The sequence below is a fragment of the Camelus dromedarius genome, chromosome 20, assembly GCF_036321535.1.
Source record: "Camelus dromedarius isolate mCamDro1 chromosome 20, mCamDro1.pat, whole genome shotgun sequence".
In the NCBI taxonomy this organism is placed as follows: domain Eukaryota; kingdom Metazoa; phylum Chordata; class Mammalia; order Artiodactyla; family Camelidae; genus Camelus; species Camelus dromedarius.
In genome coordinates, this window is record NC_087455.1 from 25,571,376 (window position 1) to 26,148,091 (window position 576,716).

At 37.7% G+C, this 576,716-nt stretch overlaps 2 protein-coding genes across 11 annotated transcripts; one reads left to right on the top strand and one right to left on the bottom strand.

Annotated features, from left to right (window-relative positions):
- Positions 1-51,851: 51,851 nt before the first annotated feature.
- ABRA (actin binding Rho activating protein) lies at positions 51,852-58,927 on the top strand. Its single transcript, XM_010981858.3, has 2 exons — positions 51,852-52,558; positions 58,330-58,927. Exons 1-2 carry the CDS (start codon positions 51,894-51,896, stop codon positions 58,805-58,807), a joined length of 1,143 nt encoding a protein of 380 aa, XP_010980160.1. The 5' UTR covers positions 51,852-51,893; the 3' UTR covers positions 58,808-58,927.
- Positions 58,928-62,793: 3,866 nt separating this feature from the next.
- On the bottom strand, positions 62,794-441,712 carry OXR1 (oxidation resistance 1). Of its 10 annotated transcripts, XM_010981859.3 has the most exons (17): positions 441,638-441,709; positions 364,764-364,929; positions 250,613-250,809; positions 125,537-125,619; positions 123,730-123,837; positions 121,945-122,058; positions 114,243-114,392; positions 107,619-107,803; positions 104,073-104,827; positions 100,555-100,723; positions 97,160-97,322; positions 72,679-72,759; positions 70,766-70,891; positions 69,854-70,006; positions 68,270-68,365; positions 66,621-66,694; positions 62,794-64,716 (listed from the first exon to the last, which is right to left on the bottom strand). In XM_010981859.3, exons 2-17 carry the CDS (start codon positions 364,784-364,786, stop codon positions 64,581-64,583), a joined length of 2,613 nt encoding a protein of 870 aa, XP_010980161.1. In that variant the 5' UTR covers positions 364,787-364,929; positions 441,638-441,709; the 3' UTR covers positions 62,794-64,580. The 10 variants fall into 10 exon arrangements, with proteins under 10 accessions (XP_010980161.1, XP_031295342.1, XP_031295340.1 ...); XM_031439482.2 differs by lacking the exon at positions 69,854-70,006 and having other exon boundaries at positions 441,638-441,712; XM_031439480.2 differs by lacking the exon at positions 72,679-72,759 and having other exon boundaries at positions 441,638-441,708.
- Between the last annotated feature and the right edge of the window lie 135,004 nt (positions 441,713-576,716).

The following is a 576,716-nucleotide window of genomic DNA, read 5'->3' on the forward strand; positions in this document are numbered from 1 at the left end:
TCATAACCAAAGGCATTCCTGCCCCCACGGAAATAGGTGAGACTCCTCTACTTGGAGAATAAGAGATGAGAGCCCCCAGGCAGGCCAGCTTTGAGCAGAACTCAGGGCAAGGTGTCAAAACCTTCTTGCACCATTTCCTTCCCATCCCCGGGCAGGAGGACCTGGGTGTGGCCGCCCAACCTGGGAAGAGCACACACTCAATTACAGGCTTGAAGAGGAAATCAGAACATTTTCTTGTAGAAATAATGTAAGGGAAAACTGGTGCAGATACTATGCAAGACAGTACAGAGGTTCCTTAAAAGACTGAAAATAGGGCTACCATATGATCCAGCAATCCCACTCCTGGGCATGTATCTAGAAAAGGTGAAAACTGTAATTCAAAAAGATGCCTGCACCCCCAGTGTTCATAGCAGCACTATATACAATAGCCAAGACGTGGAAACAGCCTAAATGTCCATCAACAGATAATTGGATAAAGATGTGGTATATATGTACCCTGGAATACTACTCAGCCATTAAAAAAGAACAAAATAATGTCATTTACAGCAACATGGATGGACCTAGAGATTATCATACTAAGTGAAGTAAGTCAGACAAAGACAAATATTATATGATATCACTTATATGTGGAACCTAAAAAAAATGATACAGATGAACTTATTTACAAAGCAGAAAGAGACTCACAGACAAAAAGAACAGACTTATGATTACCAAAGGGGAAAGTGAGGGAAGAGGGATAAGCTAGGAATTTGGGATGAACAGATACACACTACTATATATAAAACAGATACAGCACAGGGAACTATATTCAATATCTTGTAATAACCAATAATGGAAAAGAATCTGAAAAAGAATATATATACATATAACTGAATCACTTTGCTGTGCTATACACCTGAAACATTGTAAGTCAACTGTACTTCAATAAAAAATAATAATAATGTAGGGGGGCACCCCTAAGAGGCAGAGATATACCAGGTGAGTTGGTAGACTTTCCACAAGGAATCACTAGCGAAAAAAGCAAGATGCAGACAGTGAGTGTAATGTGCTCTCAGTTCTGTGAACAATGACTATGAACATGTACAGATGGCAACATATGATTATATAAGCCCAGGGAAAAGAAATTCAATCATATGGGCTTATATGATGAAGAGGCTAATAAAAGAAGATAGGGGATGGGGGAAGGGACAAAAAGGAAAATCAAATAAAATCACACTGAAAATTGAAAAACAAAATGTGTGTCCTTAGAAAAATTTCTGAAAAGCAATGTACACAAAAATTGTAAGATTAGTAACTCTGTGGGAAGTTTTGAGCACCATGAATGTTTATGTTTTTTTTTCCTTTTCTACTCTTTGTTTTTCCTAAAATGAATATAGATTTTTATTTTAGAAACATTAATAATAATTTCCATCCTGTCCAATCTGAGCCACTATGACTTCCAGGGCCTGTGTCCAGAGGCGAATCTCTGGTGCTCAGCCCACACAGCTCCTTACAAGAGCACCCCGAGTCCCATGTGGTTCACAGTTTGAAGTGGGACATGGGAATAGCCCAGTATAAAGCAGACGGGAAGAAATTAATCCAGATGGAATAGAAGGGATTTTTTTTTAAGTATTTTAAGATTAGACAAAGGGCAATCAATAGGACATCAGAGCTTACATTTAGGATTGGCAATGTGGACTTGTTCTCTGGAAGGTGATGAGTCGTGTCACAGGAAGGCACTGTCACGGTTTCCTGTCAGTACATCATCACACTCACCCGGTCTAACTTTAACACTCTCTGCAAAGTCTCGAGGGCAGGAGAGCCCTACTGCAACGGGAGAGGGTCCGTGTACGGAACGGACGTGAAAGGGAGGCAGGCGAGTTCTTCACGGAACTCTCTTCTCACAAAACAACAGATATTCCTTTCCAGCTACTCTGGCAAGTACTTACGTTTCTATAACAAGCTGAAGAAAATTGCTTTCCATCTATAAAGTTTGGTGTGAGTCCGAGGATTCATTCTACTTGATGCTCTATTTTTTAGAGGACGAAATCTTTAAAGATTTATTCATTGCAACGTTCCAAGCATCATGTTTGGAAAGCACTGTGCCTTAAGGAAATTAACCTTAATATGCTCAAAGGGAAATAAAATAGACTCTACTTAATAATGTGAAAGATAAGACCACAAACACATTTGCCTTATTAAGCTAGGGCTTGGCAAACTTCCTCTATGAAGAGTCAGATAATAAATGTGTTAGGCTTTGCAAGCCAAATCTCTTGCAACAGCAACCGCAGACAGTATCTAAACAAAGTGGGAGTGGTTATACTCCAATAAAACTTTATTTTCAAAAACAGAAAGCAGGCCCAGTTTTCCCCATGGGCTACACTTTGCTGACAGCTAACTCAGACCATACAAAGTAAACTTCACCAAAACACAAATTAATCTACATTCAGAAATTTACCAAAAAACAATGTTCAACAAAATGAGCAGAGATTACTCAATCATTTAAACATTCTACTCTTCAAATATTAATTGGCCAACTAAATATTCTACGAGATTTTATGTAAAACCAATCATTCACTTATACTCAACTTAGTTATTATTTTCTTAGACCTTTACTGTATTTGACAAAAACCAAAAATATAACAGAGATGAAGATCAGGTCTCATCTTTAGATACGTTACACACTAATTTTAAATGTAATAGGTAAGTTATTGAACCCCATCGGAATCTGCACGCACTTTAAGTACTTGCCTGAGTGTGGAAATACACAGCCTTCTTCTCTCTGACTGGAACTGACTCTGTAGCCCCATTTCTGCTGATGGTAGAAAACGGGTCAACTGTGGATCCATTCTTGGTCCAGCCCAAGGACCCAGACAGTTCAGGCCTGTGGTACAGACTTGTTATAGTCCTTCACATGCTTTGGGGTTTTCTCCTTCACCCGGTTCCTGAGCAGTCTCTCCAGGCCTAAAACCAGGGAGGCTGCAGTGTCAGCTGCTGAGTCTTTGCCCCGTTTCTCCCTGGAGCATGAGTGACTGCAGGCTCCTCCCATGAATGATGACCCAGCCTCCTGAGTTAACTGACTCTGCTTACTGCTTCCTCCCCGGCTTTGGGGTCTATTGAAATTCTGACCAAGTTTCTCTGATAACACGGGGAGTGAACTATTTATCCCCATACTTCCTTCTACTGCTAGTCATGGCCACGCGACAGCAGGTCTGGGAACCCTTCCACCAATTCTTCACTCACTCAGACCCAGGGTAACTCCAGGGCCCTTCCCAGAATAATGGAGACATGTCAAAGGGACCCAAGAACCAGCATGAGGAGGCTCTTGCTGGCTACATCTTGGGAAGTTCAAGCATACAAATCATGACTAACAGTAATCATTTGAGTAAAACAAAAACCCATGAGACAAAACGATTATAAACATATTAACACATACAGGAGAAAGTCAAGCTTTACCTTAAAGTGGAATGACAACTAATAAATGTAAAAACAATGACGGGGAGTGGAAATCACCAGTTGGCAATCATCTTTTCAAGACCTGATTTAGGCGAGAAGCATCAATGGATGATAAAACTGGTGACTGAGCATTTGATGAGGAACAGGGTATATATAGGATATTAATCTCTAAGTATCTTTCTATAGATTAATGGCAAAGGGAAATATAGTGACTGTATGGTAGAGAGAGCTGGTGGACATGACCTTAACAAAGTTAATCTCATCAATAAAATGCTCCATTATATGCTTCTTGATATGATGCAGCGAAGACATAACATTTTAGCATTCCTGCTGAAAAAGCACACTAATCTTAACATAAGGAAACCATAGATAAACTCAAATTAAGGGGCATTTTAGAAATTATTTTGCCTGTCTTCTTAGAACATAAAAAGGAAGGTCTAGAAAGACAAAAATGACTGAGGAGCTGTTTCAGGTTAGAGGATATTGAAGATATAGAAACACTAAGTGATTGCATAACAGTGGACTGAATACTGGGCTGGAGAGGGAGGAAAAAAGACAGTATTGGAAAATTGATTAACTTTGAGTATAGAATATGAATTAGGTGAGAAATAAGATTCAATAGTAAATATACTGATTTGGATCATTTTACTGTACTCATGTAAATGAATGTCCTTATTCCCAGAAAAGCACTTGGACATATTTAGGGATAAAGGGTGCTTTGCAAGGTATTTTTCAAATGATTCGCAAAAAAAGAGAGAAAAGGAATGATAAAGCAAAAGACCTAGAATGAATCTGAACATGGAGTAGAGAGTACTTTGTACTATTTTCACAACTTTTCTAAAAGATTGAAATTGCATGAAAATTAAAAGCAGTGTTTATATCGATGTTGTTTTATAAGAATCAGGAGTGACAAAGAGGTCATAAATAATGCCAGAAGCTAAATCAAGTGCAACAACAACAACAAAACACCGAAGAAATGAGAATCTGCTGAGAGGGAGTTTAGAATTTTACACTGCATACAAAAAGCTCTTTCCGAGGGTTATACAGGCAAAAAGTCATGGCCTCACTAACGTCTGTGAAAAGGGAAGCTCAAGACCCCGGCTCTGTGGAAGGGAAGGGACGAAGAGCCAGTCGTCAGCACAACGTTTGACGAGCACAAAGACGACCACCGCGATGCAGGAGTCTTCGAAGACAAAGACTCCTCTAAGTGGGGGAGTCATCGAATAGGATGGAATAAGTGGATAACAGCAGCAAAGCTGGGGGGAAGCAACCATCCCGTGGGTGTCCAAAGAAAGGCGTTAATAAGGGTTTGGAGGGAGCAGTGAGGAAGACGCAGATAAATGAAAGCTTAATGTATAACGACCCTTCCAGGATCGATGAGAAGGAGAAAGTAGGGGGAAGATAAAAAGCCCTCTGTGTGAAAAAGTGGCCGGAAAAGCAGTGTCAGAGAAAACCATGCTTCACTTAAAGAAAAAGAATTGCAAGCCTTCCAAGGAAACGTCAAAACTGCAGGGTTATCGTTTCAACAAATGGTGCTAGAAAACTGATTATCTACATTCAAGAAAGTAAGTTGGACCCTGACCGTACACCATATACAAAATCAACTCAAATGGACCAACGACCTAAATAAGAATTAAAACTATGAGAAGATGACACAGGGGAAAAAATCTTCATGATGTTGGATTTGGCAATGATTTCTAAAATAAACACCCAAAGCATAAGCAACAAAAGAAAAAAATGTATAAACTGGACTTCAACAAAAGTGAAAACTTATGCATCAAAGAGACACTAAGAAAGTAAAAAGTTAATGCACAGAGTGGGGGAAGATATTTGCAAACCATATATCTGCTAAGGCTCTAGTATCTAGAATATAGAGAGATCTCTAACAATGCAACAACAAAGAGACAGTTTCAAATGGTCAAAGGGCTTGAATAGACATTCCTCCAAAGAAGATATACAAACAGCCAAGAAGCACAAGGAAAAACGCTCAATGTCATTAGTCATTAGAGAAACGTAAATCAAAACAACGAGATAAACTTTCACACCTGCTTGGATGGCCATAACAAAAAACAGGAAGTAACAACTGTTGGTGACGATGGAGAGAAACTGTAACCCTCCTACATTGCTGGTGTAAATGTGAAATGGTGCAGCCACTGTGGAAAATTTCACTCCCAGGCGTGCATGTGTGCCTGTATACATCCAAAAGAAAAATGGTATACATGTGTTCATAGCAGTTCTATTCATGATAGCCAAAACATGGGAATAATGCAAATGTCCACAATGGATGAACAGATAAACAAACAAAATGAGGTAAATCCATTCAGTGGGATATTATTTAGCTATAAAAGGGAATGAAGTACCGATACTTGCTACAACGTGGATAAACCTTGAAAAATTAATGAAAAGTTAAAGAGGCCAGACACCTTACGATATGATAATAAGACCACTTACTATATGATTCTATTTACATGAAATATCCCGAATAGGTAAATCCATAAAGACATCAAGTAGGTCAGCGGTTGCCACGGGCTACTGGGGGGAGGGCACAGGGACGCGGGGAATGACTACTTACTGGGGATGGCTTTCTTTTTGCGGGGATAAAAAAATTCTAGAATTAGGTAGTGATGCCAGTTGTGCAATATTATGAATGTACTTAATGCACTGAATTTTACACTTAAAATTGGTTAAAACAATAAGGTTGATGTTGTATATATTTTACCACAATAAAAAAAAAACGCAGGGTTATTTTAGAGAACATAGAGGGGCCAGACAGGTGTGCAATTCTGTCAAGTGTCTGCAGGACGGAGAACAAGCAGATGAGAGGAGTTACCTCACGACACCAAAAAAGATCCTTGGAGCCAAATTATGAAGAGCTTTGAATATCATATTGAAGAGTTTGAACATTACTCTTGAAGCACTAAAGAACCACTGAAGAGTTTTAAGCAACATGGTAAATTGATCTGAGGAAGCTCTGAAGTTTTTGTAACACTCTAGAATGGAGGCCCAATGTGCCGTCTAAACATTTATCAGAAATTCTCTTTCATTGACAGTTTCAATAATAAACTGAACTGTCTCCCTCTCTCTCCACAGAAGCCAAGGCTCAAAAGCCCTCTCCTAGAATATAATTTTTCCAACCTCCTTCTTCAACTGCTTAAGCCAAAAGTAGCCAGACTGGTGGCCATCACCAACAAGGTTTGAATAGGTCTCTTAGGATGCTTTTTGCAAAAGGATACTGATGCCTCCCTAAACAATTAGTGGAGTGAAGGCCTGGGCTATTTTAACAAAAAGATTTCCCTGCTCCCAGGCAGCCCTGAAGCCTCCTTCCAGCTGTGGAATGACTGTGTGGGAGTTAACAGGAAAGCCAGGGCTGCTCACATTTCATGGCACAAAGTCAAGCCCGCAGCCTGCAAGTCTGGCATGTAAGGCATATAGATCTATCTTTAATCAAAACCACAGACAGCTGGCGCTTTGGGCACTCCAGGAACGCAGGCAGGAATTCTCCATGATCCGACCCTGGCCGAAAGCGCCCATGAACACCTGCCACTAAGAGGCACTGTTAATGCTTCACTCTTTGAGATGAGTTAGACACTCTTCCTATTTGAGTTAGAAGTTCATAAATATCACACAGAGGCCTCATGACCATAGTGCTCCAATTATGTGCCTTTCTTGGATTTTAAGTTATGATAGCTTCAGACCCAAATATTCAATTAAAATTATTTTTCATTTGTAAAATCAACTGTACGCTGGCCAGGGTTCTTTCAAGACCCATTGTGAGTTGCCCATAGTCATTCTAACCATCTAGACTCATCTCCCACTGTGTCCCCACAGAACCCAAACTTTTGCCCATTTGTCTCATTTATTGTGTGCCTTCTGATGTATCAGATGCTGAGGATCCAAGGATGGAGAAGACATGGTTCCTGCCTTCAATGTATTATACCAGCTCAAAGACAGACAAGGGGCTGCTGCAGGAACAAGGTATTTCCCAAGTTTCTCTCTCCAGCACTGTTTTACTACCTGTCAAAATTCTTTGCAAAACCCCTTAGAAGCTTTATGAAATTAGAGGCACCCCCCAATTCTAGGCAGGACTTGACTTTGCATTGTTTTAATCACAATGAGCCAGAAGGACAATTAGACCAGCCAAAAAATCCTTTAATACTCTTTATGTCCGACAAACTACAGGGTCAAGCAGTACCCAACACCAGCTCTGCTCCTGTTCTGAGCATGGTGTGTGTCCTCCCCACCTGAGCGGTCCTGGACCCCTAAGGCTTGTGTACAATCCACAGCCAACCTCACAGCCTTGACCAAGTCATGACTTGAAAAGGTGAGGAGGTGCTATGTCCTTTTAGAATGTCCTGGGCCTCAAACTGCTGTCTAGTCACAACTATTTTACTTCTTTTGAGTCATGAAGGGGCAAGTCCCTCTCTAGCGTGTTACTGAATCATTGAACAGTATGCAGAATTCTGGAGAAACAGAATTTTATCTCAGAAATGTTTACAAGATCAACATGCTTTCTCCCCTTGTGTAATATGTAGAATGTATTTCACAGTGACATTTTAGAATAATGAACGATGAGCAGTTTGTTAATCCTATTTATTTCCCATGAAAAGAGAAAAAAAATTACATACTAAGTGCCAGGGATACTGAGGCCATTGGTGGATGGTTAATTCTGTATTTTAATTTGACTGGCCTAAGGGATGCCCAGAGAGCTGGTGAGACATTTCTCTCCCTCTCTCTCCCACCGTCCTCTCTCTCCGAGGTGGGACATCCATTTTCTCCTGTCCTGGGACATCAGAGCTCCTGGTTCTGGGGTCTCTGCTCTCCTGGGCTTACAGCAGGGGCCCCAGCCCTCCAGGTTCCCAGGCCTCAGGCCTTAGGCTGGCAGTTACCACCATCAGCTCCTCTGGTTCTCAGGCCATTAGACAGGGGCTGAATTCTACCTCTGGCTTTCCTGGTTCCCCAGCTTGCAGACGGCAGATCGTGGGACTTCGCCTCCACAACCACGTGAGTCAATTCCTATAATAAATCTCTTCATAGATATCCATATATATAGATGCAGGCTTAGACAGAGAGCCTATCGGTTTCTGTTTCTCTGGAGAACCCTAACATGCCCTTTCAAGGGAAACCTACTGAGGAGCTCCCACAGCAAACCCCTAGCATGTCCTGAGCACATGGAGAGTCTGGGATGTGACACTAATTTTAGAAGTAAGTGTGCTTCCCTAGGAAACAGACACACACTTTTCCCCGATGTGATTCAGATTCTCCTCGAATTTCCAAAGAGCACTTGTTTTACAGTGCCTACTAGGTCAGTGCTATTTAGGAATTCTACATAATTAGTGACTGAATTTTCATCCATTTCCCCTCCCCCTTTGCAAATTAACACCGATTTCCGGTGCATCCGAGCGAGCCGCCGGGCATATAGCTTCGTGCCTATCCACTGTTTCTACTCTTCCTCCCCTGTGTGTCAGACACTCCATACTGCTGGCACTGAATTTCAACAGAGGCAGCAGCAACTATGAACACTGTTGGTGCACAAAAACCATGGGGGAGCCCTTAAGAACCAGGTCTGTTTTCATTTTGGACTGCATCTGTGTCAGATATCACTATGCCTAGGCTATTAAAGACTTGCTGCTCGAGTGGACCAACATGGCAGTATTTCTCTTCTCCCTGCACCCCAGGCTGTAAGGCAGCCCAAGATCCTCCCAAAGCTCATCGAGTCAGTTCACTGTCTGCTTTGCAGATTCAGCTCTGCCCAAGGCCAGTTCAAGGCCTGGATTTGGATGGAGGTAGTAGGAATTTTGCCTTAATTTCCAACCAAGGAGCCCAGGGCTTTGGAAATTACTAATTCTTATTTTAAAAACCAGTAACATAATTTTTCCCCCTGAATCAGATTTGTTTTATTAGCACTTAGAGGAGTGGAGAGGTAATTAATTGGTATCTCAGAATGCCGACAGGCTTAAAATTGGATTTCTAAACCGGCTCAATTCCACTTTCCAAGATAGCTTCTCTCTGACCCCAGAGCAAAGAAAACTAGAGTCAGAGTCAACACTGAATACTTTAGTTCAAACCCCTCCTCTCTCTGAACACACACATCAATTCTGCAGTTGAAAAGGCAGGTCCAACACAGTCCAGAATACCCAATATATCTCATGGGTCATCTGTTCTCCACTTCTCTCTCAGTAACAAGAGCAAGATTATAATAAAGAAAAAGCCAGAAAAAATATGGGCAGAGAGAAGGTTAATAAGCCATATAAAGTAGGAAGGAAGTTCAACCTCAGCAAAAATAAGAAGTCGAGTAGTGAAAATCCTTAGCCAACAAATGAAACGCATCACTGGAAACATGATTCGGAGAGTGGATGGTCATGGCAGGGGCGCTAGAAGGGACACACAGTTTGAATGGGAAACTAAAGATGCTCTGAGATCCAAATACATTTCACAGAAGACTCCAGGCTGCCGTCCAGCCAACGTACCACCTAGCATGGCTTTCCTCCCCGTGGAATAGAAGAGGCCACCAGGTGTCAGTGAAAGCTAGAAAATAAAATCAAGTTTTAGGATTTTTAAGAAATAACTGAACTAAATTTACACTAGGGGATAGCATGCTGGACATGTTTTACTAATAATATTGAGAATTAATAATAATATAGGGACTTTCAAGCACAGAAATGCACAAAAGTTACCAAAAAAGTTTGTTAATGAACTCCCAATTTTTCTCATAATACCAGAAACTATGTATTTCAGTTAACCAATGCTGCATTGGAGGAGGAAATAAAAACGATTTCTTTTTTTGATCGGATGTGCGAATAGCAAAATTATTTGGATAGACTTGACCATCAGATGCAGTCCCACCCGGGATCAGCACAAGCATCACGTGAAATGGGCAGCTGTTTGAGGATCACGGCTTTGCTTAGTTCCAAGGAATTTGTGGGCTTGTCCACGCTCCCCAGGCAAATAACCTCGCTTTAGACTCTTACTGGCAAGTTTAGAAAAGGTTCTGCCTATTTTTGGAATTGCCTCTGCCACAAAGGATCAAGTAAAAAACCCCGCTCACCTCTAGGGCACCTAGAATTACCATGCTTAGAACAGAGTGGCACCTCCCAGAAAGTTCCAAATTTTTCTACCTCAGAGGTCAATGGGTTCCTGTGAGGGCCTCACATACACTTACAAATTAGTCATAATCTAAGAAGTAGCTACCTCTCTTTGCCTTAAAAGCAAAATTATCCTTGAAGAAATAAAAACCAATATTTTTATACCACTATGCTTATGACAGCATTTTCACCTGCACTTGATATTAACAGCAATCCTGTTGTGTGAGTAAAATAATTCCATGCCCATTTTATAGATCAGGAGACTGAGGCTAAACAACCCAAGTTTGCACATTGGGTTAACATCTCAGCATCAACTTTCCATTTGTATGTTTTCCTGACTCAAGTCCAAGAGCAAAATAAAGAGCCATATTCTATTAAAAATGTTTCCAATTTCCAGAGAAAACCACCATACACAGGTAGACTAAAGAGACAAGTATGATTATCCAACAGAAAAAAATTAACATTCAATACTGTCAACTAAAGCAATTTTTGTCAAATTCAAGCTAAAGATGCTAAACTTGTCATGAGACTAGACCATTGTAAACAAAATAGAAACTTACTATATATACCAGTATCGAAATATATATATTTTTTTCTCCATGTCTTTGGCAGGAACAGAGTGGCTTGTGAGCCACATTCACTTATTTAATGTTTGCTTATAAGGCTTATTTTCATATTTTTACATTTTAATGTGAAGAAACTAGGAGACATAGAAAAATAAAAGTAATGGGGATTTGAGAAGGAACCCCAATAATATAAAGTGTTCACCCTGCTGAGTTCTGAACTAACCAAGATAAATGGAAGTCAGGCAAAGGAGACTGCAGACGCCAGCTTCCTCGTTCACACGCTGCTGGAGAAGGTGACTGAGGTGGGAGGTGGCAGTGGTCTCTAACAACCTACCCTGAACAGATTTACCCAGAAGCAGGACCCAAGACAAGGATTTGACTGCAAGTAGTTTATCTGGGAATTAATCCAAGCAGAAGAACAAGGGAGTGAGACAGGAAAGTGAAGAAAGCCAGCAAAGAATAGATTCTAAAGTCCGTGACCACCGTGGGCGGCCTGAGCTCAGTCCAGCTGGGGAACTTCGGGGAGAGAGCAGAGAATGCACCTCTGAGCGCTGTCTCAACCCAGCGTCTCTGAAGCCAGCACCTTGTTCATCAGCTCCCACTCCATCCCCACCTGAGAGCTGCCTCTAGGGATCTCTGCTGCAGGGCACTTCTAGCTCGTCTTATGCTCGGGCTAAGCACCTGCCTGTGGCCAGGGGAAAACACTAGGCAAAGTGAGGTATTTGTAATAAGCAGCCCTCTGCCCACAGCACTGAAGGCTGGGAGGAGACAGGTCAGCACCCACAGTGTTTGCTACACCGAGTCATAGGCAGCACAGGCCGACCCACCATGTGACCAAGAGCAGACCAGGCCTCAGGCTCTCCTGAGCCAAGAAAGAGAAAGGGATGCAGCCACGTGTGCTCAGTTCCTCACCCAAACTCACATCAGCCAAGTCACTCCCCAGCCGAGAGAAGCGAGGGGGCCAGAGTCCAGGAGTGAACTCACAGAGCTGGAGAAAAGGGACCCCCACAATGACAGTTCTGGGTGAGATTTACAGCAGGTGAGAAGTATCCAGAAAAATTACCTAGAATGTAACCAGAAAGAAATCTGCAACAAGCCACTTTTTCTGGTTTGACTGAAGTTTCTCTGAATTATTAGGCCATTTCTACATAAAAAATAGAAGGCATAATTTGGGCACTAGAGATCCAAAACAAATAAACTTAACAGAGTCACCTGGCATAAAAACCACTTTCAGACATCAATATATAGGCATATATATATATATATATATATATATATATATATATATATATATATATATATCTCCTCTAAGGGAGAATTCAAAACCATAACCCCATTGCCAGGCAATAAAAATCAGTCTACTTTAAAATATTTTTATAACCCCCAGATACCACCTAAATTGACTTAAAGAAGTGAGCAGTAAATAGGCAAAAATAAATACTACCAGCAGCAAAACAGCCTCGTATACGACTTGTCAAAAAAAAGGAAAAGATTTTAAAGAGTTATACCATACTTATGCTAGGACTTAACTCATCTCTGCACGTGACAGACTAACACACATCATCTAATTTATTTATTAGAAATGGGAAGCCTTTGTTGCATGAAAAATACTTGGCAGCCCAGTGTGTGTGTGTGTACATATGTATGTACATATACGCTGTGTGTATATGTCACTGACTTATTGGATGGAGATAAAGTCATGGCCTTTGGCAATTTTCAGTTCAGTAGGAAGATGAGACAGTCAATAACACAGACCTATAAAACTGCCACAACAAAAGCAAGCATGTGCTATGAGAAACAGTGGACTACTTTCAGAGCCAAAGACAATGCATTTATTCATTCCTCATCCATCTATTCATTGCACAGCAACTGGGTGCCTACTTGGCAGATGGAAGGTGAGGAAAGACCAGAAAAGAGGTCATATATGTTACCTACTGCTGCATGACAAGTTAACCCAAAATGTAGCATCTTAGAACAACAAAAAAGTGTTATCTTACAGAGTTTCTGAGTGCCAGGAACCTGAGGGGGTCCGAGCTGGGCACATCCGGCTCAGAGTCTCTCATGAGCTGGCAGTCAGGGTATCAGCTGGGGCTGCAGCCCTCTGGAGCCTTGGCTGGGCAGCAGGGTCTATTTCCAAGGTCACTCATGGGACTGCTGCCCACAGCCCTCGCTGACCCACCACAGGGCCTTCTCTAGAGGACTGCACACAGTGCGGCAGCTGGTCTCCCTAGAAGCATATGCTCTAAGAGGAAAAGCCATCAGGAAGGAAGCTGCCTGGCAATCTCTTTTAAGACAAGGGTATTTGCAGCCTTGAGTCACCACGTACGAAGTCCTGCTACCCCGAAGCCATCACGCTGGAAAGAGCACTTGGAAAGGGTACATAGACCTGGAAAAAGATGCCAGAGGAGCCCCCGCTGTGACCGCCCCAGGCCCAGAAAGCAGACCATCGTGTACAGAGGCCTCGGAGATGCCCCAGCCCCAGCCGCGGAGGGGCTGCTGGCCCATGAGACCCCCCGGTGGAAACCCCCTCGCTGAGCACAGCCCACTCTCAGCACCGTCAGAGACAGCAAGAGATGGTTAGAACAAAGCACTGATTGAGGGCGGTTGGTTACAGTCACAGACAACCTGAAACAGATCTTATGAAGAATACAACCTCCTTCAACTTTAACAAGAAAAAGGGGTTAGAAGGCATAGCACGTTTGTCTAAAAAGACTCCACTGTATTTCAGAAGGGTTTTGGCAACCCTGGAAGCCAGTGACGTCCTTCTTCCGGCGCCTCTCTCCCCTCTATCCTTGGCCTCTTACAGCACTTTTTCTTAGGCAGAAACGCAGCCTAAGAAGGCCTCTTCCTTACAAAACAAGTGAAACACCACTTTCTAACCCCTGATTCTAATTTGGAAATTCTAGTGGCCCTCACCTTCACAAACGGCTGTTTTGAGAGAGAAACTACCACAGGACTGAGGAAACGGTATTTACTGGAAGACAGCAGCCTGAAAAGGGTCATTTACACACAGCATTACTATACATGTCACTGGCCTCTCCTGCTGTCCTGTTGTAAAGCAACATGGAAAACATTTTGGTTGGTTCCTTTTAATCACCACACCAGGAGGTGTTTTACTTATTGAAAGGCACCAAATGCAGGTAATTAGCAATGACTTGCTTCCCAGATCTAACCCTCAGGAGGCTACCTGTGCAGGTCGGAGCAGCCTCCGGCAGATCAGTCATGGCACCTGCCAATGAGATCAATCCTTCCCCCCCAAACCACCGCCACCTTCCCCGGACACTAGTCAAGGTGGGAAGGCAAAGAGGTGGGACGGGCATGGGTGGCAGCCAGCTAGCAAAGTGAGGACTGGGGGGATAGGTGGGGTGGAAGGAAGGAAAACCCTTCTAACTCAAACTAACAACTGTTTCTCCCCAAGTCCATGGCAGCTCCCCTACAGGGGAGCTAGTGTTGCCAAATATGAACTAAGTGACCTGGGTCCTCCTTTCAGCAGGTACAGGGAGTCAAAACAGCTTTGCCGTCGGATCACTGAGTATGAGATTTGTTCTATAGAGGTCTCAGAGGCCTTTGCTGCAGGTTTTTGCTATTTACACACCAGCCATGAACTCTGGGCCAGCTCTGCCCTGTTACAAACGCAGTGTAGAAACGCCGTCAGAAGTACTGTGGTAGGAAAGAACAAATCTGACTCCGCATTGCATCTGTTTCTTTCACTTTACCCTTTGTATCCTATGGCTTTTGCTACAAGTTAATCACTAAAGGGATGTTGCCTGTAGCTTAAAGTATGCAGAATGTCCCATCTCTGGGAACCCTGCCCCCCCCAGGCCTGAGCATTAAGCTAAAACACCTTTGTTCAGCTCACAGGAAACATCCTGACCAGGCCCACCTGTGAATGGCTGCAGGAGAGAAGAAATTCACACATCCCCTCCGGAGTCTGGTCAGAACTAGAAAATATTTTCAACTTACAGCCTTTTTAACTTACCTCCTCACCTCTCCCTCTTGCTTCTATCAAAGAAGCTAGCATCCAAACCCGGGCCAGGTGGCTCTTTGGAATACTAGTCTGCTGTCTTCTCAGGCTGCTGGCTTTCCAAATAAAGTCCTATTCCTTGCCCCAACAACTCGTCTCTCGACTCAAGCAGTATGAGCTTGGCCTCGGTAATAGTCCACTGTTTGGCTTAGTCGACGCCTGGTTTCTCATACCAACCCAGAGAGCTTACTTGACTCAGTGCGATTGTTCCTTCATAACAGCAGCACCATGGTTAGGTGTTCCCAGGTTATTTCAACTAAAGCTAATAACTAATTAAATAACAGAAGGGCGCTGGATAAAATGCATGCGTTCTCGGCAAATGCATTTCATGTGACTGTGACCTTCATTTGCAAGCCTAGTGGCCTGACCTCTGAGCAATGGTTCACAAATTCTGCAGCACATTAGAATCACCTGAAGGGCTTTTTTTTTTTTTTTCCTCTCAAAACTGCTCCAGCACAGTTACATTAAAATTACGAGGAGTGGGCTGTGGTGTTGGTATTTTTGCAAGCTCCCTTGTGATTCTAATGTGCAGCTAAGTGAATTTCTGCTTTACATTATTTTCATAGACAATAAATCCTTACTGGTTGCAGAATATAAGTTTTCAATGACTTCTAATACTTTAGGGCTGACCACCCATACTATTCACCTTTAACTACCGCTATTGTTAGTACTACAAATGGCCCTAAATCCTTATGAAAAGGAAATGTACCAGTTAAGAAAAAAAAAGGGGGAGGGGGAGCTATGCAAAAAGAAGAATTCTGAAGAGAAATTGTTGCTTGAAAGTAGAGATTTTGTACTCAACAGTATCCTTTAGTAATTCTCCCTAAAGATTTAGCAATTGTTTCTAAGTATCTTATGTAACCCAAATAAAGCCAATGCCCTCTAGACTAGAATTAGCAGTTTTGTATCCACAAGTCAGAACAAATGTATCTCCAGGAGGCCTTGACAAAGGGTCTAAGTCTTTACTCACTTTTCTTGTAAAGTGAGACAGATAATTATATAGCATAAAACATAGCAACGTAAGCTTAAAAATACCGTCTTCCCAAAATCCTACATTGCAGAATAACAAATATCTCGAATATCTTCCCCCTGGTCTTTCAGAAGCACCGCCTCTCAAAAATTCAGCCTACTGAGCACTTTCTATTTCTCTCCACTTTTTCAAAGCCAGGCTTTCCTCCTGTCAATAGCTTTCTGTCTCTAATATTTCAGTCAATAGTTACCTTTTCATGTCCAGCATCCACAATTTCTTATTCTAGTCATGAAAGCACTTTTCCTCGGGAAATCACCCCCTCTTTCTTGAAAGCATTTTCAACGTTGCTGAGCAAACCTGTGCCCGGGGCTGCGCACGAGACCTGGCTCATCCCCCCTTCCCCGCCACAGCCCACTGAGGTCTGTCGGCTCAGGGTGAACGCAGCTCGGCCAGGCCAGTGAGAGGCAATGGGACAGCTTCAAGACTACTTACACTGTTAGACAAGAGGCTTTCTCTTCCTTCTGAGGATACCAGCCTTAGGAATACATCTATAATTGCCCCGCGTATAAGGCTGAGGATGAAACCCACAAGGAACTAGAGTGGAGGGGTGGAGATAAGGTGCACCTGGTGTGACAGCGTGACTCAGGGAGGTTAATCCCAAACCTATGATGCTTTAGATGGAATCCAGCTGCACTTCAAGAAAAACTACCCTGTTCTGCAAATGGAAGAGATCTTAAATTATACTGAGTTAGGTTTCAGTCACTTGAAACTGAAAGTTAGATGTAATACACAAACCAGTACTTGGAAATAGGGCACTAAAAATACGAGTCCACAATGTGGAATTGGCGGAGCTGTGATGTGGTAGATTGCAGGGAGGTGACTTTAACCTAACTAAGCTAAGAAGTTGGAAATATTTAAAAGGTTGTTGACCTGTTACCTGTTACACTTGGTATTCCTAGAATACCCAAGAAGGCTGGAATACTAGGAAATTTTGCAGAAAAACTCTAGACTATGGTGATGTCGTGGTTACTCCTTGCTGCCTTCACTCAGCTCCAGCAAGAAATAAATTTCTTTTACAAAGAATTTCTATGCATACTCGCCCTTCTGGAAATAGGAGGAAATAAAACCTTGCTAAGACAGACCCTGTCTAAGTACAAGTAATTCGAGCTGTTTGGAATTCTGTTCATCTTTTACTTGCAGGGTTAGAAAGACCACGTTATCTGCCCCAGGATAAAGTTGGAATTGAAGCTAAACATGGAGCAGGAGGTAAGAGAGCAGGGACAAAAAACAGCTTTCTCCTTCAGGCTTCTTTTAAACACCTCAATCTATGAATTTCCTACCTTAAAAGGAGAAAATCAACCTCAGAGGAAAAAGCCAGTCACTGGACTCCAGGTCAGGGACAAGGGAAACTTAGAAGATGGGACCTTGACCTATCTTGAGACAGAGGCCAAACTGGCGAGTGTTAAGCTCATCACTGGTCAGAAGTATAGAGCTCACTCTAAAGTCAGGGGCACTTACTTGACAAGATAACCAGCTTTTCCTTCACTAAAATTGGCAGCAAACAGATCCCAAACTACTAGGCTTTTAGGGGAATTGTGTTTTCCAAGAACCCCTAGTCTGCTGAACAAAAGTCGACACATACACTATTCTGCAGCTATTCTTCTATCAGTTAGCAACGTCTCGGCAAGGGGGGCACACCAGTGCCTACTAGCTTAACCCTCTTTAACTTCTGCAAATGGTATTTTATGCTGTAAAAGTTTAACATTGATTTATCAAGTCCACTGCTGCTGACCACTGACTTCTACCCAGTTTAGAGTATGCTGTCCTGAGTATCCCCAGCTATGCTTATGAAGATAGTGTTTTTTCTTTAAAACTCAAACCTGGTACCACAGGAAGGGTTACCAGGTCCCAGCTCACAACTTCTGGGAACGCAAACAAGCATTTGTTCAATAAATGAACCAAAAGCCATCTTTGGTCACAATGAGTGTTGTGCTTCCTTCCCAAATCTGAACTATCCCCCGTAACGCTTCCACCAAACCCCCCCGCGGCAAAGAGCAAGCGCCCCAAGGACTGTGAAATGTACGCCCTGACCTTCCGTGAGGCTCACGCATCCCACCAGCGCAGGATCTCCACACTCCGCTTCTCTTCGTCCTGGTTGGTTTTGTCAGAGCTCCACGCTTTCCTCATACGCCAGCAGCGTGTTTGTTTTCCATTTGCCTGTGGCTTAGAAAGCCAGAGATGTGGGTGGGTGAGCGGCAGGAACTCAGCACTTCACTTCCTTAGCAGTAAGTACCCCCATCAGCTGCACACATGTGGCTCCTGTTAAAGTAAGTGGAGGGCACGTGGCTAACCGGGAGGGCAGAATTGGCGAAGCTGAAACGGCTGTAGCTGCTGACCCTCTACTTTGAACGGGTGATGCCCGAGGTGAATAGTTCAGCCCCTGTTTCTAACCTGCTTATATGACTTCTTCACTGCAGACGGGTCATTTCTTTCTACCTCTGCTCACATATCCTACAAACTTCTCCCACACTTTTCCTGGTTCAGTGTTTCTTTCTTTCTTTCTCATTATAAAAGAAGAAACATAGGAAAGCCATTTTGCGTAGTCTCTAAACAGCAGGGACAACAACCCTCCAGTGCCCGGCAGGAACTGGGCGCCAGCTGTTGGTGAACTTTAGAGGCGAATCAAACGTCTAGGTGGGACAGTGGTTGAGTATAAGATTCCTTTTGCCCTCAAGTGTCTAGTGAGTCATGAATGAATGCAGTGAACATATTTTGAACATCTCCACGTGCCATTTACTGATAGAATCTGGACACACACAAAGCAAAGAGATTTTGTATTTTTAAGGAGTCCACATTCTTGGGAGGACAGACAAGAAAATTGACTCTTACAAGAAACCACAAATAACTTACTATGCTATTCAAATTTTTTTCTAGGTTCCTTTTTTTTGGGGGGGGGGGTCTGGATTTTGGTTTTGAATATTAAACTACTACTTAAATGGAGCTGCATGGTCTTTGGGTTCCAAGGGGTCACATCTAGAATTTCAGGTGCATTCAGGGTCACTGTGAGGCAGGTGTCCAGGTTTCACTGTACTAACTTTCTGAGCAGAGAACCTTCCTCCCAATGATACACAGATACACACATTCTCTCTGCACATTTCCCACTGCCTCTGAGTAACGACATCTTCAGCAAATGGCTCTGCCCTCCTACTTTCCTTTAGCTCATTACTAAGTTTAAAACCAAAAGGCTTTGTGTATCAGCATCATGTGTAACTTGCTTCCCGTTAGCATCCGAGGGAGTCTGGGCACCAACACAAATGACATAACAGTTCTCTAAGATTAGGCTTCAAGGAGGCAGAGCTAAAGGAAGGACAATTTAAATGTCATTGTCATGATTGGTCCAAATGAAAGAGCTGCTTTCTTTAGACAGGCTCAAACCTTGTGATCTCTACTGTTAAATACAGAGAGCACTGCACAGAAAAATCTACACCTGGGAGCAACTGGTCTCCCAGTCTTAGCCAAACTTCTAAGGACAAGTAACAAAGGTCTTTATCTCATGGTGAACAGTTATTCTGGCATCACTGGGATGCTATCACTGTCCGCACAACCACCAAATGAGCCGAATGGACTCCCCTTTCCCTCCACCCTTGGGAAAATTAGCTGGAAGAAACAGACATCCAACTGATTTACAATTTTGGACAGCCTTTGCCATATACATGGGAAGCTATTTCTCACAGGGCTTTTCTCAGCTGTTGCCTTTTCCTGACGCAAGTGTCAAATGCTCTGGCAGGTGAATTCTACATCCCTGTGGTGGCCTTGGGTGTTGGCACTTGTCAGCCAGTATATTTCTGTCATCACTCACATGCCAAAGCTCAAAAGAGAGCTACACGTGTATCAGAGGGAAGGCAGCTGCTCTTTTCCCGGGGGAAGATGCAATTAAAAAAATGTTTTAGCATACAACCTCAGCATTTCCTTTGGAGAATAAAGGGGAGAGCTCGAGAGCTAAGGGGGCTCGGGCCAGGGGAATGGAATCTCTAGAACAAGGTATGTGGATCCAACACTTGAGGAGACAGCCAGGTAGAAGGGAATGATAAAAGAGCAGAGCCTCATTCCGTGCCTCATTCTGCCCAAGCCATTGTCTGATGCGGAGCCCAGAATCCGCTTCCTTTGATTCTGTCTGCCAAGGCACACGGGTGGAATTCATTTCCAACACACTTTGTCATACAGCAGGAACGGGTTGGAACCCAAGGAATGAAATGTGTATATATATCATGGTTCATCCCACCCTTACCTTGGTTACCTGTCAGCTCAAACACCCAACACTTAACTGGAAGATAACTAGGTGTCTTTCCTACTTTATCAAACAAAAGAGAGTAGGTAAAACCATCACTGCATTGAAGCAACACTTTATATGCTGAAAAGAATATGAAATTTGAGAGCCAGAAATTATGTTAGAATTAAAATGTCCACACCCTTCACATTGAGTGAGAACACTGAGGCTCAAATAAAATGAGTTCACCAAAGCCAACCAGCTGGTTAGTGAGAATAGTGACTTTGACGTGGTTACTTAGCAAAAAAGTCATTTTTCCAGGAATGGTACTGGTACCTATGGGTGCAAAGGGGAAATAAACAAACTGCACTCTGAGTTCCTGGAGGGCGGGAGCTACTGTTCCCACAGGGAGGACAAGGCTGAAGTACCCCAAGAATCGTACAGGTGTCACGGCGGGTAAATCTGGGAGTGATGGGCTCACTCGGGCACAATGCGCAGTGAAAGCAGGAGACACAAAAGCTGTCTCCTCACAAGCAGTCCGAGGTTCTTTCCAGAAGGCAGACCCCAGTCAACACCTTCAAAGGAAAAACTTAACATAATCTCCACAGCATTGCATTGTGGACTCTTGTGATTTAAGAGAGTTTAATGTGAGTGTAAATGTCACGTTTATTACCCACAGGCTGTCAAATCTCACACTCGCACCTTTACTATAAAGCATATTTCGCTGTGTAGCCCAAATATCCAGACTTCAGCCCTGGGAGGTCACATTTCCCTTTTACATACAAATCACAACTGTTGGAACCCCCTCATCCTTTTTGACCTGCAGTCTTTTCCAGGCTGTCTTAGTCTATTTGGGCTCTGAATGCTATACCAGAACACCATGGACTGGGTAACTTATAAACAACAGAAATCTATTTCTCACAGTCCTGGAGGCTGGGAGCCCAAGATCCAGGCACCTGCCTGGTTTGGTGTCTGGTGAGAGCCCTCTTCCCAGTTCACAGATAACGATTCACTGTGTCCTCACGTGGTGCAAGGGAGCTCCCTTGGGACTCTTTTCCAAGGGCACTAATCCCACTCATCAGGGCTCCATCCTCATGACCTAGTCACCTCCCATAGACCCCACCTCCTAACACTATCAGCGTGGGGGTTAGGATTTCAACATGAATTCTGAGGGACATATACATTCCTCACCTAACAGTGCCTGAAGAGCTCAGTATCTTGTGCATTCTCCAAATCCTCCCTTCACTAGTCATCTGATTCTGGGTTCTGCAGGCTGCTTCTTCTTGCCCCAGGAGAGTCATCCCCAAGTGTAGAGGGAGACTTTCCCTCTCACTGTTCACAGCATAGCAGAGGAGCTATTTTTGAAAAAAATAATAAGATTATTCTAAAAACAATTTAAAGATGCTGCAAAGTCCGCAGCCCCTTCAGGGTCCTTCATAAGGCAAGTTTATGTCATGTCCTCTAGCCCTCTACTTAGACCCAAGGATTTATCCTGCACCCAGCCGTTGTTCATGCTCTGGGTACCTCCACATCTCCAGTCTAGGCCAGGGGGAACCCCGTCCCAGAGAGAGAAGGAAGTGTTTCCTTCACCCTGTTCTAGGGCTCACTTAGGAATGACTTCTTTCCAGAGGGACTGATGACTGAAATGTCTATTTCCTCCAGAGGCAAACCCACTCCTACTACAAGGATGCAATTGAGTTGCTCACTGCACACTTCTGTGATGACTGATAGCCTATTTCCCAAAGCCTGTGTGCTTTAGCTTGTCCCCAGCTTGCAGGACATCAGTCACCCATGGGAATTAGGTGATGCCAAAATTAGTATTATTCTGTCACGGACAGATTAACAGCTCCTGGGGATGTCTACCTCCTAACCCCTGGAACCTGTGAATACATCATGTTACCTTACATGGTACAAGGGACTCTGTAGAGATGATGAAGTTGAGGACCTCGAGATGGGGGAACTATCCTGGATTATATGTGTGGGCCCAATGTCATCACAACAGGCCTTAAAAGTAGAGGACACTTCCTGGCTGTGATCAGAGGTAGACATGACTACAGAAGAATGGTCAAAGAGACACAACACTACTGGATTTGCAGTGGAAAAGGGGGGGCCACAAGCAAAGGAATGCGAGCAGCCTAGAGAAGTTGGAAGCAGCAAGGAAATGGGTATTTCCCCTGGATCTTTGAGAAGGAACACAGTTTTACCAACACCTTAATGTCAGCCCAGTAAGATCCGTGCCACACTCCTGACCTACAGTCTGTAAGCTAATAAACTGGCGTTGTTTTAGCCACTAAGTTTATGGTAATTTGTTATGTCAGCCATAGAAAATTAATACCTTATTTCTCTTCAGTCTCTCCGCATTAAGGGTACAAAAGACATGACATGCAGTCTTAGCCAGGAAAACACTAATAACGTGCATTATACTTGCTACCCTTATACTGTCTGTTTATCTCGGATGTAGTGTAGGGAATTTTGACAACTAACCTTAGTCACTTTTGGATTCAAGAAAATGATCTAAAACAGTAAATAAACTTGAAGTCAATTGGGAGAAAATTTAAATCAATTAGAAATAAATTCTCCAAACAAAGTTTCTCAACCTCAGCACAACTGAGACTTCAGACAGGTTCATACCTTGTTATGGGGGGCTGTCCCGTGTACCGTAGGGTTTTTAGTAGAATCCCTGGCCTGTACCCACTAGGTGCCAGTAGCGAGCCTCCATCTGTGACAACCAAAAATGTCTCCAGACATTGCCAAGTGTCCCCTTGAGGATAAAATCATCATCCGTGGTTGGGAACCACACTGTTCTATCCCAATGGTGTCTTGGGGGGAAAAAAAACAACACTGTCTTACAAGGATAACTTTGCCAATTAAGGGTAGGAAGACATTCAGTTAAGAAGCATAGACTGGAAGTGTATGTGTCAACCCCATAGGCCTTTACACTCCCAATGCCCGGAATGCACAGGGTCAGGGATACAAATACCCATTTCAAAGTGATGTCGGTATTAGGACCTTCCTGGATAAATTCTCTGTAATCTCCTCCACTTTTAACACAAGCTCCCTTTCCATGAGTCAATCGTTTTTCCTGGCAAACGGACTTGGAATGGCATTAAATAGAGCTAGGCGCCGTGGCTGCACTTCTTAGGCGATCAGGCAATGACACTACCAACTGCGGGTGGCTTCGAGTTACAGAGCACAGGCCAGTGGGCAGGAGGGGATGTCGCCACAGAGCCAGCCACGGAGAGGGGCAGGGGCTTCCAACAGAGCTGAATTAACTTGGGCTCAAGTTATTAGATGGGATACACTCTCAGAAAAAAATTTCGCTGAAGTAGATGTCACACGTACACCCAGACCCACACTTTCACTCCAGAAACGAGATGTGGCTACATTAACCTTAAGTGCTGGCACCTCAGGCTGCCACACGCACAAGAAATCAAAGGTTACCTATTCTTCTCGAACATGGTAATGCTCTAAAAATAGGGAAGTGATTTAGCAACTGAGTTGGTTGTTTATAACCTATGAATACGCCAGGGCGTGAATGCAGCTGACCACAATCTCAGGATGAAGAATTCACCTAGAGCAAAACTTAGTCCATCATCACAGTCACATTAACCCAAATCAATAAGTCAGTGGAGCAGAGTCCGAGGTTCTACTTTATAGCAAAATAAGAATTGGTGCAGGATAGAGACTTTTTTAACTGGGATTTTCTTTCAAGTACATTTGTTATGTCCAGTTTCGAGATGTGTTAATAGTCTGTGGAAGCAGTATGGGGAACGAGAGATTGCGTTAAAAGAGATAGATAAATGGGTTATTTTTAGCAGGGTTCTATTTTAGACTTTTTTTTTTTATAAATATACACTCTATAATTAATGATCACTACACAATTATAAAAAAAGTCCCCATTTCTCCATCAAAATAATGAATTCCCATTTTCCTTTTAGATGAATTCAAGATGGTGTCTTCATTGCATTAGAGATAAAGGCATTATGGCCACAACTTATAGTTTTCTTTAAATATTTCAAGGTCTGTTACCTTGGTGGGGAGTAAGTTCCTATGTGTTTCTCCAGAATGAGGGCCCAGGAATGGAAGCTTCAGGAAATCAGGTTTCGGAACAGAATACAAAAAGAAAGAGAAGGAAGGAAGGAAGGGAAAGGAAGGGAAAGGGAAGGGAAGGGAAGGGGAAGGGAAGGGAAGGGAAAGGGAAAGGGAAAGGGAAAGGGGAAGGGAAGGGAAGGGAAGGGAAGGGAAGGGAAGGGAAGGGAAGGGAAGGGAAGGGAAGGGAAGGGAAAGGGAAAGGGAAAGGGAAAGGGAAAGGGAAAGGGAAAGGGAAAGGGAAAGGGAAGGGAAGGGAAGGGAAGGGAAGGGAAGGGAAGGGAAGAAGGAAGAAAGCAACACCCTGCTGCTGCTGTTTAATGAGAACGGCCTAACCACAGAATGGCCTCTTTACTGTCTACGCTCCAGCATCTGGAGGTGGCCATCACTTAGGCTCCCAGGTCCTGGGTTCGAAGATGTCAGGTGACTCTTCCAGCCCCAGGGGGACCTGACCCAGCTCCCCAGAGCATCAGCGACAGGACGCCTGTTCTATTCTCTGTGTTGGAACCACTGTCACGATGGAGCATAAGCTCTGTCAACAGCACAGGTTAGCAGAGACCACAGACAGCCCGTCATCTACTGTTTTCTGCCCTTACCCCCCCTCATCATCAGCAACATTTTTTGCAACATGGTTAAGATCTCATCCCTCCTAAGTTTGATGTTTTCAACCCAGCTCAAAATTTTGGCTCAAAACTTATAAACTGAAATCATTCAATAAAGGTGTGTTAAGAACATTTTGTATTTGTGTCAGACACTGCAGCAGACACTGGGATTAAAGGGGTAAGCAAGACAGGGTTGGCCCCACCTTTCAAGGCGTTAACAATCAACCATGGGAAGTAGGCAGATATACAAGCATTAGCGTAAATGATGGATAACAGGGCAAACAAAGGGCACTGCAGGAGCGGGGGCAGCAGCTCTCACCTACTGGGGTGACATGGGCTTGCCAGGGCCAGGGGCCTTTAAGCTGACATCTGAGGAAAGAGAGGGAACTGGACTTGGAAAAGAAGGAATATTCCAGAGAACAAACATGAAGGCCAGAAGTCAACAGAGCTCTGAGTTTTGAAGGAAGTGGGAGAAGCTGCCCGTGGCTGGGTTACAGAGGGTCAGGCGGGCATCCCTGAGCAAGGAGGCTGGAGAGGTGGGTGGAGGTCCCCCTCCTCCTTGGTGATGGTGTGGTGCAGCCACATTAAGTCACTCGTAGTGGAAACAGGAAAGCACCGCCCCCAGGCATGCAAAACAACATGCCCACTGCCGGGTGCACACTTCCTCGGCCAAAGCTCTGTCCCTGCCCAGACATCCCCAGGGCCTGGACTGGGCACTTCCTCCATGCAGCCTGCAGGTGACACTGAGGGTGGAGCCAGTGACTGTCCTCTGCCCTCTCCCTCTGCAGTTCTCACCACAGGGAGCTAGGAAGGCGATGAGGAGCACTGCACACCGCAGCTCCAGGTCTGCTGCCTACCGCCAGACACCCTCCTGGAACATCCCCAGGGGACAGCTATGAGCAGGGACCTCAGCAGGGTATGCCCAGCTGTCAGCCCTGTTCTCGGGCACAGCGTCGTCTGGAGAGGGCGAGGGAGGCGGGTGTCAGTGAGACAGCACCTCCTTCCGGGCTGGAAGGCTTTTATCCTTGCTTTCCCCCCTGGGGCTGATCGGAAAGAACTTTCTGAAATGACAGATACTGATTCCAGCCTCTTCTCCACCCCCCACCCCCAGGCCCAGGTGGCACGATACAGGGGGTGGGGAGGTTGTGAGGAGACAAGTGTAAGCCATGCGGTCTCCCCATCGATAAGGAGGGCCCCTGGCCACGCCTCTGCACCAGCAGGCTTACTGGACGGTGAAGAGACAGCTTTCTCTCTCTGATTGCCACTCCTAACCACCACCACTGGTTCAGTGTCTCGTGGGTGGACGTGGATTTTCACAGCCCACCCCTCCCCTGCCTCTCAGAGCAGGCAGCTGTCCTGGGCCTTGCCACACAGAGCCCCCAGGCATCACCCCAAGTCCCCAGTAAAAGTGGGTCGATTTGGCTGCCAAAGACTCTAAACAGGCACAGTGTGGCCATCCAGTGGTGACCACAGACACTCACGTTTGACTCTGGAGAGCAACCTAGAGAAAGAAGCCACAGTTTTCTGTACTCAGAAGCATGACGAGTTTTGTGGAATCTGAGCCCTAAATGATGGACAACGACACTAAGGAACGACTGCTTACCTTTTAGGTGTGATCATGGTATCACAGACATATTAAAAAATCAGAGGGAGCGCTTATCTTTTAGAAAGAGAGGCCAGGTTGAAATATTTATTAATAAAATTCCATGTTATCTAGGGTTTATTTAAACCTCCTCTGACGGCGTAAGGAGAGTGGGTATGTGTGTAGGTGAGACGAGCTTGGCCATTAGCTTGTGCCAGTGGAACCTGGCTGACGGAGACTCAGGATGTATAGAAGCTATTGGGCTATATCCCCTACTTTTGTCCACGTTTGAAATTTTCCCGACTATGAAGTTCTAAAGCACATCCTTAGCAAGCATGCAAACGGTTTAAGGTAACTGAAATCCTTTAAATAGGCTTTAACAAATGTCATTTCACTGATAAATAAAGGCAGGACAAAGCTTCCACAGCACACGTGTCATTCAGCAAACCACAGGCTGTTTCTGAAAGGCCTTCTGCCACGGTCAGGGAATACCCGGGCTCAGAAAATTAAGATTAGACCACATACAAAGAAGGGACCATCAGTAGAGTGATCTTGAATAGTGTAGAGTCTCGCTTGGCAATGATATGATTCAGTTAGGTTTCAAGACTGAATGAAATTAGAACCCATATTTATTCATTTTCTGAGACGTTCTGAGCCCTGTTCTGCCAGAGGGCAGAGATGGACTTCCAAGCTGCCTCCAGGTCTCCCAATTTGGTGTCCGTGTAAATGAGAGAGGACATGGAACCTCCCAGAGTCATTCTTTCTATTCCACTTGTGGCAGGTTTGGTTCCCAGAATGGACACAAGTCTTATCATCAGACGGATTGGAAATGCCCAGTTTTAAGTCTACAGTGTGGAGATGTGCCAAGATTCAGGAGGTGAATCCTGACCCTGAGGCTAGACTCACTGCTCGACGTAAGAGATGGGGGCAGAATGTGGTGACCTGGTCATTTCATTCTAACTTAGAATTTATTTGTCTGTCACAATCCAGATTCTTAGTACTGAGTTCAATAAAAACTGTGCCAAGGTTTTCACATCACACTTCAACTGCCACCGAGGAGCTGAAATGGCCGACACACTTGAGCAGGTGGTCACGTGGCCTGGCCACGTCCAGGTAAGATCAGTCTATGAGTGAACTATTGAGTGCCCCTCGTGCCAAGGATTTCACTAACATCATCGAATACACACCTCTCAGCACTCTTATTTCCTCCCATTTTCCAGCTAAGGACACCAAGGCCCAGAGAGGTTCAGAGGGTCATGTGAGGCCATATAACTAGTAGGTTGCTAAGCTTGGGTTTAAACTAGATCTCTCTGGGAAAAAAAAAAAAACAACAGATCTCTCTAACAACTGAAACTACATCTTCCACCACAACAAGCTCATTTTATTAAACACAACAGAGAACGACAAAATATATCAGGGAGTGTTTTCTCTCTGGCCTTGACAAAGTCATCACATACCGTTTTGTTGACTCATCGGGCAAGCCGTCCAGCTATGTCCTTTATCCCTCACTGCAGTTAACCTCTAGTGCTGTGAAATTCCTTTCCTTCCAGAAGCTCATCAGGGCTCCAATCTGGGATATGACAAAGGGCCACGCTGACACTTAAAAGTAGCCTCTTGCTTTTCACACACATGTTGATTTTGGTGGGTGGAAAGGTAGAGACTAAGGAAAAAGAATTCCTGAAAAGATTGCCTGTGATCATCAAAAAAGATTTCTGATTAGAATTCAGAAGACAGCCCCATCTAAGGCAAAGCTGACTTGTTAACTTGCCAGAGCAACTGTCTATTTCTTGTCCAGGGAGGAACTAATGCCAAATCTGCAGGACGTGGGCAAGACAGCTGTACTTGACTTAAGGAAGAGGTGGGAAAGAGGAATGCCTTTCAGAGAGGGTCTTTCTTAGGAATAAGAGGAAAGGCTAACCTTTGCCCTGCAAACTCAAGCTCATTAGCTCTACGCCACCAGACTTGAATGGGATCACCAAGATTTACTGTGTAAGTTTTAAGTGAATGCAGTTATAATGTCCTTCTTAATCCTGAAGGACAAGTTCTTTGGCAGGGAAAAGTGAAAAGTTATTTTGAGGGATATAAACATTAACCTGCCTAACACCACTGGAACAATGATCTTGTAGCTAATACCCTCCATGCAAAGATTTACCATAATACTTGGTCCATTATAGCCATTAATTAAGTGGCATCTTCTCCATGTCATAATTTTTGTACTAATTGATCAGAAGCATTTGAAGGTAAAATAAGGCATCTTATTTCCTTGTTTGTGACATGCACATGGGGAGGCTACATTAAATCCAATTCAAGAACTCCTTGCTTTTGACTTTCATATAATGTATTTCAAGAAGACACCACCTATTAGGTTTAGTGTTTTGTTGTACTTTGTGCTGGAATTTCTCATGAATGGTAGTGACCAATTGCTTGTTCAGATGCTAGGCACCTAGCCATTCTTAGGTTTAGTAAATGCCTTCATTTAATTAAACGTGTGAGAAAGGCAAAGCAATGGCCTAGAGTCATACTCTTCCTCACAGATATCTCACAGTACTCTGAAATCAGTGACACAAACGAATAATAATTAACTAATTAATTAAAGTAACTAAGTGCAATTAAGGAATCAAAGTTTATGAATTTTTTCCTTAAAGCCAAATCATGGTTTTTCCTATAATGTTATTCACTGGTTTACATTTTGTTTAATTCTGCATTTTGATTGATTTCAAAAGATAAAATTCCAGTCCAATGTAGCTTAAACAAAAGGGGAAATTATTAGTTAACATAACTGAAGAGTCTTAGGGAAGTAACATCTTCAGGTATGGCTTGACCAAGGTGCTAAAACAGTGTTATCTGGACTCTAACTCTCTCCATCTTCTGATTTCTCTTTCCTATATATGTTAATTTCATCTTCACATAGGCTCTCCCTATGTAGCAAAACAGCTTACCTTACAACTTAGCAACACCAATAGAAAAAACTCTTCCTTCCCAATAATTCTAGAAAAACTCTGGGAGTGAGTCTAACTATATCATTAAGGTCACTTGTCCATTCCTGCCTCCAGCGGGTGTAAAATATGCTGATTTGTTAGGTCAATCACTCACCAGGAAGGGAGGAACTGGGCAGGTGGTGGGTTTTCAGTCCTACTCAGCTACATAGGCCGAGAGTAAGATCACTTTTGAAAGAAAAATTGAGATTGTTTCCAGAAAAAAGAAAAATGAGAGCCAACTGGACAAAACCAAGAGTACTCAACTCCATGCAGCAGGGTGGAACTTTAGCAAAAGCATTTTCAGCTGCACCTAACAGACAAGCCTGCCTTATGCTTTACCCTCTAGGATGACAACAGTGATCACTTGGTGGTGGTATCTGTGGATTGTAATTTCATAAAATTCTAACAATTTGTTTTCTCATTTGATTGATAGATACACTTTGAATAAGGAAGAGAGCAAGGGAAAATGCAGAAAGAGTAAGTAGTACCTCTATCACAGTCTCTCATGCCATCATGGTAAACTTTGCTAGAATTTACATCCAGATTTTTTTAAGTGCCATCTCTCATGCGTGTGAAAGGAGATAAAAATTTGAGAGTTGCTCCGAGAGACCTCTGAAGAATGAGCTGCAGGATATAACCCAATTCTGCAGAAGGAGATCCTCCAGACTACTAAAGATATTTCTGGCTGCTTAGTACATGTTGTTTGGGTTTATTTTGCAATTTGTCCTTAGATTTTCAACTTATACTAGCACGTAATGCAGAAATTACCAAGGATGTTATTGATAACAACAATATAACTTGCAGAAAGATCCATGCCTTAAAATGAGGGCAGACGTGAATGACTTTCATTGCTTTATCCACATAATTGCTTTTTAGTGTCCTAACATAATACTGTCTTGTTTAACATTGTCATAGAACAAGGTATTCGACATAGGAGAATTTTCCAGATAACTGTTTTAATTATATGTTACTCTGATAAATGTTTCCAAAATGCAGTATTTTATTTAGTAGCTTAGTTAGGATACATATCTGGGTCACAGGTTAAAAAAAAAATCAACTAAATTAATATGTCAAAGATCAGTGTCAGTCTCAGGGCTTATGACCCACTGGGGCTTGCATGGACGTTTGGCAAATATATCAGATGACTTCCAACTCACTTGCAATCGGAGTGGTGTCTGCAGTGTTCTCCGCTGCCAGACGGTCAGCTGTGGCGTCTTAGTGCTAGAAACGTGTCTTCCTCATCACCATTTCCAAGGTGTGGCCGAAGGGAGAACGGACAACTGAGCTTGTTAGAATTTGTCTAAAATAAGACTCCCTAGACGATGTAAGGCACTCTGCAGTGAATACGGTGTAGCAGTCTCAGTGCTTGAGTTCCTTCCTGTTCATCAAGCACTGCACTCAAAACTCGGAGACAGCAGGGCCACACCTGCATTCTTAGAACTTAACCAGAGTGGCTGAGACACAACCGGTACTCAGTAAGCATGCGCTGAATGGCGAAATGGATTTACAGTTTGGCATTTACTGAACTGCTCTGCAACTCTTAAACTTATTTTGATACTCTTGGCTTTGTAGATTTAAATATGTGGATTCTGCATCAGCTGTTACTAACGGTTCTTGTGAAGCGAGGAAACGTATGCAAAACCGCTTAGCTCAGTGCTGCGTGTGACACGCTTAGTGCAGTGATGATGTAACAGGTGCTCAGCCACATCAGCTGAATCTGCAGTCTCCCCACCTATGATGCCGTTTATGTTTGCTTACTTTTTAAACTGATTTTCCTCAGTCACAGAATTTTCAGAGTTTGCATGGCACAGTGGAAAACCACTTAAACAAGAGTGAGAATACCATGTTCAAGTCCTGGCTTTTTCACACATTATTTAATCCTGGCAGCAGGCAGTTAAAGTAATTTCTCAAAACCTCAGTTTCTTTGTGGGCAAATGGAATTGATTTTTCAACTGAACAACAGTGCATCAAATGCCAGTCAGTGTTAACGTCCATAGGATTCAAAAATGATCTATCACTTTTCGACTTCATATAGGCTCTTATGAAACTCAAATTAGATAATATGGGAATTTTTTGTAAACCATGAATCAGTATCCAAAAATTAAATATTATTGGTATCATTCTTCCATGAACCTTAAGATCTTTTTTGTTGCTGAAAACCATCCAAATTCTTTGGTTCCTTTTTCTTTCATTGTATCCTTCAGACACAAATCCAAATGAGTAATGCTTTGTTTTATTCAAAGCTTATTTTTATTTGCCGTTGATTTTTTCCAAAGTCCAAGTTCTAGTTTGCTTTTGGATTTGTTTCATAAGATTGAGTTACATATTTGATAACGGTTTTGAGAGTGATGGGGATGAATGTTGCTTCGAGGAGCTTGGGGAAAGGTTTACAGCATTTTAATAAGTGGATTTGATCGATCTAGGGATCTTCCTGTATTGATCCAATAAGGAGCCAAGGAATGAAGCACGGCTTGGGAAGATAAGCAGTCCCTTTGAAACTGGCCCCTTTCAACACTGGGGAGAGATTCAGGGTACGCTAGGTTGCCAAGTGCAGCAAATAAAAAAGAGGTCCAGTTAAATTAGATTGTCAGATAAACAATAAAGAAAGTTTTAGTACATATGTTGCCAAATATTGTAGCCTGTATTTTATTGGGTAATTATAGGTAAGACAATGACTGTAAGATTCTGAGAAGACTTCTTATTTACTTGAAGGGTCTATAAGGAGTCTTAACAAAACTGCAACATTCGGAGCATCTTTACCCTGTTAAAAATTGAGACACGCTTGCCATCTGGAAAAGGGTTCTGCAGGATGACCAGGGTCCTCTGGGAGGTGCCCTTTGACAGTCCCTCACGTAGGTGCCATCACACGGCTGCCGAGGCTGGAGCTGTCTAACCTCTCCAGTGAGCTGCAGACCCGGCTGCTGACTGGGAGCTCAGCTGTCAGCTCCTGATTAAAGTGCCTGCATACAGCCAATCCACTCGACTTGGGCTTCTCCCGACACGGTGGCTGTGTTTCTAGAGCGCACACCAATAATGAGTCCAGGGGGTCCTCCGTACCCACAGGTTCCACATCGGCAGATTCAACTCACCACTGATCAAAAACACTTGGGAAAAAAATTCCAGAATGTTTCAAAAAGCAAAACTTGAACTTGTCATGCACCAGCAACTGTTAACACAGCATTTACATTGTATTGACAACTATTTATACAGCAGTGTGTTTGAGGTATTATAAGTAACAGAGATGATGTAAATACATGGAAGGATTGCATAGGTTATATGCAAATACTAAGCCATTTTACACAAGGGACTTGAGTTTGGTATCCCTGGAGGTCTTGGAACCAATCCCCTGCGGGTACCAAAGGACGACTGTATTCCAAGAGCTAAATCCCTTGCTTTTGCCTTCCCACCTAAACAGACTCGGTGAATTTGCTGAAACCACCAACACTCATGTTTTAGACATGATTAACATTGTTATGACACTGGTTAGCTGGGTTCTGCTCTCTAGGAACACATTGATTTCAATGAGTAAGAAGAGAGAGATGTAAAAGAGAGGTCAAATAATAGCATGTGAAGTGAGGACTGGACAAGGGGCAGAAGCACGGGGGAGGCAAGTTAGAAGGACAGGTAAGTGGTGGCGTGGACACAGCTGTCTTCTGTGAATCAGAGTACTAGGTAAAGTGGAAGAGAGTTACATCAGAGTGCCATATGGATTATCTAGGGTGATTCCCAGGACAAGGAGAGCTGCTTTGATTAAGAAATAGGTTGACTTCTGGAGAAGAAAAACTGAGAACCTGGAATCAAATTTTTAAAAATCTGCCCAAATATTTATTTATACTTTAGACCCTGTAAGGGACTAAAATATAGTAGGTTAATGGTTAACCCTTTATTACCATGTAAAATGTCCGATTTTATTTATACCTGTTTTTCATGTAAGTCTTTGCCTAGTTGCTTTAAAATCAAGAGCTACTTTCATTTAAATGCACTTTAAAATGTTAATTTAGCCAAAGGAACTCACCTCTAACACAGATCTTGGCTTATATATTTTGAATTATACTATAATATCCACTGCACTGCTGTTTCCTTTCCATATTTCATGAATGTCCCAAGTATAAGCTGAGAGCCCCAAAGGTGTTCAGGAGCCTGAGTGAGTATAAATCCCACTCTATCAACATTTCTAATCACAAGGTCTCGACACGCTTAGGCAGGTACAGAAAATGTTTGATTGAGGGTCACTCTGATTGTAGGTTAGCCCCAGAGGTTGCTTTTGGTGCAATAAATATTAGGTCTGTTAGAAGGCTACCTTTCGCAACCAGAACATAGCTGCCTGCTGAGCAGAACGGTCGGCGGCTGGAAAAGTAGTGAACAAGGACACGTTCTGCCTGCAGCGATGACTTGTGAAAAGCGGCAGCTGAGAGCCCGATTCACCCCGAGAGACTTTGCAGAACAGAAAAGTCAAGCAACTCAGCTGAATATTTGGACTAAGATGCAACCGAGCTTTTTCTGAAAGCCAAGCCCAGGGGGAAAGCATAACCAGAGGGAAAAATGAGATCACGTAGTCCAGTCAAGATGACTGAAAACTCGGGCTATGATCTTCCGGCCTGTCCCTGTATCAGAAAACACAGAATTTCACTAACAGCATTCCATGATGGGAGCCGGAAAGCCACCAGAGTGGGGAGGGAAAGGTAATTGCTGGGGTGGGGGTGGGGGGAGGTGCATTTCATGCTAAATCAGAGAACCCACGGCTCTGGAAAAAAGCAAAATAAAACTGGTTGTCAGTCAGCAATATATGCACCTCGTGGATGTGGGCTGACCACCAGTAACTAGAAGAAAGCTTTACTTGGAATCTGAGGCTTAGGAATGCCAACGAGTTAAGGTCATAAAGGGGAAACAGTCAATTTGACTTCATGCAAGATCAGGGTTGAGCTTAACCTGTGCTAAGACAGAATTTTTGAACAGCCTTTGAAACAGATAATAACATCTAAATTTTTAGCCTTCAGTCTCCTCTAAGAACTAGTCTTGACACTGGAGACATGGAGATAACGTTGGAAACGTCAGGTGGCTCTCGACTAGGTGAAATGTTGCTTTAACCCGATCTCGTCATTGCTACGGAAAGATTAGCCTGGTCATTTACAGATATTTCAAACTTCTGTTTCTCTTCCTCCCTCATATAAAGAAAAACAACTCATGAAGTTTATTTAACTCAATTCACAGACTGTCTTTATCTTCCAAAGGAAGATCACAAACTCCTGCTTTATTCCTGTGTTTGAAGCCAGCTTATCCTAACCGGCAAAATTCGCGGCAATGTAGCCAAATCCTGGCATCCTCTAAGAAGTCGTTCTGAAAACACTCCTGCTCTCCTCAGATTCCTGCTTTAAAGCATTCGTAGGGACCCCATTTCTTTTTTCTCCCTCTCCCCTGCCTCAGCTCCAGAGTATTTTAGCAGCTCCATTAAGGTATTCAGATTCCCAAATATCAGACCCCATGCAGTAGCTTTCTAGGTTGGAACTCTGCAGAGCAGAGGCAGGTTAACCGACATCTTTAGAGTCTGAGATGAAGATGTAACAAAACACACTGCACCACAAAGAAGAGAAGACAGATGACGATCCTTGTTAAGACAACTCCAGGTCATTTCAGCCACTGGAACATCACTAGCATCAAAATGACTGATTAAACAACTTTATCCGTGGGCAACATTCAAACTCTTGAACCACAGGGACAGCCTGAGCACTGACTTGAACCTGGGTCTTCACAGTCCCCCTGTGTGCCAGCTGTTAATCCTCTGGTTGCTGGATTGGGGGTGCCTAGAGGTCGCTGGGACGGAGGTGAGCTGGGCCAGCCCAGCTGCTCACATGAACATCTCAGCATCCTAGCCGCCGCACTACGCACACTAGCTGTCCGGGCAGCCTGCATCACACTCTTCCCGCTTGTAACCTGCGCTGCTCCCAACTGCTCGCTACAGGACACAACAGAAGGCAAGTGCGATCTGATCTAGATGCCCCACCTTTGCTGCATTTCTCATGCAACTGTGTAATCTCACTGCCTTGGTTTTCTCGTGTGAAATAGTTTTTTCCAGCCTCACTCAAGACACCATGAAAACACAGTGACTGTGAAAGCTTTCTGAAGGAAAATCTGTCAGCTAAAAATATCTTTATTACTCTCTAGTACTGTGTGTCTTTGAAATATTCTTAAAGTTTTGCCCTGTAACATTCCCAATACAGTCATTAAAAATGCACATACGCTGTCGCAGCAAGGTTCAGATTTAACAGGCGATGCAACTGTCATCATCATCACTGTTGGTGTATTGTGTTGATGTTATTTAGATATTGTCAACCCCTAATAATATTCTAAAGGAACATTTATGTTCACTCCTTCACTATCCCTAAGTCAAATATTTTTTATTGGGTTAAAAATATAATCTTCTCCTGTTTTTTTTACTACAAAAAGAAAAAGTTAATGACGTTGACATCTTAGGGTTGAAGCATATTATAAATCCTAATACAAGGACAGAAATATTTATGTGAATGCAGATGTCGGTATATTAATTAAGGAATGACTCATAACCATCAAGTTTATAATTGATGAATTATTATATATATATATATTCAATTGAATATATGTATATCCTCTAAAATATTACCATGAATATCCGAGGACACACACAATTTTCATCACTCAACCACCTCCTCAGCAGCTAACTTGAGAATAGCATGTTTGCTTTATCCACAAAACCTAAACCCTCAGTTGATAAAGGAATGAAAAGTAAAACATGTTCTGAGGGAGATAAACCTGTTTCTTTATCTCATCCTTTAGAGGCTTAGAAAATGTTTCTGTGGGAAGAAAGGGTTGTGGGAATTTGGTTGCACGTAGCAGAGGATGATTTATGAAAGTTCAATTACAGAGTGACCCCCATCTGTGGTATTTGCCAAGAACAACATGTGAGTGTCTTCGGTAAAGCAGAACAAAAAACACTCCTGAATGCATATTGAGCTTCAGAACAAAAAGCAATATAACAGGTGGCTGCCGGGTACAAGTCTCCTGAAAGGGTAGTATAATTAAAAATATCTGAACAGTATTTTAAATACAACATACAAGGTCATTACAATGAGAAAGTAACACAGGCATTGACAAAGAATGACAGGGAGACCCAGAAAGTGCTCGAAATTGCATTGCACATGAAATTTCACGCAGGGGCTTAAAGAAAATTAAGTGTCAGAAGAAAGGGTATAATTCATCTTCCATTCTAATTTTATTGTCATAACAGCAGGCATGCTGCCACTCAAAGCCTCAGGACCTGCTATGGCCTTTGCGTTGTTTATGCCCGCAGGAGATGGTGTGTCGTCAGAAGTAACATTTTGCAAGTCTTAAAACAAAGTTTCAGTCAAAGGGGAAAAAATGGATGGTTTACTGATCGGCAGGTGAGGAAGGGCAGGCACAAGAGAAAAGCAAGTGCCGAGAGAAGCAAGTGCTGAGATTTGCGCTGAGAAATGATCATTTAATATAGCCTGTCTTCTACCCGAACCTGTCCTGAGCCACACAGCAAATAGCTTGAGTTTTTGAGCACCTGGCCTTGAATCAAGATGCTAGATTTCAGTTCTACAAAGTGGACAAATCGTTTCCACCACAGCTCCACTTACTGTTTGTCAAATGCAGGGAAGGTACAGGTTCTTCCACTTTGGGTTGTAACCAGGAGATGCTTGAATAAACTTAACGCAAGAAGCAACACAGACTGCAGAGCACTTAACTATATTATTACTAAAGCAAATTCAAAAAACACACTTGGCATGTCCCGGAAGCTCATATAATAAGCTACATCATTCCTTGACCGTCATCCACTTTGTCCATCCTGCTTCAGCCCCATTAAGAAGTAGTTTTCAAAAAGTAGGACATTATAAGCATGTGATTCTCTATATCAGTTATATGCTATAATAACACAATATTTTTTAGCACTTGCCATGTTTTACCAATCACAGTTTTAAGCACTTCATACCTATTACTCCTTAATCTGTACAATAATCCCATAGTTAGTACTGTTTTTATCCCCTTTTTATATCAGGCAAACTAAGAGTGGATAAATAAATTGCCCTAGATGTACTGGTTTCCTCTTGCTGTGTAACAAAACACCACAAATTTAACAGCTTAAAACAATGCACAGTTATTCACTTACAGTTTCTGTTGAAGAGTCCAGGCACGTCCTAACGGTCCTTCACTCAGCATCTTATAAGGCTGCAGTCAAGGTGTTAGCTGGGCTGCATTCTCATTGTGAGGCTCAGCTGGGGAAGAATCTGCAGCCAAGGTCATCCAGGTGGTTGGTAGAGATCATCCTTTGCATCTGTATGCTGGAGGGTCTCCCTTTCATCTGGCTTTTGGCTGGAGGCCACCCTTGGGTCCTAGATGCCACCTGTGGTTCCCGGCCACATGGCTTCTCCATGGCCACTTACGTCATCCAGCCCGCAGGGAGAGTCCCTCACATCAGGGAAGGTTCTCCTCCTGTAAGAGAGGCAGGCTCACTCAGAGTACTCTCCTTTCTAACTCTGAATCAGCTCATTTGAGACGTTAATTATATCTACAAAATCTCTTCACCATCACCATGTCCTACTGGCTAGAAGTAAGTCCCAAGTCCCATCCACACACAAGGGGAGGGGATTACACAAAGGCCGGGACAACAGGAGGTGGGATTACTGGGGGCCACCCAGGGTCTGTCTGCCGGGGCTTCTGCAACTTCAGTGTACGTCACCTGGCGATCTTGTTAAATACAGATTCTGATTCAGTAAGTCCGGGAGAGGCCCTGAGAGTCTGCATTTCCAACAAGCTCCCAGGGGATGCTGATGCTATGGGCCAGTCTGGGGACCACCAAGACCCCATAAAGCTGGGGGTAGGAACCAGCAGTTTGAGCTCCTGGCCCCATGCTCTTAGCCACGTCACCACACCTGTGAAATCTCCCAGGACTGCATGTAAAGTTGTTGTCAACAACAGGTCTGCTTTTATTTTGGTTCCACATTTATCCTTGGAACCCTGAGGTATTCAATGTAGTTAAGCATCTGATGACCTCTTTTCGCATCTATGTTGTTTACAGAAAAAAGCTTTACTGCAGGTAGGCTGACTTTCAAATGAAAGCTTCAGACACCTTCTGGCTGGCCCCCGTACCCTCCATCCCCTTCCTCAGGCAGGTGACAGTCTGCCCTGGCTAAGGGTGACCCCTGGGAGGGGCTTAGATCTGGTCCAGCTTCCCTGTTTTCCCTGCTGAGGGGTGTTGGCTGAGTGTTACCCTAGGTTCTCAACCATCACCTCCCCTCTCTAAATGAGACAAGTTTCTCCTTTACTTGTCTTATAAATTGGGCCTCCAAGGATATTTTTATTTGACCAAAGTGTGTTTTACCAGAGAAATCGTTTCCTTTTAAAGAAAAAGAAAGATAGTACAGGTTTCGGACACTCCTCAGTGTTTTAAGGGAATAAATATTTACTCTGAAGAAAAGACTTACAAGGCTTTAAAACATCTCACTTAAAAAACTACAAATAACTCTGCCTGGACTTCAGCAGGGGCGGGATCATTCTCACCAAAAGAGTAAAGAAACGCTGCATTAAAATGTCTGTTTTGGTAATCTTTCCAGACAGGAAGCTGTTATCTGTCTTCTTTTTAAAACACGCCTTAGACCCTTACAACTTAAATTTAGCTCTCGGGCAGCCTCTCCTCCTCCCTGTGTGGTACAAGTGGTGTTAAATGACAGAGAGATGTTAAACAAGATACCTCCCTGCCCAGCTGCCTTCGCCTCTTTGAGTAAGCTCCCATCTCTATGTGAAAAAAAAAACGAAAGAAATCTGCAGATAACCCTGTCAGTGTGCTCTGAAATTAACATAACTTAGACCTCCCGCCAGTGACCTAAAACTTAAAATAGCGAATTTCCAGTTGTCTGCCAGCTAGCTGCAAGGCTTTCAAAGCAAAGCCCGTGTTCTGAGATTGGAGCAAGTCTCCAGTGCTTGCCCAGCTCTGGGAAGACTAAGGCAGGAGGAGATAAAGGAGAGAGAAATGCCTCCTTGACAAGCCGACGTCACGCACGCTAACCACGGTGAAATCGGTTCTTCCCGTGTTTACTGAGCTGTGCCAATCACTTTCCGTGCCACGCCCCCCTTTCTCTTCATAGCAATCCTGTCCAATGCACATTCACACTTCCCATTTGGATAGAGAACTCAGGCAGAAGGAAGTTAGATGGCACACCCAAAGGTCACACAGCTAGCTGGTAAACAAGGCTGACTTCGATCCACAGTCAGCCTGTACAATACAAACAGAGAAGACTAAAAGCACAGTAGGATGCCAATACAGGACGAAAACACTGCAAGACTGTAGTGGGTTGAATGGCGGCCTCCCAGAATACCTGTCCACATCCTAACCCCTGGAATCCGTGAATTTGACATTATTTGGGAAAGGGGTCTTCACAGATGTAATTAATTTGAGGAATGTGAGATGTACTCATCCTGGATTATCCAGGTGGGCCCTACATCCCATGACAAGGCAGGCAGAGGGCAATGTGACATAGAAAGGAGAGGAAAAGACACAGACACAGAGGAAAGGACAGAGGCAAAGAGTAGAGTGGTGCTGTCACAAGCCAGGGAAGCTTGGAGCCCCCAGGAGCTGGCAGGGCCCTCCAGGAGGCAAGGAAGGATTCTCCCCTGCAGCCTTCAGAGGGAGGACAACCAGGCTGACATCCTGATTTCTGACTTCTGGACACCAGAACTGTCAGAGAATAAACTTCCAATTTAAACCAAGTTAGCTGCAATTTGTTACAACGGTCCTAGCAAAATAGCACAGACTCAGACAAAATAAATCGTGAGGTTATTTTGTGGAGGCCCCTGGAATTATCACGTGTGCCTGAACCTCTGACCACACACCTGCCCTGAGACACCACCTGGTTTATCTCCGTAGCTCTTACAATCCTGATGCTTACCTGTAGTTCAATGAGTGTTGGTTGACTTGGACCATGGAAATAGTTGACAGTCTGGCAGGTGGAGACGGTAGAGACTGCAAGCCTGGAGTCACTCAGAGTGTGCACGCAAAGTGGTGGCAAGTCAGTCCCTCCCACAGGGCAGATCAGACAAAGTCATCTCAGACCTGTGGAAGAGAAGGTGGCTCAGGAAACCTGCCTTCATTTGGGGGAGACAGAGGAGGCCCCAGGATATTCAGAACAATCAGATGTTTTCAGCCCTCATCTAATCAAAACAGTCATGGAAATGGAGCTGGATTCCTATAAATTCTGAACTAGAGAAAATGAGAATAAATTGGAGACCCTTCTATCGTTCACTCTTTTAATTTACCTTTAAAATAAATTCATTATTAAAATATACAAAGGAATGCAGCGACATCTCCCTCCTCCATTGTCCACTCATTTGTTGACCAAACATTTGCTGAGTGTCTATCGTGTGTGCTGTTCTCAGGGCCTGGGCTACGGCAAGTAAATGAAATGAAAACAATTGTCCTCACGGCCTTCCCACTCAGCTGGGCTGAGCCGTCCACATAAGCTTCTCCCAGAAGGGGAGACTTGAGCAAAGCCTTAAAGAAGTGAAGGAAGTTAGTCAAAAATTCTTCCACCTCCACCTCTGCTATTAGATTTTTCCCAATTTTTCAGGAGTTTCTTTACAAACGTAGCAGCAAATTTCAACATACATTCTTATTTTCAATACTACAAAAGATATTTTTTCATTTAATACATCTTAAAGCTTTTTATCAGATAACTTTAGTGGAGAGTTTCCATATTTATTTATTTTTGTACTACCAAGAAGAATATCTTTGTGTGGATACACAGTAATTTAACTGTTTCTCTATGATGGACATTTAGGTGGTTTTTAATCTTCTGCTATTCTGAAACATGTTGTAATATGTAACTTTATACAAATATCATTTTACTCTAATAATTTCCCAGAAGAGGAATTTCTGGGTTGAAAGCTGTATGAATAAGTGATTTTAACAAATACTGCCAAATTGCCCACCACTGAGGCTTTACTGATGAATTTGTCCCAAAACAGTGAAGCACAGTGCTTGTTTCCCACAGGTTGCTAGTAAAGCGAGGTGACATTCATTTACTTACAAAGGTTTTGCCATTATGATGAGCAAAAAAAAAAAAAAAAATCCTATGTAATCTTAAATTTTAATTGGTCTTATTTAAATAAGGGTGAATATTGTCTCATGTGATTCATTGCCATTTGTATTTATTTTCCAATTTTCTTTTATATTTTGGTCTAATTTTTGACTGGGAAGTTGGCCTTTTCTTTTCATTGATTTCTGTGTGATTTTATATACTAGGAAGATGATTCTGTTTTACAGTTCCAAACATTTTTCCTATGTATTGACTGGTTCTCATGTTTTCCAAGTACACATCCATAATCTTTGTAAATAATAACAGATTTATCTCTTCTCTTCCCATTTTTCTACCTCTAATATCTTTTCTCTAGTCTTTTTTGTCTTTGATAGATGTCTTGCCATCTCTCCCATGAATTATTATATCTGCTTTGTGTGCTCCCTTCTTCAGAGAGGTGATGTTTCTTTGTCTTGAAGTTTTTTGGCTGAAGATTCACTTTTTCACCTGTTCTGTGGCAGCTTTTTTCTGGTGAGTGTTCCTTGTTAAGTTTATCTTCCTTTTCCTCATATTTTTCTTAAAGTGTCTTTGGGTTGATATTGCACTATTTGGAAACTTTTTTAACATCATTAAATGAGTTGAATTTTTCTGGACGAGGCATTTTAAAAATTTCCCATGAGGAAAGAGAACAGACCAGAGTAGCTTTCAGGTGTTCGGATCTGAAGAACCTTCTGTCGCTACCATAGAGATCTGACTGCTTCCTGCAAAGATGGTGCATCTATTTGTACCCTTTGTAGACCCTCACTGCCTCTTTAAATCCACTGCTTTTTAAAGTCAACGTTTAGGAGGATTTTTATTGCCAGTCCTGACACCAGATTTGGACGCTCACTATAGCAAACAAGCCATCCAACAGTTTCACTACTGGCTGAACCTCTTCCTTCAAAAAATGTATTTTTGCAAAATCTTTCTGCAACCCATCACTGCCAAGCTTTCTCAGCATTCCTCTTGACTTTCTGCCAGATAGATTCTGGCCAATCTTAGCTAGATTTAGCAGTCATTACATGTATGTCAGGGTCTGCAGTTTGTGTCCTACCTAATTAAAGATAGAATCTGAGAGGCCTAAAAAAATTTACCTATAGTGCAACCAAAGTTTCAGGATTTGGAGTAAATCGCAATTCTGTACATTACATTCCTGCATGCCAGTGAGTAAATTGTCTGAGTCGGGTATAATTATGATGGACTATTTCCTTTTTGGTTTTCCAAAACTTCTCTTTCTGTCATAAATCTCTCTTTCCCTCAGCACATACACATATTCACATGCACACACACATGGAAGAGGATGTACACAAGATGCTATAGAAAGTTTAAATAAGTGAGAACTAAAGATCTCCCTTGGGTTTGGCAATGAGGATGTCATCTGGGACCTTTACTAAATTGAGTTTGTGGGAAGAAGCCAGAATTGTGGGTTTGAAAGTGTTAAGAAGTGAACAGGAGGTCATAAATTAAGGAGTGTAGACTACTTTTTAAAGACACTTCTTTTCCCCAGCCTTACTGCGATGTGACATATAGCAATGTAAGTTTAAGGTGTACAACAAATGTGATGGGATACACATATGTTACAAAATCATTACCACCATAGAGTTAGCTAATACCTCCATCGGGTCACATAGAGACACCTGGCTACTAAAGAAAGGAGTCTTACAGGATCAGACAGAAAGTCAGGAACTCTATATTCAGATCTTCCTAAGAGGCTGGTTTAGAGAGTGCCGTCACAAGCCTCTGAAGCCCTGTCCTTCACAGTGGGGGTGCAGAGCGAGGAGGAGGAAAGGAATTTGTGTTTGAGCACAGTCATGACCAGCCCTGATTCTGGAATCAGGGTGCCTGACTTTGAACCCCTTGTAACTTTTACTGGCTCAGTGACTTGGCACAACTTAGTCTCCAGCATCCAAAATGAATTCCTCATCTATGTAAGAGCCCAGACCTTTCTCCTGACCTCCAGTCCCTGTCTGCAGGATAACCTACCCTGGATGCCCCACAGGTACCTCCAAGTTAATATATCCAAAACTTAAGTTAATTTGTCCAATCCTCAAGCTTGTTCCCTTTAGTATTTTTATTCTTCGTGAATGAAACCATCACCTACCTATAAACCCAAGCCAAAAAGCCTATGTTCATCCTGAATGCCTTTATTTCTTTCACACCTAACATCTCATTGTGACCAGCTCATATCAATTCCACCTCTTAATTTCCCCTGTAGTACTTACGCCCTCCCTTCCAACTTTACAACTGCCATCTTAGAGTAGGTTTCAGTCATCTCTTACCTAGACTTCTGCACTTCCCCAGCTTGTCAGGTGCACTTGCTCCTGGCCTGGAACCAGAAATCCCTAGATCCAATTTGTGAAATTTGTGAATTGGGTTCCCGTGGGCGGGGCCTTGGGGGAGAGCTGGCAGAAAGCTAGAGCAGCCACCCAGTGGCTAGAATCTGGCGCAGTCGGTATGAGCCGTTATCTTTCTTGGGAGGAGGATGGGTGGAGCATTTAAGTTACCCTGGCTGTCACCACAGTAACCATTCTTAGAGGCTGGGGTGCCTCTCCACTCTCCCACCTCTAGCGGTGGAAAAATGTATAGCACAGGGACCTATAGTCAATATCTATAATGAAAAAGAATATGAAAACAAATATACGTATGTATATGTATGACTGAAACATTATGCTGGACACCAGCAATTGACACAACACTGTAAAGTGAAGATGCTTCAGTAAAAGAAATCTTAGCAAAACTGATTGGCATTTCTGTGTCAGAAGAGGCTAAGGGGATGGGAAAGAGACCAGAGAGCCTACAGAGACCCCCAAACATTCTGCCTTAGGTGGGTGGGGGCTGTCGCTGGGTAAAAGAAAAATAAATTAGCCTCTACTCTTGCCCATACATCATCTTTGAATCTATTCTCCATACCACTAACAAAGTGAATTCACTGAAGTGCAATTCTAACCATGCCGTTCTTCAGGTTAAAACTTTACGTTTGGATAAAATCTACATTTCTTATCAGGCTGTAAATTTCCTCCACAGTCTGATCCTACTTATCTACCTCTCTAACTACAGACTGCCCTGTACTTCCTCCCTCAGTTTCCACTGCAGAAGGATGAAATAAAATAAGGTACTACTACCCTTTCTATTTCACAGAGAAGGGAGCATCCCACGGAAGAGGGGAACCTCTTTTGTTTAGAGAGACTTTACTGTGTCTCTTGAATATTCGGAGGCAGTGGCACCACCTTGCTGGGGAATAAGGAGGTTAAGACAGACGGAGCTAGTGCAGGAGCCCCGGGCAGGTGAGAGCTTGGAGACCAGCACGACTGAGGCAGGGTGAGCAGCGGGTGGAGGAGAGTCCCAGGAGAAGCAGTCAGGGGTCTAACAAGGGGAGAGCATTGTAAGACGGCTGACTGTTGTGGGGATTTTGGCTTTTACTCTGAGGCAAAAAACGGAGAAAACAAATTTGAGCAAAGTGATATAATCTGACTAATGTTGAGACTAGACTGAACAAGAGGGGGAGCAGAGAGACCAGTTAAGGAGACTATGCAAGAATCCGCAGAAGAGCTGATGGTGGCTTGAGCTGCCGAGGGTCCAGGTGGGTGGGGGTGGGGAGGCGAACGTCAATAAAGATGGTGAGAAATGGTCAAATTCTGGATACTTCCATGCACACTCATATTGAAAAGACTTCTAACATAGGCCACTGGACTCTTTCTGTTTATACTGAGTGGAGGGCGGTGTAAGTCATTTTACTTGGTTATTAACAGGAAGGTGACTCTAGAAGGCTGTGTAGTACGTAGGGAAACTCAGGTTACGCTGCAGTAAGACATGCGGTTTCCTCCTCCGTAATTTGAATCGTTAAGCTTCTCTCTGGGGCGTACTGTCCCAGAGTTCCTTCCATCTGACAGCTACCTGCAATTCTCAGCTCAACCAGCGCCTTCATTCTGAAGTCTCCCCTAACCCCAAAGATACAACTGATCATGACTTCAGATACGCTCCTGTTGTAACTGGCGTATCAAAACCCAGTAACACCTGGTTGCTTGTTTTCTCTCCTTGTTCTACTGAGAGCTTCCTTAGGGCAGACACTAGTCAGACAGATCTCTCTTCTGACACCCACCCCCTTCATAGCATGTAGAGGGTGCTTAGTGACTACATGGGTGTACAAGACATCACACACTAAGATAGAGACAGATGGCACCAGTGGGACCTGGAGATGAGTGTATCACAATAGACCCAGCAGTGAAGAAAAAAGAGAAGTCAGCAAGGTGACTCTGCTGCTGTCACTCTTTACAGTTTATATTAAACACTTCTGTGTCACTGCCTCTCACACCACGTTCAAGACAGAGAAGATTTATGCAGGAGGAAACAGGAGGAAAAATCAAATGAACCGTCCCCTCACCACACACTGATAGTAAGTGGAAGAAATAAGACTTCAATACAAGGCTTCAACTGTGTCCACCCTTGTTTCAACCACATATCCTCTAGAATAGTAAGAAAAGGGCTTTTTTAAGGTGAAATTCCATAAAGTAACAAAACTATAAAGGTAAGGAGTGAAGAGTGAAAGCAAATGATAGGGAGCTTGGACTATGAGACTAAGCACTTTGAATTTTATCTGGATGATACTGGGAAGCTGTTACAAGGTTTCGATCAGCTGAGCGAGTATGTGAATCTTGAGTTTAAAGGTAAACATGAAGGATGTGCCCTGATAAATTTGCATGGAGCAGAAATGGAAGCAGGGAAATGTATTAAGGAGCTATCGCACTAATTCAGCAGGGCATGATGAAACCTAACCAGCTGTTGATTATACTTTACCTTCATTGAACTATAGGTTGACTCCATACTAGGTGTGTCTTGCTATACAATTCAATGATCAGAGGATTTAGGAACGTGATACCTTATTGGATATTGTCAGTTTACTGTACTACTCAGTTTACTGAGATACACTTCTAAGTTGTGCAGTTTGGAGTTAATTGATTAAGCATGAATTGAACCAAGTTAGTGTTAATAACAAAGTGAAGACTGAATAACTATCATTCAAAGTAAAATGAGTTTTAGTCCTAATTACAAGGCCAGTTTCTGAAACACCACTGTTTAGATTTAATTAAATATAATAAGCATTTATGTATTTGTTTCCTAAATTAACTTAATGTGACTACAGTTTGATAATGGTTTTTTTGTGACATTTGTTCTCTGAAATTTTCTTTAATCACTGGCAATGTATGTTAACTGTTATTGTTTATAATGTAAAAGTTTATATTGTCTTACACATACTGAGGCTTGGTATGTTGTCTATGAATCTGGGTCATTTATTTAGAGGGCGGCATGATTATCCTCAATAATAGTGATTATCCTCAATAAATTACAATATGAATAGCTTCCACGTGGAGCTCTTACATAGTGTGCTGAGTTTTATGCTCACTGCCTGACCAACATGCTCTTGTAGAAACACGAAAACAACACTGGGGAAAGTAATGCTATTGCCATTTTCAGACAAGGCAGTTGAGTCTCAGAGGAGGTGACCCAGTCTTCTGGTACACAGATTCTGAAAGATCCAAAATGCAACCAATCTGCCTGAACACATACCTGGGCTACTGGTCACTCCACTCTTAAGACCTGCATGTTGAGCTTCTCCTGGACCCACAACTGTCTAGAAGCTGGGACCGTGGTTACCAGCCCTGATGGAATATTGGATTAAGACAGCATCAGGACCCTATCCAAGAGTCGTCTCCAGAGACAGCTCTGCACCAGCTATGGTGTTAAAGCTCCACAGGTGATCCTGATGTGATTTAAGATCCTGATATGATCCTCAGTGATTGTCAACCACTGAGCTCTGTATTCCAGGAGGTTCCAGGAAAGCGCCTGTGCTCAACTCTTTGGTTATCACTACCAAGTAACTGAGACCTCATCTGACCCTCACCAGGCTGAGGGAAACCTTTTAGACACTGCCTTAAATGTCTCACTATAAATTACCTTAAAATAAAACACTATAAATAAAAGTTCCCTTGCAGCCTCCAGTCCCTACTAGTGACCCCACATGACCCTCCCACCTGAAGACTCATCCCTGCCACAAGTTTGGTAACAGTCCTGTCCTTGGTCAGACAGAATTATCACAGGAGCTTTAATTCTCCAAGTCCATGACTCAACATCAAGATATTAATAACAAACAACCACTTATCAAGAGCTTACATGTGCCAGGCATGGTCTTAAGTGCTTTACACGTGTTTATACATTTAATCCTCACGCTGATCCTATGAGGTAGATGCTCTGATAATACGCATCTTACAGATGAAGAAACTGAATCTTAGAGAAATTAGCTAACATGCCCAAGGGCACCCTGCTAACCAGCAGAGCCTAGACTTTCCCCTGGTTCTGCCCATCCACAGGGTCACGTTCTTGGTTACTCTCACTACTCCGCGTCTCCACATGCTCGTCCCAGAGCTTCCTCAACTCGAGATGGGAAATATTCCTTCTCGTCACAGATCCTTTCCTTCTCCTGTCCCTTCCCAGCCAATGTCACCTCATACCATCACTTAAAGTGAAACCTCCCTGACACCCATCACCCATGACAACTACAGGGTCCCTGTGTCCTTTTGATGTTACCCCGTTGGCTCTCAAATCTTTCTTCTTTCAGATCCTCATTCTTTGCAAGATTATTTTAGTAACCCCTATTAACAGTCTCCCTATTCTAGTCTTACCTTTTTCAGATCCAAACCCCTCTTTACTGGTTTTAGATTCAACCACATTGAAGGTTAATATTTTTCAGTGATGCAGTGAGTCCCATTTGATAAAATACTGATTCCTTAGCAAGGTGTTTGTCACAATATAGCTCCAACTTACTTCTTCAAAGGCCTGTCTTACTGCTCCCTGGCTTCTCGTCCTTACCCTATAAATGCTGAATGTGCTTCCCTAAAGGTCATAAACTGGGGGCCCACAGAATCTGGTCCAAAAACATGCTACACTGTGCAGGTTCCCCCAGTAGTGTGTGTGTGAGAGAGAGAGAGAGAGAGAGAGAGAGAGAGAGAGAGAGAGAGAGAGAGAGAGAGAGAGAGTGTGTGTGTGTGTGTGTGTGTGTGTGTGTGTTAGTTAACTGTCATCTTAAAAATGTCTTTAAATAGAAGCGGGAGAGTTCATGTAAGAATCCTCTTCTCCTGAAACATTACTTCACCAGCAGTGTTTGCCCACAGTTCTCACCTCACGATGTCGTGTCCCCAGCCCAACTCACGGCAGGCATGTAAGTGACCTGCGGGTATTTGAGTTTGTGGTCCCTGTGCTGGACCATTAGAAGGCCTCTAAGAGTACCATGTGTCTTAACGCCTTCGTAACTTTGTTCATGGTGTTTCTTCCGATCAGAGCACCCTTTCTCCACCTGGTCAAGTTTTCCTTATCTTTTAAGGATCAGATAAAGGACCAAAAGTACTTCCAATAGTCAGTCACCTTGTGCTCAGTGAGCCCATAAAGCTTTATTTCTATTTCTCATGTAACTCTCTCCCAAACTATTAAAGGCAGTTGTACGCCTTTCTTCTCCTGGCTGGACTGGGAAGACCTTAAGAGTAGGTTCTGTTTTATTCAGCTTTACTTAAGCTCTCTCCCATATTGTTTACCATCAGGCATCACCTACTGTATGCATTCTGCGAGCACTGAGTTAAGGAAATTCAATTGAAATCAAAAGGTTTTTTTTTGCTTTCCATTAAAGTCTTTTCATTCCCACTTTTCTGTAACTAAACAAGTAAAGGACTTAACATGTTTATGCAGAAAGGATCAATGAAATAATTATTTCGTATGAGCTTGGAGCAAACGTAGGTTTCTAAAGTCTCTTTAGTAAGATTATACAGCTGGTGGTAAGGGTTGGCTCTCCTGGCTTCTAAGTGTATCATACAGAGACGTGTAGAAATGTAACTCCCTCCTTTCCTTAGTATTACCCATATGATCAAATAATAACTAGTATTTTTTTAAAAAACACTTTCACACTAATGACAAGTTTCTTAGGTGGTAATTAGTTCATTAATCAGATTCACATCTTCACCTACAGTTTCTAATCTCACAGTCTCAAAGGAAATTCACATTGTAAACTACTTATTTCAACATATCTTTGTCTTTGAGACTTTATTTTCATTTCTTTTATACCTTTTACACCTTCCATTGAAGTAGAAGAATTCTTTACTCGTAAAAACCTAGATGTAGACTGAGAAGGAAGATATAACATTTCTTCTAAGATGCAGAATAGGTAGCATACAGACCTTTCTTCAGGAAGGGGGTGCCCAAAGCAGACATGAGGAAGAAAAGGATTTTACATTCTTTTCTGAAGAAGTACGAGTGAAGGACCACAGTTGCCATGGAAGCGAAATCTCAGGAGGAATGACCAGATTCTTTTAGGAGCTGCCTCTGTTTTTTTGCCATGACTGTCTGCTGACAGCCTCAAACCCCAGGCAGCTCACTGCAATGCCTGTTAATATGTGAAATGCTAATAACACTCCGCTGTTTCCATTTCTCCTCCCCTTGTAAGAACTGAATGCAGAGCAGGTGTGGGCAGGGACGCAGGAAAGTCCCTTTGAGTTATAAATTAGCCTGCTCCTGGGTTGAGTTCATGGACGTCTCTGAGGAACTCATTTTTTCCCAAGGCATTCCAAGTGGGTGAAGGGAATCTAACAGGAACCAAGCAGTCTTCAGGGTACCTACATTCCAAGAAAGAATGCCAGAAATTCCAGATGCAGATTGAGATCTTTATAATGGTGTTCTTCTCTTGTGATCCAATTTTCTCTTAATCAAAAGGGATTTTGTCTCTGCATTGCTGGATTACAGTTAACATTATCATATGCTGTGGAACTCTGAAATACATCTGATAGATTTCTGGATAGAGTATTAAATCCTCTCCCCAACTGTCTTAATCCTAGGAGGTAAATGACCTACATGATGAAAAACTGACATCAACATTTTTAAAAAATAAATCTCTCACCATCATAAGTAATTAAAGTCCATACCTTTTTTATGCTCTTACACAGCAGTTTTCAATCAGTTAACTGCATGTCACGATTGGAGGAAAGGATAGTTTTAAAGTCTATAGAATTGGCATATGAAAAAAACTTTGTCTTACTTTAAGACATTACTCATTGCTGAGCCCTGAGCACTTTTATCTAGTTTAAATCACCTCATAGATGGTCTTGTTTTTTGGTCCAAATGACCTATTTATCAGTGCTTTAAAAATATATATATTTTACTCTTTGTTCTGAGAATTGAAAAAATGGCTTTTTTTTGCATGAACTTAAAGTTCTGCTAAGAAAGGTTGTGTTATTAAAAACAAAAAGTCAGGTGGGGGTTGCCTCTGATAGCATTCACTTATTTTGTCTTTAAACAGCCTTATTTAACAAAATATTTGAAAAAATTTGTTGTAATAATCTATGAAATTCTATGCATGTGTAGGTCTCAATTTAGACTTAAAAAAAAACTGGACAACAATTTGGACCATCGTCCTGTATATTAATATGACCTGTCTATACAATAATTCTAACTTGGGACTAGAACACCTGGCCACCTGCCCCCCCCCCCCAATCTGGGCTTTAGTTTTCTCATCTGGAAAATGGAGGTTGGATGAGGTGACTTCTAAAGTCTGTATCAAGTAGAGTTGAAGACAAAAGCAAAAGGCAACTTAGGCCCTTCCATAAGTAGAATGAAACGAGGCGGCACATGCTTTGAATCAGAGATCTGGGTGTGCAGTCCCGGATATGTTAGCTCTAGGAAGTTATGTCATTGTATTCAGCTAAAAAATGGGACGAGTTAAGAGCTATGTTGAGGGCTGCTGAGGTTTTAAGGGAAACTAACCTATAATGTTCCCAGCACAACTTGTGCATTATTTTATGCTCCTATAAATGGTAGGACCATATTTTAAGGTCAGGAAAAAACCTAAGGCTGAGCACATGATCAGATCTAGTAATTTCCACTCTGGCACTTGGAGAAGAAAGGGAGTGCAGGGATCACTGTCCTTCACCAGCAGAGATGTCCCTCTGCTGTGATGAAACTGGAACCGTCCGGTTTAAAAAAAGAACACCGTCAGGGCGAAGGCACCACGTCTTGGCAAGAAATGCTTGACATAGTTTCCACCGTCACCAAACTCTCTTCTCACCCCACACCCTGCTTCTATTTAAATCCCAGGCCCTCCGCTGGTCCACACTCCTTTCAGCCGGTGCCCAGGCTGTCGGCAGAGAGGGGAAGGGTAGCATGGCTCCGGGAGAAAAGGAAAGCGGGGAGGGGCCGGCCAAGACTGCCCTCCGGAAGGTCCGCACCGCCACCCTGGTTATCACCTTGGCCCGAGGCTGGCAGCAGTGGGCAAATGAGAACAGCACCAGGCAGGCCCAGGAGCCCGCGGGCTGGATGCCAGGAGGGACCCAGGACCCACCCCAAGCTTCCAGTCCAGTGATACACCCAGCAACCCACTGGAAAGCTCGGAGGGCCCAGAAGCCTCCCTCCCCAAAGCCAGAGGTACATGGCGACGGACAAAGCTCAGAGGCAAACACTGAGGCCTCTCATATCAAAAGGAAAGAGGTGACCAAAACGGTTGTCAGCAAGGCTTATGAGAGAGGAGGGGATATGAGCCACCTGAGCCACAGATACGAGGAGGGGGACGTGCTTGAACCTGGGCAGCCAGAGGACGACATTGACCGAATCCTCCGCAGCCACGGCTCCCCAACGCGGAGGAGGAAATGCGCCCACCTGGTATCTGAGCTGACCAGAGGCTGGAAGGAGATGGAACAGGAGCAGCCCCAGTGCAGGAGCGACAGCGTAGACACAGAGGACAGCGGCTACGGAGGGGAGACGGAGGAGAGGCCGGAGCAGGACGGAGAGCAGTTGGCCTTTGTCAGAATCAAACGCCCCTTGCCCTCCCAGTAAGTGAACACGTCTTTCAGCTCCTCTGAGCCCTCAGCGGCTCTGGGAACCCAGAGGGCAGGGAAGTACTTACCAAAGTCAGAGTGAGAATCTGAAAGGTGGCGCAGGCAGCCAGGGCTGGGGGAAGGCATGCCCCTTGGCCAAGAGGGTGGTGCTGAGCTCGGTCACGGACCTTTGGGCCAAGGGCCTGCACCGTTGGGTTTTGCTTTCTGTTTTCAGCTGAGCACTGAAGTTTCAGCCTCAACAAAGATGAAGCCACCAGAGGGGTATCCGATTGGGGGAAAATTGTTAAATCATTTCTATAATGAGTAACACATGGTTTGTTTCTCTGCAGAGAAAAGTATTTGCTGGTAGACTGATTGGAGAAACCTGTACCTTGTCCCAAGTCAATCTATAACATTATCGGGAGACACATCTATCCAAATGGTGCCCGTGGCACACGGATCTCTAGGACTCTGTAGAGTGAGAGGCAGCTGACTAACTTAAGAGAAGCCTCTGAGGTCAGACAGACCCAAGTTCAAATTCCTGTATTACATGCTTGAAATAGGTCTTAAATGTTCTACACACACACACACACACACACACACACGACTAGCTCAACCTGATACATTTATTCTGACAAGAAATACATGCTTTATTTCAAGACAGGAACTCTATCTTACATAACATAAAGTCAGTATTTCTCACTCCCAACCACAGGATATCAAAATAGGGGAAAAGTCTTTGGTGTGATAAACTGACTCCCTCTGGGAACAGTTAGATGTGTAGGTGTGCTTTTCAAGTTTTATGAAACAATCAGAAAGTAAAGAATGAAACTGGTTGCCGAATTTGACAAAAAGTTGTCCTAGTTTGTGACTTTAAAGGTGTTTTGAAGGAATTAGAACTACTATATTGAAAGCTTTCAAGAAAAAATGAAACGGTAAACTTAGGTACCCTTGTGCATTTAATGTGTGCTATGGGTATTTTATGTGATTTGTTTTTTGAACCCTCACAATCCCATGGTGTAGGTAATATACCCCATTTCAGGGATGAGAGCACTGAAGCTCAGAGGGGAAGTTCACCCAGCAAGTTAGTGATGAAGCTAAGACATGTGCGCCTGTCTCCACATGGAAAAGTTTTCAAACCAGACACGGTGCTACTTCTCATGTGGTACCTTGAGGCTGGGTTCAGAGATCTGGGATTTTGCTCTGCTTACACTAACACAGGAATTCAAAATCAGAAATCACTATTCTACCCGAACACATGGAACCATGGTCTAAATTCTGGCCTTGTGGATTGGGGTTCGGGGGGTGGGGATGGGTGTGTGTGTGCTAGAGAATGGAGTAATAGACTCCAACAGAATGAAGACTGAGGATGGCACAAAGAAGAGCTTCCTGGCAGCACATTTTGAATTGGCCAGAGGTAGAGAGATGACAGCTGACACCAATCTCTAAAGCATGTACTCTTTGGCACTTGTCTAAGGGTTATTCATATGTTTATTCATTTAATCCTCACAACATTCTCATGGGGTGAGCATGATCATTATCTTCATTCAACAGATGGGAACATGAGACAGAGAAATATTAAGGGTTTGTATAAGGTTGTGCAGCCCATGACCACCACTCTAGACTGTCCCATCTGGAAGTGGGAATTTGTATCCTAGACCCATCTCATGGTTCCTGCAATCAGACATGTACATGGACACCTTCTTAGTATCACAGAGAGGTTCGTAAGCTTGAGAGACAATTAGGTTTGAATTGTGGTTACTCTGGCAAAGCCTAAGTCTCTTTGTTCTCATCTGAAAATAAGATATAATCCATGGACGTACTCTGGTATTAATTATGTAAAGCAGGGGACCCAGAGAAGCTACCTAATAAGTTGTACTCATTATAATGCAGGGCGCCAGCCCTGGTGATCCTAACACTTCAAGATGCTAGGAGACTGGCTCTCGGGGTTGGAAGCAGTTGGAATGGCAAGTAAATCTCTTCTTTCCTTCTTTGGTTCCTTTCGCTCAGTCCTAGAGTACACAGGGTACCAGAATGTTGCATGTAGCAACAGCACTTAATGTCAGCAGTAATCCTAGCTGTGCTCAGGAAGCTTCAGCAGAAGTCTAAAGGGACTTCTTGCCTGATGGGACTCTCAAATGCTGCTTGAGAAATGAATGTGGCATTACTGAGTAAACCTATGTGAAAGGGGGTTTTGTTCCCTTATTTTTAGTTCTAAGCACCATTCTTTCCCCATATCCATTAATATGGAGAAAATTATGTACCACGGGTGTTTAAGTAGAAAGAAAGTTTTCTTGGTGAGTAAGATGCTTTATGGATAACAGGAACAAACAAGCCAGGTTTGGCAAAATGGAGATATTCTATACCAATAATGTTTTGCCAATTTGGGCTTTACTATGAAAATGATTTCTATTCTATGCTTTTTTTTTATATATATTTAGTCTTTTGATTGTATAGCTATGAGACTTGTTTGGTTCAGCTCCTTCAGACAAAGGAAATTTTATCCCTTTCCCATACAGTAATGGTGCAGTATTAAAATGACAATCACATCCATTCTCTCCTCCAAGTCCTGTTCAACAAAAACGATAGTGGTTGAGCATGAGGATGCATTTTATAGAAAAGGGAACTAAACATGGAGACGTGTCCAAGTCGTAGAGCTAGTAAGTGACGATGCTGGGAAGGCTGATGCCAGCTTGTGTTCTTAACCACTATTCTCGACGGACTCTCAGGAGAGAACAGACTTAAGGAATCAAATGGAGCTCAAAGTATCAGCTTAATGAATAGAATCCCAATAGCTCCCAAGGTGCAGTGTTTTGGTGTAACTATACTGAAGAACTTTGCTAGAAACGAAGGGAAAAGTATAGCTTTCTGATATTTGCCCCCAGTTCTAGAGCTCGGAACTCTTTCCATGGACTCCGAGGACGGGTACCAACCTGCAAGGAGAAGCAGGGGCCTGGCTCCCAAACCTGGCTGACAACAGAGCAGAGAGCACAGTTCTGAATGCAGTTGCCCTGCTTCTGATAAATGTGACCCCCTGGATGTCATGCTCCCATTGCTCTTCCTGTGGAGAAGAGCAAGCAAACCACTGCACAAAGGAGCAGACTCTCCCCAGAACTTCCCTGAAAAGCTGGAAAGGGTGGAGAAGTTCTTTGCTTCAATGACGGACAAATATTCTCTCCTAAGATACGGGTGTGATGCCAGTCTTTGAACACTGCTTTGCTTTCTATAAATTTATACTAGATTGTCTTTCTAAGCTCAATCTAGTGGGGGAGGCTATAGATAAGCAAGCATAAGGTCCTGGGTTCAATCCCCAGTACCTCCATTAAAAAATAAATAAATAAACCTATTACCTGCTCCCCCCCAAAATTAATAAAAAATTAATAAAGCTCAATCTAAACCATTATTCACATTTTTACTTGAAAATTTAAAAACAAACAGAATAGGTTAGTTTTTGATTCTTGTATTCATTGATCAAAAAGATACTCAGGGTGTAAGACTTTTTAATCCTCATTTAATACTTTCAGACTTCTTAAAATACAAAAATAATGCAGATCATTATTAAAGATAAAGTTAAATTAAAACAGATAAAGTTAAATACTTATTAAGGTATATTACTTCCTAGTACTTTTTTTTAAACAACTCTATTTTCTAATTCTTGCTTATAGGACCAATTCTTTTGCTTTCCTTCTCTCTTATTACTGAGAATTGCAATTTGACAAAATAACAAATGGACATTAAGATTTAGAAGGTGCTTTTTTAGATGTTTCTCTTCATCAAGTTATTACCTCACCAACTCCAACCCTTATCCCAAATGACACAGTTTCAATGCTTAGGGAATTTAAGTTCCTAATTAAAATTAGAAGAAAACAAATTACTACATAAAAGAATCAGACACATGTAATATATAGCTTAAACAAATTACCTCTGGATGATAATCTGAACACTTCAAAGTGCCCAGACACTCCTTAGGGGGAGGATGTATTTCACGTCTCTTCTCCAGCAGGATGTCCCAGACTCAAATCTGGCATGAGCTTTGGGTTCTGCTGGGATGGCCTTTGGGCTTGTTATTGAAGACTAAGCCTGACATGGACTGCCATCGTTCCAAGGGGAAAAAGTGTTTACTCTGCTTTGATCATGAGACTGAGCAGCCCCTGCTCTGGGCAGCTCAGCAGGGACAGTCTTTGGAGAGGCAGATGATGGTGAGGACCAGCAGGGCTCAGGGAAATCCATTCCACTTCTGGGCAGTGTAGTTCCTAGCACTTTTCCATACATATGATTTTTTAACGTTGTAATAATTGCATATACAGGTTTTGTATGCTGCTTTTTCCCTGTTAACTTTGTCATACACTATTCTCCATGTGGCTGCAAAGAGTATTTGAGTTCTACGCAGCAGTGTATTCCTAGTTTGCATTCTCTTGTGATAATGAAACTGAATGCAGCAAGGGTAGGGCTTTAGGAAACACAAAGCGTGGAAATTAATGAAAGTTCGCCACCTAGTGGATGTCATTCCTCTAGCAAAGCATGCACGTGTGCCTCCCTATCCACATCTGTTTCCTTCATCTGGATAACAAGATTTCAGGAAGGGAGTATGGACAGCGAGGAATACCCACATCTGACCACTTCCTGGGTTTTGAACTGCAAGATGCAAGAGTTCAGATAGGAGGGGCTGCTGCATTCGGGCACACCATTCACAAAAGCAATTTCCACACTGGTCTGCATCTCCAGGTCCAATGCACCCTGACATGAAGCCACTAGGTGTTGGGGGATGGGTGAGTCGCTTGTGAGGATGAGGGATACAAAATTTATGACTTGTAGATAGTCCAAGAGTTCATGCTTTACTCACGAAGGCAAAGAGACCTAGAGAAAAAAAGGTCGACACACACACGTGAAACACACGCACCGGCTGATTAGACACTGTGCCGGCAGGCTGAGCAGCGCCCTCGCACAGCGGGCAGAGCACTGGACTGAGCTTCACAGTCTGAGTCCCGCCTCTTTCACTGGTTTAGGGACATAGCTAACAGCAGTTCTACACAGACTGTGGAGCTGGCTTAACTGTGGTTCAAATCCCAGCTCCATCACTTGATAGTTTTGTGACTTTAAGCAAGTTAAGGAACTCCTCTGGCCTCAGTTTCCTCATCTGTGAGGTGAGATTAGCAGCACTTACCTCATAAAATGGTCGTGTAAGTATTAACAAGAGTGCTGAGAAGAATGCCAGCACGTGGTGTCTGACAGATGGTATTATTGCCAGGGTCATCTATTTCAAAATTCGTGGTGCATCACTGATACTAGTAGATATGCTTTATTAAAAATTGATATATAAAAATCTATACATGGGTGAAGATGACAATGTATTGTGCTGGTACAAGCCTTATTTTAGAGAAATAACTGGCTTCTGAAGTCCTATGTAACATGCATTCCTTTAATACACTTACGACACCAGCTCTGAAATGCAAACATGCAACCTTCAGATACACATACTGCATTATATTTGTGAAAGAAAGCCTTTTTCCTGAAATACAGTTTAGTATTATTTCATGGAGCTTAAAACATTACTGTTATTCATGGAGAAAATAATTTAGAAGGACATAACGCCAAACTAAGAGCAATGGTCCCATTGTGCATGATTTTTCTACTTTCATTTCTTATTTTTGTGAATTGTGTTTACATTTTTTACAATGAAAAAAATGACAGACTTACGTTACGATGCATGTGCACAAGAGACACAAGTAGAAAGCAACGCGTGGGTGTTAAAACATCAAGTCTTGATTCTTCACCCTCTCTCTTAGGGCAAATAGATTTACGGAGAAACTCAACTGCAAGGCCCAGCGGAAATACAGGCAAGTGGGCACCCTGAAAGGGAGGTGGCAGCAGTGGGCGGATGAACACATACAATCGCAGAAGCTCAATCCTTTCAGTGAGGAGTTTGATTACGAGTTGGCCATGTCCACCCGCCTGCACAAAGGAGATGAAGGCTACGGCCGCCCTAAGGAAGGAACCAAGACTGCGGAGAGGGCTAAGCGGGCGGAGGAGCACATCTACAGAGAGATCATGGACATGTGCTTCATCATCCGCACGATGGCTCTCCCCCGGCAGGACGGCAAGATCCAGGTTACTTTTGGAGATCTCTTTGACAGATATGTTCGTATTTCAGATAAAGTAGTGGGCATTCTCATGCGTGCCAGGAAGCACGGACTGGTTGACTTCGAAGGGGAGATGTTATGGCAAGGCCGAGATGACCATGTTGTGATTACTCTGCTAGTGTGAACCTTCGGGGACACATGTCAAACTTGACCCACTCTTGTCTTAATGCTAAATGCTAATGTAGGGAAAATTAAAAGGCAAACTGCTCTGGTATAAATTATTAAACATTAAACAATTTTCACATAAATGACTTTTGGCACTCTATTTCTGAGCAACATTTTGAGAAGGCACACACAAAGCATTTCAGAAAACGCATCAAGGGTTATCCATATACAATAGTGTAACTATTTGAAATTTCACTTACCCTTTTAGGCAAAAATATTTGGCTATTCTTTCCAAAAATTATTACCGATGTTTAAGTAATTATCATATTTAAGAATGCTGGCTTTAGGTAAATATCAGCAAAATGTATTATGATGTGTTATTTTTCAGGAAAAAAAAGAATTCCATTAAGTTTGGCAAAGCTAAACTTAAAATTTTCTGAGAAGTTTGACTTTGTCCTGTTATTTTTATCATAGCATCACTTACAAAATAAGCACATAAGTTAAAAGTTGTTTTCAAATAAGATGTTGAAATTGCTGGAATTTCCCTGTGGCCTTGGAATTTAAATAGGTTTCCAATAGGAGTTAGCTATCCTTCCCACACCTTCTGGTGTGATTTGCACAGATCACACAAAACCAGACATTGCTGGAGGTCTTACAGCCGACCGACAAGGCAGTTATGTTTGCCTTCACTCTGAAAGTAAAGCAGAGGTGGGAGATTCAGATTTACCTGATTTTGTAGGACCTCTTGGGGAAGTTTGTTTTTTTTAAAACCTTAATGACTCATGCTGCCTACATTTATGTCAATATACATTGAGGTAGAAATACAGAAAATGCTAAGATGAAGTGCAATAGTCAGTGTAGAAGAATCTGACAGAATCATGGTTAGACCAGAAACAGGCAAGACATTTTAATTTACTTCATGCTTTACCAAACTTTATGAAAACATTTGAAAGACCTAAAAGAGCAATATTAATTGTGCCAAGGTAAAAAGTACAGTTTAATGATGACAAGGAAAAATTTACTTGACACTAATCTGTTACTTCTCAATTTTTCTCAATTAGATTTAATGTACCTTACATAATTCTAAAAACAATGAAATGTGAGATTACAATTCTTATGGAACTCAGTAGAAGTTACTAAATGATATTATAGCACTTTGGCGTTAAATCTAGAAATTAATCTCAAATTATAATACCTCAAAATAATAGAAACTCATAATTGTTAGGTGTTAGGTTTAATATAAAGTATGAATTAAACTACCTTAGGAGTTATGTTTGTTTTTATGTATAACTGTCTTTCAAACTGAAAGTTCCAATATCTTCTTAAAGAAGAAAGTTTGTACATTTTTGTTTCCATAATAGATTTATTACATTACAAATGACTAATATTTCTAAATAGAATTTCATATAAGATGTACATTTTACTACAACAGTGAAACCTATGTCAAAATTTAAAGACATGGCACAGGAATAAAAGATATTCTCTTGTATTTTCTGTTGTTTTTATAACACTATTGTAAAGTTATATTCCACAATACCATTCTCTTGTGTTTGAAATACAAAATTATAAAGTGCAACTTGGGTTACTTCTAGTATTGATGGAACATTTAGACAAAGGCCTTAGAAGAGTTTAATCATATTCAACTCTGGACAATAACAATAACAGTTTGTGAAGGGATTGACACAGATCCTAAAAAACTACGGGTCAATGAAGAAATTATAAAGGAAATCAGAAACAAACTCAAGACAAAAATAAAAACACAACTCTCCAAAATCTAGGGGACACAGCAAATGCAGTTCTAAGAGGGAAGTTATAGTGATACAAGCCTGCCTCAAGACACAAAAAATCCCTCAAACAACCTAAACTACCATCTATAGGAATTAGAAAAAAAAAAAAAAACAAGGAAAGCCCAAAGTAGGGAGAAGGAAGGAAATAGTAAAGATCAGAGAGAAAACAGCAACAAAATAAAAAATCTACGAAACCAAGAACTGTTTGTTTTCTTTTGAAAGAAACTGATAAGCCTTTAACCAGTCTCATTAGGGGAAAAAAAAAAGAGGACCCAAATAAGAAATGAAAGAGGAGAAATTACAGCCAGTATCACAAGATAACAAAAAAATAATAAGAATATTACAATTATATGCCAACAAACTGAACAATGCAGAAGAAATTGATAAATTTCTAGAAACATACAATCTTCCAAGACTGAATCAGGAAGAAATAATCTGAACAGATCAATCACTAGTAGTGAAACTGAGTTAATACTTAAAAAACTCCCAGCAAACAAAAGTCCAGGAACAGATGGCTTCACAGGGGAATGCTACCACACATATAAAGAAGAGCTAATACCAGTTCTCCTCAAACTATTACTAATACAGGAAACTGAAAAGGAGGGAATGCTCCCGAATTCATTCTAAAGGTCACCATCACCCTGATACCAAAACCAGACAAGACATGACAAGTAAGGAAATTATAGGCCGATATCTCTGTCAATAAAGATGCAAAAATCTTCAACAAAATACTAGCAAACCAAGTTCAACAATATATTAAAAAGATTAAACACTGTGATCCAGTGAGATTTATTTCAGGGATGCAAGGATGATTCAATATCTGCAAATTAATCAATGTGATACAATACACTGACAAAAGTAAAGACAAAAATCACACGATCATCTCAATAGGTGCATAAAAAGAATTTAACAAAATTCAACATCTTTTTAGACTAAAACTGTCATCAAAGTTCATATAAACAGGGCACAACATAAGAAAGCCCATTTATGACAAACCCACAGTTAACATCATACTCAATGATGAAGACGCTGAAAGCATTTCCACTAAGATCAAGACAAGGATGCCCACTAAAGAGCAATCAAATTGGAAAGGAAGAAGTAAAACTGTCACTATTTGCAGACAACATGATACTATATATAGAAAACTCTAATGTCTCCTCCAAAAAACTCTCAGAATAAATTCCATAAAGTTGCAGGCTACAAGATTAATATACAGAAATGTTACTTTTCTATAGATTAACAATGAACTATCAGAAAGAGAAAGTAAAAAAAAAAAATCCTGTTTAAAATCATACCAAAAAGAATAAAATACCTAGGGATAAACTCAGTCAGGAGGTGAACTATATACTCTGAAGACTATAAAACATTAATGAAGGCATCTCACCCATAGGTTATGGCTTCAACATCTACATGTATGTTGTTGATTTAAAAATCTTCCTATCTATCAGAAAAGAATATTAAGGGTCCCCACCCTCACTCCGTTGTCCAGTTTCTCATACTATAATAAGGTCCATAACTAACCTAATTTCCCCATTTGCTGTTTGTTTCTCTTTTTTGCACATTACTCACTTCAATGAATAATATAACCCGCGTCTAAGTAAAAAATCTGAGAGCGACCCTTAACTTTTTCTGACATCCAATTAATAGCCAAACCTTGTTAATCCTAATTCCTAAATCTCTTTCAAATCCATGCCTCCCTTTCTTATCACTGTTGCTACTGTTCTTATTCAGGCCTCATCATTTTTCCTCTGGACTTTTCAAAAAGCTTTGTTTATTGGTCTCCTTGTCTCTAATTTTTCTACTAACCTGCTTTTCACAGACATCTTCCTAAAGTGCAAATTTGATCACATTATTCCTTCACTCAAATTTTAACTGCTATGAGATTTTAAAAAATCTACAGTTTGACACTGCACAACAACAAAGCTTTTTATGAAGTCAGTCTTACCCTGCTATGCATTCCACACCAAAAACACCAGCCACATAATTAAAAAATAACAAATGACTTGCACTTACTCACATGTCAAGTATCCTTACATCCCCATTTTGTAAACTGTGGTGTTCCCTCTACTTGAATGCATCCTTCATCACTATTATCACCACCACCACCACCACCACAGCTCCTAGAAGCATTTTTCATACATAAAAGATAGTGGTACGTTTAATCAAAGACTTCTTACACATCAAAATAACCTGATTATTCAATAAATCCAAACTCAAATTTGTACTTATGTATTTAATTTTATTTGGTATACACCACTATGACCTTATTGTAATTGAAATCCAATACAGGATTTTTTTTTTTTTTCATGATTAGTCAACTCCACAAAGACAATAATACTGCTGTGGAAGACCAAAGGGGGAAAAAACTGATATATTTATTTACAGTTCCCTATATTGTAAACATTTAATTTATATACTGTTAGTAACTTTTAATGAGAGCTTTACATAGACAAGGAAATGATGCCCTGCATTTATATTCATATTCAGCAATAGCATATTAAATAGAATATCAGATTTTATTTTTCCTTAGCATTATGCTTTCTTTAGATAATTATCTAAACTTTCAAAAGATCTAAATATATTTAAGTACTATACAACTAAAACTACTTAAGCCAACACATTTGGCTTGTAATTTCATTTTTAGAATAATTTAAAGTGCTATAAGCAACCTGGCAATCAACACTTTCTATAAGAACAAAACTACCTTTAAACATATATTTACAAGATAATATACAATGTTTATCTGGAATAGCTGAAATTTCAGCACAGGGTCACTGTCACATGTATAACAGCAGGATTTTTTTTTTTTGCACAACATGAAGCTTTGAAATTAACTGATGAATTATTGCCACGATGGCTTATTACTGGTTTCCTACAAAAGAGGATAAGAACTACTGATATATTCTATCTTTTCTTTTTTTTTTTTTTGAGGTCACTTGACAGTAAGTTTGCATATTCAACAAGTCTACTGAGTTACGATATTCTACTTTAATCATTGCCCTTTTATAACAGCGAATGCTAATGGTAATTAATAACATATACCACTCAAAAAAATCACAAGTTTTTTTTCCTTTTGAACAGGAACCTATATTTTAGGACTTGGTGTGCAACAAGGCTAAAACAACAGAACTATAAAACAGTATACCTGACACAATATGTTGACGAAATATGCATCTGTTTCATAGTTTTTGTAGTTATGATAATGCCCTGCTAAGCTACAAATATGTAAATAGTATATTTTCTTGCTTGAAATATTAAATCCAGTAGAATCATCAAGTTCTCATTCTCCTTTGTCATTTTCTAATTCTTTATCAGATAATTCAGTGATGAAAGCATATGCCCAAACCTGCATATCACGTGCACTGTGGTCTATTACAATCAGAATTCTCCTCAAATTTCATTTTTATTAAAATGAAATTGAGAATAAAGGAAAAATTAACTTAAAAAAGGCTATAGTGTGAATTAAAACTAGAACTCAGTGGTCTATGAAGTATGCATTATTTTGGCATGTGTTTTTCCCCTCATAAGAATAACTAAGTTGAGCATGTCCGAGTCACCTGTGCCAACCTCACAGGTATAGATAGCACTGTCTAGCCTTCATTCCCTCAATGTCCCAGTTAGACTTCTCTAGTAAAATAAGAATATAGTTTAAGAAATAATAAATCAAAACAGTTTCAACAAAAGAGCACCATCCTATTAGGAGAATGAGATAACATGGATTGTAGATGAGGTGGTCACTATGATCAAAACGCTGCCAAAATTCTGACAAAACCAAAGCTGTTATACTGCATGGACCCATGCCATGGTCTAAACCTAAAGAACTCTGGGACAGAAACATGATTTTAAAAATAAATTCCAAAATTATAGCTGTAATAAATGGTGATACGAACTAATTTTAAAGCACGAGTTACATGTTATATTGTATTGCTTCTTGAACTTTCCAAACAGGGCTTGTTTGTCCATGTCAGGTTTGGGCCATTATCCTGCTAAGACAGAGCATTATATTCATTCAAAAGCCCAGATTTCAATGTCTTGGATAAAGAAATCTTCCTTCTTAGAAAGTGTATGATTCCCAAATGTTTTACAAGAATGGCTTCTTCCATGGTAGAGGTCTCCATCAAGCCAAAGGGCAAATTCTCCCCTGTTATACATAAAAAAAAATAGTTTTAATGATAATCTTTTAATTCTTATGCCCTAAGTTGCAAAAGGATAATTGCACAAGTTATAAAATATTAATTTAAATGAGATATTTCAATATCCAACAACTCTAAAATTATTTTTTCTAAACCATTCCCTACTCCTTTCCACACTAGCACAAGGTAATTTCATTTTGTTCATATCCCATTATAAAATCACTTAATATACAGATTAAAGAATAAAATGAACCCTCTAAAATTAACTTCATACAGAATTAGCTTTTGAGACAGGTGCTACTGTCTAATTCTTTGCCTGATGTTATGGATTTCTCTTTGCTGTATGGTTTTAATATATCTAACATGAGTTTCTTAGAGACATAAAAACTCGCTATCATCTAAAATAAAATACATGGTCAAAACTTCAATCTCCAATTCACAGCTGAGGAAACTTTAGACTTGAGTTGCTCAAGGTCCTATATGTAGTATATGTTGAAGCTGGAATCTAAATCAGGTCTAATTGACTCCAAAGCTTACGTTCAGTCTATCACATCATGATTTTCATTTCTTTGGGGCTCCTGTTTGGAATTCTGGAATATCACGTTCTTATAGTTCCCATTTCCTCAGACTGTACTCTCCTTTTTCAAAGATTGTAAACTTGTCTTAATTTGTTATCCAATGACCCAACGGTTAGCTTATTGGCAGGTTATATAATCAAAACCAAGTTCCACAGATATTTAATGACATTGTATATGTTATTTTCAGACTCAAGGCACCCTTAACAGCTTGAAATTATAAGCCACTTGCTTGTGAGGCCTTCCTGGAGAGCAAACTAAATCACATGTAAGACTATCATTTGGAGTAGGGCCAAATGACTGCCCCCTCCCCACCAAAAAAAGGTGTAATTGGAACATATAAACATTATAAGCTGATTCGAACAACTAAAACATAATATGGTTTTTAGTTACCTGGTTATGTCCTTCAGAGAAGGCTATAATAACCATGGTTATTTTTTAATCACTGAAATTATGTCTTCCAAACACCTATCTACAGAGAATTTGTTAGAACCACTTTGGATAATGAATATTCAGGCTAACAAGATTCTGTGACCTGAATGAATTATTATCATAGATCCTCAAATGTACGAAACAAATAAATAACACTTCTGTAAGTTTGGGAGTTTTTAGCAGATATTAGGTCTGATCCTGAAGGATAGACAGAAATACCAAATGAAGGGGTTGATGTTTGCTAAGGGCTATTTGAGAAGTCTAGACTAGGAAGCAGCAGAGCAAGCTGCCTCCAAACATCATGAAGACTAAATGGAGTTGGGAAAACAGTAAGAAACAGGTTTCCTTTAGTGCTTGCTAAGCCAAAAGAATCAAATCGAATTACTGATTAACTCACACTGTAAAAACAAAACAAGTAAGAAAACAAACCTTGAAAACTTGGTGCCTGGTGGGGGCATCACTAAAATTTTTTGCAGGAAAACTAATTTCTATTATTTAAAATATCAATTCAAATAGTCTCCAGGGTAGAATAACATGAAAAATTTTAGACCTTTTTTATAAACTGAGAGAAATAATATACCACCCATGGCTTTTTGAAAATTTGAGAAGTTCTAAGGGATTACTATATTTTCTGTTCAAATATCAAGGAGTCACTGTACTCTGAAAGATGGGTGTTAATCAAAAAGAAATCAACTAAACAGTATTTTAAAATGAATAAACAAATATTCTACCAAGAGTTTCAAATAAAGCACCTTCTTGAAAATATCATACTTTCTCACTCATAATATACAAATTAGGATTCTAATGTCAAAAGTTTCCAAAGATACATGATTTTATAAAAAAACACAAAGGAATTTTTAAAGTTTCCTTAAAAAACATCATGATAAAATGTTCAAGAGACTTACCCTCCACCACCAAAAGCTAGTGAATCCATGTCTCCTTTGATAAAAAACATATTATCTCCCGTCCACTTAAAGACCTACACGAATGAAAAGAAGCTTTAAATATGAAGGTAAAGTTAAAAAAACCTAGATTGATAGCAAGAGAAATACTGAGAATAGAAAAAATTGGGGTAGAAGGGTCTGGTGGTTTGGGTTTCAGTGTTTGTAGTACTAAATTTGAAAGCATGTGCTCTACTGCAATGTAACCTTCAACTGAATTCCTCAAATCTTATTATTTCTTCACACGTGTACTTTTCTGACTTTACAGGTCAAGAATCAGGCGGTTAATGAAAAAAGTTAAAGAAAACAGAAAATCAGTTTTAAAAACCTCAATTAGATGCCATTAACTTTGATTTTAACATCAAACATATATGTACGTTAATCCGATAATATTTTATATTTTGATATTGGGCCAAAGTCTTTTCTTTGGGTATGAATTTGCTGATCATCATTCTCATAAAAGCCTATAACACATGTTTATGATTTTCAGTTTCAATTTCTTTAAGGAGCAGTGACCATAAAAACACTTGGGAAATTTAAGGGTAAAATTTCTAGATGTTAATTTCTCACATATTTTTAACCTTTCAGAGGAGTTCTACCTAAACGTAATACAATAGCGATTTATAGCACTTCACCTTCATAAAAATTTTCCAAAGTATTCATCATAGTTTTCAACAAAACAAACTTTAATATTCACTTTTTCATAGATATATATTTGTTTAATCGTATTATTACAGTTATCAGATAGAAGCACCAAAAAAAGGTTTGAAAGTAAGCAAAACTGAAGATTCAGAAATCTGTAACAACTACAAGCTCCCAGTTAGCTGGAGATGTCAGCTGATGTTCTATGGAAGGAATGGAAAGCACTGGTTAATCTGGTGAGCCACCTAAACCCAAGTTTGTTAAGAGAGTTCCTACTGTGTTATCAGATTCTTCCTATTTTGTTCATTATAGAAACTGTTTTAAAGATAAACTCTTTTTTTTTTTAAACCAACTATGATGATTCCTACTGTCAAGATTATAATTTCATCTCCTAGGAACTGTCTGACATTCTGAACCTGAATGTATCTGAGGTGTGGAGATTGCACCCAGTATTTTAAACAGAATCACACATTCACTAAAATTCATGTGTATCTTTAAATTTTAGATCTTATTAGCATTAGAATATATCTAATTTTAGTCAAGCCACAATAAAGGGAAAGAAATCATGTAATCACTTTTGATTTAAACCCAAATAATTTACTTTTTAAGTTTTTAAGGCTGACTTACATCATTAAACTTATTTAGTCATTAAGTTTCTAGGAATTTTACAATGATATTTCATAAACAAAATAGAAATAATGAGGTATACTCCTTACTGAGCCCATGACATGTGCCTGGTACTATGCCAAGTGTTACACGATTTTCATTTAATTTTTAAACACCCTTGCTAGATTTTCTGATCCCCATTCTATCCACAAGAAAGTTAAAGCGTAGAATGGTCCAAAAAAGTGCTGTTACCTGTCAGTAAAAGGCAGAGATTGAGAGACAAATGCAAGTGTGTAGGATTTCAAAGTTCTTTTCATTATGCCATCTTTTTATAAACTGAATATAACTGGAGTAACTATCCTTACCTCAAATTCTGGACAGAATGTAAAGACAAAGGTCTCTCCAGTACCATAAAAGCCATCGCTTACTTTAAACGGCTCAGATGCCAATGCACCAAAAACCTAAGGACAAAAAGGATGTTCAATGACATGACTATTAATTTGTTTCATTAAGCATTATCTCATATACATGTTTAAGTAAAATGCAAAAAACAGGACTCTAGCATAGTTTGATCTACTTGTACTTAAAAAGGGAAACAATCAGTTGTCATGTAACTCACGTTATTGTCAAGTGCAAAGTATACCAGTTTTTCAAAGTGGAAAAGAACAGATCTTTCCTAGTTTTGAAATCTAAAAAGATGCTTCTTACAACAACTGAACAGGGAATTTACAAAAATGGTTGACACATCTCAGGAGGACATTGTACATACAATATGGATAACATGCTGCTGTGGGATTACAGCACTTAAGGAAGTAAAAACCCTTCAGTATAAGTAAATATTCTACTACTAAAATGATACGCTATTTTTTCCTCCATTAAACTCCACGAGGACAGGACTTGGGTGTGATTTGTTTGGTCCTGTAACTCCATGGCTTTACACAGTACATGAAACACAGTATATACCCTAAAAAAAGGCATGAATAAATAAGAGGCTTGGGCAAGTCATTTCAATGCTCTGGGTCTGAGGTTCCACACTATCAAGTGAGAATGCAGTTTGATAATCTCTATGGATACTGTCTCTCCTGACATCTTATTTTCATAGTCTAATTTTTAAAACAGACTTCCTTATCATAAGGTATGTATATAAAATACAAACGTACAGATTAATTTGGAATTATCACAAAGAAAAGTTCCAGTTAACCTTCATTCAGGCCAAGAAACAGAACATTACCAGCACTCCAGTAGATTGTGCCTCCTCAAAATCACCACCTCACCTCCCCAAAAGAAGCTACTAGGTCTGACAATATCAAAGATTGGTTCTGCCCATTTATGAACTTCCTACTTCAGAAATAAACCAATGTTTCTCTTGCTTATCTGTGGCTTTGTCCTTGGTATCATTCTCACACAATCACCTTTAACTTTCAAAACTTTGCCAATGCTTCAAGACTGTCAATTTCTACCCTTTCCCTGAACCTCATGCTTATCTCCCCCAGATAGGAATGAACAACCTTTACTCTAAACATCCTCCTTTTATTTTGAGGGGGGAGGGAGGTAATTAGTTGATTTATTTTTGGAGGAAGTACTGGGGATTGAACCCAGGACTTCGTGCTTGCACTCTACCACTTGAGCTATCCCCTCCCCACCTAAACACCCCTTTTACTTTGTATAGGTTCTCACTATACTAGGCATATTTCGCTTGGCTTTAGAGATATTCACATGCTTTAATGTTCTTTTCTATCTAACCAGAATCCTTTTGAAGACAGGAACTCTTTTATTATTCTTGCTCATGTCTATCCTCTGTAGGACTCAGCATTGCCTTGCATATCAAAAGCACTCCATAAATAGCAGTTAAACTTAATACAATGTACTAACGAGAGTAATTAAGGAATATGCTACAAGTTACTGTAACCTCTTAAAAGGCAAGGTGTCTATGATGTTACTTTTCATACCTGCCCATCACTGTCTTTAATCACCATCAGCACTGGGGTGTCTAAACCTGTCATTGTTCGATAAAGGGTCTTCAAGCTTGTGCCATGCTTTCCGGTACCATACACAAGAGTCCATGGATAGCCAATTGTTCTTGGTGGAAGATGCTTGGTAAGCTTTGAAAAATAAAGTGTTAACACATACTATCTTGATAGTCTGCTTATTGTCATTTTGAAGGATACTAATGCCAGTTGGAATTTAATGGTACTTTATAAAATGTAGGCTACAAAAATAACAGTAGAAATTATTTATCATTCTCAAAGATACTGAGATGCTTGAAGAGTAATTGTACATCTCTCAGCATGGAATATTAATTGTTCACTAGGAAGAGAAGGAATCATGCCAAACAAGATACAGATTAGAAAGAGACAAGAAACAGAGATTATTGTTTGTGCCCTCCATATCAAATCAACAAAAATATCTGATGGACTGTAAGCTTAATTATTAACCTCTTAAATCTAGAGCCAGACTATCAGAGTTAGAAATCAAGCTTCAATGCTTTATATACTGTGTGGCTTTGAACATTTACTCAACCTCTCTATGCCCAAGTTTCTTCACTGATAAAATGTGCCAATAAGAGCACCAACCTCTACAGGTGTTGGAATAACTACATTAAGAGAACCTACATAAAGCAAGTAACTAGCACACAATATGAAACCAAATACTGGCTACTGCATTGTCTCACCTAAATTGCTCCTGTTATTTACCTTACGGTCTGCCTTCCCAAATCTTTTACTCTCTTCTACTACATTAGCGGAGACTAAGAGGGGAAGACTGGAAGCAGTAAGCCTGATTCTTCAGTTCTCAGAACACCTGAAAAGAGGCTGTTTTACTCTCATGGGCACACAGAAATGCACCCATGTGGGTGGTCGTACCTTTTCAATCTGATCTGGCAGTAAGAGTTCACTGGGATCACTTAGATTTGGTCGAAAAGATTCAGATTCCAGGTCTGCTTTCACTGGAGCAACCTGCTTTGAATTTACGTCTTCCCTTGTAGTAATCTAAAGAAGTAAACAGCAGCGTCATATTAATATAAAATTGCAACAAACCTTCAAAAATTTTAGCCTTGTGAGAGAAATCAAACTTTATACCTTAGAAAAGGCAGCTAAAGCTTTAATTTAGAATTTTAGAAGGAAAAGGATGCTCCATCTAATAACAAAGGCATATCCAATGTAGAAAAAAGATTTCTTTTACAAGCAGACATTTTTCTCATCCACTACATGAGGAAGAACAGGTATTGAATGATAAACCCCATATTTCTGTGTAAAAAGAGATAGTTGCGTGCAAACTTTAATTTTTCTGTTCAGGGGCAAAAGTGAGCCAGCTAGCTTGCTTTTTATTTGTGCTATTTGAAATATGTGAGATTATTTTCTTCATCATAAAATAGAATTTGCCAAAAATAATTTTTAAAACTTCCTGGGTGCCAAAATTTTAATTTAAACAACAGTATAATAAAAAGTATAGTGTTTCATTTGGGGGGGGGGTGTATGCGAATTTGTTTCATTGAAAAAATTACCATCATTGTTAAAAATGCCTTTTAAGTTTTTACTTAAAACAGTACTTTTTAATTAATTTAAAAGTTAATTTGTTCACAAATATATGTTTTAAATTAATTTGACGCATTAAAAAGAATACATGTTTTTGTTTCATGGAAATAATCTCACCAATATTCTAAAAATGATTAAAAATGTTGATTAAAGAAAATTCCTATACAATTTATTCTGTTGCCACTTACTTTTTGATATTAATTTTATTTTAATATATAACATTCAGTAACATTGGCAAATAAAATATACAAAACATATCTATTACTGATGAAACTTCTGAACTAGAAAACAGAATTCTTTTGGAGCAGATAACTAAAATGCAGCAATTCTCAGCGACTGTGATTCCACACAGGAATGAAATCTTGCTAAATTATTTTGTTTCTTTAACAGATTTCTTATCACATCTAAACATATATTTTCAACCAATACATGTTCTAGAACTGCATTATTTTTTGATGAGAACTATATTAATTCTTTCACATCATCATAATGTTTTACCCTTATTTTGATGATGTGAAAGTTTAAAAAAAAAAATCCAAGGCAGCATGAGAAGCATTAAAAGAAAAGAACAAGATTCAGTAGTTCTAGCAAAGCCATGAAAGCATATCTCATTAAGAAGAAGAAAACACACCATACACAAAACTGAAAAAATAAGCTCAAATATTTAGTTCTTATTTCTAAAAAAAACACAAAGATTATTTCACAGAATTTTAAATAATTATCTAGTTCTACTGCATAACCTATACTATTCCCAACAATTTCTAATACCAATCAGAAGAACCTCAATAACAAAAACAATTCTTCTCATTTAGATAGTTGATGTGGGGTGGACAGAAACAGCCTTAAAGAAGAGAACCTTGCTATCCATTAAAATTTTAAACATTTTCCCATAGTACCACACCTCTCAGATTCTGTTTAGTAAAGAGTCAATCTCAAACCCAAGACATTCTTCTAATGTTAAATGAAAATTCCTCACCAATCTAAGAAACACACAGTACTGAGAAAAGTTCTAAAGTGACAGAAAATTCCTCTGAATATTTTTCAAATGTAAAGATGCCAGAAAAGATAGTCCTACAGCTCTTCAAGACAATACTCTTTAATACAAAAAGGAATTTTCTGATGGGGTATTTTAGTGCTGCAGTCAAAACAAATCCTTAAAAAAAGAGATTTGTACTGACGAAATCCACTAAAAACAGGGAGTATTCAATCTCTGGAGGGATTTAAACTACTGAAGGGGGCACCTGGAGACGTCTGCAGAGTGTGCGCAGTTCTTCAGTATTTAGAGCATCGATCCTGCGGTGATACTCAGCCACTGACACTACCTGAATATGGAGACAGGAAGACAATAATTCCACTGACAGTAGAGAAAAATAGCCAAAACAAAACAAAAATTGGAGGAATTTAAATGGAAAAGAGAACTGTAGCCAGGATTTCTTTCCCCACTCCATGCTGAAAATCCAAGAGCTTTATAAATCCAACTGCAGTAAAACACACATAAATGAATTTAACTATTATATCCAACTGCTAGTTCATGACATAGGGTTTATTTTATGGATTGTTTCATATAGACAATTTGAGTAAATAGAATTACAGTTGTTTATAAAGGAGATGCTATATAAAACATAACATGCTTTGCTAACATCAAAGAACATCTAAAACCTAAATGTTTAACAGTTTACAAAGAAAATGGTAGTTTCAACTCTCCCCTTCAAATCAGTTTAACTCCAACATTGCATCCTAATGGCAATACTGGATGAATTTCTTCTAGATAAAAGTAGCAAACATACCCATGCTATATGATCTGTATTAGAACAAAGGAGTAGGAGAGCATGAAAAAGATATGAAGTGCCTTTTAAAATCTAGTAAGAAAAACAAGCTCCAGAAAGTAGAATATTACATTTTTCAAAGCATTATCTAATCAATAGTAATTTCTCAGGATGTCTACTTCAGTCTAAATGACTCTTTTCAAGTTTCTGCCTCTCTTTTACAGTATTTCTTCATAGTGGTACTGCAGTAGTTATTTGTGACTAAAACTTACTGACTTTCCCACATTCTAAACTCCTAATGGAAATTCTGTATCTTCCATAATTGCCTAGACCAGTCTCTTGCACAGTGCTGAATTTGAAAGCCACGTATGAGATAAACATTACTACAAAAAGCTCACAAAACAGACAAGTTTCCTCAGACTGACATAACAGCTAAACCTTTTTCAGATCATGACATAATTCCTAAAACAGTAACTATAATATTGTGAAGCCTGGTGGTGCTGTAAATATGTGCTGAATTTTCTCAGGCTATGACAAATTCCTCTTGTGATCAATCAGTAATGTGTAGAGGTTTTGGCCACAAATGCAGTTAAATCAAATGGCTCATAAAGAATTTAAGCTTCTAATCTAGATTAAAAAAAAAAAAAACATTGCTGTAAGATATTAAAGAAGACCTGACAAAATGGAAAGATATCTCATTCACATGGATTAAGAGACTTAATATTGTTAAGATGGCAGTACTACCCAAAGTAATCTACAAATTCAATGCAATCCCTAGCAAAATTCCAACGGCCTTTTTTGAAGAAACGAAAAAGCAACCTTTAAATTAATATGGAATTGCAAGGGGCCCTAAATGGCTAAAACAATCTTGAAAAAGAAAAAAAAAGTTGGACTCACACTTCCCAATTTATTTAGCCATCTAAAAGAATGAATACACGCTATAACACGGAAGAACTTCGAACATTATCATAAGTGAAAAGAAGCCAGTCACAAAAAGGTCACATATTGCATGTTCACATTTATATGAAATAGTCAGAACAGATAAACCCATAGAGACAGAACATAAATCGGTGATTGCTAATGGCTAGGGGGAATGAGGAATGAGGAATAACCGCTTAGTAAGTGCAGGATTTTTTTGGCAGGGGGGATGATAAAAATGTTTTGAAACTAGATAAAGGTGGTGGTTGCATAACATTTTCAATGCACTAAATGTCACTGAATTGTGTTCACTTTAAAATGGTTATTTTATGTTATGTGACTTTCACCTCAATAAAAAAATTAAAACTTAAAAAAAAAGTGTTCCACTGGCTAAAAACATAATAAAAATAAAAGTTTGTTGTTCCAGCCAACTAAAATGAATTAGACACCTCTATAAAGGGCTATGTAAACCTGTTGAAAGCTATGAAAGAAAGACATGAGAATAGAAAAAGGGACGAGAAACTGAACAGATTTTTCATTCTTGCCATTATTATTAAAATTGGCTTTTGCAAAGCAAGAATGCGTGCAGTGTGATAGCTGACTCTCTACTACAGAGAAACCCAAAGAGGTTATAAACTCCAGCTCTGGGGGATCAGATGGACCTAGGTTTCTCCCCTGTTTATCTGTTTCTCCATAAAACACTGGAAATAATAAAAGCACATAACAAGCAGGGTTTTGTGTAAAGAAAATGAAGAAATAAAATGCATATAAACGATTGAGTACAGTGCCCACCACAGAGTAAATGAGGGCTAACATTATTACTTGATGATTTTTCACCAATTACCCTGAGGACTAGAGGATAATGTCTGAAGAGTCTCCATCTTTATTTTTGATATTAAAATATTTCAGTTTTGAGAGATCAATTATTTTATATACTTTGAATGACTATTCTGAAACTTTAAATTTTAGGACTAGATAAAAATATTAAAGATTTTTCAATTCAGAACAGAATTTTCAATAAAGATGAAAGAAAAATTAGGTACTAAAAATTAAAAAAATAATAGCTTACTTTGTAAGGCCAGCAAAAAAAAGTCTACAAAATATTTAATGACTAGTTACATTTTCTTCCTTTTTTCTATGGCATTCAGTCAAATCAAGAGTCTCCTAGATAAGAATTTTCAAATTAGATGACTTAACTACTTCTCTGCATTCTTTCCAAATTCTTATGGTAAACACTGATTTTATGCTTAAAGCTCCTTCTCTTACCATATAAAACACAGTTTTTGGATAAAAGTAAAACTGAATTTGCTCACAAAAGGGATCAGTTATAACTGTATCAACATCACTTAGAGTAGGAATTACCAGTAAGGGAACCATGAGCTGCCATAATAAGCATAAGCTAATAACATGTGGTAAAATCAGTTTCTTTAATGTCATAAATCTACCTTTTCTTGTCCATACTTAAAATAAAAAACTGTATTCCTTTCTGGGATTTATAAACTCATCACTTCCTTATTCTTAAATATTTATTCACGCTTTGATGAGTGAAGACACACAATAATGTCAAAAGAGTCTGCGAAGTAATAAAAAAAATCTGAAATCAAAGGAGTATAGAAATATACTTCCTCCTCTCAAAATAAATGGATAATAGATTCCTAGAATGGAGATGGAACTGAAATTAGTCTTAATTTTTAATGCCTTAGTAAATCATACTGCATGTACAGAATCTATTATTTTACCCAAAAGATTAAATCTAAGTAGAAAATGGACACATTTTTACAAAATGTCACCCATCACACTTCCAATTATTAAGAGTACATAGTTGAGGAAACCAGTACCTTCTAACCAAAACCGTATTCACCGTCTGGCTAAACGACTCACTTCTTAAGGAGTAAAGTGGTTTGCGTATACTGCTAAATCCCGTGTGTAGGAACTGAAACTGTGACCTAACCTCTGCAGAAGTAAGTGCTACTCTCTAGTCTTTTCAGTTTTTGACAAAGGACTCTCACACAGACAGTATTTGCCTAAGCATTTATTTTCACTGAATTGCAAATGTAAAGGCAGGATTAAATCCACTCATCTCTATTACAAAGATACTAACGACAGAAACCCCAACAGAAGCTGAAAATACTGAAAAGTACAATTGCTGTCAATACCATGTATAAGAACATGTTCTCCTAGAAAGAAGGAGCAATACTCTGGTCTAAGAAGTTCTCCTTCCAGGATGTTCTATTATTTCACCCTGAGATTATCCCATAAACAAACCAAAGGCTTCCCTTTCTCCAGCTGCCTTGAACACTAAAAAAAAGGCTGGTTGATTTCTGTGAATGTGCCATTTTTATTTCTTACTTATTCCTTACTTTTTTCCTTAGTAAAGGAAGATGGGGTAGAAAAAAAAAACTGTTATCTAATCAATGCCATTTATACTTACTTTGGTAATCCAAAAATAGGTTAAACAAGGAGGAAAAGCTAACTCTGAGCTGCTGTAGCTAACAAAAAGGTATACAACACTATCCTGAAGTCACAGAACCTTCTGTTCTGTATTTGATAATATACAACAAAATCTTTATTATAAAATAAGACCTGCATTATGTTAAAACTGTGCTCCTTTTTGCCTTAAATTAAAACTATTGCTTTCAAAATAATACTTCATGGACTTGTAATAAATGAGGTGTAAAAGGAACAAATAGAGAATCTAAATTAGATAACTGAAAAACAGAATAGAGGGAAAAAAGGTTTAAATCCATAATGAATTAAAAATAGAACACATTTTGATCTGAAAAATTTTTATATTTAAAATTACTTATTAAGTGTATTTGCAGATGATTCTCACAGATTTTCATGAGAAGACAAGATATATTCACTGTTCTTTTACTCAAAAAGAAACCTGTTAATTACTCAAAATCATTCAATTACAATATGCATGTATTATATTAACTTTACGGTGCAGTAAATGCAAGAAGCGAATCTCACAAAAAGGGAATAACCTTGTTTTCCCCAGAGTATACCAGAGGAAAAGAATACTCATTACACGAAGTTGAAATATATTAATATTAATATATTAATCACTATTGTAGTTGGTGACTTCAAAGTACGTCTATCAGTAACTTGCAATTCCAGCAGGCAAAAAATCAGTAAGGACATAGCTGAACTGAACAGTACTCTCAATTAATTGTATCTAATTGACATGTGCAGAATAGTTCATCCAAGAGCCGAATACGTATTCTTCTCAAGCTCACATTGAACATTCACTAAGATAGAACACATTCTGAGACATAAAACACACCTTAACAAACAGAAATCATAAAAGTAGGCTCTCAGATCACAATGAAATTAAACTAAAATTAACAACAAAGAAACAGTGTGAAAATACTTTTTAAAAACAGCCTTCTAATTAACACATGATCATTAAAGTCTTGGGAGAAATGTAAAATAATTCAAACTAAATGGAAATAAAAATACAGTGGGGATACAGTGAAAGCAGGAATTAGAGAGAAATTTATAGTATTGAATGTATATGTAAGAATAGAAAAATCTCTAAAATCAATCACCTTTGCTTCCATTTTAGGAAACTAGCAAAAGAGCAAATTAAATCTGAAGTAGAAGAAAAGAAATAATAAAAAAAATTAGAGCAGAAATCAATGAAATTGAAAACAAAAAATCAATAGAGAAAAACTCCATAAAACCAAAAGCCAGTTCTTTGAAAAGATCAATAAAATTGATAAACCTCTAGCCAGGCTATCTAAAATAAGAGAACAAACAAATTATATCATAAATGAAGACAGACCATCACTATTGATTACAAAGGATAATAAAGTAAAATAAAGGAAATGTTACAAACAAATCTATATCCACAAATTTGCAAACCTGGATAAAATGCGCAAGTTCCCTGAAAGACACAAACCAGCAAACTCACACAAGAAGAAACAGATTATCTGAATAGCTGATATCTATTAAACAAACTAAATGAACAATTGATCACCTTTCAAAATAGGAAGGATCAGGCCCAACTCTAGACAACTAAAATGAATTAGCTACCAGTAAACATCAAGGTAACTCCATGAAAAGCTATGCAAACTTGTTGAAAGCTATGACAGACATGAGAATAGAAGAGAGGAAAAACTGGACAGAATTCCATTCTGGCAAGTATTATTATATTGACTTTTGCAAAGCTACAATGTATACACTATGGCAGCTGATTCTGTACTTACAAAGAAAGTTAAAGAGGTACGATCTCTAGCTCTGGAGCATCTCCAGTGAATCCAGATAGATTCACTAGTGAATTTAATCAAACACTTAAGGAAGAAATTATATTAATTCTCTACAATCTCTTCCAGAAAATAGAAGCAGAGAAAATACTTCCCAACTCATTCTATGAGGCACTACCCTAATAAAAAATAAACAAAGGCATGAAAAAAAAGAAAAGCTACAGGTTAATATCTCTCACAAACATACATGCAAAAAGCCTCAACAAAGTATTACCGAATTGAATTCAACAATTTATAAAAAGAATTATATACAATGACCAAGTGGGATTTACTTCCAGGTATGCAAGGAATATATGCAAGGTATTTCAACATTTGATAACCAACTGATGTAATCCATCACATCAATAGATGCAGAAAAAGCATTAGTCAAAATCTAACACTCATTCATGATAAAAACTCTCAGCAACCTAGAAACAGAGGGCAAACCTTTCAACTTGATAAAGAACACCTACGAAAAAAAAATTCTACAATTAACATTGTACATAATGGCGAGAAATGAAATACTTTCCCACTAAGATAGAGAGCAAGGAAAAGATGTTTTCTCTCACCACTCCTATTCAACATTGAACTAGAAGATCTAGTTAACACAATAAAACAAGAAAAGGAAATAAAAAGTATACAGATTGGAAAAGATGGAATAAAAATGTCAGCAGATGACATGACTGTCCATATAAAAAATTCTAAAGAATAAACCAAAAATTACTAGAATTAATAAGTGTTCATAGTAAGTTTATAGGATACAAGGTTGATACACAAAAGTCAACCATTTCCCTCTACATCACCAATGAATAATTGAAATTTGAAATGTAAAACAATTCTATTCATGCAGAAAAAAAATGAAATAGGTTTTAATTTAACAAAATATATACAAGAAAAGTACAAAATTCCAAAGAAAGAAACTGAAGAAGATAACCCATGATCACATATATAAATAGGAAAACTCAACAGAGCAAGGTATCAGTTCTTCTCAACTTGGTCCATAGATTCAACACAATTCCAATAAAAATCCCACCAAGTTATCTTGTTGATATAGGCAAAATGATTATCTAAAGTTTATGTAAGAAGATCCCAAGGCCAACACAATAATGAAGGAAAAGAATAAAACTGGAAGACTGACACTACTCAATTTCAAAATTTACTATAAAGCGACAATAATCATGACTGTGAAACTGGCAAAGGAACAAACAAATAGACCAATGGAACAGAACACAGCACTCAGATATAGACTCACACAAATAAAATCAATTGATTTTTGACAAAGAAGCCCAGATAATGCAATGAAGAATGGACAATCTTCCACCAAATAGTGCTGGAACAACTGGACATCCACAGGCAAAAAAAGTTAATCTAGACAACGTCCTTATACTTTTCACAAAAATTAACTCAAAAATGGATCATAAACCCAACATAAAATGAAAAACTACAAAACTCCTAGAAGGCAACACAGGAAAAAAATCTAGGTGCCCTTGGGTTTTAAAATGTGTTTTTAGATAGAAAACCAAAAGCAAGAAAAAAAAATGAGTAAGTTAGATTTCTTTACAATTAAAAATGTCTGCTCTATGACAGACACTGTCAAGATAGTAAGAAAACAATCCATAGACTGGGAGAAAATCTTTGCAAAATATGTATCTGATAACTATGTTATCCAAAGTATCAAAGGATGCTTAAAACACAATAATAAAACAACCTAGTTAAAACATAAATGTTCTGAACAGACACTTGAGAATACGGAAAGATGCTTAATGCTTAACATTATATGTCATCAGGGAAATACAAATTAAAATAATAGGATACCGCTATAAACCTGTTTAGAACGCACAAAGTCTAAAGCGCTGACAACATCAAATGCTGCTGAGAATGTGGAGCAACAAGAACTTTCACTCACTGCTGGTTCAGCACAAAATGGTACATAGCCACTTTGGAAAGCATTTTTGCAGTTTCTTACAAAGTTAAACACACTCTTATCATACAATCCAGCGATCACACTCCTTGGTATTTTGGTGAAATGAGTTGAAAAATTTTGTCCACATAGTATCTGCACATAAATGTTTATAACAACTTTTTTACTATAAATGTCAAAACTTGGAAGTAATCAAGATGTCCTTCAATAGGTGAAAAGATAAACTATGGCATACAGAGACCATGAAGTATTAAAAGTCAACACTAAAAAGAAACGAATTACTAAGCCATGAAAAGACAGAGAGGAACCTTAAATGCATCTTACTAAGTGAAAGAAGCCAATATGAAATGGCTACATATGGTATAATTCCAACTACGTGATACTCTGAAAAAGGCAAAACTATGGAAACAGTAAAAAACAGCAGTGGTTCCCAGGTGTTTGAGTGGAGGGAAAGAGGGATGAACCTATGAAGCACAGGGCATTTCAGGGCAGGGAAACTACGCTGTATCATTCTGTAATGTTAGATATATGTCATTCCATAGAATGTATAACACAAAGAATGAAACCTAATGCAAACTACAGACTTTGGGTGACAATAACATACAATATTAGCTCATAAATTATGACAAATACACCACACTAACAAAATGTAAATAGGGGTACTGTGTTTGGAGAGGAAAGGGATGTATATGGGAACTCTGTACTTGCCATTCAGTTTTTCTGTAAACCTAAACCTGCTCTGAAAGATTAAAATCTAATTTAACTTTTAAGAAATTGTAAACACAAAATTCAGGGAGGTAGCTGCCAATGTGGAGGTGACATGAGATGACACAGAGAAAGAGTATACAGGATGATGCACTTTCATCGGTAATGTTCTAGTTCTTAAGTTGGGTAGCAGGATCACAGAGAGACATTTTCTTATGCTTCATAACTTACGTATGTAATAAACACATTTTTCAACTACTACGTCAAATAAATAAAGAAAAAATATTCTGTACTGAATATATGTGTATATATTTTCTTTCCAATTATGTTGTGACTAGAAAGAAGACGTTTTACATACTATAGGTATATATAAATACCAGCTAACTAATTTCTCAATAACATGTACCATAGGTAGGCAACATAGTATAGCACAAAGAACCCTGGGTTTAGCCGTAGACTCCTGTCCTAATTCTGATTCTGCTTTTTAACAGTCATTCCACCATATGCCTGAGGGAATGGTTCCAGAATCCCGCATGGATAACAAAATCCACGAATGCTCAAATCCTTTACATAAAATGGCACAGTTTTTGCATATAATCTATGCACATCCTCTAATATACTTTAAATCATCTCTAGATTACTCATAGTACCTAATAAAGTGTAAATGCTATATAAATCATTGTAAATACAATGTAAATGCTATGTAAATAGTAGCTGATATGAGGCAAATTCAAGTTTGCTTTTTGGAACTTTCTGGAATTTTTCTTTCCAAATACTTTTAATCCATGGTTTGGCTGAATCTGCAAATGCAGAACTGCTACGTAAGGAGGGCCAAATGTGTTATCAGCTTTGTGAACCTGAGCAACCACATGTAATCTCTAAATTTCTGGTCTTTCAAGTGGAAATAATAATTATAACTTAGGAATAATTAATTATACCTTTATGAGGAATAAACAATAATATGTGTAAGGCATATATAAAGTAGAAACTGATACATTAAATGTACAAGATAAATATTAATTCCCTTCTCCTACTTATAATCTGAGTATTTTGAGAGCAAGTATAGCAAAGAATTTAAGGGCAGATGCTAGAGCCAGAACAGAAAGCCTGAATTCAAACCACAGCTCTAACCTTTACTGGATGTCGTATATAAAATGCTATATGCCTCTGTCTTGTAAAATGAAGATGACAAGGCAATATTTCACGGGTTGAGAATTAAATTTAAAGACTCATGGTAAGTGTATGGAGTAATACAGTGTTATTAGAATAATTTTTATCATCATTACAACCACTATCTTTAACTGAGGTCACTGGAAAGAGTTTTACATTTACATTGGTTCTTCTCAAAATTCTACCTGTTAGCTAATTTGTGCACCCCCCACCCACCAGCAGGCCAACACAAGCTTTGAGACACTCTGGACCACACAGCTGGCTGAGTCAGAAACTAGCCCCATCCACCAGTAGCCTGACATCCACCAGTAGTCTGACATCAGTACTGGGACCCATGAACCCTGAAGCCAGACCTCAGGATTTGGATCTGCTCACCAGCGAGCCAGCACTAGTCCCATGGCCTGGTTTCCCCCACCAGTGGGCAGGCAACAGCCCCAAGATCTCTGGGACCCCAACTTGGCCCACCAGTGGGCCAGTACTAGACCAGGGACTCCTCATGTTCTTCAGCTGGCCACCTTGTGACCTGGCCCGACTATCCAGCAGCCAGCAGCCTCCGCACAAGGCAGAAACTGGCAATCACCAGGAAAGGAGGCCAGACAGCCCACAAGTAGTTAGTCCGCCAGAACAGAAGGATTCATGCTGCCCACATAGGGGGCACCCTTACAGCATACAGGTCTGGTAACCAGAGGGAAGTGCACTGCTGGGATATACAGGGTGCCTCCTACAAAAGGCCTCTTTCTCTAAGATCAGGAAATATAAGCAACCTACCAGATACACAGAAATAAAAACAGCAAGTTAGGCAAAATGAAGTGGCAGAGGAGTATGTGCCAAATGAAGGAATAAGGAAAAAGACCTCAGAAAAAGAACTAAGTGAAGATAGGCAATCTACAAGAGAGAGCTCAAGGTAATGACCATAAAGATAACCAAAGAACTTGGGAGAAAAATGGATGAACAGAGTGAGAAGTTGTAAGTTTTTATGAAAAAGTTAAAGAAATTAAAAAAAACCCCAAAGATGAAAAATACAATAACTGAAATGAAAAATACACTGGAAAGAATCAACAGTAGACCAAATGATACAGAGAAATGAATCAGCAAGCTGGAAAACAAAGTAGTGAAAATCACAGCTCAACAACAAAAAAAAAGACCTGTACTTGAAAAACTGTAAGACACTGATGAAGGAAACTGAAGATGACACAAACCAATGGAAAGATACATATACTATGTTCTTAAATTGGATAAATTAATATTAAGATGACCATACTAACAAAGGCAATTTACAAGTTCAATGCAATCTCTATCAAAATACTAATGACATTTTTCACAGAATTAGAACAAATAATTTCAATATTTGTATGGAAACACAAAAGACTCCAAATAGCCAAAATACTCTTAAGAAAGAAGAACAAACTTGGACGTATCCAACTCCCTAATTTCAGACTATACTAAAAAGCTACAATAATCAAAACAGTATGGTACTGGCACAAAAACAGACACACAGGTCAATGGAACAGAACAGAGAGCCAACATATTAACCCACACATTTATGGTCAATTAATCTATGACAAAGGGGCAAGAATATATGATAGGGAAAAGACAGTCTCTTCAATAAGTAGCATTGGGAAAACTGGACATCTACATGTAAAAGCATGAAATTAAAACATTTTCTCATATCATGTAAGAAAATAAACTCAAAATGGATAAACAACAAAATAAGAAACTGGAAACCATAAAACTACTAGAATAAAACATAGGCAGAACTCTTTGACATAAATTGCAGCAATATTTCTTTGCATCCATCTCCTTAGGCAAAGGAAACAAAAGCAAAAATAAACAAATGGCGATCTATTAAACATCAAGCTTCTGTACAGCAAAAGGAACCCATTGACAAAATGAAAAGGCAACCTACTACATGGGAGGCAGTATTTAGAAACAATATTACTGATAAGGGATTAATATCCAAAACACATAAATAGGTGATACAACTGAATATCAAAAAGCAAACAACAAAATTAAAATATTAAAAGATGCTCAACACTGTTAATCATCAGGGAAACGCAAATCAAAACCATAATGAGAAAGCACCTCACACCTGTCAAAAGAGGGTATCATCAAAAAGTGCACAAACAACAAATATTAGTGACAATGTAGAGAAAAGTGAACCCTTGTACACTACTGGTGGGAATGTACACTGGTGCAGCCACTATTGGAAACAGTATGGAGGTTCCTCAAAGCACTGGAAATAGAACTATCATATGATTCAATCAGCAATTCTAGTCCTGGGTACATACCTGAAGAAAACAAAAACACTAATTCAAAAAGATACATGCACGACAATGTTCATAGCAGCATTATTTACAATAGTGAAGACACAGGGGTTACCTAAGTGACCATCAGCAGATGAATGCATAAAGATGTGGTGTATCTATATATACATGCAAGGGAATTTGACTCAGCCATAGAAAAGAATAAAATTTTGCCATCTGCAACAACATGGATGAACCCAGAGGGTGTTATGCTCAGTGAAATAAATCAGAGAAAGACAAATATTGTATGCTATTACTTATATGTGGAATCTAAACAGTAAAACAAACTAGTGACTATAACAAAAAAGAAACAGACTCACAGATAATAGAGAACAAACTAATCGTTATCAATGGGGAGAGGGAAGGGGGAAGGGCAGTAGAAGGGTAGGGGATTAGGAGGTATAAACTACTACAAATAAAATAAATAAGCTATAAAGATATATTGTACAGAACAGGGAATATAGCCAATATTTTATAACTATAAACGAAGTGTAATCTATAAAACTATGTTGCACACCTGAAACTAATACTATAAATCAGCTATACCTCAATAAAAAAAATACTAAAAAAAAGATATAGTTAAGCATGCTTGATCAATATGGTTTTCACTGAAGCTAAATGGCAAAGGTTTAACTTCATTCCATGTATTTTGGAGCATATTCTACCTATTAGTTATTAGTTAATGTTTTTGAGCCTTAAATTAACTCATTTACAAAATAATGATAACCTATCTCTGGTTAACACACTGAGTTACTGTACAATAAAATCTGACACTACATACATGAGCATTCAGAAAACTGTCCTTGTTTACATAAATGTATGGCCATATCAGTACTAGCTATAAGACAGTTTATTACTTAAGTCTATAGATACCATTCTACTAATCAGCAGAGTAAAGGTATGAGGAAATGTAAAAAGTTACAAAATATGAAGTCCAAAAATGACACATTATATTTTTTCTAAAATATTTGCTATTCTTTTATTAGAATCATTTTCTACTTTCAGTTTTAAAGTGGAAGAGGCCTTTTCAGGCAAAATCTTATAGGAAATTTCATCTACAAAAAAGTAAAATAATTGCTATTCATTGAAATCTTTATCTTCTTAAGTCTTTCTCCTGCCCTACAGCTCCTAGGATTTCTACTCTAAAGCAAGGAAAACAACTAGAAAACCCGGATCCAAGATTGTCTATACATCAAAACACATCATGCTGTATTATATCTTTTTAGTAAATTCTCAAAGGCATCCTGGTAAGGTAATGAATATGCTAGGGTCAAGCTGTCTCTGTGCTCCCTGACCTCAGGAACCACTCCATACCAGTTTTCTCATCTTTAAAACAGGGAGTAAAACTACTGACTTCTCAAAGTTACTGTGAGGGTTAAATGAAATAATATATATTAATATATACTATACGGATGTGTAGAGCTGAGGACTAGCATGCTGTCATATCTGACAAAATCAGGTTAATAGCTTCCTATAAGGTTGAAAAGAAACTGGTCAATGTAAGTGTGTGATGCACATTATAATGACCTATAAAATTCAAAATTTCCACAATTTACTTAATATTTTTAAAATAAATCAAACTATATTAGTTATAGCAAACTAATGATAAATGTTTATTCAAACTGCAAATCAAAAAATACATGAATAGCATCATTGTTCTCGGTTTAAAAAAAAAAAAACTGTTAACTGGCTAGTCTGACAATCCGAACTGAATTTTAATAAATCCAATCATTTCAGATGCCTATACCCCTCTCTGCGCTCATATATCATAAACATAAACTTGAAATCATTCAACTTAAAAATAAAAAGATGTAACAAAGTACTCTCAAGCCCAATTAAAAACAACACCTATGGAAGTTGGTTTGATATTTTTACACGTTTAACATTTAAGGGTGGCAAGCTGTTTTGGGGGCATCTTTCAAAGTCACTCCTGGTTCTACGCATATCTAGTCTTATTTAAATCACCTACAATTACAGTAAAAATAAAAATACTCATAAGGCAAGATATAATCTTAAATTACCACAGAAAGTACAACTGGCAATACATTTTCTAACAAATAGTGCATGCATATTTATACTGAAAAATATCTAGGATTCTTAAAATAGTAAGGATGACTAAGATTTTTCTTTACTAGAATATCTTTTAAAGTTTTGTATTAGGCAGCACTGCTTGAAACTTTTTGAATAGCTTAAAAAAGTCTTTTCTTAGATTGTTAAAATAATAGTCTTAATACACAATAATATAAATGTATTTAGTTTGGGATCCAGTCAATAAAAGTTACAGTGAATTCACTCAGATAGTTCTACTCTATTTTTAAGCAAGCACAGAAATTTTTAATGTTTTCTTACAAAGCTAAAATTAAATTAAAAATTAAGGCAGCAATAAAGGTCTGATAAATTACTGTTGCTGCAGAACAGGAAAATCAATACACTTTCACAAAACAAAATTATAGTCTCTTATTCATTTCCTTTTTGAAGATACTTAGGATTAGCAGAAATAACAGTACATTTTTTGTAATCATACAATTTTATATTCTACAAATATTTTCTGCGCTTAAACTTTCATAAATTGTATATTTTTGCATAATTCACCATAAAAAGACTAGTAAATACAGAAACTGAAATCATTGGCTAAGATTTACCAGAGTATATTTTTGATTAATTGGTTGATGCCTTCTCCCTTTTTTCCCATACCAGAGACGAGACATTTCCTTTCCAGGGCAAATTAAGTAACATCAAATCTCCTAAGAACTGTTTTAAAAAGCATTCTTCCTCTGTCAAAGATAAATTTTCAGCACCAGAGCCCTACTATAGTGACAAAACAGTTTGCTAGAGACAAAGATTTGATTGACAAGACAGAGAGCTAATCACTAAGTAGTATCCATCGCAAAGATAGTCGTGAGTGGAGACTGTAAAGCTTGGGAGGGAAGAGAGGTTTTCCCATGTTTAAGTTTGGTTGCACTGTACCCAAATGTACAAAGAAAGGGCTCAACACTTTAAAGACACAGAGCATTATTTCCAAATACCAGTACACTAAGAAATATACTAAAAATAACTCAGTCATAAAAAAGTAGTAAGTACAGTTTCCAGAGTCCCTCCCAAAGTACACAGATGATTTCAATTAATATTTTGTTTGCTCAGTCATAAAATTATGTTCTTTATATCTAAGAAGTCTATAAAATTTCATCTAATTTTTTAAGCAATAAGACATCCTCTGAGGACCCTTCAACCCTCAAATTTTATAGAATGACTATGTGAAAATGAAGCCAATCCACCACAAATAAATTCTACACAATTATTCAAAGTGACCTGAAAATTCCTGAGTGTCACAGTCCATTTTTAAAAAATTGAAGTATAGTTGCTGTACATTATGTAAGTTACAAGTATATGATACGTGATTCACAATTTTTAAAGGTTATACTATATACTTATTATAAACTATTGGCTACACTCCCCATGTTGTACAATATATCCCTGTAGTTTATTTCACACCTAACAGCTTGTACCTCTTACTCTCCCACCCCTATACTGTGCCTCTCACCTCCCTTCTCCCCAGTCATAATGATACACTTGATTCATCTCCCATTCTAAGCTAAACTTGCTCCCCTTCTTTACCTTGTGTGCATACACAAAGCTGTGCACACACAATGCCACCCTTCACACACACACACCTTTCTAGTATACACACATTGCACCACCCCCACAGCCCTACATCGCCTTCATCCACATTCCAGCATGTGCGCGTACAGGACACAGCACACCCCACAATGAATATCCACCCTGCTACACACACCAGCCACGCCCATATTTCCCTAACCATCTCCATACCAGCCTTAAAATACATAGTCCTATTATACATTTAGTGCTCTGTAGTAACCACCGCCACCCCTGCACTCCCTTTATACATACTAACAACATTAAATAATTTGTGGTACTGGGGTGCTATCTTGGAAGCCTAAACCTATCATTACTTCCAGCCAGATTTTCTAGAATTAGAAATATACATACAAAATGCACTTTAAATGAGATTTTAAAAAATATATACACACACACTCTGTGTAGAATAGCCTGTTTTGTTGGTTCTATTCAGCATCCATCCTTACACCTTCCTAATACAGCTCTGATTTTGCTAATGTATCTTTTCAGTCACATGTTTCTGAGAAGGCTAGCTCCATGCTCGACAGGTGGGTCCTTATAGATCTAAACTAGTGGCTCTCAAATTTTAGCCTATGCCAGCATCACCTGCAGCATTTGTTATAACATGGAATGTTGGGTTCTAAAACCTGTTCCTTTTAAGTAGACTGGAATGGAGTTTGAGTGTACTTTTTTAACAGATTCCTAGACAGTACTGCTGTTGCTGATCTGGGGACCATACTTTGAAAAACAACTGGACGACAATAAGATATTACACGGCACACCAGACAGAATGGCTATTATCAAGAAGAAAGGATGTAATAAGTGCTGGCAAGAATATGGAGAAAAGGGAAACTTGTGCACTATTGGTGGGACTGTAAATTGGTGAAGCTACTAAGAAAAACAGCATGGAGGTTCCTTAAAAAAATTAAAAATATGGTCCAGCAATATTTCTCAATATTTATCTGAAGAATGAAAACACTAATTTGAAAAGATATATGAACTGCCATGTTCACTGCAGCATTACTTACAACAACTAAGAGATGGAAACAACCTAACTGTCCATCAATGGATGAACAGATAAAGAAGATGCAGCATAGATACACAATAGAGTACTAATCAGCCATAAAAAAGACTGAACTCTTGCCATTTGAGACAACATCCATGGACCCTGATGACATCATGCTAAGTGAAATAAGTCAGAGGAAGACATACCATATGATCTCACTTACAAGTGGAATTTAAAACAACAGCAATAACAAAAACACCAACCACATAAATACAGAGCATAGACTGGTGGTTGCCAGAGGTGGAGCACTGGAGTGGGCAAAATGAGTGAAGGGGGTCAAAAGGTACAAACTTTCAGTTATTAAATAAGTCATGAGGATGTGAGGAACAGCATGGTAGCTACAGTTAATAATACTGTATTATTATATATATGAAAGTTGCTAAGAGAATAGATTCTAAAAGTCCTCAAAAATTTTTAACTATGTATGGTGATGAATGTTAACTAGACTTACTGTGGTGATCATTTCACAATATATACAAATATTGAATCATAATGTTGTACACCTGAAACTAATATAATGTTATGTCATTCATACCTCAATTGAAAAAGAAAAATCAACTGGTCTAAGCTATGTTGAGAGTGATTTTCTGTTTCTTGAAGCCAAATGCTTCCTAATTAATAAACACAATAGCTAGCAGACATAAAATGAGCTCAGTAAATCTTTTTTCATAGTATTTAGAAAATATAATGCTAAGTCATTTAAATTGGCCTAGACATTTCAAAACTTGAAGCAAATGTCAATTTAGTATTAAAAATATAAAATGACAGACCATAAAATGAAGCACTTTTATAAACACAATCCATTTAAAGATTGAACATAATCTGTTCTCATAATTCAGATATTCAACTTACTAATCTTTTTTCCTCTACTTTCTTTATCAGGGCTGAAGTTATTGAATCATCTTATATCTTATTTCCTCTAAGTTGTGAGTGGTCTACTAGAAGTAATAATAGATCTAAAGTAATATTTTAATATTTAAAATCATAACCTAGCCTGTTATTCATTTATCCTTTCTCACAATACACATTAAGTGACATTTTGGATTTTAATAGGAATTTGATAGCCCGTAACTTTTGGCTAGTAACTGAGGAAGAATATTAACAGGGAAAGCAAAGCATTGGTTCAAAACTTTCCTGAGGGAGATAACATCCTAAATTAAAATTGGTACACCATAATGATTTCAGGGCGCTAAATGCTAGTAAGAAAAATCGTATGAATAGCCTAGAAATAGAGATCTACTATATAGCACAGTGCCTCCAATAATACTGTACTATATACCTGAAAAATTGCTGAGAAAGGTAGATCTTATGTTAAATGTTCTTACTGTAAAATGTTAACAATAAAGAGGGTAGGAAGAAACTTTTGGAGATGATGAATGTTTAATGGCACAGATTGTGGTTATAGTTTCATGGATGCACATTTGTCTCTAAACTCATCAAGCTATATACAGTAAACACGCACAGCTTCTTGTATATCAATCACACATACCTCAATAAGGAAAGTTAAAAATACTAAACACAGAAATATTATATAAGACAACTTGCATTCAGTGAAAATTTTAATCGTCTTTAACGCTTTTGATTTATCCCTTTTCCAGATTTATTGAATTTCTTTCGGAGTTCTGATTCATAATTTTATGTGATTCAATCAATATATTAAAAAGTATACTCTTCTTTAATTGCCTTTATCTGAGAAATGTGATCTCTATTTAATGACTCAGAGATAGAAACTAGTTTTCTTTTGAACAAAATCAGCTCTGTATGGATATTACTGGCTAGCCTGAGAAGAGAGCTAGAATTTTGTTTTATATATTGACTCAACTTTAATTTTGGCATTATTTGAGGGTGATAAAGCCCAAGAGGGGCAGTTATGTGCCATGGTTTCTGATGACAGGATAAAACTCTTTTTTTTTTTTTACCATACCATCATTTTTCCTTCATGATAAGCAATTTTTAAAACTGTTTTTATTTTACATCAGATAAATTAAGAAGATGAGCACAAAATTCACATGAATCTTAAAAACAAACAGGCTTCAAAGATATTTCAGGCTTATTGTGGTAAGCACTGCTTTTGACTGTATCAGTGGACTCTTGGGTACTTGTCAAATACATCAAACTAATTTAAAGTGTATTTGATACAAAAGTTCAAGAGACACACTTTAATGAAAAAAAAATATATATATATATGTAGGTTGCCTGGTGTATTTCTTGATTTCCCTCTCCTTGTAGTGCCTCTGAGTAAACAACTTAATAGGAGCCCTTTGGTATGTAAGGGAGCTATGCCTGAACTAACTGTGTCAGGATGACAGCTACTGATAAGAAAAAAACTTTTTAAAAATCAAGGTACAATTTGCAGCAACATGGACAGAACTGGAGACCATCATTCTAAGTGAAGTAAGCCAGAAAGAAAAAGAAAAATGCCATATGATATCACTCATATGTGGAATCTTAAAAAAAAAAAAAAAGGCACAAAAGTACTTATTTACAAAACATAGAAAACAAAATTATGGTTACCAGTGGGGAAGGGGGTGGGAAGGGATAAACTGGGAGATGGAGATTTGGAGATACTACTATATATAAAATAGATAAACAACAAGTTTATACTGTACAGCACAGGGAACTACATGGAATATCTTGTAGTAACCTATAATGAAAAAGAACATGAAAAGGAATATATATATGTATGACTGAAACATTATGCTGTATACCAGAAACTGATACAACATTGTAAACTAACTATACTTTAAAAAAAAAAATTATCAGGGCACAAAATGATTAAAGAAACCTCTCTCCACAGGGAACCAAATTTATGTTTCTGGGGTGCAGATGCAACATCAAAGTAAGAAAAATACTTTGAAAAATATTTTATACATTGTAACTTGCAAGAAAGACACTTGAAAATTAAAGTATATTATGACCAATATAGTCTGAAAGAATCTCCCCCACCCTTAGCATTGTATACGTTTAACACAATCCCCGCAGAGCTGGCATGCTGTAGCAGAGTGGTTTTCCCACCACTACTGTACAATGCAATCACCTGAGGAGCTTTAAAAGAATACTGACAACGAGGTTCCTCCCCAGGGCTTCTGATTTAATTGGTCTCAAGTGACCCTGAACAGTATGATTTTTCAAAGCGCCCCCAAATGATTCAAAGATTCTGCCAAGGTTGAGAACCTGGTATGGTAAAAAGAGAGCAGTCTCCGAATTAGAGATTGACTACTTTGAGGACTTTAGCTAAATAAGAAACATGCTTAGAGAAGTCACCTGTAAAATAAAGATGATATTATAATTAAATGGGTTGCTCTAGATCTAACTATCAATTTATAGGAAATTCAAGGTAAAAGAACATGCTATTAACACTGTGGGGATGTGATCAGCAAAATCTAGACTGTAGGACATTCTACAGGAAAAATCTGGTTTCTTAAAAACTAAAATTACAAGGGGGGAAAAAAACAAAGCAAAGCAAAGAAATGGAGGGAGACCCTGTATTTCCAAAGATTTAAGAGACATTTTAACTAAATGAAACATCTGAACCTTAGATGGATCCAGATTCAAACAGCAAACTGTAAAAATACATTCATATTACATAGATTTTAAAGCCTGTTATCACATTTGAATAAATGTGAACTGGGGAAAAGGAAGAATTATAAATGAAATAAGCTGATAACACTGAGTGACTAGTACATGCGAATTCACTATATTATTAATCTCTATGTACATTAATCAAATCAAAGCACTATCATCAGGAAGAGTAGGGTTCAATAGGCATCTTTCCCCACCTTTACCTCAGGACCTTCCTGACACTGTTGAAATGTCATTAGTGCACTTTCTGTTTCAGTGAAAATCCTAAAAACAATCGCCATTAAAAAGCAAAAAGTAGTATTTTCCACAAAACTGCAAAGGCCCACATGAAACATTATCCTCACTACACATTCTCTACTGACTTCTTGTCACTAGATACCAGCAGAAACCAGAGAAGACTCCACAGTAAGTTTCTTCTTGGTTGCAAGGTAGGGTTATTAAACTACCAAAAGCAGAACTCATAATTAAGAAACTCAAGACAATATTGTTTAAAAAAACAGAGATGAGGTAAGCTGATGTTTTATGCTAACTATAGTTCTATTGCCTAAACTAGAACAATAAAGAGTACATATTAAAGAATATCAATCTCTTACACGTCTTAAGTTATGCGTGTAGTATTTCTCAGATTCTTTCTCTCAATATTCAGGAATCTTAGTTTTGATGTATAATAAGGGGTTCTTACTCCTGAAAACCTTAAAATTTGGCTAACTTTCTTTCTCAGTAAAGGTAGGTTTCTGCTGCTCGTACTCTCTCTAGAATTCATTGTACAAATTTCTAATACTCTCTCCTTTCTCCCTTTTCTCATTATTTCTATTCCTTAAATTCCAGCCTTTTCTAATTATTTTCAGTAGAACTAACTTTCAATTTGCATAGTTGGGAACTGAAACTGTTTCAAATATTATAGTTTTTCTTACTATCGCCAGTGCACATTTTAATAATTTGGGGTGCCGTGAATGCTTTTAGGGTAATGATGAGGATAGTGGAGGATCAAAGCAGAGTTATTAAAGTCAAACAGAGGAAGTACTGGAGAAAATAATCAGTAATAAAAAGGAAGATAATATTTTCAGATTATCTAGAAAATGTCTGTTGTTACTGATGTGCTCTGGAAGGAAGAACAAAGACATATGGATTCAACCTACGAAAGTGTGTTTCTTTAAACTCACTGTGAGAAAGAATTTTCTAATAGAGTTGTCCTAAAATGAAAATATTGCCCTTTGAGATAATAAACTATCACTGGATATGTTAAAGCAGAATCAAGAATAGTATAAAATGTAAAATGAGAGAGGCTAAATTGTCAGTTAATTTCAAATTCCAGAGTGCATGGCTTTACAAGAAAATATTTACTACAATTGACGTAAGAACTTATTTTAGGATAAAGGCCAATATTTTTTTAAGCACAAGTTTTATTATTTATCTTAATCTATGTACAAATTTATGCATTAATGCAATAAATATATATTGAGGATGAATTATATGCTTGTACTGTTCTTAGCTCTCAGGATACAGTAGTATAAGAAATCCACAAAACCCTGCCCTCGTGGCACTTACACAGGGAGGGAGACAGTAAGTAAAACAGAAAAGAAGTAGTAGAGGAGACAAGTTTTTGCAAAAGTTTTCCCAATGTATAAATTTTGTGTTAGCAATATATTTCATGTTGACTAACAATCAGCGATAACAAAGATCTCCTAAGTATTGCTGAAGCAAAGTAAGAGTGAGCAGAGCAGACAGTTTTAATCACACTGATGTTCAAGTTGGTAGCCATAAAAAATTCATCCTAAATTCTAAGTCACATATTCTCCACCACTAGATAGAACAAAAACTTGAAAAAAAATTATGTTTTAAAGTACTTATTTTATATAAGTTCTCTAGCCAAATTCATTCTCTGAAAATATCCTTTTAACATTTAAAATACTTTTTTATATCATTATACATTTGTTCAAACCTGCAGAATGTACAACACCAAGAGTGAGCCCAAAGGCAAACAACAGACTTCCGACGGGGAAAAAAACTTTTTGGCCACTTACTAACCATCAGGCACTACAGAAACACAATGCAAGACACATGCAACTATAAATTTTCTAGCAGCTACATTAAAAAGGAAAAAAAAAAAAAACCCAACCCAAGTTAAATCAGTTTTAACAAATCAACTTACTTAACCCAATATATCCAAAATACTATCATTTCAACCTAATCAACATAAAATTAATGATCTCTTATACTTTTTCTTTCAATTCTGAATCTTTAAAATCCTGTATGTGTATGTGTGCTATGTGTGTGTGTACATATATATGTGTATATATATTATATTTGCGGAACATCTCTATTCGGACTAGCCACATTTCAAGCGATCAATAGCTGTAAGTGGCTAGTGGCTCCGCACCTATGCGACTTTGTATATTTAACTGCAGCACATCTCAACTGAGACACCAAATGTTCATAGATAATACCTGATCTTATTTAGTTTAGATTTACTTAGATCATATTTACAGTTTATGAAATTTATAGATAAAAAAAGTAGATGCATATATCCAAGTTATTCAAACATATTTAGAAGCTATCCAATAACTGAATCAAGTATCAGTTTTAAAATTAAAATTAATCTAAATTTAATTAAAAATTCAATTCCCTATAGTTGCATTAAGCCACACTTCAAGTACTCAATAGCCACAAGTGGCTAGTGGCTACTATACTGGACAGTGCAGCAAAATGTTTCTAGACAATGCAAGAGAAATTTTCTAAAATTAAATTTTTCATTTTCCACTTTCTTTTTATTTTAATCAATTCTAGCTGAAAACAGGTGAGGAGACAGTTATTTTCTTCTTTGCATATTATACCCTGCAGACTTCCACAAGAACCGAGGCAGTTCCTTTGAATCAAAATAGTCAATACTCACATAAATAATAATAAAAGTCTATTATTTCCAAAGTTAAATATTCCAACTCCAAAGGAGAGAAAACTCCCAATCACCTTGATTAAAAATATTGCCATCCACCTTGTCACCCAAGTTATAAACTTCACCATTACCTAGTTGTCATTAAATCCTCCCTTATTAGCTAGGTAACACCTTTAAAAAAAAAAAAAAAAAAAAAAACAACTTCATCCCCTTCCACTCTATCTTCAATTAAAAAGTCCCTAAAGCTAATTTTAAATACACAAGGATTAGTTTACATATGTCAACACCCATGTAACCATCACCCAGAATAAAACAGAGAACATATCCAGTACTCTATAAAGTTGCCTCCTGCCCCTAGCCAACCTTTTAAACCCTCAGAAAGAGGCAGTCTGATGGACTTTTAACTAGTTTTGCCCTTTTGAACTTCATGTGAATGGAATTATACAGTATAATCTTTTATGTCTGGCTTGGCTTCTTTTATTAAACACATTATCTGTGAGACTGATCCATATTGTTGTCTTTTGTGTTGCTATATTATTTGGAGCACTATAAATAATCCAAAATTTATTTGCTGACAGGCATTCAGGCTGTTTCTAGTTTGTGGCTATTGTGAATAAAACCAGTAAGAAAATTAATAATGTTTATGGTTTGAGTATTAAAATAACTCAAAATAAATGCTCAATATAGGTTAACTCTTTCCCTCCACTATATTGGAGTTATAGTAGAAACTGATGCTGTACATATATTACAGAGTGGAGTTTGGCACATACAAAATCAGGTTTGGAATTTTAACAAAAAACATGCCATGTACACCTTCAATCATTATACATGTTAAAGTACATACACAATACACTCATATCACAAAAACAACCACAAACATTAACATCAAATGGGTGACAAATTTTGATTCTGTTTCTTATCACATTTTAGCATCTGCTCTGTATCTTCTAATGCATGAAGAAGAAATTAATCCAGGCAACCACAAGACAAAAAATAGATATTGTCACCCTATCATGTAAAAACATGATATATAATATTCAAAGAAACATCTAAGAGGCGTTACATGTATTAATGTCGCCATTTAGACAAGCTCAGTAAATCTGAGCACATAAAACTTACTAATTTGTAAAGTTAGCATCAGCTTACTCCTTAGCATTATTGCCAAATTACTGCTGTATCTCCTCCATGCAGGAGATAACATTAAAATCAATCAGATAGCAAAGAAATGTTAAAATTAGTACAACAGCAATTGATATTATTCTAAAATGTACTCAATAAAAGACATTTTATTGCTGATAGGTTGCTCCTCTACTATTTCAAAGCAAAAGAAAAACTGACAATAGTAAGAAACCAAAGTTACCAATCAGATTCATTCAATAAATAATGGACAACGAACCTCTAAAAAATTATTACCCCTTTGTACAAAGATCACTTGTACTTTGCCTGTACTACCATAAAACTATAAATTCACACAAAGTAAAAAGATAAATGAAATCTTCACAGTTTTCTCCTTACCTCCCATTCTCTAGCTGCTGCTTCATTAGTAGAATCCTCATTTGTTTCAGATTCTTCAATCTTTTTTACTACTATAAATCCAGGTTCTCTGGTATATTCACCAGTATCTTCTGCATATATTTCTGGACTCCACTGAATGAAGAAGGCATACAAGTGATCTGTCCTGTTAGAACAAGTGACTATTAATAATGTTAATAGTATAATATTAATTATTAATATTAATAATAGAGTATTCTGTGCTGTTAGCTAAAATTTTTAAATTGTATTTGTTAAATATCTTGACAAAAGCTGAAGACCTAAAATACACAAAAAAATACTATGCTTCACTTAAGAAGAAAACAAACAACACGACCAGGAAGACATTAATTTAAAGTAATTTTTTCCTTGTTTGTCAAGCTCTGAGAAAACTACATTAAGATTTTCTCTGGAAGGCTTTTGACTAGCTCAGATTTTGTCCATGGTAATGTTTCTTCTCTTAAAGAAACATAGTAATGGGAAGGGAAATCAAACCCACAGTTTTGAACTCATTCACACAATGATCTAATTATTTAAAATTCTCAAATTTAAAATTATCTGAAATACAAGTAAACAATTCATTAATGGCCTATTTTAAAACCTGGACATACAGAATTTTTCCAAGTTAATAGAAATTTAATGTATTTAACTTTTAAATGATAAAAGTTACCAAGAACACACAGTATATTATTGGTTCAGGACTAGACGATCTAATCTTTCAATTCTCTTGTTCCCCGTTTCAATTTTGTTTATGATAGTAAAGTCTATTGTTTCAAAAGATAATTAAATCTTTGATAAACATTATTTGAGGGTCAAACACATTTCAAATATCTATGTTTTGTTGTCTTTAATTGTTAGCATGGCTAATTGAAAACTGATTATAGAACTATCCACTAACATATAATAATCAATAACAATGGTTCTGGAAATTGTTTCTAATAAAAAAATTTAAAGGAACATTTCTTACGTGGCAACTAACACTTTAAAAAGGTGTTAAGTTTCATCTTTCAGCTAATTTGTCTCTACCAAAACAGTAATTTTCATAAATTACTTTACTACAATAAAGTTCAAAATCCTAATAAAACTAATTTTTAATGAACATTAGCCAAGGTACAAGGACAATATTAAAATGGAATATTCCATGCAAAAGTTAAAATAAAGCCAACAATAATGAGAAAAACAAATCCTTATGTTATTTTTAACTAAAGATATAATAGAGTAGAATTTTTCACTGCAGTCATCTTGGTATCACTGGCAAATCTGGGTATCTGGTTCTGTGCCTTTCATGTAGTCACAAATTATGCAAATCATACCAAATTTTTGAATTACTCTAATCACATTCTGTTGAACGCACACACTGTACACATTGTAGGTGAGAGGGAGAATAATTTTACCATTATATTCCTGAAAGCAGTTGTCTACAGAGCAACACGTAAAGACTTTCCGAGAGGTATAGAGACACAAGACAGTTCTAAGGAAATTGATCTCTTTCTTTATCTTCTGCTTCCATATGTTACTCTTCACTCATACTGATCTGCCTGAGAACAATGCGGTCAACATACCTGATAGACTGTTCTGTTTTCACTAAAGCACTTTTTCTACTTTACAGAAAAAGGGCATATCCTTACTCATCCAGAATTTTACAATGGTACATGACTTAAAGTTTAATAACTTCCTTGCTGCCAGAAGTTGGTATTGAGACAGGGAAAGATTCTAAAGACTGGGTAATAAATCCTTTTGCATATCAAATGGTTTCTAATTCACTAATTTCTACAAAACTGAAGGGGCTTTTAATGAAGCTGTTCACTGATGATCACTAAAAAGAATTTTGATGAAAGATGAGCAAGTAATTTTGGAATATAAATAGAAACACGCTTAAGGAATTGTATGACATTATTATAATAAAATTTTTTTTCAGTCTCATAGACTTTTTTATGAACAAAGCTTCTCAGTACTTAAAAAGAAAAAATGGAAGGCGGGTAGAACTGAGGGGCTGAATTCTATCTCATCATTTCAATAAATAATATTCATTAATGGACATATAAACTAACTGGGGGAGAAAGCCCTATTTTATTAAGACATTTACTCATATTTTTCTTTTTATGTATAATAATTATGACAGCTTATAATTTATGTTGCTTTGATCAACTGTGTATTAGTGATAACTCTAAAATTTTCTTCTGGTTTCAATTAACATTTGGAATACCGTAGTCGTTGACAAGACAATTTTCGCTTGGACTTCTGCATGTCCTATGAGCAGAGGCGCTGCGTATGTTCAGTACCACCTTTTCAAGTACATTAGCACAGGTAGAAACAGTATCTTACTCTGGAGCAAAGGGTAACCATGCTAACTGTACACTATAAAAGGTTTAGGTTTCCTAAACTTATGTTTCTCTTCCATTAACAAACCCATGGCATGTGTAGCAGTCACTTGGCATTCTTCACACCAAACTGTGGGAACTGAAGTTCAAAGAACTCAAGCAAATGTTGGGACTGTGACTGTGACTGCTGCTATTCTGACTCTTGTGTGTTCTACCAGCATGCCTTAAACTGAGCAGACTGACTTGTTAGTAAGTAGGGTAAACTTCAGACCCTTTACTATTTTGACAATAATCACAGAAAATTTTAAAATACATGTAATTTCAGGAAACACACCCATAAACGTGTTAAGTATATATAATTTGCTACAAAAAATGTAAAGGGAATAAAAATATACTACCTTATAATAAGATTCTATGAGGAGGTATAATGGAAATGCAAATTCAAAGAGAAAAGGTAATGATGCAAATTCTGTTAAAGAAGAGCACATTAAAATAGTTTTTAAATGGATAATGGTAGAGGGCAAATGGCTATGATGTTTAAATCCTACTGGATATACTTAAAAGATAAATGTGTTAACTTAAAATGTCAATATTTCCAATACAGTGAAGGCAGATATCCTTTAGAATTGCCTAAACTTAAGATGAAGAATTTTATTGTGTAGTGGTACAAAAAACTAGTTTGAAGACCACATCATTTTAGTAGCTAATTTAGTGCTATGTATATAGCAGATATTCAGTAAGCGTTTGGTGAAATTGCTTAAAACAGAAATTATACATCATTACCTGCCTTGACGTAGGGGCCATACCAGTGAGCATTTTGATCAACCCTCTCGATCTAAGACATTTTAAGTTTCTTTACTACTGAAACTAGGTATATGTCCACATTTTTAAAATTAAACCACAAAGGGGAATAAAATTTTAAAAGTGAAAATTTTCAGATGTTGAACAGATTTAATGTCAGGTTTTAATCATAAACTATATGTGCCACTGGTGTGAAGAGGCACACAGAGTAATTTCAATTCAAAGAATCTCAATAATGTTTTCAAGATTTTTTTTTACCTTTCTTGTGGCACAGCAAACCAGTATTCATGTTTCTTATCTCTCTGTGCATACTGTTGCATTGTTGCACTTGCTTGAGATACAAACGTTTTCCTCATTGGTTTTCCCACTCTGAGACATAAGAACTTATGCAATCGATGCCTTCTTTTTTCTTTTAAAAGTACAAAACCTAGAATTGAGATGTAAACAGGGTTTATTCAATTCTCATACACCATGCTTAGATAATTTAGGTAATTTAAGTAATGCTTATCTCCTAACTTCTGATAAATAATTACAGAATAAAACTTCAATTTACTGGTAGGTGAACTGTAAGTGACTTGTATTTTTTCTGTCTTACTGCAAAACTAATGAACTAACAGTCAAGTTATGAACTAAAATTATGCCTAAGGGTATCAGGAAAAAATGAGAAAGTTTCAGTACTCTTGTTAAATTTTTGTTTGTAACAATCACACTAAGGGAATTACATACACATACAAAATTTTCTGCGTATTCTCTATCAGCCTCCTAGAATAACATCTAAATAAGTTTGTAGAATTTTTTAAAGATGTACTTTAATACAGTTGTTACAGGCAAAAATTTAATACAAAAGTTTGTAAATCTTTTATATATATATGAAGGTATAATAAAAACAATATGCTAGATTCAGCCATCTGTTTGGACAGTTTAAGACTGAATTATCTCTGACTCTTCCAACCAGAGATGCTGACATAAGGTACACTGAGGATCTGACAATAAGGTTCAATTCAGGAATCTGGACATTAATTAGTTAATGAAGGCAGCATACTGTGGAACAAAAAGCATTTAGTTACAGTCAGGGGATATGGGTACTAGTCATGGCTTTTTTCTGTGAGATACTGTGTAAAGTACATAATCTGATTCCCAGAATTTGCATCAGGTTAAAAGAGTGAAGTTTTACCACTGCTCCCACAACTATATTCCACAATTTTATATATATTACATAGTTTTATTATATTATAAAGTCACTAAATACCAGAGACTTTGAATAGCTCCCTATTATAGAATCTTGAGTTACTTAAAATTAGTTACATAGACCTAATCCTCCCAACCCCACACACACAAAAGAAATCAAAGGGGTAACAATCCAGAACACCTATCTAAACATATCTACCAATTTTTCTCCTTTTAGAAATATTTTGTTATAAGAACCTCCCATATCAAAACATATACCCAAATAAACCCACTAAAATAAAAGTAGTCTACTCATTATTGGGTCATACAGAACCTCTCATTTTATCTTTTTCAAAAATTGCAAAATACAAGACAATTATCAGACACAAACATTAAATAAAAATATTCATGGCAGCATTCTTTAAATCAAAAATAGGAAATATCTTAACAATATGAATCGTTAATAACAACTGAATGCCTTAATACAGAAATGGCTAAATTAAAGGGCCATTAAAAACCGTGTTTGCAAAGACCTACAGGTGACCCTTAAACAACATGGGTTTGAACTGCAAGGGCCCACTTACATGCAGATCTTTTTCAATAAATATATTCTACAATACTGTGATACACAGTTGATTGAACCCATGGGTGCAGACCACGGATATGGAGGGCTGACTGTAAAGTTATACACAGATTTTGGACTGTGGAGGTCGAGTGAATGTCACCCCTAACCCCCGAGCTGTTCAGGGGTGAACTGTATCAGGACATGGGAAAATGTTCATGACATAAAATATTAAGTGCAAAGACCAAGAAACAATACTACATATAATGTAATCCTAATTTTATATGAAAATATACATACGGATACATACAAATACCAAAATTGTATATGTGTGTACACACATGTGTGTGTATGTATAAACACATACACACTGAAGACCAAAGGTAAATACACCAAATATTAACAAAGATCATCTCTAGGTGATGAATTCCAGGTAATTTTTATAAATTTCCTAAAAAGTCCTATATTTATCAAATATTCTTTAATATTCATTAGTTCTGAATAAAGAAAAAACTACTACAAAAGAAAAAAATTTGATCTTTTTAGAACTTGCTTTGAGTAAATGAATTCCTTAATATCTACTGAATATAGTCCTTAAGGCTTCAGGATATCTAAATTAGATAACACAAAGAAAATTCAGTGTTGTTAAAAACAAGTTTTAAAAACTGGTGCATAGCTGAATGTAAAATAGTGCAGCCACTGTAGAAAACTGCTCAGTAGTTCATCAAAAAATTAAACATAGAATTCGATCCAGCAAATCCACTTCTGGGTATATACACAAAAAAATAGAAAGATGGAACTCGAACAGATTATTTGTACAGCAATATTCACAGCAGCATTATTCACAGGAGACAAGAAGTGGAAACAACCTAAATGTCCATCAACAAATGAACATATAAAATGTTCTGTGTACAATGGAATATTATTCAGCTTTAAAAACGAAGAAAATTCTGACATGCTACAACATAGATAAAACTTGAAGGCATTATGGTAAGGGAAGTAAGTCACACACCAAAGGGCAAATACTTTATAATTCCACCTATATGAGTTACTTACAGTAGAAACACAAATTTATAAAGACAGAAAGTAGGATGGTGGTTGCCAGGGGCTATAAGATGGGAAGAATGGAAGTGACTGCTTAATGGGTACAGAGTTTCAGTTTGGGAAGATGCAAAAGTTCTGGAAATGGATGGTGGTGATGGTTGCACAACATTGTCAATGTACTAATGTCACTATATTTTACATTAAAAATGATTAAAATGGTAAACTTTATGTATATTTTAACAATAAATTTTTTTCAATTATAAAAAGAAAAGTTAACATGTAAACTGGATTAATCTGGAATCAGCATTCCAATAAAATATAAGAAATGTTAGCTAAGATTTCTGAGCTACACCCCATTTAATCCATAATGAATTAGGCAGAAGCACTGTATATTAGAAATAAAAGACTATTACTGTAATTTTCATAAGTAAATAGTATGAAAAAATAAAATTGAAAGACAAAACGGAGTTTTAATTTATTCTTAGTGCTGCTTCTTAAAGAAAAACAATCAATGATGTAACTTCTGAATAGTTGGGAGAATTTTAGAAATAGATTTTTTGTCTAATTGCATTTTTTAAAAAATGAGGATTTTAACTTTGAAAATCACAAATTGCAATTTGGATATCATACATGCAATGAAAAAGACATTTTAAAGGCTATAACATAGCAAAAGCTAAAAAAGAAAATGGAGAAATCAGAGGTATTATAGAGCTTCTGTGCACTTTGAAGAAATAAACTGCTTAAAGATAGAATGCAGTGAGTGAGGAATGTTTAAACATGGTGGAAAAGATGCTCATTGTGATGGACAATCCACTGTGGGCTAAGAAAAGACAAGACAGTAGAAATCAGAGACTGTGTGCTTGTCCACAGAGAAACATCAGTTAAAGGCCACTAGATTATCTTTCAGACTGGCCCCAAGATACAGCAGCTTCTGAGTTGCTGAGGAAAGAGGAAGACAACATGCAATGAAATGAAGTAACTTTATATTCTCCTTAATGCTTACCTTCTATATCGGCTGTTCCTATTTTATGCTTAATTTCCTTTTGTGACACCTGTTGAATATTTTCCCTTTGCTGTTTAGTTTGTTGCATAGTATGGGTTTTCCAGAGTTTCCGGAGCTCTTCTACCTCAGTCTCTGAATCCTGATTTTGTTCCTTTCCTTGTTTTCCTTTGTTGACAATTAGCTTCTGCTTAAATTCTGCAGCTTCCCCACAAGGCATACTTTCTTTTTCACCCTCTTCTTGGTGTAGTGAACTCTCCTTAAGAAGAAAATCCTGATCTGCACTTCCTTTTATACTTGTGCTTTGTTCTTTAGGACCTGATATTTCTTGAAAATTATCTGTAGCCTGATCTCCTTCCTTAGTGGCCATTTCAAGATTATTTAAATCAGTTTTAAGAGAAAGAGTCCCAACTTCATTGGCAGCAAGTCCCGAGTCGGATTTTAAGTGATCAGGAGTAGCCTCTGATATGACTGTCAAACATTCTACTCCACTCTGATGGATGGTTTGCACAGATTCTGACGACTCACCAGAAGATTTATCTTGTCGCTGCTCATCTGAAGAAATAAGCTCCTCTCGTATAGGAGAGAGTTCTGATTCCGTGAACACATCTTCAGAAAGAGACTCCTCTGTGCTCCTAGGAGCAGTGCTGGCGCTATCATTACCTGCATCACGAATTCTTGAGTCTATTTCATCAGTATTACTTCTTGTTATTTTCTTTGAATGACAGAAGTCCCTTCCTGATAACTGATCTCTCTCTCTGTTGGTAAACAAAATTTAAAGTTACCAGACTTTTTAAATTGTAATATGTTATCTTCCACAAACTTAACACTGAATTAATATCACCAAAAAGGCTTTTCTAAAAGGATGTAGCATACATCTCTTAACAGCATATCAAAAATTTGATTGATTCATACAAACCAAATAATTAAGTCAAGCTTTTGCCTCAACTGCTTAAGATATGGAAGACACCAATGTAAGATTTCCTGAATTAATCTACCTGAAGAGAAGTTGAAGAGAAGTTTTGGGTGAAGATATAATTTTAAACTAAAGTTTATTCATTGATGAAATATGAAAAATAAGCTTAAATAAAATTTTGATTAATATTTTAAATCTTACTACAGTAAAAATATACTGAATAATATTACACACTAGGGGGATTCTTTAGGCTACTAGTAACAACCCTTAACAATCCTAAGAGCATTTGTTCAGCTAACAAGTTAGATATTAGCTTGCTGCATGGTTCATAATTACATCTAGATTTCCGTATTTAATTGCATTTGCATACACAAACACCAATGTTCAAAGATAAGGTAGTTTACGTTCTGGAAGGAGGCAGTACAAATACTACAGCATGAAATACAAGTCAGCAATTTAAAATGATGGCTAAAAGTGGTTTGTGATAAATGGAAATTCCATGAGCTCTTAGTGGAAAAAGTATTAACATTTATGCAAGTTTCAGAATAGAAAAGACAGAAGTAAGTCAACTCAAAATTAACTAGCTACCTCTGGATGGTAAAGTTGGGGAACTCTTTTCCTTTTATTCTACTTCTTGATATTTCTTCTATAAGGGTAAGCATCATTTTCATTATGTATAGGATAGGTAAAATTTATTTTTAAAAACATATTTAGTTGAAGTCCAATTCTTATCTCTGCTTCCCTTGCATATGACTGTTTCACCTTTAAGAAATGCAAGCATCTTATCTGTGCTATTAAACATGTAACAGTGCCATCTACTGGTGATACAATCAAACTACATACATAGGGTCTCGGACTTTGGTAAAAGTTTTGAGAAATTGTACGTGTACATTTAATAAGACCCTTCCTTAGGAAAGAGATAAAGTTAGCAAACCTAATTGGATATATATTTAGACATGTGGTGTAACCTTCAGAATTAACACGCTGAAAGACTAAATATTTATTTATGTCAATGATATTGTTACTGCTCAATATAGTTCCTGAAGAATACCTTTGTAATCAACTTTCCAAGCAGTTTAAGACAGAAGAAAACCAATCAAATCTTATATCTCATTTTTGCCATATAAGACATTAACCTGTAAAACCACATGCTTTCTTTGTCTGCTTTGTTGCCAAATACTGTTTTTAATCAATTCATGAGACAGCACTGAAAGATATTCCTTTTGGAGTAATTTTTTTAAATGGTTGGATTAAATAGATGGTCTTTCCAGACCGATGACATTCTGAATGATAAAATAATGATTCAGAAGAAGAAGAGCCCTACAGCATCCATGTAGAATAGTCACGAATCATTCAGTGTAAGAGAACCCCAAAGTATCATAATACAAATGAAAAAGCAGAGCAAGTAAAAAATGGATCTCACCAATGACTGACAATACATACATACATACATACATAATCTGGTTTCCCTTTTAATCTAATCCTCCACTTCTTCGCTGCCTCATCCCTCCACCCACCCAGATAATCTTTATTTGCTGAAACTGGACTTCAGATGATGATCTATTAAAATAACTAACAGCAGAGGGAATCCTAGGAAAATATGCATTTCTTAAGATGAGTTTACCAATCCAAAATATGCCTATTGAGTGTCAGGTATAATGGAGACTTTAAATAAAGGATTCTATTATACCATAGGTCTTCTAACAACTCAAGGAGTCTGTCTTAGAAACACAAATAATTTGCTCTTCCTCTCCTATGTAAGCAGCTGTTTCACACCCATCATCATCTCTGTTGGCTAATATACAGAGATACAAATCTCAGAATCAGTTAAAGTGAAGCCACTTCTTAAACTGCTGACAAAGTAATATAGCAGGAATGGGAGATTTCTATTACATAAAAATTTCCTTCCTTTATACTTTTCCTTCCTTTCTTTGTATACCTATCTTTTATTTTCTTCTCCTTTTTTTTCTCTTATTCCTCCCTTTTCTCTCTGGTCATTCCTTTTGTTAATAAGCACATTACTTTCAAAGGCTGTGCTGACCTGGGGCCTTACATCTATGTTTTCTGAATCTCACAAATCCCCTAAACAGTGTATTTCAAGGTTAACTCTTTATATTTGTGCAATTTGTAGGCCTTATCCCTTATATTTTATACTTACCTGAGGGAGAAGGATGAAAACATATAAATCAATAAACAGAAAACAAAGCTCCTCTGGCTATAGCAATGTCAGGTCTTTGCTCATGTGGCCTCCCTCAAATCCCACAACTGACTCTTCAGGCTCTTCTAAGAAACATTTGAAAGCTATCCTTGATTACTCATAAAAATAATTTAGAATTCTGAATGCTGTATCTGAAGAAAACAGGTTGGTAAACATTGAATTAAATTTGTACTATGGATTACTTATAATTACCAGGTTTTCTGAACCTGACCAAATATATAAATATAAATCTAAGACAATTCCTAACCTAGTGCAGTAAGAATAACCTTTTCAATACTAAATACATTTTTGTTTCATTACTGATAAAATGAAAGGCAGCTATAATAAAACTATTAAAAAATACTTTAAAGAGTATTAAGCCAGGGTCAACTATGGAGATGTAATAAAATTGCAAAGGAGTATAAATACCACTTACATGGGTAAGGACTCCTTTATTTTGCTATCCAAAATTTCTTTGTACATTGCAGCTGACATCACCTCTTCCATTGGACACATGATGCCATATTCCTCACAGCCATTCTCTTGGACCAAGGGGTCAGTTTTATGTGGATCAAACATTATATTATTTGGTGTAACTAGCAGCACACCACTGACTGTGCCCTAAGGTGAAAAAAGAAAATTACATTTAATCCTCAAAGTTTAAAATTAATATTAATTAATATTCAAGAATTATTCTAGATATTTTTACCAATTTTCTTCTGAGGTTAGGCCACCTACCATATATAAAAGTGGTACACTCAAGCACTATGGCATTCTCATGAAAACATTTTTAGTAAAACCTAAATTTTCCCAGCAAATTCTCATTAGCAGAAGCAAAATATAAAAAATATTATATTCGCCCTCAGTCAATCACGTCAAGAGTTAAAATTTGCAGACTCAAAAAAATGCTGAGTTACATCAGCAAAATAACTTCAGCAACATAAGATGGAACTGTAAAGTCCTGCAAGGCATGAGCCGTGTTCTACACTAATTTGCATACTGCTTCCCGTGTTGTTCCCTTACAACAGATATCAAATACAGTTTCATGAACACAATGCAGGCTTAATAAATAGTGTGTTGATAAGCTGATCCACTATAAAAGGAAGACAGTATAATCTCTTCAGACTATCTTTTTAAAAAATGTCCACTTCATTTGCATCTGCTATTGCCTGACTATGTGACCTTGGGCAAGCAAAGCCTCTGGGCCTCGGTTTCTTCATCTGTAAAATCAGGTAAATTACATGACTTCTAAGGCATGCAGTAATCATTTTAATTTAATCATGAAAAACTATGAAAATTTAAATATATTTATACAAATACTGATACAAATATAAGGAGTCCAACCCTCTCATCTTACAAATGAGCAAACTGAAGTATATAAGAAGCTGATCCCACTAACATTTGCTAACGTTTACTGAATGCTTTGTATGGAACATACTCTCTCTATATTAATATTCACTTTACCTTCACAATTATAGCTCTGAGATGAGTATACAGATGGTGAAACTGAAGCTCAGAGAGGCTAGGAAACTTATCCTAAATAATAAATAACACTGCTAACTAATAAGTGGCAGAACCAGGATTCAAAATCCAGGTAGTCCATGCTTTTTACTATAATCCCTTCATATTTGTGTTGCAAACAATAATCACTCCAACTTAAGTGCCGAATATTCCTTAATCCCATTTTTTTAACTCCCATTCCACTACATTCTGTAAGTATAAAAATAAAGCAGACAGAATTCTAAAAATAAATCAGTTATTCCAAATTTGTCTTTTTTTCTGATGCTATTAGGGAAAAGAAAAACTTAAATCCTGCTTGATTTGGTATCACACCCTCCTTCCAAGTCCATATTCAGTTCTGCGAATTTACCTGACTTACCTTTAAACATGTAAAACGTGAGTTATGACAGACACTAACTTTAAAAATAATAAAGTAAAAAATAAAGTCCTACTAGAAATGGTCACCCAATCACAAGTGGGAAAAAGCTATTGGAGATGTTCAAAATTATAAAATGTTTAACATTTACAGTAACAGCATGCAAAACTGGAGAGAAGAATGTGTGTGTGTGCACTTTGGTGAGGGAAAGGGAATCAATCTGAGACTCTTACTAAGCATTTCTTTTAGTTCAGACCATGGATCTCCTAAATAAGGAGTATCTATATAAATCATGGCCTAATTACCTTTGGATCAATATTTTAAATAGATTCATATACATCAGTTTGTATTCCTGGATCACATGCCAACTCAAGTCAATGAGTAAAGATAAAATATGCTGTAGAGACAGGGAGAGGGTATAGCTCAGTGGCAGAGTGCGTGCCTAGTATGCATGATGTCCTGGGTTCAATCCCCAGTACCTACATAAAAAAATAAAATAAAATAAACAAACCTAATTTACCACCCCCCTCCAAAAAAAAAAAAGTTGTAGGGACATTTACACTGCTAGGGATAATTCAGGAAAGAGATAATCTAGAGTAGAGGATATACAATATAAAAAACCTTAAAGACTTCCGATCTTAGCACCTCTCTCTATTCTTTTCTACAAACTTAAGCTATTTGAGAAATGAAACCAAACAATCAGTAAAGATTAAGTAAAGCAAGGCTCTCTGAAAGATTTCATTCTTGATTATGTAAATTTCATCTGAGCATAAATGATGATATACTATTTACTTCACTGGCATAACACTACATCTTATCTTTTGTTTTAGAGGATTTTTACTAAACACAATGATTACTAGGTATGATACAAAAGTCCCAGTGCAATGCTTTAACTTACTATACAGATGAGTACTATAATTTCTGTAGTATACTTATAAAAACCATTTGAAAAGCCTCTCAAAACTGTGCTTCCACTACCTGGATTACAAGGGGCTCAAAGCACTGTATCTTAACACTGGACTGAGCAATCTGCTAATGTTACTTTCCAGGAATGTACCCTTATTTGCTACTACCCAAAGGACACACTGATATATTCTTCACACTTCTTTCCCTTTGTCTCTGGCTGGAGTTCTCTGAGGTATAGTCAGGTGTCAGGTATCTTCATAAATCAAAAGAGATGGTCATGAGATGTATTACTTCAACACAAAATTAAAAAAAAATCTCTTCAGAAAGTAGCCTCTCAAATTCAGTTGGCTAAGACCAAGTCAAATTATAAACTCATCCTAAACCATCTGCATTTCACTCTTTTTAAATACTGCTTCATAAATGCAGACGTATATCAGGAGCAAGAGCATGCTGTGGGTACGAGGTTTCCAATTAGCATACATTCTTAGTCCACATGACCTTCAGAAACATTAAACACATACTTCTCTTTAACATTAATAACTTCCAACTCCCTAAGTACAATTACTTGACTAATCTTCTAAGGAGGAAGTATCTCTAACAGAAGATAGAGTCTATTTGTAAAAGAAAAGTTACCACTTACATTACAATACTTCTGTATATACTAAAAGATAAAAGACTATGATTTGGGAATCCATCCCAGCAGAGCTAAAAGCTTGTACTGATTTTTTTTTTTTCAGGATTAAGTCCACAGTAATTTAACTATTATAATTATTGTTGATCAATTTCCATGATTTTATATAAATGAAGTTTACTACCATCGACCTGTAAGAAGATGATGACTTGTATGAGAAAGCATCTTTTCCTGCTTACTTTCTTTAAGAGACTGTGTTCCAAGAACACCAGGCAGTAGGCCATTCCTAACCCTGCCAATGACTTTTTCTTTGATTCTTAAATGAAATTGTTATTCAAATACTTACAACTAAAATGTTTCTTCTAGCCAAGAACTGTCTAAAACTACTGAAATACATAAAATACATGAAATAACTTCAGATATTGCAATACTGGGCAGTGATACCTGAATAAGGGGAAACAAGATGAGATCTACAAACGTCCCAGCAAACCGAGTGGACTTTCCACGCCATAGACAGAGAAAGGAAAGGAGAGAGAGAGAGAGCAACCCCCACTGAGAAAGCTTTGGAGATCTACACATGGTTCTTTTTCAAGCTTCCAGCTGAGTACTGATTGCCACCTATATGTATGGCAACTATCTAAGGATGAGAAAAAAAGGACTCAAAAAAAGCTGAGGAAACAACCCCTAGAGTCTAGTCTACACAGTGAGAAATAGTTTATGTTCTCGCCAACCAAAGCAAACAATCTTATAATCTGCAGGCTCTCCATACTCAGAAGATTATTGTCTCAGTAAGGGGTAAAATTAGTTATAGACTTAAAGCTCTCTGGACCTGCCTGACAAAGCTTTAAAGCAAGTCATGATAGAATCAAGTTGTTTCCAAGAAACAACTGTGTCACAGAACAAAGTGCAAGAATATGTACAGAAATACAAAAATACACAACATCCAAGAAGGTAAAATTCACAATATCTAGTATCCAATTAAAAATGACTAAGCATGCAATAAAACAGGAAAAAATGGCTCACACAATGACAAAAATAAAATTAGCAGAAACAAACCCAGAAGTCAGAGAGAGAAAAGAATTGGTAGAGAAAGACATTAAAACAATTATTATAACTATAGACTATGTATTTAAGAATATAGAAGACTGCATGGTTAAGTAGGGACATGGAAGATAAAAGAGACCCAGTTTGAACACAGGTGAAAAATACACTGGATAAAACAGCAGATTAGATTTGGCAGAAAAAAAGATTACTAAACTTAAGAGATACAGCAATTGGAATTATCCAAAATGGAGAGGAAAAAAAAAAAGAAGCAGCGGAGTATCACTGAGCTATGAAATACAACATCAAGCAACCTAAATATGCATAAATGAAGTTTCCAAAGAGAGGACAAGGGAGAATAAAATTATGGAAGAAACAGGGCCAAAAATTTTCCAAGTTTGAAGAAAACTATAAACCTATAGATCTAAGAAGCTGAATGAATCCCAAGAAAAATACAAAAAACACACTAAGGCCCTTACACCATAATCAAATTGCTCAAAATCAGTAATAAAGGCGACCAAAGCAACATAAAGAAAAAATAATAGACTTCTCTTCAGAAACACTGCAATCCAGAAAACAGTAGTTCTAAAAGAAACATCTTTATTCTGAAAAAGAAAACTCTGTCAACCTAAAATTCTATGCCTTGTGAAAATAGTCTTCAAAATTAAAGAAAATGCCAAAGATACATGAATAGCAAGTAAACAAATGAGTCATAAGGGAAAAGCAAATTAAAACAAGTTACCACTAAAGACCAACAAGCCCGGCTAAAATCTAAAACACTAACAGCAAATGTTGGTGAGGATGTGAAACAACAGTAACTGAGTGATTGCTGGTAGGAATGCAAAATTATACAGTGACTCTGGAAGGCAGTTTGGTAGTTTCTTACAAAGCTAAACACAGTCTTACTACATGATCGAGCAATTACACTCCTTAATATTTAACCAAAAGAAGTAAAAACTTACGTCTACACAAAACCTGTGCTTTAATGTCTGTAGCAGCTGTATACGTAAGTGTCCAAACTTGGTAGCGACCAAGATGTCCTTCAGTAGATGAATGGATAAACATCCACACAATGGACTATTTTTCAGTGAAAAAAGAAGTGAGCTGTCAAGCCATGAGAGACATGGAACACTCTTAAATGCCTACTGCCAAGTGAAAGAAACCAATCTGAAATCATACATCATAGTTTATGATTCTAATTATATGACACTCTGAAAAAGGGAAAACTAGGAAGACAATAAAAAGATCAGTAGTTTTCAGGGGTTCAGAGGGAGGAATGGATGAACAGGGAAAGCACTGAGGATTCTGGGGCAATGAAACTCTTGTGTATGATACTGTAATGGCAGATAAATGTCACTATACATCTGTCAAAACCCATAGAGTGTCTGACACGAAGAGTGAATTTTGATGGGAACTATGGAAATTCACTTCAAATATAAGACGCAAGCTAAAAGTAAAAAAATAGAAGAGATAAACCAACTAAGAACTAATCAAAAGGAAGCTGAAGTGACTATATTTGTATACATCAATGCATATTTCATAGCAAAGAATATTAACAAGAATAAAGTCTTTCATAGTTAAACAAGTCAGTTCATCAAGACAATATAAGAATCCCAAACATTTTTATAATCTTACAACAGTTTCCAAATACACAAAACAAAAACTGATAGAGCTAAAAGGAGAAACAGACATATCCACAATTACAGTGAGATATTTCAACGTTTCTGTCAATAACTGACAGAACAAAAAGAAAATCAGTAGGGATAAAGAGGAACAACACTAACACTCAGTTTGACTTAACTGACATTTACAGACTATTCCTCCCAACAACAGCAGAACATACACTCTTTTCAAGTGCCCACAGTAACGTTTATCAAGCTATACCACATTTCTGGACCATAAAACAAGTCTTAATAAATTAAGCCTTCAAACAGTAGCATGTTCTCCAACCACATGGAAAAACAGAAATCAGTAACAGGTATCTAGAAGATCCCCAAATATCTGGAAATTAACTTGAATACTTTTAAATATTCCCTGGGCCAAAGAAGAAATAAAGGGAAAGTATTATGAACTGAATGAAAATGAAAATACACCATTATCAAGACTGTGAATGCAGTTAAAACAGTACATGGGGGGAAATGTATAGCACTACACATCTGTCTTTCAAATACCCATAATTTATGAGTTATGACTATGAAGTAATGGTTCTCATGTGTGACCTCTCAAGATGGCATCATGCTACAGTTACTTTCTAAGCAACACCTGGAGTTTATTTTGAACTCTCTGTCACTTTACTGTAATTCCCTTTGCAGACTAGAAGTTCTCTGCTTAGGAAAAGCAGCAAGGTGTGGTAGATGAAACATATAATTCCAAACGGGGTTTGAATTCTGGCCATGATAGACACTTTGGATTTATTAGCCTTTCCTGTAAGCTCTTTTTTTTTTTTCCCCCTGTTTAAAAGGAAAAGGACTGCCTATTTCACAAAATTACTTTAAATTGATCACCATGTGCTGATGTTGATGTCTGAACATGTAAATGCCAAGCTATCATATTTTAGTAATAGATAAAGCATGCTTAAAAGTTTTTTCTAAAGTGTTATTCATTACCTTGCCACTGGTAATATATCGGCAATTAATTTTAAGAAATTTCTCAGTAAATGCTTCTTCCTCCTCAGAGGTCGAAGATACAACTCGTGCAGGTCGAATACCAGCAGAAGTAGATGAGGGAGTTGCTTCCTTTGGGTGGACATCAGGATTCTTAGAATAAATAAATAAATAAACAAACAAACAAACAAATAAATAAGATAAAGGCATTTCAGAAAACTAAATAAAAACAAGCACATTATTAAAGCCAAATGAACAGCTTTTTCCAATAAGAGCTTTTCCTTCTCAACACATTCTGGAGATCAGCTCAAAATATCCTTATGTAAAAAAATATATGAAAGTATGGCATTGATTTAACATTTTGTAAAGATTTCTAGCACAGCTAAAACTTAGATTTTCAATGATTTTTTAATAGGGATGAATTATCTGGAGGATGTTGAAAACTGTATCTCTTGTACTCCCACCTCAAACATACACTGAGTATACACACACGCACACACACACACATTCAGTTGCTCCTGAATCAAGTCATTATTATCTATTAACAAAGTTTTTCTCAATCATTTTATGATGCAAATTAATTTTATATTCATCCTGTTGTCTTTGGTAGTTACTATATCTAAGAGTTTTGTAAGAGCTTTGTATCATATATAAATTCATTTTGCACAGATAATTAAATAAGGGCTATTAATCATAACATTAATTGATATTTATGAATACCTTTATATTTAAGTGTGTTATAGAGACCATTTTACTTCCAAATCACTCATAAGGTACATACTATTACCTTAATTTTAAGGAAACTTAGGCTTGGCAGCCAAATTCAGTCACCTGCCCAACAAGTAAGATGAGACACAAGCTCATGCTGTCAGCACAGGAACTAGTGAGCTAAACTGCAGTATTTCATACTTTCCACTTCAAATATTCTTCTAAATGATAAGTGTGCAGAGAGAAAAAAGAGCCAATACAGAGTCATCAGAAGGCCCCTTGCAAGGTGGCACAAAGCTGTAAACAAATTTTGTTTATGACTGTTCAGTTACCCCCAAATAAGGTGACAACATTATCTTCTATATAACCGTATTACTCACAAAAACTAAAAAAGGTCAATTGTCAAATGCCTTCCTCAAATAAAGATATACCTCGTTGAACAACATGTCTCTGAGGTTCCCTCAAAGTCTCAAATTCTACAACTCAGTATCTATAGCAATCCCGATTTAACATGTTACCCTATTAAAAAGAATACATGAGATTAGCTTAGCAAATGCTCCAAGTACCGAACGAAAGAGTTTAAAAAAGATTAAAGTTCTTCAGAGGAATCATAATGAGACCTCATTATAACTTAAATACAGGTACAAAATCCAAAGTATCACAAAATCCAAAGTATCAGCAACTCTGTATCTCTGTGAATTTATAGACTGTTTCTTAATTAAGTGATTTCGCAGCTTATTTGATAGTATTTTCTGAAACTTCCTTACGCAATTTTGCTGTAGCTGCTAGTGATAGGTCCTTAAAAATACAGAACTATAAACATCTATCCATCGAGTCTCAATTATCACCTCAAATGTTCAAATGTGCAAAAGCAAAGCAATGCTAGGACAAGTGACCCAAAAAGGCTGACTCACAGTCATCTTTTTTTATACAATATGATTAAATATTATATGGTATAATTTGTATAATATTATAAATCATTACCATAAACTAATAAGCATCTCAAAACGCTCCATTTCCCACCTTGCTTTGGCTTTATTGAGTATTTGGCTCTTTGTGATGGAAAATATGTAGAAATGTTCTCTGGTAATATATAGGTAAGGCATAGGAAATTTGAGGAGGAAAAACCACACAGGTGCAGAAATATCAACATTTATGCTTATTTCCTACAACATACATAATATGTGATCTAAAAGAAAATGTTTAGTTTTAAAGCAATGTGTGTTATGTTTCTTCATTCAGTCCGATAGATATGATGGGTACAATTTATTTCCTATAAATTATTGTGTTTAATTATCACTCTCAGAATTTACTTAAATTCTGCTTCTTAAGAATTGGAGGCTCTTGAAACCAATACACAGAATAAAATACAATACAAATAAAAACCCAAAAATATCAGAGTGAAGGAAAAATAAAATGCAATTTTAAGTGCTGTACCTTGGGTTTTGGATCTAGCTCTGGGCTATGTAGCAACCATGTTAAAAAGAAAAGAAGAATCAGTTTTTAAATTCTAGTTATGAAAATGATGTTTCCATTCAGAATCTAGGAAAAAATTCTCATCCAGTAACTTAACCATTTATTTGTGATGTTACAAATACAGAGATTTCTTTTATATAAAGAATTGCTTTCCTAAAATCCACATAAATACAAAGTCCTACTATTTTTTCACGTATTTGAAATATAAAATTTTGTTCTGAGAACATAAGACCAAGGTATAATTATAGCACCATCATTTAAAAAGTACATGAATTAAAAAATTATAACTTCCCAATAAACTGCTGGTATTTAAATTAAGTTTAAAAGCACCAAAGCTAAATTATATTACACAATATATAGATAATACACAATTTATGTGTTATTTATACATATGGTATTTATAGTTATTTAACTTTATTTTAATATATGTACTGTAAGTTTACATTTACTATATAATAAAGTATATATAAATTTACATATGAAAATTTAGGCTTAAAAGCATGAAAGTTAAAATTTTAATTTATGTATTTAGTATATATAACGTATAAAATGCATTTTATCTGTTACACATTTTAGTGATTTTAAATTTATTTTAAATTTAAAGACATATTATATACTCAGAAAGGAGGGGAAAGTAGGGAGGGAGGGATAGAGAAGAGGTATGTTTGTGACTAGTTTAAGGATGACATGTGAGAACAATTCTTGAAGTATATGCAGTATTTAACCTCTTAAAACTATACTGATATTTCTAACTAAATTTTTAAATTAAATTTTATTAAATTAAATTTTTTCCTACACATTTACTGTTACTTTAATGTTTTCAGGTATACAGATAAACAAATTCAAGATGTCAATAAATTATGTGATTAGTATGATTAAAATGGAAGTTTATCTTACTAGATTTCACAACTATTCTCAAGCTCCCCAAAACTCTGTAAGAAATTAACACCACTCTTTTATATATCATTTTATCTATGCCTGAAGAAAATATTCACTGAATGTCTTTAAAAAAAAACTTCATTTGCTAGAGCTATAAAATCCTCTGAAGTTCCCTTTAAATTAAATTATGTAATTATGTAATTCTCTTGAAATTCTATAGAAGACAATGTTATGGGTTCACCCAAGAAAATATGCTGAAGTCCTAACCCCCTATTTCAGAATGTGACCTTATCTGAAAATTGATTTTTCATAGACAAAATCAGTAAAGCTGGTAATACCAGAGCAGGGTCCCCTTAATCCAATTTAACTGGTTTCCTTACATGAAGAGGAGACCACTATGTAAAGACACAAACACACAGGGAGAAGACAGTCATGTGACTACAAAGGCAGAAACTGAAGTGATATGTCTAACAAGACAAGGAATGACAAGGACTGCCAGCGAACACCATTATGCCAGAAGAGGCAAGAAAGGATGCTCTCCCACAGGGGCATAACCCTGCCAACAGCTTGATTCTTTCCAGATGTGGTCTCCAGAACTGATTTAAATCCATTTTGTGATCCTTTGTCATAGCAGCCCTAGGAAACTAATACAAGGAAGTAATAATTTTTAAGTTACACAAACAGAAGCACAATATATTAAAAAGTCCAGAAAATCTTAAATATTGAAAGTATAGGAGAAAAGAAAGCAATGCTTCTCTTCACCTTTTAATCATTTTAACAATACTTCTGAATTGTCTGCTTTACTTTTATTTTTGCTTTGGTAAGCAAAAATTTCCTACATTACTTCCAGATAGTTCTTTACTACAAATTTTCTAGTTTCTACTATTTTTGACATATGTATTTTAGTTTTTGATCGAATGTCTCTGTCACAGAGAATCTGATTTGTACTGCTAATCCTCACCATTTCGTCAATAAGGCAGTTCAAAGGTAGTTAAAAACACAACACAAAACCTGGATGCGGGCTGTCAGGGTTTAAATCTCAGCTCTACCATTCATTAACTAGGGGATCTTGTGTAAATTACTCATTCTCTCTATGCTTCAGTTTCCTCATTAATACATGCATAGGAAGTACTTTTTAAGTATTAATAGTAACTGTAGCAGCATAATTGTCTATGCTTAAAAAAGAAGCTTTTAGTGTGCCTAAACTATTAATATTTTATATATTTTTTCTTGTAAGAATTTCTAGGTCTTCTATAGATCTTTCAATAGTATTTTTTTCAAAATTATATTTTCTAACCACTGTGAAATATAATTTCAAAATTATGCTTTCTTACATTATAAGTACTCTACTTTTCTTATTATCTCTTAGACTTAGAGTATACAAAACAGCGTTTTATATTAAAGAGAATACAACTATCTGCTATCCCATCCTTCAGCGGAGTATATTAACATAAGCAGAAATAAAACTATTTAAAATTATTTCACTTTTCCACATCACTTATTTTAAACATTTTTCCTCTGAATTTCATTCTGAATATATCACACTAGTAGTTCTAATCTAAAATGGCATTAGCATAATAAGTAAATTTAGAGTGCAGAGAGGAGAAACAAAAGGAGACAAACTAAAAAAAAAGGTTCTATATTTACAAAAGAATGTTAGATTAAAAGAATCTTACAAAATGATGATAATGCAAAAGTGGCAGCTCACAATGATTAAATATTATCTTTTGGGGTTGAGTCTAATTATTTACTAAGAAATAGTAGTTTCTGACTTGTCAATTTCCAGCTATGAAGTGTAATACAAAATGCAGGCTCTGGACTCAGACTACCTGAATTGAAATCCTAATTCAGCCACTAGCAAATTGAGTGATGGACACAAATTACTTAACTTCTCTCCCTCCGTTTCCTCATCTGTAAAATAAGAACTGTATCTTACTTTACTGGAATATACAGATGGCACCCAATTTGAGTGATTTTAGGAGAATTTAATAATGGAACTATTCACAAAGGTACACAGCGTGTACAAAAAACCAGGGCAAACAACAGAGGCTTCATTATCTATGGCCCACAGGCCCAAAGACGTAAGGGAAAGAGAGAGCCTAAACCTAGAGACAGAGAGGGCTCTGTGGAAAGGGCCATCTGATAAGAGAGGAGCTGCTGGAGAATGCAGCCACTCTGGCATGACCTTGCAGGAAGTGAGCTAGGAGAATAAATATACACCTACTCGTTCCTCTCGTCTTCTGCCAATGCTCTTGAAAGACCAACACCAACAGAAATAAAAGGTCAAGGGAGCATCTTAATGAACTCTAACACCCAAAGGGGACAGAAGAGTGTAGAATGCATCTAGAAGGAAAAACGAAGACAGCCAAGCCAGGTGCTTGTCTCATAAGATTGAAGTTAGGAAAAGAAAATTCTTTTAAATTGCTTAGAATTTAACCTGATACATGGTATATTTTAGCTCTTTAGCATGTTATTCTCACTTTGGTTCTACCTTCTATGTTCATCAATATATGATAAAAGGGGGGGATTGTTTGACTCTAATAATTCTCAAAGATCATGTTTTATGTAAAAATAAAATATTCAAAAAAAAACCCCATTGAGATCCTTTATGCTAACAAAGCCAGGAACATAACATTTTTAGCCTTACAAGTAAGCCATTACAAAGAAAACATTCAGGAAACCAATTAGAATATTAGAAATATAAACTCTTGACAATTTCTAGGAAAAACATATAGTAATACCAATAAATATTATTTGAATACAAATATAAATTATATCTAATAAAGTGTAAGATCTTTGCTTCTAAGGAACTTATACAGAGAATAGGAGACAAATATTTGAGATACTGTATATGGAAACTTATAGGGTACTATTATCTTAAAGTCCAGTAATAAAAATATTTCCAGGTAAAAAAAGATACAACTAAAGTTTATAAAATTACTGTGCAAAAGAATTATTTCTAACTATTTCCCACAATCAGCAGGTGATAGCTATCGAGGTAAAGGGAACTTCAAGAACTTTTATGTTTCTTACCTTTTACCTAGATCCATTTCAGGGAGAAAGATTTCATTCATATAACTGGTCATATTAGAGGCCATTTGGGGCCATCTTTGACAGCAGTGAGTCACTGACAGTTAAAAAGTCATTCATCTGACTTTATCATTCTCTCCTCCTCTTTCACCAACATGGCAAAAGTGAGGAAGACAGCATTTTCAAGTAGAAGGCTTCTTGCTCCCTTGAACTGCTGTTCAGCACTCTTTGATCTTTATGCCTTTCAATAAAGCCATTTGGTAGGCAGATTTGGGTTAAAGCAGAGGAACAGAAAAGGACCCCACAAATTTCTAGTCAGGCAAGATACTGTAGTTTAGCTTTTCACAATTCTGCTCTAGGGTTTGGAACACAAGCTAAATTAACCCAAGGCTACATTGCTCTCCTTTGTCACTGCCTGTTCTAAGTACATCTCTTTGTAAGCCCCACAGGAAAACGGCATGGCCACGTTCAAAAAGGTATTCCTGCAACATTTGGTCCAGTAATAGATCATGAGAACCTGACTTCCGTTCTCATCAATGATAAGAATAAATTTAATACATTCCTTTCATGTGACTGCATTCTAAAATACAGTGTTGTTATTTTTTATAAAAATAAGATACTGACAAATAAAATTTGAAAAACACCCTACTTCTTTCTCTCTTTCTCTGTCTCACACATACAAACACACAGAAAAAAGTCCATAGGCAAGGATAAAAAAAGTTATCAATAATATCATGTCCTTTACTCCATAAAAGAATTGAAACTAGTCTAATACTCAAACTTTGAAACTAACAATGCCTAATAATTTATAGTCAAATTAACAATAATTTGTGTTTCGTTACCAATTTGCCATCTGGTATCCTAAACTTTGAGTACAAACTGGGGCAGAGAAGAGGATGTCTCTTAAAGTCAGCACAGCAACACAGAAGAATTTTTCACAGGAGTCTAGCCAGTTAATGGAGCAACAGCATTTTACATGAAAACCTAATCATCAGATCATTATGAAAATGGGAAATTATGGCTAGTATTTACACAGGAAAGGCACAAAGATCATAATTCCTTTCAGAGATTTTAATCAAAATTATTAAAGTTTTGTTCCTTGGAATTCATTTGTAAAATGTAACTTATATAGAACATTCATTCCTTAAAAATGCTAGACAAGTTAATCCACTATCAGTTACTTTGAATTAATATTCTGAAGAATGACTAAGATGATAATAATTTTTTAAAAGTCAGTGTGTCAAAAATGAATGCAATAGTTTTCAGTATTATATAAATATTTATAGAAACTGAAATAAAAATCAAATTGGACATGGACTTCCTATCATGCTACATTTGTTTGTTAGGTAAAACTCCTTAGTTAAATTATTATATGAAATTTATAAGAAGGCTGATGAATATCTTTGGACCACTACCACCACCAATAGTAAGTCAATTTAAGTGGTCTAATTTAATAAAGAATGTTCCACTTTAAAAACTGGAATTTACAAATTTAATTAACAAAACAAAAAGGTAAAATTTCACTCGAACCATAGTCAAAGTAGGATTAAAAATATGTTATATACATATACAGTGACATTGCCAGATAGCTTTTAAAAGTAGGGAAACTTACAGTGGTCTTATCAAATTCTGCCTCAGATGATGTTGGTGACAGAGGACTTATGGGGCTTAAAGATGGAGAGCTCTCAACACTGGAGACATATTCAGGATCAGGAACATATAAAACCTGTAAGAAAATATTCACATGAAGATTTAGTCAAACTAAAATATTAGTAATCAGATGGTGTTCTCTAAGCAAGTACCATTAACAACCTTCAGAAATAAATTTAAAATATTAAAACCTTCAGATTAAAAGAATTATTATCAAAATAACTATAACAAAGTAAAAAAAGATATTTAAATTTAATTTAGACAAATTTGATAATACATACTTTAGGCAACAGTGAGGGGAAAAAAACAATTCTTATATATTACAGGTGCTCCTCTTAAAGGGCAATCTGGCAACAGCTAGAAAAACTTAAAAATGCAGATAACCTTTAACTGAGCCATTTTACGTCTAGGACTTTACTCTATAGCTATACTTACATATAAATAAAAAGAGACAGAAACAGGAGTGTTCTCTACAGCAAAGTTTACAATAGCAAAAAAGTAGAAAGTCTAAAGCTTGCTGTGCCCAGTTAAGCCATAACACAGGAACACTTCATTTTACTGTGTGTCACCTTGCTGCGCTTTGCAGATAATGCATTTTTTTTTACAAATTAAAGGCCTGTGGCAACCCTGTGTTGAGCAAAGCGATCACTGTCATTTTTCTGACTGCATTTGCTCACTTCGTGTCTCTGTGTTACATTTTGGTAATTCTTATAGTATTTCAAACTTTTTTATTATTATTATATTTGCTATGGAGATCTGTGATCAGTGACTACTGCAAAAAGATTATGATTCACTGAAGGCTCAGATGATAGTTAGCATTTTTCAGCAATAAAGTATTTTTAAATTAAGGTATGTATTTTTCTAAAGACATAATGCCACTGCATACTTAATGGACTACAGAATAGCGCAAATGTAACTTTCATATACACTGGGAAACCAAAAAATTCTGTTATTCACTTTAACTGTGAAATTTGCTTTACTGCAGTGGTCACAATGTTTCCAAGCATGCCTGTATATTAATACAGTGCAACAATCTACATACATGAAAAAGTCTGAGATTAAGTTGTGCTTAAATAGAACATTTTCCCAGAATCAGAGTTAAATTAAAAAAAAAAAAAGGCTAAAATATTTTTGGAAGAAGATAATAAACTGGTAACTGTGGTTGCTTCTGGAAAAGGAAACTAAGTCTGAGATAACTTTCCTTTTAAAAGTGTGAATTTTCTGTCATGTACATGTACTGCTTTGAATATTTTAAAAGGTCTTTAAAACTATTTCAAAAATCAATTCACAATTATTTTCAATATGTATTAAGAAAAATTTGCATGAGTATAAGTGAAGTTACTTTTCTCTTCTAGAGTCAATATGATTCATTCAAAGCAAGCATAAAATTATTTTCCTTAAATTTTCTGTATTCAGTGAGAGGGGTGGCAAGGGATAGACTGGGAGTTCGAGATTTGTAGATACTGACAGGTATACATAGAATAGATAAATAAGTTTACACTGTATAGCACAGGGAAATATATTTAAGATCTTGTAGTAGCTAATGGTGAAAAAGAATATGAAAATGAATATATGTATATTCATGTATGACTGAAAAATTGTGCTGTACACCAGAAATTGACACAACATTGTAAACTGGCTGTAACTCAATAAAAAAATTTTTTTTGTATTATTAACTATATTTCAATGGATACTTTCTGTTTTACAACTGAATGCTTCTAACCATCAATGCATTAAAAAAAGATACCTGTCCAGTAACAACTGCTCGGGAGAATAACTTATTTAACTGAACAAGTTCGTTGGGTGTTGTATCAAATTTCAGGGCTATACTATTCAAAGAATCCCTTGATTCAACCTGTTTAAAAGAAAAAAAAAATAATCTGTTAAAACAGAAAAATTGAATTATGAGGACCAATTTTACATTTGATTAATAAGTAGTATTTCCATCTTGGAGATAGGATAGCTTGAGAAATTTTCTGATTGTTAACAAAGTGTCTCACCTATTATGATACAGAGTATATACTTTATCGTAATACATCACAATTACATTGCCTCTATTTCAAGCAATTTCAAAATACAAAATAAAACTTATAAAACACAAACAAATGATTTTTATTTTACAAAGGCCCTAAAATCAACATATTGTTCACTGAAATAGTTTCTAAAATATGTAACTTCTAGAAACTGCTTTAGCATAGTATTCCTATATTAATTAAAATGCTATTTCTAATGATCTTTATGTATGTAATCTATTATTTAAATGTACAAATTAGAAAACATATTGGAACCAAAGCTGAGGAATCTGTTTCTGAATCACTGGTATATTCTGCTGATCATATTTATAGAAATCCTAAATCATAGGATTTTACAAATTATCATGAAAGAAAAAGAAAAGAAGTTTTGACCAGTGAACATATTCCTTTGGCATTCCTGATACATAAAGCATTATGAGAGCTCTGCAGAGAATAAAATGAAGTACAACTAAGTGGTTTTAGTGCACAAGAGAGTTACAATTGAGTCAGAAAATAAGTAAGACAAAAAAGGTTATATAAAAGACAAAGGGCAATTTAAATGAAACAACAGATGTGACGAAAGTTAGGAGTACAGACAGAGCTCCATATTTGCTCCAAATTGTCCAGGAAATACTTTATAGAAAATATTTAAAGCTAAATCTTGAAGAAGGGGTAGGAATTTGAGAAGTAGACAGAAGGGAAAGAACTTTCAAAGTGAAGAGAACAGAACTGACATATTAGGACACAGAAAAGTACAAAATACATTTGTGGGATACTGTCTCTTCCTCCTAAACCATCAAGAGTATACACATGAATTTGGGATTTTAGGAAGGCTAGTAACGAGGGTTAAATTTCAAAAAGAGGATGGGACTGAAAAGGCATTCTGAATTAGGCTGTAAGACTCGGAAAATCAGGAAAAGCAGATACATATGTGGTGGTAAAAAAACACAATAAATACATATTTTTCTTTAATGGTCTTGTAAAACCAAATTGATGCCAAAAGACATGGTTTAATAATCTAGTTCTGCTCTCTTCCTCTGTGCAAACTTTCTCACCTATGCAATGATATGATCTCTCATCTATCTTATTTAGATAAATGTATGCAAAAGCTCTCTGTAAAAAAAATTTTTTTGCAGTAACATATGGAAGTTTACAAACTACATTCATATTATCACACATTTGATCTCACAATGATCCTATTATATGGGGTAATGAAAGTAAATATTTTCCAAAAAGCCTAACCTAATAAAAAGTACTGTAGCACAGGAACTTTGACTCCCAGTAAATTATCATCTTATTAAATTAAATTTGCTAGAATAATTATCTTTACATCACACTTAATAAAATTACTCTTTAAGGAAAAAAATCCTAAAATGCAATTAAGAACTGAAGTATTATTATTAATACAACAGTTATTGAAAATGAAGTACAGATTTTTGAAAGAAGGCAATTAACAACTCTTGTCTTATTTATAAATAAAGAATGTTTCAAATAAGACTATTACAAAGAGAAATCAGCTCTTTAAAAAACAAATTAACTTACCGTATACTCAATAGTCCCTTTGGGTTTCTGAAAAGACATTCGTCTCCCATCTTTCTTATCTAGGGTCTTCTTTTGGCCAGTGTCTGGGAAAAAAAAAAAGGATGTAAAACTCTTATTAAATTCATTTTCCTTTCAAAGATGTCAAGGACTGCTAAATAGAGCTCAGGCAGACATCTACTAGACTCACTAGTAATACAGGTTGCTATCTAGAATTCTCTGCTCTAAAACATGACCAAGTGTCAAAAAAAGTAAATGTCTTTCCTCCCTGCTTGCTTTACAAATTGACCAGTAAGAAACATTATAAAACTGGAAGTCAGTTCAAAACATAATGCATAAAAGAAGTTACTAAAAACTAAATAAAGGACCATATCTTTCAATATATCTAACCTGATAGTAAGAAACTATATTTGAAGATTTATTATTATTATTATAATTAACCAAACCAAATCTGAAATATGTAACATTAATCCTCACATAAGAAAATGTCTCTACTTCTATAATAATATAGTCTTCCCTATGGAATAATATTAAATTACTGAATTCCTTATATATAACATGTAGTAGGTTAAGATACTCCTTCACATATAAACACACTTCTGTGCATTTCATTTCAGATAAATGCCAACTATTTTTCACTTATCAAGACATTTCACTTGAACACCAAGTTTATGGTATCTGTTTCAGTTTAAATTTTGCCTTAGCGTTAACCTTCTCATTATACTTCATGTAGCAAAGATTGCAGTGAATTGATAAAATGTCACTCCTCTCAATCTAAACAATCTTAAATAAAATCAATCTCTAAACAACTAATTAAAAGCTCAAAACTGAGTAAGATAGTACCACAGCAAAATGCTATATTCACCCTTAATTATTACAATATTAAGGCAATAATTTTCTAAGAAAGATTAGTTCTACCTAAGCATAAATGATCTAGAAAACATCTATTTCCTTGTTCTCCTTTTATTCAATTTTAATTGACATTTGACCATAGTAGAGTTTGTTTATATTACCTAATTAGCTCAGTTGAATGACTAGTTCTAATGAAACATTACCAATAATAATATTAATAATCAAGTCTGAATTCTCCAAAAATCAGTTAGCTCTGTAACACGTAAAAAGACTGTCCTAAAATCTTCCTGATCACCCAAGCTAACCCAAGCCACTGTTATTAGTCACACAGCATCTTGTCTCTTTCACAGTATCTGACAGTTTTTCTAATCTCTTCCACTAAACTGCAACCTACAAAACACCTTGCTTGATTTGTTCCACAATGCCTCCTCAGTGCCTAACAGAGCCTGACACATCATGACAAGCATCCAATTAGAATGAATTAATGTTTTGAAGCAACAACTTGAACTGTACATAATTTAGTCATTTTTAATAAAGAAAAGTAAACAAAGTAAAAAATATATACATACAGAGCTCCTAATTTTATATCCTAAATATCTAAAGAACTCTTAAAAACTGAGGGAGAAAAAAGATGAAAATTCAGATGGAAACACAGGCAAAAGATATGATCATATAATTCACAAGAGAACGTAAAAGTGACCCTTAAACATAAAAAATGTGTTCCATCTAACTTATAATTAGAAAAATGAAATTTAAACTACACTGGGATACCATTTCTCACCTATCACTTTACTAAAATTCAAAAGCTGACTACAGACTGGCTGCAGAAAGAGACATTCTTCTACATTTATGGTGGAAATGTAAAATGGTACCGTTCTTAGGGAAAAACATGTATTATTTTTGCTTATCACTATATTGTTAATTTTTTCTTCATTGAACAGAATATATTTAAATCTGATTTTTTGTGATAAAACATTAAGATTATTTTAAATTTTAAACAGTAATTCATTTCTGCTATTTCATAAACAGCAGAGAGAGCCAAAAACACTTTCCTCATTTTGCAACTTAAACTTTTTAAGCAATGCAAAATACAGTTCTGGATTACTTTTAACTAATAGTATATATCCCTTCTTAATTGATTTTAGGAGTAAGTATTTGTCTACATTTACTTTCCCTAATAGTAGTTTTTCAATCTGTGTTTCATAATATCCTAAGAGTTCATTAAACATTTAAAAAATGAAATTTGCAACTGTTGGATCATTTTCAAAAGTTCACCATGGAGTGCAGCTCACAGCAAGAAAACTAATATACTAGCTTTCTGCAGTTTAAAGTTTGAAACAAACTGAAAGTATTCACTTTAATAATTTAATAGTATAAAATATACTATAATGATTTTACCTATTATAAAAATAGTTCTAAAACTATTTTAATAACCAATATTAAAACATGTGTTCATAAATTTAAGTACCAGAGCACAACGAGATACATTGATCATTCTCTTCTACTAGTAAGAAAATAGAATCACAATATTTGAGGATTGAAAAGTGCTCACAGCTGTTACCTAGTCCAGTCTCTTACATGGTAAATTTATAATACCCTTTTAAAGACAGTTGTTAGCAAATATGACTCTAGACTGGGAGTATGGAAAGAAGAGGTCCTGCACTTCCTCACAAAAGTTACTACTATTTAGAAATGCACATATATTTCTGATTTATCTGACAATCAAAATAATAGTTAACATTTATCAAGTGCCTAGTATATTGCCAGGCACTGTTCTAACCACTTAACATTCATTACATTACCTAATTCATCAACGTTATAAAGTGGGTATCCTTATTATCCCCACTTTACAACTGAGAAAACCAAGGCACAATTTTGGTTATCACAATGGGGGAGTATTACAGGCATCTAGTGGGTAGGGGTCATACTAAACATTGTGTCCTAAATAATACACATAACAGTCCCCCACAAAAATAATTATGTCACAAAATATCAATACTGTTGAGGTTGAGAAACCATGCTATATAGTCAGCACCTAGTAGTATATATGACACACAGTAGATGTTTGCTAAATATCTGATAGATAAATGAATATTCTTTCTCAAGCATATAAACATGCCTTGCTTTCAGGAACTTTTCATTGTAACCTCAGTTTTTCTATGGTCTCAATTCCACCCGGAAGTTGGCATACAATTTAAATGTGCATATCTTTTCTTAACCTGAGTCATAACACAAGTACGTGCTCAAAGTACTTGTAAATGGAGGGGAAAAAAAGAAACAAAACCCAAAAAACCCTGCTAAACTCATCAAGATGCAGTAATTTGACTGAAACATTATTAAGCAAAAAAAGTCAATGGTTTTTAACCCTACCTACACATCAGAGCCACCTGAGAAAGTTAAAACTGGTTGCAGTCCTAAACTTAACAGATTATGATTTATGATATCTTTGGTTATTGCCAAACTTTAGAGTTCTCATGGTATGGTGGGGCCTTGCCATCAGAATCGAAAAAAATCTGCCCAGGGAATTCTAATACACTGCCAGTGTTGGGACTCACTACTGTAGAACAATACTGTCCAAAGAAACTTTCTGCAATAACAGAACTGATTTATATCTGCATTGTCTGCCATGGCAGCCACTAGCATTGTGGCTTTTGAGTACTTGAAATAGAACTAGTGAGAGAGAAAACTGAATTTTCAATTTAATTTTCATTTAAAGTCATTTAAACTAAAACAGTTTCATGTGCCTAGCTGCTACCACCCTGGGCAACGCTGATATAGAATCTAAACCCAGATTCCTCAATTCAGTTGCTCACTCATCACATTTCAGAAAGTGCTCAACAGCCACATCTGCCCAGTGGCTGCTATACTGGGCAAGACAATATAGAATACTTCCATCACTGGAGAAAATTCTATTAGACTCTCCAGAAAATCCAAAATCTTGACTATATGATCTAAAATCTATAGTTTATAACCTAGCACCTACCCTTCAGTTAAGACAAACTATCAGATAAGTGCATATTTAGATTAATTCCTTTCACTCTGTACAGACTTGATTTACTAATTTGTATTCTGTTACTACACCACTGAACTACATTAAAGCATGGTGTTAAAAAATAGCTTTTGAAATTAGAATCTGTTATTTACCATAAAGATGGTGAGGCTACTTCTTGTTATATTAGAATTCCAGGAGAATTTTTTCTTTTTATTCTCACAATCAGGGAAAGTTATATTTCTCTTGCCTGTGTAAACAACAGGTTTATCTTTATCTTAGTGACACTGATTTATGTCTGATCATATCTCTCTTTTTTCATTGATTGCTAGAAAACAAAGACAAATTTTTGGCCTTTCTCTAATACATTAATTTGACCTTAAAACATGCCCCTTTTTGGTATTAACATCATTCATTCATTCGTTCAACAAAATGTATCAAGAGCCTCTTAATTTAAGTTTGCTAATTGCCATGAGGGGAGCCTTTATATACAGAAAAAACTTTGCAGTTACTCTGCTTTTTAATTGTTTGATTTACTGACAGACAAATATATATACCCTAGTTTTCCCTTAAGCCTTCAACTATAAAGTATATTCTATTTATAAGTCTAGTAAATTTTAACACACTTTCTAAGGTGCTTTTGATATTTAATCAACTCAAACAAAAACCAGACTAAATATCCTTAAATAATCCTATTTATGAACTTGAGTAAGTAAAATCTCTCACATATACTAACTTGCATTTATAAATTTACTATATTCTATTTAAAACACTTTAATTGCCTCTAACAAGAAAATCTTTCTAAAAACTTAACTCTAGTAAATACAATAAAAGTTTAAATATAAGGAATGTTAAGTTCTCTTAAACATTCCAATAGTTTCTAAATTTAGCCAAATACTTGCACCTTTAACCTTAAAATCACTCAAAAAAAAATTACACAAGTATTCATTTTAGATTTGTAAGACTAGTTTGTACTCTAATAGGCCTAATTCTCTGAAATACAACAAATATTTTAAAGACCAAATACACTGATTATTCCTAAAGTTAATACAAAAATATTAATCCCAATCTTTTAACAAATTTCATCATTTCTGTATTCACTTCTAACCTCATCATGGATAAAAGACTTAGCCACTAAGGAAAACAGAGATTCTCAAAGTGTGGCACTTGAGAACTTGTTAGAAATGCAAACTATCGGGCCTGACTCAGAAGCACCGACTCACACACGCTAGTGAAGAGGTCCAACATTTTTCACAAGCCTTTCAGGTGATTCTGAGGCACACTAATGCTTGAGAATCACTGCTTTATTGTAGCTTCCACTACTCAGTGGCAGTTTTGTACTAAAATACAGATAATATAAAACTTGAGTTCAGCCATCCTGAGATATGAAGCAATTCTAAAATAGGCAAATCTACTTCATGCTTGAAAACCAATGGACTACGGGAACAACATGAACTCAAACTTAGTAGGAGTTACCATAAGAGCAGAGGCAGGTTGTCTTCAAGAAGAGATTCTTCTCTCTGGCCCATCTTAGGAAATGAGACTAAGACTGCAGAATTCTAGGGTTATCTTCTTTCATGACAGTGAGGTTTTTTTTTTTGTTTTGTTTTGTTTTTTAATATTACAACAATTGGTACAACAAGTCCTTTAGAGGCATTTGGTCTTCCCTGGGTTCTACATAAATTACTACCTAACTGTTCCAGATACTCTGCATCTGCAATTTCCAACGTAAAACACATCAAAGTTTTCTAACACCTTCATTGGATTTTGCATTTTCAGTTTAATCATTTTAATATCCTCCTGACTCTAAAGAGATTTCAATGACAATTCATCCTATCCTTTACATAATTTAACTTGTTTTAACTAACATCATACCTGATAGAATTCCGCATTCCTCTCACATTTTTCCCCTGTGTGACAGGGTCAGAACTCTTAGAAATATGAAGATATCACTCGAATGGATTCTATATCCCTTATTTCTCTGCCTGGCCCAGTTTCTTCATCAGGAAAACGGCATAAGAATAGTACCTATCTTACAGAGTTGTTATTAGGATTAAATAAATGTATTTGCTAGTGTCTGCCCCATAGAAAATGTTTTTATCAGCACTGATTCTTGTTGCTATTTCTCAGAAAGATATCATTTTTAACTGCAAAAAGTAAATGAAAAGAAAATTTAAATAAGAATGAGATATGTTTAAAGTATGCTGTAACCAACTGGGAAAACAGCTGACATAATAGGGCTGTTTATGATAAAAACTGTATTACACTTAAGTTGAGACTCTTAACATGTTAAATGAATCTGCTTTCTTAGTTATTGCCATGTGATCTAGTAAAGTGAATACTTTTATACACTACCCGATATAGGTTATGGTCATGCCTCCAAACAAGAGCTATACTCAAGTTCCAAAAATCTTTTTTGAGACAGAACATATTTTATTCTTTAAGCAGGAACAAAAATTGTATCATAAGATGTTTTCTTCGTAATTGTTATTAACTAGAGTAGTTGTGATTAGCTCCTTAATGTGTCTAAGGCCCAATTATGGTTTTCCTTGAGGGGACTCTAATGTTGGAGTCAGCAAGCACTGAAAGCTAGTAAGAGCAAAAGCAGCCACCGTGGAGGGGAGTAAAGGCATCAGTTAGCGTTCACAGTCCCGTGAGTGGTTTGCTTATCTACAGACTGAAATCAGAAACATATGACCAAAGTTTTATCTGGTCTATCCTTAAACTGTCAATGGTAAAGCTATTTTATCAACATCATTACTGATCATGAAACAGTGAGGAGCAAGATCACCAAGAAATGGAGTCCTGAAATGCAGCCAATCTACAAGTGTGTAAGCGCACAAGATACACTGCTACACCAGTCACTTTAAAGAACTGAAAGAATGGTGACAGACAACAGGGAACTTAAGCAGCTGTTATAAAAATCCAAAATAAGGGCAGTCACAAGCAGAAAGGGCGGAAGAAATCCTTCAAACAGACTAACTCATTCTGAAGGACACAAATACAGAGAAAAACCCTATAGCCAAACCTGTCTGGTAGGAGCTGTAAAAAAAGTCTTCATCTCAGGCAAGGGATGTCAGGCAAATTAGTGAGAAACCTTTTTTTTTTTTTTGTTACCTGTATATACACATGTTGCCTCTCAAAGGAGTCAATTTAGGAAGTTATATTTATTTTAAGAATGGTTCGGGGTGATCGAATTATTTCTGAGGCACTCATTTCTTGAACTACCTTCAGAACTCTCTGGGCATAATTTTATAGACTTACAATGTTTTTACCTCCAAATGCTATTTTCTAGCTTTACTACCCATCATTTTCACTAATTCTATTCCAAATGAAAAAGAGCTTGAGAGGTGAGAACGTTTGAGATCATCCGATCAACATCATTTACAGATAAGAAAATATAGGCTTAGAGATTAAGTAACTTGTACAAATTCTTTCAGCAACTTAACGCTAGGATTTACCTTCCCACACGACTGTAGTCATAACTAGGACATCACAAGGCCTCTTTGACTTGTGTCACACATTTGGGGGCATCATGAATATTAAAAAATGTGCCATGAATTCATAATGCAGCTTCAACAGAAGAGGGATTTGTATAGTATTTTGAAGTTGCAACTCTGAAAAAGAGTGTCAGATATAGCAGTGTGCTCAATAAATGTTTTTGAATGAATTAATCAGATGTATATGTTTGGGCATATTTATAAAAATATTGATCATATCCCCTCCTGGTTAAGTTATACCACATACTTCTGAATTCTTCAACTGCCTAGAGGCTGGCCACATTTCAATTGCTTTTCAATAGACAAAAGACGACTCATTAAAAAAAAAAAAAAGAAAACACCAAAAAACAAACAAACAAAAAAACCCTTTATTCAAACACTTTAAAGTTATAGTCCTCATCCCTGGTCCCACCTTTAAGAGGATTCTGCATCTGGTTAATGTCCTTCAAAGCAGAAACAGTATCCCTTTTTATTTTCTAATTCCATAAACAGAAATTGTGAAGACAAAATATTTTATGTAATATGAAGAAAAATTAATAAAAGGGGTCATCCTAAAATTAAACTTTAATATCCAAGTTCCTTCAAAGCTGAAATATTACACATCTACACACACAGATCAGTAGAGGTCCTCACTGTTTCAGAGCTTTAAGGTGAATGACAGGATGTGCTGTTATGGATAGACTTTATATTCTTTGTACTTTTCTCTATTTTCTAAACTCCTTAATGCTCATATATTTATTCTCGTAACACCAAAATGCATATTAAAACAGATAACAAAAATAAAATGTAAGTGACTAGGAGAGATCTCCCACTTAGTAACTCAGAGGAAGCCCAGGACACTGGAGAAGTTACCATATGCATTATGCCATTACTTTTTCAGCATGCGCTTAAAAAAAATTCCAGAAGATATCAATATCATGTCATTATACCCGATTTTTTTTTTAGGTACGGTACAACGTCACTGCGATGAAAGAAAACCAACATAACAGGCAGTAGAAATGGTAACTGAGAAAAGTTTCTAGGTTCTGCCACCTCAAGGCAACACGCAGCCTTTCAAAGTACACGACACAAAAATCCGCTGAGTTCCTGTGTAAGTGAAGCATTTTCTTTTCCGAAGTCGTATTAAGTGTTGATGCAAATTCTAACAGCTGACAAACATCAAATAAAAACAATGATCCAAACCAAAACCAAGCCGAGCTCGGTGTTCTTAATGATCTGGAAGATGAAAAGCACGGGCGTCATAATTGGTTCAACTGCCTCCCAGGGTGAGGGAAAAACGAAGGGACCGTACCCTTGAAAGAGTTGGCGGGGTTAAAAAAGCCGACTATAGGTGAAGAAAGCAGGAAGAGCAGGGCAGGAAGAGCTCCGACGCAGAGGGCAGAAAGTCTTCCGTCCCCAGAGCAGGGCGAGTCCTCCGCCCCGCCCCCCGCCCGCCGCCCCCCGCACACCTGCCAACGCCCGGCCCGCGCCCCCCGCACCCCCACGCAGCGCCGCCTCCCCCCAGCCCTCAGCCCGGGTCGGCCGCGCGGGACGCGAAGGAAGGCTGGGCTCACCAGGTCCCTCCGGGCTGGACGGCGCCGGGGGCCGGTGGGGCGGGGACCCGCACCCGGGGTCCCCCTGGGCGGGCTCCCTCAGGTAATCCTCGAAGCGCACCTGCCGGGCTTCGCCGCCACCCCCGAACCCCCACAGGCGGTTGGCTGTGCCCCGCAGAAGGCGCCCGCTCTTCCCCGTGAACGTGGTCAGGTAGTCCATGCTGCCGCGGGGCAGGCACCGAGGAGGCCGACAATTTCCGCCGCGGCGGCCGCTCGGTGCGCGCCCGCCCGCGCGTCCGACCCGACACGGGGGCGGCGGCTCCGCGCGCCTCACTGGAGTCGGAGAGGGGGAGGGGAAGTCCTAAGCTTGGCCCCGGGACGGACCATCCGGGAACTACGCGTCGGGGGAGCAGAAGCTGGACCAAAGTTTTGAAAAGTTTTTCTCATTGCTTCCGAACGCCAGTTAGGGGCCAAGCATAGTTTCTAGAGTACATACCTCATTTCTGAAACAGAGGCAGCCTCGAAAAGCTGGCGGCTTTTTAGCAAGCCCGCCCAGCCCTATCCTCTCTCCCCCACCCGCCCGACCCCAGTGGAGCAGGCCTGCCCCGCCCTACCCCGCCCCGCCCGGTCCCCACCGAACCGGACTTTCAGGACTGCGGGTGGAAAAGGGAGAAGGCCGAGCCTGGGGCCCGAGGGCAGAGCAGGGGATACGGATGGCCCAGGGGAGGCTTTGCTGGATTTTCAAAGTTTGGGGACCGAGGAGGGCAGTGTCAAAAAGTTTCTGTGTGTCAAAAAGTTTCTGTGAGTCTGTGTGTGTTAGAGGGAGGGGCACAATCCACATGAAACTTGGAGTTGAGGGGGGCGGTGGAGGAAGGAGGGAAAGGTTATTAGTTTTAAGGTAAAACTGCAGTCTTAGGCAACATAGTCCACTAGAAAAAATGTTTCTTAGGAAGCATTATGAGACCATCTTCGTACAATAAAGCATTAATCGTTATGTTCTAAGTTCGCTGTGGCATTATGAACTGATGTTAGAGTTTGACATTCCATGAATCTGGTCCTATAAGGTCAGGTAATTTGGGCTTTAGTGTACAACTTTATTATCCTTTAAGAGAAGAAAGAGCAGTGACACTTGACAGACATTCACCTGGTTTTGTTTCCTGTGAGATCTGGTTTTTCTCTTTCACATCTGTTTATATCTCTTTCAGTTTTTTCCACGCATTAAATAAACTCTTTCTTGGAATTACCGATTTGTTCATGTATTTGAAGAAAAGGTCTGAATTAGTTAGGAAGTTGAAGAACTAATCATAACAAATAATGGATTCCAGAAAAAATCTTTCAGGAACTTAAGCTTTTTGCCAAAACAATAAAATTACTCGCCCCCCACCCTTTTAAAAAATTGTTTAATTTTCTTCCACACCATCACCATTTTCAGCTTACATTCTAACTCGGTTGGCCAAACTTCACCATTCTAACAATCAGCATCACCTTTATACAGTTAAACGTTTAGAATAAATGGGCTGCACCCCCAGAGTGCAGTTTACAGTATTTCTGAGTAAAGACCCAGGAATCTGCATATCCAGCAATCATCGATGTGTCATATGCTGCTTGGGAAAGCACTGCCCCAGACATCCTTCTGTACCTAACTAGGGACCCACTTGGTAGAATGGTAAGTGGCTCCTGGTTTTTCTAAGATTTCCATGTGAGAAGGGAGGAAGCATTATCATGCTTAGCACCACTTTCAAGATCTCAGGTTCGCTCAGTAAGCTTTAAAAATCGAATTTCAATGACTTTAATCCTGATGAACTAAACAGAAATTCTTTTCCTAAGATGTAGTTTACATCTTGGAAGTTGCCATTTAGTTTATGATAATCATATAAAAATAGTGGTTGAGTTTTTTATACCTGATTAAATCTGCACTTTTTTATCTAACCTTAGCAGAAACTTGTATTCTGCCAGTTCAAATACACGTTTTCAGGCAGTTAACTCAACAATTTTTCTGCTTCTACTTCATGGAAAGCTAGAGCTGCTGGAGAAAAATGTATAACCTTGATGACTAAGTGCGTTACAAATTTTTATTTAAATTCAGCGAATGTCTCCAAAGTCCTTTTACTCATCTAATCAGCTTTTCTTTTTATTCTCCACATTTGTTGTCTGAACCATCACCATTCTCCTGAAGTTATCAAATTCATCACTTAAACATGTTACCTGGTCTCCTGCATGACTCAGATAATCACAGGCCATCAAATATGAACACTCTCAGTTTTCTTCCCTTTTTTTTTCTTTTTTTTTTTTTACACGGGGGGGGGGGCTTTTTCTTTTTAACCTACGATAAGCTCATCTACATATGTTGCGTCAGAAGGAAATCCTTAATCTCATCCATGCCTCCCCTTCTCTAAATTAATTCTTGATCTTAGTCTGGGGTATGTTGTCCATGACTTGACCACCATATTATTCCACTCTTGTATTATTTTCTTCTCTCTCCACTCTAGTTTCTTCCTCCTTATCCTACCTATATCATCCACATAAATCCAAAAAAAAAAAAAAAAAAAGAGTCCGTATATACCATGTCTGCCTCCTCCAGCAACCCTTTGCCTTATTTTTAAAATAACTTTACTAACATATGATTTACAAACCATATAATTCATCTGTTAAAATGATACAATTCAATGGTTGTCAGCATATTTACACAGTTGTTAAACCATCACCCAAATCTAATTTTTGAACATTTCTATCACCACCAAAGGAAACCTCCTATCCATTTGTAGTCACTCCCCATTCACACCACAGGCATAGACAACCACTAATCTACTTTCTGTCTCAATGGATTTTCCTTTTATACATATTTCATATAAAAGGAATCATATAAATCTAGTCATTGGTTCCTGACTTCTTTCACTTAGCTTAATGCTTCTAAGGCTTACTCAGGTTATAGTATATATTAGTACATTATTCCTTTTTATTGCCAAATAATTTTATTATATGGATATATCACATTGTACTTACCATTTAAAAGTTGATGGACATTTGAATTGTTTCCACTTTTTGGCTATTATGAGTAATGTTGCTATGAACATCTATGTACAAAATTTTTATGACTGAATAATACTCCACTCTGTAGTATATCACATCTTCTGTATCCATTCATCCAATGATGTTTATTTAGGTTGTTTTCATGTCTTGGCTATTGTGAATAATACTGCAATCAACATGAAGGTGAAGATATCTCTTTGAGATGGTGATTTAATTTCCTTTGGCTATATACCCAGAAATGAAATTGCTGGATCATATGATATTTGTTTTTAATTTTTTGTGGAACATCCATACTGTTTTCCACAGTGGCTGCACCAGTTTACATTCCCACCAACAGTGAATGAAGGTACCCTTTTCTCCACATCCTTGGCAACACCTGTTGTATCTTGTCTTTTTGATAATAGCCATTCTAACAAGCATGAGGTGATCTCAGTGTGGTTTTGATTTGCACTTCCTTGATGATTAGTGATGCTGCTGAGCATCTTTTCATGTACCTGTTGGCCATTTGTATGCCTTCTTTGGAAAGTGTCCATCCAGGTCCTCCACTCATTTTTTAATTTGATTGGATTTTTTTTTTTTTTTTTTTGCTATTGAGTTTTACAAATTCCATATATATTTTGGATAATAACCCCTTATCAGATAAGAGGTTTGCAAATATTTTCTCACATTCTTTAGGTTGACTTTTCATTTTGTTATTTTGCTGTGCAGAAACTTTTTACTTTTGATGTAGTTTCACTGGTTTATTTTTCCTTTTGTTTGTGCTTTTGGTGTCATATCCAGAAATCATTGCCAAGACTTTTCCCCTATGTTTTCTTCTAGGAGTTTTATGGTTTCAGGTCTTGGATTTGAGTTTCTAATCTGTTTCAAGTTAATTTTTGTGTATGATGTAAGATAGAGGTCAAATTTCATTCTTTTGCATGTGAATATCCAGTTTTCCCAATATCATTTATGAAAGAAACTGTATTATTGGCTATCCCTTTTCAAATATTAGTCGATGGTATATGCATTGTTTATTTCTGGGCTTTTAATTCTGTTCCACTGGACTATGTGTCTGTTTTTATGCCAGTATTCTACTATTTTGATTACTATGGTTTTGTAATAGATTTGAAATCGGGAAGTGTGATGCGTCAGCTTGGTTGGTCTTTCTCAGAAGTGCTTTGGCTGTTTGGAGTCTTGCAGTTTCATATGAGTTTTAGGATTGTTTGTTTATTTCTGTGAAAAATACCATTGGAATTTTGATAGGGGTTGCACTGAACATCTAGAACACTTCGGGTGGTATGGACATTTTAATAATATTAATTCTTCCAATTCATGAACACAGGTTACCTTTCCATTTACTTGTATCTTATTTGATTTCTTTCATCAATATCTTGTAGTTTTCAAAGTAGAGATCTTTCACATCCTTGGTTAAATTTATTCCTATTTTATTGTTTTGATGCTATTGTAAATGGGGTTGTGCTCTTTATTTCTTTTTCAAATAGTTCATTGCCAGCATATATGAATATAACTGATTTTCTATGTTGATTCATATCCTGCAACTTTATGAAATTTGTTTATTAATTCTAACAGTACTTTTATGAAGTCTTTAGGGTTTTCTATACAAGATCATATCACCTGTAATAGTACTTCCTTATAATTTGGATGACTTTTATTTCTTTGTCCTGTCTAAATGCTCTGGTTGGAACTCCTAGTATTATGTTGAATAGGAGTGGTGACAGTGGGGACCCTTGTATTCTTGATCTTACAGGAAAAGCTTTCAGCTTTCACTGTTGAGTGTGATTTTAGCTGTGGGCTTATCATTAAATGGCATTTATTGTGTTGAGATGCATTCCTTCTATACCCAATTTTTTTGAGAGTTTTTGTCATGGAAGGATATTGAGTTTTGTCAAATGTTTCTTCTGTATCTATTGAGATGATCATATGACTTCTATCTTTCATTCCATTAACGTGGTGTATAACATTTATTGATTTGCATACGTTGAACCATTCTTGCATCCCAGGAATAAGTCCCAGTTGATCATGGTGTATGATCCTTTTAATGTGCTGCTGAAATCTGTTTGCTACTATTTTGTTAAGAATTTTTACATCTATATTCATCAGAGATATTACCCTATAGTTCTCTTTTCTTGCAGAGTCCTTATCTGGCTTTGGTATTAGGGTAATGCTGATCTTACAAAAAGAGTTTAAGAGTGTTCCATCCTCTTCAATTTTCTGGAAGAGTTTGAGAAGGAATGGTGTTAATTCTTATTTGTATGTTTGGTAGAATTCACCAGTGAAACCATCTGGTCCTGGCCCTTTCCTTTTGGGGATGTTTTTGATTACTGACTCAATCTTCTTATTCATTATTGGTATGTTCAGATTTTCTGTTTCTTTATGATGCAGTTTTAGTAGGTTGTATGTTTCTAGGAATTTATCCATTTCTCCTAGGTTATCCAATTTGTTGGCATGTACTTGTTCATAGTAGTCTCTTATGAACTTTTATACTTGTATGTTATCAGTTGTAATGTCTCCTCTTTCATTTCTGATTTTTAATTGGAATCTTCACCCTTTTTGTCTAAGTCCAGCTAAAAGTTGTCAATATTTTTCATCTTTTCAAAAACCAACACTTTGTTTTACTGATTTTTTTCTAATGTTTTTCTAGTCTCTATTTCATTTATCTGCTCTGATCTTTGTTATTTCCTTCCTCTGCTAACCTTAGACTAATGTTTGTTCTTCTTTTCTAGCTCCTTGGAGTATAAAGTTAGGTTGTTTATTTGAGAGCTTTCTTTTTCTTAATGTAGGAGTTTTTTGCTATTGAATTCCCTCTTAGTACTGATTTTTCTGTACCCAGTAAATTTTGGTATGTTCTATTTCCACTTCATTTGTTTCAAGATACTTTTTGATTTCCATTTTGATTTCTGCTCTGACCCACTGGTTATTCAGGAGTGAACTTGTTAATTTCCACATATTTGTGGATTTTCCAGTTTTCTTCCTTTTATTCATTTCTAGTTTCATACTATAATGATCATGAAAGATACTTGGTATAGTTTCAACCCTTCTATATTTGCTGAGACCTGTTTTGTTAACTAACATATGATCTATCCTAGAGAATGTTCCACGTGCACTTGAGAAGTATGTGTATTCTACTAGTGTTAATAAACACAATGCTCTGTATAGGTCTGTTAGGTCTATATACTATAAAGTATAGTTCAAAACCAGTGTTTCCTAATTGATTTTTTTGTCTGGCTCATCCACCTATTGTTGAAAATAGGGTATTGAAGTCCCCTACTATTATTGTATTTTGTCTACTTTCCACTTCAAATCTGTTAGTATTTTTTTTAATATATCTAGGTGAAGAATTCCTTTTAGCATTTTTTTATAAGGCAGGTCATAAATAAGCTTTTATTTGTTTGGGAAAGTCTTTATCTCATCTTAACTTCTCAAGGACAAGTTTATCAATTCATGAAAATCATATGCTATTTACCTGGCAACTATTTTATGGGATAGGAATGTCAGAACTCAAATTTCTTAAGCAGAATCACTGATAGAATCAATAAAGTGGACTGACACTAAGCAAAGAGGTTTTGTAAGTGTTAAGAAACAGAGGAATGAATCTATTATTCACTTAGTACACCTGAATCTGTCAGTGAACCTAAAACCTGACTTTAGTAGATAGCCAAATTGGTTATCCTTGACATTAACACTTTCTTTATTTAAATCCTTAGTGTTTCTTTATCCACGAAAAGGGTTATGCTAGCATTCAGATTCCTTATCTTATGAGACTCTCACCTGTGCCAAAAAGCCACAACAAGGAAGTATATTGGCAATTGTTTGGATAAAACCATGACCAAAGTACTGAAGAGTATATGATAAAAGATTTAATATGACCTTTCAATAGAATGGGAAAGGGCTTAATATTGAGTAAAAATAAATTTCCCTCTAGTAGATGCCAGTCCTGGATATAATCACTACAAACCCTACTTAAAACCAAGTAACCTTTTCTCAATTTGAGAACTGTCTAAAAAGTGGTACCTACTACACTTGTTAGAAATAACACATATAGGGAATCAGGGTAAGCAAAGACCCGGGAATACCATCACTGAGAATTATAGTGGAAACTTCGGTCACAATAACTGACTTCAAATTAACATAGAACTGTTTCAGGACTATTTTTACATCCTCTCAAAGATAATAATTACATTTATAATATTACAGCCCAAATATTCTGTATCTAGAATGTGGCCGCTTCTGACTTTGGATCAGTTTCACTTGGTTCATTTAACAAATACCAAGAGATACTACTATTTATGTCTAAAGTTGTGAAAACTCAGAAGTCTTTAGGATCAACAGCCAATCAGGATCCCTAAAGAGGTGTGTTGTGTTATGATGACAAACACTGGCAGTCTTTCTCTGCAGGTTTCTTTCTCTGCCTCTGCTCTGTGTGAGGTTGTGGTAGAGTGTTTCTACAGGTGGGACAGCATCCACAGCCATGCAGACCCTCTGTCTCTTTCTCTTTCTGGACTCTTCCTCTCCACCCTCATTCCACTTCTCCTCTCTTAACTCTATGTTAGGTTTTTACATGTTGCTGCAACTTCTTATTTCTGTTTATTGAATAGAATTTTGATATTTCATATTCTTAATCTAAAAAAGCTGATAAGTGAAACATTTAGACAAACAAGTAGTATATGAAAAGCTTTATTTTAATATATTATTTTAGGTATTAATAGTAAATATTTTAAGGTTATATAATATTTAGTTATATTTTTGGAGAGGTTTAAGGTTAGAATCTATTACAAATAACTTCCCTATCTTTGCTCTGTATTTTTAAAAAAAGTATTAGAAATATGTAAATGTAAAAAGGAGAAGAGAAAAGCAGAACAATCTGGGAGAAACCTAAGCCTGTTGCTAGTTATTATTTTTATTCCAAAATGCCACTGTCTAGCTTCAATCTATAGCTGGTAATTAGATCGTTTTTGTTTTTGTTTTTCCTTGTTGTGGGGGCAGGTGGGGAGCTGAACCCTGGGCTCTATCAATACAAGACAAAATGAAGCACAGCAATAAACACAGAACCTGCTTACAAGTCCATTTATCTGTCTTAGAGAAAGTTCCGAGTGGCAATGCCATGTTCTCACCAACAGTCTACTTGTTTCAGCCATGGTACAAACTGATAAGTGCTGAGCATAACATTTCAAAGGAAGAGAATCTACTTCTCTTCCCGAAGTATATGGGGGGGTTCCCTGACTCCACATCTCCTCATCCCAAATTCCATTTGGGAGAGATGCTGATAATGCCAGATGAATCAGCCAAAATCCAGGCAGCATCATATAGGAAGAGAGATTCAAACCAGGACAATCAATCTTTAAATGATCCAGCACTAACCAGACTGGTTTAATTTTCAAAAGAGTCACACACCCTGGTCATTTTCGCCCACTGCAGCAGAAACATCAGTATAACCAGGTTCTGTGCTGCTCTAATAGGCATGAAGAAAAGTTTGACCACTTCCAGCCACCTCTCAAGAGAGAAGCACTCCCCACTTCCTACCCAGGGACTCCCATGGGTGCTGAGCTGGCTCTACAACCAACACCATCAGCAGCAGTGGCGTGAAAAACATTTAATGAACGAAGTGAACAAAGACTGGTTGGCAGCCACTTTGTGCCTCCCTTACTAGTTTTCTGGGAGTCAAGGAAGAGGTGGAGAGGAGATTCTTAAAACAGACAGAGACATTTACAGCAGCATTCATTGTTAGACTCTCAGATTGAGCTCGTGTTGCCAATACATTGCATGATACATAAACACATGCATTTATGTTTGCTCATTAAACCATATATGTTGTGTGACATGAAATCTCCCAGCCTTTAGTTTCTCCGCTCTTTAATCATCTCCAACACTGCAACCCCAGTAATCTCAAATCCACAGATCTAACTGTTGCCTTTCCTCTACTTTAAAAAACACTCTTTGTTCACAGCAGTAGCATACTGCTGATAATGCAAATCAGCTATGGAACATTATTAAGAATATGAATTTCCCAACTACACCCCAGCGATCCTGATTCCAGGGCTGTAGGGTGGGGCTAAGGAACCTGCATTTTTTGATTATGAGTCATGTTAGAGATCTAATTCTTATAGTTCTTCCAAATGTTTTGCATGTTTAGTTCATGTGAATCACACACTAACTTCTGAAATAGGGCCACAGACCAGTTTTGACAAACACAGAGCAGAAGTGATGTGTTTTACACTCACACGTGTAAAGAAACAGGCTCTGTTTAAAGCAGCCAATGTTCTACACTCCATATCTTCTACCCCTGCCTCAGCAACCTAGGATGATCCCTCTGCAGGTAGCACGGCTAGAGCCATCTCCAATAACCTGGATCCCTGAGGAACGATGTGGATCAGAGCCCCGCCCCACCAACTGCAACCTGAAATGGATATGTAACATGAGCGAGAACTAACTCAAGAAATAAACACTATTACAGTAAGCCACCGAAGTTTAGGGGTTCATCTGGCACCATAGCATAAGCTTCGCCAATACTGTCTGATCCAAGGGTTTGCAAATGCTTAATTTACATTTATTTTAAAAATATATTTCAAATTAATATACTGAAGACTACCTGATTTAGGTTGTCAAGTTAATGCATTTTGGTTTTTAGGCCTCTCTTGCCATTTCTCTACTCTGATAAGTATTCTCAGATTGCAAGACTAATTTATTAATTTATCATTTAAACTATGTATGTGAATTAGGATTTTCTTGACATTCTACAACCAAAAGCAGGCAAACCCACTAAAACACAAGGAGTAGAATGCTGGGATGCTAATGCTAAAAAGAAGCCATCCCTCACTCCAGTGTAAAACTTTAGTTTCACTCATATCAGCTGACTTCTCTCAATAAATGTCTTTATGAGCAGAAAAATTATAAATTTGAACTTGTAAAACATATGTCTGCTCATAAAATGTGATTTTTATGTTTTATGTACTGGCTTTAGGTAGACCTATATTAGAAAACATTTAAAAAGAATTGCTTTTGGAGCTACAAAGAATGTCTCAATTCTCTGTCACCTAATGCCCTTAACGTATTAATAGCAACCCTAATAAAGGGGCCTTGGTGTTTATCTAGTTGTCTCTTACTTTTATTAACTTATTAGCCAAGGCCTAGAGAAGTCAAGCAAGTCTCTCAAGTCTTGCAAGTCTCACACAGAAAAGAACAGAGCCAGAGGAACTCAAATTAGGGCTTTCCTGCCCGGAGGCTGGCTACGTAAGTGCTCCATCTTTGACTTCAGCCATTAATTGTGACTCTCAATTCACCCAAACATTTGTTGAAGTGGCATGGTGTCCCATAAAGTGTTTTCCAGGTATGCAAGCTAGGTCAAACTATTTTTGAAATGTAGTTTTCTTATCTGTGAAATAAGATTGAACAATACCTATCTTGTAGCCCTATTACAATTAGAAAGGATATGACACATGTACAGTATTAGGATGATTGTTCCCGGGCCTTAAAAATAATAATTTAGATTTACTGCTTTCAGATTTTAGCCTATACTGTTAGATCAGGGCTGAGGGATCAAACCTGGCCTGGCACCTGACTTTGTAAGTTCAGTTTTATTGGAACACAGCCACACCAGTTCATCTGTGTATTGTCTACGGCTGCTTTTGTGCTACAACAGCAAAGATGTCTAGTTGTAACAGAGACCTAATGGCTCAAAAGCCCAAAATATTTAGTCCCATGCTGTTTTCAGGGAAGTTCTGCTGAACTATGTTGTAGGATGCTGAGATCACTTTGAAAGTACCCTTGACTCTTTCATTCGAAGTATCACTCAATACATCTTTCCCTGAGTCAACCACAGATTTGTCTCTGTTCAAGTTGTTCATAAAATTATTTGAGACACGGGCAAGGAGAGTGACAGTTTAGCACAGGAGTTTGCCTTCCTGGTTGAAACGATTACCATTCACAGGACTCACTTATCTGTAGAAGTATGAATCCACTAAATAACACCATCACCCAGTTTTCATTTATCAACCATGTCACGTATTTGTTAAATGTCTTTCTACTATGCACAAGACGAGGTACAGACTCCAAGTGATCACTGTTTTTCCCTTCCCCATGGGTTTCAAGCCGATGCTGTTTGTGTATCCTTCAACTCCACTTTAACCTTCTTTGAAATCTGAATTATCTGTCTAACTATAGTTTTCTGGCAGATCTCTAGTATCCAGGTAGAGACTAGTTATTTGTCACCAAGCCTGATTATTCTCCCTGGGCACAGTGCATTTCCTAGCTTTATTTTTGATCAGTGTGCCCAAGTGATTGAATTCTAGCCAATGAAAGGATTCCAAAAGTGATGTGTGCTATTTCCAGGCTTGGACCACAAAAGCTTCCCACCTGTGACCCTCGATGGTCTTTTCCTTTCCACAGTCTAGAGGCAAATCAGCATGAAGAGCTGAGAAACCATTTATTAAAGATGGCAGAGTGGTCAGATGGAAGGAACCTGGGTCCCTGAATCCATTCTTAGAGGGAAGCCACCCACCACTCAGGAACACCCATTTCGGACTTGAACAAGAAATAAACTTCTCTTGTATCTAAGTCATTATACATATTCTGAGGTTTGTGTGTTATAAAAGAGTGTAATTTTCACAAACACACTATTGTTCTCATCATATTAGTACCAAAGGATCTGTGACCACGTGTCGAAATATCCCAGTAACTTAGTTTTCTGGAACAAGAGATTATAATTCATTCAAAGTGGATGTGGGTGGGTCTTTCACTATATCCTCACCTAGCTTAGCCTACAGATCTCCATGTCACAGTTTTTGTTTTGTATTTCCTAGTAGCTCATTCATTCTTCACTGAGAAAAACAAGGCACAATTGGCACACTTGTTCTGCCTGTTAATAATCAGCTCAGCAAAGCTCATCTTCCTCAAAAAAAGAGCCTCGCACTTCCTCCTTGTTCTCCTTTATTCTAGGACTTCCCTTTACACAGAAGGATCCCAGTTGGCTAGTTCCTATAGTGTTTCTAAAACCTCATTCTATGTTTTGACTTTCCTGACCCTCTTTATTAAAGTTGTATGCCATCCGTTTACTTGTCATGGGTAGTATGTCCTTCCTACTTTGATCTCTTCTAGAAACTAAGCTCAGAGAACATGTTAAGTCACCCAGTTTCCCCCCATTTTACTTCCTCATTAAGATTATTCAGGATTTTGAAGTTTTGGACTGCTACCATCTCTCACGTAGGCTTTGAAATGAGATTCAAATGTCTTATTTATTGTCTGTCTTTCCCAACTAGCATTCAGCAAGGACAGGGACTCCCTTCACTGCTTAGAACATGGCCTGGCACAGAGTAGGCACTCAGATATTACTGTTGAATGAATGAAAGAAACCAGGGCCATTTTTTCTCTAAATCTGGTCCCAGCCCACTTTCTACAACTACAAGAATCACATGTCATTAAGTCTAGCTTGCTCAGCTTACTCCTTCTCATTATTAAGGAGTGCAAACCATCCAATACTTCTCTCTCAAATTGTGGCTCTCCGCCTTGGCTGCACATTTGAGGACGCCTGTGGAGCTTCTGAAATCCCAGCGCTCAGGCCAGACTCCAGATCAATGAAATCCAAACCTCTCAGAGGTAGGATACACACATCCAGGAGGACACTGCCCAGGTGATTTCAATGTACAAGCAAGACTGAGAATCACTGCAGGGCCCCTGTTGTTTCTGTAACACAGTCTTTCTTGTTAGTGAAAGTAAGTCCAGAGACCAGTATCTCTTTTAACACTGTCTTGTGAGGGATCCTGAGATAGTAATAATGAACATATATCAATTCCTTACCATGCCAGGCATCATACTAAAGGTTTTTCATATGTTATTTCCTTAGGTCTCATGTCCACCCTGTGAGGGAAGTTACTGGGCCCCCCTGTGCAAACAAGGTTATTGGTAATCTCAGAGAGGTAAAGGAATGCAGCACTGTCAGTCAGGACAGCTAAGAGTCTCTGGGATGCCTGCCCTTAACCCAGTGACACCTATAACACAGGGGTTTCAATCATGGGCAATTTTGTCTTCCTGTAGGGTTACTAGATAAAATAAAGGACATCCAGTTAAAACTGAATTTCGGATGAACAAGGGATAATTTTTTAGTACATATCTATACCAAATGTTGCATGGGACATATTTATACCAAAAATTTATTTGCTGTTTAGAAGAAATTCAGATCTACTTGGGTACCCTGTATTTTAACTTGCTAAAATCTGGCAACTCTACCCCTAGGAAGTATTTAACAATGTTTAGAGGTATTTTTGGTTCTCAAACCGAGGGTGTGAGCCTACTGGCATCTTGCAGTGTCTTTGGCCTCAGCCAAAGATGTTACAATGCTCAGGACAGTCCCCACAATAAAGAATTGCCCAGCTTCAAATAGCAATAGTATCCAGCTCGAGAACCCAGAGCTAGGAGATGTTAGGAAAGATTAAGCATTATGACTCTGGCAACTTTTATAGTCTGTTTTCAGAAAGCCTTATTTCATCCTCTGTCTAGCTAAAATAATATTCAATATTCTTCTTACATCTGCACTTCAGTATGTTGTGCATGGAGACCACACGTTTCTATTGATCCTGATACCTTGCCATCTCATTACAGAGAAGATGCGGGGCAGGCCACTGCCATGTCCCGACATAGCTTTCTGTGCTTTCTCTGTCAGCCCCACATTTTCAATTATTGCTTCAAAATCTGTGTGGTCCCAAATAAGACACCCTACTCTCTGAAGTCCTCTTTGCAGCAATGTGACTTAGCTGCAATTAGCACAGAGAGACCTGGGACTGACAGGAAGGTGTGGTAAAAGCCCATATGGCAAAGGGAGAAGACAGCTGCATGCAGAGTAATTCATTGCTAATAGAATGATGCTTCTGTAGATAGCAAATGTGTATGTTGTGAATGCCACTGGCATGAAGGACAAGTATCTGATGACTTCTACAGGTGTGCTACCTGCAGGTGTTTCCTCAAAACTTTAACAAAAGAATGTTGAATTTGACCTGTGATTTTACACAGCATGTATTATTAGCTTGTCATGAATAAATCTAAGTCAATTTTCTTTATAACATGCGTATTTTACAGTTTGATTTGGGAGCCTGTACAAAGTATGCTCAGTATTCTTTTAAGTATTATAACCAAACATAGGGTATATTTGGTACAAAGTTTTAACTATTTCTTCAAGAATTTGAGCTTAATTTGAATTTGAATTTCAAAAGATTTAATTTGTCTTTCTCAGGTGTAACTTTAATATGCTTATTTTAGGGTGTTCCTAAAAAATTGACTTGCAAGGTAACAGATGTCAGTTTTACACCACCAAGGGTTAGAGCTTGAGTTACTTCCCAAAGTAAAGATCACTTGCTACTAAGGCTTTTTAAAATATATACTTATTTTTTATTATTTCTAAATACAGCATTACTATGTTTTAAAATCATCATACTCACTACTTATCTCTTCCAAACAGAACAGACAATGAGTTTTGGATAAAATAAAAAAAGGTCTATCCAGAGATCACCTTATCTTTAAGGTCCTGATAAGGATTATCTTCATTAGCTAGGGATAACCACAATTAGCACAAAAATCTAACATACATGTACAGTTAATTGAACTATATATACATACATATATATACACTTGCATTGTATGTGTAATAGAATAGGTCTTTAATAAATATGAATTCTTTCCACTCCTCTAAAATTTGATATCGAATGTTTATAAGGTATGTATTTGGATGTATGCATGTCTGGCCCGGTGCTATAAATAGCATAAGGAGAGAAAGAAAAAGAAACAAGGAGGAACATCGCCTTTGTAAATATATATAATGCTTCTTCCTTGATACACCAAAGATAAACCAAAGTAGGACACTGATGATCTGGAACTCCTGGTGGTGGCAGATGGCAAGGAGGTTACAGGATTTAATATACTTGTTCCCAAAGGACTCTGTGACTCCCTCAATTATACTTATCTTACCATACTAATTATTTGTTTCTGTGTCTGTCTCTGAAACTGTTAGTTGACTGTGTACGTTAATATGACTTTACTACTCTACTGTCTTCTGGTTCATTTCAGAAACATCCTGAATGACACATCAACTCTTTCAGTAGAGAGCACCAGTCAACAGTTCATACCCCAGGGCTCTTTGAACGCCTTGCCTCAAAATCCTCATCATATTCTATCAATTCTAAATACCATAGCATGATCCTTACCTAGTCAGTCCTAACCAACTTGTTACACTGAAAGACTTGCCTTTTCAAATTAGTGTTTTTCTGTTTTTCAGATATATGGTCATTTTAACAATATTACTTCATCCAATCCAAGAACATGGTATATCTTTCCATCTGTTTGTGTCATCTTCCATTTTTTTTCATCAGTGTCTTATAGTTTTCAGAGTATAGGTCTTTTGCCTCCTTAGGTAGGTTTATTTATTCCCAAGTATTTTATTCTTTTTGATGCAATGGTACATGGGATTGTTTCCTTAATTTCTCTTTCTGATAGTTCATTGTTAGTGTATAGATCTGTAACAGATTTCTGTATATTAATTTTGTGCCCTGTAACTTGGCTGAATTCACTGATGAGCTCTAGTAGCTTTCTGTTAGCTTCTTTAGGATTTCCTATGTATAGTATCATGTCATCTGTAAACAGTGGAAATTTTCCTTCTTCCTTTCCAATTCAGATTCCTTTCTTTTCTTCTTCTCTGATTGCTGTGGCTAGGACTTTCAAAACTATGTTGAGTAAAAGTGGCAAAAGTGAGCATCCTTGTCTTATTCCTGATGTTAGATGAAATGCTTTCAGCTTTTCACCATTGAGTATGATGTTAGCTGAGGGTTTGTCATATATGACCTTTATTATGTTGAGGTATATTCCCTATATGCCCCTTCCTGGAGAGTTTTTATACACTAATTCGATGAGATACATGCACCCTAATGTTCACAGCATTATTTACAACTGCCAAGACATAGAAGCAACGTAAGTGTCCATCAATAGATGAATGGATAAAGAAGATGTGGTGTGTATGTATGTGTATATATATGGAAGGATGTATTGTACAACATGGGGAATATATAGCCACTATTTTATAATAAGTGTAAATGGAAAGTGACTTTTAAAATTATAATCTTTAAAAAAAGAGCTGCCTAAATAAAACTTGAAAATCTCAAAAATCTTAACTGTTACTCCCCCACCCCCTTCCCCTCAACACAAGGCACTTCAAAGGCTCTGCTGAGGTGGCATTCTCTCTCCCTCAATAAACTCAGCTTATGAAAAGGTGGATTTAGTGATATTCCGGGGAGCCAGCTTTTGACACTTCCATTAGATTGTGAATTCACAAAGGGCTGGGTCTATATTTCATTAATCATATGTGCAGTTTTACATGGTTCCTCTGGGCAGGTGGTTCTCAAAGTGTTCTCCTAGCCTGGCAGCATCATCTGGTATCTTGTAAGAAATACAAGTTCTCAGGCTCAACCTCGGCTCCACCGAATCAGAGGATGGGTGGGGCCCAGCAATCTGTGTTTTAACTAGCCTTCCAGGTGATTCTCCTGTACTCTCAAGTTTGAGAACTACTGTAGATCAGAGCAGACGGTCAATACAGAGGAAAAGTTCAGAAAAAAATGTGATGAGTGTCAAGGGGAGGTATAGTAATTACTAGTTCAAGAAGATACAGTACAACACAGCTTCTTGGAGGAAGTGGCAATTTACCAGGGACTTGAAGGATTAGTAGACTTTGGGGGAATATGTAGTTAACTTTGGCTGAATAAAGTAGAGCTTAAGGGTTCAGGACTAGAGAACAGAAAAGAGAAAGAGGCTGAAGCTAAACTGTGAATGTCTGCCTGAGGAGTCTGCACCTCTTTCTGTTGACAGTACAGAGTCACTGACAGTATGATGCACTTAGGGATACAGTACTGTAGGGGAAAAACTGTGCTTCAGTGGAAAACTGTGCAGTGTCTGTGGACTATATTATCTGATTTTGATTCTATGGAAGCTAATTTACAACTCTATAAAATGTAAAACTTGATAGCTATGCAAAATTATTCTTGTTTATAAATAAAGACATTCTTATCTATGCAAACTCTGTCCAATGGACTTTGTGTTTTTGGTTTCTTTGGCAGGGGAGGTAATTAGGTTTTTATTTAAATGAAGGTCCTGGGGATTGAACCCAGGACCTCATGCATGTTAAGCACAACACTCTACCACTGAGCTATGCCCTGCACCCTGTCCAATAGACTTTGAATTGACTTCTTCACCAACAGTGGAAGAATGTGCCTCCATCTGCACATTCATTTCAATAATCCTGTTATATAAATATGTCTGGATTATCCTTTAAATTGACTAACATCTTACTGTTTCCTTCATTAATAAGCTAAATAAAATATTTGACTTTTTAAAAATATCTTTCACCATGTTACCTTTTTTTTGGGGAAAATTATCCTTAAACAGTACTCTCTTACCATCTTATTTTTCTGATAGAACCCTTTTGGGATATACACACAGTTAAAGCTTTTTCTTCTGATATAATGAGATTCTTTTAAAAACAGCAAAGGGAAATAGAATTTTTTGACATGTTTGTTAATGCTTTGGACTATCAAATTTTGTATAATGTTTCCCATCAAATCCATCTATGGGGGGAGGGTATAGCTCAGTGGTAGAGTGCATGCTTAGCATGTACGAGGTCCTAGGTTCAATCCCTAGTACCTCTGTTAAAAAATAAATAAATCTAACTATCTCCTCCCAGAAATGAACAAAAAACCCATCTACAGTAATAAAGGTATTTCAGATCTTTTGAAATATTGCTATATTTTATAATAGTAAACAATCTTAACATTAACAACAAGGTTAGGAAAAACAACAAATTCTTCTACTTACAATTCTCCAGCCAAAGACTGTGATATTGTGCTGTAGCAGAACAAACAAGCCAAGGGGTTCAGCGGGGTGTGGAACATGTTTGTGGAATGCCGAAAGATCATGGTTCAACTAACAGGTTTTGTTTGTGCTGAGGGCTAATGAGCAATACAGAAAATTTCATGCAAAGGCTGCTGTTGTATAAAGAATAAAGAAAGAAAGACTAGGTGACTGGGCATCTACCAGGAAGAAATGGAAGAGGGAGAGAAAAGAATGTAAGTGTCTATAAAATTGAAAACTACACACATCCAACAATGCAGCTTCCTCTAATTAGGGAGCCTCTCGGGGCATAACCCGAATTAGAGACGTGTGAGGAGCAGCAGCTGAGGGCCAGCCACTCTGACTCAGGGTCACAGCCCAAACTCCCTCCACTGGCCCATTACTCATTTCTTCCTCCAAATACATATTTGTCTAAAGGAAAATCTTAGATGCTCTAGATTATTCCATAAAATCCAAACGAACAGACCAAAATAGAGCACAATATAGGGAAAACTACCTGCGGTTCAAATGGGAAGGTTTCTGGAAGCTAATTCTTGCTCATCCACTGACTCACTCTATAAACACAAGGCACCTACTAGACCAGTCAGGCGTCAGTTGTTCATCTGTAAACAGTATAATGTCTACCTCTGGGGGTGCTGGCAGAGTTTATTATTTAGTCTTGGAGAACCATTCTTAGTTATGTATAGGAAGGAGCCAGAAAAACAGAAGACATATTACCACAACTACTGCCACTTAATAAGCTGCAAAAGTACTTGGTTTCTCTTTTTAATAGCTTGTGGAATTCTCTTTTGTCCCATTTTCCAGAAACAAACAAAATGATATGCTTTGCAGTGTTTAAGGACATCAAGGGTTTATCAGATGTTGAAAGGAATGCTTTTCTATATGACAAATACATACCAGCTTCAAGGGTTTCCTATTGATCACGTAACATCAAAGGGCTTAGTCTGCACTTACAAGCTTAGACTCTTAACAGAATGAGATCAGTACAGGACTCTCTATTAAAGGCTTGATTTGGATGACTATGTAGCTCAGCATTCCGTCAGTCAACCATCAAAGTGAACTGCCCGTGAAGGATGCCATGAGGAGAGGAAATACAGTCCAGAACAGAGAGCGTCACCAACTGCTCTTTCTTGCTTTTAAACACAGCTAAGGCATTAAATCTCAGATCGATAGCCCGAAGTACTCACAAACTATGACACCAACCAGAGAATATCATTTTTGAGAAAGGGAGCTTGGCAGATTTTTGAAGTCTTCTGGTTTTTACCAGGACAATATCTAAAATTGCCCATAGACCAAAACATTTGTATTATTTTAAAAAAATCCTTTGGAGAAAGATTCTCTGGCATCCTGTTATATGATTAACCCTTTTTACTATAAGACACTTCTTTCTTTGAGTTATTTCTAAAATTTCTATTGCATAAGCCCATCTATCTTCATTTTTTTAAAAAAATTATGAAATATTTTAACTTATTCAAAAGTAGATAGAAGACCAGAATGACCAATCGTACAGATTCAACAATTTTTAAGATTTTACCACATTTGTACCACTTATTGCTATTGTCTTTGCCAATACATTTTAAAGCAAATTCCAGTCATATTATTACCTTTCTTTAATAGGCTTGTGAAGTTTGGAGAGAATCCCCAAATTAAACTTGATACTTTGGGAAATCTATGAAGTTAGGAAAGGAAGCCAAGAACAACCCAAAAGAGCACAGTACATTCTGAATTTTTTTATGACTGACTATATGAACATAGCACATGATTTATATGGACAAAAAGTCCGCAACGGTAAGTTGAAGCCATGACTTGTAAATTATTCCTTGCCTTATAATAAATTCCATCAGCGCGGAGTCACTTAGAGTCATCTTTTATAGCAAGAAAGTGCTGGCCCAGAAGATCAGGGCCAAAAATAAACTAGGCAATGAGCCCAACATTGTTCCACACTTTGCTCTTTTTTCTTTTCCCTTTGAGCTTGATTTTACTCAGATGTGTTTTCTATGAGACAATGAATATATTTGTTTCCAGGAATGTTATTCTCTTAGTTTAATGATACGGAGAGTAAGATAAGGTAGAATTGGCACAGAGTGCTAGAACCAAAGCAAAATAAATGAGGAGAGTATTTTGAAAGTCAATTACTTTTGAAGAGTTATTTGCAAGACAGCCATATGGTAACAGAAGAGTAGTGCCATTATCATAATTTTACAAATATGAAGTGCTTTGGTGAGTCAGTATTTACATGTGATGCAAGTAAAGAACAACTAGAAATCATACAGCAGACTACATAATTATGTCTAGTTTAAGAAAACACAGCAAAAACTTAAATGATAAAAAGAGAGTGGTATATGGAAAGTACCCCCCTTTTTTCTGTAGCTATAATATCCACACACACATATATATATACCTAAACCACATATATTATATACACACATACACACAGCATCTAAACCAGATCAAAACAGAAAAAGCATTAGCCAACAATGACAACCCATCTGTTATCAGATAATAAAGCAATTTATTTGACAACCTGTTTTATTTTCAGACATTTGATTGCATTTAGCCTGAAATTACTGATTAAAAGCCAAACATGAAAAGGAATTAGATGGAATAAGACTACATAGAAACAAAGTAGCATTTTGTAAACATATTTAGAATTTAGGCCATAGCTGTTTTCTAAACCATCCACATAAGATAAAAGGCACAGAAGGTGTGCTATGTAATCAATCACTGGAATAATGGATGACATTACAAAGCTAGGTACGTACTTACGCGGTCACACTTGAAGGTAACATCTGTTTTCATATTAAGCATAAAGGACATTATTTTATTCTTCCCAAACCTTTTATTAAAATCTGAAGGGTAGGCCTAATTGGATATTTTTCTTCATTCTTAATATTTGCAAGATCTACATCTCCTAGGAAACCACCTGCCTTTGTAAACTGTATTTACATTTAGAGACCATATCAATAACATACTCTCAATAACTATAGATCTTTTCTGTCTTTTTGTCTAGGATATGACTAAAATATCCCCATATGAATATGAACTAATACATTGCCTCTGATTTTATTTTAGTTTCCAAACTGCAAGTATTTAGCATATTTTTTTTTTGCACTGTATCCTGATGGGAGGCAAAGTAGTATATAAGGTGTTATAATAAATGGCAAACATACACAGAAGACTAAAACTTTACTGAAGGGATTTTTTTCTCAGTTGATGATTAAATCACTCTATCAGCAGTATGTTTCCAAGTAAATTTGTGTTGAATATTATTGAACATTTATATGTTCCTCTTAGGATCAAATCTTTCTTAGTAGATAGATTGTGATCTTTTATGATATGACCTAGCTCATTATTGGCACACAGTAGTCATTCAATAAATACTTGTTGAATGAATTAAGTGAATAAATACCAACAGAACACAGTGAAAACGTATTTCATGTTCACTAAGTGCCCACAATCTAGACTTGTATCATGAAATATTTGTTTTACAATTCAATTTGTAATTACTCAAAATTAAAGCCACAAAGATATTTTGATAGATTTTTGGGTGTGTGCCCCAAAAGACTAATAGATAAATGCAAAACAAGGTATATAAGAGCTCAAGGGTGCCTATTTCTGAAGACACTTAATTTGTCTTCTTAGTGTCATATTCCACCCCTACTTATAGGAAATAGTGGTTGATAAACATCCTCACATAATGCTGTCAAGAATCACTATAAAATAGTTGTGAGATTTTAGAAAACTACAGGTTGTAACTGTGTCTGCATAGATTCCAGTCCACAAAATTTACAACATTTCTACAGCCTCTGAGTTCTCCTTCCTGCCCTTCATTTCTTACCACTTACAGGTTGATCTTCCCTAGTTTTCACTGTTGAACCTGTACTTGAGAATTTAATCAATATCTTCTCCTCCTCCCATGATTCCCATGCCTGATAACCATTTCCGTTGATCCAGAAGCATCTCCCTTCCTCTACAGACCTCTGACCTCACAATGTGTTCTTCTAGGCTTCACACTTGAGGTCAGGTCCCATTTCATACAGCAAAAAGCCAGAAGACAATCCTGCAACGGGAACTGGTCTAATCTTTTCTCGAGCAAAATGCTACAGATTTTCCCAGCAATTCCCATTTAACTGTCTATTTACTGAATGTTGGCTCAGCTGTGTTCCAAGTACAAGCAAGAGGTCTACTGCTCTCTACCCCGACTCTCTGCCCCAGGGTCATAAGATAGCTCCTGAGTGAAAGAAAACAATCCTGGAAGTTAAAAACAAAAGGAAACCTCTGGATGGTGATCTCAAATCTTTTAATGACATAAGTGCATTTACTAAACTTTTATCTATCCTAGCTCTATCTTATCTCATTGTTTCAATTAGTTGTGTTGCTATAAAGTTCTGCTGTTCCTGATATCTCTAATTGATAAACTATTTGGCTGTTTCTGAAACAGAGAAGGTTCTTAGATTATTGTATAGATGGCTTCAAGATATTAGTCAGCTGATCTCTGACATTTAACTTTAATTCTAATTTTGACTTCATAGTAATACCCTTGAAACTAAAATTTTTAATACATGATTCTATTGAAAAATACCTATCAATGTAGAATGCTATCAGCCTGACAAAGGATAAATGTTTTTTCTCTAGAAAAGTCTGAAGTTCTTATAATCTTGAATAAAAAAATGATCAGTGTTTATACCATTTGTTTTACTTTTAAAATTCTACAATGGAATAAAGACAGTCTCTTCAGCAAATGGTGTTGGGAAAACTGGACAGCAGCATGTAAAACAATGAAGCTAGAACACTCCCTTAAACCACACACAAAAATCAGCTCAAGATGGATCAAAGACTTAAACATAAGACAAGATACAATAAACCTCCTAGAGGAAAATATAGGCAGAACATTATCTGACATACATCTCAAAAATTTTCTCCTAGAAGAAATAAAAGGAAGAATAAACAAATGGGACCTAATGAAACTTACAAGCTCCTGCACAGCAAAGGAAACCATAAGTAAAACAAAAAGACAACCTACGGAATGGGAAAAAATTTTTGCAAATGAAACCGACAAAGGCTTGATCTCCAGAATATATAAGCAGTTCATACAACTCAAGAAAAAAATAAACAACCCAATCCAAAAATGGGCAGAAGACCTAAACAAGCAATTCTCCAAGGAAGACATACAAATGATCAAAAGGCACATGAAAAAATGCTCAATATCACTAATTATCAGAGAAATGCAAATCAAAACTACAATGAGGTATCACCTCACACCAGTCAGAATGGCCATCATTCAAAAATCCACAAATGACAAATGCTGGAGAGGCTGTGGAGAAAGGGGAACCTTCCTCCACTGCTGGTGGGAATGCAGTTTGGTGCAGCCACTGTGGAAAACAGTATGGAGATTCCTCAAAAGAGTAGGAATAGACTTACCATATGACCCAGGAATCCCGCTCCTGGGCATATATCCAGAAGGAACTCTACTTCAGGATGACACCTGCACCCCAATGTTCATAGAAGCATTATTTACAATAGCCAAGACACAGAAACAGCCTAAATGTCCATCAACAGATGACTGGATAAAGAAGAGATGATATATTTATACAATGGAATACTACTCAGCCATAAAAACTGACAACATAACGCCATTTGCAGCAACATGGATGCTCCTGGAGAAAGTCATTCTAAGTGAAGTAAGCCAGAGAGAGAAAGAAAAATACCACATGAGATCACTCATATGTGGAATCTAAAAAAAGAAAAAACAAAAAACAAAGCATAAATACAAAACAGAAATAGATTCACAGACACAGAATATAAACTTGTGGTTGCCAAGGGGGTGGGGGGTGGGAAGAGATAGACTGGGATTTCAAAATTGTAGAATAGATAAACAAGATTATACTGTATAGCACAGGGAAATATATACAAGATCTTATGGTAGCTCACAGAGAAAAAAAATGTGACAATGCATATATATATGTTCATGTATAACTGAAAAACTGCGCTCTACACTGGAATTTGACACAACATTGTAAAATGATTATAAATCAATAAAAAATGTTAAAAAAATAATAAATAAATAAAATCCTGCCCCCTACTTCCACACTCCTTTTTTGAAAAAAAATTTTTTTAAACTAGCTATCCACATTAGGACTTCCAGATAGAAATATTTTAACTGTCTCATCCTATACCAGGCATATCTGACCCAACTTTCAAGATGCTCTGAGACCACATTTGGATTGTATTATGACTGGTCAAATGGCAAGAATTCATAATAGTTCATGGATGTAAGAATAATTTACACCTGGTACATTTTAAAGTTAAGTTGTTATTACCTACTGTTATATTTTTTAAATGACTAACATGGATTTTTAAATAATTTATGCTTATTTCACTCTCACTGATGACCAAAGAAGCAGAAAGGTATGCTTTAGTCTCCTTCTAATACATACAACTCCTTTCCTTCTATTATCGTCTTAATAAAACTGCCTTATATTTATATATTACGTTTTGCTTTTCTATTTGCAAAAACTCACATTTATTTTCCCCTGATCAATGCTGCTCTGTCTGAGACTGCTGACTAGTGAATATCCATTCTTCTCTTTTCCCTTTCTGATTTTATTTGGAATGATAGTATATTTAGCAAAAAAAAAAAAAAAAAAAAAAAAAAAGCAGCGCTAATTTTTCACTTTCTTTTTCTAAGTAGCTCTGTGACATAGTTCTGGTCACTGAGACATGAGCTAAAGTCTGTTTTAAGTTTTTGATTTACTGATACAGGTGCCACTCATTTCTGCCTCTACCTCCATTCTATCTGGAAGATGGATGTGATGGCAAGAGCTACAGTAGCTCCCTCAGAGCCATGAGGAAAAGGCTAAGAAAATTTTAAAGAGACCCCAGCCTTGACATCCCTATACCAGAAATTGTCTATTTCTGGACTTCTTTAGGCAGAGGGAAAATAAATCTTTACGTGTTTAGATAAGTGTCATCAGGAGTCTTTACTCACAGACAAATGCAATTCCTCACTATTAGAGTAGGAATTTGAATTTAGGTTCTCAGTTTCCAGCTCTGTAATCTTTCCACTGTCTCTTCTATATTATGGTGTCTGCTAATCCTAGACTATAAATTCGACTTATTCTTATTCCTAGCACCCATGAAATATATCAACATCAAGTCTTAGAGCATGGAAAAAGGGTAACACATCTTGGATTTTAACTGGTAACCTCTATAACCCTAAGCAAAAAAGGAAAGTAGCCAAAGGCAACTGGCATTTCTCACCAATTTTTTTTTTTTTTCTCCTAATGAGTTTCCTTTGCCTCCTGGCATTCAATAACCTTTGGTATCTACTATTCAACCTCCTATCTAGGTCTGCCCTTGCCTAAGGGCTTTAAGCTCTCAGTTACACCCTCTTCCACCTCTCTACCACCAATCAAAAGTGATGTGATTAAAGGAGAAATGTAAACTTAGTGTTAAGGAAGTAATTCACGGGGATGTAAGTATCATTTTAAGAGAATATTTGCATTTCGTAAGAGGGACTTGTAAATCCAGTGAACCCCTAAGATTGGAAACCACTGAGGAGTCATTTGTGCGTGAGAGGTCTCACTGGTACTCCTTTCTAACCCAAGCAGCTACTCTTCTCCCCAACTCAGCTCCTTCAAACTCCTCACACATCGTCCACCCCTAGCCAGGACAGGTGGCACCCCAGCACAAAGGAGGGATTCCGTGCTTGCTGTTAAGACCTGCTAAGTCCTAGAATTAGAAGGGTGCTAGAAACAGGGAAGGCAGGGCATGTGTTTTTGATAGTTCTATACATTTAAAAAATATCCTTAGTAGTTACTTTAACTATGTGATACAAACTGGGTGATTAAAAGTTTTTCATGTTTTAATGCGTGTTTGGCATGCTATAAACCCTTTAATAAATATTCTTCTTTGTACCTTCTTCTTTTCTCATTTGCTGTCATGTTTCTTGGCATAAAAAAACCTACTTACTCTTTGAGATCATTCAATCATAGTCCTTACATTCCTTCCATGTGTCTGTCAGCTCTGTTGTGTTTTATTGAGTGAAAAAAAAAAAAGGTGCGGGGGTGGGGGGGACAAAAACAAAGCACACTTAAGCAAATGACTTGAATTCTAGCCTGAGATGTACGACTCTCCATATAACCGGTCCTGGGCACAGCATTTACGATGCCTATGCCTTGGACTCAGCTGAAAAATGGTGAGGCAGGTGCACCTTGGGAAGGTGCTTTTCAGTTCCAAGGGTCTATGATTTAAGCCCACGTTTACACACATGTCATTAATTTTTGCAAGACCCTTGTGGGGAAGGAGAGTAATGTTATTCCCATGTTGCAGATGAAGAAATGAGGGGTGAGGGAGGCTCAATGACTTCGTCTACCATTGCACACCTGGCAGGTAGCAGTGCAGGGAACTAACCCCAGGCGGTACCTGACTTATCTCTGCAGAGAAAGGTAAGCCACCATTTCCCTATATGAAGAGGAGACAAAGGAGGTCAAATGGGTGAGATGTTAAGGCTCACCTACAAATTCATAGACTGAGGCAGGGGTTTCACTCTCTTAAAACATAAGATTATAATTTGTAAACATATCCTACTGTATTAGATCACATTGACTGGGGGAAATTATTACTATCTCCCCCCAGGGTAACAAATCTGCTTTAACCCTTATAGTTGTTGGAATCACTTAGGGATGGAGGATCCCACCAGAAAAATTAAAAAGATAAAGAAAAGTAGTTTATTAAAAACAATGTTTACCCTTTTCTTCATACAGAATAACGATGGTCAATGAATACTTATTTGATTTGTTTTATAACTTAAGAAATGCTTTTGTGCTGATATATGTGAGCTCTCTATCTTTCAGAGGGTAATGTAAACACTAGAAATATTTCTTTGTTGATTTTCTTGACATAATATTACATACTAATCAATAGAACACATGCATTTATGAGTTTAAAATTATTATTCTATTAAGTAGGGAAGAAGAGAAAATGAGCACTGGCAATAACAATGATTTATTTCTCTGTACCATTCCCTATTTTTACCAAATTCTTTAGGGGATACTAGTTGGATGAGTAGAACCCTGAACTAGCAGTAGTCAGATGATCTATTCCTGGGACTTGCACTGACTCACTCAGTGACCATGTGCCTAGCAGTTGATCTCCCTTCAGTTCTCAGATCTTAGAATTTAGGGGTGTTTCCTAATTCACTAACCTCTGAGAAATGCTGTGAATGGAGCTATAATTGTGTTTGGAAAATGCAAAAAGGATCGGGGGAAAAGCTTAAGATTTGAGTCTCAGTCAACATAACAGAAGGAGGCATAACTAGTATTTTTTTTTAAAGAATTTAAATTTCAGGGAGAGGGGATAGCTCAGTGGCAGAGAACGTGCTTAGCATGCACGAAGTCCTGGGTTCAATCCCCAGGACCTCCATTAAAATATAGAAACTAATTAATAAATAAACCCAATTGCCTCACGCCCCCCCCCCAATTTTTTTTAAAAGTGAATGATAGTTTGGAACATAGGAAATAAATAAATTAATTAAAAAAGAGAATTTAAATTTCATTTTACTATTTGTAAATGTCTTCTCTCCTTCAGCCTTGCCTCTTTATCATTTGGTAGGAAAATCCCTCAATTTAATGGAGGGAAAGGGGGAATGAAGAAAAAGAGGGTGATCCTGACTTCCCTTCACCACCCCCACCCCACCTCTGTAAGTCTGATGATGTCTTCTGTAAGGCTCTGGGTGAGTGTTACTCGGAGGGTTAGTGCAGTTACACATTAAATAGAAGGAGGAATTCCTCATTTTTGAGAAAGGGGAAAGCCCCATGCATTTCAAAATCCTCTTCAGAGCTTGCTTCACTCCTTTCATTTGTTCAACAATTGCTAGTGCCACACATAAGGCTCAGCTCCAAGGATAGAAAGATAACGAAAATGTGGTGCCAGCACCCAAGGCACTGCCCACAGACCAGAGGCATTTATTACACTGCAGTATGGTGAGTCCGAAGATGACAGGGGACAGCATAGAGGAGACTGGGGCATGTAGAAAGAGTCAAGAAGTGGTTTATCAGTTAACCTTGGGAGGCAATGGAAGCAAGAAAAAAAGGTCATTTTCCAGACACTGTAAGTTTTATAGTAATGGGGTTTTTTTGTTGTTTTGTTTTTAATGAATATTTAATCAAGCTGGATTGTATACCAGGCAATATGCCAGGCAGCAGTAAAATCTATAAAAGCATCAGTCTTGGAGTTGGATAGATAAAATTACAACTCCATTTCTGGCTACAGGTGTGACCTTGGGCAAACTGCCCGACCTCTCAAGATCTGTTTCTTCATTTAGGGAAGGGAGATTCTAAAAGTATCTATAACTCTTAAGGTTGTGTGAAGATTAAATGAGAGAATACACATAAGCACCCAGCCCAGTTCCTGGCACCTGGTAAATGGTAAATGTTCAATAAACACTAGCCACTATTAAGTACTCTGTATACAGTTTCTCAATGAACTCTTGCAGCAACCCAGTGGACAGACATTCCTAAAGTCAGGTCTATATGAAGAGGATACAGGGCTCAGGAGATGCTAGGAAGATAGGTTTCAAAGCCTGACTAAGACTGTGTGCGCCATGATAAGGCATTTGGCATACAAGTAGCAGGCAATGGGGAACCTTAGAGTATTTTTGCAAGAGAGAACCAATGAGTTCCATGTTTTAGAAAGATCATTAAGATGGCAGTGTGGACAGTGGGTTGAAGGGCATGAAGAAAGAAGAAAGGTTAGAAGTCCAGTCAGGAACTCCTTGTAGTAAATCATTCTGAGTAATAGTAGTATGGGGAATCAACACTGCAACACTACAGACCTTCAGAAAAAATCGCTGGCAGATCTCTTGCCCCTCCAACCTCCAACCCTTTCTATATCCTGTCATGGCAAAAGCTTTAGGACTTGCCTGAACGCTCATATTTTCAGCTGTGACGTACACCAGCCCCAATAGTCTTTTTAGATTGATTATCTTTGTTACCAATTGGCATGAGGTTTTAATCATATCTGAAAAGCAAGTAAGTCCCTTGCTGGAATTGAAAGAATTAAATACCAGTGCATTTCTTTGCTTCAGGGGAGAAGTAGAAAGCAGAGGCTTTAAAAGCATTTGGGTGGTTTGCCACCTTTATCATTTTTGTCATCTTTACATGCTGATGATGTCATCATCATCATCATCAATCTACTACATTGATTCAAGAAGAGTGAATCATACGTAATATTAGAGTTGATACAAAATGGAGAGAATATCTCTTAACATTGATTTACCACCACATACCTAGTGTTTCATCTTTTTCTATTTCAAAAAGCCAAATTTCCTTATCTCAGCATTTAATGTTTCTGCTATAAACCAGTAGTACCTTTCCACTATTTTTATTTTAGTTAATTGATTTTAATTGAAGTATAGTTGATTTACAATGTTTCAGGTGTACAAAAAGTGATTCAGGTATATATATATATATTATATTATATTATATATATTCTTTTCCAGATTCTTTTTCATTATAGGTTATTACAAGATATTGAATATGGTTCTCTGTGCCATACAGTAGGTCCTTATTGTTTATCTACTTTATATATAGTAGTGTGTATCTGTTAATTCCAAATTCCCAATTTATCTGTCCCCCTGGCTCTCTATTACTTTCGCTGAAGATTATCAATAGTGAAATGCATGTTTTGAAAGAGAGAGGAATGCAAGGGAAGTTTAGAATATGTTGATGGCCACTCTTCTCTCAAAATATCAGCAGCTAAATCATTTCCTAAGGACTGTTTTCTTTCTTATGCACCAACATCTGAATTTATATCTTGAGAAATGTATAAGAAATGAACTTTTCTTTTGAAATCCCCAATTCTCTATCCTGAATTCTTCCCTTTCTGCATGTGCTCTGATCCAATTTTAATAAACAAGACATGCTCTTATCAGAGTTGCTTTGATTTCAGCTGTTTGCATAACACATACATGTACTCTAAGATAAACGCTGTTTGCTGATGTGAGACATAACTATCTGGAGAAAAGAGTCAAGACATAAAAGGGAAAAGAGGTCTAAGCATTTTCTATTTTGCAGGATTTTCAATTTTAAGATGATAAAAGAAAATATGTGTGCTAGCCCTTTAAAAAAAGTTTTTGAGTGCATTAAACATCACGTTGCTTCTAAAATACATTCATTATCATATATATCTAAAAATTGATGTGAAATATTTATATGATGAAAATTAGAAACTGGAAATGTCCTGAAGAATTTTTGAAACCATGGAGTATTAAACTTACTTACTGTGTTTAAAACTGAGAAAAAGTATCACAGCAGTGGTGGGTAACACCTGGGAGGTTTCCCCTCAAGTCTGAGGCGTGCTGGTGGTGGTGGTTTTTGATTATTACAAGGATCTACGATGTTAAATCAGGAAATCCACTTTAAGATTTGGAAGAAACAGTAAAGGGGAAAAAAGATATCCTTAAATGAAACACTTATCTCAAGTTTAAATAAACGTGTAGGAGTTTTTAAAAACTAAGAAAATGAGAGACTTCTAAAATAAAACAAAGTTACAACCAAGGGTTAATCATTCAGACATAGAAGGTGTTAAGAAACCACAAGACCAAAGGAAAGATAAATTAATTAATTTAAAAATGTGAAAAACGGATTGAATTAAAAGAGAAAAGGCACCAAACTTCACTCAAGATCATGCCATACAGAGAATGCCATTTGTAGAAATGCCATTTGAAGTATAAATATAGTAAGCAAGAAACAGGAACTCCTAGTTAAAATGTAATCATCAAACCTACAAAAGGCAAAAACATAGGCTGAGACAGTAAATATCATACCCCTACATAATAATTTAATTTCAAAAATTAAAAAGGTTAGAATGTATGGTTAACTGCATAACCCTGATCTGCCTCTAAAATGCAAGTTTAAAAACTCCAACCTTGAGGTATTTCTAGTATGTCCATATTGTTTTCTCATTTTTTAAACTTGTTTCTTCTTTTGCCTTGAAAGAATTTATGCTACAACACACACACACACACACACACAGAGCAAATCAAACCTTGAATAGAGCAACACAGCACTTCATGATAGAAAATAATTTTTTTAAATTCTGAAAATTATAGATTAATACATGAAAAGGCACGAAATTAAGAGAGCAAACTACAAGCATATAGAAGAGAAAAAGGTATGCACTAAATAAAACTCTAATTCCTATAATAAACAAACTTACAAATAATCTAATACCCTTTTATGATAAAGTAAACATGAAAAATATAGCTCAGGTTTTTGAATTTTTAAGTGTCATATGTGACATCATTTTAACAAGACAGGGAAACATTAATGATCACACAGTGCAGAAGTACCCGGTGGCTAAGACGGCTGAGGCTAGGAGGGCTAAACTCTCATTGCCCAGGTTCAGGTTGTCCACATCTCTCACTGGAATAACCTGTCCTGTACTCTTCAAAATCATGCCTCAGACTGAATTATTTGAAACTTAAATCTTAAAGGAAACATCACATGATGCACAAACTAGCCATCCAGTAGATTCTTGATCCACACTCGTGTGATATGAGAGCAAACTGAGGTTACCTTTCCTTTTATTCATTGTAGCCACCCTTTTTTGCTTCTATTTTTTCAGCAGTGAGGAGCCTTCAGTTATACCAAAGCCCCAAGTGCACTTCAAATATGGGTTAAAAGACCGTTTTGACTTTTTGACAATTTTGATGATGCATGTGGAATCAGATCATGTGTATATGTTTATGTGGGGAGGGCAGGGGGGTTGCTTTGGAGGCCTCTTTTTAAGCAAGTTATGCAACATTTTTCTACCACAGTTTGCTTCCTGTAAAATGGAAATTAACGTTAGCCCTGCCTACCTCATGTGAATGTTAAGGAATTTGAGAACGTGTATTAAAGGTTTTTACAAATTAAGCAGTGCAGGGCAAATTCAAATTATTCTCTATTAGAAATAGCAACGACTTACACTGAAACACACTTAAAGAAGAATAACAGTTCCAAAGCTCTTAGGCATAAATGAAGGTTAATTACGGGTATGTATCACGTCACTGGCTAGCTCTGTGACCTCCTCTTGTACTATTACTACTCGGTCCAGGCATAGTCTTTCTCTTCTGTGAACAGACCAAAATTCATGTTCACCTCCCAACTTCTGCTGTTCTCCTGGATCTACCTGGTGAGCTCTCTTCCTGGATCTTTGTCTGGCTTCTCATCATCTGGGTCTCAACTCTAATGATACCTCCTCAGAGACGCCCCCATTATTATCCAAGCTAATTGCACCTCTGTCCCTCCCCACTCCAGGCTCATGTGATCACATTACTCTACATGATCTCCTGCTATTTTCTTCTTAACATTTATTATCTAAGTACCTTGTTTCCTTTTAACTTGTTCATGGAGAAATCGCCACCATGTAAGGGTACAGTGCCCTCTTTACAGAGAACCTGAGTGACCAAGCAGCCTCTCACCAAGCTAGATTGGACTGCCAACACTTTGGATGACAGTCGAGAAGTTCAGAGTGACCTTGTCAAGTTAGAAAAAATGATCAGATGGAAACCTGACTTTCCAGACGAACAAGGTGGGGAGAGGAGGACATGAAATTGACAATTTTCCATATGATGCATTTGGATACGTAATGATATCCTTTTACAAATTAAATTTGATATGTATTTACACATCTTTCAGGTAACTCATTTGCCTGTAATTTCTATTCTACAGCACATGTAATGCTACCAAAAAAATACTCTCACTTAGTCCTGTCATCTAAAGCAAAACTGACATCTCACATTTATTGCTGGCATTCTCCAAACAGCTCCTCTTTCAAAAAGTGTTTCTTTGCTCTTGAGACATTGAATCCCTTTCCACTCACTGTTTATTTACATCCCTGCCACAACTCACTCTCCAAGGCTCTGCTTTCAGCTGTCAGCAGATCTCTATTTGTTGTTTTTCCCTCTAAATTCCAATTCAGAATTACATACTCGCCAACCATGACACTTAACGAAATGCATAACCGTCTGCATATGTGTCTGTCTCTCTCATTAGATTCTACTTGTACTACCAAATACGTAGTACCAGCACTTACTTACTACAGAACATAGTAGGCATTCAACAAATGCTTGCATTTTTAATTTTTCCATAGTGTTGTCTTTTTTTTTTTTTGCCATCGTCCATATATTACTTTATTATTACTATTCGAATGACAACATGGGTGGGATTGGGGTCATTTATTTGTATATTTTTCTATGTTTAAAACTCATACCTTCTTTTTAGAAAAAAATTCAAAAAGTGATAGAGGAAGGAGGCTTTGCTGTGTCTGACTGTGTTGTCCAACCCAGGCAACTCTCAATTTTCTACTTAACTGGAAGGAAGGCATATTGAAGAAATCCCAGAGAACAGCTGAATCTATAGTTAGTTCTATTTTCCAATTAATTTACTCAGTCACTTAAATAAGGACAGTGGAGTGATATGAACTCGAGACTCAAGAGTCTTAGGTTTGAATCCCAGTTCTGACACTTACTTAGTTTGTTTGACTTTAGGCAAATTTCTTAATCTGCCTGTGTTTTAACTTCCTCATTTGTAAAATGGGGTAGTAATTGTACCTAATGAATAGGACTTATCTGAGGATATAGTCAATAAATGTTTATTGAGGACATATTACATACCAGGCTCTGCTTTTGGTACAAGGGATAGAATATGAAAAAAAAAAAAGACAAAAATTCCTTCTTCACAGAATTTGCATTCCAGTTAGCCAGATAAATATAAAGGCACATATATGTGTTAGTGATAAATGCTAAGGAGAAAAAAAAAAAAAGCAGAGAAGAAGGGTATGGACTATGGAGGGGCTGGGAAGATTTGAAGTTTTAGATAAGGTGGCCAGGGAAGGTCACACTGAAGAGTCAACTTCTGGGAAAAGACTGAAGAAACTAAGGGAGGTAGCCGAGTCTGTCTCAATGGGAAAGACCTCCAAGGCAGAGGGAACAGTAATTACAAAAACCTTGAGAAAGAAAGAAGCATGTCTGGTGGGCTCAAGGGATGGCAGAAAGGCCAGTGTAGCTGGAGTGGTGTGAACGAGGAGGCAATTGTGGAAAATAAGGTCTGTGTGTGTATGTGTGTGCATGCTTATGTGGGGGTGATCCGGTAGGGCCCTGTGTACCATGATGAAAACTTCAGCTTGGCTTTTACTTAGAGAGAGGGGAGCCCTTGAAGAGGTCTGGGCACTGGCAAGACACAGCAAGACTCATACAATGAGATTCATGTTTCAACCATGGTCCTCCAGCTGCCTTACTGAAAGCTGACGGGTTGAGGGGGAGTGGGGGAGAGCAAGGGCAGGGGCAGGGAGACCAGTTGGGAGGTTACTGTCATAATGCACTTGAAAGATGATGGGGTTTGGACCTAGAAGGAAACAGTGCAGGTGGTTAAGAGCTGGGCAGATTTTGGATTAATTCTGAGAACAGAGCCATAAGAGTCTTTGGGGTATCTGATAGAGTGGGACAGGACAAATAAGAGTCTAGAAATACACCAAGATTTCTGGCCCGAACAACTAGAAAAAAACGCTAATAAATGCTTAATGCATGATTCATATAAGTATGCTAAATGTGCCGGCACGTTGCAGTCAGTACAGGTAAAGCACTTAGTATAATGCTGAATACCAAGTCAGCCCAATGTAAGAGCCTGACGTTAACTACTAATACATTGAGACGGAAAAGATTTAAACTCCAGTATTTTATTAGGTGGGAAAATGTTCACGGTAGAGTTACAAATTTGGGCTTTGGAAATAAAGTGACTGAAACAAGATACTGAAAGACTCTCCACTGGAAGTTACAGTATAGGAGAGAAAACAGATTTTCAAGTAATGATAAATTCCTTCTCCTTCAATTCCCCTTTTCACCTGCACATGCCTTTAATATAGTATCTCTTTCTCTTCTTTACTCCTGCTCTTGAAAGTATCCCTATCTCCAAAAATAACACACACAAAACATACTACCTTTAAAAAAAATCTTTGTGTTTTATACTCACTATAGCAATGGGATTTACATTCAACAATACTATTTTAAGTGTCACGGAAGTTCTCTGTACTTTGAAGATACAGCAATGACTTTTTTATTGTTATATTCTTGAAACTATGAGGGCCAATACAAAAAAGATAAGCATTGTAGAATGCTCAAACACATATAGATATCCTAGCCAGTGTTTTTTTAAAAAGCATTTTTGGTTTCTGCGCAAAGGTTTGGTTTCTATGTTCTTCTATGGAATTCATTTTGTATGCCTTTTTAAATTAAAGTATAGTTCTGTACAATATTATATAAGGTGCACAATATAGTGGTTCACAATTTTTAAAAGTTATACTCCATTTACAGTTATTTTAAAATACTGGCTATACTCCCCATGTTGTACAGTATATCATTCCAGCTTATTTTATACCTAATTTCTATACCTAATAGTTTGTACCTACTCCCCTACCCCTATAATGACCTTACTTGGCAAATTGTTAAGATAACATTTCAAGCTGAAAATATCTGAAGTCTTCCTTATGGCAGAAAAAGGGTCCTGGCTACGGATATAACTGTGTGACAGATCCCATTTGATTCAATTAATTTTGTATCATTTCTCCTTTGGGGCTACCTGGGACCACAGAGTGGGGCCCTTCCATAATTACTACTATGACTTACAGTATTTTTAATTCCAGTGGGCATTAGCTTATACTTATAACTCTCTCTGTAAGAATTAAGACTCTGTTAAAATGTATGTTCCTTGCCAATTCTATTTCAGTTTAAGGCTTTAAATATTACAGGGCCTGGTAAATACATAACACTGGGAACCCAACAAATAGACAATACAGTTTGGTTCCTTCAACCAGACCAAGCAATTAAAATAAACACAGAAAGAACAGTCATTGCTGGCAACCCCACCTTGAAACCCTCCCACCATGTTTACGTCTGAAAGTGAGGAGTTACACAAAACTTTTTGTCATACAGTGATTCCAAAATCCACTATTAAGCATGCTTATGTTATTTTTTCCAAAGCCTTACTGTAATTTGTGGATCGATATGTCTCTAAAATGAAAGGAACAAAGAGAGGAAAGGAATTGGGGAATCTAAGTAACCTCTTTTATTTTTAATGCCACAGAGGTGCTGTGGGCTGTGGTTCTGCTAATTCAATAAAGGATGCAAGCTCTCAGAGACTGGCGTGCATTCAGCACTGGGATTCACAGCAGCTAAGGCTCTGACACTTGGAAGTTCTCTGAAGGGAGATTTCACAATTCTCTTTGTAGTTCAGACAGTGAGTTAATGGGTCATATCATCGTTTCCAGTGATAGTTAAAATGCAGAATTTACTCCCCTCAGTTTGGGACAAATTATATAATTTCTCCTTCTTTCCTCTCCCAAACTGTCTAATGTTTTGTTTAATACTGGTGCTTAAAATTTATAATTGAACAGCACTTCATGGTTTATAAAGTGCTCTCATGTACATTTTACATTCAAAGTTTTACTGGTCCAACATTTTTTTTAAATAAACTGTCCTAACAGCTTTATGACGAAGAACTTCTTCATACTATTTTTAATTTTTAGATGTATAATTTGAAGCTTGAGAACAATTACTGGATCACTAAGTATATACAGTTTTAAAGAGCAGAAGCATAATTTGAACCTAGGTCTTTAGTTTAAAAAATGTGCACCCTTTCCATTTCACTATGCTTAAATATTGGTAATTATACTACTAATAAAATTCTCTGAGTATTTTCCAGAGGTTTTCAGTCAAGACAGTTGGTCCAAGAACAGGTAGAACCATAGTGCAAGGGAATTTGGGTGGAGGAAGGTAATGAAGAGAGATCAAAATTGGCCCTGGAGAAACCACATAAAAAGAGAAAACACTTACACAGTCTGAATGTGAAATGCACAGCATTTAGCATATTATTCAACTAACAGATTTATCTATGTATTTTACTGACATATTTCATCAAATCTAAGACAGCATGGATTATAAGATGCACCACCAAGAGAGAAAAATGAAAATTGAAATCCTGTCAATTAAAGTATGATACACCATTGATCATAAGACACTTTGACATTTTAGAAAACTAAAATGTGAAAAAAGGTGCATCTTAGATTCGAGGAAATACAGCACTGGTAACTGCAGAGAGTATGAAGATTCTCAAATCACAATACATATGAAAGTTCTCAAGTCATAATACAACCTATCTAGACAATCAATAAGCATTTATTACATGCCTATGGATGGGGCATAAAGAAGCAAAATGCATAATCTACGTGAAGAGGCTTAAGTGCTACATATGAAATAATGGCTATCCTCCAGTCTCACAATGGTAACCACTGGTTGAAGAAAACAGACCCATTTGTGCAAAAAGGATGTCTGAGTGTGCAAGCACCAGGAGGAAATAAGACCTAAGGATGGAGGAGGAGAGAGAGGAATAAAGAGGAGAAAGGAGCTAGGGGAAGGGAGGATGGCTTGGAGGAGAGGTGGCAAGAATGGAAGGAGGATCTAACTTAACCAGGGGCTGCGCTGAAATTCACCAGTGGTCTGAATCCTGTGCCCACCAGATCTCCTGATCTTATAAAGTATGATTGCTGTGCTGTACATGAAATAATTCTTTAGAACAACAGCTTTGAAAAAGAGCTTCATACATTTTTGTAACATCTATAGCTTCATGTCTAATACTGAAGATTTTTCCATTCTTGCATATTTTTTAAATTACAAAGACTGAAAGCTTAGACACTTTTGATACCTCTCAAATTTGAATTAAATATAGCTCGATTAAATATTGGGCATTGCTTGGAAATTAAATTTTGTTATGACTGGCTATCAACCTCCTTGATGACTAAAAAGTTTTAGATTCTGCGATTAAAACTGAAAAGTTGTTTGTGCTGAAACCAGTCATCTAAATATTTAACTTGGGCATTTTGCATATATTATGATTATAGGCACAAAATCTGTGTGCTGAACCAGAAAAATGAAATCAGATTGTTTACTTCTAATTAAAAACACTTCTGTTCCTGCAATGAGAATTTCATAAATAAAATTGTCCTGTAATGTGAAATAATTGCTTTTGAAATTAACCAAATTAAAAAAAGACATTCAATCTTTCAGCTGTGAATGATGCTCATAAATTTATTGCTAATTTGAAAGGGATAATGTCCTGCAACACCATTAAGCTTCATGACTAAGTGGTAAACTATATATTCTGATATTGTTACACAGCTGCTTGTGATTGAGGAAAAGCTAACCTAGTAATGGTAATTATTTCTTTTGAAAGGAAAAAAGTATAAATAAATAATAATGCAGAGCAATTTCATTTTTAAAAGTCAATACTGAATGCCATTAAAAATCAGAGGTTACTTAAATACCTCAGATCTTTTTATATCTTTATTCCTTCCATTTAAAAGTACAGGTTGATCTACCCCAAATAATCTTATTTTGACTTGTTTGCCCAAAACTTAAAAAAAAAAACAAACAAAAAACCTTTTATCTATTTCTCTCTTCATTTCTCTGGAGCCTAGAGATCTTAAAGAAATAAAATGCTAAAGGAAAACAAAGACATTCAGGCAACCTTTTAAGAGGATGGTTAGGAGATTCTAATGAAATGCATTATCAGTCTTTGAAACTCAGAGCATCATGGTGATAAAGTCATAAACGTGTGACTTAATCACCATCTGTATCCTAGCTGTGCACAACCTTTCAGTTAAGGGCAAGGTAAGGCAATACAGTAATCTAACTGATAAATGATTTCCTATGAATGAATTTTTTAAAAAGTCACTATAGACTTGTTTTATATAAATGACCAATGGAAATGAAAACGGACTCAAAATCACTATTCGAATCTATTTCTTAGAATGTCTCCACATGGAATCACAGCAGCGGCACCCATAGCAAACCACAGACAAACACTGTACATGCACAAAAAGTCGTTTTTATAGCCTCTATTTAGATTAGTATTTCAACAGAGTTCACTCTCCTGCCCGCCCCCAGCCAACATTCCCTTTCTGGAGGTAGCAGCCAATAGATCCATGTAGCTCATCGGGACTTTGAAAATGTATCATAAAGTCATCCTTCTCTGACTTTCTGAAATGACTTGTTTAAAGTGAAAAGAGCACTTACATGTACCTCTACGCGGGCAGAACATTTCTGAGGTCCTCCCTTCAAACCCTACCCCGCCGGCAGTGTGCTGCTCTCAGGAAGAGCGGACGGACGGGGATTTTGGTTCATGTGCTTCCCCGGGTAATACAACACTTCCCTTCTGGGAGTGCCCTCTCCTCCCGTCCCTGACCTCTGGAGGCAGCGTGTGAGACGCAAAGGTTTCTGTTTCTGCGCACGGGAAACCCACTGCACCCGCCTAAGACTGTAGAGTTGCTCTTGGTTCACTGAACATTTTGGAAACAGTGCCAGCATGCTCTGCATTACACGTTGCTGAGCTGACCCTCGAAGGTCTGTCAGGGAGTGAGATAACTGAACTCAATATCTAACTTCTGTACTGTTTCTTATGGTAAAGGAAATCAATGGCACAGCCGCCTTTAACAAATCTCTAGTATTGAGTCCTAACGGCACTGACACGCAGTAGATTTGATAAGGCTGGTACAAACCTGGTTGGTGTTTTACTCCTTTACAGACATTTAAATGCTGTTAGCTCATCATCCAAACATAAGTTTGATTTTTTTTTCTCCAGAACCTCCACCTGGATTGTCATGATACAGTACACACTGCTTTGCATTATTGTCATTTCCTTCTGTATTTTTTCCCTATTAGGTCAAGGGGAGAAGACATCACAACGCCCAGTATAGTGCTGAACACTTAGTAACTGAATGAACGGATAAGTCATAATAACTCCCTCCTTCCTACTCCCTGCCTTTAATTCACATTCTCTGTCAGCCCTTTAAAAAGAAAAGGCATCATCTTAGCCTGGCTCTATTTGTCTCCTTGTTTGTTTCCTTACATTTCAGAATCCTGGAGAAGACTTTTGTGGATGTTTCCCTTTTATTCTCCCCTGTTGCCACATTTTTATGAAATCCTTCAATGGCAGCTCACTGAGGTATATACATATGATAATACAGTGTTTCATTTGGGGAGTAGGGATTACCATCATCAGGTAGAGAAAATATCAACTCTGTAGGTAAAGCAGCAAGTTAAAACGATATACAAGTCACTGAAAGCTGTGTACAGTTAGCACATTGTAATGAATGGACAATGATATAAAGAAAATGGAGTTCACATTATAATTAGCTCATAACAATGACATCTCTATTAATATAATAAGACCAAGATTTTGCACGCAATACAGAACAAATGGCCTTTGCCAAGTTTTTTTTTTTTTCCCTGACAGTTCCAAGTTCTCATAGTTCCAAAATGACTACTCATTGGCTAGTGTAGCACCTGACCAAATCAACATGTTTTTAGAGGGAAATGGTATTAACTGGCAATATGATTCATTCTCAAATGAAAATTTATGATGTGTAACCTTCTCTGTGAAGCTACATTTGTATCCACTATGAACTCTAATAAAATTTTTTTTCCTTCCAGTTTTATTGGGCTGTAACTGACATACAGCACTGTATATGGGAAGGGGGTTGGGTTAGGTTTTATTTATTTATTTAACGGAGGTACTGGGGATTGAACCCAGGACCTCTAGCTTGCTAGGCACACACTCTACCATTGAGCTACACGCTCCCCTACCACAAACTCTTAACTGGCTCCTTTAAGAGATCCTATTCCCTATGAATGCTATTCAATAAATAAGACAACCTATGTAGAACTTCTAGTAAAGTTCCTAGCACTCTGCTCTAAGTGTTTTAATAGATACTAATTTCCACTCCTTTCCTTAATGACACAACTGGCTTATTTCATTCCTAGATACAATTTTACTACCTAGAGCAACACTGATGATAACGGTGCCTGACGTATGGGTAATGCTTTATAATTTACAAAGTGCTTCAACTAATGTTCTCCTGTTATACACACAGCCACCCTGGGAAATGTTGCTTATTCTCAAAACTTTGCTGAGTTAGCTGCGTATAGAAAATTAATTACAGAATGTTTTCCTTGCAGCTATGTGGTGAGCAAAACGAGAAGGCAAAGGTGTTTTGAAGAGGCTCTGAAGTTCATCTTCAAATTATTTGGCACAGCTGCAGACTTCTGGGAAACAGCAGCAAGCAAGGAGAAAGCAGGAATGAATTGGCTTTTTTTGCAAAACAAGACTTCATGCTAGAAGAAGAAACACACATACAAAATCATACACAAAACATAAACACGCGGTTTTCAGTATGTGCCAAAAAAGCACAAGGGGCTTTTACATATTTATATCTCACACAGATGGTTATAATGCTACCTATATCAGCAGCGTGTTTTAATTCAATCTAGAGAGCTGGGAAGACACACACGCACAAGAAGCACACTTGTGACTTGGTCACATGAAAAGCACCTGCATCCATATCTACACAAGATAGGTATTTCCCAAAAGTTTGTCATTTGCTCTTCCTTTTTTTGTTCTCCTCAGGAATCTGGTAGGAACTGGACTTGAATCCCCTGTCAGCTAAGTGGAGTTCTATCAAGGTTATTTAAGACCAAATCAATTTTTCACTTGTGCTTAGAGATGTCCAATGGGCATCTGATGAACATAGCTCCCAATGAACGAATACTGGCCTTCGGGCATTGCTTCCTCTTAGGTGACCATCTCCTTTGGCATCCAGGCTGCCAAGAATCCCTGGTTTAAAAATATTTTTAATGCCAGGCGTGCCGCTGCTTCTGCATCATCTCTAGTTTTTCTTCTAAATTCTTTTTCTAATTCAATTTTTTAAAAATGTATTTCCTAGTTTACTTCTTATTTGCCTTGTATCTGTTACCACATCATATAGTTTGATCAATTCATGATAATGTGACTTATTTTATTGAAAGTTTTTTTTTTCAGTTTTATTCTGGTAAGAATACTTCAAGTCCCTGTCCCAAAATACTGAGAAATACGTATCTTGTGTAGATAGGGCTCATATAAAGACACAGATAATCGTTTATGCAGGTACCCTTCAGATGACCAATTCACAAGTCTGTTTGATGTGTGTGTACATAGCTTTTATTCAAATCCAAACACTTAACCTGTTCACACTTAAAATTTTGTGTACATTACTGTTGACTACAATAATGTGACTTTAAGTGTCCAAATTTGTTGTTGCATTTTTACATGAGATGGATAAATCTGCTTGATTACATAATTAGGGCTTGTTCAAACTGAACTTTTTTTTTTTTTTGAAGATGGTAGGGATAGGACCCTTTGCTAAAGAAAAATGTGTAATAAAAAAGTCTTTCCAAGACTTGGGTAATTTTGGAATCTTGTGATCTTACTATATATAGATGTTAACTGTTGGCAGGTAGGATTATAAAAGTGCTTTTGCTAATACCATATTACAATGCCAAGGACACAGTCTTAACTTGAGATGTGAATTTTGCTTGCAGCGTGCACCCTTATCAAATGCACTCTATAGAAGACCCAAAAGAACACCTTCCTTCTCAGGTGACGTGCCAAATGGGGAAGAAAATGTGATCAAGAAGCTGACATCAGTGGTGTCAGTTCTGAAACACAGTTTTCTGGAGGATGGATATAAGGAAAGGCAATGTTCCTGGGTTGAGAGAAAACACCTAGCTTCTCTACAAGAAAGGCTACTTACCACATATTTAATTTTCTGTTGTAACAGAGAGCAATTTTTAAAAGAGCAATTTTTAAAAGGAATTTTGAACTGCTTACAATAGCAATTATTGTTAGATGTATGTAGGGTATTTCAGGTGTTGGGCTTCATGGAAATAAATGCCTCACAAAATTCCCGTAAGTTTACTTTGCTTACAGGAGCTTTCACCAAACCAGATCTGCAGCATGTAACAAGAATTAGTGTTTACTGAGCAACTAGTGCTTGAGGCAAGCCTGCGCTAAGCACTGGGGTTACAGTGGCGATTCAGCCACCTGATGTACACAGCCTTGTTTATTGTCTTCTTCCTCCCTGTGAACATACTTCCAGACTAGAGGCAAAAAGTCCCTTAAGGGTCTGTGTTTCTCCCTTGGGGAAAATGTCTCCCATTGAGCAGGGAGCACATCTCCATTCTATTCTTCCTTCCTGTTACATTTCTTAGCAACCCGCAGTAAGTGGTCAGCTCCTCCCTCTTCTCTGGGCTGCACTGGTTAATTTATGTAAGTATTGTAGAGTGATCAACAGTTAAGCCTGGGCTCAAATCTCTGTTCCTCCACTTTCCAGCCATGAGCCTTGGGGTAAATCATTAACTTCGCTGCCTCTCGGTTTTCTCACCTGTGAAACTAGGATCTTAATACTTTCTGCCTCATAGGGCTGCTATGAAGATTAAGTGATTTAATACCTGCAAGGAACGTAGAACAGTACTTGGCATGTAATACGTACTCAATAAATGCTAGCTTGTTAAATTATCATTAGGAAGAGAAAGCTATAGAAGTAGGTGTAGATATTTCACATATTGCCTGTCATATCGAGATAAGCCATGTTAATAAAACATTCTTTGCAATATAGAAATTTATTAGGATACGTTCTTCAAAACAAAGCTTTTCTTAACTGATTTTGAAATTTCAGAACTGTCATAAAAGAAGTGACGCAGAAAGGAAATAAAGGAAGAACTACTCAGATCATGACAAATGAGTTTTAAGCTTGATTCCAAGCTCCTATAATAGTCTATCCAAGAAAATGAATAGTTACACACATAAAAAGTTGTACAGTACATGAAAATTATTATAGCCTAAAATAAGTATTTTAAAGTTAATGTTGATTAAAATAATTTCATCAGTCATTGTTGCTTTGGAGACTACTTGAGAGTGTATCTTTTTAATTTTTTACTTTATACATTATTATAATTATTAATTAAAAATGTTTCCTGGATATGAATTATGTGCCTTACATATTTACTGTTTTCATTTCCATATGATTTTCCTCTCCAGTTTCTCTTCTAACCTTACTTATTTACATTCATTTCATGTACACTTGAAAGGGTACATGTATCCAAAAAAATTTTGTTTTTCAACAAAAGGGAGACAATCTTTAAGAATATGAGAGGGGGAAACAACAAAGACCAAGAAGAAGCAAATGAAAGAGACAAATGATGAAATGATTAGAGATTGATTAATAAGAAAAGAAAAAGGAATAGGTATCATTTTAGAAAATAATTCAATATGTTTCAGTCATGTAGGTCGTCCTAGAAACAAGTCAGTTCTCTTGAAAATGAGAATGACCTTTTATTTTCTGCTTTTACATGTGTTTACCATACAGCAGTGCAGAAATTAAAATTATACTACATTTTATCTATTTAGACCATGTGGCTAGAAACTGATACAAAAACAAGAATTCACTTTATTTTTTAAAACACTTTCTGACAAAAGTCATTGCTACAGTTCAAAAGCAAAAGTACTCTCCATCACCGTTTAATGGTTGGAAAAAAAACCTAGATTTGGCTAAGTTAATTTTGGAACAGGCGGGAAAGAATGGGGGTGGGGAAAGAGGAAGGGGAGAGACTGGGATATCCAGGCTGTCTGATTAGCATTATGAGTTTATGTGGGTCAAAGGCTTTGCTCCACCTGCTTACAAGAACCAGGTCCTTCATGTCCCTTGTGAATTATACTGAGGATTTGGATTTTAATCTGAAGGCAACAGAAAGATACATAGGCTTTTAAGCAGAACACCTTTGGGAATCGCCCTTCTGGTTCTCCAGGGTCTATCCAATTCCGGCTTTTTAATTCTCAGGGTGACATCTCTGAACTAGATTGAACTCTCCTCCCATTGTCCTTGGTCCTCAATACCCTTTCTTCCCCACAAAATGCGGTCCAGTTTGTGATCTCAGTCCAAGTACAAAACCACAAGGACAACTGAAATCAATACCCAGACAAAATTAGGCCTGACAGAGTAGATTCACTACCCACCACCACAGGATCTGGCCCTAAGTACTCCCTTCCATCACCACCCCCCCTTGCTGAGTTTAACACACACAGATTTCTTAGCTCTTCTTTGAATACACCAAGCATGCTCCTGTCCTAAGGCCTTCGCACTTGCAATTCCCCTTTGCTTAGAATGCTCTTCCCAGACACTGGCCTGACCTTGCTCGGTCATTTTATTTAGGTCTCTGTTCATTTGGCTCTTCCTTAGAGAGGTCTTCTTTCACCACAGTATCCATGGAAGCATCCCTTACATGCTTTCTCCTCCACGACACGTCACTGTCTGATTTTATACATCTATAGGTGTGTGCATAGTCTTCCCTGCTAGAACTTAAGAGCTAAGAACACATACAGAACACCTGAAACACTGTGGGAGATGAAGAAACAGCTGTTCAACTAGAAGTTGCTGGGCATGTAAAAGGTGTTCGACAAGTATCTGTGGAAAAGCTTAATGACTGAATGCATGTGTACATGGTTTATGCTAGATTAAAAAATGTATTCATAATATTCCTATTGTTATTTTATTTTAAATTTGCTTCTAATTACTGATTTGCTTAGACTTGGGGGCAGCATGAGTGTTTCCTAGAGGAATGTTGTCTAAATTGAGATTTAAAGAAGTAAGTCAGGCAAATAGGATCATGTGTTGAAAAAGTAGTTGGGAGCAGGGGAAAGGGAAAGTACTCAGGGCAGAGAGACTAGAGGGGAAAAGGCCTGGTGCAGGAGGAAGTGCTTCCACTGCAAGAAGTCCAGTGTGACGGTAGCAGGGTGCAGGAGAAGACACGAGAAATTAGGGTAGAGAGAGGAGAGATAGGAGAAATAAACAAGAACCAGAGCTTTCATGTGCCTTGTAAATTACACTGTGAATTTAGACTTTAATCTGAGAGCAACAGGGAGAGCATTAATAAGATTGGATCTGAACTTCAAAAATCAGCCAGAATACAGGAGACAGACTGGAGGTGGGGGGACACATCCTGAATGCAAGAGACCTCTTAGGAGGTGATGATTATAATCCATGTGGTATCTGAAGCTGAAAAATAACAGTAGGGACTGAAGGAGGTGAAACAATTGCAGAAACTTCACAGGTTAGAACAGTTAGGATTTCTTGAGTGAGGGTAGCTGTGATGCTGGGGGAGATGTAGCTGGGGAGGCAGAGGAAAGAACGTAGGCTGGTACCAGAGAATTACGAAGGAAATTCAGGTTTAAAGGGGGACATTACAGAACCAACCGCGGAAAGGTGGGTTTTAAATAGTTGTGGAATATCCTAGTGGATATCTAGTAAACAGTTGAATTTATAGGTCTAGAGTTTATGATAATAATCTCAGCTGGAAATTTAGATTCAAACATCACCTGCTCAGTGATGTGAATTAATATTACTTAGGACGAACATATTCACATATTCTTGACCTAGATTCAGCCATTGTTAATATTTTATCCCATTTGTTTCACATTTGTGCTCTCTCTCTCCTCTCTCATATATATGTGTGTGTGTGTGTGTGTGTGTGTGTGTGTGTGTGTATATTGGCCCACATGATGTATATATTGGTTAAACCATTTGACCATACGTTACACGTGTCATGGCTTTGGCCCCAAATACTTAAGTACTTCCTATGAATATAGATATTCTTTTATATAACCACAGTGTAGTTTTCAATTTAGTCAATTTCACACTGACATAATACTTTTATATGATTGTTGTCTGCAGTCCAGTTTTGACTATTGACCCAAGAATGTCTCCAGATAGCATTTTAAATTCTCAAGTTAAGGTCTATTTCTTCTGCTATGTTTAGCTTTTGCAATTACACAAAAACCTAAGATCCACATTTAGCAGTTGATTTTGTTTGCATTTTTCTTCTTATAAAATAAGTGATTTTTATTTGAAAGTATATTTCTTCATATTACTGAAGTCTGTCTCTTCTAGCTTTTTTTTTTTTTTTAAATTTCTAGGAGTTCCACCATCTACATAAGGGCAAAGCTATCACGTGAATAAGAGAGTTGCCCAAACTGACTTTCTCTGCATGGTATTTGCTTTGGTGCCTTTTCATGAGCAATAAGGCTTTACAACCCCAGAGAGCCTTCTTTCTATTATTAAAATCACCTAATTTGAGTTATATATTTTCTTCTCCCTTCAAGAAAGTAACTGGTCCCAGAAAGGACAAAGTCCATTTCATTCTATAAAGTAGACTTTTGATTAAAGTCACATTTAAGAAGTATCAAAATTATAATTCTAAAAAATGCAATGCATTAGAGCATCCGCTAGAACTAAACTCAGTAGGCTGTCAGTGAGAGTTCAGAGTAGGACGATATAAACCATCAGCATTCCAAACCTAACAGGACTTGAGCCTTACAATGGGAGGCTTTATTTATAGGAATCCTTTCGCACCCACTTGCAAAGTTGCTAAACTGGTTTCTGTTTCCTTTGTGGGTGTTTTGGTCAAAAAAGAGAAGCAGGTTTTAGCTTGTCACTGAGAGCTGATCTTTAATGGAAAAGAAACAGATCTATCAGGATTATTTACCTCCACAAGAGTCCTGACTTCATGTGGCTTAAAGCCACCTATAAATGCACAAATGACTTCCTTCCTTCCTTCCCAACCCTCTTTTCTTGAGATGTGAGAAATGCACCTGGATTAATCTGTAAGCCACGTCAAAGGCAAAGGTTTGACATGTCTTAGATCTTTGATAAAAATAGTACACATAAGAGTCCTTAGCTGTCTATGGAAACCACCAAGATGACCAAATCATGATGTGTTTCTCATTAGGCTACTGGAAGATTTGCCCCTAAAGTACATGAACTTGGGTATGCCTTCATGAGGTAACTGTTTTAAAAATTAAAACAAAGTCAAATAGTGGGGCTCCAGTGTAAAGCAGCAAAATTAGGGGCTTTGAAATCAGACACATCTTCGTTTGAACTCTCTCTCTGCCACTTACTGTGTTGCTCTAGCTGAATCACATAAAGCTCTCTAGCCCTCAGTTGCTTCACTGGTAACGAAGAAGAAAGAGCATGTACTTGCCGGGGCATTAAATTAGGATTAAATGACATAACATACGTAACATGTCTAAGTACAATGTCTGCCATATGGTAGTTGCTTAAAAATAATTCCCTGAGCCCTTCAGCATGATGACAAGGGCTGATTTACTACAAAGCAGAACTGATTCAAGGCAGAAGGATTGATTTAAGGCAGAAGAGATGGAGAAGAGGGACCTGAGACTTCCTGGAAGCAGTGACATAAATCAGTGAAGGAAGGAAAGCAAGAGACAGGCAGCTATGCCTATGGTCCAGACAAGGGCACGACAAGCTTGCACCTGGCCAGCACGACTGCTGGAGAGGACATGGGTGCACGTTAGGGAGCCCAAGGGGATACTGGCTGCCAGTGTTCACACCTTCGTGACAGAGAGAGTAATCCAGCTGGGAGGAAGAGATGTCTTGAGTCAAAAATGGTCATTTGAGTTCATAGCAGCACTATTTACAATAGCCAAGACACGGAAACAACCTAAATGTCCATCAACAGATGACTGAATAAAGAAGTTGTGGTATATTTATACAATGGAATATTACTCAGCCATAAAAAAGAATACAATAATGCCATTTGCAGCAACATGGATGGACCTGGAGACTGTCATTCTAAGTGAAGGAAGCCAGAAAGAAAAATATCATATCACTTATATGTGGAATCTAAAAAAAAAAAAAAGACAAATGAACTTACTTACAAAACAGAAATAGACACACAGATATAGAAAACAAACTTATAGTTACTAGTGGGGGAAAGGGGTGGGAAGGGATAAATTGGGAGTTCAAGATTTGCAGATACTAACTACTATATATAAAATAGATAAACAACAAGTTCATATTGTATAGCAATATATTCAGACATATTCAGTATCTTGTAGTAACTTATGGTGATAAAGAATATGAAAACGAATATCTGTATGTTCATGTCTGACTGAAGCATTATGCTATAAGAAATTGACACAACATTGTAAACTGACTATACTTCAATAAAAATATACACATACAAAAAAATGGTCATTTGAATTCTGGAGATGTTTTCAGAGACCCATAGACTATTAGGGGGCAGTTGCCCAGCTCCTGCTGGACGTGTGGTGTTTTAAGCTTAACGGAAAGGTTAGCGCCCGAGTTCCACTTTGGGGGAGGTAGTGACATGTAGGTGCGTCGATAACACAGCAGAAAATATCCTCAAGAAAGGAAAAGATGTAGACAAAGAAGAGAACAGGAAAGCTCTAGACCATGAATATTTAGGTCAGAGGAAACAACCCTGCTCTTTGCTTTTCAGCTTTAAAGGCAGAGTGCCAGAACTATGTTTGTAAAAGGTGTTGAAACACAATGTGGGAGGTTCAACACTCACCTGGTTTTCTGGGACATTGGTCAGTTGTCATCTTCTTACTTAAACAACAGAAAATATTCAGAGAAGGTTTCTTTCTTTTGGGGGTGGGGGTTTAAGCATAGCAAAAACTGACATTCCCTGTGTTTCTTCGTGACAGGTACTCTGGTGTCATAGGCAGAATAATAATTCTTAAAAGTGCCCTTGTCTTAGTACCTAGAACCTGTGAACATGTTACGTGGGGAAGGGGAGTTAAGGTTGTAGATGGCACAGAGATGCAGATGAAACTAATGAAGGTGGCTCATCAGGTGGCCTTGATGGGAAAGTTTCCTGGTGGGCTCAGTGAGACCACAAGTGTCCTCACCAGTGGAAGAGGGAGACAGCAAGGACAGTGCCTATGGGATGCGATGTCAGAAGGAAGGCTGGTGTCGCTGGCTCTGAAGATGGCAGGGGGGCCAGCACCCCAGGGCTGTAGACAGAACCCTCTAAAACCTCTAGGAGTTAGGAAGGGCCAGAAAACAGATCCTCCCCTGGAGTCTTCAGAAAGGAATGCAGCCCTACTCACATATTGACTTTAGCCTAGTGAGTCAGATTCTGGACTTCAGACCACCTGAACTATACGATAATACATTTGTGTTGTTTTAAGCCACTCACTTTTTGGTAACTTGTTACAACTGCAACAGGAAACTAATACATCTGGTAAATGATTTACATACCACACTTGAGACAGGAACTCTTTTTATTCCCATTTTACAAAAAAGTTAAAATGAAGGCTTAAAAGAAGTCATACCCTGGTCTGATAGTGAAGCCCATGCTTTTAGCCACGGCTTTCTTCCCCTCCAAATCCTCCCAAAATATCTAGAGAGGAGCCTCAAGTCATCATCTTTCTTTCTTGGAACATTCCTCAACATAGTTCTACTCATCTAAAGATAACTACCTCATGGTAAAAGGGAACAAGAACAGGTTAGAATCACCCCTAATAAAAACAGTACGATTGCCTTTGTGTTAGAATGACTAGTTACTTGGTATTAGTTGCTTCCAACCAGGAATGTGAAAAGAGACTTGTCACAAATCACTAATTGCCATTCCTTGAGGCTTACTGTTTACATTGTTTTGACATAAATAAGAAGTAGGAGATATCGGACTTGAGGACTTGTAGCAATGCTCTTGTTCATACTACATTCTGGCTATTTCTATCTTGGCTCCTCCCCTCCAGAAGGCGACTGGCTCAATGAAAACAGGCTAGGAGGCCAGCCTAGGCTGAGTCTTGCTGGAGAAGTGGGAAGAACATGTGACCCGTACAGAGAGACCTCAGACAGAAACCAGACCAGCCATGCCCACAGCCTTCTGTTTTAGCTTAATTCCTGGAGTTTTAATTAAGGGGAAATAATTACTTTAAAAAAAATTTTAGTTTTCTAATGCAAAATATGATAATTTTTATCTTTATGAATTATACAGTAAACACTTCTAAAACCTTGCCTTTCCTGTGAAATCTTTTTCTTCACCCCCCCCACCCTCCCGCTTCAGCATAAAGGGGATTTGGCCTGAGTGCAAATTAAAAGCCCCAGAATCTCACTTCCTTCATCTTGCAAGATTTCAAGAAATCTAAGCTAAAGCGTCTGGCCTATTAATTGACTGTAATCTGATGTGGCTTTTTACCCAGAATGACATCCTGTGCTGTCTCAAATCCTTTGTGCAAAGAGATGTGCAATTCATACGCCTACACGTGTGCACAGGCCACAGAGACACATGCATATCTTGTACACAAACACAAGCAGCTTAAATCATGTCTGAAACGCTTACTTCCTGGTATAAACTTCAGGCCTAGGACATGAATTACTTTAAAACAGCTCCCTGAGAATAAACAAGAAAAGCTTATTTAACAATTATCAAAAGGCAGCTATGTCCTCTGTGTTACTGCAAACATGGTTAATCAGCTGTGTACTAGAAAGGCAGTAAACAGTTTTTAGCCAATAAAACTCTTCCTCTCTCCTCTCTGTCCCTGGTTTAAAATCATTCAACCCAACACTTCAGTGAAGCAACTGAGTTCTGTTACTGCATCAGTTTTGGCACCTGTCCACAGAAAATAAACAGACGAATCCGAAAGCAGTCATTTTTAATGCTGTATGTCTTCTTAATAAAAGCGATACCCATAGAAAATTACAAAAAGCTAAAAAACCAATAGTGTATCTAATCTGGAGGATATAAACAGTACTGTTTACGACAGAAAAGGAAATGATCGTGGCATCTAAGTATTTTAAAAATTCACATAAATATGCATATTTGCCAAACAAATTACACAATTTGTGTTCGTTTTCCATTAAGAGATGGTACTAACCCATGAACACGGGAAACGAGTTTTCTGCACTCTCTCCCCAGTTACAGCATCGGCCTTGTCCTGACAGAGCCATGCTTTCCTGTTCTGCATTTCTTGGCTGTTAACAGCCTGTTTTTCAAATATCTCAGCGAGTCCACGACTGTGGAACACAACAAACCTTACAGGTAGACAATAAATTGGGGAGAGAAAGAGCAAGAATAGAAATCCAAATATTTTAGCTCTAAAACTAATTGGCTGCACAAAGCTTAGATAAGTCTTTTAACTTAAACTTGATAAGAACCCGTCCTGTTCGAACATCTACTTTAGCAATATAATACACTCAATCAAACTAATGAAACTGAATATTAACCAGTACCATCTATAACCCAGAATAGTTACATTCCATTTGAAAAGACCAATGATAGTGCCACCACTTGGAGGACCAGCTTACACAGGGGTAGTGTTTAAGTCATAGGGAAAGGGCTGAAAAACATGTATTATCAAATTTATGATGGAAAAAAACCATCTAACGGCCCACCCATATGGTATGTATGGTTGTGTGTATACATCACATGCAGAGAAATTCTTAAGCACACTACAGCATGCTTTAAGGAAGAACAAAAGAAAAATCTATATGCAGGTGCTTGGACACTCAAACCATATTGCCTTTAAGAGAATAATGAAACCTAGTGGTGAATGGGGTATGGATGGGGGATTATAAAGTGTTTCTGTTTGTTGTTCAGTACACTCTCCTTTTCAGTTCTGGTATTCACATTAAGCTCTATAATTTTAGTAGGTTTCTTTATTGTGAGGTTTAGATGACAATATGGAGGCACATTCTATACTTGATATGGAGTTTGGGTCTAAAGTCCCTGAATAAGTTCAAGGTGACATGATTCCACTGCAGCTGCAAGTGGGAGACACCTGTCTACCTCTTCGTCTTGTCCAAGAGGTGAGCCCATGTTGGCACATGGCTCTCCATGACTCTTTCCTTGAACTGCCTGGGTGATGAGGTCTCAGCCAACACTTGACTCAAGGTCTGCTCTTCCACGGGCTGATGGTCTGGGCAATAAGACAGTCTCTCAAACTGGAACTAAGAGATGAATTCTGGAGCTCAAAGACCATGCAGTTAGAGCTTAGCTGAAGTCATAACAACAAAAGCCACGTGCAAGCTAATGGATAAAGAGAGAAACTAGCCTCTGTGCAGGAGAATGGAAAAGATTTGCACAGGAATGTGGAAGTCAAAGACCTTGGGGAAGCAGGGAGAGACAGACAACCTTGGCTCCTGATTTTCTAGGACTGAATCCTTTTCCAACGAAGCCTGGACTGCGGACGTTGCGGCTGCCCAATCATCACCATCCTTATATTGTTGGATTAAGATTGGGCCAGTTTTAATTTCTTGTGACTCAGAGAGCCTTGACTAGAAAGAACACTACCATTTAAAGAGGATGAAACATTCCATTGGGAAATTTATGTATTTTTCACATTTGAGCCTTACTAAATAAAGCTCTGAAAAAACATCACTCCTAGTTTATAAGCAATAAAAAGGAAATAGGAAGGCTTTGTTCAATACTGTAGAGCTGTGTCCAACACTGGGATTTTCAACTCAGGACTGTGCATCTCCATTATTCCCTGCAACCACCGCCATTACGCCTGGACAGTTTCTTCCCGGTAGCTAACGAGACTTGTCCATAATCATAAATGCCCTTGCTTTCCTACTAACTGACACCATGTCCAGAATTCCTATAGAATGGTGGAGATTTCTTACCCCTAACACAATGGTGCCAAAGTTGTCATGGAGCTTTTAGCCCTTTACTCCAATTCTGTAAATCTGATAGTACTGCACACAGGTGTTGAGGGCATAATGGATCAGTGGATTCTGAAAGTATAGCCTATTTTAAACTTTAGCTTTCCAACTAATCTATAAACACACTGAAGGTTATTAACATTTAAATCAATGGACTTTCAGTAAAGTACCTTCCATAATGTGGATGGGCCTTATCAGTTAAAGGTCTTAAAAGAAAAGACAGGTTATGCAGATGGCCAACAGGCACTTGAAAAGATGTTCAACCTCAATAGTCATCAGGGAAATGCAAATCAAAGCCACAATGAGATATCATCCCATACCTGTCGGAATGGCTGTCATCAAAAAGAACACAAATAACAAATGTTGGCAAGGACATAGAGAAAAGGGACCCTTCCTACACTGTCAGTGGGAATATAAATTGGTGCAGCCATTATGGAAAACAATATGGAGGTTTCTCAAAAAAATAAAAATAGAACTACCATATGGCCTAGCAATTCCACTCCTTGGTATATATCCCCCCCCCCAAAAAAAAACCCCAAAACACTAATTTGAAAAGATGCATGCACCCCAATGTTCATAGCAGCATTATTTACAATTACTAAGATATGGAAGCAACCTAAGTGTCTATCAACAGATAAATGGATAAAGATGTAATATATGTATAATGGAATACTACTTAGCCATAAAAAAAGAATGAAATGTTACCATTTGCAACAACATGGATGGACTTGGAGGCTATTATGCTAAGTGAAATAAGTGAAACAGAGAAAGACAAATACTGTATGATATCACAAATATGTGATCTAAAAATATAACAAACTAGTAAATATACAAAAAAAAAGCAGATTCACAGATACAGAGAACAAACTAGTGGTTACTAGTGGCAGGAGGAAAGGGGAGAGGGAATACAGGGGTAGGAGATTAAGAGGTTCAAACTACTATGTATAAAATAAGTTACAAGGATATACTGAACAATACAGGAATTACCACCAATATTTTATAATAACTATAAATGGAGTATAACCTTTAAAAGTTGTGAATCACTATATTGTACACCCCAACTTATAAAATATCGTACATCAACTATATACTTCAGTTAAAAAATATTTAAAAAAAAAGAAAAGACAGATTTCCTGAAGAAGGAATTAAGACTCAAGACTGCAACATAAACTCTTACCTGAATCTCCAACCTGCCAGCCTGCCCTACAGATTTTGGACGTGCCAGTTCCCACAATTGCATAAGCCAATTTTTAAAATAAATCTCTTGAGATAGATAGATAGATTAAATATTTTTAAATACACATACACATATATATATCCTATTGGTTCTATTTCTCTGGAGAACCCTGACTAGTATACAGGGTTTGCTGAGGGTGTTGGAAATGGGAGAATTTGACTCAGGAGAAGTGAAGAAAAAACTGTAATTTAAAATCTGCAGCCAGTCCTTTGTAAATGCAAGGTCGAGAGTCTGGGTGGATGGCACTCTACTTAGCAGAGTATCTTGGTGAGTCATTAAAGTACAAACACAGGGTCAGAGCCTAGACTGGAGTGAGGGATGGACAGGGAAACAGCTGTGTGAGCTCCCCAGCCTGAGGGACCATTGCAGCGCTGGGAAGCCGGTGGGGGTTATAAAACCAAACTGCAAAAGAAAGGCAGAGGGTCCCAGCAACCTGTGCAGAGACCTGAGTCTGAGAGAGAACTCCCCTGGGGCGAGGAATTGTGGGTTACTTCCCAGGCACAGTGGTGTCTGATACTGAATTTGAATTGTTTCCTGCTCTTTGCAGTAATCGCCTTCACCACTTCTCTCCCCACCCCCAGTCTCCAATCAAGTGTGTCACACTCTTAATGTTGGTTTAGTTGCGCTTTGGGGGAGGAGGGTATCAAAGGAAGAAAGTGTGGGTTTTCAGCTTGAAGCCAATAGGCCAGAGAGTGGGGCTGTGCACCCAACCAGTGCCTTAGCCAAGAGCAATGGTTAGAGGTGACAGTGGCAGAGAAGCAACCCCATGACAGCTAGCCTTGAAAATGGGGGAGGTTAGATTGTTTATACTTGGAAGAAAAACCGTTTAGATAGTAGCCTAAGAATTACAAGCAATACTTGAGAGTAAGAATTAGGAGTTAGACAATCCTGAGGTTAAATCCTATTCTCATTGCTACCAAGGGGTGATCTTGAGCAAGCTATTTTTCTAAGTGTGATTTCCTCATTTATAAAATTGAGCAACTTAAAAAAAAATTCTTTAAAGTCTTCAGAAAGGGAGTGCATGTGAAACACATAGCAGATTACTCAGCACATAATATAAAACTCAAACAGTAGATATTATCATTAACAAAGAGAAGCCTGTAGGTCTTTTAATGTGGTTCGCAAATGCCATTTAATAACTGACATGCATGCTTGATGCTGAGCTGTGAAAGGTTTTCTTTCCTTCTGAAAGTCAACCTTCCTGACTTCAGAGCATCCCAGCTTCTCCCTTCACCAACAGGGAGTCACAGTTCTTTTGACTTTTTCTCCCTGATCCATTTTATAAAGGTGTTTAAAATATATGTTTAAAGGATGGTTTGGGTTTGCGCAAAAGCATAATTGTTGGTTTGAGGTCAAGTGCTTTGGCATATAATTAGTACCCCCTATAGGCCTGCTTTTTCAAAAGTTTTTTCCATTTAATCCCTGCAAATGTTTAGGTTGCTTCTGTTTCCGCTTAATTTTCAAAGCAATTTCAAGGAATTGCTTTCTAAAACACTTACAGTGTTTTTTATTAAAATTCAAAGTTCTACTCAAATCTCCATTTTTAGAGAAAAATTACATGTTCAATATTAAACATCTGGGCAATATAGAAAACTAGTAAAAATATCCCCATCATAATAATAAAAAATCACCCATCATAAGCCCAGCACCAACTGGGAACCATTATTAACTAACATACACCCTCATACAGTGAATACGTTTGAAGTTACTGATACTTGAGATTATATTATAGAGGCTTTAATTGATAGTTTTAGCTTAGAAAGATGACAGTACTACGGATCATATACCACTTAAAATATAGAAAAACAGGATGAAAATGTTAAAGACTTTTTTGTTCTTTCTTTTGGACAGAGTAACTACATAGAAGGTATTTTACACTTTATGTTTTTGGAGGAAAGCTGATTGAGGATGAGGCCAGCATCTGATCCTAGATAAAATTTTGGAAAATGTATCAGAGAAAATGATGTATTTCTGATTCTAGATATAATTCCAACAAACACATCAGAGAAAATGTCCATGTTTTCAGACAGAGTGAGTGATTTAATGTCATTCTGTCTTTTCATGGTTCTTACTAACATCAGGACCTGACTCCAGTCACATGAGAGACTTCAGGCCAGGCAGGAAACATGCAATACAAGAGTGAAGCATTGCTTCAAGATACATGGCTAAGATAAATTAACAGAGAAATAAGTTTTTTTTCACTTTTAAATTGGCAAAATTGTTTTTAAAGTAATAACACGGTGGTGAAAGTTGGGTGAACTAGCTTTCTCATATACTATTGGGGGAATATAAACTGGTTGCACCTTTCTAGAAGGTGATTTAATAAATTTGAATTAAAAAAAAATCTTAAGAATGGTCATACCCTTCAGGTCCAGTAACTTCATTAAATTCTGGTGATTTACTCTAATTAATGAGGATCATAGTATAAGAAAATTCACTAGGACATCATCATAAAAGCAAAAAAAAAAAAAAAACAAAAACACTTTAACCATACAACAATAAGGGACTGGCTAAATACTTAAGAATAATATCCAGTGAAATACTATGAAATCATTAAAATTCATGTCTTTACTGTTTTGTGGATGGGTTTGTTTGGAAAGCACAATATTTATTTTTAAATTGGTTTGAATACCTTTAGATAGGGCATACACTCTTGAACTTCCACGGTTTCCGCCACTCCTATCATTTGCAAATGATGGCTATACTTGTTTATAAAAGCTGTTGAGTCCAAACAACCATATGAGTTTGCTGCTCTTGGACTCTCTAAGGTCTCTTTCAACACTTGATTGTCAAGGACAAGGTGACATGTTAAAAGAGCTGTTGGGATGGAGGGACATAAGCTTTACACTAAGAATAATCATCACTGTGTGACTTGCAAACCCTTTCTCTACTCTTTATCCTTGACATTCCAGCCTATGAAATCTAATTTTCATTACGCAAACCGGTGGTTCACTTTGAAGATTTTGTCTGTTATCAAAATATTAACTTAACCTTTCCCAGTAAGAAATTTGAACATGGTTCAACATATCTGTGGACCAAAAGAAAAATTAATCTCTTTTTGTTCCTGGGTGAAGGATAAATACGACCCAGTTCAGATGTTTGAAGGAAGCTATGTAAAGAAAGGAGTCTCTCTAATCATGTAAATATTGAATTCAGGCTCGGTGCTCTTTTTGATTTTAGGCCAAGGAGTTACAATCGTATTTGACTTTTCTCAGAGCACACTGTAAGCCAATGTGGCAGACCAACTTAGTGTCCTACCGCCACTGATTACTGGTTGAGATGCTGAATTACTATCTGATAAGAAGAATGCTGACATGGTCTCCTTTGAGTAATAAACAGCAACTGGGAAGAAAAAAAAAAGTGTTCGTTGTATGTGAGGAGGTAACACTATGCTCTCCTCTGCCTGTCAACTGGCCTCCTTAAGTGAAATAAAGTCTACGAAGTAAAGCCACTGAGCTTGTTCACAAAGTCCCCTCTTTGTCACTGGTTCATAATTTTCTTAAAAACAAAGCCCAATTTTTGGGGGGCAATTTCCCAAGTTTTATGGTATAAAAACAGGAAAATAATTTTTTAAATTAAGGACATGAGAAAAAAATCCTTTAAAAAAATACAATAAATTTTACCTTAAACCTCACAGATTAATAAACATGTACTTGGCATTTATTTCACTGATGTGAGCCTACAAGTGATCAAAGAATACCTAAAAAACATAGTTTAATCACTAAGACATTATGTTAAACTTTTTAAGGCCATGGTGCCATTTAGCCAGTTAGTACTTGGGCCACTGAACAGCCATAGAACAAGCAACTTAGCTGCCTGTTATCACAGAAACAATCCATCACCTTAAAACCAGGGAAAAGGAAACAACAAAGCTAGTCAGCTTGTTAACCGAAATTTAAGGTGGTTTTTTTTTTTTTTCGAAATTTAAGGTATTAAAATAATTTAGGTTATTACTTGCATTTAAGTCCAACTTGCCTCTAATCTTTAATTGCTTAAATACCTTTCAAGTGGCACTAAATCTAGATTCATAGATTCCTTCTGGAGTGACAGTTTTGGAAAACCTGAGTAACAGGCTCGAATGTTTTAAATTTTTGTGGTATTGGTCAACTTTTTTCAGCCAACAGGATACGTCATTATTTAGTTACAGAGTAAGTTATCAAAGTGGCAATTGAAATTTTCTTCTCGTAGGTTGTGTTTCTACTATTTCAGGAAGTTGGTCGTGAGGCTGTGTAATAGTTGCCTAAGAGCGGCTTTAATTTACCGCATCTGAACACACCGTGAAACACGCGGCAGCCTTTCACACTGGTTCCCATGACAGGTTTTCATTTTTGGTGAGTTGATAACTCTTTATTTTAGTTGTACTATTACATTGCTTTTTATATCCAATTACGTAAGTCCAGAGATACCCTTGGCCTCCCACCTGGTGGAAATAAACCCTCTTTCTTAGTGAAATTAGTTACGTATTAGTTTAGGTGAGGGCACTTTTCTTCACAATACTCCAAAGCCTCAGGTGTGGTGGGGACATCAAGAAGTTGCCTCTGATAATTCTTAGATTCTCCCCTATTGTAGGGTCAGGTGGGAGACCCAGGACACACTACCAGAGGCCCTGTGATGCACAGAGCCTGCAGAGTTGTCTTACTCCCACGGCTCCTTGCAAGACAGGACACATTACCGGCATACCTGTGGGTGCCTGTGCAGAGAAGTGTTCACACCTGTGCCTGCCTGAGCTGTGGGGGATCGAGTACGTTGAGGACAAGAACAGAAGCTGCAGGAAAAAACGGCCTTGAGGAACAGCTGACACTAGTGGCAACCTGGGAGGATGAGTGAGCTTCAAAAGTCACATTGTCCACTTGATCTGATGTGACTACAGTCATTTAGGCACTAGTGACCCATAACCTGTAACCGATCCACAAATGATACGACCCTAAATATGATAGCATTTGGCAGGCAATGAAATGTTCTTCACACATTCAGGCTCAATTTAAGGCACTTATATTTACTTATAACATGAGGCACATGCTGTTAATTTTCTGAGGGCAAGATATTACACGGTTGTGAGATTAAATTTTCAAAGACCACGTTCAAGGGCAAAATCTATACTAAAACTTCATCCTGACTGTATTCCATCTGGATTATCTAAATAGGAATATTAAGCACTTCAAAATTAGCAACAGGTCTGCTCATGAGTTTTGTTTTCATAGGTATTTTTATGCTTTCCCAAAATATTAAAAGGTACTAGTCGGAATTACTCTACAGCTACGTAATACGTAACTTAAAAAGAGATGCCATTTGAATTCAGCAACCTTCTGGTTCACTTAACACAGAATGTTAAACAGAATTCCAAATTAAAATATAATCTGATATTCATGAACAGCTTTTGTTTCATGGGCTATATTTGAGTTGCCGGGGTATAATTTCACACATTAGTAATAATAATCGTTATGTGAACTCCAACTATTACGGACTTGCAGAAGAGCAGACTTGTCTAGATAACCGATTATTTTTAGAAAGTGCTCTAAAGTTAGGAGATGAAAAGGGACATACAGTAAGGACCCAGACACACAGCACATACATCTATGAATCACTAACATAACCATGTATGATAATATTTTGGGGCTAAATTTTATCTAGAATTAGCATGAATATATATTGCTGGCTCTTGTAGTTGTTGCTTTATTTTAAAAAAGTTTTTGCTTTTGGTTTTTTCCTTCACTGCATTTCAAGCAGCTAAAATTCAACATAAGAAAACTGAGGCACGGTGTTGTAGTTGGAAATTCCCCTTTTCCATTATAGTTGTCTGAATTGCCTTTGTGATTCTGAAAATTCAGTTAAGCAAAATAATCTGTATGTTCTGGTTAGCTGAGAGTTTTCCTAAGACTATTTATGAGGATTTAAGTAATTTGGGCCCAAATCTGAATGCTTGTCACTTTATTTATTTATATATATTTTTTATGCTTATCACTTTAAAAACTCGTAATGAAGAACAAGACTAAGCAAGCATAATGGATGAAGATGGATGAAGGAACTCTCTACCGGACAGGCTCTGGTCCCGTGCAACGTCGCTGGCATTAGAAAGAGCGCAGGTTCTGTAAGGGCGTAGCCTGTCTATAAACAAGAGGTAATGAGAGATGGTCTGATTCAGTGGCAGAAGCACCTGAGCTGATGTCCTGGTTCTGCTACTTCTGTGTGACCCTGGGCTTAAGAGATCACTTGACTTTTCTAAGCCTCTTATGCCTCATCTATAAAATAGGCCTCAGGGTTCTGTGGAAAGGAAAAGAGACAATGTGGGTCAGCGGACTTTGTCTACTTCAAGGCCCTCAAGGAAACCTTATGTATTAACAGTCACATTTTCAAATTAAAATACGCTGGTGTATTTCCCCCTTCACTGGAGCCAGCAAACTGCCGCGATGATACCAGGAGGGGGTGAGCAAGCATAAGAAGGGCACAAAGTTCTATTTCTGCTGGGAGTGAAAAATGGGGAAATAACTGGGCAACACCAGTACATCCTGAGCCAAACATACATAGCAGGTGAACTGGACCCTGATGCCAATGATCTATATTATCTCCCTTTGGGTTAATGCTGCTTCCTGCTAATTGTGGTGGAGAAACCCTCAGACATTCAGATAAACACGACAGCTGTGGATGTGTTCCACCCTTGTGCAAGATCAATGCTTAGCAAAAAGAGGAAGCAGCAGGAAACTCTGAAGGTAGGAATCAGACTCCAGTCTGCACATTCGGTTTACTTCCATGGAGCAGAAAGAGGACAATCCGGCAGGACGGGGAAACTGCCAGATGCTGGTAAGTAACTATCAAAACTAGAGGAGATGTAGAGAGGTCTAGAGAAAGAGAGGAGGGAGTCACCTTTTCTTCTGTAGTGCGAGAGCTGTGACAAGAACTGGAAGCACCTGGCAGAAGGAAACTGAAATTAGCAGAAGCCGGGAGCCAGAAGGAAATCCCCTATGAAGCAGGAAGATTGCAGGGGAGGCCTGCATAAAGTGACTGAGCCATCATCTTGAAGGTCAAGGAAAAATTTGAAAAGAGGGAGGGAAGGGTTGATCTAGTCAGATTGCGGATTTCACCATATCCAAGCTGCAGGACTCTTCTGGAACAAGTTTAAAAGGTCTGGATGAAGGCTGAGGATCATCACGTAGGGCTCTGAAGGGGAAGTGTTGAGACAAATTACAGTGCCAGGAGAAAGCTATTGAAAGCCCTGGACTTAGAAAATTTCGCAAGGGAGTCTCCGAAACTGCAGCTTCCTATGTGGTCTGAATAACTGATTAATCATCTTTTTTATTCGTTAGTTAGAAGACCCATATGGACCATAAACTGTGTTAAGTGCCGGGGAAACAGGGATGGAGAAGACAGTCTCTGCCCTCCAGGAGCTCACAGACATGCAATTACAGAGGAGCAGTTAGTCGGTGATAGGGATAAGCCCAGGGTGCTAGGGAAACAGAAGATGGTCCTGGGCACGATATTCAGCTTTGGTGAAATCAGGGAAGTGATGCCCAAGCGGAGACCAGGAGAATCCTGAGGGTAGTCAGAGGAGACGAGGGAGAGCAGCATGTACAAAGGTCCAGAGGCAGGAGAGGGCTTAGCAATGTGGAAAAGGATGTATCTTGGTACAGCTGCAGTGTGGACAGTGAAGGGGAAATTGGCAAGAGATGGTGTAAAAAAAAAGTAAGCAGAAGCCAGATCATGAAGGCTCTTGTGAATAATGATCAGTGAAATGGGGCATCAGAGGGAGGCAGTGAGGAACCACTGAAGGGCAAGGAAATTAAGCAAATCTTTAAGCTTTATTACTTCACCTAAAAATATAGAAATCATTCCACCTGCCTCAATGAGTTATAATGAATATCAAATAAAAATGTATGAGAACTTCGTAAAGCTTTATAAAAATATACTGTAATAGTACTCCCTCTCCTCAATTTGTAGAATTGTTTATATTAAATCTTTCCTGCCTAGTGTGATTGTCTAAGGTGGGATACAGTTTTGTTAATTTTAAGTGAGAAAAAGTACAATTATGTATCAGCCAGCAGGGGGCAGCAGTGTGTAAAAAATGCAGCTGCAGACGGAGCCCAGGTTTTCCTCCCCTTTCCTTTGAACTAATTTGTATTTAAATATTCCATCAAGCCATTTACATCCCGCGAGATAAGGAAAGAATTGATATCAGAGAAATGATGTGTAAACTGTCTTTTCTTTCTGTAAAAATAGAGTTTGCAATTCAAAGATCAAGGAAAACTCATTCTTGCCTTCTGATTTTATTTCCATGTGGGAAGCAGTTGTGATGGGACCCACATAGGTTCCATATGGGACCGTTTACTAGCTGTAGGGGCTTAGGAATGTTGGGAATAAGTAGCTAATGGTAATATCTATAATAATACCACTTAATTCTCAGGCCAATCCTATCACTTAGATATTAAAACACCAAACAGGGAGATTCCATTATCTGCCTAAAATCTTGCAGCTGAGATACACAAGTCCTGCTAGGAAGCTGTTAATGACTGTCACATGATAAGAATGTGCTTGGTTTAAAAGTAAACAAGGGGTTATATGAATTTCTTGCAAGTACATGAAAGCTAAGAAGAAATATTTGTGCCCCCACCTGCTTGAAAAATTTGACCGTTAAATAAGAGGTTCAGTATTCAGTTAATCCAATATCTGGCAGACCTACCAATAGTAACTCAAGATAGTTTGGGAGTCCTTTTGAGACAGATTGAATTTCCACACCATCTGTCTTTTTTTGCTTTTTCATTCAGCTGGCCTTACCTTCATGGGCCTCGCATTCTGAATAATTTCTTATCTAAATCTGTAACTTTCCCTTCTCTGTTCTCAGGCATCCTCGTAACATTTTTCTTTTTGTTTTTCCTTTTCCCCAACTCAAAAATAATGGTAAAAGCCCTCAGCTCGAATATTAGCATTTCCATCTATAAATGTCATAAGAAAAGGAAATCCATGCCAATCAGAAAGGGAAAATACGGGAGAAGGGGATACAGAAAGGCTTCAAGAAAAGAGGAAAGAGAAAAGCCATGTTGGAATGTCTGCGCAGCCTTGGCCACGCATGCGCACACACGTCAAAGAGAAAATGATGATTACACATCGACCTATTCTCACTTCTGTAAGAATGTAGCCTGTTCTTTGAGAACCTTTTTTATTCAAAATGCGTCTTAAAAGAACAACCATTAGGATCCTTTTTATTTTCAACTTCAGGTGGCCCTACAGTGCTGCCTGGCATTTGTACTGTATTTTCCTAGGTATTCACTCTCCTACTCTCGGAGGGGACCATTTCACTCCATGTCCTCTTTCCTACCGGCCCTTATACTCTTCTTTCACCTGCATTCTCCGATGAGGACCTTGCTACCTAATTAACTGAAGAAAGTGAAGCCTTCAGAGGAGGACTTCCACAGACCCTCAGAACCACAGCATCTGCATCCACCCACTCAACCTCTCATCTGCTCCTCGTTTAAGCTCATTTATCCACCTGCCCTATTATCTATTCAAAGACAAGCCTCCTGAAACTCTCCACTCTCCTCTATATCGTCAGTTTTTCTTCTCTCTGCCAAGATTACTCTAATTCACATAAAAATATGCTGCTATTTCTCCCATCTTTAAAAAGCCTTCTCTTGACCCAGTTTACTCCATGGATGGGCACTACCTTCTGCTGCTCCCTCTGCAGAAGAACTCCTCGAAATTTTCTATATTCACCATTTCTAATTCCTCCTTTCCCATGCTCTCTCACAAATCTGCTCCAGCGGCAGTGGCAGGCCCACCACTGCCCTGGTTCCATTAAAGTTACCAGTAACCTCCACCTTGACAAAACCAGTGGTCACTCTAGTTCTCACTCAACACAGTGGCCTCCACTCCTCCTCTATACACTTTCTTCACTGGGCTTCATGGCATAATGGTCTCCTGGTTTCCTCCTACTGCAATGGTTACTCCTTCTGTCTCATTTGTCAGATTTCTTCTTCCAACACTGGAGATCTTAGGCTTCAGTTCTTGGTCACCTAATGCTTACTCTTTTGGTGAGCTTATCTAGGGTTTTTGTTATTATCTATATATGTTGAAGGTTCTCCAATTAGTATTTCCAGCATAGATCTTTTCCCGCAACTCCAGATTCATATAGCCAACTTATTTTCCAGTTGGATGCCTAGATAACATCTCAGACTTAACATGTTCAGAAATAAATGAATTCTCTGCAAACCGGCTCTCCACACTCATTTTTCCCACCTTCCATGAGGGAAAATCCATTCATTTGCTTTGACCAAAAACCTTGGAGGAATCCTTCACTCCTTATTTTATTTTCACTCTCTCTCTCCTCTCACACTTCATATGCTATCCATCAAGAAAATCGGTTGGCTCTACTTTTAAGATATATCCAGAATGTGACCACTTCTCACTACCTCCATCACTACCATCTTGGTCTGAACCACCATCATTTCTCACCTGATCAGAGTACAACTTCCTAACTGGTCTCTCTGCCTCCACCCTTGCTGGTCCAACAGTCTACTCTCCACCTTCCAGTTAGAATGAGTCTTTCAAAATACAAGTCAGATCTTATTATTTCATTGCTCAAAACCATTAACAATGCCTCATTTCATTCTGAGTAAGAGCTGTAGTCCTATAACCTAGAATAAAAGGTTCTAAGGTGTCATATGACATGGTCCATTTTCCTTCCAAACTCATCTCCCATTCATTCTCCTCTTGTTCCCTTCTTTCCAACCACACTCACCTGGATGTTCTGGAGACAAAGCAAGCTCCTGCCTTGGGACCTTTCTTTTCTTCTTCCTGGAATTCTATGTCCCCAGACATCTGCTTTGCTAACCCCTCAGTTCCTTAAAAGTCCTGGCTCCTCTCTGTCATCTTCTCAGTGAGGCTTAGCCTTAGTACCATTAAAGAAAATTACAACAACCCCTTCCTCGGCACTCCTGATTTCTTTTTCTTGACATGCATTTTCCTTACTCATTATCCCTTTCTCTTAATTTACCATACAGTTTACTTATTCACCATGTTCATTCTTTTATTTTTTTATTTTTTTGCCTTTCTCTACTGGGATATAAGCTCCATGAGAAAGTGAATTACTATAGTATATAGAATGGTAAATAAGGAGACAATGTAAAATTTAAGAGTATTAAATTCAATCAGGCAGAAAAGATACCTTGCAATGTGGTTAATGGGTATATAACCTAGTAAATAGCTAGGACAAAAGTTGCATGAGGTGATAGGAAAAAATAAAATGAATAAAGGAACTTGTGATTCACTAGGTTGTAAGAAAAGGGATGGGCTTTAGAAGTCCCATGAAAAGAAGGAACTTGGCTTGTTGTCCCGTATTTGGATAGAATTTTCCAAGCAGCACTGAGAAGCCCAAGAATCACCATCCACAACCCAAATCAATGACCACGGTTGCTGCAGACAAGAGATGATAAGTCTCCTTGGTTGAATGGGTAACTTTTAACGTGAGGGAAGTATGTCCAAAACAGTGCAGACATGATGAAGAAATGAATACTGCTCATGTTGAGTTTACAGAAACTTGGGAATTTTCTCATCAACATGCTGATTTGATTAAACTTTATAAGTTTAGTTTTAATTTTTATCCAAGTTCCAGAGGAACTAAAGAAGCCCATAATTAGCTCTCCTGGGCTTCTTATAAAATAAAGCAGCTCTTCCAGTCCCATCCTTTTCTACTCCTCAGAGCCAATCACTTTGAACTCTTCATTTGGACCTGCTCCAGCCTGGACTCTGGCTATCTAGGACAGCTCTTTGTGCAACTGTCCATCAGAAGATCCCTTCACGTCTTCCTTATGGATGGATAGCTCCAGCTTCCTGAATGCCATACCTTTTTTTTCTTGTATTATTTTCTTATAATGGTGGAGCACCCAAGAAAGGTAACACGGAAAGGAAATGCTAAAGATATGCATTTTGAAAATGGCTTTATTCTGCTCCCACACATTATTTATATTTTTAGTAAAATTTTGAATTTTGAAACATATTCCATTGTCCTCGAGCTTCCGGGGTTGCAGTGGAGAAGTCCTATACCATTCTGATTCCTGATCCATTGAATACACGTGTCATCTTGAAGATCTGAGGATCTTTTCCTTGTCACCAGTTTTCTTAAGCTTCATGATAAGATGTGTAGGTGTGGGTCTGTTTTTATTTATTGTTTTTGGTACTAGGATCTTTCAACTTGGAAACTACTGTCCTTCCGTCCTGGGAAATTTTGAGTTATTTCTCTGACTTTTTTTCCAACCTATTTTTTTCTATTGTTTCTCTTTCTGGAACTCCCGTTTGGATGATGGACTTCCACAACTGGTCCTCTAATTTCCTTATTTTTTTTTTTCTTCTTATTTTCATCCTTTATCCTATTGTCTTACTTTTGGAAAGATTTCCTTCAAAGCTTTTACTGAGTTTTTAATTTCTGCTGTCATATACTTAATCTCTTTGAGCTTTTTTTGTTTTGTTTTATTTTCTGAAATATTCCTTTTTGTATCCCTCTATTTTGGTTTCATGGAAACAATGTATTTTATCCTTTTGAAAAATATTATTGATGTTTTTGGAAGTTTCTCTCTTTTCCTATTTATTTTTTGTTCCTTCTGATTTTTTCTTTTCTGTCTGTTTGGTTTGGTCAATGTTTTCATATTTAAAAATTACTTAATTTAAGAGTGCTTAAATTAAGAAACACATTTCAATAGCTTTCCTATTGAGTAGGATACAAAACAGCTGATTGGAGTGAGGCTTGTTGGCTGTAGTTTTTACTGTAAGATGCTCTAGTTAAGCCAATTCCTAGGAGAATTCTTAATATCAGTAACTAGGTCTTTTCTCCTGGGTCAAACTACTTTTTTTTTTTTTTTAACATTTTTTATTGATTTATAATCATTTTACAATGTTGTGTCAAATTCCAGTGTTCAGCACAATTTTTCAGTCATTCATGGACATATACACACTCATTGTCACATTTTTTTCTCTGTGAGTTATCATAACATTTTGTGTATATTTCCCTGTGCTATACAGTGTAATCTTGTTTATCTATTCTACAATTTTGAAATCCCAGTCTATCCCTTCCCACCCTCCACCCCCGTGGTAACCACAAGTCTGTATTCTCTGTCTGTGAGTCTATTTCTGTCCTGTATTTATGCTTTGTTTTTGTTTGTTTGTTTGTTTTTGTTTTTGTTTTTGTTTTTTAGATTCCACATATGAGTGATCTCATATGGTATTTTTCTTTCTCTTTCTGGCTTACTTCCCTTAGAATGACATTCTCCAGGAGCATCCATGTTGCTGCAAATGGCGTTGTCGGTTTTTATGGTTGAGTAGTATTCCATTGTATAAATATACCACCTCTTCTTTATCCAGTCACCTGTTGATGGACACTTAGGCTGTTTCCATGTTTTGGCTATTGTAAATAGTGCTGCTATGAACATTGGGGTGCAGGTGTCATCCTGAAGTAGATTTCCTTCTGGATACAAGCCCAGGAGTGGGATTCCTGGGTCATATGGTAAGTCTATTCCTAGTATTTTGAGGAATCTCCACACTGTTTTCCATAGTGGCTGCACCAAACTGCATTCCCACCAGCAGTGTAGGAGGGTTCCCCTTTCTCCACAGCCTCTCCAGCATTTGTCATTTGTGGATTTTTGAATGACGGCCATTCTGACTGGTGTGAGGTGATACCTCATTGTAGTCCCTATCAAATTACCCAGGACATATTTCACAGAACTAGAACAAATCATAGTAAAATTTATATGGAACCATCAAAGACCTAGAATTGCCAAAGCATTACTGAAGAGAAAGAAAGAGGTTGGAGGAATAACTCTCCCAGACTTCAGACAATACTATAGAGCTACAGTCATCAAGACAGCATGGTATTGGTACCAAAACAGACATATAGACCAATGGAACAGAATAGAGAGCCCAGAAATGAACCCACAAACTTTTGGTCAACTCATCTTCGACAAAGGAGGCAAGAATATACAATGGAATAAAGACAGTCTCTTCAGCAAATGGTGTTGGGAAAACTGGACAGCAGCATGTAAAACAATGAAGCTAGAACACTCCCTTACACCATATACAAAAATCAACTCAAAATGGATTAAAGAATTAAACATAAGACAAGATACAATAAACCTCCTAGAGGAAAACATAGGCAAAACATTATCTGACATACATTTCAAAAATTTTCTCCTAGGAGAAATAAAAGCAAGAATAAACAAATGGGACCTAATGAAACTTACAAGCTTCTGCACAGCAAAGGAAACCAGAAGTAAAACAAGAAGACAGCCTACGGAATGGGAGAAAATTTTTGCAAATGAAACCGACAAAGGCTTGATCTCCAGAATATATAAGCAGCACATACGACTCAATAAGAAAAAAATAAACAACCCAATCCAAAAATGGGCAGAAGACCTAAACAAGCAATTCTCCAAGGAAGACATACAAATGATCAAAAAGCACATGAAAAAATGCTCAATATCACTAATTATCAGAGAAATGCAAATCAGACATTATTTTAGTTGTAACTTTATTCCTACTTTCTTAAATCTCAGTATCACCAACTGCATTTTGGGAGTTCTGCACTGTAAATTCTGTGCTTCTCAGCTTTTCCCAATGTTAACCTTAGTTTTCTTAGGTCTGATAAGCCATCTGCTTTCCAACTTCCAAAATATTGTAACTGTTACTTCCTCTCTGTATTCCTTTTGCCCTATATTGCCTTCCAAGAAAATCATTTTACTGTCATTTCAGTTGAGTATCAAAAAGGAACAGGCCTTAATGGCTGTGTTTAATCTGCCATCTTTAACTGGAAGTCTTGCTTCCAGTTATGATTTTAAGACATTTGAAATACTCAGGAGCATCTAAATTATTGTTTGTTTTTTTTAAATGTAAGTTAGTATTTTTTAAATTGATTTACAAAATTAAAGTTGATTTACAATATCATATAAGTTTCAGGTGTACAACACAGTGATTCACAATTTTTAAAGATTATACTCCACTTCTAGTTAATATAAAATATTGCCTATATTTCTATTTTCTGGAAACCAGATATATCATGGTAGCTAATTCCCTGTGATTGTTTGATTATTCATTGTTAATGTCTTTCATACAACAGGGAACCCTAGGGAGTGAAAGAGAACCCCAGGCGACGTCTGAGGGGCTGGCGGTTTGGAAGAATTGTATACAGCTAGACATTCTCTGGCATAATTCCATAGAATAAGTATATCCCCTACCTGAAATGAATACTGTAACAAAATTAGTCAAATAGCTTGTTGTCCCTGTTGTTAGTGACCACTAGAAAACAGTGCTATCTTGTTATTTCATTGGCAAAAGACTCTGAGAAAGAAAAAATACTGTTATAACTTGGCTGGCTGGACATTACTTACTATCTCCAACTATTACTATAAACATCCCTAGAAAGGTCAAAGGTCTTTATTTTCTCTCTTCTACCCCAATTTTCTCTAAGAAATCTCCTATTTGCTTCGTGGCCACTCTGTGACTAAGTCCATCAACTTCTCCAGTCTTATTGCTTTATGTGTTAGTGATTCCTCCATAAAATAAGCCTGGAGGTCAAGCGATAAGTTTTAGCAGTTATTTCTAAAAACAGGAAACGCAACACTGCTGTAGCTTCAAAAGTTTTTTTTTTTTCTCTACTTTATAAAATGTGATATTTTCCCTCTAACTTTGTTATTCTTGCTGTACTCATAAAGTCAATAAGGAATTTGACTTTTTAAGGTTAGCAAAGGCTAAGTTAAAGTGTTTTACAAGACGTTTTACTTAATGCTCTCCAGTGTTGAACACTTTCCCTTGAGAGGGAATCTACAGTAAGCTCTACAAGGACAGGGCGTTTCTGTGTTGTCCACCATGCTAGATCACCATATCACAAAATAGATACAGGAAAGAAAATTTCACTGTCCCTAGGTTTGTTATTTTCAGCTGCCACATAGAACAAGTACCATCTTTTTGGCTTCTTATTAAGTTTCACCCTTATATTTCCACATAATCTTGTCTTATCTACCAGGTCTTTGTTATTTTTATTTCTCTCCAAGTAAGCTATCTTGAGTGTTGAGCAATATCTGTTTTTTAATACATTAAAAAATATATCTGTCTTGCTGTCTTTTTAAATCAATTCTGCTTATAAATTATCTGATAGCATTAGAAAATTTATCAGTCACTGGCTGGAAAATGTTAAATATTCTGTTTTTTTTTTTTTTCCCATACTAGCAATTCTTTTGAGAATCTAAATATTGTCATCTTATAGTGAGTAAATGTGAGATTAAATATATCATAATTTCATTTTATTCATCTGTTCTCATGCTTAGAGTGAAAAAAAGGTGTTTGCTTCCAGAAGTTTCTACCAATGAATGAGAAATGGAAACAAGAAAAAAAAATTAATAGAAGATAAATCTTTTAAAGATTTTTTTAACCCATATCACAGAATCAAAATATGACAGATAGCTAACATAACTAATACTCTTTTTTTTAAAGCCCAAGGTTAGCAATTTCTGGTAGTTATTCCATAGAAAAGTCACTAGACAAACATTCAAATCTACTCTTATTCGCATAAGATTCTACCATTTGGTTAATTAACCAAATGCTTCAGCAGCAGGACTGTGCTTTCCCCAACTAATGACTGACATTTCAAGTAAACGAGAAAAAACAGGCGTGATTGCAGAAACTTACTTCTCAGCTTCATGGATACTGGGCATATTTTTTTGGAATTCAGTCTTCTGCAGTGGTGGGTTGGCAAGTTGTCTTTCAAACATTCTTGCTACTTCACTGGGTTTATTTCCACCCTGAATTCTAAATCTCTAAGTACAAGTGTCTTTGAATAGCACCGTTTTTTCTCCATCTTTAGCAGACTATCGAAGTGAGAAGTCTACACCTTCCTGCTGTCTTCCTCTGACTAATTTTAAGATTTTAAAGCTGGGTAAGACAGTGGTAGCCAAAAGAATGAAGAAACTAATATGTGTTTTAAGTTCAAAAGAACAAGTTATTCATTTACTCAAGGAATGTTCTGGGAAGTATTTAACTTCTTAGATTAAACATCTTTAGTGGGCTGGAGAACATTTAAATATGTTGGCCCCCAACTGTTTCTCACAAAGTACTAGATTCAGTAATATTACATTTTCTGAAATAAAAGGTATATTGCTTCATAAAAAAAGAAAAAAGATAACAGGAAGTAGCGAGCATTTGTGAGAATGTGGAGAGATGAGAACCCTAGTGCATTGCTGGCAGGACAGTAAAATGGTGCAACCACTATGGAAAAGTGTATGCAGGTTTCTCAAAAAAATAAAAATAGAACTACCATAGGATCCAGCAATACTACTTCTGAACATATATCCGAAAGAATGGAAAGCAGAGTCTCAAAGAAATGTTTGCATACTCACGTTCATAGAAGCACTATTCATAATAGCCAAGAGTTGGAAGCAACTTAAATATCCATCAATGGATGAAGGCATGTGTGAAATGCAGTATATGCATACAATGGAATATTACTCAGCCTTAACAAGGAAGGGAATCTTATCGCATGCCACAATACTAACCTTAAGAACTTGATGCTAAGAGAAATAAGCCAGTCCAAAAAGACAAATATTTTCTGATTCTGGTTACATGAGATATCTAAAATAGTCAAATTCATCAAAACAGAAAGTAGAATGGAGGATAACAGGGGCTAAAGGGAAGGAGGAAAGGGGAAAAAAGTAGGTTTTATGGTTATAGAATTTCAGATGTACCAAGATGAGAAAGTTCTGGAGATCTGTTCCACAACAGTGTGAATATATTTAACACTACTGAACTGTACACCTAAAAAGTGGTTAAGATGGTAAGGGAAAAGGATACAATGTTTAAAAGGATCCTTATTTAAACTGTTCTCTGCCTATCATTCTGTGCATTTAAAAACCACAGTTTCCACAAGAAGAAAATGCTCGTCATTAGCATATGTTTTCCACCCTAAATCATGAATAATGATTTCACGCAGCTGTGGAAGAGTGTGGTCATTCAGACAGCACACACTTCTGCTGTGAGCGTAGGATGGTAACAGCACCTGGGCTGCTGCTGTGAGACGAGGGCAACGTTTCAGGCTTTAACCAATCGTAACTGCCCCACAGTTCACTGAATTAAAGAGCTACACAGCTCATGAAGGATAATTTATATAAAAATCAAGCACATACATAGCATAGTGTTTAAGAATATGGGCTCAGAACTCAGGCTGTCTAGGTCTGAATCCTGACTTCCCCACTTAAGAGACAGTATGACTTTGGACAAATTCTAAAATTTTCTAAGCTTTAAGCCTCCTTTCTCTCATCTGTGTGGTGAAAAGGCTGCAATCACTTTGTGGGATTCTCACAAGCAGTACATCAGATGAGGTATGTAAATGCTTACTGCGGTCCCTGGCACATAATCAACACTTAAATCTTGGCTATCGTTACAATTTTTTTTCTCTTTTGGAAAAGATATTTGAAGCTATAAGTTTTCTGTTCAATATTCTGAGTGATTCATCAAACTGTTTTAGTGAGTCTCTGAAATTAGGCTTTATAATTACTTTGATTTTGTAGACTACTTGATTCCTTCAAATACTAAGGCATTAAATATTCAAATATTAATAGTATTAATTTTTACCACTGTTACCTTCAAACTCTAAGACATCTTTTGAAGTAGTAAGGCAGTTTTGGCATCCCCTTGAAGTAATGGAAAAAAACACATTTGGAATAACCATATGAGGGGGCAGACATGCTGCTGACTACTAGCTATGTTACCATGGATACACGTGTAAACTTTGCATCTTTGCATCAGTATCCTCATATGGAAAATTAGATTAATTTCTATTAAAACCTTGAAAGTAAGCTAAATGTGATCAATTGTAATCATGCTTACCAGAAAAAACTCTGTATACCCTGATGCTGTACAAATGTAATAAGTTCTTTAGAGTTATTTGATAATCAAATGTATGGATTTAGACTCAAATATATATCAGATATATATTATTAGTAACTGTTCATTGGAGAGTCATTGTACAGGGCAAAAAAAGTGTTAGCCAATTACATGCAGGTTTGCCTTGACAGGTGAAAACAGTATCTGTGTCTCAAACGTGGACCCAAAGTGCAAACTCAGCTAGACTGTTAATTGCTTAACCCGGCAACTTGGGGGGAAGAGGCTGTTCTAAGATTTCCACTCGAGTCACTGCTTCTTCCAGGTTCCTACAATCCTTGGGCTCTTCAAACACAGACTGAAGAAAGATACTAAATGATTCTATTAATAGTGATTTGTTTTCCCTCCTTCACTTATGGAAATAGATGCCACACAAAGATGGAGGGTTCGATAATTGTGAAGGGAAGATATATGTACTCCACAATCCTCTCATGACGATTCCTAAGTCAGGAAAACAGTCATTAAGACATGTTATTTATTCAATTTTAGATATCAGCAGAGCCATCGAGTGTTAGGATTGAGGGCTAATGAAACAAAAGCTAAACTTTGAGTGCCTTTTCTGTTTTGGACAATTCTGAGCAGTTTACATGCTTTCCAATGATTCTGAGGCAGAGCTGTTGTGTTCATATGGTCCGTAAGAAAATTGTGACATAGGGAGGTAAAGAAACTTGCCTGAGAGCATACAGCTAGTAAATGTTTGAACTAAGATTTGAGCTCCGTCCATCTGACTCCAGAGCCAGCAAACTCAGCCAGGAGGTTTTCCAACATCCTTCGCCGAATACTCAGAGGTAACCAGAGATGCAAACAGAGTCACCTACTTCTCCCACTTTGGCCTAGCTTTCCTGCTTAGTTTGTGCAGCTAGAGGCTGGCTGGCAGGCCTAGGAATCAGCAAGGTAGGGCTAACCCTGACCTTGGGTAAGATGAAAGGACACACAGGAGAACCGGAAGTGTGCAGCCAGTCAGAGGTGAGGTGTTTCAAGTGTCAAGGAACAGTAATTACAGGATGTCAGACAGGAAAGGATGACTTTCAAATGGTCACTCTGTAACCAACCACAGCCATAAACAGTTATAGCAAAAGCCAAGCAGTAAGCCCGAAATGGGGTCGGAGGCAAGCTAGGGAACCAGAGTTAGCTCAAAAACCCTGGAATCAAAATAGTCACGGCTTCAGACAGGCAAAGGAGTAGGGGGTCAGGAATTTCAGGAGCTGGGAGGCGTCAGTCCAAGTGAGCAATAAAGGGGGTGGCACTTATTTCAGGAGGGTTTGGTATATTTTCTTTCTATGAAAGAAAAAGATTGAGAAGATTATCTAGGCAGTAACTAAGGTCAAAGGTGCCACTGTAGTAGTAGTGGCAGGAACGGGGTACAGAGGCGACTGGGAAGCCTGGGACAACTTTGTTGATAAAACACCATGTAAATACCTTTGAACTGATGAATATGTAACCAAATGTGTTAAGTATTTTGCTAACTAATGGATTTAGTACTCAGAGTCCAAAACTCACATGCAAGTGGAACAATGAAATTAACCTGTGTCACAAATTAACAACTGATCTATTTTACAACTACATTACATTTGTAACTTTCTCCTTCCTGTCTCCCTGTCACATTTTTACAATATATACACACACACATATATATATATACCCATATATACAATTATACACATGCACATACACATAGAGTATATATGGTAAAATTTTAATTCCTTAAAGTGTTGATAAGGAAGCTATGCTGGTACGTGAGAAGAACTGACCATGATTTGCACCCCCGAACCATACAGAATTATGTATACCCTATACATTAACTCATTTCTTTGCAAAGTAGACAAAGTTCTGATAGCTTCTATCAGAGTTACCACATATGTATTCACGTTAACTTAAGAAACTACCTAGCAGGAAAATTATTTTATCAATTCCAGTATTCCTGCTTTAGGAAATTATGCTGCATCAGTTGGTGTAGCCAGGTGACAGAACAGAATATAAGGCACAGTTTAGGTCTTAAGTTGATAACACTGAGTTATCACAAAAATAGCAATTGCAGAAGGCAGCTACTAACTAGGGCTGGGGAGCAAAAGGAAGTGTTTGAAATTATTAAAACACAGGAACTTAGAGAAGGGTTGCTACTGGAATAAACCCTGGTTTTCAAAGTTAAGGGTAGCTGGATAAATACCCATAGGAATAGCAATCAGCCAGGAAGGAGTTCCTTCTCTCTGCTCCAGCCTTGCCATCTCCCTCTGGCGCCCTCTATGGGCAAAGCAGAAACTTGGTTCACAGAGACCCAGCCCCAGCCACAACACAGCTGAGCCCAGAAGAGTGGGTTTGGATCTTGAGAGACAATAACCTAAAAACTGGCACATGTAGAACTATGTTCAATACAATTAAATTGTTCATGTGATTAATTTAGAAAATCTGCAGATGATTTTTCAAGCTAATATTAAAGGAAATATTTCATACATTTAGTACTTTTCTGGAAGATACTATAAATTCTTCTAAGTAAATATAGTTAAAAGTTACTCTCCCAAAATACAAAGAAAAATAATTTACACCAAAGAATTCTTCAGAAACAACTTAAACATTCCACTCCTACATGCAAGATGAGTGTATATGAAAAAAAATTAAATACTTTTTTTGCTTTAAATTGTTGAAGTTCTAATTATGCCTGAAACATAGTTTTAATTTGTAAAATGCCTGCAATATTATATAGCATGAGCACTCTGTCTAAATATATAATGATGCCTGACTTACTTAATTTAAGAATTTCCTTTCTAATGTCGTAATGTAAGATCAATCATTATGATCATTACTTCACAGAACAAATAGTTTAAATAGTATCCAAGAGATATCCCCAACAGACTACTGCCTAAATACTGTTTTTTAAACATCACTCCTAATTATGTGTTTTGCATCTCATTTAGTTCCCACTTCATGTGTTATAAATATTGTATGTTTATTTTTACTCTGGGTAAAAATCTTTTGAAAATAGATTATACTTTTCAGGTCTTCTTCAGTAGAGTCTGTGGAATCAAATTTGATCTTTTCTTTTAACTTGGCTACTATTATAAGCACAAATTATTGTATAAGTCCACATGTTAGAATAGAGTAATAATTTCGATTCTTAAATTTTCTAGAATATTATTCAAAAATAACATAACTTTAATTCTCTTTATTAGAGTAATACATATACATTTTAGAAAATTTAGAAAATACAGAATAAAGTAGGAAAATTTATCTTACTGCTCCAAGAAAATCACAGTTCATATTTTAGTGCATTTACTTTTAAGATGTCTCTTTTCCATTTTAAAAATCATATTTATGATCAAATTCTATGTTCAAAGTTATAGCTAGTTTTGTCTTATCATAAATGGTATTTTCTGTGATATTAAACTCCTTTAATATAAAGGATATAATATAGGATTTAATATAAAGGAGTTTAATATCACAGGAAAATATGCAAGACCTTCTTAACACACTGTCAATAGATGAGCCATAATTTAATTAAACACTAGTTTTATAAAAAGTTACAATGAAAAAAAACCAGAATTTCATGTTGTTGTTGTGTTTGTGTGTTTGTGTCATAAACAACACAAAATCTCTCTCTCCTCATTGACAATCTCTTAGCTACCATCATTTGTTGTTAATGTGTCTGCTGCTCTTTTCTAAGTTGCTTTTTTTAATCCGCCATTGACTTGGAAATCATATAATCAAATGTGTTCAGATTTTATCTAACTTCAGAGTTAATGTGCTTTGAAATGAGAATCTGAAGTCTTCCCTCTGAGAAAATTGCATGAGCTTAGGCACATAAATGAGGTGCCATTTATTTTAGCAATTCAGTACATACTCTCTCTCTTTTTAAATACATTCATCCAAGATTCTTGGCTGAATCAAGCTGGTTGGTGTCACTTAATGTAGGTGTCATTAAATGAGATATCCTACAGTCACTTTGTACCTGCTTTAGTGGCGAACACAGTTGGGCAGATGATAGTTCATATTTGCATTAAAACAAAGAATGAATAAAAGATCAGTACAATAGAATTTAATGGAGACATGAAGACATTACTAGTACATGTCAAACCATCTCAGGCTCATCAGTCATCAAGGGCCTTTGAATGTCCTTTTTCATGCAATCAAATGAGGCAAATTTATTTAATTATAATGCTAGTGAGAGTGATGTGAAAGAGATTAATAGAAGAAATTTTCACGATCCTTTGTGGAAAGTGATTTAGCAATATAAATCTAGAGCCTTTAAAATGTTCTTAACTTTTGATTCAATTTTATTTTTAAGACTCTATTCTAATAATTCAAAATGCAGATGAACATTTATGCACAAAGATACTCACAGCAACATTCTTAAATACCAACAAAGACCAGAAACTTTAAGCATCTGATATTAACACCATGTTGAATAAATTTTGGTACTTCTACAGGTTAAGTTAATGCAAACATTAAAAATATTTAGAGTCACTAAATAGTTCAGTGATGTGATAAAAATGTATGTTATCAAGTTAAAAAAGGCAAAAACTGTGTCCAGTTATCTACATAAAAAGAAAAGTCTCATGGAGAAAAGCCATAAAGTAAGCGCACCTAAATCTTAACAATCACTATCTCCAGCTGATGGAATTATAGTTGATGGTTACCCTCGGTATTTTTCTGAATTATCCAAACTTTAAAAAATACATTTTAAAAAATCAGAAACAATACATGTTATAATAATTTTAAACACATGGTAACTGAGGTAGAAATATTATTTTAGTGTACAAAAATCTGATATTCTGTCCATGATAGCTTATATTTGGACAAGCTGGTACCCTAATTGGGAGAACTGGACAGAGGTACCTTAGCTTGGGTGGACAGAGAGTTAAGAGGCCTCCTTTCTTCAGAGACTCTGTGACACAGAGTCTTTCTCCCTAGTAGCTGTAGCCATCATCGGCAGAGACATCGAGTTTGAATGGGCACTAGACTGTCCAGCAAAAGACTTTGTCTCCAGCCTTCCTTGGTTCTAGGGGTGGCCATGTGACTATTTTCTGGCCAGTGAGAAACGAACAGAAGCAATGATGTGGCAACTTTGGGTCACGCGCCTACAAGGAAAGGTCTATGCCCACTTTTCCATTTCATCTCTTCCCAGGCTGAAATGCAGATACTGGAGTGGACATGAGAGAAGCCTTTTTAGACCAAGAGATGGAAGATGAATATTATGATGCCAGAGGAACTAGAAAGATTCTCTCCTCTTGACACTGAAAAACCTGCCCAGGACCACTTACTCTCAGGCTGTTTTCTGGGGCAAAAATAAAATATTTGGGCCTTTATTATAGTAGCAGCTAAATCAGTATCTTAACTATTGCTGTTTCTATCTGGCAGAAGCAGCTGGATTTAGCTGATTACTTTTAGAAGATTAGTTCGCTGTTAATTACACCCAAACTAAAATCACTATATTAAGCAGCTATTCCCTAACATTTGAATAGAGAATCTTGAATAACTCATTCTGGAAGCCAATTAATATAGCCCTTTGAGAGTGCAGGGGGCCATGCTACTTGAAACCAGATGTCCCTGAAGCCATCTAAGGCCTTTCTAAGGATGAATGCTTTTTTTAAAATTCCAAATTAAAAATCATTCGTCATGTGACATACGGCTCAGATTCAATCGCTAGAGAAGATTCAAAGTATTTGTTGGGATAATGTTGGGAGCACTTTCAAGTCACAGGACTTTTCACACTTGCTCAAATGAGAGTCCAGTTGTCAACTGTTCACAACAGACTGTCAGGCACTTCAGATCTGACATCTTAAGTGTAAAGAAACCTGGCTTTACTTCATACCTTAGAGAAGTATGTCCTTTCTTGGATAACTAAATCATGAATTGACAGCAACTGAATATCGCTCAAGCATTTAAAATGGCTTTATTTGAAAGACTAATGGATATATTAGCAATCTATTCTAGATTCTCCAAATCATGTCTCCTATTAAACATGAGAAAAAAAATGTATATAAAAAATTATTATTTCACTGGTGTTTCTGACCTTATCTAGCACAATTATTACTGAATACATTGTCTCTGTTAAATGTTTTTTTTTTTTTTAGATAATACTCAATTAAATAAACTCTTCCTTCCATTTAATTTCTGGATGTATAAGATGAACCTTCAAGTTTCCTTTTTTAAAATCTATATATTTTTTTTGTTTTTCATATGTACCTATATAATACCCAAAGTTTCCCATTTAGTCCTAGCTACTCTGGTGAATATCCGTCCTTTCAGTCCACCAGCATATATTCCTCTGACTCTTGGTAAAAGCACTCCCACTCTTGTTCTGGTTCCACTCCTCTCCAATACAGCCCACATGCTCCAAGGGTACCTGGCTCGACCTCTAAATTAAAAGCAGAATCTTTGGCTCAGACCTAAACTAACTGGCTTCATTCATCTCCAGCCACATTTATTGAGATCAGGGTGGTCAGTGCTCTAAGTTGATTAACTTAGGCTCAAGCCCAGGATTTTTGCTCAAGAGTTGGAAACGTGTACTCTTCTTTGCTGAATGTGAAAGAGGTAGCATATATGAGAAATCCAAGTTCTCAACCATTCACAATGGACTGTTAGCCTGCAGAGCTGACATCTTAATCATAAAGAAACCTGAATGTGAGCAAAGTAGTCATCTTCGGACCATGAGGTGGGAAGCTTGCAAGAATGGAGTTAGCACTAAAGAAGCAGAGTCAAGAAACAGAGCAGGCATAAAAATGGGCCCCTCCCATGTCATTTAAGTAGATAGATCAGGCCAGATCTCAAGTCCACTTGCCTCCAGATCTCAGTCACCCAGACCAGTGAATTTCTTTCATTGATTAAATCAGTTTGATATAGGTTTGCTGTTGCTTGTAACTAAAAGCATCCTGATGGAGACAGCAAGAAATTGAGCCAATGTGACAATGAGTGTGTATATGTCCATGAATAACTGAAAAATGTGCTGAACACTGGAATTTGACCCAACATTGTAAAATGATTATAAGTCAATAAAAAATTAAAAAAAAAAAAAGAAATTGAGCCAAATTCAGGGCTTAACTCTGACACTAATTTCATTGCACATTCCTGATCATGCCAATCTCCTCTCTTAAAGGTGGTCCTTGGTTTTTAACTTAACCACACCATTTTACACTATGTTTACTTTCATCAACTTCTGCAGAACTTCCCCACATGGCATGGGAAGGTGGTGGGAAAGAAATCTGTATTAATTCTCTGCCTACTTTGAGTCAGGCATTCAACATATCCTATTTTATTTAATTCTCAAAACCGAAAAGGTAGGTTTTCCTTTAGTACATACATAAAATGAGGTTGAGAGAAGATTCCTGAGGTCCCACTGCAGTTAATGCAGCTGCTGGGACTTGAATTTCCAAAGCTCAGTCTCTTTCTATTACACTAGCTGGCTTTACACGAGTAATAAATTCCAAACTAATAAAAACAGGCCAATGGAGATACCATTTAACATGTGAGTTTTTGAAACTTTGGCTACCACTTGCCTCCCTAAGTTTGTATAACATATGAGGACTTAAATTCTGCTTTGGAAAAATTGAGAATTTTCCAGACCATTTAGAGGTAAGTTCAATGTCTCCAGAACAAGACAGATATCACTGACTCTTAAAAAGAGAACATGAATGTGCTAATTATTTAGATAGTCTGACGACTAGTAATTATCTTTCCTTGATCTTTATCCTCAGTAGGCATCACATGCCTCAAACAACTCTATATCAAAGAGCTATTTTCAGATTTCTTCTCCATCTTTCTAAGCTAGCCAGAGTCCCAAATCTACTTCTGTGGTTAAAGCACAATTCTTGACCATTTTTGACCGTTTTCTGCTTTCTTGCTGTAATTTCTCCTTTGATATTTTGACAACTTTCTTTTCCCTAAGAATCTTCTTCCCCTGCAGGTGGAGGCCAACCTCTTTGTTTTTATGTCAGCTCTTCCTAGCAGGCACTGAAATTGAAGTTTCTCATTTTTTTCTCTCAACATCCCGTTTAACTCTTCTTTTAAAATTCATGCTCCTCTTTTCCTTTGTCTAAATCTTCACAGTCACCCAACCTCTTTCCTAATTGCTCGTGCTATCAACTGTTCCTCTTTGAGTTACTTCTTAAATAGCAAAGTCATATCTAAAGCGCTTGGTAATCATTAATGGATCTCATCAAACTGAGCTCCATGCAACACAGAAAGTACAAAGCCACTGGCTCTGGACTTACAGGACTCTGCAGTCTGGAAATATCTTCAAGGGGGAAAAAAAAATCTCCAATCTGGAGGCACAGACACAGTGGAAGCAGCATTAATGATTTTCCTGACTGTCAAAATCAAAGAACACAAGAAACACAACTGGCTATTGTCATATATGTTGTTCGCACCAGGGTGAATAATAAAAATGTGAGCAGCAATCACGGCTGGGGTTCAAACTCAGATCAGATCATCAAAGCTGCACCAGGACAGCGTACCGACAAGAAAGCAGTAGCTGTAAATATTATGTAAGGCCATATTCAGCTGCAACGTGTACTGGTTATTTCAAAGCATTTGCACCTAGAGATATAAATACTAATCTATTTACCTTGGGAAAACAGCTCCCACACAGACATTTCACATTGGATTCTGTAAGGGGAGAACACTGAACAGGCTACAGGTGTTTCACAAAGTTTTAAAGTGTTTCTGGGTTTCATAACAGTTTGGGATTGATTTAAATGGGCACTGTCAAACTACACAAATGTGAAATATGATCTACTGAAAATGATTTGAATATAGAATGGTAGAATGTCAAAGTGCGAGCATTGATGTGAACGTCAGTGGAATTTTATAGGGACTTTCTCGTCATTCTTCCCATATTAACCAATCTAGTGAAACAGACAAAACAGAACTCTCTTGCCACTGTTTTAGCAAGATTTTATCCTTTCTGGGTTATAGGATCTTGTATGTAGAAAACGTGTTTGGAAAGATGTCCCGGGCTAGTAACGTAGCACACAGAAATAAATATTCTCAATATTTTGTATGCAATAATCTACTTTTTAAACTGGTTTTTAATTTTTTTCAGCCTAATACCTAATAATCTGAGTGCATGGAAATAGTCAATCTCGGTTGACTGGATTGTGAACTAATTACCACCTTTCGGTGAGCAATTTGGCAACACGTAATACTTTTCTAAAATCGTGAGTGGATCATTTGAACTTGGTGATAACACTAACAAATTTATCCTAACAAAGTCACAAAGAAGAAGAAAGACATAGATTTATGTACATGGATTTTGATTAAAATACTGTTATAGGTAAAAACGAACAGAAAATCTGACAAGTCCAACAACAGAGGATCAATTGAGTAAACTGTGATATATCTGTACTTCAGGATGTTATTAAATCATTGAAAATGATGCTGGGGGGGTGGGGGTATAGCTCAAGTGGTAGAGTGCATACTTTAACATGCATGAGGTCCTGGGTTCAATCCCCAGTACCTCCTCTAAAAAAACAAATAAACCTATAGTTACCTCCCTCCCAAAATAAAAAAAAAAAGTAATACAATAATAAATAAATAGATGTTAAAAAAAGAAAATGAAGCTAAAGAATCATATTCATTGGCACAAAAAGATATACAGGAATATACTAGTTAAAAAGAGCATTGCATATGTACTCTGTGATCAGCATGTTCTAGATGCTGGAACAGCAGCAGTGAACAAATCTAAGCACATCTCAGCCCTTGCAGAGCAAACATTCTGGTTCTTACCTTAGAGCCATATATCAACCCATTTTGTTAACGTGTATACACAATTTACACGTAGTTAGAAAATCTGGCAAATTATATAAAGTAGTTCTCTCTGGAAAATATATTTATACTTCATTTCTTCTATTAGTTTTCTATTTTCTAGTGCTTTGTATAATGAACAAATAATCATAAATTATTTTTAATTAAAAAAATTGGAATATACAACAGCCAGCAATAATGAAAAAACTGGTGAAAAGGAGCAATAAGAAAAGGCTGTCTATCATTCAGGAAGCATGCTACTTTCTCATGATTCAGATATATTCCAGTTACGAAAAATGAGGTCGATGTTAGACTTCACAGACAAAAAGAAAAAGAAATGTCAGGGAGGATGACTGTTTTCAATAGATGCCATCATTCTTTTCACCAAAACAATCCAGGAGAAAAACAAAACAAAATTATCTTTTAGGTCTTATCCTCTGCAGTTCTATATTTTAGCATCCTCTAGTCCAGAATTGTAACTTCTTCTGTAGAGACCAGAGGTCAGAGGACAGAAGATTTCATCAAAAAGGCAGATCTGAGACTTCCAAAATGATGATAAGAAAAGGAATACAATTTATGGAGGACCTGATGAGGTAGAAGTGAAGGATTCTGTACTTGGAGCTTTTTACTTTCTGGTTTCTTTATCCTAATTCCACTGGGTAGTTGTTACCTATGAACACCCTTGGACAAGGTATCTTGTTCACATTCACACAGCTAAGAAGTGAGGAGATGAGATCGGAATTCATATCTGGGTCCAAAATCAGTCCCTCTTTCATTAACTCGGTTGGCAGGGCAGAAGAAAACAAGCTATCATGAAGCTAATGACCTAAGAAGTCACAGAATTTTAGATCAGGAAAGGATCTTATAGATCATGGGTTTCAATTTCCTCATATTACAGATGAAAATGGAGAGACTCCGGGAGGCTAAGAAACTTGCCCAGGGCCACATTCTCCCATTTCTCTGGAGAGAAATGATCATAAAACATCATAATGTGATTTATTAAGCAATAGTTCTGTTTTCTTTTGGCCATTGTTCAGTGGCTGCTCACAAATCATGCAGTGAATTCCATTTACATTATAACTGAAGATATTCTGTTATGTATTAACAACCGGAGTGGAAATGTCACAAAAACTATTTTAAAAAATTATTTTGTTTTTGTTACCTTTAGTTTCCACTATCTTTATCAACCCTCCCTGAACACTGTGCTTTGAAGGAATGCATAATACACAGCTTTTGAATTATGCAATATATTTCCAAATGTTCTCTGTGTTAATAGCATTTGTACTTGGTATTACAATGAATTTTGTCAGACCAGCTTCACAGAAGTAACTCCTTATTTGGAATCACCTGGCAGTCTGCTGATAGAAAACACTGTGAAGGAATCAGGCTAAAAAATGTATTTGAACTCTTTCCTCACAGAAACAAAAGCCATGGCATCCAGCTACGTCTCTGTCCTTTTTGAGGCAGCATCTTTATAAAGCAGACAGTGCTGATGAAGTTGCAGAGCATCTGGTGAAGTCATGCGTAATCTTTTTAAAACCTGGGGACCTTAACTGAAGTGTTTGGTTTACCTGTCTTGAATCTAAATAAATTTGACATCCCAGATCTCTCTAGATGCACAGCAAACATTTATAAAAGACAAAGTTCCCCCCTTCCCTCTTTTTCCTACACCTGATGAGATACAGAGAGTGTGAGAACAAAATAATCTCATGAGAGGTAAGATAAACAAGTTCTTACGTTTGTTGTAGCAAACTGCATACAAATGAGATGGGCTGAAGGAGAGTGGTTTGATCAGAGGGTGGGATCTACCTGTCATGGTTCTTAGCAAGTGGCCAGTGACTTTAATACAACCTGGAGCCCAAGCCACTCAGGCTGACACCGCTGCTCAGCAGATGGGACTTGCGGGGCATGCAGGGACTTCAGAAGGGCACTTACAGGTTATCCATCATAGTTCAGGACAGGTGGGGGACTGGTGGACTGCTATGTGCAATCCTGGCCAGCTTTATACACTTCCCGAAACGGTAAAATGAGTCATGTGGGAGCATTACTGCTATCCGGCTGGGTTTAAAGATTGGGCTATGCCAAAAAAAAAAAAAAAAACAAACAAACAAAAAAAACAACTCAGAGAAAGACCCTAACCAGTTTATGGAGCAGAATTCTATACCCAGTGGACATCTCAAACTTGCCTTAGTAAGCTGACATCCCTGTTTTTAACCCAGCTCAGTGCCCTTCTACAACTGCACATCCTTAATGCAGCAGACCATCTGTAGCCAATGATTTTCCAACTTTAGTGCCAGTCAGATTCCTGGGTTCCACCCCAGAGATTCTGGCTTTCTCCATATTACCTTTAGTTTCATGTTTCTCAACGTTTTTAACCCATAATGTCTTTTGAAATGGGGCACACATCTCTTCTCACTTTGAGAATTGTGTTTGGACAAATCTCTACCAACTTCACTTTTATTTTTTATTCTGATAAAAGAAAATAGGGCTTTTTTTGGTCCTACTTGACAAATATGATTGTTATAATACTGAAAACTTAATGTTTTTTCAAGCTACCGATTACTGTCATCTTTTCCCAAACTAAGAATCACTGCCCTATGTCTAAAAAGGATTTATACATGTTGTGTTTATTCTTGATGTAGGTTTACTGGAATTTGGGACAGGTGAGATGGAGAGACATATAGATGTAAGCAGTATCCTTGGTGCCAAGATGTAGGGGGCACCAGTGTAAATGGCAAGGTGAAGTGTATTAATGATGAGGTATCAAGAGACTTGGGGCAACCTGGACAGGAAGAAGATTATAACATGGATGAGACAGGGTGAGCATTCAACCAGTTTGTATCAGAAACACTTTTGTATTGGCTGATATACAGCTACCACACCAAGCCCCTAGACAGCCTTCCCCTGTCACTGTCCAGATTCCCCATCTCGCCCCTCGAACCAACTGATAATCCAGAAGCTAAGAGATTAACAGTCACCTTTCAGGGGCTATTCAGCCCCACAATTGCGCTTGTGTGGTCTGAGCATCTGCCAAAATGGTTTCTAAATATTTTGAATACCACTATTTTGAACAGGGCTAAACATATATAAACATCCATAAAAATAAATTATTTGGACTGAGTCAACTGCAGGCATGTGAGAAGCAGGAGAGCCCCAATGAGGCCTGAAGACTCACCCAGCTCAGTGTTAACATAAATTGCCAACTCAGAATTGTGAGCTTGATAAAAGGTTGTTATTTTAAGCTACTGGCTTTGGGGTTGGCTTGTTATGCACCTGTAGCTAACTGATACAAAAGGGCTCTAAGCTTTTACTTCCCAGAGTACACTCTTCAAAAAGAAAGCTAGCTTTTCCCTAGCACATGCCCTAAAAGTGGGAGCTCATCTCTTGAATACTTTTCACAGTAACTCTATGAAGTGATTGTTATTCCCACTCTGAACATGAGGAAATGAGCACTGAGAGATGTGAAATGACTTCTTCAGCAGGTATAAAATCTAACTAGTGGTAAAGGCAGTATTCAAAGTTAGTTACTTCTGACTTCAAATCATTGAGGTGAACATCTACAGTATCATGTGATGTCCTTTAGTTGGCTGATGTGTCCGCAACTTTCAATTCAGTTTCTGAGTTAGTTATGTTTAAATTGTTCCTTACTGCTTTTCGTTCTTTATTAAGATAGACACTTTTCTCTTAAATAAGACTGGTCACAACAAAGATCCCATTTCATATAGGAGGCTCTGTCAGCAACATGAGTGGCATTTGATTTGACCAGTGCCTAGGACAGTAGCTCTACGTTAGGATTGTAAGGATTTACTCTGCCGCATTTTAGCTTAGCTCAGGCTTAGTTGCCTGCAAAGATGGCGAAGAAATGCTGAGTCCCAGAGGATCCCATGCAATAAGTTCAACAAGTGGAATCTAGGGGAAATATTTGCTTCTTTCTCTTCTTGGGAGCTGCCTCATAATAGAGTAGTTCCCAATAAATAAATAGAATTCCGCAAACAGTAGTTTTACTGAGAGCTACTTTCTGCCTAATCTGTGCCTCAGGACATGCCCACATGTCCACATGTCCACATGTCCAGGAGATGTTAATCACCTGACTTGGCTGTCAATGCCAAGTGGTCATCATTTAGAAGAAACCTAGGTCAGAACAATAGCCTCTGTAGGTAACATAACCCTTAAATGTATGCTTTATATAATTAAAATTTCATTTTAAACTGAGCACTAACTTAACCACTATGTATGGATTTATTTCCCAAGCCTCAGCTACCTTATTATGGCAAGAAATTAAAATGATTTTAAGTACCGTAAAGGGGAAAGTTTCTTTAAATCCCACCGATCGGCTTTTCAGGTAGTGGGCTATGTCGCCTTCCTTAGAAGAAGAAAAAAAATCTCAATTAATTAATTGGAAGGGCTCTATATAGAAAATGTTTCATTAACTACAATTAGAGGTAACACTAAGAGAAAAAGGAATTTGAGTTCCTGTGTATGAGGGGGAAGAAAAGGAAAGAATTTGATTCGTAGGAGTTTAGAAAGAGAGAAAACTGCAGGTAGGCATTTGCTCAGGCTTCTTAAAGAGCTTCAAGGTTACAAAATTAATGAGGGAAGGGAATTGCTCAGTTTCAGATGAGAGAGCAGGAAGCCGTGACCTGCAGCGATGGCAGGAGAGCTTGGACTAGCTGTTAGGAAACAGTGAGTTAGGAGGAACATTTAGCAGTGAGGCATACACCAACAGCCACTGCGCAGCAACACCTGCAGACAGATTACATAATCATCGAGGAAGGATTATATAAAACCTAGGCGTGGCATTAGACGGTCATCTTGCATAACAAGGGGGCTTCTGGGCAGCTTTTGAGGAAGTCAGTTTTCAATTCCTTTTGTGTCTTCTGTTTTTCAAGGACCATTTGATGTCCTACTATGCTCAGCTGCTGATGCATGATCTCCTTTAATTCTGAGCATCTATGAATTTGGAATTACCCTGCTTTTACAGATGACGCGAATGAAGGGAGGGCTATTAAGTATTCTGCCCAGCTCACATGGATTATAAATGCAGATCCAGATTCTGTCATATGATATTAATGCTGATGCTCATCATTTGGGTTCTACAGCTTCTGATATTGAGACAGGAGCATAATCTTAAACATAAAAATTTGTGTTCTTCAACACTGCAAGACTTTGGTTTGTTCTTTCTGGAAGTGCCTAAATCCAGAGTCTTCAATAAAAGCACAACACAAAACAGGTTTGTGATGCCTCCTCCTTATTCCCTAGCCTTCTAAATTGCACCTGCAGTCAAGTAACGAGGGCCAGGATTGCTGGGGGTTCAATCTGCTTCTCCCCATGTCCCCAGCCTAGTTCTACTCTTCTCTGGACTTTACAAATTCTATTATTACCAAGACAGCCCTGGTAGGCTAGGCAAAGGTCATACCTAATGCTTTGTTCCCTAGGGCACTCAGACACTGCCGGTGCTGACAAGAGCATGCATTCTGCTGCAAGGCTTCGAGAGTTGGGATCTTTGGGAGAAGTTCCCCCTGCTGCATCTGTTAATTTTCCCTTGAACATTTTGTTTTTCTTTTTACAATCTCCAGCCAAACTTAGAGAACTTCCACTGCTCTGTTTTTGTTCTTTATTACTGCTACAGCTGAATAGAACTTACTTTCCAAATGGATACTGCAAACTTTCCTAAGAGGCAAAGTCTTGGCTTAAACAAAAGTGTGGGCAACTTCATAGTACAGCCAATTTCCTCTCCTTCCTAGAAGATTCTGCTCGTGTACTTTTCCAACTTAGCAGGTGGCTTGAACTCTAGTCTAGAGGAGTCCCAAGATCACAGAAAAATAATGTTTTCCATTCCATGGATAAGCATCCAGTCTAGGAATGATACACCGATTTATTCTATATATATACACATACATAAAGTAAAGGATTTCCCCAAACATGAACCATACCAGTATACTAGTAAGCTGAGGGATTTGTAGAACTTATGCCAAAATAAGTAATAATTTAGAACTGCCTTAAGTAGAGGAGAAAATTACATTATGTCGGTGTCTCTTCAATATCCTGTTTGATGAGCAAATACAACATTCAAATATATCATGTCTGTAGCACTCCACTGGTCCTACTAACCCCCAACTTCCTCAGTATTTCCATACTCAGTTCTGACTCTGCAGCAAAACTTTATTTCAAACCAGAATATGTAGTGAAGTCAGTATTTGTCCTAAGGTATTTTATTCAGCTGATCAGAAGCAGAGGCTAGAAAGTCTCCAGCGCACACTTAATTGAAACCTTCAGGAAAAGCCTCCTTACCATCATTTGAGAAAACTGACCCTAAGACTCGTTAATTATGACCAGCAAATTCATCTGATGCACAATGTGAATAAGTGCATTCACATTAGATCTCATCCCATCAAAAAGCTGCTTAAGTAAAATGTGCACTTGAAGTAAGATACTCACTTTCATGAGGGCAATTAGTTTTTTCAGGGTATCAGCTACTCTGTAGCAAAATTCCAGTTCTAGAGCATCATATGATAAGTCATTGCTCTAGAAATGGACATTTACTCAGTATGTTTCATTCTCAAGAGTTTATTTTACTCAAATCAAATCATTATTACGTAAGCCAAGAATGGATATAGATGATAAATTGATAAATATAGATAAAAATATAGAGATGGATATAGACATTAATTATTTTCTCAAGCCATGAGGATACTAAATAATACATACTGTTTCAGTTTAACAGGTAAGGAATGAATCTAGACACAACATCGTTTAATACACAGTTGATGTGGGCAGAATTTATTTTTTCTATACAAAAGGTAGAAAAGTATCAGACCACTTTCTGCGAAGGATGCTTATTATTCCATATTTATCACATGATGCTGGCTGTTTTTCAAAGGAAAGAGACTGGAAAATTATTTCCACTGAATATGAGAAATTTGAATGCCCTCAAATAACATGTCAAATTTACTTTCACACATTTTTCATTTTAAACACCAGTGGTAAGAACAAATGTATTTTAATATGGATGGAGGAGTCAGTTCATCCTTGGTAAAGATTCCTAAACAGATTTGCAGTTGTTAACAAAATGACAACTTAGAGAAGGGTAGTTATAGCTGTGCTTCTTAAATGCTTTGAGTAACAAGCTTGCAGGAGGCATTCTTGGAAGGGAAGCTATGACACCACTTCCTCAATGAATGTACTGCTGCTGAAAGAGTACAGGGGAGGAGAAAAGGTGGGGACCGCATGCCTTTCCTCTTCCAAGAACTGCCAGGTTTTCCTCCCCAAGGATTCGCACTGAAGATCAGTGGTGGGAGGGAGAAAAAAGGACTTGTGGTTCAAGGAAGGGGTCAGTCATGCCTCTGCAGGGGTGTCATCTAATGAGCATGTAATAAAGGAACAAGTGGTCACAAGTTTTTCTCAGGCTCTGTAAGAAGCAGAGAGATGAGCCCCTCAGTGGACCTGGTCTGAGTGATGTCTACAGAAAAGCACTGATGTTTGTCTCAATTATTTATTTCTACTCTAACTCCATGCATTTGTGCATAAGAATTCAACACACATAGAGCATCTTTGTTGTAAATATTCAGCTTGATTCTAATTCCCAAATGGCTCCAGGGACACAGGTTGGCTGGGGGGGTGGGGAACCCATTGTAATTAAACAAGACTCCTATCTCACCCCTAGAATGAAGCCAGTCATGACTAATAACTCAAACAGGAACTCATCTTCAGCATGTAATAATTCAATGTCTAAGATGCCCCTGGCATTGAGCAAGATTGGACGCAGAATTCTCTAGGGCCACTAAGACAGCTTGGAGCTTGAGAAGTATTAAACATAAGCATCTTCCCTCAAAACCCCCCTCCTATCTGAACACTTAGCCCTTATCTGAAACGGGAAAACAGACAAGCTCAAGCACCTCCGACCCCGATCTGTTCCTCCTTCTGCCCTCACATCTCTGCTCCATCAACATGGCCTTCAAACAGATTCTGAATCCATTCACTTCTACCTCTCTCTGTGATGGTCATGCTAACCCAAGTTACCATCTACATTGAGAGAACATCTAGCTGGTCTCTCTGCTTCCAAATTTGTCTCCAACAACCCATTCTTCACATACACTAACTTTAACATATATATATAATTTGGTTCAGATGATGGCTGTTAAAAGTCCTCACTCTAGTTGATAAGCTCCCACATAACCTACTGGGATTTGGGATTCTCTCCCCCATGATGTTTACATGACTGGCTTCTTCTGTCATTAGGTCTTAATTCAAAATCAACTTATTTGGAGATGCTTCCTCTGGTGGCCCAGTCTGGAGTATCTACCCACCACCTCCCTTTCTCTATAATGTAGCCATATTAATGAGCTGAAGTACACACACCATAAAACTCATTTTCAAGGGAACAATTCAGTGGCACTGGGTGTATTCACAATGTTGTGTAACTAACTTCTACCTACTTCCAAAATATTTTCATAGCTCCAAAAAGAAATGTCATAGTCATTAAGCAGTTCTTCCCCATTTCACCTTCCCTAGCCCCTGGCAATCAACAATTTTCATTCTGTCTCTATGGACTGACCTTTTCTGCACTATATATAAAATGAATAAACAACAGGCTTTTTTTTTTTTTTTGTATAGCACAGGGGACTATATTCAATATCTTGCAGTAACCTATTACAAAGAAGAATATGAAAATGAATATGTGTATGTATGATTGAAACATGCTGTACACCAGAAATTGACACATTGTAAACTGACTGTACTTCAATGCAAATTCATAAATAATAATCCTGCTGCATTTCACGTGAATCTCATATCTGAAAAATGTAAGGTTAAACATCATCTCTGGCACCTCCGTGCCTTGGAAAAATCATATATTTTATCTTCTGCAAGTACAAGAGTCACTGAATTGTCTCTCAGGAAGACACAGAGAGTAAGTGGAATCACAACACACTTTACTTTTCTGAGTTTTCACAATGTATCTGGCCAACTACCAGCTGAATGTACAGAACGCTGTCTCTCAGGAAGGCTACGGAGAGAACGGCTCTGAGTCCCTGTGGACTTCTAGGAGGCCTGCATACACCGGCTCAACTTTGATGTTCAAATGTAACAAGAGTTTAAACCCGAAGTCCACAAATTTACACTGCCTAAGAATCAAGAAAAGAGCTGCCCACACAGAATATTCACACACTTCAGGGGCCATGACCAGAAGTTACCTGCCTCATAAACAGAAACAGGACTGTTTGGAATAGATTCATACAAGAAAGCACCATCGGGTTCCTCATCTCAGCTGCAGGTCTTCCGACGACACGGCGTCCGGCCCCACGCACCCTGCCCACGGGCAAAAACAAGGGGTGGCCGCGGGTTTTTCACCAAAAGTAAAGCCTTCGCATCTTAAACAGCATATAAATCCTCCCTGTTCTCTGAACACAGCTATTCCCCTAGGTTGTCTGAACACAGCTACTCCCCTAGTATGAGTGGTCCCCCCAGAACAAAGCCATCTCCCTCAAGCTGTAAGATGCTGACCTCAGGCGTGGCCTCAGCATTCCCAACTGGGCCGTTACCACAGACGCAGACCAGGATTCAAGGAGTGGGTAGGCATTTCGGTTTAGTCTAGAAGGGCAAAAAAGTGAGCCGAAGTCTAAGCCAATAACTAATTCAAAGTGTGTATATTTTTGTACTTAAAAATACACTTAAAAAAATACAAAACCACTTTTGTACCCAAATGAGTATGAACAGAAGAGGACTTTAGATTGGTTTTCCTGCGGCTCATTTCTTTGGTTAATTGTTATGTTTCCCCTACATTTTGCTTACCTCCGCCAAAAAGCATTCCCTAATCACAGCAGTTACGGAACCCTACATCACTGGGTGTGGGTTGGATACTGAGTTGAACTATTTCCTAAAATAAATATAGTACTCTGGGATGAGTGAATTTTCCGGATAATTTATGTACTTATTTCAAAATGTAATTGCCCCCCGTTGTGAAGTATTTGAATTCCATTACTCCATTTAAGTGCCCAAGTAAAGAAAAGTGTAACGGAATGGGGCCCAGAGAAAGGAAAGATTGATCTGGGGACTGGGAAAAGGTTTCACAGGGGAGGCAGCACGTGGAAGTAAGTCTGAGAGCAAAGACGCTCTCAGTGAGCTGAGGGCTGGAAGAGAGGACCGTCCTAGGACAGAGAAACGAGCGAGTGCTGGCGTGCTGTGAGAGCCGTTTCCTGCGCTGCTTGGGCATCTTCACTCAGTCTGACTCATCAAGTCTTGCAGGTAGGCAGGTGGTGTATTCCCACCACAGGTGAAATCCCGATGGGCGAGGCTTCTGCAAGCCTTACGAATGAGAAATGGAACGCTGTTACGTGGACACACACTGATTTTTGTCCCCTGGTCTTTGTCTACAGTGTAACCTGAGGGTTTTGAGAGCTGTGACTACAGTATCTTTCTGCACTGGAATCCTCTGCTTAGAGAGAGAGCATATTAGCAGTAGAACCTGGGACTAACAGCACAGTTTCCCAAGTCCCACTTCCTCAGCAGCATTGTGACTCTGGGTAGATATTTAAGCCGCAGTTTTCTCATATACACTATAGGAATGATGGCAACACCAACCACACAGTATTGTTTGAAGGATTAAATTAGATATCTAGGGAAAGCTTGTTAGCATGATGCCAAGCAAATGATAAGAATTCAGAAATACCAGTTATTTTTACTCAGGATGATCACTCAGCTAAAATATGTTCTTTCCAACGGCAAGACTAACAGGACACAGGAGGACCTCCCATGTGGTTAGTGAATAGTTGACCCTTATCATTCATCCTTGTGGTTTTTCATATAAGTGATCACACCACTTGAAAAACGGACATAATGGGGCATTAGTAAGAAGGAACTCCTAGTGTCACGTGCGGAAGTAAAACACTAGAGTTCAAATAATTTAGAACTTTCCCAATCATGCTCACACATATTTGCTGACATTCATTTACTTGCAAAGTCAGCAAGTGTCCATTGAGTGTTTCCAATGTGTCTAGCCCGGAGCAAAGTGCAGGGGAGACAGTGATGAACCAAGCAGCCATGACTCCTGACTTCCTGGAGATTATGGTCCAGATAAGGATGAAAGTCAGTTTAAAAATGTTTGACAGGTTTTATGCCAGGAAAGTTCAGGGTGCTCTGGGAGTTCTGCAGTCAGGTTGGTGACGTCACCATTTCCTTTGCATCATGGAGCACTGTTTCCATGCAGGCTGTTGCAGTCCCCTGGAGGAGATGGAAGCCCATAGCTTAGATTTACATCTCTGCTGTTGGTTTTCCCGTGATTGTGACTTTGAGGCAGGTATGTTCTTTGCTGGCAAGAGGATTGCTGCTTTATGCTGCCTTATTACATTCAGGATTGTGCCGGGGTTATTTTTATGTTGTGATCAATTCCAGTGAGGGGGGAAGACTCTGTGACTGGATGTTTAGACAAGTAGTTCTTTTTCTGCAGCTGGTTTTAGGCTGCCAGAAAATGGCACATTTTACAATATTCACAGACTACATTACCTCTGAATCCCCAAATATTTTGAGATCTCTAAAAATCAAATCCAAATCTCTTCATATTAATAGAAAATGACAAAGCAATAGACAATACACATCCCACGAATATACTCAGCTGTCTTACACATAGCAATTTCCTGCAAACTACTTCTTTGAGGACCCAGATACACAGTATACTAATAAATTAAAACCTCTTTGGCTAGTTATCAATTAGTTGTTGAGACAAGACTGTGAATTATTTTTTAATTCACCCTTCTTTACTGGTTTGTGGAGAAAAAATAGTATTTGTTCATGTTTCCTATTCAGCTTTGTATAGAACTTTTCTTACTGTGGTAAACAATTAACATGACATCTACCCTCTTCTCAAAACTTCAAATGCACAATACAGTATTCTTATCTATAGTCACAGTTTAATAGTTATTTCTTCCACAGTCTCATAATTTTCCTATTCTCTCTCTCTTTCTCTCTATTAATCTATTTATTTATTTATTTACAGTGAGAGATTAGAAAATGTTTAGCCATAATGCAGGAGAGAAGAAAGGGTAAAGGTGAAATCAACATGGAAAGTTTCTGGTCTGTCTCTCTTTCTATCTGCTTGTGTGACCAGAGGAACATGATGGCTTGGTGGGAGAAGCTTTGGACCAGGAAGGAGTCAGGAAACAAGTTAAACAGCCACTTAACCTGGAGGAAGTCCCATGGATTCTCTAACTCAGTGTTTGCTTAGGCAATATGAGTGAGTCAAATTAGATGATTGCTAAGGTATAAAAATGAATGATTCATACCACTTCATACCCATTAGGATGCTTATTACAAAAAAAAAAAACGAGCATAAAAACAAGTGTAGGCAGAGGATGTGGGGAAATTAGAACTCGTGCACATTGCTGGTGGGAATGTAAAATTGTACCGCCACTATGAAAACCAATATGGCATTTCCTCAAAAAATTAAAAATAGAATTATCATAAGATCCAGCAAGTCCATTTCTGAGTATACACTCAAAAGAACTGAAGGCAGGAACACAAATGATAGTTGTACATACATGTTTATAGCAGCATTATTCACAACAGCCAAAAGGTGGAAGCAACCCGCTATCCATCAACAGATGAATGGATAAGCAAAACGTGATAAGTACATACATTAAAATATCATTCAGCTTTAAAAAAGGAAAGACATTCTGAGAAGTGCTACAACCTGGCTGAACCTTGAAGACATTATGCTAAATGAAATAAGCCAGTTACAGAAACTGTAGGTACCTACATGAGGTTCCTAGTGTAGCCAAATTTAGAGACAGAACATAGAATGGTGGTTGCTAGGGGTTGGGGAAATCAGGGAGAGGGGAGTTATCGTTTAATTGGGATAGAGTTACAGTTTTGTAAGATGCAAGTGTTTTGGAGATGAATGGGGGTGACGGTTACACACAGTATGATGTACTTAATACCACTGAGATGTACACTACAAAATGGTTATAATGATAAATTTCATGTTATGGGTATTTTATCACAATTTAAAAAAATGTAAGTCTACTTTACAAATAACAAATCCACTGTGCTAGAGCCTGGGAATGCGGTGATAAAAGTCTCAAGAGTGCATGCACTGTTTAGCAGAAAAGAGAGCTAAGTAAACAGACATTCATGGTAAAAGCTCAGCACATTCTGGTGTGGAATTATACAAGAGGGGAATGAGCAGAGACAGCAGAAGTCAGAGGACGAGCGGTTCTGGTAAGTCAGGGCTGAGTGTCAAGCAGACTCATGACAGAGAAAGAACAGGCCCTTGGATAGAAGGAGAACCTACAAAGTGGCACAGAAGAGTCAACATCTATTTTCTTCAAATGTAAAGTGTGAAAGATTTAACATTTTTCTTTCAAATGCTTAACCAGTTGTATCAGTATCCTTAAATAAAAAATTTCCTCCCTTTACCTTCTGATTTGTGGTGCTACCTTTCAAAACCAATTTTTCATGTAAATTAGTCAGTTTAGAGGCCATTTATTCTGTTCTACTGGTCTGCTTGTTAGTTGTGGCATTGGTGTACCATCGTTTCAATTATTATAGGTTTAAGGGATGCTTTAATATCTGGAAGATCAAAAAATATTTTCATTCCTTTCTTTTTATAATGTCCACACGTTCCTTGCTTGTGTTTTTCCCAGGTTTTTGCTGCCCATTAGAAAAGGGGTCTCAAAATTGTATTTCCTAACTTGTTACTGATGGTTACTGATTTTTGTATATCCATATTACTTTGACTACTTTATTGAAGTCTTTCATTCAAATAACTTTTCAATTGAATACCTTGGTTTTACCAGGTAGACAATTATATTACCCAATATAACAATTTTGTCTCCCTTTCAGTAGCTCTGTTTCTAATTTCTGTTTTGTGTCCTATCACATTGCCTATATAAGAGTGCTTCTCAACCAGAGGTGACTTTTCTCCCAGGGGATATGTGGCAATGTCTGGTGACACTTTTGATTTTTGTCACAACAGGGGGTTGTGCCACTAGTATGCAGTGGGTAGAGGTCAGGGGTACTGCTAAATCAGCATTTTCCCCCATTATTTTTATTTGCAGGAGAACACAGACTACTTGGCCGTACTCTCATGTTAGTCAGAAAGACTCAGACACTCCAAGAAGGGCAATGCTCTTCTCCCTGAGGCTCCTTCCACCAGGAAGATGTATCTGCTTAATTGCTCTCATCAACTGAAAACAAATCAGATACACTTTAAAGAGCATTTCTATCATGGGGTTGAACTTTTACCTTCTAAAACAAGATATGACTGAAAATATCAAAGCATATTCCTGCTTGCTTCACATTTTAATGTGATCAGATTTGCCAACAAAAATGCTTATAAAAGGCAAAGGAGGAAAGCTGGTTTTGTCAATGTTGTTGGTTGCTAGGTAACTTCCTTATTACCTGTGTGTTGCACATCTCTGTCTCCCTCTGGATTATATGCTTTGACAAGAACACTATCTTGTAAATGGAATTAAAAAGCTTGTCCTGTCTGCAATTAAGAGACAGGATAAGAAAGGATGGGGAACATTAAGAATGCTAACTTATTCAACACTACTCAAGCTAGTGCTTTGGGGAGAATACATAATTCCAGCTAAAACTTATAATAACAACTGACCAGCATTCTCTTTGCTGTAGAGGTATCAAGGCAGTCTCACCCCTCATCTTCTAGGTACAATGACCCAAAAAAAAGCTCAAAGCGTCATATCTAGATTTTTTCCTATATTCTCCCGTTAGTAAGCTTTCCATTTAGATTCTATCAATGAGAGGTACTCATCAAGACTTGGAAAGGAGAACATAAGGAGATTTGACTTTCCTCCAGGAGGGGCAAAAGTAGACTCAAGGGTGGATGGCAACGTGAGGTTTTCAGAGGCTCCTCCCGTGTCTCTAAAGTCATTCATTTCAGGGCAGCAGGCAGCTGAGAGCTTGCTTCCTGTCCTATTTGCATTTCTGGTTTTTTCAAACTCAGAAATAGCTCTCTGACCAGCTTTGTAGGCATTTAATTCCCTGCATCAAGTCCTTTCTTGCTCCAGTACCTAGAGTACTCTCTGTTTTCCTAAGCAAACCTTAGCTGATACTGTCAGTTCACTAGTAAGTACCTATGGGGAGAAATGTACCTACTGTGTCTGAAGAAATCAATTCACCTGTCTAAGGAAGGCAGTAGCTTTTCATAAATTTTTAAATAAATCCCTTGTGGCTAAGAATTACACAATTTCTAAATAATTTTTGGTCTTTTTTGTTTTCAGTGTATATAATGTCCAGTATCTTCCTCTCAGGAATCATTAACCAACCTCCCACCCCCAGTACTTGGGTATTCAAAAATGAAATAATCCACCCATATAAAACCTAGAAGAAAAACAAAAATAAATTGATTGCATCTCAGGTGAGGATGTTTAAGAGAATAAGTATAAAAACAAAGGAATGACATAGCTTAAACTAATTAAATTGAATTCATTTCAAAGTAGGGTACATCAGTAGTCCTTTTATGCGACTATGAAAATGAGAATATGCATGTTCATGTATGACTGAAACATTATGCTGTATATCAGAAGTTGACACAACATTGTAAACTGACTAGACTTCAATACCAGAGAATGCAAAAAAAAAAAAAAAGCCTTTTATGAAGTTCTGTGAATGATGAGTGCCATGTTCACTGGGTTGCCCCCTTCTCCTTTTCCTCACTCTGCTCTGTAGAACCCTCCAGTGTCTGTATTTGGAGCCAGCCCTTAAGGATGCTGCCCAGAAGCACGGACATGTAGGCAGCCCTCTACTTTATGCTTATGGTGCAAAAAGAAGTTGTTAATTTCTCTAGATGCAGCCCATTTACCATAAAAAGCTCACAGAAATGGGACTTCAGACTTGTTAGTCTTAAGTCAAAAGCTAACAGACTTACCAGCCATATCTGAAATCAATTACAGGGAAAAAGTAATTTACCATATCCTCAACACTCTTGGGGGGAGAGTTGACACAAACTGTACCCATTTATGAAAAAAAGAAAAGAGTTTGATGAAGGTCTGCTAAGAAAAGAAAAGAAAAAAGAAAAGAAAAGAAAAGAAGAGAAAAGACAAATCTTCTGAGATACCAGAACTAAGTTACACATAGTTTCATTAAATTTTTCTCATGACCTCAGACCTCAGCCAATGTGAAATCTAGTTTCTTGTGGTGACATTACTTTCTGGCTATTGCTAACAGCATGATATATTTGAAACATTTATTTAAACAGAATCTATTTATATGCAATAATGCTACCACAGTTTTATTGAACAGAATGGAAAATATTTTTAAAAAGCCTAACTCACAATGGAAATTTACCAAGACAAAATAATTTTATGATCATATATAAATGAATATATGAATATGTATCATTTTCTCAATTAACTTTGGCAGAAATATAGATCAGGAAGAAGAAATAAGTTGTTCTTATGAGATTTTAAAGTTCTGAATAAGAATTGCATTATGAAGATTAACAAAAACCTATCTTGGTGGGGAAGGGAGACTGTATTTCCCCCAGTCAGATGCTTCACCAGTTTCATAGACACTTGTTTACACTAATTACTGTTGCTGTTTGTTTTCTTGTGAACCTGTTTCATTTTAGGATTTCAGGTTGGATAATATTAACAGTAATCTCCAAGTTAACCTTAGCCACTAACCAGTCTCTCTCAAGCTGAAGAACTATCTCCAAAGGGCTTAGGAAGATCACCTGTATACCTATTAAAATGATGAGATAATCTTGCTCTGTTTGTAAAAGAGAGGATCACTTTATTCACTGAAGACAGTGATACAGAGCAAACAGGTTTCCACTCTTGTACAGAAGACAGACTCCAATCCTTGGTTTATTGGTTACTAACCCTGGGATCTCAGGCAAGCTACTTCACCTGTCTGAGCTTAACTTGTTCATTTGTTAAATAGAGATAAAAAATACATAACTCATAGAATATATTCAAGATAAAACAGCTGATACATGTAAGAGCCAAGAGCCAATACAAGCAATAAACACTGGGTCTACATGAAATGTTGGTATCTTAGCCCCGCTTTGTATTATGTGTTTCTTCCCTATCACCTTTGAGATCTCACTTTACTCCCTGCCATCCCCTTGGCATCCCTTTTGGACTGCTCTGTATTCCAGTCACTCAGTTGTAATCCTTGCCTTGCTGAAATCCCTGCCTGGCTAATTCTCACTGAAATCAACTGTTTCCACAGCTCATCACACCTCGGAAACCAGTTCCGTGCTTCGAAGCTATCAACTACCAATCTGCTAAATTCAGTTCTGCCAAAGTGCTAATAAGCAAGAATCGAAAGTATTTCCTTTCTTCTTCATAGGCAGATAGATCAGTGATTCTCTGGAAAAAAGTCTTTTCTTTGGTTTATAGTTTGTGGGTGATTTTCATAGGAGAGCTTTGGGATCAACCCAAAAGAGAAAATATTTTGGGGTAGATACAGCTTTGTGGTCCCCCTTGAATCACGTGGTGTTCCCTGGCAACCATGAATGAACCTGGTTTTCTTCAGTTCTCTACCACTGTATCTCCCTTGGGAGGGATTAATGTAAAGAGAAAGGTGAAATAAACTTGTATTTCCTGTGGAAACTAAGGACAGCACACAGCGTGTGTCTATGCTTGTTGGCAGAGGCACAAGGGCTGGGAACGAACGATTTGTGTCGCATCCCAGGAGCTCATAATTTGTTTCACTCTTACATCATTATTCTTCACTTTTATTTATTCACCACTTACTATATGTCTGATGCATTTTTAAGTGTTTAAAAAAACATGAATTATCATACTCTTGTCAATTATTGATGAGTATTTATTAAATACTTATCATATTTCACTTCAAACTGAGAATTTAAAAAATACATTGTCTACACAGTTAATCCTTGGAACTGCACAGTGATTTAGACAATATCTCCTTTTCAGAGATGCAGAAACAGAACTTCAGAGAAATTAAGTAAACTTCCCAATGTCACATAGTAACTGGTAGAGCCTGGATTTGAATCAGGCTATGTTTGATTTTATAGCCAGGGCTTTACCCTCTCCCACACCGCCTCTTCCTAAGGGACCCTGCTAATTGAAGGCAGTAATGCTGAGGTACTAGAAGAAAAGAGAGATCATTCAGAAGCCTGAAAATGCAAGCAGAATCTGACTGTGGCATTGTATAGTCTGAAAATGAAAGGGTAGAGATATTGCCATGGTTTTGTGCAAAAAATGAAATATGAATGTATTTCTTTAAAAAAAAAGCAAAACAGATTAACTGTTGGGCAGAGTTGTCTTAAAAATTCCTTCTTTCTGCAGATATTATTTTCATAATCCTTCTTTATATTAAGCCAAAAAGTGATCTTGGAACTTCCATCCATTGCTTCTACAGCCTACCTTGGGAGCCATGCTGATAACGGTTGATGCTTCTTCCTTAGAGTAGATGGGAGCTACGATGTAATCCTGAGATCCTGGCATTCAAGATTATGTTCCCTTTTGGGTTCACTATGTCACACTGCTGACAGCCCACTTCTAAAACTGAAGTCCATGGGTCTTGTTTTACCCACACTGCTGTTAGATCAGGTTTGGGGAAATCTGTACATGTACAATTGACTTTTTTAAGCAAAGAGAAAAATTAACATTTAAGCTTATTAAATGTTAATTTTTAGTTTGAATCAATTATAGAAAGTTTAAGTCAATTACATAAATGTTCATTTTTTAAATTGAGTCAAACATTTAAGGTGAATTAATCTTGTCATATTTTGACCTTATTCAGCATTATGCCAATTTGAAGCTCATCTGTATGGGTCAAAGACAGTAGTGAAATCTGAATGAGATCAACTCCTAAATTCAGGCCTTGTGGCCCAGTAGTAGGAACCAGTCTCCAAGCTGACCCCTCATTACTAGTCATCCTCAAAGCTATCTGCAGAATTATCTCCTGTTTGTTTCTCTCTTTTTTTAAACTGACCATCACAAGAAACTTGTCAGATGGTTCTGCAGAAACTTATTTTATGACACTTTTCTAATCCTTAAGTCTTCTATTTAAAAAGAAAAGGTTTGCTTGACATGAGTCTTTCTTAAAGAACTCATATCCAATTCCACTGCATGACATTTAAATTAGTTGACCATTTTAGCAGTATGTTTTGGTTCCTGTCAAAAAAAAAAATTGTAATTCTATCAGTTCACAATTTACTAGAGCATGAAATAAACAAATTATAGAAGTTCTGTTTAGATTTTCCTAAAAAATCTACAAACACACACACTCTGTAACAAGTCCCAAGCCAAAGCATGAGTTTTCAAACATTGCCAGTATTCTATCTTCATTGAGAAAATACAAAAAGGACATGTTTAAGTGCTTCATAGTAACAATGCATTAATTATGAAATGCTATTTCAAATACACACATGAGAAGTAAAATCACATGAGCAAGACCAAGCACATAACTGTGTCAATTATTCATTATTGTTTCTTAGGAACCTTAAAAGACTTATCCAATTTTATCAATTATAGTAGCAAAAATAAGTCACAGTTATATAGCACTTTACAGTTTGTACATGCCTGTTTTTTAATTGAAGTATAGTCAGTTTACAATGTTGTGTCAATTTCTAGTGTACAGCATAATGTTTCAGTCATACATATACACACATACATTCATTTTCACATACTTTTTCATTATAGGTTACTACAAGATATTGAATAGAGCTCCCTGGGCTATACAGTATAAACTTGCCATTGATCTACTTTATATATAGTAGTATCTGCAAATCTTGAACTCCCAATTTATCCCTTCCCATCCCCTTCCCACTGGTAACCATAAGTTTGTTTTCTATGTCTGTGAGTCTGTTTCTGTTTTATAAATAAGTTCATTTTTGTCTTTTTTTTTTTTTGAGATTCCACATATGAGTGATATCATATGGTATTTTTCTTTCTCTTTCTGGCTTACTTCACTTAGAATGACAATCTCCAGGTCCATTCATGTTGCTGCAAATGGCATTATTTTATACTCTTTTATGGCCAAGTAATATTCCATTGTATAAATATACCACAACTTCTTTATCCAGTCATCTGTCGACAGACATTTGGGTTGTTTTCATATCTTGACTATTATAAATAGTGTTGTTATAAACATTGGGGTGCATGTATCTCTTTGAATTAGAGTTCCCTCTGGATATATGCCCAGAATTGGGATTGCTGGATCATAAGGTAAGACTATTTTTAGTTTTTTGAGGAATCTGCATGCTATTTTCCATAATGACTGCATCAAACTACATTCCCACCAACAGTATAGGAGGGTTCCCTTTTCTCCACACCCTCTCTAGCATTTATCATTTGTGGACTTTTTAAAGATGGCCATTCTGATTGGTGAGAGGTAATATCCCACAGTAGTTTTGATTTGCATTTCTCTGATAATCAGCGATATTGAACATTTTTTTTTTCATGTGCCTACTGGCCATTTGTATGTCTTCATTGGAGAATTGCTTGTTTAGGTCTTCTATCCATTTTTGGATTGGGTTGTTTTATGTTATTAAGTTGTATGAGCTGTTTATATATTCTGGAAATTAAGCCCTTGTCAGTCTCATCTTTTGCAAATATTTTCTCCTATTCTATAGGCTGTCTTTTTGTTTTGCTTATGGTTTCCTTTGCAGTGCAAAAGCTTATAAGTTTAATTAGGTTCCATTTGTTTACTTTTGCTTTTATTTCTATTGCCTGGGTAGACTGCCTTATGAAAACATTGCTAAGATTTATGTCAGAATATGTTTTGCCTATGTTTTCTTCTAGGAGGTTTATTGTATCTTATCTTATAGTTAAGCCTTTAAGCCATTTTGAGTTAATTCTTGTGTATGGTGTGAGGGAGTATTCTAACTTTGTTGATTCACATGCAGCTGTCCAGTTTTCCCAACACCACTTGCTGAAGAGACTGCTGTTTCTCCATTGTATATTCTTGCCTCCTTTGTTGAAGATTAATTGACTGTAAGTCTGTGGGTTTATTTCCGGGCTCTCTATTCTACTCCATTGATCCATATATCTGATTTTGTGCCAGTACCATGCTGTCTTTATGACTGTAGTTCTGTCTGTCTGGGAGGGTTGTTCCTCCTGCTTCATTCTTTTTCTTCAATATTGCTTTGGCAAATCTCAGTCTTTTGTAATTCCATACAAATTTTAGGATTATTTGTTCTAGTTCTATGAAAAATGTTCCAAGTAATTTGATAGGGATTGCACTGAACCTATAGATTGCTTTGAGTAGTATGGCCATTTCATGAATATTAATTCTTCCAGTCCAAGGGCTTATACAGGCATCTCATCTGATAAATAAGTTCCTATGAAAGAGTAGCACTCTTTGGAGAAAGTGAAATTTAATGGAAAGAAGATGGGTTTTGGAGTCAAATGTGGATTTAAGTCTTTGTTCTACCCCTTACGAATTGGATGAACTTGGGAAAACCAGGGGATATCTTTGAAACTCATGTACACATATATACATATGACTTAAAAAGCCTACTATTACAAGATTTTCATGATGATTAAATGAAATGATAATGCATAGCATCCAGCATGCACACATGCTCATAACTGTTGGATTTTTTTCTCCTTCTAATTCCCCACTTTGAAGAACCTAGCTCCACATGCATTTTTGCATACTCAACTTTAACTAGGCTTTACTGCACTCAAAACATCTATTTTTATTCTGCTCAGTATTGCTGAGTTTGTCAGAACTATATGGGGCCATGAAACCAAAACAAAGAACACAGCCACTGAGAAAAGATTCCTTTCTATAAAGGGATGTAATTATTATAAAGGTTGCTCACTTTAATGCTGCAGAACAATTGTACTAAATAAAAGGAGTTTAGGAGACAGCAAAAAGACAAATCATGATGAATGGTTCAAATCACGAACAGGAAATAAACAGGTCCAACCTGAAAGTTGTACATTTTGGTAAAAGAGCCTAGCCTAGTTTTTAAACAACTAAATTCAATGAAAGAATACTAAAAATGGCAGAACAAACATGGTACGAGTAGTTGAAGACGTTTTTATAAACCAATGATATTTTGAGCTGTATTCAGGTAGGCATTGTGCCAAAACTCAATGCTCAAAATAATTTCATTTGAATAGAACACTAAAAAAAAAACCTCAATTAAAAATTTTAAAATCCAAGTATTAGAGGCTCAGAAGGGCTTTTATGATCATGAGGATATCAAATTCTCTAGTTTTTCAAATGGAGGAGTTAGAACTCTGGGAGGGTAAATGACTCAGGTCCAGGACCACACATTTGAACAGGAGTAAATGTGGGAACAGTTTCAAAGTCATCTAATTTTTGAGTCCCCTGTTTCTGCTACTAATGATTATGTGTCTGATCCTAATGTCAGGGGTGGGTCTCTCTATCCTGTGGGTCTGTGTACATCCTACCTATTTCTGACAATTTAACCAAGACATGGAAATTAATATTTCCATCAGTTTCTACAGGAAATCCTATCACAGCCAAAATTTCTTGTTTCGTATAAACTTTGCTGAAAGGTCAGGAGTCATGGGAGGGAGGGGGAGTTAAAGCCCAGTATTAGCAAAGAAAATTGACATCTGGATTAAAGGATAGTTGAATAAACAGAGCTCGAGAGACACACAGAGATTTATCTCCCTGGAGCTGCGTGTTTACATTTCAAAGGAGGCTGAAACCCTGAGCTGTTTTGTTTGTTTGGCCAAGGGTTATAAAAATTTAGGGACCAGAGAAGATTCATTTACATTAGGGACAAAGATATCTCTCCCTCTGTCCAGAGGGGAGCAGGGCAGCTGTCCAACTCCTTTATAAATGTTCAGATTTATAATTTCAGGCTTCCTGCAGTACAAACCCTGTAAGCAGAGACGACAGGGCCCCTCACTGAGTTGCTGCAGGGACGGAGGGGAGGGGGGCAGTGTGGTTATTGCTGTCGGTAATCATAAGTCTGACGCAGAAACCTCCTGTTTTCTTTCAGGGCGAAATTAATAAATATAGACATTAAAATATATCAATAATGTATTTTCCCCAAGTTAAGATGACTTATTACTGATTATTACTGATTGGCTATTACTTCCTCATTGACCTCTTTCTATTTTCATTCTCCTTCTTTAATGGAAACACAACTATTTAAGAATTTACTAACCAGATTCAGCACTAAGAGCTTTATATGCATCAACTTATTTAATGCTTACAAAAAGCCTATGAAGAAAGTGCTTTTATTCCCATCAAATTGTTGGAAAAAAACTGATCAACAAACTTGACCAACACAACAGGTGAAGAGCAGAGCTAAAACAGCCAGTGAATTGCTAAATTCTAACATGTCTCTTTTGGGTCAGAACCTATGTTATTTCTCCTGCTCTGCACCAAACGCCATTATAATGTCCAAGATAGCAACCTTGACTTATCAAATTCAGAAGCTGCTGGCACGTCTCAAATGCTCTAATCTTAGCAAAATAATCTTACCAATTACTATTTGATGGTATTTGTGTATCTGATAGTATGAAAACTACATGCATGTGTGTAGGAGATAATATCCACACTCTTATCCTTACTCTGAAAGTCTCTAATATCATAGGGACTGAGGGCTGAGAGTTCAGGAGTTTGTTTCAAGAAAGGAACACAAGTCTTAATGATAAATGCTTGGTCCAGGATGATAACTTTGGTCCAAATACTGAAAAGCATTTTACATGTGTTGCCAAGAGAAGAAAACTTCATGCTCCTTAGACTAACCTTGCTCTTCAGGGACCAGAAGTTCCAGCAGTTCCAGCAGCACCTGGAGTCTTGTTACAAAGCAAGGTGGTGAGCCCTGTCTGCATTTTTATAAGATTCTCAATGCACATCACAATTTAAATTTTTAAAATTTTTAATTGAAATGTAATTGATTAACACATTAAAATTAAAGAAGCAATTCTTTAGAACAGTTTTAAGGCTTTAAGGTTTTCCCTCTGAGACCCACTGATGAAAAGTAAAACCAAGCCATCCCCCTGTTCAGGTGCTGCGTCAGAGAACTGCCGCCGTTAGACCCTGAGTCATGTGCTGTCTGCTGCTTATCCTGAAGTTTTCCACAAGTCCCAAAATAAGGCAGGAGAAAGTTCTCAGACAGTGTGATGTGGCATGACTCTGCAATAAATAGTCTGTTTAAAACAGAGTGAATCATAAGTGTGATTTACACTGAGAGGACAGACTCATGAATACTGATTCTGTACTGGAAAAAGATGTTTTCAGATGCATTGACTTTTCTCCAGATCAGATTAAAACCACTTTGCCTTTAACATCAAAAGGTTTCTGATGTGATACTTGAACATCAATCCAGTTTATCCCATTTTTCTTGACAGATTTTATTATTCCAGTAGACCTAAATCACAGGTGCTGCTCAAAGAACGGAACCAAAGAGAAGCTGCCGCCCCCTCTCTCTCGGACAAAGAATGCTCCCCGACCCCTCCTCCCGACAGAGCTTTCACTCCCTGTCCCTAGGATGTCCAGACCCCCATCATGACAACCTTCTTTTGCACGTTTGGTTATAGGAATGGCACAGATTCATTTCTTTCCTAAATAACTACGAGAGGCAAAAAAGGGTCAAATTTACAGGAGTACAGAGCTTGAGAAAACCACAGATTCCCTCCCGTGTCTCTGTCTGTCTTCCCCAGTTTCCTTTGCAGACTGCTGGTCTGGTCCTATCCCGTAAATTCTGGGCAGGATTCTTCTCTTTCTCACTTGCCTCACTCTTAAGAAACTCCTCTGTACTTACATGCTGATGTGGAGGGATTATCTTCATTCTATACCTGTCTCCTGAGCTCCAGAACTGCAGAGCCAACGGCCTATCTCCACGGGTACCTCAGGCTCAACCGACCCACAGCGGAACTCAATACCCTATTTCAAAAGCTCTCCTCAGAGCATTTTCCATCTTTGGAAATGCTAACTCCATTCACCTAGATGTTCAAACCAGAAACTCCACAGTTATCTTAGGGGCCTCACACAAACCATAAAGTCATTTAAATTTTTTTTTTTTTTTTCATTTTCTGGAGTGAGTTCCTTACCCAAGATTTTGTTGATTGCCTCGGTGTTAGCTCTCCTCGTGGACTAAAATTTTCGTTTCAGACTCTTCTTCAGAGGGAGCTTTTGGATTTCACATTTCTCTTTCTCGCTTTCTAGCGCCTTGACTATCTTCTAGCCATTTTGCTCTTAGCTCTACTTGACCGCTGAGACCTCCTTTCCAGAACAGAGTTCTTACATGGGTGGCTGACACCAGAGGCTGTCAGTGAGGAGAAAAGAGATTTGGATGTGCAATGGAGGGGTGGCTTCTCCCAGGGCTAGCCTCCAAGCCTTCCTCTGTCTCCTCAGATCTCTAAAGGTTACGCTGACCCACACCCTGGGTGGGCAGTAATCACAGCCTTTTCAGGTGCCTCCTTTTATGGTTGGGAATCCCTGCTTAGGTGCTAAATTCAAAGATGTGAGTGGGGCTCTATTCTTGGTATCCTTTTTATTTAAATAAATTTTTCTATTTGAGAATAGTTTTTAGATTTACTGAAAACTTGCTAAGATAGTACAGAGTTCTCATACATCCCCCACCCAGTTTCCCTATTATTAACATTGTGTATCAATGAATATGATACATTTGTTACAATGAACCAATAGGCATATATTACTATTAACTAAAGTCCATGCTTCATCCAGATTTACTGACATTTACCTAATGTCCTTCTTCTGTTCCAGGACCCTATCCAGGATACCACACTACATTTTGGTGTCTCTTTCATCCCAGACATCCTGCTAGAGCTGAGATCTTGGCTGCCCCTGGCTGTTTCTGGACCAGAACTCAAAGGGCCCATGGGTTCCATGCTCCTTTATTGCTGTGTGTTTGTTCCCCCTTTTCTAGCCCATAGAGATTTTTTTTTATTTATACAAGAAGATATATCTTCTTAATTGAAAAATGTTAGTTATTATCTCCCCAAACTTCTAAAACCTGAAATCACAGGACTGATTGGAAAATTGTCCTCTTCTTCATTTCCAGCTGGTCACCAATTCCTCTAGATTTATGTCCATCACTTCTCTGAAATTCTGTCCTCTCATAGTGCCTCTGCCTTAGATTAGGACCTTGTCACTCTTCATTAATATATTTTGATACTTTGCTTTTTATTTAACTTTTACTGTGTGCTTACTCTGAGACAGAATCTATTAAGCAATTTGCACACATTATCTCATATAAACCGTATTACAAACCTGAGTGATACAGGGTAATATTCCCACTTCCCAAAGGAAAATCAGAAGTTCAGACACGTTAAGTGACCTGTCTAAGGTCACAGAGCTATTTAGAATAGCTGTGTGAGTATCCAAAACCAGGTGTCTATAATTCCAGAGCCGAAGCTCTTAAGCAGTGCAACATGATATCTAATTAGCCCTTATGCTGTATATCTAAAAGAATATTGTTCCCAGGTATGTATGTGTGTGTGTATATATATATATATATATATTTCCCCAACCTATTCTTCATATGATGCACCAAACATCTGTGAAAGTACCTTATTAAGGCACCCTACCAGGCAAAAACCTTTGACAATTCTCAAGGTGTCAAGATTAAGTCCAAAGTCCGTGATACAGCATACAAGATTCCCTATTTTCTGGCCTTCCATCTTTCTCAACCCTCATCTCCAACTGGCAGCTGTCAACGGTAGTCATTCACATATTAAATGAACGACTAAGCATCCTTAAAACTGCCCACTGAACTGAGATTCAGACAGGCTTATAGAGGGGTGGAGGTGAAAAATAAATGAGAACATGAAGAGAGGGAATTACTATTTATATCCTTCTGTTTCCTATGTAAGTGCCTCTCTTTGGCCATCTCCATCCCATCCCACTCAGCCTACGTTTATTTACAAGAATGTTTCTCATATCACAAAAGATCCGTAATTTGAGAGAATTATTTAAAGCAGGAAGTGAAACTTTACAGCCCCAAACAGCACATCAGATACTCTGTTTCTTTAGAGTCAACATGATTCTGCTGCTTTCGCTATATATTGACTCACTTGAAACAGTGCTTGAAAAAGACCTCAAGGCACTAAAATTACCTAATTGAAAATGAAATTGTTTTGAATTAGTCTATGAGACTCTCAATAAATAGAGTCACAAAGTTCAATTCTCTGTGGGCATCTCTGATATTTTATCTCCAATATACTACTGATGATAATTTCTGCCCCCTTTGGCTCAGAGAACTAGGAGAGGAAATCAATGTCCTTTCTATCAATGCATTAAAATTTAAGCAACAAAATAAAGTCCAAGGATTCTTGAGTGCAAATCCTGGCAAATAAAAACCACTGTGATTCAGGTAGGCAGGCACTAAATTCTTACTGACTTCTCTGTGGTGAACCATCCTCTGTATACTTAATGTCTTAAAACTTAGTGTCCACATGACAGAATGTACCATTAGACTTAAGATTCTAACTTACGAGACAGACTTACCAAATAAATGACCAAACAGATAGAGGAAATGGGATGCTAAGATTTGTTGGCCACAGTTATGCAGACAATACAGGCTTTCTCTCCTAGGACACAGCCATCCAAATTGCTAAAGACCTATTCATATGATATTTTAAAAGTATTTACCTTTGCTACCTTCAAACATAAATGGTAATATGAAATAGGTTAAGCAATAGATCACTTTACTTCAAAGCCATCACATTAATTTCTCTCAGTAGATATTTTTACCTACTAAAAGCCATTAAGCTAATTTGCTGAACACAGTATTTTCTGTATCCTGAAATCATGTTTCCATTAAAAATTCACATAGCGTTTTATTCAGATTGTACTGACACAAAGGCTTTTTATCTCATAGTTTGTCCTGATGATGCAATGTTTGAAATAGTGGTTTTAAAAGAGCTTACTAAAAGCTCGTTTGCATGTAGATGTGCACATGATTTATATCGAATCTATTGCGAATGGTCACTGAAACATTTATAATTGGGTTATTCAAAGTAATTAACTATAGTCAAAGTCCTTTCAAAACCTCTAGCAGAAATAGCAAATAGAAGCATCCCCCTCAATTATGTCTCGCTTTTAACCATTTTTATACTCTTCTAAGTAATATTCTTTGGTCAGAGTTGTGAACATTGAGAAGCCTAAATCTTTCAGGTTTTTTATGTGGGAAAATGTCATTAGACATGAAGTGGAAAGAAATATCACATCTTGAAAAACCAGGAGATCTCAACTGCCTTCTAAAATATATTTTTTTGTTCAGTGTAATTGACATGACATTGGTAGTTTCAGGTGTGCAACATAACAAGGGGACCTCAATAGTTTTACCTCTCAATGTGCGCAAGATCCTAGAAGCTCTTTAAATTGACGCTCTTTAAAAAACAGGAATACTGGGGAAATTTAGACATATTATTTCACTGTTCAAACTGCCATTAATTCTATCCCTGCATGTTTAAAATAAAGTAGGTGTTTCTTAATAATCTGTCCTTTTCTTCCCCTAGCGCTGGCTCGGTGAAACAGAAGGTTCCTATAAACACTGGTGGGTAGAAAGGGCAAGTTTTGATGGCCAGCAGTGCTGAAGGACTTATTTTCATAGCAATTTAGCAAATTTCAAATAAAATCATGATGATTTCTCTACCACAAAGCAGTGACAATTTTAATTATTCTACGACTTTAACCAGTATATCTTGAATTAGGCTGCTTAAAAATCATTACATAAACTGACAGGTATAATTTTTTTTTCTGTTGTAGAAATTCTTTTGGGGTTTAACTTTAATATAAGAAAGAAGCTAATTATTTTGCTCTGAGTGCTTTATACCAGTAGTTATTGATTTCACCTTATCCATATTTTTTATTATTGTCTAATTTTTTTTTATTAAAGTATAGTCATTTTATAATGTTATGTCAATTTCTGGCATCTAGCATAATGTTTCAGTCATATATATACATACATATATTCATTTTCATGTTCTTTTTCATTATAGGTTACTACAAGATATTGAATATACTTCCCTGTGCTGTACAGAAGAAATCTGTTGTTTCTCTAGTTTATATACAGTAGTCAGTATCTGCAAATCTCAATTATTGTTTTTAATAAATTGTAAGTTATGCTGCAACTCACACACCAACACCAGCACCAGTAGCTCAGGGAAACCTCTGGGTATTGACATTTCTTAATCCATTTATCACAGCCATGATTAAGCTGTGTTTCTTGATCCTGGGCTGATTACTTCTGACAGAGAACAATAACAGAATTAGGGCAACAAGGAGCAAGCCAAATGTACAAAATATGGAGCTAATTCTGTAAATTAGAGTTGGCCAGTTTACCTGGCACATTATAAACACTACCAGTCTACAGGGGTATCAAACATAGTTTTCTTCCTCCTGAGTACACCTACTACTGCTTAGTAAAATCTAATTAAAATTATATAAATTTTCAGTAAAAAAAAAAAATCTAATCTCTCTTGAAGAAACAAAGCTTTCATATTTATTCTAGAGTTGAGAAAGAGTTCTGCCTGTGAGTTTCCCTAGGCCTCACGTTTAAAAATGGATTTTAAATGGAACTAAAAAATGACGTGAAATAAAAACCCATTCAAATACTCTAACACATAGACACACAGATACAGGCTCTCATACACTGGATCCCAAGGTCTGCTTATCCCACAAATGAACTTAAGATTGAACTTGGATTTTCTTCAAATTCCACTATCTTAATAAAAATGGCCCTTTTGGGGGGCAGTGGTAATCAGGCTTATTTATTTGTTTATTTTTAGAGGAAGTACTGGGAACTGAACCTAGGACCTCATGCATGCTAAACATGAGCTCTACCATTTGAGCTATACCCTCCCCACAAAATGGCCCATTCTTATGCATTGTGCATCAAAAAGAAAAGGCACTTCTACTTATGTACCAGTCTTTAAAATCTGTGAAAAGCCCAGGTCAATTTAGGGAATTCCAGATTCCATGTATAACAAGGAACCCTCAGCAATGGAATAATTTTCCCTAAACATTCTCATGACCCAGAAAATAGAAGAAGTCATCAAACTGTCAGAAGAAACTTGAATTCAAAATAAAGTTGCTTTTCTCAAGAACATAATTTAATTTGAACCCTCAGAGCAGTTACCAATTTTAGTTTCTGTGCTTATAGACAGTGACCTGTATGCCAAGTTGGTTCTTGTGATTAAATCAGAGAGACTTCCTGCTTTTACATGAAGACTCCTCTAGCTTGGAGAGAAAGTTTCTGGCTCAGTGATGACCTAGTTTCATGCTGCAGAATGTGTCGCCTCCAGCAAGATTAGCCTTTTCCTTTTTCACTTCCCCCTCTCTCATTACAGTATTTTCACTTTAGGGTTGATCTTTCTTATTCTTATAATTAAAAAGTCTGGCTTTACAATGAGAGGCATATAAGTTACATCATGATATTTTAAAATGCATGGTGTATAGCAATTAAAAAGCAGTTAAATATGTGTCTTGCTTTTCCCTTTTTAGAGTTTCCAAACTAGTTATTACTGTTTTAATTTTGTCAACTACTCAGAAGAATTCCCAGGGAAGACCTAATTCTGTATGCTTCCTTTTCAATATGTACGCAGCCTGGGATTAGCAAGATTTAAATTTGTATTTAACTGTGTTTCATTAAGTCTGGAATGTTGACGGTATTCAATTCTGAAGGCATGGCAAAGGACAGGATCAGTGGATTTCAGATTTTTACAATTTCACATAAGAGTAAAATTTCAAAAGAATATTTTTGGAACATTTCCTAACTTAATTTTGACAAGCAGGGAGATTTAAAAATAACACATCTTATTAAACAAGTTCTACCCTGATAGATACCCTGCCATCATTTCACAGGAGACAGTACATTTTAACATGAGGAAGCAGAAAAGACAAGAAGAGAGGAGGCAGGGAAGAAGAAAGGAACGAGGAAGGATGAGAGAAAAGAAGGAAAAGATGGTCACTTTAACTGAATAAATATAATTTCATGAAAAACCACCATTCTTTGTTCAATCCATCTGTTTCACCATTAATGGTATGGACTAGAGCTTGGGAAACCTCTCTTGAGATCTCTGTCAATGACCTAATTTCATCTGTGTTTTTGTTTTTGAGAAGAGAACTTGACCCGAAAACATGTAGAAGATAAGCTTATTAGTTATCAGCCTATTGAGATTCTTTCCTCGGCTTTGCCACTACTTCCACTGTGACATGAATAAGTCACTCAACTTCCAGAGACTTCCTTCCACATGGCAGCCAGAATCAGTGTCCCCCTCGCCCTTCAGGAATTTTATAAGGATTGATTGAATCCAACAAGTATTTGTCAGTCACCTAAAAAACTGACAACGTGTATGTTAAAATACTTCGAAATCTATTCATGTTGATCACATGTGCGGAAGTTGTAGCCAAGTATGAGGGGAGTTTGGGCTGAATTCTAACACTATTCTAAGCAGAAGGAAACACTTACATAAAGCCCACAGGACATCATAGAGAAGGACACCTTTGGGAAACCACAAGAGCATGGCTGGAGTGTGCAGCTGGGGTCTGAGACTAAGCTAGAGAGTAAATGAGGGGGAGCGTGAAAGGTTTACAGAACAAGCACCTTATCTTGTGGGGAATGAGGAAGCAGGGTTTTAGCAGGGGATACGTGAGGAAATCCAGAAGGATCAGGGCAGGAGGGCAGGGATCATGCCGTCTCATGGATGCCACATCTTTAATGCACAACAACAAGCTCCCTACTCTTCACAGAGGACTTCCAAGTTCCAGGTACTATTATAAGTGCTCCATGTAGACTACTTCATTAACTTCCTCCAACAGCCCTTCCAGGAAGCATTAATTTTATATCCTTTATGAGTGAAGACACTGAGCTTTGAGAGTTTAAGTACCTTGTTTCTGGTCACATAGCTAGCAAGGGGGAATGGGATTCCAACTTCGACATCAGATGTCAGAGGCCAAGTTCCTCACCACTGATCCACCCTGCCTCTGTGAGCCACAGAAAGAGCTCCACAGGCAGCATGGAGTGAATGATCGCCCTTCAGCCTTCCTGCCATTGACCAAAACCATTACGTCCTTTGAGAGCCAATCTTTGTACTTTCCCAGGCAAGTTGACGCCTAAACCACTCTCAAGAGGTCACAGCTGTACTTGAAAAAACACAAACCAAACTTCCCAGTAACACAGACTCAAATTTTTTATCCTCCCCTGATATTTAATTTTAATATTCTTTGCTGAAACTTATCCTTTTCTTGGTAGAAATGAAGAACAGCTGGGCACCTCCTCTTTAAAACAATGCTGGGAAGCTTGAGGACCATTTAATTTCCCTTCAATCATGCTGCAAATATCAATTCCATTAGCCTTTTCATAAACCATCTTTCGGCCAAGGAAAGTAAAAAACAACTCTTTGAAAAAATCTATTATTAATACATCGAATGTCCTGTAATGGAAACCAGCCTAATTGATTTCTCAGAACAAAAGGATGTCCCCTTCCATCCTCTTAAAAAGAAACTGGAACTTGCATTCTCTGCAGGTGCTATGCTAGACACTTTCCCATAGGATGTCTACTTACTCCTCAGAACCTTTTGGGTATGCTGTATCCTCACTTCACATAATTTACTTTTCTTAGGCAAAATATAGAAGCTTGAGCTTGCTCTCTTATTTAACTTTGCTGAAAGTTTTCAGTATTTTTCCATCTCCATGTTCAGACTATATGAGAAAATGTCCACATAAACCATGAGAGATTCACAGTCGGCTGTTTGTACCCACGGGTTCCGCATCCACAGATTCAACAAACCAAGATTGATCCAGAAAGTTCCAAAAGAGCAAAACTTGAATTTGCTGTACACCCAGAACAACTTACATAGCATTTACATGATATTCAGTGTTATAAGTAACCTAGAGATGATTTAAAGTATATAGGAGGATGTGCTAGGTTATATGCAAACACTCTGCCATTTTATACAAGGGGCTTGAGTATCCTTGGATTTTGGTCTCCCCAAGGGGCCTAGGAACCAATCTCCATGGATACTGAGGGATGACTGTGTACGTACTATGAAAAGGGGGCATTCAGTTACAGCCCCATACGTTCACTGTGCTGTTTAGACAGACCTCATCTGCACACTTGCATGAAACACGGTACTCACCAATGGTATAGAACCTCTTCAGTTCACTCCTTCGAGAAGGATGCTTCTGGGAATTTGCTGTGTTGTTCTGTTCTTCTTCAATGATGGGCGTCTTGGGTGCAGGGGGTTTACTGGCTTGTGGCATTTGCTTTCCTGCACCAGCCAAAGGGTTGAACCCTGGAGCAGTAATATCCACAGACTGGGACTTTTTCTTCAACCTACAAATGAAAAAGACCACATGCTGTAATTACTCACTCCAGAGAGAGACACATTGTTTTCATGTTTCTCTCCATCATAATTTTTTTTTTCAACAGCTGAGTTATATTTGGCCCTGAAATAGGACAAGGTTTATTCAGAAATTATAGACTTTCCCTACAGTATTTTAAATTCTTCAAATACTTTTGGAACTAATGGGGAACAAAATTTTCTTCTGTTTTATCTTTTTGAAAGGTTTCACTAAAATACACTAAAATATAAAGTGATAAACGACTCTCATTTTTCAAATAGCAAACTAAAATGTGGTGTCAGACACATTTTAAGATAATGCATTTTGCAGTTGGTTTTAGTTCTGAAAAGAGTATTTTTTAATTCTATAGTAAAATGTTAGCCAGAAATAAATAAATGCAACCCAAACAATAATAATGAAATGCTTATCTGTATAAGTAGAGGCTGCCAGTGCTTTTCAGTTTAATCAGTAACAGCATCTCAGCTGGAAAAATTATAGTTTATACTGTTTCTCCAGATACTCTCAATGGCAATAAATGTATTGCTTACTTCTACATTTTAGAGAGCTGACATCAGGCCTAACATGGAGAGCAAAAGGTTATCCATAAAACATTTTCCCCACTCATGCATGAGAACATGTCTCTTTGTGTAAAAATAATCAGTAAGTGATAGGAGTTAAATTCATACAACTTCTAGCTACACAGCTTGATATTTGTCACATAACTGAACCCTAAGCCCTGCTTACTTTCGGCCCTTGGTACTTCTGGAGGCCAACATTAAGTGCCATTTTTCAAATCTTAACTCCCTATGGAAAACAAATTGGCAGTTTTCTTTATCAGTTACGGTAATCCTACCTACACAGTTGCAATTTCCTAAAAGTCTTCACACATCTTCACACCTCCAGGCTTTACTTTAGCCTCCAGTTTCTGACCCCCTGTCAGACCCTGCTCGTGCTTCTAGGCTCAGTTTAGATGGGGCCTCCTCTGGGAAGCTTTCTATGACACGGCCCTTGGTAGCCTCCCACCATTCTGCATAGAGGGTTATTCATCATTAAATCTCAATAAGCTTCTATTAAATTGAATTTACCAGAGCAAAAGCTTTGTTAAAGGAATCAAATATATCAATCAGTAAAAGAGACTTTAATGAAAGTAGTGTTTACTAAATTTTAGTCATTTAATTATCACCTACATGATATCTGCCATATTCACATACCATTTATATTATCTACTTACTATTCATGAAAATTGACTCACTTTATCCAAATTGCCAATGAATATATTAACAAGTGCTCAACAGCACTAGTCTTGAGAAATGCAAATTAAGATCACACTGCACTCAGGGGGAGGGTATAGCTCAGTGGTATAGTATGCACTTAGCATGCACAAGGTCCTGGGGTCAATCCCCAGTGCCTCCATTAAAAAAAAATAATAATAATAAATAAATAAATAGACCTAGTTACCCCCCCCAAAGAGACAAAAAAATTTTTTTAATAAAAATTAAATTAAAAAAAATCACATTTCACTCAGAGCCCCCAGAATGGCTAAAATGTCAAAGACATGATATAAAGTGTGGTGATGAGAAGCAATGGGAATTCTGGGACACTGTTGATGGGACCACTTTGCGCAAATGCCTGGAATTATCTGCTTAGCTGAAGGCAATGCATCTTTTGACTCAGTATTTATCCTGCACATATACAGACATGTTCACTAAAAAATCCAGTCAAGAATATTCACAGAAGCACTATTTGTAATACACAAATATCGAAAACAACCCAAATGTCTCACCAACAGTAGAAATGGGTAAATGAGTTGTGATACTACTTATAAAATGGAGTTTTTATACGGCAGTGGAAGTGAACAAACTACAATACTTGCAACAACATGAATGGTTTTCATAAAAATAATGTTGAACAAAAGAAGACAGATACAAAAAAGAACACAGTGCATGATTCCATTCATATAAAGTTCAGATAGAAGCAACACTATCTATGATATTAGAAGTGTGGGTAGGATGACTGTTGGGGAGTTATTACATCAATAGAGACAGAAAGGGCTTTCGGGGATTCTGGTACTGTTTTGTTTCTTGATCTGGGTTCTGGGTACCAGTATGTATTTACTTTATGAAAATCTAATGATCTATTGTTTTTGCATTTTTCCTGAGTATATGGTATATTCCAATAAAAAGTTTCCATCCAAAATGGACTGAATTTTTAACTTATTCACTTACAGTGAAGATTATATATAGTTACTGAATGGCTACTTGCCACAGAAAGGTGACAGTAAAAAGAAACAGAATGAAGTTCTTGGCCCCCAGCAGCCTCCCAAAGGTGGCTCTTGAGTGTCAATCCAAGAAGGGATGCTTTCCTCACTGGAGATGGCTGTTTCCCACCCCCAATTCCCTGCTTTTCATGAACTGAAAGGACTATTCATCCATTCCTCAGATGGCGGCTCTGCACCAGGTACTATTCTGGGCACCAGGGATACACAGTGAACAAAAGAGGCAAAACACCTGCCATTGTGGAATCCTCATTCTTATGGACGAAAACAAGTCATAAGCAAATGAACCAACCAATATTTAACAAATCAGGTGGCAAAAAGTGCCAGGGGTTAAAATGAAGCAGAAGAAAAGGGCTAGAGAGTAGAGGTGTACCCACGTACTCCTTTATATAAGGAGAGCCAAGGTAGGGCTCTCAGACCATCGGACTTTTGAGAAGAGACCTGAAAGCAGGAACTGTGAGCACTTTTGGAGAGCAGCATTCTAACAAGTGAGGAACTTGTTTTTTTGTGTTAGAGGAACAAAGTGGCTGGAGTAGAGAAAGGAAGGAAGACTAAAGCAGGAAATGAGGTCAACAAAATGGTGCTTGGGGGCTGGGGAAAGAGGACAGGTTACATACAGCTTCAAGGTCATTAAACACTGACCATTAAAGGCCAACGGAGGGTTTGAGCAAATGAGGCATGGCATGATGACTGTATTTTAAAAGAATCATCCTGGTTGAAATCAGGTTGAAGAATGTATCTCCAAGTTAAGCAAATGATATGCAATGTCTTTCAAGGAGTAGGCACCAAAATCAACTAGCGTACCACCTACTTGAGGAAACATGGATTGACTTAGCACGGGGTTATCTACTTCTTATTAATGCCTTGATCTTCCCATAATATCATCCTTGTCCTAGTTTGGAGTTTGTAGACTGGAGCTAAAAGTTATAGTAGTACTAAACTCAGCTAAAGAAGGTATTAAGATTAATAAGTTAAGAAACAAGTTGGAGGTGGTTGAGGCAACAAAGTTAATTTGTTCCAATGTGGCTTTCCAGAAAAGGACGCTTAGACATAGAAAGACTCAGACTACACTAAAAATATTATATTGAACCCTACAAATGCTAAGAAATCACCAATATTTGATCATTTTCAACTATAAAAATGCTAATTTTCTATAGCTCATCTTATAAACTTTATTTCAAAATTAAATTTGAGTTTCAATATCAAGCTTTTCTTCTTCTTCTTCTTTTTTTTTTTGTGGGGGGATGTGCAGAGGAATAGGGATTGAAAAGAAAGGTACTACATTTAACTGAAAGAAATCTAACTGCTCTCCAGGTCTCAGCAAAGATTATTTTCCAAATGCAAACATGAAAAATTTTATCTCAAATTCACATAGATTATTTTATCACCAGGAACTGTTTATGTTTTCTGTTGGTCTGCTGTAGAATGGATCAGAGTTACTAGACTTAAGCCTCACAATGGAGAACATCAGCAATGGCGACTTCTGTTTGATAAAGTGCTAGATACTATAATTAATGAAGTTCTCCATCACTGTAAACATCTAACGGTCCCCTAACTCCTTTCACAGCCTTCTTGGAATGAGCAAAGGACGTAGCTCTGGGCTCCAAAGGCCAAAGGCAAGCAGTCAATTTTCCCTCTTCTTTTTGTCCTTCCCCACCAGACACTCTCCCCAGTCAGGACTTGAAGGGTATCATGTTTCCATTGTTACTGCTGGAGTCTGGAACACTGCTAGTAGGTTTGTGGGCTTGCTTAAGAAAAGACTTCATGTCGCATGTTCTTCAGAAGCAGAACCGTATGGGTAACTGAATTACTCCTCTAAAGAGTCTGAACGTGACTACTGTGGTTGACAACGAAACCTGTTAAATGCTACTTCAATTTCCACGCTTCATGAAAGGGAAGTATTTCTAAATTTTTAACAATGTTCTTAATTAAATGTGCTAAACAAATGTAAATATAGCATAATAGACTCTGTAGGTGTACATGAGAAAAAACACCCACTGATGATAAATGAAACAGTGCAAATGGAGACAAAAAATTATCTCTTAATAGGCACTGAAAGGATCTGGGTTTAATGTGCTTTGCATCTCCAAAGGGAAAGAAGTGTCAATGTCTTAGATGGGGAAAAGGAAATAAATCAAAGGAGCCATCCCTCTTGGCCTGGCTCCAACAGGCAGACCATCTGATGCTTCATCATCTTTGCCTTTTCTCGCCCCTCTATTCTTGAACAACAAAGAACTATTCCTACTGCTCCTCACAGGTATTGAAATACTGCCTTTCAGCATAGCAACAACGTTGGACACTTGTCTGAGACTCAGTCTCCTCATCTATAAAGTAAGGATACAACATCCCCAAAAGGTTCTGATGAGTAGGTAAACATCCTATGGGAAAATGTCTAGCATAGCACCTGCAGAGAATGCAAGTTCCAGTCTCATTATAAGAGGATGGAATGGGACATCATTTTGTTCTTCGGAATTCTATGGATGCTGAGGAAACTGCATCCATTTCTTAGGATCCTTCCCTGCTGCACTACTTGAGCTAAACATTGAGCTTACAGGAGGCTGCACTGCATTTCACAAAATGCAGTGGGGGTTTAACTTATTCTGGAGCATGGGTTTTGTTGAAGGAGTGGAAGATGACAAGAGGACAAGCTAAATGGGAGTCCTCTGTGTGGTGTGCAATATGGTATTTGTCCCATGAAAGTCCTCAGATCTTTTGGAAAACAACTGAATCCACTGGAAAGTTCGCTTGAGTGTATATATATTTTTAATCTGTGTAGAGTTGACCTAAACTAGAAACCTCCACAGAGGTGACAGACCAGGGAATCAGGAGGAAGCAAGGACGAGAATTGGAAAGGAAGTGTGAGGAAGGCTTTTGACTTTCCCACTCTGTGAAAATAGGGTTCGTGATGATTTCAACCAGTTCTCCAAGGAGCAGAAGCAGCCCTGTAGGCAGATGATGAAATGTGAAGTCACAGGGACTAGAGGAAAAAAGGAATGGCAGAAAACTTCCAATACCGACCAACGTAAACTGAATTATTCTCATAGTAATCAGCTAGATTTTATTCTTGCATAACTTATTTCAACTTTACTGGGAACATAAGAAAATCGTCCACTCATTTTCAAAATAATTGAGTGGAATGCACACACCTTTTGGCTCAAAGGACTTAATAGACTTTAAGCCCGGAACGTGCCAACAGTAAGTGAATGTGGCTTTAAGTTGCTCAGCACACAGGACTTCTCCCCAGGATGCAGGTCAATCCTCTATCTCAATAGCTTTCACCATGGAGAAGCTTCTCTAAACGTTCTCTTCACATTTAGCCCTTTATTACTATGATCTATTATTTGTCATTCTCTTTTGGTCTTACTTCCCCATTTCCTCTCACTATGTGGGGTTTTCATCTTCTCACTATCTCCACCCTTCAATCATCTTCCCTTCAAGTCATAACCAAGTATTGCTTTTCATCTTTCTTTGTCATGCTTTGCATCTTTTAATAGTTTTGTTAACTTGTCTGAATACTTCATGACAGAACTCTACATTAATACTTTATGTATTTAAGTTGTACAACTTAAGTACCTAAGAAAAACATATTTTCACTTAACTTGAGTTCTTAACTGGAATTACTTCTTCCATCAAGTGGAATTTAAATTGTACCTTCACTATAACTAACTGGATATATTCCTGAGCTCTCTAGCCAACTGGGAAAGAAAAAAGAATCTTCTATTACCAACTTACCAAGTAGCATTAGGATGCCCATGGCAATAGAAGCAACAGTTGGGAAGTCTACTCTAGTATAATGGGAATATCCCCTAGGCCATAGGAAAAGTTTGGTTGGGAGGCTAAAAATAGGGAAGCTAGAATCCAACTAGGATATTCTGACCAAAAAGCCACCGTTTAGAATTAAGAGACAAGAGACAAATTTCAGCTCTGACACACATCAGCCAGTGACTTTGGACAAGAACTTAGTCTGTCTGGGTTTTCTTATCCATAATGGTGGTATTCATGATTTGCCTACTTGACCCAAGGAAGTAAAATGTGTTAATTTCAATGATAGCACTTTGTAAGATGGACAGAACTCTACAGTACCAGTAGTGGCCAAACAAATTCACCCTGTGACCTCACTCATTTGTTGTATACTTACACAAATGTACACACACAGACGTGGATGCATGTAAATGGCTGTGCTCCACCGAAGACTCAACACTTGTGTTCCTTTCCAGTAATTTCCAATGAGAAGACCATCTGAGATTTGCACAACTCATTTCTCTTAGCAAAGCTGTCTCCCTGCTTCCTAAAAGAGCTAATGTAAGGATTTTTTTCTTTAAGTAGTAAACCTGCTGAGAATGCAGATTTTCCAAGTTGAGTACTGTGGTGCTGCAAAAATCTCGTCACTCAAAAAGAGCTTTTGAAAGCAGATGCCTAAAAAACTTCCACATGGCAAAATTAAGGGCTTTTGTTACCCGCTCCTGTACAGTTTGACTAAAAATCAGCAGCTAAAAACAAACCACAAAACCAGCAAAAAACAAGCTTATTCAGAAGTCCAACCAGAAGAAATGACAGATTGGAAGACTACATATTAAAACAAGAAAACAATCCCTCAGGATATAGAATATGTCAATTACAGTCTGCTCTATAATTGCCATGGCCAATCTACTCTTTGTACCCCCAAACATAAGAATTAGGACAGAAAATATCATTAACATGGGATCAGGAATTTCACAGTCTTGTTTTACAATTCCAAACCAATGCAAAACGTCTCAACGGAAGTATCCTTTGGGAGTGCAAATTGGTATGGGAACAGTTAATGGGACACAAAAATTACAGACACTTTGTTATAATAGGGTATGTTTCTAGCCCTGCATTCATTCTAAGAGATTTATGCTTTCCTATCTTGGAGATTCAGAGGACAGAAAATTCAAGAAGTGAGCCACAGGTGCAGTGACATGTAGAAATGGTTTGCTAGAAATTTTCTTGTTAAATGCAATTGAATTCAACTCAGTGAAGGACAAGGCTGGTATATCAATCATATAGAAGCATACATGTATTCATTGCTATCATTCCTAATTTTATAATAAAAATAGTAGAAATTAAATCCAAAACCAGTCTGCCTCTACAGAGTTCAATAAACCCTAAAAGGTTAGCATTTCTTACTGACCTTTCATGAAAAAGATATCTGAGTCCTCCAAGTTTGCCAGCTAGTTTATTTATAGCCCTGTGCTTAGACCAGCTCAGAGAAAAGAGGTAGGAGAGAAGCATTTTTTAATCAGGAGTCCTCACCACCAGATCAACTGAATTTCTACATTCACAGAAATTCAGTCTGCGCATCAATTCATTTCTAGGACTTAGCATAGTTCTTGCCATATAGAAGGCACGTAATAAATAAATTGGTACATGAATGAATGGTTTCATCATAGGACAAAGCCACAAGAAATAATACAAAAAATGCAAGCAAGTTCACATATAAAATCTATGAAGATAAACTGAGAGAGTAAGTAACTTTGGACAGTTTGGGAGCAGAAAGAATAATCAATGTAGTATATTCATATAACATAGGGTCCACCCCACCTGATCATGGGAAGGTTTTCGAGCTTAGACAGACAAAGGAAATTGCCCTCCTCCATTACCAATAGTATGACAAATCCGAATAATATTTCACTTCTTTTTCCACTAAATCTAGCTTTTTAATTTCTAAAGAAACACTCTATAGTCTTGATAAATCGACATCTTTATGTAAAACATTTCAGTGATGGCGTGGAGAACTGAAAGACCAAGGACCCTGGAATCAAAATCTGGGGTCAAGTTCGGGATGCACCACTTTTAAGTCCTCTAATATTAGATACTTTTTTGATGGGTAAGTTCTAATTTATATTTTTTGAGCACTCATAAAGAATTCTGTATATTATCTTTCTACTATAAAATTTCAAAACACTTATCAATAGTAGTAGAATTTTTTATGAGTTTCCCCTTCCACGTGCTCTCCAATTATACCACTGTAATGCAAGCATTCACTTTGAAATTACACAAATTTCCAATTTATTTCGGTTTTTTGCCTTGGAACTTCAAAGCCTTTCAACTGGAAAATCCTGAAAGTAGAAACACATTATGCAAATTCAAAGATTAGGGCTTGAAGGATTTGGAAGTCAAATTTTTGTATATGTTGAACAGTCTTTTGCAATAACTCAGAAAGATGGAATTTAATTGTATTACCTTTGATGAAATGATTTGTCACATGCTATTGCCACATCGACTGTATTCTGTTTATTCATTTTAGGAAGATGGAATCAGAATAAATAAGACTATTTTAAGACGTTAGGCTTCTATCCAACATTGCTGATTAAAGGAATCTATTTTTAACATGGCCTATTACAAACTATCTGTATAAAGCATATGGACTAGTTGATTAAAATGTAGTTTTGCTTATGCACAACATAAGGTATCTCCAAACTTAATCAAGATAGCTTCTGCAGGTAATAATAATCTGGGCCACAGTCCAATGGTTTATAGTTAAAATGCCAATGTAGCACAACAATCTTCCATCTCAATTTCCCCAAATGAATATATGAGAAATAAAAAAGAAATAATAAAACATAGGTTTCTTTACATATTAATTCAGAAACTTGACGGAAAACATCACTCTAATTCATTGTTTCTTTACTTCTTTAAACCACCCCAACCTATTGAATATAACAAATCCTTAAGTCATCCTAAATGTTTTCAAGTGAAAATAATGCTTTGTGTTTTTTATATTTAAGATTGCATTATTGATTGTATTTTTGATTTACAAGGTTTTTTTTTGAAAACCACATAGATTCTAACTAGCTACCCGAGATAGAGCATGCCATGTCCTCTCTCCCAATGTGAGGATCTCTGGGGGATCTGTTACATTTTTTTTCTGTTCTGATAACACTGATTCAACACATGAAGGCTAGGTAGTGTGCCCCCAACCAATGAAGTTGGATTTTAAACTTTCTTCAGACAAACATACTATACAATATTTAAAATTACATTAAAGAGGTCATTGTCTTCCTTCCAATGGCAACTCTATAAACCTACATTTATCTTTCCCCATTATTTAAAAACACTTCCTATTACAGAAAAGGGTATGGTCCTCCTCTTGTTAAAGCTAATCTCTCCATGTGTTCTCTGAATCCAACTCCATCCTCTCTCTATTCTTGAGGTATTAAGATGTTAACTACTCGCTTCCCTCTGGAAATCTTGAACCAACTGAGGAATAAGGACAGGAGTCAGGGACCCCATCACAAGCTGGCAGCTTGGAGAAGCAGTATCCTGCTGAGGCTGCCCCATGTTCAGAGAACATCACAAGGATGCTGTGGGCTCAGGTCCCGAAGAGAGAAGGCAGAGGATGTGGGGTCACACATCTGAAGTCCCTTCCACAGCCTGAGAGGTCACTCTTCTTCCTTTGGGGAGGCACAGATGTAGAGAGCCAAAGTCTCCTCCAAATCCCTCAGAAAGGAAAGACGTTTCTATTTTACATGCAAAAGGAAGGGATGCAGGCAAGGGAGACAATATTCCTGCTCCTTCGCTCCTTCGCTTTCACAACTTACTCCTAAGTTATCTGCTTTCCATCCTGGTCATGAATCGCTCCCTCTTTGCTAAACCATTCCTTGGGGCACTCAACCAGGTGCTAACATCTCCCCTCCCTTCAGGAAGACCACCCCCCCCACCTTTTTTCCCCCTAAGGCTACCATCCCATTTCTCGATTTCCCTTCTCAGTTTCACAGCACTTGGCTTCATGTCTTCATCAACGCACAACCCTCTCAGACCTGCCTTGCACCCACCATTCTCACAAAGCAACTCATTTAGGTTCTCCATCACGTCATGCAGTCAAAAGTTACCTGTTTTGGTTTTCACCTCTCTTAACCTTTTAGTTGCAGGATGCATTGATGGAGGTGGATGGTTCAAAGGGTAAGGCCGTGGACCCAAACTTGGCTCCTTATCACAGCATCTTGGGCAAATTATTTAATCTTTTTACAGTTTCCACATTTGTAAAATGAGTTGAATTACCTTGAAGAGTTATTAAAAATATAACATCACCCATATAAATATTCAGCATGATGTGCACTGGTACATAAGTGTTCAACTTTTTTTTTAATGGCCCCTCTATCCTGAAACATTCTAGCTTAGAGTCCCTGACAAACAATTACTCTAATATTCCTTTTTCCACTTATTCCTTATTCCTTAAAAGGTTCTTTTTTCCCTTTCAGCACTAAATTCTGGAATACCCAGGGGCCTTACAGAGCCGGGCCTCCTCTGTCTATGTTCTGTATCTCCCTAAATGTTCTCATCTGTTCCCTTGGGGTGAAATATTTATATGCTGAAAACTCCCATACATAGACCTCCAGCCCACACTTTCCCCAGAAGAGCAAACTTAAATATACAACTAGTTACTTGGCCTTATCCATTACCTGTGGCCCATCTTAAACTCAACAGGTCCCTAAACAATTTCTTGATTCCCAAACTCACCCCTAATCTTCCTTTCTGTTTTATCTCTGTAAATGGCACCAACACCCAGAGTTACTCAAACTAGAAAACTGGAAGTTATATTTGATCCCTTCCTTTGCAACACTCTCCACTTCTAATTCATGAACCATTTCTCTCTATTCTGCCTTCAAATTATACTTTAAATCTCTCCACTCTTCATCTCCACTACCACCTCCTCAGTTATCAGCCCTCTGGATCAATGCCAAAGCCTCTATATTGGTCTCCCCATTAGACTCTTCTCTCCTCCTACCCTATTCTTACAGCGGCCATAACAAGCATTTTCAGCCTAAAGAAGATGGTGTTCTCCTGCTTCAAAGAATTAAATGGCTCCCTACTGTGACCTAAGGAATTTCTAAACTTCTTTCCATGCTCCATAAGGCCCTGTACATCTCTGTCTCTTCTTGATCACATGCTAGTCACCTTGATGTCCTTCAAGGCTCTCAAACATGCCAAGCTCTTTCCTTCCCCGGGGCCTTTGCATATGCTATCCCTGTTGACTGAAATGCTCTTTGAGTTGCTGGTTGCTTCTCATTTTTTAAGTGTCCTCAGGAAAACCATCCCCCATGATTCTAAGTCAGTTGTCTCTGACCTCCTACCTCCTAGCCCCACACAAGCTCAGGTTGTTCTTTAGGGCTCCGCTCACCTGCATCTCATGGTACTTATCACAAAGTCTAATGATACGTTTGTTTATGTTTACTTTTCTCTGTTCTGTCTCCCTCACTTTGCTGTTCGCTCTAGTGGAGCTGGAAGCCCATGCCCTTTATCCACCTACCAAGGGCCCTGCAGTCTGTGCACACCAAGAATATTTACCCCATGAGTAAGAATCAATGAATAAATGAATAAATGATCCCTCTGCATAGATTTCCAGACATGTCTTTACTCAGTAGACTCACAGGGCATGAGGTTATGTTTACTCTCTCCATCTTCTTTCATTTTTAGTTTGGCTCAGTCACAATGTCCCAAATATTTCTCAAGAAATTACTGTCACATCTTTGTGGTTAGAAAACCACAATAGTCATAACAGTTATGTGAAAACAGAGCTGTCTCCCGACCTATGAGCTGGACTAATTTTGAAAGCTGAAAATGATGGTTGAATACATCATCTCAGAAACAGGCTTGGGCTCGAAGACCCTTTTAAATATCTGTTGACATACTGGTGTTTTACTAATGGGCATTTCACTCCCATATTTTCCAGGCCTCATACTTCTGCAGATGGTAAATTACATTAGGAGGAAAATCAAATGGAGATTGAATGCAGAGAAGCAAAATATTACATATTAAAGCCAGGGGAAAAAGGGCAGTAGAAAAAATATATCCATATATATGTTAATTCCCAATTACATTAAGGACTGACAGAAATTCCTACATAACTCTATTTAAAATAGTATATTCATCAATCATCATTAAACTCACTCATCATTAGAGAATAAGAAATAAAATCAGATGATGGCAAAATGTAGCAATCTATATTTAACTGTAGATTGGAGAGCCCTTAAAATCTGCAGGGAAGCTGAGTTCAACCACTTAATTTCACAGTGGCATTAATGGAACTAATATTTCTGAAGCTCATGCTATATGTTACGTAAATCACCAATTACTGCCTTTAATCTATACGCCATAAACTACTTAAGGTCAGGGATTGTCGTATTTATATTTGAACTGCAGTGCCCTGTACCCTGCCAGGCACACTAGCCACCATTAAAGGCTTGATTTCACCTAAGGATAAACTGAATAACCAGGTAAGTACAAATGCCCCAGGAAAGACTGCCTTGGAGCCTTCTTACGACCCTGGTAATGGCAGTACGGGACTGATCTGGGACCCTTTTCAGACCAGTGTTCTTGACCAGATTCTGCCATTACTAGGAATAAACCTGGCTCAATACACTTCCCCTGCACCTCCTCGTTCTTATCTGTACAGTGCTGATAACCACCCCCACGACAAGTGCCTCACAAGTTTACACGTCGTTGTGTTCCCCCAGCATCTGGTGACTCCCTCTGCATTTGAGGCACTATGGTACCAGTCCCCAGGGATCTCACTCGCTGGCATCAGCACTCTGCATTTTGTTAGGTACTTAAAGCCAACTCTCTCTTGTCAGATGGGATATTGGATGAGTTCTTTGCAGTCCACTCCTCACTGGAGATCCCTCATCTTCAGTTTCCTCTTTTTGAGTGAACGCAACTCTTCCCACTGGTCACGAATAGCTCCTTCCCCAGCCCCTGTGTACACTACCATGTTATTTCTGCTGGGGTTGCCTCCCTCCCACAGGCAGCCCTTTGGACAAGATGTAAGACTCTTTGAGGCCAGTCTTTCTCTCATATGGTCCCATCTTGCCAACAAGAAACAAGGATTCCTTCTCCTGTCGGTTTCAGTACATCCATGATGCACTTTGCATCCCCTTGTCAGATTCTCCCTACTCTTTGATTCCTCACTGTTGAGTCAGTCTAGTCCACTGGTTCCTCAAGCTTTCTGGGTTGTCCCAGTGAGGGCGCCTGCACAGAGTTACCGTGAGGTTGGGGGCTGGGATAGGACAAGCTTCCCAGAACGCCAGCAGCTCTCTCTAAAAATCCTGTTCTCATCTCCAAACTGTTATACTGGCTGGTGGTGGGTGGTCAACTAAGAGTCAGAAAATCAATCCCTGACCATCAGCTTTTCAAATCCCGATCTGGTGGTCTCACCCCTCATTTTGAAATATGCTAGTGACAGGTGTCTTCTCAGTTCCCACCAAAACAGAGAAAATGTCTAATTTTAACATCCTACTATAGACATAGTGTACCTTTAACCTTTCGTAAGGTCACTGCTCTCTTGCTAAGGTAGGGTGGGAACTGCCAAAGAAGGTGGTGACAGAATGGAGACACCCGTCCAGTTCAGGGACATTTCTAGTTAAATAGCATTTATATATATATATATTTATATATATATGTTCAATATATTCATTAAAGGCTTATTGAGCCTAATGCACTATGCTAAGTGCTGGGGACATAAAGACAAAAAGAAAATGGTTGTTTTCCTTCAGAAAATGAAAGGGGATGGATTTGTAAAACAAAATTATAGAAAATGCTAAGTACTCTGGTTGCAAGAGGGTAATCCCACCTCAATTTAGGATTTACTGGTAAGTCTTAATATTCATCAGAATTTATTTCTGATGACCTTTCACTCAACTTTAAGAAATTAGGTTCAAGTATTTGTGAACTGTCTGCCATTGCTATTGGGAATAATCAGAATAAGAGAATAGTAAGGTTAGGATTAGGGGAAAAAGAGGTAAAAGTAGATCAGAAGACAGGGACAGGATGAAGGCTTTTTGTATTTTGTTTTCTATCAAGAAGCATTAGACCAAAATGAGACAGTCAAGTTCTACTTTATAGAAATGCTTTAAAAATAAAGAAAAAGTTGCTACCTATTACCAACATGTTACAAAATAGAAAACATATGACACCCAAAATGGCAAGATTTACCTAATTTCAGAATAAAGAGCAGATCTCTGAGCTGAACAAATTTATCTTTACCAAAAACTGAGGGCATCACCATCCTGGTTCTTATTTTCCCGGGGACAGGGAAAACCAGGTGGGCGGGGACGGCACACAGGCACCTGAACACCACTGCCGAGATGACCTCACCTTCTGCAGGCAATGCACTTCCTCTGCCGAGAACCCCTTTATTCAGATCTGCTCCACTCTCTCTCTGCTTCTCTATGCCTCACAGCACAGGGGCAGATTTTCATACAAATTTCTAAGCCTTGTGCTCAGGACCAGCTACATAATTTGTGGTTCCCTGGGCAAAATGAAAGTGCAGGGTTCCTCGTTTAAAAATGTATTAAGAATTTAAGATCGAGACAGCAGAGCATAAAACCAAGCGTGAAAACCCTTTAAGCACAAGGCCCCACACAGCTGTGCCGGCTGCACATCTGGGAAGCTGGATCTGCTCGTGTTACCCAACACCAGCCCCCACATGGATTTCCCAAAGCATAGCTTCTTATAAATGATGCTTCAGCACCCAGGAATTATGTAGAAGGGAACATTTCTAGAATGACAGTCCAGATTGATGAAGCCTTTCTTATTCAGTAAACCGAATCTTGCAGGTCAGAGCTCAACCCCAAAGTACTGTAGATTATGAATTTAAATATTGCCTTAACCTCCTGGCTGTAGAAATGTCTTTAGTCAATTGTGTCTGTGAGTTTATATTGGAACTTAAGAAGAATATTCTACATGTATGCAATTTGATCAAAACCACCTGGATGGTTCAAAATAATCTCCAAGTGGAGCAAGGGATACCAAGAGCCTCCAGCTCTGGGCTGGGAAACAGCTGTGGGAGCACTGAAGCAGCATTTAGATGGATAACATTTTTATTTGGCAGAGCTAGGAGGCATTTCAGAGAAGGATAATTTGGAGAGTCCTGAGAAGAATATCCTGGCTGTGACTCAGGCTGACCCACCATCATTCCTTCTTTGGACGCCACTCTGGCCTCGTATTGCTTCCACACTGTCCTCTCATTCAATCCATTTTCCACACAAAGAGCAAAGTACTGTTTTTAAAAACACAATTCAGATCAAGCCATTCTTTCCAATGGCTTCTCATCTTCACTAAATAGATTTCAAACTACTTACCAAATCCTGCAGGTCCTACACAACCTGGCCTCTGTCAACTTCACGGTCCTCACCCCTATGCTTCTCCTCACTCTCTCTCCTGTCCGCACTTTCCTGTCTGTTTCTAGAAACTCTACTAGCCTCAAAGCTTTCGTACTAGAAGTTTTCTCTGCCTGAAATGCACCATCCCTAGAAAATCACATGCCTGGTTCCATGTTACCCAGGTCTCCATTCAAAAGAAAGCCTCTTTAGAGAAAGATCTTCCTTGGTCACCCAACCAGAAGTTGTCAGCTCCTCCCGTCACCCTATTTTATTTGTATTTTCTCCAGACCATGTATCATAGACATATATTTTTGTAAATGATCTGTGGTCCGTAATGCCTTCGTTAATGATGGGAGAGGTGGCAGCTCGCCCACCTTATTCACAGACAGATCTTCAGTGCTTAGAACAGACGTGTAGACAGTAGAGCTACTGCGTCACATAATCTAATACTTTATTCTGCATTAACTAAGAAGGGGACACTTCCATAACTTACAAACGACAGCTTCCCTACCGAGGTTTTTACATATACAGGCAAAAGATGGGCACCTTAAATGTAGCACTTCACGTATAGTAGCTGCTGTGTTTTTCCTTGATAATTGTACTGTTTCTTTAAAAAAAAAAATCTTGGCTAATTTCTCAGGAGCTTGATTAAGTAGTCTACACATAATGACAATTCGCACCACAAAATTCCATAGATCACGAGAGCCGGCAACTAGACATCGGTGGTCACTCGGGACTCCTGGGTCACTGGTTTTGTCACAGGAAGCAAATGAAAGAATGAAAGCTCAGTGACTTCATATTTAACATTCATTCCTCACTTCACAGGCAACAAGAACGCTGCCTTATCATTCAAAGATTTGAGATTGCAAGTCGCTCCTGAGACAGTGACAAGGTCAGAGTTTTGGGGGAAGAACAATTCTTTGTCTACCACATATTCTCCCATTTAATCTCAAGGGCATTGCTGGAGTTAGAACCCAAATATTGCTTTATCTCACTACACACATTAAACTAATTACATTTCTATGTTTCTTTTCTATCTCAACGTGAAATGTGGACTAAGATTCTACTTGTTATCCAAGGATCAAGGAAGAAGAAGGAAAATTGTGAAACTCATTCATCATTCTTGTCATATACTCAGTTGATTAAGGGCAGTAGCAAATTTGGAGATAGTGACAGGTCCATTGTGTGTTTTAATCCTCCCTACACAGTAGAAGCAAAATATCATACACATTTGGGGGGGGCCCTCTAGACATACAGAGCAGAATCTATTTTGTTACTTTACTGCTGACAACACAGAATAAAAAAAGCAAAACCATGCTATACAAAGGTTTGGACCACAAAAGATGAAAAAATTAAAATGAATACATTTCATATTAAATACGTACACTTTTCTCTCCTGACTTACAATGATCCATCCTTATAGACTGGCCTTCAATGACATTTTTCACAAGGACAAGTATTAGCCCAAAGAAAAAGGAGTAATTAGCAAGCAGTTTTTCTGGTAATTACCTCCTGGGCAAAATTACATTTGTCAAAGAAAACAAGACACTATGTACTTTAAAATACCTATTCATTCTTTAGCCAAAGAGGTAAAACCTGCATCAGCTGGTCCCTTGCCATATAAGATGATGCAGTGAGAACTGTCAGCAAATGAAATTGTTCTGGGAAAAAAGAAATCAACTCCAAGTAGTTTTGAAAATGTTTTCCAAGTGACATATACATACTTTCTATTATGAATCCTAAGATGCATTGTGTAATTTACATACACACACATTAAGATGTGAGTGGAGTGGAAAACAGAGATGCAGTCATGATTTAAAACAACAAAGTCTGACTTTAAATAAACTGCTTTCCTATAGTCTATCTGTGACTTTAAAGTTTCTGGATATCATACAAAGGTTTATTTGATTGAAGATAAAATATGTGGGCTGCAAACTGTCTCATGAAATTTATTCGTGAGCAAAAATTGTATGATTTCTGCAGATAGCGTATTTCCCTCCGTATTTTTATATTCTATCTGAAATTTTCTCTCAACTGATTTGTTTACAAGACGGAGTGTGCTGGGATATGTTTAAAGTGACAGTCCACATATGGATTTATTATCCAGGCAGCAAACCTGAAAAACACATCTGAGAAAAATGTTTTGCTCTTAATAAATGTGAAACTTGATGTTCAGAAACATGCACCATTTTCTTAAAAAATATATTTTACCACAATTCTGCAAAATGGAATTCACAGCAAACAACATACACCAAATTCCAGGAGTCAACATACACCAAATTCCAGGAGTCAACATAAGACTTTTTGGTGGCTACAGCTTAAGGACAATTATCAGCTAATTTCTAGCAAAGGACTACAAGGCGAAGACACAGCCATATGTACCAAAGTCAGAGATGAGCCAGGACGCTTTAACTCAGTTAAAGGTATACTAACAAATCCTATAAATTAGTTTTCCTGGTCAATACACACCTATTTTCTTCCTAGGGAAAAACAAGGCCACAAAATGGGCAAACATTAAAATGTGTACATTTCACAGTGAAAGGAGAGACATTCTCTGCCAACATATGTCTGACCTCATTCTCCGACACCTAATAAAGACACCCCCCTCAAAAGAACATTGGAACCACATAAATTCTTCTACAGAAGCTTTTTCTCTGTTAGGGGAGGGGTTGAATCACCTCCTGGTGCATTACGGTGCATCTGAAAAAAAAAAGCTAGGGGTTACTAAATACAAATGGCATGTTTTAATTGCAGATTTCAATCTTCGTCAAATACACATTTACGGTGGCACAGTGGCTAAGACTCCAGTAGGTATTTCCAACAGTGTCAAGGAGTAAAACCTTCACCAGATGAACCAGGCCTTTTTCTCTTTTTTATGAGACTACAGTAGATGAACTCTTACTGTGACTACTTTCTCATTATATGGCTGAAGCTTCCTCTTTATTTTGAGATAAATGCAAGGCAAGCAGATAATATTACAGAAAAATGCCAACTGAATGTGTGTAAGGTTTTCTAACAATCAAAAAGCATTACCTGTCACAATCACAAAGAATTGACTACGTAAAGAACTGTGACTCACTGCTCCATTAACTGAGTCCCAACATGAACTGAGAATGATTATGAGTCTGAGGTTTTTCCAAGTCAATATGTCACTTTAGTCAGTGCTGAAGTACCCAAAGAGTTTATTTTATCATCATCACAAGCATTTAAGAAGTCACCCTTTAAAATGTCCTGCATTAAGTGCTGAGCCAGCGCGGTTTACACGCAGGCAGCAGCTCTGGCGGGTGTGAAGCTTACTCTACAATCTCAGGTGTGTCAGTCGTATCACTTTTCTTTAAATCCACCTCAATCTACGGCGCCTGCCAGATCAGTAAACAAAGGATGTTGCACCCATCAAGCCGTCAGCCTCTACAGCCGCCCAGCTGTGCACCCTGAGGGGACTCTGGATGGGAAAGAACCAGATACTGGCCCTAGATAGCTCAGGTGCAGATCAAAGGGATGACGTCAGCGAGCCCGGACCCTTGCATCCTCTCAATACATAGAAAAGCACTAAATTCCTTAACTTGAGGTATCTGTTTTTTCTTTAACAGTAATCTTTTGATGTTCTGACTATCTGGTTTTTGTTGCAAAATCTCCTATATACCCTGGTTCCTCCCTTACCTCTTTGGAATAGTCCCTTAGGGCTTCTGAGAGTCTGTCTCCAGGGCTTAAGTCCTCAGTATGTCCACTGAAAAATCATTTTCAACTTTTAGGCTGTGCATTTTTTTTTTCAGTTGACATAAATGGCTAACTTTCCATTGTTTGGACTTAATGAACAAATCATTAGGTATTTATTTTAGTCAGGGTGGGGGGGGTGTGCCATGAAACAAGCCTGAGATTAGAGTGAACCCAGGAAGTTTGAGAACCTCTGGTGTAGCTCATAAAATATAACCAGATAATAATTTATACTATCTTCTACTTCTTAAATTTGCTTTTTCACTGTTAAATCTAGAGGTAACAAAATAAGGATGACCGCATAGACACCTTAGGATTGACCTAAATATTCATGCAAACCATGCCACCTCGATCCTGGAAAGGCTGTCCTTCTCAGCCTCATTTTACAGGTTAAGGAATAAGAGGTTAACTCTGGTGCTCAAAGTCACATACATGCAGAGCAGGCAGCAGGTGTGTCTCTGTAGTTGGCACTTCTCACCACCACACTGCTGCTCCTTGCAGGTCGGGAGCAGAGAAAACAGTGTGACATGGAAGCCTCTGCTCTCTTTCACAGACTTGAAAACTGCAAATCTCACACTACTGATATTTTCACACTTCTAAAATGTCACAGATTTCATAGGAGTTTTTTTTGGGGGGGGGTGAGAAGAAAAGATACATCGTCACATTAATTGTACATATTGGTTACAACATATATTCTATTTAGATTAGTTAAAATGTGTAAAAGAGTATCTGTGGGTCAAGGAAAGACAGTATACTCATGTTGCTATGTGTGTTTGTGTGTGCATATGCAAATAACTTTGTCTAGACACACATATTGATTACAGTTCTATTAACAGAAATGAAATGCCAAGTAAGAAATGGGGAAAAAACTCATGAAAGCTAACAAAGATAAGATGGGGGTGGGAAGGAAAAGAAAGGGAAGAAAAGCAAAGCCAGTTATCTACGCAAGACTGGGCAAAGGGGTAATTCCTTGCAGAGGGCATGAAGCCAAGAGCAAGCCTGTTGGTACTGTGTTTAGAATCAGCAGAAATCAGGATGCTTATATATTGAGCACATGCATCAGGAAAGCAGATCCAAAAGGAATGGAGAAAAATAAATGATGACCCCAGACTGAGACATACCAGTCAGTGTAAAGGCAGAGAGGACACCGGGACAAGAGAAAGGGCTGGGAACTAGCATTTCTGTAACAAGAAGCACATCACACGAGGCCCACCTTCCTCAGGGTTCCACACAAAGGCCTCCAGAAGGCTGTCTGGCATCGGCTCCAATAGCAACTCCACACACAGGCTAACATAATACGGTACCATCTATCTGGTCATTTCAATAAAAACTATGCACATGAATTTAACTGCAGTACTATACTGGAAGTCCACAAATACCATTTCTTCCCAGATGATAAAAGGCAAGATGAAAAGTCATATTTTCTACATATAAACAGAATTATAAATAAAATGTGAAACCATGAACAATCTCAAAACCTCTTAATATCTTAATACAAACAAAATAGACTTATTTCCTACAGGTTCCCAGGTAACTTAATATACAAACATACGTTTTATTACATATTGAATTGAAAAACTGTAAAAGGAAAAGGAAGAACACCATCGTTCTTTATAAAACAGCATGAAAGTATCAGCATTGTGCTCTAATTCATTCTGTGTGATTAAACAAATTCGGGAAAGACGGGCAGGACTTGAGAATTTTCACCAAGATCTGGTTCCTTAATATGTCTTAATTCTTGACATGGTTGGCTCAGAAATCCAGAAGGTCACCTAAGAGAATGCACACATGCATGACTTGCTAGAAGAAAACCAATTTGAAACACAGAGTGAAGCTTCAGTGATGTTAGCCAAACACAGAACACGAAAGCAGAAGCAATTAGAGGGCTGTGAGGTGACATTTCTTTGAATCGTGCAAAAGGGGTGTCTTAGACAAACGGCTGAAATAGGTAGACAGTTTTCTTTTACTTAATTAATTCATTCAACAGCTATGTATCGAATGAACTCAAAAACACTAACTGAGTCGAGTGCTTATCCCGGGGCCCCATCCCAGGCACTACAGAGCAAGTAACAGAAATGAGGCTTGGTGGTTCTGGGAAAGAGGCTTCAAGATGCAGGGGGGGAGGTAAGGAAACAGACAAAAACGATGGCAATGCTGTTACCAGAAACAGCTATCATCTGCTGAATGCGTGCTGAAGTCTGTGCGACGTGTTACAAGCAACAGAGCAACTCACTCACAGACGGGAAACCCCAACCCCAGGGAGGTTCAGCACTTACACACCACCCAGGAGGAACGGGATAGAGCGCGGATTAAAAGCCAATGCTCTCCACCACCATGGGGGTGATTACGGACATCAGGACAAAGATTACAGGAGTGCAGCAGGCAGACTATGGCCCCCAAAGATGTGCAAGTCCTCATCTCTTGAACCTGTGAACAGACTACCTTACATAGCAAGAGACTTCACAGATGAGGCCAAGTACCTTCAGACAGGGCAATGATGCTGGATCCAAGTGGGCCCGATGTAGTGAAAAGGGTCCTTAAAAAGTGGAAGAGGCAGACAGATGAGGGGAGTCTGGGGATATATGAGCACAGGGGAGCGGGAGTAAAGGGTAATGAGAACAGAGGCTGTTGGCTCTGAAAATGGAGGAGGGAGAACATGAGCCTCTGAAAGCGAAAAGGCAAGGAGAGAGATTCTCCCCGAGTACAATCGAGCAGGACCCTCTGGGGGCCTTCCCGGGATGGACCTCTCCACCCATTTCCTCCACCGGCCTCTTGCTGGAGAAAAAGCTGGAGTCTCTCAGGCCTCCTGAGTTGCAAAAGCCTGGCTCAAGAATTAATGATTGAAAGGATGTGAAGACACAGTGCCAGAAGAAGCAGGTGGGCCAGGAGAACTGGTAACAATTTAAGCAGTGAATCAGTAATCAGCAGTGAATCAGTGAATGGCAGACACAGAATCTTTAGTGTCTTTCTGACGTACCCAGATAATAGAATCTGATACACATTCCCTGAGTCATTTTACAGACGCTGAAACCCCCTCCAAACAGAAGTTAACTACTTGATTCCTATAAACACACTCCCCAGACCTACTGGAGCCTGAGGATGGATAATGTTAACCCCTGTGACATCACTCTGTCACCTCACTGTCAACCAGTGAGAGACTCTCCTGCTCACCTTACCTTTAAAAATGCTTTCCAGAAACCCAACAGGGGGGTTGGATTTTTTGAGCATTAGCTGCCCAGGGCCCCTCCTCCTTTCTTTACCCCACTTTCCTTTACCACCACCCATTGTCAGGAGACTGGCTTTACTGTGCACAGGCAAGCAGACCCAAGTCTGGTTTGTTAACACAAGGGACTCCAGAAAGGAAAGAAGTCCTGCTCACACCTTGATTTTACCCCAGTGAGATGAGAGTCAGGAACTGTAAGATAATAAATTTGTGTTGTCTTGAACCACTAAGTGTGCGGTCATCTGTTACAGCAGCAAAAGAAATCTAACACAAGGGGCAAGACTAGAATCAGATGGACAAGGGAGATATTACTATCAATCAGAATAAAAATGTTAAGAGCTCAAATGACGGCATGGCAGTAGGAATGGAAGAAAGGGACATAAGACAGAGACCATCTGGACCTGATGGGAAGAAATATCACCAGGGCAGGATGATGACTGGGTCTACAGCTTTGGAAACTAAACGGTTCTGTCTCCCAGAGATGGGGGTGGGGTGCCACAGCAGGAGGAGTTGGACCAGGGCTTGACGAGAGGAGAGAGAAGGGTATTTGATTAGTTTGCTTGTATATATATATGGTGTCCAAATGGAAACTTGCAGGTGGCTGGCTCTGTATCTGTGGCATCCCTAAGATGGTATTTTCTGTATTCATTCTCTCGAGAAAATAAAGAATCATGCATTCTTAAGGTTGAGCAAATATAACAAAAGTCTTTTCTCTCCTTCAAAGTCCCTCTCATTATCCCTCAAACTGACAGTGGTTGGTCCCCTCCTTATCTCCCCATTTTCTTCTGGAAAGTGGCTAATGCCACTTCCCTCCCTTCCTGATACCTCGCATTGATTCTTTTCCTCTGATGGATCAGAATGCTCCAGGCTGGTCAGAGGACCCAAGGGTGCCTTGCTTTTGTGACTTCTCCCTCTCTCCATGTGGATGGAAGCAGACAGAGCATCCTCTCAATGAGCTCAGTCAATCCCCTCTCCGGGGCAGGAATATCCTGCCCTTGGTACTCTCATCTGCATTTTTGGCCAGAGATGCTGTGGTAAACAGAATTGTTCACAGTCCTTCAATTTTTAAAGACTTGTTGCTTCACTTGATGGCAGTGTATTACCTACTGCTTTGAAAACTAGATTTCAGTTACTGTGGCAGCTGAAGATGGTGCGTAGGGAAAGGCAACTGTTCTACTATAATTAACACCAGGAGGAAGAAAATGCTGCAGGAAACTGCTTATGCACAGAGTAAAATCACTGGGCTAGTCAAGGAGACCTCACACGTGACTGCTAGATTCTACTGAGTTACAAGTGACAAAATACTGCATACATTTAAGGTGTACAGCCTGCGTTTTTATATTCATATACATTGTGAAATGATCACCAAAAGCAAGTGCTGAATCAAATCATTCAATTTATGAGGCCACGAGGTGCTCTACATTCTTCCAGCAAGATCAAGCATTTTCCTTGATAAAATAATGATAACTTTCAGTCCAGTGGAAATCCAGTCATTTGGACAAATCTTTGCCAAAAGCAAACAAACAAAAATGACATTATAATTGATAAATTAGTACAACCCAATGATAAATTAACTGCTAATTTAACAGTTAAAATCTCATGTGCTTCTAAAATTAGTCAGACTTTTAAAGACTGACTTTATTTTTAGGTTGATAGAAAAAGCGACCAGAAGGAACAGAAAGATTTCCCTATACTCTCTGCAACCCCCCCCACCCCGCCCACCACCACGACAGCTTCCTCCATTATCAACATCCCCCACCAGAAGGCGACATTTGTCACAACTGGTGAACCTAAACTGACACCTCATTATCACCCACTAATCTTCTTACTGTTTCCAGTTTTTCTTTTTCCAGAATGTCACATAGTTGGAATCATACAGTATGGAGTTTTTTTCAGATTGGCTTCTTTCACTTAGTAATAGAAATTTACGTTTCCTCCCTGTCTTTTCTTGGCTGGTAACATATTTAAGTGCCTAGTAATGCTTCATTGTGTGGAAATACCACAGTTTATTTATCCATTCATCTACTGAAGGACATCTGGGTTGCTCCCAAGTTTTGGTAATTATGAGTAAAACTGCTGTAAACATCCATGTGTAGGTGTCTGGGTGGACATAAGTTCTCAGTTGGTTTGGGTAAATACCAAGGAATGTGATTACTAGATCACATGGTAACAGTATACTTAGTTTTGCAAGAAACCATCAAACTATCTTCCAAAGTGACTGTTTCATGGTGCATTCCTGCCAGCAATGGAAAAGAATTCCTGTTGCCCCACATCCCTGTCAGCATTTGGTACTGTCAATGTTCTCGATTTTGACAGTTCTACTAGGTATATAGTGGTATCTCACTGGAGTTTAAATTTGCATTTCCCTGATGATGTCAGAAATGGAGCATCTTTTCATATGCTTACTTGCCACCTGTGTATCCTCTTTGGCGAGGTGTCTGTTAGGTCTTTGGCTCAATTTTTAAATAGATGTTTGTCTTCCTATTGTTAATTTTAAGAGTTCTTTGTACATTTTGGATAACAGTCCTTTATCAGATATTTCTTTTGCAAATATCTTCTCCCAGTCTGTGGAAGACTCTTCGTTCTCTTGACAGTGTCTTTCACAGAGGAGCAATTTTTAATTTTAACAAAATCCACCTGATCAATTCTTTCTTTCAAAGACTGTGCCTTTAGTGTCCTAACTAAAAGGTCACTGCCAAACTTAAGGACATATAGATCTCTAGCTACATATTTTTAATAAACAGAATGAGAGGTAAAGCTAAATTAAAAATCTTGATATGATTACTTGAAAATCAAGTGTAAATTCAGTCCTTGTAGCTGAGTTCAGAAGAGAATGGCTTCTTTTTGAATGGGAAGGTTGTGGGCAAAGATGTCTGGGGAAGGCCGGCTGGCTCCCCAGACAGTCTGGCCCCCTTGGCTTGTGATGGCATCACCATTTCCCAGAATCTGATCCTCAGCTTGGGGGCTTGCATATTTAATTATTCACCCACAGGATAAAGTCTACAGATAGTCAGATTTCCAAGAGACTAATACATTAAAATCACAATGCCAAGTTATGAATTTATAATCCGAAAGTTTTCAAGTGGATCAGATATTCCATTGGCCTACAGGCAAGCTAATAATTCACAACCAAACTATAATTGGAAGCTTCCTGATAAGGATGGAGATAAGCAGATGATTTTAATGGCTACTCTCACGGCATTATTGGGTCATAATTTTTAAAAGAAATCATGTTCAGCTATTATATCACCGACTCCTCTGGATGAGGCTGGAGGTGCTGCCAGGCATTCTCTCACTGAGTCGTCGATTTTTTCTTTCAGTTGCTACCAATTCTTTTCACCTTCTCTCCCTCTTCCTTCCTTCCTTCCTTCCTTCCTTCCTTCCTTCCTTCCTTCCTTCCTTCCTTTTCTTCCTTCCTTCCTCCCTCCCTTCCTCCCTTCCTTCCTTCTTTAATAGAAATGACAACACCCTCAAGTCAAATCTTGCTCCATGAATCTCTCATTTGTCTGCGCTGATACAGAATATTTGCTTTACAATTTACCAGTCAGAAAGCTATCTCATTTCTTTATTTTCTAGTCCTCAGTGGCTGGAACTAGCTGTTACTACCATATTTTCCTATAGGTGTCAGATGACCAAGTGACAGTTTTATTACTGGAATGTTTTCCAAATCATTTCACCTGTTCAGTTTCATTAGCTGTGAAGATTTTATCTTCATAGTAATTTAAGGCCCCAACCACTTAACATTAGGGAAACAAGTGAGGTGCAGTCTGATCATTACTAAGAGAATTGGTCTAAATGCCTTCTTATTCTGGTATGTATAAAGCCCTAGCTCATTTGAGAGAAACTTTGAAGGCTGGAAAAGAAGACCCATAGTGAAGTGAAATCCACATGAGTGAACACAAACACCACAGTTAATAGGAGAGATGAGGAGGAACACTCTAGCACTCTCTCTGCGATGTGAGTCTATGGATATATGATGAATTGAATGCTTATTAAAGTATCTAGTAATAAGGAAATTAATATTTATTAATTGCCTATCATGTGCCAGGAACTAAGCAGGATATTACATAACAAGCTTGAGAAGTAGGTATTTTTTAATCTCTATTTTAAAATACAAAGTTGTTTGGGAAATTTTTGTAGCCTTCTCAATGTCACTGAGCTTTCAGGGGCTACAGATGGGATTTGAGTTCAGTTTCTTCTGATTCCTAACTCTTGTTCGTCCCAGAATTCTACACATTTTACCCACACATTGTTTTTGTTTTTTTAAATCAAAGTATAGTCAGTTTAAAATGTGTTAATTTCTGGTGTATAGCATAGTTATATATACATTATATATATTCTTTTTCATATTCTTTTTCATTATAGGCTATTACAAGGTATTGAATATAGTTCCCTCTGCTGTACAGTGGGACCTTGTTTTTTTATCTATTTTATATATAGTAGTTAGTACCCACTCACCATTAAGTGATCTACTTTGTTGGATCCTTGAAAAGATGTTTTAATCCCTGCTCTTGTCCTCCAGATAATGTGGGGACTCAAAACATACATGCCCATAGAATAGCCCTTCAGAGCCCCCTTAACTAACTCCATCCTCCAACATGCAGTAACACAGAGAAGCCCTGGGGGTACTCTGATCTTACTTACTCTAAATTTGTTTGTTTTGCAATTATGTATCTTTTCCCCATTAAATAGCCATAATTCACTTGAAGGTAAGTCAGTATGGTGTCCATCTCAGATTTGATACACACTAAACATTTGTTTAATAAATGAATAAAGACATCAATAAGTGTTATGTGCATCTTATTTTTACCTGCCCAGTATCTTCTCCCCAGTTTTCTAGTACCAATGCCTCAAATTTCTTTTCCTATATGCCCTACTGATGGAAGACTTAAAGAACCATAAGCATATAGGAAAATTAAAATTAATTATTCAACCTGCCCATAATTCATACACATGGCCATTAGGAGGAAGGTGATACAGAATAAGATAAGCATTAATTGATTCAATAAATTATAATTTTGAGACACAGCTATTGACTTAGCAGAAATCAAACTATGAATCAGCCAAGGGTAACTTTAAGATATATTTTTCAAAATAAAATAAAACAGGTTAAAATGTGACAAACTGAGTTGCTCTATGCAGAGAATGATTTATACTGTCCTTCCTCCACTTAATATCTGGTCTTTAACATTAAGCCTCCTGTGTGTCATGCATGGTCCAGTTGTTTAAGACTCCCAGATCCAAACACATTGTACTAAACCATCTGCCTGTCTTGGGATCAACTCAGGAAAAGATTTTGAAAGAAATAAGAGGCTACTGTCATCTGTCATCATTCTTTCTTGGTTCTGGTCATGGCCTGGTTGTTATCTTCATTTACTTGGGAAACGGTCTTAACACTGATGGAGATGATTATGTAAGATTCAGAGATGATAATTTACTTCACTCAGTGACCTGAAACAAGGAAGCTTTTAAACTATAACTGTCACCTTAATTTACTTAGAAGTATTCAATCATTCTCTTCCTTCAATTCATATGGCACTCTGTTGGTCTAAATTTGCTCATGTACATTAAATAATTTAATCCACATAACCCTTCGTGAGATAGACAAGGCAGGAACTTTGTGTTCCTGTGAGCCATCTAACGTTCAGAAAGTTGAAGGCATTACGGGAAGTTTACACAGCTAGTGACTGGCAGAAGAGACACGCAAAGCCAGGTACCTCCTGTGGTGCTGGAGCATGTATTACTGTGTACGTCACAAGCGCTTACTGAGGGCTTACTGTGTGTATCACACTGCACTGCAAACACTCACTGCCTGGTTCAGGGGCTGAGACAGAAACACAGGGAGGAATTTAGCAGTGCCATCACTCAAAAGGTCTGGGGCTGAAATATTTCTATAATTACCAGCAAATATCCAATCAACACATCAAAGTACATCAAGAGAACAAAATAAATTGAATTTTAAGGAAAAAGGCATTATTATATCCATAGCAGTTTTTATTTTTTCATAAGCCTAATTGATGTCGTCTATTCCTATCAGGCCTTGACCACAAGGAATTGAGAAAAATGCAGAAAGTGAAATAGCAATAATAGGTTTGAATCTTAGAAGCAGGATGATTTGAGAAAGAACACAGTGCAGAGAAGCAAAATATCTGGGCTGGCTCTGCATGTCGGCGGGTAATGTTAACAAAGTCAAGCTGATTTGACCTTTCAGGGTTTCTCTTTTCCTCCATCTTCTTCCTATCCCTGCTCAACCTCTTATCACACAGAGCTTGAGAATTAACAGACAAAGAGGAGTTCTCTGGAAGCTCCTGTGGGGGGACAGAGCATCTCCGAAATTTAAGGCACTGCTACAACAGTTGTTAAAAATACAGAGAAGTCAAGAAGTGGAGTAACGCTGTAATACACTGACTGTCACAACTCCTACAGCTTCCGCCTACACAACTAGCCAGCTTCACAACTGAAAACACTGCACTGTAAACAAGCCAGAACTATTTACATTCTCAGGAAAGTCTCTTAAGTTTGTTCTTTAAATCAAGTTAGAAACTTAAATTTTTTGTGGATAAATTCTAAAGTCATCACAGGCTTATAGTGCTGCTCGCAGTTCAGGAATAACTATAAATCTCTACAGAACAAAGTAGGCATGAATCCTGGTTGAACTGACAGCAACTGAACTTAAGTGAATCCTGGATCTTCACGCAAAAGCAAGTTTCTGTAAAGTAATTGGATGGCTCTAAATAGTAAACATAAAATCCCAAACTGAACTTCTCTATGTTTGTGCAATGAAGGTAGTACGTGGCTGCCATGTATGGCCAGGCAAGTTGTGCACTGCACAATCCCAGGGGGCGAGCAATGGTGCCCCCTAGAATTATGTAACGTGGCACCTCTGTAAACGAATTTAGCTGAAGCAATTGCTTCCTATTAGCAGCTGAGAAAATGTGATGAGCAAATCTAAAGTGATACTGTAGAGGGCAATAAAGACTTGTTAGGTAGATGAGACATTGTAAAGAGTATGCCCATGGGAACTGAATGAAAGATTATGATTTATGATTCCATTAGGCGTAGTAGCATGGGAGCCCATGGAAGTATCAGCAGCATAGAGTTGGTACCAATATCCAAAGATAATTTAAACCAGCACAGTCCTAGAGAAATAGACATTATATGATAGATTCTGACACAGAGCACACACTACGAGTATACACTATACATTCAGAGTATACACTAAATATTTGGACCAAAAAAAGCTAATTATTGATTTTATATACATATATATATAAATATATATATATATTTTAAAGGTAGTGTAACATTAAGTTAGGATGGAGTTGTCAAAAGTGATTAATCTAGAGAAAAGTCGCCCATTTTCTCCTCTTCTGAGGAGGCGGGTACTGAATCGCTGTAGGAATATCAATAAGGAATATCTAGAAATTGTCAGAGGTATAGGACTGGAGGGGAATTAGGTAAGGAACTTAAACTGTCCTAGATTATTTAAATGCAGCTGAATTTCATTTCTTACTTTAGAAGTATACACATACACACACACTCATATACACATGCACATGCATTCTCCAACTTTTGTTAGAAACCTATTCTAATTTTTAACTCTCACTTGAAGGAAAATTGTTTCTTGCTGCTAAAAGTTATAGGGTTTATAACAAAAAATAAGCAGTAGGAGACATTATATAACAATTCTCTCCTATAATCAAATTATTTTTTAGAATTGATCCTGCAGTTTATGTTAAATTTAACTATTAACTAGCTCAAAGGCATCAGGGACCACTGACCAACTTCTCATGCTAATTCACTTACTCCTGTCCTAAAATATTCTCTCTTTTTCTGGATTTACTGAGTCTAGAGTTTATCTCTAAACAAAATATTTCTTTCAACCAACTACTGCATTCCATCCTTCTTGTAATCTTTTTATTAAGTAGCTCTTTTTGTGAAGCAATTTCTTACTGTTCAGACACAAAATAATTCAACTATGAGATATGTGAATCATCCTTTTATTGTATTTTGCGAGTGTGAATTAACATTATTTTCCAAACATCAACTTTTGATGATTTGAGGTAGCCTAAAACATATAACACAGTAAAAATTAATCTACTTGAACACAAATACTTTTAAATTAATGATAATTTGGTTAAGGGCTTCCTATTTTGTTTTTTCAAATAAATTAAGGATGATGTGCTTTGTGACATAATGATATGAGCCAAAAAATGAGGGACTCCATCAGTCACACTCAATTCTTGTAGCATTGCCAATTACATACAGTTCACACACCGATAATAAACTGTTCTCCCCTATTCATGTAACAAGGTCACTTACAGATATTGCTACTAATTAACAGCTACTTTGTCGAGTTAAGGTTAGTGTCACAATGAATTTAAATGTAGAAATAAATATTATATATTAATCCTATGGAAGTCCTGTCCAAATTACTTCCCTTTTACTCCCTTTTAGTCTGACAACATTCCAATCCCCAGCCAACATAAGAATTATAGGTACACCAGCACATCACAGCTGAAAATGTGCAAAATCAATATCAATAACTAATGAAACATCTAATGTTTATTAAATGAGATGCCCTAAACCTCATCTGGATTATCTCATTTAATTCTTGAAATAATCCTATGAGATAGGTAAAAAGCCATCATAACACTACCACCAACAGTGATAAAATTATAGCAGTAACATCAGATACCAGTTGATATTATTCATCTGTGCTAATTTTTATAGCAGCCAATGAAGTGGGTACTAGCACTAATTTCCCCATTTTACAGAAGAGGACACTGAGGCAGAGAGGTTATGTAACTTGTCTAGGCCAAAAGCTACCAAGTTGCAGACCAAGATTCAACTCAGTTTAGCTCCAGAATCTATGTTTGTAACCATTATGCTATGCTGCCTCTTTATTCTCTCATGACAATTCTACGACACAGGTATTAGTTTATTATTCCTATTTTACAGATGAGGAAACTGAGGCACAGAGAATTTAAGTAACTTAACTAAGATTGCCTACCTCAGACGTAGGCAAAGTTTTTCTGTGAAGAGCCAGATAGTAAATATTTTTGGCTTTGCAGAACAGAGGGTCTTTGTTGCAGCTACTCAGTTCTACACAAAGGCAACCACAGATAATACATAAATAAATGAGCATAGCTGTGTCCCAATAAAACTTTATTTGTGGACGCAGAAAATGGAATCTCATATGATTTTCATATACCACCAATTTTTTAAAAAACTGTGCAACAATGTACAAACCATTCTTAGACTGTAAGCCATCCAAAAATATGCAATAAGACAGATTTGGAAGATGAGCTACAGTCTGTCTATCCCTGACATAGCTTGGGATTGCTGGTATATTAATCCCAGGTAATCCATCTCCAGAGTTCACATTACAAACTGCTGTAATCTAAGCAAGTGCTCCTCAAACTTAAACGTACATAAAGATCTTATTAAAATGCACTTCTTTCGATTACCATAAACCTTCCTGGTCTCTGAAATCTACAAAACCAATTGTATGCTGCTGTCCATAATCAGGTGCTGAAAAGCTTAAGCCTTCAAGAACACTTTGAATAACTATGATCCTCTGGCATACAGGGGTGCCAAACGTACCCGGTAAAATAGAAAAAGTCTCTAGATTACACAGTCCATATTGTTGTCAGTCCTAAGGGAGTACTAGTCTGAAATTCACATGAAATATAATACAAATATATTTTTTAGTGAATTCATGATAGCAAAATGAATCTTTTCACTTTCCACTAACAGTTAAATACTGTTAACTTCTACATTATTAAAGTGTCCTTTTTTTCCCCCTAGAGATTTGTGGTCATAGCACATGGCTCTTTTTAGAGCCTTCTAGAAAATAGAAAGACATACGCTTTGTGTTAAAAGAAAGCCTTTATGGTTATCTTAGGGGTTTATTATTTTACATAACAAAAGGTTACATTTAGTTTTCTTTTAAACCTACAATCTAGTACTCAGAACCCTAACATTTGTTTTATTTTTCTGAAGAAACCTTGAGATGCCTAATGAGAGCATTTGCTGGCTAAACAAAACACATTTTTTATAGTCCTTTCAAGTGGTGTTTTCAAAGGCACTGGGAGAAAGGCTGATGTGTGTGATGACTACCATTAGGATGCAGTGATATTCTTTGACCTTTATTTAATCACCATCATCAAAAGGCATTTACCAGGTGCCCAATTGTGGCAGCAGCTAATTTGTGCTGTGGCATTAAGTTCCATCCTGCCTTAGGGCTGGAAGAAAACTCGAGTGGTCATTTTATCCAACACGATCTTCCAATGAAGAATATTATAAACTGTTCAGAGATTTTCAATTTTCTCATCACAAAGTAAAAATAAAAATACCTACATCACACAATGTTTTGGAGATGAGTGCAATACTGGGCTTGAAAATATTTTTGTAACGTATCACATGCTGTTAATATTCCAGAGGAAACATTCGTGGAAGACAGTCCTTTGCTATGAAGAGTCTAGGTTCAACTCAATAGGCTGCAATCAAGCAAACAGTGAGAGTAGAAGCAGGGAGTTTTAGAAATTATTATGTTAAAATGAGATAAATATATAAATAACAGAAAAAAAGATAGGTTAAGTGTGAAGATAAATAGGTGAGGCTCTGAAATTATATTCTGCAATGCAGAAGGACCTGTGATTTTTGAATAAAATCAATTACATACTTTTGGGGGTGGGTATAGCTCACTGGTAGTCTGTGCCTAGCAGGCACAAGGTCCTGGGTTCAATCCCCAGTACCTCCATTTAATAAATAAATACATACCTACCTACATACATACATAAACCTGATTACCTCCCCTCATCAAAAAAAAAAAAAAAAGAGAATCAATCAAGAAACTGATACTGCTTTGAGCAATAACTGACCATATGCTACCCAACTGAGTCATCAAGCTTACAGCTCAGGTTCTCCTTACTCTAATCCAGGACTCTAAAATGCAGCTATAAGCGTTCACTGAGTTCTTACTATGTGTCCATATTGCCCTAAGTACTTTATATGAATAATACAGTGATGCTGGTGCACTCATAATCCCTGCTTCTCTGATAGACTAGTTGAGACAAACATTAAGTAATTTAGCAAGGTCACACAGCTCAGATGCAGGATTTGAACGAAGGCCGGCTGACAGTCTTGCTATGTTCTCAACCTCCATGCTACTTCTCTAAGCAGAGGTGGTCTGCCTAGCTTTCCATTCTGCATTCTCAATCTCACGAAAAACAAATTTTTAGGGTAAAAAAATCTTGTGTATATCTGTAGTGTATATCTGTAGCATTAACATTTAACCAGCAAGGGGGAAGATTAGGAAAAACATCTAAGAAGGCTCCTTATTGGGAAGGAGGGGCAATTATTAAAAGTGTTGGCAAATACTGTCTTAGATCAAAATAGAACTTAATTAAGAAAAAATGAATGTTTACTCTATGTATTAAATTGAGTATGGATTCAACCAACCCCTATACTGTTTAAATCCCTTCCCATCTACCTCTTAGGAGACTACCGCAGTTGAAGGTCACATGGAAGAATCATGTAAATTCAGAAGATCCAGCCTTACAAGGCTGACAACCAGCCTCTCTCCTGGCATTTTTTTTTCCTGCCAGTTTCCTTGACTTGCTACTTTGTTTCCCTAAAATGAATAAAATAATGGCTTAGGAGGACAGGTACTCAGTGAGTGCAGTAAAGCACAAGACGGAAGCAGAAGAGTGGAGGTGGCTTTCCAGTACACCATTTGTTGATAAGTAATTGTAAACTTTTTGAGCTGCAGACCTTATGTACAAAATGGAAGCAGTAAAGGACAGGGAAAGTATAAATAACAAAGATTATACAAAATGTTAGGTATTATTATTTTTGGAAGGAATGCATGTGGTTGTACATATTACTACTGATAAACAGTAATAATTTAAATGTACTTTTCTATATTATAACACTGGGGCCTCAAGATAAGGTGGGATAGTCATTTCTAAGTCTTTAAAGCACATAGGAAAAATATGGCTCCAAGAGTTTAGTGTACTACCCAAAGCCACAAAACTATCAAGTGTAAAAACCAGGTCTTCTAACTCCTGACGCAACGCTCTTCCTGGCAACTCATCCTGTCAACTATTAAGACATTATTAAAACTGGCAAATTTCATTGATTTTTCTAATACATGAATTGGCTTTAGAACAGCAAAATAAATGAAGATGCTGAGAAAACGAGGAAATGTTCCCACCACGGTAATATTTTTGCTGATTGAGATTCATTGTTCGTGGCTCTTATAAAATTTTAAATAGTTTATCCAAAGTCTTGTATTTGTTATTCACTCAGAGAAGCTAAGTGTTTTCCCAAAGTTCCCCACAGGAACTGAGGAATCTATGAATGGATAATGATTGAAACAGAGGTGGGAAAATAAAATAACACATTCAATGCAGAAATAGCGATTAAGAAGTTCAACACAATATCCCATTTAGACTTTCACATGTTGCCTAAAGCATAACAATCAGACAAACCTTGCATCCTTTAAAGGTTAATAGACTACTGTAGGAATGTGAATATACAAACCTGAGAGATTCAACTTCTTTTCTCTGAAATGATTTTAGTTCTGTTAAATTATTTGCAGAGGAATAATTTTATGGAACAGATTAGTATCCTTTTCCAAAACTGCTTTGAGACATACACAATAGTCCAATGACTAACCAACAAACAAAAACCTGTTTGTAAGATCACCAAAGATCTTTTACTTATTAGAAAAATAATACATTAATACTAACTGAAAAATAAATATGAAAGGAAATAAATCCATCAGTATCCAAGTCCTTTTAAAGTGAGTCAGTACCCTTATCTCTCAACATAAGCCTCAAAAATACAAGTTCGTGTGATATCTTTAGGTATTTTAATTTGGATGTTTCTTATAGATGCTCATGAATGACTGTGGAATTAGTCAGATCTGATTCACACTCATTAACGAGTAACTTCCTTTGGCACAATAGAATTACCTATTCCATATATTTTTTTGCGACACTTTGCACATACAGTTGACCCCTGAACAGCGCGAGGGTTAAGGATGCCAATCCCCCCACACAGTTGAAGATCTGTGTGCTGCTATTTCTGCCCAGTAACAAAGGAGCTGAAGAGTGACTCACCCGAGGGCAGGATGCTGAGACGGCTGAAACAGAATCGGGACTCAAACCCTGGGTCGCTCTATTCTGCATATCATGATCACTAATTGCACACAAACTCCGCCCCCCATGCTTAAAGATCTGTAAAATGAAAATACAGGTGCTCCATTTATTGAAAAAAAAATCCACATATAAGTGGAACCATGCAGTTCAAATCCATGTTCAAAGGTCAACTCTATTATCTATTCTCATCCACACAATAACCTGTGAGGGGAAAGAAAGGTATTATTTACAAGTAAACGTAGAATCAGCAAGAATTTTATATTTTAAGGTGTAAAATAACTGTAAAGGCCATCAATTTAAACCATATTCCCAGTGTTTGACCCCCCTCTAAAATCCCTATTTCATACGTAGATACATCTAGCTAAGGGACTCATCATTTTCCAAGAGAGATTCCTCTTCCCTGGCCAGACTTGAATTGGGGAAAATTTTTCCTTATGCTGCGCCAAAATCTACTCACACAATATCAAACCACTGGCCCTAATTTACTTTAAAGGCCACACAGGACAAATCTAACTACTCTTAGATAAGCAGATTCTCAAATATATGCACATGGCTATTACACCCTCCCAGTATTCTTTCCTTCAGGCTAAGCGTCCTGCTTGTTTAATTTGTCTTCATGTCTTAAGTATATATAATACAAAATATGTAACTAACGTACATTTTATATTAATTTAATATAAACTTACACATTAATTTACTGTATCACATTGCATGTAGTAAATATGTAACATAAAAATATAATATATATGATGATACATTTATTTATGTAAATGTATATATATAAACTTTTTTACATAAATCTGTATACCTATGCCCCAAATACTGCATTTCTCTGTGAGATTTTATACAAGCCTATAGAAGAAAAACTGAATGTCATTCGATTGCATTGTTTTACCAAGTTAATACATGTTTGTATGATTACTATGTACCTTAAATTTGACCAGCACCTATGGAAAAAAATTAAGTGGTATAACATATGGTAACTTTCCTCAATTTACAGTCCAGTTGGAGATATCTAATTTGAAGAGTATATGGAATAATCCAAGTAAAATTAAGCATTCTATCATCCAGCACCAATAATAAGAGTAACGGGAAATTACAGGATTTCACATATGCTACGCGTATGTTGCAGGTCACACACGTTCCAATCTCTGTTGCCTTGCCCCTGGCAGGCATTGCTAAGAGATCACTCTACTTAATGCTGAGTCTGGATCCATGACTTCAGAATCCTTCTCTGGGAGAAGTACCTTCAAACAGTAATTAAAGGTAAATTTGGGGATTACTAGTAGAATTCGCCTATTAAATGCCAAGAGTGCTCTCGGATAACTGAGAAAATATTTTAGCTGTGCTTGGCATATTTTTCCTCAGAATTTATTACTGGTTTTATGACTGTAATAGATTATTGTCATAAGCTCTACAGAAATAACTTGTTTTTAAGTAAAATTCCTCAATGGCCCATTAAAGATAGAATTGATACTTTTCTTTTTCAGGTTTCTAAATTTGCAGTTTAGAACTGCCTATACTAACTGTTTGCCCAGCATTAATGGTAGAGGCACCTAAACAGACTTTCCATAAAACTAGGAACACTAGAGATGTTTTTCCTTTTTCCCAAAGGCAACAGTAATGAGAACACTTAAATATCTTTTCCAAGGTCACAAGTAGACACACACACACATTTTATATGCTCAATAATTTGACATCACTCTCAGATATTTTGTTTGCAGAGTTACTATAAGATATCTCAGCTACTTTTTTAGTGTTTCCTTGGTAGGGACAGAGTTTAGACAGGAATGTGGAATAATAAAAGATGTTAAATTACAGTTGGTGGCATTTTCCCTGCAAGACCATTGTTGGCTCCACGGTTAAAACTTTAATCTCTGTCTCTACCACAATCTTGGCCACAGTGTGTATGGACGGCAGTGGGTGCATCTCTGGTACCTAGCACTGTGCCTGCCCCACGCAGGCACTCAATATGCACTTGGTATGAATGAATAAACGAGTGAATGACTGTGATGAGTTGACAGACAGCACCACAGCTAGAGGAAGACAGACACCTCTGAATGCTCCACCTCCCCCTGATTTTAGCACGTGCCATACAGCTGGCTTGTGACACTGGGTGAATAATGACGATTAACCGTGGTGTCATTTTTCTGACAGCTTTCAGTATATCACAAAAATTGTCTTTTATTAAATTAAAAGATTCTTTTTCGTGAAATAAGAAGGACGCACTGTGGCAAGCTGCAACAGGAAAACCCTAGCATGTTTTAATGAGGCCACATCTTTCAGATATATTAAGCTAAAACAAGAGCAGATATGCTGGGTCCTGGGCTTCTCAGATATTGGCCCACCTTCTCCCTCATAAAGGCTCCTGTATGGGTCAGAAAACAGTTAGCTTGCTATAGATAGGAACAGGAAGAGAGGAGATGACTCCTTACAAGGGTTGCCAGAAGCCCAAGCTGTAGAAGAAAAAGAAGGTGGTTGGAAGGAAGTAATTTTCTTGCTCACCTGAGCCCCAGTGCCAAGCACAGTGACTGGCACACTGGAAGGAATTAGTGCATGGCTGTAATCAATAAGTAGATATCAAATGAGTAAATCCTAGCTTAAGAATTGGAGAAAGACTGAAAATTTTGATGGAAATTGTCTAAAGAATTTGATCATAATGATGCCAGTCAGATGTCCTAGCCACTTAAGTAGGGGTCAATTTAATGATGCATTTTTAGGTAAAATGCTTACAATAAACATAACTGCAGTTTATGGGAAGAACACACAGACACACACACACATTTATTTATGTTATCTCTTGGGTTCCTGAGTCTCCACCTGTCATCCCTGGTTGACATGGGATTCTGCTAAGAATCTAATTGAAAGAGGGTCTAGGGAGAGGATTTCAGTAGCTCCAGAGGTCATCAAATAGCTGCCTAATTTATTGTTACAGAGTTTATCTTGGATAGATATAAATGTAAAGAAAAATGCAGGTGAAACTGTGACGTGGAGGAAAAAATTCAATAGCTCATTGAGACGGATTCAATTTGTCTCTTTCCTTCAAACTACAATGATGCTATTAAATAATTTCCAACATAATTATTTTATCAATAGGAAAAAAGCCAGACAATGGTGCTAGATGTATTAAAATTCAATTATTTGATTATTTTTAAGTGTTCTTTTTATTGCGTCAATAACCCAATGCCTTTTTTAAAAAGTAAATAATGCTTATTCTGCTTCTGCTGAATTATACTAGGAGCAGCCCAGAAAATCCTTATTGAAAAGCTGTTCAGAAAACAGCCACTCTATCATTTCATATAAGCACGATCATAGACTCAATGAAGAGATTTGGAATCGTCAGAGGAAGCAGGAAGTGCGTACGGGATAGGGGACAATATCTGCATTCTATTCCCAGCTCGGCTCCATCCTCTGCATGACCTATGATGACTCACATCTCTTTCTTAGTGCTTGCAGTGACTCAGAATTGTTTTTAAAAGTTCTCTGTTTAATTCTACATCACAGATCACTTCCTCTGGAAAGCATACAATACAAAATGATCTTTTTTAGTTCTTTCTCCCATCTGTATTCAGAGTGAGAATTATTAACTCCCCATGTATACAGACTGAAGTCAATGCCATTACATTTTCAGCATTTAATGGTGAAAAACTAATGAGGAAGATACTCTAGAAAATATTTTTAAAAGATTTTGAATTATGGGACCTAAGGACACTGATTATTTACAGCCCAGAAGAAAAAATCTCTATTGGAATTTGGGAATTAGTCTAAAGTATACAAGGAAAATACTCAATATATCTCTTGTGATATCAGATTCAGTGGATCAGAATCTAAAACCACATATTCTCAAATTCTTGTGTCTGTAAGAATCACCCAGAATCCAGGGAATCAGAAACTGTGGCTCCTACTGTATCTCTATTCAGTATCCCATGTGACTGATGGTTGGACCAGACAATATGTTCAGTAACACTATTACAGAAGGTCACCACCCCACGTGATCCTTTGTCAGCATCTCTTTGAGTCATATTAACATCAATACACAGAAGGACTCATGGCTAGGCTAGCATTAGGGAGCTGGACATAGACTCTGTTTTGACACTTGTTAATGAAATGAGGAGACACTTTTTAAGGACAAGCATTTGACTTTGGCTAATGTTTTGTTTTGTTTTGTTTTTGATCAATATAAAATGTTTCAACTGAGAATATAATCTTGATCTTAAAGGTTCTAAAACTGCTTTTAGTTGTATTTTTCAGACTCTGACCTCTGGTTCATTTTAGTGTAAAAACTGTGGAGATGAAAATGATGTTTACCAAATAGATTTGTACAATCCTGATGAAATGTACACAAACACTAGGTTAGTGAGTTTTTGTTTGTTTCGTAAAATGTAGGTCTTGACCAATGCAGAACTTAAGTGTTCTGACTAAAGGAAAATAATAAGTCCTTTGTTAGAGGGTACTTTTCTGAGGGTACCAGTCACATAAGAGCAACAGTATCAGAAGCCCCCAGGGCAACTTTCGAAGAGCCTTCTCTCACTCCATACTATTCCATAGTCAAATAGAGGAATGAAATGGACCAAACTATAATTCTTGAAGTTTTATCGAAAAATAATTGTGTGCCAGCAATGAGGCTACAGAGAAAAATACCACATGGTTGGTCTTATCATTGACTATGTCATCACAAAAAATGTCAGAAGTGTTAAAGTGAATGTATCCAAAATGCTCAGAGACATCAGAGAGGTAGAAACGAAGTCCATGTGGGGTAGTGAGGAAGGCAGGCTTGGAGATGGCATTTAAATTGGATCAGGAAGAGCTAGTGTTGGTTTGAGAACAGGCAAGAGAAGTGAATTTCACACCAAGTGAATAGGAATGAATGCAACAGCTCAGACTTGCAAAAGGATCTGCTCCCATTCACAAACGCTCACGATGCAGAAAGACAGTGTGTGGGACTGAGTGGTGGGGAGAGGAGACGGAAAACGTAGGTTGGGAGCAGATTAATAATAGTATGCATTCAGCCCATGCAGAATTCACTTATTTCATCAACTTTGAAATGTACGTTACTATCTTAACCTTTTAACATCTCTAAAATCAGGTTGCCAGTGGACAGGTGTCAGCTATGATACTGTCACCATGAATGTAAAAGCTGCAAGTGGGTGGAATAAAATAACTCTTGTAAGAAAGGCTTTCCCACTAATACTCCTGATGGAAAAGAAAACAATATTCTGTGGAACAGAACATGGATATCAATGGTTCCCAGGTGGAGAGAGATACAGAAAAGTCAGGCTTAATGTAAAGTTGCAAGAATGAACTTAGACCATGTTTTTGGCTTATATTTTGTTTTTCATTTCTGCATCAAAGTGACAGGCAATTAAAAAAAACTTATTTTTTTTTTCTGAAGAAGTCTCAAAAGTCTTTTAGGAGGAATAAAATCAAAATTCAAAGAGCTATAAGAAAGAAACAATCTTCCCATACTAGAATTTGCAGATTTTTTTCCCTTAGTGGTACATAAAAGAATGTTGTGTGTTATGATCACTGATATCTTAGATTTGATGAAATAGGTTATTCAGCATGTGTATTGTATGCCTAGGATGTGCCAGTCACTGTGTGAGGTGCTGGGGGTATAATGTTGAGCAAAACAGGATATGCCCCAGATCTCACACTGCTGCCAGACTGCAGTCTTGAATGATGGGCTGAAAAGCCTGGATTATGTATTATAAGAGGGCCTGCCCAGGGGTGGTTAAGAACAGAAATGATGTGATCAGATATGTGTTCAGGACGTTAGCTCTCGAAGTGATGTATGAGCTGGGAGGCAGAAAAGTAGACTGACTGGTGGTAGGAAGACTAGTTAGGAAGGTCTTGAAATAGTTTGAGCTATAACGAAGGCCTGAATGAAAGCCTAAATCTAAGCAAGAAGAGGACTTAATCAGCATGAGTCCCACTTCTCCTAGCTCATGATCAAAGAAAATCAGCAGAGAATTTAAACTGCCTTCACATTGATGGAAAACAGCAAAGCCTTTGAGAGCTGTGTGATCCTCAAACAGATGTTCACCTTGAAGACGGTACATATACTGTAGCCTTAAATCATCCAACATTGAGAGCAAGGCACCATGGGAAGCCCTGGGAATACAAAGAAGAACTGAGTCTTTCCAGGTGAAGCGGGGAGAGGGAGATGGAAAGATAATGTGATTACACCGATGCAATGATGTGCAATGACAGGGGGTAAGGTCGGCCTGCGTGAGCTCAAGCTGAACAGCACTGCCTGCAGATGGGAAGGACCTCCAAGGGGGAGTCACACATGACCAGACGCTTAAAGAAGCACAAAAAAGCCACAGAATGGACAACCCAAGAAACGGTATTCGCAGCAGAGGTAAGCCTGTGTAAAAACACAGAGCTGAGAAGGAGAAAAACATATTTGGAGCAATTTTCAATATGTGGGTAGAGAGAGATTAGGCTACATATAACCCAAAAGGCTTTCCATCACATGAAAAGGTTTCAGTTTAACCCTAGAGCGCTGTAGATCCACTAAAAGATTACCTATGTATCAGTTTCTGTTATTTAAATAGGCCTCCAAACATTCTACCGCTCTAAATTGGATTACTCATGAAAACAAACCCCGAAAGGGTTTTCATTAGGTTTCAAAATAAACAATGAAAAACAAGGGAAGAGATCTAATACGTCCCCACCAAAGCATGCAATTAATTTAAAATGCTTCTCAAAAAGTGGAATGCCAGGAGCAGTAAACTCTTGACCAATTTAAAAGTACAAGTCCAATATCAAGTAGAGAGGGCGGCCCTGTTTTTAGAATTAGTCCATGAGGTACTCGGATGTAATAAAAAGAAAGGGTGTCTATAGATACTGAGTGGTCTACAGATCCCTTTTCTGTAAAGATAACAAAATATGGGAAATTAATTAAAAGTTTCTCTTATATATTTCTGAGCATAGTATATTAAGGAAAGATGTAAACATAAATAATAAATAAATATGTAAACAAATGAATGGCTAATTTCACATCAATATTTTGGTCTGCTGTCATGTTTACAGAATAGATGTAAAATTAGTGCTGTCCTTGAGTTCAGATTTACATGCCATTTCACACAGTTAAGCAAGAGAATAAAAAATTCAGCTAATCTTATGCCTCTCCTTTGGATATTAGTGGGGTTCAGCATGCATCTTCTATCATTTTTAACTTACCATTGAAGAATGAACCATGTCTTTGTCCTGCATCTTTTATTACACACATAACCTTACTAGAAAGAAACGAAAGGCAGACGGAGCCAGGAGCTAGACCATGGTCTGAGTGTTTTACATGTGAAATGCTCTGTAACACTTGCCAGACTCTGGGACCCCGAACTGAGTGCACAGTGAGCATTCAGTCAGGTGTGCTCTCTCCCCAAAGTATCTCAAGGCCTCATGTTTTGAACGTCCTGCTGTTTGAGCATATGGCAGCCTTCCCGATGTTATATCGTATTATATTTACACATGTAACTCTGAGCTTCACCCACTAACCTGTAAAATCTGGAGAGCCAGAGTTGTGTTTCATTTATTTTTGAGTCTCCTTATAACAAAAAGTCAAATGCCTCGCAAAAAAAAAAAAAAAAAAAAAGGTAAAGAAATTATGTTGAACTAAATTACAGATATGTGTACAATACTTAACAGGTTTATTGCTAGTCTCAACATATACGAGGATTTCGGGAATTAAACCAATTAAAATTTTATACTACATAAAGCTTTGTCTCTTTGTGATATTTTTAAATCATTAATGTTCCAACCAGCATAATTCAGCATCATAAAAATCAATATTTAAAACAACAAAAAGAAAAAAGTCCTATTATTCTGAATTAAAAACAATCATATAAATTGCTCTGAAACTAAACTGGCTTTGAAGGGAATGACTGAACACAAAATTTCTCTAAATGTCAAAATTATAACAAATCCTTTATTCTGAATAGTGTATATTTAAAGAACAACGACTATGATGCATTTTCTGGTTAAGTTTTTGTCTCTAAGTGGGTAGAATTCATCTGTATGAATAAAATACGTATCAGAGCCAGTACATGTACTTGTTAGATTTCCAATATCATGTACTCAGATGTAGCCCAAGATTCCAGATGGTGCAGAACAAAATGTTCAAAGTACCTACATTAAAACTCACACTCAGATGACTGCGTTCTTGTCATCACCTCAAGCGCATACGTATATATTTTTTGCACTGAACCCTGAGCAAATAAACACAATGCAAAATTTCCTTCAGACATTTAAGATCTGAATAGAGTCAGGTTGCACATCTCTAGCTTTGATGGGTTCCACAGGAGCACAAAGAATGTGTTCTATTCTTTCTTGGTTCCCAGTACGTGATGGGGACAGCACTGCGTATCCCTCTTTGCTGCTTTACAGAATACTGCCAGATAAGCAAACTCGCTTAGGTTCTAGAAGCAGGAAAAGTCAAGCAAATGACTTGATTAGCTGCTTGTTCTTGAGAAATAAGAAAATGAGGAATTACTTTTCTGAGGCACAAAAAGGAAGTACTAATCATTGTAGAAGATTTGCTTTGCTTTCAAACTCAAAGAGAAAGAAATCTCTTTTAGGGCTCTATAACATGGAAACATAAAAGTATTTAAGGAATAATTTCCCTATGCTCAAGAGGTACCAAGGTGGCTTAACGATGCCTGTTTCATTCTACACAAAATATTGACTGGCACCACAGGAGACATAAGACTTAACAGGCTGCTGTAACACAGTGAACTGCTGTCCAGTCAGCCACAGAAAGCATAATCTTATGGAGAATATGCCAGGCACCGTGCTTATTTCAGAGCTGCCTGTCCTCGTTTATTGTTTTGATGCTTTTGTTTTTTTTTTTTTCAATCCAAAATTCAGGACTGCAGTGGTTTAGTGTTCTCACTCCTCCCATCAGCAAAAATTTAACATACATAGACGTATCAAATTTTCCATTTCCTGGTTTGCTTCAAAGAATCCAAACTAAGATATTCCACAGAGACAAATATGATGAGGTCAATTATAGTCTTAAAGGTGATGGGAGCATTAAAAAAAAAAAAAGTGTACTTGAGATATAGCCAGGCATAATTTTGACCAAGTAATGGCTAAGGAATTGCAGTATTATGAGAAATGTCTGCATAATCAGACCTCAGCTTTGGTTAAAGCACCTGGCTCATCTCACTCTTTCTGTCAGGTGTCTATTTCAAACACTTAGGCAATTGATCATTCACTTATCTGAACACCCATCATAACATGAATAAATTGTGGTCCATTTATCACGTGAACTATTATGTACCAATGTAAAGCTGAGCAGTAACTCTACTAGCATACAGTAAGCAACACTCTATTGTGACCTGTAATTTGGTGAAATACCAAACTTCAAAGTAATGTTTATAGTATGTTTTTATTTTTGTTTAAAACCATGCATGGCTTGTTGAGAGAGCACACGTGCTTGTTGTTTAAGCATGAAGAAAAATGCAGAAAGGTATGCTCCACTGTCAGGAGAGTAGGTTCAGAAAGAGGATGTGGCATAATTTTTTCTTTGTGCATTTTTATGCTGTTTTATTTGTATCAATAAGCACATATCTTATAATCTGAGTATCTAATGAAGAAAGTACAAGTGGAATTTTTAAAAAATGAATCTTGAATTGGATTTGTTTTAATTAAAAAAAAAAATCTATTACCAAGCTACTGTGGACTCTACCACCACCATTTACTAGTTGTAGGTGCTGAGAAATTTATTTACTTTTTTTATACCTCAGTATCCTACTCAGTACATAGGAATAATAATGCCAGTCTCGCAGGAGTGGTTGTGATAATTGTGTTAACACATGTAAAGCACACAGAAAAGAGGCCTATGTTAAACGATAAATGTCATCTTCTAGAATAAGTGGTGGTACATCTGGGGCTATTCCTAAAGAAATAACTCGCTAAGGTTTCTGAGTAACTCTGCTGCTTTTGTGACTAAAGCACATTCTATGTAGCTGCCTGCTTTAGCCTCAGAACTGTGCATGGGTTTCCTCGTTTAAATACTGATGGGAGGAAGGCAAGAAGAACTACAAGTTTTTCTCATTATTAAACAAAGAGTCAAACTGGTCAAAGGGGAAATACTTGTTGAAGCAGGTTAATTCTTAATCAGGCAATTTCAACCTCTAAAATATTTCTATGATGCAGGCAGAAATCTATACATTTTAAATTAAGTTTCCAGATAATTGTGGTTTTCTTGCAACCAAGTTGTACATTCACGGTCAACTCCAACTGTCAGGCCAGGCAGCAGAATGCTAATTAAGTAATCTGGTTAAATACTCAAATTTCAAAAACTTTTTTTTTTTCCAACCTACTCATCTGTAAACTCCAAATCAGAAAAAACAGCTTTAATTATGTAAATTAATATAATGTAATTTCAGTACATGAGTGATGTTAAAAACTACTAATGCTGTAGTCCACATTTTACTGAAACAAAGAAAAAGAAAATGCAATCTTAGAGTTAAAAAAAAGAGAATTCGTGAGTAAAGGGAGTTAGCTTATTTCTGAGGGCAAAAGACAAGTTTCTGTACCTCAGCTACATCAGATGTTCCAAAAGATCACCTGGGCATCTACCACTGCCCACAAACAACTGAAAAGTGAGAATAGCCAACAGACAGTCTGTGTTGTTAGACCTACACCATTGTTAGTTTAAAATACAAAGTGCTTGAAAAACTATTATTCTCAGAAAAATACAAAGTTTTCATGACTTGTTTTCTCAAGCAATTATTTTTAAATGATTTAAAATAATGTATTCAGCTAAATACAACATACTAAAAATAATATAAATGCCTAAGATACCTTTAATGGAAAATAAAAAATATGATTATCTCCTCAATGCATTTAAAATCATTTAAACCACCAACAAGAGGTGTCAGCCCATGACAGGTAGTGCTGAGGTGAAAATTAGGAAAGACACTGTTTAAAGATTACAAAGCATCTTTGGTTTTGAAAGGGATTAGATGTAATGGATCCAGCAAACCAAGCGTGTCAAGAGGGTTTTCCCTTTCTTTAATACCTATGCCTTTGGCTGCCTGCCTTTTCATGGTTCCATTTTGCCAGGAAATAAATGGCAACAGAAATCCATCTGTTTGGTCCCATAAACATAAAGATTTGATTTCCCACTTGCACAGAAATCCGAGATCTATTTGCTAATGGAACCAGGAAACATTTTCTTCAAAGTAACAGAGGAAGTAACAACAGATGCAGCTGGTAGATCCCACCTACCGCGGGCTGTTTCTGTCCTTTGTCATTCCTGTGTGGGCGAGCAGGCAACCTTATAGCTGTGTGGGAGCCCAGTCGGATCTGATGGGCGTTGTGTTACCTGTGAGCCAGGCACTTGGTGTCTCGCAAGCTCCGCCCACACCTCCACCAGGGGCCCGGCTGTTGGGGGAGGGGCTGGTGTGCAGAAACACATTCTAGGAAAAAGGAGACCCTAAACTCCATACAACAAGCTGTTATCCCCTAGAGAAAATGCTGTTCAGTGAACACAGCGAGGGCAGGTGTTATATGCAATTGTTCTTCAGTTCTGTATATGAGAAAAAGGCTGCCATAAGTGTATTTTTCTTGGTAGCATATCATTTAAACTATACAATAAGATGTGTTAGTAAATGATAGGTAGCGCAAAGGTGAAATTGCATTGTAGCCTACAAAAGACCCACAAAACAGAGTGATTTAGAGATCAGGCTTTTAACCTTCAAAGAACATAATATTGCCATTGACACTGCTCTCACTACAATTCGTGTTCTTACTATGCACTAAGCATTGTGATAACTGCCCTAAATGTATTACTTCAACTCACAGTGGTGCCTGTGAGGTAGGTACCATTCATATCTGCACCGAACAGGAGAAAGGATGGGCAATCGGCAAGGTCACAGAACTCGCTCAAGGTCAGCCAGTAATTGGCAGACGTGGAATTTGAATTCTGTCCTTTAAGGCTCCAAACACTTAACTTGATCACTTTACCACATCTCCCTTACCTTATTACATCGCTTTAAGGAGAGCCCTTCATACCACCAGAACATTCTTCCTAAATATTAAAAGAGAAATACTTAGATAAGGTAGATTAAGTAACTTAATGTGAAGTGTTCCAAGAGATAAGCCTCAGTTACTGTCAAATTAATACCCTCGAAAAGTTTAACATGCCTTCAAAGAAACATTTAACATTTAAGGTATTTTCAAAATCCGAGACGTCAATGATGATAAGATATGAAAAATCTGTAAACACAGTGGTTAGGTGTAAATTACCTAACAAACAGAACTAGCAGAAGTGTAAAACATATGTCATTTAAAGGATATGTCGGGGGTAGGATAAAAACAGACTTCTTCTACCAGAGATCACTGTAAAAATTCCATTTCTAAGTGGAGAGGATCCCTGTGGATTCAGAGAAGCCATGAAATAGGACAGCCCCAGGGCATTTCCACACCTTGACTTGTGAGCAGAAGCAGAAATGAGTGAGAGCAGTATCTCAGATGACAAACCCATCAGTTAAGGAACTACATTTGAAAATGACAAGTTGTCCACCTTGCCAATTTCTAGAGGGTAACAGCGAAGGGAAAATGACCCACCTCTCATCACACTCACAGTTTTCACTCGTATCCATCTGCTTGGACTGAAGAAGATAACGTCACAAAACCAATCTCCATTTCATAGTCTAGTAAGAAAAGGCTCTGCCTGCTCCCCTCTGCACACATAAGGGTTTTTAGAATGTGCCAAGGCTGCAGCCTTCTTAATGTTTCTGTCCACTAGCATCTCTACCCCAGAAGAAACTAAGGTCAACTTGCTTATAAGGGAGAACTAAACCCAATCCCCCAGAAATCTTTTTCTGCCAGTCTCCTTCAGGAGGAGCTATATTTTTACTGCACTTTTAGAGAAACAGTAAGATAGGACTTGCTACACATAGAAATTCTTCCCAAGCCTTTGCAAGCTAAGTAGTGCTAAGCTGTGAACTGATGAGCATGTGTGTCTTTTTCGTTCTGTCCGTAACATTATCATTCAGGTAAAATCCGATTAAGCGGGCATCGAGAGTAAACTTAAAAGGTAAATTAACTCTAAAAAAGGCAACAGATGATGGCCATGGACAGAAATCAAGGTGGGTGTCCTACACATTGGCAAAAATGGGAAGAGGTCATGTAGGGACCAGGCAATGCAGTAAGCCTGGTCTTTTAGCACCAGCTGGACGTGCTGCCATCTAGAGGGCTGCCCCAAAACATGACCCGGTTAATAATGAGTGGCCCCCTCACTGTGGGCACCAGGCTGCTAGCCTCAGTACGCTGTAGATGGATTTGCCTGGCACCATGAAAATGCGCATGTTTGGACAAACTCATAACTTAGCAGCTGGACCTCAAGGTACTTCACTTCTTTGTAGTTAATACGTCTTATAATGATTTAGGGTTCAACTTCTTGGGTATTTAGCGCCCAAATAAGCCTCTTAAATGACTACACACTTGTCACTAACCCATGAGGTGACACTAGAAATAAAATGGGTGAGATTAGTTTGTCTACTGCACTGCAAGGCTCTTTAATAACAGAAAAGCGGGTGGATATTATCAGGACTGCTTTAGCGGCTTCTGTTTAATTCCCTACAAATAAAGGGCTCTGTTGGTGACTCATTAGAGAAAGGATTTAGACACGTCAGAAAAAGAACTCTCCTTGAATTCTCAATGCCTACTGCCCAAAGTCGTATCTAAAGTATCTTGTATTTGTTCTAAAATTCTGTGATTTACATTAAATTCTCCTAACATCTCAGTGGCATGTATCTGAAGATGGTGTGAATGTGAGTCTCTGTGTGTGTGTGTCTGTATACATGAATTTTCTATAAGAATTTTGGGATTTTTTTTTTCAGATGATTCTTTCTCTCAAGCAAGGAATGAATATATTTAACAAGTGTTTGCTAGTCCAAGCTCTGCTATAAAAATAAACAATAGTTGACAGTCACACTGGAAAAATGTTATGAATGAGAGTACTAACCATTTTTATACCTTTAACCCGAGAATATTAATTGGTGAAAAACTCTGGTCATCTAGGTTCACATACGGTACTGGCATTTTAATTTCAATTTGCATTACTTTCTATTTTAGTATGTATTCCTAACATGAAACATAAACTAACTTTATTTTCATATTATTTATTTATGTATCATTTACTATTATTTTAAAAATTCCAGCTGCCAAATGTTTTCAATATTATTTTTTATCTGCCTGAGAGGTAATAACTATAAACCAAATCCAATGCCTCCTTGAAAAGAAACAAATGACAGCAGTGGATAGTAAGTAATCTATTCATCAGTGGCCTGATATTTTTTTAGATGTATGCCTTGGCCTAAAATAAAATTTAACAACCAAATTTTTAATGAGTTGGAAGTTATTCTATAACCCAGACCTGGAAAAGAATGTAAGTCTCTTTTACTGTTAACTACACACCAAATAATTCTTCATTACTGAAATCAGCAGTGCATTCAGCATGTAAAGAAAAAAAAAATCACACTTCCGTTAGGGATTGTGCCAATTGTGACATTTATTAGTATTAAGAACAAACTGCAGAGTCCACGTGGTAACCCTGAGCACAGCTGTCTGGGAAACGCTGCACTCCTATCTTCAGAGCAGAACCTACTCAAACAGCTTTTGGAGGGTGAGGATGTAGGAATAAACCAATGAGTTATAAATCTGCAGTAATCTGGACAATACCCTAAAGTTTCTAAAATTACTGAACTGCTCATCAGAAGTCAAATGCTTGAAGCACTTGTTGGTCATATTCACATTTCCCACTGGATATGCTGCCCTGTGTATCTCTCTCTCTCTCTCTGCACACATCTCTCCAGGTAGACTGCAAGTCCCTTAGAGCTTTTTTTATATATCTTCACAGTCCCAGCTTCTAGCACAGTGTGTGTTGTGTACGTATGAGACAATCTGTGTGTTTTAGGGAATGATGACAGGTTCCCTTCAAGAGCCGCCTTGTAGCCTTCACCGCACCTACCACACTACTTTGCCACAGATTCTCAATCTATTGTCTGAGAGAATGAATTTTGATTAACTGGCCATTTTGAAAAGCTCTACTGTGCTCAAGGTGAAAATACAGACCTTAAAGAGATTATAGAAGAGGGTTGTAGGAGGTCAGCTCAGAAAGTTAGGGCCCAAACTGCTGCCCCTCAGTCACAGGGAGGCACTGTCGAATTGGGATCATAATCCTGGCTGCCTGATCCTAATCCTGTGCTCTTTCCCCTAGGTTACATTATTTATTTCTGCCTACACTTTTCTACTTAATTTCTCCCCAGAGAGAGAACTGTCCCCAGAATAGGAGATCAAAGACGCTGAAATCCAGATTTTTGAAATGCTGATAGACTTTGTGATAGGAAAGTCAGAAAATAGGAGTGCAGCCTTAAAATGAAAGGTGAGGAGAAAGCCCATTCTATGTCAAATACCCTTTAACTTTAGAGATGTGAAGAGGGACGCTGTATTCAATGCAAACAATACCACGATATTAGACACTAAATGATTGTACTTTTTTTACCTAAAGTTTAGAGACTTTCTAGCTTCTAGAAATAATATCCCCCATATGCTGACAGAATTATTTTTAAGATATATATCACAAGTATGCTTATTCTTTTAAATGTCATTTCCTTAACAAAGCGGCATATTTTTAAAAAGAATTACAGGAGGTTTTGAAATTATCTCACAACAGATTTTTAAAAACAATTATCTGGGGATGAAGATCAGTGCTAAGGGTAAGAGAAAGGGCTTTGGAGCCTTATAGATCTGAATTTGACTCCTGTCTACATCACTTACTGCTACTGGGTCATACACATAATACACAGATTCTATTTTGTTGTTTTCTTTTGCTCACCCCACAGTCAACCTCCTCTTTTTGGGGTGGGTTTTGAGTTGTACTGAGCCCACTTTTCTGCCCCAGTGGAAGCACGTGTTTCAGACTCAGCCAAACAAGGAAAATGATATTCAATTCCAGAAATGTTCAGAAGTTCAGGGAAAGAGGCATGGCTGGCCCACTAAGGACTGGTGAGCATAAAGGACATGAGTTTTCAGTAGTCGGAAGCCATTCAGCTATCTCAACAGGGAAAGCTCTGTAAAAAAACTAGCCGACAGAGAGGAAAGCACAGACACGGAAAAGGAGATTATATCCTTTGGGCTCAGGCATAATGGAAGACAGTTCTACCCTTTGACTTTACGTGAATTATTAATACCTAGGTTTTCTATCTCTTGAAATTATAAGGTCCTGATGAAAATAATGAATTATGAAACTTCTCTTAACCTTATTTTTTTAAAATGATAAAATAGGCACAAAACACCCATTTTATTAGGCTGTGGGAAGGAGGAATTGAGATTATATTCACAAAGTCCCTGAGACAGAGTGGGATGCAAATAGTCAGTGGAGCTATTTTTATTTTAAAAACGGTAAACAGTGAGGTGGTTGAGATTTTGAGCTCTTGAGCCCAACAGATAACGTCTGAAACCTGGAAGTGCTACTCACCAGCAGGGCAAATTTGGGCAAGATGACATAACCTCTCAGTTCTGGTTTCCTAATCTGTAAACTGGGAATAATATTATGCCTTTGATAGAAGCATCAGGCCATTCAGAAATAACACATGCAAGGGTCTAGCTCCCTGCCAGGCACATGAGCAGCAGCCATGGAATGGTGGCTATTTGCTTCTGTTATTACCAACTTCAGTAATTACTAGCTCCGATAGATTTTTATGTCAAAAGCATTATAAATAGTATCCATTTTAGCTGTTAGTCAAAAAGTCATGATTATTTTTAATCTTTCCTTGGAGAGAAAAAAAAATACATCCTGTGGATTTGAAAAAAGCAAATGTGATCTTAAACAGTGAAAATGGATGTAACATCCAGATTCAACAAAGTAAAGGCCCACTTTACTCTTCATCCATCTGACGGAGTTGAGAGCTTAATTTTAGGTTTAGGGGTGCACAAGATGTGGTGGGTCATGCAGATATGCCTAAGGACATCCTACAAAGCAGTGAGGGATCAGAGCATCGAAGGGTGAGGAAATATGTCACATGGAGAATAGCTGTTATATCTGGGGCTGTTGAGTGTAGGGAAGGCAGAGGAGTTTGACAGGTACACACACCACAGTGGCTAACAGGGGATGGTTCCAGAAGACCAGATAGCACAGTGAAAGAATGGGGAGATGGTTTCCATTATTTTGAGTTAAAATGTATCTACTTTCATTAGTTCTCTAGTCACCCCTGCTTCCTCCTAATCCTACGTTTAAGACAGAGTACTAGCTCTTCCTCTGGGACATAAAGTCATACCCACAAGTCCCTAACGTGCTTATAGTCACACAAACATAAATGAATAATTCAGGCCTTTATAAATTATTAAGTAAATGTACTGATATTTATCAGGCACAGGTACTTTCCTTTCACAGTCTCACAAACCCTCAGGATTTAGGGTAATTAGGGAGAAGACCTGACGGAATAACTGGCAAGCCCAGATTAGTGAATCATTCTGTAGTTTCCTACATTCACACAGACCCTATAAATAGCAATAAAACCAGCAGATAAGACCTTGTAGCCAAAAAAAAAAAGCCCTTCAGGTTCTGCATTAGTAAATTGTGGATAAATACCATTTGCAATGAGAATACTGTTTACAGGTAAATGGGGGTCATGTCCAAGAACCAAGGTCTCCAGCAATCCCACTCCTGGGCATATATCCAGAGGGAACTTTAAATCGAAAAGATACATGCACCCCAATGTTCACAGCAGCACTATTTACAATAGCCAAGACATGGAAACAACCTAAATGTCCACTGACAGATGACTGGATAAAAAAGTTGTGGTATATTTATACAATGGAATACTACTCAGCCATAAAAAATAATAAAGTAATGCCTTTTGCAGCAACATGGATGGACCTGGAATTGTAACTGACTGCACTTCAATTAAGAAACAAAGAAAGGAAGGAAGGAAGGAAGGAAGGAAGGAAGGAAGGAAGGAAGGAAGGAAGGAAGGAAGGAAGGAAGGACACCAGAGATTGACACATTATAACTGATGATATTTCAATTAAAAAAAAAATATGGATGGACCTGAAGATTGTCATTCTAAGTGAAGTAGGCCAGAAAGAGAAAGAAAAATACCATATAATATCACTTATATGTGGAATCTAAAAAAACAAAACAAATGAACTTATTTACAGAACAGAAACAGACTCACAGACATAGAAAACAAATTTGTGATTATCAGGGGAGGAAGCTGGTTGGAAGTGATAAATTGGGAGTTCGAGATGTGCAGATACTAACTACTATATATAAAATAGATAAACAACAAGTTCATACTGTATAGCACAGGGAACCATACTCAGTATCTTGTATAATGAAAAAGAATATGAAAATGAACATATGTATGTATGTACATGAACTATTATGCTATATACCAGAAATTGACACACTGCAAACTGACTATACTTAAATTTTTTTTTAAAAAAAAGTAAAAAAGAAACCAATGTCTCCTTTTTCCTGAACTTTCTAGATCTAATCAGTCGGTAAGTCATTGATGCTCGACCACCAGATATACATTAAATATGGCTGCTTTCCCCCATCTCCAGTACCATCCCCTTATCAGCAGTTCTCAACTGGGGCTAATTTTGTCCCCCAGTGGGACATTTGGCAATCTGTGGAGATATTTTTGGTTACAACTGGGGCAGGGAGGAGGGCAATTTTATTGATATCATTGAGAAGAGGCAGAGATGCTGCTAAATATCCTACAATGTCCAGCACCTTCACACCCCCAACAAAGAATGCTCTGGCCCAAAATGCTGATAGTGCCTGGGTTGAAAAATTCTGCCCTCATCTAATCCACTAATGTGTGTTTTTTTCTTCTGAGTTACTAGCAACCCTGCCTGCACTCCTCTTCAGGAGTTACCCTCCCCACCAGTGGCCCTTACAATCCATCCTTCACACAGTAGCCAGTAAGGTTATTCAAATATAGAAACATACAGAAAGATACAGCATATACATGTTATATATGTTTATAATAAATATGTTATATCTTATTATATTGTATTATTATTAGTTATATTGAAGACTGGCCCCATGTATTACCCCCAGATGGGCCACATCAGCGCTAGGAAGGTTTTAGGCAGGAGGCACTTTAGAAAGAGCCAATGCAGGAAGGACATGCCAATTTCCCCTTTTCTTCCTGAAAATAGGGGGTAAAACTCTCGTGGGAAAGATGTCCTCCCTGGACCAAGAGGGAAAAGAAGCATTCTTCAACTGCAAGTCAAAGCTGAGAGTATTCTGTGCAAACAGACCTTGTAAAAATAATTCTTATCTTCTTTTGTCCTCCCTGTATATTTCAGTTACTTTCCCACAAGTGCCCTTCTTTGTTCAACCTGGTATGAAGCATTTAGGTTTGGCCTCTTCTTTGAGTCTTCATTTCTTCATGAGGGCTCCCATGTCACATAAAACTCAAATGTTTTTCTCTTCTTAATCTATCTTATGTCAGTTTTTTCATGAGGCCCAGCCAAAAACCCTAAGAGGGGAGAGGTAAAATTGTGCCTTCTTTACAATATTGTTGTAATGTAATTAATGTATGAATATATTAATATATCATTAATATTAATAATATCAACACATTAATATTAATGATACTGATAGTGTTAACACATGATTAATATTAACAATGTTATTAATAATATTAGTATATTATTATCACATATAAGTCTAATATAACACACACACATAAATCTGTCATGCCACTCTCCGGCTAAACCTTTCCAGTGGCTTCCTAGAGTACCCACCAATTCCTAGCAAAAATCCAACTCCTTCCCATGCCTCCTTATCAAGTCCTTACCAAGACTCCTAGCTGTCCCAGCGACCAGATCTCCTGCTGCTCTCTCCCTCACTCCTCAGCTGCACAGACTCTGCAGTCCCCACACACAACGACTTGACCTCACCCCCAGCACCATTCACTTGCTGAGTCTTTCACTAGACATTTGCATGGCTGGTGCCTCATTCAGCTCTTAGCTCCCCTGTCACCTCCTCAGAGGTGCCCCTGGGAAACTAGAGCTAAGGCAGTTCTGACCCCTTCTCTGTCCCCTAGACCCACTCACTTTCAATCACATTGCCCTGTGATAGCAGCTTCATAGCACAGGTCAGTTCATGGTGGGGCACTATCTCCTTTAAGAATTAGTCTCCTTGTCTATTTTTTCTTTAGCTCTTTGTTTATTCTTATTTTTTCCAAAAATTTCCTCACATTTACTTGTTTTAAATATATATATAATTGAAGTATAATCAGTTTACAATGTTGTATCAATTTCTGGTGTACACCATAATGCTTCAGTCACACATGCACATACATATATATTCGTTTTTATATTCTTTTTCACCATAAGTTACCACAAGATATTGAGTATACTTCCCTGTGCTATACAGTTTGAATTTGCTATGTATATATTTTATATATATTAGTTACTATCTGCAATTCTCGAACTCACTATTTATCCCTTCCCACCTCCTTTCCCCCCAGTAACCATAAACAGTTTCCTTGTTTATTATCTCTCCCACTATTAGTAAGCTCAAAAGGAGTAAAGACCACTAGTATTTTGTCCATAATTGTATCCCTAATACCTGGAACAGCATCTGATTCCTAGTAGGCCTTCAATAAATAAGGGCTAAATGAATAAATTGTATTTTTCTGAATCCAACTTTCCCCCCCAGCTTTATGGAGGTATAACTGCCATTCAACTGTAACATTAGTTACTTTTTCATTTTTCTTAGCACAGATAAACTTTTTAAGTGTTGAAGTTTAGATTAACTTCTGTCCAAACTTCTATAAGTTACAAATTAAGTAAATGGAAATCGCTTTTTTTTCCTTTCAGAAGCATTTAATAATGAGCAAGGCAAAATGATCACTTTCAAAAAGCAATTTTTTCCTTACCTGTTTTAGTGACATTCACTGTTTCAGAGTCAAAATGTATGATATCACCAATAAAATATGCTGTTTCACAGCACATTGAGAGCTCCAATTCTTTTGGAAATTGTCTACATTATATCTTAGTATTACAGCTCTTAAGGAGTTTTTCAGTGTTTTTTTCTTCATCAGCTCTTCCGCTTAACAAAATTCACAATTTTGTAACAAAATTTGCTTTTTTTTAGACCTTAGCAGGCAAAATACAAAACTTTCTGAATAGTTACTCTATAATTTAGTGGAATATTAGTGCTTAAATCACTGGGAACACTGTAATTCAAAGTATCATATTGCTATACATTCCCACACAAACATGCATGCACATAACATCGAAATGAAATAATTCAGTCAGAGGTAACATTACATTCTACTTTTAACAGCAAAAAATATACATCATTAGGGCATGATGTCAACAAAATCTGAGATATAAAAGATAAATAGAACATTAAACTTGTTCTTTAAAAAAAGTTCTGTGATTTTTTTTTTCCCCTGTCTTAAAATGACTTTTAGGTTTGCCCAGGGACATTTGATGGATGATATACTAATCCTCTAAGAAAAAAAGTAATTTCAGTGCAATTACCTTTATAGATGAATTTAACTGTTAGGTTAAAAAGCTGTTTATTCTGTTATACATCTATGAGGAAAACCAAACAAGAAAAGTATATTTTTTAAAAAAGTTTCTTCCAGCATTGTTTAGAAAAGCGAAAACTGAAAGTAATCACAATCGAAAAAGAGGGGAATGCATAAATAAAATGTATGGAATAACATACCACAGTTATAATGACTGGACCAGATAGGTAGGAGATAAATAAATGTCTATCAACATGGACATATTCTGAAAATGATGTTGAGTGAGAAAAGCAAGTTGCCACAGGTACAAAAAGATGATATGCTATATATACACAGAGCACTATATTCCTATATTTCTTCATTCAACACATATTTTGGGGGCATCCACTTTATGTGAACCATTATTCTAGGCACAGAAAGAATGTAGTCAAAGACAGTGCCTGACATAACAAAAGCTTATAATCTAGTGAGGGAATAGACAGCAAAACAGGTAAGTGTTTACATCCATACCTACATACATGTGCAAATTCTGTAAGGCAGTGGTACATTTGGTGGAGAAAAATGAAGCCTGGTAAGGGATCATGAGGGCAGTTCAACTATGGATTGCATGGTCTCCCATCCCCACCAGGAGGTGACTTTTGAACAATACTTGAACGCAGGCAGTGATCTGACAGAGCTACAGGAGACGGGCCTGTGGAATGGTCATCCAGGGGGAGGGATGAGCAGATGCCAAAGCCCAGAGATGGAAATGTGCTTGGTGCGCTCGCTGCCCAGCACGGAGGCCTGTGCTCCTGAAGCGCAGGGAGCAAGGCAGAGTGTGGGAGGACTGGGGGTCAGAGGTGGATCTTCCAGGGGCTTGGTGAACATGGTAAGGACTGTGGATTTTAGTCCAGCTGTGATGGAGACCCAAAGGGCTAGGAGGAGGGAAGTTACATGATGTGATGTATGCTTTTGAAGGATTAATCTGTCTGTGGGGTGAAGACATGGAGTGTGCTGGGGTGATGCTGTGAAAGAAAAGACAGAACAGTTATGAAGACGCTGCAGTAACCCTGATAAAAGATGAGAGGAGGTGGACCAGCATCAGGGAAGTAGCAAGAGCAGGTGAATGGGGCTTGGAATGACGATATACTTTATTTTGAAGGCAGAGCCAAGCAGATATATTGTTTGTGCATAAAACTGTATGTAGTAAAAACATAAGAATATACATGTTGCATATGGACAGTATTGCCTCTAGGACAGGAGAAAGGGGAACAGGAAAATATAGGCAGATCCCACTTTCTCTCTAATATATTATTTCCTTTAGAGAAAAAAAAAAAACTCTGATGTGAACATGGTCCAAACTTAACATCTGTTAATCTTGGGTTTTGAGTACCCACATATTTGCTATATTACCTTTGTAATATTCTGGTTTTCATATTTTTCTAGGAGAATTACATTCTATACGGAAAGAGTGATGTCTGTGATTTCTTTTCACTGTGAATCATTGATTCATTCATTTATTCAACAAATATTCCTTGAGCACCTACTCATGCCAGACTCTGATGTAGGTGCTGAGGAAGCTATAAAGAACAAAACAAAGTCCTCATGGAGTTTCCATTCTGGAGGAAAAGGCAGACAGTTGAATAAACAGATAGATAATATAATGCCATTCTGAATTACGGCATATGAAGAAAAGTGAAGCGTGATGGTAGAGTTATTTTAAACTGGCTCTAGCTTTGTTTTCTTATAAGAGAACTCTAACCTATGCAGTTTTATTCCTGTGGTTATAAATCATAAACTTAATCAAACATAACAGAAACAGGGCAGCTGACAGTTACAGGGAAGTTAAAAGCACAGACTTTGGAGTCAGAATTCCTGTGACAGAAGTTGGTAGGTGCTTAGTTATCTGCTCTCGCTCAGAACAACAATGTATCGTCATGATCACCACCTTATTATTGTTATATCTCATGAATTCCGTGGGTCAGGAATTTGGTCTAGGTGGAGTGTGGACAGCTCATCTCCATTTCATGATACTGGAATTTCAGCAGAGATGGCTCAGAAGTCTGGAGGCCAGAACAACCATAGGCTGGTTGAGCATATCCTAGGCTTCCTTATACATGGTGGCCTCAGTTGGACCTCTTCTACGTTGGCCCAGGACTTCAAGAACAACTGTCATTAGAGTTGTGGATAAAAGCTGCAAAGCTTCTTATGACCTGGCCTGAGAAGTCCTAGAACATCACTTGTGCCACATACTATTGGTCAAATAAGCCACTAAGGCCGGTCCAAACTAAATGGAAAGGGAATTCAACTCCACCTCTCAATGGGAGGAGTAGCAGAGAATTTAATCTACCACAGCAAATTATTGAACTATTCAGAGATGCATTCATTAAGATGCATTAATTAAATCTATAAAATGGAACAATAATGTCTACCTCAGAGAGTTGTAAGAAGAGCAAATAATGTACAGAAACTGTCTACAATGCAAGGTTTAGGGTCACTGACCCTCCGTGCAGTCAGAAATCTGCTTATACTTGGCCCTCTGTGGCCATGGTCCCTCGGGATCTGCGGTTCTGCATCCATGGAGTCAGCCACCCACCTGGAGTGCAGCACTATAGTACTGACTATTGAAAAAAAAAATCCACATATAAGTGAACCCATGCAGTTCAAACCTGTGTTGTTCAAGGGGTCACCTGTGGTGCCTTAAAGGACCTCTAAAATGGGTTTCTTACAATAGACTTACAGGGGAGGAACCAAGAGACTTCAAAAGCATTTTCACCTGAGATGGGGAGGGTCGAGGAAATCCTTGAAACCCACTAATACTGGTAGAGTAGGATATTCTCAATAAGACTCTATTATCTTCTCCAGTACTTGGAAGACCATGGTAGGAAGATAAGCTAAAATACCACTCTAAACTCTGTGTATCTTAGTTCTCAAAGTTTTTTGTTTTTTGTTTTTTTTAATGACTTCTATAAAGTAGGCAGCAGCTTTCTTTTGGTAAAGGTAGAGAGTGTCATTTTATACAGAGGAGGTTTTTAGAAGAGGAGCAAGTTAGGTAAGTGAATTCCTGATTCTTAGGATTATAAAATCAATAAACTTTTCTTCCTGAGGCAGCTGTTAAAACCAAGGTATTTTAGATGTAGTAATAATGTACAGATGTAGCTCTGAAAATGAAGTCAAATAGGTAAAGAGCACGGTCTACATTTGAAGAAAGTGTGGGATAAACATAACTTTCATTCCCATCTGTGCTGTACACAATTGTATTTTTTAAATGCTAACTAATTTCATTCCATCGGTTCCCTTTTAAGAATAAGCAAACTAAATTGGTCCACTGGTTTATATAACACATAAAGTTCCTTTCAATTCTTTGCAATGGGCCTTTGGATGTTTGAAAAATATATTCATTTTATAAGGGATTATGACTTAAGGAAAAATGCTTAAAGAAAATAAAAGATAGCAACCTATTATGCAAATGAAATCAATAAAGTTCTATTCACACACACAAAGAATAGGCTACAGAAATCCTTCTAGTGCTAGTTTCCATTTTAAGTGAACATAAATCGTTACAACCATCAATTCAAAGAGAGACATTATTATAGAAATTACTGGAAAATGTCTATACTGAACATGCATAAGCATTAAATATACTGAATAAAATACTGGAAGATATTCACAAATGTATCTACATTTCACAATCATATTTTCTTAGCAAAACTGAGAAATTCAAAGCAGTCTGGAAAATACTCAACCACATAGGAAAAAATACATATAACCTAGTAGTCCTCCAAAAAAGGCTCCCATGGATCTCTATCATAGATTGTTTGATAAAGTGATTATTTCTTAAGCCTCTACTAAGTGCCAGGTGCTCTGCTGAGATCTAAAGATAATTAGAAGAAATTCTGAACTCTTGAGGAGTTCACAGTCTTGGGCAGGTATCCTGCCCTCCACCATTGAGGGTAGAGGGTGGAGAGTTAGATACTGGAGGCCAATATTACCTAAAAGCGCAGCCACTGTTAATGAATTTCCAGCAGGGAACAAATATGAGCAGCTACAGATCGTAGAAAGATCACACAGTAAGTGAAGAAATCAGACTGTGAGCCCAGGGCTGAGTGGCTGAGAGCCCTCACATCGTCCCATGGTGGACAACTTTGTATCTGAATCCTGACTCTGCTGCACAATGGTTATGGAGTTGTAGACAAGTATCTTAACTGTTTCAAGCCTCAGGTTCCCATTTTGTGAAAAGAGGTTTCAAATCTCTGCTCATGGTTGAGAGGATAAGTGTTAATCTTAAGAGCGGGGTCTCCCAGGGTGACCCATGGGCACATATTGTACCAGACCATGCCTCCCACACATCCCATAACCATGAGATGCCTACATACGTTGACATTTGGTTTTGAATTTCTAACTCTAATATCTTTATTTCCTAAGTAACATGCTGAGTTGTTCTGAATACCTCAAGGACCACTTACATTCGTTAATTTTCCTTAAATGCAACACTCTGTATTCATCATCACTCCAATGTATTTAAGTCCTGGTCCTGTACTCTATAATACTAAGCAGTCTTGAAGCCTGAGTCTACTGCCATCTACCATTTGTCACCTAGATCTTTGAAAAAGATACTGACTACTCCAGGCCCGTAACTCTGGAATTCCATAGGCTAATTAGCTAAATGTCTGCTATGGCAAAACTGTAGATCAGTACACTGCATAGTCCTTCCAACCTTCTCCTCTTTATGCTTTCTCTGCAGTAGAAGTTGGTAAGAGAAATACTTGGACTCCCGGCCCCTCTTGCAGGCAGGAGTGGCCATGTGACAAGCTCTAGCCACGGAGAGGTAGCTGAAAGTCTTGGGAGTAACACGGAAGAGCCTACTGAGGTGAAGGCCTAACCTTCTACCCAACCTCCTTCTTTCTGTGTTGACTGCAGATGACATGCCTTAGGGTACAGCCATCTTGTGACCAGGAGGAGAAAAGGGCTGTGAATTTTAGGGCTATTGAGGAAAAAACATTGAGGGAGCTCATTTCCTTAATAACAACTTCAAGCACCCACATAATCCCTGAACTTCCTCATTCCAGATTTCTTCTTATGTGAGAAAAACAGACCTAGTACTTCTTTACCTTTTCATTTAGAGCTGTGCTCTTTACTATGGCAGCCACTGGTCACATGTGGCTTTAAAATTTTAATTAATTAAAATTAAGTAAGAGAAATTTGGTTCTTCGGTATTGGACAGCGCAATTATAGAACATTTTCATCATCACAGAAACTTCTATTTAAACAACACTGGAGAAACTGTTGTCATTTGCAGCCAAATACACGTGAATGCTACAGATGCTAATATTTTCGTCACTGAGCTCAGGGCAGACACATTTCAGTCCCTGTCTCTCAACTAAGCCCATGTGCCCCCAGGTATTTGATTGTTTATTCCATGTTGAGATACCACACATTGATTTATCAGTAGCCTCTCATCCAAGAGATTTCTCATACTTTCTTAGAGGATTAGTTTAGTCTGTCAGAACATATTCTTCTCTTAGCTCCAAATAATCAAGTACTCTCCCTAGAGATAATGGCAGAATTAAGAAAATTAATATTCCTATGTGATATTTCAGGAAGGGAGGAAATGCAGCTACAATCATGTCACAATGACAGCAGCTGCCAGGTTAAAGCAACTGACCTCAATATGTGGCGATCTCTCTAGCGGTGGCTCTCAGTCCTTTCAGAATATACCAATCTCTTTTACTCTCTTAACAATTATTCCAGAGTGAGAGCTGAGTCTGATTCTGAGACTCACATCACCGACAGCTGCAAGCGTGATTATTTGGAGCTATGTCCTGCCGTCTTTGTTTGGGCTTCCATGAATATAGTCACGATTCTGTCTCCCAAACATGGAGGCATGTCATGGAATTAAATTCAATGGGTAGAAGTATCTGATGAGGCAATTTCTTACCATTTTAACTTAGTTATAACAAAAGAGGGGGTGATGACAAAAATTTCAAACATATTTCTGACAAATTTCCTAGAGTCATAATTCCAATTTCAATTTATTTATTTACTTGTAAGTCACAAAACAGTGATTATAAAGTAGTATCTAATAATTATTGAGTATTTATTATGAGCCAGGCAGCACTGCAAGTGATGTTCATAAACTTTTATTTAATCCTCACAAATGTAGTCTGAGATAAGTACTGTTTTCATCCTAATTTTATAGACAGAGACTGAGGTGCAACAAATTTTAAAAACTTGCCCAAAGTCACACAACTGAGTAAATGATGAAAACCAAATTCAGACCCACAAAAATCTGTCTCCAGGGTCTTCCTCTTAATCACTATACTCTTTTGAATTGATCGTGTTGCTACAGAAGTAAGTCAAGATTACTCAGTGACCTTATGCAGAGAGTATCACTTTCTTCCAGGTACTGAGATACTCCAAAAGTAGTCCAAAACCACAGTAAAACTTTTCTCCATCACTTATAACCCTACTTCTTGAACAACAGAAAACAGCCATTTATAAATATGAACATTTTCTAAGACATAAAGTTACTTTGCATTCAGGCATGATCTTCAATTATTTTACAAGAGTGAATATCAGAAGACATATAAAAGAAGAAAACAAGATAGATACGCCAGAAATTAGAGGTCTGTAGAGTGTGAGAAGCAACTGAGATATTATCATATCAAAAATCTACTGAACCCTTTAAAGTGCTAGGGCTTTTTCTAAGCATCTCAGTTGCATCACCACATCTTATACTCAGAACATCCTAGTGAGGGAGGTACTATTATCCCGTGTAATAGACGAAGCAACTGAGTCAGAGAGATGGTCGGACAGATAGTAAATGGCAGTCCCAGATACCGGGCTTCTTCTCCATCTTTTGGGTCTTTTGTGGTCTGGCCCCTGAACTCCTCTCTACCTCAACTCCTGCTTCGTCCACTCTGTTCCAGTCCCCTTGTGTTCCTAACATGCTTCCTCTTTGTGAAGCTTACACTAATATTTCCTCTTTTATCAGAGAGGCCTTCCCCAACTCCCTAGAATGACAACCCATGCCCCTAATCCCAGTACCCAGCATATAATGACTGACTGAATGAATAAATAAATATACCTGGGTCAACTCCACTCCCTCAGGGAGGTGCACTGATGTTTGACACCAAGAAGACCCTCCTGCACAGGTGTTCTGGATTTGATTTCCTTTCCTCATTAGCCTTTGTTCAGCCCCTCCTTTTTTGTGGAGTCAAAGATTCTAAGATAAAGGATTAACTTCAGAAAATAAAACATATTTCAGAGAGAGAGAATGGTCCACATGATGCTACTACTGTAGATGGTGTGTCCCTCCTACCATCCTAGAGGGTAAAAGAAGTGAGACCAATAAGGATGGGGACTTATTGATCTCTTTAGTTCTTTTTATTTGCTGATTGTTTTTATCGTTTTCAGAGGTAAATCTTGACCTTTCACAAATTACATTTGGACAGAGGAATCATAATATTCTTTGTATGACTGTATCAAAGTAAAAAGTAATATTAAAAACTAAATCATCTAACGTTGAAAATATGCCAAATACATACAAAATTTGAGTGACTGGCAGTATTCAGTTTTCACAGGTTAATCTCAAATTATTCTTCAAATTATTTTTTTGATCAGTGATGAAGGAACTATCAGTTCAAGTTACGCCAAACAACTCAATTGGGGGATAGTTTAAAGAAATACCTATATTTTCGAAAGGAAGAAATATAAATACTAAAGTGCATCAAGAAAAAAAAATGCATCCTCACTAGTAATAAAAGAAAAATGAATAAAAATAAAGCATCCTTTAAAAATTCATTAAATGGAGAAAAAAAATAAATTATAATAATGATAGAGTCCAAGGAAATTAGAATCTCATATAATTGCTGGTGGGGCTAAGACTTTGAGAGAGGACAATTCAAAACATTCATTAGAGGCTTCTAATCTTACACACACCTTGGACCATCATTTCCCCTATTATGAGTTTATGCCAAGAAAATAATTTTAGATGCTGGAAGATTTGTTAGATAATTGCTTGTTATAGTGTTATCCTAATAGTGAAAAATTAAGAAACAGTCTTACTATGACCAAGATAACTGGTTAACTACATAATTGAATATTTAATAGAATTTTTACCCCTACTTACTAGTTAGACATTAAAAATGTTACTGAAAAATATTTAATGACATGGAAATACTTATGATAATATTTTAGTTGGAAAAAGCAGATGACAAATTATGACACTATGAACCTATTTAAATGTGCAGAAAAATCCTGGGAAAATACACATAAAAAGTTAAAGGCTCACTTGGATGACTAAATTTTAATTCTGATTTTCTCCCTTTTGTTTACATATGTTTCTATTTTTTTCTACAAAGCACAAAGACTTGTCTTTTTCATTTAGAAAGAAATGATTATTTTATTAAAAAACTGTTTGATAAAGGAGGCAGAGGGTTTTCACCTTTTCCCTGTATTTTATCTAAGGTAATATGGTGGAATTATTTTTCTCTAGATAGAGGCTCCTGAGGGTAAAAAGGCTAGGATTCATCTCTCAGAGAAAGGGGAGCAAACTCTTAGGAGATGTACAGCTTTTCATTTTATCCTCATCTTCTGTGATTAAAAATACTGCCTACATGCAGACCAAACACTAGGCAATTTTTCCTTTACTTTTTAAACCTCGTTTTGCCCTACCAAAAGTTTAAATAACGAGAGAAATCCACTAAATTAACAACTGTTCAGATACACTAAATCAGCATAACAGAGGCTCAGAAAGTAAATTTAATTTAGAAGCATTTTGGGAATAATTAATTTACCTCCCACAATTTAGCCAATGGATTCTCTCAAATTGCTTCCAGAGTATATCGTAACTACAGTTCCAGAAATATAGAAATAGCTCCTGAAATAAAGCTCAATTACTTAATTTGAGTGACAGTTCCAAAACTGAACACCTGAAATGAGTAAGGATGGTCAAAAGGACAGTTCATGACCGTGTTTTAGGATGGATCTTAAATCTGAGGGTACTCACCAGGCACACTTTGAGGGTGACATACACAGTTTTGAAAGACTGAGTCTACAGAGATAAGAGCCATGGTCCCTCTTGAAATGTTTTTCTTTGTTCATTTTTATTTAACTAGATGCTAATTTAATTGATTATAATAAGAAATCACACTCCTCTGTAGGCACCATTCAGATCATTCATCTCTTGAAAGGTCTCCATAATATTAAAAATCCACGTGGTATTAAGTGCTTTATAGCATAATGCTTAAGAACAAAAAGCACAGGATTTGGTGTCAGGAAGAAATGATTTTAAATTCTGATTCTTCTGACTCTGATTGATTATGACCTTGGGAATGTGACTTAACCTTTTTGAATCTTTTTTTAATCTGTAAAACTGGGGTAATAAATAAAGCTACCCCATAGAGTTATGAGCACTAAATGAATGCTCTAAAGGGGCACAAAATTAGTGCTTCAGCAATGGTGGTTACCAGCATAAGGGTGAATACACAGTCTGAGAGGTCATTCCGCTCTTTACTTGAAATAATACATGTGGAAATTTATAAAATGTGATTTAAAATGAAGATATTATTACTATTAATCTTTTTTACTATTTTATAATGCTTTAAATTAGCAAATATTTTTCTAAGACAATAACAGAACCTGGGACATTCATAAAGTACCTCAAAAATAGGTACAACTTTATTATTCAGAATTAACTTCTTTTTCATTTTTGAAGAGAGGTACTCATATTTTTTTTCCACTTTGGGGTACTTGTTCTTTAACGTAGGCGTGTAATATATACTACAGGACACAGACTATTCCTGTGTCTTTTCCGTGGAATTATCAATTTCCAATTTATAGAATTTTATAACATTTCTTCTTTAATCTCAGACCACTGCCCCATGAAAGGAGGCTGACTTGCCACATGCAGAACAGATGAATACATGACAATGATAGTCATAATTCCACCTGTCTTGCTTCTTTAGAGCTCAGACCACTGAAACCAGTGACGAAAAAAACCCTTTGGAAATATAATCTTAAATTTTAACTGAAATTTCCAATGAATGGAATTACAAAGATGAAACATCTGTAGCCTCTATGGCCAGCAAACTACCCTAAATAGTGAAATAATCAGAACGTTGAGGTATATTTGGCACTGGCTACTCTTACAGCTATCTAGATATTACCAGCCCATTTGCATATATTTAACAGAAAGAAGACTCTGTCTTGATGTTGTAGATGGGTTGCATTAATGGCCCCAATTACTGGCTTCTCACACCCATGCCTTTCACTCTTGTGTGTTGCCTTCCCAATCTGATGCTGAGCCCCATCAAGTGACTTGATTTGCGTTAGCCAATGAGATAGAAGGAAAACTGGCAGAAGCAGAGGCTTGACTAAAGCATTTGGTCATTTGCTTCCAATCTTGCTCCTCTGAGACCACAGTGAGAACAGACCCAGGCCAGCCTTCTGAAGGAATATTATAGGCAAGCGTGAGGAAGGGAGTCCAGGTGTCGCAGCTGAGGCAGTCCTAGGTCAGTGCACAGCTAGCCACACGAGAGAACGCAGCCACGGTCTGCAAAACCACCTGCCCACCCTACCACTGACCACAGACACAGACTGAGCCCAGCTGAGTCCAGAGGAACCATCCAGCTGACCTGTAGACACATGAACAATGATAAATGCTTATTGTTTTAAACTATTATGTTTTGGGGTAGACTGTCACATGGTATTATTTTGGTGATAGAGAACTGATACACTTGTAAATTAGTAAAAAGTCTTCCAATTTTAGCTTCCTACTATACAACTCAGAAATATTGCAAGAGGTCTAAGGAAGAGCAGAATTCTGTACTTTATGTTCTCCAAAGTGTGTATGTGTGTGTGTGGGGGGGGTGCCACACACCCAGGTATTCCACAAAATCATCTATTTGGGAGCAGTACAAAAGATGTTAACATTTCTATTTACATTAGGAACTCTGTTTTGGGAATATGTTTTATCATGTACAGAGTATATTGTTATCATAGCTCATGTAATTTATTGGAAGCACGTATTTTATGGATAGGCACACACCCTTGAAAAAGTTCAGAGGCCACTGATCTTGACTGTTTACATCTGGTAACTTTCTTATCTGGTGTGGGTTCCCACGGGGGGTCATCTCTTCAGAAATGAAATGAAGACTAATTCATTGGTTAGGTGTCACTATTCTCCTCTGAGTATGATGAGATTTTAAATAGTTTTTGTAAATATTATCATTCTATTCAGGTAAAATGAAAAATAAAGGTAGTGACTATACAGCGGTTTCTTTTTTTAGTATATGGTCAACTTATAGAACAGTTACAGGGGAAAACAGAGCACATTCTCTTAACCTTGAGAACATTCCTCAAATACTAACATCTTAATTGGCCATACCAATTTAGTGTGGTATCTTATTAATGTTTTGGATATAAAATATTTCTAGATATAAATATTTTCCATATAAAATTGAGATATAAAATATTTTTACTACAAAATATTTACCAGTAGACAATTTTTTAAATGAGTATAAAGATTTAGGAGTTTGTATTTTATAAAAGTTTGCACATATGAATGGTTTATAGTAATTGTAAAGTATGGCTAATTTACATGATCGCATAAACTCCAAAGTAATTCCTTTATTGGAACTAAAATTACAAATATATCTAATAATAGAGTAAACTAGTAAGGAATGATGTATTTATTTCTCAGATATAAGGGACTTTATAAGAAAGATATATTCTTCACTTCAGAATGTCAAGATAAATGTGAGAACATAAATTCTACAAATTAACAGAGATGTATGACCTCAATTCATAACCAATTTTACAATGTGCTACATCTTTAAAAGGAAAGTAATTTAAAACTGCCAACCTTGCTTCAGTATGGCTTTCTTATATATTAAATTCCTCTCGTAATGCTACCACATATTTTTCTTTTTCCCTTAAATCATTCTGCCAAATTCACACACATTCATGTTTAAAGCTATTTTTAAAACAGAAGTGATTTTCCTCCCCTTCTCATAAAACTGCTTTCTTTCTTTTCTGCCCCAATGAGAGTTAAATATTCTGGGCTATCGATTTTCAAAGAACTCAGATTTAACCCTTTAAAAGAGGTTTGGAATAATGTGTATAAGTTTCTGCAGGTTGAGCTGTATTCTTTCTGAAAAAAAAAATAGCTTCAGTATAAACTCTGATTTGTATATTGATTTCTATAGTGTTTTGAGTTATACTGAATTCCATAAAATGAAATAAATCTGTCACTTTACTGCAGTTGAACTGGAAAATAAAAAGTCCAAGTTATTAAGAAAATCCATTGAATTACTGCCCTAATAAGAAACAAAGAAGCAGAGGGCAGCTAAGAGGTTGTCCCCCAACAATGCGGCAGCGATCCAGACGATGCAGAGCCGAGGGGTGCGGTGCGCCCCACCTGCCCTGGATGGGGACCCTCTGCAGCCCCCCAGAGAAGTGGGACATGATGCAGGAGAACAAGTCTCCTCCCAGACTCCACAGATTTCAGCTCCCCATGCCTCTTGCCAGATAACAAGCTCATCTGTCATCTATTTGGCTTTGGAGCCAACAGGCTATTGACTGGATCCACCCTCCAGGGACTGGGATGTTCTTGGAAGATCGGCTGACTCTTACCACGTGACCTCAGTCAAGCCAATCAATACACCATTCGGCTCTTTAGAGCTCCCTGTCTGCAAACAGAGGGTCAGAAATAGCCTGCAGGCACCTGCCTCACCAGAATGTTAAGAGACTGAATGAGCACGTTCCTTAAAGTCAACGTGAGCTCTGAGGAACAAAGATGCTGGGCGGGATAAGACATCTTTTCTCATCCACAGCATTGAAGTAATCACTTCTCACGGAGTTCCTGTGCTTCCATTTCCCAAAATGTCATGTGCAAATGTGTCATGGATAGATAAATGCGACCGTGTCAACCAAGTCCGTGGTGTTGCTAATGATAAATATAGGAGTGGAATATTTTACTTATTATGATTCTCTGATAATAGTGCTAGAATTTTAATGGTTATGAGTTTGGGGTATGAGCATTTTTTCAAAATTAGAAAAATATTAATGTCTGAGGACTAATATATGTTTAGTACAAAAAAATTTTTTTTTAATTATACACACACAAAACATGAAGTAAAAGGACTCTGAATCCTACTCCCCAGAGATAACCACAGCCAACATTTGCATGACTCTCCCAGACATCTTGGGAAATACACACACGTATGTATACACGTGTACAGATCTGGAGATGTTTAAAATGGCACCCATCTACCTATTAAGCTATCTACGTGTGTGCTATTTTGCAACCTGCTTTTTCCCCAGTTGCTGTGGACATCTCTTCCTCTTCCATAAATAAAGAGGTTAATAGCAGGGTTTTCTATGCCTGCTGCATTGTGCTCCACAGCAAGGATACACTGTTTTACTCATCTCTGTTACTGATATCTATTTGGAAGCATTCTGAAAAACAGGCCACCAACAAACAACAGAAGGGAACTTCAGCATCGTTTCGAAAAGATCAGGCGTTCTGTTACGAACAAAGGGTCAGGAAATGACAGAGACATTATAAAAGAGAGAAGGACATGGAATATAGAGAAAGATGGTGTGAGGAGATAACATATTGTTTTATTTTCAAATGAATCTTGAATATCTTATTTTTATATGTGTATTGTACATATTGAATAGTTAATAATTGACAAAATAAAATAAAATAAACACTGAAGATGACAAAACCTCAAATCTGTAGACTTCACTCAGAGCCCCAAATGAACCTCCTCCCCAGCTGATGTGCTGTCCTTTTTTTTTTTTTAAACTTCCTTGTAATTACATTCTATAAGCTACCATTTTTGTCGAAAGTTGACATTTAAGATGCTCCTTTACCACAGCTGGCCACCTGATACTGCGTGGACAGCCAGATCTGCAGAGACAGCCCCAGCTGGAGTGAGGCAGCCCTCTCCCCAAAGCTGGCTGACCCGGTCATCCTGGCTGCTTCCCGCCTAGGACCCTTCAGCCCCCACTCACCACCACTCTGTCCCCAGTCCCCGGAGGTTACTGTGCACTCCCTAGCAGTTTCCTGCACTCTGGTTAACCCTTTGTGAATCAATCCTTTGTTAAAGTTTCCTCAAATTACCCACTCTGAGCAGGCCATTATTTCTGGTTAGGACCCTGACTAAACCATATATATTTCATAGACATAAAGACACTACAGTAACAGTGGTCATAGTGGTTCCTGTTGACATCACGCGATTTGGCTGACTAGGAAACTTACACTTTTTTTTTCTGTGAACAGTAATCATTTTTGTAGATAGCAGCTATGTGTATTTTATCAGGAACAGACAATTTGGTAAATGAGCTTATTCGCCTCCAAGACATATCTGAAATTTACTTAGACTATTGGATTTTTTCTGATCATGCTTGAAACAAATGAATTTCCTGTCTCACAGACTGAAGTGAGAAATTACTTCCTGAGAATCAAGACTACACATAACATATTGTAGTAAACCCTACTCAGATCTGAGTGATAAATCCGTAATTGTAAATAGTCTATATTCTCTCATTTTCACAAATTGTCTTATTTGCACAACCATGCCATGTTTGTATAATAGTAAAATTTGCAATAGCTAACACTTTTTTTTTAAATATCTGATAGCCACCATGTTAGGCACAGTATATAAATGATTGTTTAATCCCGCATTGGTCTTATGCCATAGGTACTATTATCACCTTTTTTTCAGATGAGGTCACACAGCTAGTATAAGGCAGAGGTAAAACTTGACAGTTTTAAACACTGTTAAGTGTAAGACATTAAAAATGATTCTGCTGGTGGGAATGCAGTTTGGTGCAGCCACTATGGAAAACAGTGTGGAGATTCCTCAAAAGACTAGGAATAGACTTACCATATGATCCAGGAATCCCACTCCTGGGCTTGTATCCAGAAGGAAGTCTACTTCAGGATGACACCTGCACCCCAATGTTCATAGCAGCACTATTTACAATAGCCAAAACATGGAAACAGCCTAAATGTCCATCAACAGGTGACTGGATAAAGAAGAGGTGGTATATTTATACAATGGAATACTACTCAGCCATAAAAACCGACAACATAACGCCATTTGCAGCAACATGGATGCTCCTGGAGAATGTCATTCTAAGCGAAGTAAGCCAGAAAGAGAAAGAAAAATACCATATGAGATCACTCATATGTGGAATCTAAAAAACAAACAAACAAACAAAAACAAAGCATAAATACAGGACAGAAATAGACTCATAGACAGAGAATACAGACTTTTGGTTGCCAGGGGGGTGGAGGGTGGGAAGGGATAGACTGGGATTTCAAAATTGTAGAATAGATAAACAAGATTATACTGTATAGCACGGGGAAATTTACACAAAACGTTATGGTAACTAACAGAAAAAAATGTGACAATGAGTGTGTATATGTCCATGTATGACTGAAAAATTGTGCTGAACACTGGAATTTGACACAACATTGTAAAATGATTATAAATCAATAAAAAAATGTTAAAAAAATGATTCATCAGACACAGAGAAATATATTTAATGTGTGATATTCCTGTAAGTCTTTTTATAATAACTTTCCATCCTATGCATCAACCGTGTTTCTTTATAATGTCCATTAACATTCTAAGTTAAGAAAAAAACACAATAAATCCTAAGTCAAGGCCCCTTCCGAGTCCAACTAGCCACAGGTGGCTAATCCACCCAATCAAATCAGATCTTCAAAAGCTGCTACTTTGAGTTCAAGTCTGGAGATAAGAAATGGCTAAATAAGCACTTTGGCCCAAACAGTAAATATTATTTTAAAAATACAGACCAGAAAGACAAGGCTTTAAGGGAATGTTGGTCGGATTTACGCGTTCTTACCAGTCCTGCTGTACTTCACAACGCACTGGGTCTTTCCCACTAATACAAGACAGAACACTCCATGATACACACCAGTAACACATACTGAGTTCTTATATTTGCCAGGCAATCACTCTGTTTGCGTTATTTCATTGAAAATTCCCAACCTTAACAGTAAGTACTATTACTACCCTTCTTCAATAGATATCAGAACCCTAATTCCATAATTATTCTAAACATGCCTATAAAGTCCAAAACAATAAAACCGTGCCATTTTAAACCAAACAACCTTTTCTTCTTTCAAAGAAATGCCATTGGTTGCCATGGTAATTGAGTCTCTTATCAAAGCTTTAGCACCTAGTTAATTTTAAATTGTAGCTTTAAATTATAACATAGAAATCTTAATGACACCTGATTTTGGATGTTACCAAAAACACCTTCAGGGTCTGGCTCCAGGTTTAGTAAGACCCTTCCTCCGCTGGTTGTACTAAATTAGCAGCAATCTCATCCCACCACTCTGCCTTACACTCAGGCCCATGTACCTTCTGTTGTGAATTTCTCTCCTGCCTTCTCATCCTTATGTTTTTCCTTTTTTAATTGTCTCAAAACTCAGATCAAAGGTCATTCCCTCCAGTAAAACATTCTTTCACCCCAAGGTTGTTTCTACCCTGTACCTACACCAAGCACAACAGTTACAGATTATATCGTAATAATCTGATGGTTTCTCGTAAGCTTTTGAAGAGAGAGGCCTATGTTCTGTTTACCTGTACAAATATTTATGAGTTTTTCAAAATCTGTTGAGTGACTGGAAGCCCAGGCAAAGTTGCCTTAAGAGAGGAAAACTTCCACAGTGTGGGGTAACTCTTTGAAGATATACTGAGCCAGGTGCCATGCCGTGCACCAAATGTATAAACACATTTATGTCTCCTTCAGAGACACACAATATTGTTGGGGGGGGGGGGAGGCAAAAAATAGCCATAATATAATATGTAAAATTACATAAGTTCAAAATAATATTGGAGTGCTGGCAAGGAAGCAAACATTTCTCACTATGAAGGGGGACAGTCACCATAAGGTACTAAACAGAATATGTTTTGTAAGAAACTTAATTATGCAACTTTTTTTTTTGTTTGCGAGGAGTTACTCCTCAGAAAGGAACATTATGATCAACATCTCGTCCTTTGTCTCCTTACACGCACGATTCTTTCTCTCACTCTCACTCTCCTGCTCTTATGTACACACATACGCACACATACACAAAACAGGTAAAGAGCCTCTTAAAATAATCAAAAGATAAAGGAAACTAATAGATTCTTACATAGCCTACTCTCCAATTAAAAAACAACTATCCTGGTTGCTAGAACTTGGAATGTTGTCTTCTAGTCAACATCAGCTGTTAATTCAAACTGCAGATAACATAATGATGTCTTCCCTTTTGGCAAAGTATATTAATACCAATAAAAGATGGCAAAGCATTATCACAAGGAATAAGACAGATGGTGATAGATCTCAGGCCTGCTGAAAAGCCACAAAAATGCACCGAATATTTACAAGGCAGAGAGGTCTCAAAAATGGTGAAAAGTAAATGAGAGCACCGTTAAGGCATTTTACCCGTGTGCCACTGGGGAGTCAAATAAAGGCAGAAGGCTCTGAGAGACATGTCACCTGTCACTTCAGATGTTTGTTTACACATGCAGGAGTTTCGACTTCATTATAAAGGATGACTGAGATTGAATTCAGGCCATCATCCCTCACGGTAATTAGTTTGCTAATTCTGCAGCACAGCTTTTGGCTTCTGCTCAGTAGTTGGCCTAAGGGTATAAACTGTACGATTTATTAGGCCTTATTAAGACTGCTGTCAGCTGTAATCATACTGCTCCTCCACACCAAACCTTCAGTGGCTCCCTGCCGCCTTCCTAATTAAGTCCATACTCCTTATCTTGGCATTTAAAAGTCCTTTACAATATGTTGCTAACCTTCCTTTCCAGTCTGTATTTTCACCACTCCAAAGGCTGTTCTGGTCAGGTCGTACGAAACTTCTTTTCAATTCCTCAAACACCCTTTCTGAGGTCTATTCTTCACACTTAGGTTCTGACCACGTTGCTCTTTCTGCTTCCTATTTTTAACACCCCATGCCCACTCATCCCTTTACAGGACTAAAGCTTTTCAAGCTTTCCTGATGTACCTCAAAGAATGCCCTGCCTATTAAAGAATGTAAGTGGTACAAATGGGAAAAATATTAAGTCTGAATGAAAAAGACTTGATTCTGAATTCTATTTTTTTTTCCTACTTGCTGATGACCATGAGAAGGTTAAATGAGACCCCACATGTAATAGCACTGTGTCTGGCACATGGTAGCAAATCAATATACACTGACTTCCCTTTCCCTGATTTCTCCAATTCAACATGGTCTCTTCTCTCTCTGAATTACACAGGACAGGAAAGGCAGCCAACTGTGTCACTTGGGAGCTGTTCATGATCTCTTAGCACCTGTCGCCTAGGAAATGTCTACCCTGTCATTAATGATAAATCATTGACAGCACATTTACAAACCAAAAACCAAAACCCATCAATGCCAGAAAATAAAGCCCCAAATATTGTAAATCAGTTCATCAAATTTAGACATTTAACAAAGCCCCTTAACTCCTTATTTAGACAAAAAATATTATTGGTTAAGAAAAAAAAAAGCACCGTGCAGCTCTAAAGACAAAATTATTATAAGATATTGAACTAAAAATATAGTGTTGACTGTATTTCCATCCCATTTTGTTATTTACAATGGGCTAACCACCATGTGTGCAGTGAGAACTGGGTCTGCTTTGAAAACTAGAAAACATCTAATATTCTTAATTAAGAATATTTTCTAGAGAGCATGGCATTATCTAATAAAATAAAAATAAAATCTAGTTACTGACCCTTAAACATCCTGTTAAAACTCTTTTCAGTGTTACTGAAAATTTGTCTTGATTAGCTCTTATTCAATTTAACAGTTTAATAATCACTAACTGTGTCGAGGAGATATGAAAAATTTTAAGACTTTAAACCCTTAACAAGAAGCTCAATAGACATTGGTACCTTTCTAAAATTATTAGTGTATACATTAATAAATCACAGTATTGCAAGGATACCTAATTCTAAGAAGAGTGCCTGGAGAATACAATAGGTTTTCTGGGATCAGGTACCTGCATGTGCACTGGATATATGATCTGGCATACTATTAAAGGAACATGTACTCAAAAGTGGTGTTAGATCAAAGTCAGAGCCAAAGAATGAAAATACTAAAAACAGGCTTCATATATGATGAATACAATAGATTAGTAACAACCCTAGAAAAACAAGGCGTATACTTAAAAAAAATTAAATGAAGGCAAAGCTGAGGCTTGTCTAAAACAAATTTTTCTTTCGTTATTTGTTTAAAAATGTTCTAAGCCCGTCATAGACAACCAAATGGATTCCTTGGCAAGCAATAAAAACTCGTATGGTATTTATGAAGAATAGCTTTTAGAATAATGCAAGTTACCATCTATCACTGAATTTCTATAACATGCTAGGCATAAGTGTTCCCCTTACAGGACAATAAAGATAAACAGGATTATGGAACAGTAAATATACATAATCATCCTGTAGTGAAATACATTTATCTTTTTTAAGGAAAATGACTTATCTCATGATATAAATAATACACAGTTACTATAAATTTTTTGGAAAATCTAGGAAAACACCCCTAATAAATATAAGAATGTATGTATTCCTGACTCCTTGTGTACTTCACCTTGAAAAATGGTAGTATTTGTTCAGGAAACCTACACCAAAAAAAATTAGGTTATGGAAATTCCCTAAGAACACTTAAGTAGGAACTGCACACAGACCAAAGGTCTGTTTTGTTTTAATGCTGTAAGAAGCTTCACACTTATGTATGGTGACAATCTCAAAGAGGTGTGGAAACAGTTTCCAACGTTGGGCCTTAAACAGCTTCCATATTTACAGCTCAGTTTGAGAGTTGAGACTGAGCTCACTTTCGGCCCCAGAACCACATTGTCCCCATACTAGCATTTGAAGGACAGGCTGCCTTTCTGGGATGCTGGGGATTGATTTGTATGCTACTGGATACAGCTGAGGAAATTTCCTGAGAGACATAAAAAGCCTGGACAGCAGTACAGTCAAGAGTGAAAGTCGTCAGAAAAAAATCTGGGTTCAAATGCTAGAACTACCAGTATCTCACAGGAATTGTGAGAATTATCTAACATAACAACAGTAATAAAAGCAAGGTAACATTTTTTGAGTGTTTAATATTAATATGTATTGGGAGTATACTAAGAAGTTGATAGGCATTTTTAGAGTCAGCCCTCACAGCAACCCTAGGTAGTGGGTTCTGCTTTTCTCTCCATTTTACTGTTGATAAATTGAAGTCAAGAAAATTAAAATATCACAGTGCTAGTGAGGGGCAGAGTCACTCCTGGATCCTAAGCAGTTTGGCTCAAAAGTGTTCGATTCCTGTACCGCTGCAGTAATAGGTCATATGCAAAGCGCACCTGACAGCCCAGCTCTGCTGCTCTGCACACAGTACAGGCCCCTTGGGTGGCACTATATCTAAGACGGTATAGTTCAGTCATAAAGGATCAAAGGCAGAAGTAGCCCAAAGACTTAAACTCCTTGGATGCTAAAAGGCCAATGCTCTAAGATTCAAGGAGTTGTACAGAAATTAGGGACCCTGAATAAGAAAGGCCTTATCATTACATTATGGAGATTTATTTTAAAAGTATGCAATCAACATATATTTACTACTGAGCCCAAATCAATTGCATTAGGGACAAGGGCTAAAATGAAAATTAAGGGGGTCTTCTCTTCCAGAAACTTGACTTGGGAGAAAAAAACATCATTCCTGTGTCTCCTTTATGACACTGAAGGCTCCTGGAATGAGCCGCCTATGACTTTCACACACTCACATCCTTCACGGTGCCCATGACGTACCATCACGTGCCCATAGGTGCCGGATACTGCACAGTGCCTTACCCCATCGTACACAGTGGGGATCCACTAGATAAAAGTCAGCATGTTTAACCCGGCCAGAAGTGTGGTGCATGATCTGGCCTTGTCCCTTGTCACCCCACTCCCTTCCCCAAAGTCCTTATCATTCTTGAAGACATCAGCACTTTCTTAATCCAGGAAGTTTGCCCACATGCAGGTTTCAGCTTCAGTGTCGCTTTCATAGAGAAATCTTCTCTCTCCTGCACACTGGGTCCAATTTCCCTATAAATCATTCTCATTTCATGAGATACTCTTCCTTCTTAATCTTTACCTCAAATATAATTAAATATTTATGTAATTACTTGTATAAGTGCAAAAACATTGTAAGTCTTATTTGATGCTAAAACCTCAGCATCTAACATAGCATCTAATACCTAGTAGATTGTTAGATGAATAAATGAGCGAATAAGGGGATGCATAAGCATTTCTGAACAAATGCATCCTTTCTGAAGGATACATATAATCATAGAATATTTCTGGAAAACCACAGAGGCAAGAAAATTGACAAATACTGAGCAGCTTAGAATGCAGTACAAAACAGAGTTACTAGCAAAGACTGCCCTTTTCTCTGAGACACTCATGGTAAAGTTGGTTGCTGTATACATTTCATTACTCCTCTTTGGCTTATATCAACGTCACCTATATAATGCTTTTATAGGTTTTGAGCCACATCCATTATCAATCAGCACATCCCCGTCTTAGGTTTTCAAGTCATAAGCTCTGACTGCCTCTTTGCTATGTCTCTAAACCCTTGCATCCTCTCCCAGCTCAGTACTCATTTGTAGGAGATACTCTGCAATTAATTCAATGTTCTAAGAGGCCAAGGTCCCTTCTGAAGGTGAAGGGCTCTTTTTGGAAGAAGGTTCTGAGTTGATTTGGTATTAGCGGATTGATTTACTGAATAAAGAAAGAGTCACATCTTTCTTTCTTCTAAGGATGTCACTAACAGCCAACATTTACCGTTACTCCACACATAGAAGATATTTAATATATTATTATTGGATTTGATTAGAAAAGTAAGAAAGTAACAGGATTTTTAACCTTCAAGCTAAATCAACTTCATTTTGTTCTGACAACTTCATTGAAAAGTGGAATACTGGACTAGAAAGACGATTATAGAATGCCAAAACTATAATTCAGTCTACAGAAAAATTTGTTTATTAACCCTTTTCCTCCTAGAAATAAATGAGGCCAAGTACAAACACAAACTCAAAATTTTTCAGCCATCTGAAATTCAGATTGTTACAAAATCAATCTAAACAAATCAAAGGAGAAATTCTTCACTTTGCTATTTTGTGGGATAAGACCTTGACATACACTCTTCAAGGGATAACATTTTCAAAATGACTCTCTAGGAAAAGAGCAGGAATAAGAAGTCTGTATTTTTAAAGTGTTTAATTCACTAAGCTCATTTTAAAAATCATATGTAGTTATTTTATAGATTCCAAGAAAAGAAAGCTACCTAATTATTTTTCTACCATTAAGCCCAACTATAACTAAGCCCTTCATACAATGCAACTGTATCATCCTGCTCTATAAAGCTGGTGAGTGAATTACAAATAATTCTATTTATTTTTTTAATTGAAGTATAGTCAGTTCACAGTGTTGCATCAATTTCTGGTGTACAGTGTAACAGTTCAGTCATACATATACATATATTCCTTTTCATATTCTTTTTCCTTATAGGTTACTAAAAGATATTGAACATAGTTCTCTGTGCTATACAGTATAAACATGTTGTTTATCTATTTTGTATACAGTAGTTAGTATCTGCAGATCTCAAACTCCCAATTTATCCCTTCCCACCCTCTTCCTTCTGGTAACCATAAGTTTGTTTTCTATGTCTGTGAGTCTGTTTCTGTTTTGTAGATAAGTTCATTTGTCTTTTTTTTTTTTTTTTTTTTTAGATTCCACATATAAGTGATACCATACGGTATTTTTTCCATCTTACTTACTTCACTTTGAATGCCAAATCTCCACGTCCATCCATGTACTGCAAATGGCATTATTTTATTATATTTATGGCTGAATAGTAGGAATCACAAATATTCTTAAATATTCTCTAGGAGTTGTGAATTCATTTCCATAAATGTAATCCCTCTGAGCTTTACTTAAAGTTATTCTAAGTAACTCTGTTTCACAATTTCATTGGCTTTGTGTACTGAGTACATTTAAAAGTTTAGTATTTCTTATGGAAGATAAAAATTTAATTTCTTTGGAAAGAAACTGTTTTCTCAATTTTAATGATTCCTTCCCAGGCCAAACTATAGAATTGTTTTCTAAGAATTAGATAGCTATAGACAAGGAAAAATAGCTGTACCAAAAAAATAGATTTTTGTTGTGTATGATAGTAAAAATCATCTTTCTTTTCTTTTGTCTGACAAAAGCCCAATGATGCTTCTAATTTCTCAGGTTTTGCAAAATTGTCCCCCAGAAGTGATTCTGGAAAAGCCAATTATCAAGGGGGAAATTGATGCATAATCATTTCTCCCTCTATGTGTAGTAATAGTACAATATTATTATGTGCATGAAGTGTACTAGGCACCAGAGAGAAAAGCTCAAGAGCTTCTCAGTTTAGGGGAAGGAATAAATCTATCACACAGTTAAATACCATTGCAATGATAGAACCTTTTCCCGCAGAACCTTTGGTTAAATCTGTCTTGAAAGGCCAACTTCCCCTCGGGCTTTCCCTATCAGCTTCTACAAACACCGCACCATAGAATAAATGATCTTTTCTTTCTTCTGGGGAGCTAATGGGATGCTCCTATTCTAACTGCCATCTGCCTCCCTCAAGTAAGCCATACTAACACCTGTGTGCACCCTGCCCAGAGAGCACCAAAAATGGAAGAATATGTAAAGTTAATTTGCTGGAATAAAGTTGCCACCAGTGAGACAACAGTTTGCGCTGATCAGAGCCCCAAATTCTACTTGGGAAGACAGGAGATAAAAGAGATAAATAAACATCTCCTACTCACTCTCCTTGAAGCAGTGGGTAAAATCCCATCTGTCCAAAATTTTCCAAAATAGGGGCCCAGAACAAGAAGTGGAGGGAAAAGAAGAGGAGGAGGAGGAGGAGTCTCACCAACAAAGAACTAATACTAATACAAGTCTTATGTGGATACAACTGAATATAGTTTTAAATTTTAAAAATTGGAAGAGCAGTGAAAAAAACTATACATCTCTTGATGGGTATCTGTATACCCCTTGATGTCTCGAAATGTCCATCTTATTGCTTATTTATTTTTTGCACGGGGGGGCGGTTCAGCTAAAATCATTCTTTTTTTAAAATTATTTTTAATTGATGTGTAGTCAATTTACATTGTTAGTTTCAGGTGTACAGCAAAACAACATCCTATTGCTTATTTTAAAAGAATTAAAAGTAAGTCTACCCCAGAGAGAAGTCTACCCCATCTCTGGCTTTGGCAAGCACCTAAAGACAATGCTGTAACCCAGGGTTTCCCAAGAGCAGCCCCGCTGCCATTTTGGGCAGATAATTCTTCATTGCGGTGGGGCTGTCCTGGGCACTGCAGGGTGTTCAGCAGCATCACTGGTCTCCACCCACTAAATACTGGTAGCAAACTCAGGTCATGTCAATCAAAAATGTCTCCAGACATTTCTCATATGTCCCCTGAGAGGTAAAACCACCCCTTGGTTGAGAACCAGGGCTGTAACTGATGTGCTGTACAATCATGTGTGGTGAGGACACTGTCAATAGTACCTAGGGACGTGAGTGAGAGCTTCCCAAACAATGTGATGCTTGAGTTGAGTTTTCAAGGGTGAGCAAGAATTTGTGCAGAAGGCCAAAATAAACCCTTTGTCCGTAAGTAAATTTAATTGCAGATACCAAAATCGGGACTGTTCTGGGTCAGTACTAGCCATTCCTGGGCCAATCAACTCTCCAAACTCTATAGGAACAGTTGCTCTGTCATACTTTCTCTTCTCCACCATAACACACTTTGGACACTTTGCACTCCTGACAGTATAATATAATAACTAATAGTACTAGTTCAATCACTAGTTATGTGATCTTGGGGAGTTACCTAACTTTTGGGAGTTTCAGCGCCCAAGCCTATAAAGTGAAGGTGTTCAATTAGTGTTTGACCTCCAGTGCTCCTTCAAATTAAGAAATTCTTGGATAAATCTTTCTTGTTTTTCATAGTAGTCTCTCTGCTCATTAAAATGGATACCCTTCATGTTATATTGATTTGCAGTGGGTACTAATCAAACAGCAGTTCTAATAAGCTGGGTACTGAAAACTCATTAGAAATGCATCTTCACTTTCCAAGCTCCTCTGCTAAAATTATTCACATTCAAAACAGGAATTGCTCACCCTTTAGGGAAACCCCAGCATTATTGCACTGATAGTGAATTAAGCTCAGGATTGCATCAGTTTCAAAGAGTTACAATCCTGTCATGGCACAGATGTATATAGGTATTATATTAATATACTTCAGAAATCCTGAAATGTTTTCCAAAGAGAGAGAGAGAGAGAAGAGTTGAGTTCAATACATAAGCCATAGCCTTCAGATAGCTTTTTTTTTTTAACCAGACTTTTTTTTAGAGCAATTTCAGGTTCACAGCAAAATGACCAGAAAGTAGAGTGATGATCATATACTCCCTGACCCCACAAATGCACAGCCTCCCCAGTATGCCCCACCAAAGTGGTACATTTGTTACAACTGATGAACTATATTGACATATTATTCTCACCCAAAGTCCACAGTTTACATTAGGGCTCACTGGGAATTGTACATTCTATGGGTTTTGACAAATGTATAATGAAATCTATCAACAATTAATAGAATCATACAGAGTATTTTCACTGCCCTAAAAATCCTCAGTGTTGTCTATTCATCCCTCCCTTCTCCCCAACCCCTAGCAACCACTAATTTTTAAAATTGTCCCCAAAAGTTTTGTCTTTTCCAGAATGTCACTACAGTGTAGTCATTTAAGATTGTCTTCTTTAACTTAGTGATCTGCACTTAAGTTTCCTCCATGATTTTCCATGGCTTGATAATTTATTTCTTTTTAGTGCTGAATAATAGTCCATTGTCTGGATGTATCACCATTTATTTATCCATTCAACTACTGAAGGACATCTTGGTTGCTTTCAAGTTTTGACAATTATGAATAAAGCTGCTACAAACAACCATGTGCAGGTGTTGTATGAACACAGTCAGATACTTTTTAAAATGTAGCTTTATGTATATAAATATACAATCAGAAATGGGTGTCACAGCTTATCCTCTTGACTCAAAAATAAGTCAACTTCTATTAAGTAAATTTCTGATTTACGTATTTCTGAATAAACTCAGCAGTTATGATAGAGAAACAGAAATAAAAGGTATTCTTGGGTAATAAGTAAAGACAGTCTCCCAGGTACTTATTACAAGTGCAAAAGCGTCAGTAAGACAAGCAAGCCCTAAGACCAGATCAGATCAATGTAAGATGCAGAGAGAGGGATTTCAAGTATGTTCTTCCACCCATGCAAATTACAGATGCTTACTAGTTCCTTAGGATGAATGGGAGCCTCAATATTCAGAACACTTTGAATGTTTTTCAGAGTTCACTGTATATGAATATATAGGATAGAGCCTTTTAATAGAGTGTTTACTATTTAGCCTTTTGTTCTGGTAAACAACTCCTCTGGTGTATCAGTTAGCTATCACTGGATAACAAACTGCTCAGAAATGCACTGATTGAAAACAACCACTTTTTAAATTCATGATTCTCTGGATAAACAATTTCTGCTGGACTCATCTGGGTGGTTCTTTTTCTCAAGTGGCCTCCTTCATCATCTGTAGTCAGGTGCAAGTTGGTGTTGCTTATCTTTTTTTTTTTTTAATACTCTCTCATATCTCTGTGATGTGACTGCAACTGGAACAACTGGGCTGACTGAGTTCTGGATCATATTCTCTCATCTTTCAGAAGACTAGCATACAATTGTTAACATGGAGTCTGGGTAGGGTTCCAAAAGAGTTGGGCACATGCAAGGAAGGGCTCTTACAGGCTAGGCTCTGCACTTGCACAGTGTCACTTCTGCAGGATTTTGTTGGCTAGAGCAAGTCACAGGTCTATTCAGACTCAAGGAAGGGGGAAACAGACTTCAGTTCTTGATGGGAGAAGCTGCAGAGTCAGGTTGCACAGGGCAGGGACACAAGAAGAAGTGAAGAACTACTCCATGTTTGTGCTCTGCTCAATCTGGGTCATTAGACTAGCAGGACAACACTGTGGTGTAAACTCTGAGCTCTGGAAATCAGCCAGTGAAGCTCAAAGCCTTGCTTTGACATTTACTAGCTAAGTAGTAATGACCTCTTTAATTGCCGTATTTGTAAAATGGGGATAATAATGGTAACTACCTGATAGTGTTAATATGAGTGTGAGTACACTGCCTGGCAGACAGAAAGCATTCAGTGATGGCTTTCTATTGTTACTATTCTATCACCATTACTATCCGTTATAAGGGAACTTTATCTCACTACAAGAAACAGTTATTGCCCAGTTGGGGAAAACGAGATAAACTACCCTTCCTCCTCAAATAATTCGCCTTTAAGTCATTTCTTTAAGTCGCAATTCTGAGTATATAAAAAGATCATGGAGTTATTCTTTTTAGTTAGCTTTTATTTTTTTTTTTTTTGATAGTGAATGGCTTTTTTCAATCTTTATTGACAAGAAGAACAGAAGCAATCATCAAATTTCTCATTTGCTAAACAGTTACAAGTAAAACATTTAAAAATTTTTTAGCTCTCCATCTGTCTTTAACTTTTCATTTTCTTAAATGTACTATTCACCAGAGTACCTGGTAACACACTGAAATTTTTAGTAGTTACTAAGCCATGTAAATTAAATTATGTAGCAACAAGGACCGTTTAATCCTCTAAACACACACCTACGTGTATCTATCTGTCATAAACCCATTCACCAGAATCATGATACCTCTGAGCCTGCTTTATTTACATATTAAAATTACATCTCCTGTCTCTAAGTGGGATTCGTGATGGAACCTTGGTATGGAGATATTTTATCACAGATGTTCCCTTTTGTAACACAACAAATTTAAAATCTATTTTCCAAATCCAAAATAGATGTTACAACTCAGTATTTCAGTCACTCAAGTGATCTACCACCTCTGCCTATAAAACCATAAGACAAGACCATTTTATGCCAATTTAAAACAGGTTTCAAAACTATTGTGAATATTTTACTACTTTTGGAAAAAGAACACATTGATTTGAAAGGAATATTTTTGTTGATGTTGAAGAAATGTTAGGATTCTTCCAGCCCCAAAATGTTCATGCTATGTCATTCTCTTTTGAGGTATTATTAAGAAGGTAGCCATAAAACCAGAAGAATAAAACCCAGTAGAGTTGAAACAGATAGCTTTGCTATAGAAAGTAGTTTTATTCAGTATGAACATGACTTCCAGTTATTCAAATGAAACTTCCTTTATTTACAACAGGAAGATTTGCCATTTAATAGAAAGCACTTCTGAGCATCAAGTAGGCACACTTTAGTGGTGACATAAGAATGTTGGCATATGCTTGAGAATATGAAGCATGTGCACACTAACGATATAAGAATATATAGAGAGAACAGACATTCAAATGATGATTAAAATAGTGTCAGATATGCAATTGCTAAAACACAGTTTTAAAAAACCATCAACATAGTTGGAAGGCTAATAATCAAGAATTTATTCTGAAAAAAAGTGAATCTTAGAAGGGCGAAGCACAGATTATTTATGAGATGAACTAAGAGTAAGTTAGGGATGTTGACCAAAAAAGAACAGAATGAACACAGCTCTTATCATTGCTTTATTATATAACTGCCTGGTGATGAATTTTCTTAACCAGACACAAGGAGCCTTTAAATAAGGAAAAATACACTGAGGTTGTATAGAAAATCTTATTTTTATTGCAGAGGCAGCAAAACACAGGAGTTCAGAACTTGCAACCTGGAATCAGACTGCCTGGATCCAAACCTGATTCTGCCACTCACTAGCAGTGAGATCTTGGGCAACTTACTTGGCTTTGGGCCCCAGTTTCCTCACTCATAAAACAAGGAAAATAACAGCACCTGCGTGTACGCTGGATTGTGCTGCATCACGCTGGTTAAGGTATGAATTCCATTTCCCAGAACCATTTCCCTATACAGTTCTGGGTAATTCTTGCCAAAAGAGGTGCCTGCAGCAGATATGCAGAGTTGAAAGGAAGTTGTGCTCATGAAATCTCTAAATGCCACTGTGGTCAGATGTGATGACGGACGGATGCTGAGACGCCCGGTGGTTTCCCGCTTGTTCTAACTTATCCTCACTGCCCCGCTCAGCAGTTCCTCCATACCTGTCAGGCAGCTGCCCAACAGCAGGCTCAGGTTTGCTGGCAGGCACTGGACTGAAGACCCGCCGAGGCATAAGTTACAGAGTGACCACAGCTTCACTCTAGCAATGACTCTTCACGCTGTCACCTCAGTGTTTGGATGTACCTGGCTTCTCAACTGATCGGCAAGAGACATCTCTGATCCTCCAACTTCCCCTTCTGGAACCTCATGTCCCCAGCTCCTCCCACAACTCTATAAGGCCTGATTATTTTAATGAGCCCTTTGTGCCACAACACTTATTGTGACTGATCTAAACAAATGTTGACTGATGCTCTTTTTCATAGAGCTTTGTGAGGATTATATGGGTTAATGTTTGTAAAGTGCTTGGGATAGTTTCTGGCGTATAGTAAATACAGTAATCTCTAAGACATTAATATTAGGCAATTGAGGAAGAAATAAAGTCTGTGAAGGAGAAGGATGAGAAAAAGCACTACCCTTTGGGGTAACTAGGGCATAGGAATACTGACACATTGTGATACGGTGAGTGATACACAAATGAAATAATCAAGCAAGAACTTCTGGCAGAATAATAATAGCTAATATCTATTCGGTGCCTTCTACGTGCAGGTACTGTCCTTAGTCTTTTGAATAGATTATTTCATGTAATCTTCACAAACACCCTGTGAGGTAGGCACTCCTCTCTTGCTTTGTAGAGGAGGTTAGGGAGGTAGGCACTCCTCTTGCTTTGTAGAGGAGGTTAGGGAATACTATAATGAGATGTAAATAATAAACCATGTGTAAAGGAAATTAACTCCCCTGCCTACAATCATCATAGTTGGAAAGTGGGTCTAATATTGTTCTTTTGCCCTTCATTTCTGTCTTAATAAAGTATATTACAAATTGTACTGGGGCCTCTCATCTCTTACTGGAGATTCTGAGGGAGCCTGTTCTGAGGAACACCATTGTTACTGTCGGTGGTTCGCAGTTTCTGGGCAAAAGAAGCTATAAGTGACGTGAAAAAGTACATTTTGACACAGTGGGAAAATCCTGAGGTTCTAGTAACTAGAAAAATCCACATGTGATCCCTGACTTTGTGCCCTCTTATGTGACATTGAGCAAAGATTTTAACACATCTGATCCTAATTTGGGAACAATATCCATCGCAAAGAACTTTCATAAAGATTTATGAAATAACACAAAAATGTTTGGACAATGGTATATTATTAGGCACTTAGTTAATGGCTGATTGATATTATTTATTCTCTAGATCTCAAGGTCTAAGAAAAAATATAATCAAAAAGAAAATTTTAAATCTCTGAATTTGTTCCTGTTAAAAATTACACCAGTGTTATCTAGGATTCCCATACATAAGACTTGTTCATTTCCTAATTACCCTTGGAATAAGTTAATGTAGAAATGGTGACTATCTTATTTGAAATGCAATAATATGAAAAGTAGGCACTTCACTTACAGGAGCCCATATTACGGATAATGTTCATTTTTCCAGCAGGTTGAAAGAAAATACACAGGTGGCATGCCAGGTCATTAAACTAGTAGACACGTTTGACCATAGAAATTTTAGCACAACTGAAAATCCCTATAACCTAAATATTAGAAAAAATAATAGAAAATAAAATAATTTAAAAATTAAACAATTTATATTTCCATTTCAAAGGTAGGTATATACTTAAAATTAAAAAAAAATTACTCTGACACCATTAGTCATAAATGCCTATAAGTTAATGGAAATGTATTTGCAATTTACCTCATATTTCATAGCAGGGCAACAGTAAAACCTTCCTATACTAACATATAATCAAAACAGGCATGTCATACCTACAATACAGAAAATTATCCTTGACTGAAGAATTATAAAAAGGATAGTGATTCATTAATCTTCATTGTTCCTCTCTGCTGTATTAGACAGGGGCTTGGCAATTACCCACTATATACACCATATTCACTGTTTCACTATTTGGTGCCTCATGGCTACATTTATACATTATGTAAGACACTGTGGATACTTTTACTCCTAAGAAGAAATGGCATAACTTAATTATTTTATTGTTATTCCTTTTTAAAATTCCATGTTAATTGTTTTTTCTTTTCTTTTCCTTTTCCATTATCACCTGAATCCAATGAAAACACCAGGAAAAGAAGAAAAGCAGGGCTTCTGATCACAGTCTGCGTGCCTTACACTTCAGAAAGGCTCCTGCTGGGATAGTGAAATGCTATTTTAAACAATGTTAACTATTCACATCTATGACTACAGTACTCTTTTCTGAATTATGAGTTTAAAAAAATGATATGTTGGATAAGGTGGATGAGGTAGATAGAATCATATTATAAAGACCAAGATGAGCTGTAATAACTCATTTTCATTCCAGTTGTTCCCAGCCAGGTAAACAGCTGGGAGCCAAATGATATAATAACAATAAGAAGCTATGCATCACTAAATACAATAAAAACTACAGAGCCAGAGTATTTATTTGCCAAGCCCTCTTTACTGTCTTTATTCATTTAATCCCCACACAAACAGAATGAGTGTGCTGAGGTAATTATGAAATTACTATATCCACGTCAGAGATGGGGAAACTGCCTTAGAATTATTTAGGAGGGTTAATCTCTAATTGGTAGTTGCCTCCAGTCCAACTACACAACATTTTGTTAGTATTTTCAAGTGGCCTTTGGGGCACCAAAATCATGATGGCAGGTGCGAATAAATACAGACAATGGAGACAAAACTAAAAATTTCGGCATTCCAATTTGGATGAGACTATTTAGTAGGGGGAGGGATCAAACTGAAATTTTGGAGAAAATGAGAAAAAAAAATTCCCAGATGTGCATGTATAAGGAATATTTTTCAAGAACAATAAGAACCAGTGAAGCAGAGATGTATCAGCGGAAAAAAGAAGCTATGTTCACACTCAAATATCTATATTACAAGTCAATAACAACAAAAAATCAATTAAAAATGGGAGAGGAATGAAATTTTTCCAAACAAGACATCCAAATAGCCAACAGGTACATGAAAAGGTACTCATCATCAGTAATCAGCAGGGAAATGTAGGTCAAAACCACAATGAGATATGATTTCAAACCTGCAAGAAAGCTAATCAGCAAGAAGGCAAGAGATGAGTGCTGGCAAGGACAGGGAGAAAAGGGAACCCCTGAGCCCTGCTGGAGGGAATGTAAACTGGTTCAGTCACTATGGAGAATGAACATTGGAGGTTCCTCAAAAAATTAAAAATAGAACTACCATACAATCCAGCAATCCATTATCCCAAGGAAATGAAAACAGGCTACTGAAGTGACGTACGCACTCTTTTACTTATTTATAACTTACTTTTCTGATGGCGATAAATTTGGTTCCTGTTATCTACAATTTACATATATACATATATATATGGAGTCATTTCAGAATTGCTACCAGGTACTCCTGTGAGAACTTGCCAATTAGAATACAGTGTTTACACACAGTTCTCTTTTGTCTCCAGCTTGACAGTTTCCAGTCAAAACAGTATTTTCTATTTATTTAAGTAAACTCCTTTTTCCCCATTACAATCACTAAGATTTTGTCATACATTTGTAACAAAGTTCAATTTATTTGTCCGTCTGTATTCTATATCCTGGGACCTTCCCCCCCCAAAAAAAAAATCCTGGTTGATCTTTTAAAAAAATGTATTTACATACATTGAAGTCCATGTTTGTGATATACATTTCTATGGATTTTGGTAAATTCATAGTGTCCTGTATCTGTTATTGGACGAGTATACAGAACAGTTCCATCACCCTAAGAACTCCCTGTGTACCCCCTTTTATTCAACCACTGTCCCCTCTGGAACATCCTAGCAACCACTGATCTGTTCTCCATACATACACCTTTTCTAGAATGTCAAACAAATGGGATCACACAACATGTAGTTTCTTCAGCCTAGCTTCTCTCACTTAACAAAATACAGTTAAGATTCATCCATGGTGTTGTTCATATCAATAGTGCCTTCCTTTTACCGCTGAATAGTATTCCAATGTATGGCTCTATGACACTGGCTTAACTGTTCACCAGTTGAAGGATATTCAAGTTGTTTCCAATTTTCAGTGATTATGAATAAAGTTGTTATAAAAGCCCTCATACAGGTGTTTGGGTGAGAATTGGTTTTAATTTCTCTTGAGTAATTATCTAGGAGTGGAGTTGCTGGGTCACACATCAAGTGTTGATTAATTTTGTAAGAAGCTGTTTTCCTTTATCTTTCATTTTTCTGGCCATTCCAAAAGGTGTGCAACAGTAAACATATCCTTTTAAAATGTCCTCTAATTTTAAATATTTCATCTTTCACAGAGAGCAACTTGTCATGATTTGTGGGTGGCTGTGTGTCAACTGCTTAGAAATATGTCCTTTCCACCCTCAACTCTTAAATAAAATATTGTGTCTCAAAATGCCCTGTCATTGGTTATTTAATCATCTAACAGATGGTAAATCTTTAGAATAATTATGGTCTGCTTTTTTTTAGGTAGAGATTCCAGTAAAAATGTTTTTCTACTATTTTCCTAAAATATGTTTTACTACTTTCTTAAAACTATTTTAAAATGAAATAGCTAAAATTATCTAAAGAATATAAAAGCATAACTTTCTCTTTGTCTAATAATTTACTGTGTTTCTGGTAGTACACAATATATAGGAGTATGAAATCCTAATGATTATATAGTATACAGTTACATCAAGTACTTAGTATAATTTGGTAGTAAAAACATATATATGAAGATAATTACAGAATTCTGTATAACAGAATATGTATATAAAATTTACTAGAATAGTTATATTCTCAAAGTTCCTATATTTCTAAGCTATGGGGTACTTTTTATGATTACGCATCTAAAATATAGCTATTTTAATCCACCCTATATTACATACTTCCTTACTCATGAACACCTTCAAGAAAAGAGAAGATGGAATAATGAAGAATACAGATTATTATTACAGTAACATTGAAGTGTTTAGTGATTTTCAAAGAATTAGACATATTATGGTTTTTTTCTATCTTCTGGTTTATATAAATTGCTTAAAATAGATTATATCATATGCGATTTGTACTCTTCCTCAATACACAAATTAGTAATTTGATAAGTTTGATAAGGTAAACTATAGTCTATATTCTTTCTACTATTTTCTCTTTATCATACATTAGCAAGATCAGCTAGCATTATACACACAGATTGTAGCAGTGAAAAAATTTAGGGTATCCAACTCACTACATAAGAGGACAGAAACAGAAACAATATGCAAGCTGTGCCTCAGAAAGTAAAATAATGTCTGAGTTAAGCGGAGAAGTAGGAAAGGGGAGGAAACAGTGGCAGGTAGACAGCAATGTGGTTCTAGAGGAGCCCAGCTAAATCGCTGTGAAGCTGTGCACAGCAAGAGCACCACTTCTCTTTAGACTCAATGTCATTTGCCAGATACTTGTATTGGACGATAACCCTACCCTGTTAAGAAATATCAAGCCACATTTATCCTTTTTAGGAAATTATTCCCCTATTGGCCCCTGTCTTCTATGATACACTTAATCAAGGTCAGGGTAATGGCTAGGTTATAAGAGGATTTTAAACAATCTCATTCTATAGCTCCTTGGTTAAAGAATATGCAGTTCCCTGTTACCAATTTTTTAAATGATGCTAAATTAACAACACCATCACTGCATATTATATGCTGTATGTCCTACATACGTTGGCACTACCTTACTACTTTAATAATGACCTTGCTTCCGCTGTAACTCACCTGAAAAAACCCCTTCTCTCTTCACTAACCCAGCTCAATTTCTATCTGCTGCAGCTGCCTACCAGACCTCCTCACTTAAATGTGTTAAAGGCAATTCAAAGTCAACATTTTCCAAACTGAGTTTATGAATCATTTTCCCCAATCCAATCTTATTCCATTGTCCTCTACCAAAGTGGATGGGATCATCTTCTGGTTGGCCACAGAGAGCTAACACACAGGTGGGCGAGAATTTCATATGTGAAAGAAGCCCTCTGTACAACTGGGGAAATTCACTCTCATTCATTACTGGGACTAGGCATCCATTGGTAATGCAAGAGTCCTGAGATCTCACTTGGCAAAAGAACACCTTGAGGGCTCACTGTTATCTGTGAGTGATGCACACAGGTTAGTATCCATTATCCTCTTTTCAAGGTCCTGCAGCTCTGCTGCATGTATGTAATGCTTGGGGTAAGGGACTCCTTGGTGAGGTCGGGAACCCTTTGGGCACCAGGTAGCCATTCCTGCTGATGCCCCCCTAGCTCTGGGGCAGTGCTAAGGAATAGTGTAAAGGTGCCACTACCCTCAGTGTTTGATTGCTACTTCTGGATTATAAATTTGCAGGTGACACTATCCTTCTGTAACATTTTCTATATTAAAAATTTTTCTCCTTGGTAAATGTATTGCTTCAACCATCAGAAATAAATAACTGTTTGGAAAAACACTTAAAAGGAAACAAAACAACCAGGGCTTTAATAAAATATATACTGCTTTTTCTTTTTCAATTCTGGTTCCTTCAATGAATTGTTCAACAACGATTAAAAGTATCAATTAAAAACTTATTTAGGCTCTATGGACACAGACATCCCAGGATTGTTAAGTAGATACTATTTAGTTTATTAATCAATACTTTGCTTTCTTACGAGAAAATACAGCCAAATATGGAAATGCGTCACATCAGCAGTATATGGAATATTTCAGGGAATTTAACTTTTCAAATAGCCTCTTATAAACTTATCCCTCTTACACGGTGTTAAGATATTTTCATGGACATTTTCCCAACATGATTTTAATTCTTTCTTGCTTTTTTTGCACATAACAGGCATTGTTTGATTAAATTTTACATTAGATAATTTAACCTTTTCATGATGACACGGGGTCATTATTACCAAAATTAATTATTGCTCTGTGTTGTAATACAGGAACACCCTCGGGAGTTTTTGAGGTTTCAAAAGCTGTTTTTCTTACTAAAGGCTATGATTCTTCATTTCTTATTCAAAGAATGGAAGCCAAAAGGGGTCTACAGTGAACACTGAGTTCGGAGCCACTGGACCCTGATTTGAGATTGAGGCCATTAAGTAATCGCCTTCATCCCCTAGGAGCTGTGTTTGGACTTTAAAAGCTAGTTCTTAGACACCTGAACTTCAAGGCTATCCCAGGAAGAAACTGTGAAGTGAGAGAGAACAGAAGGGTTTCCACTGGGCAAGACGACTTCTACTGCAGCCTAAAGAGTTTCACACTATCAGCTCTCCAGTCTACCTTGTTGCTCTAAGCCATCAAAGTCGTGTGGAAGTGATTAAACAAGGAGACCATTTGACTGAGGTGTCTCTAATACCTTGGTAGCCTGCGTGATAAACCAAAACCTCAGCCAAAGTCAAAGCATTCGAATCCAAGAAAGTGAAACTTAAGAACCACCAATCACAAACAGCCAATCAGATTTCCCAAAGTAAGACAATGGTTTAAACAGCTACAGCCAATCAGGTCATTGCTTTGCTTTGTTTTGCTTTGCCATCTTCTCTATTAACCGTTGCCCATAGCTCCTGTGGGTGGAGTGCTCCTCATCACCTTGGGTGTGGCACTGCCCCATTCTGATGCACATATGCTCAAATAAACGCTTGAAATAATTTTAATGTGCCTCAGTTTACCTTTTAACAATAAGCACCAATGAACTTCAAGGTGCAAGAAAGTGGTAGAATTTCTTAGATGTTGTGCTGTGCTTTTATGTTTAACTTAGAGTTTAAAGTTCTGTGAACCTTGACAGTGACAGATAGCATAATGCTGGCATTACACCAAGAATAAGGGCTGCCTGTCTCTGAAGGAGTGACCCAAATGTACAGGCTTGGGTTGGGGACATCATTGTCCCAGCACTTGCTACGGGATTAGTTAGCTGACTGGGTCTTTGAGCAGCTTTTCTTGAGAGTGGGGAAATACGGATTATATTTATCTTCACCCACCCTTAAAATGAAACTCCTAGCTTTTACTTCTTGATGGACTCACTGTATTTGCCACAATCACCTCTTCCTCCCCCTTGTAATTTGTTGCCTAATTTATTATGGTCTGGGAAGCCATAAGCTAAGTGTTCTAAAATTAAATCTACAATAAAAGTAATATTTTCCTGAGGGGCTAACCCATGGGAGGAAGTACATGGGCAATAAACATCACTGTATCTATTTTAGGATGTAAGAGAATTTAAAACTTGATTCATGGTCCTTAATGTGTTTTAGAATGACTAAGATTGCAAAATAAATTACGGTGCGATAAATGAGGTGTTATTGTCAATGGATTTAGAGCCCTGGAATCACCAGCTTGGTACTGACCTGATGCATACTACTTAAGTGTCTGATCATAATGAACACTTTCTGAGCATCTCATTACTTGGAAAATGAGTGTACCTGTATGACTTGCCTATAGCGTGTGCCCTCCAATAATCTAACTGAAATTAAATTCTAAGAGAGATGCAACCCTAGACTTCGAATGATTTTTTTTTTTCAGTCTTAAAATTTTCCACAGGGGAAAATAAAAAGCTATTTTGAGTTCTGCTTCTGACCCTTGGATTTTCCATTATCTGCTAAATATCCCAATGCCTTCATAGTGTTATTTAAAAAATACATTTATAAGTAAAATAAAAACAGAAGGAAAGCTAGATCAGTAAAATCAGAGAAATACCAAACACCCAACAATCTCAAAAGGGTAACTTCCTTCCCTAGACCCATGAGAACAGCAGCACAGGGCTCCTCCCAGCTCAGATGGGAACATGTAATTATGTCTAGATGGAGAGAGAGTTGGTATGGAATTCCTAGTAGCTTTGGGGTATTCAGTGCTGGTTACTTCTGATGCTAACTTCCACTAACAAACATCCAGAAAGAATGAGAAGTCTGCGTGCAGCTGCAGTCTGCTATTTGCCATCTACTCCTTACACTGTATTTGAAATTATGCTTTAAGGGTGGCTAATGGCTAAATTCAGTAGTTTTGTACATTTTTATTCTTATTTGTATCTTTGAGGCATGACATTGATGGACATTCTCATTTTTCAAAGCTTTTATTGATTTTTTTTGTGTGTGTGTACTCAGCTCCCCAACAACTTCCTAACTTGGATCAGTAAGGATTTTGCTAATCCTGAACTTCCCATTTCTAGCTTTATATTTCGGGTGTTTAGTCCTGAAGCAGATTCCTAACTATTCTTCCTTCTGTCTCTTTCCTATTGCCAATCATCCAACTTGTCAATTTCATATTAATCTTCTTAAAGGAGCCTTTTTAAAAATCTGCTAAAAACAACAACAACAACAAAACCCACTAGCCAAACCACAGAATAGAAGATTATCTCCTTAGTTCTAAGTTCCTATCTCCACCCTTATCTTCTCCTGTTTCTCTGCCCTTCCCTTCACCTCAGTTAAACCTGCAGACTCACTGTCTGGGCTTCACCCCACCCTTCTCAATGACTGTTCACGTCCAGGGATGCCTCCTACACCGCCCTAGCCACTCTCCCAACTTCACCTTCACTTGGGGCGAGGGCAAGAGAAGAAAAATAAAGGCAAGAGAGAGGTGAGAAAAGTCTCCATTATTGCTTCTCCACAACTGAGGGTATTAACATAACAAGCACTGCTTTGGGAAGCCTTTCTTAAATATGTAGGTTTATTATTCCTCAAGACAATGTCCATCACTTTTGTGCCAGACATATTATCTCTGAGCATTGTGATGCTTTTTGTGAGATGGTTAACTCAGAAAAGGAAGGCTAAACTCTATTGAAAAACTAGCTTAAGCAAGTGTATGAAGTATCTTCTCTGCCCTGTTCCTGGTCCTTGATCTTAAAAATTAGAGAATTTTAAACTTGAAATGGGCTTCCTAGTCCAACTTTCTAATATTGAAGGAATGCCTTGCCTCTGGCCAACTTTCCAGTACTGGAGTGACACCAAGGGTCAGAGAGATGCTTGGATAATATTCCTTTATAGACTTGAAGACCTCTGCATTCATCAGGGTTCTTGTTCATGGGGACTGTAGCCCAGCTAGCTTAAGTAGAAAGAATTTTATTACAGGATTATTAAGTAGTTACAGAAGTTCCCAGCCACATCACAAGAATTTTCTAGAAGAAATCTTGCTGCCACTCCCGCCTCTCCACAGCTGCAATGATGCTAAAGATGAGACCAATATCTACAGAAGGACCAAGTGCCTTTGCTGCCTTTTCCACATCTCACTTCTACACACTCCAAGCCACAGTCAGCAGAACCTGCTTGGAAGAGCCTAGAGCACAAGTAAGGTTCTAGCTGCAAGGGAGATTGAAAAGGTGCTTTTTGAGTTTCCAGGTTCCAAGCAGAGGAGGACATGCTAGAATGGGAGTAGAGTGGGTATCAATTGAGCCAACCTTCAGTGTCTGCCCTATGCACTCACCACACAATGAATGAGTTTGCTTCTCTCCTGGATAATGAGGCCATAGAGAGACCTGATTAAGAGTGTTGGCCCTGGACTGAGGCTACTAAGGTTCAAATCACATCTGAGACACTCCCTGTGTGATTTTGGGCACTCACATTATTTCTGTACATTTATTTTCTCTATAAAGGGGACACTTGTAATTCTTAACTCCTTTGCTTAGTGTAAGGATTAAGGACATTACAATGCAAAGTGCTTGAAATGCTACCTCTCACATATAAATTGCTCCATAAATGTTAGATGTAAATATTTCTATGAAATTGTGGCTATTATGTAAGCTGAACTAAGATCTGTGTGTACCTTTATCAGAAGACAGCTTATATGAATTGTAACAAATGGATCATATGATATCCCCAAAGTACCAAGGAGAATTTTCTCCCTAGACTTTTTGCCAGCTTGCTTTTGTAATATTGCTATTAAAGGATGGAAATAAATGTTATTAACCTGCCCCCAATTAGGTAACTGTCACAGCTCATCACTGCTGCTCCAGGGAAGGTAAGGAAAGGGTTCAGATATCCTTCTTCCTTGAAGAGAAAATCCCGTCCCAGCATGTTTACTTTGAGTTCTGAACAGAACTCTCTATTTCCATCCCTGAAAATAAAACAAAATAAAATAAAGAATCCAGACTGGGAGTCGTATGGGAAATAACAAAATGCTCTTTAATATTGTTTTGAGCCAATACTTTAAGGACAGTGTAACAGCGCAGCAACAAAAGCTTTTTGACAACTCAATTTCTTAGATAACTGAAAATCTCCATTTCCATTAGGGCCAGACCAAAGGAAAGAGCCTCCCTGGATTGGGCACATCATACCTAAAACAGCTCCTCCTGCCATTTCTTGAGCGCCTCTGCTTATTACAAAATTCTTTTAGATAAAAGTCTGGGATTCTGTCTGCCATATGTAACCCACTGGCTAGTTCCACACCCTGGCACTATATAAAATCATCCTCTCCTCATGCAAAGTGCTGCAGTCCTAGGACAGCACTGTCAAGGACGGGCAGCTGTTTACATGTGGTGCAGCATGGCACTACCATTAAGGACGGGAGCTCAAGGGTCCTTCTTCCTGACTGTGTGATCTTGGGGAGGTGCATTAACCTCTCTATGCCCATTTTATTATCTGTAAAATGACTGATAATAAGTATCCCTACCTTACCGAATTGTGAGGACACTGAATAATACACTAAGCATTAGTTATCATTAGCGATTATCATCATCACCATCATCACAGACTCCATATTGGCCTTAGAGTTAACTAACACTTTCTAATGAAACCATCTTTATGAGATTCCATTCTATTTTTATGTACCTTTAATAGACAGGGTTCATTTTGTCAGTCTCTTCCAACAGATGACAGTCAAAAGTATGCACCATCCTCTGCATGTGATTTAACTATTATAGCAGCCAGATGAAGTCTTCCCCCTTGCCCATTTGTTTTTGCTCCATATTGTTATAAATGCCACAGACTGCAATAGGTACAGGAGCTCATCACACTTCTGGTTTATATTGACCTTATGGACAAATAAAACCCCTTGGTCTTTTCCCGAGGAGCTACTATTATGCCAAGTGTTTTTCATCTCACAGTTTTATGGGTGATTTTTTTTCTCCTTTTTTTACCCAAAGTGCTATATGGTAAAAGAATTCTGCTTAGGGACAGCTTTGACTTGGTTTGTGTGATTTATGAATTCAGACCATTTTGGTAAATAGGATAAACAAAATAAAGGTGATTCCCATGGTACTGAAAATTCAATTCTCTCTCTGGCTCCTCCACCAGACTATTAGCTAGATGAAGCCTAAGAGTCAATCTTGATCATCTTTTTATTTTTTTTTGGTCAAAAGTATGCAGTCAATACATGATGAATTGCCAACCTCTATACAGTAATGATTTGCTCCCTTTGTTTTTATCAACCATGTGCAAGATAATCTTGATAGATCTGTGAACACTGCATCAATTTCTTCATAATATAGTCTTTCAAATGATGCAGTGACAAGGCACACATCTGGTTTACAACCAATGCTTCATTTTAATGCAGTCTTGTAGCTGCCTAGAGGATGTAACACATGTCAGCGATAACACATTCCCAAACTAATATGGCATGGCTTATTACAGCTACTGGAGATAAATTCAGATGTATGGAAACCAGTGATGTTAACCATGTAAAATGCAAGGGAGTTTTACAAAGAGAAATTTAAAAACACCTTTCATGCTATAACCTAATTAAAACACTGATCAACAGTGTTCTTGCCTCATTACACAAGCAACTCAAGGGATGACAACTGCTTTTCTGATCATTTATTACTAACAATAGGAAAACATGATTTCCATTGAAATAGACACTTTCAAATGAAATGAGCATGCTCTCCAGAGACATGTTTATCAATCCTTCCTTGCCCATGTACTTCAAGTCTCTCTCCCCTCCACCCTTCGAGGCATCCAGGGGGAAAAAAGTGTAAATAAAGAGTATAAAAGTTCTTCCTTCTAGGTAAGCCTAGTTGTCTTTGTCCCCATGGTTACTTGTGATGTACAAAAAACAGAGAAGAGCCAAGACTTTGGGTGTCAGCTGTGATTACCCAGGTGATTACCCAGTTTCCAGGAGAGACATAAAAATTTACTGAAATTATATTACAGAGGACCTAGCACAGTGCTCAGTATGGAAAACACTCCCACAGTCCCCCATTCCCATCCCCATCCCCATCCCCACAAAACAAAACAAACCAAAAAACCTCACTGTCATTCACAGAGCTAGAAAGGAGAATTTGGAGTAGAGAAGGAGCTATCGTATTGCCGGACCCTCTGGCAGGGCTGGGCTATGGGGCGAAAGTGCATCATCGCAAACATGGTTCACGTGGAGGAGGACGCCCAGCAAGTGTGTAAACGCAGCTCAAGAGACCTGAGCCAGGGTCAGCCTGGCAAGCAGCTCTGGACCAACATTACAGAAAAGGATTCAGGACAGGAAGTAAACGTAGGATTTCTGTTTGGAGGATTTGCACTCAATTGAAAAAAATCAGCAATGAGAAAATAAGACAGTATGTTGCATTATACCTTTAAATCAGAATTATATGTATGTATGTGTGTGTGTGTTTGTGTATATATATATATACACACACATATATATACACACACATATATTATACATATTTTAACTTAGGGATCTGGATTAATAAACAAAGAGAGAAAATGCAACTCCAAATTTACATAAAGACTCACAAAGTAACAAAGCTAGCAGGCACTTTGAATTTCATTCTTGGACTCTGTAATTTGACCATAAAGAAACAAGGTGTCCAGAGAGAAGGTGATTTAACAATGGAGACAGTTACTGCAGAGGGACTTAAAGCTGGCTTTCCTGATTTCTGGTCAGTTAAAAACCTGATTTTCATACATTCATTCTCTAGATATTGATATCACATCGATAGGAAAGCTTCATTTATAAACCATAAAAACAAAAAGAACACCATCTGAAGGAAGACTAATTTCAAAAGAAATGTTTACTTATTGCTTATTAAGAATCTAACATTTAGAATTCTGTACATTATGGTTTATTAATTTTGCTGCAGCTAAGAGATTACAATTAGTAACCGTTTCACACATCCGCCTGCACCTGAAGTTGTGGTGTAATTAGAGGTATATTTACGCTATTAAAATACTGAATTATAAGGGACATCAGATGAATTTTTTAATTAAATCCTGTCTTCAGAATGTCACTGTAAAAAAAAACTCAGTAATACCGGATATTCTATAATAAAGGACATTACTTCATGAACAAACCAACCCTGATGGTTGGACAGAAACTTCAGATGACTATACTATGAAGAGGGATGTGATGAGAGTCAGAAATCTCTTTCGGGTCAACAGTAAATGACGTGAACAGTAAAGACACAGCCTGTCCGTGTAAATCCCACATCTGCAGATGGCTGAGGAGCTTGGAAGGGTGACCTGACAGCCAGCATGGACCTGCTCCCCTTATGTCTTCTATTCTGTCCTGCTCTGCCTCACTGAGATTTTGCTCCTACCTTCTCCTTTATATCCAAACAATTATTCCCTCTCCACACACTTCCTATCCATTGCCTCAAACGTGCTCAAATCTTTCCAATCTAAAGCCCTTCCTCCTCCTTGATCTGGATTCCACCTCATGACCAGCCCCCTCTCTCCCACTCATCACACCCCAATTTACTGACTAAAGGCCAATGTATACCGTATCCACATCATCCTTCTCCCTCACTCATAAGCTGGTGCATTACAGTGCTTGTCCTGCCATTCCAGAGAAACTGTTCCCTTGGGTCACAAATAAATGGGATCCTAATTTCCACCCTTCATAGCTTATATTTAATTCTCACTCTGAATGCTTCATTGTTTAGCTATCTACTTCTTAGATAAACTCCTCTTCCTTTAAAACTCTGCATTGGTTTTTTCAACAAATGTCAAGCAAAATCCCTCAGTTAAATAGCCTGCCCACATAACAGATGAATCTGATGTTGAATTATTGTAGCAGTGACTATTGCCACTCTGTGTTTCACTGAAAAGAAAATTCCCTTCTTTAAATCTCTCATTAATCTCCTTCTCCATACACAGAAATCATATCTAGTCTTTCAAGACTCTATGAAAAAAACACTACCATGAAATCATATATCTGATAAGGACCTGAATCAAGGATATGTAAAAGAACTTTTGTAATTCAATAATGAGAAGTCAAATAACCCAATTAAAATATGGGCAGATATGAATAGCGTTTCTCCAAAGAAGTAGCCAACAGGCATATAAAAGATGTTTAATATATTATCATTAATCATTAAGAATGTACAAATCAAAACCATAGTGAGATACTACTCAAACCCACTAAGATGGTGCAATTCAAAAGACAGATAACAACAAGTTGCTGGCAAGGATATGGAGAAACTGTCACTCACAGAGTGCTGGAGGGAACATAAAATGATGTAGCTACACTTTGCAAAATAGTCTGGCAGTTCCTAAAGAAATTAAATACAGAGTTACCATATGACCCAGCAATTCTAGTCCTAATTACTACCCAAGATAAATGAAAATAACATCCACATAAAAACTTGTACCATGAATGTTTGTAGTGGCATTATTGATTCCAAAATGTGGAAACAACCGAAGTGTCCATCAACTGATGAAGGCATAAATGAAATGTGTATCTATTTATATTTAAAATGCAGTCTATATTTAGATACAGTACATCTCTTTAGTGGACTATTATTTGGAATTATTTGGAATAATGAAAAGGAATGAAGTACTGATGTATGCTACAACTTGCATGAACCTTGAAAACATTAGGCTAAGTCAGAAATGCCAGTAACAAAAGACCATGTATTATTATATGATGCCATTTACATGAAATGTCTAGAAGAGGCAAATTCATAGAGACAGAAAGTAGATTAATGTTTGCCTATGGCTGAGGGGGGAGCTGGGTAAGGGAGGGAATGGGGAGAGACTGCTACAGGGTATGGGATTTCTTTTGGGGTGAAGAAAATGTTCTACTAATTGGATGACGGTTGCACAACTCAGAATATACTAAAAGATATTAAACTGTATTTTTTAAATGGGTGAATTATATGACACATGAACTCTACTTCAATAAAGCTGTTATATATATTTTTAAACCATGAAAAGCAGAATGGGCAAGGATGGCCTCCAGCACTATACATTCCCCTTTGACTGTTTCAAGCATTAAGGAATTGGAATTATTGCTCTCAACTTGTATACCAAAAAAATTAGGCTGAAATTTACATCAATTTGATGCCACAGCTAACAGGAAAAGAAGTATGATCTTATATGCTGGCAATGTTCTCCTCTTGTCAAAAAACAACTTTAAAAACTAGCTAAAACTGTTAGTTAAATATTATCAGAAGGATCTTCTGCATATCAATTATACCCAAAGTCATTATTTTTGGCAGTCACACTATAAATCTAGACTCCAGAGAGACAGTTTTATACCATCTGTTCTTAAACTTGAGCATCAGAATCACCTGGAGGGCTCGATAAACTATAGATTGTTGGATCCCAGCCCCAGAATTTTTGATTCAGTAGGGCTGGGGTGGAGCCTCTAAGTTTTCAAACGATGCTAATTCTGCTAGCCCAAAGACCACACTTTAAAAACCCTCACTGTTCTATACTAATCTATTTAGTTTACTTGTGGCCTTACTTATGACTAATTTATCTCAAAGACAGTTATCAAAATCAAGCCTGTTACAGGAACCATATGGTAGATTAAAACGCCATATTAGAACTACTTGATTGAGAGAAAGCTATTGCAATAAGACAATGGTGTACTGAATTTCCATCTCTTGAGCTTGAAATATATGGTGAGGCTCAGGCAGTGGTAGCACGTGCAGAATCAGAAGGTCATAAAGAAAGTCAGGCATGAGAGAATTAGATTAATGCAAAAGAACTAGAAGAGAGAACAATGAAGTTTTGCTCCTGGGGGCAGTGAGATGACAGTCACTAGGGCATCAATGCACCCTAACCGGCCTTCAGTTTCCGAACCACATTCTTAATTTTGTGAAGCCCAATGGTACCACCGTCTCAGTGTTCCACTGACACTTTCTCATGATGCTGTTTCTCAAGTACAGCAAGCTTGACTGTATGGCTGAGACACTGTCCTCATTCCAGAGTTATTTCTACAATAACCTGTTCCTACTTAAGATAGACTTGAGTGGGTAGCTTTCCTCAAAAGTCCAATAAACAACTTTCCCAAATGATCTTAATATGACAGGTTGATGGGCCAGCTCTAACAAGATGATGCTTGATAGAGACATGTGCTCATTATGGACTCACAGCTCATATCTGATAACCACATGAAAAAACTGGCAAAAACACTTATAAAATATATGACCAGAAAAAGAAGACAGCAGTCCCATATTGCCTGAGGTCAAACCAAACCTGGTTTTTGTGTTCAGTTACTAACCAAATTTTCAAAAACAGAAGCAAAGACAAGCTAAGGCATATTCAGGGTAGGACAGAATCTGGGATTGGAAAGTGTGTAACTGAGTAAGGGTTAAAGGAATCAACATGTTTAGTTTAAGAAAATTTAAAGAAAGGCAGAGGAGGAGAAAAAGATAGCTTTTATCTAATGATTTTAGTGATGCCCCAAATAACACCGACTGTAAGAAACAAAAAAAAATTCCATAGTCTAAGTTTGGAAAATTCCGATTATTGTATCTTCCTCTTAAATATCTCCAGTATAGACTAGAATATGGAACACTGCCTTCCATGTAGTAGGTTCCCAATAAACATCTGTTGAATGAATTAGCCCAATAAAGATTTTGTGAAGTATTGAAATCAAGTAATCTACTGTTTGAGCTGTTGCTCCCCCAAATAATCTGGCTGGTTCCCCCTCCTCCTTGTGAAACCTGTTAACATATACCATGGAATTAGCGGTCTTTAGAAGATATCTGCGAAAATGTTGTATTAGACACAGCATATATGGTTTTAGGTAAAAATTTCTTTAAATAGTAATTAGAGTAGTAGCCTTAGATCCAATGCAAAGGAAAATCTGTAATAATCAGAAGAGCCCCAGATCATGCAGGAAGCCCATGCAGCCGGGAACTCACAGGGAGGATTTGGAGGAAAGTCTGGATTATCGCTGTTAGCATTTCTGTTGATGGGATTCATGGTTTGGGTAGTTATCTGAACTAGATCAGTAGTTCCCGATCCTTAGTTTCAAGTAGAAATACAAATCTGAAAATTAAAATTGGAATCTACTTTTGGGCTAAATACTTCTGCTTTTATCAATTAGAGACAATGATTACTATTTATTATCATCTTCTCTTCATAAAGGAAGACCATTTTGATATCAAATAATCATTGTAGTATTCCATTTTGGACAAAATAAAGAAATTCGGCAAAATTAGTCTGATATTATCTTTATTTTTCTCATTTTGTAACAAGATGGTTCATCACTGACTGGTCCTTATCTCTGAGCCCCAACTTTGTAACTAATTTCCTATGTGACCTTGCAGCTTCCTTCTAGAAAATGTTCCATGATTTTAAGCAAATACCCTGCCAGTGCTGGTCAATAATTTATGGTGATGTGAAAAGGCTAAGGGACAGTTAGAAAGGGCAGAAGATGACAGAACATGGATCTGAGGAAATTTCTCCAAAGTGTAGAGGTTAAAAATCAAGATCACTGGAGGAACAGAGCTGTTTCACTTTCTCAAATATCAGGACAGTTCCTACATTAGCTCAAATGAGCCAGAGCTCTAATTCAGAGCTGAAAACATATCCACAAAACTCCTCAGTGCCCAGCAACAAATGTCTGCATACATTAGATACAGAATAACCTTATGACAGTTGAATCACTTCACCTCTTGTTTCAATGCTGGACCTTTTTTCTTAAACTAAAATCTTCCCAATCATATTACTTATATATATGAACACATTATAGTTCACGGCTGGGGAATTAGACTGAGTGCTCTAGTGAACATTCAGCCATTCATGAGTGCAAAGCATCTGTTGAGCACCAGGTGCCAACAATGTGTAAGATGACCTCATCTCTGTTGGAGCAGTTGGCTGTCCAGATACGTTCTAACTGGGAAGTGGAAGCTTCATATATTTCATCATACGTGTCCCGGTAACAGCTGTAGCTCAATGTTCAACTCAATCAATCACATTTATAACTTGCCAAATACAATACGTATTTTATAAGTCTGTTTTGTTCTCCAAATGCTTAAAATCTGAACTTATAAAAATTATGGAGGGATACCAAGCAAATCATCACTTCAAGAAAATTGCTTTCTCTTACTCAGTTCATGAGAACCCAGAAGTAATAAACATAATGAAAGCTTTCACATGTAAGCAAAGAAATAGATGGCTTTCAAATGTTTTCATACCATTATCTTTTCAGTCACTTCAAATATCTGGCTAGTTTTCCATAAGAACACTAAAAAGAATATTATAGGTTGAAAAAGATCATCAAAATTTCAGTGAGCCTGATTCTGTGCAACTTCTGTATCCAAAGGCAGTTTTATGATACTATAAAAACCTCAGGGAAAATGTCTGAATGAGAATGCACCCAGGGACATCACTTAGCTTGAATTTCAATTTTTTTCTGTCATAGTCATGAAAGCACTTTGTATCAGTAATCTAAAACCAAAGAGTAGTTAACCTAATCTAATTTTTTTTTGTCAAATGTTGCAGTAAAACCAATTTTCGGTTACAGCAGGAGTCCAGGAAGCTAGTAGGCATAAAGATGAAAAAGCATCTGGAACAACAGTATCCCTCCTGCATGAAATGTATCTGTCAGAAAAGATGGTGGAGTCTCAGAACCTCAGGCTTTACCACGAGCTCTCAGCTGAACCAGGGAGGCCCAGTGTGCCTGGCTCCTTAGGAATCATCCATCAGCAGAGGCTATTCTGTCTCTGTCTAATGCTGCTGAGCCGCTCTGAATACTTAGCACTGAAGTTGTAAAATCATGCACTATTTTATCCAAGCAGACCTAGACCAAAGGAATATTTTCACTTGAGTTCAACTTGGTATCTATTATTAATAGTTTCAACTCACCAATATCATTTATGTGAACTCTGTGAATGTGAGAGCAGTTAACTTTCCAAATTCTGGGAAATCAAAACACATTCAAAGGCTCAAAATTGTTACCAAGAAATATAGATATTTCTTATTACTTGGGATTAGCATTAATAAGTTCAGTATCATTGAGCAATGAACTAATTGATTTTGTTCATAACAAAAAAGGAGTCTGCTGAACCACCAGTAGGAAAACTCTAATGTTATCTGATAAAGAAAATGCAATTATTACAAAAAGATGGAAAATGCATAAGTGCTAAACATGACTAAAAATAAACAGCAGGAAAGTAGTAATGATAAACCTGCAGAGATGCTTCCTAGATATCACCTGGTAAAAATGCATCCAGGAAGAAAGATGCTTCCTTTTATAAGCAGAGGTCTAGCAAAAGAAAAACCCAGTAGGTTGAATATTATATGCTTGTAAGACAATGTTATCCCATTTTAGGCAATGAAGTCATTTTCAAACTTTCTCAGTATACTGAATCTACAACCCCAGGGTGCCAAATGAAAGTGGCAGGCATCCACGGATGATTTCTTCTGTGACCTGGATCAATATACTATTGGCAATTAATACTTTGGATTGGAGCCAGTTTGAAATAATTCCAAGTACACCAGAAGCTCCAGACTTCTTGATTTTATGGTCCAAGTAAACTGGGGGAGGAGTGGGATCAACATGGTGGTTCCAACTTTTATCTTGCCAAGTAAAGACACAAAAAATAATACACTAACTTATATCTGGAAACAGTACCATAAAAGAAACAATATTTTACCAGCAAAAGTGTAGAAAGGCCATAATCTTAGAATAAAGGTGAATTTTTTTTTCCCAAGAAAGGACATCTAGTACTTTCATGCCAACATTCTCTCCAAAACACGTTAGCACTTGGATGGATGTTACATTGCATCTGGTTCCTCGCTAAAACCATGCACATAAACAACCAGTGTAAAATAGACATTTCATTGCTTAATTCACTTTTGCATTTATATAGAGAAATTAACTTTGAAGTTCATTGTGGGGATTTCAAAATAAATGTAAAATAGGAGTTGGATAATAGATAATGTAGTCTGAATTTCCACAATTTACAAAAACATTCATTCATTTACTGTAAAACTCCTTAATGCAAGATATTTTTGTGGATGAAATTTCTTTTATATCATTATTCAGATATATCAGGTTTATTGGATCCTTTAAAATGGATGATAATAAGACACAGGCTATACTTGTGAAAAAGGTTTTTCATTAACTTATTTTTCTTTTCATTATTACATCTCATTAATCATATCTGCTGTGTGTTTATTTTAAGAATATAATATGAATTGTTTTAATAAAATTTGAAGATCACAGAGAGGTCCTTTTAAATTTAAATCAGATCAAGACTCCAGTCTCAACACTCAGTTCTTCCCAGTACTGAATTTCCCTAAATTTATATTTTAGATGAAATTTTGCCTGTAATCTGATAAGTGAGGGCAAGGTTTCACATCACATTAAGAATACAGTTCAGTCTTTCTCATGACCTACATGGCCCCTGCTACCTCTCCAAGCCCAATTCTGAGGACTCTCCCCTCTATTGGTTGTTTCCACTAAACTAGCTACCTGCATGGTTCCTAAGACACACCAGGTACATTTCAGTCTCAGGGCTTTTGTCCCTCTGTTTCTCTGCCTGAAACAGCATTCCTCTGTAGGTTGTACAAACCGTTCCCTCTCTACTTAAATGCCACCTTGTCCAAGAGACTTTTCTTGACCAACTCCCTACTCCCGCCATCACCCTGCTTTTCTACCTTTTCATTCTGCTTGATTATTCTTCAAAATCCTTATCCCTATCTGATACTATAAAACATATTTGTTAATCTGTGTATCTGTCTTCAGTACTAGAACATAAGCATAATGAGACTAGGGACTTCTGTTTCCTTCAACATTCTATCCACAGCATTGAAATCTGTATATTGTAGGCACTCAAAATATTTGTTGAATGAAGAAATGGATGAATAAAACAAATTAAAAATAGGATTTAAAAGACTCCTAATTTACATAAAAATAATGCAATTAAACTATACTAATGTATCTAACTGCACAGTAATTAAATTCCTATAAAACGCATAACAATAATCCTAGTCTTTAGAAAAGAACATAAAACCAAGTATAAATGAATGAATCTAACTCTTAATGACTATACACCTGAGTTGAAAAGTGTTTTTTTCCTCAATCGAACTGGAATAGTTTTAAAATTAGCTGAACTGTCTTCACAATCATAAAAACACTTAAAAAAATAAAGAAACAAATAAAATCCAACAAGCAAACAAATAAACACAAGAAGACAATGAGGGATATGTACCAAGATAACACTATCACTGAAAATTTGTACACCAGTGGCAAACAATGTTTAAGATTTTACAGTCAATTTAATTTTGATCATGCTGAAAAAAATGCAACAGCCTACATAACTATTTTAATGACTAAAGTTATTTCATAGACCATTCATTGGTCTTTACCTTAATTATTAAAGTCTAAAAAGAGCTGGTGTTTAGTGCCTCTAGCATTAAGGGTTGGAATGGACTGCCCGGTTTTACATTAAGGCGTCTACAGAAAGGAGGATTCTGTGATTATTTACTGTAGTTGTTTCACAACAGAGTAAATTCAGATTCCTCTGAGACTGATGAAAAGACAAATTTCAAAGCATATTTATAGACCTGGATGATGTTCAAAAGGAAGTTGATACATGGGACCATTATCAATCCCTGAAGAGCACTTGATTTTAGTGTTTATACTTTTTTCCCGAGACTAATCATGAGTTGGTGATGATCAATCAGCTGTTTCTAATGACTTGTGACCAATGTTGAATTTGGGAAGGAGGGCTGGTCAAAGTCACAGGTGTAGGCTCTGGTCATAAAAGAAAGCAGAGCTAATTGGTCCCTGTGGGAACTGAACCTGCAACCTCAGACTCATTAACTCCACAAGAAAGCAAACTCCTCTAAGCAGACGAAAACTTACCAATTGTCTTCCAAGTGTGATTCATGTCTATTTGGCACTAGTATTTAAGAATAAAAATAAAATACTCTGTTTTGCTAATTATTTGATTATGTAAGGAGAAAGAATCTGAGGTAGACATATATGGAGAAAAACATCCAGGAGGTTTCCTATAAATATTTAATTTTTAGAAAGCTATTTCTAAAGGCACATAGCTCAAAGCCAAAAACAGTCAGGAACTCTAAAAATATAATGTGTTTTCTTAAAGTGTCAAGCCCAAATCAAAATAGCATTAATCATGTTAATAATGAGGGGTTTCTATCTGAAAGGGCATGTTATGAACAGAAAGACATATGGAAATTTTTCAGAATCTGGTAAATGGACTTTCATCCAAATCATTGCATTACAGGGGGAAGGGTATACAGCTCAAGTGGTAGAGCGCATGCTCAGCACACAAGAGGTCCCGGGTTCAATCCCTGGTACCTCCTCCAAGCGGAAATCAATGAAGAAACCTAATTACCTCCCCATCAGAATATAAACAATACAAGCAAATCACTGCATTATAACTAAATGTGTTATGTCATTTGGGGGAACACACTGAGTTTTCATTTTGGCTATTTTATTCTCTCCTTACTTTCTGTCCTGGGTTATTTTCTCCTTATTTGTTCTCCCCTAAACTCAACTTACCTCTTCTTGTATGTTCTGGACCTACTCCTTTACAAGCTGAACAGCTCCACTTTCAAGAAGATTAAGTTTTAGGCCCTCAAGCCCACCTTCTCTTTCCAGAACTTTAAAGGATTAGTCATTCATTCTACATGCACTTCCCATGCTGAGCAATACTCACAGTATCTAATCAACGAAGCTTTCCCTAGCACTCAGAAGGTCTCAACTTTTTTTCAGTTAGAGGCATTAGCTTTATATTTATATCTAACCTTTCTATTTTTTCCCTCTTCTCCAATAACAGGCTATTGACAATTGACTTTTAAACTTTACTGTAAAACATGGGATAATAACTTCCCTTCCAGTCTCTACTTATCCACATTTTCCCTCCTGTGGGTTCTGATCCCTCCAAAAACAGAGACAGTTCAAGTCCCCACTTGCTCTGCTACCACGAGTCCTGTCCCTAAGAGACCACCACTCAACAGTGTAAACAGGAGAACGAGTTTGCAGAAGAGTGGCCAAGGCAGCTTTTGAGAAAAGATCCTAATTCATCCCCTATCCCCTTCCTTAGAATAAATGGGCTGCTCTGTCTCTCCAGAATGTTTTTTTTCTCCTCAATGCAGATGCCAAAGAATGATATGGAATGATTCACTTCCTCGCTTATTTATTAAAGAAGAAAGTAGATAAAAATATCATAAATTATGTGAATAATCTGACAAAGCAAATTCTACATCTTTCTCAACTCTAGGATTCTAACACACTATATGCAGAGAAAGAGGAAAACTGAAAGCAGTTTTAATCTCTTACTAGAGTACTACTGAACTTGCCAACATTCATAATAGCATTTTATACTAACTATACGCATATTCAGTAAAGCCCATTCACCACTTCCAACTTTAGCCAGCACATCAATAACTCTCACAGTTCAGACCCTGTTATATTTCCAGTTTATGGGAGAGCATGATGGACTATTTTGTTGACTTTTGATAAAAATCTATTAGTCAACTGTAAGAGAACATTTCTTTGACAGTTATCAGCATTTTCAATGTTTATGAGGGACTAAATCTGGTGAAAGGGTGAGCATGCGTGATGGGTCCTTTTCTAAAATAAAAAAGGGAAGGAGTTGACAAGACACTTTCTCTGAAATCACATATTTTCTCCACAGCCTTGGTGCCTGCAGTTCAGGGAGCAGCAATAAGACAGGTCCTCACCAGGTACTCAGAACAGCACAGCACCTTGTGACCCCGAGAAAGCGGAATAATTTTCATCTCAAGAGAAGTATTTACAATAGTAAAAACAAAAATCAGAAAACACATGAAGGTCCTGGATGCGTGAAATCAATAACACGACTGCCAGACAATGTCACCAGCCTTTACACGTGATGATGTTACTCTACACCCTTCGAATAGAGAGACGGCCTTAGAAACCATTCAGTGAAAACAGAAGATGGCAAAATATCCTGCATGGTTTGAGTTCACTTTTGCAAAAATATGTGAGTATATGTAGAAAAGAATATACCTCAGCATTTATAGCTGTGGTTTTCTATAAATGGTAGGGTTTACATTTTTTATTTCTACCTTATAATTTTCTATAGAGTTTGACTCTTTGTAATTAGCATATTTCTTTGCTTTTTGAAATAAATGCAAAAGGTACATTTATATTTAGGAAAAATAAGCCATTTCTTCCCGAGCAGAAAAAAAACAAATATCCAGTTCGATTTTCAAACCACCCTGGATATACCTTTCAGAGCACTTATCATATTAAATTAAGTCATCTGATCACAGCCTTCCCTCAGTATCCACAGGGGGCTGGTTCCAGGACCAACCCACCAACGATACCAAAATCCACTACACTTAAGTTCCACAGGGAGCCCTCCATCTCCCCAGTTTCCGCATCCACAGGTATGGAAGGCCAATAGTATTTACTGAAAAAAATCTACACATAAGTGAACCTGCTCAGTTCAAACCCATGCTGTTCAAGCATCAACCACAAGTTAGTCCCCCTGGCTAACCTGTAAGCTCCTATAAGAGCAGTCCTTACTTTTAATCAACCCTACATTCCTGTGGTTAGTGCAGAGCACGGCACATGGCACATTACAGATGCTCAACAGATCGTGACTGGCTATTTGACTTCTTACTTTCATCCACTGTCCTCTTGCTTCCATACCTGGCTCTAGTTGAATCACCTTCACCTCTGCCAGGTACCCTAATGTCTTCAAGATTCTGTGGGACAAAGCTGAAGTGTGTGCAGGCACCACAATGAAAATCAACTTGGGGTCAAAAGATGTCATTTGGCAAAGTCAGCTGAGCCACCACTAGAATCTCTCTCTACATACCAGTCCCCATATGTACAGTAACACCAAACTAACGGAAGCAGGGGTGCAGGAGGGTCTAGGGGAGTAGAAAGTACTGGATTTAGAGGTGGAGGGTCTTCATGAGATGGGCAATTGAAAATCCATTTCACTTGAATTACAGCAAAGTGCTGGCATCTTTCTGTCACACTTCTTTTGTTATCATGATGAAAATCTGACAATTTCTTGCCGGTAACACAACACGTGGAACTAAGATTTATATTAGGTAGTTCAGATTGCTCACTTTATATAATTTTGGAAGTTCAACTAAGTTGCTGCTAGCAACAATCTCCTTACCTCTCCTAGGAAATTAGGGGGCTCATTCCCTTTCCCCGCATCCTACCCTCAATGCTACTGCTAATGCCTGCTAGTGTTCCCAGGTCCAGATACTCATCTCCTTCCAGGAGAGGCTCCGGGATTTCCATCTGGGAGGACATTAAGGGAAGCATTCTGGTTGGAAATGAGAACCAGGGCACTTGCCTTGAAGCCACATGCACATAGCAAGGACATTATTTTCACACCAACATTTTTGTTTTTATAGGGGTAGCTGTGTTAGGTGCACCAGATGGCTGCCTGACTTCTGCTACTTAGTGGGCATACTGGGCAAATTACTTAACTCTCTGTGCCTAACTTTTCCATTGGTGGAAATGCAAATAACAACATTAAATTCCTAATAAGGTTGCCGTAAGGAATCTTTGGGCTAAGTGTCTGAAAAAAAAGTGCCTCGTACATGATAAACGCCATGTCATTGTTCACTATTGATAATATTTACTTAGATTGCATATCATAAAAACTGTATGTTTTATAACATTTTTCTTATAAATATTATAAAAACATTTTTTAAAGGAAGAATTGAAGACGATTATCAAGAAAGGAAGCTCTGAAAGTCCTTTCAAGCCCCCCCTCGGCATCACACCATTTCCCCCTTTGTGCTATAGACATGGGACCCTTTCTCAACTCTTTGTACCTCAAGTCTCCTGCTAACGATCTCTGCCACCAGCAACATTTCCTTCCCTGAGATCATAGCCAGGAGCCTCTCACCTGTTGGTGGATGCCTGCAATTGCTCTGTACATCCCTTTGTCTCTCTCAAAACGAACATTAACTCAATCATTGTCTCCCTTCGGTCATTATTTACTGAAGAGGAAGATTCATGAAACATCTGCTGCAGGTCACTCTCCTTACCTGATTGACACTGCATACTTCCCCAGAAACTTGGAAGTTTCCTGGATTGTATTTCTTTCTGAGATTTCAAATGAAAGGGCCAAATTATTTTGTATTTTTTTCCAAGGGTCATACACTTAACTTCTAGAGGAAGAATTTTTTTGCTTTTAATATGTAAAAAATAATTTTCTCATACTGGTTTTTAAAAGCTGGGAATATTGCTTGGATATTTGTAAATATGAATGAAAGTATCTTAACCTTATTTATGAAATTCCTAGGTTACACGTGGGGATCACAATTAGGCACCCCCTCCTCCCATCAAGCTTCAGAGTTAAATTTTAAACTCAACACATGGCTGTGGTCAGTTACATGCAACATCATGGTAGGCAGACCAAACTGTTCACAGACTGAAGTAGGTTTTGACTATACGTGCGGTGCTAACATGAGGAAGCCCAGCCAAGGAGAGTCCAGTAGAGGTGGAACAGAAGACTCATAGAGACAAACACTGACAGTGTTACTCTAACTCTCCGTTTCACTTCTGAAGGTGCAACTTACTCACAAAATACTGCTTCATGATCTACATACACTTGCCTTTAAAGTTAGAAAGTAATTCACTTACCACGATAAACTAGATACAGACATTGCAGCAATTTAAGGAGGAGTCTTGTCAAGCAGCCGTCTCTTGGTTTCAGAACAGGGAATGAGTAGGTCAAGACCACTGGGAATTTCAGCTTTGCTACCAGAATGATGCACAAACCACTTAGCTAATCACAGTTTGAGAAGACCTAGAAAGAAAAGGAAGAAAGTGGTATCTTTAGAACCTGCTCTATGTGTCTTTTCACAGATGTATTTTGTCCAGGTCAATAGTTTTGTCATAGTTTTAGACACACAAGAGAAAATATGAATTTTTTTTCTTAAAATTTAAGACATGTCAAGTCAAAGATAAAATTAAACCAAACCTATGATAAGCTGAATGCCTTAACTGAAAATTAACTGAAATGTAAATAAAACATTCATTCCCTGAAGTAGAGAATACAAGGCTTCAAATTTCAAAAACACCCCAAATTAAAGTGTCTTAGAAGGCAAAGTTTACTTCTTTCTCATAGAAACAAATCTTGAGTCTTAAGACGTGCAAGGCAGATATGGCAACACCAAGGATGGAGGCCCCTTTCTTGTTGTTCCACCATTCTTAGAACATGGTTCCCTGCCATGCTTCAAGTGACTGCTGAGTCCACTGAGTGTGTCTGGGTCCCTCCAGCAGAAAGTAGAAAAAGGGAAAGAAGGATGCACCCTAAAATTTACACACAACACTTCCACTTGCATTTCATTGGCCAGAACACAGTCACATGACCACTCCTATTCTAAGGGAGACCAGACAATGCAGCCAATATTCTAGGCAGCCATCATTCTAGGCAGCCATCTGTCCAACCACAAAGCACACTGCTATTAGAAAGGAAAGGGGTAACAGAGGGTCTTGGGAGAAAACTAGCATTGCCTACCATCATGTTTCAGACTCTGTGAACTTCACCCCCCAATATTTTATGATGTTGCACCTACTGCGAGGTGGCAAATGTAGGAGAGAGGGGAAGTGGAATTAATACATTGTTTGTGGTAATTTTACATACTTGATATATAATTTTAAATATCAAACTTCTTTGGTTTTCTTAAATCACGTATAGAGTCAACAAAATGTTTTCTGTGCCCTATTTACTAAGCCATAAGTACTAAGGACACAGAGATTAATAAAATATAGTCTCTGCTCATGAAGAATTCACTAACACAGATGCCATCATGTAAAAAATAGAACAAAACAGAATGCACTCTGAAAATTGCTGTGTACGTTCAAAGGCACATGAGGAGCCACAGGGGAATACAGAAAGTGCCATCATTCTAATGGGTTCTAAGTTTAATAGACCCTGACTTCTAGCAGACTATGCAGATAAAAAGTCCATATCCTAAATCATCTCCTTATATTCCAAGAGGCTTTCAAGTCCACCTTACCTTGGTTAATTCTTAAAACATATGGACTTATATCTATTAAGGATATGGGAACTCCAAATTCTGCTCTCCAAACTAATAACTTCAAAGTCTCACAATCTGTATTACCTGACTCTTATCAAGGGTCTGGGTATGCTCCACCACCTCCCCTCAAAAAGTATGTACTTACTGTCTGACACAATTCATTCTTCTAGACATTCTTAACTCTATCTTTAGAGAACTGTATATCTGGATATTATTATTTTAAAGCTAAACAAATTACTTTTACTGAATTATACTTTGGGGTTTTGCCAAGAGTTTACACTGAGGGACATGATTAAAGAAAATAAAAAGTAAACAAGCAAAACCAGGCCTATAAAATCAGATATTAGGTTTAGTGAAATATTAGGCAATACACAAATGTTGCCCTTATGAGCACCCAATGGAAAAATGCATCAGGTCTCAACATCAGGAAAACTATTATCACAATTTCTGGTTTACTTTAATCTGGTTTGCCTGAACACTGTTCAACAACAAGGGGTCATCACTGCAACTTATGCTTGTTTCTTTGCTTTAACTTACAGGAAGCTCTGAAACAAATTTGTGACATTTCTTTAAGAGCTATTCAAGGCTTTGAGGTCTGCTTTTTTTTTTTTTCATGCTAACCCGTTTTTCCATTTTTGCTAACTTTAATTTTTACCCTGTTTTTGATTAACACATTCCCTGATACACACTACATTTATGCAAACAAGTATAAAACCATCCCCAAGTTTATTCTAGAGTGAGAAAGAGCAGAACTACAACTACGATTCCAGATCTGTTTGCTTTTCCAAAATGAAAAAATAATGTGCAAAGAAGTTTGATCCCAGGATCCCAGCCGTATGAAACTCTTGTTTTTATAGGTCAAAAATGGTCAAATATTGTCAATGTACATGATACAACCTAATATAAATGAAGAGTTGACCAAGACAGCCTCTTATCATTTCCCTTAACCTAACTAAACTTTAGATAGGCTTCTTGACTGTGGCCCCTGACTTCCCCATTCTTAGAACATTTACCTTAGAAAAATTACAATCGGAAATTCATTTTCTGCCCCTTTGAAATGGAAATCTTCTTCTAGCTTCTTGCCAGCTTTACAACCCAGGAATGTCTTCCTCAAAGACCTGAGAGCCATCCTTTTGAAATGTCACCATAGGAGATAACACTTTGTTATCCAGCTCTGTGGGAGGATAGGAGACTAACTTCCACAAGCACCAATTAGCAAACACAGATGACCAATCATATTGACCAACCTCCCTCTGATATCCCCCAGTACTTTTCTACTAGCTCATCTCAGCACTTAAAAACCTTCCCGCTTTTTGTTTCAGCCAAGTTGAGTTCAGTCTCCCTTTCCTACTGCAAGAGTTTTGAATTAAGTCTTCCTTGCCTGTTGAATTTTGGTTCAATTTTCTTTGAAAGGGTCTTGATTTTTGTCCTTAAGGTTCAGAAAAATTTCCTAAGATGCTGGCACAGCATTGTTAAAAAGGATAGTCTTTTCTCAGTGTACTTTACCTGCAATCACTACCAACCTGGACTTTGATAAGCTTACATTAAGTGTGGATTTGTAAAAATAAAATAAACATTAAAGAATTACACTTTTTTCTGATTTTAAACCTGGATGTTTATAAAAATAAAATATTTGAACACAAAAAAAATCATAGTGACCATTCATAATTACAATAATCACTTTTTTTTATTCTGGTATTGTGTCATCTTTTATTTTATTTCCATCTTATAACTACCTGATTTATTTCTTCAAGGATACACACTCTTAATGCATTCAATAAAGTTTACTGAGTTGAAAAACACTAAAAAAGCTTGTTATGTTTATATTTTGATGATGGGAAGTTTTTCAAAGGCCTCAGTTAGTGGGCTTGTTATTCTTTTAAATGACATTTAAATGATTCATTGCTTATCAATGCAATCTTTCCAGAGAAAACATCTTTACAATCTTAAGGTGAGTTTAAATTTTCTGTTCACTGTGATGACTCGCAATCTTTATACTAATCCCAACGTCAATCTCCACACTGAAGTATGAATGTACAGTTTTTGGCCAAAATTCTAACATTACTGAGAGCCATACTCTGTCCCTTTGTCACAAGGGAGAGTATATCTTCATGGTCATAGAAACATTTCAAAATATACGGAATGATTCGACTTTCCCTGAATGTCCAGTCAGGATTGGGTAAGACCAATGGTTCACTGGATTTTGTTTAAGTAATGTACTGTTCAGGTGATGAGGTAAACATCCACTCTAATTCTGCTAAAAGCATAAGAAGTAATGGGCATAAAGTGAAGAATACAATGCAGTAAGTATGGAAAATATGTTTTGCTAAAGATTCAAAATAAATGTTAGCAAAACAAATCATCAAGGAAATATCAGAACATTTTGAGTTTTACAGAGTGGCCTCCTTTTTATTATCACATCAAATCAAAGGCCTCTTTCTTGCTTTCTGGTTCCCCTATAAACTAATATTGATAATTCCAAACCTAGATTCCCTACTGTGATTGAGTTTGCCTGCTTACAGTGCTCATTCCTGAGCCCTGACTATACAACAAAGTTCTGATTCTTCTCCATGGCCCTCTAACTGCATGTACCCAAATTCTTCCAGGATCATCACAAGGCCCAAAGATTCTGTGAACTCTTGCCTCGTAGTTTCAGGTATCTCTGATAATCTCCTCTTTCTGAACTAACTTACATCCAATTTAGCAATTAAAATACATTGAGCATTAAAATTTGTACAGTTTTTCATGTATATATTATTTTTACTTGTTTAAATAAACTGTAAGTTTGCAAAGGTCAGGAATTGCCTTTTATATACAAACCCTTAAGTACCAAATACCCTTCAAGTTTTAATAAATGACAAAATGCAATATCTAAGCAGCAATACGATTTGAATGACTAAAAAATAACACATTGAACGTTAATGTTTTTCCTTATTTTATTCTTATACTTGCATTATTAATTTCAGGACCTCCAGGACTTCGGGAGAATATAAGTAAATCTTTATCCTTAAAGATTTATTCTATGGATTTCTATAGATATCAAACTCTGTTTATCTATCCACTTGGTTTTCACAAAATGGTAGACTATTATACACACTTTCTTCTCCATCTTGCTTTTTCACATGTGTACATAATTATGTGTCTACACATACTATGCGTTGAATGATCTTCATGGAAATGCACTCATTTTTCTACCTAAGAAAAATAGAATAAAGAGGCAGGGACAATGACGGCAGACAAATCTGTGTGATTTTCAGCTATGCTTCTTGGTAACTTATGATCTCAGGAAAATTAAGTACATTCCCTTGATTGTTTCTTATTTTTAAAGTAGGACTGTTAATAGTCTTTATAAGATTACAATGAAAAATTTAAAAAATCATGCATCAAAGTACTGGCATATATTGCCTGGCACATAGCAAGAGCTGAAAAAGTGATAATGGCCAAGATGATGACAATTAGGAAGAAGAAGGAAGAGACATTCATGATAAAAAACGTCTGCCCTAATATACTTTTAATTGCTCTATTTGACTCACAGTAAAACCTCAGTTCCTTGAGATGGTTTACAAGACTCAAGGTCATCTGACAGCATAGACAGTGTTTCTTCCAAAAGTCCCTAATCCTCATTATGTGCAGCCCTCTGTGTTCTCTGATAATATCTTGTTCTTAATCCATGACAATTTTTAGAAACAGTAGCTTAATTTCTTGATGTTAGTCTGCATTTCCCTTCAGATTGTAAATTCCTTGAGGACAGATACCAATTCTCAGCACAACCTAGTGAACCCAAGGCCTAAGCATACTGTCTGAGACAGAGAAGATATGTAATAAATGTGTCTTGAGAAATTAAGAGAATAAATGTCTGAGGTAAAGAAATGTACAATTCTACAGAATGCTGAACTAAAAGTAGTGCCTCTTTTCCTTTTAAACTATAAAAATATTTCTTTAATTTTGGCCATATTTATAGGTTTTAGACTTCTAAAATGTTATTATTTTGTATTTGTTTGAAACTCATATATTGATCATGGAATATTAATTATGTAGACTTTGAGTAGAAGTCATTCTGTTTTTCAAATTTGTTTTGCTTCTCAATTTTATTTAGACTATGGTTTAATAGTAACATTCTTCTGTTTGCATATGCAAAGTAGGGTCAAAGAATCCTGATATTCTAGCTACTTCTACAACCATTACACAAAGTTTCCAACAGGAGACAGATGTGTCTCTCTAGAATAACTGAGTGATTAAGGTCAGCATGGCTGTAGACTAAATAGCCCAAGTCCCTCCCAAGTGGTGTTTATACCGTATTGATACCTAGCCTGAAAATACGGTCTTTGCAGAGGGCTGAGAAATCCCACACATTAAAACTTCAGATCAGCACAGATGGTAACCTTGGAGACAAGCTAATGCAAAGCTTTATGTGTCCTTCTGCTGCACTGCAGCTGTCATTTTATTTACATTAAAGCCTTTCATGGGAGGTATTAGTATTCAATTGAGCATGTCAGCAACTGGTCCAAAAGCATTTATCACAGAGACTTGGCTGTATTTATGATTATCATAAGTACCCACTTCCAAAATATCCCCTATGTGCAAATTATAGGAAATACTTATCATAGAGAAATAAAAGATTATGGACCTTAGAGTGATTTTTAAATAAATTAACACACTAAGCAAAGATCACCTTAAAACAGTTTGAGATTATTTTCTTAAGAATCACTGACTATACCAGACTTTGTTAGAACTTTCTGAGAAAAATTCATTTTAATGTTATGTGATCTACAAAGATACCTTTTCCATCTGTGCTTTTATGCTTCGATCTAATTCTCTCTGGAATGATAATGCAACCATAAGCTTCTCTGTTGCCTACACATGCATCTCCATCTCTTCCTGGTTCTCTTCTGTGTCCCTGATTCTGTACAATCTTTCCTTCCACTGACTTCAAACTGTTCCTTTCTCTTCCTTCTTCCCTTTACTGACAAAGTTCACAAACTATTACAACTACATCTTCTGCCTTCCCTTTTTCACCACCCACTTTTGCTTTCTTGTTTCTACTCCAACATTCTCATCACCAGTCAACTAGCCAATATTTCATTCCAACTGCCTTCTGATTCCAACAGTCTTCTGACAGACTCCCTCTAGCTGTTCACTTGTCCTGAACTCTCCTTCTTTGACTTTCAGGATGCTGAAATATCCAGGCTCTCCCAATCCTCTCTATTCTCCATTCATCCAACATCATTCCTCCATTGCCTTTATGTCGAAATTCTTAAAGAGTTTTGTCTAATGTGACTTTCCCAGCAGATAATTCACAAAGTTCTTTCTATGGATCTGATCTTTTTTCCTGACTTCCAGAATCACTTTTCCTGGTTGCCAAACAGTTGCCAAATCTTGTTTTTTTTTTTTTGTTGTTGTTTTACCACTTAATAATATCTCAAGTCATTGTCTCTTTTTTATTTCTACTACCACTACCTAAGTTCAAGCACTTATTATCTTATGTCTTAAATATCTTTTTTTCAGATATTTTAAAGCATCTATAAACAAATATGTAATAAAGCATAATTTAAAATCTCAAGAATGAATCAGCATTCTAATTGAAAAGAGAGTCGGGGAAAAAAAAAAAGTTCTTTGGACAGGTTAGTATTTGATGAGGAACGTGTCAGTGTTTGGAAAATACTTGACGCCTCTTCCCTGAGCACTGGTCTTCTCTGGTACACAGTTATGAAATCACTAGCTGGAAACTGTTACAATGGGTTCGAACTTGTCTCTGACCCTCAATCCATATGAGAAATTAACTTCATTAAGGCAAAGCATTTACATACACAAATTCCTTGTTTAGGAAACCTCGAATAGCGCTCTACCACCTAAATACTACACTTGGGGTCTTCTCCCATACTGTCTATCCTCTATTTTCTGGCTTGTCTTCACTCATGTTGGATTACCACCATTCAGTGAATTTTTTTCACCCTCTGCCGCAGGCTTAGCACAGTGCTCTGTATATTGGAACTAGTCAAAAACATTACATTGAATTCTCAGTTCAAAACTCAAATCTTTCAAGTATACATTATTGTACTCAAGGGTAGCACTAAATAAATAAGCCTTTTTAAAAGTATGATACCTCTAAACTGCCTAGGGTTTTTAGAATTTACAGTACATTTTGATGAGTCACTAGATGTTCAGTCTCATGTGGATTGCCCAGTAGAAAGGACTGCCAAAACTCAGTTTAATTAAAAACAGAAAGAAACAAAGCAGCAGAACTTTTCTTTTCTAAATAAATCTTCCAAGTGAACAAATATCTTAGGCATATTTAATGATGCTTCCTGTAGTTTCAGGACATAAGCACTTAATATTCAGAATTAACTTGCGAGAAGTAGGGAGAACCAGCCTGTGAACACAATGCAGTTTAGGAATGTAATATATAGTTGTTGATTTTTTTCCTGAAGACTTTCCAGACTTTGCTTCAAGGCCCTTCACAGTTAAGCTCTGGTCACCTTGCTGATTGTCATCTCAAGCTACCCCTACCCTGCCTGTCTAAGACCTCACAACACTGTGCTTGGTTATTTCCTGAATAAACCAAACACTTTCATGCCTATGTGGCTCAGAACTAACAGACTGATCATTAATATTCCCACTTCTGGGAATGTCTCTCCCCTCCTGGTCCGGAGGATCTACTTCCTACGAAGTACAGCTCAAATATCAATACCCTGGCAATTTCAAACTCAGAAGCGTGACGTCCCTTTGATATTAGTATCCTTCTCATGGCATACATATTTCTATTGCAATAGTCATCACATTTCACTTGTGTTTTGGTTTACCTGTCTGTTAAAAGTGAGCACTGTATATTAATAACATATTATGGAATTATTTAACTATCTGAGAAATAGTTACCTACTTAAGAAACACGGGATTTGAAGTTTCTGGCCATATGTTACAGCAAATGGACAGACAACCCGAGAGGAGATACAGTAATATTTATGTAAAATATAATTATTAATAGATATTTGAGGGAAAAACTACCAAAGCCAAAGAAATCCAATCATTATTATTATTCATTTATCTGAGTCCTACTAGTTCCTCAAGAGCAATGATGTTATCTTACTTTTTTTCTTCATTCCTATATTACTTAGCATGGTTTATTTTCTAGGAGGAACCATCAATAAATATCTATTAAATTATCTTAGTTAAATTGCTGTATCATTATGGTCATGCAAATTATTGGTTTTTCTTCTGATTTTTCTTGTTTTTCCTTCTGTTTGACAATGAAGGCAATCTGCATAAGAGACTTAAACAATAGATGCAAGGAAAAATAGCCTACTTCTAAGAGAAGAAATCACAAATGTTAAGAGCCTCTCTGTTGATAACCCCTAGTCAGCCCCTACATGTAGGCAATACCTATTTCTTAAGGAATATAGATAGCATTTTAGAGTGAGGCATTTTTTTCCCTCAGATACAGACTACAAGAAAAATACGCACACGTCATTCTTTGGTAAGGCAAATGTTTTCTTTTTGAAATTTGTGAGTCTGAAGGAAAACTGGCTTTTTTCTAATAGCCTTTGACTTCCATTTTGCAGAGACAGATATGCTTAATTAAAACTGAAAACTGACGATCTTTCATGTTTTGGAGCTAAACAGAAAGTGTCTCTAAACATCAGAGCTTATCACTGAAGGTTCAATGAAGCCACAACCTATGAAGGTACAAAGTCCCCTTTGCGAAGGGATAATGTCGCCACTGGCAAAATGAATTGAGAATGGGAAAACAGTTCAGATATCCATGCTGAGATGAAAAAAAAAAAAAAGCACTTTCTTAGCTTATTATCCAAATTGTGTTTCTTCATAGCAGTACCTACTCAACATCTTCATCAACTCTTTATTTTATAAAATAAATTTTATATACATAAAAATTAACTCAAGTCTCAACCCCAGTTCTTTATGCTCTTCTAAGAATTCACACCCCTGAGAAATGAACTGTCAGAAATTATGATTCCTTGAATAATGACTGATTGCCTCTTCTGTCAACCAAAATATTATGATTTGAGGACCATATAATAGGCAATTTACTCTGTAACATTTCCGTAAGGACTCTGGGATATTTAGAGTTATACAAATATACAGGTTTTTGTTGGTTGGTTGAATTGCTTGTTTTTAAACATTACTTTTAAATTTTCACTCAAAAGTTGTGTCAGCTTATCTTGGATGTTTAATGCCCTCAATCTTTTTTTTTTTTCCTTATCCTCTGGTAAGATGACATTCATTTTTTTAAAGCTAAATTTAATCAAGAAAGTCAGTATTTATGAAAATTTGTTAGTTCCCTTTATCAATAGTTTTCTGTAATTCAGTGGGGAAAACTGCCTCAACCTCATTACCAAGAAGTTGCTTCTTCTGTGATCTTCAGATAGTGCTGACTTCCATAGTTTTTTAATCATTTGTACGATTTTAGGCTTGATGTTGAAACTTGACTTCTTTACCAAATCATTAATCTCTTTCTTCTTCTGAGGCTCTTCATAGGTGTGTAGTGGCTTCAGTAGCATCCACCTGGTTTCAAAGATTATGATTATCTATCCACTACATGAGACATATTTGTAGCTTTTCAAACATACCATACTATGCTTGAATGATGCAGTGAAGCTCTCCAAAACCAATAATCACAAGACAGTATTGTTATAGATATCTTCACAAGTAGAAAAAAAGTTTATGTGTTAGAGATGGAGACATATTCATGACCAGGCTTATATCTTCTGTGTGTTCACCTCTCTCAATAAACTTCCAATGTTCCTACTAATGAATGGGATTTCCTAGACCTTTTGTGCCCATCAACTTTCTTCAAAGGCTTTTCCATTTCCTTAGGAGACAATGACATGATCCTATAAAGAGAACGGCTAAGTTTGATAGAAGAATACTCTACATTCTGCTGCAGGGACTCACCTACAACTTAAACATTTCCATTGTTGAACTACATAAACTTGTTACTTGAATTTCTATCTGGATAGTAAATCTTTGGTGAAAATTTCTATACAATGTTATAGCAAATATTTGGATATCAAGAGTCCAGATAATGACAGCTATCTGTATAGCAGGAATATATGTGTTTAGTGGTTTCTAATTTAAAATCTTTCAGTAAGAAACATTACCCAACTCATTCTTCTCAGCTCTAGTCAAAATTAATTGTTGCAAACTGAGAGTCCCTAGTATTGTTTCTGCCTATTTCTCATTTTATTCTTCATTTATATAATATTTATGCAACATTTATATAAATTATATTAATAGGATATTATTTATGGAGTCCCTACTATAGGTCAGGCAGTATGCTAAGTATATAAGAACTAATAAAATGTGCTCCCTGCCCTCAAGGATCTTGGAGCACAGCAGAAGTAGAAAAACAAAAATGCAGGAATGCAATAAGTTACAGGAACTATGGCAAAAGATCTTGTAAGTACAGCTGGGACACAAAGAAAGGCAGAGCTGTTCATCCACAAGGAGGCTGGTTTCAGGAAAGTGTTCATTGAGAAGATGACACTTGATACAACTTTTGAAAGATGCAGAGGCTGAAGCATCAGCCGAGACACACAGGAGGTGTTAAAGAGCATAAAGGGCATGGAATGGAAGGGGATGGTATACTGGGTCTTAGGGCATAAGGGTGGAAGTGGGGCGTTCATGGTAAGAAGTAGGACTGGGAAGGATTACAAGGGCTAGCAGATCATGGAGGGCCTTGCAGTCAAACAAATATTTCTTGTCTTGCAGAAATTTGATGTGATTAGGTGGAGTTTTCTCTTATTTGTAATTGAAAGAGTATTGTATGGAAAGAAATTATCCTAGAGGCCATGAAGAGCCATGAAGGATTTTACTTAAGGGAGGGACTTGATCAGATTTAAAATTTTTAAGTATCACCCTAGGAGTACTGGGAGAGCTAGCTGAGGAGTCTGACAGAAGGCAGGAAGACAAATTAGGAGAAAATCATAACAATCTAAGTAAGAAATGATGGCGACCTAAAAGAAGGTAGCTGGGATGAAGATGGAATGGTGCAGGAAGAGAGAAAGAAAGATATTCAGTGGCTGATTAGATGTGCAGAATGAAGAAAAGTGAGCCTTTATGCCTCCAAGGTATTTGACTTTGCTGACTTGGTAGATGGCGAGGCCATTTATCCTGATAGGAAATACAGAATGTGGTGTAACATTTAAAAGGGAAAAAAAATTAAGGTTTTGACATGCTGAGTTTCAGGTGCCTGTGACATAACTAAGTAGAGATATTAAGAAGGCAATTGGACATGTCCATCTAAAATTCTAGCAAAAAGTCTGACCTGTAACTTTCTAGTTGGCAATAATTAATGGAATGTTTTGAAGCTAGGAACATTGATGCGTTAGTCAACTTTGAGTGTGCAGAAGAGGACTATGACCAGAACCAAGGGGATATTAATAATTATAGACAAATAAGAGGATCCAGTTAGAGAGTCATAGAAGAAATGATCGGAGAAGTGGGAGGAGAACCAGAAGATACTTTGTCAAAGAGCAAGAGGAGGAGGTTTTCAGAAATCAAGACATCAGCATGAAATACGGCCTAGGGGGTCAGGCAATAAGCACTTTTTACCCTTTGCTGTAACACTTCCAGTAGAGGCAGGAACAAATGTCTAATTTCAAAGATTTGATGTGAAGTGAGGAAGCTGCTAGATTTAGAGAGGACTACTCTTTTCAAGAACTTGGTTTCAACAATAGTAATTCTTCCAGTCCAAGAACTTAGTGTATCTTTCCATTTGTTTGTGTCGGTTTCCATTTCTTTCATCAGTGTCTTAACAGTTTTCTGAGTATAGGTTTTTTACCTCCTTAGGTAGGTTCATGCCTAGATATCTTTAATTTTATGTGATGGTAAATGGGATAGTTTACTTAATTTCTCTTTTCTGATAGTTCATTATTAATATATCAAAATGCAACAGATTTCTGCGTGTTAATTTTGTACACTGCAACTTCACCAGATTCACTGATGAGCTCTAGTAGTTTTCTGATGGTATCTTTAGGATTTTCTATGTATGGTATCGTGTCGTCTGCAAACAGTGACAGTCTCACTTCTTCCTTTCCAATTTGAATTCTTTTTATTTCTTTTCTTGTCTGATTGCTGTGGCTAGGACTTCCAAAACTATGCTGAATAAAAGTGACGAGGGTGGGCATCCTTGTCTTGGTCCTGATGTTAAAGGAAATGCTTTCAGCTTTTTCATCACTGAGTATGATGTTAGCTATGGGTTTGTCATATATGGCCTTTATTATGAAGAGGTATGTTCCCATTATATCCACTTTCTGGTGAGTTTTTATCATAAATGGATGTTAAATTTTGTCAAAAGCTTTTTCTGCATCTACTGCATGACCATATGGTTTTTATTCTTCAATTTTTTAATCTGGTGAATCACACTGATGGATCTACAGATATTGAAAAATTCTTGAAAAGGCCATTCTACCTAAGGCAATCTACAGATTCAGTGCAATCTCTATCAAAATACCAAGGGCATTTTTCACAGAACTAGAACAAATAATCATAAAATTTGTATGGAAACACAAAAGATCTTGAATAGCCAAAATAATCTTAAGAAAGAAGAACAGAACTGGAGGAATCACATGCCTACTCAGGTATAAAAAGAATGTAATCTTGTCCTTTCCAAGAACATTGATGGACTTGGAGGGTTTTATGCTAAGTGAAATAAGTCAGACAGAGAAAGACAAATACTGCATGGTACCACTTATATCTAAAAAATAAAACAAATTAGTGGATATAACAAAAAAGAAACAGACTCACAGATACAGAGAACAAATTAGTGGTTACCAGTGGGGAGAGAGAAGGGGAGACAATTTAGGGATAAAGCATTAAGTAAGGGGTACAAACTATTATGTATAAAATAATCTACAAGGATATATTTTACAACACAGGGAATATAGCTAGATTTTATAATAACTATAAATAGAGTATAACCTTTAATAATTGTGAATCACTATATTGTACACCTATAACCTATTAATATTGGATTTCAACTATACTTAAATTTTTTTAAAAAATTGGTTTTAAAGGAAGGAAGGAATACATTAGTGGTTTGCCTGTAAATGTTTAAAAACCAGAGGGGGAGTCTGGTTTTGTAGCATCTGCCAATTTTCCTCATGTAAATAATTGCTCTATAAAGGGGAGATTTCAATCTACCAGTGTGGCATTATTGAAAGCAGAGTTGGGAAGGGATGGTCATGATTGGCTCTCTAGAGCCATGCTGTTGTGGGCTTGAAAATAATCTCCCTGTGGGGTATGAGGTGTGGAGAAAAAGCTAGCAGAGAGGGAAAAGCTAACACGATATATAAAAAATGGAGAGAGAAGCAATGAAGAAAATTCTTGAAGAAAGAAAATCAGGTCACGAATAGATGGAAGGATGAAGCTAGCACAGAACAAAAAAGAAAAGAACTCTCCTTTGAAGCCTGACAGAAGGCAGTGAGGTTGAATGTAGATACAGAAACAATTTTAGGTACAGGAATAGGAAACTGTGGTACTTAAGACTAAGAGAGTTCAGAGTTTCCAACTCCTTTGAAAGGTAGGAAGCAAGATCATGTGGTTAGCAATCAGGTGGCACTGGGCTGTTGGAACAGAAGAGCTCATGAGAGAAGCAGAAACAGATGGTGAGCAGGGGCAAGTACTAAACATAGGGGTACATGTGGGTGCATATATTTGATGTTCCTGTCTGTCTTCCCCCACTGGACTGAAGTTCTCTAGAGAAATGAGATGACATTTCTCTTTGTTTCTCTGACATATACCCTAGCTCATTTAGTTGTCTTTTGATATTATTACTTGTTGATAGGTAGGTATACTTAGATTGGCTGCTTCAATAAGCAAGGAAAATATATGTAGGTATTTTTAAAAGGATGTAAATATTTTAAGTATCCTTTATTTCTCAATCTCATCCAAATTCCATTAACCTGAATTTAAATATCATATTTATGGTATTTGTGGTTGTTGCAGACATAAAAGAGTATTTATTTGGAGAAAAAGGAACTTAGTCCCAAGAAAAAATTTTAAGTAGAGAGGGTAGTTATAAAAGAGATTATAAAGACACAGATGGCATAAAAAATACTGGACTCCCTCCCCACCTTTTTTTTCACACGATATATAGAACAGAACTTTTAGTACAGCAGTTGAAATATTTTCAGTGCTCTTGAGTCAGATAAACTAAGCTTAGCTCTATCACTTAATATCTTTATTCACAGCTTATATTTGCTTACCTCTGCAGTAGGAATAATGTAGGTTTATCTAATGTATCTTTGAGATTACAGAAAGATTTGCTATAAACATTTTGCAAATATCAGTGAAGGCTGAATAAAACAGAGGCTTTAAGAGAAAAAGTTTAGATTTCTAAGACTGTAGTAGGCAGTGTAAACTTATAGCAGTTTAAGTCATTGCTTCCTGCCCATATTTAAATGACTGTTACACGACAGGCATTGATCTATGTGCCAAGGAACACAGCAAAACACAAACAAATCAAGGATAAAGCTGCTGTCTTCATGTGGTTTATATCACAGTTCAGGAAAAAGGCAACAACAAAATGATAAAGGGCTAAATATATAATATCAAGAAATGATAAAAACAGAGTAAGGCAAGGGGCAGCGTGTGTGGGGTTACTGTTCTAGATATGGACGTCAGGGAAGGCCGATCTAAGGAGGTGATATTTGGACAAAAAATAAATAAATAAAAGGGAATAATTTAATCTCATTTCTGAAGGACTTGTGGATTCTGAAGAATTTTAAAAAGTTGTATCAAAAATAGGGGATTCAGCAGCTCAGATCAAACTCTTAAAGCATATTACTACATTTACCTTGCTTTCCTTAACGGAATAAAAGAAACTGTATTGGTGACTTGGGGTGACAAATGATAATCATGATCCATTTAAATCAGAAAGTTTTCTTCCCTTTCCCCCAATGACAGCTGCTCCCATCACAGTCTGTCAGTTGACTGCTGCTAATTGCTCTGGTATGAAAAACCAACCACAGTCAGAAGGATCCAGGGAAAACAGAACGATGCTTTTAAGGCTTGCCTACAGAGGCGGTTTTGGTTGTCGGCTTGTGAAAGTTCTTTCACTAGCTCTGAAAACTGTTTTGTAAACTGACTCTGGGAAAAACATATAAAGACAAAATGTTACTGACACCTGAGTTCACAAAAGCTAGTATTTATTAAGTGCTTCATCTATTTCAGGCTTTGTTCTAAGCACTTTATCTTAATTCCTCCAACAAAAGCTAAGGACGCTCCCTGTTTTACTGTCATTAAAATGGGGAGAGAGGAAATACCTTTTTCAGAGCTTCACTAATGAATTTATGATTTACCACATATTACATTTAGCAGAGAAAGAATCATCGTTCTTATCAGAAGGAAGACAGAATAATACATAGAGACTCTGACACAGAAATGAACTTGTGTTCTTGGTACAGCAAAAAGTCAGTATGACTCATTAAATACTTATCTAAGTAGCAATATGTGCTCTTCTCTGGAATATTACTGGTTATCTGTGTTATCTTTCGTGAAGTTGGTGAATGCCTATAGCAACACATGCAATGAGGAGGTAAATCCCAAATAGCACAAGATTTCAAATAAATTTCCCAATGTGGAAAGAAAATGTAACTCTGTTCTTAAAGAATAAACATGAAATCCAAAATACGAGTCTCCCTTTCAGAAGGGAAACAGCTTTAACTAAAAGAAACCTGAAAAAGAAATCACTTTTGTTGATTTAGGTGCTGTGTGTAAATCTCTTCTTTTGAGGATGAGGGTAACTTGAAAGGACAGAGTGCTCACAACCCTATTTGCTAAAAACTCAGATCAAGACCAGATAGTAAGTTAAAGAAAGAGAGAGAAGCACTTTGCTAACAGGCAAGCACATAGTTCCTTTCTAAACAGTAAATCTGTGTGTAGATTTCAAGAAGCATAAAATGTTTTAGCGAATTACAAGTTATAAAGCATGGATGGTTCTGGGTATAATGACAGTCCATGAATTACACTTGTAAATCATTTCAGACATAACAACTACAGTGAAAACTCTGAGACTTCCCACTGAAGAGTTCAGGATTTGTTCCCCTAAATCTAAAAAGCCAAATTAGCTTCTAGTTTTTGAGATACCTATTACCATTTTATGTCTTCCTTATGTGCAATTTTAAACATTGAAATAAAAATGCTTCCGATAGTACTCAAAGCCAAATACGTTATGGAGCACTGTTTACGCTTCTATGGCAGGTAAAGGTGATTAAATTTCCAACTAATACTTTATACTTCCACCCCCTTCCTTGGGAGGAATATTTTATTTTGCCCCTCATAACTTGAAGGAAAAGGTATGTCAGAAATTTAGGTGCTACCCCAGGATGGTATCAGGACCCTGTGTAACCCGTGTCCTTTAAGGAATGGCAATCTCAGTCTCAACCAGTCAAACCAGGAAGTTGAACTACATCACCTGCCCGTGACACTGTAAATGAAATAGTTCCTAAAACGTCAAGCACTATTCCAATAACCTTTATTATTTACTACCATTGTTACCTAAGGTCTTCACAAGCTTTAAGATTCTAGAATTGTGCTATAATGCTCTTTGAAAAAAAATCAGTTAATTTTGAATCCCCAAATATGAAATTGTATTCCATATAATATAAACTTTAAAGGTACTTCATTGTACTCTAGTGATTAGGTATATAACAACATGCTTATCAGATATTTAATTATTCAGAACGCCTGAGTCATAAGTCATGCTTTGATAACAACCTGGTTTACTCTGCATCTCTCTTTGTGTCTCTATTTCTCGCTGTCTCCCTCCCTTTCCACACACACACACACACACAAATATAATCCTTCCCCTATTTTGAGAAAAATTGGTAAATCAAGTCTTTAATATTCTCTTAGGTATGTCCTATGTTCCAGCAACAGTCTTTATGTAGAAAATTCTCCGATTTTTATGACAAACCACCTCCACAAATATTGGCTTGTAGCTGAAATACACATTAAATGAGTTAGAGAAAGAAATTTTAATTTTTCTTCATTTACTGACTTTTCTTTCTTCCCTCTATATTTCTCAGTTTATGCTGGTGTCGCATTCTACACAAGTTCTTACTTTCAGTTTTCTTATTTTAGTCAGTAAGCCAGTATCATGCATAAAGATGTCTAGACTCCAAAGTTATTTCCTTATAATAATTTCTTCCAAACTGTTTTTAGTTACTAAATATGCTATATCATGGAGATATTTGGCCGTAAGAAAACCACAACTAAAATCTCATCTGGAAATAAGAATATTCATGAATTATCTTTGTACTTCTACGTTAATTACAAAACTAAATATTTTAAGTCATGCTTTATAACTCAGAGATATTTCCCAATTAGAAAATTGACTAAGCATAGCTGCTTGATGTTAAATTCAAACATATTTGTAAAATACAAATACAGGTTTTTTTATAAAGGGTTTATAATATCCTATCATCATGTTATAGGCATTTGCCTAAGAACATTTGAATTAAGCTCTTTGCCTAAATGACTCTTGCTAGCATAAACCACTGGTTTATGTCAACATTCCCAAGTCATTAAGGAGTCATTCTTGTCCAGTGTTAATAATATGAAATAATGGGAAGTTTTGTCAACCTGCCACAGTGCCAAAAATTCTCCAATTTGGTTTCCTTCTCCTAAGAATAGCTGTAGAAGAGTTCACCAAGAATAAAATACCTTCAGAAGAGATACCTGAAGTCAACATACTGGGCCTTGTCGTTGTCCCCTCCACACCAATCAAATCAGTAATGAGACTTTGGGGGCGGGGAGAGAGGGCGAAAAAAGCTGTGCTCTAAATTAGTAAAAGCTGGTGGACACAATTTGATTTCAATGCATTAGTGTGAATTCTGGCACAAGAATACATTTGAAGTGTGAAAGTGAGGTAGCAATCTATTACAAAGGGAAGCCCAATCCCTTAATGACCAGAGCCAGGTCCCTTGCCTCACAAGGCCATCATTCAGGGCACCCTGATGAAACACACCCAATCTCTGACTCTGCCCCGGAACTGCTGAGTGCCCGCATGTCAATTGCTCTTCTTCCCTACAGCGCACGATTAAAGTTTCCGTGTCCTAGGAAAGCCATGGGATGCCAGGTAATGTCTACTCCCCTTCTGCACTGTCAGTCTGCACCTTGCCTTATCTGGATCAACTGTCATCCTTTAATCTGCTTTTTGACCAGACTTCCTCCCCGCTCGCTTCTTCCCAGTGGGTCTAAGGAAAATGAGATTGGTCTTGAACTCAACTTTGCTATTTATGTCTTATGAGTCTGCATTCTCTGGGTGAAAATTCACTCTTTCAGAGAAAAAAATCAAAGACTCTGAACCTAGTTCTAATCCCTGACCCAGAGAATTAGTGTTTAATCAGATTAGGAACTAAATAATCCAGGAATCATTTAGCTCAAATTACTTGCTCTAATTTTACTTCAGTAAATAGGGGACTTTAGTGTCTGTCACCATGTGGGTATGATGGTCTGAAAGACGGAGAACAGAAGTTAAAGGTCCAAATAGTCATGTCCTCCCATGGAGAAGAAGTCTGAATAAGATGCAGCCTTTAACTGTGGATGGCGAAGAAGGCAGTTTGAGGAGAACAGCAGACATTCATTCAGATATTTTTGAGTATTTACTACGGACCACTGTTCAATCTGGGATACCCAGAAATCAAAGAAAGAGTCTGATCTCAAGGAGCTCAAGGTGCAAGGTGGGTGACAGAGGTGCAAACGAACAATTAAAATATCACATAATTGTCTGTCCGGGGATTATAAGAGGAAAGTGGGGGATAGAAAGTCACAGATCAGGACAATGGAAGGCAGGACTAGAGGAACTTCCCAAAGTGGATCATTCATAGTAAACACACGTATGATTACCGGGGAGACAGGGGGCGGGAAGGGATAAACTGGGAGGTCGAGATGTGCAGATACTAACTAATATATACAAAACACATAAAAAATCACATTTCTTCTGTATGACACAGGGAACTACATTCAATATCTTGTAGTAACTTACAATGAAAAAGAATATGAAAATAAATGTATGTATATGTGTGACTGAAACATTATGCTGTACACCAGAAAGTGACATATAACTGACTACACTTCAATTAAAGAAAAGAAAAGATTTAAAGTAGATCGTGTCAGTTTTCAAAAATTGCCAACTGAGGCACTTTGAGTGAGGGAGGCTACCTATGCCACAGCCACAGAGAGAGTATGGCAAGTTCACATGGTCAGGAATAGGACTGGCTAAAGTGTAGAGGGTGTCTGTGTCTGGGTGTGTGCTTAAGGCTGGACTTGAGATGAAACACAAAAGGTAGGTATGATGTTTCAAAAAAGATGTTAGGCAATTTTTTTTAGATCTGACTTCTAAACCGCAAGCAATCAAAACAAAAATAAACTGGAGTATTCCCGAAATGAAAAATGTTTGCATCTCAAAGGCCACTATAATAAGGAAGTGAAAAGACAATCCACAGCATGGGAGAAGATATTTGCATAGTATATCTGATAAGGCTCTAGCACGCACAATATATAAGGAACCCTTACAACCTAACGATAGAAAGAACACGAATCCAATTAAACTGTGGGCAATTAACACATTTAAAAATGGAATGTTTAGAAATTGGAGCTCTCATATCTTGCTGATGAGAATGTAGAAGTGTGGGAAACAGTCTGACAGTTACTTTAAAATTTAAACACAGTGTCACTATATGACCCAGCAATCCCACTCCTAGGTATTTATACAAGAGAACTGAAAACATGTATTCACACAAAAACATACACGTAACTGTTAGTAGCACTCTTTCCATAATGGCCAAACGTGGGAGCAAGTTAAACGTCCATCCACTGATAAGTGAGTACACAAAATGCAGCATATCCATACAGCCACACGATGGAACGTTATTCACCCATAAAAAGAAATGAAGTAATGATACATGCTAGCCCAGGGATGAATCTTGAAAATACCACGCTGAATAAAAGAATGCAGACAGAAAAGGTCGTATATTGTACAATTCTATTTATATGAAATGTCCAGAATAGGCAAATCCTCTCTCCTTCAAAAAGACAGCAAGTAGGCTGTGGTTACCAGGGGCTGGGGGAAGGAGGAGCAGAAAGTGACTGCCAATGGGTATGTAGTTTCTTTTAGGAATGATGGAAATTTTCTGGGATTAGTGGGGATGTCTGCATAGTTTTTTGAACATATTTTTTAAAAACCCACTGAATTGTATACTTTAAAAAGGGTGAATTTTACTGCACGTGTATTTTATTTTGATTTTTAAAAAAAACATTTAACATGTTGCCAAAGGAAATGCAAACTGCAGAGACATAACAGGGTAGGTCTGAGTTTCAATTATAAGGTACAAGTCTCCAAAACCCAATATTATCTTTCTTAGATATTCCCACGATCAGCCCTTATACTGTAAGTGCATTCAGTTTCTGACCAACAAGTTATGCAGGAATCAGTAAAAGTCTAATTCGTTACTGTAAGTATTGTAAATTTCTTCTTCTCTTTTATAAGGAGACTAAGTGACAGGTAGAAAAGAACAAGATACATATTAATTCCCACACACTGCAGAACAGGAAACAGTGCAGAACAGGAAACAGTGCAGAACCTCTGACTTGGCATGCACAAAGTGTTAAAGGAATATTGAGTAGATTTGAATTAAACACCCAGGAGGTGATTTTGAGTAGTGTTAGTGAAGTATGATTCCTGGATCCATGCCAGCCTATGAAATGTTAGTTACCAGTCTGCAGTGGGACAGGAGCTTGTACCAGAATGTAAAACATTAATTCGTTATAAGCATGGCAAGTTTCTTAAATATACATGACAAGATTGTAAGTGTCAGTTTTGCTTCTATAATATTTTAAAAAGTGGAGATCCAACTAGAAGAAGAAATATGCCAGAAACAGATCCTTAAAACAGTACATGCACAGCTCAGATTTTGAAACTGTTACCATCGCGTTAGCCTAAATTTTCCCTTCATCCCCTCCCATAATTGCTTCCCAATTCCTTAACATAGAACTTGGTTTTATAAATTACCAAGTCCAAAAAATGTTATCACTTATTTTATGAGAAAAAAAAAGAAAAACTAGTTTGGGGGGAGTGGGGTGGAAGGAGAGAAGATTACACACACACACACACACACACACACACACACACACACACACACACGCACTCTATCCTTTCTAAGAAATAAATATAACAAACGGTGCCAAAAGCATCCCATTAGAGACAAAAAAAAAGCTAATACAAGATCTATTTAAATAATTTTATAATTTATTTCTAAGACACCTCTCAGACATTGCAATTGCAAAGAATTTGTAATGAAAAATGTGTAAGTGTTTCCATCACAAATTAATCTATGGTGGCATAAATTTTAATTGTGAAAAACATTTGAAGCAATTTTTCAAATATTTCATTTCAATCAACTAATGGAAAATATCCAATTATATCTGCATAAAGTTAATTTTAAAATGTTTTGTTGACATTAGGCAATTAGAACGTGTTTCTGTTTTTTTGTCTCTGGATGAAATGTTTGTTTACTTGAGGATTTAAGTTAAAGTGAACTTAAATATTTATAAAGTAGTGCAAACAATATAGGAGTGGTAGTTCGTAAACAAGCAAATAACACGTAGGTCTTGAACAAGACAGTCACTTATTGTAGTTAAGTGATTCTGGGCAACTCACCAGCACCGAACCACTGCAATACGCAAACAGAGTGACTCTGAAGTCTAAGGGGTATTTACAGTGAACCTTACTTCCTCTCAGCACTTTATACTTTTCCCTTCTTAACTAACATTTGTAAAACCAGCTGGTCACCGCTTATCAAAACTAGCTTCTGAAGAACAGAGAAGAATTGTTATTTCTGAGTCCTTAGAAAAAGTTGCCAAGAAACCACAACACTTTTTGTAGTAGAAATTTTTCTAACGTATTTTATTGTGGTCCAGATCACTTCAGTTGAATGTTTCAAAACTGATCAAAATGAAAGTGCCATTAGCTCTCCACACCTTGATGACACAGCCCAAAGAACTCAATAAAAGTGACCTGCACTTACTGAATCCTGCTGCCTCTCTCCAATGCAGGAAAGGTGGGGTCATGAGAGGACAAGACTTAATCAAGGTAGAATTCTTAAAACCCAGCAGTCTTTACTCCATCCATCAAGAAAACAAAACATGCCCAGGTAAACTTCTACCCATGAGATGATTTTTTTCTTGTCTCTTTTAATTCCATAAATAAGCATATTTTCCTTTTAAAAAATATCTAATGTTAATTCGAGCTTGTATCTGCTGAAATAGGGGGCCAGAGAAAACTGAAAAGGGCTGTGAAAAAAATCACTGACTTAGCCCAAAGAATCTATTCTGCAACACTTGGATACTCGGGTGAAATAGTTATTTCCAGTAAGACTTCTACTTTACCCCACTATGAGCCAAACTAAGAGCAAATATTTGAATTTTATTTTGAGGAATGGACAGCTGTCCTCATGCAACATTATTTTTCACAAATCTTTAGCAAGGTGCCTGGCATTCTCTTAAGAACTGTAAATGCCAAGTAAGATATAATTACTGATCTTAAACCATCCAGTCTAGTAGGGGAATCAGAGGAAGCAGACTGCATAAAGACCAAGAAATATAAAATAGAATGGCAGTTCAGGAACCAAGAAGCTTGCGGCTAAGTCACAGGGCAGATATAGGGGCCAAGGATGGGGCTAGGAAGAGGAAGAGAATTCACAGTGTAGCCAACATTGATTAAGAATTAACTATATGCCAACATTGCACAAGGGTTCCCTTTTCTCCATGTCCTTGCCAACATTTATTATTTCTTATCTTTTTCGATAATAGCTTGGTGCAGCCATTATAGAATACAGTATGAAGATTACACAAAAAACTAAAAATAGGTCTACCAAATGATCTGGCGATTCCACTACTGGGAATCTATCTGAAGAAAATGAAAACACTCACCTGAAAAGATATATGCACACTTTTGTTCACTGCAGCGTTATTTACAATAGCCAACATAGGGAAGCAACCTAAGTGTCCATCAATGGATGAATGGATAAAGAAGACGTGGAATGCACACAATGAAATGCTGCTCGGCCATAATAAAGAATGAAATCTTGCCATCTGCAACAACATGGAAGACTTTGAGGGGACTATGCTAAGTGAAATAAGTCAGACAGAGAAAGACAAAGACAAATACTGCATGATTTCAATTATAAGTGGAATCAAAAAAAAAAAAAAAAAACAAACAAACAAAACAAAACCCAAACTCATAGACACAGAGAACAGACTGGTGGTTGCCAGAAGGGAGGGGGGTGAAATGGATGCAGAGGTTTAAGAGGTACCAGTTATAAAATAAATGTCATAAGATAAAAAGTACAGCATGGGGAATATAGTCAATAACACTGTGTACCTTTGTATGGTGACAGATGGTATCTAGACTTATTGCGGTGATTATTTCACAATATATACAAATATCAAATGTCAAATCACTATGTCGTACACCTGAAACTAATATAATATTGTTAATTATACCTCAATAAAAAAATTAACTATATGCCAGCTGCTATGGTAAACAGGTAACATACATTTTTTTCTCATTTTGTCCTTATCAAAAAGTCTATAAAGCAGACCTTATTTTAATCACCCCACTATAAATGAGGAGACAGAGACATGAAGAAGGTACATAAACTGATAACCATTTGACCAGATAATAAGCAGAACAGTGACTTGATGGCAGCTCCCAGATTCCAGATTCTCTGCCCAAAATAAAGGGTCTTGTGTACAAAAACAAGTTTTGCGTTTTCCTTGTAGATTGAAAGACGTCACAGCAGAATATCAAACAGGTAAGTAGCACAAGGAGTTTGACCCCAAAGAATGGTGAACTTGACCCAAAGTTAGACGTGAAATATGGGGACAGACTATGGAGAAGGTAGACAACTAGAGGCCAAAGTGGTGATCTGGGCTGGAGATGATGGAACTGTGAATCCTGGCAGCAAAAATGAAAAGTAACAGCCTACAGGAGTGTTGATTCAATGAAAGATATTTAAATTTCTAAATAGTGACTATGGAATGAAACATATGCTCTTGATAAGCCCTAAGGTTCATCAAACGTCCCGGTCTGAAAGAATAAGAGGTGATACAGAGTCCTCTTAAAGCACTACTCCTGCTCAGAGCTTTTCTTTTTTCCTATGACTTTCTTCATTTTTCAGTCTTTTATTCCTGGTTCCAGAACAAAATTGTCACCCTTTCAATATATGAATCTCAGAAAGCACGCTGACGGGCACGGAAGTTTACCATCTCCCCTGCAACCAGCCCCCAGCCTGGCTGAGCCTGTGTTTCACCACATTTCAGAGACGTCCAACAGTAGAGCTGTGCCTCCTCTGCTTATTTAAATTTATTTTTAATTTTTAAAGTGGGATTCGTTTTTTCATCTGAAAGAGGATTTTACTAGACAGGAGTAAAAACAAGCAAATAATAAACATGTCATCCCAATCTTCCCCTCTCTTATTATAAAACAAGTGAGGCTAATGTACAAACTTCCCAAATTCAAAAGGGCCCCAAACTACTCATACCAGGGCACTGTCTCCTGATTCAGGTACTAACTAAAGGCTACCATCTTTGAAGTACATTTTCCGCTTCACTCCTTAGCCCTTTAATACTTTAAAGAATGCTACCTGATAAAATACAAACACAATACACAGTTAACTGCAGTGTAGTTTGTTTATATTTCTCCAGGACTCCTAAGCAGCCTTATCACCGTGGACATAGTGATTTGAATGGAGGGAGGGAAAAACATGCTCCTACAGTGTGAGAATTGTATCTGAGCTGCCCATGGTTCCTAGAGATTTAGACTGTCACTGAGAAGAAGTTCTAAAATTTAAGTAACAGACCTGAAGAACTGTTAGCGGAGAGATTTGCTATTTGCACCCCCTGACTGACACTTGGCATCCAAAAGAACTGAATTAGACACGGGAGATTGTCACTGCTGTTCGTCTTGCTTCTCGCGTGTGAGAACTTCCGGTCCCGTATCCAGGCCATTTCACATTTCCCACCTCAGTTAGGCACTCACCTCACGTTGGTCAGAGCTGCTCATCCCTCAGGATGAAAGTTTATACAGGGGTATTCACCTGGCAAGGATGGCCCAATGTAACTCTTCTGAAGAAATTCTAAAGATGAGGGGGAAAAGAATCATGTCTTTTCTCTGGGATTGCTAGCTATGGGGCTTGGGACTGACAGCTGACCATCTCTGTTGCCACCTGTTACTCAAAACTGATGCCTAAGTCAGAAGTTAGTAAAGGTGAGAGACACACAGAATCCAGAATCCCAGGGCTATCATGTGAAGCCCCGGATGCACAGTGTTCAAATCAACCCCACATTCTTTAGCTTTCCCATTCCTTTTTCAATTAAGCTGATTTGAATTGAATTTCTGCCACTTGCAGCTGAGAGACCTGATTCCCGGTGCAAGAACAACAATACATTAATTTTCCCTTTGAAAACACAAAATAATAGAATATTGGTTAAAAACAGCTCCATTATATAATGAAATCTATTTAATTTTGCTTATCAGTAGATTACTCTGAAGTTTGAGCTGGTACTTATCATTCCTCCGGCAGTGAGTAACCAACTTCGGAGAACCTTGAGGGACAAAATGAAAGAAGTATTCTTTTTAGCAGAAACATTTGCAAAGAAAGCCAATGAAACACACTAGAAGAGACTCTCTCAAAAGTATAAAAACTGAAGGAATCTGGAGATTTCAACAACATTTAAAAGAAAGTGGAGAGCTGCCTTTAGTAAGGCACATTTTCAATTGAGGACAATGGAGTACATGAGTGAGTATATTTCATGAATTATGCATTATATCAGAACCTCATTTGGAAAGCATTCTGACCTCTGCTATTTCTGTGCTGATGTCTGTTGTACTCCCTATTAATCAGAAGAGAAATTAGCATGGTAGATAATAGATAATGCTAGAATTAAAAACAGGAAGTTGAAAACCCTTATAGTAATTTAACATTTAAAAGCATGAAATTAGTTTTGAAATTAAAATGAAATCAAAGAGCAGGAGCAAGAAGTAACCTCTTTCTGGTTCAAGCTATAATTTTTAAGAGGACGTAAAATTGCACTCTATATTTTTACTCTCCACAATGTAGTTCAAGTGTGAATGAACTAAGTATATAATAAAAATACAGAGAGCAGTGAGTCAATCAATGTAGACCCTGCATCAAAACTGAATATAGCACATTAAAAAAGAATCTGGTGGTTAGATATAGGAGTAAACTTTTATAAAGGCCACTTCAATGTTGAAATTTCTCCAGGCAACTATTTTCATCATCAGTGGGAAATCTAAATGATTCTACGTGTATGTGTATGACTTTTCATAAAAGTTAAAATGATGTAATGGTTTCTCTCATATAAAGTATTAATTATATATTAATTACAAATTAACTTCCTTTACAAAATAGTCACTGTTTTATAAAATACTGAATGTTCGAAGCAGAGAAATAAATAAATGACACTTTCACCTAAAAATCCTACAAAGCTCTCAAGATGCCCTCAACTCTTATCCACTACCTTTCTGACTTTATGCCCCATTGCTTTCCTCTGCTCACTCTGCTCCAGCCCCACTGGCCTCCTGAATACCCCTCAAATATTCCAGGTGTGCTCCCACCTTGCAGGGCTGTTCCATCATCCTGGAGTCCCCTTCATCCTGAGAGTCACCTGGCTCACTCCCCATCTTCCTTCAAGATTTTGTTGAAGTGCAATTTTCCCAAGAAGGCCGACTTTGACCATTCTATTTCAAATTGTCCTAACATACCTCTCAGTTCCCGTTACCCTGTTCTACTTCATTTTCTCTTTCTTTTTATCACCTTTTAGCAAACTATATAATTTTCAGTACATTTTTGTCTAGTCTCTATCTCCTCCTCCTCCTGAATTTGTATTATATCTTGTTGATTCTCTAGTCCCTGTCCCACAAAAATGGGTAGGGATCTATTTTTGTCCAAACACTTAGAGAAGTACATTGTAGGTATTTATCAGATATTTGTTGAATGAATAATTGAAAAGTTGAAAATGACAATGTCAAATGAAAATAAATGCTGTAGAGAGCCCACTAATTTGTAACATCACTTATAGTCACCAAAATGTAATTTAATTAGTAAAACGAATCATTGTACCTAAGAGGAAAACTTCATAAAATTTGGGCCCAGAAGATATTGGTTTGGAAACCAAAGCATCCCTTTATTCATTGGTTTTTTGTCTCTTTTTTCCTTCCAGATGAAACCTAGCAAGTCAGAAGAAGAGGGAGAAGGGAAAGAGAAGAGGGAGGGGGAGGGAGAAGAGGGGGAGGCGGGGGAAGAAAAGAGAGAGAAAGGTCTGGGGTAGTGGGAGGCAGGGAGGGAATTCCTGTGATACAATGACCTAGACAGTGACTCCAAGACTCACATTTTCAGTGGTATGGTGGCCTGAGCTAACGCGGATTCCCCTGTTCCTGCTACAGACACACACAAGTGATAGACAAATGTAACAGTCAATAATCCAAGCTTGAAAGAAAAAAGGAAAATCCCCAGGTGCTAAAACTGAAGATAAAACAGAGAGAACGGTAACCTCATGAGCTACAGCCAGCAAGCCAGCTTACTGGCGTAGGCTCTGGAAACTTAGTGCAGGGTATTTACATCCATAATTGGATCAAGGATGTGCCAAGTAACTGGAACAGAAGCCCTTTATAAAGCTCACATCTCAACAGGCTTACCCCTCAGTGGAAGGGGTGCTAAAAGAACTCTCTCCATCAGTTCATGGAAGCGACAAGATCCTTTCTGTCCAAAGTTGAAAATCGAGCAGGTGAGAGAAGAAGGGTTGATATGGAGGGGAACAGACTGATGAGAAACAGAAAGCTCAGGTTGTCCATTTGAGGGTGTACAGACCAGATTACACTGACTGCAGAGTTCAGGAGGCTTGAAGTTGAGGAATAAAGAAGCGATGTTAGAAGATGATGGAAAATATTTTTTAAATATCCAGGTTTCTAATGGTCTCCAACTAAAATAGCTAGGTTTGATCAAAAATATTTTCTCTTAAAAGAGAAGAACAATTTAAATGTGTAGAAATGTCATACAGAAGAAACTCTAGAAAAAAACAATAACCCTCTTGGACAAGATTGAAGTGGAGGACATGAAGGAGAAAATTAAAAGGTCTCTGGCTTAGGTTAAAATAAAATTATATAATCAGAAGCAGAAATCAACTGGTAACTTAACTCTTGCTCTATCTTCATTGACTGGAGAAAGAACCTGCTTGTCTCTCCAGAGCTAGAATTTAGGTTAGAAAATATAAACATTTAAAAAATATTTTTCCCTTCTTACTTTTTTTCTTGTCTTATGGGAATTATGCTCCCGGCAATTCTAACCTTTTAAGATCCACATAAACACAAAAAACATATCTAACCAGAGTATCTGAAAACCCATCCTATGTAACACATTTGGCCCACCTGATACAGTATCAGTAGGTTTGAAGGTACTAAAGATCACTTTAACAAATAAATAGTCCATTTTCAAAACTGCTTAAGGATTTTCAGAAGCAGTTTGATTAATAGAATTATTAGAAATAATAATGAATAGAATTATTCTGTTGATTAACAGAATTCTCCATTTGTAATCACAGATTTAAAATTCCAACGAACCTTATTATCCACTACTTTTCTTTCATCAGATGAGAAAGGCAGAGTCTAGAAAGCTACATGCCTGTGGTCAATCACACAAGTGTCCATAGACCAGGCTGGGACTTACCATCATATCACAAGTAATCAAAGCAGGGCAGAAAGGAGTAATCTGAAAGAACAATTTGCTTCATGAGCAAAATGCTAAAACTTTAAAAGAATGGAGTCAGTACACTTAATTCCATCTATTTTGGTTATGAATACTCTATCTCAGTTTCTTGTTTTGTTACTGTTTTTGGTTTTGCTTTTCAGCCATATATATCAATTGATTTACCTAAAAAAAAAATTCATTTAATTCTCACTGTATTCCTGGCTCTGTGCTGGGCACTGAAGAAACAAAAGAGATGTAGGATCAATTTCTGCTGGTGCTTTGTGTTTTCTCTGGCCGAGCACATACTGATTGGTTGTGATCTTGTCTGTAATTACCAAACAACCATCTATTTTCGCTTCATTTCAAGTATCTAAAAACTAGCCTCAGTCAAAGGCGGCTTCTAGGTTCATGTTATGCATATACCATGTGCCAGGCTCTAGACTAGTTGTGGAGATACACCCCTGAAGAAGACTAAACTCCTGATTGTTGTAGACATTACTTTCTAGAGCAGTGGTGTCCAGACCTGGCTGTAAATTGGTAACATCTGAAAAGCCTTAAAAATCTGGTGCTGGTTACACCCCCAGAGATCCTGATTTCATTCACTGATCGTGGGAGTGGCCTGGGCTTCAGGAGTTTTACAAGCTTCTCAGGTGTTTCTAAAGTCTGGGAACTTCTGATCTAGCATATTCATTTGCATTAATCTTTGATTTCAGTTTGACTTGATTTCTCGTTGTTCATACCTGTGAGCATAAAAACTTCGGAATCCTAGGATTCCATCCAGCACATCATCAAGCCTGAAGGTGGTCTTGGAGTCTGCCCATATACTACCCAAATTTTAAGGCCATGGTCAAGTCCTATTAACCCCAGGAAGCCTTTCCTCATCCAGCCTTCTTTGATTTACCCTTTCTTTGCCACTAAACTGCATATTGTCTTATCCTTTTCTATGGTTAGTTGATCTTTTGACGTTATAATCTTACTGCTCCGACTGGATAATTAGAGAACTCTAATGAATAATGGATATCCAATGCTATGCCTAATCAGACATTCAATAAAAATTTGTTATACTGAACTAAATTCAGATATTGGCAACTTCAATATAATACTAATCAACCACTTTCAGACTCTGCAATTCAAACAAGATGGTTATGGTGGAGATATTTAATTCATTTTTATGCTAAATTGAAAAACAAGTATCAAAAGCAAAGGCAGATGTTTCCCCCACTAGCCAAGTGGATAAGGCACTATGGCCACTTAGTAGGACACGGTTGTCTTCCCTCCTTACCATTTAATTGTTCATATGAATTATCTGTATATACTAGTCAAGTTTAATGACAAGTCACTTAAAAAAAAGAAGAGGGAGAGAGAGATTGACTCAGAGTCCAAACTATATCGTTGTATGAAACAAGCACCATTCTACCAGTTTTTTTGCAAAGAGTATTCAAGTTTCTAAGTTTTCATCTTGGCACTTAGTATCCATTTAAATATATCTAGGGTGCTTTATAATCATAAAAATATTAGGGACACATTTTTATTGCTGAAAACAATCCTAAAAATAATTTAGCCCACTGAGGAAACGGGAGCTCAGAGAAGTTAAGTGACTTGATCATAGATATACAACAGTTTAACTCAGGGCTCCTAATTTCCATCCAGGATCCAACTGCAGTAGCACACTGTGCTTTTCAACTTTGAAGGCTTACATACAAATCTCACCCTTTTGAAAAGGCATAAACATAACTCATAAGTGTTTCTTATTTCTCAGAAGATTAAAAAACATGTTATTGGAAAATGCATGAGTAAGTCCAGCAGCCAGCAAAGTACTTTTCTTCTTTTCTGGCAGTAAAGTTCTCCCAAAGTGTTTCTGGGAGACCCAAGAGTGTGCTCATCGCTTGGTTGGGGCTACTATCAGGTTGCTGCCATTTGGACTTCACTTTTTTTTTCTTCCCCTTTTCTGCCATAGCCCCTCTAGTGGGTAATGCCCTGTTGGACAGTAGCACACATTAGATTCCACTCCCAGGCACCCACAGCACTCCACTTGTTGCTATTTTAACTTTGATTTAGATTTGCTGGTCCCCCGGATGTAGCCACTGTTGAGTTCTTCTGCCAATTCTGATGGACACTCTGCTGTTTTATATCAGACACCATAGCTATCACTTGCCAGATCCTGAAATCTCTCTTTAGTTGGACTGGGGAGATACTGAGTCTCTCAGGTGCAAGAATGCACAATGGGGTCTCCTATGTGAGAAAGAGACCCAAAGCACATGACCTCATTTCTTACATATTATAAAAGCAAAAAGTCTTAGAATTCTCCTTCTCCCTGAAACTCAGATATTAACTAATGAGAAGATCTGAGAGTAAAGACACCAGGCTATTCATTCCAGCAAAACAACTCCAGGCTTTGACACTGGGTTAAACTGTTAGTAACAGGGTGATGCCCTCCCCCTAGGAAGCACCCCAGTTAATGCACTTCACCATGGTGGTTGTCACTGTCCACTCAACAGACTAGAGGGCTAGTCTTCTATTAGTAAGGCTGGTTCCCCTTGGGAATGTTTCTTGCAAGAGTAAGAGATGGAGGGAGGTGTGCAGATAAACTGAATTTTTGACAAAAGATGTGTTCAAAGACGGTACATTCTCACCAAGTAGTCTAATTATCAGCAGTCACAGTCAAAACATTCATCCAAACCTGCCATTGTCATAATTCCAAAGATGCCAAAACAACTGACTTGATATATTCATTATCCCAAGCTCTACAAAAACCAATGACATTGATGATGACTGATGGCTGTGCACCCGTCTCTTCTCTACTTTTATTTTATAGGCAACAAATAGGAATTGTGATAGATGACATCATCTAAATTTATTCTTCTACAGACCCTCAGATGCAAATGCTTTCTTTCACCTTTAAAGAAAAGTTTATGTTATAGCCAACAATAAAAATGGTAAAATTATGTTATGGTGCAATTAAAATCAAAATAATCTGTGCATATTTGCACAGAAATGTAAATGTAAAATATATTTTAAAGTTTTCTCTGTATGGACATCTTCCTAAAACATTCATATCCAAGTGAAAAACATAAATCAAGAAAAATAAATGTGCTTGGCAAATTTCATTGATTCAAGAGTCAATGTGCCCAATCCAAAAATGGGCAGAAGACCTAAACAAGCAATTCTCCAAGGAAGACATACAAATGATCAAAAAGCACATGAAAAAATGCTCAATATCACTAATTATCAGAGAAATGCAAATCAAAACTACAATGAGGTATCACCTCACACTAGTCAGAATGGCCGTCATTCAAAAATCCACAAATGACAAATGCTGGAGAGGCTGTGGAGAAAGGGGAACCCTCCTACACTGCTGGTGGGAATGCAGTTTGGTGCAGCCACTATGGAAAACAGTGTGGAGATTCCTCAAAAGACTAGGAATAGACTTACCATATGACCCAGGAATCCCACTCCTGGGCTTGTATCCAGAATGAAGTCTACTTCAGGATGACACCTGCACCCCAATGTTCATAGCAGCACTATTTACAATAGCCAAAACATGGAAACAGCCTAAATGTCCATCAACAGGTGACTGGATAAAGAAGAGGTGGTATATTTATACAATGGAATACTACTCAGCCATAAAAACCGACAACATAATGCCATTTGCAGCAACATGGATGCTCCTGGAGAATGTCATTCTAAGCGAAGTAAGCCAGAAAGAGAAAGAAAAATACCATATGAGATCGCTCATATGCGGAATCTAAAAAACAAAAACAAAAACAAACAAACGAAAACAAAGCGTAAATACAGGAGAGAAATAGACTCACAGACAGAGAATACAGACTTGTGGTTACCAGGGGGGTGGAGGGTGGGAAGGGATAGACTGGGATTTCAAAATTGTAGAATAGATAAACAAGATTACACTGTATAGCACAGGGAAATATACACAAAATGTTATGATAACTCACAGAGAAAAAAATGTGACAATGAGTGTGTATATGTCCATGAATGACTGAAAAATTGTGCTGAACACTGGAATTTGACACAACATTGTAAAATGATTATAAATCAATAAAAAATGTTAAAAAAAAAAAGAGTCAATGTGTATTAATAAGAACAGTGACAATGGGTAACGTTCCCAGAGCATGTGTGAGAGTAACTAGCATAGACATAGTGCGTGTTGTCATGTATTAGCCCATATAATCTTCATAGCGACCTATGTCAGAGATGCTACTATTGTACCCATTGTACAGTTGAGAAAATCGAAGTGTAGAGAAGTTCAGTTGTTTGATAAAGGTAAATGCCCAAGCTGGGGGTCAAAACCAGGAAATCTGACTCCAGCCCTAGGGCTCCTAACCATTACAGTATATTGTCTCCTGTAGGTAGCAGGCCCTCTGTAAGAAAAATGTACAAATAAACAAAGGAGAACACATGCAGATTATTTCTAAAGGGGAAATTTGTAGATACAGAGAGAATATTAGCAAAGCAAAGATACTAATGTTTCTTTACGTTGTTAGCAGAATATGTTATATGACAATACACTAATAGTTAATCAAATAATATTAAGACAACACATTGTTCTATTGAGGGGAAAATTTCTAGGAAATAAAAAATTTTAAGATCTCCTTTCTCTTTTAACTTTTATTACTTTTATTCTTTTCCTAAAAGGTCTGTTATCCCCTTAAAGATGATAAATGCATTTTTGTTTTTATCTACAAAATTCCCTTGATAGTTTAGGAGATGACTCTTTGAGCAGGAATTATGGGGAAAAAATATAAGATTTGAAGTTAAAGAATGAAGTTAAAAGAATTCTAATTCTTTTATCTCTCATTCTATGAGTTTTACTCAAGCACAATACACACTGTCTTGTGGCTTTTTTTGCACTTCATCAGCGGAGATGAGTAACTGTGACAGAGACCTTATGGCCCAAAAGGCCTAAATGTTTACCATCTGGCCCTTTACAGAAAAAGTTTACCCATTTATGACATAATCAACAGGTAAAATCCTTTGAGTGTCTCGCCCATGGTAATGACCTCACTCAGTAAACATGAGCTCAGCATTGGGGCAGAGGGTGGCTGGTGTTAACAGAATACAGAAAGGACACATCACTGCACCCGAGGACAAACCCAGAATGTGGCACATGCATCGGCAGGGATTTCTAAAGCTTTTTTTTCTTTTTTTGGTACAAAACTTTCTTTTCAAATAAAATATCACATGGAAACTCCATATGCAAAATGAATAGACGTAACGCCATTCCCGCTGGGGCTGGGCTGGCCTGGCCGAGCTGGAATTCAGGTACACGGGTCTCAGCCTTCAGTTCTTTCCTTGTATCACATACTGTTCTTTCATATAATAAGGTTTTGTTATTGCTCAACTTTCACTTGCGTAAGGAAGATACAGAAAGTTCTATAAGGAGGTGTTATAACAAATTTGTTTCCAAGTAATAATCTAGGGCCTTCACATCAAAAGGTTAATATCCAATTTTTTTCCACTGCCAAATACAACAGATATTTGGTAGTTTCCAATTAAAGAGGCGACTATTTCACAACTGTAGCACAAGTCACCATTTTAGAAAATAACCCCTTGTCAGGAGAGCTGAAAACAACTTCTAACATCAGCTCAAATGAACTCGGGGGTAGAACCTGGGCTATGTCTTCGGTTGGTGGGAAAGTCTGCACAGGAAGGGGAGGGTGCACTCTGGTTTTCTCCTCCACCTTGTCACTCTTAACTTCTCCCTGCTCACCTAACATCCTTTCAACAGTCTTGTTGTTGTTTAGAAATCTGGAAATGGTTCTGCTTTGTATTGAGTAGCATCTAGATTTGCGGGTCCATCTGCACCTCTCCTGGCGCCCCTCCCCCTGACCCCAACATCCTCCTCCAAGTTCTGCTCTGCTTCTCACCTGCTCCTGCAACACAGACCACTGCCAGTCACAGGCCCACTGTCAGAGGACCCAACTCACTATAAACACTCCATTTCACTAACTGTAGGAGAAAAATAAACAATGCTAAAAAAAAAAATAAATAAACTATCAGAGCTATTATATTTTTTCTCTGACACATGAATTATCAATGCAAAACGTCTCATATGGGAAAGATGTACTTTAAATCCACTGGTTCTTCTCTCAACCAACGAAATTTTTTGCAAAGCCGTTTTTGTAAATTGGGATTCCAAAAGCTATTTTCCCTAAAAGTGATTGTTTTCAACATATAATTTGTAGAGGTAAAATGAATCCTAGATTTGAAGAAATTCCGTTCCTGTCACACAAAGTACTATAGATTTATGTTATGAAATCTTATGCATTATTAACCAATACTTTCAGCTGTCAAAAGCTGTAAGCAAGTAATAACTAGTGTTAAGAATGACAGAGATAAGAGAAAGAAAAAAGAGAGAGAGAAAGAATGAGAATTCCAAACACTGTATGATTTCATCCTCATGACCAAGAAATGACTGGTGGAAAGAAGTATACTCAATAAATTCTTGGCTGATAAAACACTACCTATTTTGCCCTCAGCCCTAAATGAAAGGGCACATTCAACTAGCACCATCGTGGACAAGGCAGTGGAATCCTGGGGCTAAAATGTTTACATTTTCACAACCACTCCCACATCTGTCCTTCTAAGAAGGATTTGTCCTCCTTTGTGGGCTTGTCTTTGTGGGCTAATCAGAGGGAAATATTTGGAGAAACCTCCATCTATGACATGGAGACCCTGAGGCAGAGGTGGGCAGTGAGGGAGAGAAGGCGACGTCTGTGGGGAGAGTGGGGCCAAGAAATCGGAGACAGTGCAGTGGAGAGTCCGAGGAAATCATGAGAGCTGAGCACCTGGGTACAGCTTCAGAGGCGGGATCTGACGCGATGTGGGATGAGACTGGGTGATCACATTTCTATAACAGTCTCTGATGCTCCCAGCCCTGCAGCCTGGGAGGCACTTTCCTGATAGAGGCACAGCCTTACAGAGCCTGCCTTCACCCAGAGCCTCAGCCTCATTCCAGACCACAAGAGGTGGCCTCTCAAACCGCCTCAAATGTGGCAATAGAGCAAAGGACCTTTATGGCCCACAGCACCCCCACCCCTCCCCAGCCATGTACTGGGACGAGAAATACTGCAGATCAGCAACTATTCCTCATCAAGGGTTCTGACCAGCCAATCCACAGAAGGGCCCAGAGTATAAAAAGAAAGGGTTCGCCTTTATTCCTCCTGCCTGAGGCTACTGACGAGCCATTTATCTTCAAGGAGTTATTCTCTCAAATATTCCCCCAGAACATTGCCTAAGGGGAAATGGCTGCAGCTGAGGCTTAATGCGGTTTTTTTTTTTTTTTCCTCTTGGTCAGGATGATAAGTTTCTTCATTGAAAGGGTAAAAGAAGAAAAGGCTTCTGCCAACTGTCATATTTAGCAAGCAAAAGGCCTTTCAAAATTCCCTGGGAGTTTGATTTTCTCTTAAGACCCAAAAAGCTGTAATAACCCTCCATCAAGATGGTTGAGTGAGGCCTTGTTTCTATGGTCCCAACCGAGTCAGAAAGTTTAATTCTCCAAAAGACTACTATTCTTCTATTAACATAAAGCTGGCCAATCACTAGTCTGAAAACGGGCTGCCTTTAGTGGAAGGTGATTTTCTTTAGTCAAAAGCAAGTCAGTTTTCCGTGGGTCCTTCTGGCTCCTTGGCAAAGGAGTAGTTAGCCTGCTTCTTTATCCTTTCCTCTGGCTTCATGCCAATGCCATCAGCGAGACCAGCAGCCTTTTGGATAGACAACAACCCTAAATTATTTCTGCTACAAGATCTTTCGGAAACAAGAGCCTGTAAAGTAATCGGTTTCAAGAAAATTTTATGATTATATTTTAGCAAGTAAAATTAATTTTGCAAGGAATATTTAGGAAGCCCAGAAGACGGGCTTAAAGCCACAGTAAAATATGGAAACAACGTAAATTACCTTGGGAATGTACAGGCTACTAGAAATACTAACTATTTAAATAATTCATCCACTTAAACACTAAGAGTAATACACTCAGAAAAACGAAAGGCCTTTTGGATATTTTCTCATTTATTAAATGGCTGTTGACAGCTGTAAATATCTATGATTCAATTCATTCATTTACTCTTTCACCATGCCAGGCTCTAGTGATGAAAAGATAAACAATAATTGTACCTGCTCTCCATAAGACTAAGAAACTAGCAGAAAAGCAAGTATCCTAGAATAACAGCGTAGTCTATGCCGTGCTTACGATATAAATGAAGCAGTAAAGGAACGTAGAGAAGGAAACAAGTGACCTGGCCAGGAGGCAGAAGAAAGAAGGATGCAAGAAGCCTTTACCTGAAGGATGCAAGAAGCTGAGCTTTGAGAATAATCAGAATTTGCTAGGAAGGGATGAGGGGGCATTTCAAAGACACTGAAAGTCTAGAACATATTTGAGGAAAGGCAGAGAGTGAGGTGAGCATAGGAAGCAGAGTAAAAGAGGAGAAGGGGCTCACAAGCTAGGTTCGTGAAAGACTTTGAAAACCATACAGAAGTTAAAACATTCTTTGAGGCTCTGAGGAGCTGTCCAAGATTTCTGAGCTCGGAAAAGCCCTCAGACAAAACTACTGGTCAGAAAGATTGACACTGAGACAAATGATAATTGTAATAAACGTTATACAACATAGCATTTAAAACACACATGCTCTTACAGTTAGATTTGAGTTAGTCAGTTCTAGGGTGGGGGCAGAGGAGAAATCTTAACCGATTACTTTAGACTTCCCATTATGTGAGTGTGTTGACGCTCTGATAACACAGCAATATTCTTTAAATGTTTCAATTTTGCTATCCTAATTCTCCAGGATGGATTTCTGTTTAAGATGCCTGTGTGTATTAAGTGTGACATATATCCAGTATTTATAAAATTTATGTCAGAGGAACTGGAATTTAATCATGTAATCCTTATTACGTGTCAGGGCTATTTGGACTAGATTAATTTTATATTTTCAAATTTTATATTATGCTTTATATAACAGGTTTATTTTCTTCGTCAGTCTTTCCTTTGCATCCTCTTTCATGGTGGGGGAGGAGGTGAAAGTTTAGGCTCCTGATATACTTTTCTGTGGCTGAAGGCAGAAAAAAAAAAAGTTTTTTCTAAGTGCTGCTTTTTAGAAAAACAATACAAACTCTCCACTTCCTTTTTCTGTCATTTAGAAAAGATGAGGGGAAAAAAAAAAAAAAGGCGAGGGCAGAGAGAGAGAGAGAAAGATTGAGAGTTCTCCTACAGAAAGATATTCTAAGGCATCCTGCTGGGTCAGTTACATCCAACAGCTGCTCCAAACAGGAAACGCCAGGAAGCACTGTGCTGTGGAATGGGCTCGAGCAGCTCATTTTTAAACTGCCCTGGCTCCAGTGGTGTCCTAACTAGAAAGTCATCTAGGGGCACGAGCTAAAGGAAAATACACATGAAGGTTATACTGTATACAAACTGCATTAACATGATCAATATTTAAAATCGAATTTTAACCTTAGAATGTTCACTTGTACCAGAATTTACATATATAAATATGTATAAGTTTATATACAGGATGTGTCAGTCATATTTATACAAACTTTAATATAAAAAAATACTAAGGTATGTTGCAAATTTGGTCATAAAATTGCAGTTAAGATTTTTCAGTCTGTCTTTTCAAGGAGAAAAGAAATAAATCAAGCCACTAGCCTTTCCTAGCCTAATGTTTTACTTAAGTTTGGAAGGGAGAAGTTCAACACTGAGTCTTTACAGAGATCCCAATAAAATCAAGAAACGAGGATGTGATTTAATATTGTGGGTTCATTTATCTTCCTTTGTAAAAATAAAAAAAAAAAAAATCACTGTAAGTAAATGGTTATAACCCTCAATGACTGAGAGAGGTAAGAAGATGGCAGATAAATGCAAAATGTAATGAGAAAAGATTGTCCAAAAAGCCCTGTCTGTCTTCAGTCTAGATTCTTTTCCATAAAGATTGATTAGAGCCTCCAAGGCAGAATGTATGTCATTAGTCTTCAGATACCCCATCCTGGGAGGCTGACCTCCTCCCTAGAGATTTTTATTAGCCTTTGTTTGTGTATACCTGACACTAAGAAAAAGAAGCTCTGAATCATGGATTTTATACATTTAACCTATATAACCAAACAGCAGATAATTTGCTTGAGAATATAATTATCCAATATAGGTGCCTATATTTCTCCAAAGGCCAGATTTTCCTTTACACACCCTGTTACCAAGGTTGAGCCACTTCAATGATACGAATGGACTGTAGATTTACTACAGCTTTTTTTTTGACACAAATTGCTACAAAGTCACACAATCTTTCAAGATCAGCTGCCTCTCTAATGGTCTTCCCTACAGATGATCTGTTTCTAAAAGCCTTTGAGAAAACATTTCATGATCCCTGCTTAGTTCATGTCAAACTTTAAAAATAATACACATACCAAAAAAACGTTTCTTCATATCTGCTCTACATGTCTGTTGTTTCCCATTTGGCTCATTTGAAGATATTTGTGGAATTAAGGGCTAATGTTAAATATAAGTAGAGATGACTTTCTCTGACAAATGGAATCAAGAGCCCTCTCTTACCCACTGCCACGTGGGCTTTCTGAGCTTTGGTTTCCTTTCAAGGAAATGGAGCAAAAAACATTTGCATATCTAAGAGATTACAACACTTCTTTTTGTGACTTGACCCATTATGTTTTCTATATTATTTCTTTGATTCTAAGGTGCCATTGATTATAAGTCTCACCAGCAAATTAATAATACCTTTCATGAACATTTCTGAAATGTTAAATGAGTAAAAACACGAGTCTTAGAATCAAGACAAAGGATTTCTTCAAAGGTAATTTTCAACCAGGTTTTCAAGATCTTCAACTATAAATGAGTATGTCAGGAAGGTGCCATTCAGTTGTAGAAAGCCCGAGATATTCTATCTTGTGTTTAAAAAAACATATCTTATTTCAATAACAAACAAAAATTTTCAATATTGTTAATTAAGGTAAGGAAAAGGGAAAGAAAACACCATTTATTTTGATATTGGCAATTTGTACTATATATAAGTTCTTTCATTTAATATTTACAATAATCCTGTGAAATATATACTATTTTATCCATTTTACATTGAAGGAAAGACTCAGGCTCCAAAGACGTTAAACAACAACAAACAACAACAAACAACAACAAAATTTGACCAAAATAGGAAATCTAGTAAGTAGCACAATGGCAATTCAAACAGTCTAAGACCCTTCCTGTTACAATGCCTCTCCAAGAAACGCTAATGTGACAAATTTATAAAAAAAACAAAGCCTCTCCTAAAATACACTTTTCATTAAAGTACAAGCTTAAAACAATTTGCTTAGAAATATATCTTTTATACCATCTCAACCTAATGCTTCCAGGATATTTGCTTTCTAATCACTAACCCTAAAGCCAATGTCGTCCCCCAGAGAGAATTCTGAATAACTATATTGTTACATTCTAATTAAATTACCTGTTTTAAAATTCAGTTAAGTTCCCATTATTTTCACATGTATCAGGATACTCTTTCTTTAATGAGACTTAACAACTGATTACTCACATTCTGTCCTTGTCTGCATTTGCCAGAGGTAGTGAGGAGCTTGTGTGAAGCCAGGCTGGGCTGGTTTTGAGCCCCTGTGAATAGCTCTGGGACTCTGGACCACTCACTGAGCTTCTTTAAGCCACAATGTCATCATCATTTAAGAGTTAATGTTCATAAAGCTCTTAGCCCACTTAGCACAGAGTAAGCCCAGTTGATTCATTCCATAAATATTTTAAATGTTACTGAGGTATATAGCCCATAAAAGGGAATAAAAAATCTCAATGCATTTAACTTTAGCTTAGACAGCAAGCAAAGTGTGCTCAGTGTCTTATATATAGAAGTAATTAAACGTAATTTTAGACTCAGGCATATTGTATTCAGTTCCATCACTAATTAACCATCAAACACTGCCTTCCCTTTAGAATTGGAGAAGCACTGGTGAAAATCCCATGGTGGCCCATAATCTACACCTTTTAGAGGTCACACCTTGATCAAAACATCAAGAACCAAGGTGAACTGCAGTTTGCAATGAATGAGAAATATCTAAAAAGGGGTTGCCCAGAATTCATACCATAGATACTGACATCATGACATACTCCTAGAGGAAAAAGAACTCCTGGCAATTTTGGATTCACAGTATCTAAAATATTCCCTTTTGGTTATGCACGCTAACCAGGTGCTCTCCAACCACCTGCAATAAGGAAGCCTATCTAATGCTACAAATTTATAATTTCCAGGATCACAGAATTTTTTTCTCTCTACATAACACCTATTAAACCAGATTCCATGGAAATACAGTTCAGGATTCAACAGACCTCACTGCAAAGCTAACCAAAAAACTTTTTTAATTTCTTGTAAAAGTAATGGCCTTATGGATCTCCTCTTCAATTATCAGAAAAATTCTGCCACAGAGGCATGGAGTTACATGTTAAAATTTCAACTAATTTAGCACTGAGGGCTAGAGGATGAGAATAGCACATGGCAGTGAATCTTATACTTCCTACCTATATTAACTGTTTTAGTTCCACAGAAACTTTACAATTTTATTTGGCAATGGATTCCTGCCACAGGAAAAAATACATCTTTAGGCTATGATATGGCTGGAAGAATTCACTTTGTTCTAGCGAGAGGGAAGAAAAAAAAAAAAACTACATTGCACAAGAGATTCTTCCTCAACACAAAATAGCAACATGTATCTAGCAACTGATAACCAAGTTTCCTAAGAGGAAAAAAAAAATATTCTACAGTAAAACATGGTGTGAACCTACTGGTCACCCATTTAGGAAACACTCATTAAATTCAAAACACCCAGATGAAAATCAAACAGCTATGGAAAACAATGTGCTTCATTTGCATGTTTCTGAAATCCACTGCATGCCAGACTATGCTGTACCCTAATTATATTAGTTTCCGGTGGATTTAAAATTAAAATTATAACTTTCTCCAAAAAAAAAAAAGTACGTACTTAGGGAGTTTGAAAAGTTTCAAGAATGAAACTATAGCTCTAACAACATGCTGGAGGGTGAGAATAAATTTTCACCAATCTTGAACGCAGTCATGATAATAGCAACTATTTTTCACAAGGGAGAGGCCAATATTCTACCATCTTGAAATGATATTTCACACATCATTATGACTACTTGGAGTATTAGTATAAAAATATAAATGCATACTGAAGAAAAAAAATCAAGATCAAACATAAATTTCACTTTGCTTAGTGGTCTCGGACGTTCTTCATTATCGCGTGTTTCTGAAGACTACTTTTTTAAATAAGAAAATGCCTCTAAAATACAGTCTATGCAATTTGAAGGATTTGCTCTTCCAAACAGAAGTCCCTGCTTTGGTGTGATCTGATATCTTATTATCTGGCCTAGACAATCACCATGAAACACCGCCATGCGCACAATGTAGGGAGCCTCTGGTAACACCTGAAGGGGTAATTTTAAGTTCAACCTATTGACTGAGCCCTGTGTTAGCTGACAACCGAATTCACATTATTTAACAAATTGTATAGGTTGCTAGGTTAACCTAAGCTTTGTAACTAGCTTTCAAAAAAGTTTTATTTTTATTCTTCACAAGTAACACCATAAAATTTAGTTCATCTCAGTGGCAATCTGAGCCACTCAAGCTTGACAGCGCTATAGACTGAATGTTTGTGTCCCCGCAGAGTTTACGTATTGAAACCCAGTCACAAATGTGATGGTATTTGGAGTCTTTGGAAGGTGATTAGGTCATGAGGGCAGAGCCCTCACAAATGGGACAGGTGCTATTGTAAAAGAGACCCCAGAGTGCCCCTCTCCCTTCTGCCATGTGAGGACATGGCAAGAAGAAAGCCATCTATGAATCAGGAAACGGTACCTCACCAGAAACTGAGTCTACTTGGACTTCCCAGCCTCCAGAATTGTGGGAAATACATTTCTATCGTTTATAAGACACCCTGTCTATGGTATTGTTTTAGCAGCCATTATGGATGAAGACAGAGAGCGATTTAATAAGCTAGGGAGCCTGGATAAATATTCAGTGTGGCAGCCAACTTCCAGCATGACCAGCAGTGATCCTCGCCTCCTGGAGTTCACCCTCAATGATCCTCTCCCACGCTGACAGAGCTAGCTGATCTCTCGAGCTAACAGAATGCGGGGGAAATGAAGCAGTGTGGCGTCTGAGGCGAGGTCACAGATGACACTGTGGCTTCTGCCCTGCTCTCTTGGCTTGCTCGCTCTGACAGAAGCCAGGCATCATGCTGGGAGGACACTCAAGCAGGAAGAGGTCCAGATGGGTCCAGATGTTGGCCTCTTGCCAATAACTAGCACCCTGTGAATGAAACATCTCGGAAGCCATCTCAAGTCAAGCTTTCAGGTGACTGCAACCCTGTCTGGCAAACTATTTCGTGACAAACTTCCACTCAGAGCATCCAGCTATGCTACTTCTAAAGTCTTGTCCCACAGAAACTATGTGAGATAATAAGTATTTACTGTATCTTCAAGCTATTAAATTGTGGAGTAATTTGTTGAATAACAATGGACAATTATTAACTTGTGGGATAAGTTAATGCCCAGTAATGGATAAGTATACCCAACATGGCTGACCCACAGTGTTTTGTAGCACTTGACTTGCTATCATACATGTTTTATTAAGTAAGGTGTATGCTCTCTTGGTAGGCATTAAAGTCAGCAGTTTCAAAGCAGACTTTCAGAGAAGTTAGGCATCTCTCTCAAATGTCAAAGCTTCATTGTACGTGAATTATAAGTGGCACACAAGTATTAAGTCCCACAAGGCCATGTCTTTTGTCTGTTTTATTTTTTACTATATCCCCAGTGCCCAGGACAGTGCCTGGATCACAAAAGGTGCTAGAAAAGTTCTAGATGAATGAGTGTATGCAGAGTGGGGTATCTTTCATGTAACTCTCATTTAACACAAACTACCTACTTATCTATCTAATTATTATATATCTATACATAGAAATTATTTAGAACCTGGATGTAGGATCTAGAAAGATAATTTTGCTATTTATTTCTCCAAAATGTTGTGCTTATTATAAGAATTTAAACAACATATACCTGTAAGTCACAGATAGATTTTTATGAGTATTATTTTGAATAAAGAACATGGCTAAATATTTAAATGAATATGTAGATTTTGGCATACTTATTCTAAATTTTGAAGTTTTTAGTTCTAGAGGTTACTCATCATTTCTTTTCCAATTAAGTATATTGTCTTTCTGGATGACAGACCCAATAAGTTTTAAGAAAGAATATATTACAGAATAATTAGGGGTTTCATGAGTACATCTACATTTATCTTGCCAACAAAATAGTTTTATTTACCAAAAGACTGAGAATAGATTTTATAGCTGAAGGAGAAATTGCATTTGTTATTAACTGATTCAAGTAAACTTTTCTTGTATGGGACCATCTTATAAAGACTTTCTATACAGAAAGCTTTTCCGAGTAGTACAATTGAAATCACATTGATTGTATCAAACTGAGAAATATATATTCTTCTTTGTGAACAACTTATAAATAGTAAGGGTAATAAGCAGATAAATACTGAGACTTTCCTGGCAATATACACATTTAGCTGACTTTAAATTTGACTTCGTGTGGATCTTTTAGGATACACACAGTATTTCATACAAGAAAGAGTTTCTAAATGCACTCTAGCATTCTAGCAATTTTAGGCATTAATCTACAGAGGATTATGTAAAAGCTTCTTTGGATTTTGATATAATCAGAAAGCAGTTAACAGGAAGGAAACTGCTAATACACAGGGAAGGCAAGAAATTTTTAGACCCTTCTTTTCAGTTTGATCAGGTCAGCACTAGATTATTGACTTATAGTAGATACCACTCACTCTCAGAAAGTGGACTCTGACAATCACTGCCTTACTCTATATCCTCAGAAATCTCACTCCAAGAATTTGTACCCATTGACTTAGCATCTTAAGAGCTGTCCACAGACTACGGGAAATGAACACTTAAATTATTTCTTAAATTCGTCCCACTATTTTAATAATTCCAACTGTTCACTGATTTAAAATATATCCTGGGGAGTCAACCACACCCCAGGCCACTGTGCCACCTGTTGAGGATGCAACCCCCAAAAGGACAAACCCACGGTCCCTGCCCTTATGAAGTTTACATTCTAGTGGGAGATACAGATAGATAAAAAGTTAGGCGACAAAAAACAGGACCAAAAAATCCTGGAGCAAGTGAGCATGGGACCTAAGAAGTTTGAGCCACAAATGTTGCAAAAAGAGTTCTTGAAACTGAGGGAATGGCGTGTATAAAATCCCAGAGTGAAACAGAATGAGATATATTCTGGAAACCAGAAGATAATGAGTGAATGAGGAGTGTAAAGAAGGCAGAAAACTGACAAAACATGAGGCTAGAGAGGGAGGTGGGTACCAGCCCATGAAAGATAAAGGTTTTTTTTAATGTTACCCTGAAGGCAAAAACACCAATTTTTTAAAGTAAATTTAAACACGGTCAGTATCTCCCTGTCCTGCTGTGTGAGCTGAAGCTACAAGTGCTTCTTCTTCTCCCTTTATCTTTGGATTCTATTTTCATCTCTCCCCTTTGGCTCTATAACATCTTCCCCTCATCACTGCAAACTTGTTAACATTTACATTCTATTTGGAAAATCTCTGTAATATTTACATAGAGTGAAAGACACAGATAAAGTTTACAATTTGGTGTGCGCAATTGTACACACCCCTGTAACTAACACCCCTGTCAAGATATAGACCATCTCCATTATCCCAAAAAGTTCTCTCACTTTCCTTTGTCACATAGTCAGCTCTCAACCTTGACAGCCAACCTCTCTTCTGATCTGCTGTCACCCAGATTAGTTTTGTCTACTCTAGAAATTCATAAAAGCAGAATCATTCAATATGCACTGTCCTTCACAGAGCATACAGTCATAGAGACATCCACGTTTTAGTGTATGTCAGTATTTCACTTTCCTCTAGCCTCCTAAGTGGCATTCTTTCATATGAGTCTACCACAATTTGTTTATCCAGTTTCTTGCTGGTGAACATTTGGAATTTTTCCAGCTTTTAGCTATTACAATTGATGTTACTGTGAACATGTGCAACTATTTTTATAAACAGAGATCTCTATTTTTTATTGAAGTGCAGTCAGTTACAATGTGTCAATTTCCATTTGTTTTGAATAAATATCCTGAACTAGTCATAGGCGAGGTGTATGCTTAATGAGATCGTGAAAATGGATTCCCACATCTTTAAATCCCAATTTATTATGAGTAAGGATGACATAAAGTTACTAACTTAAAAAGTTTATACATCAGTGCTTTGTGAATCCAAAATTGTTGAATCTCACTTGGAGATTAAATCTGAACACTTATTTCTAATATTGCAATTTAGAAGCCATTAAGAAAATCATTCCTTTGATGCCCCCAAAGAAGAAACACTTAGTACAGGAAAATTTTAAAAACTAAACTGTATGATAGTATCAATAGCTCTTCAAAATCTAGAGAATCACATTTATAATGCATTTTAATGGGAAAAAAAAAGAGTTTTGAAGGTATGGGGCAAAATGTACAATGAAGGCAGCCTAAAAAGTAGGAAAAACCCACTTCGCTGAGTTAAGTCCTCTAGTTTTTGCCCTTGAATACAAACTGTGGCTTTGAGTAAGAAATAGCAATAAAAACCTCTCTATCCCAGTTATAGGTGGGAACAAAACAATAAAAGATCCAACTGACATAGTTACACAAATGGTAACAGAACAAAAATATAGAACAGAGGATGAATCTTAGACACAGACACTGCTAAGACTGGATACTGGGTTTGGAGAAATCAAAGAGTACACTGGCATTTAAAAAGAAAAACATGAGTAGCAGCCATAACAGAAAATAATGGATGGGAGTTCGGGGGATGTCAGAAGGTAAAAATAGACTTTGGAAATTATTATCCACATAGCTAAAAAAAAAAATTAGTATTTTAACTGAATATTCCTCATGTTAATATAAATAAATCAAAGATCATCTTTACTATAGTGTGAAAAGAACTATTAGCAAAATCTTGAAAACAATTATTTGAATCTATCTCCTAAGCTAAGTTAACATAATTTAGTTGAAATGTTTTCCTTATCCAGAGCTATTAACACTTAGAGGTATATTTGATAAATTTGACTCTCCAAAGTAATATTTGAAAGCCTGTTCTCTCACACATGTTAAATTTTAAGCTGTAAATACGTATCAACTCTTTTGCCTATCTTTTTATAAATTACATTTTGGAGATTAAGGAAAACTTTTAAGATAACACAAATTATAGTACCAAAAAAGGGGGAATAAAACATAGAAGAAAAAAATGATTAGAACACCATTAATTGATGGAGTGAGTATATGGGAAAAGAAAGTACTATAACATCTTAAACTGTAATGAATATAATTTTTTTCTACATAATAGTTTTACCTTAGCCTCACTTGTAATTTTTTCTCATTTGGAAGGCAAAACCACAAAATCTCTGAATCTAGTTTTATTTTTTCTGTATAAAATATTGTATCACTTAAAATGACATATAACAAGAGAGGTAATTCTGGTAGAGATTGTTACACTTTTATCTCAGCCCAAAATAAGGAAAAAAGCAATTTAAAGGCATGTGGGTTTCTATTTATATGTTAACTGAACTGCTACCTACTGTAAATTACTTTGTGATCTCTCCAGACAACTGATCCTAATTAACAGTGAAACTAAAGTCCCCTTCAGTCAAAGGTACAACCTGTTGAGAGATTTTCCCCCAAATAACCGTTTAGACCAGAGTTGTCCAATATGGGAGCCACTAGCCACATGTGGCATTAAGCAGTTGGAAAGAGGTTAGTGCAATGGAGCAACTGAATGTTTTTAATTTAATTGAGATATGCTATAAGTGTAAAATATACACTGGATTTTGAAGACAGTATACATAATGCTAAATATCTCATTGATACTTTTTGATATTCCTTACTGATAATATTTTTCACACATTGAGCTAAATAAATGTATTATTACAAGTAATTTCACCTGTTTCTTTTCACTTTTTTAGTGTTCCTACTTGGAAATTTAAAATTACAAGTGTGGCTCACATTACTTTGCTACTAGACAGCTCTGGTTTAGACTCTTTAAAAGAAAACAAATGAAAACAAAGCATCTGGTTCTGATAGGTTTTAAAAGCTATGGATTCATCCGACTTTCTTCAAATTAAAATGCACAATGATTAAGCCCAACATTTTGGGGAACTAACAGGTTGGTTCTGACAATTTAATAAATGGGCATAATTCTAGGCTTAGATTTTAGACAGCAGGAAAGATCAAATTTAAAATACTTACGCAGGAAAATGTGTCTTCAAACAAAAGACAAAAAATGTAAAACAGGATGGAAGAAGTTTGGTTGTTTGTCTTTTAAAAGAAATATACGAAATATTTAGGAATGCAGATAATAAGCCAAGATTTTGGGTTAGCAGAGTTCAGTTACCATTTAGAGATTAGAAATAAATTAAATCATGGCACAGTAACAAACTAAATTAGAGAGGATTTGATTTAAAACAACTCAGATTTAATCATGATCCCAATCACTAGTGGCAAGACTTGATTGAATCAAGTTTCCTGGAAAAAGTGATTAAAAATAATATATACTGATGCAGCTAGACAATTTTATTTGATGAAACACATAAGGCATTTTAAAGTAGTGATTTTTACTGTTATAGATAAATCTTCAATAATTTGCACAGCTAGAAAGAGAGGCCAATAATAGTGTTTATTTCAGTTGTCCTTATAAAGATAAGTGGAATACATACTTGTTAAACTGCTAGTAGATATTGCAGTTATGAAATGTGAACCATATACTCAAGTATATTTACCTGACAAGTACTGAAAGGAAAGCCACACCAATTTAAAAATATTTAGTTAAAATTTTACTTAGACAAGTTTATGTATTACACATATTGTATTCCAAAATATGTTAAGATATTTTGTTAAATAGATATTTGTAGTTTTGAGCATGTAAACCATAAATGCTAAAAATGCCAACAGTAACTTTGAATCCTAGTTTTTAATCTATTCAACAGGTTTACTTGAATGATTAAATGAATATACACGAATTTCTGAGCTCATGGCAGAGTAAGCATCCAGTAACGTTTATTCCTTTCTCTATAGATGTGAAATGTATACATATAAATGTATACGTCAAAGACAAATTCAGTGAAATCAATATAGAAAATTAAAATATTAGGCTAACTTGTTCAGGGCTTTCCTTTTCATGTTTATAATTTAGAAGAGATTGATATGTATTCCTCTTTTCCCTTTCTTCCCACAAAATATTCAATCTATAACTTTTTTCTCCCCCATTATATTTTACTGCCATACTTATGTCATAGTCACTAAACAATTCTCAACTTTTTTAAGGCATAGGCTCACATTTGACTATGAAATTTATTAAATTTAGTATTATAGAAAAACAAATTCCTGAATTCAAATATAGTCTGAAGTTCCTCTACCCGAAGAATGATTCTAGAACTTGGGACAAAGAAGACTGACAACAAACTAGAGAAAGTAGCAGGTGGCCATGAACGCTTTATAAAAAGTCATGATACCACCATTTCCATAGAATTTCAGTCTGGCCAGGTGTAGGTAGCTCCTTTGTTTCTTTCTTTCTTATCCCCATTATCAGCAATTTAGCAAATTTGATTTTTATGTTTATCTACTCTATTTTCAATTATCTCATGTGATAGGGACTTTTGTTTCCTGTTAGAAGGAAAATACGACCACAACTGTATTTAATTTCTGATTCTTAAGAGGAAGTATTTTCACTTGAACTGGAAACAAGTTATCTTGAATAAATGAGGCATTCACTGAGTCCTCAAAATACGGCTCAGTATTTTTACATGTTCTCTCACATAACGCTAAGAATTTTTCTGCAAAGTTACTTTCACTCACCTTTTAATAGGTAAGGAAATTAAAGTTCAAAGAGGTTGTTACTTAAAGTATCCAAATCACACAGGTACTATATTCCTTAGGTTCTAAGATGGCCTTGCTTTACTCTATCACATCCCTGAAATCAGTACACCATTTACAATCAATCTGTCAGTGGCGTCCTCATTTGATGAAATTCATTAACAAGAGCATTACGGCAGCGATTTGGATCTTGATTAGTTCAGTCCAAATCCCCATTGCTCCTCTACACAACTGTGTTACAATGGTTAGATTGGTCCACGCCTGGAGTTCAAAATTTGACTGAGCTCCCAGATACTGTAAATTCCATTTTTATATTCCTACTGAGAACTAAAATCAATACATCAAAACATAAAAAATAAACTGATTTAATTTAATAAATAAATTTTTCGAGTAACTTATATGTGTAACATGAAGACACCCCAACTCTCAAATTATATGACTCAACTTTCTAAGTAGTGAAATCAATACATAAGTATAGCTAAAATATTTCATGGTTATAAAACTTTTAAACAACATCCTATGAACAACAAGCACCCCGTCCTCAAATTGTTTGGCTCCAGGTAACATTCATTATTCCTAATTTGGGGTGATTTTTACAGATATGCCCCAAACAAATGACTATATTGAAAGTCAAGAATCCCAACTTTAAATCTCAGCTTTTATATGACTTGGGTTTTATCACTTCATATTTTTGGACCTAAAAAGTCACATTTTACAACATAAGGGTTTGACTCATTTTGTAACATTCCACTGCTAAACCCAAACCATCCATTCTCCAGCCCAGATATAAAGAAGAAAAAGAAGGGTGAGGAAAAAGAATGAAATCATCCAACAGAAAGTATCCAACAGGGTTTCGGCAGAGATCCTGCATGAAGAGATTCTTCCTCCCTGGTGGAAAGCATTAATGCATAGTGTTCCCAGCCTCAGTTCAATTGAACCTCTTCAAAAATGTAATGAAGAAGTTCTTTTTCAATATCTGTCCCTCTGGCTTTTATGAAAGAGGAACTGAAGCAGTGATGGTTCTCCTGGCAGGTTACATTTTGATCTGTCTCTGAAATGTCTGTACAGCACAGTCCTTATGCCACCAATGAGTCACTGCATGCCTTGGGCTGAGTATTTGTAGAACATCATAAAAACAATGATTCATGGTGCATTTCATGACGTAAATGACTCATTAATTCATTTTTCTAAACACATTAGCTGAGGGATCTACGCATAAAAGGGAGAATGGTGTATACTGAACAGAAATATGGAAATCCATGGAAGAAATTTATTTACAGGAGAGAAATGAACTGGGACTAGTTCATGCTACCCAAATGGAATAAGCCATAAAACAAAGAGGCCTAAATAAAAATCTTAGACATGGAAAAGGGGAAAGACCAGGGGCCCAAATAAATCAAAGGTAATGGATACAAGGAAACCATGGGCCTCAGTCTGGGACACTGCTCAACTGAAAGTGTGAATAAAAATAACAGATCAGGCTGCACTGCCAGAGATCGGGGAGGGACTCAGAGGTCCAAAAAGCCAATGATCTTTATAGACAGACAGGATAAATTCTATCAGATAACTCTACCATATCTCTTAGTCCATATATCCAGTCTTACCTCTAACTGTGCTTTCCCCAAATTCTATACCCCAACTCTAAAGAACTACTTGTATTTTTCAAAAATGTTTTACATTTTTTCCCTGTGCCTCTGCTTTTGTTTATGCTAATTACTTTGCCTAGACGGCTTTCCCACCACTTCCACCTGGACTTTTTTTATTTTTAAGTGACTTTTTTTTTTTTATTGAATTATAGTCAGTTTACAATGTTATGTCAATTTCCAGTGTAGAACACAAGTTTTCAGTTATACATGAACATACTTGTATTCATTGCTGCATTCTTTTTCACTGTGAGCTACCACAAGATCTTGTATATATTTCCCTGTGCTATACAGTATAATCTTGTTTATCTATTTTGCATCCTCCTGGACTTTAAACAAAATCCTATGCATCTTTCTCAGGACAAGACAGGTCTCATCTATAGTGCCATGTAATCTACCTTTCTTTTCTCCATGTTCCAAAGCACTTTGTAAACTCTCCTTCATCATGTCTGTCTCTTCCACAAAACTGTCATCTAGTTTCATTCACGAACTAGAGTGCTTACTTAATACACATTTTTTAATGAAATAAACTCTGTTTTCTCCAGGCTTTAAATCACTAAGAAACAGCATTTCTGAATGAGATCCAAGTGTTATCCAGCATATGGCAGTGTGCCTGCTACAGAGTAAATTCAATAGATATTTGATCGAAAAATATTGGGAGCGAGCTTTATAATATAAAAATAGTGATCCAATGTCATTAATAGAATGAATGGAAATATGAGAGAGGTTTTTTTTTTTTGAGAGAGTGGGAGAGGATATGAGAAAAAATGAGGTTAAAAGTCATAAAGCAATGTCTGTTCTTACCTATCACTAGCTCCCCAACCATGTGGAAAAAACACCTAGGAGAAGATGTACCAGTTCCTGTGGGTACAATTACTTTCTGAAAACTACAATGCATTCAGTGGACATCAGTACTCTCCCAACAGAGTATTAGTTTGTATATCACTTTATAGGGCTATCATAGTGAAGTAGCTTGCATCATTGTGCAAAAATATTGCTGCAGGAGGATCATCTCTACTCATTCCATTCTGATATCAGCCTCGAGCACGACTTTCTTTGACCAACAACATGTGGAAAGAATTGACACACGTGGGCAGAAGCTCCTGGATCTATTAGAAGGTTCACCATGTTATTTTTCCTCTCTGTTATGAGCTAAGCAATATTCCAGATACAGGTTGAACTGTTAGCCTGGGTCCAGAATAAAACTGAGTCAAGGAGAGCTGCAGTTGACATGCAGGGGCCATGCAGCATAAGAGGCAAACTTCTGTGATCTAAACCACTAAGATGTGAGGGCTGACTGTTAATATGCCGTAGCCTAGGCTATCCCAACTCATTGTATGTGTGTATATATGTGGGATTATGTAAGCAGTGTATTACATATAAACATATACCCACACCAGATACACAGACATATGTATAAACATGCTTTGCACGTGTTTTGTTTTTCCAGGGTTTCGGAGTCACTTTTCAGATAATTCAAAGGGAAAAGGACAGTATGTCGGTGTGGGCACATCAGTAAGGTTCTTATTCTTCTGCCAATAAACAAAACTGCTTTTGTTATATTTTCTCCCCCAGAAGGGCCTCCTTTCAACAAAACAATAAACACAAACATCACTTGATACTCCATACCAAATCAGCTAATGGCATATTCCATCTTTGCAGAGTTCTGGTTCTGATTATCCACCTTGTGTCATTTTCTATTCAATTCCAGTCTGTTCTATTCTGTTCCACTCATCTTTATAAAATGCTGCACGAAAAGTGGGTATTACAGACATAGAGACTGTCCTCATCGTGATGGATTCCAATTGTTAAGTCATATTCTCCTCTAATCCCTACTTGATATGCATCAATGAGCAGCAGCAGATCTGACACAGAAGGCAGAGGAGCAAATAAGAAAAGATTTTGTTGCTTATCTAACCAATTTTTTTGCAATATTTCTTCTCAAGGTTTACGCTTGGTCCTTTGCTGGATCACTGCCTCCCACAGTGATAAATTTTATGTATCTGCCAGGGCAATAGCTTGCCATCAAAATCTGTTCTCCATGTTAAGCGTCTGTGCTGTATTCATTAAGTACCCTCACCAGTTTGTGTTTATGCCCTTTATCTTGTAGATTTCTCCCTACTTCGTTTCCAGGAGTTCTTGGGCAAAGATATGTGTATCTGTGAGAAAACACTCTCAATGAACATTTGCACAGAACCATAAGATTGGTTAAAAAAAATAGTAAGAACCTATATGCAAACAGCTCAGTGCCTAGCAGATACTTAGTAAGTGGTAGTACCCCTTCCCTTAGGAAAATTATCTAATCCAAGACAAAAGAACACATGTAATCTAAAACGAAGTTATACAACTCAAGACAAAGTAAAATAAAATCTTAGAGTCCATTTGTCTAATACATTCTCAATCATGAGGCTCAAATCACTTAATTTTGACAGTAAATAAATGAGATGCAGTTATCAGCTTTGGGATTTCTATTCTGATAATACAATGAAGTCAACCTCTTGAAGTTGGTATGAAGAGTAAATGAGATAATGCACATGAAGTAGGTGTCATTTTCAGGAGTAAATGCCCCTAAATATCACGGTGATGACATTAAGTGGAGCCATTATCACAGCTTTAAGGTGTACTTGGACTCACCTGGCAGGGAAGAGTAACTTTTTTAGAGCAAACCAGTGGCAACAGAGCATCTGTTACCAGTCCAGTTCAAAAATAAATAATGGAAATCATAAGCCAAAATTTAGGAGAATTGTAACCAGCATGGGGTAGGAATTCAGTGTCAAGATCTAAGACTACCCTCATCCCAGCTTTATCTTTCTATCTTGAATCTGCCTTGACCTCTGACCCAATCGTGGGGACCATCAAGGCAAATATTTACACTTGTCCAAGGAGAGAATGAAAGCCAGAGATTATACTTAGTCCAAAATGTGTACACCGGCCTCCCCACTATTCATCAACACAACCCAGGTCACCACTAGAGTTCAGCCCATCACCAGAAACTAAAAGGAGCTCTATCTGAGGCTCCTTTTACAGGTGCCTCCTCTTTGATGGTAAGAACTTAGGAGGGTGATAGTCAAGTTACTTCTTTTTGCCTTGCCTCATCTGCAGCATGGACATAATAATATTTTCCTTCCAGAGTTTTTAATAAAGAAAGAAATGAGAATATATCTGCAAACCACCTGGGTCGGGGATTCATGTATTTTTAGTCTTCAATGAATATTAGTGATACCATCATTAGCAGTATCATCATTAACACCATTATTGACTAAGTCCTTTTTATACATACTTTTAGGAATAGCTGTAGGATATCCTTGGGGAGCTCACCCAAGGCTAAGCAAGAATTGATAGAACCTTTGATTGGCCTCAAAGCAAAACAAGGAAATGAAAGGGGGAGGGGAAGGGCCATTGCAAGTTACTGATAAACCCACAGGGCCTGTGAGAACTGCAGACCAGAGCAATCAGCAGGAGACTGAAAATAACACTGGCTTTGAAAATCGCTGCCATGGCTGGGACCTTCCCTGATGAGTGACACACCCGAGGGAACAATGATCATGAGAACTGATCGAAGCAGCCACCTCGGGGAGCAATCACTGGGAACAGCAGACAGGGTCAGGCAAAAGGCTCTGAGATCTCCACCAAGGAAGCGTGACTCACTCTCCAGGGAAAGGGGTTCCGTTTGTGTTACAGCACCCGGAGGTACGTGCAGCAAAGGGGCTGATGATATTTCTTTGTACTCCTCCTCAAAGCCAAGTTCCATGTCTGATTCATCTTTTGATTCCCTCACAGCACCTAGCACTTTAATGGCACCTGGTAATTTTTAAAACAGTAGATATTCAAAAACATCTGTCGGATAAAAAAAAAATTTTTTTTTAACTTTAGCTCTGAGTATTCTGATTGGTTAAAACACCTAAAGTCACTAGATGGTAACCGGTCCCTTTGTAAACTGTAATCAGATCTTAAGATTTTTCAAGGGATTTTGTCAAACATCGTATCTGAACTCCAGCACACGTTAACGAAGAAGGAAAGAGAAACTGCTAGATGCCACCACCTCACATCTGATGGTGACACTGTGGTATAATGAGTCATTCCCTCTACAATGAGATTATTATTTTTATACAGTAGTGTCCTTTATTTCTGAAATGATATCATTCATGCCAATTGCTCTCTTTTAATAGATACAAGAGACTTGTTTGACAAGTCCAAAGTGCAAAACTCATTTAAATATTAAAAATTATTTTATATATTTGAGGCTACAACTGATATCACTTACCTCAGATTTTGGTTAGCCTAGAGAAGTCTCTGCTTTTGTAGTCACCCCAAAGTTGAATGCTGTTATGCCCAGCAATGTACACAGTATCCTTTTGTTGTCTGAAACTATGGTCACACTACATAGTGTATAAAGTTTAACTGGATATCTACAATGTTCCAGGCATTCTACTTGCTACTGGAGTTAGAAGATACAGTCTTCCTTCTACCTCCTTACAGTTTGGGAGGAGGCAAGGAAAAGTCCGTCAACCATTCTTGATTTACAACAGTGCTATGAGAAAGGTAAAACACACCCAGTGTTGTGAAAATACATGAGAGACATACATCAGAATGCTCAGATGATCTGGAAGGCTTCCTAAAAGATGGTGCATAAGCTAAGTTTTGAAGAACAAGGATGGCATAGCTTGAGTTGCTTTGTTGAGTTGTTTGTTATCCTACTTGATAAACAAGAGTTAATTTGTTATTTTAAAAGAATGCTCTCTTACACCTATTCTTTTCCATTTGCCTGCTAATCAGGAAAAGAAATCAAAGTCCATGAAAATCTAGAAGTCACAGCTTTAAGAAAGTATCGCTCTATATACAATTATTAAACGTATCGTATAGCTGATTTGTGTGCAATTCCATTAACTTTGACAACCATGGTACCAACACATGTACAACGACAAAATCAGTAATTCTTCAAGGATGTGCCACACTGAGAACTTGGCCCTGATGGTTTCCACTGATGACTTTGTCACGGCAATGCTCCTCAGTGTGAGAGCCACCAATGAGCCTGGTCTGGAAACTCTCATCTAGGGCAAAATAAGGATCTTGTGCTAGAATGTAAATCAGTGCACTGCTTCCTTCCTTGAGAAAATACTCCTATGAAAGAAAGTCAGCTGGTTTACACTGTGGCACAAGCTCCTTATGATGTCACAAAACAGTGATAAAGTCTGCGGACCAGTATTTTGAGTAGCACTGATTTAAATGAAAATCACCCAAACAGGACAGTTCTCTTTCCCTCACACCCAATGTTGAATCCATCAGTAAGTCCTACATGTACGAGCAGGTTTTGTGTCCAGCCTACCGCCATGTTTTGTGCATATCCCAAATGCAGTTTCTTTGACCACCTCTACCACTACGGTCATAGTGCAAACAATCCGTAATCTCACATCAACTATTGCAACAGCCCACTACATGGTTTCTCTGCTTCCGTCCCTGCCCTGTGATAGTCTCACCTCCTTGGCAGCCAGGGTGAAATTTCCAAAATCATCAACTGGACCAGGTCACTACTGAGTTTAACAAATGACCTGAACACTCTCTAAGGACCACTTCCTTGGTTCTCCTGCTGCCCCACTGGCTGCTGCTCCTCGGGCTCCTTGCTTTTTCCACCTCTGCTTCCCATTCTCTGAATGTTACTCTACCCCGAGCCAGTCCTCAGATCCCTCCTCTTTTTAATCAGCATACTTCTACTGTTCCTCAACCTCCAGGCTTGTCACGCTCTATCACTTGATCAATATTGTCGGAATATCTTTTCTTCAAAGCCTTTATCTGCATATGTCCTTAATTGTTGATTGTCCCCACAAACTAGAATGCAGTGTCTGTGAAAGCAGGGATTTCTTTGGATTTATTCACCACATCTTTTTTCTATGTTTGGCAAAGAGTGAGCAATCAATTTACATACTGAATGAAAGAATGAATGAATAAAGGAGTTGGGAATCCTTGAAATTAATATGGAATGAAATCTACAATTAGCTTGTTATCCAGTTGGCTGAAGTACATTATGCAAAAATGTATATGAGGGGTGGGTTCCATATCAATTCCAATCAGATGCTCATTCACGCCAGGCTGTAGGAGATGTCTGGACCTGCCATGTACTTTCATGAACCAGATGTTGCCCATCTGTGACTGACGTTGTTCTGCACTGGAATAGCACCTCCCTTCTGTCAAGTTCTTTACTGCAAAGAGCAGAGAATGCTCAGGTTTTCCGTGCAAGGTTCATAGTTCAGAGTCCCCATAAACTTCTGCAAACCTAGTTCTTTCTTGTCTTAGTTTCACGACACTGAAGGAGGCTCCGCATCTTCCAGTACACTCTGCCTTCCACAAATGAATTCTCAATGCCCAGGACATCTTCCAGTACACTCTGCCTTCCACAAATGAATTCTCAATGCCCAGGAGCCCCAGCTGTAGGGCCCAGCCAGCAGCCTCTGCATTCTACACAGGCATGGCCACCGCAACAGGGCATGCTTCACACCTCACTCCTTTTTGTAGAAGAACATGCAGACTGCGATCCAAATGCAGAGGAAACTCCACTGCACAGAAGTGTGGATTCCAGCCACTCTCCATGTGAGACTGCAAAGCATCCCATGGCTGGAACAGCCCAAGGGGGCTCTGTTCTCTCAGCTGAATATACTTACAGAAACGATAACCCATAACACCCAACACTTGGAGGCAAACCCCAAATTTAGATGTGAATGTTAATTTCTGTTTATTAAGCAATCTCTTATGAATACAAAAGTCAGAATTGTTTTTGTTCTTGTTTTGTTTTTGTCACCAAGGTGATCATTTATTAAGCCACCAGTTCACTCAACACAGCACAACAGAGTTTCATTACCCTCATGCTACTTCATCCTGTGCATCATTTTTCTTTCAAAAATGTGGTATTTTCCCCCATTAAACTACCTGGGGAAAAGAAACCTACTTTTTCTATTACAGGAGCACAAGGGATAATAAATGCCTCCGTTTATTCCATGATACCCTGTGGAAAACTGGTGTTTGTTGTGTTTTCTCCTCTAAATGGAAGTGAGCTAACCAAGATGCTTCTTCACATGCTTGGAGACCCTACAGACCATACCCTGGAAGATGACATTTTCTGGTCACCGAGTTATGATATGCAGAGTACGTCTTCTTCTTAGCCTAGTAACCAGGTTCTATTATTAGCTAAAGGGCTTATCTTATAACCCTTCTTAGCAGAAACTATTATCCACGAGACAAGCATCCACGTAAAATGAAAGGAGTCTAAATAATGCCTCTGATTCCCCTAGACTCCTTTCAGCCACAAACAACCCTAATTTATAGATGTTTCATGTAGCTCTCCATAATGAACTCATGAAAAAACAAGCCACTAGCATACACTTGTATCAGAAAGGGCATTAGAGTTCCTCTGCTTTTCTGCTTTCCACTTTCGGTTCACAGGACACAGGAAACACTCGGTTTCATGACCACACTGTGTATCTTTCAATCCCCGTCTTTGAAAGGAAATGTCTGTAAGACACTGATACCTAGGACACCAGATGGAATGAAGCTGTTGCAGAATTGTGCACAAGGACAGACTCACATTTTCTAGCCATTTAATGTCCAAATGAGAAATATAATGTCTTCCATTGCTGAGGTACTAGAAATAGAGGATAATTTGTCTTTTATTACTTTTACTGCTTGTCCCTCTACTCTTGTTATTCATGTTAGAGGCCGTTACTGGGGTTGTAATATCTTATGTGTTGAACAAAAGACCCTGGAAGGCCTCGTGGTGAAAGCAAATGCATAACAAATACATGTGTCCGTGGATTTCAGATGGCAAGGCTGTGACGAGGAATCAGCCGGCTACCGTTTCCGCCTGTTTCTGTAATACGCAGTGGCACTGAGAATCCTGTTTTTATACATAAGAAAGACAAGGATGCTACTACCTCCAAATTTAGTTTAAAAGATCCAGTGCTACTTTAGCATATCCTTTGGTCTCTCTTACAAACTCTTTCTGTCTCAGGGCAACAGAGACTTTCAAACCCTTCACTCTACATAAGGGGACATCTTCAGACCTCTCCTTTCCTGCTGCCCCCTCAGTGCAGGGACAGTTTACGGGCGCCACGAATGCTTTAATTATTTTATTTAAAAGTAACAAAAACCTAACCTAAATTAGCTTAAAGAGGAGTGAAAACAAAGGGGGTTCACGCAACTGAAATATTCAGGAATCTCACTGACTTCGGGTGTGGTGGGATCAGTAGGCTGAAACCTGCCTTTCCATCTCATCTCCATCTCCTGTGGGCGAGTGGCATTTGGAGGCAGGCCATTTGACAACAAAGACAGCCAACAGGAGCTCGACATACAAATCCTGACAACTCTGTAACCCCCACGAGAAAGGAAGCATCATCTCGTGTTCTGTGAAAACCCCAGAGAGCGCTCTGGTCATCTCGCCGGCTGAGATCACACGCACAGGCTCCTTGAACAAACCACTGTGGCTAGAGGTGGGGGCACGCTGGCTGGCCGGTCATGTGCCCAGCCCACAGGGAACAAGAGCAAAGGAGGCAGCAAGCTCCACTCCCAGCACAGGACTGAGAAAGTGGATTCTGGGGTGGGGACAGTCCACAAAGGAGTGCTGTACATAAAAGACACATTTTCCTGGAAGGACCTTCTCAAATAAAGAACCTAAAATAGAGAACCAAGCCTTCTGATGCTATGGGCAGCCTCTGAGGCTCTTGCTGACATCATGTGTAAAGATGCCAAACACACAGAAAAAGGACTCTCTGTAACTGCTTTAATCACCTCCTCTGGATATCCTGGTCTCAAGGACCTTTCAAAGCCCTTCATACTGTACAATCAATAAGCAGCCTATGTCTTCTGTGTACTAGGTACAAAGAACTGGGGTACTAATAATGAGCCACTTAAGTACGGGGGTGCTGGCCATTTCAGCACACGCTGCCTTAGCGTGTGCTCATGTGAAAAGGGCAGCAGCTGCACGTAAGGGGACACACAGACCCCAGGCTGACAGCTTTACAGGGAAGAGTGTTCCTCTTGTTCATGTCCAATGTTTGAGTATCCAAAAAACAAAGTCTGGCTACCCAGGAGAATGATACAATGATCTGGTAACTAATTCCTCCCCACTGGAAGCTAACCCTAAAGATGAGACAGAGCTGCTCCAATTGACTTGTGGATAAAACGTTATCACTTCAAAAAGTAAATCCATGCACTAAAAACGGTATTTTACATGCCTTACTCAGATGATCTAAATATTGCAAGAATTTTTAATTCAGAGTAGTGGGTACGAAGGCCAGGTAAACATCAGCATTCAATACTACTTCAGTCCATATTTTCTAATCAAAAGGAAAACTCAAAATCTGTCTACAGATTTAAATGTGGCAGAGATTATCATCCCTAAGAAAGGGCCAGTCAGTTCAACTCAATTACAGCAATAACACCTCCAGCCTTTTATAATGAGGCCCAAATAAATAGGTAAACAATGGCAGCTAACATAAAAGCAGATACCTGAGTGATTTTAATGGCTTTTTTTTTTTTTTTAAGACTGAAGATAACGTTCACAGCTTTTCTAACGGAAACTTTACAAAGAAGTCTTCAAAGGCAAATGTCAAAGGCAAGTGGTTTAGAATTCCCTCAGTTCAGAACCTCAAAGAAACAAGTAATTTAATCTTGGCACTGACACCAAAAGCTGGCTACCCAGAGGTGAAGGAATATTTGTAATAATGTATATGCATTATAACACCTGTCATGTCCACCATGTTTAAATAGCAAACCTTTTGTTTTTAAGTTGCAGGGCATTCTGCTTTTGCTTAATGTTATCTGTTCTCTTAGAAAAGAAATATCATTACCTCTGTGTCAGTAAAGGAGAGCTGATCATGTCATCCTCTGCCTCAAAGACCCAAATCTTCAGCTTGGCCAAGAAAACCCTGTGTTGTCGGATGCTGGCTTATCTTTCCCCTTCCTTTTGGTCCCACTCTCACCCTGGATCCAGCCACAGGGATCATCTTTCATTTCCTCATAAGTGCTGAGCTGTTTTCTCTGCTTGGAACACCCCTCTACTCCTGCCCCCAACTCCAGCCATGCAGCCGTCAACCTAGGGAACCCCTCCTTTCTTGGGGTCAGGTCCCTCCCTCTTCTGTAAGCCCCCCACTGCATCTTCCAGTCCTACAGCCAACACTCTTCCCCCCAACACCCACAAGGGCAGGGACCATGTCTGTTCTGCCCCTTATTACACTGTCAGTATTCAGCTGACCACCTGCCACATATTCAGATCCCAAATATTCCTTAGAAAAATGTTCCATTGCAGGCTAAGATGAATGTAACCCAGTAAGTACATTTCTGTCAAGATACACTTTGATTTGGCAGATTTCACAACAATTTGCGTTTTTGAGCTCATCAGTAAGGGCACTGCAGTAACTTCAGGAAATTTGGAGAATACTGTGAGGTTTTGCAGACCAGACCTAGGTCAATGACAGAAATCAAACAAAAGCAGATTTTATTCCAAAAGAGGCAAAACTTCCTTTCACGGTTGTCAAAAATGATGTAAGCTATTAGGAGATATTTAGAAAATGTACCTTCTTAATGGATATGCATCTATGTGTAAAATACACCCCTCAGAGGAGCAATCCTCCCATTCCTCAGGGGTTCAGGTGGGTCCCTGTTTGCCCACTCTCACTACTGACATTTAAGTCACCCAAATGGCTCACTTTGGCATGACAGCATTTAGAATAAAATGCAAAAGATAGTAAAAGTAAAAATACAGAAATCTTGGCAAGGGATCTGTGTTCATTGAATGTTATCTTGCCTGCCAGGACACTGAATCAAAACTAGAAAAAGAGCCCTGACCACTGGCTCTGAAGTTTGACATTAGTCCTCCTGGAATTCACAAGCACCTACATGGAACCCACCAGACTGACCTCGGTTAGAGCTGCCTGTCTCCGCACCCACGGTTCCCCAGGCCCAGAGCCATGAAAGTGGGATGGGGCTCTAAAACCTTGACCCCCTAATAGGCAAGGTTAAAATGCATCACACAGGGTCCTCATTACAAAGGCTGTGTTGGCCTCACTAGAGGAGAGGCAGGCCTCTTAGAGGGGCCACACAGAATCTACATATTCTCAAAAACACATCCATTGCACTCATCAGTTGACATGAAACCTGTCAGAACCAATGTTTCCTACAGAACAGCACAGCCAGCCTTGGCAGATAAAGCACACATGGGGAGTGTTGAAATACGCTCTACAGCTCCAGCTTTCTGGACCAGGTTATTTGCACTGAGTGGAATTGACTACTGAGAGTCCAAGAAAGGTTCTAAATTACTTTGTGATGCTACAGATCCCTCTGTGAGTCTGTCCAAGCCCATGACCTCTTCTAAGAATGAGATACATAGGATTACAAAGGAAATGAACTACAATGGAATAGTTATCAAATTATAAAAGAATGAGTCTGTGACAGGATACATGTGTCTCTTTTCTTTAAATAAATCAAAAGATCTAACAGCAGATCTAATAATAGCCACACTTTCAAAGCAGGGTTGAGCATACATGATTTTTTAAATATTGGCAAACAACTATAATGGGATACGAATTACCTGTGACTTCCGTTGGGGACAAAGTCACAGGTACTGCTGATGCTGAGTGGTTTGTGACCTACACCTATAATGAAGGACAACGCTAAATTTCAGCTAGAGGTCAATAACAATAAAGACGTCATTTTCTCTAACCAAGTTTGTGTACTAACTGAATTCTGTCCATGCCTGTGAACTACAGGTTAAGAATCCTTGTTAGAGAAGTATGTGAGATGAATTCTAAGGATCCTTTAACCTCGAAGAATCTGTGATCAACTTGACATAAGTTTAGGGTAGGGAAAGAACTGTAGGTATATTTTTAGAGACCTGTGAGTTTCAAAAATAGAATAGTTTATAAATTAATGGTATTTTATATAACATAATGAAAAAAAAAACCCTCAGTCATATGTAAGACTACTTCCTTGCTGGGCAAATTATGACCTGCAAGTCTCCCCTAGACTTACAGTCACCCCTCGAAGTACTCCTGCTTTCTACATAATTCTCTTGATTTACTTCTGAACCTTTGCATTTTCTCAAGTGCCATGTTTTTCATGAAACATTCATGGCTCCCTCCCTGATGGTCACTCTCAATGAACATGGGCACAGCGGGAGGACAGCACTTTCCTTTTATTCCTTTTTATTGTCATGGAGAATTCTGTGCTTCGAAATACTATCCTGATTTGTTTATCCATTCCCCGACTGGCGGACCTCTGAGTTGTTTCCAATATTTAGCAATGACGATTACAGCTGCTCTAAATGTTTGAGTTCCCTGGGTCACCCACACTCTCAGGGCCTGTGAACCTTGGCCTTGCACTGGCTGTTCCTCAACTTTTCTGCCCCTGCCTCCTCCCATGGCAACCAGACTATCTGGATCTGCTGCTGATCTCCTGTGCACCAGGGCAGGAGCCTGGGCTCAGGGGGGGTTCTGCCCCTCCCCCAGGGGCATAAGGCTTTTTGTCCACGAGAAAAGAATCTGGGGCTGGAGGTGGGATTTCACTCCTGTTCCGAGGGGCAGCCTCTCCCTATCAGTGCACCTGTGGAACCAATTGGGTCTCTCTCTCTCTCCCTCTCTCTCTCTCTCTCTCTCTCTCTCTCTCTCTTGTTAACTTCTCCGCCCTCAGACTCTCTGGTAAGCACAGAGCAGAGGCCCCTAGGAAAGAACTTGTGAGAGACCACAGATTCCCCTTCAGTCCGTGCTCAGGTATTCCCAACTATCCTGCTGGTCCTCACTTGATTTTTAAGAATTTATGAAAGATTTTAAAAGCTTTCTTCTTACTCGCTTTTTAAAATCTTTTTATTGTTATCTTCAGTTGTGGTAAAATACACCTAAGACCAAATTTATCATCTTCACCTTAATTTTTAAGCATACCACTCAGCAACATTAGGCCCACTCATGTGGCTGCACAACCATCACCACCATCCATCTCCAGAACGCTCTTCACCTTGCAAAGCTGAAGCTCTGGATCCATTAACCAAGAGCTCGCCATTTCCCTCTCCCTCCAGCCCCCCAACAATCACCATTCTACTTTTTTATCTCCATGAATTTGACTCTTCAAGGTACCTTATAAAGTGGAATCATATAAGAATTTGTCTTTTTGTGACTGGCTTATTTCACTTACATAATCTCTTCAACATTCATCCACGTTACAGCATGTCTCAGAATTCTCTTTCTTTTTAAGGCTGAGTAATACTCCACTGTCTGCATACGCTGCATTTTGTTTTTCCATTCATCCATCCATAGATGGACACTCGGCTGCTTCTACCCCAGGTCTACTGTGACTCACGCTGCTACGAACACGGGTGTGCTCTTCTTTTTCACATTTATCTACACTATTTCCGGCACAAGTCCTATTCATGTCCTATGTCTCCCTAGGGGGACTTGTCCTTCTTTGGACTTCTGTTCACTTGCATACCCTATGACCTCAGCTGTTTATGGACCCAAGACAAGTTATGTTTTGTCTATTATCCAGCTTTTTCTCATGGTGATGGTGGAAGTGATTTCTTGTGGCTTTCTCCATTTTAAGTGGAAACCAAACTTCCGAATTTTATTTCATCAAAAAAAAAGTAAGGAAACAATGCTGGAAAGAGTGGGAAGAGGGAGGAGAGAGAAGAGGGAGGGAAGTCTGTAAACGAGATGTCCCCCCTCATCCTCCACAGCGTCTAATCTAGGAAGCCAACAGACAAAAGTGAGTATCAAGGTCTAGAACCCTAGGTATGTATTTAGGACCACAGGAGTAAATGCCAGAGGAAAGTGGCGGCTTCCTATGAACAGGAACTGGAGGTGGTGGGCACTGGGGGAGGAGACTGCTAGTCTCTATCATATCCCTTGTAGAAAATGTGGACTTTTTAAACATGTAAATGTATAAGACTTGTTGAATAGTTTTAAAACTCCTTCAGTATTATAATTGACTCCCTGAGATGGCAAAATGTAAAAGAAAGTCTGTAAAAAAAAAATCTTTTCTTCTTTTTGGAGCCTGGGCCCTATCACAAAGAGAAGCGAAAACAAACAAAAACAAAAAAACTGGAGAAATAACTCCATAAATTAATTTGACATTCTATCAATGTAAGAATTTACCTTGAAAGCCAGAAAAGCAATTTTGAATTGCTTTTAAAGGATAATTCAGAAATACATAGGATCTAGGAACTGTAAGCAATGCAAAGCCATATTTATATGCACAATTTTCCCTTGTCTCTGGGCCAACAGGTATCTTCTGAACCAACAGAGAAAGGGAGGACTCTTACCCAGAATAGGTGCCTACAGGTCTCTATAGTGTAGAGGAATGCCAGAAACAGCAAGGAAGAAAGTCCAGACAAATGAATTGTCAGGAGAATATGACACAGAAACGTCCAAGTCTCAATCATGTATATATACTACCTGCTTGATTTTTTTTTAATATCATACCATTAAAAAATTTAACTGCATGAACTTTTAAGGGAAGCTTTGTGTCAGTATTTTATATGGAAACTAGCACTTAGCATGAAAGAAGGTAAAATTAAAATACAATGAACACAAAATAGCATATTGGGCTTCTGAAAGCTTTGCACCTGAAGCTGACTCTTTACGAAAAAAGGAAGATAAACATGTATTCGAGATTCTAGTTTTAACACTAGCACCAAACTGAAATTTCCCTTTGGCCTTAATAAGAAACACTAAAAGAGAACAAATTCAAAATCCTTTCAATTCAGTTCAATACATATCCATATGCCACCCAATGTCATCTTGCATAAAACCAGTCTTAGTGTCCCACACTGGGAGAAACACTGCTTTAGCCAAAGTCCCCTCCAGTCTTCACATTAACCCATTAATTTCAAAGGTTCAGGGCTACCTTTGTTGGCAAAGGCAGCCTAGGGGAGGAAGGAGATTAAGAAGAAACGTCACTGTCCACCTCCAACACTATTTTTCAGTTAGTAAAAATGAAACAAAGAGAAGGATACTATGTGAGCAAGGTAATCCTAGGTAACCAGAAGGCTATGGAGAAACAGTAAGAAGGAATATGGCAGGGCGGATAACGATCAGGGAACAACTCCAGGCGAACAACTTGAACACTATATTTGCAAAGCAGACTCTGATTAAACAACACGTTCACTCAACAAATAGTTATGGATCTTGTGCTTTGTGTGGGACACTGCACAGGCTCCAGGATTGTTCTTTATCACTACCGTAGTATACCTCTGAAATATTTCTCTATGCAATAACTAGAGACGATGTATGCCACGTTACTTCTCTTTCCACCAACATACAATGCCGTGCTCCATGCTTAGTAAATGTTTTTGGGATCACTAGCGTCCTATGTACTCCTAGAAGAAGAGAATCTTGAACATGGACCATTGGGCAATTATCTAATCAAAGTTCCCTTCCTATTTAGAAATCTCTTCTACACCATTCATAACAGATATCAATGTAGCTTCTGCTGAGTGTCTCCAGAGATAGGGTGTCCATGAACTATTAAGGTAGCTCATTCCTCTCCTGAACCACAATAAGACAAGACTGTTCTTGCTTACAGTGAGAGAAAATTGGCTTCCCTGAAATTCCCAGCTATAGGTCCTAGTTTTCTCTAAACAAGCAACAAAGATTACATCTTCCTTCCTCTCGACATTTGGAAGCTCATACTGTATTTATCTTAAAATCCTCTTTGCCAATTTTATAGTCCACAGTTCAAAAAAACTGCTCTTAGAAAGGCAATTGTTTTCCTACTAGTTCTCCAGTTGACACATGATCATCTGGAAAAGGGTGCTAAAAATCAGGCATGATTCTTCAGATACAGCTTTATAACAGAAAATAATAGGTTACTACCCCCTCCCACTCTTTAGACCTAGCTATGTGCATTGTTGTTTATTTTACCCACATTACATTCTGTATGAGGTTGGGTAGCGTCCCCCCAAATTTCACATCCTTCCCAGCTTCTCAGAATGCGAACTTATTTGGGATTGGGGCAGTAGAGATGCAACTGCTTACGTTAAGATGAGGTCACACTGGAACAGTGTGGGCTTTTAATCCAATATGCCTAGTGTCCTTGTCAGAAGAAGAGAGACACAAAGTGCACACAGGGGAGAGAGAAAGCCATGTAACGATGGAGGCAGAGATTAGAGTGATGCATCTATAAACGGAGGAACAGCATGGACTTCTGGCTGCACCAGAAGCTAAAAGAAACAGACTCTCCCCGAGAGTCTTCAGAGAGAGAATGGTCCTGCCAACACCTTGATTTCAGACTTTTATCTTTCAATCTTCCAGAGAATAAATTTCTGTTGTTTTAAGCCACCCAGGGTGTGGTAATTTGCTACAGCAGCTTTGGGAAACTGAAACAGTATTGTTGTCTTCCACATAGAAACTATTTAGGTAATACACTCATTTTGTTTGTTTTTATTTTTGTTTTCCTTTTTCCCTTCTGTAACTCATTATCACAGAATCAAGTTGTTCCATCCAGAACAGTATGTCTGTCCACTATCATCTGTTCCCTTCCTTCCAGTAGCTGCAGATTATGGATCATGCCTTGATAGCTTCCCGGGCCCATGAAACACAGTGCTGGTGGACTGCAGTCAAGATGCCCTGCTCTTCCCCTGAACTTACTCCTTCTGTGTCTCCAAATTCTGAGTCTTGGGCACAGTGACACAGTGACGGAAATCAGCATGAGATTCCTCAGGCCATCAGTGGGCTATGCTTTCCAAGCATTTCCTCCAATTCCAGGAACTCTACCATAACCATCCAATGAATTCCCTACTGCTTAAATTAACCAGAATCAGTTTCTATTTAATTTGGTTAAGGAATTCTGATAAATTACAAAACTGAAGTTTGAATTTTGTTCTGTTGAGTTTTATTGCTCATCTTATGGCGTCTTACCACTATGAGTAGGTTCCACTGAATTGTTACCTTCACTCCATTCCCCCCCACAAAATAATCTAAAAAATTAGCTCAAACGTTGTCTATGTACAGCTATCTATAATGGATCTGTTATGTTTTTTTGCAAGTATGTGTGCTTCCATCTAAGAAGAGGAAGCTGATGGAAAACATAAAAGAAATTAATGTACAGTTCGCAAATGGAACTCTAATAACCTTTTTAGTTTCACTCCCATTAACAAGGAACTGGTCACATGGTTTGAGCCTTGAATCAGATCCTACCTGGAGCTAGAGACAGTCCCCTATTCTACTCAGTTACACATTCATGAAGTCTCTCTCTCTCTCTTTTTTTTCCATAAGCCACTTGAAACCAGCTTTTCTGATTCTTTACAGTGAAAGAATCTAAACGAATTCAAGTATAAATGATTACTTTCAAGGGCGTAGCTGAAGTGTGGTAAATTATCAGTGTACAAGGACAAAGAAGGGTGCCAGACATCATGCTAAGATCTTTATTTGCTTATCTTACTGAATCAGCACAAGAATCATACCCATAATTGGTGGGTATGATTTGTAAAAGAAGGGAGAAGCTGAAAAGTCAAGTAATTTGTCCAAGTTTTCACAGCTAGTAACTTAAAAAGAGATTTGAATTCAAGTTTGTCTAATTCTAAAGGAAATGTACTTCCAAAGTTTCCATCTGTCCGAGCTTTCAAGTTTAAGTCTTTTATTATTGCAATTGATTATATATCTTTACCATAAACTACAAATAAGACAACAACGTGAAATAATGTCCTTTACAATTTACAAAGTACTTCCAGCACAAGTAGGTTTCTGCATTTTCGTTGAATCTGAAACTCTTCAAGAAACCACAATGGCAACAACACTGAGTTTATTTAAAACAAAAACAAAACTATTAACTTAGCAACAGAACCATCAACAAGGGTCAATGTTCAATTTTCTGACCATTATTAGCTATAACTTAGTTAAAGAACATTATCCATGTGGCATTTTTGTGTTTGTTTTTAGATAAAACCCTAGTTATGTTCATGCCAAAAGGAAACAAAGATATGACTGATCATTTTGATCATTTAGGTGAACAGCTAAGTTGAACTATACAAATTCAATTAGAGATCCGTTGATACCTTTTTTATTTCCCTATAAAAGACCTGGAATACAACAACTGAAAAGAGAGGTTCTTGAGCTGCATAAGCCTTTTCAGGTAAATAGAAGAATTACGGATTTAACTAAGAAAATAATTGTGCTTTTAAGGTGGAGAATGTTTGGGCGGACTTTTAAAAACTGTAGACTCAGCTAAAATGATGCAGAGTGATTGTGGACCTTGGGCAAATCACTTCATAATTGTGAGTCCCCAAGACCCCACTAGTCAAAAGAGGACATCAGATTACTTCATCCCCAAAACTCTTTCCTGTGACCTACACCTCTTGCCTTTTCCCATCTCATTTGCTCACCAATGGCCCCACTGCTCCCCACTCCTGGACAGTAGCCATTTAAATTCCAGCATCGCCAACACTATGTAATAGGCACCTTTGCTTTGAAATTATTTCCTCTAATCCTATAATGAACTGTACAGAAAAAAATATATACATATATCCATTTCCAAGATGAGGAAATTAGAGCTCCATGAAGTTAAAATAATAATAATAAGTCATCTAAAGTCACAAAACTGCTAAGTAAGAGTGTCAGCTTTGCAAAACTCTGGATCCTCCTGAAACTGCTGTAACTTTTCCTTACAATGGGTGGCCAGTGTTCTGGGTAGTGTTCAGTTGGCCTTTCCCAAATACATCAATTGATTCACAAGCCCAGTCACAACTCTAGTTCAAATCAAAGTGTTCAAATCAGGCTTCATAATCCAGAAGCCTGAGATCTATATTTTGGTCTGTGGAGTCCCAGGCCAACGTCAAGTACCATGCCTGTCTAGCTGCGTGGAAAAAAGGCTGCTGCCAGCAACAGTAATGGTGCTCCCAATGCGAAACAGCACAGCTCTTCCACCTTCTTCAGAAGGACAGGGACAACTCTAAATCACAAAACTAGAAGGCATTGTATCAGCCAGCTTAGCCTAGTATTCAGACTCCAAATAATATCGCATAATGAATATTCCAGAGAAAGAAGAGACATACTATTTACAATGAGGGCTGAAAGCCCCAGGAAATGTTCTAGGCTATTTGTTTCTTAAGATGAATAAGCATCTATGAACAAAAGCAAAACCTTCCACAGGCAAGGTTACCTCTTTCATGCATTGCTGCTGCTCATCCTTAACAATAAGTGAAAATGAAATGAAAAACAGAAACTCTTTTTGCCTTTGCTACAGCATAAATTTCAAATTCCTGTTGTGTTGTTGCTGTTCCTATTTTTTATCTTGGTGAGGGCAACATACACTGTTTAACAATATTCCCTCACATTACCCTTCTTCCAGCTGGGCAATAATTCACCTCCATAGTGACCAGCAAGTTTGTGTACACGTAAGAGAAGTGGCCATGTTATTTCACTGCCCTCCTCCCAAATACTTATACTCCAGTAGTTTAAAGCATATGTATTATCTAGTCCCCAAAACAGCAGAGATGGTCAGTTCTGGAATCTTTATATTTGTTTCATCAAAATAGTGACACAATATGCTCAGTCTTTGAAAGTGTGTAACCTTTGTGCAAACACCACTGACAGAACTGATTTGAAATTCTGCTTTACTCTAACCATCAGTACCCGACGGCCCACTGCCTTCTTCTGTCACGGCTATCACAAGTGTAGAAGGGCACACGTCCATTCAACAAGTGTCTGCAGGGAAGGAAACCATCTCTCCTTGCTCAGAGGTCAAAAAAAATCAATAACTATTTCCTAAAGAAGGGAAAAGGGAGACAAGAACTGAGCCTTTTCACCTCAAACTGCTCACTCCCTCCTTGTCTGACCTGCAGAGAAATCCATGTAACTGTTTCCCCCCAATGATTTCTTTTGCCTTCTGCACTTCACCACTTGTGTTCTGAAGTATTTTCAAGAATCAAGCTCTATATCTCTACAGTCTCTCCAAATTTAATGAAAACAAATACCCATCTTGTGTTTCCTTTTATAGATAGACTTCTGGAGACATATATGGAATATATGTATATTACTCTAAATGAACTTGGTTTTGCAAACCAGTTGCCATGCACAGTGCAGCTCGGCAAGGCAAAGGCAAGAGTCCCAGTGCCTAGACTAGAACCTACTACTGTTGAATACAAATAGGATTATCATTGGTTCCAATCATATTCTCCAGGCTTCACACAGTCCATATAACACCAGTGTTGCTCACATCAAAGTTCTGTTTTCCTCAGTTCTTTCACTATGCCTTTGGGAAGAGCAACTCTTCCAAACAGCAAGAATATGCAACTGAACAAGGCAATTTAGGGATGCAAGTAGAAAAGGAATGAAATAATGCCATTTGCAGCAACATGGGTGGACCTAGAAATGATCATACGAAGTGAAGTAAGTCAGTCAGACAAAGACAAATATCATATGATATCACTTATACGTGAAATCTCAAAAAATGATACAAACTTATTTACAAAACAGAAAGAAATTCACAGACATAGAAAACACACTTCTGGTTATCAGGGGAGAGGGGAGGAGGGAGGCATAAATTAGGAGTTTGGGATTAGCAGATACAAACTACTATGTACAGAATAGATAAACAATAAACTACTACTGTATAGCACAGGGAACTGTATTCAGTGGCTTGTAGTAACCTGTAATGAAAAAGAATATGGAAAAGAATACATACTGAATAACTCTGCTGTACCCCAGAAACTAATACAACATTGTAAATCAACTATATTTCAATAAAAATTAATTAATTAATTAATTAATTTTAAAAAACAGAGATGCAAGCAGAAAAATTAAAGCTGTCTTTGTGGAGAACAAGGGCTCTCCCCTCTGCCTTTTTCCAAGAGAGACGTACAAATCTCTGTTCCTCTTAGAAACAGGAAAGAGCTGCTTGTGTTTGCACACACAGGAGAAAAGGAGGGGTTATTGGGTGCCCCAGAGACTCAGCAGGAATCTTTTCTGCTGCGTGAATTCCTGAGGGACTGAGGGACAGTGACAGGTAAGGATGGAGGGAACAGTTATTGGAACAAAAAGGAAGTAACCAGCCCTAATGATGATCCCTTTAGAATGAGTTCTGAAACCAACCAACCCATGAACAGAAGTGCTGGCCAGGGTCGGGGGAGTCAGGGAGAGAGGGTAGAAATACTGACCAAATTTCTTTAGTTTCTCCAGGCCTCAGTGTGATCATGACAAAGCTTCTGTCTAGTACATGTTCTGAATAGGAGACCTTAGAACAGTTCCCTGATCTCATTACATTTATGAGTGTAAGCTATTGTCCCACCTCCGTGGGCAGTGTATTGTGCTGCAGGCTAGAAAGGTTCGCTTCTCAATACCTGCCTTGCTGTCGATTTCAAACTGAAACTAAATACATGAAAATTATATGGGATTCTTACCTCCCTGTGTAGATGTCTACAAATACTAAGGTTTCATTTTGGAACATTTCATGAAACTTCTAGTAAGTATTCAGCTAACGTTTTTCTCTGATTCTGTTCAATCCCTCACTACATGAAGAATTTATTACTTGTAATTTAAATTAAATATTAATTAAAAAATTAAAGCTATGTATTTTTAAAAGCAATTACCAAATGAGTTCAGTGGAAAATGCTGTGGCAGAACAATTTTAATTTATTTTCATCAAAAAATGTTTACTCTGTTCATATGTATACTGTATATGTCTTTTCAAACACTCCCAATCTACTGAAGGATTTCTTTTTTTTTTTTTGGAAGACTGAAAAGTTCTGCTAAAAGGAAACCTCTTTAATTTCCTTAAAGTAACTGTTTAGGAACATGGGACCATTTTGCAAAGAAAGTCTCAATATTAACTATTCTTGATCTTCAAGACAGACTTCCAGTAGGAATGTCTGAAAGTATCCTGATGGGAGTTGCTCTTCCTTCTGATCATGTCTTGTTCTAATCCAGGGCTCCTCATCCTCAGCAATGCTGACTTCGGGGGCTGGATAGTTCTTTGCTGAGGGGGACTACCCAGTGCATTGCAGAATATTAGCAACATCCCTGGCCTCTGCCCACCAGGTGCCAGCAGCACCCCTCCCCTCAAGCTGTGACAACCAAGAACATCTCCAGACATTGCCAATGTCTCCTGGGGGGACAAAACTGCCCCTGTTGAGAACCTATTGTTCTAAGCCTATCAATAGGACCCATCCCTGAGGTAAGAGAAAGTGATTTCTTCCACTTTGACTAATATTTCTCTCACTCATTATTTTGCTTCATCAAGCCATTTCACCACTTTTTTTTAATGCCTTTACCTTAGGGCTGCAAAGAGTCCACAGATTATTTCCTAAAGCATACCTGAGCTTTGGAAATAATCCTCCATGAAAATGATTGTTAAATTAGGCTTCTGAGGACTAGGAACCATTCCAAGGGTACAATTCTTTGTATTTCAAACACAGGAGGTGAGGAGTGGGGAGGGAAGGGTTTTCTCATTCTGCACTGAATTTGGCATTATATAAATGAATCTTTCACCTCCACACAGGCATAAGATCTTCAGGTGCCAGAACTCTATTTTTATGTGACACCCTAATCAATTTGTCCAACTCTCCTTCCTCCTTGACTCCTAAATAAAAAATAGGCAAGCATATGTGGCTATGTTTATTTGAACAGCACTCTGGGGAGAACAGAAATTAATGAATAAAAAATAATTTATTTTACCTTCACCACATGTTCTAATAATAATCAATGAAAAAAAAATTGTAATAGAAGCAGAAAATGACAGCACATGTCTTTTTATCCAAACTTTTCACCTTACAGATAATCCAGAATCATGGACATATTTCAAAAGGTATATTTCAGTAGTTACTATGCTAGAACTGGGCCTGACACTGTCACATGGAATAAGATGATACACCCCGGGCAATTAAAAGCTTGCTGTTCTTTCTACTGTATTCCTCCACGGGCCAGTGATCACCTGGCAAGACAACCCACACCTGGGTCCTCATTGCTTTTTTAGTTTCTCACTTCCCCTCATCTGAGTCTCTTCCCTGCAATCTGGATGTTCAGAATTAATTCTGATGATCTGCACACACAATCTCAGAGACAGCCCTCCTAGCCATCAGCAGACAGTAAGTGGGTACAGCTCTCCCTCTCCCTTCTTTCCATCCTTCCACGGATGGCGCAGGTTGCCAGAGTCGCCTTCACCCTCATTTCCCGTACCTGGTAAAGTCTCCCTTAAAATATGGCACCGAGAAGAGAACAGAGCCAGCTGGATGGAGTCTGAAAAGCCATGGACATGGTGACAATTCCCACTCTGCCACCCCCTCCCTTCCAGTTTCAGATCTGTACGCTGCAGAAGCTTCTTCCCCCTCTTGCAGTTAGTGGAAGAAATATCTTCTAGTCTAAGAGGTGCTTTTCCATAAAGCTTTTTGCCATTGATGCTTGTTTATTCCACTAATCTGGTCTTTCCCTTTTTAAGTTACATTTACCTGTGGGGAACTCGGGGAGACCCAGTTCCCTGTAAGTGCTGATCACTCTGCCCCGTTTCTGGCCTGCAGGGCAAATCACCGCGGGGCAACATCACCCTGTGACCTGCAGGGGCAGCAGAGTGAACTGCGGACCCCCACAGTGATGCCCTAGGGAAAGATCGGTGGAATCCAGAGCCCCTTTGATCGCTGGGACTCCTCAGATTCCCTCTGGCAGAGGAGGGATGGCAGCGTCCTCCGGGTACCGAATCAGAGGACAAGACCAGCAGCGTCAGGTTTGCGGTGTGCGAGAGCCAGGAAGAGGTTAGCAAAGAGCATCATTGGACGAGCAAAAAATGTGATCCTGGGGAAAGGAGGCAGAAGAGAAGCAGGAAAGCACGTTTCCCTTAATCTTCTCCCCGTGCCGCCTGTGGAGCCATGGATCTCCCCGTCATGGAGACAGACTGCAGCAACACACGCGACCCCGGGCAGGCAACACGCACACAGGCGCACACATAGGCATACTTACACGCCCCGCTGCGAGTTGAACACTGCAGACTTCTGCCTGACTTCCCGGCCCAGAACACTATACCTCTAGAGCGAGACTTCAGATTCCCGTGGCCTAGAGCAGAAACCACTCCCCCATCGCCATGCCCCGCAACACACACATTTCAGACCTTACAGTGCTCTCCGACGGTGCTGGGAACCACTTAAGGGAAGCACCGGCAGCGCCCCTGTAAATGAATACCTTCCCGGTTGCCTAATCTGTCCAAATCTACAAGTTCGTCTAAAGCGAGCTGCCCTGTGAACAAGCCAGGTGGAGATGGAGGAGGAGCCCAGGGTGCAAGTGAATCTCAGAGAACCGCTACTAAGTCACTATTCAGGAAGCCGCACGTAGTAGCCTCCATTCATTCCTGAGCCTTTCGGCCTCACCAGCAGCCTGGTTCCTCCGCTTGAATCTCAGCACCGCTCCCCTCCGCCCCTTCACCCAAATCCCTCAGTGATTTTCCTACTGGCCCTTTCAGGCTACTTTCTTCATCCATCCTCTGAACAGCCAGTTCCCAACATTTGGCCTCGCCTATTCGCTCCGAAGACCTCGATCCAAGGCTGCCTCTCTCCATCATTATATCGCCCTGACCTGGTACAGATTCCCCATATTATTCGAGTCCACTCGTTCACCGCAGCCCACAGCCCCTTCCACCGGCGTCCTTTGCTCTCGTTCAAATCCGCTTTCCACGCGCCCCACTTTCCATCCATCTTCCCTCCCGCCGCTCCGGCCAGGACACTCTCACCCTCTGCTATGCCTCCCACACTGCGTTCTCGCGCCACTGCCACCCTAAGCCCCGGAGACATCCTGCTTCCCCTCTGCGGCTGTTCTCGGCGGGGCGCCCGCATCCCAAATCTATCCTCCCCAACCCCGCACCAGCCCGCTCTCTCGCCGCGCGGTCCTCCCCTCTCCCCAGGTTGGCCTCCTCGGCCTCCATCGCAGTCAATTCAGCCCCCTGTTCGAATATCCCAGGGACCACAGCTTGCAAATTGGCCAAGAAGCTCGCTGAGGCGCCAGGCACGGGAGGCACTGGCCGGCCAGCTCTCCGTAATGCCAGCTCCGCCTTTTGCCTGCCAGCCTGGATTGCCCCGGGCGCCAAGCCCTCGCCCCACAGCCCGGCCGCCTCACAAACTTACTTGCGGGTCGCCAGGAGGGGGCTGCGGTGAGCGGCGGCGGGCCCCGCGACTGCGAGTGCGCCCCTCTCGGCGGGGCTGGGCGGCGCGGCGCCGGCGCTGCGCTCCCGCGGCCGCGCGGTGAATGGGCTCAGCCTGACGCAGCCCGGCTCTGCCCCCGCCGCCGCCGAGGCCTCCGAGCGCTTCCAGACATGCTCAGTTTGAAGACCTGCCCGCGTGGACGCTACCAAGAGCGAGAAGCGGCGGGGGAGACAGAAAGGAGCCGTGCTGGCTGCCCGCCGGAGGCTACCACGCTGGAGGCCGGGAGGGAGGGGGGCGACGTGCCACTAAAAATAGCTCCTGCGGAAGCCACAGCTCCGGCTTAAAGCGCTCCCCCGCGCGTGTCCTCGCCGCCCGCCCGGGATTCGGGGCTCGGGAACCTACGCTCGCTACCGGACGGACCGGAGAGCGCGTCCCGCTGGGTCCCTGCCGGTACTCTGAACCCCACCCCGGGGGAAACGGCGCTTCCCACACAGGCACCTGCGGGTTTCGCTGGAACTAAGCTCCACGTTCCCCGTTTTCGGGCTCCCGCCTGTCAAGCAGCCCTAATTTCAGATTCTTGCCAAAGAAATGAAAGAAAGTTGGGTTAAAGCGATGAAAAAGCTCTGTGATAGTGATACTGGCTTCATACTATCAGAGAATTAAAATTTTGGAGATGCTTAGTTTTGCTGAAAAGAAAAATGAGGAAAGGAGGATGATGATCAACAGCCAGGAGAGGGGGCCAAAGGGTGGAGTGGGGCGAGCTGTAGGGGGCTCTGGAAAGAGCTTCTAAAATGTAGAATTCTTCTCTGGGCGTTTGTCTCCTCGTTCCGCAGGATATTGCATAGCTCACGGACACCCAACCTGACCTTGGTGATTTTGTTGTTCTTGTTATCTGACCTGTAATTTCTTTTCCCCACATTTTACCTTCACCCTTCCTCTTGTGGCTTTAAATTGCAAAAAGAAAAGGAAGCAAACTGGAAGTGGGTAGATTCGGACACCTGAACTGGAACCTGGCGGTTTGGTAACTCTGCGCAAAGAGGGATCCGTCCTGTGGCCAAGTCGCACCGGGAAGTGTCCTGGTTCTCCTGAGAATCCAGCTCCTTCGGCCTAGAGGTCTTAGAGCCGCCGTACCTGCAGTTTAACTATTTCCCCGGTATTGATTTTTGGTATATTCTACCTTAATTCCTGATAATCTACTTTTTGAAATTTTCCTCCAATAAAGTGAGAGGTACAAATGTTTCCTGACTCAAATTCCCGGCTTATTTTATTCACCCCTCACAACCACCCCATAAGAGAATCATTATTATTCCTGCTTGACAAATGAGTTGAAGTTTAGAGATGCTCATTTCTTGCCTGGAATAATAGTGTTGGACCCAGAGTCTGCCTGACTAGAAACGTCCATTGTTTCCAAATAACGTGTTTCCCTGAATCAATAGCTTTACCTGATAAGCGCTGAAAAAAAATTTAAGAGTTTTATTCTCTGGAGAGTTAAGGATCGAAAAATGCCAAATACGAATTTTGTTCTCTATTATTTTCCCCCTAATTTCCTTCTCAACATTCACAGCTTAGATTTTGTGTATTCTGTTGCAAGTCATCTGCTTCATTTTTACTCATTCAGAGAGAATTTACTGAGAATCTTCTAAGAACAATACACTTGGGACGTAGTTTATAATACCTCACAGTTGAGATTCTTTGCTAAGGCCATTGTTACAAATTAGGGAGGTTTTGCTAACCCTACTACCTACCTAATGCAGGTGTGCTTTTTCACAGAACTGAGTGGTACGTGCCTATTTGGGTCAAGTTGTCCTCCCTCTTAAGTTTCCCCCTACCCTCCCCACTTACAAATTAGTGCCATGTCTAGCCCAAAATAGATGATCAGTTAATGTTTGATCTCTTACTTGCTAGTCTCCAGCTCCTTGACGCCTTCTTCCTTTAGTGTGTGCCTCCAGTAGATGTCATCTCCAGGACTTGAGCCGCTTTGTAATGACAAGATCATTCTCCTAATTTTCTATGGCCCATTCATTGGGAAGATCAGAATGAAATGTCCTTAGGGTATCAACACAACTCACCCATTGCTTTCTGTAGGTAGTGAAAAAGATGAAAAATATAGTTCATCTTCATATCAGTTATTTTTCTTCTTTCTTTCTCAGTAGCTAATCTTAAGGTGGTTGTGATTGTCTTAACATCATGCTATAGCATGGATACTAAGCATAATCATGAAATGGGCAGATTGTGATTTCAGAGTTAAGACTTTATGGTTTCCTACCCATACCTGTAGTTCAAAAACATATTGCACTCAGGATTCTTAATAGCAAGTGCCAGAAACTCAACTTTAACTAACTTAGGCAAACAAAGGAAATGCTCTGGGCCATGTAACTCACAGGGTAGCTGGGCTGATCCAAGGCTTAACAACATCAGCTGGAATCTGTTTCTCTCTCTCACTGGCTCTCAGCATTGCTTTCTGTTCTGGCTTCATTCTCCGTCAACTGTGTCCAGAACGCAACCAGCCCTACGCAGACGACAAAGTTTTGAATCTTACAAATAAAGCAAAGCAGATCAGTCTTTGTAAAAGGAGTCTGGTTGGCTGTCCTAGGTTACATGTATAACCTTGTGCATCCTCCGGAGGAAGAAACCTCTCAAAAGGAGATAAAGTATCCAGTCAGCGGAAGAAGGGATAAAGGATGCTTGCAAGATAGAAATAATAGATATCCACCACAGGCATGTTTCCCTCATAGACAAAAAAGGACAGCAAGCCTGCGGTAGAATATCAGTTGGTTTGAGTTATTCAGAAATGAGCAAAAGAATAATGATGCTTGGAAGTGATTTTTCCTATCCCTTTTTAAGCTCAGATGCTTTGATTTGCCTGCCTAAGGGTAACAGTTAGTCTCCTCTTTGTTGCCTTTTCATCTTTATTTCAGGGCCATAGATATTTCCAAGGTGATGCCACTCACTAAAGTCTTCTAATGAGCCTTTGGTCAGCTGAGACCTCTAGTCCACAATCCATCTCTACGGGAAAAGCACATTTTCCATATTCTTAAAACCAATTCTTCCTTTTTTTGATTTAACATACCTGATAATTATGTAAACCATTTGATAATAAAAAGTAGGCTATTTTTCTTTTGCCTCCAATCCTGAACAGATAGAGGGGAAAGGCTGCTCTTCCTATAGTGAATGTATTACGTCTTTCATGTGGATCACTGCAAGAATTATTTAAACAAATGATTATCCCCTCTTTCTCTTTATTTATCCTCAAATCCATGCAATTCACTTGTTACTGCTTTCAGTATTTGTTTATGAACAAATGAATGTAATCCATGAATCACTTCATTTAAGCTACATTACATAGTTATATTGAAGTCATCAAATCCAGATCTTTTCCTTAATCTTCCCCCTCATTGACTTCTTTGCACATGGTCTTCCAGGAACTCCTCACTCAAGGTTTCTCACACCACATCTTCTTTTTTTTTCTTTTTTTTTTTTCTTTTTAATTGAAGTATAGTTGATTTACAATGTTGTGTTTGTTTCTGGTGTACAGTATAGTGATGCAGTTACACATTATATATATATATATATATATATATATATATATATATATATTCTTTTTCATTATAGGTTATTACAAGCTATTGACTGACTATAGTTCCCTATGCTATATAGTAGGACCTTGTTGTTAACCTATTCTGTACATAGTAGTTTGTATCTGCTAATCCCAAACTCCTAATTTATCCCTCCCCTAGCCCTTTCCCCTCCATAACCATAAGTTTGCTTTCTAAGTCTGTGAGTCTGTTTCTGTTTTATAAATAAGTTCATTTGCCTCACTTTTTAGATTCCACATGTAAGTGGTATCATATGGTTTTTGTCTTTGTCTGATTTATTTCGCTTGGTATGGTAATCTCTCGGTCCATCCATGTTGCTGCAAATGACATTATTTCATTCTTTTTTACAGCTGAGTAGTATTCCATTGTATATATACTACATTTTTTTATCCAGTCATCTGCTGATGGACATTTAGGTTGCTCCCATTGTCTTGGCTATTATAAACAGTGCTTCTATGAACAATGGGGTGCATGTATCTTTTCAAGTTAAAGTTTTCTCCAGATATGTGCCTAGGAGTGGGATTGCTGGATCACAGGGAAAGTCTATTTTCACTTTTTAAAGGAATCTCCCTACTGTTTTCCATGATGGCTGCACCAAATTATATTCCCACCAATAGTCACACCACACCTTCTTAATCCACGCTTTGTTATTCCTCTGTTCTTTACCTGGTTCTCCTCCTTTATCTCACCGGTGCAGTTTTTAGGCCTTTTCTTACACCTCTCTCCCACTGTCTTTGGTTATGTGTATACTTGCTTTTCCTCCCCAACTGAAACACAAGTTCACGGAAGACTGGGACTATGGCAAATTTATATATATGTGCATTTCTTCAGTGTTCAACAGACGTTTGCTGCAGCATTAATGGATAATAAAAGGAAGGTGAATATTTAGATCTGAAACAGTGGGTCTAGCATTAAGTCCCCCAGTTTCATGAAGTAGAGAAAAGATGGAGATACTGGAGATAGGATGGCATGGCATATAGATCTTGTCTATCTCATCAGCCCACTTTAGACACTTGGACACTGGACTGCCTCTCCAGGGCATTTCTCTCATACTGAATTTCCTTTTAGAAGATCAGAACTACATTAGGAATGTGAAGTAATTCATAATTGAGTTCTTTAAGAGAAAAGAAACTATCATGATGGCGTCACTGAAGAGCTATTAAAAGCTTGTCTTTTTGATACCTGATATTTTCCCACTGTGGGAAAAAATGTTTAAGATGGAGAATTAAGTGGAAGTAATTCAAAGTCATTAATGCCCAAATTATTCTTTCATTTCATGACCATAGATAAATGTCATTACAGATCAACTAATGATACGACATAAAGATATAAATGTTCATTTTCCCCTCTCTCTGTACTTCGAGACTAAAACTGCTCTAGGTAATAGTCATGGGACATTAAGGATGCTCATAGTATTTGCGAATCAAAGATGCTTCTTGACTAAAAGACTTAGCTTTGATGGCCCTTTCCTCGGGGAAAAAGAATGTAGATAATTATGCACTTCAAATATCAGGCTGCTCTTTTCTTGCCTCTAAATCTAACACAAACATGACTTAGTTGTTGAACAGGTGGCAAGGTCTTGTTACAGCTGCAACTTTTTTCACTTCTCATTGAGTCCAGTGCTACAATGACAAATGCTCTTAATGTAGAATCTCAGATTCTCAAGTATTGTGAAAAAATTCATAATCATTAATTTATTTCCATAATCCATTTGAATGTAATGGAGTCAAAATACTAATTTGCATCATATAATAATGATAATAATAACAATATCCAAGATTTATTGGTACCTCTGTGTGACACATTCTGCATTCATTTTGCATATTATTTATCATTTAATTCTCATAGCAATCCAATGAGGTAGTATGTTACTTGGCAGCTTTTAGATTGTACATATAGAAATCAAACCTAAGCTAGTTTAGATGAAAAGGGAGATTTTCTGGCACAATAGTGGGGCGAAATATAATCTCCAGAAGGCAAGGGTCCTCTCTGAACCTCAGGGAAATACTGTCACAATTCTGTCCATTTTGCATCAACATCTCTCTCCTGTGTAAGCTTTATTTTCCCACCATGCAGACAGGCTTCCTTTACAACCTGCAGAGTCCAGGGATCCCTTCTTTAAATAAAGATTGAATCTATCCCACTAGTTTGGGCTTTAAAAGACCCAGAGAACTTAGTGAGTTGCTTCCACAGACTAGAGAATGGAAAAAGGAAAGTAGCATCTTCCCAGTGGAGAATCTTGGCGGACACCACCTTAACCTAAAGATAAGGTTAACATCACCAGTGATGTCATGTGGATATTTTCTACCTCCTGATACAATGTCATAAGAAGGGCACCTCATCTCTATAGAATTATTCCCTCAAAATTATAATTCTACAAAATATCAGATAAATTCTACAAAATACCTGAATAGTATTCCTCAAAATTGACAGTCATAAAAAACAAGGAAAGACTAAGAAATATACCAAAGGAGACCAAGGAGATATGACAACTAAATCCAGTGTTAGATTGGGTCCTGGAACAGAAAGAGGAAATTAATGAAAAGAAGTAATCAAATCTAGAGTTTAGTTAATAGTAATGAGCCAAATGCTTAAAGAATACAATATTTGGCTGTTATAAAAATCATATCAGCAAGATCCAGGGGAAGGAACGTGTACATGTGTGTGTGTGTGTGTGTGTGTGTGTGTGTGTGTGTGTGTGTGTGTGTGTTCGTTCTGAGGTTGCTAGCCCAGGGAAGAAAGAGGGACATAATTTATCAATGTAGGCATACTTATCAGAGAGTCTGCATTTGATGTACTAGCTTGAACAGCTGAGAAAGGTTCTAATGGTTTATTGACTTGGTTATCTAAGCCCTGGTTTTACTGGGGATTATCCTGAATGAAGTTGAGGTGCTAGAAATTCCTATGTGTACTATAAAGGGGATCTCAGAAGTTATGGAGACAGGGATATTGGAGTGGCATTATCAAGGAGGATTGGCTCAGCCACTCCCTGCTGGTCCCCGAGAAGACCCAGAAGACTGTTCTTTCATCAAGACACTAATTGCTGTAGTGAGTCTCCTCTTTGGCCATGAATGAAGGCAGGAGATCTTGACACTGAAATGGTCCCTAGGGTTTAATGGAAATAAAGGATTATCAGGGTGGAGGAGGCCAGGCAGCAACTTAGCCACCAGAATCAAAGTGGGTGATTATTATAGTGGGTGATAAGGCTGAACTGGTGATAGAAAGTGTGATTCACAGAGAGCTTTGGAAGTGATTAAAAAGTCATAGTCTCTTTTTGGACTGGATACCTTGGTATCACATTAAGATCCTACTTAATCTGTAGGTAGCTTGTGTTGTGGTGAAAACAGACCTGATTTAAATCACAATAGAAAATCATGACCTGAGTTAGAGCACTGGAGTGTAGGTACAGGCGGAGAGGGATCCTCCAGCCCAAGTAGACATTTAATTCTTTCTCCTAGTTTTCCCCCTACAGGACTTGCAATTATTTACCAGAGTGTCTCTATCTTGGAAAAAGGTAAAGTTCCCAGATCATCCTGGGGATTGTTGCATTCCTTTCTAACCCAGAGTGCCACTGTTGTCCACTGACAGGTGATAAATAGAAATTCTGCTTTTAGTAGGTGTCACAAGGGGCTCTGTGGTTCTGCAAACCCATTCTGTACTTAATTTCCCCCTTCCTGAGTGAAAAGTAGGAACATGTATACTCAGCAACTGTTATTAACTCTCTGACATTATTACGAAGGCTTTCAAGGCAGAAAATCACCCCCCAAAACACACAAACAAACCAAAATACTCCCCAAAGACCCTAGACCCCAACCTCCTAGTGAAGTCATAAGTAGTGAGCCAAAGAAATATCACAACACTAGAGGAATCAGAGAGAAAAGTGTTCCCACTGCAGACTTGAAAGCTGCAAGGTAGTAACTGCAATCACATCCCCCACTTAACTCATGCACGTACAATACAGATACTGGGAGAAGACAGAGGACTCTCAAAAGCTTAATTAGGTGATTGCACAAATTGCAGCTGATTTTTCAAAGGTGACCTCATTACTGGAACAACTCAAGACAGCCCCTGACACCTGATATGCATCTATTTATCAACCAGATGTGTTTTTCATTGTATCTATAAACACAAAATCACAGAAGGTATTTGAGTTCACCTTTGATAGAAAACAGGACAATTTACTGTCTCATCCCAGGGCAAGATCAAACCTCTGGTTCTGTGCCATGACATATAATCCAGAGGTCCCTTTATTATGTCATCATCCCCCAGGTTTTAAGCGGAACCACTACACTGATGACATTCTCCTAGCAGGATCTGGTGATCCGAAAATAGTAGGTGCTCTAGGTCCCTTGATAAGACAGACAGGGGACAGGGAGGGAGATTCAGATAAAAATTCCATATATGTAAGGGTGTATTTATGGATATGTGTACTTATTATCCAGTCATTTATTTCATGTTGCTCCTCTCAACTAGACTGTATGTTCCAGCAGGGCAGGGATTGTGTCTGTCTTGTTTACCACCAATACCCAGCACAGTCTTGGCACTCAGAATAAATGAATGCTCATTGGAAAGGTGTGTTCTTTAATGTAACCCTCTTCCAAAGAACCGTGAAAGTTTTATTTTTTAATTTTTTTCATGAAAGTTTTATAAAAGCTATCTTCTTCAGGTAGAGATGAAGTTTTTACTGCTCGACATTATAATTCAGACAATTTTGAATTCTGCTAAAACAAGATCTGATGCGAAACCATTTAGAGGAAGAAGCATGGTTTGGAATAGGTAATAAAAATAAATTTCCTCAATTCTCAGTGATTTGTGTTTGAAAGAACTTCCATTTATGAAAAAGGACAGAATAATTACTTTAAGATGCTAGGAAGATACTGGTCACATCAGGCAATTATGATTTTTTTTTGGTGTATTTGTTGTTCACTTTTACTGCTTACTATTGAGCAAACAGTTCATGAAACATCAAAATGATGCATATTTAATAAGACAAGAGGTCAAGGGAACAAAAAAAGTAAGCAAAAATGAAACATCAGTAAGACATTATTTTATATCAGATTCTTTAAAAACAATTCGTTAAGTGGGGGTGTGTGTGTAATGTTTCTTGCTTATCTATATAACAGTGAAAATTTGGGCTTTTTTACTAAAAATTAAATTGCATTGTTTTAAAGCTTCTGGGGTAAGACAGAGATTTTTTCTCTAAATAACCAACATATTATGCCAACTGAGAAAAATCTACCCAGAAAACCGGAAGTAGGTTATCTACATGCCATACTTTGCTAGCACAGGACAGATGAATTTGCCTCACCTGCCCCCTCCCATCACCTGTCTCATACCACTGACACCCCCGCCTGACATTCAGTGATGTTCTCTTCCTAAACACTCTCAATTAATGATGTTCTGTTCATTCCTCTCTAATACTTAATGGTTGCAGTTGACTATTTTCTCCTCTGATGCCCAAACTGAAGGAATAGGTATTACTTCTTTCAGAGAATTTCTCCAACACTTGCCCAGTACCTAGGCACAATGTAGCCTCCAATAAAAACGGGTTGAGCAAGCAAGGATATTAAAGATGACACTTGCCATTCTTTCTACAGAGCATCTTCCCAGCTTTGAGGGAGAAGGAGCTGGTTGTTCTTGATGGTATTTTTCAACTTAGAGAAACAATGGGGAGGAGCGGGTCGACTGTGAGGTTAAAAGGCCCATATCCTGCACTTGCACTTTCTCCTGAGGATCAGCCTCATTTTGACCCATTCAGCCCTGGGAGGAAGACTTGTATTTTGACTGTAGCGCGAATTCACATACAACAGAGGAACCAGTGCAGAGAGAGGGTTTTTAAAGGCATTCCCTGTTGTAACCATAGAAATAATCAAGTTCTTTCCTCCACTGCCAGAAGGTGTTAATTTTTTTTCCTTTCAGGGTACTTTTTATGTCCTGTCTGTCTCAAGGCTCTGTTTTTTAACGTTGTTGTAAATAGTATTGCTATTTTAATTCAATTTACAATTGTTTGTTGCTAGTATATAGAAATAGCTTCTTTCATATATCGATCTTATACCTTAGAAATTAACTTATTAGTTCTAGTATGTTTTTAATAGATTACTTAGAATTTTCTGTGTAGTATATCCTGTTGTTTGCAAACAGAGACAGTTTTACTTCTTTCTTTCCAGTGTATGTGTCTTTTTTTTTTCTTTCCTTATTGCTGTGGCTAGAAATTGAATTATAGTGATGAACAGAAGTGACAGAGCAGACATCCTTGTCTTTTCTTGATCTTAGATAAACTATCCCTTAGGTATACCATTAAACGTAGCATTAAGTGTGATATGAGCTGTAGGTTCCTCATGATGCCCCTTATCACATTAAAGTATTTCCTTCTCTTCATTTTACAGTGTTTATAAAACTATGAAGACAGTAAAAGGGGGAGAGGGGAGAGATGAATATGCAGAGTAGAGAGGATTTTTTAGGGTATTAAATTTTCCTATTATGCAATGGATATCTTTCTTTAGTTATGTCAGGTTTTGCTCCATTAATTGTGAAGCTCTATTGTTATGTATACATGTTTAGGATTGCTATGTCTTATTAATGAGTTGCCCCTTTCATCACTAAGTAATTTCCTTCTCTACTTCTATGTCTCATATTAACATTGTTAGTAATATAAATATGAATAAAATAATACCAGCTTTCTTATCTTTACTGTTTATACAATGTGTCTTTCTCCATTCTTTTACTTTTACTCTATCTGCATCTTTGTATTTAACATGAATGTTCTGTGGACAATTTGTAGTTAGGTCTTGTTTTTTTATGATTTTAACTTGATTGTTAACTTCATTTGCATTCAATGTAATTATTGGTATGGTTTGGTTTAAACACACCCTTTCGCTATTTGTTTTCCATGTGTGATTCTGTTTTTGTTCCTCTGCTGTTCTTTTCTTACCTTTTGGGGGGTTAATGCAATACTTTTTAATATTACATTTATTTCCTCTATTGATTTCTTAGCTATATGTCTTCCCTATTTTTAAGTGGTTGCTTTAGTGCTGCCCCTCTTTTATTAATTTATTGTATCTTTGGTGGCTGCTCTAGAAAATAAAATGCATTCTTAACTCATCAAAAACTAATTAAAATTAAATTGTACCATTTCACATCATACAAGATATTTTACACTTTCTACTTCCCAGTTCAAACTTTTCACTTTCCATCATCTCCCACTTCACAAATGTAAAACTCTTAGGATAATGTAATTTTATTTCCTTGTCAATCTCCTGTATTTCATGTTATTGTTTGATGTGGCCTTCCACACGTCATAAACCTCATCCTGCTTTAAGCAAAACAGCCAATTGTTTTTTAAGGAAAAATGAGGAAAAAACTCCTGCCATTTTCACATCTACCTACTTACCATTCATTTACTGTAGGTCGTTTTCCATCTGACATCACTTTCGATTTTTTTGTGGGGGGGAAGAGCTAATTAGGCTTATTTATTTTATATTTAGAGGAGGTACTGGGGATTGAACCCAGGACCTCTTGCATGCTAAGCATGTGCTCTACCACTTGAGCTATATACCTCGCCCTGACATCACTTTTGTTTAGCCTAAAAGACATCCATTCTACCTCTAGCCACAACCTAAAAGTGCATTTCTGTCTACAACATTATCTATGTCATATACCCAAGAAGGACAATATGATTGGTCTAACTTGCTGTTGTTGGAGCAATTGTTTTTATAATTTCATATCAGCTTATGAATTAGTTGCCCTTAGGCACAGAATTCACACTTGACTTAATGAACTGCAGATGAAGTTTGCAGGTGGGTAACAAAGAACTAAATATGACTGACTAGAACCACCTCTTCAACAGAGGCTGTAGTGAAACAGTTTCTCCCGAAATAAAATTAATACCGGCTAGTACTCATTGACAGGTTATGAGTTTCCAGTCCAGTTTAGTGGTCAACAGAGATTGTTTTATCTAATCCTTACAGTTGCCTTAAGGAGGCAGTTATTTTTAGGTCTCAGATATGTTCAATACATTTCCTAATGTCACAAGATCATTTACTACAGAGCTGGAATTCAAAGCCTAAGCTTTATGACCTCAAAGACTACGCATATTTTTAAAAACCACCACCCTGTGCTGCTTCCTATAAAACTAACTGGTTGCCAACATTACTTACATAATCTACTTGAAGATGTGCTATGGGGCAAAAGAACGGTAACCAGGAAAAAAAAAATCCCTCAAGAACGATGAAATTTTAGTTGCAAAGTTTCGGCATTAAAACTATTTAGATGTATAGCGCTAACTCTAGGTAGTCATTCTACATATGGTTACGAAGTTAATTTTAAATGTGTTTTTTACCAGGAAGATATAACATGTAGAAATAGATGACGATGATTACAATTATATAAATGTTCCGTTTTCCATGAAAGAATTTATAGAAAAGTTTGGTCTTTTAGATAGATATTGGAAGGAATGAACGAAAAATAAACCAGAATTATTCTGAAGTGGTGATTTCTGGAGAGTGAAATTATGTCTTATGTATTTCATTATACTTTTCTGTATTTCTCAAAACAATAAGAAAGACAAACTTTACTATAAAATAATATTTCCTTTTTGATTATGTGAAAGGCTCAACACTTGAAATTTGTAGCAGCTGTGATTTTTATTCCACAAAAGCATCTGTGCAGGAAATTTTTCCTTTGAGTCCACTTAATCCAATCAAAGCCCCCATCCTGCAGGGCTAATGGGAAATTAGCCTTAGATACTCCTTGAATTCTCCCTACAACAGAATTCTGCAATGGCCCTGAATGTCATATGAACAACACAGCATCTAAAGGTCCTATTTTTCATCATTGATCTACACTGGTTACTGCTCAATGGCCAGTGTCCAAGAAGACCTGGGTCCATGATGGCCAAAGACCTCTCACAATCTTACCACCTAGCACTTAGGACACTTTGACATTTTCTTGAGGTCCTGCTTTTCATAGAATCTATGATCCTCTTTTACTTCCTGGACTAGAGCAACTCATCACCTCTCTGCTACTTACCTCTACTCCCTCAAAGCACTTACCTCTCTTCCCTTCCCCTTGTGGGGTAATTCTCTGTTTGGTGAAGGCTTTCACAAACCATAGTAAGAGAACTTGTTTGGGGGTATTTTTTTAAAATCCCCATTTTGTTCTTTATGATGAGTAGATAGCCAAAGTTACTGCAGGGAAACACTTTCATTAGGTGCCAGAGTTGAAAGGAACTCACAATCCGACTGGGAAGATAGACCACCCATATGGATAAATAACCAGCCAGAGAGCACCAGTGCTTAAATATTAAGCATAATTTGGTGGTGTTGGTTTTACTGTCACAACTTTAAATCTTTTCAACATCTTTTTACTCCTCTTTCCTTCATCTGTACTTTCTTTCCCCCAACATGTCCTTAATCAGTATCCTCAGTCTTTTCCCGCAACTGGAAGCAGACAGATTTCTTCCCTCCTACATAGTTTACTCAGTGGGTATGTCAGAGAGAGTTTTTGTTTTTCTCAAAAAGCAAATTAGAAATTGAAATGTCAGGTACGCAGATGTGTTCAAAGTTCTTTTACATAGAGGAAGAGAGATGATTCAACATCCATGCATACAGGAAACACAACAGAATTTAGTTCTAGTTTTAGAGAGTGTAAGTCTCATAAATTACAGTTCTGAATTATTTCCTCAAAAACTCCCCTTTCACAGGTATCTCAAGAAACACCACCTTGTTAAAAGAGTAAAGTGATACCCAACACAATTGACTGGCTCTCTCGTTTCATCCTCTCTGTTGTCCATTTGTGAAAAATTTTATGAGCATTTCTTCTTTCTCTAAATATGCATCCTTTAATGAAAGAAATCTAAGCTTTTCCTAAATGAGCTAGTTTGTCCAGTACAGTATAATCTCATCTAGTTTTTCCAGTCCCTCAGTGTCTGTCTTTTTAATCATTCAGAGAGCAAAAGATGTACAGCAAGAAAAAGAATAAGGAAATATAGAACTATCTACAATCCTCTAACATCAGAAGATTGGAATGAAACACAGAGAAAGCCATCTAACCCCTTATTCTCCCTGAAATATTCCCCTACGCTCATCTTTCTTACGATTCTTTGTTATAATTTTGAAGCACACATTGATTCTTAAAATTTCCTATTTTCAGGAGCACAAGAACACATGAATAATGTATGCTAAACTCATACTGAAATATGCATCATTGTTCTGAGTTGAAAGAAACTTTCTTCTTGGACATCGCAGTTTTAGTGTCAAGAGACTTGGGTTCTCATCCTCACTTCTCTTCCTAGATGGGTGATGTTGTGGAAGCGACAGCTACTCTGTATTTTTGTTTCCTCATTAGTAAGGAGGAAAAGAACAGAACTGAGTTCCTAGGATTGTTGTGACGGATACAAGAGATACTCCAATAGTAGCAGAATCTATAACATAGGAAGTACACATTTGGAATTTTAAAATGCTTTCTTGAATATAAAATAAAAGAGAAACTAGTTTATGAGTTAGAAGTTTAGGATTTGTCTGTATATTTTTGTCTCTTTGAACATATATCAGATACCACTGGACAGTTTTGGAGACAGCCTTTTAAAACTAGCATAATTGTGTGAAGTTCTCTCTGTCAAACATCTGATTTGCTTCTATGATGTCTTGACTTTGACTTCTGCTCATTACCTAACTGTGATACTTTTTGGTGTTTTCCATTCAGTTCCAAATGGTCAGCTGCCCTTTATTTTCTCTTCCTGACTCTGCCTGTGCTTGCCCAGGACAAATTGCTTTGCTCTTCTGACCTTTAGGGTGACCCTGGCAGTGATGTTTGGCAGAGCTCAGGGTCATGCTCTCCAAAGGAGCTTGGGAAGTAATTTACAAGCTGTTTCAGAGTCAGAGCCAAAGGAAGAAGTGTTAGTAAGACCATAATATTAAATTCTAGTATGTTACAACTAGCTTTTTATATTTGTTTACTTATTGGATTCATTTAGTTCTTTTCCACACGCACACAAAAAGCCAATTTCTGAAACTTCGTCATTCCTAAAATGAAAGAGAAATCTTATTTGAATTGTAAAAGTCCAAAAAGTCTTAGAGTGGCATCTAAGATAGTGTTTGTAGCTGACTACATTTGCTTGTTTATTTATTTTTCCAATTTTAGGTAAGCATTTAATAAAGGAAATGCATCAGCTGCTGTGTAGGTACAAAGTTGAATCAGATGTAGACCATGTCTTACAGAGCATTACATGTTAAATAAAGAGCAAAAATGTTAGATAAAAAGTGAACTATTAAAGGAATAAAGTCTCACAGGAATTTAAAGGAAGGGGAGACTTATTTCTAGCTGCAAAAATCCAGAAAGGCTTCATGTAGGAGGTAGTTGTCTATTTCTCTTTCATTGTAAATTGGTATTTGGTTGTGAAAAAAAAATTCAATGGAGGTTAAGAAATGAAGAAATGCCAAAGGATGAAGTACAAGGAAGCAAATTTAATGAAATAAAACTTTTATTTCCAAAGTTTATCCACGGAAAGGTGAATTGGTTAAGTTTGTGGTAAGAGTCAGAAGCTCAACTGCAGCTTAATAAAGCCCATGCGTTGGGCCATACAACTGTAAAGCCCAGGGGGATGTTAAATTTCACACATAACTAGATCCAGGTGTCCAAACAAGGTCACAGGCTCACCTGATGTCATCACTCTTAGCCTGCTGTCTGTGCTTTCTTTTGTATTATCTTTAAATTCAGGGCAGCTCTTCACACAGTGGCCATCATGGCTGCTGAGTGGTCTAGATTATACTCAGGCAGGCAATCAGCTATAGTGGAAAAGGTGTTGGGGCTGATTTGTTTGGGTTCTGCTTAGCAAAACTTGGGTTACATCTCTATTCCTAAGCCAGCTACTATGACAGGGGGAAGGCAGTTCTTTGATGAAATCTACATTATTTGTGAGCCCTTAGAGCTTGAGAATAGGGTCAGCCCCAAGGTAACTCCACAGTCTGAGAATGGAGAGAGGCAGTTCACCAGAAAAAGCCAGGGAGCCGTGACTAGCGGAAGCATGAGTGGCTGGTGGGGCAGTAAGAATGCACTGCATTCCATCACCAAAAGGAAACTCCAGGTCATGGGGGAAAATGTCTGACTAAGCAGCCCTGACTGTCTTTTATCGCTGCCATCACCTCTCTGGCCCAGCACCCTTCCCTCTTTAACAGTCTGGTTAAAGTGTATTTGTTAAAAAGCAAGCAAACCTCTACTGGGTCTCTAGCACAGCTGAAGCCGATGAGAGTCCTTAAAAAACACTCAGGGAAAGAAAGGAAATAAATAGTGTTGAAAAATAAACAGAGGCGTATTAAAAATTTTGTTTATTTCAGCAAAACTCCATCTGAATTGGGCGGCATCAAACCAGAAGTGATTAGGAGCACTCTACAAGAGTCAGGAAAGACAGATGCAGAAAGTGCGGAAACAAGGAAAGGAAATTGTTTGACAGGCTACAGCTTAAAGCCTCAGCGGCTGTTGGTGATCGGTTGTCCTTGGGGTTTAATGTCTAACCCTGAGGCATTTACAGGCTTAGATTTCGGCTTGTTTTCATAGGCCACCACAGCAGTAGATCCACCTCAGTCTACCAGGCCTCCTTTAATTAAACAATACAAAAGAATATTCATATTATTATTACAAACTAAACCTTTCTCTTTTAAGAAAATCATGGAGGCAGAGGGAAATAGCTCCATGGTAGAGTGCATGCTTAGCATGCACAAGGTCCTGGGTTCAATCCCCAGTACTCCCACTAAAAAGAAAGAAAAGGAAGAAAGAAAAAGAAAAGAAAACCATGGAGTAGGGGAAAGTATTGGTTGCCAGCATCCCTTTCCTGCTCCCTTCTTTCCTGATAATACCCAGATTTTTATTCCAATAAGCTCACCTCTCCAGTAGTGTCCAGGTACCACAAAGGAAGCTGATTGCTTCCTTGGCAAAAAAAGGCACTGACATAAACGTCCTCACCGGAAGGCATGAGATCCCACTTGTAAAAATGAGATGTGAGGGAAGGTTTCCTGGGTTTTCTGGAAAGACAATTCCCTCCTTTTAACAATAAGCCTCAACAAGGAACACTTTTTCTTTTGAGGACATAGTGTGTAGACATTAAAACTTGGTTTTGTTACTATTACTTTGCTATCAGAAGGGAAACTTCCTCCTCTCTCTCTCTGTCCCTTCCTTCTTTTCCCTGTTCTCATCTTCCTCCTTCTGATCCCCTTCCTCTCCCTCCTTCTCTCCTCTTCTTCCCTCTTCGTCTCCCTTCTCCTCTTCCTCCTCTTTTTTGTTTTCTTTTTTTAAACTCCTTTTTGTCGAACGAAAACAACATAGCCAATGGAGAGTTATGTCTAAAAACTACTAGCTTTGTTGCAAAGAGATAGGATCATCTAGTCTGAGTGCTACCTCAAAAAGGAACTGTGTCAAAGTATGCACCACGACAAAACAAACAAACAAACAAACATTGTGCTTATTCCCAGGCTGCCAGGTCACCTGGTTTTATGTCTACAGCTCAATCAATGTGATCTGATTGCTTCATGACCAGTTAGATTTGGGCTAGTCATCCAGAAAGATCTTCAGACTTCATTGGTTAAAACATTTATCAGGGACACCTGCATCTCTGCATGTTTCTCTACCTTCAACTAGATTAATTACCCAATTACCCAAATGTCAATAACCATCTGTTTATAAATAGTTTCACTATAGGCATTCTTTAGGGCCATAGCCTTAAAGGTAGAATATCTTACTTCCCTGGGCTGTCTCTTTCGTTAGTCACTGTGGACAGCCAAATGTCAATTTCTGTATCTGTTTGAATGTTCAGAGCCTGACTGACATCGTAGGAGCGGAGAGCGGAACAGGGTGTGAAAGGTCAGGTCAAAATTCATCTTGCTGTGTAATGAGGAAGGGCTAGGATGGCTGGAGGGATTGTTTGCTCACTCCTCTCAAATGATATGTGTTTTTCCACTAGTGTGAAAATTTGTCAAAAGCTTGATGAGGATAAATGGAATCTAGCAAAACTGACACCTGGAAAGAAAACACTCCTCTACAGACAACATGAGTCACTCCTTACACCTATGAAAACCACACAGTATGAAACCCAATTATGTCTATATGAGAACATATGTGGGACACCCATGAAACCCATAGCCTATCACCATGCTGACAGTAAAGTGCTTAATAATGAATCAAAATAAGCCCAATTAGAATAACTATTTTTTTTCACATTTTGGGGACTCGTTTTCTTTACAAAAAGTATAACTAGACTTTGTCCATGAAGTCATGCAGATATTTGAACCATGCATGGGTTTAAAATGAAGTTTGTGTTATCATGGCTTTAACCCTTTATAGCCTTTATTAAGACATTTTGTTGGTTTTGGTTGTTCATGTTGTAGTCTTCAAACTAAACCCTGTGATAGTTCATTTTGCATCCACTTGAGTGAGCCACAAGGGTGCCTAGGTAAATCTTTGTTCTGGGTGTATTTGTGAGGTGTTTCTGGATGGGATTAGCATTTGAATCCTCAGACTCAGTAAAGTAGATGCTCTCCCAGATGTGGTTAAGCATCACCCAGTGTGGTGAGCCTGAAAGGAACAAAGGTGGAGGAAGGAGAGCTTCAGTCCTTTTTCCTGCCTCCCTGCCTGAGCTGGGACACCTCATCTCCCTCCTCCTGCCCTTAGACTGGGATTTACATCATTGCTGCTCTGGTTCTCAGGCTTTTGGACTTTGGATTACACCACAGGCTTTCTTGGGTCTCAGCTTGCAGATGGCAGAGCATGAGACTTCTCAGCCTTCATGACTGGATGAGCCATTTACTCATAAGAAATCTCTCTCAATCTCTCTCTTTCCCTACACACACACACACACACACACACACACACACACACACACACACACACTCACACACACACACACACACACAGTTTCCCTGGAGACCCCTGACTAATACCAACCCTATGCAACAATTTTCCAAAGTTTGTTCCCTGGATTCCGAGGTCTGAAGGAAACTACTAAATTCTCTCTGGAAAAGAAGAGATTTCCAATGTCTAACAAGTTTAAGAAATAGTAGGCATTGCAAGATGAAGAGGCTTCTCGACTTCAGCACTTTTTGGCGCCTCCACTAGGCTAACATGCATGAAGACTCCCACAGAGGGTAGATCTGATATGCAGAATATCCCTAAGTTATTTTGCCAGCAAAGTTTTGGTAATGAACCCTTCACAGGAGTACTGTTTCTTAGAATATACCGTGGCAACAGGTCATTATGTGGCCTTCAGGAAATGAGAATTACGGATGGCGACTTGCTTGTTTCCTTTTGGCTCAGACATTTGGAGTCTCTAGTAAGTAGATAAATTCTGCAACTCCAAATTAATCTACTCCATTTTCTTGTTTCCTGCCAGCTCAAAGTTCCATGTAAAAAAGTCATTATCAAAATGTCACACTCTAATAGCTTAGAGCAACTTAGAGAAAGTCTTGTGAAGTAACAGTTTGAAGTAACCAAGAATTTTTTTAAAGAGAAAGAAATGAAAGTTTCAAAAAGACTTCTAAATTTTAGAGACTATGTACTTGAATTATTTGCAACTTATTTGAAATCCTGAGTGTGGTATCTGTGATAGTAACATCATGGTCTCGAAAGTATGTTCTGAAGAATTTGACGACTTATCCAAAGAGCAGAAATGACAGCACATAAATTTCTATTTCCACTAACAATGTGTGTAGAGAGAGTGAACTGATACTTGAAACTTTTAATGATTTTTGACATAAGTCAGATAAAGATTCTGCATTTTCACACTGAAACTCAGAAAGAATATTTACCAGATTATATTTAAGAGTTAGATTTTTTTTTTCTAAGTTAGAGTTATTTCAGCATCTTTGCAAATATAGAGCTTGCTGCCTGACAGTTGTACTGTCTGGGAATTTTACTTCACACTTCATTTATTTATATATTCATTATTCATATGGAATGACATATCCATATGAGTAAAATACTTATCAGCGTACCTGTTTGTGAGTTCAAAAATAATCATTTCTGTAAATTAGTTCTAGTATAATTTCCTCTTCCTCCCCTAGGCTGAGAATATCTGAACTACATACAGTACAGGTACTTACAGTCTTTCTGTGGCCTTATTACCATGTTTAAAAATTTTTTAATAAATATAAAATAATGTTTTTTAAAAATTTCATGTCAGTTGATGGTATATGAAAGACAAAAGATAACCTCACACTGTTCCTATGCTTGATGTCCCCAGTCTTCAGGGAGTCCTTCACAGGGTTCACAATAGCCCAAGAGGGAGAGAGCATTGTCCGTCCTGTCCAGCCTGCCAACCAGCATCTTTGCCTGCCACCGCCATGTCCCTCTGCCTTGCCAGCTCTGGGATCTCACTGTGGGAATTTCACCCTGGTCTCTAGCAGATATGCACAGGAAGCTCCATCAGTTGGTGCACAGTCTTCGCAATCATTTGGCTCCTTAGATTACTGCAGAGCCTGCTGATCGCGTAACCTTACTTTCAGCAGAACTGAAAGGGAATGTCACAGCTTCTTTCTCTCTAGATCATCATTTCAACTTCTAAATTTAGGCTTCTTTATTTCTTCCCTTTTTATTTCCTTTCTGTCTGACCATTTGCACCCACCATTGTATAGTCACTTCTGTTCTTCAAAGATACAATGGGTTAGTGGAAAGAGCAGTCTTGGAATCAAATAGATCTGGATTTGAACTCTTATTAGCTAGCTGGTCTTAAAAATTAACTTAGACTGTTTTCCAGTGATGGAATAATAACAATAATAATAGTCTGCTAAGTTGTTGGAAGTATTAAATGAGATAAATATCTATTAAAACCCTTGGACATAATGGACATCCCATAAATATCAAGCCCAGATTGAAAATGCTCTCTTTCTGTGCAAACTCCACACACTTTTCTGCAATTATCTCCTACTCCAAGTGAAAGCATCAGAGTCCAAGCTATTTGCTGGTCATTGCATTGTACATTTCAGTGCAATAAATAATTATAAATTAATTTATTTAGCAAATATTTATCATGCAATCCATGTACATTACACTGTGACATAGTATAAAGGAATTTAAGCAGCAGCCTCTACTTTCTAGAAGTAGCATTACATCTATTTGGGTAGATAAGTGAAACAGCAAAATATCAACTCAAAGTTACATATATAATTAACTGAGAAGGATGAGTGCTACAAGTGCTGTGGAATATTTTTCACAACTAGAGATCTTACTGTAGGGATCTTTGGAGAAGGCTTTTTGGGACTGAAATCTAACTATCTACAAAGGGATACTTTTGGTAAAATGATCCCATAAGGCTATTCTACTTTCCGTTTCAAACTTGATGTTTTGAAGTATTCCATGTTTGATATTCTGGATATTTTCTTCAATTTCCCTTGTGACAGAAATCAAAGACTTGTTTCAGAAGTAAGGTGACTTCTAATTCTGTGGGAAAATAATCACTACTTTAACTCTAAAATAAGAGATAATTTTTAAAATGTTTATCTAAGTTATAAAAAAGCAAGAGGTTATTGTATTTAGATGTGTAATAACTTTTAAATAACATTTTTGGGATACCTATTTTAAAATAAAGTTATTTACATGACCATAAGCTCTAGTCGTCCCACTCCTGGGTGTATAGATCCAAAGGAAAGAAAACAAGTTGTCAAAGATCACTCCTTTCTTTACTATAGCATTATGCACAACAGTCAAATGATGAACAACCTAAGTGTCCATCAAAGGATGAATACAATGAAGATATCACACACACACACACACACACACACACACAGTGTAATACTATTCAACCATGAGAAAAAAATCCTGCCATTTGTGACAAAATGGATGGACCTAACGGACAGCATGTTAAGTGAGATAAGTCAGACAGAGAAAGACTAATATTGTATGATATCCTTTATATGGGGAGTCAAAAAAAAAAAAAAAAAAAACCACAACCAACTTGAAAAAGCAGTGGGGATGGCAGTTACCAGGGGCTGGCTGGTGAGGGAAGGGAAGAGATGCTTATAGGTACATACCTGCAACGAGTATATAAATAGGCCCTGGAGATCTAATGCACAGTATAGTGATTATAGACAACAAAACTGTATTGTAAACATCAAACTTAGTAAGAAACTAGATGTTAATTGTTTCCACCAGTAGAAGAAATGAAAATTACATGACATGATAGATGTGCTAATTGTCACTACAATGGCAATCACATTGCAATATAAATGTATCAAATCTGTATGTTGTACACCTTAAACTTGTAAGTCAATCATATCTCAATTTAAAAAAATATATATCAGGACCAAACTGGAAAAAAAAAACACCAAAAAATAAAATGAAGTTATTTAATATTACAGTTTAGAAAGTACCATGGTTCAACACTATAATTCTAGCTCTTTTTTGATGTATTAATTAATTCACTCAATAAACATATTAAGTGTCTTTCAAAAATTAGAAGTGGTCCCTGTCTTCCTGAAGCCCCTGATTTAGTGAGGAAAATAGGCTTTTAAATACAAATATGTAACTAAATAAACAATTACACATTTTAATTAATGCTAATGGAGGACAAGAATACATACGATATGAGAGAGAATAAAAAGAGGGACCATATTTAGATTTGGGAAGGTGTCAGGGAAGATCCCTCAGGAGACGTGACTGGTAAACTGAAAAGTAAAGAATGAGCCGGAGTTTGCTCAGGAAGAACAGGGGGAAAGAATTCCAGGCACAAGGAACACATGGGCAAGGGCTCTGGAGATAGGAGGAGCCCGGTACAATGTTTGAAGATTTTTAAAAAGGCCACTTAGGTAACAAATAAAGAGCAAGGGAGGAGTGGCATGAGATGAGATTGAGGAGGGGCTAGGAGATCACGGATTTTATTCTAAGTAAAAGAGGAGTCCACTAAAAGCTAAAGGTAATTTTTTATAGTGATTGTTATATAACAGCATGTAACAAACATGTAACAGACATAATAGAGTAGCATACTGTCTGATTGTTAGCAAGTGCAAATAAATGATGACGTTACTGTATCATTACCAACATGAAAATCAAATATATCTAAAATTCAATTCTAAGATGAATTTCTTAGAATTTTTATTGCTGTTCCTGAGCCTCTCAATTCTATGTTAATATAATAGATTATGATCTAGTTAATATTTAAATTTTTGGAAGTAGTTCTTAGAGATTCTACAGTCCTGAAAACTGAATGCCATAAAGATACCAGGATTCCTCAGTGAATCAAAAAATTCATTTTTTAAATGGTAATATCAATACTTGAGATATTTTGGGAGTATATTTCTTAGAATTCAAAAATTTGAATAATGTCATCACTAATTGCATGTGTTTATTAAGCACAGACTGTGTCTTAGGTAGAAAAGCATATAAGAAACAACCCTGGAAGAGTTTAGAATCTGAAAGATCAAGTCAAAACGCGCATGAAAAGACAGGAACATGCACATTGCAGGAATTTAGACAGGGAGTGAGTACCAAGAACGGAACCGCAGTCTGAATAGCCCTTTCTACAGGTGGAAGTTGAAAGTCAGGTTAGAACTGAGAAGAGGGCAACCTTTACAAACAGTACACTCAGAATGTCCCTACAGACACGTGATATTATTTCACTGTAAGATATTAAAGTATTGATGCAAATGCATTATTCAGAGAAATAAAAGTCTCCTTCCCACACTCTTCAGTGAGAAAATATACAATTGGGGAAATTCACTCAGATCTGATTAATTAACTCAATATAAATTCCTCACTTTAATTAGCTGCGAAGTTTACTGCCACAGGGCATGACAATTGCTTGGTTAAGATGGAAAAGTCACTGAATTTGTACAACAAGATAATTTGAGAGAGAAGGAGAGAGATTACTTGTACCTAACTTTTATTACAATGTATTGTTATAATTGTTCTATTTTATTATCAGTTATTATTGTTAATCTCTTACTGTGCCTAATTGATAAACTAAACTGTATCATAGGTATGTATGCAGAGGAAAAACATACTATATATACGGTTTGGTACTATATTTGCTTTTAGGCATCTACTAAGGGGCTTGGACCCTAAACCTGGCAGAAAAGAGGGGACTACTGTATTGTCTATTGAGGAAAGTATATAACAGACTATGGGAAATATAACTGACTTTTTCAGAAAAAGACTCAGCGCTTATAAGAGTCAACCTATTTTCACTCCATATTTTAAAATTAGTAAACTTAATTTTAAGAGCTGTTGAGGTTTACATAAAGTTGAGCAGAAAATACAGAGAATTCTCATATATCCTCTCATTCCCCTGCAACAGTTTCCCCTATTTATTAACTTCTTGTATTAGAGTGGTACACACTTGTTGCAAGTGATGAGTCAACATTGTTACGTTATTATTAACTACAGTCCATAGTTTGTGCTGTATAGTTACGGATTTGGAGGAATGTATAAGGACATGTATCCACTACAGCAGACTCATACTGGGTAGTTTCACTGCCGTGCACATCCCCTGTATTCTGTTTATTCTTCCTTCCCTCCTCCCCTGAAACTCCTCGCAACCACTCATCTTTTTTTGGCTTTCTGGCTTTTCCAGAATGTCGTGTAGTTGGCATTGTAGAGTATATAGTCTTTTCAGATTGGTTCCTTTCACCTAGCAAGAGGCATTTAAGTTTTCTCTGTGTCCTTCCATGGTTAGGTAGCTCAGTTCTTTGTATCACTAGATAATATTTCATTGTATGAATGTACTACAGTTTGTTCATTCATTTATCTACTGAAAGGACATCTTAATTGTTTCCAAGTTTTAGCAATTAGGAATAAAGCTGCTATAAATATGTGTGTCCAGGTTTTTGTGTGGACAGAAATTTTAGGCATATATACATTTTTATTATATATTTATATGTATATAAATATACATATATTTAAAACAGTGCCTGTCACATAGTAGGTTCTCTGTAAGTGCTAGCTCTCATTGTAATTCAGTTCACAACTGCCTATTTCATCCCATGTGTCAAGAAAATGTGTAAGGGACCTGTTACCTGGAGCCAAATAAACTTTGGTTTTGGGCAGAGGTTGCTAGATCTTCAATAAAATGAGTTTTCTCTTTTCTTAGGCACACAGTAATTCTAGCTTCACAGTCTCCTTTCCAATGCGGTGTGGACAAATGCCTGAGTTTTAGCCAGTGGAATGTGAGCTGAACTGGTAAGTGAGGCTTGCCCCATTAAAAACCTCCTCAGTGTGTTCCCCCATTGTCTTTTCTCTTTTTGGCTAACCGAGATGGCCCCCACCCAAGCAATCTCGAAACTCTCAAAGGTGGCAAGGCAGACATCAGCCTGAGCCCCAGACTCCATGTGCAGAGATCATCCCAACAACCAGAACGCTTGAGTTGGGCTCTTATGTGAACAGTGAATAAACTTCCATTGTACTTGGGCTAATATAAATTTTGGGAACACTCTAATACAGTGGTTAATTGCATTATCACCACCTAGAAAAACTGGTTGCAGTTTTGTACAAAGGTATAAAGCCAAAATAAACAAACATACCTGAAATCTACATATTATTTAACTTGATGTTTCACAAAATGTCACTTATAGGGACAATATGATTAAACATATTATGAACTGAACATATTAATGATACACAACTATTGTTGTTTTTGCCTTTCAGTTTGGGTTATATATCAAAGATTTGATCTTTTTGTATTATGATTTTGCCATTTAACATTGCCCATAATCATATGTAGTAAGTGCATAATATTTCATTTAATTGATATATTACCATTTTCTTAACCATTCTCTTATTTTCCTACAGTCAAGTGTTTCCTAAGTTTTATAATAAGTATAATGGTGCCATAAACATCTTCTAAGCATTTGTCCTTTAGAATAAATCCTTAAGTTACAAATCACCAGGTGAAATTACACAAACATTTTATGATTCTTGATATATTTCTTCCAAATTAATTTATTAGAAAGTTGTTTTAAATGACTACTTCACACACATGAGTTGTTAGACTATATTCCCAGCCACTTCCCCAAAATTTGGGCTTAGAACTGCAACATGAGTGAGAGACACTGATCTTGTGGTAACGACCATGAAAATCAGGTCACATCTCTGTATATTCACAAGAATCATAGCTCACCTAGCTCAGTGTCTGACATATTAAAGTGTTTAATGATTACTTGCTGCACGGATGAATAAATGAATCAGTAACAAGTAAGTGAATAAATAAATAAGTGAGTATATGGGACCATTAGTTCTAAGTTGATAGTTTCGCAGTATATTAAATGTACCGAGGTTTTTTTTTTTTTTTTTAAACTTTATCATAAGGAGCGGGTTTGTAGTCCTATTAAGACACTGGTCAAGCAAGTGGATTTGGATCTCCAGGAATCAGGTCTGAGGGTGTTTACATCACTTGAGACAGTATAGAGAGGAAGAAACAGCAAAGAGAATCTGAGATAAAAGCCTTTTAAAAAGAGCCAAGAGGGAAGCTGGAAGGCCAGGCACAAGCACCGAGTCCAAGGCAGGTGTGGTTGTGTCAGTCATCTGTGGGATTATCTTCCCAGCTTTATTTAGGGGTACCACCCCTTGCTATCCACATAGTTTCATGGAAACATCCATCCATCCAACCATCTATCCATCTACCTACCTACCTACCTACCTATCTATCTTTCTATCTTTCCATCTACTATCATGACTCTGACCCCTTCCTCATCCCTGGCATGGCTGATTGGTTTGTGAGTGGACATAGGAGTCAAATTGTATGAATGAATCCTTCCAAAGAGACTTGGGGTGAAAGAGAGCATAAGATCAGTGTCCTCTCTGGAAGTCGTAGTTCTAAGAGTAAAGCACAGAAGCTGTGGCTGTGCAAATATTCTGTCAAGGGGAGCTTCATATAAAGGGATTTTTTTTTTTAATGAAGGAGCAGGTGTTTGTTTCTTGTGAGGGTCCAAATTAATTTGTAAGTTAATCCAATAAGGAAATGAGGGAAAGGTTGAGTGTATGAAAAGGTAGCTGTCCGTCAGAAGGGTTTTCCAACCAGGCGCCTTTATCGTCTTCTTAAGTAAAACTACGTAATAATTTGATTGTTCTTTTGCTGGCTTCTCAGGATTCTGCTTGTGAGCTCATGCTCCTTGTTTTAAGAATTCAATCAGAATTCAGGTAAAATGTCCTCAATGTCTCACCAACCACCTGTTTCTGAAGAAGTCAGATGAAAAAGGAAATTTTATAGTCAAATTCTATGAATAGTTCTCCATCTTGAGATAAACTCTTTTTTCTTTTATACACAAGATGATTAATTGACAGTGATGTTGGCTCTAGTGAATTTTTTTTTTCCAAAATGTGACTCTGTCAGGTCTTTGGACTTCTCCCTGATGGTCCTCCCTGGAAGAGCACTAGTCCTCCTGCCCTGTGGCTGTCCAGCTTGCCATGACTTGCTTTCTGTGAGTACAGGTAAAATATGCCAGCGTGAGGAGAAAATTTAAGAACCATTTTGAGGTTCTGTCATTGTTCCTCTCCCTCTGTCGTAAGAATAGCATGTTCTACGTAGGGGCTGCTCCTTTTTTCTAAACCTTTGAACATGGAAGACATTAAGCAGAGCCCCAGCTGTCCCCCAGGCAACATGTAATATGAACAAGAAATAAACTTTGTTATTGTGAGCCACCGGTATCTTGGGGTCATTCGCATTATCTAGTGAAATCTGACTCTACTAGAGGCAATGACAGTTTTTCCTTGCTCACTGGGGCACTGAGACTGAGTTTTCTTCTATTCTCTCAGAGAGAAAGAGAGCTCAAAAGAGTACATGCAAAAATTCTCAGGATATTGTACAAGAGAAATACTTAGAAATATCCTGTGCTTTTATTCTATTTCCCTTGTGATGACATATATAAATTAGTTCCTGGAGGAAACCTGGATTAAGCACTGCTGTGCCATACCCTCTTCATGGTGGTTTACCGATGCCATATGTTCAAAAAAGAAGGAAGCAAAGCCACATGACAAATAGCTCAAACCTCTCTCAGTCTGATGGGGCAAGAATGGCCAGGAGATCAGGGCATATTCCACATCACAATTTTTTTCCTATTGATTGTGAGCAGATGGGAGCTATACTATTTAAGGAAGAGTAAATCCTGGTACTTGGCGATTATCCAAAGCCAAATGAAAGAAGGGGGCGGCATTCATATGGCTCAGTAACAGAAGACAACTAAAAATAGGCACCCAGCCCAATCACAGCAAGCCTGAGGGTTGCTAGGCAAGAAGGCATTTTCCTCAGCAGCTTAGGGCCCTCCATTCACAAGTTTTAAATTGCCTACTAATTTCTCAAATCTATTTGTTTCGTCATTGTGCTTATTTAACATGCACCTCTATGGTCTCTTTATTTTATATTAACCTAAGATCCAGATTAAGATGATTTATACACTGAAGCAGGTCCTGTTTTTCTCAGTCCATTGAGTTCAAGATGATAACTCCTGGCACTCAGAGGTTTCTATCCAAATGTTGTAGCTTCATTCTGAAGAGCAACATTTACACTAATAATGAGGGTCTCTGTAACCTTGAAGGTGTGGTCCTTGTGAGGGTTACTGATATTAATACTGGATGCTCTGATTCAGTTGCTGCTCATTTCTTGAGCAATTGTTAGAATTGCTAAGTCTTTTCCCATAGATGGAGGAGTAACTGAATATGTAACAAAGCCTCTTAGAACAGAGCCAGATATTTCTATCTTTGCTGCAGTGACTGTGACTACAGACTCCCAACAGGAGGAGGAAAACAACCTACTAGTGTATGTATAAGCATCGTGCTGGCAAGTGGGGCAGTTTGCTGACTGGAAGATCAAAAATGAACTGGCACCCCAGAGGGTCACAAGTGGCAACAATACCATTCTCAGCAAATCTCACTTCTTTATACACATTTGAGATGCTGTCGATAAATTTACACACTAAAAGGAAATAAACAAACTACAGGAACACAAAACAAGATGAAGGAAACTCAACAAATACTGCACAAAAAAAAGCCAGTATAAAGGAAAGCATGTGTACAATTCCATGTATAAAGTACAAAGCCAGGTGACACTAATCTATAGTGTTAGAAGTCAGACTGTCTCTGCACAAGAGGCAGAGGCTAAAATTAGAAGGGGACATGAGGTGGCCTCCAGGGATGGTAGTCATATTTTATTTCTTGACCTAAGTGTAGTTACATAGATGTGTTGTTCTATTCATAACTCATCAAAGTATATCCTTCTAATTTGTGCACCTTTTTGTAAATATGTGATATGTTAAGGAAAAAGGGGAAAAAATCATACTCCAGAACTAAAGGCACTGTCTTGGGTGGTGGGGTCTTAATAATTTATTATGAGAAACTCTAACTTCTGTTAGTCCATGAAATCCAGTTTTATCCCTTTGAGAGCTATTTCTAACCAATTAACAACCTCAGCCTCTGGAACAAAGTCTGACCCACAATTAAAAGTTGACTGACTCGTGCATTTCAAACCACATTATACCATTGCTCATTCACTTACATAGTCTCCCTGTCCCCAAAGCTCAGCTGACTGACTCTTATTTGGGCAGACATTGGCATCATCTATTTCAATTTGACCTAGTTCTTTATTCCATGGAATTTTTTAAAGTTTGGATGACCCCAGTGAAATCCAGACAAACTTTATGTCCAAATATGATTTAGCTCCATGTAGCATCGTTAAAAGTCTGATCTCCTGTGCATACTCTGCAGGGGCTGATTCTTAATATTTCTGTTTACTTCTCCATTTGTTATTTTAATTATATTAGACTGATTCTTTATTTGACTTGAGGTTTTTAAAAATGAAATTTATTTTGAGATCTCCACCACTTAGGGTACCAGCAAATGCTTACTGAATATTTTACCCCTTAATAGAAACATCTATTGTCAGGATTTGTTGGATAAAACCTGGTATACTTTTTAACTTAGTCCTGATACCAGGCCCCTCAAGACTGACCTAAGCTTTATGCACACCAATTATCGTTAACATTTGTTTTTCTTCATAGGTTTGCTTCCCTAGGAACCATGGTAAAATAATCTTTCTCCTCCTGTAAAGCCGTCTCCACCTGCAGATGCCATCCAGGTGTGTGATTAGAGGTAATTCATTGGTCCGTACCTGGTCTCTGGTGTGGAAACTGTTTTTTTTTAAAGAGAGCCTCATGAGTGCTTTCCAGAGATGCTCTAAATAAGAATGGCTTTGCTTTCTATGCCTAGTGCATACTAGAGACCAGGGAAATTTGGGTAAATTACATCATAATGACAGCCTAGAGTGGTTTATCATCAGAAGGAATATGACTGGGGACTCAGGCTAGAAAAGTAAAACATTTATCAAGTAAGACTTCTTAATATCAAATAATTTAGGGGGTTAAAATTATATTTTCCTTATGCTTGTTCAGTTCCACATATGGTTTTTCTTGGGCTCTCAAACATTACTTGCTTATTTTGATTTTGATTTTTTTAATTGACGTAGAGTCAATTTACAATGTTGTGTTAATTTCTGGTATACAGCACAGTGATTCATATATATATATATATATTCCTTTTCATAATCTTTCTCATTATAGGCCATTACAAGGTATTGAATACAGGTCTTTGTGCTATACAGTAGGACCTCAAACATTACTTCTTATTTCATAATTGACTCATAATTTGCCTCCTGTTTGGTTGAACTGTCATTTTTACTTAATATTTTTTGGTGAATCATAAAGTCATGAGTCCCTGATCTGGTCTAATAAGTGGAAAATCTCACATGTTTATACTGTTCTTACAAATTTTGGCTTGTATTTTCATGAATCACACTTTTTTTTTTGGTAAAAATTCAATAAACAAGCAAGCTTTACTTTTTTTCTCCACTTGGGCTTCAATAAAGAAATGTTCAAGTATTTTATTTGTAGGACCTTCATGGTGATTATGACAAAACATTCCTGGCATGGGAGGAAGGTTTGATTAATTGATCAGATTTATTTCCCTCACTTCATTTTCCCCCATCCCTTGGTCTTATCTGCTAGAAGGCAGATAACTAAGGAGATAGTACCATAAAGGCTGGGACCATTAAGGCCAGCCCCAAAAGGGGATTTTCTATTAACAGAGCCAAACCTGATAACATGTCAGAGTGGTAAGGATTTTGATCTGGGACTTAAATAATCTATTCCATAATTCTATTCTACCCATTGCTTGAAGGTGAAAATCATTTTATATTATTATACACCCACTTACAGACAATTCTAGTTGTAAAATTTATTCCCTAAGCAGCTATTATGGGACCAGGGATCCTGAATATTTGAACAACATTCTGCATAAGATTACTAGTGGTGGCTGCATTAACCAGAAACATGATCCCATAACCTGAATGAGAATGATATACAAATTTATTTAACATCTAGATGGCATAATATGTCCCAGCAATAGACATACAAGTATTGTTACACATGTGGAAAGACATAAAACCTCAGTCATAATAAGAAATGTATGTAAGTTAAAACCAAACTAAGGTGCTATTTTTCATATACAAGATCAGCAATAATGAAACATTTAGTAACATTTTGTTAATGTGGGAGGGAGTATAAATTATTACAAATTGTTACTCTCTTATGGAGTGTAATTTGGCAATAGCTATCAAAATTACAAATGCACCTATACTATGACCTAGCTGTTCCCTTTCTAGAAATTTATTTTACAGATGTACTTGCGCTGTGCAAAATGATGTGTGTAGAAGAATATTCATTAGAGCATGATAGCTGTGATAGCAAAAGACTGGAAGCAACTTAAATGTCAGCCAATGTGAGAGCCATGAAATATAGAACACGACATTCATACAACAGAACAACATGCAGCCATCTCAAAATAATGGAGAAGCTTTTTGCGTGTTGAAATAAAATGATGTTCAAAATACATTTATTATTAAAGCAAGATGCCAAACGGTGTGTGTAGTATGGGACCATTTGTGCAAACATGTGTTGAGAATAATAAATATTTGCTTACATAAGCATAAAACATTTGTGATGGGATATGTGAGGAACTGATAACACCAGTGGCCTTGGAAAAAAAGGTGGCTGGGGGACAGGGATAAGAGGGAGAACTATCATTCTATGTCCTTTTGTGTATTTTGAATTTGGAAATTTGTGAATAAATTATCTACTCGAAAAAGAATCACAGTTAGAAAAAAATAAAGAAAAGGAAGTATTTTCCTGATCAGCAGTCTCATCCAATCAAGATTTAAAATATCATCCTAATATTAGAAATAACACCTCACTTAGCCTCCAACATCTACAATGCATCTGCAGGACCTGTCAGTTTCCATATTAGACCAAACTGCCGATTTAAAGGGAGAGTCAGTTGAATGGATTATGCAGTTCCTCTCACTCTCAGATCTCAGCTGTGATTTCCATCACTCCTTCTGGGTCCCGGTACAGTTTCTTATGTATCACTGTGGTTTGGTCAGGGAGCTCCAGAGGTTTCTGTTTCTGTGCTGTTATCACCCTGCACATTATCTGCATTGCACGTCACAGCCAAAGTTCCTCCTTCCTGCGATGTTACTATCAGTACCAATTATCAGAGAGGAAGATCTACCCCAGGGAATATCTTTAATTCTCTGTAGCCAACAAAAAATGTATCACAACTCATAACCTCTGAATCCTTACTTCTCCAAATCCTTCTTTGATCCAAGGGGTCTCTCTCTCATTATCCTGGAATTAGTGCTCCCTCTGAACCTGTATCTTAAAACTCCTGAAACGACTATATTTATATATACTCTCTGAAATACCTGGGCTCTGGCAAAGGACCAATGTCTTTCTGGGAAGACTTGATATTGTACATGGAGAGAAGAAAATCAGGCTATTTAGGTTTCTCCTTAGACTGATCAGACTAAGCAGGATAAATTGAAATTAGTTTACCTTACTTAGCATTGTCCCGTAAAACTGGAAGGGAGTGCTGGTCGGGTTAATTATTAAACCACTCTTCCTGTTACCTAGTTGTGCCCACACATGAAATCTAGAAGAAAATGAAAACTTTTAACTCAGGCTCAAGAATCACATTTCTAACCCACATTGCATCTGTAAGAACTGCGGGGGGTTGGGGAGGGGGAGTCTGCAAGTGGCTCCTTTGTTCTTTTCTAATTCTTCTCAGTTCATAGGAAGACCAGGGTCTTTTGGAAAAAGCACTGGACACTTCACAAGGCCATGTCTCTTGTAATTTCTAGGGAACAAACCCATTTCTTTGGACTTTTTTTTTTCCCCGTTTCCTTCTTTCTTCCATTAATGCTTTGTTTCTCTTCCTCCAATTTCCACATTTTCTCCTCAGCCTCTGGTGTAGTTTTCTGTCATTTCATTCCATTCAGTCCCACTTTGGGTGAAGAAGGTAGGGCGGGGCTGGGGTCCTTGAATCCTGCCAGTGGACTATCGAAATCAGCCTCCAACCCTGGGCCCCGAGATATCTCTGATGATGCTGAAACAGACTTTTTCTTCCTCTGCCTTGGACTCCATTCCCAAATGCTGCTTTTTTCTGTTTTTAGTAGATGCTAGCACTGGAGGAAGGGGAAAAACCTCATTCTGCTCTACACATTTTTTTAGGAGAAAGAGGCACTTCATATTTAGCCCTAGCCTGAAAGCACGCCTATCTAATCTAGAGTCAAATTAACCAGACCAGGCAGCTTTGGCTGCCTCTGAATTCTCCCCGCTCCTTATATTTCTGCTTTGTTCAAGAAAAGTATCTATCTTCTCCACCAGCTTTTCCTCCAACTCAGCTCTTTACTTACTATGAATAATTAAAACTCTGCAACTAAGAACATCAGAAAGCCTAGAGTCAAGCTAATTTATTTTAATTAAAATTTGATTCACAGAATTCAAACTGGTCCCACTAGGCAAAAATATGCAGTGGAATTCAGAAGATGCTTTGGGAGCCCAGAGAAGGTCAGTCAGCATTTCCAAAGACCAATACCAATTTAAGATCATTAAAATGACCTTAGGGAAAGTAAACAGTAATTATGAAATAGATATAGATATTAATGTATACTTCAATGTTTGGTCTGGTGGGACTGTAGACTCTTCCAGGCTTCTAAGTTTGAAGATCTTAACAAATCTGGAAAATCATCTTATATTAAATATTTAAAATGCATGTGCACAACTATAAATTTGGGGGTCAAAATTAATGTGAAGGTAAAAATGGATATCATGCCTGCATCATATGGAAAAGGAATCCCTTATTCTATAATTATGACTTAATTTTAAAAGAACCATCTCTGTAGTAATTGTACATATTAAATAGCATCAGTCAGCTTTGGGAGCCCATTTTAAAATAGGATCATGTCCTAGATTTTTCCATCTATTTCATCCAAATCCCCGTGGCAATGTTAACCAGTCAGACACCCAATTCTCTAACGCTCTCAGGCACCGTGTACTAGCTTAAAGCAGTTTATGATTATTTCAGGCTATTCAAAATTGTCCACAATGAGTAAATCTTTCAAGCATGCCTTGTTCATTTGCCAGTTGCTGACTAACACTGCATCTTCTCAAAATAGCTGTCTCTACCCTGAATGGAGCGGAATCTCCTAGGACTTTGATTGGGCCTTACTTTTAGCAGGTTACTAGTGAAGGAAATGAACCAGATGTTGAAAACATCCCATTCCTTTGGACTTAACTGCTATGCCTGGCATACAGAAAGCACTAAAATATTCATATGTTTTTAGTGAAGGTGGGATGAATATCTGATGAGAAATATCTTTCAGTCATGCTCGTAATTTATGGCTTCGATTTGACATCCTGCTGGACCTTGTGCCTGTCCTTTGTTTTTTTTCCACTCTTCATAGTCCATACAATGTAGAATTACCACACCTTCCATCTGTGGTGACAGGAAGAGAGAGAAGGAGGCAGTCATCACAGCCACAACTTAAAGAACAGATTTACCGAAATGGCCACTTATGTGAAGTTCACACTTGCGTAACTCAAATGTACCATATTTTATTCATAGGGGAAAATGTAGTTGAGACATTGAGGAAAAAGAAAAATAATAGAACAAATAGAAAATAGAAGAAATAAATCAAAAAGAGAATTATGGTTAATACATTTTCCAGATGTTTATCACTCCTGCTATATCAGGGCAAGTTCTCTTTCGCTCTGAAAAACCTTGAAAGATTTTAACAAAGTAGAAGTGATGGTCTTGACAGAGATTTCCCACTTAAAACAACAGCCTGATATAGTTACATAAAAGGAAAAATGGCTAGGACAGGCAAAGTTGGTGTCTGACCTAATTTGGAGAAGACCCAGTGGATTTCATCCTGTCAAGACCATGACTTGCTTGAGGATAGTAGGCTTTGTCTGTCTACTTCATTTCATCCCCCAGGGCCAACAGTATGAGTTTTGTAGGTGCTAGGCATTTTCGCCTTTGTGGGTCCCTTTCTCAGTAAAAAATATTAAAAGTTATATCTTCAACTGGTAGAGTGACAAATATGTTAATATTATATATTAGAGTTTTCTCCAACCTAAACATACTGTTTTTTCTTCTGATTAAAAAAAGATCAAACATTTTGATTTGAGAGCCCCCAAAAGCACTCTGGCCCTGGGCACAATGCTTTTTGTGCCCAGTGGATGGCTGGCCTTGTCTTTTCCAGTGTGTCAGAAGAAAGATGACTCAGTGTTGGAGCTGGAAGGATGTTCAATGTGTACTTGGACTGGGCCAAATAACACTACATTGAAATGAAAAATAAACTACTGGAACATTTCTAATTTGTGCCATTCAAGGATGGATGGTCTTTCTTTAGCGATCTTAAAAAGTCAGAGCTTTGCAAAGGACTAACTGTAAATGGGTATATATTCATTAAATATCATCATCTTTTAAAGAAGACTTTGTATTGAAGTATAACACACAAGCCACAAAGGACACATATCCAAAGTGAACAGCTCAGTGAATTATCACAAAGAGAACATACCCCAGTCACCACAACCAGCAAATGCTATCACCGTGTCACCATGAAGAACATGCAAGATATACTTTAGAATTTGGTGCTGAAAATATGTTTAAAAAAACAAGGGTTAATATTTACTGTGATTCTAAGAATATATGACTCTAAAATGGCTTACACATTTGTGTAAGTTTTCAATTTTATTTCGATATCAAGTCATACTTCTAACAGGTATCCCTCCCCTGTCTACTCCTACTCTACTCTTAATCCTTGACCCTCAACTCACTCCTGAGCTGATATGACCCCTGACCTCCCCTCCCTTCATCACTGACATGTCCACTCCTGACACTACCCTGTCATTCATTCATTCATAAATTTTTGAGGACCTCTATGTGCCAGACACTGTACTAGGTGCTAGGATACAGCAGTGAAGAAGTCAGGACCATCCTGGACCTTCAAAGTTAATACAAGAGATATTGACATTTCATGACTAATTATTAAGTTCAATTATTCTAAACATTAAGAGGGAAAGGTGCAGTATGCCATGAGAGTGAATGATACGGAGACCTAATCTAACTCTGATGCTTTATTCATTCTTTCCGTTTTTTTTTTAGACTAAAGATTGTAATGATCATACTAGTGACCAGTGACAGGATGAATATGAGACTTTGTACCAGATGCATAAACATTTTCATGTTAAACAATGAATGAAATTGTTGTAAACCCTTGGGTTTTGGGGTTTTTGTTTTGTTTTGTTTTGTTTTGATTTTTATCTTTCAGAATTGCAGCATCAGAACAAGAGCAGCTTCATTTCCATGCTACTCAAATCACTGTGTCAAATGCCCTTCTATATCTTCTCTCTCTGTCTCTCTCTCTCTCACTCACTCACACATACACACACACATACCACAGCATATCCCGAAACCACTATTTTAAGCAACTCCCAAATCTCCACAATTTTTTCTCTTTATTTCAAGAAAGACGGAGGATGAAAACATCTGGCCACTTACAAATCCTCACAGATTTACACCAAATGAAATCAGAAGAGGGCAATCATATCACTGCCTGATCCCTTCAGCCAACACTTTTGGGACCCCTCTCAGGGGAGCTAGTGTGTGAAACCATGTGTGCACTTCCCGTGTTACTCTGTGTCTAAGCCCTGCTTGCCCATCAGCTCTCAGTACCCAAATCTGGCCGGCCAGCTTGCACAGTGCTGCTCTTCATGCATTTTGTCCTCAGAGACAAATCCATGTGCAGCTTTTCCAGACATTTCTTTCTCTTATACCCAACTAATGGAGTTACAGTTGATCATATTCTTGGCTTGATTTTACTAATATCAATGGTCTCTTGAAAGACATGCCCTGTGACTTTATGGTTGGAACTTTGTGAAAGGAAGTAACCCTACCACCTCAGAAACATCTCCAGCCCATGTGGACAGAGAGAGGAGAGAAATCCAGAGGAGATCAGCTTGGTTCCCCTTTCCTGCCCATCCTCTCACACAATACCTGTAAGCTAATTGCTGCCATGGTGTGATAACCCTCCCCTGCTCCATAAGCATCCTTTTTTTTCACTAAGTCTTCTGCTTACAACTTTTCTTAATGTTTATATTTTCAGTCCTTGAGCATGCTTGCCCTTGTCCTGTTCAATTTCAGCAGAGTTGAGCTTGGCCATAATTAGGTGCAAGACAGGTACACAGAGGGATGCATCCAGAACCCCCATTCTCTGAGGCATGGCTGTGGTAGGGAATACAAACACAAATCCTGAAAACCATGAAGACTTAAAAACGACTGTGTCCGTTTGGTTTTTTCCCTCTAGATATCAAATTGAGGTCCCTGAGCGCCTGGTACCTAGCAGGGACTCAGTAAATATTTGTTGAATGAATGGATTTGTTTTCATTCTTCTCCCCATGTGGTTATCGGGTCAGCATGATTTCCTCTTCACAAACTGGGTTGTCTTTGGCTAGAAGGTTTAATGTGTGCAGGGGTTCAACCTTTGCAGTGGGTCCCTGACAACAGTTTCCACAGTCTCCTGGGGGCTCTTCTCGTGTTGAGGGTCTCATGGCAAACTCTCCTCCTCCAGCATCACTGAATTCATAAAGGGTTTTCTTGATTGTTTGTTTCATTTTGTTTTTTGTTTTTATTTTTGCATTTTGGCTAACAACTCAACGATTTCCTCCTTGAGTTAATTTCAGACTTTCAGGTAGCTAGCATCTGGTCTCACTGATTTAACTGCATTTGGTTTGTTCATAATCTCCAGAATAGTCTGGGCATTTGCCAAAGTTTGCTCAAGCACTTCCTACCTACGGCCTTCAAAAAGTAATTTGGGAGTGAGAAAACTCTTACCAACTTCTTCCCTAGGAAAGTTGACCAATAATTTGTTTACCCTCTCTGCTCTCTGTTCTGTTCCTTTAATATGCCCTGCATATCATGATCAAGTGATTGTCTTCTGTCTCTACTAGAGACACAGCTTTCACTTGAGCCCCTGGATGGTCCTTTCTGTCTTCATTTCTCATACATAGCACACCAGTTACATTCTAATGCATCAAAGTTGTTTTTACTTTGCTGAGATTTATTTTTTTTTAAACAGGGAATAATCATAGGATAACTCAGATTTTCCAATTAAGATGTCAAGGATGTTTGTTTGTTTGTTTAAATATATGGTATTTTGATAGCATATTTAATCTCAAGGTTTTAATCTGCTATCTTAAATTCCTAGAATTCTTAGAGAGTAATAGATTTCTATGTAGTTTCATTGAAATTTTCTATATTTTGTTTCCTCATTTATCAAAAATATCTATTTGTAGGGGAAATCTATTTATAGTGTCATGGATTTCAACTAGACATATGCAAAATGTTTAACGGTATAAATATGGGTAAACAGAGCACTGGGATTGATGATTATGTTAATCTTATAAGTTGAAGAGTTTGATGATGGGAAAAAAATGTCCTCAAGTGCCTTTGAACATAGCAGGCATAAAATAATTAAGGGATTGAATCAACCTTAAGAAAAATGTCTGGAGTCAGGCCACAGGGCTCTGTAATTGACCTTCTGCTGACTGAATAACAGTTCATTCAAAGAACTGATGTAATCTTGGGCTACAAAAATAGTATAAAAAGAAAAGAAATCAGCCTATGTTCTTGTCACATTTATAGTGTGTTCTACTGCCTAGGTGTCAGGACTTTTTTTTTTTTTAATTTAAGAAGGCACTGTCAAACTGCAGTATCATAGGATAAGTATTACTAAATAACACCTAGCTTGAAAACAATGATGAAAAAAACAAGACACAGTAGCCCAAGTGGGGACATGAAAGATGACCTCGAATATTTGTGGGATGACACAGGGAACAGGGACTTATCCCAACTTAGTACCAGGGAAAAAAAAAAAAAGGAAAAAACACTGAGGGTCAATGATTGGAACTGAAGAGGCTTCCAGTTTCAGTTCAATTTAAAAAGTTTTTAAAGGTTATTCCAACAAAGTAGTGATGCAGCCCTGTGAGGGAGTCAGTTTCTTGTTGCCAGAGCTGTTACAACAGGTGCTGAATAAACTGTCAGAAATCCCATCAGATTGGAGGTTAAAATATGTTCATAATTCCCAGTTCCAAATCAGAGATGCTTCCTGTTTGATTAGTTTCACTTTCTGCAACTGGAGAAGCAAGGCTGATTTTCCATGCTGCACTCACTTTCCAAATCCATGCAGAGGAACTCCCCACACTCACCAGTCATGGCATCTCCAGTTGCCCAGATGGTTGTGGGCTAGCATTCCCTGGGCTCTAGGCGCTTATCTCTAGAGGAAATGTTAAGGAACAGAGAGCGTGCCCACTAGGACCTGGACCTGTGTGATGGCTGCTGGTCATCTCCTTTCTTCATCAGCAGGTGCAAGCGTCTCCTGGTTGAGGGCCATTTTGACCACCGCTATTGCTGGGAAGCTGCCACAGACACTTTGCTTGGCTGACCCACCTCCCATTTTCAGCCCTCTCTTCCTGACCTCCTTCTGGGTTGTCATGAAATAGGAGCAGGGTCCTGTGGTGAGACTCCTGGGAAAGCCTTTGCTTTCTTGATCCAGGCATTGCCACTTCCTCCTTCTCCAGGCTTTCATCATGAAACCTGATGATGGAATTGCAGCCGCCAGTGTACAGCCATGAGGAAAAACCCCTGGAGGACTGTAAAAACAGCAGTTTCGACAACGACTGCCTTACAGACACCCTCCACCTATTTCTTTAAACATTTCCACTCAGAGTTTTTGGTGCCAGCAGCTGAAATTATTCCTGACTGATATCCTTTGTGATTCCTCCCTCAGGAATGCAATCTTTCCAGTCATATGATTGCTTACACATCTTCTACCACTAATTCTTTAAAGTAACCCTCATCTATAACTGACAAGATCTAAGGACCACATTGGACATTTATGGAATCAAAGAAGCTTAGACTCAGAAGGAAACTTCAGAGCTCATTAAATTAGAAAAGTTCACAAGTACAGGAATTTTCTTTTCTAAGATCCTTGATAAATGGTCATGCTTTTGAATAGTAACTCGTAAAATCTTAATTGAGCTCCTACCAGATTTAAATGCATTCTTTTAAGGGCTCTCAGTACCTTAAGTATCAAGGTAATCTTTGAATAGCTCTGATTGATAGAAATTCTTTTGTTCATGAACCAAAATCTTTTGATTTTGTAAAGGATATCATTGAAAAAAAATCTTGGTTTTATAGAGTGTGCAATCTCTGCAATAGCTAACAATATAATTTATAGGAAAATACCTTGCCACAGTGGAGCCACATGATCTTTGAAGGAGAAGGTAACAGCTTGCAGAAGCCATTGGCCACTGCCTTTTACTGCCTGTGTGACACTGGGCAAGTAATTTGTGCTCGTTGTTCTGTTTGCTCCCACTTCCCCATCCTGCTTATTCTCTCTGTGCTGAACTTCTCAGAGCGCATCACCTGGGCTCCCTTTCCTTCTGTTACTGGCTAGGTTTGGTCAATGGGAGGCACGTGCAGGAGACCAGAGGACAGGAGGAGAGACAGTAGGGATCAGGGTACCTGCTCCCCCGGCGGACGACGTCCTCCATTCCCTGCGGTTCTGCCAGAGCCTGCTCCTCTCGGTTCAGCTCCAGTAGGACGTCCTTTCTCCCTTCAAACTTTCATGTGGCTCTCGGAGCACCCATGGCTCCTCTTTTCCCTTTGTGTCCAGGTGTGGTGATGGCTCCCTTCTGTTGCATGTTCCTGCTGCCATTATCTCATGTCCTTTCCACCTCTTTCACCATCCCTGGTTTCCCTTACCCATTTCCACCTTTGAAAGTGTCCCTTCTGCATATGTCACCTGTTTCCTGTGGGTCCCCAGCTGCTACATTACTAAGTCTCTCTGAGCCTGTGTATGCAGGTGCGGGGGGTGATACTAATAGTGACCTTCAAGAGTTCCTGTGAGGGATTACATGCCATTACCTCTGCTATACAGACCTCTGGCATATACTAAGCGTTCCATAAATGTAAGACTATAAATATTACAGTTGAAGACATAATTAGCATAACTAGCATAGTAGGGAGGGAATCGAGACCATCCCCATTTTTACATACTGGCACGGTGGTGTCTTTTTCCAACATAAATACAGCCTATCACATAGGAGTAGAGAGAGCATGCAGTGTAGAGAGAGAGCGTGTAACCAGGAGCATTGCTTCTCTGAAGAGCCTCGCTCTCCCTTACCAAGCCCATCGATCTTTTTCTCCCTGGGTGTCTGTCCATTCGAGGATGAGTAATAGGTACCACTTCACAAGCTGAAAGCAGAGCACCTTCATTCATTTTATGACCAGTATAATTACCTGACTACAGACAACTGACAACACTGCATCACTACCATTGATTCTGTTTTTATATACGGCCAAACTAATGCGTATCAGCCTATATCCACCTGAACGGAAAGAAAATCGTTACGCACATTCCTGCCAACCTGCACGTTCTTCTCTTAGGATTTGCACCTAGTTCTACGTATCACTTAGGAAAGATTTTATTTTGCAGTTAGTTGCTTGCATATTGTTCTTCTCTGTGAGGATGTTTACCCACAGCATCTTGCAGAGTTACCCTCAATGTAGTAGGCACTCAATAAATGTTTGCTGAATGAATGGCATATATAAGTTAGCAGGGACTATTGCTTTTGTTTAGGTTCCAGAGTAGACACAGATGGCTGGGCAGATGGCTCATAAGGTCATGCGATGCCTTCCCAGGGAGCCTGAAGTTATTCACGGAAAGCCAGCCATTGCGTCACCACTGTGGCCAGCTTGAGTGCTCCCGTGAATCTGAGCAGACAAATTAACTAGCAACAGGGTGACTTGTGGGGAGAGTTCAAGCCTGTTTCAAAAGACAGTGTAGAAAAGTAAAAGAAATAATGGTCTGAGACACCAGCATAGGTCAGTTAGAGAGAGGACCATATCTTAAGTTGGACCACTGTCAGGGGCAGGTGCATGAAAAATGATGTAGTCCGCTTTCTTTCTAAATGAGGTCTTTTGGGTTCAGAAGTTGAACATACTAAAATAATGGAAAAGCCCAAAAAAGGTGACTATGACCAATTTGAAGTCATAGTTGAAAGTATATCAGCCAACAAATCCAAGGTCTACTGAGAATTCCTTCACTAAGATCACATTCTTTTATATTGATTGCCAACATCATTCAAAAGATACGTGGTGATTTAAACAGTACGGGTACTTCACCTTTCCTGATTGATTCGTCACAGTGCAAAGGGAACAGCATTTGACCTCTTTACCCTCCAAACCTTATTTCTGATGCTAAAAAATCTTTACTATCAAATGCTCTGTGGTGCACCAACCATGGCATACTTCATCATGTCAGGCTTCTGCCACTCCTGTACCCCTGCCTAAAATGCTCCCTCCCTTTTTCTTTATCTAAATCCTGAATGTGAAGCCTTCCATGGTTACATGGCCAGGGTAATTACACCTCCTATGTGCTTCCACTATGAAAATACCTTTGCACAGTAAACTTCTGCAGTAACCTGAGGAAATAGTACCCTCAGGCAAGTTCACATATAGGGTAGCTACAATTACTTAGAAACAGTCCAGTCATACAGGGTTCCTCTCGTCTCTCATCATTTTTCCCAATAGTCAAGGTAGTACTAGAGGTGCCCTCCAAAGATGATCTGGCTCTGTGTGTATTCTCCTCTGTTCCCACGATGGAGCAGGTATCTTCTTATGGATGCTTCGATGTAGTTTGCAGGACAGAAAATAGAAGCCTGGTTCACCCAGCTTCAGGGAGTGCTGCTGGTGGGCAGCCCTCACTGTCAACCCTCTCTAGAGATGGACTCAGCTGAAGAGAGCCACCTGACAGAGCTGGCTGTCTCTGGGGACGCAGGCTCCTTTCTACAACTTGGGACAGCTCCGTCTCTCGATAGGGTCGACTGAGGCTTGGCTAGGGCTGTGTTGCTGTTCTCATTCTCTCTCCACCCAGTTCTACTGGCTCCCCTCCCCTTCCCTTCCACAAGTACTGAGCCAACCAGGTCTCCCTAATAAATCTCCTGTATGCAAATCTCCATCTCAGAGTCAAAGAACCTCATCTGTGAGAGGGGGTGGTAGGAGTGACCCAAGAGAGCCCCCGCAGGGACAGGATTTGGAGCAGGCGAGGACCCCATTACTGGGGGCAGGCAGAACACAGAGAGCCTCTGGCCCAAGACAGTGTAATTGCTAAGACTTTCACCTTGGAGAACAGGGATGACATGCCGGTGGATGGGAAGGCACTAGCTGGCATGATGCGGGCAGCCCTTGAGGAGGAGAACAGTCACTATGAGGACGAGTGGGGTTGGGTGGCTCTGGCCAAGCTTCACTGATGCTTTGGAAAAATACATCAAACAACTGAGAATAATTAATCTTTACTTAAAGGATAAGTTTGAAAGCCAGAAGGCCCCCCTTGGTAGCATAAAAGAGGCTCTTATCTCCTTCAACAGAAAGGGCAGAGAAACTGTGGACTGAGGAATAGGACTCTAAAAAGGCCCAACTCCTTCCAGGGCAGGTCTGCGGCACCAAGACCAGGGCCCTGGTTGAAGAGAAAAAAGGGGACCATAACCCATAGGGTGGGATTGACATCCTATAAAACTTGAATTCCCAGACCTCCTGGATTCCTTTGGGCCTCCAAGAAAGGCGTATTTCTCCCTATTAAAAGCCAGGAACCCTCCTCCATTGGGAAATAATGAGGAAGCCTCTCTCCTCTCCCCAAAGACAGTATGTGTCTCCCCATTACCCCAGGATCTGCCCTCAGCTCCCTTCTGTCCATGAGGCAATAACTAGGATTATTTATGAGTTATGACATAACCTCACTAGGGACATGCTGGGCCTGATAAAGAAGGAAAGAACCTATAGCACCAAACTGCCACAGGACTTTCTGACATGCATCCTTAGGACCCTGGATTTGGGGAGTGCTTTCAGGTGGGGAAAAACCTAAGGGCTAGATAGGGGAGAGTTTGTTTATGTATTGGGGATCACTCTCCTGGGATAGACAATTGAACACCCTGGCAAGGACTCGGGAAAACAGTGAGGAAAAACTGTTAGTCATGGACCACATATGAGGTATGGATACTAGAATCTCTAAGACCTATAGTGTAAGTAGGGATTGGAAGGCTCAGAGACGTGGGTGTGGTAGAGGGATTACACTATAAATATGCTATGTAAGGCTGGAATTCTCACCAGGGGACTGTGTTGCATAGAAGAGTCCAGAGGATACAGCAGCCACCAAAACAATAGTGAATGTCCTGGTAAGAGGGCTACCAGCATCAGTTAACAGGTCAGTGGTGGCCATCTTCTGTAGGCTAGGGCTAATGGCAAGGTTTGCAGTGGGGAGGCAAAGATCTTGGAAACGGCAGAGCTCAGTGGCACTACTTAACTACCCGAAGTCAGGTAGACACATTTTAATGAGTGGCAAATTTGGAAGGGCTGCCAGGTAGGGCTTGACTTGCAGAAAGTTACAGAAGTTGTTCATATAACGTGGTGTCCTGAGGTGTGCAACATAACTGGGCAGCTGGCAAAAGTACTACCTAAAATGCAGTTAAAAGAAATCAAGAACAAATTATTGGGAAGCTGAGGGAAGTTGCCCTCCAAAAACTTACAATACCTTGCCTAGAACTGAGACACTGTTGGATCTGGAAACTCACTGAAGGAGAGACCTGATGGCCAGAAGAAAGAACCCAGAAATACCACAGCAAGTGTACACATTATGATTCTCCCAGGTTTTCCCCAGTCCTTTGTTTTAAACTACTGAGTTTGGGAGTGGTTTGTTACACAGCAATCCCGATAACGGATACAGCTGCTCTGGTCACTTTGTGCATAAGCCCACTGAACAAGCACTAGGGTGAACCATCTTTTTTCGTTTTACAGAATGGGAGGCTTTGGTGAGAATTCATGTGACAAACACTTAACCTCATACACTGGGTGTATCCATAACTTTTCCCCAAACTTGTTTGTCACTGATCCCTCTTTTTGCTCCCAAATCCATGACCATCAAGTCAAACCATTTGTTCTTCACAAATTGGTGAAGATTTTGTTTTAGGACAACTTTCCTTTTAGGCAAAGGGGACAAAGACATTAACTGCCCAAGGTTTTGCCTACTGATAAGACTTGCTTTACCCACTGCCTTCTAAGTGAAACTTAGTGGGGCTGTAACTCCAGCAGTCCACTTCCAGCTGATGCCAGCCTACTGAGCCAACTCATCTCTAAACCACGTAGCTGTGGGTGGAGGAGGAGGAGGCAGTGTGCCAGGACGAGACTCGCAGGCTCATGCCTTGAGACAAGAAATCTGGGGTCTGAGTGCCTTCCCTGAGTTTTTAGCTGACAAGTGCTATTTAAAGCCCTCATCTCACTTTACCCTGCAGTCATTCAATACCTCATGCCTTTCATGTGCCATTGGTGACACTGATCTCTGAAATTTTGCTTTCAGTGGTATTTCATCCTAAGGGAACTCGGGATAATTTTATTAGATGTTCTGTCATGGCAGGTCCTAGGCTATGAGTTTCCTAGCCTTTATCAGTGACTGGATGTTCCCTACCTCCCAGATTTCCTGGAGAGTCTATGCTGCATCCCCTAGGTACCACTGTCTATGAAGTCAGGATTCTTACTTACCACCAAGAGAAGCTGACTTTGGCTGAATTAAACTGAAAACTAATTTATAGACTAGATATTGGGTTCCTTGAATAATTTTTTTTTGGCAAAAACAAGGAAGCAGTCAGAAAATGGGCAAGTATTAAAGATGATGGTAAAGCCAGAATCAAAAAAGAAAACCAATTCCGAGAAGCAGTCTGGTGAGCAGACTAGTAACAGGGCCACCTGGCATGAGTGCGGTAGCCTGCTCCCACACTGCGGCTGGCACTGAGCACTGGCTGTCACCATGGCGACACTGCCAGTCCTACCTCCGGACACCGGATGTTGCTGCTGCTGCTTCTGCCACAAGAATAATCCCTCTGCTTCTTTATGTCACTAGTTCCAGACTCCAGATCCAAGTCAGGTGCACTGACCGGCTGAGCCTGGATTACAAGTCCGAACAGTAGCTGCCTCAGAGGCTCAGGAAGAAATGGACTTGCCGTTTTGGCTTTTATAGTAAAAGATGAACTCTGTTTCCCACAAACACCCAAGTTCAAAGAATTTCTGAAACCTAGAAGGGAGGTCCTATATTAGACACGGAAGAAAAAGACAAATGCCCTCTGTGTAAGTCCTCTCTGCTCTGTTTGGCCCTGGTCCACTTCTCCCACTAGATTATATGTCACTCTCCTTCACAAATCCCTGATATTTTAGGATTTGGGATAATAAACGTCCTAATCTTGAACGCGCTGCCCTGGAGGCTGAACTTCTGCTGTGCTCTGAGGAATTACAAAGCTGGATATCTAAGTAAGGAATTACATTTTTCTCAGGTGGAGAAATTTGTACAAAAGGAAATCCACATTACAGGAACACACGAATGTTTTGAGTTTGAGAGTGCTTTATTTCAATAAATTCTACAGTTTCACAGAGTTGGAAATTGGCACATTGTATGAATGAAAATGAGTTATGAAAAAGAATTGCGTCAGAAGCATTAGAAATGAAGTTAACAAGTTCAGATGAACAAAACTCAGTATTTTGAAGATATCAGAATCTGAACTTAAGGTCTTTCATAAAAGAGTGAGTCATAATGAATGAAAAATAATTTTACATCTTCTGAGACAACTTCCAATGAGATAGTTAAATATAATTTGGCCTCTGACCTCCTTTTCACATATGAACCATACTAAATACAGAGAAGAGGTGAACACTTGAATGCAGACATTGTAGAAGACAGAAATGATGGATTAAAAAATTCCTTTTACATGTGGCTGACGGCATTAACAGCTAAAAGAAATTCACCACTGATCTATCTCATGACCTGGGCTTGCTTCACAATTCTGCTTCAAGCAGACGTGTCAACAGAGGCTACAGTTGGAAATTTTTGTTCTTTATGGATATGTGAAGTGAGCGGGTAGTTGGGTGGTGAGCAAGTCAGGAAAGGTCATGGTGTCCTTCAGAAACACTGCAAACACCATGTGGTGGGCCTGAAACACAGGTTCTAGCACAGGAATTATGCAGGGAGATCACTGATGTGCATGACACATGCTCACAGAAACCAGAGTCACCAGGATTACTCTTCCCAGGTCTAGTCAAGCTGCCCTCACCAAGTCACCACCAGTGGTGTTGTCACATTCATCTATCACCTATTTCTGTAAAAGTCTCTGTTTCTCTCTTGTTATCTATTTATTATTATTATTATTATTATTATTATTATTATTATTATTATTATTATTATTATTATTACTATCATCATTTATCCATCATTTATTATAAAGAAATTCAACCACAAACAGAAAAAGACTACTATAAACCCTTACATACCCATTTTCCAGTTTCAGTAAGGATCAATTTCTGGCCACTTCCACCCTCCCATATAAAAGCAAATACCTGACCATATAATTGGATCTGCAAATATCCTAGTAGATACCTCTACAGGTTTATTAACTTTTAAAAAACATAACTTCAATACCATTATTACAAACAAAATTAATAATGTTTCCTTAGTATTATCCAATACCCAGTCAGTGTTCTAATTTCCAATTATCTCATAAATGTCACCAGTATGAGTATGTTTTTTGGGGGAGGGGGTGAAATCAAAATCCAGGTAAGGTTTATACATTATGACTGGTTGTTTCTTTAGTCTTTCCCCATCTGTAAACTCCCCCTTTATCTCTTTCTCCTCCCATCACTTTGTAATTTATTTGTTGAAGAAAACCAGGTCATTTGTCCTATAGAGTTTCCTAGTCTGGAGCTGTGAATTTTTGAGAACAAAAAATAGTAATATACGAGGTGTGATTGTTCACAGCCTTGTGCTCTGGCTCTTAAGAGAAGTCTGACTTTGCCATATAAGTTCTTGGAGTTTTGTGCCACAGATTCAGGCAATAACGGAGAGCAATGGGCTTGGGAAAAGCCAAGATGGAGGACTGGCCTCCAAAAGTGACAAATACACTTGCCCTGGTGCAAGGAAGAAAGAATGAAGGTGAAAGTCAAGAGAAGGGGAAAGAAAAAGAAGCCTTAGAAGGAGCTGAGTCTGTGGCTGTGAGCACCTCTAGACTGGGAGTTAATTGGGAGAGAAAGAGGTTTGGAGGAATAGCTGACATTTCTATGGAAAAGGTTGAGGTCACAGAAACAGAGAGAGGCTTTTAAAAAACTTTTTGATGTAAATTAGATACATGCTAAATTCATCCCCAAACTTTTGGGTTTTTTAAGAAGCCAAGGAAATTTTAGAATTACTTGTATTTGTGATTTTTTTCCTTCATTTTTAAAAAAATGTGACACTGAGTAGAAACTGGACCATGTGGGTTCCCAACCACCTTCCTTTGGCCTTTTTCTTCAGGTGCCTTCAAGCAGAAGGGAGCCAGAAGGGTGTCCTTTTCATCCACTCTCTATACCCATGGTAGCTAGAAGTCAGAGTCTATCCCTTAACCTTTTTTCCTCACTCTGCTCTATTCAGTAGGGCTCTTTATCAGTTGATAAGCTTTTGGCTGAAAGCCATAAAAACCTTAACTCGAAATCATAAAAATAAAGCAAATTTATGATGTCCTATAACAAGGAGGTCTGAAATAGGGCAGGTTATTTAAATCAGCTTTATCCCAAACAGCTCAGTCTCATCCTCCATCTCTCTTTTCATGGTCTTAAGAAGGCTGCAACAGTTTCAACAATCATCTCTTCACTGAATGATACCCAGAGACAGGAAACAATACATTTTCTTTTTCTGTGTTTCCCTCTAAGACCAAGAATCCTTTTTCAAAAGGCATAGCTCCTTGACCAGTCTTCCCCTCTTGTCTCATTCTCCAGAACTGAGTGCCATGACTCAGTCTAAGCCAGTCACTGGCAAGGGGAATAGAATTACCATCATTCCATTGGCTTGGACTGATTAAGACCCACACCCTTGAGGTTAGAGACCCCGACAACTCCTATGAGCACAAAGTCGTGTGGAGAGCAAACATCTGAGTAGGAGTCTGTCATTAAGGAAGGCTGAGCTTAGGGGATCCATTCACTGAGGCATCTAACAGTGCCTGCTGTGGGCCCTTTCAGGCACCAAAGATAAAGGAATAAAATCTACTATAGAAATAAAAACATTCATAGAGAGAAGAAAACTTCTTATTAGAGACTTACTGATATCCTTTTTCCCCCCAAGACTCCTGCCCCAGACATCCCCCAGCTTTAAGTATCTTAAAATTATAAAATCTAAAGCATTTTATTTATGGGAATTAAGTGATCGAAAAGATTATGAAATCCCTTTCACCCTTATCAGAACAGCACTTAGGGGATAAATCTGGGGATGGCACATTTTAGGCTGGGAAGTGGGGAGTTTCAGCTTTTTTAGAATCAGAAGGACCAGAGCTGGGCTCAGGGGAAAGAAGGCAAAATTAAGATGGGTAAAGGTGTACAGAGGCTTTCCCAGGAGACGTGACAAGGGAGAAGGAAGAAAGTTTTGACAAACAGGTTTGATCATGTAGGTCTCTGGATTCCAGAAACAAAATTCAGCATTTTTCACTTATTCGTTCATTCATTTAATAAATATCCCAAACTCATCCCCTTATGACTTCTCCTCTACCTATGCCCAGTCTTGTTTGCATAAATAAAGCAAGGATTATTTCTCCTATAAACCAGGAAGAGACTTACATCTAATTGTTCTCTATGAACAGCAATCATTACCTCTCTGGTTCTGGGTGCATCATACTCTGTATTGAGACACAGTTCTCTTTTCTATCCTTACTAAAGCATTCAGTCATGTACTATATAAGATTATTTCCTCCACCACCTTTTTTTTTTTTTTTCATGCTACAGGCTTTCCCTGCATATTTCCACCCACGCCCAGTCTTTAAACTCCATTTACCCATTGATGATTTTCATACTGGTATGTTTAGCCCAAACTTCTTTCCCATTATTAAGCCTTAAAACCAAGTGCTAAGTGAGCACGTGTATCTGAAAATCTCACAGGCTTCTCACATACTCCATCCTCAACCAAAGTGGAACTTCTCATCTATGCTCCCTACTGGATCCTTCTCAAGTACTCTGAATGCAAAACACTTGTTAACTCATTTATTCTAGCAAGCTTGGTGCTAGGTGCTTTGAGAAATCTATTGATTCACACGTCATAGTTCCCTTATAATCTTACTCCTTGATTTTTTACCTTCTAATGAGAAAAAAGAAGAATGAGAGAAAAAAATCAGTAATAACTCTCTCCCTTGTTTTCTCAAATTCTGCATTCTTGCCAACATATTTAAAAGGGCATATGTTTTAATTAGTGTAAGTTAAAAAATATTTCTGCTTTTATTTCAATAGAAATGGCTTACGTAAAGAATTGAGGTTATGCCAAATAAATACAGTAAATTAGTTAAAAGATGAAATGGCATGGTGAAGCAATGTTATTTTTATCAAGATGATTGGTGTGATTGGTGGTGACCTTGAAAGCTTTCCTAAAGCTTTTGAATGGGCATAAATTCAGAAGACAAGATGGAGAAAGCAATGGCTCATCCGTATCAAGTGGGAAAATGTCTTAACAAGAGGAGAATTCAAGTGGGCAAAAACTGAATTCAGAAAGAAAACTTGGACCATGTAATTAGCTTTCAGGGAATCACTCTACTTTCTCATCTGACAAAATCTTTCATGATGATATGATTTGAAAGATAGTATTCTCTGTTATTTCTAAGTATAAAAAGTCCCTGTACTATAACTTCTTAATGAAGATGACTTAATGGGTAATGCCTAAATTATTGCAGGAAATATTTTTATAGACATGGGTTAGTGATAATCACAATGTAAATGAAGCTAAAACATGTAATGTGACTAAATAATATGAACTAAGAAAAAACAAGGGTTTATTTTGAAGTCTTCAAGGGCACAGTCTGCCCTTTAAGCAGGTTAGAAATTAGTAGGGAAATGAGTCATATTCACAGGCTCCTTCCACACAAGGTAAATACTGGTAAGTTTCGCAAAATACAAACACAGAGCTATGGAAATTCAAATAAAGGGAGTTCATATCTGATAGGTAACAAGGAAGTCTTCATGGGGAAGGAACCACTTGAGTGAGGTCTTGAAGGTCAGCTGAGCAGCCTGTGCAGGAGGGAGCAAGTTGAGTATGAGGGGCAGGACAACATGTAATGTGCGTTACTAGACAGCAAATTCCAACTGTCTTCCAATCTAAGGGCTAGCTGATAAACGACGGTCATGGCAGAAGGAAAGAAAAGGAATTGGAGAAATGAGTAAGAAGTTTGGGAGTAAGATGATTAAAGGACATCTAGACAGACTTCCCATTGGATCCCTATGTGACTTTATATCAGTAAGCTCTGATTACTTAAGGAAGTTCACAGAGGATAGGTCAGAGGTCTGTTTCCAACAGGAAGAAGGGCATGAATCAGACTGTAAATCTGGATAAAGTCTTGACTAATCTGAGAAGCAATCAGAGGTCCACTTGGACCTACATTTAGTGTATATTTAGAAAGAGAGATATTCCAACAGGAACCTGGGGGAATGGCTGCCTTTAGAGGTTAGAAGGAGGAAGGGGAGCCAGGAAAGAACTAAGCCATGTCAACTGTCGCAGGAACACCAAGAGATGTACAAACTGGGAAAATGACCTTTGAAAGACCAGCTTTTCCAAAGGAAAAAGCTAAATTTCAAAGTGGGGATGCACATAAGTGTGGCAATGAATAATGCAACTCCAACCACAGTTACAACTGGAGCCCCTGTGTTCTTAACCCTTATTTTATTCTTGATAGTTTCAAAATTACAGAAGGAATCATTTTTTCTACTTATTAAGCTTATTTGTTTTGAAATATTTACTTAGAAATTTGGTATCTTGGACAAAAATGACAAGTACCTCTTTCCCTGGAGCACTCAGCTTGGTTGGGGTTGAATGGAATCAGTGTACAGGGCTACAAAAAGAACCATGGAGGGAAAATCTGCCAGAAAATCTATTAGAAACCAAAAGAGAAAGAAAGATGAGGTCTTTTATTGGCTATAGTATCTGAGTTATCTACTGCTGCGTCACACCACTTCAAAACTTGGTGATTCATAACAATTACCATTTTATTATTTCTCATGATTCAGTAGGTTGCCTGGGCTCAGCTGGGTGGTCCTTCTGCTCTACATGAGCCCGGCTGGGAATTCAGTCATCTAAGGAGACCACTGAATGCAATGTCCAAGATTTCTGACTCATGGGGCTGCAAGTTGATGCTGGATCTTAGAAGGGGCTCTCAACTGGCGCCTCTGCACATGGCCTTCCATGTGTCTTGAGCATCTCATAATATGGCAAATGGATACTGAGATGAGGTGTCCCAAGGTGACCACTCCAAGAGGGAGGGAGCAGAATCAGCCACCCTCCTAAAGAATAGGCTTAGAACGGGCACAGGGTCCCTTCTACCTCACTCTATTGTTGAGTAGTTACAGGGCCAGCCAGATTCAAACAGAGAAGGAATAAAGTCCACCACTCAATGAGGAAAATGAGAAAGGATTTGCAGCTAACCTTAACAGAGTGTGTGCAAGAGCATCAATTAGGCAGTTAGAGAAAACCAAGGCCAAAAGCTCTTCCGCTGTGAATTTTTTTACTGTTTATATATACAGGGCATGAAGAATATCGTGCGATAACCAAAAACACATAGAGAACTCTCTTAGATAAATATATTATACCTAAACCAAATTTGGTCAAGAAAGGAAAGGTGCTCCTACCTAAAAGGACCATTGTATCAAAAGCAGAATACATAGCAAGAAAAAAAAAAAAGTCAGTTTTTTTTCACCACTAGAAGGAGAAAATCCACCGAACAAAGGTTCTCAGAAGAGACTACATAATAGTTTGCCTGGGTAGATTGTGGCTCAAAATTATTTTAAAATTGGCTGTCCAAGTGACTTTCATTGAGAAGTAAACAGAGCATTTGTTGTGATTCTTAGGTATGTATTGCATTTCTAACTGTGGGTTAATATTTTCTGCACGAAAGTGAGGCACTGCCCTGGCAATAGCCCTGAAGACACTATTCAAATGAAATAAAACCAAGAAAAGAATGTTACCCGTAGGAGTAAAAATAATTAACCATTAATTATTGTCACCTTTTACCTTCTCTGTTTCATCATTAAAAGTATTCCTGAGAACAGAAGTCAGATAGAGCAGGATTTTTTTTAAATGTAAATCTCTAAAGACTGACTTATTAATATTTTTAATCTTTGAAAATATTTGCAGTAAGAAAGATCCAAATTCAAACTTAGAAAAACAGAGTCCTGAGGCCTTCAAATCCCCAGGCTTGGGTATGAGATCACAAAATACATGGGTTCAGCAGGGTACCACATTTATTAGTAAGCAACTGATCCATCCAACCATTCATCCATCCATTCACTCATTGAAACATGTCTTTAGTGGGTACTACTACACTTCATGCCCTGGGCTAGCCCTGGATGTACACTGGTGGGTGGATAATAGAGCTATATTTCCTAACTTCATGGAACTTTTAGGCTCTGGGATTCAGGCCATTATATGGTTATTAATATAAATAATTATAATTAAATTTTACTTAAATAGGTCAGGCCTAATTTTAAAGGAAATCATGCAAGGACTAAATGATGATGATGATGATGATAATAATAGAAAAATTAAACTATATTTTTGCTTCCTTTTTAATCCTATCTCAGATTTTGAAAATCTTTGAATATTTTATTTGTGAATAAATAAATAAATCTATGGGATGTGTAGATACAATTTTTTTAAAAGTTTGTCATCTTTGCTCTGTTTGGAATTCCATCACCTCTCCTGTCTGTCCTTTTCATTATCTAAAGTGCATAACGCCCACCTCACTTTACCAAGTGCATTCATGTCACTCTCTGTCCTAATGACTCCACTCTCTAGTCTCTCTAGAACATACAGAGTGTTATCCATGTCTCCTTAATCATCCATCTCTCTCATGGTCAAACTCCTAGTCTTTGAGGGTAGCTAGTAAGAGATAAGCATTCGGAGTGTCTTCAACTGCTCTAAATATTTCCAATTCGGGTCTTCCCTGTACTCCACTATAAATATAGCTGCCTCTTTCACATTTCCATTTGGGTACCTCAAACTCACCATTCTAAAAGCTAAGCTGGCTTCTCTACAGCACTTGCAGCTGAGATTCATATACATATTCACCAGCTATTCCTTGAGTATCTACTATGGTCCATGGAGTGTGCCAGGCTCTAATCAGATTAGATTATAACCAATTCATTACTTGTCAACCTCCCTCTCTGCATTCAATCACTGATTTTCCAGGTCCTAGTGCAAATTAAGAGAACACTAATATCTGTTTTTTTGTTTTGTTTTGTTTTGTTTTGTTTTTTGTGGGGAAAAAAACAAATGGTTTTCCCAGAGGATAATTCATCTCAAAGTTCCTTGTAATTATCATCTCTTCCCTCCTCTTCAGTGTCTCCAAGCTCTGCCATTCACAGTTGTCCTCAATTTATCTTTCCAGCATCCAGAGACATTCCCTAGATTTTTCTGTTTCTGTAAGGTTAGCAATTACAGATTGTGAAGTTTCTATTTCTAACACTGTGTGGATATTTAGCAGTAGCTTCTTGTAGGCCAAATCATAGAAAAAAAAAATCTTTAGCTGTTATGTTTCAAGTAGGGACAGGTACTGATAAAGTGTCTCAGTAAAAATAGCTTTTAAAAGTGTACCGTTGGAAGGTGTTCTGCAGGCCTCTCTCTGCAGATGAAAATGCAGTCATACCATGTGAGAAATAACTGGAAGAATGGACTTGTTTTCAAAGTGTAATTCTCAGCTGGTAAAATATAGAAAAATCGCATGTGACTGGGATCAACCACTGTTTGACTCCTAACTTTATGACTGACATAAAGGTAACTTGTGAATGTTCTTATTTAATTGTTAAGGTTTTTATGTAGATTATAAGATTTTACATAGATGTTAAGGATTTTATATACATTTATAAGTGAAACTAAAAGAAGATTCTTCCCTTTGCTTTACCAGTGCTATGATTTGCTTGTTACCACTGAAGAATCTTTTCTTTTATACCCATGTTTGAGGAAGGGCAGATTGTTTAATAAGAACCAGGGCTGCTTTTGGCTAACTTGCAAGATATATGTGGAAGGATGTTTAGTTTAGATCATTTACTCTGACTGTGAAAGTGTCCATTTTTTTAGAACATTATGCTGAAGAAAATCTTTGGTCCAATCTAATTTAACCTCTTTATCTTACCAGATTTTTAAAAAGGAAGTGAGGGCTTGAGCAATTAAGTGACTTACCCCAGATGACCCAGTTTTATTGGATAGGAGGCATGTGGTAGACTTAAACTAGGCTGTAAGCACCATGAAGTAGAGAGTATGTCTGTATTACTCCTCACTGTATCTTTAGTGCCTGCCGTAATGGTTGTCACAGTATGAGTATTTAATCCATATATGTTGGATGAATGAAATAATAAAGAGTGAGTGATTCCGATCTTTTAAAAATTTTTCCAAAGTTGCTAAGTCCATGAAGTCTCTTCAATCTCAAATTTATGCATTTGTTTTTGCTGCTTATTTCTTATTATAACTAAATTGGTTTGTTTTAGCAAAATAGTGGGTTAAAGGAAGTATGGCCAGAACCTAGAGATTTTTGAAACTATAAAAGCCAAATCAGGTGAAGAAACAAGCCCTACCCACAGGAGGAGGAGGAAACCATTCTGCCTGCATCTGAGAATCCAGCACAGGGGTGATGGGTAAGTAGGTAGTCCATATAAGGCAAGTTTGAAAGCATTTTGCTTGGTAGTGTGTAGAGCTTGATACTTAGGAACTTTGGAACCAGAGTAGGTTGAAGGCCACAAACACAGTTACTCACTGGCAATTTGACTCCTGGGTCATTGGTTTGAGGTTCAGGGTCAAGATTCTTATCCCTAAAGAACCATGGAAGTCCCTGTGATTATCAGAGAAGAAAGGAAGTTGAGATGCTAGATTACCAAACCAGGACTAAGCATTGTATGACCCCAACAGGGATTGAAATACTGAAAAAATAATGAAGTTATGGCTCCTGAACAAACTAAATGTGAACAACAAAAATTATAAGTAGGTTAAAGTTTTTACATAAACTTGGGCTCCGTTGGAACATTATCCTTTTTTTGGTAGCACTTTCAACAGAACATGTTCACAGAAAGGAGCGAGGTGTTAGCCTCAGCATAATATTATAGTCAGGAAGTGGGAGCAGATAAAAACGGTGACAGATTGATGACCAGCACTGCTGGTTCCAGTCTCCTTTTATTCCTCTAATTTATAGTCAAGGGTGCTAGTCAGAGACCTTAAAAATTCAAAACTTTTTTCTCTTCTGTGATACATAAATTTACAACAAGTATTTAAGACTTGAATTTTGCCACAAAATTCTTTGAAAGATGAAATTAGAATGTTCCTAAGGCATTTCTATAGACATCATGTAAAATTTAATGATTATGAGATGACAAATGAATTGAAAGCTAGTGATGGACTGCTGTGCATCACAGACAGTGACAGAAACTGGGTTATAGCTCCTTACTAATCCTAACATGAAAATAAGCTCAGGCACATAAACCTACACCTCAATTGAAGGGCAGCAGATCAAATAGCCCAACAGATGTCCCATTTTATCTTGTTGAAAGTTTGGGATCTTAATGTAAATCTCTTGGGCACAGATTATTTCTTTGAAATAGCTTCCTGCAGAGCTAGTGCAACAAGCCACTAATACGACGATTTACTCAGGAATGCTGATTGATGAAGTAAATGGCAGTAGTGGGGGAATGACTGATTCGATAAGATGCCTAGGAAAAGGAGAAAACTGTACCCCAAATCCAAGATAACTCAAGACAAAATCCCAACATCCTTGTTCTCCAATTTTCTGGCCATTATTATCTGATAGTTTAAGTGGCTTGAATGATCTGATTCACCTGCTTCTTCTTCCATTCCACTTTGCTGCTATAAGCCTGGATTCACAGTTGTTGGCAGGGGCAAGAGTTTTCAGGGCAGCAGCGTATGTGGAGATTGACCTGCCCTCCCTTCAAACACACCCCATTATCCCCATATGTGGGCTTAGCACCAGTTGAGATTCTGAGACTATTTCTCCATGTGTTGTGATTTCAGAAACTCTAGCTCAGCGTTTCAGGAGATGTGAATCAAGTCAGCCTTGTAACTGGGCCTGCTCTGACACTATCCTAAGTTCTAGAACCTAAGCCTTCACTCAGTCCTTGTGAATAAGCCTCTACTTATTAACAGCTGTTCTTGAGATACGAGCATATATCTGCTCATAGGAATAAGAGTCAGGCTCAAGGGACAGAGTAAAGATCCAGTAACAAGAACTGGGACCTGAGGTGGGGATTCACTTTAAGATTTAAAGATAATAAGGTGATATTCCAGGTGGTAGAACTGGACATCATTTCTGTCTGGGCACAATCACCAGCATCTTTTACCTAATGCTGAGTACCCTGAGTGTTACAAAAATCTACTTTAATCCCTCCTGTGTGAGGAATGCAGCCTTGGGTTATAGGAGAGGATCAAGCTGTCTCAGTGGCGTGGAGAGGAACGTATTTGGGGAGTTAGCCAGACATGCACAGTATACTTACTACAGTGTGTCTCTTCAGTTACTTGTTGAGCTGGAAAGTGACAAAAAGATTGAAAGAATTATTGCTATTCTGCACCTAGGCTACATGAGTCAGAAAAATACCAGTAAATGATTGAACAGGAAGTAGATCCAACATGCCATCTTTTTAAAAGGCTGCATTAGGAGAGAAGCAAGATGGTGGAGTAGAAGGACGCTTATAGCTCACCCTCTCCCACAAATACACCAAAACTCACATCTACAGACCTACTCAGCCAACCAGAGCACCTGCCAAACTCCAACAGAACATCGCCCTCTTCGAAAGACAAAGACACCAAAAATCTGGTAGGAGAAAAGGAAAAAACAAAGAAGAAAAAGCAAAACAGTGTGAGACCGGTCCCGTAGGGAGGGAGTGGCAAAGGAGGACTGGCGCTCGTCCGCTGGGTCTCCCCTCTCCAACGGAGAGGCCAGCAGGACGGAGGGGGAGTCTCCAAGGCTCAGATCTGCCCAAGCACCCCTTGACCGACAGAACTGAGTTAAACAGGCACAAAGGGTCCCTGCGACACCCAGCCCGAGACGCAAGCTGGTAGCTGGGGGCCGGGGCAGGCTGCCCAAGCCAGGTGGACTGGGGCGGCTGCACCGAGCCCGGGGACTGCAGGATGCTGTGCACCATGGCTGGGAGGGGATATGGAGCAGAACAACATCAGTCCCCCATAAATTGCGGAAAAAAAAAAAAAAGCAACATGGCTGGTGTGCCCTGGGGGAAGGGGTGCCATAGCCGCCATTACTGGTGCTTCTAGTGAGAAGAGAGGTGGGGCTCAGCCACAGCCACCATATCCTCCTGTGCGCAGCGTCCAGGTGGGGGCAGGGCCGAGTCCTGAATCTGCACCCAGGGGCTCTGCAACCTCCTGGGCAGGACTGAGACTTGTTTACAGCCCGAGGCAGATAGGATCTTTCTGCCCTGGCACCTCAGAGAACTCTCGCTGCCAAGACAAACAAGGAGCTGAGATTTGGCATGGAGCAGGGGTGGGGACGTTCCTTGGTCTTCCCCGAGCCTGCCTTCTGGGTGCCTACCCGAGGTGGAGCAGGCTGCTGCACAGAGCAGTAGAACAACCAGCGCTGGGAGAGGGCGAGCAGCCACCCCTCTTCCTGGCAGGAACACAGCTCCTGACCACAGTGCTGGGAGGGGGCGTGATCCGCCCACCTGCCACCCCCGAGCGCAGCATCTGACTGCGGCATCGGGAGGGGAAGTGACCTGCTCAACCACCAGGTAAGAGCTCAGCACCTGACCTATTGTTGGGAGGGGGCGCAATCTGCTAACCGACAGCCACTGGGAGCAGCACAGACGAGGGCGCCAAAAGAGGGCCTCTGGAAACGGCAAGCTGAGTTCGCGAAACAGGGCAAAGACACAAAGACCTCTTGATAAAATCAAGAGCAAACTGTCTCCAGGAGAACTAGATAACTGATACTCCTTAAGCCACAGTGCCAGAGAGATATGAGCAATATGAAGAAGCAGAGGAACCACTCACAATTAAAAGATCAAGAGAAATCCCCTGAAAGCACGATCAAGGAAATAGACATTGATGGCCTACTAGATCAAGATTTCAAAAAAGGAGTGATCGAAGTACTGAAGGAACTTAAAGAATAGTGTTGAGAAATACAAAATATGTCAAAAATGAAATAGAAGCTATAAAGAAGAACCAAGTACAATTAGTAAACTCATTTGCTGAGATGAGAGCTGACCTAAAGGCTGTACAAAGCAGGCCAGATAATGCAGAGGAATGAATAAGTGACCTAGAAGAGAGGACAACAGAAAGCACTCAATCAGAACAGCTGAGAGAAAAACAAATAAAAAACAATGAAAACAATATAAGGGACCTATGGGATGATATAAAATGTGCCAATCTATGCATAATAGGGGCTCCAGAAGGGAAAAAAAGAACAAAGGGGATTGAAAAGGTATTTGAAGAAATCATGACTGAAAACTTCCCAACCTAAAGAAGGAATCAGATATTGAAGTACAGGAGGCTCAGAGGGTCCCAAACAGGAAGAACCCAAACAGACGCACATCAAGATATATCATAATCAAGATGGCCAGAATCAAGGATAAAGAAATGATCCTAAAGGCAGCGAGAGAATGACAAAGAGTGAGTTACAAGGGAACCCACATAAGGCTCTCAGCTGATTTCGCTACACAAACACTACAGGCCAGAAGGGAGTGGCAAGATATATTCAAAATCCTGAATGAAAAAAAGATGCAGCCGAGGATACTCTATCCAGCAAGGCTATCCTTTAGAATAGGAGGAGAGATAAAGAACTTCATAGACAAGCAAAATCTAAAAGAGTTTAGCAACACTAAACCCATGCTAAAAGAAATACTGACAGGTCTACTCTAAATAGAAAAGAAGCAGGATGCTACAAAAATGAGAAATTCATAACTGGAAAGGAGATAACTGAATTACAAAAAGAATAAACACAAAATTGTAAAAGAAGACATCTAAATCATTAAGAGTGGGAGAGGGAAGCAAGGAAAGCCACTGTGGAAAACAGTATGGAGATTCCTCAAAAGACTAGGAATAGACTTACCATATGACCCAGGAATCCCGCTTCTAGGCATATATCCAGAAGGAACCCTGCTTCAAAATGACACCTGCACCCCAATGTTCATAGCAGCACTATATACAATAGCCAAGACATGGAAAAAGCCTAATTGTCCATCAACAGATGACTGAATAAAGAAGATGTGGTATATTTGTACAATGGAATACTATTCAGCCACAAAGACTGACAACATAACGCCATTTGCAGCAACATGGATTTTCCTGGAGAATGTCACTCTAAGTGAAGTAAGCCAGAAAGAGAAAGAAAAATACCATATTAGATCACTCATATGTGGAATCTAAAAAAATAAATAAATAAATAAATAAATACAAAATAGAAACAGACTCATAGACATAGAACACAAACTTGTGGTTGTCAAGGGGGTGGGGGGTGGGAAGGGACAGACTGGGATTTTAAAATGCAGAAGTAGATAAACAAGATTATACTGTATAGCACAGGGAAATATATACAAGATCTTGTGGTAGCTCATAGTGAAAAAAAAGATGTGACAATGAATATATGTATGTTTATGTATAACTGAAAAATTGTGCTCTACGCCAGAATTTGACACAACATCGTAAAATGACTGTTACTCAATTTAAAAAAAGTAAAAAAATAAATAAAAGCAAGGAATCTACTGATAAATAAATAAATAAATAAATAAATAAATAAATAAATAAATAAATAAATAAATAAATGGCTGCATTAGAAACTGGCATAGACTTCTCTGCCAGTAACCAGGGGTACAGTTAATAGAGATCATTTTGGCTGAGATTCTAGTCTAGATTGCTTTTGTACACTTGTGCATGAGTACGTGTGTTTTCCCTTGATGGAATTTGGTATATCTGAAGAGAGATTTTTGTTTAGAAAAACTCTGAAAATTTGAACATCTTAAGTCTGAGTCTTCTTGGTCCTAGACTCCTGCAGCTCCTTTTATCAGATCCGGCACATTGCACTTCTGGCATGCTTACTTCCAAGGTCATTCTTCTTCTTTTTCCTATTTCATGTATGACTTTTCAGTACTATAGAGATTCCTAAAATGTGGTTATAGTAAATATTAAGCAATAAAACCATTCTCTGGTCAAAGGCACTTAGGAAATGCTGGGCAGAATCAAGTTAAATGGTTTTTTTTTTATGGTGGGATTTTGCAGGGTCCTAAAAATGTGAAAAGTTGCACATCTCTGAGAATTAAAGTGTTGGATCTTTATTTGAAAAAAAAAAAAGAACCTTCATATTTTTTCCCCACTCATGAGGAGCTCTGGGAACTATCTTGTATTGGAACATATTTTGAGAAAAGCTCCTGTGGAACCCAAGGGAAAAGGCTTAAATAAGACTTTTTATCTTGTCAAGTTGGTTCCTCCTTTGCTGCTCTAAAAAATCAGGTGGAAATAGTCCTTGTAAATCAGATTCCTTGGGATGAGCAAAAAGCAGACCTTTGGAGTTTGGACTTGACATCCCTGTTCCTGTGTCTGGCCCTGATTCCTTTCCTCTGAGGCATGATTTTCCTTTTCTAAAACAAAAAAGGTTGCTGCAATCAGTGAAGCACACTCCTAGCTCTGAGAGGATCATTTTTAGATACTATTTGTATCATAGATATGACAGCCTATATCCTAAAACCTACAGTAGACACTTTTATAAAAAACAACCTTCAGTAAGGTAATATTACTGAAAGTTTGACATGTTTACTTTTGGTACTAAAAGTGTACAAAGTAGTAAGTACAATAAATAACATCAGGGAGATTGAAGTATTATATAATATGAACTATAAACTCATGTTAACCAGTCTTCATGGCAAGGAAAGGCATTTCTTTGTAAACTAGTATAATGCAAAAGTGTGTGAAAATTATGGGGAATTTTTTATAGAATTCACAAATTCTCCACATTAATTATTACTATGTTATCGTTTAATCTTGATTTGATTGTTTTGAAAATCTCCTTATTTTATTTTTTTGTCCATGACAATAGTCATTAAGATTTAACAGGGCTTTACATAATTAAAGGTACACTGGTCTCAGTTACTTCCCAAAACTCTGTGAGGTACAAATACTTATTCATTCCTTTCCAGAGGTGAAAAGAATACATAAATAACTCAGTTGCGACCAAGTATCAGTAAGTCTTAGAGCTAAGATATGGATCTTACAACACAAAATCCAAAAGTCCAGTCGCCATGATCTGTGCTGTTGGAATAGCCTTTTTCATGCAATGTATATATTTAATGTATACAATGACTAGATATTTAGTACTTTGAGTCTTCATCTAAAAATTTGTGAACAAAGCATCCAATTACATGACTGGCAGTCACACTTCAATTAAGTCGGTGGTACATCTTTTAGATTACGATTATTTAAAATTCCTTTCTCCTTATTCTCCTTGCTTTACCTACTTTTCCCCTCCATTTCAATGCATTAGAAAAAAAGGCAGAGAGAAGATTCCACATGAAGTAATAGAGAAATTATTCATCTAAGTTGCTTGTAGGGTCTGCTAAATAATTCTGCAGCATATACCAGTGCAATACACTGAGTTGTTTAGCATTTCAGAAAGCACAGGGGTAACCAGACACATCCCTCTAGAGCAAATGCCAGAAAATTCCCGGGTTTATAAAAGCACCATTCAGTTGGATAAGTAAACCATTTTGTTACACATCTGGTCTCTTGCGTTTCTATCCTCCTTTTAAAAGATCATTCCTAAGCCTGCAAGCTTGTTATGGCACCTAAACACCCAACAGGGACACATCAGAAATGATGTGTCTGTACAAGCATCCTGGGCTTACCATAGCTGACCTAGGTCACATGGCTGGATGTGAACAATGTATTTTGGTGTATTTCTGAGTCAATTACCAGTGGGTTGTTTCCTTCTTTGCCACACATCCTTTTCCAAAGAGTTGTCATGGTTCCCCAGGAGAGGGGATGGTGACATTATTTTTTCCCATTCTGACCAAAGATTTTTACCACATGCATTTCCTCTTCTCCCACCTGTTGTCATCAAGACATATATAATGAGGAGATGCTTTTCTTCCTAAAAAAAGATCTCCTTCTGTTAATGACAACCTACCTATAGTAGTCATTAGATCATAGACAGAGCTTTGAAATATTTCAAACGGATCCAAATCAACCAGATTTAGCATCTACTAAACATGTTATCTTTTTTTAAGCAGCTGTATATAATTTCCTGCCTGTAATAAATTCATTCTCAGTACCCCCCCCCCCCAGCCTCACAGGGAAAATACCATATATTAGCTTCTCACTAAGATTTATTGGTAAATTCTCATTAGAATTATCATGACTTTTTTTTTTTTTAGGACAGAGTCACATGCTCTCTATTTTATTGCCATGCTGATCTCTAAACATAATTTTATTAATTTAAAAAGTATTTCTATTAGGTGGCAAATAATTTTATGGATGGAAAAGCAGGGCCATATGAAGTTAAAGTTAGCTTAAAACCACCAAGCTTGAAGAGACATGGAGGAATGGAACTTCTAGATCCTTGCTCTGCTTTTGATATTTCGCTCTTCGACAGAATATGAGAATCACGGTAAGAAACACAAGTCCTGGGCTTAGATTTAGGAGCCTGAGCTTGAATCCCAGCTATGCTGGTCACTAGCTGTGTTAACTCATGAAATTATGTGACCTCTCTGGGTTCAGCTTTCCTTCTCTGGATGCTGGAGAGAATTAATTTAGAAAGTTTGCAGGAGGATTAAGTGAGACCGCCTATGTGAATGTATCTGGCATTGGGAGGTGCCTGCTAAGTGTTAAATGGTATTTTTATAAGTTTCCAATAATCAGCTTCAATGAGGGGAAACAACACTATCTGCCTCGTTTATATATCTGACATTGAGATAAATGGTTATTAATGGAAGAGGCATTTTGATTTCAAGACAAGACTGACGTGCATCAAGGCAGATGCATACTCCAGTCCAGAGTCCCACCGTGTGAACATGGAGAAAATGTCTGTGCTAGGAGCTTGTCTTAATGTAGAAAAGATGGTCTGAACAATGCATCCCAGGAAATGAGGCCAAAGCACTAAGCAATTTGATCATATCCTCAAATAAGAAAGAAGGAAAAGAGAAATGAGGAAAACTCCCAAAGACTCCAGGAGAAGGGTGGGGGGCTGCTTTTTTGTAGAATGGAAAGAAATGGATAGAAATTGGGCCACAGAAAGGGAACAGAGGATACAGCAGAATAGCCCCAAAGAGATGATCTGAAAGGCAATGTCCCTTGACAATAATGTCAGAACGCACTGTAGGGTCAGAACAGAACAGACCTAAAGGATTCCAACGTCTGCACTGGGAACCTGTGGGCAGCTTCTGGTCTGCGCGTGCCCCCGCTGTTAGAGCCCTCATTACAAGGAAGTGGCCTGGAGTCAGGAAGTTTTATGTTGAGGTTTTACCAACTATATTATGATGAAAAGGTACAAAGAGCTGGCAAAAAACTGGTCCAGAGGCATGGTCGGATTCCAGAGCTGGGACAGAGAAGAATCTGGAATAATTAATTCAGATAATTCATATTCTCATCATTCAGCAAAACTTCCTTCTTCTGAGATTTGGTAGTGAAAGCATCTAATTCTGTATATATTGTTCAACTTACACAACTCATCTCAGGCTTGAATTGTTGGCATCTATAATGTGAAGAATCCTTCAGACAGAGTAGAAAACAGTAAGAGACTGAATATCAATGAGAGATTGACATCACTGCAACCTGTAAGCACACAGCTGTGGAAAAGAAACTTCTTTTATACTACAGTATACTTGATGTTTTCAGATGTAACTACAGAGAATTAGGAAAATCTGATCTGCTATTCAATCTTCAATAAAATCATGTATGGCTTTCTTTCCCTTTCATGATATATTTTAACGCTGAATTCAAATTATGAAAAAGTTGGAAAAACCAAAAAAAAATCCTATTCCCTGAAATAAGTTTTATTTTAAGCAGTTACACTGTTCTGCAATATGACCAACAATTTATATAATCTCTTGCGAGTCACCAAGGGAAGCTGGCATGACTGACCTCAGCACTTTTGGTGTGAAACGAAGGAGCCCAGGAAAGTAATGGAAATGTGTCTGGAACCCCACAATAATGTTTACTACTTTGGGAGGATTCTCTCTTGGGTCTCCTTTTGCAAGACTCGTTCAATACCATGTTGATCATATAAATTACCTTTAATTAAGATTAGACTTGAATCCCATTTTTCTCTGTTTCCTCATTTTGATGTTTGGGAGTACATTCTATCAAGCATCGAAAGCAATAATGTGACAAGATACAGAGAAAGAAGATAATGAATCATCCTATTTAAGATGTGTTCTTGAATCAGATTTTTTTTTTCACCTCGAATTGATGCTTCATGGCCCAGGGGAAGGTCAGTTTTTTCAAGAATGCATAAAGTTCCTCATTTTGACAATTTGCAGGAACCCTTGGGGATTATTAGACAGGAAATGCTGGCTATCCAAAAAATAAGGTTTTAAAATGGTGATGAGTTTCCAGAAAAGTTACAGAAGTTGTAAATGCTTCTTAAAAATAATTTAAACAACTCTGAAGTTTGCACAGTAAGAAGTGAAAGTCTTGTTTTTCATCTCCTCTCTTACAGTTGCTATGTGCTCCTGAGAAGGCTTTCTCGGTGTTGATTCAAGCATGTATAGTAGCTTTGCTGTTGTTACAAAAACTAAAATAGAATCAGACTGTGTATATATTTCTTCCCTGAACAATATGAACTTTGAAAGTGTTCCTTTTTAGAACACAGAGAAACATCTCATCCTTTTAATTACTATAAAATGTAGTAATATAAATACACCATTGTTTAACCCTTCCTCTCTTGATGACATTTATATTCTCTAATTTTTACATTTTCTCTTTTTTCAGGAATAAACATTCTGTACATATGTCCATAAATAGTACTACGAATCTTTCTGAAGGATAGATTCCTAGATGTGAAGTTATTAGATGAAAGAATTGAGTATTTTAAACCTTGATAATTGTCCTCTGAGAGATTACACTGATTTGCACTCTCATCCCAGTGTATGAGAGGGCCTGTCTCCTCACATGCCTATCCTGGGTGATACACCTGTTCCTAACCTGTGATAAATTGATAGATGGTAAGTGACACATAATTACTGTTTTAAATTGCCACAAAAGAAACCATAATGCTATTCTCTTTGCTTTATTCACTTGTCTTTTCTCTTGGCCAGTTCTCTAGATAGAATTATTTTATCCCACATGTTTTAAATATTCCCTGTATTCCCACTGGATATATTATTATAGAATCATAGCAATTCAGAGTGGGGAGGGAGGCGTCTGGGTAGAAATCTATTCATTCCACCCACCAGGTGCTTGCTAAATACCACCAAGAAGCATTTGATCATCTTGAACACTCCCAGTGATGGAGAACTCATGATCTCATGACCTGTCCCACCTTTCAATAGTCCTTCACTACATGAAAGATTTTTCTAAGGAGGCAAAAGCTCTCACTCTACAGTTTCTACCCATTATATAGCTCATGAGCTTTCAATGTGAAATGTATGGTCTAGGTGGTTCCCTCTTGCCCTGGAGATTTCTTCTGAGGGTGCTTTTCTCGATGCTGCTTTGCAGATCTATCAACTAGTTCATATTAATTGCTAAATGGAATCCTGGGTTACATTCTCCGGGACACTACAAATATCTGAGGCTGGGGGTTTAACTCCTTATGCCGACAGTGGTCATGCGCTGTGTCTACCTCCACGCCTCCCACATTCCTGTTGTTTGTGGCTCAGGGTGCTATGGCATCAATGTATACATTTTCCAAGATCAAGAGAATAAACAGAGGCATTCATAGAAAGCCATATACCTCTAAAAGATACTGATTACAGCTAATTAGATTTGCTCATTGGGGAGTGGATAAAAGTTAACTAGACTGAGTATGTTATGAAAGATCTAAGGGGGTAATTTACAAAAGTGAATTATCAGGTTGGGTCTAAAGAACAGAGAGACTTTTTGTTTTACTTTTCTTTTTCATTTTTTTGGTATTTCATCCTCTGTGTATTTGTGTTTTCTTATTCCATATATTTAAGATAAGTACCACTTTTATCTGGGTTGTCTGTGCTTCTTGTTTTTCTTTTTTCGAAGTTGAAATTGAATTATTTGAAATACAGGTATTTCATTCCCGATTCCTGGAGTCAAGGAAGTAGCCTTTCTCTTCACTTAGGAATTGAGAGGAAAGGGGAAGTGAGTGGGCCCAGCTCTTTTTTCTCTTCCCTCTGAAAAGCAACCACAGGGCACCTAACTTGACAATTATGGGTGTGATAGTGTTACCTTTCTCTGTTCTTTATTTTTGTCATATTCCAGGTAAGTGGAATACTATTGTACTTTCAGTGTTGGATGAAACAGTCTCAGATTTTGTCTGGTTTTTTTTTTTTAATTTAATAGCTACATAAAGAGAACCAGGTGGTATGGAAAGCAGAATCCCCGGGAAATTTTAAAATTTAACCCAGTATTCCATACCCAGTTAAAATATTTCTCAAAAATCAAGGTGAATTAAGTATGTTTTCAGATAAACCAAATGAGATAATTTGCCAACAGAAGCAAAAAAACTTTTTAGAAAAGCAATATTCTAAAGAAAAATTTTCAGTCAGAAGGAAAATAATCAAAAACAGAAAAATGGAATGTCAGAAAAAGCATATTAATGTGTAAGCATAAATGAATATTGCCTATATAAAGTATTAATTGAAATACTATATAGAGTTTATGTACAACGAAAGTATACAACAAAATAGATGCACAACAAAAATGCATATGATGATACAGAAGACAAGAGGGGGTAAATGGTATTTACCATGATATAATTTAAGGAAGAAATTAACAATTCCACAATTGGATTTGGAGATTTTAAAACTAATCTCAGTAACTGATAGAACAGCTGTACAGAAGATCAGTAAAGACAACACTGATCCAAAAAATCCTATCAACCACCTTGATCTAATTGATATTTATAAACACCACACCTAATAAAAAGTTGGTTGTTTTGTTTTGGAGTTAAGTGCAAAGGGTATCAAGATCATATCTTGATCTCTCAAGATAGATCATATACTGGCCTATAAAGCAAATCATAATATGTTTTAAAAGATTGAATAATTCTAGGTATTTTTTTCTGAGGGAAGAAAAATATACAACAGGAATAAGGTGCCTAGGAAATCACAACATACTTGGAAATTAAATAACATACTTCTACATAATCCAGCGTAAGAGAAGAAATCATAACAGTAACTAGAATGTAGTTTGAACTCAATGATAATGAAAGTACGGCATATCAACATTTGCGGGATGCAGCTAAAGCAGTGCTAAGGGGAAAAGGTATAGATTTAAATGCTTACATTAGAAAAGAAGAAAGATATAAAACCAATGACTTGAGGTTCTCCATTAAGAAGCTAGCAAGTAGAGCAGAATAAATGCAAATAGCTAAAGGGAAATTAAAAAGGTAAGAGCAAATAATCAGTGAAATAGAAAGCTGAGAGTAGATTTTGAAAAGACCAACAAAATTGATTAATCCCTACCACACTGATCAAGAATAAGTGAATGAACACAGGTATATAAACTTGATTTGACTTTAGAAAATCAATCAATTTATTTCACATTATTAACAGAATAAAGAAGAAAAACCATGTGATCCCCTCAGTAGATGTAGATAAAGCATTTGATAAAATGCAACATCCATTTATGATAAAAACTCTCAGGAACTAAGAACAGAAGGGAACTTCTTCAACCTGATAGAGAGCACCTACCAAAAAAACGTACAACTAACATAATACTTAACAGTGAAAGGCAGAATATTTCTAAAAATAGTTTTCTAATATTTTGAACTAGGCAAACAAGGGTGTTCACTCTCATCACTTCTATTCAAAGATGTACTATTTTTGAATAAGTGATTAATTTATATACAATGTTGGCCACATAGTAATCATACAGTACACATTAGTTATTCTTATTCTTTTTTACACTGCTTACTGGATCATGCTGTATGTATTTGTGGAAGTATAATATTTTACTTGTTTTATTGGCCATGTCCTGCCTGATTAAACGAGAAGAACTTCAAATAGGAGGGACCATGCCACAGGAAGAATACCTCTCATCCTAGCCAACATCTTAGCCATCTTACAGATGGAGACTGAAGGCAAAAGTATGGATTTAGATTCTATTGAAACCCCACTGCCACTGTGAGAAAAGCCACTATAGGTCAATAGTGAGTTAATTAAGTTTAATTGTTTTCATTTACTGAGAGGCAAATGTTTGTGAAGTATTATTGCATCCCTGCTGGGTTGGATAAGAATGTTTATTTCGGACAAGAAGGAAAATGTTACAGCATTCTAGGTGCAGGAAATGTAACACTTCTAAGCTGTTATGGCATCTCTCACCAAAACTGCTTTTACCTTCTTATACCAAGTCTGGGGCAAACTGACAATGATAAGACAATGCCCGCTTGCAATACTATTTAGAAGTGACAGTGCCCCACAAAACAATGGCGAGGGGGATGCCCCGTGTTATAAGAAGATGAGACAGATGTCAGATCCAACCATTCAGTTGTTTTTGGAGCATCCTGGACTTAGCAGATCTATGATTTAAGTTACAAAATGTATCAGGATTTTTTAAAAAGTATTTCTTTTCATCAGTTTTCATTGGAGGCACCTGTGAATAGTCAAAGAATATTTCCAGATGAAAGCTCTGTTATGGAATATATATTATATATAGTATATGGAATATATAGCCATGGGCTTTGTTTTTCTATTTCCTTTCTTCTCCCTGCATCCTAGATGACAGAAAATACTTATTTCTGGTATTGAGATGGCTTAAGGAATCTGTTTTTACCCTCACCAACATTTTGTTATTTATCTACTCCAAACTGGAAGCTAAGATTTGGGAAGCCATCTACAAATAGGTTATGTTATTGGACAACTGGTTGCAAATCCAGGCTTCTCTTTCATTTTGTTTCATTAAAAATGTTTCCAGCAAATGCCCTCAGGTTTTCTAAGATCACTGTTAAGTTCAGATTTCTCCCAAAAATAAATGCACCAAACAAAGAACAGGGACCAGTCCTGGGAACTATCTCTCTCTTCTCTGCTTAGTGCTCACTTTCATCCAGCTCTCTCCTGCTGCATTACCCTCTGCTTTCTATACAATGGGTTCAGAGGAAAAGGCTTCTGATAACAAAAATGACTTGCATTACCTCCTATTTTACTGGTGTCAGTTTCAGTGGCATCAAGAATGACAAAGAGGGAAAGAAGTGTGTGGAGAAAAGATACAGGGTTTTCCCAGAAATGGATTCACTGTTCATCCAGCCCTAAAAGCAAATCCAGAAATTAAATCAATATAAAAAATTTATATATTTTCATAAATACCCCTAAATTTTGGGTTGATCTGGAGATCAACCATTTGGAGGTGGGTGAATGATCTTTTTTAACAAATTGAGTCACCGATGTCAGAATAGGAGGAAGGGAAAGGCAATTCCTCATGGGTTTAAAAGAACACAGTGAATGAGTTAGAATGGGATGATGATGATGTTGATGATAGCAATTAAAATTTATCAGTTACCATGTGCACTCTCGGTGCCAAGAGTTTCAATTGAGGAAACTAAGGCTGAGAGAGTTGAAGTAACTTGCTCAAGGTCATGCAGAGAGTAAAAGGCAGAATAAACCCAGGTCTTTCTGACTCCAATGCCCATATACTTAAAGGTCAACTGCAGTTTTATACTGCCACTCTGGAAACAGAAATAAGTGGAGACACCATTCCAGACCCGGGGAACAGCATAACCAGTGACAATGAGAAAATAGTAAACATACAGTGCATAGATGACTGCCCAAATTTGTCTGATTAAAAAAAAGTAATGGCTTATTGGGGTTTTGTGGAGCCTGAGCTGTAATATTCTTGTGAAATTCTCTTTAAGTGCTCTCATATGCCTGAAAATGTTACCTGAAAATGTTCTGTACCGTGAGAAATGTTGTATCAACCTGTATGGACTTTAACAAGGAAAACAAATTTGAGCTGAGAGCTGCCTCTAAAACTCCCCACCCTTGAAACTTCCTCAAATTTTATTTCCTTCACCAAGGAGGAATTACACACCTTCTTTTAGGGCAGAACTTCTTTTATGACATTAAAGTGGGTATCTGCTACTAACCCATCATTGCCTATTATTTGTTCATACAGATTCAAGTGTACAACTGAAAGACAATTTGAAAGTAAAAAAAGAAACAAGGAATAAATTATTGTAAACTCACTAGATTTTTTTTTTTTACATAATACATTTTAGGGTATGGGACATCCAAATGAAAATTCCCTAAAGATTATCAGGATTGTAGTAATAGACTATGAATGACAGATCAGTAATGAAGATGCATATTTGAGAATCAGATTAACAGCATTTCATTGCTTAAAGGGACCGTAGCATCTGGTACAATCTTCTCATTTTATAGATTATGAAATTGAGCCTCAATATCTTAAATAATATCCCCAAAGTCACAAAGCAATGCAGTGTAAGGATTAGAACTGGTTCCCAGATTTTTCTGACCATCAATTAGTCCCATATTCCTAACAAACCATCTAATTATTATCAGAATAATGATTACTCTGTCTAGGAAAGAAGTGAATCAGAGAGGAGTAGAAAAAAGAAAACAAATTCAAAGACATGGAGAAAAAATGCCAGTCCCAGAGTTCTGGGGGATATTTATAATTAACTTATGTACGGAGAAGGAAGAGTAACACGTAAGGTAGATGGGTGATTAGGCAGTTGGAATGGAGGCAGGAAAATTGTTTTTCAAGAAATTAATCAAGAAATGCTATGAAGTCTTCTGCAGTGTGTATTTATTTCTATTGTGTTGTCAAGGAACAAAACAGAAATGACTTGTCCACTGAGAAGATTCAGAATGTAAGTTTTAAAAGGATAAAGAACGTATTTGTCAGTTTTATCCACTTATATTTCCCAAGCACATAGCTGACTGTCAATAAATATTCATTGGATGAATGAATGAAAGTCTTCCTTACTTCTCTGTACTTGAATATGGTACTAAGGCTTTTGATGAATAAAACTCTTAAGTGAATCATGATTTTGGAACGAGTAACTAGAGTTTTCATCAAAGAATTAAACTAGTTTAATTAATAGGAACAAGTAACTAGAGTTTTCATCAAAGAATTAAACTAGTTAGGTCAATAAATTTAAAAAAATTACAACTAACCCACTAATTTCAAAAGTCAGCTTAGTTGGATCGATAAAATGAGTCAGGGACTATTCTAAAATTAAACTAGAATAGTGAGAAATTAATTCACTGGTAAATAATAATATAGATTGTTTTAAAGAGGTAACATACTATAAATATGTAGGATACATTTTATGTGTGTTATATTGTAGAGAATCTCTTACTTGAGTGCTTTTATATATAAAAGAATAAATTTTCCTCTGGAGAATATTATGACATCTGGATTGAAGAAGAGTACTCATCGTATTAAGATCCAATTTTCATGTCATGAATGTTTTGCACATTTTGGAGAAATATGCTATCGAAAAAATATATTTTTATGACAAGCATATTTAATACCCATAACATTGGCAATCTGAAAATTTAGAATTGTCATTGTATTTGAATGTAACATCTACCACTTAGATTTGTTGAGTTTTAGGATACAGAAGGATAGGCATGGATTATTCAAGAATACAGACACTTATAAGGGGCAAAATTACTTTAATTTATTTATGATTCAAAATTATTACATATCATTTTCATAACACCCTATTTCTTTTTGTAATGGTTCTCCTCTCTTAATCAGTTTCCTCTTTTATTTAAAATTAGACTTTTGAGTGCTTAGTATGTGCAAGGCTATTCTCTAAATGCTTTTTATATATTAACTCATGTAACCTTCACAACAATTTTAATATACAGTTCCTATTATTGCCCTTACATATAAGGAAAATGAGGCAGAGAGGAAGTAAGTAACTTGCTTAAGGTAAGGCAGCTTAAGTTTTTACAACTAGCAAATGAAATAGCTGAAATTAAAACCAAGAAATCTATCTCTGAAGACCATATCCTGAGCCACTACCTTATGTTGCCCATTTGTGGATTATTTACTCTCATTAAAGATGTATCTCATTTACCCCTTCCAATTTTGGGATTACATTACTTAGGGTTTGTTAAGCTTCTTGGATCCGAGTTTATATTTTTTGTCAAGTTTGGGCTATTGTTTCTTCTTTTTTTTTCCTGCTCACATTTCTCTTTCCTCCTGTTCTGGGATTCTAATTATGCAAATATTATGGAGTCTGTTATTATTCCATGGGCCACTAGGGCTTGGTCCCTCCTTTTATTTTTTCCTCTTTGTACTTCAGTTTGAATAGTTTCTATTTAACTGTCTTTAAGGTCACTGATCCCCTCTTTTCCAGTGTCCATTCTACTCTTAAGTTCATCCAGTGAATTTTTCATCTCATATTTGTATGCTTTAGTTCTAAATTTTTCATCTGGCTTTTACATTTCCATTTATCTGCTCTGATGCCCCATGTGTTCACTCATAATGTTTATCTTTTACTTTAAATCTTTAAACATATTTAGAATAGCTTTTTTAATGTCCTTGTCTGTTAACTCCAACATTTTTGTCATCTCATGGTCTGGGAGAAAAGGTAGAGGAAGAGCTTCAGTCAAAGCAAAGAGGCTGGGTGCTTTCATGCTCAGAGAGTGGTCTGGCAGAGATTCAAACAGTCCATGTAGACAATGGATTTGTATACAACCATGAAAATAAACAATTGATAGTTAAACACGTAAACATGGGTAAATTTTCATAGCATAATAAGAAATGAAAAAAGCAAGCTATTGAGGAACTTTTCACAATATTGTATCCTTTTTAAAAAATTGAAAACAAGTAACATCAAATAATATATTGTTTAAATATACATAAAGGCAGTAAAAAGCAATAGAATGAGAAATATTTAGGATAGTATTTGGAACCTGGGGGAATATGGGGGAAGATAAAATAGATACTGCTAAGTTACAGGTTTTATTACTGGTTTGGCTAGTGGTTTTATGAATATCTATATATTATAAAGTAAAAAATTAAATTCACAAGAAAGAAAGAAAGGAAAGAAAGAAAGAAAGAAGAAAGAAAAAGGAAGTTCATTATACCAATGATAATGGTATGTTGTGAACAAATAATAATGATTATATATTGGGCAATTCTGTACCCTTGAGGGACATACCAAAAATTTAAAAGAAAATTAAGAAATAAGCAATGAGAAATAAGGCTGGAAAGGTAGGAGATATCAACCCATTGCTTTCTCTGCCCCTTCCTGTCCTTGGAACTCACTTTTGGCTTTATTTGCAAGCAATAAGAAATAGATTCATTCTTCAGTTGAATTTTGGGGTCTGCCTTTCTAAAGAGGAAGTGACTCAGTGAGATTGGCATCCCAACCCTCTTATATAGAAGGGCTTCCACTTATGAGCTACCCACATCTGGGATCCAGGAGGCCAGTCAGAATGACAGGCCTTCTTAACCAACTACCTGACACATCACAAATCTCCAGCTCTCTCAGGGGACCCTGCACACATATGTAGCCTCCAGTGTCTCTCTCCATTTCTGTCTTCTCTGCTACCAACTATCAACACTCCCTGCATCATTCCTTCTGCCTACAAGCCCACACATGTACGTACACACACACACACACACACACACACACACACACACACACACACACACACACACACAAATACATTATGGGAGGGGGTACTTCATTGGTCTCTATCACTAAATTGTTCACTATTCTTGATTTTTCAAGTCCCTTTCAAGACTGGACACATGCCCAGGCCAGAAGCTCTCCCACTTTCTCTGTTTAACACTGGATATTTGGTCCATGTTCTCAGTCTTGTGGCTAAGATCCCACTATTGTTTGATTTCCATTGCTGTCTCCTGTCATCCATCTCAAATGTCATGTCCTTTGACCTTGCTACCTGGGTAGATGGAGTTTTTAAGTATTTAATAAATAATAGGCTTTAAAGCATCTGCAGAGAAAGTAAGAATTTTAGTGAACAGAAGAGAAAAATATTTTTGTGGAATGTTGCTGTAGGATAGAAATTGAATTTCTGATAATGTTTTCTAAGAATGTGTAAAGACTGAAATTACTTTTGAATTACTGTCAACTGCTTGACTTAAAAAATATTACTCCATACGAGTCCTACTGGTTTTGGTTATGTTGTGTTTAAAATCATCTGTGGCTCCATGATGCTTAATTTAGATCTCATACAGGCATGGGCTTTGTGCCTCCGGCAGCTCGACGGTGCCTAGGCACATACATACTCAATAATCTTGTCACGCAATACATATAAATTGCACTGAGATTTAAGTTTAGGCAGGGAATGGGTTTTATTTTAGGTGCAGTGGAGAGGCACTGAGGGCTTTTATTTTTTTTTTAAGCAGACAAATATCTGGATCAGATTTCTTTTGGTCCTAGTAACTATGGAAACAATGCAGAGGATCACTTGGATATGAGAAGAGTGGAAGGAGTGAGACCTCTTGTGAGGCTGTCGCAATGGACAATAATAGAGTTTATGTGGGCTTGAATTGGAGTCTGCAAGAATGGAAGTAAGTGGATGAACAAGTCGTTATGTGGGTAGAGTTGTTAGGACTAGCGTCAACTTGCAGGCATCTTCAGGAGCTCATACTTGATCTTTGCATCTGCTGCAGCAAGTGAACATTCCTTGTACTTATTTAGAGTTAAGTCAATAGTTACAAGGCTGGGAATAGGTCATGAGTTAAGGAACAGACAATAACACTTTAATTATGAATCTCAGCAATTAAAATGATGGGACCAGAAACACAGAAGGAAGGAGAAGAAATAAAGACTAAGATGTGAGATGATGTCTTATGAAATTTTTGATTTGATCAAATTTTGATTTTGATCAAAATCTTTGATTTTTATGCTTTATACTACAACCATGTGGGATGTACAGAGTGTGTCTGATTTGGAGCTTTAAAGAAGGTTCAGGGCTTGAGACATTTTATGTGAGAATTATTTGCAGGGGCTTAATCATGTGAACTATGAAAATGGTATTTCTAATGGGATAGCACATGGTTCTTAGTGAGAAGCATGATGTGTTAAAGTGTAAACTTTGGAGAACACATATTTAGATGTTGGGTTGATAGAAACATGTGAGAAAAGCAGAGTCAGAGAAATCAGAGAAGATGAGAACTAGGCTACTGCAGATTGAAGGGATGCTAAGGGAGGAAAGAATTTTAAGGCAGATATGGCTCATAATGACGGACCCTGCATAGGTCAGTATGAGCTGAAGGAGGAGTTGAGAAAAGACCAAGAATTAATGGCAGCGGGAGACCTTGGTGGTCAAGCAGAAGGAAGTGTTAGAAAAGTCCATTTAGTTGAGCACAATGTTAGTGAACCTTAATAAGGAAGATTAGAGATGGGTACAGTGCCCTGAGTAAGGGAGAGAGAGTAGAGGCAAGAGACAGGGATGCTCTTTTGAGAAGTTTTGCAGTAAAAGGAAGAAGCTAGCCAGTTTGGGGAGGAAGGGGAATTGAAGAGGCTAATTTGAAGCTCTGTCGTTTACGGGAAGCAAGGAAGTGGAAAGGGGAGTTTAAATATGTAATGTGTATACTGAGGCAGAAAGGCCCTGGAGAAGTCAGGGAGGACTGAAAGTTCCCATAAAAACAGAGCTCTTGAGTGCATAAATCCTTCTCAAGAAATAACCTTTGAAGGTCAAGGAGAAGAGAATGAAGGGAATTCACATCAGATGGTCTCAATCGTTCCTGGAAAGTAGGTATTCTGATTATCTACCAGGAGAAGGATTCTGGTAGAGGTTTAGGGTTTCATGGTGAATAAAAATAATTTCAAATTACCTCCTTTTATATGCTTCTATAATAGTTTGGAGGGCATTGGTATATCTTAGAAATCCTTTCAAGTTCTGTGGAGAATACATATTTTATAAGGACAAAATATCCCACTTATTTTACCCCTCAAATGGGTTTATAGTCCTTTAATCACCTTGGAAACTGGGAAGCTATTCACCTTGAATCTGTATATTACCAATAGCCATTGCAATCAGATTGTTCTCTCCAAGTGATAATTAGCCCTTCATCCGTTTATTTTCTGCCTATGACATTTTGTAGTGAGTTTTCTGTAGCAGCCCTGGGTAAGTGAGTGTGCGGGCAAGACCAGGAGCAGCTCCAGGCCAGGCTGCCAGCAAACTATTTCCTCCTAAAATGTCAATGCATCTAGTAATCAAGTCTCATCATACATCATTTTAAGAGGACAGTTCTCTGTAGATCAGGACAAAGTCAGATGCTATTATCCCAGGCAAATCGCCTAGATTACAACTGTCATTGTACCCCAAGGAGTGTTATACATCCAAGTGAACTGTATTTATTTATTTTTTACACTTAATAACTCTAGGTAAAGAAATCTTTTAAAGTAAGGCTGTGCCATCATCCTTCAAAATGCCCATGCTTTTTTCATCCCTGTAGGAAATGGATCCCCAGTGGTCCTGGCATTTGGATTACAGCTGCAAGCATCATCAATATACTGGTCAAAATGTGAATGAGTTCTGGTCTCATATACATGCTCTATCTTATAGGGTGAATAAGACAGGATTTGCTTCAGGTATGATTGACTAAACAAAGAATAATAATAATAATAATAATAATAATAATAATAATAATAAAAAAACAGTGGTTTAAAGTGGATAGAAGTCTATTTATCTCCCCATCAAAAGTCTAGAGGTCTGCAAACCATGACTGGCATGGCAGCTCTGCTCTGTGAAGCCCTCAGGGTCCTAGGCTCCTTCCAGCTCAACTGAGATCCATGCTCATAATCTAATATAGAAGAGATTGCATTCCAAACAGTATGATGAAAGACAGCATAAAAAAGGAAATGAGAAAGAGATACTAGAGAGAACTCTCAAAGTTTGCCACATAGAACTTTTGCCCAAATTCTTTTATGTGGCCAGCATTTAGTCACATGGCCCACCTAGCTATAAGAATGGTTGAGAAATGTCTTTCTCTAGCTGTTCAAGTGCTAAACTGGAACTTGGAGACTATTATTGAGCTCAACTAGGAGTCTTGGCCACAGTGGTGTCTGCTATTCTGTGCCCTGGAGGGGAATTTTCATAAGTGTGATCAGCGAGGAGGCAACCTATGAGATGATAGGAAAAGAGTGAGGAAGTTTCTTCGACCAGGAAACAAAACTAGCTCTATGTTCAAAGCACAATTAAGAGTTCTTTACCATCCCTCTCTATATAAAAATTGGTTAACACCCTCTTTGGTGCCATCTTCACTTTTACTCTTATGTATATGGTCTCAAGATTCTAAGTATGGTCACCAGTGCTTTGAAAGGACAACCAGAGTTGCCTGCACCCTTTTGGACAGGGTGTCAGCTGCTGAGAGAGGTGTTGACCACAGGCTGTGGAGTGACAATTCTGTGTGTGTAGTTGTTAAGTGGGAAGCATCTGTCTACATATACTTATTTAGTGTGATAAAAGCCTTGAGAAGTTAATATAGTTAGCTTAGTAGGTAACTTGGGGTTAGGAACAAAAAATATTAGCTCCCAGAGATTAATATTTGGGGGGGGAGTGTTCTAGCATCTTCTACTTTTAAAAATCTTTTTAAAAGTGTGGACTCAGAGCTAAATAAGTATTAAACCAATATTTAGTAATTGGATTGTATATATTACACATGAAAAATTCTTGGTAGGGAAAAAGTTATGGAATTTACTGTATCTCATGAACATGCTATTTAAGTACCACTTAGTACTTAGTCCCCAACCATCCTGAAGGTAATGATCAGTCAAAATTCACCAATGTTTGTAAAATCCATTACAATTAAAGGAGACATAACAAGTCTTGAAACCCTATCATTTAGCACTTTCTTCTTTCATCATTATAGTTCTCAGTCCTTGTAACTGACTTTGCTACTGACAAGTAAGAAACAGGTGAGTGCTGGGTTTCATCTTTGCAAGGGGAGCGGGAAGTGAAAATCTATAGTACTCGTCCTGCCACTGATTACTTTTCTAATCCTGTTTGCAGCCTGCCTCACCATGCAGCCAGCCCTTCTCATCTTCTCTAGTGCTGAGCAGCAATAAAAAGATGAACAATAACATTGCCTGCCTGTCTGATTTCCTTCTTTCCTTCCCTTCCTCCCTCCCCTCTCCTTCTTTTCCTTCCATCCTTCCTTCCTTCTTTCCTTGCTTCTCTCCCCTCCTCTCCTCTCTGTCTCTGTCGTCTCTCTCTCCTCCTCCCTCCCCTGCTATTCCCTCCCCATTCTTCTCCTTCCTTTCCTGCTTCTCTCAAACTTAAAGAAAGGGAATGCATTCACATGGTAGCAAGTCAGATTTTTCAGCATAAAAATTAGTTTGAATTAAACTTTAGATCTGAGTCTTTAAATTCTGGATCTGTTGAAAGATTAGATTGACTGGGCAATCAATGAAAACAGTCAGATATTTTAAAAGAGACAGAAAGAAAAGAGAAACTGAAACATACAGGGAAGACAGTAAAAATAGTTTTTCTCTTAATTTCAAAGAGAAAGCCAGCTCTCTACTATGATAGGTCAGGTAGTAGTTTACAAACATTTTAATAGTGTATTTTATCAGTAAAAAAATTTTGAGCTTTTATATCCAATATATGTATTGTTAAAGTTTATCAGTGATATATTTTGGCCTTCATATGTTAAAAAGTAGATATTTTAAAGGGTTTATTTACAAGATAAATACAATTGCATTTTTTTCTACAACTTGCCCACTCTTCAGCTGGTCTCCTTCTCTCCCCTTTTTCACCCTCCGCTTCGGGCATATTGAAGATAATTTATTTGACATCAGCACTAACTCAGAAGAATCTTGATCTTCCTTTATAAATGCCAACCCCTAAGCCGTGGTTCTCATTCAACTGACTGGGTTTTTTAATCTTCTGGGACTATACAATTAGGAATGCCTGATAATGTGCCCACAGATTCCCAGAGCTCAACTGAGTAATTCTGGACAGTAGTGATTAACTGGAATGCAGTTCTTCAATTATTATAAAGCAACTGGAAAGGTGGGCAGTGACATTTGTCTCTGGGGATGGAGGATGGTTGATGGCTGATTAAGAGTCCATAGATCTCTAGATGTGATCAACTCATCTGGAAGAGTTTAACCCTAGTGGAGTTAAGAGAAACTGCCAGGTGAAATTTTGTTACAATCTCTATACATTCTGCACAATTGGGCTAGCCAGTATATACAGTATTTGAAAAAAAATATTGATGGGTCTTACTCTAACACATATTTATTATCACTGTCCATATTTTAGAAATTGCATTAGATAATTTGGGGGTAAAAGATAATTCTGTCACTGTGACATCTATGACTTCACAAGTCATAATGGAGTCAGCTATAAAAATAAAGTATAAGAGAATATAATACAATCATGACCAAAGTTCAAAATAAGCAGATAAAAATAATTGACTTCATGGAAAGATAATTTAAGGAAGGTAACATCTGATCTTGCTTTTGAAATAATCCAGGTAGTAACAACAATATGGGGAAAAACATAAAGATATACTATGACATGATTTTGGCTCCAATTTCACCACTAACTGGCTGTATTGACTTGGCCAGAATATTTACTTGACTGGGCCTCCATTTTTTAATCTTTAAAATGAGTTATTTTGGCTTTTATGGCCTTAACTCAACTCAACAAATATATCTGTGTGCCCACTGCATTTTAGAGGCAATAACAATGAATAAAACAGTACTTTCCATTAAGGAGCTTTCAATCTACTCAAGGAAAAAGACAAGTAGAAAAATAACTAGACTTACAGCAGTCCTCATGAAAAATCTGATAGCCTAGAGAGTCAACAAGGAAAAGTTAAAGGGTTGCCTAGCAACAGGAAGAAGGCAAAGGCTGTTAGGTCAGATTTATCTTAGAATAAGAGCTGATGATTACAACAACTAACGTTTCTTGAATAATTATATGTGGCAGCTCTACAAGCATTACTCAAGTTACCTCACTTAATTCCCACAAAACATCTACAGGTTTATTATTATTGCTGTTGTTGTTATTATTCCATTTCATGAAAGAGAAGCATGGTAGGTAAGGTGATTTTCCCAGGTCACAGGCAGGCCATGCTGAAGTTGATGTTTGAGAGCAAACAAGGCAATGCTACGCTCTGAGAGCTTAATCATTTCACTCTGTGATCTATTTCATCATGTTCCATAGCTCTGATTATGGGACTAGCAAGGACTGTGACCTGCTGAGAGCAGGAAGATAGCATAGCAGACAAGTGATTCACACCACAGAAATTTGCCATTAGTGGAGAACCAACCACGAGGACTAGCGCTGAGGGACATAACCTTGGATTCTCCATCAATTAAGGCAAGTTGGAGAGGTGGGGTAGGACACTTTACTTCCCACTACCTATGAGAATGCTGCCACATAGGAAGCTTTAATGTTGGCAATGTTCTCATAAGCAGACAAAGGGGGGAAAAACCCACCCACCTAAGGAAACAAAAGCTAGAAATAGGAAGATCAATCAGAATAAATGGAATCCATCCCCAAGTGAAAGAGAACTCTTGGAGGAGACAAAAAGTGAACTGAAGAGAAAAATGAGAGCACTTTTTTTGGAGCTAAAACATAATTTTCCCAACTATACAATTTAGTATATAAATGAAGGAGAGGATGATTTCTGCTGAAACCTGAATTATTTGCCTGAGGATCAAGTTTAAGCACTATCCCAAAGCACAGAGGGAGGTATTAAATAGACTGAAGGTGTAAAATGGAAAGTATAAGAGAGTTAGTGGATAGATCCAAGAAAATTAAAAAGCGAAATACTGGGATTGCAGGAGAATGGAATAGATGTAAGAGAGGGAATAATCAAGAAAACATATTTTTTTCCTGAGCTGAAGAAAGATCTTCATTGATAACTGAAAGGACTTAATAAGTTCCAGGCAGGATAATTGAGAAAATACACTCACTCAGGCAAATTCTGGCAAAACTCTCAAGCTTGCAAGCATCTGTGCAGAAAAAATAAGGAGTCTACAAAGGAGCAGAAAATCAGATGGATGCTAGACCTTTCGTACACAACTGAGTTGAGAGGTAGTGAAACAGCATCAGTAAATTACTAAGGAAGAAGAACTACAACACAAAAATCCAAACCCAGCTAAGCTACTGTTTATTCATCAGGACAAATATTCAGGACAAAGTTCCTGAATAGTAATATCCATATCATAAACTAAAAGCTCTCTAGAAATTAATTTATAAATGTTACACAATTCCAACTAGAATCCCCAAAAGTTAGTATTTTATAAATAGAGAGGAGTGAATAACATAACCTTAAATATGTATAGTAGATTAATGTCAAAATATAGCCAGAACATATTAATTAGAAAAATAATGTGAGTATGACTCTTGCCTTATGAGAGATACTTATACTATAAAATAAAGCCTTTGTAATCATACTGATGTAATATTGACATAGAAATAGACAAAGAGCGGAAAATATAGACATTCAGAAACAGTCCTATTAAGTATAAGAATTTATTACATGCCATATAGTAGTTTAATTCAATGGGGAAAAGATGGCCTATTTATTAAGTTATGCTGAGTCAACTGGCTATTCATTTTGGAATAAATAAAAGTGAACCCACATCTTATGCCAAATACAAATGTATTACAGGTGGATTAACATTAAATATAAAAGATAAAGGTAAAAACATTAAACATCTTACAAGAAACACTAGAAACTGCACATAAAACCAAAATGTAGAGGATGTTTTCTTAATCAAGACAGAGAAAGAAGAAGAGGAGGTAAACATTTTGACGACTTAAAAGCTGTAACTTTTACAAGGCACAAAATAACATAATGTTGACACATAGATGTTTGATTTGGGAAAAAAAACCAATTGTAATGCATATAGTACACAAAGAGCTAAAATCTATAATATACCAGAATCTTTGATGAACTGACAGTAAAAAAGCAAAGAAAGGAAAATAGGCGATATATATGGTTAGGCAATTACACAGGAGGATAAAACCAAACAGCCAATAAATTCATAGAAAGAAAAAGCAAATTAAAATAACCATGATATATCACTTTATTCTCATTAGACCGGGAAAAGTCTGTAATACCTATTGCTGGTGGGCACATGGGGAAAATGGAATTTTATACGTTGCTTATAGAAATAAGATTTTGCAGGTTTTTAAGAAGTTGATCTGACCACATCTATTACAATGTAAAATATATGTGTTCTTAAAAGTAGTATGCAAACTCTTGGAAAATAATTCCTGGAAATAAAAGCATTAGCACATAAAATATATAACATCTATAAGGATTTTTATTGCAGCATTGGGTATAGAAACTAAAAACTGGCAATGAAGTAAATATTCAACAACAGATGAATGCTTGGATAAATGAGGATTCATCTGCACCATGACATACTATGTCGCCACTGAAGATGGGTATTAGTTGACTGAGAAGACTTTCCTGGGGCATTACTGAGTGAGAACAGAGAGGTGTAGAATGGTATATAAAATGACAAATATTGTTAAAAACACAATTTCATATATATATATGAAATGTACTATTCTGATAAGTGCTATGAAGAATTTCAGGGGGTTAGAAAGGCACATAAGATGTCTTTTCCCAGAGGAAGTAGCATTTGTAATAAGACATGAAGGAGATGTCCAAGTTGGCTGTGTGAAAAAAGGAGAAAATCGTTCTAGATGGACAGAATGGCACATGAGAAGGTTGCTCTGGGAGAAAGTTCCAACTGGCATCTGGGAGGAACTGTCAGGATCCCAGAACAATGGGAACTTGATAAGAGAAGGGAAAGCCAGCGTAAGAGGAGACTGGAGGGCAAGGCTGCCAGACAGGAATCCAGCATAAGAACCTTGGCTTCAACCCAAGAGCAAGGAGCAGCCATTGAAGGGTTTAAGTAGGGTTAAATAAGTCATATTGGGGTTTTAAGAAGCCCATTTCTGGCTATTATATGGAGTTTGGATTGTAATGGGCAAAGTGAATGCAGAATGTTTGACTTGGAGGCCTGAAAGAAGAGGCCATTCTAAGGTGGATTGGCCTAGAATGGTGACAGAGGTGCTGGAAAGAGAAAAGATTTAAATATCATCAGTGATTCAGAGGAAACAATTCCCCAGCATGATATATTATAGTGTTATTAAAATGGATAAAATTGGAAACAATTAAAATTTGGAAAATGGTAAGATAAAGATAAAACATAACTTTGACATATTATTAGTATTTTTCAAACATTAAAATCATATTAGTAAAGAAAATATAATGGTAAGAAAAATAATGCTGACGACATTTTAAAGGCCAAGTTTATACAGTATATATTATGATCTTAGCTACATAAAAGGAAAAAAGTCTGTATATGTATGACTCAGAACATGTATGTGATATATCTCAAAAATGTTCTCCTAGGGCAGTCTACCCAAGCAATAGAAATAAAAGCAAGAATAAACAAATGGGACCTAATTAAACTTACAAGCTTCTGCACTGCAAAGGAAACCATAAGTAAAACAAAAAGACAACCTACAGAATGGGAGAAAATTTTTGCAAACAATGAAATCGACAAAGGTTTGATCTCCAGAATATATAAGCAGCTTATACGACATAATAAGAAAAAAACAAACAAACCAATCCAAAAATGGGCAGAAGACTTAAACAAGCAATTATCCAAGGAAGAAATACAAATGATCAATAGACACATGAAAAAATGCTCAATATCACTAATTATCAGAGACATGCAAATCAAAACTACAATGAGGTATCACCTCACACCAGTCAGAATGGCCATCATTCAAAAGTCCACAAATGACAAATGCTGGAGAGGCTGTGCAGAAAAGGGAACCCTCCTTCACTGCTGGTGGGAATGCAGTTTGGTGCAGCCACTGTGGAAAATAGTATGGAGATTCCTCAAAAGACTAGGAATAGACTTACCGTGTGACCCAGTATTCCTGCTCCTGGGCATATATCCAGAAGGAACCGTACTTCAAAGAGACACCTGTGCCCCAATGTTTATAGCAGCACTATTTACAATAGCCAAAACATGGAAACAGCCTAAATGTCCATCAACAGATGACTGAATAAAGAAGATGTGGTATGTTTATGGAATACTATTCAGCCACAAAAACCGACAACATAACGCCATTTGCAGCAACATGGATGTCCCTGGAGAATGTCATTCTAAGTGAAGTAAGCCAGAAAGAGAAAGAAAAATACCATATGAGATAGCTCATATGTGGAATCTAAAAAAAAAAAAAAAGAACATAAATACAAAACAGAAACAGACTCACAGACATAGAATACAAACTTGTGATTGCCAAGGGAGGGAGGGATAGGAAGGGACAGACTGGGATTTCAAAATTTGTAGATAGTGACAGGCATATGCAGAATAGATAAACAAGATTATACTGTATAGAACAGGGAAATATATACAAGATCTTGTGATAGTGCACAGCAAAAAAAATGTGACAATGAATGTTCACATATAACTGAAAAATTGTGCTCTACACTGGAATTTGACACAACATTGTAAAATGACTATAACTCAATAAAAAAAAAAAAAGTTAAAAAAAAAAAGAACATGTATGTGAATCTTCAGGTGGAAATACACCAAAATAAGAACAGTTATTTTCTGTTTGGTGTGACCACATGAAATTTCCCCCCTCATTATCATTTTTCTATAGTTTCCAAGTTTGTTCAGTGACTCAAAGTATTGTATTAATCAGAGATTTTCTTTAAAAAAATAGTATGATAGAAGTTGTTTTGTCATACAATATTTTCTGATGTTCATTTAAATGCTAAGTTAATCAACTTAATTTTATCTTCTTTATTTAAAAAATGTCTTCACCTGTATTCAGATTGAGTAATTTTAATCACTATTTTTTAAACTTTTAAATATAAAAGGAAGTTAAATTACCAAAAATATATACAGACTTTAATTAACCTCAGGGTTTAAAGCTATTCTTATTTCTAGTTTGCTTGGCTGAAATTCCGCAAAAGCTAGCAAATCCAATGTATTATTAAAGTGTAGACTGCCATAAAAATTTTAGTTGTACAAAGTTCAGAATCAGTGAGAGAAACACTGGTGATGGTGGGAGTTTAACAAATCATAATTCTGAAATCTGTGTAGGTGAATAATAAATTTTTATTCTTAATATAGATTGAAAAGATTAAGCTGATGTGTGTGTAGATAAGACATAATTTCTATCTTAAATATCAGGAAAGGTCAGTTTCATTAGATAGGCTTTCCCAAAATTTAGACAGGATAAGGTTTTGATCATAGGAATAAACTGGGAAGTGTATATATTTTCATTGTGTGAAAAAAGAGAAAATTTTATATACAATGAGATAGGTGTTCATAACACATGTAATACCTATACGTTAAAATATTACATATAAAAATTTTTCCAAACCCTTTATCTTTCAAAATTAAGATATCTCTATGTGAATATATCTATTAAAATTAATGAGAGGAAGAGTATTTTTTAACCTATAAAGTTAAAATAAAGGTATATTTAAAGGCATAAATCAACTTTCAACATTTTACTTTCATTTTGATATAGTAGGTATTCCATATTGTTGGGGTTTTGTATCGAATTTTAAATCATATTTCTGTAGACATCTCTTTCTAGTTTAGAACCATGTATTTATGGTATTACACAGCAAAATAACATTCATACACATGTCCATATTTTGTCTGCTTTTATATCACTTGAAGGAAGAAAGTTAACCCTCATAGTGAAAACTGAGCTATAAGAAACACACAAAAAATGTGTTTTAGTACCTAGAATGTTTTTAGTTGATACACACACACACACATCTGTGAGTATTTTAAGGACTATATTTACATTTTATAAGTATTTAAAATTTGTTATAAGTATTTATAACTCATACATTTAAACATCTGCATGTAGAATTAAATAAAGCAGTAACTGGGCAAAGATGCTGAAAAAGTTTAATTAGCTAACTCCCTGTTTTTATGCAAATATTGCATTTAAAGGATTGTTTTCTCCTGATTCCTGAAGCAATTGGCTGTCCTGAAGCAGTTAAGGCTGTCCTTAACTTTTAAGCAGATTATATGGTTCCTTTATTTACATCATTGAAGCTTAGCAATTTAAAAAATATTATCTGTGAAGGTATATTGGAACTCAGTGTTCAAACTACTACATATCTCCAAATAATACACTCAGAAAATAATGCCATTTTGCCTAATTATGTATTACTTGGGTAAACTACAATGGTTTGGTAAAGGGCACTTGATTAAATCAACCCACCAGGTGGATATTCAGTAAATGCCAGTGGGATAAAGTTAAACTGAAAGAAGAAATAGTAAAGGCAAAACTTTCCACTTGTTTTACTTCAAATATACAATTTCACACCTAAAACTAGTGGTTAAAATATATGAAATTAAATTTATACTGAGCTGACTTGATGGAATATTTTGAGACATACGGTCTATGAAATGTTTAAAATTTCAGCTTACCCAGATTTAAGATGGTTCGCATTCATTTTGCAGTATTATATGCTACCCTTTATGGCCTAAAATATCTTAGTGAATCAGATGACATGTAGCTCTTCCTGCTGCAGCCAAACACATAGAACTTGAAACAAAGCAAAGCAAAACAATAGCAAAAACTTTCTCAGAACGTTCTTGGAAAATCTAACTAACCAAGAAGATTGAAGGACACATATTTTATCCAAAGCATCCCCTTTTGGATTGGTCAACAGTCTAATAACTAAAAAACAAAATTCTAAAATTTCTGACTTTCATCATTTTTGCTGGTAATAGAAAATAATTTATTATGGCATAATTTAGAGCAAAGTTTGGAAGTTGGCATAGTCACAGAATACTCATGGTGAAAAAAAGAGACCCATTAGGTACCCTGGCTATTGCTACCATTTCTCAGACGACTATATTAGACTCAGAGGGTTGGCTGACTTTAGTCTGAACACCAAATCACTGGTGGAGGTGAGAGGTCAGCCAACATTTTCTGACTCTTGGTTTCATTGCTCTTTTGCAAACTCATATTGTTCCACTTTGGAGAGGCATCTTCATACAGATTAGTTAACCTTTACGTCAAACCCCGGTGTGGCACACTAGTGGTGACATGGTAAAATGATTTGAGATAGTAAACAGATAAGACTTACTGCAGTAGTTATATATTTTAATATGTTTTAGAAAAATACAACTGGCACTCTGAACTGTGATTCCGTTGATGTTGCCCAGTATGAGGCTTATTTCGTAAAATTGTTGATTTAATGTTGCTTTAAATAAAAATACTACAGATATCCTAGTGCAGATGATAAATCTATAGAAAAAAAATTATGAGCCGATTTGAAGGAAAGTAGGTGAAGCACTGTTTTGTGTTAAAAATGTCCTTAGAGCTCTTAAGGCTCTAAGCTCTCCAGGAGTCTAAATTACTGGGCCAAAAAAAAAAAAAAAAAGTAACTGAAAGACTAACAAAATTAATTAGTTAAATTAACATGTGTTCTTTACTTCTGCCAAGAGGATGCCTTTTAAAAGAAAAAAAACAGTGAGTTCCTTTTCATTGTGTAAATTAGTTGCCTGCTTTCTACCTCTTCATCACTTTTGAGTGATTCAGACTCTCATAATTTCCTTTTTGGACTAATGCAAAAATCATCTGTTTTCCTTCTTCTAGCCTTAGTCCACTTATTGTCCATAGTAATGTGAGAATGATTTTTTAAATAAAACAAATTTGATAATGTTAGCCTCCAACTTTAAAAAAAAAAAAAATCTCAGAATGGTACTGTTTCGCTTGCAGGATGAAGTCATAAAGTCCAAGCTACTTAGCACCACCCCCTCCCATTTTCTCACCCTTTGCCTTCTCATCTTCCTTCTATTCTCTTCTCCCCTCAGGCTCCAGCCACATCAAAGAACTTTGTTTCCTGAAAGGGCCCATCTCTAGATCTTAACCTAGAGTCTGAAGTATATCAAGCCTTAGCTCATTCATACAGTATTTCTCTTGTGAACAAATACTCCTGAGTGCCCTACGGGTAATTTGTATTGTGCAAATATTTCCTGCCCTTACAGAGCTTACAGCTTAATGGAGAAGAGACATTAAATAAGTAAAAGAGTAATTATATAGTTAAAATGGTATTAAAGTCTTTGAAAAAAAAAAAAAAAAAACCTCAGGTGAGATAAGAGAGTAAGAGGGGAAAGGTTTATAAGAGTGACCAGGGACAACCTGCAGTTGACGTTTAAGATGAGACTTGAAACCTGAAAGGTATCTGTATCAGTCTCTTACTACTGCTGTAACAAATTACCACAAACTAGAGGCTTAAAACAACACAAATTTATTATGAAACAGTTCTAGAGGTTAGAAGTCTGGGGACTTGTGGGGCTAACGTCAAGATCTGGCAGCGCTGTTACCTCTGAAAGATGCAGAGGAGCATCTGTTTGTCTTCCCCAGTGCTGGCAGGCTGCCTTCTTTCTTTGCCTTGTGGCTTTCTCTCATCTTCAAAGCCCACAGTCACATCACTCTGACCTCTATTTCTGCCTTCACACATCTTTCTCTTTCTCTTGCCTCCCTCTTTCCTGTAAATACCTTTGTGATTACTTTGGGCCACCTGGATAATCCAGGTTAACGCTCCCACATCAAGACCCTTAATTTACTCACCTCCTGCAAAGTCCATTTTGCCATGAGAGGTAACATATTCCCAGGTTCCAGGGATGAAGATACGGACATCTCTGATTGGGCATTATTCTGCCCGCTACAGTCTCCAACCGTGCATCACCTACTCTCAGCTTCCTCCTCTCATCTTCTCTGTCTGGGTGACATGGTACTCTGTCCCCCCTTAGGGTTCCCTGCAGTCCTGCCACAGCCCTGCACCACATAGCAGTGTTCTGTCTATGAATCCGCCTCTGCCGACTCTAAAATTCTAGAGGGCAGGGTCATGCCTGATGAATTTTCAGACTCCCAGCAACACTAGCACCTGTACATAGTAGACATTTCAGAACTACTCATCAAACATTAATGTCTAGTTTATTTGAGAACCTCATGAATGCTGTCAGTCATTTGCTGACAAAAAATAATCAACTCCAGCTAGAAAGTCTCACCACATGTAGGAGTTTAATAAATATCATATACTGTAAAACATTCATCAGAACTTTTCTTCCTCGGGTTTAAAATAGGTTAAGTGTGTGGGTACTGGCATCAGACTGCCTGGGTTGGAATTCCAATTTTAATACTTAGTAGCTGTGTTATTCAGTATATTTTTTAAAAAAACCAACTTTTGATGCCTTAGTTTCCTCAGACATAAAATGGGGCTGATGATGGCACTGGTCTCATAGGACTTTGGTGGGGATTAAAGGGATTAATAATATAACACTTTTAAGACTGCTGCAATGAGTATTAGCTGCTGTTATCACCATTAACAAATATTTACTGGGTTGTGATTATAGTTAAGGCAGGGATTCAGACGAAATCTTACCTATACCTGATTTCTGTATAATCAATCATGATTTCATAGAGAGGAAAAAAGATCCGAGGTAAGGTCAATACATTAATAGGTTTAGTAGACTTTAAGCACTCTGGGTACCATGTCATGCACCTGGAAGGACACGGGACTGGTGTTCCGTTTAGCATTGAGATTTCTACTTGAAAAATGAGATTCTAAAAATATATATTAAATTAATAGCTTATTTATGGTAAACCTTTGGCATTTTCAGAGGTGACTAGCTGGACTCTGTGGCAATGGTCAAATGTCATCTAGCCTTTGATAATTTAATTGAAACTAATCTCAGTGATAAAAATACAGGTTTTTCAGGGACAAAATTTGATTTTTGGGGTGGTTGAAAGGGCCTAGCCTTGACCATGGATAACAAGACTCCCATTGTAGACTGTCTCTGAAAGGTTAACACATTTTTCATTTTGTGTTTTATCCTTCCATGAATCCTTCTCGGCACTCTCTTTTCATTGCTGGTGTTATTCTTTTCTTATTTGCAGATAAATAAGACATTTTATTGTGGACATTTTCCAAGATTTGTGGCTAGGCTCTGTGGTTTATTACATGCTTTCAGTTTTCTGTCAAGTTTTATATCTTTTAATCTTCTGAATTTCAACAGATGGTGACTCTTTCTGGAGGTTAGATGAGCAATTAAAATGCTGTCTGGTTGTGGTGTGTCAGTGCATATGCTATTCACATTTCATGCTAAATGTGAACAAACCACACAGCCTTCTTTTGCCTTACTTTCCTCTTTGGGAATTTAGGAATAGAAATATTCATTCTTCCTGACTGCTGTGAGGAATGAGTCACAGGAAAGATGTGACAACTAGCTCAGTTAATATCTACCAAAGCTACACAGAAGCACAGAGTCTCAAACCTGCTCCTAAAAGTAGTTTTACTAATAACTGTCCTCAAGCGGGGTTCACAGCACATAGTCAGATAATGTTATAAAGGCAGGTTATAAACTAACCTTTAGAATAAGGAATTAATTACCACAAAATACTCCTCTGTGCACCCTGAAGCCAAATGCATCATCCTGTAGATATTACTGTCTACTTTGTTAATAGTTGATAGCCATTTCCAACTTTGTTGAACATTAGAGAGACAGAGATAGCATTCATTCTAGCCTCACTACCTGGAACTCTATTAAAAATTAAATGAGATGCTGAATTGTAATGGAACCATAAAGGGTTTTGATTACCTTTCACAAATTTTTATTCCACATCACACCTAGGATGGATAAATTTTGATACTTAGCATGGAGGATCACTCTGAGGAATTGAAAAGATAAGTAATACAATCTTTGCCTAGAAGGAACTCACAATAAATTTAGAACAGACAAGAATATATTGCCATTGCCTAGAGGGCACTCAATAAATCTTTACTAAACTAATGTTGAATGTTCTGGGCGGGGTAACAGATGGGTACTGAGCACAGAGTAGGGATTGATTTTGAGTGGGAATATCAGGGAAGGCTTGACAGAAAGAACAAGATTTATGACTGACTTTGAACAAAGTAGATTCAGCCCTTGAGAAGAGGGCTTCTTGGTATTGATACTGGTACATACTGGGTTACAGAGACAGGAAACCATTTAGCTATAATCAGGGAGCTTGGTGTGGCTGGAGATTGTTGCATACAGGCCATGCAGAGGAGTGGGATATGCAGCCAGAAAGAAAGTTCAAGGCCAGATTACAGAGACCTAACATTCTGTGAAAGGATTTCAATCTAAAATAGAATGGGAGGGTGTAGGGTGAGAACCTTACATGTGCACACAGGAAGATAAAACGTAAGCACAAAGAGACTAATTTTCCATAAAGTCCTGATCTACAGAAGACTCGCAGTGTTGGAATTTTCTTGGATGATGGGAGGCTGATCAGAGTTTGCCTCCATCCACCTTGGCAAGTTTAGCCAGCAGAAATGGATGGAAGGTGACCCAGGTCAGGTTACCTCACAAAGTGGGCTGAATCGAGCTTTGTTTGTATTACTGGACAGATTTTGTTTGCTTGGGAAGTTTTCAAGGCTGGTCTCCATTTGTTTTTTCTTTGAACTGACTCTAACTGTTTTCCCATTACATTCCCTGCCCATGAATACAACCTACCCCAAACACTTAAAAGGCACACATGTAGCTTAACTACAGTTCACTTGTCTCAAATTGCAATTCCTCTGCTATTCCCGAATAAACTCGTCTGTTTTTGAGCTTGCCTAGGGTTACCTCTTTACTTAGTTCAGCAATGCTAAGGAGCTTTCGTTTTAGGCAATGGGAAACATCAGTATTGTGCTGTTCTCTAAACAAAAGAAAGAAACCCGACTTGTAGCATCTGCCAGTTTTCATAGTGTAAATACTCCCACTATGATTGATTTCAAGGTACCAACCTGATATCACTAAACTAAAGCCGAGGAGATACGCACAGCATCACTCGTCAGTCAGTAGGAGCTGGCTCCCCGCACTGTGCTCAAACAGCTACTTTGGAAAGGTTATCTTGGCATCCGGTTAGTAAATAGACTGGAGACAGTGTCAGAGAATCAAATCAGTTGAGAGACTAAACTATAACTGAGGAGAGAGATGAAGAAAATTGAAGTTTTCTGAAACCGGGGTCCAAGGGTGAATTCTGTGAACTCTCTGAAACTATATGCAACTTCCTGTATAAGTGCCTTTTGGGCGTGAGTTTTATTAGATTTTCAATTGGTCTATGATCCTCACCCTTACAATTTAAGAACAGTTGTTTTTTAGACAGTATACACAGAATTTGACAAGCAGTTGTAAGTGGTACAAAAGAAGATCAGGTGATGAAAGAAAGAGAGGAGAATTGCAGACGATTTGGGGAATTGAAACTTGGGCACTTAGGAAAATTTTATACCGTTTTCTGAGACAAAGAAAGAAAAGTGGGTAAACTCAGAAGATTAAATACACTTACAAAGGAAATATGGTTTAAAAAACAGATGTTTAGAGTAATGTAAAAAGGAAGGCACAAAGATTTCCCATATACCCCTGCCCCAACACATTACCAACATACCCAGAGGAGTACGTTTTTACCACTGATGTATCATAATACACCAACATCTCATAATCACCCAAAGTCCATGGTTTACATTACAGTTCACTCTAGGTGTTGTATATTGTATGGATTTAGACAAATGTATAATAACAAGTGCCCATCATGGTAGTATCACACAGAGTATTTTCACTGCCCTAAAAATCCTCTGTGCTCTGTCTATTCATCCCTCCCTCTCCCTTAACCTCTGACAACCACTGATATTTTTACTGTCTCCATAGTTTTGCCTTTTCCAGAAAGTCATATATTTGGACTCACACAATATTTAGGCTTTCAGATTGGCTTCTTTCACTTAGTAATATGCATTTTGGGTTCCTTCATGGCCTTTCACGTCTTGATGGCTCATTTTTTTTTTCTAGCACTGAATAATATGCCGCTGTCTGGATGTATCACAGTTTACTCATTCACTGATTGAAGGACATCTTGATTGCTTCTAAGTTTTGGTAAACAGGGATGAAGTTGCTATAAACATCTGTGAGCAGGTTTCTGTGTGGACATAGGTTTTCAGTTCCTTTGGGTAAATACCAAGGAGAATAATTGCTGGTCTTATGGTAAGAGTATGTTTTGTTTGGGGTGAAACCACCACACTGTCTTCCAAAGTGGCTGCACCATTTTGCATTCCCACCAGCAATGTATGAGAGTGTTTGTTGTTCTGCAACTTCGCCAGCATTTGGTGTTGTCAGTGTTCCAGATTTGAGTCATTCTAATTGATATGCAGTGGTATCTCATTGTTCTTTTAATTTGCTCTGATAACATATGATGTGGAACATCTTTTCATATGCTTATTTACCATCTGGATATCTTCTTTGATGAGTTGTCTGTTAATGTCTTTGGCCCATTTTTAAATCAGGTTGATTCTTATTGTTCAGCTTTAAGAGTTCTTTGTATATTTTGGATAATGATCCTTTATCAGATGTATTTTTTTTACAGTGTTTTCTCCTAGTCTGTGGCTTGTCTTCTCATTCTCTTGGTATTGTTTTTTGTAGAGCAGAAGTTTTCATTTTAATGATGTTCAGCTTATCAATGATTTCCTTCATAGATGATGTCTAAAGCCATCATCATATCCAAGGTAATCTCGGTTTTCTCCTATGGTATCTTCCAGTTTTAAAGTTTTGTGTTTTACACTTATTTGTGTGGTCCATTTCATTTAAGTTTTTAGATTCATTTTTTTGCATACGGATGTCTAATTGTTCCAGCACCCCTTGTTGAAAAGACTATTTTTGCTCCATTGTATTGCCTTTGCTTTTTTGTCAAAGATCAGTTGACAATATGTGCCATCTAATTCTGAGAGTAAACATGATATTTATGAGAGTTTTAGAACAAAATAACTTGCAATGCAGCAGAGCACAATACATGAAGCACGAGAAAATTAAGTGTTAATATCAATTTTACTACTAATTATGCAAATCAAGATATAGGAACTCATAATATTTTTTGTTATAGAAATAAAATAATTTTCTTATTTCCAGGCCAACTCAAAAACCCTTTTGATGAGGAAAAGGAGACATAAGAGTAGGAGAAGGACGGAAAGGAAGAAAAAGACAAAGAAGAAGCTGAAGCCCTGTTGTAAGTTCTTCTGTTGGTCAAGCAATGTGTGGAAGCAGGTACCAGAGTTAAGAGGAAGTGCAGTATAGTGGAAAGAACACAGACTAAGAAGTCAGAGGACCTTTAGTTTCTCTCAAATTTATAGCCTTGTTGACTGAAAGAAGAACCGACAACACAAGAGTTGTGAGTTTCAGTTTTATTTAGGGACCTTACTGAGGACTACAGCCCAGGAAACAGCCTCTCAGATAGTTCCTGGATCCCAAAAGGTCAAAGGGGAAGGGCCACTATATACATATGAATATTGAGGGCCAGGATATACATGCAGCCAAGCATAGTAGAAGATTATTTAATAATCTTAGTAAAGATTACTGCCAATCACAAAGAATAGATACCTCAAATTAGTGATTTTAGTGCTTTTCTATATATGAGAAAGCAAGAATCTGGGATTACTGAAATTCTTACTGCATCTTAACTATCTAGAGGCCCCAGTTTATCCCAAGCACAGAATGTCTTGTCCTGCTTTCTCCATCATGAATTCTCAGAGCACACTGTAGGTGGGAGACTGCACTGGGCTGATATTTAACCCTTTGGATAACCAGATGATGAATGGCACTCTTAGTTCTTTTCTTTTTGTTCACAGCCTTCAGCCAGTACCTTAACCTCTCTAATTCTCATTGTCCTCATTCTTTAAATGGAAAATACAGTTGACCCTTGAACAACACAGATTTGAACTACACTACTCTACCTACATGCAGATTTTTTTTCAAAAGCAAATACTTCAGTATTACACAGTCCACAACTTGTTGAATCCTCAGACTCAGAACTGCAGACACAGAGGAACCACAGATAAGTAGGGCCAACTATAGAAGTCATATGCAGATTTTTTACTCCATGGAGGATCAGCACCTCAACCCTTGCATTGTCGAAGGGTCAACCATACTAAAATCTACTTTTCAAAACCATTGTAAAGACTACAGTCACTGTCCATAAAGAATTTAACGATAATCGTTCAAACTAGCTGTTCTTATTATTAAAGCAAGATAATTCTTCAGTATTTATTATGATGGAATCTGATTTGCCTAATTACAAATATGTATGTACTTTTAACTTCCAGTATGAATAAAAAATCTGAAGGTGTAGGTAAATAAAATTTTACTTCAGTGTGATTTTGGTCTATCGTGGTTTCTTGCCAGTCAACCGTTACTTGAACTTGTGGATGTACAAAAGAAATTTAAAAGAATTCCATGCAACTAAAATCAGTGAGACTCATAAATGTCTGCTCATCTATCAACGGGTTTCAGTTAAAACTGACTTTGTTGGTTGATAATCAATATGCAATTGAGTACAAAGTGTCCTAGGGTTTAGGATTTGAGTCATATAATTTTTAATGATTTGCCTTCAGTCTTCCTTTGTCTTGCTGAAAGATGACTGTTTAAAACAAACCTCTGTGAATTGAATAAGAACTTCAGTTCCTACCCTAACTGATAAAATATGACTATAACAGATTCCAAAGGTTTCTCTTGGACATATTAAAAAGAGTTTGAATTTAAGACATAAAGTGGTTTAAGCAGTTTGCTAGGGCTGCTGTAACAAACTGCCACAAACATAGTGGCTTAAAACAAAAGAAATTAATTCTCTCACATTTTCTGACAGGCTGAGACTGAAATCAAAATATCTACAGTCCACAGGGAGAAAGAAGCTGTTACTTGCATCTTATAGAAGATATTTAATAAACAGTTGATTACTCTGTAGGATTTAAGCCTTTTCTTTTATAGTGACATATTCACATTTTATGTCTAAAAGCTACTCTTCGATTAAGAGCCTGTGTTAACCCAAAGGTAATTATTTTAAAGCCCAGTTGAAAAAGTCCAAACTAGCAAAAAGTGGGAGAAAGGGTAAATAAATATAAAAGCTGGTACTTTGAAAAGTGCAATATAATAGATAAAATAATGCAATTAGATAAGGAAATAGAGAAAGCAAAAATGTTCAACATTCAAGTTGAGAGAACCTGTAACAACAGATATAGAAGTAATTTTAGAACTGTGAGAAATTATTTTATGCAACTTTCTCTAACTTTAAAAGAATACATGGCAAAGAATTTAAGGATCTAGAAAAAAATGATTTCCAACTAAAATATTATGAAAAATTGACCCAAGGAGAGGCAGTGCATCTAAATGAATCAATCACTATTAAAAAGTTTGCAAAAGTAATTGAAAATTCTTCATTTTAAGAAGCAGAAGCCTGGTTGTGTAGCTGAGTTTAATCTAATTTTTAAAGAAAACACACTTCTAAATGGCATTTAAACTGTATTAAACAACAATAAATTTTTATGAAGCATGACCCTACTACAAACATATTAAAGTTAGTATGGAAAAGAAAACCTAGACCAATTAATTTGTAAATATGTAATAACTCTAATATCCACAAATTAAATTCAGTAGTAGGCTAAGATTAATTCAACATGACCAAATAGAGTTTATTCCAAAAATACATGTTTAAAGCAGAAGGGTATAGCTCAAGTGGTAGAGTACATACTTAGTATACACAAGGTCCTGGGTCCAATCCCCAGTACCTACCCTAAAAATAAATAAACAAATAAATAAGTAAACCTAATTACCTTCCCCTCCAAATTTTTTTTCAAAGTTAAAAAAAGAAAAAAAGTTGTTAAAAATACATGTTTAAGTCAAAATTAAGATATATATAATTATTATTGACATAAAAAGTACATCCACAAATTGTGGGGGAGAGTTTCTTGCTTAAGTTGACAATAAAAAGGCTTCAATAAAATTAAGATATTCCAAAAGAAAAATTTGATTAAAATAAGCATACCATGCATGATTCATTTTGGTTGGTTAGTATATTTATAATAGTTATGATTTTCTCAAACCCTTTTTGTGACTTTCAATATATATATAATATATAAGCATATTTACATATGACCAAATTAAAAAAGAATACAAGCAAATGTTTAAATATTATAAAGACTATTTGCTAAAGCCAAAAGCAAATATTATATCAAGTAGTGAATGATAAAGCTATTTCCATTAAAATTAGGAATAAGACAGGAATATCCAAATATAGGTAGTATATCTTGATATTGAAGGTATTTCTGGAAAAAGCAATAAGATAAGAAAAAAGTTCTAAATACTAGAAAAGAAGAAACAAAAATTTTACTTTCATACAATATAATTCTATACCTAGGAAATCTAAAGTAACCAATAAAGTGAATTTTAAAATTAGTGGTGAACTTCTTATGTATTAACATATTGAAAATTCACTGTAAACTTAACAGCATGGTATTGGTACTGGAATAAACAAAAATATTGGTGAAAAACTGGAGTCCCAAAATATATTCCTAAAAGTATGTGGAAACTCAGTATATAGCAAAGTTGGCATTTCAATTCTGCAAGAAATACGATGGTTTATTTCATAAAGGTGGTGGTGAAACTAGCATTTAATCTGGAAAAAAAAAAACAAGGTAGATCTTGTCGCATATCATATAAAAAAATATATCCCAGATGGATTAGGAATATAAGCCTACAGTACAAAACAATAAAATGTTAGAAGAAAATTTAGTAGACCGCATATTTTAAATTTCGGATGCCTTTTCTTTCATTAGGTAGGAAACTCAGAAAAACAAAACACACAACACTTGAATATCTAAAATATAAATAAAAATATATAACATTTTCTTGGGAAAAATGTTTGCAATGTTCATACATTACCCTCAAAGAGTTAAAAATTCCAATTATACAAAGTATTTTTATGAATTTTTAAAACATAAAAATAATACAAATTAATTTTTCAATGGGCAAAAGATATAAAAATACAATCCTTCAAAGAGGAAATAAAGGTGGCCAAAAGATATTAAAAGATGCTCAATCTCATGAAATGGCAGAAAATAAAGCAAATTAGAGGTGACAGGCAAGATGGAGATCCAGCCGTTCCCTTCTGCTATGTCAAATGGGTCTTTTCTTCCAGAGAAGTTGTCAGGCTGTGCCCCTAAGAACTCACCCAGAGTGGGCTTGCTGACTCCACTAGTCTCCATTCTTATTCTGTGTTATGCCTCATGCAATCTAGAATATTTTACACCTTCATATTTTCAAGTATTTGTTCAACACCTTCTATAGAAGCTCTTTGTCAAGGACAGGAGTCAGACACATACAGAAATAATTTAGAATACAATGGAGTAGGTAGAAAAATGCTACAGAGACTCCAAAGAGAGAGTCTCAAATCTTGCCTACAGAGGTCAGGATGTGGAAGACCAGTTGCCAAAAATATTCTTTTCTTATTCCATAGGTTAGAAAAACTGGATCCCACATGTAGCTTAACAGCAGCTCTGTAGAGTCTGTAGTGATGTCATCACTCCCATCCCTGTCTTGGTCATTTGAATCTTTCCTCTTTTCTTTTCTGCTCATCATGATCAATATAGTTAGAGGTTTATCAAGTCTAAATCTCTAGTTAGAGGTTTATCAAGTTTATTGATCTCTCAAAGAACCAGCTTTAGATTTCATTGATTTTCTTTTCTTAGATTTCAGTCTAACCTGTATAATTTCATTTTTTTCTGCCTACTTTGGGTTTAATTTGATCTTTTTTTTTTTTAGTTTCTTAAGGTGGAAGCTGAAATCATCGATATGAAAACTTTATTCTCAAGAGTCTTTAGTTCTATACATTTCCCCATGTGTACTGCTTTATCAGCACCTCATAAATTTTGATAGTGTTTACATTTTCATTCTGCTTAAAATATTTTTCAGTTTTCTTTTTGATTTTTTTTGATCCATGAACTTTTTTTTTTTTTGAAGGATATTTAGTTTCCAAATATTTAGGAGTTTTTCCAGGAATCTTTCTGTTATTGATTTCATTTCATTGTGGCCAGAGAACATACTCTGTATGTCTCGATTGTTTTTGAATTTTTTTAAGACTTATTTAATGGCCTAGAAAATGCCTAGAATATGCACTCTACTGCTGTTGGGTAAAATGTCCTATATATATCAATTATGTCAATTTGTTAAAAATCTGAGTTATTCTTACTGTACCTCTATTCCTGATTTTCTCACTTTATAAATTTAGCTTCTATCAATGTTTATAATGTAGAAAATATTGTCATCTGCTCTTTATTACTATGTATAATGATATATAGCTCCCTCTAGTGACTAAATTCAAACTTTGTATTTTAAAAATCATTTGTTTCTGAATGTTTATAGAGAAATGCACTTAGTAAAAAATAAACACTTCGGGAATTACAGATTATTTTTAAACATGTCTCAGAATGGTGACTTTAATTAAAGTGTTACAAATGAAGATTGTTGCTGAATATATAAATTTAAGTTTGAATATCATATTTATCATTATAGGGGAGTCCAAACATCTATATCATTTTTCTTATCCTTTTGTCAATTCATATATCATCTAAAACTTTCATATATAACCTGAACAATGAGTCCATTTGTCACAAATACAGCATACTGATCAACTCTATATTCACACAGCTAATACAAATAATTCATTCCCCTAATCGATTATTCCACATGCAGTAACTGAATACCTATTACATGCTGTTATAGATTGAATTGTGTCCCTCCAAAATTCTTATGCTGAAGTCTTAGCCCTCAGTTCTTCAGAATGTGACATAACTTGGGGATGAAGTCTTTACTAAGAGAAGATCAGGTAATTAAGGTGGGTTCTATCCCACACTACAGGTTTTCCTATCAACAGGGGAAAATAGAAAACAGAATAATCCATACAGATGAAGATGGCCATCTACAAGCCAAGGAGAAAGACCTGGAACTGATCCTGCTCCCACCGCCCTCAGACTGAACCAATCCTGCAATACTTTGAATTTGGACTTCTGGCCTCCAGAACTGGTGGGACAATGAAGTTCTGTTATTTAAGCCATCTAGTTTGTGGTACTTGGTTATGGTGGCCCTAGAAAACTAAAAACATGTGCCAATCACAGAACTTAGGGCAAAGTATTCAAAGGTAGAAGCATATCTTGGTACCAAGAAATTCAAAGTCTAGAAGAGACACAGTCTTGTAAACTTTCAACCAGTATGCATCTACTTAAACTCATGTCATAGAGAAGAGACATGCACTCCAGATCTGATCAGGGTGTGGAGCACCTTGTCTTTGAGGTAGATTCATCTGAGCCAACCTGGAAGACACAGTATGAGTTCGAAAACTGAAGGACAAAGGTGGGGATGGGAAGGAGAAGGAATAACACTGGCAAAGACACTGAAATAAGAGCTAATCTGTTAAATTATTATTTGAGCCAGGGGTTGGGAAAAAGTATTTTGAGGCTAGAACTTCGGGGCAGTGGTGAGAGATTGGCTGAGGAGACAGATATGGGCATTATTGTAAAGAAGACAAACAAGCCTTCATGAGGGGCTTGCAATCTAGTTACAGACATAAAATTTAAATGTGCGAAGAGCACAGAAAGGACAAACATGTCAACATAAATGGATATTCACTCTGTAAAACAACAGTAAAACCTGTGGGTTTAAATAAATGTAGAATTAAAGTACTTAACAGTATCACCAAAAGGTGGGAAGGGTAAATATATTCTCAGCTCCTTGCTGGGAAATGGTAAAAGTATTTGTTTGTAGTAGATTCTACAATGTCATAGATACATGATAATACCTAGGGCAACCACTGAAAGGCAATGAAAGAATGTACAACCAACAAGTTAATCGAGCAAAATGAAATAATAAAAACACTTGATTTATCAAAAAGAAGGCAAAAAATAAAAAGAAGAAGAAAAAGAACAAAAACCAACTAAACAAATAGGAAGCAAATAGTAAGATGGTAGAGTTAAATCCATTAGTTTATAGCAGCTGATTAAATACAAAATTAAAGGGCAGAGAGTGGATTAAAAACAAAAACAAAACAACAACTACGAAAGTCAAGCATATGCTGCTCTTAAGCGATACACCTCAAATACAAGGATAAAGAGGTTAAAAGCAGGATAGATAAAGATAAACTATGCAACTACTAACTGAAAGGAAGCTCATGTGACTGTGCTACTGTATTTATTTCAAAATGGATTTGAAGGCAAGAAGCATTACCAGAGACAGAGGTAGGTCAGTTCCCTAGATAGATATACGATTCCAAATTTGTTTGCAATTAACAACATAACCTTAATTTATAAAGCAAAACCAGGCAGAACTAAATAAAGAAATCGACAAATCACAATCATAGTGAACAATTTCAGCACATTTTTCTCCATTGGATGGCCACAGTTTTATGTAATCACTGCTCCATGGTGTTGACACTTCTGTTTCATTTGAGTTAACGAAAGGGAAATCATTTTTTTTAAATGGGAACATTTGAATAAAAAATAATATTTGCAAAAAATATGTGTTATATATATTTTTTTTCTAAATTAATTTTGTTAAGTAAGCAAAACTTTTTAAGTGAATTTGAAAGAAATTTCTCAGATTAATTTTTCTGGGTGAGAGTTGGAGACCTCCTCTGAGATTTTACTCTATGTGTGATCAAAAACTTGCATTTTAAATTTGTTTTCTGTTACTTAATATATCTAGAATTGCTAAATGCATTTTAATTACCAGTGATGAAAAGTCTAAAAATGTTTATGCCTTTGGGGAAGCTCAGTTTCAAGAGACCCAAGTATTTTATATTATTAAAGTTTATGTCCTCCAAGTTAAGTTTTGTTGACAGGAAGAGAGTCTTCTATTGCTTCCCGGAGAACATGAGAGATTTAGGTAGAGATGATAGAGTTTACGGCAAACCTTCTTTTTATGCTTTGTTTTCTGATTCTCCATCAGGTACTGAAGAAGACAAAATCAAAACTGACTACATACTTCTAAAAATAGAGGCTGTCATGTAAGGGAAGTAAGCTCTGTGAAAACCTGTACTTAAGTATGTGAGTTTGATTTTGCTCCAGAAGCAAATCTAGCCGTAACCTTTTTTGGATTTCCTTTTCTTGCTATTCCTGTGCAACTTGCATATTTTTTCTTAATTCTGCCTGCAAATATTTCTTAAGTAAACATTGGTTGCTAATGTTCCTTGTTTTTAATCTTGTGTGCTGTATTTTAAACAGATGGGATTTCTTCCAGTTATTTTCAGACAGAGGAGACCAGGGGAATTAACATAATTCCTATATTGGATGTGTATTTCAAGTTGCTTTGATTTTTCTCAGGTGCTTTAGAGAGAGTGATTCCTCTTCATAGCTAGCTATCCTGCATCCTACTTGCAGATCAATATTCACCGCTAGTTCTCTTGTGGTCCTACTCACAGATCAATAAGTGGTGCTTTCAAGCATACTAACCTCTTGGCATAATCAGCTTCTCGTTCAAACATGCCATCTGTGCTCCACCAGGAACGTCTTTCTCTCAACAAAACTGGCAATAGTGACAAGATTCATTTGAATTCCCAGTCCTCATAATCATCAAGCAGTCTGAGGTTCTCTTTTGTAAATACAATTGCCTTGGAAAACTCCTACTGCCTGTTACAGCAGACTAAGGCTCACATTTATTTTCTATGCTGCAAAAAGAACGCCTCATGGTATTTCTCTTATACATCTGATCATTCTACAATGTTTTTCCATGTACCCCCAAACCTCCTCCTTTGCCATCAGGCTTTTTCACCTAAATCCACCAACATGGAGGCTGAAGGAAATTGGATACAAGTCTCTATGGGAGCTGTCAGACCATCCTTTAATCAGCCTATAGGTTGCTGCTCACAGCATGAAACATGAGACGTTAATCCTAACCCGGAGATTAAGTATGTTCGCTCAGAGGTGCCATTCAGCGAAGTATTTTCTTTTTTAATGGAGGCATTGGGGATTGAACCCAGGACCTTGTGCATGCTAGGCACACACTCTACCATTGCCTATGAAAACATGCTAACTCATCAGAGGTTTATTTCCTCCTTGAATGTCTGAAAACAATGAAACAAACAGAAAGATAAGCACTAATAACAGGCCAGTTATTAGATCTCAGTATATTTCAGGATAGGTTAGGATGATGCTTATAACAAAAAGTCTCAAATCTGTCTTGAGGATATAAAATACAGATTCCAATGGATTTTCTTTTTTGTTTTTCTATATCTAACAAGGAATCAACTACTGAAATGCTACTGAGAGAAAGGGTTTTTTTTGTTTGTTTGTTTTTTTAATTCCCAGTCTTTCAAGAGCAAATTTGAAAAATGTTACCAGTGGAAAGAATGTGAGATTAACCTCCTTGGATAGTACCAGAGAAGTAGAAGTGATTAGTTAATTAGGAAAAGAGATTCTCTGAGGGGCTTTAGTAGTGACATAAGAACAGTCTTTCAGTTTTGTAAATTTTGCATCATTTATAAAGCAATGAAGCCTTCATGTCTCCATTATAGACAAGCCGATACTTCCTTTGATGATAAAATATTCACAACATTATTATGTCAGGGTTATTCTCATGTCAAAAATTGCTTATTAGGAGTCCACAAAAATGTTTATCTGTATTTTAGCCGTGCATTTTCTTTGGGGAATACAAGCGTGTATCGAGTGTCTGCTGTACAACATAGTGAATAAAGACATATCCCAGTCTTCGGTGACACCACTGTTCCTCGATGTTTAATAATTCACTTGGAAGAAATTTCTCTTTTGCCAAATAGCAATTCTTCATGAAGAGAACATCTTTATTTTGTATTCTCTTAGCCAAACTTATGACAGAAAAATTGGTTACCATCTTTCACTAACTTGAACACAACTCTAAGCTATAAATGGAGAAACAAAGACTTTGAATTTAAGATTCTGGGCATGGCATTTAACTGCTACGCATTGTGACTCTAATGGCAGTGAGCATTTTAGATTTGGAATGTGAATTAGCTTGGATCTCAATGGAGTACCATAATGCTTTTGTATTTAAATTCTCTGTGCATTCCTAGAAAAAAAAAAATAAGTGTTAAGTAACCCGGCAGAGGACTTTCTGCCTAAGATAACTTATGCCTTATTAGCTGTGTGTTCCCATTTCATTACCTACTGTTTAATGTTTGGGGATAAACGAGGGAGTCTCCAGTGTAGCCCAGAAGCTTTCTCTCCACATGTGATTCTGTCTTAAGGCATGGAAGAGAGTCATGGTTATAACCAAGGCTGGGCTGTTTCCTTCCTCAATGTTTCCATAACACAGTCTCATTAAATGTCTTGAATTGTAGGTTTACTTCTGTATTATCAAAACTAAGTCTACATCTTATCCTTGTTTCCTTTTAAAGCCCACTGCAGTGCTTGCACACAGTGGGTATTTATTACATGTTTGTGAATAAATGAATGAGTCAGTGAAGAAAATGATTTTTGGCCAGCTTCAAGGTCCTGTGAGGTTCTCATTTCACATGTTTCTACAGACAATATTTGTTTATTTTCAGAATCTTGATGTTTGTCTAGGAAAAGTAACCAGTAATTTGTAGGGATTAATTTGTCCAGAGAAAATAGCGATGGACACTACACCTTTGTCCTGTGCATCAAGTCCATGATGAAGCTATGAAAGAAAATAAATTCGCCAAACTTTACTAAGTTGGCAAGTCTTTGAAGGTACACAGAGCAGAAGATAGCAACAGAAATTTACTTTTAGTTCTCTCATCCAGTATAAATAAAAAACAAAATTCCAAAGAGGAAGGAAAATTTTGTTCTACAGGGTGAAAAATAGATCTTTTTCTATTTTGTCTCATACCGTTAAGTATTTAAAGAGAGAAAATGGACTACAGTTTTCCACAGTAGCAAGATAGTGTTTCACATCATTTTTTGTTATTTTGTAGGAAATGAACCTTTGGAGTTTATCGTGAAAAATGGCAGTTCCTACTGCAGGATTAATTATTCCAAACTCATTTACTATTCATTCAGTGTTGGGCAAGTCACTTACGCTCTCAGATTCTCAATTGCCTCATCTGCAAAACAGTTTCTGAAGAATTTATGAGGATTAGGGATAATGAATGCCAGATATCTAGTAAAATGTCTGGTCCATATTTGATGCCCCATAACTAATAGGTGTTTCATCATCACCATCATCATAATGATTATCATGAGTCATGATTATGGAAATTAAAGTTGGAAACAGATTTTAGACTCAGGGCACAAAATGTTACAAATAGTTCACATTGTTCAAAATAAATGGGACACACCATGGTCTTCCCAAATCATCCTATTCTTCTTCAGCAGAAGCAATTAATCAACTTAGCAAATCACTGGCTTAAGTTTAAGTGAATCAAAGGAAGACACATAAAGTTATATATGTGCTAATTTTCAGGGGTCTCCTTGAAAATTTGTAGCCTAGAAATTCTATCCCAGAAACAAGGAAAGATCTACTGTTCTTAATGAGTTTGCCAATCTCATCATATTTCCTGAATTGGAGGTTTACTTCTGCCTTATCACAAGTGGGATGCATTTTCTGAGACTTTCTCTTTCTCGTGTTCTTTTTTTTTTTTTTGAACATATTCCCCTGTCTTTTCATTTTGTTTGAATGTCTATGTTTATCTCTATGAAATAGGAGAAAGAGTTACCTCTCCCGCTCTTGAAGGCATGTCCTTCTTTGGGAACATTCTGTGCAGACTGCTTGTGCCTGGTGGCTTTAGCAGTAGGGCTGGAGCTGAAGACTGGCATGGGCTGGAGCTTCTCCCAGTGCGCACTGGGGCTTGTACCTTGGAGTAGGGTGGGGGGTGATGGAGTCAGAACCTGGCAGAGGCTGGGGTTTCTTCTGGGACGCATCAGAAGCCACTGCTTTGTTGGGATGAGGGACTGAAGCCAGAGTCCTGTGCCAGCTGGGGCTTCTCCAAGGTCATGGGAGCTGCCGCTTTGGCAGAGGGGCTAGAGCCAGAGCCCAACACAGGCCGAGGCTTCTCCTGAGGCACACTGAAAGCTGCTAGCTTGGTAGGGTGGGGAGGACTGGAACTGAAGCCTGGGGTAGGCTGGGGCTTCTCCTAGGTGCCCTGAGGACCACCACCTTGGTGGGTGTGCTGGATCGAGACTGTCTAGAGCATGAGCTGGGTCTTTTCTTGGGGCTCATCAGAAACCACAGCCTTGGAGGATTTCAGGGGCTGGAACCCAGTGTGAACTGGGTAGCATGCTGGGTGGCCTTGGCAAGCCAGCTAGAAGGCCAGTCACTTTTCAACCTGCCTCTGTGCTGGGACTCAGAGCTAAGAAGTTTGTGCACATGACTTTTGTTTTCTACTATTCTCCAGCTCCCCCAGTAGTTAGCCCCATTGGTTTCAAAACCAGATTAAGGAGGCTCACTTTGCTATACTGATGTCCAGGGCTGGGGCACCCGGGGGTGGGGGGGCTCGAATCCCTTGCTCCTTACAGAGGACCTCTGAGTTTGTGATGTCCCCTTCCTCTTTTGGGTCACCTGTCAGGGGTGTAAGCCCCCACTAGAATACTTCTCTTCCCCTTCTACCTGTCTCAGAGTGGGTTTTTTTTTTTCTTTATATCAATTATGAAAGAGCTGTTCTGCTAGTCTTCAGATCATTCTCAGAGAGAGTTGTTCTATACATAGTTGCAGTTTGAGTCTGTCACTGGGAGGAGGTAAGTTCACCATCTTCCATCTTGACCCCACCTCTCTCTACTATACTAAACATTCATTTTCCAAAAAGCCTTGGCTCTCATTCATAGATTCAAGTTGTACATTAAAAAAAAATTAGTATCAAAATCTTTCCTGAATTATCTTGGGGTTTAAAAGAATCAAATGCTATTGAAAAGGGTGCACTGTACTTACCATTCTACAGTAATTTTCATCAATCTGTACCAATTGGCCAAATTTCTTTCCTATTAAACCACTTATACTGTCTAAGAACTTTTAATTTACCTTCTAAGTAGTGAAATGTATGCATCGATTGAATTGTATCCCAAAGAGAAGTTATTCTAGGGGACTTGTGATAGGAAATTAAGGAATCCTACTGTTGAGCTTTGCAAACAGTGTCACACTATGTCATAAAGCATAAAGCATAAATGCAGTGTCATAAAGCATAAAGAAGCTCTCCTGCACTGACGCAGGGCCAGCCGGATGCTAATGAACTCCTTTTTATGGGGCCTTAATCTGCTGCATTTCCTATGACTCAGCCAAGCCTCCCACCCTCTGTTGAAAAGAGTCATGGATCATTCTGGAATAGTTTTAAGTATGCACCCTTTATGCTTCGATGACATCAAAGGTAGATAAATTTAGTCACTAAAATGCAAACCTTTGCTCATGGAACCAGCCACAGCACTCCCTTTAATCAAAATAAGTTATCACTCTCCACCAATAATAGCGGCTTTTACTGAACATTCACTGCAATCAGGCATTTTTCGGAGCACGCTTCATTCATTACTTCATTTAATCTTCTTATAACCTTAGTGAGAAGATACTACTCTCATTTTTCAGATGAGTAAACTAAGGCACAGAAGGTTGAATAACTTGTTCAAGCTCACACAAGGAATTTGGGATTGTAAATCAAGGGAAATGGCACCAGATTCTTTATGCCATAGTCTCAATTCCTCTTTGCCTTTTCTTGCCCCCACGATCACCTTCTGGCGCTTTACATATAATCTGTGCTCCAGGCAAACTGGACCACTTTGCAGTTCTCCAAATATATTCCTATTCTTTCAATGCTAACTAAGGTAGATACCCTCTTTAAGCATTGCTATTGCCCCCTGTGCTTGCTCTGTTTGGTTTCTCCATAAGGGATATATGCCTTCCTATCTTAAAACCAAGGTATTAAGTAGATCTTTGGAAAAATTTTGTAGAGTGGGGGGTGTTTTAGAGGCCATTCAGAAGGGAGAGCTACTTTTCTTTGCCTTAGTGTTAGTCTGCTTAATTGGCAGTGGTGGGTTGAGAGGAAGGATACTAGAAAGAAAGTTTACAGTAAAGATAGGTAAGATCAGCACTTCCTTGCTGTTGGACAGTTGCTGGATAACAGGAAGGAATAGTGGAAGGAGTTAAGGTAGGTAGGAGGGCTCTAGAGACATTTGGGTCAGGGTCTGTTTATTTATAGATACAATGCTATTTAAATATTTTATTTTTTTAGGGCCCTACCAGTGTGTCTTGGCTAAAAATTCTTACTTGGTAGCATCTTGTGTCAGTGGTCTACATGGGATTCCAACCCCCAGATTCTCTCCTTACTCTGTCCTCTTTCATCACAATTGAAATATGACTTTGTTAGTAATGATCCATTCATATTCTTGTCTCAAAGAAGTAAAGCAATTCTTTCCTGTCTAGCTTTACTGAGAATATATTGAACCATTCGATCACCTCATCTTGGAGACAAAATTTACAGGGACCAAATTCATAATATGTTTCAAAGACTGTGTTCCCTGGTCCTATTTTAATCTCTTTCAGAATTATAATTTTCTTTTACTTTCTGTATTGGAAATATACTGCTTTATCCTTCTGTTGATAGATGGTATATCTAATGTCATCTGTCAGGGGTGCAAGGTTAAGAACTGAAATCCAGATTTTAGAGAATGAATAACTCAGGTGTATTGGTTCCTGCTCTGTTTAGCTTACATTTCTTCTTCAGGTATTTGGTAGCCCATCCCGCATACTTCTATAGCACCAAATATTTACCATTATTAAGGCAACATTCTATATTCCTCTATTTACCTAATAGTCTTTCATACTAGACAGACTGAAGGTAAACATTACTAAGCCTAAGTACAGGTACAGAATATAAGACTTAGAAAGTTAAATAATTTGTGATAGGTCACGCAGAGAGAAATCAGGCTACGGGGCTAAAACATGCAAACTTTGGTCTTTCTGACTTGTATCCTTTCCCCTAGATTATACTACCTCCCTGATGAGTGAGTCAGCTATTTACTATTTCTTTTTCCTATAGTTGCTATAAATCATATATCCTCATATTATACTCAGATGGGGATTAGCAGAGGTTAATGTCACCATTAAAAACCTAAAGGATGCTGGGGTGGTGGTCCTTATCCTATCTGTGTTTAATTTGCTGGTCTGGCTCTTGCAGAAAGGGGTGGATCCTGGAGAGTGGCTACAGTATGGACCACTGCAAGCTCCAACAAGCTCCGTGTTTACCTAGCGGCTGCTGTGCTAGACATAGTGTCATTGTTAGAGTAGATTTATAAAGCCTCATGTTTCCATGGTATGCAGCCATTGATTTCATGAGTGCATTCCTTTCTATTCTGGTCAGAAAAAGGGATCAGAAATAGTTTGCATTTACGTGACTGGCCTAAACCTATTCATTTCTGCTTTGATTTCAGGGCCATGTTAGCTCTTCCACCTCTGTCATCATATAATCTGGGGAGAGTTGGGTTGTCCGAGTCCCTCACAACATTACATCAATCCATGATATCAAGGCCATCATCATGCAGGCTAGACACGAGGAACAAGAGGCGGCTAGCATGCTGCAAGTCTTAGTAAGTGACCTGCACTTCAAGTAGTGGAAAAGAAATTATATGCAGCATTCACTTTAGAAAACTTGTAAATTTTTCTTCTGTCTCTTTGAAATAGAAATCTTCTAGCCTCTTGGCAGTTTGAAACCCCAGGAATGTCCTTCTTGAAGATACCAGAGCCATCCCTTAGAAATGTAATCATCAAGAAAGACAGTACCCCTAGCTCTGAGCCTCCATAGGAGGGCAGAAGCCTTACTTCACTAAGCACCAATTAACAAATACAGATGATCTAATCACATTGATCAACACCCCCACACCCCACCAGGCCCCCCAGTACTTTTCCATTAGCTCACCCCAGTGTTTAAACTCTCATGTTCAATCTCTTTACTATTGCAAGTCTTTTTCCCCTAGTTTTATTGTGATAGAATGACATTTAACATTGAATATGTCTAAGGTATATAACTAATGATTCAATATATGTATATATTGGGAAATGATTATCACAACTAGTTAACATCTATCAAGCTCTATTTTCAGCAGCTTTTAGATATACAATATGCTATTGTTTAGTTTGGGACAGGAGGGAAGGGGGCAGGGCACAACCATTAAAGGAATGATACCGGAATTGAGGATAGGACAAATTGATTAGAACCAAGATGGCGGAAGACTGGCCTTCCAGTAGACCTTGAGCTTCCTGGCACACCCACAGGCACCATGACAGTTCTGAGGCTGACCTTAAGAGACCAAAAAGTGGGCAGGGGCCCAATTCCTGGAAATCCCAACACCGTCCCCAAAATAGTTGGAATAATCCTCCTACTCCTTAGCATATGAAATTACTGAGCCCATAAAAACTAACTCCCACACTTCGTGGGCACTCTCTCTATCTCTCTCTTGCTTTCTGAGATGGCCCACATTCTGTCTGTGGAGTGTGTATCTAGTTTACCTTAAACTAAACACCCTTCCACCTCTCAGCCTCTCTCTTCCTCTCGTCTGTTGAGATGGCCTGTATTCTGCCTATAAAGTGTGTTATCCCCTAAGCCACTGTGGAGTGTGTATCTCTTCATGAATAAACTTGCTTTCACTTTACTATGCCTCACACTTGAATTCTTTCCTGTGCAAGACAAGAACCTATTCTCCAGTAACAACGTGAATAAAATCTTCCTTGCCTGTTTCACTCAATCTGGTGCAATCTGTCTCTGATGGAGGCTTCATGATGAGAACTAGGGAAGCTGCTTTGGAGGTACTGGGGATTTGAGAGCTTCCCTTTCAAGCCTGAACCACCTACCTCTGGACCATGACGTAAGAAAAGAGCAAACATCTATCTTATTTGAGCAGCTGAATTTGTGTCTCTTTGTTGGAACAGCTTGGCCTGTGTCATAAGTAATATAAGGTGTATTTGACCAAGTTCCTTTAAAAAGGAGACAAGTATGAAAAAAAGAAAAGGAAATTTAATTTTGTTTTGTTTTCCTCCTCGGAGCATGAATTATGGCGTTGAACTTTGTTAAAAGTCACAACCAAGGAAAATACCATGGTGCATGCAGCATCCCATCACAGAAAATTGAAATAAATGAATGTAGTATTTAAGTCTTGGACCAAAATTGTATTGTTTGGAAACAGAAAAGGACAAAGAGATGAATAAATTTATAATATATTAAGATTCAAGCTGGCCAAGTTATACAATGATTTATTTATTAGAAAAACATTGCAGAGAACCTACCTCTAGAGTCCACTTTATTTACTCAATAAATATTTAGATTGCTTAGAAAAAGTGAACATAACAACATTACAAATGTAAAAAGGAATACTTCTATTATTATGATGTAAAAAAAAAAAAAAAGGAACAAAGAATGTAGGTCATCATCTAGTTTTATAATGGGTTGAATCTAATCTCAAACCCACTGCAGTCACCCAGGGGCAGTACACCCTGAAGGGAATTCAGGATGGAAAAATTAGGACAAGGCATTCTGTGTTTTGGATAACCAGGCCCCTAGATGGTTAAGATGCATACCTCAGGAAGAATTTCAATGACCCCAGATTCTTGCATCTTCCCACACATAGCAAAGCACTAAAATCATTAAGTTGAAATATCTGTTCTTTGTGATTAGCAGTATCTTTTACAAGATATATGCTTGACTACATTTATTTCCTAGCCAAAAACAATTCATATCTATGCTGGTTCCTTCCCTACCACTTAGGAACAGTTCCTCAGAGCTACCTGAGGGGCTGTTTCCTGGGCTCTAGTCCTCAGGAAGGTCCCTAAATAAAACTGAAACTCACAACTCTTATGTTGTGTGTGTTTCTTTCAGCCAACAATAGTCATGTGTATTTATTTTCTGATTTCCTAGCGATTTTTTTGCCATGTTCATATTATAGTCTTCTTGAGGGAATGCTTATTTTCACCGTGTCATTCATTCATATCTTCCTTCTCTCTCCACTTGTAAATATTCTTTCATTAATTAATTCAATAAAAAATTTTTGAATGCTTACATTGTGCCTGGAGCTGTTTTAGGTACCAACAAAAGGCCAAAGTGATCCTAAATGGGGATAGACAATAAAATATGATCACATAAACAAGAGAATACAAACTGAGGTGGGGGAGGTGGGGGAAAGAAACGTGACGATCACAAGGACATTAACTGGGTTGCAGAGACAGAGCTAGTTTAGGTAAGCTGGCCAGGGCACACATGCCGGTGCAGAGCCAGGGAAAAAGATTCCAGATCCAGGAAGTACAAATACAAAGACTCCTGGCAAGGAGACAGCTTGACTTCTGGAAGAGGAGGAGGCCGTTGAAGCTGGAATATGGTGAACAGGGAAGAGGGTATAATGAGATGAGGTAGGAGCTGGGGAAACCTGATTAGAGGAGGGACTTATGAGACAGCTAAGGTGTTTACTTTCTGTTCTAAGCAAAAAGAAGGGTTTTAAGGAGAGCAGTAATAGGATTGGGTTTACATTTTTCAGAGATCAGGTCATTGATGGCACGTGGGTTACAGGGCAGAGTGCATCTTACATTGAGGTCATATGTTGCTGGCGGGGGTGAGGATTTGGAAGTAATGACTTGGGAATTTGGGAAACTACAGTGAAATCTCTGGACACCAGAGCTCATTTGCATATTATAGCTTGATTGGTTTGAAAAGGTTTCTTGTTTGTATTTTGGTCAGACTTCCAGTGAGATGCCTTGGGACTGAAACTGAAGCAAAAATCTACCAGCTATGCACAGGGATTTTTGTTGTTGTGTTTTGTTCTCCTGCTTTAGGAGGGCCCAGAAATAGCATTGGTGACGATCAGGGGCCATAGGGCAGTTCGGCCTCTGCACCCCAAGACCTGAGAGCTGAGAATGAGGGAATTTCAGATGATGACATGGCTATTTCCATTGGCACTCCATTTAAGTCTGTATGTGCCTTTATTAGTTATACACCCATCTCCTCCATATCAGGATCTAAAAAATAATCTTGCTCTTAAAACTCAACACTCTTCATGAGTATCACCTTGAAGTTAAACGAGTTGAAATTAAATCATTCATGGACTCATTTACATGTAGCAGAAAATCCAAAGTGAGAGCTCTAATACTTAGCAAATTATTTTGGAGAAGCGCATACTTGAATAATTAACATAAATAATTAACATACTTTAGGACTATTCTTGCTGTCTTAGCATTATGGAAAAAGGGATTTTAACTATCTGTGAAAAAACGTATTGGACAAGCATCCTTGATGATGATTAAAACTCCAGTAGCAACTCAATTTTTTTTTTTTTTGCTTTTTTTTGATGAGAAGAAGATAAATGTATCTGAAAAGCTTCATTAACTGGGAAGTCTGCTTTATTTCACCCAGTGCTGAATTTATACTTGTGAAATATGCAAATATTTTCAAGGTATAAAATTTCAACTGCTGTTGAATTCAACTGAAACACCATGAAAAATGAAACTAACATAGCCCATAATTCCATTTTTAATTTTAAGAACCTTGGCTAAACATTTTTTCAGAATTGAGATTTTGGAGGTAAATCAATTTTAGTGACTAGAATCTCACTTCCCCAAGTCATGTCAGCCAGGTGTCATGGGGCACAACTACCATACTGGGATTCCAAACAGAACCTGAGAAGGAACCCAGCTTTGCAGGAAGTAAAGACACAGCCCAGCAGCTGCAAATTCCATTTTTATATACTGTCTCATTCCTTTGTGTTAGCAAACAGCTTCCCGTAAAATGCCAATGCCCTCTGGAAAGAAGGGAGTTAAAACTTCTGCAGAATTTACTTGTTATTCATTTGTTGGCTTTAACAAACATTTCACATTAAGAAAATGTAACTAAGAGAATGATATTTTGATTCTATCTGCAGCTATTCTCAGGGTAGAAAATTAGAGTTATTTTTACAGCTCACAGCACTACCTAGGACTGTTGTATGAGGGTACCCGCACGTTAGTGATGCAGAAATAGGAGCGAGAAGGAAGGGATGATCGTGAGAGGAGGTCCAGATATTTGGAGGAGAAAAGAGGTGTCTGTTGTTGTCTAGGGGAAGGAAATCTGAGGTTTGGATAACAGGAGATTTTGATTTTTATCCCAGGTTCATAAGCAAAGCCATCATAACTATTCAGGCAAAAATAGATCCAGGGCAGATTCAGCCTTTGTGTGAAGCTTATGTATCTCTGAGCCAATTCTGGGGAAAAAATGAAAAAAATGATGAATACAAAATTACGTTTAGAGCTGTTGACTTAAAACACACACACATACACATAACATAAAATCTGTGAGTGGAGTTCATTCAGCATCTTATTGATGAGTATAGCCTGGAAGACAGCCTCTCAGCTCACGAGCCACTCTGGAGGGTAAGGGGGGCGGTCAGTATGTATGTGATTTTGGATGAGGGGGTGTAAGCAACCAGGTGCACATCTCAGTGGACGGCTGCTGCTCGTCACAGGGATCGGATAGCTTACGGTTTTAGTGCTTTTCTAAGTATGGGATGATGCAAGAATCAAGGTTCATAAAAAAATTTCTCCTGAAAATAACTATATGAAGGCCTGTTCTATCCGTTTGCCCAGAGCACAGGGCACCTCATTCCTGATCTCTGCCCGGAACTCCTCTCAGAGTGCATTAAACGTCAGTGGCTGCAGTGGCTACTGATTCAGTCCTTGTACAGCCGGATGGTGAGCGACATTTAGCTGGCAGAGCCTTGGAAGTCCTACATGTCAAAGGACAAAACTGTGAAATGAAATTCATATTTTATGGCAAGCCAAGAAAAATTAAAACATAAAAAGTTCTTCTCTGCCCTTTGGCCCCCTCTTTCCCACCACTGTGCCTTGTGCATTTGCAACCTGCATCAACCAAACCTCGCCCCCCTCGGCAGGAATACCTGCTTACCCATGAAGAGCCACATTCTCCTAGCATCAACAAGACAGTGCCTTAAAAGATAACATTCCTTCTTGATCTTTAAGGGGTCACATGACCCACCATGATGATGCTTCAATCTGAATTATGTAAATTGTCAATAATACATCACTTGATGTACAGCCCTCTGTCTCAAAAAGCTTATATAACTGTGCCTTGACCTCTGATGGGCAGAGCAGTTCTCAGAGCTTTCCGAAATGCTCTTCCCGGGTTATAATCCTCAAATTAGGCTTGAATAACACTTTCCATTTCTTAGATTGACTGATTAATTGACAAAACTAAAACAACTTAGTGATGAGTTTGCTATCTTTTATTTAAAAGAAGACAATCCATGGATGGGTGGAGGACAGTGCCTAACAAGCCGTGGTGCACTCTTCTCCAGGAATTTTGGGCAGGAGCGAGTTTTAAAGAACGTTAGAGGCAACTAGAGGCAGTGCAGAATCAGGGCACGACTGGCTAGGAGATGGGGGGTTTCCTTGGAAGGCTAGCAGGTCCTATTTTCTAGGCTAAGGTAAGCTAGCAAAACATGAGTTGGAGGACTGTGATTGGTGTTTGGTTTCTTGACAGTGAGGCGTTTTCGGGAAACTCAGACTTCGGTGTAGATTTGTGAAGTGTGCCAGGCCACTGGGCAGTCTCCATTTTGCAGGTCCTGATATACAAATTAACTGTATTAGTCCATACAACTGAGGGCCCCTGAAGCTTAAGCTCTGTTAGCTTCATGTTAAATATTACTTGAGGTAGAGATCAGAATTTCAATTCTCATAGGACTTAGCTGAGATCCAAAGATCTGAAAGCTTCCAGTTAGTATGTAGATAGAGCTGAGCTTTAAACTTGGTCTCATGAACCTGGAGTCTCAGCTGTTACCCAGCAGGACCTCCCTATGTGACCTCAGGCAAGTTACTTCATCTCCCTATCTTGAAAAATGAGAGGCAAAACAAAACTAAAGCACATTTCTCACCAGTTTAATCAAAGCACTGATCAGTACCCAAGTTGAAAAAGTAGAAGGTTATCCTTGTGGCTTCTCAGACTCTCACCCCTGTGATCCCACTGGTAGTACCGCTGTGACGTCAGCCTCCCAGGGTTTGATTCCTGGCCTTTCTCAACAATGGCTATGGATGCTTGGGCAAGCTACCTGGCTTTTCTATGCCTCAGTTTCCTCACTTATAAAACAGTGATAGCAACAGTTAGTACCAACAGCATTACGTTATGATGATTATTAAATAACTTCATGCATAGTACAGTAAGAATTAGTCATTATTTTTCCATCTCACCAAATCAAGAACAACTCCTATTCATACCTCTGAACATCTTCCCCCGTTTTATCTTTTCTTTCTTACCCTTTCCCATCAGTATGCTTCCCAGAATTCACTTCAACATCAAAACAGAACCAGGGTAGAAGCACTCCTATGTTTCTCATTTCTCCTCTGCTTCTGCTATTTCTCACATACTAAACAATTCAGGTGGGATACATTTCTCAGTATTTAAGGGTCCACCATCTTTTGGCTCATCTGTCATCCCTCTTTACTAAAGCAATATACTTTCATTTATCTTTTCTTCCAAAAGACCGCATTGTCTTTGGAACTCCTCCCTCCTTTCTGCTGGGTGTCCTCAGGAATTCTGAGTGAGGGAGACACCTCTCTGTCTCCCACATATCTCAACCCCTCTTAGCCAGGGAACTAATGTCTTAACTTTCATCGTGAGACAAGTATTAGCCTCTCAAAGCCTTTGTTTTCTCATTCATATATTGGGACAATAGTTATTCCTACATGACTTTGGTGAGGATTAGATTAACCAAAGCACATAAGTTAGCACACTGTCTGGCACACTGCAAGTACCCAAGAAGAAATGACTATTATCATCATAATCATTATTATCTCCAGGGGAGTTTGGTAATACTTTGTTCTCTTTTTCCCCAGCAAAAATGCTTTACAGAGTGGGTTCAGTGACATCCCAGTTCGAAGCTCTGAAAATATGAGCAAAATGTTGAATATGTTGGTAAGGTTATCTCCTCATCAGGGACACTTCTTTTTATGATTGCAGAATCCCTTATACTGATAAATAATAATCATATTGCATTCTTATGAACCTCTGATTTTAAAAAATCTTAAATGATTGAACATCTTTAAGAGATTTATTTATGCCGAGATAGAGACTATGTTTTGCTTCTATAAACAATCTTACAATAAGTAATTTCAAAAGATATCTTCAAAATAGGAATGCCATCAGGGAAATGTTGGTGCAGATGGGATGTTTTTAGAGCTCAAAGTAATTAAGAGTTCTTGGCAAGAATAAACTTTGAAGAAATAGAATCCAATTCTTTATCCATGATAGTTTAATAAACTCTCCTGTTAATACTTATTTATGATGTACCAAAATTCGGGATAAAGGCATATAATTGAAGCCCTTATATTCTGGGTACATTCATTTAAAATATTGATTGAGCCAGTGTCCTATTTTACAATGGTCTACTTAATGCAGTACAGATGAACTATTGTGTATGTCTTTAAAAATGACACCAAGATCTGGAATTGCTAAGTGTCTGGCATAAAAAGAGAGTATACCTAATAATGAAACAGTTTATGGGCTCAGAAAATCCTTTAGAGTTTCTTACATATTAGTATTATTGATTAGGTTTCTGATGACCAACTGAATGATGTAAACACCTTTGGTTAAATGCAAATACAGCCTCTATCAATAAAAAGCAACATTCTGATTAATTTAAAAAATCAGAATAAATGGTTTGTTAGTGTAAATCATAATACATAGGGATTCAAAGCATCAGAATATAAGTTATGGTCATTGCAAACTAAAATCTCTACTAAGTGCTGTGTCAAAGAAACTATAAATTCAAATCTAGAAAACTTAACATTCAGACATCTTTTATTGATTTATTTCTTCAACATTTTAAGAACTAACTATATGCCAAAACTCATATTAGTTGCTGCATACCCAAATCTTGAAAGAAATACACATGGGAGCTGCTTTCAAGGAGCTGAAAAATTCATGAAGGAGACAAAACAAAACAAATACAAACTGTGGTTTATTTGCAATTTGAAACTTTAAAACTTTGAAAGAAACAAAGAAAGAAGCGTTAGGGAATTATGGCAGATTAGAATTTAGATAGGGGGTCATATTTTCAGAGGATAATGACATTTACGATGAGGCAGAAGTGATGCCAGGAGCCTGTCATAGGAGAGAGATTGGGAGAAGCACTCCAGCCAAGGCAATTATACATTTGCCAAGTCCCCAAAGTACTCAAGTGTCTGAGAAATAAGAAGGTCAAAGCGACCCAAGGTTAGTGAATGAAGGGAAAGATGGAATGAAATGACTTTGGACAGACAGACAGAAGTCAGATGATATATCTGAGTTGGACAGTTATATTTTAACCAATACGCGGTGGGGACCTCTAATGTCTGGAAGGGAGCCATTAACAGAGAAATTAGGCATTGACTTACTTCTACTACATAGCAGCTACTGTTATTCTTAAATCATAGACCAAATCAGGGGACTAGGTGATGGAAGGAACTAGGGAAGAGGGAAGGCACATGGTGGTGAAGAACGGTATGAAATAGAAGTTAGAAAGGAGAGCACACTGAGAGTGTGGGATTTAGAGAAAAGAAGAGAATCACAGCGTTCAACATTGATTTTTAATTTGAATACTATCTTTTCCAGAGATTGGAAATCTCAGTTTCTAATTGGTGAACAATTTGTTCAGCAAGCTTTTATTGATCATTTGATATGTGCTCTGAGTTTCTCAATGTATCAAGATTTAATATAATCAGATTGATCATACAATAGTAGGAATCATAAGCGAAGGATATGGAAAAGTGGAAGTCTCTGATGCAGAGTCAGGCAGTTGCTTTGCTTGGAAGACAATCTTATTCACTCATTTGAAAAACTACTTCGTATGATCATCAAAAGAAACTGTGGGCAAGGCTCTGAACATTCTGGAGTGTACAGAATTCAGTCACATCTTCCCTCAAAGAGCTCACATCCAATGGAAGTAAGACAAATATTATGTGTCAAACTTGATATGATTCTGAAGATCCTTTATATCTGCTACACAAGAGTTGTGGCTTCATTCATTGATTGATCCCTAACAAAATGCATCGATCACCCAATCCATGCCAACTCTCACCAACATGGCTGCTCCAGAATATTATCCCTTTACAGAATTTTTTAAAATACAAAGCAAGCTGTTCAGACAGCATGCTGGACAGGCTTACTCTATATTCTCCTTCATCACAACTTTATTATAACCACCCCTCCTTTTATGAGGAAACATAGGCCCATAAAGTGTATGTAATTTGCCCAACTTCAACTAACTATTAAGCAGCAGAAACAAAATGGGACTTTACCTTTGATTCTAAAGCCTGTTCTTTCCTAATTTCTGGATCTTTACTTAGTAAGAAAAATATTTTATCTCAGGAAAATGGGACATGTTTTGATGCAAATTTAAAACAGTAGGTTTGAAGGTAGATACAGATGTACAGAAGTATAAAGATATACAAAACATATAGTTAAGTGGAAAAAATCACATTGGAGGTCATAACATAAAAATTTAATAAATAATAAACCCCAAGCCAAAAACAAACGATAAGATCAAAGGGATTTAAAGGTTATACACAAAACTGGTAACAAAGTTTGCTTCTCAGAGAGCAGTGGATTAAGAAGTGGGAAGAAAAACTCTCACCCTCTAGTTAAAACTGTTTGCAAGAATGAATCCATGTGTTACATATGTAATTAAATGACATAATTACACATTTAAGTAAACTCCTTTTGTTTTCATTAAAATGACTGGGTGATAAGGAGAGCAGTGTGGTTTCATGCATGTGACAGGGTTTAGAGGCACTTTCCTTCAGCCTATGCAGAGGCACACTTTCTCTGGAGTTTTACTAGATCAAGAGATTAACCATCAAATAACAGAACTGATGGTGGTAACCAACAAGTAACAGAATTTATGGCAGCAGAATGTTTCATACCACCAAGGCTGTCTGAGATGCTACTGTAGACAAATTCAGACCAAAGATTCTGGGTCGTTACAGGATCCCCTTAGAGCAGAGCACAGATGCCAGCTGTAATATAGTTGCCAGTTGTTCAAAGGTCAGGATTCTTGCTTTTAGTCCTTATGCTTAGACCTTTCAGAGAAGCAGTATCAATCAAAAGGCTCTTGTTTCCTCCACAAGGTAAGCACAGACTCTTACCTTTCCCAGTGTTTGCCAAGCACTCCTTCTGACTGTTAGTTTTCAGATGTTTTTATATACCCCTTGAGATGTCTGATGTGCTGTTTCCATGGCTACTCTTTCTGAAGAGTTCTTTGGCAACTGTACAACCTGCCTGACTCAAAAGATTTTTTTCAGATTTTTCAGTAGAACAGGCCATCTTTGTGAAGGGGCTGTGCTTGCCAGTGAACTGAATGCATCATATGTTCTGGGTTTGATACTTGTGCTAATATCAGCTTTCTTCTCAAAGCTTTTCCCAAAACATTTACTTTTGGGTCAAAAAAAACTCCTGCATGATTACAGAAAGCATATCTCATGATATGGAAGGAAAAACTATAACTCAGTGTCACTGAGTATGTCCAGCTGAGAAACCATAAAGCAGAACTAGCTCTTGAGTCCTACTTTGGCCTCTATATTGTGGTACCCGTGTGTGAGTCATTGTGGGTGGTGTCTGCCTATGCTGAGTCATCAATCATTACATCACCACAAAGCTGACAGATACACTATCACAACCCACCTTGCTATGGACAGAATGTTTGTGTTTCCCCAACATTCGTATGTTGAAACCTTAATCCCCAATGTGATGGTATTTCAAGATGAGGACTTTGGGAGGTGATTAGGTCGTGAGGTTAACTCTCACGTGGGAGATGAGAGAGCCTGCTTCCCCTCTTTCTCTCTGCCATGTAAGGATACAGCAAAAAAGGATCTACCTGCAAACTTGGAACTCAATTAGCCAGGATCTTGATGTTGGACTTCCCAGCTTTCAGAACTATGAGGAAAACATTTCTATTGTTTAAACCATCTAGTCTATCATATTTTTGTTACAGCAGCCTCAAATAAGACACATCCAGAACAACAGGTTTCTGACTTAAGAGTTAATAAGAAAGCAGTGGAAAAAATTATCTCTAACACCACACCACAGAAACTTAATTCCCCATTAGATATCTTTCTTTTTCTCTCCAAAAGGTCCTCCTCAGAACCAGATTTCTCATTCTTTTGTCCTTGAATTTTACATGGAGACATCAGACTCAAGTAAACAGCAGTATTATCGTCTTTAAATTCAAATCACTCTCTGCAACTGGACAGGCTAAAATGATAAGCCAGGAAAAGTTCTGAGTTTTTCCACCTCCCCTTTCACTGATAATATCTGGAGAATACATAAACAACTAGCCAGAAACCATTCAAAGAAGGAGGGGAAAAAAGCAAGATGAATAATAAACCAGTAGAAATTTAGCCCCTAAAAACCAGCATCATGAGCAAGGTAATTTACAAAAATCTTCCAGGGCATGCTAATTTCTTACATGTGTGTATATATACATATATATATTCCATATATATGCACACACTTTATATATATATTTATGTTCATGATCAAATATACTTGGGAAACTTGAACATTACAGTTCTCACTTTAAAATATATAACAAAAGTTTTCATAATGTCAAAAAAAAAAACATTTAACTTGTTTAATCCAGGATATCCCAAACTTATGTTGAGCACAGAATTTGTCTTTCTTCCTTTCACTCCCATCATTATCCTGCAGAGCATCCTTTGGCTATAAAGGAGAGCAAGTCAAGGATGGTGTCCTACAGTTCTGCAGACCACACTAACCATGAAGACCCCGTGAGCTGCCTCAGCTTTGAGAGGCTGTCATTTCGTTTTAAAATGAATATTTCAATCACAGTCTTCTGTACAGTTATCTTCCAATCAAAATTTAGCCTCCTAATGAGTGCTCACATTCACACACTTTCTAAAACATCCAGAATTACTAAGACCAAGCAGTGTGGGGGAGAAGGCATGGCTCTGGGGCTCAGGAAATCAGGAGACCAGGCCTGATGCAATAGGTCATCTTGGGAATTTGGACATGTGAACACTGAGGACGTGAAAACAATGTTTAAGCATAATTGCTACAAATAAGTATAAATAAGATGAAAGTCTACACTAAGTTAAACTAAATAATGGATAGTCATTGACTATCAAGATCATTTCTAAGAAGACAATATACTGAGACATGGATTGCTAGATATGTTTAAATTTACCTACTTTTGGCTTCTTAAATTTTTATAGAGAGAAGAAGATATTTAGGTCTATTAATAAATATGCCTTTTGCCACATTAAAAAGTTGTATTATGAAAAACATGCCTCTAAAAATTATAAATTTTAATTACATATTTATAAATTTGCTAATGTACTCAGGATGCGAATATATGGCAGTTCACAGTTGCCTGCTTCCTAGGTTTTGCTGGAAAGTAAGTTACTAATAGTAAAAATTTATAATCAATATGTAGAACTAGAACTGTTAGAAACACTAAGAGTGAAAGGACACAACTTTGTATGCAAAATATGAGAAGAAAATGGGATTTATTTTTATATGAAGAACATGCAAAGAATATAGGATGTGTTTTTGTTAAGGAAAAAGAGTAATGCCTAAAACAAAATGACTGGTTATTCCAGAATAAAATGAAAAAGAATAAGAAAAAACTTAAATGGATATAGAAACTTTTCAGAAGTTTTGTGGAAAACAAATTATGTTGTGAGATCAAAGGAGGCTAAATTAAGTAGATTTATAAGGTTTTTCTTAAATGATTCAATAATGTACTAATACAAACTAGAGTTTAATGTTCTCTCTGTTAAAGCCACAAAGTTTTGTAGATTTTTGGTCTACTATATAAGCATTTGCAAAAGGTTTTTCTTATCTTTAATCTGCCTAGAAAACAAAGATTCTGTGTCTTGGAAAATATTTCCTATGTTCCACATAGTCTTTATCAGGTCTTTGATTACATAGAAAAACTGACTCTTTTCAATATTTAATGAGCTAAGTTTTTTCTTTTAACCACGTAACTTTCTTTATTTGTGATGAAAATCTTTTTACTATCACTTTAGTTAAATGTATAACTGTATAAATACAGTTTAACAGTGACTTATTCTCTTATTTGATGAAATGTTTTAAGCCTTTTGACATTTTGGACAAACTTCCTCAAATCAAATTCTGAATGAAGTCTTTTTGACCTCTAACAAACGTTGAGATTTTCCAGAGTGTTTCTGGAAGATCTCAAAAGATTTGTTTTCTCTCCTTATAAAAGAGAAATGTTGATTTACCTAGGTTCATTTGATGTTACATTGCACAAAAGACACAGTCCAATATAAAAATGTTTAACCTCCTTAGATTATACTTCCATGTGTATATCTTATTAATATATTAATTCAGTAATTGTATAAAATTTCTGAATTTCTGATATGGCCTGGTATAATGTTATCAGTCATAATTCCAACCATTATCTTAAAATACTGTGTATCACAAATGTAACCAAACTGACTCATCAAATGCATCTTTTTTTTGTGGGTGTGAACTATCAGATCTTTAACCATGGATATTTTTGTCTTTAGTCATTCATAGTTATTATTTTATTCTCAATTCTTCTCTGAAAGCTTTTACAATCAACTACAAGCCAATATGTGTCATCAAAGATATTCATGGAAAAGACCCTGAAAAGTATTGTAGAATACAGACAGGTTTCTGATAACTTTAAGATCATACCACTGAACTAGGGAAGAATTTCTAAACCTAATGATTCATAAAGCTGCTAACCCAAGATACCCAAGATGAAGCAAACAAGAATTCCAGAAGACTGAATGTGCAGGTGAAGATAATTATAATTTTCATGATTTCATTTAAAACATTGCTGGCTCTGTAATGTTTTGTTTTCCACATTTAAAGGACCCTTTTCTCTCCTCTTTTAAGCTATTTATAAATTACAGCAATATGGTAATACATACTTTTGTAAATAGAAGTTGAAACATTTGTTATTCTCCCTCCTGTATCACTCTAGAATTCAGAAACTCTTATTAAATATTCTTATTTTTCATGACAATATATGCACTTATGTAAGTTCAATAAGAATCTGTTCTCCTTATGTAACAGAACACAATTAGACAAGTCCTTAGCGTGGCTTCTTAGCCTACAGACACTTTAAAGGTCTGAGATTCCTTATCATCAAACAATTTTAAAGAACTAAGGCTGACTTTATGAAGCCAATATAGTCCCTTAGATATGACCCAAGCTTTGACCAAAATGTCATTTTTAATATGCATAGAATCACTATTTTTACATTTATGTAAATAACAAGCCAAGTTTAATAAGATTAGACTTACTTTATAAATAAATTTATTTCACAGTAAATATGATAAAAATGTGACTATAAAAAAATGTATCTCAGTAGATAACTATAGTGTACCAATGATCAGATTCTAGTCCTGTTTTACCTTTGAGATTTTCTTATCTACTTCTAAACTTCAGATAAACCACTACAACAGATTATATGTGGACAGCCCTCATGCCTGGTGCTAAACAGGCCACTTGAGAGAGTGCCCAGAACACCCAATAACACCCAGTACAAACTGCAAATAAGGAAAATACGTAAGACTGAAACTGTCACCCTCACTCCACCATCTAAAGATGCTTCAAAATCAAATCTAGAAATTTTCTCAACTGGCTGCTCCCCAGACTCAGAAACTGAGTTAATAATTTAAACTTTAACTTTCGTTAATCTTTTAACCTTTTTAAAAACTAACCTTTTTTTTTCCTGTTTGTTTCCATAGAAATGCCTCTCATTCAATTGCCTGATTGCTCACATCATATGGAGGCCTAATTTAGGTAGAAGCTCACCTGCAATGCCACCTAAATTTAAACATCCTTATGTTCACCTTGTCCTAACTAATCATGAGGATATGCATTATGTTGTGCCTATGTAAATAACTCAGAAAAAAAACTGAAACCTGAATATGCACACATTATCCAAAAAAAGTGGTGAAACCTGTATCTTACTACTTCCATTTGATTTATTTAATTGGTTAAATCTTGTCTCCTGGGAATCTCTGTTTTGGGGAATTTTTCAGTCCTTGGCTATTATTCCCCTTATAGTCATCCTGTTAACTGCTAGTGCATTGTATCCTCTCATGGGCATTTCAAAAGGCCTTTCAGCAGCCACTCACACATCAGACAATATCCATCAAGATTAGACACCCGGCAGCACTCAATGATCTGATCGCCCACATCTATGATGACACACAACTGTTGGTAACAGAACTGCATGACCCTCCATCCTGACTACTCAAGTGATGGAAACAGCAAATATGTGATCTTTAAGCCTGGCTCCCTTAACAGTGGCAACGGAGAGTAACACTCTACTAGTTGGTCACGCTCTCAGCTTGCTGAGAGAATGAACAAAACGGGAAAATCATTAAAATTAAATACAAAGTGGAAACCAGACCTGAGAATTCCCTGAGCAGAAAAAAGGCAAGTTAGTAAAACTAAGTCTTATTTCATGAACATAAGCAGCACTTAGGTTATTTTGTGTAAATGCTATTTCTTATAAATGTCTCTGATGATTATAAAAGAAACAAGCCATCTGCCTAAAAAATGGTATGAGAGGATCACTTTTAACCAATTCCCTGCCATCTGGAAACTCTCACTATCTATAGTGAGATAACTAATCATTGTAAAAAGTTAACGGCCTCCTCATTTTCACTTTATAAACCATCCTGTAACACCATGTTCCTGAGCTTTATATGAGTTTGAATTTGAAAGCTCCCAGTTTGCAAACTGTTCTTAGATGCACAATAAACTCTTACTAAATACTACTTATTAATTTGGTGGTTTAATTGTGCTTTCTCGATTTTTGCCAGCACCCAGTTCCAGAAAAAAATCTCTGCACTAAAGAATTGGGGAGCACAAAACCTAAAGGAATCAGATATCCAAGTACAGGAGGCTCAGAGGGTCCCAAACAGGAAGAACCCAAACAGACCCACATCAAGATATAACATAATCAAGATGGCCAGAGTCAAGGATAAAGAAATGATCCTAAAGGCAGCAAGAGAAAAACAAAGAGTGAGTAACAAGGGAACCCACATAAGGCTCTCAGCTGATTTCTCTACACAAACACTACAGGCCAGAAGGGAGTGGCAAGATATATTCAAAGTCCTGAATGAAAAAAAGATGCAGCCTAGGATACTCTATCCAGCAAGGCTATCCTTTAGAATAGAAGGAGAGAGAAAGAACTTCACAGACAAGCAAAATCTAAAAGAGTTTAGCAACACTAAACCCATGCTAAAAGAAATATTGACAGGTCTACTCTAAATAGAAAAGAAGCAGGATGCTACAAAAATGAGAAACTCATAACTGGAAAGGAGATAACTGAATTACAAAAAGAATAAACACAAAATTGTAAAAGAAGACATCTAAATCATTAAGAGTGGGAGAGGGAAGCAAGGAAAGCCACTGTGGAAAACAGTATGGAGATTCCTCAAAAGACTAGGAATAGACTTACCATATGACCCAGGAATCCCGCACCTGGGCATATATCTAGAAGGAACCCTACTTCAAAATGACACCTGCACCCCAATGTTCATGGCAGCACTGTTTACAACAGCCAAGACATGGAAACAGCTTAGATGTCTGTCAATGGATGACTGGATGAAGAAGAAGTGGTATGTTTATACGATGGAATGCTTTTCAGCCACAAAAACTGACAATATTGCGCCATTTGCAGCAACATGGATGTTCCAGGAGAGTGTTGTCCTGGGTGGGGTAGGCCAGAAAGAGAAAGAAAGATACTGTGTGAGATTGCTCATGTGAGGAATCTAAAAAAAAAAAAAGAAGAATATATACATATATATATATGGCAGAAACAGACTCATAGAATACAGGCTTGTGGTTGCCAAGGGGGTGGGGATGGGAAGGGACAGACCGGGATTTTAAAATGCAGAATAGATAAACAAGAGTATACTGTATAGCACAGGCAAATATATACAAGATCTTGTGATATCTTACAGTGAAAAAAAAATGTGACAATGAATAAATATATATGTTCATGTATAACTGAAAAATTGTGCTCTACACCAGAATTTGACACAACATTGTAAAATGACTATTACTCAATAAGAACAAAATGTCAAATCAAAAAAAAAATACAATGTTGCTTGATAATAAAAAAAAAAGAATTGGGGAGCACAAACTTCTGTGGACAACTTGACTTCTTTGCATAGATGATAATAATAGTATGTGTTAGTTTCCTATTGCTGCTGTAACAAATTACTATAAATTTGGTGCATTAAAATGACACAAATTTATTATCCTACAGTTCTGGAAGATAGGAGTCCAAAATGAGTCTCACTAGGCTAACATCAAGGTGTTGGCAAGGCTCCATTTCTTTCTGGTGGCTCTAGGAGATGGTCCACTTTCTCACCTTTCCCAGCATCTAGAGGCTGCTGGCAAGCCTTAGTTTGTGGCTCTCTCCCATCTTTAAAGCTGGCAGTGTTGGATCAAGTCCTCCTCTTCACTGCCATCCCTCTGGTTTTCTCTTTTCTGGCTCCCTCTCCCAGTTAGAAGGACCCTTGTGATTATACTGGCTCATCTGAATAACCCAGGATAATCTCCCTCTTCTTAAGGTCAGCTGATTAGCAGCCTTAATATATCTGCAACCTTAACCCCTCTTGGCATTATAACCTATCTATTCACAGGTTTCTATGATCAGGACACAGATATTTTTAGGGGGTCACCCTTATTCTGCCTACAACATAGTAACAAAAAGATTAGTCACAATGACATTTATTAAGTACTCTCTGTATACAAGAACCATTATGTAGAATAATTTATTTAATCCTTACAATAGCCCAATCAGGTAGATATTTTTTAATCACCATTTTACAAATGAGAGCACTGAGTGAGATAGATAGATGTTCAACAACCTTGTGTTTAAAGACACAGGGCCAATGAAGGGAGAAAATCGATTCAAATCCAGTTCTATCTGAGTCTAAAACTCCTGTGTTATCCCAAAACCTCTACCTCTTTACCATCAGATCTTGTATTTCTTATTTTTCTGCAGATGTCCTTGCCTCTTCCCTTTTTGAGAAGAGTGAAGCCACATAACCCTCTCCTTTTAAAACACTTTTACATTTTTAAGTGGTTAAAAAAATCAAAAGAAGAGTAATATTTTGTGAAAAGCAAAAATTATAGGAAATTCAAGTTTCAGTGTCCATAAATATTTATTGGAAAACAGTATACTTATTTATTTACATATTGTCTATGGTTGCTTTCTTCCTACAACCGCAGAGTTAAGTCAATGGGACACAGAATATAATGCCCACAATCTGGTCTTTTCCAAAAGAAGATGACCCCTGCTTTTCACCAAACTGCCAGTATCCAACTTCCCATCAGTGGCATAGCCCAGACAGACTACAATGGGCTGAGGAAGTGGCATTCTTCTCAGAAGAGACCAATGTTTCACTCAAACCCCTGTCTTGTGTATATTCAAGGCAGATAAAATTTTTCTGAAGATGGAAATCGTATTCAGTACCATCCTTGTAACCTTTCTCTGGTCTGTGAACAGGGAATGATCTAGACTTTATCCTTAGGGAGAACTATCTACTCCAGTCAAGCCGTGTGTGCAGGATCTTTTATTTATAATACCATTAACTCTTCAAAACAGCTTTGAGAAATATGAATATATCTATTTTGCAGATAAAGCCATTGAGACACAGAATTTAACCCAATCCCAACTAAGTGGTTGGAAGCTAGTTTTTCTTCCCCCTCAAAACAAAGACCATGGTCTTTTCTCTATACAATACTCCCACATCAGCTACCCCCTGAATTCTAGAATAAAAAAGAAGAGTGAACCAAAAATTTTTTAATTATGTTTTTTCATTGTTTCCACCTGTGTCTCTAAAAAAAGTTTAATAGGAACTCTTTTGCGTGAGAATCATTTACAATCAAGTGAGGAATCGTGTATCGCACTATGAAACAGAGCCAAAGGAAGATAAAAACGTGCTGTTTTTCGCCACCAAAATGGGACGAGTCGGGGCTGCAGCATACTCCCTGATGGTTGCAGTGAAGGAGGGTTCTTCACAACTGCAAATTAAATCTGAAGTACTTTGCCAATTGACTCCCAATCGATTATTCCAAGTGTTTGTGCTGCAGAGAATGTGATTTCTCCCAGGGACTCTGAAGAGTGGCGCTTAATTATTCATCATGAAATCTAATTTCAGAGCTTGTAATCATGTAACTGCTTAAAATGGAATCTGTCACTGAAACACATCGGGAGGAAACAGAGGATTCTTTAACATCTCATCTCACTTCAAGATCAGTTTAAAATTGTATGTGTTTCATGATTTCAAGACAGCAATCACGTTAAGGGCCATGTAAGCTAAACTCCCACACGTTTTCTGCTAATTTGGTTGATTTAGGTCATGTTGTATCATGAATGGGAAAGAATATTACAGACTATGGGATACAGATACAAGCTTTTGCTTTCCTCCCAAAGGTCCAGCTCCACAGAAATGCAATTAATATACTCTGAGTCACCCCTTGAGATGCTCAGAAATATACTAGCCGACAGATTGAGGCTAAGGTAATGGATGAGGAAAGACATTAACTATATCAAATGTAAGGATGAAGAGATTCAAATTAGTTTTAATCTTAGTTAAACAGAGGCAACAATGTGCTTTTGAACTTGACAATATCAAAGATTACCGAAGAATACTTTCATCAGAAAACTCTGGTCCTGAATTTAGCCATAACCAGATACAGAGTGAAGCTTCCTACAAAGATGTCTCATAATGCCCTGCCTGGACATAGATGACCAAGACAGAAAACCATCTCCCCATCATGCTAATGAAAATGAAGTTAAGTGAAGTTGTAGTAGAGGCATTTTTTTTTTGTCACCACTAAAACATAAATAAAACACTAGTTATCTCTAGGAGCAATGAAATAACTACCATTAAAAACTCTGAAAATTGTCTAAATAACCAATTGGAAAAGCTAAAAATATCTAATTTTAGGTGACATTATGGTTTTCCATTATCTGAGGTGATACAGTTCAATGAAGAACATAGTTTTGGGGGTGGGGCGGGAAGCATGAGCAAACCAACTCACACTTGAGTTTAGATCAGATGCACAGGTCTTGTTTACGTGGCCGGTGATGCCCTGCGTGATCTGGAATCCTGACATCTCCACTCTTGTCTCATGTGACTCTGCCCTCACCTTGCTGGCTTCTCTTTAATGCTTCAAAGCTATTATTTGCCCCTTTGTCCCCACTTTTAAGCCTTTTCGTATACTGTTCTGTTGCCAGCACCTGAAAAGTCCCACCCCTCTGCTTCAGAAGGCCGGCTTCTCTCTTCTGGGTCCCAGTGTAAATGTCAACCTTCTAGCAAGGTCATCCCTTTAGCTCATCTAAATGGTACTCTTCCAGCCCTTCATCCACTTTTCTCCATCACTGCACTTTGTTAATGTCCTTGCATTTATAACAATTTATAAGTAATATGTCTATGTGTCCGATAACTTGTATAGTACCTTTTATCTCAAATTTGATTGTAAGTTCCAGAAATGTTTTGGCATCGAATTTTATGTATCAGTGTCTACCCAGTGCCTGATAAACAAGAAGTGTGTAATGACAATTTGTTTAAGAAATTAATGAGCTCAATGTCTCTTCCCAATCTCTAAGCCATTCCATTCACAGACATTTATGGGTAATTGGCTAAATTCACACCTTTAGAAGCAGTTCTAAAACTTGTAATCACATTCTGAATGATATAATGAAAAGGTAATATAATTTAATACTCCAGAGTTTATTAAGCCCAACTCATAGATGCTCTATTTCATTCTAATAGTTAAGTGAGATATGCAAGTTGGGTTGTTTTTTTCTTTGTTTGTTTGTTTGAGAATAGTAAAGGAGTTTATTAGGTTAAGCTGCCATGGACAATAGCGAGCCACACAGAAAAGAGGTGCCTGTGTGAACCGAGAGACAGAAGTTTTAAGACATAATCTCTATCAACAAAAAGCTTATAATTTTACTGGAGCAACACCTACACTTTACAGGTACTAGATAATCAGCTAATTATTCAAGATAATTAAGTCACATGCTGAAATAGTGAAACTGAAAGTGATGGTCAAAGGGTTTAAAAGAATTGAGATAGATAGTATATTAATCTGGGTAAGTATAGGAGGAAAGAAGAAGTCCAGAAAGAACATTTTGGATGGGAATACAAGCACAAGACATAACAGGAAAGAATAACATGCCTGTAGCAAAAAAGGAGCACAATTAGCAAGAATACCTCTTGGAGAGCAGTTTATGTGGGTTTGGGTTGATAGTGTAGCCTGCTGGAGGGACATTAATGCTAGACTGTCTCAATGTGAGTTTTTGGTCAGTTGTCATTCCTGATATAAGAAAGAAAGATGGTGAGAAAAAACTCAGGTTCCACAATCATCTAGCAGGACATATTGGAGGACAAAATCTTCTCTGTAACAAGACAAATAATGAGATAATTGAAGCAATGCATAAGAAAGGAAGATGAAAAAAGGAAACAAAATTATATTGGAAGTTATCAGTAATTCCTTTTCCCTGACAAAAGGACGTTTATCATGTTGGAACAAAACATGAAAAATTTTAAGAAATTTAACAAACTGAAGATGTCATTTTGCTTAATCACAAGAGCAAACTTAAACAATAAGAAACGATTTTAAAGGAAAGTTGATTCAATTTCAACAACCAATAATAGCACATTGACTTAACTTTTGACAGGCAATCCTCACATATTCTCACACTACTGAAGTTTTAATCAGCTAGAATGAACTTCTATTTAGTTGACATTAAAATTAAAATAAATGAGCAAGGAGTTTAGGTTAAAATTTCCTCGACCCAGAATGCTTTAGTTTTATTTTACAAAATGGGCTTAAAATTTTTTGCCCTGTGAATAATAGGTTTCTTAGCTTGACATTATTCTCAGATGTCATCTCATACCTCTTTAACTTATACCAAATTCAAAAACTCTTTGAGAAGCTGAGCCATAGGTCTTTTTAATGGAGACAAGCTATGAGGGAACACAGTGTTCTTTTGAAAAATTAGAGCAGGACTCTTTGAACCTTTTTTTCCCCCCTTCATCTTGGCTGGTTTTATAAGTTTTGATTCTATTTCAATCTTTTAGCATGTAAAAGTTATTTGCATAAAGTCATCTTCAAGAAAAAATTGCTCTTGGGTCTTAGAAAAAAGCCTGCTGCATCATCTTAAAGCATCTTAAAAGTCACGGGAAAGAACCAGAAGCCCAGAAAATGGTACTGACTCTTTTCAGCAAAATCTCTTTTAACATCTATGCACTATAGACATTTAAGGGTTTGCTTTTTACAATAGATCACAATGTCAGTAAAGCATGTTTTGCATACTCCTTTCAAAAATAATATACTACTTTTTTTTTAAAATAAAATGTATTGGCTTTCCCTCTTATGACAAAGGCAATTCCAGTCTACTGAAGCACCTTTGGAAAATGCAGAAAAACATAAAGAAGAAAATTATTTGTGATCTCATCACCTAACTTAACTACTTGGTCTGACTATATAAATTAGAATCACACCACACATTCTACTATATAACTGAATTTTTTCACTTGATAATATACAATAAACATTTGCCAAACTTTTAAATATACTTCTCAAACATTTTTAATGGCTGTTTACTGCTAGTTGAACCATACCTTACTTTACTAATCACCTATTGTTAGAAGCTTTGTGATTTTTTTCTATCATACATGATATTGCAAGTAACATCTTTGTGCAAGAAAAAATTGCGCCTTTCTTTCTTTAGGGTGAATTTCTAGGATTGAAATTGCAGAGTCAAAGGTACTGATATTGTATTGGCTTTTAGTGTATTTTGCCAACTCGCCTTTCTGTTATCCATAAAAGTACAGTTGCAGGTTCACGTATTATCTGTAGCCACTCATTTGTGACCGTGTCACACGGCATGGGAGTTTCCATTTGCTTTGCAATTTTGTCCTTTGAGCTGGTCATAAATGCAGATTACATTCTGCTGGGGTCCTGCACACACTCTGGGGTCGGAATGCATGCTATAGTTCAGTTTATTGGTTGCCTCTACTGGGCAAAGTCAGTGGGATCATGATGCTATGTGATATTGAAAAGGTTGTCAAGGCCAGATTATCTAGGAACTATGGGTCATATTTAAGAACCAGGCAGTCACTGTAGAATTGTGTGCTTGTGTGTTTATTAAAGGTCTCTTTCATTTAGATGTGAGAGATTGTGCAAATGTGTTACTAGCCAGTATGCACCAACATGCATCACTCAGTTTGCAAAAGTGAAACCATACTGATTGTTAAAACACTGACATAGTTTCATTTTTATTAAAAGTAGCTGCTACCCTGTGCCCAAATGTCTTCCTGCCATTTGGGCAGTCCTGACTCTATGCCAGAATCAAGACACTGAAGAGTACCTGGTACACCAGTGGGCTTCTAGAATGCTATTCTAGCACCAAGCCAGCATCTACTCTTACCACTTGATGCCTGTCTAGTAGAAACTGTAAGTATTTTTTAGACTAACTCCTTCCCAGGGGGATAATTTTTAAGAGAATTTTCATAGTAGTTGGGGGAAGAAGTAATTTGTCCCACTTTGGCTAGGGTACAAGGAAAAGAAATAGAAAAAGTTGAGAGTGATTTAGGAGTTAAAATCAAAGTGATGAATTGGATGTGAGGTTGAAGGTGGATACTTTGAAATGTTAGCCACAGAAGGCTTCTCAATCACTGACGTGTAAGCTGAGCTCTGAATGAAAATGCATGATGAGAAAGAATATTTCTGGCAAAGGAAGAACAGTTATAAAGGTTGTAAGGCAGGAAAGAGCTTGACGCATTTGCAGATATCAAAGGAGAAAAAGACCAGGCTGTGGAGCAGATAGAGGGGAGAGAAGAAGAAAAGATTAGCATGATAGGAGATAAGTACATTCCAGTGGTGGCAAGAATGATTTTTCTCTGATAGGAAGGACACCTCTACATGGCAGAGGGTTGGTCCAAGAGCATACAGGTCAGGAGATTTGGAATCAGACACTGAATGAACCCCAATGGCTCCTACATTTTTCTGTGAAGTAGGAAGTGAGATAATCTGCTCAGACCAAAAGAGGTCAAGCGTTTCCCAAGAAATGGAGAAGATCTGAAATGCCA

Bases quoted from the DNA above. Each gene is read 5' to 3' on its own strand.
- OXR1 (XM_010981859.3), bottom strand. From the start codon at position 364,786: ATGTCTGTATCTAGTTTATCGTG. The intron at 107,804-114,242 runs GTAATGAATAAC...TTTTCACCTTAG, and splicing joins GATATATTACCAGTGGCAAG to GGCACAGTCAGTGGTGTGCT. The intron at 68,366-69,853 runs GTATGAAAAGTA...TTTTGTCCTTAG, and splicing joins TTAAAGACAGTGATGGGCAG to GTTTTTGGTGCATTGGCATC.
- ABRA (XM_010981858.3), top strand. From the start codon at position 51,894: ATGGCTCCGGGAGAAAAGGAAAGCGGGGAGGGGCCGGCCAAGACTGCC. The intron at 52,559-58,329 runs GTAAGTGAACAC...CCTCTCTCTTAG, and splicing joins AAACGCCCCTTGCCCTCCCA to GGCAAATAGATTTACGGAGA.